The sequence below is a fragment of the Trachypithecus francoisi genome, unplaced genomic scaffold (assembly GCF_009764315.1).
Source record: "Trachypithecus francoisi isolate TF-2019V2 unplaced genomic scaffold, Tfra_2.0 Lachesis_group8, whole genome shotgun sequence".
In the NCBI taxonomy this organism is placed as follows: Eukaryota; Metazoa; Chordata; class Mammalia; order Primates; family Cercopithecidae; genus Trachypithecus; species Trachypithecus francoisi.
The window spans coordinates 111650745-112227460 of NW_022681473.1; the positions used below are offsets into that span (position 1 = coordinate 111650745).

Below are 576716 nucleotides of genomic sequence, written 5' to 3' on the forward strand. Positions count from 1 at the left end.
AAGACCCACTGGACTGGAAAAAGTGGTGAGATCACAGCATGATACTCTGAAAAGTTTCCAGAGTGTCATGCTTCCTTGATCTTTCTTTGTTGGGTCTTAAAATCAAAGGTATAACATCCCTTAGGACAAGTTATTGAGTTTCTGTCCTACCACGCCACTGAAATTGATGTCACTGAGGTCACTGTTGACTTCCTAATTGGTAAACGCAATGGATTCTTTCTAGTTTTTGTCTTCCTGGACTTTTTTTTTTTTTTTTTTAATCACTATTGTCCACTGCTTCCTTCTCAAAACTTTTCTGTTGGTTTTGCTCTTCTTACTTGCTTCCTACTTTTCTGATCTTTCTTTTATTTCCTTTGCCATTGTTATTTCCCAAAATATGATTCTGCTGCTCTTTTCCAACCATCATACTGTCTCACTGGTCACAAATATCTCCTTGATTTGACCTAGTTTCTGTATGTGTATGACTAAATTTCTCTAGTCCAGACCCCTCTGGTGAACTACAATTTCCTGAAAGACATCTTGACTCAGATGTTTCATAGGAGTCTCAAAACTGGCAGCACTAGCACGGAACCCTGTATGTCAGCTACCCCTGCACTGGGGCAAATCTGCTCCTTTTGATTCTGCTTGGTTGGCTTTTTTAAACCAGCAGCAGGTCAACATTTTTGCACTCACAAAATAATTTGGAAAAACTATATACCTCTTTCACATTTTTAAATTTTCTGTTATCTATTTCAAAAGGTGTAGTTAACATATTTTAAATATTAACAGTTAAAAATAAAACTATTATAGAATTTTAAAAAGTATCCAGAGAAATTTTTATTATTAATTTGATACTCAGAATCATTCATTTAAAAATACATTAATAAGCTCTTTTGTATTACCATATAAATTTTAAGGTGTATAACATGCTATTTTGATATACACTTAAATATTGAAGTGATTACTACAGTCAAATCATCTTATGTAGTTATCTTTCTTTCTTTTTTGGTTTATGGTAAGAGTACCTAAAACATGTTTTCCTGCCAAATTTCTAGTATACAATACAATATTACTAACTATAATCCTCCTGCCGTGCCTTAGATCTCTAACAAGCTCTTTGTTAAGGGTTAAAACGTTTATATATTTTTGGCTGGGCCTGGTGGCTCATGCCTGTAATCCTAGCACTTTGGGAGGCCAAGGCAGGCAGATCACCTGAGGTCAGGAGTTCGAGACCAGCCTGACCAACATAGAGAAACCCTGTCTCTACTAAAAATACAAAATTAGCCGGCCTGGTGGTGCATGCCTGTAATCCCAGCTACTTGGGAGGCTGAGGCAGAAGAATCGCTTGAACCAAGGAGGCAGAGGTTGTGTTGGGGCTGAGATCACGCCATTGCACTCCAGCCTGGGCAACAAGAGTGAAACTCCATCTCAAAAAAAAAAAGTTTATATATTTTTTTCCTTGAACTTATTATATCCATTTAACTTTCACCACTTTAGTGACTGGAAGTATTTTATTGATCACCCTTTATACTTTTTTTTTTTTTTTCTTGAGACGGAGTCTTGCTCTGTCGCCTAGGCTGGAGTGCAGTGGCTGGATCTCCACTCACTGCAAGCTTCGCCTCCTAGGTTTACACCATTCTCCTGCCTCAGCCTCCTGAGTAGCTGGGACTACAGGCACCCGCCACCTCGCCCGGCTAGATTTTTGTATTTTTTAGTAGAGACGGGGGTTTCACTGTGTTAGCCAGGATGGTCTCGATCTCCTGACCTCGTGATCCGCCCGTCTCGGCCTCCCAAAGTGCTGGGATTATAGGCTTGAGCCACCGCGCCCGGCCTACCCTTTATACTTCTTTGCAACAAGAATATAAATTAAGGTAGAAAAATGTTTATTTTGGTAGCATAAATACATGAGTCCAAAATGAGTTATTATGAGAATTACTATCAGTACACAATCAATTAAAACATAAATTGGGTTTTTATGATTTTGAGCATAAAAAGTAAATTTTACAGGAAATGTATCACTTAATAAGATAGATGGGACTTTTATTTTTTCCCCAATCAGTTTATGTATCTGTAGTTGATCTAACATATTATTAGAATAAAACAGGATTCAGCACTAATTTTATTCCATTTTATTTTATTTTTCTAATTTGTAAGTCAAAAACAACATTGTGACTTTTTTTTTTTTTTTTTTTTTTTTTTTTTTTTTTTTGAGATGAGATCTTACTCTGTTGCTCAGGCTGGAGCCCAGTGGCTCAGTCTTTACCTCCTGAGCTCAAGCGATCCTCCCACCTTAGCCTCCCAAGTAGCTGGAACTACAGGTGTAACCACCACACCTGGCTAATTTTTAAATTTTTTTAGAGAAGTGGGGTCTCACTATGTTGCCCGGGATGGTCTTGAGCTCCTGGGCTCAAGCAATTCTCCCACCTAGGTCTCCCAAAGCACTGGGATTTTAGTTGTGAGCCATTGCGCCCAACTTGATCTATCATTTTAAAAGTAGATTTACTGATTTATCAGGTGACAACTCCATTAGAGCTTCTTTGAGTTTAAAGAATTGGGAACCATCTTATATGCGAAAGTATTTGTTACCTAGTCATTATACTAATGCACTTTCTCAACGTTGATCCTAATATTTTAAATACCCCACCTTTTTTTGGCACATCAAAAAATTTTATCCCGAGGCAACATGCTATAGGAATATTTGGGCTAGGTGAGGAGCATGCTTTGCTTTTGTGAAGTGGGAGAAGGACGATTTGGAGGGGAAAGCTGGAGAGGAGCTACTCAGGCAGATCAGGTTTAGGAATGATAAACATGCAAATTCATTCCCTTAAGTTATCCATGCCTACAGCTTGGGGACAACCGTGCGTGCTGTCTGTTGCCCGTTTGGTATCAACTCCTCACTTCCTCTTTCGTAATAAAGCTTTAATTTAGTTCAGGTATTAAACCTTGTATTACCATACAGGGCACAAAAGACTTCCGCAACCCAGACCCAGAGGAGGTTCCTGACCCATCCAAGCCAATCAACACAGGGTTCCATGGCTGATTACTGATTCATGTTGCCCAAGTGAGCTAAGCAGACTAAAGTCAAGACAGATGGTACTGCTGTTTGTGGGGAGAGACTCCTTTCTCGGATGGATTGTGACCAAAAAACATGTGGCTTTCTAACTGCTGCTGTTAGCTGGGTTTGTCTACATTAGGATAACAGAAGACTGTAAAACAGAGAGGTGGAAAGAGTCCAAGACTGTGAATAAACCACTGGTCAGCCAGTCCTGGGGCCTGCCCTACCTCTGCTCTTTCTGTTATGTGAGATAATAAGTGTTTTTATTTAATGAAACAATGATCTGTGCCCACATGCATGCATGGATGAGCAAATGAACATGGAGTTTCAGAAGTTCTTATGTTCTCTGACTTGGGTTTTTGTAAAATTTCTTTTCTTCTTTTTTAAAATTTTACCCTAATCCTATGAGACACTGGAATTGTAATAGTTTTGTAGCTGATCTTCCTGTTTCTAATCTCTTCCTTGTTCCATTTATTCTACACACTGCTCCCTAGACTGATTTTTCTAAAACATCTGCTTAAAAATCCTCCAGTGAGTCTCACAATCTGTAGAATAAAATTTAAACTCCCTGGCTTTAGTATTCCAAGTTCTACAAACTCTGACCCTTACCTACATTTCTAGTCTTCTTCTGACATTTCCCATTTCATAAGTAGCAGTGTGGCACATTAAGTAAAGACATACACTTTTGAGTTACAAGGACTTCAGCTGAAAACCACACTTCTCTATATACCAGCTATATGATCTTAAGCAAGTTACTTGACCTCTTTGAGCCTTAGTTTTCTTACTTATCGTCTTTAGGTAATGCTACCTAACTTGAAGGGTCATTATGCAGATTATAAGTATGGGTTAAAAATGTGGAGCTTAGAAGTCATTTAAAAGATAGCGGTAGTTGTTATTGTTATATCTTAGATATCAGCCACTTCTAGGCCACTTGGATTTGTGTAAACATGCAAATCCATCACAACTGCCTGGAATGCACTGATTTCTACTCTTTTTTTCTCTTTCCTTTCCTGTCTGGAGAACTACTTTTAATTCAAAACTATCCAGATGTCACCTTGACTCTCTAGCCTTCATAGGGAATTCTTCCTGTGTTCTTCCACAGCACTTTGTATCCACAGAAGCATTTTAGATTGTAATTATTTATGTACCTGCTACTAGCATGGGAATTCCCGATTACCTGAATTTTATCTCATTCATTTTTGAAGTTCCATCAGATGGGATGGTGCCCGATACACAACAGATACCTGATAAAGATGAGTGAACGTTGAATGAATGAGAGGAAAGGGCATAGATTATGGAATGTGGACTTTAGGAAGTTTCTTGGATAAGCATTGTGTCTAACAACACCATCATCTGACATTTATATGCTTTGTTTCCATTTGTGAAGCACTTTACATATTTTATCTCATATAATTCTTAAACCATCCCTGCAGGTGGTTTTGTCATTATCCCTGCTGTACAGATGATTACGCTGAGGTTTGAAAAGGTAAGGGATCCACACTCAAGAAGTGTCACAGTTGGAACCCAAAGCCAAGATTTCTCGAAAGAACTCTGTGGACGATCTGGGCACTAAGTCAATGTTCTAGAGACAATGGAATTCAAAGTGAATTTTATGTGTGGATTATCAAGAAAATGCCTCCAATCTTCCTTATTATCACCATATGGAGTGGTGCAGTTGAAAGAACTCAAATTAAAGTTGAGATATCTGGGTTATAGACTTTTATCTGCTAACAGAAATTTTGGGTAATTGGGTGCCAGTTATTTAACTTTCCTGGGCCTTAAAGCACTTTTTAAGGTGATCTCTAAGGCACTTTCCAGCTTTAAAAATCTTTAACTAGAGGGCAGCTATGGTATGACGGACTTAGAGGAACTAAACATATTTTAATGATTTCTGTTAGCAGTAGCCTTCTGTTACTTTAGGCTGAGACTAATAGAAGGCAAAAAGTATGATTTTAAGGAAGGGAGGAAATGGCTGGAAAGGAAGGAGGCAACACATTCCAGCCCTGCAGACAATGCTGTTCATTGCCATTGGCCTAAATCTGCCTGCAGAGTTTTTTCCATTAATTCCTTTAGAAACAGAATAAATTGATTTGCTAACATTGATCAAAGAGGCTGCATCCTTTCCCTCCCACAGACCTCTTAACTTCCAGGTTCAAAGAGGAAATCAGAGAAAAATAGGTTTTGAAATTTGCTTTTCAGAGTGGCCTGTATTGCATTTTAATTTAATTTGTTAGAATTTCACCTTTTGCCTTTGGTGGACTGATTAGATGAAATAAAATTATATCTGGGGGATCTATGTTACAAAAATTGCTTAATCCTTCCATCAGAAGATGAGCTGTCAAGGCTGTTGACTGTCCTCCGGTAACTTCTCAGATTGCCTCCTCTAGTGACAGCTTCTGAGTTTGTGTGTCTCTGATATATAAATAGACCCAGAGCTTTCTTAATAGCAGAGCTAGACTGCCTGCTAGGCTCATTCTGAACTGTGCATATTGAGCAAAGTGGGGACTGGTCTGTTCATTCTCATCATTTTCAGCTGGTCATTGGCGTCATAAAATTGTCCAAACCATGAAACCTAGTGCAGAGCCTGGTACATAACAGGTCTCAACAAATGTTTGTTGACTAAGCTGACCTAGTACGGGCTCCTCCCTAATGCAGGAATCCCTTCTGCAGGACCTTTGAATGGCTATTCGGTTTCTGATCAAATATTGACAAGGTATGTCATGAGATAGCGTGCTTGTTCTTCCATGGTTCTAATAGTTTCCTCCCTGTCCCCACTAATCTCAGGTTTGGAATCAGAGAACAGCAGCAATTGGTAGAATTGCTCCTGTTGGCAAACTGTAAGCTCTAATGGACTCTTATTGTTTATAATCTTCAATCTCCCTTCTCCCTTCTGTCTATAACAATAGCTGGTCCCCTTGGGAAAACTGACTCCTCCTCCCAAGTCCTGTTTCTGTCTTTTGCAGGTCCCAGGAAGAGAGTTAAAATGGAGACCCCATACCATATACGTAAATATTTTAAAGTTATGTTTGGCAAATTGTTAATGAAATATGCTCTAGGCTTTTACTTTCAGAATCTATGGTTTTTATATGACCAAAAGTCAGCAAAAATAACAAATATTGTACAATTGAATTTAATTACTTGTACACATATCTAAGTGTAGTGTTGATGGACTGGCAATGTTTTGCTGCACAGTAAAATATGTATTTTATAAATTATTATCTATCCATTCTACAAAATATTTGTTTTGCTTTCATTCTAGCACAATAATGTTACTAAAATTAACATTTTCATATAATTTGTGTTCTATTGACAGTACTCTAAAACAGAGGTCAGCAAACTTTTTATTTTTCTTTTTTGTAATTTTCATTTTTATTTTGGATTCCAGAGGTATACGTGTAGGTTTTTTTTTCTTTTTTTTTTCAAGAGTCTTGCTCTATTGCCCTGGCTGGAGTATCGTGGTGCAATCTTAGCTCACTGTAACCTCCACCTCCCAGGTTCAAACAATTTTCCTGCCACAGCCTCCTGAGTAGCTGGAATTACAGGTGCCCGCCTCCACACCTGGCTAATTTTTGTATTTTTAGTAGAGATGGGGTTTCACCACATTGGCCAGGCTGGTCTTGAACTCCTGACCTCAAATGATCCGTCCAACTCGGCCTCCCAAAGTGCTGGGATTACAGGCGTGAGCCACCGTGCCCTGCCACATGTGTAGGTTTGTTACAAGGGTATATTTTATGGTGCTGAGGTTTGGGCTTCGATCACTCTCATTACCCTATACTGTGAACACAGTATCTAATGGGAAGTTTTTCAGCCCTTACCCCACTTCCTCTCTCCGCCCCCTCCCCCTTCTTTTGGAGTTACCAGTGTATATTGTTCCCATCTTTATGCCCAAGTGAACTCAAGATTTAGCTCCCACTTACAAGTGAGAACATGCACTATTCGGTTTTCTGTTCTTGCATTAGTTTGCTTAGAATAACAGTAGCCAGTCGTATCCATGTTGCTGCAAAAGACATAATTTCCTTCTTTTTCATGGCTGCATAATACTCCATAGTATATATGTACCACATTTTCTTTATTCAGTCCGCCCTTGATAGGCACCTGGGTTGATTCCATGTCTTTGCTATTGTGAATAGTGCTGTGATGAACATGTGAATGCATGTGTCTTTTTAGTAGAACAATTTATTTTCCTCTGGGTATATACCCAATAATACAATTGCTGGGTCAGATGGTAGTTCCATTTTTAGTTATTTGAGAAATCTCCAAGCTGCTTTCCACAGGGGCTGAACTAATTTGTGTTCCCACCAACAGTGTATAAATGTCTCTTTTTATCCATACCCTCATCAACATGTTAGTTTTTGACTTTTTTTTTTTTTTTTTTTTTTAAGACAGAGTCTCACTCTGTACCCAGGCTGGAGTGCAGTGCCACCGTCTTGGCTCACTGCAACCTCCGTCTCCCAGGTTCAAGCGATTCTCCTGCCTCAGCCTCCCTAGTAGCTGGGATTACACCATGCCCAGCTAATTTTTTTTTTGTATTTTTAGTAGAGATGGGGTTTTACCATGTTGGCCAGGCTGGTGTTGAGCTCCTGACCTCAAATGATCCGCCCGCCTTGGCCTCCCAAAGTGCTGGGATTACAGGCATGAACCACTGTGCCCAGCCTAATTTTTGACTTTTTAGTAATAGCCGTACTGACTGGTGTGAGATGGTATCTCATTGTGGTTTTGATTTGCATCTCTCTGATGATAGTGATATCGAACTTTTTTTCATATGTTTATTGGCCACCTGTATGTTTTCTTTTGAGAAGTGTCTGTTCATGTCCTTTGCCCAGTTTTAAATGGGGTTGAGCAAACTTTCTCCTAAAGGACAAGATAGAAAATATTTTGGCATTGCCTATGGTCTCTGCCCCAACTACCATATTCTGCTATTGTAGTGTGACAGCAGCTTTAGGCAATACATAAATGATAGACATGGCTGTATGCCAATAAAACTGTATTTAAAAAACAGGCAGCTAGCCTGTAGGCCATAGTTTGCATAATTTGTCAGTTTCCTGATCTAAAGGAATTAAAAATAAAATGTTGCAATAAAAGTGATAAAGCATATTTGTATATTCATAAAACAAAAATAAAACATAAAAATATAAAATTATCTTAATATGCTTTTCAAAAATGTTAATTTTTATTTTGAAATACTTAAAATTATCTTAAAATCAAAGGCCAAACATAAACTCTAATTTTAAATAAAAATTATTTAAACTGTTGGAACTTTAATTTTTTGGGGGAGGAATGTATAGGTATCTTATTAGCACTTTTTTTGTTTTACAAAAAATAAAAATATTTACAGTTCTCATGTTCAATGATCATCCAGTTGCCTATGTAAAAAATCACCATTGTATATTATGCATGCTGTATTTATATTTATATCTATACTCATGTATACATGAATATTTAAGAGTAATATGAATCTTTTAATATTGTAGAATGTTTCTCAACTGCCAGCTTGTGATTATAGAGCTAGTTTGTGAGGATTTATGGGACTGTAAAATGAAACATGAAGAGAAGAAAGTGAGCAATTAGCACTAATGCGATATATATATTTGGGGTTTTTTTGAGACAGGGTCTCACTCTATCACTCAGGCTGGAGTGCAGTGGTGCAATTTAGGTTCACTGCAGCTTTGACCTCCCAGGCTCAAGCAATCCTCTCACTTCAGCCTACCCAGTAGCTGGGACTACAGGTGCAGGCCACCAGGTCTGGCTAATTTTTGTATTTTTTGTAGAGATGGGTTTTTGCCATGTTGTCCAGGCTGCTCTTGAGCTCCTTGGCTCAAGCAATCTGCCCACCTTGGCCTCCCAAGGTGCTCGATTACAGGTGTGAGCCACTGTGCCTGGCAGAGAAAAATGTTTCATTAGGCCAGAATCTATAACATTTATGCTATCTGAGGGAAAGGACATGGCACATTAATAAAATTTAAAAAGATATAAAATTACCTAAGTGCTCCTGCCACTGAAATCCTCTGCTTACTCAAAAGTGGGATTAATCTCCAATGCTTAGGGCAGCATAACCCACAAAATGTGTAACCTGCATGGACCTTGGGGGACTGAACAAAGCGGGACGAATGCAGGAATAAAGACAAGAGACAAAAGAATATGTTTGGAAGAAGGGGTCGGGGGCACCTTGCCTCTAGCGGACAAGGGCCCTGAGCTTTACACGGCCCTCCCTCCGTATTTATTAGGCAAAAGAGATAGCGAGAACGGGGGTTGGAAGAAGAGGTCAGCTGCTCTGTCCAGAGTAGGCTTGCAAGACTGCATTCCTCGAACAGTAGGCTCTAGATGTTCCAGTAGATAATGTCAAGGAGCCAGGGAGTGATGACCCTCAGCAAACCTCCTGGGGCAGGCACAGAAGCGAGCTTGGCCACATTTTGTATTCTTGATAAACAGTTTGCTGTTTGATCATATAGCCTCCAGTGGAATGCTGAGTTGGTCACGATCCCTTTGGCCTTTTCGGCTCCCAACAAAAACATAGCATTTTGATATAGTCTGTCTTTTGTTATGAAGACACAGGCAAAATATGTGAGAAGTATATCCTTTGGCCTGACTGGTGTTGGTGAGGGTGTTGGCAGCCCTCATGTGGAGAGTTTGCTTGAGAAAGAAGATATAAGAGGAATTCTGAGCCAAAAGATGGAGAAAGACTGAGTCAAAATGTCATTATTTGAAGACTTGGATCTGCTGTGTCTGAAATCTAATCTATTTCTAGACTTTTTACTTATGGGAGCTACAAAATTCCTTATCTGCTTAAACCAGTTTCACTTGGATTTCTATCAGTTGCAACCAAAAATGTTCCAATTAATATATAATATTCTGGACACTGGAATCCACTAATGTAATGGATCCTTAATTATTGCCTCACTTTCTCTGCTTTTGAAGATTTATTGAAAATTAGACATATGTAACTGTCTACACGTATCCCCCCTTTACTCATGAACTTCTCAGATCTTGCCACAGCAATTTAGAAAGAACTGCTAGTAAACTTTACCATTCATTCTCCTAGAGGAGGTAAAATGCACATGTAATTGTCTTGGGGCTGAGATTTATGATATTTCCTTGCTATCATCTATATTAAATAACCTCTTAGCTTTAACCATTCAGGATTACACTTCTGGCTCTAATTCTTCATGCCTGTCTGTATCCATGCCCCATGTCATGTAACTTTATAGGGTCTTCCTACGGATTATGGATTTGGCTATGGTTTTGACCAATAGGATGTTAACAAATGTGACTCAAAGGCTTGTGCATTTCTCTTTATTGTTCTTGACTTCTACTATTACCATGAAAAAATTGTGACCTGGCTAGAGTGCCAGAAGGCAGCAGACCTGTAAAACAAAATTTATTCAGGGCTCAATCCAGCTAAGCCCTAGATCAGCCATTAGCCAGCCAACATCATGCTTTAGAGTGAGTCCAGACAAGATAAGTAGAGTGACCTAGTCAACCTGATGCATGAGTGAACCCAGCCCAGATCAGGTAAACCCACAGACTTATAAGCTACATAAATATTTATTATATGCTACTGAGGTTCTGAGATTGTTTGTTACACACCATTATTATGACAGTAAATAAATGATATACCAGCCTGGAAGTGTTACATCTAGCAGATCCTCCCAGCTGTGTAGAATCTCTGTTTTGCTCTTTTATTATTTATTTTTCCTATTTGTTTCGGGAACACTGTGTTGAGATGTTTTGCCCTTTTAGATGCTCAACACGGGAGACTTGAAATATCACCTCTCTGAACTTCAGTTGCATTGGTAAAATTATAAGTTATACTAAGATAAAAAGTTTCTTGAAGTGCAAGAAAAAAACAAGAAGCATTCAGATTGGAAAGGAAGAAATAGGACTATCTTTATTCACAGATGACATGATTATATATGTAGAAAATCTGATGGGATTTATTAAAAAGTTATTATAAGTAAGTGAATTAAGCAGGTTTACAGGAAAAAGGATTAATATGTAACAATTTTATTTCCATTTACTAGCAATCAACAATTGAAAACGGCAACAATAAAAATTACCATTTACAATTACATTTAAAAATGAGATAGAAAGGGATAAATCTGAACAAAAAAATGTGCAAAACCTGTACACTGAAAACTCCAAAACTTTGGTGAGAGAACCTAAAAGAATACCCAAATAAATGAGAGACATACTGTATTCAAGGATCAGAAGGCTTGGTACTGTTAATTCCCCCCAATCGATATATAGATTCAGTACAATCCCAATTAAAATCCCACCTGACTTTTTAATAGAAATGGACAAGATGGTTCCAAATTTCACTTAGAAATGCAAAGGACCTAGAAGAGCCAAAACAATTTTGAAAAAAGAGAAAGGAATTTGGAAGATTAACATTACTTGCTTTGAAGATTTATTATAGAATACAATAATGAAAACAGTGTAGTAATTGAATATCCGCATGCAAAAAACAAAAAACAAAAACAAAAACAAAAAACCCTTCAATCTATGCTTTGCAGAATATGCAAAAATTAACTCAAAATGGATGGTAGGCCTAAAAGTAAAACATAAAACTACAAAACTTCGACTGGATGCTGTAGCTCATGTCTGTAATCCCAGCAGTTTGGGAGGCTGAGGCGGGAGGATCGCTTGAGCCCAGGAGTTTGAGGCCAGCCTCGGCAACATAGCAAGAGCTGGTCTACAAAAAATAAAATATTAGCCAGGTGTGGTGGTACACACCTGCAGTTCCAGGTGCTCAGGAGGCTGATGTGGATCTCTTGAGCTGGGGGAAGTCAAGGCTGTAGTGAATCATGATTATTCCACTGCACTCCAGCCTGGGCAGCAGAGTGAGACCTGGTCTTAATTTTTTTTTTTTTTTTTTTTTGAGGCGGAGTCTCGCTCTGTCGCCCAGGCTGGAGTGCAGTGGCCGGATCTCAGCTCACTGCAAGCTCCGCCTCCCGGGTTTACGCCATTCTCCTGCCTCAGCCTCCGAGTAGCTGGGACTACAGGCGCCCGCCACCTCGCCCGGCTAGTTTTTGTATTTTTAGTAGAGACGGGGTTTCACTGTATTAGCCAGGAGGTCTCGATCTCCTGACCTCATGATCCGCCCGTCTCGGCCTCCCAAAGTGCTGGGATTACAGGCTTGAGCCACCGCGCCCGGCCAATTTTTTTTTTTTTTAATAAAAGCATATAAGAAAATATTTGTGACCTTGGATTAGGCAAAGACTTCTTACATTTGACTAAAAGCATGATCTATAAAAGAAAAAGATTGGTAAATTGAACTTCATCAAAATTAAAACACCAGGTCTTCTAAAGACACTGTTAAGAGAATGGAAAGACAAACCCTAGACTGGGAGAAAATATTTGCAAAGCATATCTCTGATAAAGGACTTAAGATTATATATATAATGTATAAAGGACCTAAGATATATATGTATATATATGTATGTGTGTGTGTATAAGGACTTAAGATAGATATATGTAGCTGCATCTATCTTAGTCTTCTAAGGCTGCCCTATAAAATATTCTTGATTGGGTGGCTTAAATAATATGAACTTATTTTCTCCCAATTCTAGAGGCTGGAAGTCTGAGGTCAGGGTACCAGTATGATTGGGTTCTGGTGAGGGCTCTCTTCCTGGTTTGTAGACAGCTGCCTTCTTATTTTGTGCTCATGTTGCCTTTCCTTGCTTTCAGTGCACAGAGAGAGATAAAAATCTCTCTATATTATTAATATATTCTTATATTATTGTTAATATATATTAATATTAATATTATAATAAAATAATATATAATATATATTATTCTTATATGGCTTCTAATTCTATCAGATTAGAACCCCACTCTTAGTTCTCATTGAACCTTAATTACCTCCTAAAAACTTCTTTTAAAAATACAATCAGATTAGAACACAAGTCTTCAACATACGCACTTTGGAAGGGCATAATTCAGTCCATAGCAACGAGATTTGAACAGACACTTCATCAAATAATACACCTGACAAATGAAACCAAAAAATGCCCCAGGCCAGACGCCATGGCACAGGGCTGTCATTCCAGCATTTTAGGAGGTCGAGGCAGGTCGATGACTTGAGCTCAGAAGTTCCAAACCAGCCTGGGCAACAGTGTGAGGCTGTCTCTACAAACAACACAAAAATTAGCTGAGTGTGATGGTACATGCCTGTAGACCCAGCTATTCAGGAGGCGGAGGTGGAAGGATCACTTGAGCTTGGGAGGTGGAGGTTGCAGTGAGCCAAGGTGGTAACACTGCACTCCAGCCTGAATGACAGAGCGAGACGCTGTCTCAAGAAAAAAAATGCCCCAAAGCATTGGTCATTAGGAAAATGCAAATCAAAACCACAATAAGAAATTACTACACATCTTTAAGAATAGCTAAAATTAAAAAAACTTATCATACCATGTACTGATAAAGACATGAAGAAACTAGGATTCTCACCATTTTGGAAAATAGTTTTGAAAAAAAATTTAGCAGTGTCTGAAGAAGTTAACAAACACCCATCATGCCTCAGGCAGGCATTCTTTTCCTAAGTATTTGCCTAAGAGAAACACAGTTTCTCTAAGATGGTTTATATGACTATTCATAGTAGTTTTATTTTAATAGCTCCAAACTGGAAATAGTCCCAAATGTCTATCAACAGATGAATAATAGGTAATAAAGTATGATATTTTATACAATGAAATACTACTTAGCAATAGAAATATTGAGCTATGAGTACACACAAAGCATGGATGAATCTCAAAACAATTATGCTAAATGAAAGAAGTCGACCGATGAACAAACAATTCTCAAAAGAAGGCATACAAGTGACCAACAAACATATGAACAAATGCTCCACACCAGTATTCATCAGAGATATGCAAATCGAAACCACAATGAGATACCATCTCACACCAGTCAGAATGGCTACTATCAAAAAGTCAGAAAACAACAGATGCTTGCAAGGCTATGGAGGAAAGGGAACCCTTATACACTGTTGGTGGGAATGCAAATTATTTCAGCCCTTCTGGAAAGCAGTTTGGAGATTTCTCACGGAACTTAAAACGGAACTACTATTTGATCCAGCAATCCGAATACTAGGTAAATATCCAAAAGAAAACAAATTATTCCACCAAAAAGACACATGCACTTGCGTGTTCATCACAGCACTATTTACAATAGCAAAGACATGGAATTAACCCAGGTACCCGTCAACTGTTGATTTGATAAAGAAAATGTGGTACTACAGACATACCATGGAATACTATGCAGCTACGAAAAAGAACAAAATCATGCCCTTTGCGTCAATACGGATGCAGCTGAAGGTCATTACCCTAAGCAAATTAACTCAAGAACAGAAAACCAAATATTGCATGTTTTCATTTATAAGTGGGAGCTAAACATTGGGTATTCTTGGCATAAAAATGGCAACAATAGAAACTGGGAACTACTAGAGTGGGGAGGGAGGAGGTAAAGGTTGAAGAGGAGATAAACGTTGAAAAACTAGCTATTGGGTACTATGCTCAATATCCACGTGATACGATCATTTGTACCCCCAATTTCAGCATTATGCAATATAACTAGGTAACAAACCTGCATGTGTACCCCTGATTCTAAAATAAGTTGTAAAGAAAGGAAGGTAAAGACATATTTTTTGTCAGACAAAAAAAAAAAAAAAAAAAACAGACCAAAATAACAGTGAAAACTATACTATGCTATTCTTTTTATACAAATTTCTAGAAAATGAAAATTAATCTATAGCAACATAAGCAGATCAGTGGATGCCTGAGGATGGTTTTGGAGGGAGAGTGGAGAAGGGTGAGGAGAAAGGATTATAAAAAGTCTCAAGAAAACTGTTGAGGATGATAGATACGTTCACTTTTTTAATTGTGCTCTGCCCTTGCTAGATGTGATGCCTGCCTTGTTTTGTTGCTCAGACTTTTCTATCACAGATCTGGCCTTCTCTGCTTCCTGCTGAGCTTTGTTTGGATTTTACTGCTTCTGAGAACTCCTTCCCAAAGGTCGGATGTGTCAAGGACATGATGGATAGAGCATTGCTCACCTGTCTGGAGACCAGCTCCCTATCTCTGATGTCAAAGTGAGCCACTACTCACTTGAGGATCTCCATAGCGATGGATGGCAGCCCATGCTTGTCACAGTCCTCTCTGTTGCTGATGAAGATATGGGAAGTAGTCTGGCGACTGGATGGAAGAGGATGCAACATCTGACACTGACAATCTATAAATGTTTATTTCCAGCGATGACTTTCATGCCATCTGGCCGTCAAAGATCATTGTTTTCTGTACCCAAGAGGTAAGAAAATGCCTACCACAATATCCCGGACTTTAAAGAAACAGCATTCACATTTACTATTTCTGCCAAATCCTAAGGCCAGGCTAAACTTGCCAATAAACTTAAGCACTTTGGCAGCCATGTTATTTTGCTGGACCTCATCTCTTGACCCATTTGTACCTGCCTTCATGCTGTCTTCTGTATGGATCCCCAGCTCCATTCACTCTCTGGATATTGCTAAGAACTTCCTTTTGTCTTGGATATTCTGCATGGACTTTAAAATAGGTTTACTCACTAGGGATATGCTATTTTTCCTGGACCTGTAGATCCACATTTTTCATAAGTTGGAAAAATTTACAGCCAATATCACTTTAAGTATTACTTCTCCATTTCCTCTACTCTCTCTTTCTGATACTCTGGGTGTATATTAGACCTTCCGAATCTATTCATGTCTGTTTCATATTTTCCATTCTTTTCTCAATATTGCATTCTTGATCATTTCTTCAGGGATGTCTGCCAAATCATTAATCCCGTCTTCCTCTGTGTCTAACCTGTTAGTTAACTCATATTTTTATATCAATAATTAAAATTTTTAGTTCTTATTGTTCCATTTTTTTCCCACAAGTTTATCTTTTCACTCCCCAATGTCATTTATGGATTAGATAATCCTGTGTTGGCATAGCTGTTCTATATTCTATATCTGACAGATCTCATATCTGTAATCCATAGGATTCTAAATTCATTGTCCTTTATTTTTGCCAATTCTCAGTAATAGTAGCTTTCATTTTATGTTTAGTGATATTGTGAGCTCATTGTTTGCCATAGTAGGTGAAAAATCTGAGCATTTAAATTAAGGATTGGAGAAGTTTTCCTGCAGAGATTTGCTCCTGCTTTTGACAGAAAACAGGAGGTGCCACCAATCTAGGACTATGTCAATGCATCAGTGACCTTGTCCCCACCCTTATATTCTCCCTGCACCCCTTTGAGGGTCTCAGTTCATGGTGGAATCCCAAATCTCTCTTTCTTACCTTGAGGCTGGCCCCAAACTTGGTATTCTGGCAGCACTACTGCAACCAACATTCATCCTCTGGTAGATCAGGACTGACCTCTCTTTTTCTCTTCATCTTTTTCTTTCTTTTTTTCTCTTGCAGCATATCTCTTTCTTCCTGTGAGACTGATGACGTCTCAAATAATGTATTCTACCAGGCTTTGCTGTCTGTAGCTGGATCACCTTGGAGCACACCCTCAGATTTTACCAGAGGAGGAAGAGGTTCACCTTGTCTCCCTTTCCGCTGCTTTTTTCATCTCTGACGCTACAGACACAATGCATTACCTATAGATATGCAGGCCTAGTGCCTGCTCAGGGCAGGCAAAATATCAGCAGCTCAGCCTTAGCATCTGGTGAGACTTGGCATTAAGATATATATTGCTGTGCCAAGCACAGTGGCTTGCATCTGCAATTCCAGTATTTTGGGAGGCTGAGGTAAAAGGATCACTTGAGCCCAGAAGTTTGATACCAACCTGGGCAACATAGTGAGATCCCATCTCTAAAAACAAAAATTAGCTGAGTGTGGTGACACGTGCCTGTAATCCCAGCTACTCAGAAAGCTGAAGTGGTAGGATTGCTTGAGCCTAGGAGGTTGAGGCTGCAGTGAGCCATTATCGCACCACTGCACTCCAGCTTTGTCAATAGAGCAAGACCCTGTTTCAAAAAAAATATATATATATATATTGCTAGACAGAAATGACTATCATGAGTATCTGGTTTTGTTTTGTTTTTGAGTTAGGGTCTTGCTGTGTTGCCCAGGCTGGAGTACAGTGGCATGATCATAGCTTACTACAGCCTCAAATCCTTAGACTTAAGCAATCCTTGTGCCTTAACTTTCTAATTAGCTGGGAATACAGGTGCACACCACCACATCTGGCTATTTTTTTGTATTTTTATAGAGATGTAGTCTCACTCTGTTGTCCAGGTTTGATCTCAAACTCCTGACCTCCAGCTATTCTTCCACCTTGGCTTCCCTAAATGTTTGGATTTACAAGCATGAGCCACCATGCCCAACTTGAGTATCTGATGTGATTGAGCTGAGTTTGGATGGGGTGTGCTATGGTTTGAATATTTGCCTCCTCTGAAGCTCATGTTGAAACTAAATCCCCACTGTAACAGTATTAAGAGGATGGGAAATCCAACTATGGTATTTGAGAGGTGGGACATTGGGAGGTAACTAGGATTAGATGAGATCATGAGAGTGGGGCATTAGTAGCTTTATAAGAAAAGAGAGACCTGGGCTAGCATGCTGATTGGGTTTGGCTCTGTGTCTAAATCTCATGTTGAATTGTAATCTCCAGTGTTGGAGGAGGGACCTAGTGGGAGGTTGTTGGATCATGGGGGTGGATTTTCTGCTTGCTGTTCTCTCGATAGTGAGTGAGTTCTCATGAGATCTGGTTGTTTAAAAGTGTGTAGCACTTCCCTCTTCACTCTCTCTCCTGCTGGCCATGTAACATGTGCTTGCTTCCCCTTCACCTTCTGCCATAATTGAAAGTTTCCTGAGGCCTCCCAGCCATGCTTGTTGTATAGCCTGCAGAACTGTGAGCCAATTAAACCTCTTTTCTTTATAAATTACCCGGTCTCTGATAGCTCTTTATAGCAATGTGAGAACAGACTAATACACATGCCTAGCTTGCCTGACCTATGATGACCTGTACTACCTCACGACTCTGCAGAGGGTCCCTGCCAGCAAGAAGGCTCTCACCAGATGTGGTCCCTAGACCTTGGACTTCCCAGCCTCCAGAAATGTAAGAAATACATTTCTTTTCTTTATAAATAATCCAATTTCAAGTATTCAGTTATAGCAACGAAAACGAACTAAGTCAGGTGAGGCCAGCATGGTGACTTATGCATGTAATCCCAGTATTTTGGGAGGCCAAGGTGGGAGGATTACTTGAGGCCAAGAGTTTAAGACTAGCCTGAGCAACACAGCAAAACCCTATCTCTTAAAAGATAAAAATAAATATAAATAAATAAATAAATAAATAAGACAGGGTCATACCTCTGAGACATAGTCCTTTGGACTCTTCAGTTGGTTTCAGGCTCCAGAATGGGACTCTTACCTTGGGCCTTACAGTTTTCCAGTCTGTCTTGTACCCTGCATAGAGCCCCATAATTACCTCAGGATTAGAGTGTTGGTCCCAAATCTTGCCTACCTGACAAAGATTCTTATCGTGGTTTGTTCCTGCCAACTCCCTCGCCTGGTAGATGGGATTCTAATCCCTATAAACCCTGGCTAGTCTCTGGAAATGAACAGATCTCTTGGAATCACAACACAGCTTACTTTTCCTTAACAGTCTCATCCAACCACCTGGAATTTCACAGTTCTAGCTTCACCCAATAGAAAGGACCTTCCTGATTTCAATATGTTTATGATTACATTAATTTTTTCCTCATCCATAGACACTGGATGACATGGGCCTAAGACATCTGAGGTGTCCTTAACAGCTCAGTCTCTCTCTCTCTCTCTCTTTCTCTCTCTTTTTTTTTTTTGGTGAGATAGAGTTTCGGTCTTGTTGCCCGGGCTGGAGTGCAATGGTGTGATCTCAGCTCACTGCAACCTCCGCCTCCTGGGTTCAAGCAATTCTCCTACCTCAGCCTCCAGAGTAGCTGGGATTACAGGTGCCTGCCACCGTGCCTAGCTATTTTTTTGTATTTTTAGTGGAGACAAGGTTTCACCATGTTGGCCAGGCTGGTCTCGAACTCCTGACCTCAGGCGATCCACCCGCCTCAGCCTTCCAAAGTGCTGGGATTACAGACACGAGCCACTGTGCCCAGCCTAGCTCAGTCTCTTTAACTAAGACATTTCGCCATTCTCATCCAGGCCCCATTCATTTCCCCAGCTTCTGCTACTGCTCCTTATCTCAACACCACCCCTCAAGATTCACCTCAAATGCCACCTCTTTCAGGAAGGCATCCCTGATCTTTCTCTTCTCAACTGGATGGATTTGTTCCTGCCTCATGATCCTAGCAGCCCATAGGATCCCTTGTTTCCATTATATTTCTTTCATATTTCTATAATCCTGTATTTTCTCAACCTTCTCATTAGACAGCAAATTCCTTGAGGGACTTAGCTTATTTCTTCTTGTAACTCTTTAGCCTTATGATCAAGAAATGCAATTGAATTAAAAAGAAGATAGTATTTTTACTTTCATTAACATGTGTGTAATCATTTCCCTCATACAGGACAGGGCTTAATAGTTCAATGAACACCGATACAATTATTTAGCCTCTCTAGAAATCAAGTTTCCCGTCTCTCTGTAGCAGAGGTATCAGACAATCTTGGGTAAGGAGAAAATAGAGGAGGAAATGGACCTTGGGACTGGGAGACACTGGGAATTCAAAGAGAGAAAGCGTTGCATTTCTGGTGTCAGAAAAAGCGTCTGTGCTGAGAGCAGACACCAACAGCATACTAACTGACAGTAATAAAGCAAGGGCCAGACACTCAGGCTTTGACACCTGTAACTAAAAGATGTTTTTGCAGCCTTGCCAAGGAATTGTGTTATCGTTGCCTTTATTATTAAGCAGCTGGTGCTCCAGAGAAGATCCAAGCCTTTACTTCCTTTATGCTCTTTTAGCAGGGATATTTATTATGGCTGTCTCCTCCCGTTTGTCTGCAAGAGTTATTATGCTATATGACTCTATGTCTCCAGAGTAAACTGCCCCTTCGAGGATAATAAAATATGCCAGAGCTTCAGCAAGAGAAATAGATTCTTAGCATAGATTCAGTAATTGGTGCTTCAATAAAACTATAAGTTCGTCTCCTGCCATAAGCCTGGCTATTTCTATGATCTTTGGACTTCATGAAAGTTGTTTTTTTTTTTTTTTTTTTTTCCTGTTAGAACTCTCTTTTCTCTTCTTCACAGGTGGATCACGAGGTCAGGAGATCGAGACCTTCCTGGCTAACACGGTGAAACCCCGTCTCTACTAAAAATACAAAAAATTATCCGGGTGTGGTGGCGGGCGCCTATAGTCCCAGTTACTCGGGAGGCTGAGGCAGGAGAATGGCATGAACCCGGGAGGCGGAGCTTGCAGTGAGTGGAGATCGTGCCACTGCACTCCAGCCTGGGCGACAGAGAGAGACTCAGTCTCAAAAAAAGAAGAAAAGGAGCACCTCAGAATCCTCTGGGCAGTCCCTTTTTCTCACTGAAGTGACTGGCTTTGCTCACTGGGGACCTAGCGATAGCCAAATGTCCTGTGTACAATAAGTGAAAGATCTACATACAGTCCTGTTACTTTTGTGGGTAACGCAGAAAAAAAAAAAAATACTGTGCAAACGGTACACAGCCCAGGAAAAGTAGGGCAACCACATCTGTGGCTTCGAAGCCATGGGAATGATCAAGAAACCCAATTAGACTATAAGCATGGTGAAATAGGCCAGACACTCATGAATCCTCCCCTGATGCTAGACTCCTATCTGCAGCCATTATACACTAGGTGGTCACTGGCCTGCCCACTGTCCTAGTCCCCCACCACTCTGACCAGAGCTAGTGAGAAGTCAGCTGCAAAAAATATGTGTGTCAGAGTCTCCTGAGAAGGCAGTTCACAAGTATGGGAGCCACATTAGATCTGTTATTGGAATGGTCATTAGGAAAACACAGTATCAGGAGGGATTGTGCAAGTCATTTCTATGAACCTGAATGCCTGTGTCCCCCAAAATTCATATATGGAAATCCTAACCCCAAGGTGATGGTAATTAGGAGGCAAGGCCTTTGGGAGGTAATTAGGTCATGAAGGTGGACCCCCCATGAACGGGATTAGTGCCTTTATCAAAGAGGCCCTGAAGAGCTGCCTTTTGTTTCTTCTACCATGAGAGGAAGTGAAAAGGTGCCATCTCTGAACCAGGAAGCAGACCCTCACTAGACAATGAATAGGCTGGTGCTTTGACCTTGGACATAGCTTCCAGAATTGTGAGAAATAAATTTCTGTTGTTTATAAGACACCCACTTTATGGTATTTTGTTACAACAGTAACTCTGACAGTTTGCTCTACTTCCAAAATGTTCTCTGAACTGACTAAGACAGTCATAAGCCCTGAAAGGAGGTGCATGATATTAACAAATCAGAAAAGGCCAAGGACAAAGCTCTAGTAGTGCTCCTTTAGAATTCAGCTCCAGGGAATTTAATGAGTGCTCTGGACTCATTAAAAAAAGAAAAAAATGTGTACAGATATGCTGGATGTGGTGACTCATACCTGTAATCCCAGCACTTTGGGAGAACAAGGCAGGCAGATCTCTTGAGATCAGGAGTTTTAGACCAACCTAGTCAACATGGTGAAACCCTGTCTCTACTAAAAATACAAAAATTAGCCTGGTGTGGTGGCATGTGCCTGTAATCCCAGCTACTGGGGAGGCTTAGGTGGGAGAACCGCCTGAATCCAGGAGGCGGAGGTTGCAGTGAGCCGAGATTGTGCCACTGCACTCCAACAGAGTGAGACTTTGTCCTACCTCCAAAAAATTAAAAAGAAATAAGCCAGTGTGGTGGCACGTGCCTATAGTCTCAGTCACTCAGGAGGCTGAGGTAGGAAGATCACTTGCATCTCTAAAGTCAAGGCTGCAGTGAACCATGATAGTGCTACTGCACTCTAGCCTGGGTGACAAAGCAAGACCCTGTCTCAAATAACAAATTATAAACTCAAAAACTATATGTATCATCTATCTCTCCAAAATAGACCCTGAATCGGGCTCATAGCACCTTCTTTACTGGGACCACCTTTGTGCAAGCCACCAGCTTCTCTCCTCTAAACAAAATCATTGGATTTCTAACTGGTTTCCCCAGGTTTACCCTTGCTCTACTTCCAAACTGTTCTCCACATGGTAGCCAGAGCCATCTTCTTAAAAAGTAATTTGAGCTAGGCGCGATGGCTCATGCCTGTAATCCCAGCACTCTGGGAGGCCGAGGTGGGGGGATCACGAGGTCAGGAGATCGAGACCATCCTGGCTAACACGGTGAAACCCCATCTCTACTAAAAATACAAAATAAATAGCCGGGCATGGCAGCGTGCACCTGTAGTCCCAGCTGCTGGGGAGGCTGAGGCAGGAGAATGGCGTGATCCCGGGAGGTGGAGCTTGCAGTGAGCTGAGATCACGCCACTGCACTCCAGCCTGGGCTAAAAAAAGCGAGACTCCATTTCAAAAAAAATAATTAAACAAATAATAAAATATAACCAGGCGTGGTGGCCCATGCCTGTGGTCCCAGCTACTTGGGAGGCTGAGACAGGAGGATGACTTTAGCCCAGTGAGATCATGCCACTGCACTCTAGTCTGGGTGACAGAGTAAGACTCTGTCTCAAAAATAAAAAAAAAGTAATTTGAGTTTGAGGTGATGGATATCTCAATTATCCTGATTTTATTATAACACATTGTATACAAGTATCAAAATATCACATGTACTCCCAAAATATATATAACTATGATTATCAGCTCAAAAATGAAAAACCATGAGCGGTTAAGTTGGGAGAATAGCTTGAGCCCAGGAGTTTGAGGTTGCAATGAGCTATGATTGTGCCACTGCACTCCGGTCTGGGCAACAGAACCAGATCTTGCCCCTTAAAAAAAATTAAAAATTAAACAAAGTTTAAAAATTAAATTGTTAAATTAAAATTTTAAAAAGTAATTTAAATCATATCATTCCCTGTTTAAATTTTTCAATTACTTCCCATTTCTCTGAGGGCAAAATCTGAACTCCTGACCACAGCCCACAAAAGCTTGTGAAGCTCTCCATTTCCCCAGCTCCCTTTCCCTTCTATCCGTCCCCTCCCTGTAGGGTAGGCTTGGTGGTCATCTTTTAATTTCTGAAACATGCCAAACTTGTTCAAATATATGGAACTTTACACTCACTCATTCTTTTTCCTGAGACAATTTCTCCCTAGGTCTTGACATGTTAGGCTTCTTCTTATCCTGGCCTTGGCTCCAATACCTTTGAAGAAGCTTCTCCACCATCCTGGCTAACGGAGACCCTCATTCTTAATCATTCTGTAATCCATTGCCATACTTAACTTTTTTCATGGCACTTAACTTTATCCGGAATTTTGTTTACATACTGAGTTTCTGACTCTTTTCCGAAGACTAAGTGAGAGAAAAGATTTTTAATTTTCTAGTCAGCTAGTATATTCCTACTATGGTTGGAATGTTTATCAGCTCAAAAACTCATGTTGAGACCTACTTCCCAATGTAGCAGTATTAAGAAATGGAGCCTTTAAGAATGGATTGGGTCATAATGGCTCTGCCCTCATGGATGGATTAATCTACTCATAGATTAATGGATTAATGGGTTATCATGAGAGTAGGTCTGTTGTAAAAGCCAGTTTGGTTCTCTCATGAGCTTGCTTACTGTGTGATGCCCTGTGCCACCTTAGGACTCTGCAGAAAGTCTCCACCAGCAAGAAGGCTCTCACCAGATGAAGTCCCTTGACCTTGGACTTTCCAGTCTCCAGAGTCATAAGAAATCAATTTCTTTACTTTATAAATTACAGTCTCTGACATTCAGTTATAGCAATAGAAAATGGACCAGGACAATCCCACACAGCAGATTTTTCATTAATGTTTGTTGAGTGAATGAAAGCTGTACACAAGGATTTTAAAAGTGTATTTTGACTTCTACAGTAAGACTGTCCAAACAGTAAATTAATCTATATTGGTGTGACTGGTACCTAGGAACTCTGGATTGATTCTCCTTTGCTAAATTATGTATTTAATCATCTCTCTTACTGCTTTGTTAGAGATTCTCCAACTTCTGCTTTTCTGGAAACTACAGTTGAACTCAAGAATTCAGTCCTTTACTTGCCCATGATTTCTTAGAGTTACTGACTGTTGGTCTGTGATTGCATTTGGTGTGTAATTTTAGCACTCTGGAATGAAATCGTCTGAGCATGGACATTTGGACTAATTTAGAGTGACTAGAGGCTCTCCCCAGGACTGTTCACTGAATTGGGGTTCCACTTCCTGATTCTAATTGCTTGCCTGCCATGTCTGTAATATCTCCTATTAGGGCCTCCAGGAGAGGCTTTATAGTCAGTCAGTAAACATTGTCTAAGATTGACTCTGTAATGACCTCCTGGGTTTCCTTCAGGCCCCTAAACTGCCTTAACATGTAGCCCCAGCCTAGTTCTGGAAGCAGAGTAAAGTAGTTAAGTATCCAGGATATGGACTCTGGTTCCCTGAGTTTGTATCTCAGCTCTGCCACATGCTGGTGATGTAATCTTGGTCCTCACCTTTCTAATCTTCAAGTGGTTCTGACTTTATAACCTACTCAGTTCCCAGATCCCTATTTGTTCTCATTTGCCCTTTCAGGGAGGGGACCCAGACACGGGACACCTGCTGACCTCCTTGTTGCCCACGGAACAGCCCACATTGTCTGTGTCATTGCACCCCATCTTTAGAGTGTCTTCTATTTTGGGGGCCTTTCTGCTCAGATCACTTCGTAATGCTTGTCACTATCTCCAGATATCATGTGCCATTTGCCAGGATGGGCTCTTTCTCATTATCTGCTACTGTGTCTGTCCCCAAGCATAGGCCCCACCCATAGCAGAAGACTTAACTTTTGGGTCTAAGATCCTTTGTCTGGAATGTCTTGCAGCTAAACTCCAATTCTGTAGTCTCTAACATTAGGTGGAGAATCTGATGTCACAGAATAAGCAATGGGACTTTGACAAAAGATAGGGCATTTCATCATCAGCCATCGCTACTAAAAGGCTTTACTGATTGCTTGTTGGCATGTGGTGCTATACTTAGTGCTGTATCAAGCCATCTAATCAAGACTCAGCACCCACCCATAAGATTTATACTACACAGCACTTTGAGAGGCCGAGACGGGCGGATCACGAGGTCAGGAGATCGAGACCATCCTGGCTAACACGGTGAAACCCCGTCTCTACTAAAAATACAAAAACTAGCCGGGCGAGGTGGCGGGCGCCTGTAGTCCCAGCTACTTGGGAGGCTGAGGCAGGAGAATGGCGTAAACCCGGGAGGCGGAGCTTGCAGTGAGCTGAGATCCGGCCACTGCACTCCAGTCTGGGCGACAGAGCGAGAGTCCGCCTCAAAAAAAAAAAAAAAAAAAAAAAAAAAAAAAAAGATTTATACTACAATCCAAGACACCATATTGGCTTCCTGATGCTACTTTTTCCTCACGTGATCCAACCTGATTTCTTTCTAGCCTCATCATTTCTTTCAGGCTAGGAGAAATTAGACCTGGAAAACTCATTTAAAAATAAAGCATCTTACCAGTTGCTGTTCTCAATAGCCACTGCCTATAAGAATGGAGTCTGACATGGTTGAGGTGTCTGATAGATTTTCTTTGTGAGACACTTCATGTTGCAAAACTTATTAGCTAATTGCCTGGCGTCCCATATGGTTTCATTCTGTTATTTTTTTTTTTCTTTGTATTATTCAAAAGAGAAAAGCAAAGTCCAAAGAAAGAGAAAGATCTAACCCTAAGATTTGCAGTGGATGAGAATCTGTGAGCCTGGGACATGACGCTTCTTAGAACCCAGTTAGAGCACTTGCTGTTTGGAGTAAAAGGAAGTGCTGGAGTCACCCTTTCAGGGTCAAAGACTCTGGCACAGCAGCCTGCACAAGTGCCCATGATGTCATGTCAATGGGTAGAGTCCTAGGGAATGGGAGTCCTGTGTGCACTAGAGATGCCAGGAAATGTCTGGAGGGAGGAACAGAGGGGGATGGAGTGCCACTTCGGGCTCTGTCCCAATTGCCTCTTTGGAGAAGTACACCTTGCAGGAGTCTTTCCATTTCATACAGTAAGGAAGGAACCTCATGGGATCCATCTAATTCAACATTCCTATTGGGTCAAACACGGTGGCTCATGCCTGTAATCCCAGCACTTAGGGAGGCCGAGGCAGGAGGATCACGATGTCAGGAGATGGAGACTATCCTGGCTAACATGGTGAAACCCTGTCTCTACTAAAAATACAAAAAATTAGCTGGTCATGGTGGCATGTGTATGTAATCCTAGCTACTCGGGAGGCAGAGGCAGGAGAATTGCTTGAATCCCGGGAGGCGGAGGTTGCAGTGAGCCCAGATCGTGCCACTGCACTCCAGCCTGGGCAACAGAGTGAGACTCTGTCTCCAAAAAAACAAAAAGCAAAAGACAAACAAAACACACACACACACACACACACAAATTAGCCTGGCGCACGACTGAAATCCCAGCTACTCAGAAGGCTGAGGCAGGAGAATTGCCTGAACCCTGGAGGTCGAGGTTGCAGTGAGCAGAGATGGTGCCACTGCACTCCAACCTGGGTGACAGAGCGAGACTCTGTCTCAAAAACAAAACAACAAAACAAAATACTCCTATTTTGTAGATGAGAAACAGTGAGACTCAAAGAAGAGAAGTAACTTTCCCATGGTCACACAGCTTGATTCCAGCGAACTCTGAACAAAAAAAGCGTGGACCTCCTGAGCTCTCGCTTGTGTTTATCTACCAGCTCAAGTTGCCACTCTCCCATACGCCACTGGTATCTTTTCGCCTCTGTTTCTTCAACAATGAGCCACAGCACCCAGTGGGGAAAGAGGATGACAGACGCCTTTTGGAAATCCTCGAGGGCACATCTACATCATATGTGGCCATGCTCCTGACAGAGCCTTCTTTCAGAGCCTGCTGTAGGCCCTGCAGGGTTGGGTGGTGCCCATAATCGGGGAAAATGCCCCTGATTGGATTAGTAGACATGGTTCATAGGACTGAATCCCATTTCCCTCACTTGAAAGCTGGCTTTTCGAAGCACAAATAAGCTGGTGATACAGGCCAGATGGGAGCTCCCGGGAGAAGGAGGAGGGGAAGAGAAGTCCCCTACTTGGCAAGAGGGATAGTGCAGGCATGGCCGCCCCTCCCCCAACCAATCTGGCTTCTGTTTGTGCTGGGCTGACAAGGGGCAGCTGGTGAAGCTGGCAGGGAGAGGGCCAGAGTGAAGTAGCCAAGTGTCCATGGGCAAAGGGCAGTCTTGGGGAAGGGAATGGCGTCCCAGGGCACCCCTCCCTCAGATGTGGGTGCTGACCTCAGAGCCTCCCTGATCCCTGGTAAGCTGGGATTCAGAGGACCTCATCAGAACATGCAGCCAGCAGCAATTTTGGACTTGGACTCTGGTATCAGACTCCGGTTTTAACTCCCGACTCTGCTCTTACTCGCTGTCTCACCTTGGGCAAATTACTTCACCACTCCGTGCTTCATTTCCTCACCCACAAAACAGAGGTGATGCTAGCACCTACTTCACAGCATGACTCACAATTAAATGAGTAACTAAAATGTAAAGCGCCTCTAATAATGTCTGAAATGTGTAATAACTAAAGAAGTATATGCTATTATTATAATTATTATTATGTCTTTTCTATTCTTTTAGGCACAGCAAAAACTGAACATTTAGCCTGAAGGTCTGTGAGAGGCAGAGAGAAAGATTCTAGCTCCTGAAAACTCTGCTCAGTGGCTGGAAATCCCAAGGAGTTATCTGGCCTTGCTATGGCCTTTTCTTTCTTTCTTCCTTTTTTTTTTTTTTTTAATTTTGTCCCTAGCGTTTGACCTTTCTGATGACTGGTTTGGTCGTGGAAATGTATCGGGGGCATTCTTTTTTTTTTTTTTTTTTTGAGACGGAGTCTTGCTCTGTCGCCCAGGCTGGAGTGCAGTGGCCGGATCTCAGCTCACTGCAAGCTCCGTCTCCCGGGTTCCCGCCATTCTCCTGCCTCAGCCTCCCGAGTAGCTGGGACTACAGGCGCCCGCCACCTCGCCCGGCTAGTTTTTTGTAGTTTTTAGTAGAGACGGGGTTTCACCGTGTTAGCCAGGATGGTCTCGATCTCCTGACCTCGTGATCCGCCCGTCTCGGCCTCCCCAAGTGCTGGGATTACAGGCTTGAGCCACCGCGCCCAGCCGCTATCGGGGGCATTCTTTAAGGAATGATATGTTTTCAGATTCATGAGGGCATCAGGATTCCAAAATCTGGAAAATGCCTCTTTTGCTAGAGCAGTGGAGGGGCAGAATTCAAGACCAGCACTGCCATTTTCTACCTGTGTTAACCCCGATGAATTTCCTTCACCTCTCTGAGCCTCAGCTTCCTTTTGTACAAATTGGGAGAAATGTTGGATCTATCTTAAAAGATTGTTTGCCAGCCAACAAGAATGTGGCTATATTGAAGTGCTATATTCAAATGTGAGACAGTAGAGACAGTAGAGATTCTTATGTGTCATAAAGGATTTCGATTCTCACGTTATATACTTACCATGTGGCTTTTGGCAAGTTACTTAACCGTTGTTGAGAATCAGCATCTTTTCTATAAAGTAGAGATAATTAAACGAACTTCACGGGGTGACTGTGAGGGTTACAGAAAATCTTATATTGATAGCACTCAGTACAATATCTGAAATGTAGTCGTTATTTTAAAATGTTGGCTTTTTATCCACCCCCTACCCACCCTAGCCCCTTAATCCATACATATCCACACACTCACATTGCAGATCTTTCTGAGAAAGAGAAACTCAGTGGAATCCCCTGATGAGAGAATGTGGACATTTGGGTGGTTTTGTCCTCTCCAATCTCAGCTCTGCAGGTGCCATTATTACAATAGAAGTTTCTTGTTGTATTTTGCCTGGAGAAATAACAAAGCTTTTGCTCTTCTCTCTTGCCTTTTCTTTCTTACTAGCTTGGTGTCTCTTCAAATCGCCTTAACAAAAATAGAGTGTTGTGTTCTGTGTCAGGAGTTGGGGTTTTGACCTCCTGGAGTGGGTAAAACCGGCTCTTTTCTTATCCTAGGGCTGCTACCAAAGGTCACCTGATGATTTGACTTAACTGCACTGGGAAGGGACTGGGAAGAATGAACTACAGCTAATGATAGTGACTTAGTGGGGAAGGAGCCACGTTTTCGCCCTGGATGTGGCTTTCTTGCTGGGGAGGAAGGGTAGTGTCATGTGGAGGGATCCAAAAGGATATTTTGGGTGAGAAAGAGAGGGAAAGAGGAAGCACTCATTCACTGCCCTCGTTCCACATGCTCGTGTTCCTACTAGTGGTAGGAAGAAAATTATGTCTTTATTTCTCTGTTGATACAAAATGTCCTCTCTGATCACCTAATGCCCTGTTTTCCTTTAGTGGGCTAATGGGAGCCCTGGAAGCTCCACAGGTTCTAGGCTGATAGACACAGAATCCAGTGAGCAGGACTTTGAGGGACACAAGCGAGAAACTAATTTGCTTGGTTCCATTTCTAACTGAATTGGGCATTAATTAACATCTGTTCTACAATTGCTCCAGAAAAAGAGAAACATTCCCCGCCCGCACCGTGTCCCATAAAGTGTGTTCTAGTACACAATATGCCCACATTCACCTAAGGCTGAAATGACTACAGGGAAGCTGGTAGTTTTACATTTTGTCATTGGATTAATTTGGTGTCTCACTTCATACATTTTCTAAACTTTCGGGTTTTTTTCCCTAAATTTTCAAAGTAAGGATATGGTTACCTCCCTCTTGAAGTGGCTGTAAAGAGTATAGCTAGATATATAGATATAGATATAGATATATTATTGTAAATTCCCTAGCACAGTGCCTGGTGTTTAGTAGCTGCTCAATTAAAGGAAGCTTTTAATTATATGAACAATTAGTATCCTTTTTTGTTCATTTCTGGGCTTGCCCAAAAGTATCTACTACTGAGATTGTGGAGCTTACTCAAAGTATCTAGTACTCATTTCCTCCTAGCTCTGGAGGAACACAGCAGTTGTTGGGATGACTATAATAGGCTTAGTACTGCATAGGAAGAAAAGAAAGAGAAAGTGACTTTGCATTCTGGGTTCTGTGAGCTCTTGGGTTCAGCACAACTCTCTGTATCACCAAGCTATGTATTGACAACAATGCTCTATGACTACGCTGCTACTACCACTGCTATCACACTTAAGAATACTGCTAGAGTTTTGGGTGTTAACTCTGTGCCAGGGGTTTATATACAATAATATTATTGTCTGGTGTTATTATGCTGGTTTTATGAATGAGACAACTGAGGCTTAAGAGGTTAAGCAACTTGTCCAGTATCCCAAAATTAATGAGAAATACAGATGAGATTAATACCTAGGAAAGTCTAGCTTAAAAATCCATGTTCTTAACCACCTTGCTATACAGCCCAAGTGGTCTGAAAATTTGCCCTGGGGGGACAGAAGGGAAAAGCAGGAACAGAAAACTGTATCTCTGCAGCTTGGCCAAGTCTGTCAAACAGGGGAGATTGACCAAAGCAACTGCTTTCCCTTTCTTCATGCCAAGCAAGGAACTCAGAGAAGAGCATACCCAAGATGACATGTTCCCCTTTGATCTAAGGACGCATTCGCCTGGTAAGTTTCTAGACCTAGAAACAGCACTCACCAAATGCCTAGGATGAGTTACGAACTAGTCTTCCCTGTGGAGGTCACAAAGACTGGGCAGTCACATGGGTTGCTGGTGTTTTCAGGGTGTAGCATAGTGCTCCCTAAATTTGTGTCTTAGATCATTAATTCCTCAAGATGTTCTACGAGGAAGGATTTCCTGATTCAATACTAGTAACTGAGACACTGTATATCCCTCTCTTGGAAATTCATGATGCCCATAAACATAGTAAAGGCTCTGAAAAGCCTTGCAATTAAAAAAAAAAAAACAAAATGAAAATGACTTATTTACTTTGCTTAACTCATTATTTCCCAAACACACTTGGCCGTAGAACCCTTTGTTGGAATGCCATCTATTAATATTGCAAGGAAATAGTGTTCCACGGAACAGATGTCAAGAAATGTTTGCATAGTGCAAAGGACACTGGATTAGGAGGTCAAAGACTAGCTCCATTTCAGCTTTATTGATGTGTGTACATCAGTTTTCCTCTTTGGGCTGTAAAATGAGAAAGTTGATCTGTGTAATCTCCAGGCCTCCTTCTAGCTCAATATATCTGTGACTATGGCTATATCCACAGGACATGATGAAAGATTCAAACATAGACAACACATTCCTAATTCTGGGAATTTTATTTTATTTTTTGAGACAGGGTCTCCCTCTGTCATCTCAGGCTGGGGTGCAGTGACATGATCATGGCTCACTGCAGCATCAACCTTCCAGGCTCAACAAGCCTCTTACCTCAGCCTCTTTAGCAGCGGGGAGCACAGGTGTACACCACCTCCCCTGGCTAATTTTTATATTTTTTGTGAGATGGCGTTGTGAACATAGAACTCTTGGACTCAAGCAATCCTCCTGCCTCGGCCTCCCAAAGTGCTGAGATTACAGGTGTGAGCCACCATGCCTGGCTAGAATATTAAATTAGATAAAAGAAATACATGTAGGTTAGAGCAGCGTATAGTACCTGGCAGCACATAATAAATGTTTAATAAATTTTTGCTAAATAAAAAAGGAAATGTGGAAAAGATAAAAGTACATTTAAATGAAATAAACTGGTTTAAAAGGATCTTAAGTAAAGGATTAATGAGATCATGAGTGATTGAGATGTAGTTGGAATGCTTCCAGGTAGAGATCAATTTTGAGCAGTTTAGAAAGAGAAGGAAAGGCCAGGTGCAATAGCTCACGCCTGTAATCTCAGCACTTCGGGAGGCTGAGGCAGGTGGATCACCTGAGGTCAGGAGTTGAAGATCAGCCTGGCCAACATGGTGAAACCCCGTCTCTACTGAAAATACAAAAATTAGCCGGACGTGGTGGTGTGTGCCTGTAATCCCAGCTACCCAGGAGGTTGAGGCAGGAGAATTGCTGGAACCCACGGGCAGAGGCTGCAGTGAGCCGAGATTGCGCCACTGCACTCCAACCTGGACAACAGAGCAAGGCTTAGTCTCAAAAAAAAGAAGGAAGGAAGGAAAGAAAGAAAGAAAAGTAATTTAACATTTTTATTTACCACTTACTATGTACCAGAAAATTTAAAGATGTTATGTTAATCTTTGCAACACTATGAAGCTTAAAAAAGTTTAAAACTTGCTCAGAATCACACTTCTGGTAACTGGAAATCAAGAGGTTGGAACTAATAGACCATTGATGTTTTAATTTTAAAGTCCCAGAATCTAGGAATGTGTTCTCTATGTGGTTTGTTTTTGTTTTTGTTTTTTGAGACAGAGTCTCACTCTGTTGCCCAGGCTGGAGTGCAGTGGCACAATCTCAGCTCGCTGCAATCTTTGCCTCCCAGGTTCAAGCGATTCTCGTGCCTCAGCCCCCAGAGTAGCTGGGCCACAGGTGCATGCCACTACGCTTGGCTAATTTTTGTATTTTTAGTTGAGACAGGGTTTCGCCATGTTGACCAGGCTGGTCTTGAACTCCCGGCCTCAAGTGATCTGCCTGCCTTGGCCCCCCTAAGTGCTGGGATTACAGGCATGAGTCACCATGCCTCACCGTGTTTTCCATGTGTTTTAATTTTTCATCATGTCCTGTAGATTCAGTCATCATCATAGATTTATGGAGCTAGGACGCCTGGAGATGATACAGGCCAACGTTTGCATTTTCAGCCCCAGAGTTCAAACTCTTACTCGGCAATCTGCTTCTCAAAGGCCACAATTTGACTACAGAACTCTTCTTGATTAATAGTATAACTGCAAGGGAGCTTGCATTATTCTCTGAGTTACCTCAGTGCACATAACTGTGGAATAGGTTATCACAACTTCCCAAAAGAGAGTGTACGAGTGCATGCAAAATATTGGAAATCACTTAGTCGGAAGGACCTGGAGAGAGGGTGCCCTGAGAAGCAGTTCCAGAGGAGTCCAGTGAATGCCTGAGAGAAGGACATTTGGGAGGGAGAAGACTCTGCCAGGGATAATAGCATCTTCTGGGAAAGGAAAATTAATGCTACAACCCCCTCGGCGGTCTTCCAGTGAGAAATATCTTTTGATTTATAAGCTGACACCACTAGGTAGTATTTTAGTGTAGGTGTAAGAAGCAAATGGGGGAAAATGTGTCTCTTTTGTGGGTAATATAAAAATATCTGTGTCAGAGAGTGGTTAGAATGACACGAAAGGTGGAGAGGAGGATGGAAAATAATAAGTGGAAAATGGGGGTTTTATAAAGCAGATCTTGTTAGCTGGGTCTCTGGGAGAAAGCAATGAAGAAAGATTTGTCATTTCACCCTTTCAGGTTTTTAGAGTGGTCGCCAACAAAATCAGCACTGTGGCACCTCTGGTGGTTTTCATTCTTCCTGGTCTTCCTAGAAGAAGAGAGGGCTTAGAAGTGGTTCTGCTGAGAGTGGGGTGTTAACTTGTAAATCAGCTGATTGCCTTTTCTTCATGGGCTCAGGCAACCTCCCAGAGACATGGATGCCCTTGGCATAAATTAGACTGACAACCCTACCTCCCAGGCCACCCAACACCCAGTCCCAGGTAAACGTGTTCTGTTCCAGGTTTGGGAACTTGGATGCCCTGGCAATGGGGTAACTCAGGTCTCTGCTTCCCTAGCTAGCTGTGTGACTGGACCCCTCTGAGGTAACTCAGGTCTCTGCTTCCCTAGCTAGCTGTGTGACTGGACCCCTCTGAGCTTCAGTTTTCTCCTCTGCAAAATGAGCGCTTTGAACCTCACGACTTCTTGGTGTCCTCCTGTTTTGCAGTGCCATGCTTTCAACACTATCCAGTCCACATGCTTCCCCATCGTGAAGATCCTCCGGGTCACCTGTGCACTCCTGCTAATCTCTGCCATTCGCCTTCTTACACCTTTTCCATATCTTCCCGTGGAACATGGTAATCTGGTTTCCAGATGGGCTACTGTCTCCTCCTAGCTGCAAGGCAGCAGCGCTTCTGGCGTTGGTTTCCATACTAAACTTAATGGTCTGATTTTAAGGGTTGGTTTTAAACAAACGGTCTGGTTGTATGTCCCCGAGTTACACTGCAGTGCTAAATGTTGGAGCGAGGCAATACCGGGAGAATCCAGGCAGCAGGCTTCACCCAGAGAGGGAGGGTGAGGGGAGGGGAGAGACGGAGAGAGAAGAGAGGGGGAATGAAAGGGGAGAGAGAGGGACTGAGACCGGAGAGCCGGAGACAGGAGCGGAAACCACAGAGGTAGAGTCGGGGCGGACATTGAAGAAACGTAGATGCACAGGGAGGGGCCAATATTAGTGTACAGAGAGAAAGACGGAACGCGGTGCGGTGACACCTAGCCTCGGAGGCAGTGGGAGCTCCGAGCCCACGGAGAGCGGGGGAGTTCCGCTTCCTCCCGCCCCAGCGGCCCCCGCCGCGCCTGGGAGCAGCCGGCCGTCCCGGCTCCGAGGGTGCAGTGCGCCCGGGCGCAGCGAGAGTGCGCGGAGCTGGGCTCCAGTGCGACCCCGCCGCTCGGGTTTGGGTGTCATCAGGCTCCGCGCTCCTCCTCCCCTCCTCCAGATGGGACTGGCTCTCCTCTTTGCACAGCCAAGCTCGCGGGGAGACGTGGTGAGCAGTAGCTAGCAGCTGGTGTGCCCTGGACGCTGCTGACCGCCGCGCGCCCGGACCGGGTGTCCACATGAGTGCCTCTCCCAGCAGATCCAGGTAAGAACTTCCTGACCTTCCTGAGCCCTAGGAGAAACACATATGGATGCCGAGTGATGGTGAGGGATCCGGGTGAAACTGGAGGCTGTGGAAATTCGGAGTAGGGGTGGGGGTGCTGTTACATCCGAATTTTCTTAGTGAAACATCAAAGTTACCCGAGGGCCAGGTAAAGCTATTAACATGGATTATGGTTGGGCTGAGGCGTCCCGCACCTGAGAGCTGGTGTCCCCAGGAAACCTCTGAGATAGATAGATTATCTCCTCCATGAATTCCTGGAGGTGGCTGAGCTGGCTTCCTTCTCCAGTCAGTACCGGAGATGTGCACAGAACAGGTAGTGGGGACAGGGCTGGTTGAGCGTGGAGATTGCCTCTCCTTCTCTCTATCTTGCTGGCAAAAGTTTGAACTGGAAGCACTGGCTTCCCTTGTTCTGGGCAGTGCTGCCGTCTCCCTACCTGGCTGCCTCATCAGTCTTATTATGCCTATTCTGCTTGCATGGTAGAAGTCCAAGATTTGGCAAAAAGCTAAAGTGTCCATCATGGAGGTACCTAGGGAGACAAGGAAAAGTCTCCACTTCTCATTTCCTCTGAGGGCGGAAGTGAGAGGCTCCATCCCAGGGAAAACAGTTACTCTTGTAGAGTAGATGAAGGAATGAGAAGGTGTGGTCATTAGAATGAAGTTTTTAGAGCCCAAACAACTTGTTTGCATCCATCAGCCAACCTCGTGCCTGGATAAACTTCATTCCTCAAAAAGCTCCTCAACAGGATATGCAGGCGCCAAAGTAACAAGAAGGAACAGTTGCTTGCGTGCCCCCAGGCTTTCGTTTCTGGTGGGCCTGGGGCACCTGTGAGGGGCAACTCCACCCAAGGCCCAGTATTGAAGAGGGGTAGGGTGGGAGGACTGTACATATCACGAATGCTTGTCAATCTCTAGATTTTTTTTTTCCTCCTAGGAAATAATACTTTTTAAAAAGGCTTGTAAAAAATAATAAAATGTTTCATGACAGCAGCAGATGTAAAACTCCCACTACTCTGGGCGAGGACAAAGAAATTTGTGCAGGGGGCTGAGCTTTCTCCTCTGCCAACGCCCACATGGGCACATCACCTTTTGGAGACACAAATAGTGTTTGTAGTGTTTTACAGACGAGGGGCCCTTCTCCTGGAAACTTTTTAGGAGGGGTGGATCTCAGCTGGGGCTCTCTCTTTGAGTTCAGGAAACTGAGTAGTAGAAATAGGTTGAAAATTACCCCAAGATCCCACTGTACTCCTAATCTGATATAGAAACTCACTGTGGAACAGACATGGTCAAAGAGAGGCACTCCTGCTTCGTAGTTGGAACACACCCCTAGCTCTCTCCCTTCTCTCTTGCATTTAATAGTATTTAGGAGGTTAGACAGGAAAGTGTAGACATGTAACTCTTATTCCCTCTATTCAACTATGCCTCCTGTCTTTGTTCCTTACTTGAAGATCATGTCTCTTGCTCGGACTGATTGTCCCTATTTATGTCACCTTCATTGCACCTTAGAGCCTTAGTTGCCTTTGATGGTGTACAGCGAGGTCTCCAGTGTTTGCCTGAAGGCCCCTTCCTTTGGCGCGTTTATGTGTAACTTGCTCAGGAGATCTCATCCTCACCTTGCAATTTGGATGAAGAGTTCTGCTGGGTGTCGCTGGTGTTCAAGAGATCCAGGGTCTTGAAAGGGCATGTGGCAGTTCTACTTTCTTCCATCCATGCTCAAAAGCTGTTTGGTTTTGGAGGTTTGGGGCTGTGCTTTGGTGACAGTGTTGGAAAGAAACCAGTATGAGCAACTGATCAAAATCTAGTCAATCTGTGGTGCCAATTTGACATTGTCACAAAAAGTGAGTGCCTGATTTGTATGCTTGATCAGCTGTGTTCAATGATCATAGGCCTGGAATGAAGTAACATCTACCTTTCTTCCTTTCTCTCCTTCCTTCCTTCCTTCCTTCCTTCCTTCCTTCCTTCCTTCCTTCCTTCTTCCTTCCTTTCTCTTTCTTTCTTTCTTTCTTTCTCTTTCTTTCTTTCTTTCCTTTCTTTCTTTCTTTCTTCTTTCTTTCTTTCTTTCTTTCTTTCTTTTTCTTTTCTTTCTTTCTTTCTTTCTTTCTTTCTCTTTCTTTCTTTCCTTTCTTTCTCTCCTTCCTTCCTTCTTCTCCTTCCTTCCTTCCTTCTCCTTCCTTCCTTCCTTCCTTCCTTCCTTTCTCTTTCTTTCTTTCTCTTCTTTCTTTCTTCTCTTTCTTTCTTTCTCTTTCTTTCTCTCCTTCCTTCTTCTCCTCCTCCTTCTTCTTCTTTCTTTTTTCTTTTCTTTCTTTCTTTCTTTCTTTCTTTCTTTCTTTCTTTCTTTCCTTTCTTTCTTTCTCTTTCTTTCTTTCCCTTTCTTTCTCTCCTTCCTTCCTTCTTCTCCTTCCTTCCTTCCTTCCTTCCTTCCTTTCTTTCTTCTTTCTTTCTTTCTTTCCTTTCTCTCTCTCTCTTTTCTTTCGATAGAGTTTCGCTCTTGTTGCGTAGGCTGGAGTGTGGAGGCGCGATCTCAGCTCACTGCAGCCTCCACCTTCCAGTTTCAAGTGATTCTCCTGCCTCAGCCTCCCGAGAAGCTGGGATTATAGGCGCCTGCCACCATGCTCAGCTGATTTTTTGTATTTTTAGTAGAGATGGGGTTTCACCATGTTGGCCAGGCTGGTCTCAAACTCCTGACCTCCTGATCCGCCCACCTTGGCCTCCCAAAGTGTTGGGATTTCAGGCATGAGCCACTGCACCTGGCTGAAAACACATCCTTCTTAGGAGATGGCATTTGTCCCTGCCATCTCCTTCCAGTCTTTGCTTTTCCACCATAGTAGTCATTTGATGTCCTTGCAGATTAGCTCATTGGTGGCCCCTCTCAATACACACATCTGTAATATGTATGCTTGTCACTGAAATCACCAGCCCCAGGTCTGCAGCTGCACTCCAGAGGTGTTTCCACTGCGCTGCTCCCACTGTCTGCTGCTTTTGCACAGGTGGCATGCAGTTTTCAGTGTTTGTGGCTTTGGGCTGCTGTTTACAACATTGCTAGGCATTATCACCGATTCTGCTTGCCCTGCAGAAGAGGTTACTTTCTCCTGGGGTATCTGCTGCACTTTATACTCTTGCTTTTCATGGATCTTTCAGCTTGATCAAGAGTTTTTCTTTCTTCTTCTCCTTTCCCCCTTTTGCACCTGTGGATTGGTGCATTGGGAAACACATTTCTTTTCCTGTCTAGGCATGATCATTCTTCAAATGGTAAGAAAAGCCTTCATTCCTTGATTTGATCAATATGTACAAACCAGAAACACCGCACTATCTTTTAGCTGTAAGAGTTCCATATACCCTTTATTTTGGTGTATACAGACTCTGACTTCTAAGTATACTTCTAAGGTATACTCCAGTGTCTGTTCTGCTTCATACCTGGTGGGTCTGCATTGCGCATCTGCATAATGAATGCCAATAACAGGCAGGAGGAGTGGAAACAGTGTTACTGCAGAGAAAGAGAGAGATAAAGTATCTTAGGAAATGGGATCGTAAGTAGGCACACAGTCTTATGAGGGCCACCTTAATTTATTAAAGTCTCATTTGGTAGGATGAGAACAGAATTTATTAGATGGTGGACCATGTGGCAGCAGACTCATATACAGAGCTATAAGATACTTAAGTACTTTTCTAGGATGGGTTGACATTGATGAATCTGTGACATAGTGGTCTGTTAACCATCTTTCTTCTTAGGCTTTCCTTAAACCAACAGCGATATTGTCTTCAGAAAGTTGCTGGTGATCTACAGCAGGGGAGAGGAGTATCTCCAGTTGTTCATGAGCACCACAGGTGAATAACCCATTCTAGGCATATTCTAGGCATATTGAATGAGCTAAAGTGTGTTGGTTTCATCAGCCGTTCTAACTGGCTTAAAACAATCTGAATCCTTTGGTTTGAAACTAGGTCAAATGGTGAGAGCTTTTTGAGATCCTAATGGGCATAAAGCAGGAAGTATCTTTCTCCTCTCAGCACCCTCATGGGCTTTTGGTACAACTCTGGAGCTTCTGGTAAAAGAGAAGTTTTTCCTTTCTGAGCCAAGCTTGCAACAGGGTTAATTTGGGGGTGGCCATGGGCTGCAGGGGTCGGAATTGGAGAGTGCAACTTGCATTTATTTTTTTAAAAAAGCTTCATAAAAATAAAAATTGATTTTTACAAAAACACAAGACCAGTGATGTACTATCTGCCTGCGCCCCCCACCCCATGAGTTGCTGAGCTCAATGGAGAGTAAACATATTAATCTAGATGAGGAAGTATAAAAAGGTCATCTTTGCAGCTCATCTGCCATCCAGTCTAACTGATCTCTGAAATCCCATCTTTCTAGATATGTTCCATGTCTGGGACTAGGGGAAGGGGTAGGGGATGGGGTAGAGGCGGGGATGGAAGGAAGCAATTCCTAGAAAAGTTTGTGAGATCCAGCAAACCTGGAGATACAGGCTGCCCCGGAAGGCAAGGGCAGCCCTGGTGAGGTACAGGAAGCATGGGAGGAGAACCAGTCCCTGGGAAGGAGAGAAAGAGAAATGACACATAGAAATGATGAGGGAGGGGAGGGTGGGGCGGCGGAGAGAGGAAGCAAGCCAAGGAGGAGGAGGGAGAGGAAACAGATGGAAGAAGAGGAAGATGCAGCGAGCGAACGCAAGAAAAGGCCAAAGAGGGGAAAAGAGCAGAAGATAAGTGAAAGCAGCACCTTGCTTTCGGGTTTTTTCTCTTCCCGTTTTCCTCTGGCAGAGGGAGAATGCAAGTGAGCCAGCAGAACAGCGTGGTTTTTGTGCTTTGGAGGCTTCTCATTGAAGCTGTCAAGCCTCAACCCCTCACGGCAGCTCGTTCTATTTTTATATTTTGCAGAATGGAAATTAAACAAATGACCCCGTGATGGCGTTTTCATGAAGATTTTATCCAGCACACCACCCACACAGCCAGTGCTGGGGTGGCTGAATATTTAGCATAATATTCTATTTAATCATATAAGAAGGTATCCTCAAGAGAGTGGCAGACATGAAGCCTGGGCTTTGATAACCGCTTGTAAAGAACTGCTTTGATGAGGGTGGGCAGAAGTCAGAAAGGAACCTTGTTCTCTGGCTTTTGAGGTTGTTAGCAAGAAGAATTCCAGTTAACTGAATTCTGGTGGAGTTTAGCATTTCCCGTCTCATACTCTTTTTTTTTTTTTTTTGGCACTGGGTTTGATTCCAGACTTTGTGAGCACTCGTGGTTCAGTTCTCCTTGGAGATCTCATTGGCGGCTAAAAATGGCTCACTTTGGCTGAACTTGCCCTGAGTGGAAGCCTTGCTTAGAATTTGGGCACTCACTCTATTTGTTGGTCTGGTTAGGGAAGCTAGTGTGTACTTTGCTGATGGGACAGTGCTTAGGAAGCCAGCATAATGATGCACATCTAGTGCTTGCTGAGAACACAAAGCAGATGATATTTTATTGGTTTAGACACGGGCTTACTTCCTTAAGTCCCAGAAGATTTAGTAGCAATCAAATGCATGCCCCTTTGCACATAACCATTCCTTTGAAGGAAAACAAAAACATAAACCAACAGCGCATGTTAAGGGGACCAATTAATCGGACACGGTTGGTTGGGTAGATGTAAAAATGTGAGACTGTTCCGAAGGCTTCTTACTGCCATGCACGTGTTTGTGTTTAACAGGGTATTTATGGGCTCTTTTTCCTTTTATATTGAAGGGTTATATAATTCCCCAGCGATTAACCTTTAAAATGCTGTTTTTACAAGTTCAGTACCTAGACTAGATAGCAGTGAAGAGTGATGTTGAGTCAGTCTGACTTCAAAGGGAGCGATGGGTGGAACCGTTGGACTCGGAAAGGAGCGCTTCTTCCTGCCAGCTAGCCTTGTAGTGGTTGATTTTTCCCTCTGAAATGAAACAGGTTTACTAGCCAGAGACTATTCCCTGCAGTGACTATAAAAAGGTATCTTCGTCTCTGACGCAGGGAGCGACTGAGAGCATCGGCATGAGCCATCTGAGTATGTGTTCAAAGACCTGAGGAAAGGCAGGATTGACAGTCCATTAAGGGGAATGCAGAAGCTTCTTTCCTTTTCCTCCTCTAATTAGGCATCCGTGTGCATTTTCTCTCGCCATTCTTTGTTCTTCCCTATCTGATTAAGACAGTTCATCTGGCACAGCTTTGAAGCCAAGGAATGTTTTTATGCACATTGAGGAAGAAGAGGAATAAGATAAACTGAGGTCAGAACTTCCTTTACTACTGGCATTTTCAGAGTATGGCTTCCCAGATATAAGGCTCCATCTCTCAGGTCTCTCTGCTCAGCCATGCTCCAGAGTTGAAATGTTTCTCACTGGCAGTCCCACAAGCTGAATGTGACTGTCCCCATTGCTGCTTTGGCATGTGTTTTTCCCCAGACTCTGTACTTGGGCCCTGAACCTCTTCAGGCTCCAGTCTTTCAAAAAACAAACCTGCAAAATAAGTTTCTCAACTTGTTTGGAAGTAGAGAATGTATACAAAGTCTTTCATTTTCCTAGTGAGGATGGCATGGTTAACTCTCTCATGAGTATGGCCAATAAACAAAAGCACCTTTGAACTCTTCATTATTCTTATTTTATTGCTACTAAAATGTCATTTGTATCATAACTTATTGCTTACAGCACTATTCTATTGTTTTATTTAATTGTCATAAAAATATTTTGCATAAGGAACTATTATTACTCACGTTATAGTTGCAGAAATTGAGGCCTAGAGACAGGATGCCCCAAATCACATTGACAGTAAGTGGCAAACCAGTGTTCTATTTTTAAACTATGATTTTCCACACCATGCTTTCCTTGTAGATTCTACCCTACATTTTCTTTCTTTCTTTCTTTTTTTTCCTTTTTTTTTTTTTTTTTAACAGAGTCTCACATTGTTGTCCAGGCTGGAGTGCAGTGGCGTGATCTCGGCTTACTGCAATTTCCGCCTCCTGGGTTCAAGAGATTCTCCTGCCTCAGTCTCCCCAGTAGCTGGGATTACAGGCATGTGCCACCACGCCCAGCTAATTTTTGCATTTTTAGTAGAAACGAGTTTCGCCATGTTGGCCAGGCTGGTCTCGAGCTCCTGACCTCAGGTGATCCACCCACCTTAGCCTCCCAAAGTGTTGGGATTACAGGCATGAGGCACCACACCTGGCCTAACCTATGTTTTCAATGCCGTCTTTTTCTTATAACTTTTCCTATCATCTGTCATTAGTTCTCCTCCTCTGCAGGTAGGGGTCTACAAGCATCTCATTGCAGTTGATATATAAGGGGATTCCCTAAAATATGGATACCCATGCAAATTGAATTAAAGGAATTCGGAACAGTAAAGTAGCCTGTATCAATTTTCTGGAGGCCTACTGACTTTCTTTTAGGTTTTGACATGTTACTCACTGCCAAGTTTTCTTGACATCTAAGTCAGAGAAAATGCTGAATAAAAGTTGGCATTATACCTGCTCCTTGTAACTGTGATCTCCCTCCTTTTTTATGTATATTATCTGTAAAGGTGACTCCTGCCCCATAGCCTGCTCCAGCTGAACCAGTGTTTAAATAAATTTCTGTAAGGCAAATAAATTATAGCAGAATTTGAGGCAGACCACCACTTCCAAAAGAAAGCAGAGGCAAGTCTCTTAGGATTTAAGCTTCTATAAATTGGCTTTTTGAAGTCTTTCTTCATCTTGGCTGGGGCCATTCCCTCCATTTGAACTCAGTTGGCAGCAATCAATAGAAAATGCTAATTTCTGGTCCTGGCTTGTCTTTTGCATGCACGAACTTCCTGCTATTTGTCTGAGAAAGTGCATACCCAGGTAAAAAGGCTGTGCTGATGGCTTTATTTAGCAGTTAGATCAACCCAAGCTGAATGTCAAAAAGCAGGAACAAGTTAGCAGGAACAGTAGGGCTATTTTCTTTGAGTGTTGGCCCAACTGTGATGAGGCTAGAGGACTTACACAATTAGGTTTAAAACATAATTTTATCTATTCCTTTTCTTTCTCCTAAAGTATAATTCTTAAGACACCGGCATGCCCCATGGACCTGGGTGCGTAATGCTAGTACTGGGTTTTGACTTTTCTATCTGAAACCTGATATCTCTTAGCAACAGCCAGATTTAATTTAGGTATCCAACCTTTGGGCTACCTTGTATAACTGCACTGAAATGATGGGACTGTGATCAAGTTTTGGCAATTGATCTTTAGAGAAGACGAAAGACAGTACAAACAAGCATGAAATAGGAGTAAGAAGAACACAGACAGTCGTACTTTCTATGGGTTTTATTCCTCTGTGGGCAGTGGAAAGAAGTGTGTTGATGGATTGGAATCTAGGTTTTTCAGAGCACTGGTGAAGTGCTCTTGTCTTCTGTTCTTTTCTACTGGGGTATCTTATCTCTACCAATTGTGGACAAGGTGTAATATGTTCTTACTCCAGTATTATTCTGTTCTTGTTTATTTCTGTCATTTTTTCCACATTATCATTTTAGATTACTACAACAAACATTTGTTAAACAAGAAACAATGGGCCAGGTGTGGTGGCTCATACCTGTAATCCCAGCATTTTGGGAGGCTAAGGTGGGAGGATCGCTTGAGACCAGGAGTTCAAGACCACCCTGGGCAACATAGTGAGACCATTTCTCTACAAAAATAAAGAACTTAGCCAGGCATGATGGCATGCACCTGTAGTCCTAGCCACATGGGAGGCTGAGGTGAGACGATCACTTGAGCCCAAGAGTTTGAGGTTGCAGCGACCCATGATTGTGCCACTGTGCTCCAGCCTGGGCAACACAGCAAGACCCTGTCTCAAAAACAAAAACAAAAATAGAAACAAGGTAGATCTTGAGGATACAGAGTTGAATAAGACATAATTCTTTCAACATATAGCTCACGGTCTAGGAAGGAGGATAAACATAAAGCAGAAGAGTCAGACACCTTATTAATGACCATGAAGATGTAAGAATGAGTGTCATAGGAACACCAAATCCAAAGCAGTGAGCAGAACAGCCCAGCTGAATCTGAGAAGGCTTTTTCAGAAGAGGTTATATTTTAGCTGGGTTCTAAAAGGTGAGTAGGCGTGATCCAGACGGAGAAGGGTGAAATTGTATTTCAGGCAGATGGGATAGCATGTGCAAAAACATGGGGTTGTGAGGTACTTGACGTGTTTGCGAAGAGTCATTTAGTCAGACTCTAAGGCATCTGTAAGAGAGGCAATGAGGCCGGCATGATGAGTTGGAGCCACTTGTGAAGGTCCAGTTATGCAGCTTGTAGTTAACTGAGGCAACATCATTTTTTTTTTTTTTTTTTTTTTTTTAGCAGGAAGGTAAGAAGAACAGATTAGTTTTTTAGGAATATAGCTCTAGAAGCAATGTGGAAGATGAACAGAAACAAGGACATTCCAAAGTTATGTCCAGATGCCATGAAGGGGGCTGCTGAGTGGTCCAGATGAGACCTGATGGAGTTTGGACTCTGGCAAGAAAGATTAGAAAGTATCATCCAGATCTGAGAGTTAGTTTAAAGAACAGTCATCAAAATTTGGTAACAGGTGGATGATGGAGGCTGTAGATAGAAAGAGGAGGAGCCAGAGCCAGCCGTGGTGGCTCACACCTGTAATCCCAGCACTTTGGGAGGCCTAGGCAGGCAGATCACGAGGTCAGGAGTTCGAGACCAGCCTGGAACATGATGAGACCCCATCTCTACTAAAAATACAAGAGTTAGTTAGCTGGGCGTGGTGGTGGATGCCTGTGGTCCCAGCTGCTCGTGAGACTGAGGTAGGAGAATCATTTGAACCCAGGAGGTGGAGGTTGCAGTGAGCCGAGATTGCACCATTGCACTCCTGCCTGGGCAACAGTGCACAACTACATCTTAAAAAAAAAAAAAAAGAAAAGAAAGAGGAGGGGCCCCAGACTGCATTAATATTCTAGCTTGATGTTATCTGAACTAGGTCAATGGCCATAACCGAAGATAAAATGTACTGAAAAGGCAGGATTGAAAGTTAAGGCTGGAACAGTGGTTCATAGCTGTAATCCCAGCACTTTGGAAGGCCAAGGTGGGCAGATTGCTTGAGGCTGGGAGTTCGAGACCAGCCTGGCCAACAAGGTGAAACCCCGTCTCTACAAAAAATACAAACATTAGCTGGACGTTGTGGTGCGTACCTGTAATCCCAGCTACTTGGGAAGCTGAGGCACAACAATTGCTTGAACCAAGGAGGCGGAAGTTGCAGTGAGCTGAGATCGCATCACTGCACTCCAGCCTGGGTGACACAGAGAGACTCTGTCTCAAAAAAAAAAAAAAAGAAAGAAAGACAGAAAAGTAAGGTAATAAAATCAACATTTGGGCAGGATGAGGATTGGAAAGAGGCCACTGGAGTGAAGATTTGGGGTTTCATTCATTATCTTGGTAAAAATAGTGTCAGTGAAACCCCAGGGGAAGAAGATGGGATAGGAGCAAGATAGAAACATTGTGCAGAGTTTAGAACTTGAAGGCAGCTGAGAGTTTGAGCTCCCTACCCTTTATATTTGAAAGAAACAAAAGGAGATGGAATGACAACTTACAGGGGAAGAAAGAAAAAAAATGAGCTTTCAAAAGAGGGAAGTCAGGCTGGGGGAAGTGACTCATACCTGTAATCCCAGCACTTTGGGAAGCCAAGGCTGGAGGGTCACTTGAGGCCAGGAGTTTAAGACTGACTTGGGCAACAAAGTGAGACCCCATATCTACAAAAATAGGAATGCAAAAAGTTAGCCAGGCATGGTGGCACGCACCTGCAGTCTCAGCTGCTTGGGAGGCTGAAGTGAGAGAATCACTTGAGCCCAGGAGGTTGAGGCTGCAGTGAGCTGTGATCACACCATTGCACTCCAGCCTGGGGGACAGAGCCAGATCCCATCTCTAAAAAGAAAAGAAAGAAATCACTTGAATATGTTTATCAATAAATAAGAAATATCTAGATAGGGAGAGACTGCAAATGTAGAAAGAAGAAGAGACAACTGAGAGAAACTTGAGAACTCGGAAGGTAACAGAATCTAGCAAAAAGTAAGAACAAATAAACAAAGGAAACTGAGGGATTAAATTTGTAGAGGGAAGAACAAAAGGGAACCAATATTCATGGTTTGCCAAACATTGGCGCTAGGTATTTTACATTTGTCGATTTATTTAATTTTCATTAAAACCCTATAAAGTGTGGCCGGGCACCGTGGCTCATGCCTGTCCTCCCAGCAATTTGGTTGGCCGAGGTGGGTGGATTGCTTGAGGCCAGGCGTTTGTGACCAGCCTGGGCAACATGGCGAAACCCCGTCTCTACTAAAAATACAAAAATTAGCCGGGTGTGCTGGTGTGTGCCTGTGTTCCCAGCTGCTCAGGAGACTGAGGTGGGATGATCCCTTGAGCCCGGGAGGCTGAGGTTGCAATGAGCCGAGTTCCCGCCATTGCACTCCAGCCTGGGCACTCCAGCCTGGGAAACAGTGAGACCCTGTCGCCAAAAAAGAAAAAAGAAAAAAAAACCCATAAAGGAAAATAAAGAATGCCCTTTTCTTGGAGAAAATGGGAAAACAGCAAAGATTAGTCATACTTTCAGAAGTGCAGATGTGAAGGACCCCTGAAGTCACTTCAAGAGAGAAGTTCTTGGCTGGGTGTGGTGGCTCACACCTGCGATTCTAGCACACTGGGAGGCTGAGGCAGGCAGATCACTTGATTTCAGGAGTTTGAGACCAGCCTGGCCAACATGGTGAAACCCCGTCTCTACTAAAAATACAAAAATTAGCTGTGGATGGTGATGCACGCCTATAGTCCCAGCTACTTGGGAGGCTGAGGCAGGAGAATCGCTTGAACCTGGGAGGTGGAGGTTGCAGTGAACTGAGATCATGCCACTGCACTCCAACCTGGGTGACAGAGCGAGAATCCAACTAAAAAAAAAAGAAGATATCTCTCTTTTTTTTTTCTTTTTTCTTTTTTCTTTTTGAGATGGAGTCTCACTCTGTCACTCAGGCTGGAGTGCAGTGGTGTGATCTTGGCTCCCTGTAGTCTCTGCTTCCCAGGCTCAAGCAATTATCCAACCTCAGCCTCCCGAGGATCTGGGACTACAGTCACATGCTACCACACCTGGCTAAGGTTTTGTATTTTTGGTAGAGACGGGGGTCTCATCATGTTGCCCAGGCTGGTCTCGAACTCCTGAGCTCAAGCAATTCGTTCATCTCAGCCTCTGAAAGTGCTGGGATTACAGGTATGAGCCACTGCACCCCGCCTTCAAGAGTTATCAAGAGATAACTTCTATTTCCTCTCTGAAGAGAAGGTGAAGTCATCTTCTGAGAGTGAAATAGGGAGTGAGGTGGGAGCTCAGAAAGCATGGAAGTGTTTTTGAAGGGTCAAAATTATTGACTGGGGACAAAGGAAAAGATTTCCATACAGTGTTCTGTTGGAGTTGGAAAGCATGCTCTATGTGCAGGATCGTCTCAATCTGCACCATAGCCCATGAGCAGCGAGTTGGGGTCCTCTTGGGTAGATGTTTTGGGAAGGTTGGCGGAATCACAAGATGCTGAGTATGCTGGTGGGACCCAGGGGAGCATAAAGCTAGACGGTGCCTGAAACTGGGAGAACGACGAGATTGAAGAAGAGATTTAAGGGAGGAATAGAATGAGAAATGTCAATGGATTGGAGATTGAGATCTTGACAGATCTCAGAGGCACTTTAAGATCCTAGGCTGACACTGGAGAAAACGTTGCTTCATTCAGCGGGATGCATGTCAGTGACCACCTACTTTAAGCTCATGCTGGTCTTCTTTGCATGAACAAAAGATGGAGCTGTTGAATTGTTGAGTGGGTGGCTGAGAGAGGCTGTGAAAGTCCAGGTTGGGTAATCCCCACCATCTTGGATTAGTTAGTGTGAGCCTCTCTGGAGTCAGATTGGTCTCACGGCCTATCTGCCAGGCCTTATGATTATGTAAAGGCAAAGAGCCCAGTTAATAGGTGTTTTGAAAAGCTTCTAAAACCTATAATTGTGAGCCTTTTCTACCTTGGACTTTTGAAGGTTTAAACCACAGATTTTTTTTAAAAAAAGGTTAAGTTATTGCATTTTATGTCACAATGCCTTACAATAAATTTATCCCTTCCAGAGAACAGTTCCTATCTCTCACTTTATGAAATTTTAGGCCCATGAAGTGAATTTTCTAGGCCATTCCCTATCCCTCCACTCCAGCCAATTAATATCATGGTTTGCATTTTCATCCAATCTTGCATAGTGTGTGGGCTTGATTCACCACACAGCCACATGCTTTTTAACAAGTATTGTCACCAGGCACCAGGTGTAGGATGAACCTGCTGAGGCAGACAAAGGATCTTTCTGTCATGCAGGGAACAGCACCAGCAGGTGAAAACCCTGCCGCTCTGGCTCTTTCTGGCTTGTTCTGTTAGGGTTCTCCACGATTTGTCTATCCTTACTCTCTGTCCTTACCCCAGACTTAGCCTCAAGCTTCCCCTCTATCTAGGTGTTGGATCATTGTAACATCTGCAGTCTAGTGGAACTACATGTCTCTGTTCTACATACGAATACCAAAAGAACACAGGTCTCTAGGTATCTGTGAACAACTGACATCATCCAAAAAGAGCTTTAAAAATCAGGGGGAAAAAAATCTCTGTTGTGTTTTATCTGCCTGTTTATTTGTTTGCTTTGATTACAGAGCACTGAAGCAAGGTTTTAAAATGTCCTTTGTCAACCCGTTATCCTGCCTTACAGGTGGTTCTGATTTCTTCCACTGTTATTACAGTAGGAGACTAAATGTAATTACCCAGCACTTCAATTTAGACGTCAAACACAATTACACAGAAAACAATCTGTTAGAGTGTCCTAATGATTCAGTTGTTACTTGGTTTTATGGTGAATTCTAGGTAAGAAATACTAAAAATTAGGATCTCAGTTGCCCTTTATGGCTTAACCTTTATATGTTCTTGGCCATTTAGGAACCTAGATTCATCTCATTTAAGCTTCTACAGATGAGGAAAAAGAGACCAAGAAAATGGAAATCAGTCATCCAGGTTCAGAAAACTGTCTGGGAATAGGTTTGGGACTAGCACCCCCATCTCCTGATACAGAATTTAGTGATCTGAAGCTCTCTGGGGAGGAGCACCACCCTCTAGTTGATGGAGAAGGGGATTCTGAGGAGGTGTGGAATGGTGCTGTCATTTAGGGGACAGCTTGTGGGACAACATGTAAAGTATTCTGGCTCTCCATTGGCCTTACAAGCAGATTATCTTGTAAAGTTTTTCATCAGTACCTACCAAATCTTTCTCCTCCTTCCCTCATTTTCTAGTGGGTGTGTGTTTAAGGTAAAATAATTCAAGCAGGTAAATTTTGTTTTACCACCACACATTTTAATATCATATGCATATGAATAGCAAATAAAAATTTGCTATTCATTAATCTCCTGATTATTTATAATATGTCACTCTCTGTTAACAGGCAGAAATTTGTGTTAATAATTGAGAGCTCTCTGGTTGGGAGCAGTGACTCATGCCTATAATCCCAGCACTTTGGAAGGCTGAGTTGGGTGGATCACTTGAAGCCAGGAGATCGAGACCAGCCTCACCAACATGGTGAAAACCGTCTCTACCAAAAATACAAAAATGAGCCAGGCGTGGTGGCACATGCCTATAATCCCAGCTCCTCAGGCGGCTGAGGCATGAGAATCGCTTGAGCCCAGGAGGCGGAGGTTGCGGTGAGCAGAGATCGCACCACTGCAATCCATCCTGGGCCACAGAGTGAGACTCTGTCTCAAATAAATAAGTAAATAAATAATAATAATAATAATTGAGAGCTTTTTTTTTTTTCTAAAATATCACTGGGCTCTTATACAACAGAGAGGCTAGAACTATGTCAAGCAGCAGTAAGGTTTACCTGGCCTTACAGCCAGAGGGCGCGAAGGTGTAGATGAGCTTTAGATAGCATGGGCACTGGTTTCTCTGATTGCCAGTCATCTGTAACCTGGCTTCTGATCTGCCAAGGTATGGCACAGACTCTCTGTGATCTGCGCAGGAGAGGAGACTGAATCAGTGCTATTACAACTCTGGCATTCCCTTTCAGAAAAGGTAGAAGTTCTCCCAAGTTGCTGCTCAGGGCCTTGTCGGTCAGTTTGGTAGGTTCGATGCTTATTGATGCAGAAACAGGGACCAAGCAAATGTCCTTAACTCTGGGATTTTTGTCACTTTGCAGAAAAGACCTACTGGAAGAGGTTAAAGCATTATTTGAAAGAAGGAACTCTCCAAGGCATATGTCTTACGTACTTAGGTGGGAGAAGGTTATTTGACTATGAACAAGAAATTGAGTGGGAACCAATTAAATTGCTGTAAGAAAATTAAGGGAGTCCTCTAAGAAAGTGTCAACCCTCTGCCTCCATAGAATGGGAGTTAATAAATTATTTTGTGAAACCCTTCACAAAATCAGATAGGCTTCCTTTGCTAGAGCTTGAGATCCCTGAATTGAGCTATACAGCATATGTGGTCATTTTGGAGAATTGTTTTCTATTTGCTAATTATTTTGCTCCCCAATTTTGCTTTCCCCAGGGAGAATCCCATCTGGACAAACTATCAGTTAACAGCCATGTAGTCATCCATGTTACTAGCTTTACTGAGTAGCTACTCAGACATGCTAGCCGTGTAGAGAAATGTGAGATGTGATAGGTGTTTCAATATATCCATGGTACCTATGGTTTGATTATTTTCCTGGTCTGTTCAAATGCTACTAACTGCTTCCAAAATGTTATAAACGATGTGCTTGTAGTGTGGATTGTTTCTCTGTTATCTATATTAGTGTTGCTGTCTATTCTTAAATCACTCATCAAATACTTTTGTGTTGTGTCTGTCTCATTCTCCCTTGCCCCAGTCAAACTGAGCCTAGTATTACAAGGTAGCCATTTTGCCATTGAGTCTTGAAGACAAAAAATGGTAATGCAAAATAAACATTACTACTCATAGCCTCCTTCCTCTCTCATAATAAACCACTGTCTCTGTTGAACTTTTAACTGCAACCACAGTCCAGAGTTTCAAGGAGCCATCTCTCAAACATGGGTATCATTAAGGTCCAGAGATTTCTAACCACAGACTTACTATCTTTGGAATAAAAGCCTGAGAGCAGCCTAACTCACGTCTAATGCAGGAAGGGCAAGTTAAAAACAGCCTTGGCATCCTTGAGATCACCGACCCTACAGGCATTATAGCCTTCGAGTTTTATTTTGATAACAACCTCCTGGTGTACTTGTCTGCTATTTGGTTAAATTATTGCAAAGCAATAGACAGCAATCCTCTGCTTTTTATTTCCAGCTCACTTCAGGGTAGGGCTAATGAGCTTTCACTCTGGGCTGAGTGCTTGGGTCATGCGATGACAGATGTGGGAGAAGCAATCCTAGGAATGAGCTATATTAAAACATAATCTAAGGCTCTGGTGCTGCATTGCCATGAGGCAGGGGCAGGGTGACATCTGTCTTCCCCAATGTCACAAAGAGCAAAGTAGTCACAGAGTTTCAACAAAGGATGTTCATTTGACCTTGGCATTGATCCAGGTCTGATCTATTAATATATCAGAAGTAACATGATCTTTAGCATCCTTATCATCATCGTCACTAACAATCTTTTACTTATTTAGTTTTTACTAACAATCTTTTATTGAAACTTTTACTATGTGCCAAACACTTGCTAAGGATAGTATCTTCATGATCTCACTTAACTTACAACACTAATAAATCAGTATTATTAATTTCCCAATTTTAAAGAGGAGGAAACTGAGATTTGGGAGACTATAAGACTTCCTTAAGGTTATGTTTACTGGTGTGCAGATCTGGGGTTCAAATCTAGGTCTGATTTCAGAGCCTGAGCTTTTAACACAACTATGTTATATTAAACAAATAAATCAGCCAGCATGGTGGCTCACACGTGTTAATCCCAGCTACTCAGGAGGCTGAGGCAGAAGGATCCCTTGAGGCCAGGAATTTGAGACCACCCTGGGCAACACAGAGACATCTCATTTCTATTAAAAAAAAAAAAAAAGAGAGAGAGAGAGACAAGCAAGCAAAGAAATCAGATACTATTTATCAGGCATCTCCTCTTTGTAAGATGCTATATTAGATTTATGGGGTTGGGGTACAAAAAAGCATAAGTTACTTTCCATCCCCAAATGGCTTTAAGTGTTATTGGCCAAGAAGTCATTTAAAAGATAACTAACAATATACTAGATGCCAAGTATGTGGAACATAGTAAATGTTATATGAATAAAGAGGAAGTTTGGAGAAGGTGAGAGTCACACTGGGCCTTGCACAGTGGGCAAGGTTTATATTGACGGAAAATAAATAAGAAACACATTTCACAACAGGGAGGTGACGTGAACAAATCCTAAGGATGAGGAAGTACAAGGCGTGTCATGTTGTTGAAGGTTGGAGAATGATGGGAACGGGGTAGATGAAGAGTCAGTTCCCCAGGAAAGAAGTTTTCATGTACTCACCTATTTGGCCCTCAGATATTTACTGAGTGCCTGCTGTCTAAAGTTGTTTCTGGGGGAAGAATGAGAGAGAAGGGTGAAAAGGTAGATTTTTTTTTTCCAGAGTTGTCTGGCTGGCCTGCCTCATGCAAGCATGGGAATTAGTATTTGGTCAGCAGTCTCTTCTCTTAACTTCACAGTTATACACACTTGCTGGAGTATGTTCTGGTTCTGACCTTTCTTCCCTGGCCAATATGTCAGAAGGAAAGAGACCAGATTTGGTATATCAATCTTACTGATTTATTTCTAAACTTGAAAAAAAAAAATCAAAGCAATATAGCAGTGTTACAAAAATGTTTAAAAGAAATGGGCAATTGCCCATAGTTCTACGATTCTTAATATAACTAAGGTTTCTAATCTTTTCTAGTTGAAATAATGCCTTTTTTACATGCTTCTAATCAGATGGTGTGTACAATTTTGCATCCTGCTTTATTTACAGAGTTGAAACTCATGAAAATGTGTTGAGTAAATGAACATTGATGCATAGTGTTTACAGGAACCAGGTGTACTGCCTCTTCCCCGTTGTTAATATAAATTGTTTTGAATGTTATCTATTTAAATGAAGATGGGGTCAATGAAGGTTTTCAGGGATCCTACTTTTAAGGTATGGCTTTTGAATTCTGATACAGACAGTAGGAACTATCTTAGCATGGATTCAAGAGACTTGAGAATTGAAATCCTGATGGGCAGGAGCAACATAAATATCACTCTAGTTCCGTCTGTCCCTAAGGAGAACAAGCTTAAGTGCAAAGACAATCTCTCATTTGTGAACATGGGCATGATTCCCTTTTTTGCTTTTAATTGCCCAAATCTTGCCCCTTTGTCCGGCATCTGGTCAAGGAACAGGGATGTTCTCAGATAAGGGATGTGGGGGAACTGGGACCAAGTCCTTGGAATTTGAAGTTTTCCTCCCACAGTGGTTGTTCCTGAGTTGCCGTTCTTGCCTGCTCTGTGATCCAAGTAGTTGCTGTGTTCAGAATTGCCATGAGCTTTTGGAAACCTCAGTAACTGCTAATTAAAGTAACAGGTGTGAAATTCGTTCTGTGGTTCAGTTCTGCCAATCTTAAGCCCATAAAAAGTACACAGAGTTCCATGTGTATTAATCAGCAGTATCCTTCTCTCTCCCATCCATTTTTGCCTGGTTGAGTAATTCCAAAAACTACTCTAAAAGAACACAAGTATTGACTTTGACAAACAAATTGCATCTCCCTTTCAACATCCCTCCGCTCAGCTCCTGAATTCTTCTGACAGTCTAAAAAATAGGTCCAATAAGACAATATTATTGCATTTCTTTTAGATTGATTTATCCTGGGAGCATCTCCTCTGTCTTGTCTGTACATCTCGCACTGAGATGATAGCTGTTATAAAAATCCAAAGATAAATGCTTAAAAACATCAGCAACCAAATTAATTCAGGGATTTATCTCACTCATGTGAACTTGATGATCATCCTCATGTTTGATGAGATGTTCTGGGTGGGTAAAGCATCAGAGCAAAGAGAGCAAGATGTGTGCTGGGTGCAGGAAAAAGGAAAGTCCCCTAGGAGAAACAGAGTTGAGCAGTCGCCAGAGTAAGGTATCTCAGTAGTAACACCACCAAGGAAGAGAAGGGGTCTGTGATGCACAGGAAGCCAGCACCAGGCCTGGTGAATATCAAAAGCAGCAGATGAGGAGACAAGGAGGCCGGCTGGAAGGGAAGGGGTGGCTCATTGTTCTTCTCTGTTTATCTGCTGCTTGCTTTTATTGAGCACCTAAGATGGCAAATCTCTGAACTAGACGTGCTCCCTGACCTCTTCCTGCAAGTGACATTCAGAAGAGCTGGAAGATAATACACACTTAGAAGATCCAGTGACTCTCCATTTGTTATTCTCCCAATGGAAGACCTTGAACTAGGAACTTGAGCAGAAAGGTTAGCCATCTAAAGAAAAGTCTTGCAAAATATCTCAAACTCAAATGAAATGGATTGCTCTCCACCACCATGCGCTTCCAGCTGAAAAGTGGTCATGTGTGTGCATGGCAGTGGCTCTGCCACCTTCTGTGTGACTCCTCTGTGTTTTAGACTGAGTATAGAAAGGTGCTCAGCACACTCTGTCCTTTTTTCCCTGTTCGCATAGATACGTTGCTGCGTCCACAGGCACAAAGCCAAGGACCCATGTGTTGTAGTGGTCAGAACACCAGACTTGGTAACGGTTATCAAAGCTACTGTTTGTTACTCATTTTCTCTGTGCCAGGGAGGTAGTCGAAGGTGCTATCTTTCCATTTACTTATGAAGATGCTGAGACTTGAAGACACTGATTAACTTGCCAAGATCATGGAATTAGTAAGAGGAAGACCTGTATTGGCACCCGGGTTCATCTGACTTCAAAGCCTGTGTTTTTTACTGCCTATGGCAATCTGTCTCCCAGAAACCAGAACGACTAGTTAAAATTCCCAGCTCTGCTACTCCCTAGCTGAATATTTCATCACTCTGGCCTTCAGTCTGTCAAATGGAAGGGTTGTGCTAAGTTTTCTAACATTCCGACTAGTTCTCAAGTTCTGTGCACTGTCTAATGCTTAGTTTTATTTTTATTTTATTTTATTTTTTATTTTTTTATTTTTTTTTTGAGGCGGAGTCTCGCTCTGTCGCCCGGACTGGAGTGCAGTGGCCAGATCTCAGCTCACTGCAAGCTCCGCCTCCCGGGTTTACGCCATTCTCCTGCCTCAGCCTCCCGAGTAGCTAGGACTACAGGCGCCCGCCACCTCGCCCGGCTAGTTTTTTGTATTTTTAGTAGAGACGGGGTTTCACCGTGTTAGCCAGGATGGTCTCGATCTCCTGACCACGTGGTCCGCCCGTCTCGGCCTCCCAAAGTGCTGGGATTACAGGCTTGAGCCACCGCGCCCGGCCTAATGCTTAGTTTTTTTTTTTTTTTTTTTTTTGAGACGGAGTCTGGCTGTCACCCGGGCTGGAGTGCAGTGGCCGGATCTCAGCTCACCGTAAGCTCCGCCTCCTGGGTTCCCGCCATTCTCTTGCCTCAGCCTCCGGAGTAGCTGGGACTACAGGCGCCCGCCACCTCGCCGGCTAGTTTTTTGTATTTTTTTAGTAGAGACGGGGTTTCACCGTGTTAGCCAGGATGGTTTCGATCTCCTGACCTCGTGATCCGCCCGTCTCGGCCTCCCAAAGTGCTGGGATTACAGGCTTGAGCCACCGCGCCCGGCCGTAATGCTTAGTTTTAAGCAGGGCTTTCGTGAGTATAATCTCAAGCAGTCTGGAATGTATGGGGAAATGGTAGGAGAAATTCTTTGATTACTATTCTTTGATTATTATCTATTGAGCACCTCTCCAAGGATATAGCAGAGACCAAAACTGTCATGGTTTGGCCTTTGAAAAACCAGTGAAGCGGGGAAAACAGACGCTGAATATATGATAAGGGTTGAGTGTTATGCAGAAAGATTACAACATATGTAGGTCCTTCTGAGGGTAATTCATGTGAATCTGGTTCAGCCAGTTCAGTGAACATCTGTGTGTATCCCAGACCAAACAAGCAACACTATTTATTTTATTTTCATTAATTTTAAAATTATTTTTCTGCTTAGACTCTTCTCATGCACAAGAGCAATAGGATTTAACATCGAAATGTAACAGGTACGACAGGCCACCTGTGTTCAGTCTTCTCTTGTTATTCTTTTCTTTTTTGAGGCTTCTTACGTACCCCAATTTTGATGGGAGTTAGCAGGGCATGTGGAATGGTGCAGTGTCAGTCTAAAGAGGAACAAGGGAAGATGGAGATAAGGAAGAAGTTAAAGTTAGAGCAGGAGCTAAAGTTAGAGGGATGGAATGAGGTAAAAATAATGAGTTATACCTTAGGAATGTCTCCCAAATTCTCACTTACTGCAGCAGGAAGAATAGGTTAGAAGGGAGAGAAGAAAAGAACCACAGATTCACAGTCTCTCTGATTTGAAAGGGACTCAATTAGACATGTGGTGCAACCTCATCTAATTATTTAAACTGCATCTGCAGCATCCCAGGAAGGCTTTCAGTTTGAATGCTTTCATTGAAGGGTAATGCCTACCCCACAAGGCAGGCCATTGGATTGTAGGGCAAGCTCAGGCTGTGAAGACAGACACTGCTTTTTGTTGAGATGTCTTAAAAAAAAAAAAAAAAAGGCCGGGCGCGGTGGCTCAAGCCTGTAATCCCAGCACTTTGGGAGGCCGAGACGGGCGGATCACGAGGTCAGGAGATCGAGACCATCCTGGCTAACACGGTGAAACCCCGTCTCTACTAAAAATACAAAAAACTAGCTGGGCGAAGTGGCGGGCGCCTGTAGTCCCAGCTACTCGGGAGGCTGAGGCAGGAGAATGGCTTAAACCCAGGAAGCGGAGCTTGCAGTGAGCTGAGATCCGGCCACTGCACTCCAGTCCGGGCGACAGAGCGAGACTCCGCCTCAAAAAAAAAAAAAAAAAAAAAAAAACTTCTATCATCTGGCTTTAATTCTGCCGTTCTGTGTTCTGTCACTTAATGTTTACAAAGTTCATCCATGTGTTAGCATTTATCATCACTTCATTCCTGTTTTTTGCTGAATAATATTTCATTGTATAGTTAATACCACATTTTATTTATCCAACCATCAGCTCATAGACATTTGGTTTGTTTTTACTTTTCAGCTGTTATGAGTAATGCTCCTATGAATATTAATGCACACATTTTTGTGTGGACATATGTTTTCATTTCTCTGGGATATACACCTGGAAGTGAAATTACTGGGTCATGTAGTAATTATATGTTAAACATTTTGAATGACAGCCAGACTATTTTCCAAAGGACTGCACTATTTTACATTCAGTGTAAGTATGCTGCATGTATATGCGGGTTCCAACTTCTCCATCTCCTCACCAGCACTTATTATCATCTGTCTTCTACATTGTAACCATCCTAGTGGCCGTGAAGTGCTATGTATAGTGGTTTTGATTTGTATTTCCCTGATGACTAATGATGTTCAGTATTTTTAAATGTACTTATTGACCATTTGTATCTATTCTTTTGAGAAATGTTTATTTAGGTCCTTTCCCCAGCTTTAAAAAAAGTTGTTATTTTGTTATTGAGTTATAGTTCTTTATATATTCTAGACACATGTCTCTTATCAAATATATGATTTGCAACACTTTTCTCCAATTCATCAGGTTATAATTTCATTTATTGATGGTATCCTTTGAAACACAAAACCTTCTAATTTTGATGATGTCCAGTCACTCAGCTTTTATTGCTTGTCCTTTTGGTGTCATAGCTAAGAAACCATTGCCTAATCCAAGGTTACAAAGATTTATGCCAACGCTTCTGAGAGTTTTATAGTTTTAGCTCTTACATTTAGGTCTTTGATCCTCATGGTCTATTTTTAAAAAGCAAGTTGTATTACATTTAAAACTCAGATACTCAATCCTCATTCAAGCTTCATCTGAAATCAAGATTAGTGGAAAAAGAGTTTAGCAGAATCCTTCCTTGCAAGTGACCCAAAAGGTTGCAGTTTTATAAGACGAAAATATGCTAGACATCTCCAGAGACTTTATGATGACTTTTATTAAGACTTTATTATTGCTTTTATTAAGGCTTGAGTTTTGAGGTGTTCAAACCTGTAAATAAGGGTGATAGATGGATGGATTCTTTGTAGTTGGCATAAGATGATAGAGAACAGGAGGCTGCTGCCCAGCCCCGTTTCAACACAGCCAGTAGCTCTGCTGTCTGCCTTCTGTCCTGTGTCCTTCCTCCTTTGCATCTCTTGGCCTGAAATCCTTTCAGGAGGTGATTTTTGGTCCCCTCTTGTCCACATGGTTGCTTACACATGCCAGTGCACCCCCAGAGCCTCATGTCTGCCTGTCCACCCCATCTCCCTCCTGATTCTGAGACTGGAGACAGTTTGGTTTTTTTATGTATCAGGATAATGACCATCTCTATTTTTTCCCACATGAGCTCCCACTCCCTTCTTCTCTACCTGCCTTCCTTGGAGCTAATTCATACATACCTCAGCGTGCTTCTTATTTTCCATGTTTTTTTCTCGTCCTATAGGTAGAACTCATAAGGTTTCCATGGAAACCCCTGATCAGAGGTAGGGGACTCTTGAATAGAGGTGAGAGACACAAGCTTTGCTCATTTCTGAGGGGCTTTGGGACTGTCTCCCTCACTCCTCCCCCAATTCCCTCTCCCCGTCTTCCTGGGGCAGCTCTTGGGCCTGTCTCTATAAGATGCTTCAGGAGCCCCCAGAACTTTATCTGAGAACTGAACAGATGGTGGTGACGATGGCCCTGAGAGTCAGGGCTCTAGGAGGAGGCTGCTGCTGGGTAGGTTGTTTGGCATCTGCAGAAAACCTGAAATCTGGTGTGTTCCCAGGAAAAGGGCAGTGCTTAATGGCAATCCCATTCTTCCTGTTGTGTCTTGAGACAAGTCCTGGTTAGGAGAGCTGGGTCCCAAATCACCATCATTGTCTTCCTCTTATTAGACAGAGATGGAAAGGCTTTCTGGAGGCAAAGGCATGGCTGTGATAATCACTGGAAGGCCTTCCCATCTCTGTCTGGTTGAGATTCTTGTACGTCAGGTCTTTACATGATGGCAGGTCTTAGGCATGCATATAAGCAAATTAACATGCTGGAACTGGAAGGGATTCAGAGTCTGGAGGTTCTAATATATGGTTGAAGGTTCCTGAGGGACTGCGGAGTTACAGCAAAGGCTCTAAGAAGTCATGTGTGCACTGAGTGCTGCCTGGGGACCAAATACATCAACATGGTCAACATCTCTTGGAACTATGCTATTTTTTTAAATGATAAAATTAACCCCATACTTGAAAAAACTGCAAACTACTGGTTTATTGTAGACCTATTACCTTATAAATGAAATGAACAGGAGCTCAGACAGAAAGAGTGAGGTGGCAACTAGCCTGAAGTCGCCCAGCTAGGACCGGAGACTTGGAGTGGGGTAAATGTTAGTGGCAGCTCCCACTGCTCTGTTCACCCACATTGTGGAAAGTGCTATACTGGGCAAAGGAGGCCTCCTCTGACCAATGAGTGCCTACTCCTGCAGCTCAGAGCCTGAGAAAGAAACTACACATTAAAAGTGAAACTGAGGTGGTTTCGTCTTCCCAGAATAAATGAATGATATCAGTAGAAAAGCGAGGGGATTTTTCTGGGGATTGGGGGGAAGGGAGGACAAGGAAGCAGCAGTTCTGAGGATACTGATTTCATTCATTATCTTTTTGAAAAATAAATTAATATTTTGAATTAGGTTCCTAATCACAGAGTGTGAATCATAACAGAAGGACTGACTGGCCTCCCTTTCAAGACCAGAGCTGGGAAGAGCTTTGAACCTGAGCCTAATTGTGGCTTCAGATCTGGTGCATCTCTCTCCACTTCTGAACCTAGGCCAGTCAAATCCAGAACTTGTTTTTTTTTTTTTTTAAGGGGATTTCAGAGGAGTTGAGAACACTAAGGTCCATAATTAAGCATCATTGATTTTTAAATTATTTTGGCTCTGAGGTTTAAACTGGCATTGAACTCCCAGGTTCAGCTTAGAACTCTCTTATACTGTGAAAACTGCCTCAATGTTTCCATTCTGAAGACCTTGCAGTTGCTTGATTTGCATATAGGAGTGTGATATTTAAGGGTGTGGGAAAGTGGATGAATGTGGGTGACTACGTTATGCATTTATGAAAAGGCATCCAGGAATATAGGTGATCATGTGGCTTGTCCAGACTTGGCAGGATGCAGATGGCACACTTGGGGGCAGTTTAGGAAAGGGACTCTCTTTAAAGGTGTGAGTAAAGTTAAGGGATATCAGCAAAGGATAAATGGAGCAAAGGATAAATGATGCAAGAGCGGTCACCTGACCTGAGCTGCAGCCTTGGGTGCAGAGATGCAGTCAATCCACAGGGAAGAAGCAAGGAAGAAGCTGAGGGACAAGCCCCTGTCCCAATTCTCCTCCTGCCCTCCTGTATCCACCCAGTGCCTCCCTTGGCAGGACCCAACCAGAAGCCAGAAGGCAAGAGAACTGGTTACACTTCTGAGAAGGGTCAGCCTCCTGGGTCACAGAGCAAGATGGGACTGTGGGGCTGTAGAGCAAGATGGGGGGATCTACTCTACACAGGGAGAGTGGATCCAGAGTGGAATGTGTAATGGTAGGTCAGGTAAGATCTTACTGTGAGAACACTCAGGCATTAACTGGGGCTTACTTGGACTTGAACTTAAAGAGTGTTTCCTACTTCAGAGTTTTGCTCTGTCTCTCTCATTTCACCTATTCTGCTTATTTCTCACTGTGGTAGGGAAGAACCTTGTTTCCAATGTGTGGTATCTTGATTAAATGGAAAGTACATGGGCTATGGAGCTAAATTATATTCGCTTGAAATTTTAGCTCTGCCACTTACTGAATGTGAGCCTTGGGCTAGTTACTAACCTTGCAAGTTCCAGTTTCCTCATCTGTAAAATGTTGGTAATGTTAAACTCCTTGCAAGGTTGATAAAAGAATTAAAGACTGTATATCTTTATCTGTGTCAGTATCTCTATCTCCCAGGATAGTGGTTCGTTCATGTTAAGTGTTCAACAAATACTGGCTATTTTTCTCATATCCACCACCTGGGCTATCGGTCACGCCTACCCATTTTCTCTTATACTTTGCTTCATGAATTCCTTCTTCTTTCCTCCGTCATTAATCTTTCACTCTCTAGTGTGTCTTTCGTTTTTATTTCTTAAATACACATCTCCCTGCTGTTAACAAAGAAACCTCTCTCCCAACTTTAATTATTCTCTTAGCTTCTACATTTTGGCTATTGTTCCCTTCATGAATATATATTTCTGTCTATCTATTTGTCCATTAATGCATGCATCCATCCATCTTTATTTTTACTTATTTATTTCTTTTGAGATGGAGTCTTGCTCTGTTGCCCAGGCCAGAGTGCAGTGAGATGATCTTGGCTCACTGCAACCTCCACCTCACGGGTTCAAGCAATTCTCCTGCCTCAGCCTCCTGAATAGTTGGGATTACAGGCATGCACCACCATGCCCATTGTGTTTTTAGTAGAGGCGAGGTTTCACCATGTTGGCCAGGCTGGTCTTGAACTCCTGACCTCAAGTGATCCACCTGCCTTGGCCTCCCAAAATGCGGAGATTACAGGCATGAGCCACTGCACCTGGCCCATCCATCCATCTTTAAAAATCAGCATACACGTATTGCCCTAAGTTTCTTACCACCTTATGACTTCTCAACCCCCTGCAGACTTGTTTGTTTTCTACCATTGTGCCAAAAATGATCTCAGCAGTTTAATTAATTTCCCAATGCCAAATCCAATGGCCTATTTCTAGACCTCATCCTGCTTCACAGCATTTGACATTCCCAATCATGTCTTTCTTCTTGAAATACACTTCCTCCTTGGTCTCTGTGCTGCTATATTTTCTTGGTTCTCAGTGTTCCTGACCAGGTAACCCCCTTCCCCTAAACCTTCCAGTTACTTACGTTTTCTTTCTTGCACACAAGTGTAGATGTTGCTAGTAATTGGTTATTTATTTGACTGTTTCTTCCTGTTGTTCCTCCTGTAACATTCAGGAGAGCAGGGGTTTTATCTGTCCTGTTTAGTGTTTTATTCTCACTACTGAACCCAGTGTCCCAGTGCTTGATATAAAATAAGTGTTAGCAAATACTACTTGAATGGAGAATAGATTTAAAATTTTTTCCTCCGGGGTAGCTTTCTTAGCCTGCTTCTCAACTATATCCCCCTTCTCCCGACATAGACATTTCTGACCCCTTTCTTTGGACTCTATGAGTCAGAAAACTTTTCTTAAAGGACCTGATAATCAGTATTTTTACCTTGCAGGCCATGTGGTCTCAATCACAACTACTCAACTCAGCCATTGTAAAGCGAAAGAAACTATAAATAATATATCAATTAATAGGTATGGCTGGATTTCAATAAAACTTTGTTTACAAAACACACATCCCATGGGTCATAATTTGCAGAACCCCACTCTAGCTTATGTTTCCAGTTCAGTGAAAACTGTCACATGATTGACTTAATGGCCCCTCAAATTCAATTCATCTGACCTGGAATTATCTTCTCTTTCTTCATTCTCCAAAAGCCTCTCCACTTGCTTGTGATACTCAACTCAGTTTATATTATGCCAATTCTTCTGGTACTGTGGGAGAGAAGCCTAAGATCGCTTCATCTTTACATTTTCCTTCCCCCAATCTAATCAATGACCTCATTCTGACCATTTTATCTCTGCAGCTATCCTCACTCAGTCCTTGCTGAGCTCAAACTCTCCTTAACCTTGATCACTGCCTTCCCTCCTAATCAATCATCCTCATTGCTCTTGAACAGATCTGACCGTGCCATTCTCCTCACTCCTCTCCAACCTGTCACTAGTTTCCTGGTGCCTACTGAATGCTGTTTAAATTCTTTAACATTGTTTCCAGCCTTTTCACTTCTTTCTTGGCTTCTCTTCCTTCATACCTTTGTTCTCTCTTTCCTTTCATCCTGGGATACCTTTCCTGTCCACTGCCCATGAACCTATTTATGCTCCAGGTCTCAAGTCAACTGCTACTCACTTGGAGACCCTCCCCAGCCCCACAAGCCTGGGAGAGTCACCTATCCCACTGCACTCCCTTTCTACCTTGTAGTGTGGTTGGGGTTGGTTCTTTACACCTCTCTTCTCACCCTTAGTATTGCAAAACTTCTTGAGGGCAGGGACCATGGCATATCCATCCTCATAGATTGTTGTTTGTGGAACTGAATTACAACTTTAACCCAAGAACCCTTTGCTGTGGTCATGGGATGAGTCCCCTTGGTTGCTGGAGATCGGAGGTCCTTCCCTGTGTCACTGTGTGTCTGTGTGTGTGTGCAATGATGCTTCTTCCTTCCTTCCATGTGCTTCTATTGTTCTCTTCTTAGTCCTCACAATTATGCTTTGTGAAGTGGCCAAAGGAGGGATGGGAAAATACATTCTCACTTCTTTGTCCACTTCTGTCAGGCAGATACCCTAGAATATCAGAACATCATATGTATAGGCTTGGAAGTTTGACAGATTTGAGTTGGAATTCTAGTATTTTACCTAGATGTGGGCCTTGAGCAGGTTATTAAACCTCTTTCTACATCTAAGTTTTTCCATCTGTCAAGTGAGAGTCTAATATCAACTTTATAGGGCTGTTATGAAGACTAAATTAGGTTTTACATACATATTTTTCTCTTCCATATCTGCCTTTCCTCGGCCACATTTTCTCCACTATTTCTAAAGATTTAGGGACTGACTTGTAGGGGTGGCTTCCAGCATTCTGAACAGGAGGCCCCTTGAGAGAATCCAGGGGGACCTCCTCAAGGGGTGTCCTTCTCTTTTTGCTTTCAAGGCACTCAATCTCTTCCATCCCCAGATTGTTAGAATTTCACTTTGAATGTTACTCCCAATATACTTTTTTTTTTTTTTTTTTGAGATGGAGTCTCACTCTGTCACCCAGGCCGAAGTGCAATGGCATGATCTCGGCTCACTGCAACCTCTGCTTCCCAGATTCAAGCGATTCTCCTGCCTTACCCTCCCAAGTAGCTGGGATTATGGGCACCCGCCACCACACTCAGCCAATTTTTTTTTTTTTTTTTTTTGTATTTTTACTAGAGACCGTGTTTCACCGTGTTGGCCAGGCTGGTCTCAAACTCCTGACCTCAGGTGATCTACCCACCCACCTCAGCCTTGCAAAGTGCTGAGATTATAGGCATGAGCCACCATGCCCAGCCTCACACTATACTTCTGCCTTAAAAAACAGAAAGCTGCCCAGTCCCCACTGGCCATAGTGCTTGGGCAGTAGCAGCAGCTAGACAGAGCATGCTCAGCAGATGAACCCCTTTCCTTGGCTGTGAAATATTTAGCAAATCCTTCACTCCTGCTGGGCTTGTCCGTAAGTGGAGGAAGGTGACATCAGCCCCTGTCTTCAGTTTGTGTGAGGGAAACAGGAAGGAATGCCTAGTCCATTTCATGAGCATGGAACCAGTTCACTGTGTGTTTGCTGGGTGCCTGTTGGACCATGATTGTAGCTGTTTAAGTGCTTAGAGGGTCTTTTGGCAGAGAAGGTTTGTAGTTTGGATTCTTTTCAGAAAGGAGGTGGGATGTGAAAGGTAGAAGCAGCTAGAAGCAGTCTCTGAGCCTCCCAAGTCAGGGAGTGCAAAGCTGTTGAATACCAAGATGCTGGCATTTTAAGAAGTATCGTCTGGCTTCATGACTAATGGCTCTGGATGTGAAGTATCCCCAGGAAGATTTTTCAGTAAAGGACTAATTTGGCACAGTCTTCTCCTGGAGTCACGGCTCGCAGTGGATGCCACGCACTCCAGAAAGGCAGCGTGTTTGCTGACACACAGGCCTACACACATGTACGTGAGGCCCAGTGTTTATCATCACAGCCAGACTGTATTTAGAAGGAATGGAGGGAAAAAAAACTCCCCAAAGTCACTGAGGCAGCATTCTTTGGCTGGCAAATCAAAGATGGTCATTGCAGGGAGTGTGGGCTCTTGTGCCGGGTGAGTAGGTTTGGAGGGCTTCTCAAAGGACCAAACACCCACTGCCAGCCTCTGCTCTGTGCTTGTGGTTCCACAAAGCAAGGGATGCCAACGAGTTCTTTGCTTCTTGGATTCCGGCTCCAGCATTTCCAGAGATCTCAGGGTTTTGTTTCCTGGCCCTCAGTGTGCACAGAAACGAGCATCAGCCCTCCCCTGCCCGCCCGCCTCCACCCGCCCAGCCCCACAAGTAGCCTGTTTGGCCTAGGAATGTGCTACGTTTTTTCTTTCAAATAACCAGACCCACAAATACAGATTATATATGATTATTAAAAAATAGCTATGGTTGGCCAGGCATGGTGGCTCACACCTCTCATCCCAGCACTTTGGGAGGCTGAGGCGGGTGGATCATCTGAGGTCAGGAGTTCAAGACCAGCCTGGCCAACATGGTGAAACCCCATCTCTACTAAAAATACAAAAAATGTAGCCAGGTGTGGTGGTGGGTGCCTGGAATCCCAGCTACTCGGGAGGCTGAGGCAGGAGAATCACTTGCACCTGGGAGGCAGAGGTCGCGATGAGCCAAGATTGTACCATTGCACTCCAGCCTAGGCGACAAAAGTGAGACTCCTCTTCCTCAAACAAAAACAAAAACAAACAAATAAACAAAAAAAAAATAGCTATGGTCAGTATGGAAAGGGGGAAAAATAGTAACTTTATAGTGGAGAAAACTGGCAAACACTACCTCAGTGTTATGGTTTAAACGTTGGTATCCTCTAATATTAACCCCAAAATTCATATTGAAACTTAATCCCTTGTGTGGTAGAGGTGGGGCCTTTCGAAGGTGATTAGGTCATAAGAAGGAGCCCTCATGAATGGGGGCTTTAATTCCCTTACAAGAAGAGGTCAGAGGGGCTGGGTATGGTGGCTCACACCTGTAATCCCAGCACTTTGGGAGGCTGAGGCAGGCAGATCACTTGAGTCCAGGAGTTTGAGACCAGCCTGGGCAACATGGCAAGATCCCGTCTCTACAAAAAGTACAAAAATTAGCCTGGTGTGGTGGTACATACCTGTAGTCCCAGCTACTCAAGAGGCTGAGGTGGGAGGATCACTTGAGCCTGGGAGGTTGAAGCTGCAGTGAGCTGAGATTGCACCACTGCCCTACTCCAGCCTGGGTAACAGAGCAAGAGTGAGACCCTGTCTCAAAACAAAAACAAAAACAAACAAAGAAGACGTCAGAGGGAGCTTTTTTTGCCCCTTCTGCTGTGTGAGGACAGTGAGAAGTCATCAGTCTGCAACCTGGAAAAGGGCCCTGCTAGAACCCAGCCATGCTGGCACCCTGATCTTGGACTTCCCAGCCTCCAGAACTGTGAGAAATAGATTTCTATTGTTTAAAAGCTACCCACGTTCATGTATTTTGTTATAGCATCTCGAATAGACTAAGACACTGAGTTCGGTGATCAAGGTCAACATCAATGATGAGTCACATTGATATTATAATAGTACATGCTCCTGAGACAATGCGCTGAGAATGGCACATTACCTCGGTGATCTTCCTCCCCAAAACCCACTGCCACAGTCTAATCATGAGAAAAACATCAGTAAAAAAAATCCCTGCCGGACGCCATGGCTCACGCCTATAATCCCAGCACTTTGGGAGGCCAAGGCAGGCGGATCACGAGGTCAGGGGATCGAGACCATCCTGGCTAACATGGTGAAACCCCATCTCTACTAAAAAGGCAAAAAATTAGCTGGGCATGGTGGTGGGCACCCGTAGTCCCAGCTACTTGGGAGGCTGAGGTAGGAGAATGATGAGATCCTGGGAGGTGGAACTTGCAGTAAGCCGAGATCGCGCCACTGCACTCCAGCCTAGGTGACAGAGCCAGACTCCATTTCAAAAAAAAAAAAAAGTCCCAACTGTAAAATACCTGACCAGTACTCTCCAAAACTGTCCAAGTCATCAAAAATAAGGAAAGTCTAAGAAACTGTCAGCCAAGAGGAGCCTAAGGAGACAAGATGAGAAAATGTAATGCAGTGTCCTGGATGGAATCCTGGAATAGAAATAGGAAATCAGGTAAAAATGAAGGAAACCTGGATGAAGAATGGAGTTTAATTAATAATTATGTATTAATATTGATTATTGGTATAATGATTTTGACAAATGCACCATACTAACATGAGATGTTAATAATAGAAGAAACTGGGTGTGGAGTCTATAAGAGCTCTGTGTATTATCTTCACAACTTTTTTCTGCGGGGAGGGGCAGACAGAATCTTACTCTGTTTTCCAGGCTGGAGTGCAGTGGTATGATCTGGGCTCACTGCAACCTCTGCCTCCTGGGTTCAAGTGATTCTCGTGCCTCCACCTTCTGAGTAGCTGGGATTACTGGGATTACAGGCATATGCCACTGTGCCTGGCTAGTTTTTTTGCATTTTTAGTAGAGACAGGGTTCCACCATGTTGGCCAGGCTGGTCTCGAACTCCTGGCTCAAGCGATCCGCCCGCCGCGGCCTCCCAAAGTGCTGGGATTACAGGTTTGAGTCACTGCACCTGGCCACAACTTTTTTGTAAATTTTAAACTCTTCTAAAATTAAAAAAACAAAAAAAGATTTAACAAATAGCTAATATTCACATCAATTCATTTAAAAAAAGAGGCTCTCTGACTTGGAAAGAACCTTAAAAGTCACCTGGTCAAATGGTGTTTGATATTTATTTCTTCATACGAAAACACTACCCAAACACAATATTCAATGGAAGTCCACTTAAATAAAATGTAGACATTAAATAAATGTAGACTTCCTCTGGCTGCAGTGGGGAAGGAGCCCCTGCGTCCACCCATCTGGTTCCTTCCTCACCTCCTGCCTGTCTCTGGGCATTGCTGAGCAATGTCTGGCACTCTGTAGGCACCACCCTGCTCCTCGAATCCCTCCTCTCCTTGTAACCTCCCAATCTTCCTTGAGCATCTATCTCTAGAAATGGATATCCTTCCAAAAACAAAACAAAACAAAAGAGTTTTTATCTTTTTAGTGAATTTTCACTAGTGTTATGATTCTTAGCATGTTTTTACATGGGTCAAATCTGTGTAATTTCTATTTATAGAATTTTATAATGGTTTTGAGTCCATATAGAATATATACCAAATACAATCTTTCCAGGTAATTTTTCTAGTTTTTGAAGATGTCCTTTTTACTCTCCCTCACTCCCATTGCTTATTTCCTTTGCAGTATTGATCATTTCTGTCCTTTCAACTGGTTGATAGTGGCAGACTGGTGTGCCACTCTTCTTTGACCCCATCTAGGTCAAACTCATGTCTGTTTTCCACGACCTCATCTAGGAGCTCCCTTAGCTTCCTTTTCTTCCCATCCCACTTGATTCCATGGCACTTTACTCCACCACTCTCTTCCCAGTACCCTTAACTCTCATGCTCACCGCCCTTTGACTGAATGCATCTTGCAACCCAGCCTTAGATCCATGCAGCTGCCCACCTTTCCTTCTCCTAGGGCACTGAGTGTTACTGGAGGGAAGGACACAAGCACATGGCCTGTGCCACTCTAAATCTGCAGTTTCTAAACTTGGCTCTTCTTGCTGGACATCACATTTCTCTCTCTCCCCAGCTCTGTTCTTTGTTCACATTGGCTATTTCAGATCTCCACTTTCCTCAAGCCCATAATCCCGCCACTTGCCCCACTTCATCTCAGCTGACAGATTCTTAGTACTATTTTAAAAACAAAATTGAAATCATGAGATGAGAGCTCTTGCGACTTCTTTACCCCGTACCCAGGAGCCTACCTGCAGCCTTACTCTTTCTCTCACCGTTCGTGTTGTGGGTCTCGTCCCCTCCTGCTTTCTCAGACCTTGTATAATCTATTGTCCCTTAAATATCTAACTTTCTGTCACCTCACTGAAATCTCTCCGCCGAGATCACTAAAGTCCTTCTTGGCATCTTGATTTTACTTTTTTTTTCTGAGAGAGAGAAAGTCTCGTTCTGTCACCCAGGCTGGTGTGCAGTGGCATGATCTCTGCTCACTGCCACCTCCACCTCCTGGGTTCAAGCAATTCTCCTGCCTTAGCCTCCCAAGTAACTGGGATTACAGGCACCTGCCACCACGCACGGCTAATTTTTATATTTTAGTAGAGATGAGGTTTCACCATGTCGGTCAGGTTGGTCATGAACTCCTGACCTCAAGTGATCTGCCCATCTTGGCCTCCCAAAATGCTGGGATTACAGGTGTGAGCCACCGCGCCCAGCCAATTTTACTTAATTCTTTCACCAAATATGTGACTAAGCACTTACAATGTACCAGACATGGTACTGTGCCGTGTGGATCCATCTGTGAAAGAGGCAGGTGGAATCACTGCTCCTTCCAAGCCACTGTGTGTGCATGGGGCCAGGGATAAAAAAATAGAAGAGCAAGTACATTTACGAACTATCAGGAGGTTAGTGACAAATTCTGAGGGCAGAGGGTGGAGGTTATTACTTTAGCTCAGCTGAATAGTGAAGTCCTCTCTGAGGAGGTGGCATCTGAGCTGAGATCTGAATAGAGTGAGGGACTGGACCATGCATGGATTCTGGGGGAAGAGCATGCCATCAGTGGGAACAGCAAAGACAATGACCCGGAGTTAGGAAGGAGTGTGGTGTGCTTGAAGAACAACCAGAAGCCCATGTGATTGAGTCAGAGTGAGTAAGTTAGAAAGGGTAGAAGAGGAGATTGAAAGCAGGGACAAGTCTCCAGATCATATGTCTTTGCCCTCTGAAATGCATTCTAGTTTTAGTTTCTAGGTTTTTCTCCTATTCCTCCCACCACTCCTGCTCAGCCTTTTTTCAGACTCTGCTCTTCTACTTGTCCTTTAAGTATTGGTGTTTGGCAAGATTCTGTCCTAAGCCATCCTCTCTTTTCTTTGGATATCTTATCCCTGGACAGAGCACAGGGAAGTCACTCAACAAAGGTTAGTTGATTCTGATTATTGTCAGTTTCATATCAATTCTGGCAACTCTCCTCAGACCAAACTTCAGTCTACCTATAAAGCTATGGAATTATGACTGTATAATCATATTATACAGTATGTCTGACCAAGCAAAGAGGAAAATGGGATTCTCTCCTCCCTTAATTTTAGGTTTTATCATTCTATAAAGTCTGTGTCTTAGTCATCACTACAGCCCTAATGCCTAGTGCAGTGCTTGGGTGACTGTTGAATGAATTCACGAATCCAATAAAAGAAAGGCAGGATTTATTCCTTGGCAACTGGTTCATACTATTGACTAATACTTAATATTACTCCTACCATACTTTTATACTCCTAAAGATAAATTTTCAGAACTTCACAGGCTGCCTGTGAGTCTTTGTTACATTTCATCGTGTTATATTTGGCTCATCGTTCATGAATTTCAAGATTTTTAGGTGTTTTACTGCAACCACTGTGATTGCTTTCCTTCTGAGTTTCACTTCGCCTTTGGTTTTGACAAGAATGCCTTTTGTATCTTCAATTCAGTCATTGATAAGATTGTTGAACAGGATGAGGCCCAGACACTCAGAGAGCTCTCCAGATAATAATGATAATTTCTAGACCCTGCTCTGTGACTAATAAATGAGCTTTTAGAATAATGAAATCATTTAATTTGGATGCTAGAAGGGACACTGAAGATCATTAGTCAGGCCTGGGTATTTTACAGATGAGGAAATCAAGACTCCTGTACACTAAGTAATTTCCCCAATAACACGCAGTTAATAGGGAAAGCTCTGGGAGGGAGAGCCAAATACCAGTTACTTTAGCTTTCCCTATGCAATTTATCTTCATCCTCTCCTTTTTCTCTCTAATGTCTATTATGTGTTTCCACATAACAAATTACCCAGAACATAGCAAGTTAAAACATTAATAACCATGGTTTATTCCACACAGAATCTGATTCGGGAGAAGCCTGACTCTCTCTGGAGGTTGTGCTTAGATGGCAACTATGGCTGCAGTCATCTGAAGCCTTGGCTGGGGCTGGAGGATCCAGTTCCAAGATGGCACACTCACAGGGTGGCAAATGGATGCTGATAATGACAGGTCTCAGTTTCTCACCACATGCATGTTTCCTTGGGCTGTTTGAGGACCCTAAGAACACGTTAGCTGCCTTCTCCCAGAATGAATGATCTGAGAGATTGAGAAAGCCACAGTGTTTTTTTCGTTTGTTTGTTTGTTTTGTTTTTTGTTTTTACAAGCTCACCACAGAAGTCACATTCTGTTGTCTTTGTAATACCTATTGGTTACACAGGTCCACCCTTTTCAACGTGGAAGGGGACTACACAGGCTTGAACACCAGAAGGTGGGGATCATTGGAGCTGTCTCATGGTCTGCATACCACATTTGGCTGGCACCTCAACTGAGGCTCTTTTTGTCTTTCACTAGAGTAAACCTATAACCTCTGAATGATCTTCCCATCTCTATTCAATTTCATTCTCTTTCCACTGCAAATCCCGTACCACTGACTGATGAATCTTGGTAAAATACAACTCTGAAAAGGTCATCCTTATTCTACTCTTTTGCACTCTGATTTTTTAAAAAATAGTTTAAACATTTCTTGTTGCTAAGATGATCATATAACTTATTATCCAAACCAGAGCAATTTTGAGAATGAAATGAGATGCTATTAGCAATTACGCATGAACCAGACATATAAATTAAACTGTCTTGAGAAAACCAGGACATATGGTCATTCTTTTGCCTGCTATTAAGAATAAGAACATTATTGTGTCCATTTTTTTAAATATTGGCAACAGCTTTCTAGTTTATAATTTTCTGTCTTGCTATCAGCATTGAGATTCCTTCTGCTCTATCCAATGATACCACTTTGTGTCTCTCAGACATAGCCAGGCTTTAACATATTCTTGCTTTTGTGTATACTATTCCCTCCAAATGGAATGGCCTCTCCACTTCCATATTTGCGGACTCCAACCTTCTCTTCAAGGCTGCAATTGCAGCCTCCTCCCAACACATTGTGACGTTTCATCTTGAAACCTTCATAGTACTTTTTACCTTTTCTTTTCTGTCCTTCCCTTCTTTCTCCCATCTCTCTTCTCTTTTCCTTTTCATTTTACTTAGATAATTCTTGAGCATCTTCTATGTGCTAAGCTCCATTCTAAGTATGTTCATGAACTTAGCGTAAACTTTTTCTGGTAGTTATTTATGTACCTGTCTTGTTCCCTGTCTTAAATCATTGTGTGCTGCTATAACCGAATACCACAGAAGCAGGTAATTTACAAACAAGAGAAGTTTATTTCTCACAGTTCTAGAGGCTGGGGAGTTCAAGATCAAGGTGCCAGCAGGTTCAGTGTTTGGTAAGGGCTTGGTCTCTGCTTCCAAGATGGCAACTTGAACATTGCCTTCTCTGGAGGGGAGGAACCCTGTTCCTCACTTGACAGAAGAGTGGAGAAGACAAAAAGGAGAACAAAAGAGGGCCAAACTCACCATTTTATACCAATCCCACCCATGGTGGGGAGCCCTCATGGCCTAATCACCTCTTAAGGTTCCTACCTCCTAATACTGTTATGATTAAATTTCAAAATGAATGTTGGAGGGGACAAACATTTGAAACATAGTATCCACTCTACAAGTTTATAATCCCCTAAGTATTAGACTGCATCATACTCGTTTAGCAAGGATCTCAATAAATGTTGCATGAACCACTGAATGTTTTGGATTCTTAATAAATTCTAGCTTAATGAAATAAAACAGATTCTGGGAAAGAACATTTCTGCAAAGATATTATTGTATTGATTTTCATACTAAGGAAAGGCTTTTTTATTAAAAGTGGCTTTCTTTCTCAGCTAAACACAAATAAAATTAAATAAGATTACGTAGTAAAATTGGGGGAATGTATAAAGGGAAACATGAACTCTCCTTTCTTTGAGGTTCATGTTTCCCTTTATACATTCCCCAAGTTTCCAAAACATCCCCTTCGTATAGAGCCAAATGATGCCTGTCCTCATTCTCAACAACAACAACAACAACAACAAAAGTGAATGTTTGCATGGTTTCCTTTCCCTATTTACCTTCCTTACCACAAAGAACATATCAGAGCGTCCCCAGGTGAGGTGTAGGTTTTACTTATCCAAGCAGTCACATATGCTTGAGTAGTGGTTTTCAGTCTTAGCTGTACATTACAACCAGTTAAATCATGTTTAGAGATTCTAACGTCCAGGCTGCACCTCAGACCAAAGAGATTAGAATCTTTGTGGGTGAGACCCAGGCATCAGTATTTTTTAAAGCTCTTTAAGTGAGTCCAATGAATAGCCAAGGATGAAAACCCCTGCGCTCAACTAAGGAGCCCTGGCTAGATAATGAAGAGACCTAAGTTACTCAGTGACCTTAGATAAGCTTCTTTTTCTCTTCTGTGAAATAGGATCTCCCTTTTAAAATATATTCTGTCTTGCAGAACTGTGGGGAAACTCAAAGGAGTTATCAGAGATAAAAGGCAACTAGGATAAAGACTAGAATACTGTAATCTATTTATTAGTAGCTTCTATTTATTGGCCATTCTTTGAAAACCTGAGGCTGGGGTTGATGAACGGACCCAGCTGTGGTACAGAGGAAAGTTTCTTCACCCTCCTTGCTGCTCCTCTGCTTCCCTGACCCACCAGACTCCTTCATGGAAAAGTCCTCTTGCTGCTTCTCCATATGCATTTTTTTCTTTTCCTTTTTTTCTGCCCAGGCTGGAGTGCAATGGCGCGATCTGGCTCACTGCAACTTCCGCCTCCTGGGTTCACGCAATTCTCCCGCCTCAGCCTCCCGAGTAGCTGGGATTACAGGCACGTGCCACCACACCCAGCTAATTTTTGTATTGTTAGTAGAGACGGGATTTCGCCATGTTGGCCAGGCTAATCTTGAACTCCCGACCTCAGGGGATCCGCCCGCCTCAGCCTCCCAAAGTGCTGGGATTACAGGCTTGAGCCACCACACACAGCCCCCATATGCACTGCTATTTCCTGATGAGTTAGAAGTGCTGTGCCATGTGTCCCACTGCTCTGCTGCCTCTCCCACCCCAAGTGTGATGAATCCAGAGAGAACTGCCTATCCTTGACCTCAGGGATTTTACTTTGTGGTTTGCAAGAGTATTTTGGTGCCTAGAGACAAGGACTTTGCTACAGGCTGGGGTGTCCTGTTGAAGTATTTTGTGCATTTTGCTCTAATTTGGGCAGAGAGGGAAAAACAGAAACTTTGCTAATTATCTGGCATTATGGGGATAATGATAGCTAATATTTATTGAATATATTGTGTGAGGCAAGATCTTTACTTGCAGCATCTTTAATATTCACACCAATCCAACAAGCTGAGTACTATTTTTTGAACTCAACTTTATTGGGGTATAATTTACATATAATAAAATGCAGATTGATGAGTTTTGACAGATGCATACATTTTATAACACCAAAATCAAAATACAGAATGTTTCCATTACCCTAAAAATTTTTCCTGCTTCTCTTCATTCAATTAAAAAACAAAACAGGCCAGGTGTGGTGGCTCACGCCTGTAATCCTAGCACTTTGGGTGGCCGAGGCAGGAGGATCACCTGAGGTCAGGGGTTTGAGACCAGCCTGGCCAACATGGAGAAAGTAAAAATACAAAAAAAAGTTAGCTGGATGTGGTGGTGGGTACCTGTAATCCCAGCTACTAGGGAGGCTGAGGCAAGAGAATCGCTTGAACCTGGGAGGTTGCGGTGAGCCGAGATCACACCATTGCACTCCAGCCTGGGTGACAGAGCGAGACTGTCTCAAAAAACAAAACAAAACAAAACAAAACAAAACAAAAACAAATGAAAAATATTTGACCCAGGCAGCCATTGATTTGCTGTCACTAGGTTAATTCTGCTTATTCTAGATTTAAAAAAAAATTTTTTGAGACAGGCTCTCACCCAGGCTGGAGTGCAGAGGTGCAGTCGTGGCTTACTGCCACCTCGACCCCTCAGGCTTAAGCAATCCTCCTGCCTCAGCCTCCCAAGTAGCTGGGACCCCAGAGCGTGCCACCACATCTGGCTAATTTTTTTATTTTTTGTTTTTTGTAGAGACAGAGTCTTGCTATGTTAACCAGGCTGGTCTCGAACTCCTGGGCTCAGGTGATACTCCCACCTCTGCCTCCCAAAGTGCTGGGATTACAGGTGTGAGCCACCATGCCCGGCCAACCTAGAATTCCGTGTATATGTACATAGAATAAGTCCTTTCCCATCTGGCCTCTTACCCTCAGCATATATCATGGTTTTGAGATTCATCTACATTGCTGCAAATAACAGTAGCTTGTTCCTTTTTATTAATGAGGAATATTCCATTGTTTGGATATACCATAATTTATCTATTAACCTGTAGATAGACTTTTGGAGTTTTTTAAATTCTTGGCTATTAAAAATTAAACTGCTATGAACATTTAGGTACAAATCTTTGCATAGACATGAGTTTATTCCTCTAGAGAAAATACTCAGGAGTGAAATTGCTCAGTCATATAGTAAATGTTATATTTAAAAAACTGAGTTTTCCAAAGTGCTTTATCTTAGTCAATTTTCTCTTAGCATGACAGAATACCACAGACTGCATAATTTATGAAGAAAAGTATAAAAACTGTATTTCTTATAGTTCTGGGGGCTGGAAAGTTAAGTTCAAGAAGGTACTCGTGAGGGCCTTCTTGCTGTGTCATAACATAGCAGAGAGCATCACATGGCAAGAGAGCAAGAGCTTGCCAGCTAAGGTCTCTCTTCTTATAAAGCTGCCATTTGCATCATAAGAGCTTACCCTAATAACCTTATCTAATCCTAAATACCTCCCAAAGAGCCCACCTTCAAATAGATGAACATAGTAATTTCGGGATTAAGTTTTGAACGCATGAAATCTAGGGGACACATTCAAACTATAGCATACTTGTACCAATTTATACTCCCATTGGTAGTGTATGAGAAATCCAGTTGTTCCACTCCTTGTCACCACTTAGTATTGTCAATTTTTTTTTAATTTTAGCCATTTTAATAGCTGTGTAGTGGTATCCTATTGTGGTTTTATTTACATTTTATTACATTTCCCTGTTGACTAATGTCATTAGGTTTCATGTATTTATTGGTCATTTATATATTTTCTTTTTTTATCTGAATATCTTGTTAAAAAACAACTTTAGTGAGGTATGCTTGACATACAAAAAGCTATGCATATTTAATGTATACAACTCAGTGAGTTTAGGAATAAGTATACATCTGTGAAATCATCACAACCTGTACCATAAATCTGTCCATTGTCTCCAAAAATTTCCTCCCACCTTCTTTTATTATTATTATTATTATTATTTGTATGTGATAAGGAAACAACATAATATCTACCTTCTTAGCAAATTTTTGGGTATACAAAACAGTATTGTTAATTATAGGCACTATGCTGCCAGTAAATGTCTAAGACTTATTTATCTTTTATACTGAAACTTTGTACACCTTGACTTATACTCCTCATTTCCCTCTCTCGCAGTCCCTGGCAAACAACATTCTATTCTCTGTTACTATGACTTTGACTTTTTTAGATTCTACTTATAAGTGAGATCATGCATTATTTGTCTTTCTGTGCCTGGCTTATTTCACTTAACGTAATGTCCTGCAGGTTCATCCATGTTGTCCCAAGTGATAGTATTGACTTCTTTTTAAAGGCTGAAGAATATTCCATTGTATTTAAGTATGCCACAGTTTCCTTATCCATTCACCCACTGAGAGACGTTCAGGTTGCTTGCATGTCTGGGCTATTGTGAATAGTGCTGCAATGAACATGGGAGTGCAGGCATCTCTTTGAGATCCTGATTTCAATTTCTTTGGATAAATACCCAGAAGTGAGATTGCTGGATCATACAGTAGTTTTATTTTTTATTTTTTTCAGAACCTCCATAATGTTTTCTATAGTGGCTACACAAATTTACATTCTCACCAACAGTGTGCAAGAGTTCCCTTTTCTCCACATCCTTAACATACTAACACTTATCTTTTGTATTTATTTATTTGTTTATTTGATGTAGTTTTGCTCTGTTGCCCAGGCTAGAATGTGGTGGCATGATCTTGGCTCACTGCAACCTCCGTCTCCTGGGTTTAAGCAATTGTCCTGCCTCAGTCTCTTGAGTAGCTGGAATTAAATGTGCACCACCCCCATCCCTCCACGCCTGGCTGATTTTTGCATTTTTAGTAGAGACGGGGTTTTGCCATGTTGGCCAGGCTGGTCTCAAACTTCTGACCTCAAGTGATCTGCCCACCCCTGCCTCCCAAAGTGCTGGGATTACAGGTGTGACTCACTGCACCCGGCCCTTGTATTTGTTTTTGTTTTATAATAGCATCCTAACTTGTGTGAGGTAATATCTCATTGTTGTTTTGATTTGAACCTGGTAACCATTTGTGTCTTCTTTAGAGAAATGTCTATTAATGTCTTTGGTTCATTTTGTAATTGGGTTATTTGGATTTTTGCTATTGAGTTGTAGGAGTTACTTGCATATTTTCTATATTAACCTATTATAGGATATATGGTATCTGAGTCCATTTTGGGTACTATAACAGAATACCATAGACCGTATATCTTATGAAAAATAGAAATTAGGCCAGGCATGGTGGCTCACGCCTGTAATCCTAGCACTTTGGGAGGCTGACGCAGGCAGATCACCTGAGGTCAGGAGTTCGAGACCAACCTGACCAATATGATGGAACCCCGTCTCTACTAAAAATACAAAAATTAGGCGTGGTGGCATGTGCCTATAATCCCAGTTACTCAGGAGGCTGAGACAGGAAAAACGCTTGAATCTGGGAGGCAGAGGTTGCAGTGAGCCGAGATCGTGCCATTGCACCCCAGCCTGGGCAACGAGAGTGAAACTCTGTCTCAAAAAAGAAAAAGAAAAAAAAAAAAAAAAGAAATGTATTTCACATAATCCTGAAGGCTGGAAGTCCAACATTAAGATGTGGGCAGATTTGATGTATGGTGAAGGCCTGCTTCCTGGTTCATAGATGGCCATCTTCTTGCTGTGTCCTCATCTGCAGAAGTGGTGAGGGAGCTCTCTGGGATCTCTTTCATAAGGACCCTACTCCATTCATGAGGGCTCCACCCTCATGACCTAACCTCCCAAAGGACTCACCTCCTAATTCCATTGTATTGGGGGTTAGGATTTCAACCTATGAATTATGGGGAAACGTAATATTCAGTCTATAGTATATGGTTTGCATACATTTTCTGTCATTCCATATATTACTCCTTTTATTGATTGATTTCTTTGCTGAGCAGGGAGCTGGGTGCTGTTACTACCCTCATTTTATCAATGAAAAAATAAAAATATAGAGGGATGAAATAACTTCTCCAAGTTTATCGAACTAATAACGGAAGAAGCTAGTACCTGAACTCAGAAGGTCTGAAAACACAGGATGCTCTCTCTCTCTTTAACAATATGCCAGTCATTATTGAAAGCCATTTATCTATTTTAACTCATTGAGGCCCCTAAACAACCATATGAAGTAGGTTCTCTTATTTCCGTTTTCTAGATGAGGAGATGAAAGCACAATGAGGTTAGGTAACTTGCCCACTGTCATGCAGATATGATGAAATTGCTTCAACAGTAACGTGAAGGAAGATGGATTCAGCTGTAACCCCAAATGGCACAGGATTCTCCTACTTTTCCCTTCCCTCCGTCCCAAGAAGTTAAAGTACGAACAGCAGAGGGTATTTGGCCATTCTGCTAGAAGCATCCGGGTGACTCCTGGCATATGTGGCGCTCCCAGGTGCCACAGCCTGTTGTGTCCACTATGGACCTCACCCCCACAGTCACTTAGTAAGCAGGCGTGGGCTGTTGGCCCTGCGCAGAGCACATGCTCTTAACCTCTGGGCCCTAGTGCCTCCCACGGGCATTTGCTCATCCTGATGGCTTCCCTCACACACAGTGGCCCCAGTGACTAATGGAAACAGCAAGTGTTGCTGTAAGAGCTCCTCCACCTGGAGACTGGAAGAACCAAGGACAGGCAGGCTGCCAGGCTAATTTGATGAAGATGGCTTTGGGGAAAGCCAGGTTTAATGTTTAGTGTGCTGGCAGGGGTGGGGGAAGGAAGACTGAATTGAGAGCCTGGACAGCATAGTGAGACCCTGTCTCTACAAAAAAATAAGTAAATAAATAAAAACAAAAGCAAAGAAATTAGCCAGGGGTGGTGGCATGTGCTTGCAGTCCGAGCTACTCAGAAAGTTGAGGTGAAGGATAGCTTGAGCTTGGGAGGTGGAGGCTGCATTGAGCCATGATCTCATCACTCACTCCAGCCTGGGTGACAGAGCAAGACCCTGTCTTTAAAAAAAAAGAAAAAAGAAAAGAAAAGAATGAATGGAGGAGTCAGTGTGTCCACTGAACATTACACTGGGGTGAGCAGGAGCCAGCCAGAAGGCTTGTGAAGCTACCCGCTCTGCAACCACCTTCATCACTAACTTCCCCAAAAGGCCATTTTTAATTTTTTTTTTGAGACAGAGTCTTGCTCTGTTGTCACCCAGGCTGGAGTACAAGGGCACGATCTTGGCTCACTGTAACCTCTGCTTCCCTGGTTCAAGTGATTTTCTTGCCTCAGTCTCCCAACTACCTGGGCTTACAGGTGTGTGCCACCACATCCAGCTAGTTTTTGTATTTTTAGTAGAGACAGGGTTTCACCGTGTTGGCCAGGCTGGTCTTGAACTCCTGACCTCAGGTGACCTGCCTGTCTCGGCCTCCCAAAGTGCTGGGATTACAGGTGTGAGCCACCATGCCCGGCCAAGGACCATGTTCTTACAGTCTGCTTTCTGGTTTATGTTTGATTAGGGGTATCCAAATAGCCAGATAGATAATAATAACAAAGGTCATCATCATCATTGTTATTTTTATTAGCCAACCTGTATTGAGTACTAGGTGTGTGTCAGAGTCTATGCTAAAAACTCCAAGGAGTTGTTTCATTTAATTGTTACACGTGCAAGGCAGGCATTCTTATTATCTCCACTTAGTAAATGGGGAAAATGGGATTCGACTGGTGAGCTGAATTTCCCAGCATCCAGAGTGAGGACTCAAGGCCAGGTCTACCTGGTTCTGCACCTGGAACCATTTCAGCCTTTCTGCTCTCTTTCCTCCTCATTGCCTCACAAGTCACCTCACAATTGTAACCCCTGTAGCTTTCCAGATTTAGAATCCCAGAATTCCAACATTCTAGCTCTGTGAGGAATTAAAGGTGATTTTGATACTCTCGCTCTCTCTCTTTTATTATTATTATTATTTATTTTACTTTACACTGTTGGTGGGAGTGTAAATTAGTTCACCCATTGTGGAAGACAGTGTGGCAATTCCTCAAGGATCTAGAACTAGAAATACCATTTGGCCCAGCAATCCCATTACTGGGTATATACCCAAAGGATTATAAATCTTATTTTTTTTTTAAACCATCTTACTGTAAAATAAAACATAGAGGAAAGAGTACACATGACACAGAACTCTGCTAGCTGCTTCAGAAGCCCACTGTGGACCCTGATCCAAACACAGACTCTTTTCTCCCCAAAAGCAATCACTCCTCTGGCTCTTAAATAAATCATTTCCTGGGCCGGGTGCGGAGGCTGACCCCTGTAATCCCAGCACTTTGGGAGGCCGAGGCAGGTGGATCACCTGAGGTCAGGAGTTTAAGACCAGCCTGACCAACATGGTGAAACCCTGTCTCTACTAAAATTACAAAAAAATTAGCCAGGCGTGGTGGTGCATGCCTGTAGTCCCACCTACTCAGGAGGCTGAGGCAGGAGAATTGTCTGAACCCAGGAGATGGAGGTTGCAGTGAGCTGAGATCATGCCATTGCACTCTAGCCTGGGCAAAAAGAGCTAAACTCAGTCTCAAAAAAAAAAAAATAATAATAATAATAATTTCCTTGCTTGTGGTTAGTTTTTTTCGCTCATTTTGTTTTTGTTTGTTTGTTTGTTTTGTTTTAAGACAGAGTCTCACTCTGTTGCGCAGGCTGGAGTGCAGTGGCAGCAATCTCGGCTCACTACAATCTCTGCCTCCTGGGTTCAAGCAATTCTCCTGAGCCAACCACCCGAGTAGCTGGGATTACAGGCATGCACAACCTGTAATTTTTGTATTTTTAGTAGAGAAGAGGTTTCACTACGTTGGTCAGGCTGGTCTCGAACTCCTGACCTCAGGTGATCTGCCCTCCTTGGCCTCCCAAAGTGCTGGGATTACAGACGTGAGCCACCGCGCCTGGCTGGCTTGTCATTAGTTTTATCACCCAACTGTGACTTTCCTGGCATTCTAGCCTAGTCTTTCCCTTTTAGAAAAAGAAAAAACTGATGCATCTGGTAAGTTTCTTTAACTCTACAAGTTCACCTTACGTGTCTTTCTTTTTGTTACCTTATTTTTTTGAAAGAACCTAGGACATTTGACTTACAGAGTTTCTCACTGTTTGGAGCTGGCTGATTTCATCCTCAGAGTGCAGTTCAACATGTTCTCTGTCCCTTTTATTCTCTGCAAATTGGTTGCTGAATCCAGAAATTTTATCTGCCTAGGTCTGATCTTTTTGGCAGGATTACGCACGATGTTATATTCTCTCATTGAGAAGCACGTAATGCCTGATTGTCTCTCTTTTTGTGGTGTGAGCAGTGATTGCTGTTCCATGTATAGATTCATCAGTTCATTGGATGTTGCAAAACAGTAATCTTCTATCATTTCTTTTTTATTAATTTGTGGGAATACTTTTCAAAGAGGTATCTCGCTTCAACAAGTATCTGATTCCTCACTATTGTGGTCGATATGGGAAAGCAAGAACAAATGCTCGATTCATTTCCTTTATTTGACTATTTTCAATAGAATAAATTAGTTTCTGAACAATTGAAAAGACCATTCAAGGTAACCGATCAATTGTTGTTTTTGAAATCTAATCTCACATTTTAAAATTTAGATAAATGATAGCCAGAGAGGTTAAGCAACTGACTTAAGATCACACAGCACTTTGGTGGCAGAGCTGCCTCCCCACTTCATTCTAATCTTCTCCTTTGGAGCAGAACCCCAGACCTGGAACCCTAGTCTCAAAAATTATTCATGAGAAAATCTGAAATGGGTGATAAAAATTCAAAGCATTCCCCAACTTCCTCTGCTGTCTCATGGCCTTCACTGTGCAGCCCTGCAGGCAAGCTGATACTCATTGTTAAGAGACAAATGCAGCCTGCAGCTTTTGCACTGCTCCTGAGAGGGGCTCAGCTGCCAACCTTGGAAATTTTGCCCGTTGTCAGGGGGTCGTGGGAATATGCCCAGGTTGCTGTAGGGAAGTTTCAGCACTGGCTGCCACAAAACACTCTCTTGCCAAATTCTGTCTTGCTGATTTTCAGCAGAAAAATGGGAAGTCAAAAAAGAAAGCTGCAACCTGTCAGCTAGAAGGGAAATAGCCAAGAAACCGTCTTGCCACCATATTAACTATGTTAGCGAGAGAGAGAGAGAGAGAGAGAGAGAGAGAGAGAGAGAGAGAGAGAGAGATTTGGTAGAAGTTGGGGGAAAAGATGGTAGGGAAAATCATCAAACAGTTAAAAAGAAGGGAGAGTATGTTGTAATCGTGTGTGTGTGTGTGTGTGTGTGTGTGTGTGAGAGAGAGAGAGAGAGAGAGAGAGAGAGTGCTTACAGCCTTAAGACTGTCTAGCAGTCCATCTGTTCACACCTACTTATGTAGCTGGTGACCTCAGACCCAACCACTTGTCCTGCTCTGACCCTTCTCTGCTCTTCTTCCTGCTGCCACCATCCTCCCCCCTCGGGGGCTCCCAGGGTAGGGGGAGAGTGACAGCAGTGGAGAGGGGCCAGCGGGAGATAAGGACTTGCTATTTTATGTAGAGATGCAAATCCCTGCTAACTTGTGGGCTAGAGAGCCAGTCAAGGACGGGCACAAGGCTGCTGAGGATAACTTGGGTCTGTGTTTGAGATGCACTGTTGTGGTTACCCTGGCTAGAAAGGAGACTTGTTTGGACTGGACTCTTGCAAGCAAGATGAAACTTGACAGTGGGAGATATGGCCTGTACCAAGTCAGAAAATTAGGAACTTTGGGCCAGCAGGTCCCCAAAACCTGATCACTCTCACTCTCTTTATGGGCAGAAGATCCTAGAGGACTTTAGCCTTGTACAAGGAGAGAGGGTATAGCAGGCAAGAAGCTATAGTGAAGTGTTTTAAAATTTCAGGTTGTAAAATGAATTTAGCGAGTTATGAGCAGAATATTATGAAAAAGGAAATAGAATAGACCGTACATCAGACCAGGTTGCTTTACATGGAGAAGGTGAGTGTTGCTTCTTAAATTCTTTTTCAGTATTTTGTGTGCACACTTGTTTGCACGTGTGTATATATATACTGGGTTACATCATGCTTCTTATTGTGGGCCACAGTCAAAAACGGAACATTATTGCTTTTTTTTTTTTTTTTTTGAGACAGAGTCTTACTCTGTTGCCCAGGCTGGAGTGCAGTGATGCGATCTCAGCTCACTGCAACCTCTGCCTCCCGGGTTCAAATGATTTCTGGCTAATTTTTGAATTTTGAGTAGAGACAGGGTTTCACCATGTTGGCCAGGCTGGTCTCGAACTCTTGACCTCAAGTGATCCATCCACCTCAGCCTCCCAAAGTTCTGGGATTATAGGCGTGAGCTACTGTGCCCAGCCCGTTTTTGCTTTTTGTTTGTTTGTTTGTTTGTTTTTTGTTTCTGAGACGGAGTCTCGCTCTGTTACCCAGGCTGGAGTGCAGTGGCATGATTTCGGCTCACTGCAGACTTTGTCTCCCGGGTTCAAGTGATTCTCCTGCCTCAGCCTCCCGAATAGCTGGAACTACAGGCACGCGCCACTACACCCAGCTAATGTTTGTATTTTTAGTAGAGATGGGGTTCCACCATATTGGCCAGGCTGGTCTCAAACTCCTGACGTTGTGATCCACCTGCCTTGGCCTCCCAAAGTGCTGGGATTACAGGTGTGAGCCACTGCAGCTGGCCATTGTTGGTTTTTAAAGAAATTGTTAGGGGTGAAGAGTTGGATTCACTCTGGGCTCTGGCACTACATAGCTCTGTGATCTATGGAGTGTTGTTTAACTTCTTTGAGCTTCATTTTCCTCATTTATGAAGTAAATGAATGACACCAAAGCCTTCCAGCCCTCACATTTTATAATTTTTAGGATAAATGAGAATTCAACTCTCTTTTAAGGGCTCTCAAGGGAGGAGATGACATTTTCTCCAAGTAAGGACTAACTAGTACCAATATACAATAATTCTCATCCAAAACACCTCTTTGTCTTCAGGCTCAGTTCATTCATTCGTTCATGCACCAAATATACATCAATGTGCCAGACACTGTTTCAGATGCTGGGAAGTCAACAGTGGAATAAAACATACAGATCCCTGCACCTGTGGTATTTACCCTAAAACTCCCCGTGGCAGTTTAGGTTTCTTTTTCATTTACCACGTATGTAAAATGAAACAAAAATGAAAGCCTTCTGTAGACTTGAGAGAATGGTTATTGTTTTTTCAATAACTGCTTTGTATCCTCAGTTTGTCTTTCCATAAAATGGGAATGTAATCATGGAATGCTAGCAATACAAAATTTGAAGGCTTCTGCAGGTCTATAATGCTCAGAAGGGTGAGCTGACCTGAAAATCCCAAATAAATGGAAAGCTGAACATTCCAGACTGGAAATTATTATTTCCCTTGAATTTTTTTTTTGTTTGTTTGTTTTTATCGGGGAACACTCGAAACCACAGACCATTCACTGAAAGGCAATTCACATTAAAAGGTTCCGTTTTGGCTTCTTGACATATCCATCTGCTCTCAGGAAATGGATGAGAAACTTCCTCAGGGAACTTTGGGAAGGGTCTGGCATGTTTCTGGCTTGCAGACCCGGGACTCTCTTGTTTGGAGGAGGAGACGGATCAGTTGAAACCTGCAGGCTCTTGGCTTCCAGGATGCTTAAATTGAAAGCCTTAAGAAAGCTGTGGGGACTTGGACATCTGGAATTATCCTGGCCACCAGAGGGCATTAGGAACCTGTTGGTCACACCACCAGGTAATCTGCCATTTCTGTCTGGGTTATAGCTTGGCAGTTTTACACAGGGTTAGTTTCATGACCTTTTCAGAGCATGAGGGGCCGAATCAGACTCCCAGAATGCCAAAGAAAATCAAATTGACAGGCTTAAGCTTATCTCTCTCCTCTCCCAAAATTAAATGTGCAGGTGAGCTCATTGATTTAACAGGTATCCTTTGAGTGCTGCTTACGTACTGCCTCTAAACTAAGTTCTGCGAATACGTTCAAAAAAGCAAAGCCTCGGCTCCCCAGGGGCACACAGTCTAGGCTTTTCCCATAGACAATAGGCAAATGGCTCATTGCCCACTAAGGGAACTCCACAGGGTCCTGAATCTAAAGCAATGAGGTTTTTTCTTAGGGTGAGGTAAAGGCTCTGGGGGTTAGGATCATCATCTTGACACTTTCAAATGAGAGAATGTAGATATCTGTGAATGGGATTAGGAAAGTGGCCTTTTGAAGCCTTTGGTATTGTAGCTAAACTTTAGAACACCAGTGTGGGAATGACTGTATAGACTAATGGTAAATCCTAAGCCAGGAGTCACTGTCCCACCGCGTAAACTTGACGGAATAATCAGCTTTTGTGGACTTAACGTTTTCTCAGCCACTCTCAGAAAAGGTCAGGACTCTATGACTGTTACACAATAGAAAACAAAGTGAAATGGAAAGGAATTCTCATATGGCATTACACTGGTGGAGAAACCCAATTGGGATTTTTCTTTTTTTTTTTTTTTTGAGGCGGAGTCTCGCTCTGTCGCCCGGACTGGAGTGCAGTGGCCGGATCTCAGCTCCCTGCAAGCTCCGCCTCCCGGGTTTACGCCATTCTCCTGCCTCAGCCTCCCGAGTAGCTGGGACTACAGGCGCCCGCCACCTCGCCCGGCTCGTTTTTGTATTTTTAGTAGAGATGGGGTTTCACCGGGTTAGGTAGGATGGTCTCGATCTCCTGACCTCGTGATCCTCCCGTCTCGGCCTCCCAAAGTGCTGGGATGACAGGCGTGCGCCACCGCGCCCGGCCCCAGTTGGGATTTTTCTGCCTCCTTTTTTGTTTGTACAGCTACTTGTTTGTTTGCATGGCTGGTAACTCCCCTCACCCCGCACTGTTCTGACTTTGTGTAGACACAGGATCTAGGTTATGTTAAAACTAGTATTGGAACCTGGAAGTGACTAATTGCCCAACCAAAGGATCAGAATTCTATTTCATTTTTCACAGTAACTTGGATGAGTTGATGTGTAAATGGATGGCATGTTACAGCTCACTGTTTTCTAAGAAAACAGCAGAATTGAGTGAAGATAAATTCTGAGACTCCCTCCCTTTCCTCCGCCACAGCCCTTGAGCCAGAGGGTGTTGTCCATAGGACAGACTGAAGGAGTTTGACAAGACTACCAATGCGCTAAGGCACTCATGGGTAGTGAGCATTTAGACATAAGTAGAATTCACTAGGATGTACCGGGACTCTGGTAGGACAATTTGAATTATCTCTAAATTACGCTAAGCATGAATTCATGCAGGATAACTCTGCCTCCTAACACTGATGCTGACCCAGCCTGTCAACATTTACATTTTTGTGTTTTTCTAAGCTAGACCTCTGAAGACAAAAGCCCACTGCAGCTGAAAGCAGAATGTTGCTTCTATCCTCCAGATAAAGTACAGTATCTATTGTCTCAGAAGACTAGATGCAATAGGACAAGAATTGAGCTGGTGTATTACACTTGCCCTCTTTTTTATGTTATTATTATTTACCCAGAGACAATGCTGATTAATCTTTACCAACGACAATAGGAAAAGAAATATGATTACATAGTTTGGTTTTTTAGGTAGTAAAAAGACTTTGACCTGAAATTAAGAAGACTTAGGTTCTCAATGCAGTTCTTTGTTTTATCACATAACTGCTGTGCCAGTGCTTTTGATAATTATGGTAATTTGGAAGGAGCACACCTGGCTGGAAATCCTTCCTTTGCCTCTTACTATGGGACTCATGCAAATTGCATAATTTCTCTGGTCCTCTTTTCTCACCTATAAAGTAGCATCCCACCTATCCTACTTCCCTTATTGAGTGTTATATGTGTAGCAGTGTTTTAATCTCAAAGGGCTGTGTACATACAGAAGTTGGCGTTTATGTTGGTAACTGTGCCTCAGTCATCTGATCTGATCTCTGAAATGCCCCATTCTTGCTCCCCTGACACTGCTAAGAACTTGCATATCTCAGCTGGGACACTTCTGGTATCTGTCTTGCCTGCCCTTCGCTGTCTTGACACCCAAACAGAAGTTTCTGAGAGTGAGACTGCGATTGTCAATTATTTGTCTTTGGTTTTTAAAATGTGCCCACCATCCAGTCTCCTGGGTGCTCGTTACCACAGCAGAGCCTAATTACCTGCAGACAGATGACACATGCTTGAAACTCTGGGACTTTTGCCTGCAGTCAGCATGGATTCCTGCAAACAAGGACCTGTGAAAAATAAAGAAGGGCTTTTTTTCTGCTTTCAAAGTCTGTGACTTAGGTGCCTAAAAATATAGTTCAAACAAACTGACAACAAAACCCACAAGCAGCCCAAAGCAGGAGGCTTTAGAACATTTACAGTGTTCTTTCTCTAAAGGCGTAGTGAGCGCTCACTTCACGCTTTCCTTTAGTGGTGAACAGTAGTTCTGTAACTTACCCTCACTGAGGTCCAATGAGTCCAAATTGTGGTGGAGCTGGACTTATTGAGTCACAAGATCAGACTTTAGAATTGTGTTCTCCGTCTCTGCCTTGTGCCTTTCCCTCTCTGACCCCCTGTGCCAGACAGGCCGATTCTAATCAGCACAGGGAGACCTGCAGGTGGCTGAGACTGTGAGTGTTACCGTTATGAGGTCAGGGACCAGCCATTCAGGACTCATGGAACAGAAGATTTGGGGACGAGAAAAAAGGACTATATAGAAGCAAAAAAAAAAAAAAACGGATGCCAAAAAAAAAAAATTGTGTGTTGGGGAATCTTACTGAACAGAGGAGAGAGAAAGAAACGGAGGAGGAAAGGGGAGTGAACGTGTTATGATGGGGTGGAAGGGAGGGAGATAGGATCTGGGGAGAAGCAGATTTCTTGCCCCAAAGTCTCAGAGAGAGGGCAAAACCAAACATTTTCTAGCAAAATCAGTTGCACCCAGATGTCCTTAGATGCTCCATTGGTGACTCCGGTACTGCCAGGGAGTCCCACCTGCAGAATCATGGTTCTCTGCCTACACAAGACCCTGGAACCAGTCCCCTTCTGTTTGTCCCTGCTCCACCCACCAGTAGCAGCTGCAGACCACATCCCCTAAGAGCAGTGAAGCCATCTCTTCTTGAGAGCTGGAAGAGCACATGCTTACTGAAGGTTTGAGGAAGGACAAAGAAGATCTAGAAAGAAGATGCTGGCAAAGAGAACTTCCAGATCACTTTAAGTAGGGAGAGGCTGTGCTAGAGCGAAGAGAGCAGAGAGTATGTCATTAGAAGACATGAGATCAGGCCCGCACTCTGCCACTTAATTACCAAGTGACTTCTAGGCAAGCTTTATTTTATTTATTTATTTTTACCTGTAAGACACATCTCCATCTTCATGCCTATCTAATGGTTTGAGAAAATGGAAGAAACCCCCAAAGTGCCTTGTGTACCTCCCATAGCACACCTCACTGCCTCACATTTAAATATTTGAATAACTTATCTTCTTTAGTAGGTTATGTGTTCATTGAGGGCAGGACGCTCATAGATTTACCACCTAGCATGGTGCCTGGCATATAGCAGGTATAATAAATATCTGCAACAGATATCTAATAATTAAATAAATGAGGAAGATGATGGCCTTGGGAATCCTGGTAGGTAGAGCTCTGGAAATCATAATGTCATCTCTGGAACAAATCTGCTATTATTTAGGGTTGATGTAGCAATTGTGGTCTTGGTACTATTGGCTTAAGTTAACATTCCCCCAGAGATTTAGAAATACCCGGTGACCCCTTGCACATCCCTGATTTTTTCATTTTCAATTAAGGAATTAATTTAATCTTGCCATTTTATTATTATTGTTTTTTGAGGCAGGGTCTTGCTCTGTCACACAGGCTGCAGTGCAGAGGTGCCATCACGGCTCACTGCAGCCTTGACTTCCAGGGCTTCAGCGATTCTCCCACCTCAGCCTCCCTAATAGCTGGGACTACAGGTGTGCACCACCATGCTCGGGTAATTTTTGTATTTTTTTGTAGAGATGGGGTTTTGCCATATTGTCAGACTGATCTTGAACTCCTGGGCTCAAGCAATCTGCCTGCCTCAGCCTCCAATTTTGATATTTTTAGGTTAAAAATATTTTTTACTGTTTTGAAAACAATTATTATGAACAAATGAAATCTATAATGATACTACCTAATACAACATAGAAAATTATGTTATATATAAATACATGTGTTGTATATATATGTAATACAAATACATACACAGAGATACATAATGTGGTAAGTGTATGTGTATTTTTATTCTACTTCCAGCAAATATATGCAAAAGTTATCATAAACTAGTTAATATAGAGTGGATATATGTTTATATTTTTAATTAGTTGCATTTCTTTTTTAGTGGAAATATAATGATTTCCTTAGTCATTTTGTTATTTGGTGTTTTGGTTGTTGTCAACTTTTCACTTAAATAAACATTTTCTCTTGCAGAATAAATAATAATTATTGCTGTTAAAGAAAAACTAAAGCCATTTGTTGGGTGCCTATCATGTGCAAGGCACTGTACTTGCCACTTTACCTGTGGTGTATCAGTTAATGTTCACAACGCATGATGTGCGTGTTATTTTTCCTCTTTTATGCAGAAAGAGACTGAGCCCAAAGAAGTCAGTAGTTCAGCTAAATCACACAAGCCAGTGAATATAGCGCCAGGATTCATACTCAGGTCTGCCTAACTCCGATGCCCCCACTCCCCCAAACTGCAACACTCTTAGGAGCAGGATTGTAAGGTCAAAAGATATTACTAGCTTTGTGGTTCTAACTACATTTTCCCACATTGCTTTCCAAAACTGTTGTGCTGATATAGAAAGCCCAACCCTGAGAACATACTGTTTTCCCCATAATTTTGTCTGATTTCATTTTTTAAGCTAAGAAACCCCAAAGACCTATATGCACTCTCTTTATTTTTTATTTAGTTTTTATTTTTGAGATGGAGTTTTGCTCTTGTTGCCCAGGCTGTAGTGCAATGGCACGATCTCGGCTCACTGTAACCTCTATCTCCCGGGTTCAAGAGATTCTCCTGTCTCAGCCTCCTGAGTAGCTAGGATAACAGGCACATGCCACCACGCCCAGCTAATTTTTGTATTTTTAGTACAGATGGGTTTTCATCATATTGCTGAGGCTGGTCTTGAACTCCTGACCTCAGGTGATCTACCCATCTCGGCCTCCCAAAGTGCTGGGATTACAGGCGTGCACCATCGCCCCCAGCCTGCACTCTCTCTATTACCTTGTAAGTGATGGACTTAGAGCCAAATTCATCTTGAGCTTGAGTATTACCTCCCTGGAATGAAGCCTCGATTGTATCACAGTCTGCCCTGAGCTCACCTGGTCCTGGACTCCTGCCCTTATTCAAACGTAGATTTCCTGCTCTCCAAACCAACGATGAAATTTCCACTCCTGCCTTCCCTCTTATCCTTCTTCATCCCTCTGAGAAATGGAGCAAAGCATATTCTGTCCATGGGAGAGACTGGGGCCCTCTGCTTTCTTTGGCCTCTTGGTGTGTCCTTCACTGCATTAATAGCAGTGCTGGGGTAACATGTATCAGATACAGAACTAATCAATAAACATCAGGAAGTGTAATTACGGGGTAAGGAGGCATTGGGAAACGTCCCTACAAATTCAAGGACCATTTGCCCATAATACATTCTTTTAAATGGAGGCATGAATTTAATGTTCCACATGGGAAGGAACCAGAGGAAGTACATGGGGTTTCTTTCTATTTGTTCCTTCTCTGACGAGCTGCAGGATACGTGAGGTACCTTCAGATCCTTCAACCCATAGGTCTTCGCCTGAGGAGTAGGCAGATCCTGCAGAGATAAACCTTCAGAGGTCATGCAGGACCCCAGTCCCACCCCCACCCCAGCTTCCAAGAAGAGGGGCTGCACAGAGCAAGCTCCCGATGAGAAGCAGTTCTCTGACCTTCACTGACTTAAACGCTTTTCAATTGCGTCTTCTGTAACCCTTGCGCAAGAATGACCTTGGGTGGCTTAGTAGTCAGATAGGACTGTGTCTGCAGAAAAAGTGGTTGTTCTGAGAAGATGCAGCTCAAGTCATCATTTATTCAAGGTTGTCTAATGAAAACAAGTGGTTATTATTTGTACAGTGGATGATCTCAGAAGGGCTTAGAAGAAACTGTTAGTGGTCTTAGAAATCCATCATCATCATCACCATTTTGTTTTTTTTTTTTTTGAGACAGAGTCTCGCTTTGTTGCCCAGGCTGCAGTGCAATGGCGCGATCTTGGCTCACTGCAACCTCTGCCTCCCAGGTTCAAACGATTCTCCTGCTTCTGCTTCCTGAGTAGCTGGGACTACAGGCGCATACAACCATGCCTGGCTAATTTTTGTATTTTTAGTAGAGATGGGGTTTTGCCATGTTAGCCAGGCTGGTCTTGAACTTCTGACCTCAGGTGACCCACCCACCTTGGCCTCCCAAAGTGTTGGGATTACAGGCGTGAGCGACCGTGTCCAGTCCATCATCATCATCATTGTAATAATAATTATTATTCTTACTGGTATTTATTGAGCACTTATTGTGTACTGGGCACAGTGTTATGTACTCTGCACCACATCTGGTTTAATTATTCCAACAACCTTCTGTGATAGTACCAGTATTATTATGTTTTTATAGATGAATGCTTAGCTCCCTCTCTTATTGATATGCTTTGTTCAAATGTAATTTTCCTTATGGGGCTTACTCTGACTACCCTATGTCATCCCTATCCCCCTTGTCTTTGCATAACTCTCGCCACCTTCCAACCTGTTTTTTAATTTACTTAACCGTTATGTCCATTGCTTAGCTCCTACCCCCAACCCATGAGAATGTTTGCTCCTCAAGGAGAAAGATTTTGGTGTGTTTTGTTCAGAACAGTGTCTGATTCATATAACTACTCAGTAAACTTATTCTAAGGCTAAATGAATGGATGAGTAAACCAAGGTTGAGATAGTGAGCAAGTCTCTTGAAGTCCCTCAATAACTGGATAGTGGAGCAGGGACGGAACTTTGCCTCACTCTAGAGTCTTGGGGTTTCACCACCCCACAACACTGACTCTCTTTCAGAAGATATTCTCGCCGACACATGCATGCCCTTTGAAAGGTAGTTCATATTTGCTGAAATGCATTCAGAATGGCCTATGCGCGTCTTGGAGAAGCAGGTTGGTATGAAAGTCCCCTAAGGCTGCCAGGCTGCCTTTTCTTTTTTTTTTCTTTTTTTTGAGACAGAGTCTGGCTCTGTTGCCAGGCTGGAGTGCAATGGCGTGATCTCGGCTCACTGCAACCTCCGCCGACCAGGTTCGAGCGATTCTCTTGCCTCAGCTTCCCGAGTAGCTGGGACTACAGGCATGCACCATGACATCCAGTTAATTTTTGTATTTTCAGCAGAGATGGGGTTTCGCCATGTTTGCCAGGATGGTCTCGATTTCTTGACCTCATGATCCGCCCGCCTCGGCCTCCCAAAGTGCTGGGATTACAGGTGCGAGCCACCGCGCCCAGCCAAGGCTGCCTTTTCTTTGGGCCCCATTTATCTGAAATTCCAAAGCCTTGTCTTGGTCTCATGATGACATTGCTATCTTTTCAGTCAATGCATAGCAGAGCCAGGGGGTGTTTGGTCTTGGGATGGAGCGCTGTATTCTTGGTGAACTTCAGGACGCCTTAGATCTTGGTCAGGTGAAGATCATTTTTATCATTAAGGTCTTTGATCTGGGTAGGATGCAATTCTCTGACCATTTACTCTTCTGCCAGGTTAAATAATGTTGTTAGGTTCTCAGACACTTTTTTCCAAGCGACTCATTTCTTCTTTCCGCAATTCTTTGTGTGTTAAAAAGATTTAATAGCTGCTCTCCTGTTAGTCTACTGGTTAATGAACTAACTTTGCCATTATGCCTCATAGGCAAAACGGTGACTTTGCAGCTTGCTATTAGTGTTTTCTATTAAAATATAGTCACTGTTACTTTTTGGACTGATATGCATCTTGGGAGTTCTAGGTATCATGCACATACACACAATCTTTGTTCAAAAACCACATATCTGCCATTGCAGTAGCTCAGCCAACAGTTAAATTGGTATCTTATTACTGAGGTTTCTTTCATTTTTTCTATTGCATCAGGCTCTTGTAAGTTTTAGAAATAAATAAAAATGGTTTTAGCTTGGGTTGAAAGAGGATTTTCCCCGAGGGCTGATTTCACTATAATGTATAGCTTAATACAAAACCTAGCATGCGGAATACAGTTAGTCTTCAAAGTGGATTAGGGTTGGTGTGCTTTGGGCATTTCCAAGGCATTAGTTACAGCACATTGAATTAGCTATACCAGTTGCTTCTCTTGTAATGAAAGGTGTAGAAAGATCCCCTGCTTGAATAAAAGACCAAAATGCCATCTTTTAACTTCTATTGAGTGTGATGGAGATGATAATTGAATGGCAAAACCACTCCTGTTGTAAAGGAGCAATGAAGCATTCTCTAGTTCCTTTAGAAAAAGCAAGTACAGAAATCTGAGATGCTGACCAGCCCAAGAGTTCTGTTCATACTAGTGATAATAATGATGTGATAGGGATAATGATCATAATCGTACCAATTGTTACCATTTTCTACTCCCTGCTACTCCACAGGCCTTAAAATAAATAAACCTCTATTTTAAGCTATTAACTTGACCTCAGTCTTTATTCATCTTTTTCTCTGTGTATGAGTAGGGAGCTACTGAAATGGTAACTGGATTTCATAAATGCAGCCTGTGTGGCACTGTTTAGAAAAGGTGGATTTTTATAGTGTCCTATGGTGGCTGTGTGATATGTCCCTGCAGCCAGGCATAACTTGTTGCCTGAATGGCTATCATTACATGAGTGATGAAAGTGTGATGACTATACACGCGATTGCAGACATAAAAATGAAGTAACCATCAACTTTTTTTTTTTTTTTTTAGTGTGTGCTATGTGCTAGCAACTGAGCTAAGTGCTTTATGTGTATTATCTGTTTATCTTCCACAATAAGCCCTTGAGATGGGCACTATTATTATCAATCTGATATTCATTGGTTAACTGAGGCACTGAGAGATGAATGAACTTGGTACTAAGTGGTGAATCCAGGATTTGAATTCAGATTTTCTATATCCAGAACACTTATGGAAGACAAGGTAACTATCAGTGAAGTGCAAGGGCTACATTAATCTCAAACAGGTCATGTGATGGATATTAAGAATGCGTAGCCAGGGTACAGTGGCTTAAGCCTGTAATCCCAGCACTTCCGGAGGCCGAGATGGGTGGATCACGAGGTCAGGAGTTCGAGACCATCCTGGCCAACATGGTGAAACCCCGTCTCTACTGCAAATACAAAAATTAGCTTGGCGTGGTGGCGTGTGCCTGTAATCCCAGCTACTCAGGGGACTGAGGCAGGAGAATCACTTTAATCTGGGAGGCAGAGGTTGCGGTGAGCTGAGATGGCGCCATTGCACTCTAGCCTGGGTCACAGAGCGAGACTCCGTTTCAAAGAAAAAAGAAAAAAAGAATGTGTAATGGTATTTTGTACAGGCACATGCAATCATTATGTAGTACAGATGCATTCATGACTTATCAAATCAGGTACTAACTTAGGATGGAGATGTTGACATTAAAGTCTGAAATCACTCCACGCTGAAGGAGAACAAGCAAATCATGTGAGAACATAAACTCTGGCATCAGAATTGATCTTTACAAATTATATGAATGTAGTAAATGATCACACCCCCAAAATATGCACATCTATCATGTATCAATAAAACAAACAGGCTGGGCGCAGTGACCCACGCCTGTAATCCCAGCACTTTGGGAGGCCGAGGTGGGCGGGTCACTTGAGGTCAGGAGTTCGGGACCAGCCTGGCCAACATGGGGAAACCCTGTCTGTACGAAAAATATAAAAATTAGTCAGGTGTGGTAGTGTGCGCCTGTAATTCCAGCTACTCAGGAGGCTGAGTCATAAGATCACTTGAACCTGGGAGGTGGAGGTTGCAGTGAGCAACCTGTAGCTGTGGCTACAGGCACATGCTTCTATGCCTGGCTAATTTTTAAAATGGTTTTTTGTAGAGATTAGCTCTCACTATGTTACCCAGGCTGGTCTCAAACGCCTGTCCTCAAGTAGCCCTCTCACCTTGGCCTCTCAAAGAGCTGGGATTATAGGAATGAACCACTGTGCCCTAACTATTTCATATATAAAATGTGGAAGCTGGCTTTCTGTCTCTAACGTACTTTTCCACTTTGAAACTCAAATGGAATAAACAGATATTTTGGGGAAATAAAATGATGGCTTAATGTCAGCCTTCAAATCAGGACTGGCAGACATCCTTCAAACAGAAAACCGTGGAAGAGGATGGTTATTTTTCTGGAGGGCTGGGCAGCACCAGAACACAAGTCTGTCAGGGTGTCCCAAGGGGAGTTGGAAGATTTGCCTATCTGAAGATCTCTGAAAGAGAGTAGGATGAAATCCCCTCTCTCAGGGATGGTTAAGCTGGGGGACCTTACCAGTAGGAGAAAGAGGATTGAATAAACTCCGATTCAGGGTATTTTCTTAAGAGTTGATAGATAAGCTGTTTTTTCCAAATACATTCTTGTTCCTTCCTTGAATTGCTCCTCAACAATTCATAGTCCAAACACCCTTACCTAAAAAAAACCTGAACTTTGGTTAATCAGGAGTGAATGTTCTGGGCAAAAGGCATTAGTGTCCCAGGTTACTTCTCCCGAGACCTCCTCTGTGGTGTTGGCTTAGTGTGATATGATAATCTAAGGAACATTGTGACCACAGTCAGAGCTGCCCCTAGGAAAATGGCAGAGCTGAAGCAGATGATATTCTTCAGTTTCCTTCTCTCCAGAAGGGCATTGTGGCAGAAGAGCAATTTCTAGGGACTTCCAGGCTGGGAAATAATTGCACTTGGTGCCTCTTCATACCTCCCGGCCTTGTTCCTTGTCCTCCCCTGTCCCTCCACCATCATTTTTTCATTCATAGACATTTACCGAGCATAAATGTAAGTGCTCAGTCTGGAGCAGTGAGCTCGGTAACAGACACCAGTAATGAATGGGACATAAATCCTCTGCGGATGGCAGCCACAGTCTGAGGGTGGGTGGAAAATGCACATCGCTAATTGTGATACAAGGTGGGAAATGATGTGTTGGAAAGAGGTACGGGTAAACTGCTTTGAGGTTTTTTTACGCTAGTGAAGATTGATTAATAAATGAATATTGAGGACACTTTCAAAGGAGAACAGAAAGAAAATACATCATAAAAGGACAACTTGAAGAGCAAGAGTAGACAAGGACTTGCTATATATAGAACCTGGGAACTGTGGAATGCTCTAGAATCTTAGACTTGCAAGTGACCATAGAGGTTATCTGGTCTCAAACTCATAGTGATACTGTCCCCAATAGGTTCACTCTGGGCTTTACCACTCCCACAGAAGGGAACTCATCATTTATTTTTGGATTAACAGCATCTGCTGGGCATGGTTCATGCCTGTACGGCCAGCACTTTGGGAGGCCAAGGCTGAAGGATTGCTTGGGACCAGGAGTTCAAGACCAGCCTGGGCAACATAGCCAGACCCTGTCTCTACAAAAAATAATAAAAATTAGCCGGGTGTGGTGGCACATGTCTCTAGTCCAAGCTGCTTGGTCGGTTGAGGCAGGAGGATTGCTTGAGGCCAGGAGTTTGAGGCTGCAGTAAACTATGATTGTGCTACTCCACTCCAGCCTGGGTGATAGAGACCCGGTCTCTTAAAACAACAACAACAACAAAACAAAACAAAACAAAAAAACTGTCTGTTGCAAGAAGGGAGTAGGGGAATTTCTAAGTGTGTGTGTGTGTGTGTGTGTGTGTGTGTGTGTAAATGAGAGACAGAAAGAGAAAGAGAGAGAGGGAGCAAGAAAAAGGAAGCAAAGCAGTAGACTAGATTTTCAGTACCCTAGTAGGTCTCTGCCTGAAGGACATATGGGGCCAATGAGTGCTGACTGGCTGTTCTTTGAGTTAAGCTGGGGAGATTTTATTATGGTGGGAATGGAACCCAGTGTCCTTGTTCCAAGGTCCAAGGTCCTGCATAGGTAGCAAACTTGCATGGAATGATCATGTGAACAAGCCTTCAGAAAGGAAGACTTTGCTCTGGCTAGTAAGATTTAAACCATTGCCTGACTACATTCTGGAAACAAGTTAGATCTACCCGTGGAAGCTAAATTAGAATCTTAAGATCACAGAAAGGCTACTTTTAAAGGTCTTTTATTGTTTACTAAGCCACTATTTCAACAGAGGATGGCAAACCTCATTTTAAGCAAATGAACATAGTGGAGGCTTGGACTCCGCAGTTTTCTCCTCTGTGGTCCAAAGTGCCTGCTTGGAGCCTTGAGTCTGCAGTCCTTGGTAATAGGAGCCAGGAAGCACCAGGACTTACCGAACCCTGATGATTCATCTCGGATCTATAGGTAGACTTCTTAATAGGTAAGAGATATTAGAGACATTTGGGTAAAAATTATAAATTAGAGATATACCTACATTATTAAAGGCAAATGAGAAACTGATTATGTGGCCTGAACATGCCATGAAGAGAATGTATTGCTAATATAATAATTTATTGCAAGGGAGTTCTGCTAAATATTTGGGATAGTGTGTTTTTTTCTCTTTAATATTTAGAATTCAATACAAACTCCCAAGGAAACTTAGGGAACAAATAGAAACTGACTGAATTAAATAAGAAAACAAAGGGTATTGGTTTGCCAAATTGCAACTCCAAATTAATTAATTTGCCAAATGGCAAATCAGCTACATGTCTTCACAAATGATGACAGGGAGAACCTGTTTGAATATGTATTTTACAGAAAGTCAAAAGAGAGCAACAGTGAAGTGGAGAAAACACTGGTTTGGGATTCAGAATACCTGGGTTTAAATCTTGACCTCTGCAGTGCTTCATCTCTCTGAACCTGAGTTTCCTCATCACTGCAATGGGAAGGAATGACACTCACCTCAAAGGATTATTATGAGACTTAAATGACAAAATATAGTGCCTTGCTCATGAAATCTTAGGTGAATCTGAAAATTTTTAGGACACTGAAACATTTCTAATCTATACCTGACTAAGCAGATTTTTCATGTGATTCAAGTCCTAGGTATCACATACTTGCTTTAAGGTGAAAGGGCAAGACCATGTAAGTTAATTGTTTACAGACACATTTTTAGTAAGTAGTGATGTTCTTGCCAAGTTGTATATCAATCAAGTAAAATGTATTAGGGGAATTTCCCACATACAGGTATCCTGTTTATGTAAAGCAAAAAGGCCTTCCCAAGTGCCAGTAACCATTCTATACCTTTTATGCAAATCTACACGTCCGTGTGTTGGGATTAGTTCTAGTGAGGTATTTGTGTTTGATTAACTTCTTGCTCTGTGTGGGCTTATGAGGGAATTAGATGCACACAGAATGTTTGCCAACAAATTCAGACTGACTGTTAGGACTCCTCTGTGCAGTTTGTTTTTTAATTATTCTCAGAGGTCAAAATAATATTAGAAGTCATGAAGGTAGCGCTTGACTGAAAGATGTTTGATTTACATAAAACAGTTTCAGGTTCAGCTTCGTGATCTTGGTCTAAGATTTATCTTGCCTATGCCTCAGTTTCTCATCTATGAACCTGAGTCAGATAGAGTAGAAAAAGGATGTGCATGGAATGAAATAGCTAATGCTTCTTCCAGGTCTATAATTCTGTCACCTAAGGAAGGTGATATTTTTACTGCTTATAAAAATGTCCAACTGTCAGACAGAATTAATATGTCTTCCAGAGGTATCTGCTTACATCCAGGGAGTGGTTGATGGCATAGAAAACGAAGTTGTTTCTTTTCCTGGGAAAGGTGATATGTTTCATGTCTATTTGGACACCCAAAGTTATGCAACAGATGACTTCCTCATCTGAGTGTGCCTTATTCAAGTTTATCATTGAATTAAAATTTCATACTTGTAAAGAAACAATGTATTTTAATAAATATTTTCTGTAAAACAAATGATTTGAATTATATGAAGGCTCATGCCAGATTCAGATTTTTTTAAATCTGTATTTTCATACATCAGGATTGCCTGAAGCAAAGTAGACCTTTCCAGTCGATAGACCCTGAAAGCTACAAAAAGACTTTGTAGATTACCTAGCGTAACTCATCCCTAAATCTCAATTTCAGAGTGTTTAAAATGCCATGTAGTCACTGGATTGAGGCAAAAATGTGAGTACAGTGGTCCTGAGTCTCCATTTCTAGGAGAGGGATGGGGGTGGATACAACAGGGGTGCTTGCCACTAGGGGCAGCTCTGGGGCGGAGTGCAGCAGGGTAGAGGAAACGGACTATTCCTGAAAAGTGAGAACATCCCACAGTGTGAATTTCATTGAGGCAAGAGTTTGTGCCAAGTGCAGAATTGCATAGGGGTGAATAGTTTACAGTTACTCCCTCAAGATGCATTGTTTGCAGAAAGATAAACCTGTCAGGGTACAGTAGGAATAGGTGTCCAGAGCTGGGTTACAGGGGCCACCAATGAAAATCTTCCATGGAGCCTAGTCTTCTTCAGCTCCTTCCTGTGTCATAACAAAGCAATTCCAATTTTTTGCTTGACATAATATTTATTTATTTATTTTTATTATACTTTAAGTTCTAGGGTACATGTGCATGACTTTTATATCATGTATAACTCCCCAATGCAATCCCTCCCTCCTCCCCCCTCCCCATGATAGGCCCCAGTGTGTGATGTTCCCCTTCCCGAGTCCAAGTGATCTCATTGTTCAGTTCCCACCTATGAGTGAGAACATGCGGTGTTTGGTTTTCTCTTCTTGTGATAGTTTGCTAAGAATGATGGTTTCCAGCTGCATCCATGTCCCTACAAAGGATGCAAACTCATCCTTTTTTATGGCTGCATAGTATTCCATGGTGTATATGTGCCACATTTTCTTAATCCAGTCTGTCACAGATGGACATTTGGGTTGATTCCAAGTCTTTGCTATTGTGAATAGTGCCGCAATAAACATACGTGTGCATGTGTCTTTGTAGTAGAGTAATTTATAATCCTTTGGGTATATACCCAGTAGTGGGATGGCTGGGTCATATGGTACATCTAGTTCTAGATCCTTGAGGAATCGCCATACTGTTTTCCATAATGGTTGAACTAGTTTACAATCCCACCAACAGTGTAAAAGTGTTCCTATTTCTCCACATCCTCTCCAACACCTGTTGTTTCCTGACTTCTTAATGATTGCCATTCTAACTGGTGTGAGATGGTATCTCATTGTAGTTTTGATTTGCATTTCTCTGATGGCGAGTGATGATGAGCATTTTTTCATGTGTCTGTTGGCTGTATGGATGTCTTCTTTTGAGAAATGTCTGTTCATATCCTTTCCCCACTTTTTGATGGGGTTGTTTGTTTTTTTCTTGTATATTTGTTTGAGTTCTTTGTAGATTCTGGATATTAGCCCTTTGTCAGATGAGTAGGTTGCAAAAATTTTTTCCCATTCTGTAGGTTGCCTGTTCACTCTGATGGTAGTTTCTTTAGCTGTGCAAAAGCTCTTTAGTTTAATTAGATCCCATGTGTCAATTTTTGCTTTTGCTGCCGTTGCTTTTGGTGTTTTAGACATGAAGTCCTTGCCCATGCCTATGTCCTGAATGGTACTACCTAGATTTTCTTCTAGGGTTTTTATGGTATTAGGTCTAACATTTAAGTCTCTAATCCATCTTGAATTAATCTTCGTATAAGGGGTAAGGAAAGGATCCAGTTTCAGCTTTCTACTTATGGCTAGCCAATTTTCCCAGCACCATTTATTAAATAGGGAGTCCTTTCCCCATTTCTTGTTTCTCTCAGGTTTGGCTTGACATAATATTTAAAGGCTAATATCTCCCTGGTGTTTGGCAAACATCCTGTCCCATCAGAACAAACCAGGCAACTGTTTTCTAGGTTTTTAAAACTTTTTCATTACATTCATTATGCTTCAAACTGTTATTTTTGTAATTCCAATAACACACCATGCTTCCTACACTTGACCTCAGCCAAAAGGCCGAGAAGCGATCAAACCATGCTTTCTTTTATGCCTCAATGCCTCTGCACATGTGGGTCTTCTGCTGGAAATATGGCCCCCTTGTTCTACATGGAAAACGCCTCTGCTCACCTTCAAACCTTGACTAAGTACTGTCTTTTCTGTGAAATTCTCTCTGGATCAGGATTCTTCTCCCTGTTTTCACACTGCATTCGGTACACATTTCTCTTGAAGTGAATTTACCAAATTGTAGTTCTTGGATTGGTTTTCTTCTCCTTCCTCCCTTCCCCCAGATTTGAAGCAACTGAGGCCAGAGTCATCTTTGATAGGCATTCAAAAATATTTGTAGGAAGCAGTAATCATTTTTCATAAACTTTCAGAAACTTCACACTACTCACTATTATGGTATGCTTAGAGTCTGGGAAGATTCAATACTTTTTGATTGATTTGCTAGATTACCAGGTACACCACGAAGCTCCAATTTTCTTAGCAGATATAGGCAGAACTCCATTGTAAATGGCATAATCATGCAGTCACATTTTGTTCCTCTAAAACATAACATCTACCAACAATAAAACACACACACACACAAATTAAAAGAAAAAAAACCTTATCCCCAACCCAAATGTTCCCTCTCCTCCCCTTTCTTCTCCCCTCCACTCCTCTCCTCTCTCCTCTACTCTTTCTCTCTCCTTTTGCTCCCACTCCAACCACAAGTAACTTTTCACAGTCTAACTCTAGGCATTAGAAGGGTGTTTAACACATAGTAAATGCTCAAAAACTATTTGAGAATAGATGTCCCTCATTCCTTTTGCTGACTAATTTCTAGAAAGGGCAGTCTAATCTTGCAGCTTCCATTCATTCATTCCCTATCTACTCTTTAACCCATAGCAATCTCATTTCTTCTCTGACCACTCTACTGAAATTGTTGTCTCAAAGGTCATCAATGACCTAATTACAAAATTTAATGGAATTATCTCTGTCTTTCTTCTGCCTGACTTCATTATAGGATATAGTAACATTTATCTCTTTGAAATGTAGTATAATTTTAAAAGGATGAGTTTAAAGCAAAGAGACCCTAGTTTAAATTTGTGTTCATCTTCTACTCGCTGTGTGAACTTGGGCAAGTCACCTTGTAAAATCTCCCATCACCTTCAAATAGGACTTTTGATATTTGTTTCTCAGAGTTGTTGCAAGGGTCAGCTGGGATTTTGTGGGTGAAGCACTCAGCACAGCGCCTGGCTTAGTGTAGCCATGCAATACATGCCTCCTTTCTCCCCTCAGCTTCCCCGTGATTGCTGTTTCTTGGTTTTCTTCCAGAGGTTTCTCCTTTTCCTTGCCTATCTCCTCTCATTCCACATTTTACCCCTGCCCTATTTCAGATTTTCTCCATCTTTTACCTGAACTATTTGCCATTCATATATATGGTCAATATTCCCAAAATATTGGCTGATTGAATGATAATCTCTTAATTTTTTATGGTTCCTATCTGCTTTTTTCTCCAGTTCAAACGTCAAATTTCATGCTGTCACCAGAGTTGATGCTTCTCAAATACAGGTTAGTAATGTAGCCCCCTCAACACCAAAAAAAAAAAGAAAAAAAAAAAGAAAACCACCAAACCCAAACCAATCTGAATAGTATCCCTTGCCTAAATAATAAAATCTATAATTAAACACTAGGCTAGGTGTGGTGGCTCACACCTGTAATCCCAGCACTTTGGAAGGCTGAGATAGGAGGATCCCTTTGGACCAGAAGTTCAAGACAAGTCTGGGCAACATAGCAAGACCCTGTCTCTAATTTAAAAACAAAACAAAACCAAACCCTTCTACACCGCAATCTGACCCCTTGTTTGCCCAGCCTCATTGCCTAATCTTGTATGTCCTACCCTATGCTCTGACTTATCTTTTCCTATTTTCAAAACCTCTCTGTGAGTTTTCACTCCTCAATGCTTTCATTCAAACTGCTAATGCCCTATTCTTTTTTATTGAAATTCCTACTTGAAGTATTAACTTAAATACCAATTCTTCCATAGGACCTGCTTAGACTGCCTCTTTTCCTCTAGTTAAAATTTATCAATCTTTCCACTCACACCTCTTGTGCACTTGTATTTTGCACTTAATTAATTCTGCTTTGAGAGATCATGTGTTCCAATGCACCATGTGTATCTTATTTATCTAGCTATATCCCAAGGGCTTCCTGGACAGGGAGCCTTACACAGTGCTGTAGCTTAACAACCACTTGTAGAATTAAACTGCATTGAAAATCAACAAAAATAGTCCTGTTTCTTATGAAGGGTATGATAAGGGAAACTTACACATAACAAAGGCTAACATTTATTGAGCACTTACTGTGTGCCAAACTCTGTTCTAAGTGCCCTACATAGCACGAACGCTTACAATCACTTCAGCAAGGAGATGCCATTTATTAACTTGATTTTACAGATGAGGAAACTGAGTTACAGCGAAGTTAAATAACTTAGCCACAATAAAACTGCTAGTAAGTGATGGAAACGGGTACAAAACTCAGGTGGCTTGACTTTGGGTCTGCACACTCAGTCACTTGTTGGTAGTTAGTAGAGGCTCATGGTATTTTGCAATGCTTCTGAGGAAAGCAAGAGCAGAATTTCCAGCACATGCCACCTGCTTTCCTTGGGATGGACAGCCAAGGACAGATGGGGCAACCTCAGAGAGTCTTTTTCAGCCCTGGTTTGCACGTAAGTTCTTGCAAGATTTAGAGGACAAGAGATAATGTCCTTCTGTGCTTTGGTATTCTTGGTGTCAAGTACAAGGGCAGCCAAATGTTGTGCAAAACATTCTTCTTTGACGCCGAAGCCTTTTGATGAGCAATTACACCAACGAGGCTTATCTGGTGACAGTCCTTCTCCCGAGGTGACGTCATTGCTCACCCTGGCCCCTGTGAAGGCTGTTGGAAGCAAACAGCTGATCCTGTGCACGCCCCAAGGTTGAGAGCACTGCACAGGGCTCTGTTCTCCAAAACGGAGTCTCCGTCAAAGTCCTGAAGCATTTTCTCCCTTTTTCCTTGGAAGGAGAAGCTGGATGTGGTAGCTGGTCAACTGTGGTTTGATTTAGGTTGTATTTAACCAACATCAGCCTCCTCCTCCACACTCCTTCTCTAACTACACCAATTCAGTGCAGCGTCCCCTGACCCTTCTTAAAGTAGCGAGCCCCTCCCTGGGGAAATGAAGGGAGGACTCGTGAAAGAAACAGAAGGAGATACCATGGGGAAGAGTTTAAGTTATTCCCTCCAATTCTTTCTCCTGTCTTCATCCCCGAGCCCTCACTTCCTTGCTTCAGTACCGTCCAGGTAATTGATCCCTGTATTTCTAGTTCATCAGTGCAAGATAGTAAAGCTGTTTGTAGGTCTCAGGGAGGGTTTAGCATCCGGTGATCAAAATGCCATTGAGCCAGTAACAGGTCAGCTCAAACAGACTTTATTTTAGGTGTAAGTGAATTGCTTCTACTTTAAAAAGAAACCATCTGGGTCTTAGAGACCCACAGTAGTAGGGTGGGCTGGGCCTTTAAGAGATCATCTCTTTCCTGCCACCACCTCTAACTAGGCTCCAGTTACCTTTAAAAGATCTACAGAGAAGGCCATTCTCTACCCAGCCTTAGTCATTCATGCCAGTCCTTAAACATCCTTACCCTCAGTAAATGTTTATCGTCTATCCCAAATCCTCCATGCTGCACTCTACAGAAATGCATTTCCTCTTGCTCAGCAGCAAAATGAGAGCTGCAGAGTGAAATCTGACCATCCTTCGTTTTGTGTTTGAAGACAGTTAACATTGCTCTCACCATTGTCCACGTTTCTGTCCGTATTTCCAGGTTTCCTGCCAGCCGCAAATTCCACTTCTTCTATGCCCACTGCCTGCTTCTTTCCCTCATAATGGGCCAACCGTTGGGACTGGCCATTCTGAATGTTGTGTCAGGGAGAGACTCTGTGTCCCAGTGTTGAGAGTGGGGACTGTCTTTCTTGCAACAACAGTGTTGTGGGGAGACGTTCCTGTGTCCTTGGGAGTTCCTTGCCTTGGCATCCTGGAGCAAGTGCAATAATGTGTCTGGGGTGCCTGTGCCTTCCAGTTCACATTTACTTGGATGTGCACCCAGGAGAAATCTAGCCTGGAAGCTACTATGTTTCACTTAAATTTTCTCCTGGAAATTGAATAATAATAATAGTTTATGAGTCTCCAGAAGTAATAGACAGGTGTTGGGTGTCTTGTATCTGTAGGAAAAGGGAGCCTTTGCAGCTGAGAATAAATAACAGTTGCTTGGTAATACGACCTCCTTTCATTTAAAGTCAGAGGCCTGGCTGCAGGTGGGAGAGGGGAGGCTGGGTTGTTCTGGCTACCACCTGTCTGGGGAAGCGGGGAATGGGGGCAAAGGTGAGGTCAGTTTCACAGAGAACTGTGGGGTTGCTGAGAGCCAAATATTGGAGAGAAGAAATATGGGAGTAGGGAGACTTGGGGAGCAAATGCAATCGCTGAGATTCTGATGCAGGGCATGGAAACTCTTTGGTTCTGACGTTGGCACCAGCTACTTTGAGAAATTGTTTCTCTACACTTTTGGAGGCCTCTAAACTGGCTTCAGAAGGCGTGAGTTCCAGTTCTGGCCTTGTCATTGATTAGCCAGCGTCATTTATCTGTGTCCTTGGATAAACTACTGAATCTCTCTGTCCCACTTTCATCCATTGTAAAGGCCGCTGGGAAGACACAGTGTGGTGTATGAAAGCTCTTTCCAAAAGTGTAGAGGTCACCAAACACATAAAAAGCACAGGATACTGGAGAGAATTAAAGGAAGGAGAAACTTGATTCTTTCCTCAAGGAGCTTATAGTCTTAACGGTAATGATGGCTCACAGCTGTAGGGCATTTCGTATTTCAAAGCAGTGCCTCATTTATTATCTTACTTGCCAGAGCCATGGGCAACAGAAACAGCTGGAAAGGGCTGGGGGGGTGTGTTTTGAACAGGGTTTTAATGGTCAAAAAGGTTATGGCTTGAAAAAAAAAGGGACTGCAGGTGCAAGTGAGTAAGGACAGTGTTCAGGCTAAGAGTTCTGTGTATCTGCTTCCCAAGCGAGACATTTTAGATTCCTGTTTGGAGGTTTTCTCTCAGGCCAGGTGAAATGTAAATGATCACTCTTAGCCACTGCTGTGCCCAAGGCTTAAATTAAATCTCATAGGATTTCAGGTTCAGAATCTACTGTGGGTGGGAAAAGTGGCTGAAGTGTGTGGGAAGAGAGAGCTGGTGGCTTTTCTTCCTTGTAAGAGGTATACACTTAAATTCAGAGTGCCCAGAACAAACTTAAAGCTTCCCCCCTTGTTGTTTCTCCCTCTTCCCAAGTTGCCCATAGAATCTTCTTGCCCCTGTCTTGTGCACCATCCTTTTGTTTTTTTGGCCTCGAAGCGAATGGTAGTGTCCTGGCTTCCTTTCTTCCCATAAGCTCCTGAGACCCTCATCTTCTATGTCAAGAGCCCACCCAATACGCAGGGTCCTTGAACTGGGAAGTTATCAGATCCCCTGCAAAACACTCGTCCTTGGAGGAAGTACAAGGGAGTGAACAAACTCTGTGGAACTTGGCTTAGCTCCGGATCCGGAAGTTTGGAATTACAGCGCAGCCTCCTCAGCATGCCTGGAGCCGGAAGAGATGACCTGCTCCTTGCCAGGTCTGACACCTGATGGGAAGGGGTTTCTGCTTTCTGTGCTATGTCCGGGAGTTAAAATAGAGTGATACCAAATCACTCCTGAGAGGGCCAGTGGCTGGATTTCAGAAACGGGGCCGACATTCCAGGGAGTCATTTATGGGTGGGCCTGGCCCTGGCTTTTCAGCCGCAGCATCTCTCTCCCTGAGGAAGACATATTTCCCTCAGTTTCCCAGCCTCTCAAAGGTTGTGTAATGTCAGGATGCCTTGAGCTTTTCCATACTTGACAAGTGTCATTGCAGAGCTTGGCAGACCCATAGCCAGCTGTCAGCCCTTGATGTCTTGCTGAACTGCAGGGATGTATTTACTTGCAGTGAATTCTTGTGGTCTTTAGGGGTGTGAATTTTCCTCAGCTTTAGGACCCTTGTGAAGTGTGACTTTTGTCCTGGCACGGAAGCTGGGTATTGGCTGCCAGATGGAAACTGGACTCTGAGAGCAGCAGAAAAGAGGGATGGATCAGATTGTGGACTTCACGGTATATTCTTGGGTGATTCTCATGATCTCTTTGAAAGTTACTGACCAGGCTGGGTATGGTGGCTCATGCCTGTAATCTTAGCACTTTGGGAGGCCAAGGCGGGCAGATCACTTGAGGCCAGGAGTTTGAGACCAGCCTGTGCAAATAGCAAGACCTCATATCTACAAAAATAAATGAAACTTAGCTGGGTGTGGTGGTGTGCACCTGTACTCCCAGCTGCTTAGGAGGCTCAGGTGGGAGGACAGCTTGAGCCCAGGAATTCGAGGTTGCAGTGAGCCATGACTGCACTACGGCACTCCAGCCTGGGCAACAGAGTGAGACTTTGTCTCTTCAAAACAAAACAAAACAAAACAGTTACTGACCCAAGAGACAAATGCATTGGGCTAGGGATGAAGGAGGAGAATGGGTGCTACAGCCTTGCTCTAGGAGCTGGGCTGGGTTAGACTCAGTGCCCACAGAGAGCACCTAAATAGGACGGATCAGTTCTAGGGTTGATGATCTCTTAGGGCCTGGGTCTAGAGAGTGAGTGTGGTTCAGCACATCTTGGGATGCTACCAGGACTGACCCAGACTTCCTAGGTTCCATGACATGGGGACATACTCGACTCTGTGACCCAGTCCACGGCAGACTGGAGCAGAACTGAATCAGCCCTCAGGAATGTAAGGGGGGGCGGGTACACTCAACTCCCTGGGGCTCTGTTGGAGGCATTGCTTTGCGGGTGCTCACCCACTCCTCATTTCATTCTTTGCTCAGGAGGCAGCTATAGTACTGGCAGCTGGCTCATGCACAGGGTTCAGCCCCCATTTTCCTTACTGGTCCTGTGTCCTTTGTCTCTCAGACCCTATTGTCTGCCTTTCCTTGGTGTGTCATGTCTGGTGTCCTCAGCTCACGCCGCCACGGGAGAACCGTCCTCTCTTCTCAGCTTGTCATTTTGGAAGCAGCCTCCAGCAACCTTGCTTTCCCCCTCTGACTATACTCCGGCCTGCAGTGCCACTACTCACACCCCCAAATAATTCAAAGCGCCTTTCTTAGGAGACAAGAGCTAGTTGAAAAGTCTCCTCATTTTCCTTCAACCCTGTATCATGGGTGGCCTGAGAGAGTGAGGACTGACTTCATTGATTCCCCTTTCTCTGCACCCCCCACCCCCAAGGAAATAGCCGAGTTTGACTAATGGGAGCTGCCTGGCCAATCGTTGCCCTGAGAAAGTTTGGTTTGTGATCCTATTTCACCAGGCTGATTGGAGCAGCCTTTACTTGGAGGTACAGTCCCTCCCCGGGGGAATCCGTGTACAGTTACTCTAGCGGTCGCTGCCAGTGCTAGTCCATTCAGTATAGTCCCCCAACCCCCGCTCCTCTTCCTCCTTTTTTGTTTTTATCCAGTGTCTCGCTTCCTCTCTCTCTCTCCCCCTCTGTCCCTCCTACCACTGCCTCTTCCTCCTGCTCTCTACCTCCCTGCAGCGCCAAGCCGGCTCCCCAACCTGGTCTGCTGAACGCAAACCGCTGAGAGTTTGCTGTACCGCCCCCTGGGGCCCAGGGCTGCCGAGTCCCGCTAAGGCAAAGACGCAGCAAGCGAGGGAGCGCAGCGGAAGAAAAACAAGCGGGCGCGCGAGGGGAGCCCCAGGAGGGCGACCGGGTGGCTGGCAGGCAGCTCCTGCCCCGCCCGGGTGGCCTCGCCGGCGGCTGACGGCCCGGAAGCCTCGCGCTCCGAAAAGTTAGACTCTGGGAGGCGGCGCGCCACGCCGCGTCTCCTCGCGTCCCTTCCTCTCTGTGCTCCGGCAAAGGAACTTGGTCCTCCGGCCCCTGGAGAGGGGAGTGTGCCGCGGGCCGAGGGTGGGGAGCAGCCAACGGGAGACGCGAACGAGTCCGCTGGCGGAGGGCGCAGGGCGAGCGCAGAGGCGACGGCCCCCATGCCGGCGGCCAACATGATGGAGAACCGGCCGCTGCCCGCCCTGCAGGTGCCCGAGCCGCAGGGCGCGCCTGAGGGCAGCCCGGTCTGGTCCAGTTCGTCGACCCCCACGCTTCGCCGCCGGCGCTTCAAGATGCGCCGCATGAAGAACGTACAGGAGCAGAGCCTGGAGGCCGGGCTGGCCCGGGACCTACCCGGCGTCTTGGCCCCCGGCAAAGAGTTCCTGCAGCTGCCGTCCATCGAGATCACGCCCTCCAGCGACGAAGACACCCCGTGGTCCAACTGCTCCACACCCAGCGCGTCCCCCCGCCGAAAACGCTTCCTCCTCCGCAAGTGGCTGAGGGTGAGGGAGCGGAAGGAGTGCAGTGAAAGCAGGTACGTCCCCGTTCCGCCCGTCTCCTTCCCTTCCCTCCCGTCCTCTCCAGAGCCGTCCAGGGCCTCGGGGCATCCTGGGGGAAACGTCCTGGGGGAGAGTAGGAGCCCGTCACCAGAGGCGCTTCTGGCGGGCGCTGCGCCTGGTCCCAGGGATGGTGGCTTTCAGGTTCCACACGTGCCACCCGCTCCCCGGCCCAGGGCGAGGGGCTTCATGTTGCACAACACGTTTACGTGGGGCTTCACGCTGCATTCCATCTCCCTTGCTCCCCACAGCGAAATAAATAATAATAATAACAGCAGCTAATAGTTATCGAGCGCTTACCATGTGCGGGCCACTATGTTGAGCACGTCATGTACTTCCAGATTCCATCCCTATGCAATCTCTCTGAGGTAGGTATTACTATGGCTCCCTTTCTACAGATGGAGATAGCAAAAGGCCAGAGAAGAAGTTAAGTGGTTTATATTTCTAAGCTCCGTTTCCATCTTATTTTGTGTTTGGCCACACTGGCTTGCCTTAACTGGCTCACTTGTGTGGAAGTGAGATATTGACATTGAGTGAGTCACATTTCCTACCCTATCAGAGTCTTTAGACATGGATACCTACAAGACTGTAGTTTGTACCAGCTACTTTTTTGCCTAGGTCAATGTGGCATCTGGGTAATGGGAGAAGTTTGAGCTTCCTTCACGTAGAGAATTGGTGCAGGGCGCCATAGAGCAGCTCTACACAGCTCTGGTCAGGACTGCTGCTCTAGGGAGTTGTGTCTGAGGCAAGCCCCTTGCCTGGTGGAGGGCAGGGAGTCCTCACTTGTTCATTGGTACCACGAATCCTACATATTTACTTTGAGAGTCTAGGGCCCTGTCTCTTAATGGATTTGTGTTCTTGTGCGGAGCAACTGGATCACTTTCCCTGGAATTCCTCCTCCAAATCTGTTCGATTACATTGATTTCAATTCAGTAAATACTTACTGAATATTTCTATGAGCTCAGTCTAGTAACAGCTAATAGTGGTGATGTTGAGGAGGGTGTGGGGGAAGGATAGGTAGAGTAAGGGATTGTAGATGGTGAGAAGGAAAATGAGAGGACACTTGTATAAGAAATGAACACCTGAGCACAGTGGCTCACGCCTGTAATCCCATCACTGTGGGAGGCCGAGACATGTGGATCACTTGAGGTCAGGAGTTCGAGACCACCCTGGCCACCATGGTGAAACCCCGTCTCTATTAAAAGTACAAAAATTTGCTGGGCATAGTGGCAGGCTCCTGTAATCCCAACTACCTGGGAGGCTGAGGCAAGAGAATCACTTGAACCTGGGTGCAGGGGCTGCAGTGAGCTGAGATCACGCCACTGCACTCCAGCCTAGACCACAGAGTGAAACTCTATCTCAAAAAAAAAAAAAAAAAAAAAAAAGAAGACCTGTGGGAGCCATTGAAAAACATACTGTGCTATGTACTAGAAAAGAGAGAGTTCTGGAGAAGTAGAGGCAGACTTCTTGAAGGAAGAGGCTGACACCATGACAAATACAGATGGGTAGTAGAAAACAGCAGGAAAAGAATGAGGTTGGGTGCATAAGACTGCCTGGGGAGGACAATATGAAGAGTGGCAGGAGAAACAGGATGAGCCATGTGTCTTTGCTGGGTGGGGACTGAGGAGTAGGATTGGTTATGCAGAAGATGGGCGTTTTGGGCCTTCCAGAGTTTCTCTTTTCTGTTTACAATAACTGAGCATGGTTCCCTCTGCAGGTGCAGATATAGAGCTTTGTTCCATGGATTTTTGTGGACCCTGGGGATAGAAGTTCCTTCTGTTTGGTACTTCATCCTGCTACCCTTTTCACAGAGCAGAGGGAAATGGGGCAAACTTGGTGGGAGCTAACCTTGAACTAAAGTAGTTTGTCAGGCCGGGGGCGGTGGCTTGTGCTTGTAATCCCAGCACTTTGGGAGGTGAGGCGGGAGGGTCACCTGAGGTGAGGAGTTTGAGACCAGCTTGGCCAACATGGTGAAACCTGTCTCTACTAAAAATACAAAAAACTAGCCAGGTGTGGTAGCGGGTGCCTGCAGTCCCAGCTACTCGGGAGGCCAAGGCAGGAGAATTGCTTGAATCCGGGAGGTGGAGGTTGCAGTGAGCCAAGATCATGCCATTGCACTCCAGCCTGGGCAAGAAGAGCAAAACTTCGTCTTAAATAAATAAATAAAGTAGTTTGTCATGACTTATCGGCTTTTCCCTCAAATGTAAAAGAAACTAAAAGAGACCTTCTTTTGATCTTGACATTCTGTCATATATACTGAGGACAAAATATGGTAAAAAGAGCCGTGTGTAATGGCATGGCCTGTATTCCCAGCTACTTGGGTTGTGGTGTGAGGATCACATGAGCCCAAGAGTTCAAGGCTTTAATAGGCTATAATGGTACCTGTGCATAACTGCTGCACTTCAGCCTGGAAAACATGGTGAGACCCCCACCCCCAGCTCTTAAAATGTTATATATATATGTGTGTGTGTGTGTGTGTGTGTGTGTATGAAGAAAAAAAGTCTTGCATTGCTGGCTGGGATGGGGATGACTGTAGATTTGGTTAGATTTAGGAAGGTATTCGTGGTTTCAAGAGTTGTCTATGTGTGTAGTAGAACCTTTATTTTTGTTGGATTTGGGGACATATCCTTAAAATTTGGCAGGATTTTCACCTAGATGTAGTTCAGGCAGTTATTTTAAGTGGTGACTTTTTGGATTAGAAGAACCTATGTATCGGCCGGGCGCAGTGGCTCACATTTGTAATTCTAGCACTTTGGGAGGCTGAGGCGGGCCTCAAGAGTTCGCGACCAACTTGGGCAACACAGTGAAACACTGTCGCTACTAAAAATACAAAAATTAGCTGGGTGTGGTGGTGGATGCCTGTAGTCCCAGCTATTCGGGAGGCTGAGGCAGAAGAATTGCTTGAACTTGGGAGCCGGAGGTTGCAGTGAGCGGAGATCTCGCGAGTGCACTCCAGCCTGGGCGACAGAGCAAGACTCCGTTTCCAAAATAACAAAAAACCAAAACAAAACAAATAAGGACATATGTATCTGAAAAGGCAGACTCTGGATTCAAATTCAAATTTACGTGACTCACATCTCCTCTTAGCTACTGTGGTACTGCCTTCTGTTGGAATCGATTTGGATTATGTGTAAAACAAAGCCCCATCATTTTTAGGCCTTGAAGATGAAAGACTTCTTTCCAGGAAAAGAAGCAATCAAGTGAATAAGTGCTTGTAGATACCACCAAGTGGCCTGAGAAGGAACTGGTGGTAGAGTGTGGTAGCTCATGCCTGTAGTCCCAGCACTTTGGGAGGCTGAGGAGGCAGATCATTTGAGTCCAGGAATTTGAGACCAGCCTAGCCAACATGGCAAAACCCTGTTGCTACTAAAAATACAAAAATTAGCTGGACATGGTAGTGCGTGCCTGTAGTCCCAGCTACTCAGGAGGCTGAGGCATGAGAATTGCTTGAACTCAGTGGGCAAAGGCAAAGGTTTCAGTGAGCTGAGATCACGCCTCTGCACTCCAGCTTGGGTGACAGAGCAAGATTCCGTTTCCAAAAAAAAAAAAAAAAGAAATTGGCATTTAGAGGCAATGGAGTGCAGGGAACATTGGACTTAATGTCAGAAGACAGCTATACATTTAAGTTCTATCATCGATTAGCTATGGAGATTAGCTTGAGCATTTCACTTTACCTCTATGAGTTTCACCTTCTTCATTTGCAGAAGAGGATATATGAGAATTAATGGGAAATCTGAAGAGTAGTGCATGTGAAAATGTGTTGCCATCTTCCTCTTGCTGTTCAAGGGTGAAGGCTTATTTCATTACTCTGTGAGTCTCTCACATGGAATGGATGTTTGCTTAAAAGTATGAGGTTACATACTCACGTGTCCTGGAGCAGCACCTGAGCCTGCTCACACGATTCAGGATTTGGAAATGATGGTTGGAAAATGGCTCTGCTCTGGCCTGGATTAGGGAGGATTAGCATACCAGGCCCAGCATGACGTCTCCACATTCCCCACCCCAAATCTACCTCTCCAAAACAGAGAAAAACACCTCTCAGGCTTGCTATGAAATTCAGTCTGATGTGGTAGAAGTTAAGTGGCCGAGAGGACCACAGCTTGTGGATTTCTTTTAGTGTTTGTTTTTTCATTATTTGTTTAGTTTTCTTTTATTTCCTCTTCTTTTTTTGTTGTTGTTTTTTTTTTACTTGTCACTGACTTGAAGCTCAAGTTTGTGGATTTTCCCTGCACAAAGTTGAAAATGTGAAGAGGATTAGGAGACCCCTTTCTTCTCCTTAGACCCTAGGAAGGAAGAAGTGGAAAAAATGGTAAAGATAGCATGGCTTACTAACTTTCCAATATTCACTGGAATACTCCAAGACCAATCGTGGTCATCTTTGTATCTTTACAGCACTGTACCTGACCTCTTACAGTGATCTATAGATCTATAGATGTTTGTTGATGAATTAATAATGAGTAAATAAATGATTCCTTTTTCTCTGTTGTTTAAAGTGAAATTCTTTTTATTCATGAGTGTGGGAAAATTTCTGAAAGGAGATGAGTACAGAGCTGAGTTTTAAAAAACAGCTTTATTGGCCGGGCGCGGTGGCTCAAGCCTGTAATCCCAGCACTTTGGGAGGCCGAGACGGGCGGATCACGAGGTCAGGAGATCGAGACCATCCTGGCTAACACGGTGAAACCCCGTCTCTACTAAAAACTACAAAAAACTAGCCGGGCGACGTGGTGGCGCCTGTAGTCCCAGCTACTCGGGAGGCTGAGACAGGAGAATGGCGTGAACCCGGGAGGCGGAGCTTGCAGTGAGCTGAGATCCGGCCACAGCGCTCCAGCCTGGGTGACAGAGCGAGACTCCGTCTCAAAAAAAAAAAAAAAAAAAAAAAAAAAAAGCTTTATTGGGATATAATTTATATAATATACAATTCACCTATTTAAAGCATAATTCAATGGTTTTTAGTATATTCACAGCTATGTACAACCATCACTACAGTCGGTTTCAAAAAACTTTTGTCGCCCCACAAAGAAACTCATACTTTTTTTTTTTTTGAAACGGAGTCTCACTCTGTCACCCAGGCTGGAGTGCAGTGGCTCAATCTTGGCTCACTGCAGCCTCTGCCTCCTGGGTTCAAGTGATTCTCCTGCCTCAGCCTCCTGAGTAGCTGGGATTACAGAAGCGTGCCACCAAGCCCGGCTAATTTTTGTATTTTTAGTAGAGATGGGGTTTCACCATGTTGGCCGGGCTGGTCTTGAACTCCTGACTTCCTGATCTGCCCACCTTGGCCTCCCAGAGTGCTGGGATTACAGGAATGAGCCACTGTGCCTGGCTGAAACTCATACTTTTTAGCTAGCACCTTCACCCTCTGCATCCCATTTCCCCAGCCCTAGACAACCACTGACCTATAGAGAGCTGAGTTTTGAAGGGGTAACAAATGCCTGTAGGTGAAAGCAGTTTGGATGTATTGGCTTGAAGATGGAGATGGATGACCAAATGTGATCTTGTTGAGGAATGTGGAAAAATGACGGTGGTAAGGCAGACAGACCGAAGGTGATTTATGCCAAAGAGTTTGAATTTCAATGAATCACTTAGTCATCAAACAGGTATTGAGATCCTACATGCAGAGTGCTTCCTAGGCAAAGTGGAGTCAATTCAATGGGGAGCTACTGTAGTTTCTGGAGCTTGGGAGAGACACTCTCAAAGTGGTACTCGAGGCAACTACTTTCTGCTGTTCTGTGTAGTGGGAAGGAAGCGTGGGGAGGTGAAGGCCTGGAGTCTTGCTTTTTTCTTTCAGTGGTCTAACTGCAAAGTATCATCTTAACTACCATTGAACATAAGATGGCAGTTTTTTTGCTGGCTATGTTGCCCTCTGAGCTCAGGGAATAGTGTAGTCTGCAGTTGACGGGAGAGGCTCTTCACATTAATACTCACATGTCTTTCTAACTCCCTTGCCCAAAACTGGTTGTGGTGATTGTTCAGAACCCAAACGGAGGATTGGAACCCCTCTCTGAATCGCTAGGTTCAGAAAAGTCAGAAATTGGATGAAGCCACATCTCCCAGGATGTCCTCTTGTCATCATTCTCTGGAGGGGGAAGGGAAAACGGACAACAGGTAAGTGAATTGGGTGGTGGCCAACTGCAGGCTCTTTCTAGAGGATGCAGAAGCACCTCTCTGTGTCTCTGCCCAGGATACCTTCACTGTTACTACCTTTTATTCTCCTGGCTGTTATGTCTCTTTTTCTGCGTAACATGCCTACCCCCGTCATGATTGCTCACAGTCTAGCAGACCAGCAGCTAGAGAGTAGAGGGCCTCAGGGTTTCCACTTAGCTCCATGTCTGACCACTGGTAGTGCTGCTCACTGATTGTACCCAGCCTGCTAGGCTAGGTCATCTCTCTGGTGCCAGCCTAACTGGCGTGTGGTTTGCCTGTAATGAATATATAGCATTGGTATATTTATCTTGATTCTTCATCTCCTTCCTCTGACCTTTGGAGGGAGACTTGTTTCAGGTTTCAGCTCTGTTTGCAGGGGAGCAGGGTGATTTTGTGCATCCGAATGCTCTCCCCTTCAGCCCGTCACTATTGGTGTAGCTTCTGCACCCTGTGTGTGCCCTGCTACCTATGAGAAGCACAGGAAGTGTGGGAGAGAGAAAACTCACGTCCTTCTTAACACAAAGGGAAGACTAAATGCAAGGAGACCTATGATTGGTCAGTGGATTAAGTAAGTGCTCGGTGCGGGATAGGGTTAACTGGCAAAAACTTCGACCAGATTCATAATTCCTTGAGGGCAGGGACTGGTCTTACTCTGCACCAAGTTTTCTGCCAAGCAGCCTTAAGTACATTATCACATTTAATCCTCACAACAATGTCTCGGTCCCCCCAGGCAGGTTTTACAGCTGAGGAACCCGAAGTTCAGAGATTAACACTCTCCTGGTCCAACAGAAGCAAGGCTGGGATTTGAAGTGTGTCCTGATTCCGAAGCCTGAGCTCATTACAGCTCCTATCCCCCCAGGGCCTGGAAGCAGTCAGCCCTCCCCCACGTGAGAACGTGCAGATGTGGAGGGGGAGGTTCTGAAGGAAGGTAGGAATGTGGGCAGTTGATGAGATGTGTGTGAGGGTTGTGGGAAGCAGACAGGTGTGAGGATCATGCTGCCAATGGTCTAGGTGGACTCCTCCGTGAGAAGCAGCTAGCCCTTGGCTGTAGATGTGGTTTCTAGATTAAAACAATTTGTGGAAACTGCGACGGTGGAGATGGAGCCCTGTGGGCTGATTTCATACTGACCAGCTTCCTCTGTGGGAGTTGGTATTTTGAAAATTTCCTTGGTGGTTATGCACTCAGAGGGTGCCAATTACACATCAGGCAAGGGGCTGGGATGAAGATGAGGCAGATGCACAGGTGATCGTTCTGTCCTAGTTGGTGCGTTTCTCCCAGGTATTATATATCCTCCAGTTGCTATGCTGGTCACTGGTAATTGCTTCTAGGGTAACGCAGAAGTTAAGGAGTCTGAATGGCTAAGCTGCCAGTGGGGAATTTTTTTCCTGAGCCCAGTGGACAAACTGCTGGCCCTGAAGCAGGTGTTTAGACCTGGAGCCAAGGCTGGCCCGGAGAGCCTGGAGGTGGTTGCTGGGTTGCTATGTGTATAAGAGCTTGATGAAACCTGAGGGTTTTTCCGGAGGCATTTGACCCCTTGGGATTCTTTCCTCCATAGCACATATGGGTGTGTGACTTGCCAAGGGGCTGTTGTGCCTGGTGTGAGGAGGGACACAGCTTCTCATTGTCCTGGCGGGTGGGAATCTGTGAGCTCTTCTCCTGTGACTCTGGAGCCTGGAAGGAAGTGTCCTCTCAGAGGAAACTTGTTTTGGTTCTCTCAGGGACTCAGAACAGAAAATCGAATGTGGGTTTTCCAGTGAGAGAAGGGAAGCAGGATGGTGGTGCCTCAGCTGGTGAGGAGATGTCGGGCAGTAGCCAGCCACTCCCTGCCACCATAGGCAGCAACCTCCTAAACACACTCCTGTTTTCAAATATCCTCTTCTGTTTTCAGACCACATGTCTGGATTTTCCATTCAGATATTGTCATATAGCTCGAAATCCTCACTAGGAAAATGTGGCTGTGCCTTTGGTCCCTTTGTGGAAGGGAAGGATAAAGAAAACCATGGGTTTTTCCTTTGAGGCCCTGACACATTGGGTAGTCAGAGGGTGTGAAGCTCTTCTGTGTCCTCTGTACGTCCTCGAGCTGGGATGAGCCTCTGGTTGTCCAATTCTGATCTGTAGATGACCAGGCACGTCACGGAGGCAGCGCGGGGTCAGAGCTGAAACTCAGGCCTCTGACCTGAAATCTCGACCAATTTCTAACAGACCTATTACATCTCTGCAGCAGCCTCATTCTTTCTAAGGTCTCTCCCTCTCAGCACATCACTGTGGTCAAGCCTGTTCCCCCACCCAGCCTGGTGCCTCTTCCCTCCACAATCTGACCACAGAGATTTTCAGTCTTGCTGCTTCTGGTAGGCGAGTTTATCCAGGAAATGATGGAGCTGAGGGAGATGACTAGAAAAACAATAAGCAACCTATGTGGTTTTTGCCCTCCTTTTTGCAGCCATAGAAAAATAATTTTCTTGTGGGGGAGATGGGCACCCAGTTTGGGGATGGTAACCCTTGCAATATTTGCCCTAGCAATTAGGAAAATACAGAAAGGTAATGGATGGTTAGTTTAGTGACACATTTTTGAGACCCTCCAAGAGTCTTCAAGCTTGTTGTCTTAAAAGGAATCATTTAAAAAAATGTTGTGCTTATGCGCTGAAGTGAGCACAAGAAATCATTTTCTATGCCATAAAAGTCAACGTGGCCGGGTGCGATGGCTCACGCCTATAATCCTAGCACTTTGGGAGGCTGAGGCAGGCAGATAACCTGAGGTCAGGAGTTGAAGACCAGCCTGGCCAACATGGCGAAACCCAGTCTCTAGTAAAATACAAAAATTAGACAGGCATGATGGTGGGTGCCTGTTATCCCAGCTACTTGGGAGGCTGAGATGGGAGAATTGTTTAAACTGGGATACACTGGTTGCAGTGAGCCAAGATAGTGCCACTGCACTCCAGCCTGGGTGGCTGAGCGAGACTCTGTCTCAAAAGAAAAAAAGAAAAAAGTCAGCATATTGTATTTAATAAAATAGCTAGTTAATTGTAAAGTTTTGGATAGTAGGAAAGAGGAAAATATAATTTTATCATGTTAACCCAATTATTAGAGGGTATATTGATCTGTTTGTGTTGCTATAAAGTAATACCTGAGACTGGGTAACTTATAAAGAAAAGAGGTTTATTTGGCTCATGGTTCTGCTGGCTGCATAAGAAGCACGGTGCCAGTATCTGCTTTTGACCTTAGGAATCTTCCATTAATTGGAAAGCAAATGGGGGATGATATGGTTTGGCTGTGCCCCCATGAAATTCGATCTCATCTTGAATTCCCACGTGTTGTGGGAGGGACCTGGTGGGAGGTAATTGAATCATGGGGGCAAGTTTTTCCTGTGCTGTTCTCAGGATAATGAGTAAGTCTCATGAAATCTGATAGTTTTATAAATGGGAGTTTCCTTGCACAAGCCCTCTTCCTTTGTCTGCCACCATGTGAGATGTGCCTTTCACCTTCCACCATGATTGTGAGACCTCCCCAGCCACGTGGAACTGTAAGTCCGATAAACCTCTTTCTTTTGTAAATTTCCCAGTCTCAGGTATGTCTTTATCAGCAGTGTGAAAATGGACTAATACAGGGGAGCAGGGTTGTCACATGGTGAGAAGTAGCAAGAAAGAGAGGTAGGGGAGCCAGGCTCCTTTTCACAACCAGATCTTGCAGGAACTAAGAATGGGAACTCACTCATTCTTGAAAGAATGGCACCAGGCTTTTCATGCAAGATCCTCCCCAACAACCCAAACACCTCCCACTAGGTTCTCCTCCTACACTGGGGACAAAATCTCAGCATACGGGCCAGGTGTGGTGGTTCATACCTGTAATCCCAGCACTTTGGGAGGCTGAGGCAAGAGGACTGCCGCTTGAGCTGAGGAGTTGGAGGCCAGCCTGGACAACATAGTGACCCCTATCTCTGCAACAAATTTAAAAAATTAGCCAGGGGCAAGCATGGTGACTTGCACCTGTAATCCCAGCACTTTGGGAGGCCAACACAGGAAGATTACTTGAGCCCAGGAGTTTGAGACCAGCCTGGGCAATGTAGTGAGACCCCCATCTCTATTATAAAATAAAAAAAAAGAGAACAAAATTAGCCAGGCATGGTGGCACGTACCTGTAGTCCCAGCTACTTGAGAGGCTGAAGTGGGAAGATCACTTGAGCCTGGGACGTTGAGGCTTCAGTGAGCCATGACCATGCCACTGCACTCCAGCCTGGGCAACAGAGTGAGACCCTATCTGAAAAGAGAGAGAGAGAGAAAAAAAAAGTCAACATGCTATTTGGAGGGGAGGAATATCCCAACTGTATCAGGGGCATATTTGGTGTACTATCTCCTAGTGTTTTTTCTCATTCAGATTTTCCTTTTATTTGAGAGACTTTTTTCGTCTGTATGTTGCACTTCTAGAAGGTAAGGGAGAGTGTTGGTCCATGCGTTGAGGACAGGGAATTTGAAAGGAAAGACCAAACTGTTTTTTCTTTCTCACACAGTCAACACAGAACATTTCTGTGACCAGATATGTGGGGTTTTCTCCCCACACACCAAGCAGTTCTCCAGTGGACACAAACTGGATGTCTTCTAATTCAATTTAATTCTGACACCTTCTACCTGGAGATGGCGTCAGATTCCACAGGTCCAGGGCTCAGTCCCATAAGATTGCCCCCACTTCAGATGCCAATCACAAGTTAGAGCTACCTTTACTTTTTCTTTTTTCTTTTTTCTCTATCTCCATGTTGCATCTGAGACCTATACTTCTGACCAACCAACTATAAACCAGAGTTCCTGACTCCCTTTTAGGGTTCAGTTAATTTTCTAGAGCTGTTACCGGAAAGGGCCCCGATCCAGACCCAAAGAGAGCATTCTTGGATCTCACACAAGAAAGAATGAAGGGCGAGTACACAATGCAAAGTGAAAGCAAGTTTATTAAGAAAGTAAAGGAGGGCTGGGCGCGGTGGCTCATGCCTGTAATCCCAGCTCTTTGGGAGGCCAAGGTGGGTGGATCACTTGAGGTCCAGAGTTCGAGACCAGTCTGGCCAACATGGCAAAACCCTGTCTCTCCTAAAAATACAAAAATTATCCAGGTGTGGTGGCAGGCACCTGTAGTCCCAGCTACTCAGGAGACTGAGGTGGGAGAATTGCTTGAACCTGGGAGGTGGGAGGTGGAGGTTACAATGAGCCAAGATGGCGCCACTGCACTCCAGCTGGGTGACAAAGCGAGACTCCGTCTCAAAAAAGAAAAAAAGAAAGTAAAGGGATAAAAGAATGGCTACTCTTTTTTTTTTTTTGGTTATTTCTTGAGTATATTTTAAACAAAGGGCGGGTTATTAATACCTCCCCTTCTTGACCATATAGGGTGATTTCCTGACATTGCCGTGGCGTTTATAAACTGTCATGGCACTGGTGGGAGTGTAGCAGTGAGAATGACTAGAGGTCATTCTCATTGCCATCTTGGTTTTGGTGGGTTTTAGTGGGCTTGTTTACAGCAGGCTGTTTTATCAGCAAGGTCTTTATGACCTGTATCTTGTGCCAGCCTCCTATCTCATCCTGTGACTAAGAATGCCTTAACTTATTGGGAATATAGTCCAGCAGGTCTTAGCCTTGTTTTACCAAGCCCCTATTCAAGACGGAGTTGCTCCGGTTTAAATGCCTCTGACAGAGCTGCTCACAGAATTCAGAGATACACTTATGTTTATAGACTCATAATAAAAGATATTAAGGATACAGATCAGTAATGAGATCCAGAGGTACATAGGTGTAGATGAAAAAAGCCAAACTCTGTAAAATATTTAAAGAGGTTTATTCTGAGCCAAATACAAGTGAATGTGGCCCAAGGCACAGTCCAAGGCACCAAGAGGTTCTGAGAACATGTGTACAAGGTGGTTGGGTTACAGCTTGGTTTGACACATTTTAGGGAGATGTAAGACAACAGTCAATACATGTGAGGTATACATTGGTTTGGTCCAGAAAGGTTGAACGATTCAAAGCTGGGGGCTGGTGTTACAGGTCATAGGTGGATTCAAAGATTTTCTTTTTTCTTTTTTTTTTTTTTGAGACGGAGCTTTGCTCTGTCGCCCAGGCTGGAGTGCAGTGGTGTGATCTCGACTCACTGCAACCTCTAGGGTTCAAAAGGTTGATCCCCTCCCAAGTTCAAGCATTCTTCTGCCTCAGCCTCCTGAGTAGCTGGGACTATAGGCGTGCGCTACCATGCCCAGCTAATTTTTGTATTTTTAGTAGAGATGGGGTTTCACCATATTGATCAGGCTGGTTTTGAACTCCTGACCTTGTGATCCACCCGCCTCGGCCTCCCAAAGTGCTGGGATTACAGGTGTGAGCTGCCGCACCCGGCCCAGATTCAAAGATTTTCTCATTGGCAAGTCAGAAAAGATTTAAGTTATTATCTAAAATCCAGAATCAGTAGAAAAGAGTGTCTGGGTTAAGATAAGGGGTTGTGGAGACCAAAGTTCTTATTATAGAGATGAAGTATCCTACATGGCTGCCCTTAGAGACAATGGATGACCAGTATTTTGTATTCAGACCCTTAAAAGGTGCTAGACTTTCAGTTAATCTCTTCAGGTTTAGGAAGGTCTGGAAGGGGAAAAATCTAGTTATGTTAATAGAGATTCTTTACAGATCCAGATTTCTCCCCACAAAAGATGGCTTTGCAGGGCCATTTCAAAATATAACAAAGAAACATATTTTGAAGTAAAATATTTCAACTTCGTTCTTTATCTATCATGATACTATGCTAGAGTCAGGTTGGAATTTGTTGTCTTATTGCAGCATAGTCTGTTTCCTCACTCTTAAGGTTTCTGTTTTGGCCAGGCATGGTGGCTCACATTTATAATCCCAGCACTTTGGGTGGCTGAGGTGGGAGGATCACTTGAGCCTGGGAGGTCAAGGCTGCAGTGAGCTGTGACTGCACCACTGCACTCTAGCTTAGGTCTCAAAAAAAAAAAATTGCTGTTTTCATGTTAAAGCTGATCAGTTGTGCCTGAGCTCCACAGGGAGGAGAGTATAATGAGGCAGGTTTGAGCCCCCACATCTTTCCATGGCCTGAATTAGTTTTTGTTTGTTTGTTTGTTTATTTGGGTCCCCTTGGGTCTCCTACAGAAGTGTCCATTCAGTCAGCTGGGGCTTTTAGAATTTCAGTTTTGGTTTACGTTGGGCAAGGTATTGCATGGGGTTAGATGGGGCGTGAATCTCCCATGCTCACCCTGGACACACCACCCTCCCAGCACCTGCACGAGTTCAGCAACCCAGAAGCTCAGCAAAACTCCGTGTCCAAGAGTTTTTATAGAGCTTGATCTTCAGCCACACCTCCCTCTCTCTTTTCCTGGAAGTTTGTGGGTGGAGCTGAGATATCCAACCTTCTAATCCTCTAGTTACTTGGTCTTTCTTGGTCCTTCCTCCCCATCTTCAGGCTCCCCAGGGGCTGTATCCTAAGTCATTTCCTTAGCATAAACTCAGGTATTATCCATGGAGCTCATGACGAATAACGAGACACTTCTGTCACTCAGGAAAGTCCCAGCGTTTTAGGAGTTCTGGGACAATAACCAGGAAAAGACCAAATATATTTCATATCACACTACAGGAAGTCTGCGAAATAAGGAGGAAGGTAAATTTCTGAAGCACTATTTCTAGAGAAGGATCAGAATGAGATGCATCTCCAAGTGGGAAGAGTGTTGTCAGGTATTTCTGCCATTTAACCTCGTCATGTTCTTTTGCCCCCAGGAGTGTTAGTGAGTGCCAGGCTGACCCCTCAGAGCAATCTTCCTTAGTCTAGAGAGCATTCATGTTCTGGCTGAGTCATTACACTTTGGAGCTCTTTCTGACCTTTTTGTTGATTTTCAGGGTTGGATGGAATGGCAACCGTAAAGGTTACTCTGTACAGGGTGGAGCTTCTCCCGGAACAGTTTGCCCTTGACTTAGGTGACAGCATATGTTTTCTCCACCAGTGTCTATGATGAACCACATCTTCCTCACCTGAAAATATCACTTAAAAAAAGACCCTGGGGCCTGGTGCTATGGCTTACCCTTGTAATCCCAAAGCTTTGGGAGGCCGAGGCGGAAGGATCACTTGAGGTCAGGAGTTTGAGACCAACCTGACCAACATGGTGAAACGCCCTCTCTACCACAAAATACAAAAATTAGACAGGCATGGTGGCACGTGCCTGTAGTCTCAGCTACTCGGGAGGTTGAGGTGGGAGAATTGCTTGAACCTGGGAGGCAGAGGTTGCAGTGAGCTGAGATGGTGCCAGTGCACTTCAGCCTGGGCAACAGAGTGACATCTCAAAAAAAATAAACAAAATAAAATATAAAGCAAACAAACAAACAAAAACCAGGAAAGAGGATTGGTTGCACTGTCTTTCTTGGTTATATCTTTTTATATTTTCAAGACATACTATTGGGAAAGTCCTACCTAAGATCTAACTAAAATCCCCCACTGTACAATCCAAACTCATTTTTCTCTTGTTTTGTGAAGATGGAAAAATACCTAGTGGATCTTTGTTTTTGCCTCCCAAGACTCACTGCTGCTCAACTTGGCCTGTTGCTTCCAGATTCTGAGGAAGGTCCGGGCTTTGTACTAGCAATTACTTGGACCTCACTGGTTCTCTGGTGGGGTCTGTGGGTCTCTGCAGACTTCTGTTTTTATTAGTTTTTTAGATGGAGTCTCCCTTTTTCGCCCAGGCTGCAGTGCGGTGGCATGATCTTGGCTCACTGCAACCTCCACCTCCCAGGTTCAAGTGGTTCTCCCGCCTCAGCCTCCCGAGTAGCTGGGATTACAGGTGTGTGCCACCATGCCCGGCTAATTTTTTATTTTTAGTAGAGATGGGGGTTTCACTGTGTTGGCCAGGCTAATCTCGAACTCCTGACCTCGAGTGATCCACCCGCCTTGCCCTCCCAAACTGCAGGGATTAGAGGCGTGAGCTGCCACGCCCAGCCCTCTGCAGACTTCGTGGAGGAGTTTTCAGCTATTGTCAGCCATGTATGTTTGAAGGCAGGGCTGAGTTAGAGGTGAACAGAGAGGATAGTGGCCTGCCCATTCAGAAAGTTCTCAGAACACTGAAAATTTCTCTCTCTCTGAAGTGCCTTCTTCATGCTTTGGATTGCTTCTTAAAATGCCTTTTGCTTTGTTGTCAGAGAGATGCGACTGAAAATGTGGATAACTCAGGAGAGGTAATTCTCAGAATTCATCAGACACTTACTGTGCACTTACTGGGAACCTGGCACTGTGCTGTGTGCTCGGGATACAAAAATGGATACAAGCTGGGCATGGTGGTATGTGCTTGTAGTCCCAGCTACTCGGGAGGCTGAGGTGGGAGAATTGCTTGAACCTGGGAGCCCGTCTTTATGCAGTGAGCTGAGATGGTGCCAGCTTGGGAGGCTCAGGTGGGAGGATAATTTGAACCCAGGAGTTTGAGACCAGCCTGGGTGACAGAGTAAGACCCTGTCTCAAAAAAAAAAAAAAAAAAAAAGAAAGATAGAAAAGCAAAGATGGTTACAGATGTCCCTTCCATTGGGGAGCTCCCAATTGAGTGTGTGGGAGATCGCTATGTAAAAATTAATTTCAGTGGCATATGGCATTCAGACTAAAGCATGAAAAAAATCGGTCTGAGGACAGGATCTGCTGTGTGGGAGAGGAGAAGAGGGGTTTAGGGCCTTGGTTTTACCAAATCTTCACCTGTTTCACTCACACCCAGCTGCCACCTGTCAGCACCTGTTTCTCTCAGACAGACAGGTCTCCCAGAGAATCCAGTCATCCTGGTAGATAGGATTTGTGAAATTATTTCCACCTTGAGAAGAACTGAGAAGTCTAGGGCCATGAAGCTGGTCAGTGACAGAAATGGATCTAGAATACAGGTCTCTGGCAACCAGACCAGGTGTTCAGTTTACTGTGTTTCTCAGGGAGCCCATCTTTATCCAGGAAGGAGCCGTATCTTCAGGCAGTGAGTCATGATGCTCGGACTGGGCCCCTCAATCTGTGGGGACAGGGTGATAGTTTTTCCTAGGACGACTGCCCCAGCACGAGTCCTAGAGACAGGCTGAGGCGGCATGGGTTGGAGGCTCTGGTTCTGCTAATTTTCTCGCTGTGTGGTCCTGGGCAGGTTACTCACTCTCTCTGGGCCGCAGTGAGATTATAAAATGGAGAGTATTCATTTCTGTTTCATCTTGTTAGACAAAATTAAGCGCATGTGTCTGAAGAGTTATGCTATTGCATTTATTTGTTTACAAAATCAAAGACCTTTGTGTCCATCTCTGAGGCCTCAGAGTCTGCTTCTCTGGTTAGTGGAAGCTGGAACAGTGGTTTATTCCTTCTTTGGTTATTTATGAGATGTTGCTTTTCTGATCTGTTGATGGGTGCTGAAAAACTGCCTGTAAACCTAGTTTGTTTTTTTTTAACCTCCCACAATAGTTATCTTAACCTAGTGTTTATAGTTTAAGGGCTGCTGTCATCTGTGTGTCCCTTCAGTGTTGGCCTGCTTAAGATTCTGACTCCAGGTGTCTTCTTTTACATATATATTTAAAAAGAGAGAGAGAGAGAGAGACAGGGTCTTGCTCTGTTGCCCAGGCTGGTATCAAACTGCTGGACTCCAGCAATCCTCCTGCCTTGGCCTTCCAAAGTGTTGGGCTTCCGGGTGTGATCCACAGAGCCTGGCCCCAGGTTTCTTCTTATTTCTCCTCTTTTTCCTCCTTTTACCCTCTCTCTCTCTCTCTCACCCTCCCCTTTCTACCTTTTTTTTTTTTTTTTTTTTTTTTGAGGCAGTCTTGCTTTGTTGCCCAGGCTGGAGTGCAGTGGCCCAATCTCGGCTGACTGCAACCTTCGCTTCCTGGGTTCAAGCGATTCTTATGTGTGTGCCACCACGCCCAGCTAGTTTTTGTATTTTTGGTGGAGATGGGGTTTCGCCGTGTTGGCCAGGCTGGTCTCATACTCTTGGTCTCAAGTGATCCGTCCGCCTTGGCCTCTCAAGTGCTGGGATTACAGGCATCAACCACCATGCCCAGCCTCCCCTTTCTTTTTTTTTTTTTTTTTTTGAGACGGAGTCTTGCTCTGTCTCCCAGGCTGGAGCGCAGTGGCCGGATCTCAGCTCACTGCAAGCTCCGCCTCCCGGGTTCACGCCATTCTCCTGCCTCAGCCTCCAGAGTAGCTGGGACTACAGGCGCCCGCCACCTCGCCCGGCTAGTTTTTTTGTATTTTTTAGTAGAGACGGTGTTTCACCGTGTTAGCCAGGATGGTCTCGATCTCCTGACCTCATGATCCGCCCGTCTCGGCCTCCCAAAGTGCTGGGATGACAGGCTTGAGCCACCACGCCCGGCCCCCAGCCTCCCCTTTCTACTTCTAAATCCATATTCTGTCCTTGGGCGATTTCATCCATTCCCCTGGCTGTTGTTACTCCTGTCTGAGACTGCGTATTTTTCCTGAGCCTTAGGCTCATACCTCCGACTGACTGATGGGCATTTCCACTGGGATGTTCTTCAAAACTCAGCTTGTCTTTTTGTAATTGAATTCATTATTTTTCCCTTCAAACCAGTTCCCTCCATTCTATTACTTACATTGGGGCTTGGTACTTTTTGTTTTCACAAGGCTTCTCTCCCTCCAAAGCAAAGGTTCCTCAAGCCTGCCTTCTCAGCTCCATCACCATAGCCAGCTCTCACGTGTATTACACAAGCATCCTGACTCCATCACAGCCCCTCTCCTGTGCTTCTTCACTATGCAGCCAGAAGGGTCTTCATAACCTCACTTCTGTTCCCCTCCTGCTTCATCCACCTGCTGCTCCTGTGTGCCCTGCCTCCAGCCAGTCTGACCTTTTAGTTCCTTGAATGGGATGCTCTCTTCTTTTCAGGTTTCATCTATGTTGTTCCATCAGACAGAATTCCTTTCTTATAACACTGACCTACTTTGCCACCACAAGGCCTTTTCCTTTGTTTAGTTAGCCTTTCTTCTAGGGAATGAAGACTGAGGTCTTCATTACGTCTGTGTTTCTGAAGCATCCTGCACTGGAGTGTGATTACATGCTCACATTGTATCCTTTATTAGAGCCTACACAGTGAAGGCAGAGTTTATTTTATTCAGTGTTTATTTTATTCAGTGCCTGCTAAGCTCTTTGCATGGAACATGGTAGGAGCTCAGTAAACATGTGTTTAGGGAATGAATGAATAATCAAATGATGAAAGCCTCTAAGGAAATTTGATTTTCATGGAATTCTACAATAAGTCATTTTGCAAAACAAGAAGTCCTCTTGAAGCTGAATAATTACCCCTTCATATGCCGTTTATGTAAATCTGTACTATTAGGTATTGGCTTGTCTGTCTTAAACTTGTCTATCTTAAACAGTTGGTTTCTGTTCTGGTTTTAACTGTGTTCTGTGTCTTTAGTAAGTGCCCAGAGAGTAGACACTGCTTTTTTTTTTTTGAGATGGGGTCTCACTCTATCACCCAGACTAGAGATTGCTGGTGAGATCTTGACTCACTGCATCCTTGACATCCTGATCTCCTGAAAAGCTGGGTCTACAAATGCATGCCACCATGCCTGGCTTTGTGTGTGTGTATGTGTTTTTTTTTTTGTTTTTTTTTTTGAGACAGGGTCTAACTCTGTCACCCAGATTGGAACACAGTGGCACAATCATGGCTCACTGAAGCCTCAACTTCCCCAGCTCAAGTGATCCTCCTGCCTCAGCCTCCTGAGTAGCTGGAGTTTACAGGCATGTGCCACTATGCTCGGCTAATTTTTTTCTACTTTTTGTAGAGACAGGATCCTGTTATGTTGCCCAGGCTGGTCTTGAGCTCCTAGACTCAAGGGATCCTCCTGCCTCAGCCTCCCAATGCGTTGAGATTATAGGCGTGAGCCACCACTCCTGACCCAGAGACTGCCGTTCTGAAGGTAGTCTCTATTCAGGGGAGCCAAACTTGGCAGAGTTAGGGGGAGAGTGATCAGTCTTTCCCAAAATGAGGCTCCAGAGAGCACAAGCACATTGGGAACAGTATTTTGTCTGATGGTGGACCCAGGGCCCTGGTATAGTCTGCAAACAGCAGTTAGGGTTTTTTTTCCCTACCAAAGACCCATAACAGTTTTGAAGAGCATTTATTTTTGGAGCTGTGGTTGCCATGGTCACGCAATACTTTTTCTCATCTTGTGATTCCAGGTCAGGGCAACAGTTGTTCCTCCTGCAAGGGAAGAGGATTTTGGAATATATGCATCCTTCCACCTTTTTTCCCCAACTGACTAATCCAATAAACATTTATTGAACATGTACTACATGCCAGATTCTGTTCCTAACACCAGAAACAATAGTGAACAAAATAATGTCTGCCCTACAGGGGCTTATCTAGTGGGGTAGAGAGACTGTCAGCAAATTATCAGTGCAATATGGGTCCCTATTTGCTTAAAAGCAAATTGTTTGGCCACGTCACTGAAAGGGAATTAGTTTGTTTTCTAAAATTTGGAAATCAAGAGTTGTAAAAGAAGTGTCTTCCATACTGCTTTGAAGAGCGATATGGGAGCGGGGAGGAGCTGATGGCTGAATGTGGGAAGCTGACTCTCTTCCCATTGATAGTGGGACTTCATTGGATTTGGTGTGGGCACTTGGGAATGCAGATGCATTTGTTGCTCTGACATCATCTCAGATCTTGGGAGGTGACAGGATTAAGTTGGGTCTCTCTGCAGCTGTCAGATGTCAAAGCTGTTGCTCTCCTGGTGTTTGTGGGAGTCTCTTGGCAGTAACAGAAGCCAAGAGCCAAAGAGCTGCCAGAAATGGCCCTTTATTATTCAGTGTAATGACAGCCTGGAAAACAGTCTGAGAATGCCATTTATTAAGCTACCATAGAGTGCGGAACCTTGAACTGGGCTCCAAGAAGCAAAGTAGAGAGGAAAGAGGGGATACTGATACCTGCTGTTGGGAGCCTCCCATCAGGGTGGCAGAGAATGGCACTCACAAGGACACAAATGAAAATGATGCAGACAATAGCAATTCATCACAATCGCTTAATTTGAGTAGCACTTTACCTTTTCAAAGCAATTTACCAGGCCATGGGCTCTCCCACGGAGGGGACAGGGTATAATTATTCTTTGTGATTGCTTAGCACTTACCACAGTGCCTGGCACACACCAGGATGTCCAGTGAGAAGCTTATGGCATGACAATCTATTACCTCATTTGTTGCTGCATCCTATGGGGCAGATATAATGAGTATATCCACCTGGCATTTAAGGAAATGGGGACTCTGAAATATGCCCACATCCATACAGCTAAGTGATGCTAGAAACCAGACTCAAAAAGAGGTTGTGTCATGTCACTTTTAATTTAGGCTCCTTTCTTTGTTGTACCATACATGTGTGTATCTGACATTATACTGAGGATTATGGATACATGCTGACAGTGTGGGTAATTAAAATCCACAGGAAATAAAACATAAAGACCAAACATTTTAACTAGCAGTTTCGGCATGCCTCCACTGTTTGAAAGCGGCAGCTTCTGTGTAAAGCTTTGACTGAATTTTACCTCCCCTGCTCCCCTTCCCATTTGGAGGAACACATTACCCAGTCAGGCTGCCAGAGAGAGGAGAGTCCAAATCCCGCCAGCCAGCACTTGTTGCTTGGCTGCTATGTGCTGGCCACTGAGTTGTGGCTGGCTTCTTCTCTTGAAGGATTTAGTCTAGTTTATTTATTGTTCATTCATTTGTTTGACAGCAGATTATATATATATAGGGTGTTGTTCTCTCGCCCAGGCTGGAGTGCAGTGGCATGATCGTAGCTCACTGCAGCCTCTAACTCCTGGGCTCAAGTGATCCTTTTGCCTCAACCTCCGGAGTAGTTGGGACCACAGGCACGTGCCACCATGCCCAGTTAATTTTTTAGATTTTTATAGAGACAGGATCTCACTATGTTTTCCAGGCTAGTCTTGAACTCCCAGTCTCAAGCAATTCTCTTTCTTTGGCCTCCTAAAATGTTGGGATTACAAGTGGGAGCCACTGCACCCAGTCCGACAGCAGATTTTTTGACCAGCCATTAGACAGTCAGTGCAAATAATTGTGAACAAATATAACATTTTAAAATGTGACAGTCAAGTCCAACAGAGCTTAAAGGAAAAACATGTAATAAAAATGTGACAAGTGCATCAAAGGAGAAGACAGCAGTAACTGTTACATTTGGTAATCCTGGCAATTAGCCAGATCTTGTGAAGGACATTTTTTTCTGGTAGAAGACCTTCCTTAGCCGGGCACGGTGGCTCACGCCTGTAATCCCAGCACTTTAGGAGGCTGAGGCAGGAGACCAGCCTGGCCAACATGGTGAAACCCTGTCTCTACTAAAAATACAAAAATAAGCCGGGCGTGGTGATGGGCGCCTGTAATTTCAGCTACTTGGGAGGCTGAGGCAGCACAATTGCTTGAACCTGGGAGGTGGAGGTTGCAGTGAGCCGAGATGGTACCATTGCACTCCTAACTGGGCGACAGAGTGAGACTCTGTCTCAAAAAGAAAAGAAGACCTTCCTTAATGAGTGGAGTTGGATAGACATTTTGCTTTGGAAAACAGAAGCAATTTACTCTCAGTATGGGGTCTACTTCATTCATTCCACAGAATAGGCAAAGATGCCCGGGGCTTTTGCTGACCAGGGAATTCTGGCCATGGCCTTTTGCTTCTCTTCTCCCTTTTTGCCAGATGTAGAACCACCAGACTTCCCTTTCGTTTCTCCAGGAAAGAATGGGTAGGGAAGTGAAAGTTCAGTCTTGTGTTTCACAGGCACCATTGAAGTTAAGAATTCAATATTTAGATATTTTTGAGTTACTATCAGTGCATTTTTCTGACCTTGTTCCTCATAGCCATGGAGAATCTAGAGTTCTAGAGCATTTTACCTTAATTGATGACTAGTTTAAGGCCTTTTTGCATGGCTAGTTTGGAAATGACTCATATTCATTTGAACAGTATCCTTAGAACGTTAGGAAGAAACAATTGGCAGTAGGCCAATAACTCCAAACCTCTAATCCAGCTTAAACGGACAAATACAGGAGAATATAGACATGCAGAAACATAAATGTTTTCTAATAAATATATGTATATATCTAATACACATAAATATATATTAAATATAAGTATATATGTATATACAAGTATATATTTCTTTTTATTTTAAGATAGTCTCACTCTGTCATCCAGGGTGGAGTGCAGTGGGGCAATCCTGGCTCACTGCAACCTCTGCCTCCCAGGTTCAAGCAATTCTCATGCCTCAGACTCCCAAGTAGCAGAAATACAGGCGCGCGCCACCACACCCAGCTAATTTTTGTATTTTTAGTGGAGACGGGGTTTTGCCGTGTTGAGCAGGCTGGTGTTAAACTCCTGACCTCAAGTAATCCTCCTGCCTCAGCCTCCCAAAGTGCTGGGATTACAGACATGAGCTACCATGCCCGGCAATATATAGGTATATATTTTTTAAACCTAGATATTCCCTAGGGCAGGCTGAGTACTTTTTGGTCCTGGAATACTGACTCAAATTTCAGAAATAAATTTTAATTTGCCTGTTGCATATGATACTTGTTTTAATGTCAGCAATTGGGCTCAAACCTATCCACCTCAGGGACATTTCTGGATCTTGCCTGTTTTATCATAGGGGAAGACAAAGTAAACCCAAAGGGGGCTGAGCAATGGAGCATCTGAAGTCCTAGGTCGCTACTGATCGTGAATTCGAGGGTGATCAAGGACAGCTAAGAAACAGAAACGTGTTTCTAGTTCTTCCAAGGCTCTGTATCTTTGTAAAATCCCATTGATAATGGCCCATGCCAACGCTGTTCCTCACCTATCCCCACCTCTAGCAAGGCCAGGGTAGATCCTTTCCCAGCAGCTGAGTGCGACTTTTATCCTGGTAATAATTTCAATCCTGCTTCCATGGAGTAAAATTCCAGCCTGGGACAAGCGTTCTTTCCACAGGCAGGCAGCTTTGCATCATCAGCTTCCTCTTACATACATTGGTGACCATGATAATACCTACCTTGAAGACTGGTTTGCAGATGAAATGCGATAAGGCACCTCTCCAATTTCCTGACATCCTGTAGGTACTCACTTCCTGGTTATTTCCTTTGTCCCTCTCCCTTTTAAATTTAAGAGAAGGAGGTGTTTTCACATGGGTGTCATTTGAGGCCAAGCGTATCTGATCTGAAGGATGGGCCCCGGCTCACGGTTGTTTTTTCCTCATTGCCAGGCACCTTTGCTGAGTCATTTGGGGTCGGCAGACCTGGAAAAGACAGCGGTGTAGAGAGTGGTTAGTGCCATGTGTGGTCGGCCAACGCAGGCTCTATCGTCTGTTAGTATTTCCTGGTGCACTTTTGGAACCTGATCTGCCCTTCTCATGGGTAAGGGCGGGGGATGAGCACCTAGCCATGGGGATGTTCTGCATATCTTGCCTCGTGCTGAATTTCCTGTAAAATGGCTTCATGAAACTTTGATGTCAGCTTAAGCGGTCCTGCCACCAAGCTCTGTGGAGGGCCCTAAGTGAAGAGAGGGCAGCAGTACCTTCCAAATTTGAAATGAGTGACATTGGGTTATAATTAGGGGAGAATATGCTCTTGGTGCTACTGAGAAGATACAGAGTGAGAACTTTTCTTAGAAAAGTGTGAGGTTGTAAAGAAGAACCAAGATAAGATTTAAAGATTGCCTCTGAGTGATAGGAGACATATGTGGGAATAGGACTGGTTTTATGTGTCCCCTGAAATGCTTATTCCATCTTTAGTGACGCTGTATTTGTGGGACTAGGTACATGTAATTTGTATGTTTAAAGAAATGCTTTAACTTGTTATATCTGAAGGATGTTTTATGAGCACTTAGTCTTTTACTAGTTTTGTGATGTTTTATCCCATCAACATCAACGACAAGTATTGTTTGAGTATGTACTTCATGTAAGATGTCTATGAGCCCTATTTAATATTTAGGAAAGTAGGAAATTAAACATTTAAGTCTATTTTTCGCCCAACATACAGAGATGAGAGGGAAAAATATTTGATTAAACTATAATCTTTGTTTCTATTATGACTAGGTAGAGATTCCTTAGGATGAACTAAAATCAAAACAGATTTCACTAGAATGTTATTTTTATTTTTCATTTTATAGAGATAGGGGTCTTACTATGTTGCCCTAGCTGGTCTCAAACTCCTGGGCTCAAGCGATCTGCCCTCCTTGGCCTCCCAAAGTGCTAGGATTACAGGCATGAGCCACCGTGCCTGACCAGATTTTACTAGAATCTGCTTGTGAATTCCCTTCAAAATTAAAATTACAATGGACCCCCTTCTGATGATATGCATTCTACTCAACTGATCGTTCATCCTCTACTTGCTATGCAAACTGCTGTGCTCACCACCCAATACAAGGTAGTTTGTAAAGTCACGGACTCTGGAGTGATCTGCATGGATTCTGTCTAGGCTCTGCCACTTACTGTCTGCCCTTAACATATTTTTTAGCTTTTTTGAGGCTACATTCTTCAGCTTCATTGTCTTAATAACACTTTGTACTTATGAAATTATCATCTTTTATTTTTCTCTGTTGATGATCTGTCTCTAATTTTTGCATCCCTTCTGCTAAACCACAAGAATTTGAGGTCCTTGAGAGCAGGGACCTTGCCCAATCTGTTTATTACTGTGTTCCCAGTGGTTAGAAAACAATGTGGTATATAGAAAACACTCAACCGGGTCGGGTGGGGTGGCTCGCTCCTGTAATCCCAGCACTTTGGGAGGCCAAGGTTGGTGGATCATTTGAGGTCAGGAGTTCGAGACCAGCCTGACCAACATGGTGAAATCCTGTCTCTACTAAAAATACAAAAAATTAGCCAGGTATGGTGGCACACACCTGTAATCCAAGCTACTCAGAAGGCTGAGGCATGAGAATCGCTTAAACCCGGGAGGTGGAGGGAGGTTGCAGTGAGCCAAGATTGCGCTACTGCACTGCAGCCTGGGCAACAGAGAGAGACTGTCTCAAAATCAAAACAAAACAAAGAAGATCAACACACTCAAAAATGGCACATCCATTTTATAGAATGAGCAACTGTTAACAGTTATCCTTCTTGTGAGCAGTAGCACCAGAGGGTTAAGAAAAAAGTTTCTTTACCCACCTGGAGTTTGACATTCTTGTTCTCTAAGGGCAGCATTGCTGTTGTGGAAAGAGCCCCGAGAGGGTCAGCAAACTCGAGTTTTATTCTTTGCAGTGCTACTAAATACCTCTGTGACTTTACACTTGTCATTTACCTTCTTTGGGCTGTTGGTTTCCTGTTTGAAAAAGAAAAAATTAGGGCCAAGTGTGGTGGCTCATGCCTGTAATCCCAGCACTTTGGGAGGCTGAGGCAGACAAATCACTTGAGCCCATGAATTTGGGACCAGCCTGCGCAATGTAGTGAGACCTTGTCTCTACAAAAAATACAGAAAATAACCAGATGTGGCCAGGCGCAATGGCTCACGCTTATAATCCCAGCACTTTGCGAGGCCGAGTCAGGCAGATCACTTGAGGTCAGCAATTTGAGATCAGACTGGTCAAAATGATGACACATGGTCTCTACTAAATATATAAAAATTAGCCAGGTGTGATGGCATGTGCCTGTAGTCCCAGCTACTGGGGAGGCTGAGGCAGGAGAATCACTTGAACCTGGGAGGCAGAGGTTGCTGTGAGCTGAGATGGCGCCACTGTACTCCAGCCTGGGCGACAGAGGGAGACTCTGTCTCCAAAAATAAAAATAAAAAGGGCCGGGCGCGGTGACTCACAACTGTAATCCCAGCACTTTGGGAGGTGGGCGGATCACGAGGTCAGGAGATCGAGACCATCCCGCCCCCGTCTCTACTAAAAAAAAGTACAAAAAATTAGCCGGGCGTGGTGGCGGGCGCCTATAGTTCCAGCTACTCAGGAGGCTGAGGCAGGAGAATGGTGTGAACCGGGAGGCGGAGTTCACAGTGAGCCGAGATCACGCCACTGCACTCCAGCCTAGGTGACAGAGCGAGACTCTATCTCAAAAAAAAAATAAAAAAATAAAAAAATTAAGAAAAGAACTAGGTGTGGTGGCACATGCCTGTGGTCCCAGGTACTTGGGAGGCTGAGATGGGATGATTGCTTAAGCCCAGGAGGTCAAGGCTGCAGTGAGCTGTGATGGCACCACTGCACTCCAACCTGGGCAACAGAGAGAGACCCTGTCTCAAAAAAAAAAGAAGAAAAGAAAAAGAATTAGAATAGTTTATCCCTTGAATCCCTTCCTGCTGTGAAGTATCAGCTCGTGATTTTATTAATAAAATTAGAGACTTATAAAATGATAACCTGGAAAGACAGTTAAAGGAAGCACTTATCAAATGAGTATACAGGAAGTGAACCAGGAAGCCACATTTCTGTGTCTCTGTTAGTTGCCTCTAAACCAGTTTGTTCTTAGACTGCTATTCTCCTTTCCCCACTGTCCAGCCAACTCAGCCAACCCTCATGGTTTAGTTCACATGTTTTAGGATAGCCAGCAACTCCCTTATTTCTCAATCTGTGTGTCTTCCACTTAGTCTTCAAACAGGCTTAATGGAAGATTTCTTAGCTTGGCGTCATGGCACTTTTAAGGCTAGACACGGCCTATGTGATTGTCTAGCACACTCTGTTCATTTTACAGATAAGCAAACTGAGGTTCAGAACGGTGGGGCAACTTGCTCTGTGTTCTATGGAGTCCATGACAGAGTCAGTGCTGGACCCAGACTTATGAGCCTGGCCCTGGTGCTATTGCTCCACTGTGCTCTGTGCTCTATTTTCCACATATTTTATTTTATGTATTTGTTTTTTGAGATGGGGTCTCACTCTATTGCCCGGGCTGGAGTGTAGTGGCATGATCACGCTTACTGCAGCCACAACCTGCTGGGCTCAAGTGATCTTCCTATCTCAGCTTCTGAGTAACTGGGACTACAGGCACGCACCACCACACCTGGCTAATTTCCCTACTTTTTGTAGAGACAGGGTCTTGCTTTGTTATCCAAGGTGGTCTTGAACTCCTGGGCTCAAGGGATCCACCTGCCTCGGCCTCCCAAAATGTTGGGATTACAGGTGTGAGCCACCGTGTGTGGCTGCCACATATTTTAAATATCTAGATGAGTGCCACTTTATGCAGGACTCCACGAGAAGTGCATATGTATGTTGCACAGAATCTAGTTGGAGTTCCGAGAGAGAGAGAGAGAGAGAGAGAGAGAGAGAAGAGGAGAGGGGAGGGGAGGGGATTAGGGGAATTGGCTTACATGATTATGGAGGCTGAGAAGTCCCACAACATGCCGGCAACCCTGGGATGCTGGTAGCATGGCTCAGTCCAAGTCTGCAGGCTTCAGAATCAGAGAAGCTGATGTTGTAACTCTCAGTTTGAGGCCAAAGGCCTAGAACTCAGAGAGCCACTGAGCGACAGAAAGAGGAAGAATATGATCCAACTCTGGCAGTTCCATTCACATATTCACCTTTTCTCAGTTTTTGTTTTCCTGGCCCCCAGCAGAATGGACGGTGCCCACTCACAATGAGGGCGGATCTTCCCCACCCAGTCCACTCAGACTCACATGCTGATCTCTTCTGGCAACACCTTCACAGATACACCTAAAAATGATGCTTTACCGGGTTCCTAGGTATTCCTTAATCCAGTCAAACTGACACCTAAAATTAACCATCACAATTACCTTCTCACTAAAATCAGTCTGAGAAGAAAATGGACATAAAGAATTTGAAGCAAATTCCTTTTTGGATTTATAGGATGAACAGTATCCTAGATAAGGAAACAGTGAAAGGTTGTTTTTGTTTTTGTTTTTTTCCTGCTCTTTGTACTCCCCAATGTGAGTAATGAGCAAAAAAATCCAGGAGAATGGGAGCATGTTGAGTGATAAGAACAAGTATCTCTCAACATGTAGAGTGTGCATACAGGTGGGTTATTTTCAAATTTCAAGTCTGTAGATGGGTAGTTCCAGGTATGGCTTAGTGATTGAAGTGGAGGTTCTTCTGGGGGCTAGTCCTTTGTGCTCCTGTAATTTCCCCCCAACTCGGAGTCTGATCTCCTCAGTGAGAACAATCACTTTAATGCTTAATGCACACCATAATGCACAGCAGAGTTAACAGAGTCTTCAGACCATCACAGATGCAATGGCCTTCCTGGCTATGAGTTTGGAAAAGCATTTCTAGGAGCTCGTTGTGGGAGAGGCTATGTGGATGACAGAGAACATGCACTGCCTTGTAGATGGGTTAAGATTATGGTGACCAGCCCTTGGAGTTAGGGCAGATTGGGGTATTTGATTACAAAAAAGATGAGACAGTTCTTTTTTTTTTTTTTTTTTTTAATTTGCTGATCATGGGAAAACATGAACACTTGTATCTTTTTTTTTTTTTTTTGAGAAGGAGTTTTGCTTTTGTCACACAGGCTGGAGTGCAATGGCATGATCTCGGCTCACTGCAACCTCCATCTCCTGGGTTCAAGCAATTCTCCTGCCTCAGGCTCCAGAGTGGCTGGAATTACAGGCGTGAGCTACCACACCTGGCTAATTTTGTATTTTCAGTAGAGGTCGGGTTTCGCCATGTTGGCCAGGCAGGTCTCCAACTCCTGACTTCGGATGATCTACCCACCTCGGCCTCCCAAATTGTTGAGATTACAGGCATGCACCACTATGGTCGGCCATATTCGTGATTTAAAGGAATTGAAGATAAAAGAATTGAGTTCAAAAAAAGAGAGAGAAGAATATTATCTTCTTCAAATACTGACTTTTAAGTGAGATAGCGTGCAAAAAATCCATAGAGTAGGTACTCAATACCTGTTAGTTGACCCTTCCCCTATGATATGACCTGGTTATTCACAACTATCTTTACACTTTAAGTCCTATTCCTAAAGCCACACTGAGGTTCTGGAGGGCAGGGCAAGGTCTTAGGCAAATTTGTTCTGCTACCTTCTCACTGGACACGTGGCCCACCCAAAGCTTGCCTCTCATCTGTTTTCTGTGTACAGATTGCCATTCAAAAAGTGTTTTCTGAATGAATGAATTATTTACTTTATGGACCAGCAAAATCCTTTTTATGTTCTTGTGCATTTTTATGCCCTTGTCCTCACCCTTGTCCCTTCAAGTTCAGTGGGTCTCAGAACTGAACTTGAAGAGAGTTAATTGGGTATAGGCCAGGAGTGCGATTGGTCATGTGTGTGTGTTTCATTACAGTTCTCAAACTAAAAATAAATGATTTGTGGATTAGTCAACTTCTGTTTTCTTTTGCTCCATATCCTGAATTATCCAGTACCTGTTGCCTCCATGCTAATGAAAAGTGACCATGTGTGGTATGACAAGCTTATCAGAAGGTTGTCAAAGTGCTTGGCAGAGAAGACATGGAGTTTAATCCTGAGTAGAAAATGGCATTGTGGAAACAGATGAATTATAGTAGATGAATATAGTGGAAAATATAGTAGATGAATTAAAGTACATGGATTATCTTCTTTGTGGACCATCAAAATCCTTTTTATGTTCTTGTCCAAGTTCAGTGGGTCCTGGGACTGAACTTGAAGAGGGTTAATTGGATATAGGCCAGGAGCGTGATTGGGCAGATTTGTGGCAATTACACCTAGACGCTGTGACTCCAGCCCCAGTCAATGCGGGGATTTCTCTCCAGGCCCCCCAGGGCACTCTGTGAGTGTTAATGACCAGAGTTCTTGGTTAGGACTGTTTTTATGGCTTCCAATTGGAAAAAACAAGATAATAGTTTTACCGTAAGCCAGTTTTTCCCGGGGCTAAGGGCAAATGAAGTTGGATGGCGGTTGGGTGGTGGGGAGTTGGGGGGTGGACAGGAGTGGGGCAGGGAAGGGGAGGCAGGACGCTGAAAGGATTCTTTCTAGAAAACAGCACGGCTTGCAGGCTGCTTGTCCTTGAGCTCCATGGTCACTGGAGCAGTTGGTCTGTGATAGGGTTTCTGCGTGAATCCCCTGCCCCCCACGTCTCCTTAGTCCCTTTAGGATGCGAGAATCCGTCTGCCTTCCCAGGTACATCAGCTTCTCCTTTCCTTGGGTGCCTCTTTCCTGGGCCCTCCAGGAAGAACACAAGGCTCTCCGTGTCTTTCCCACCTTGTGACCTTTCGGAATTCACATACTTTTGGCTTTTTAAGAGGTTTGGCTTGTATTAACTAGACGGAAACAGGTGGTAGCAAAATGAATAGCCAGTTCGGAAGCCATAGTCATGGAAAAAATCTTAAAAACATATTGAGTCTTAATTGAGTTTGGTCTTCAATCAGATGTGAATGGACCAGTGCTCCTGTTGCCTGGGCTACTTCTAAAATGTTCTTGTCAGAGTTCAGTTGTCGTTTCTGGGGAATCAGCTGCCCTGACTGACTCCAGGCTGGCTCCTAAATCAAGCTATGTTGACTTCAGCTGGCAGAACAGCCAAGCTGGCACTGCTACCAGGACTGCTTCCTAAGAGTCCCCCAGGGCACCAGCATTTCTATCTGCAGCTGGCCCAGCCCTTGTGATTCCTGTCCTTGTGCCGGAAAAAGGTGGTGCTGGCCTCTCTGGTTCCCAAAGACTCCCCCTTGGGCTGCAGGCCAAACCGTCACTGGCCTACTAGAAGTCTCTCCAGCCCTGGCTCTAGCTCTGGGAAGTCCTGGCCTGTCCCTTGGCACACTGCTCTGTCTTTTTTGGATTGCCTATGGTTTCTTCCCCAGCTGGTTGTTGAGACAGCTCTACTTTTTTTTTTTTTTTTTTGAGACAGAGTTCCGCTCTTGTTGCCTAGACTGGAGTGCAATGGCGTGATCTGTGCTCACTGCAACCTCTGCCTCCTGGGTTCAAGTGATTCTTCTGCCTTAGCCTCCCTAGTAGCTGGGATTACAGGTGCCCACCACCACACTCAGCTAATTTTTGTAGTTTTAGTAGATATGGGGGTTTTACCATGTCGGCCAGACTGGTCTCGAACTCCTGGCCTCATGTGATCCACTCGCCTCAGCCTCCCGAAGTGCTGGGATCACAGGCGTGAGCCACTGCACCCGGCCAACATAGCACTACTTTCAAGTGCAGGCTGTTTTTTTTTTTTTCTTTCTGGTACGGTCATTTGTTTATTTCTATGGTTTCACCTGTGGCTTTGTGACCTCAGTGGCAGGTGCCATCCCCTGGCAAACTGCCTCAAACTGGTCAGAGCAGATTCTCGTTGCTTCTTGTTTCAAGGTTTTCACTTGCCTTGGACTTCCCAGATGTTCTTGCTTTCTGGCTGAGGGCTGCCACCTGCAGAGCAGTGAGGGCTGATACTTGTGGCAGAGTGAACATTCAAGCTCAGTGCAGCCCCCGAGTCTCAGCCCAAGTTCAGAGTCCCTTCGGTCTCATCAGCGAGGTTATTCCTGCCACCCACCCCTTCTGCAAGTGAATGCTATGCTTCAGCACCAGAGTGTGCTCAAGGTGAAAGAATAAAGAATTCAGGGACAAAAAAACTTAGATTGAAATCCCTGTTTCTTAGCTTACGAGCACAGTTTGCTCATAGATAGGCCATGCATCCCTGTGAAGTCTTATTTTCTTCATCTTTATTATTTACATTTATTTAGTTAGTTTAAGATGGAGTCTCACTTTGTCACCCAGGCTCGAGTGCAATGGCACAATTGTGGCTCACCGCAACCTCTGCCTCCTAGGTTCAAATGATTCTCATGCCTTAGCCTCCTGAGTAGCTGGAACTACAGGCGTGAGCCACCACCATGCCTGGCTAATTTTTTGTATTTTCAGTAGAGTCAGGCTTTCATCATGTTGGCCAGGCTGGTCTCCAGCTCCTGGCCTCAAGTGATCCACCTGCCTCGGTTTCCCAAATTGCTGGGATTACAGGCATGAACCACTGTGCCCAGCCTATTCATCTTTAAAATGAGGATCAGAGTGTATACATTTCTTATCTACCTGATGAGAGTGAAAAGTTGGAAGCATATACATGGGAGTACTTTGTAGATGGGGAAGAAGAGTTTAATGGGAAGGTTTATTCCTAGTATTAAATACAACATATTAGTATGCAGTATCTTGAATGAATTGAAAAAAGCAGCCAGAGTTTGCACTAAAGGAGGTGTTCTCTGATGTAGCCAACAGGTTCTCTCCACCGCATGGGCAGAGCTACCAGTCTCACTGGTAATAACTGTGCTGACTTGGATGTGTCATTAGCCCTATGGCTCAAAGGAGACAGAGCTCTGGGTCAGCAGGGAAAAAAGTCAATGAGTTAATCTTTGAATGTCCCAAAGGGAAGGGACAGGCCTCTGTGTGACACAGTGCCCAATAGGCCAGGGTGGAAGATATAGATCATGTAGAAGGGCAATGAAGAGAAAGCGGAGAGCACAACATGCACGAAGTTGCAGGAATGAATGGGCATGGGAGATCTGGGGAGCCTGAGCCCCACAAAGGAAAACAGCATAAAGGCCTCAGGAAAAGCTTTCTGTTGGGGAAGTCAGTTTCATGTAGTAAGGCCTTGTGTGGCAGGCAGAAAACTTTGGACTGTATTCTATGACATTATAGGAAGATTTCAAGGGACTTTAACTTGGGAAGAGACTTGACTAGAGCCGTTTTAGAAGAAAACAGGGCTGGGCACAGTAGCCCATGCCTGTAATCCCAGCACTTTGGGAGACCAAGGCAGGAGGGTCGCTTGAGCCGAGGAGCTCAAGACTAGCCTGGGCAACATAGGGAGATCCCATTTCTACAAAAAAAAAAAAAAAAAAAAAAAAATGTAGCTTGGTGTGGTGGTGCAAACCTGTGGTCCCAGCTACTCGGCAGGCTGGGGTGGAAGGATTGCTTGAGCCTGGGAGTTGAAGACTGCAGTGAGTCATGTTCATGCCACTGCACCCCAGCCTGGGAGACAGAGCTAGCAAGACTTGGCCTCCAAAATAGTAATAATAATAATAATAATGTTAACATCTAGGCACATTAGTGTGCGGGGACCAGCTGGCATTCACTTGTAAACGCCGATTGTGCATAGCATTTCCCAATGCCAATTTCACTGATAGCAGAGATCCATCATGGTGGGAGTATACATGGCAGAAATTGGCAAATAATATAAATCAGCCCTCCAATCTAGTTGTTAAACATTTATCAGCACAGATAAAGGACCGTTTCAGTAGAGTGGGATATCAGTAGTTTTCAAACCTGAGATCCTTGTTAAAACTCCTTCAGGTTCCAACCCAGGCCCCCTGAATCAGAATCCAGGATCAATGAGGGAATGGGAACTTTTTTTTTTTTTGAGACGGAGTCTCGCTCTGTCGCCCAGGCTGCAGTGCAGTGGCCGGATCTCAGCTCACTGCAAGCTCCGCCTCCCGGGTTCACGCCATTCTCCTGCCTCAGCCTCCAGAGTAGCTGGGACTACAGGCGCCCGCCACCGCGCCCGGCTAGTTTTTTGTATCTTTTTAGTAGAGACGGGGTTTCACCGTGTTAGCCAGGATGAGTCTCGATCTCCTGACCTCGTGATCCGCCCGTCTCGGCCTCCCAAAGTGCTGGGATTACAGGCTTGAGCCACCGCTCCCGGCTACATGTGGCTTTTTGTTGGAGCCATGGATATGGATGAGATTGCTGGAGGACAGTATGTCATGTGAGAAGAGAAAGAGACTCTGGACAGAACTCTAGGGGCAACTTTTCAGAGGTTGGTAGGGGAAGAGAAGTCAAGTAGAGATCAAACAAAGAGCGGTATGTATGTTGAAAGCCCAAGTCGATGACTCCTCAGAGGGAGGAGTTCCTTTAGGTGTTTTCACATTTCCAGAAGCCTAATAGAACCACACGTACATTTTTCTGTAACAAGACAACCTAAAACATTCCTTTGTTTGGCTTGAACTCTGTCAATCCAGTGTGGTAAGACATGTCCTTGGAGGCTGACCTGAAGCTCTAAATGGTAGTTGTGTGTCTTTCATTAGAAACACACTTGGGGCCTGGCGCAATGGCTCACTCCTGTAATCCCAGCACTTTGGGAGGTAGAGGCAGGCAGATCACCTGAGGTCAGGAGTTCGAGACCAGCCTGAGCAACGTGGCGAAACCCCATCTCCACCAAAAAATACAAAATTAGCCAGGCCTGGTGGCACATACCTGTAATCCCAGCTACTCAGGAGGCTGAGGCAGGAGAATCACTGGAACCTGGGAAGTGGAGGTTGCAGTGAGCTGAGATCACACCGCTGTACCCCAGCCTGGGTAACAAGAGTGAAACTCCATCTCGAAAAAAACAAAAACAAAAACAAAAAGAAACACACTTGGGAATATTGTTTGAGGGTTCTTGGTGGAGAGGAAGTTGGGACATTGTAGGGAACATAAGTGAAGTCCCTCTGTGTGAGGAAATGGATGGAGAAGGTACTCAAACTCCTCATTAAACTGAAGCAGTTTAGTTAAAGGGATCAAGATCATACTGATTGTTCAAAATAAAGTTTTGGGCCGGGCGTGCTGGCTCACGCCTGTGATCCCAGCACCTTGTGGGGCGTATGTGGGTGGATCACTTGAGGTCAGGAGTTCAAGACCAGTCTGGCCAACATGGTGAAACCCCATCTCTACTAAAAATACAAAAATTAGCCGGGAGTGGTGGTGGACGCCTGTTATCTCACTCAGCTACTCGGGAGGCTGAGGCAGGAGAATCGCTTGAACCTGGGAGATGGAGGTTACAGTAAGCCAGGATTGTAGCACTATACTCCAGCCTGGGTGACAGAGTGAGACTCTGTGGAAACGAAAGGAGAGGAGAGGGGAGGGGAGGGAGGAGAGGAGAGGAGAGGAGGAAAGAGAAAGAGAGAGAGAGAGAGAAAGAAAGAAAGAAAGAAAGATTGATTTGGGCATAAAATGGATTCTGGCTTGCCTTGGGCTTAAGAACTTTCTGCAGCTTTTCAGTACTGACTTCATTCTCCAACATGAATACTCCACATTGGGGAGCAAGAGATTTTTCCACAGGCAGGAAGGGGACCCTGGGAGTAGGGGTGGGAGAAAGTGAGGGGAGGGCACGTGTGTGGAGAGTGGAGGGAGGCTGGCCTTGAGACTCCACTGCCCAGGGTGTTGACCAGTTCTCACAAACTGCAAGTTCTGGCAAGCAACTTGGTTGACAACATTACCTTCTGAGTAAAGGTTTAGTAAGTGACCTGGTTAATTTGTATTTATTCTCTTAAGAGAGCTGAAGATTTCACTGTGAAGTTAAGTAGTGATTGAGGACAAGGAAGCTAGTAGGATGTGGGAAACTAGAAAAAAGTGGTGCGCTCCTTTACCTAAGAGCAAGTGAAGAGAGTTGAAGCTGACACAGTTTCTCCTTGTCCCTTTTCTCAGAACCCATTTGAGGAATATAATGTGGTAAGTATAAGTATTTTAATTATGTGTGGTGATAGGTCTAGAATTTTATTGTAGGTGAGGGATCATTTACCCTTTGTGAAAAACATCTTATAACAAGGTATTAGAAAGAATATTTATTTATTTTTCCTAGCCAGAGCTTGATGATCTGTATTCATGAGAGCTAAGGATTGGCATGAAAATTTAAAGCTTATAGATAGGCTGGGTGTGGTGGCTCTCGCCTATAATCCCAGCACTTTGGGAGGCCGAGGTGGGAGGATTGCTTGCACCCAAGAGTTTAAGACCAGCTTGGGCAACATAGGGAGACCCTGTCTCAATTTTTAAAAAAATTAATACTCATAGATAATTCAGAAAGAAAGAAACAAAAACGTTGTAGCCTTGGTTTTCAACATCTTTTTTTTTTTACTGACTTTCACTGGTTATGCCTAAATGGAGAGCCTTATTCTTTCCTGCCGACCTTCTCATGGAGTGCTGTCAGGCTTGAAATACTGCTTCCTCATGTCGGATAACTGAGAGTTGGACCACAACTTTGACATGGGGGCAGGAAAGAGAAGTCCTGGCATTAGGAAGATCCTGGCGGGTTTTGTTACAGTGGGGAAGGTCCACGTATGTCTAATTCAAGTCGGCATCTCCAGATGCCTGGAACCAATGCCTAAAACATAGTTGGTGGAAACTTGGATGGATGAATGCCATATCACGAGTGGTGGGCTCCCTGAAGTCACAGGCCATGCCGTGCACATCCAGCAAGGCCTAGCAGGGTCTGTTCCTCCCTCCCTCCCTTCTTTTTGATGGAGTCTCGCTCTATGGCCAGGCTGGAGTGAAGTGGCGCGATCTGAGCTCACTGCAACCTCTGCCTTCCAGGTTCAGGGGATTCTGCTGCCTCAACCTCCCGAGTAGCTGGGATTACAGGAACGCACCACCACGCTCAGCTAATTTTTGTATTTTTAGTAGAGACAGGGTTTCACCACGTTGGCCAGCATGGTCTTAATCTCTTGACCTCGTGATCCACCTGCCTCAGCCTCCCAAAGTGCTGGGATTACAGGCGTGAGTCACTGTGCCCAGCCTCAGGGTACTTTCAGCATAGATGTTCAGAAAGTATTGATGCACAAGGAAGGAAAGTGCAGTCTGTGCCGATTTGAGAGTACTCAGCAAGGTGTCTTTGTGGGCAGACCAGCGAGTACTCAGTGGAAGTGGAGACTTTTACAAATACATCAAGGGAGGATAGGGCTAGATATTTGCACATTCATCAGATATGTATTATACACCTAATATGTGCTAGGCACTGTGGGTGGATAGAAATGACACAATGGGACCTTTGCTCTCAAATAATTTATAGTATGGTAGAAGGTTTAGGGGAATGAATCATTAATCACTGCATCCCAAGGAGTATGATAATTGTTATGATAAAGGATAGTGCAGGCCAGGTGCGGTAGCTCATGCCTGTAATCCCAGCACTTCAGGAGGCCAAAAAAAAAAAAAAAAAAAGGTAGTGCAGGGTGATATAGGACCCTAATGTGGTGGTAGCCATCAAGGAAGATTTACTACTTTTGAAGAATAATAGTAGCTATAATATGGTGTGTCTACTCATCTTTCCAAATATTTGTGGGTATTTATTTAATTCTCCTAAAACCCCAATGTAGATGCTGTTGTCACCCCTATTTTAGAGAGGTTGGACATCAGCAGCATAGGTGGAAGCGTCAAGATTTGAACACAGGCAGTCCAAAGCTAGAGCCCTCAACCTCAACCCCTAAACTACATTGCTTACATGATGGGAATTACTGGGACAAAGAAGGGTTAGAGAAAAGGCTCTGCCAGGCCAGTAGAAGGGCAGATTAAAAGGCCAAGAGAGGCAAGTAGAAGGGCTGGAGTGGGGAGTGGAGGTGAGGTGAGGGAGCTGGGTAGAGAGGCAACAGTCAGGTTATGAGGCTGTTATTGCTCAGATGAGGAGTTGGAACTAATTCCGAAATCATGGGAAGGCTAAAGGATTTTAAACCAGGAAGAGACATGATTAAATCTGTGTTTCCGTAAGACCGTTGTTTCAGTGTCAGGATAGATTGGAGTGGGGCCAGAGTGGCAATGGGGAGGGCCATGAAGAGCCTATTAAAGTAATCTGGGTGAGGAGTGATGAGAGATGAGAGCTTGGTTTCAGACAGTGGCCGTTGGAGTGATGAATGGAAGGTCGATGGATTTGAGAGTCATTAAGGAAGTGAGGTCTGTAGGACTTGGTGTCAAACTGATGTGGGGGTGCATTTCTAGTTCATATGAATCTTGTGGAGTATAAGGAGAGGAAGAAAAAATTGTGAATTTAGTGGTGGGAATGCTCAGTTCGAGATTCCTGTTGGACATTTAAGAGAGCTCTGTACCTCTGCAAATATATGACTTGTATTATTTTTAATTTCCTTCCTTCCTTCCTTCCTTCCTTCCTTCCTTCCTTCCTTCCTTCCTTCCTTCCTTCCTTCCTTCCTTCCTTCCTTCCTTCCTGCCTTCCTTCCTGCCTTCCTTCCTGCTTTCCTTCCTGCCTTCCTTCCTTCCTTCCCTCCTTCCTTCTTTCTTTCTCTCTCTCTCTCTTCCTTCTTCCACCTGATGGCACAAGAAAAAAATAGGCATTATTAACCGTTGTTGGCGATGTATTTATTTACTTGCCAAGCCTTCTGCTAACTGCTGCATTTTCGTTGTTGTTGTTAAATGACTTTACATTGAAAAGTTACAACTCTGATGTAAAGATGTATGGCATAGGAGGGCAAAAAGGGAATGAGAGAAAATAATCAAGTAGGGGGAAATAGAATCATCTCTCTAATGACACAGATAAGGGCACCCTAGATGAGTTTACTATGGTTCACACTGACTTTACCGGGTTCCACAAAGACCAGTCTACCGACCAGAGGTTCTCCATGATCAAGTCATATTCAGGACTCCTGCCCACATGCAAGAGTGAAATCAATTCCTCAAGGGCTTGCACACCCACACCACAGAAGACACTTAAAATATTCTCTCCAGTTTATCTGCAACTCATCACACAAAACCATACAAAAGCTAACCATGTCTTATTTAGAAGACAGTTACTATTTACAAAACTGCCAAGAGCAGCTCACATTTGTTTTTTCTTTTATTTATTTTAAAAATAGGGTTTCACCGTGATGTCCAGGTTGGCCTCGAACTCCAAGGCTCAAGTGATAACCCCACCTTGGCCTCCCAAAATAATAGGCATGAGCAACCATGTCCAGCCAACTCACATTTTTCTTTCTTTTTCTTTTTTATTTTCTTTTTCTTTTTGAGGCGGAGTCTCGCTTTGTCGCCCGGACTGGAGTGCAGTGGCCGGATCTCAGCTCACTGCAAGCTCCGCCTCCCGGGTTTACGCCATTCTCCTGCCTCAGCCTCCAAGTAGCTGGGACTACAGGCGCCTGCCACCTCGCCCGGCTAGTTTTTTTTTTTTTTGTATTTTTAGTAGAGACGGGGTTTCACCGTATTAGCCAGGATGGTCTCGATCTCCTGACCTCGTGATCCGCCCGTCTCGGCCTCCCAAAGTGCTGGGATTACAGGCTTGAGCCACCGCGCCCGGCCTTCTTTTTGTTTTTTTGAGATGGAGTCTTACTCTGTCACCCAGACTGGAGTGCAGTGGCACAATGTTAGCTCACTGCAACCTCCATCTCCCGGATTCAAGCAATTCTCCGGCCTCAGCCTCCCGAGTAAGAGAACACAAGAGCTTGGAACACAAAAAGTAAACTAGGAAGGACTACCATGTTAAGTGCTGGGTATTAATTAACTTGCTTAATCCTCACAACAGGTCTGTAAAATTACTTACATTTTGACAGATAAAAGGATGGGAATGTAGAGAGAGGTTAAGAAATTTGCTGAGTTGCTAAGAAAAGAAGTGGCCAAGCTAGAACTCAAATCCTGGGTTTGATCCATTCCAATGCTGTCCGATAAAGCTTTCTGCAATGATGAAAATGCTCTCTATCTGTACTGTCCATGATGAAGCCACCAGCCACATGGGAATGCTGAATACTTGAAATACTGGTGTGACTAAGGAACTGCATTTTTAATTAATTTAAATTTATGTAGCCACATGTGACTAGTGACCATGTATTGGACAGTTCAGTTCTGTGCTCTGCTGTCTTTGGGAGTTATCAGCATATCCATAATAATTGAAGTCTTAGTGTGATAAGATCTCACAAAGAGATGAATTGCAGTAGATTTTAACCTCGTATGGGCCCAGGCATATTTGAGAATCTGCTGAAGGCTGTAAATTTCTGTCAGGAGCATATAGTATTATTGCACATTATATTGATAACAATTTCAGAGGTCCACAAAACTTAGGTTTCCCTGATATAAAACAGGAAGAAGCAGGAACCCCATGGAATGTAAACTCCTTAGGAGCAGAGACCTTGTCTGTTTTGTTTACTGCTCTATACCCAGTATCTAGATTCTAGAACAATGCTTAGTGCCATGCTTGGTAATTTTAAATGAGTGTCTGAATGAGTCCTGGGAAACATTTTAGGACCAAGTAGAAGAAGAGCCCAAGAAAATTCCCCAGAAAAAGAAGTGAAAGTATGACAAAATGCAAGAAGCAGGAGAGAGTGATGCCAGAGAAGGCAAGAAGTGTGCGTTTCAAGAATGAGAATAATCATCAATGTCAGCCCTGCCTGGCTGGTCAAAGATTAAGATTTAACTATCGTCATTGGTCTTGGTGTAACAGAGGTCCCTGCTGATAAAGCCAAGGAGAAGTAGGCATGGGGTGCATATTGCAATAGATTGATTCATAAAGCAGTGGTGAAGAAGTGGGGGCTTTGAGTATAACATCCAGTGAACCTCAAATCCTGGTTGGCCCCCAGAATCATTTTTAAGCTTTTGGAAAAAAAAAGCATTCCTGGACAGGTTCAGACTCTGACTTCATACATTTGGAGAGGGGCCAAGGAATCTGTATAGTAAAGCTCCTGAATTTGTTATAATATTGTTTTAATGGAAGGTCGGCAATTACCAGGTAGTATGTATATTCTTGCAATAAAATGGCCATCAAGAGAGGACAACTAAGGCTGGGTGTGGTGGCTTACGCCTATAATCCCAGCACATTGGGAGGCCAAGGCAGGCAGATCATTTGAGGCCAGGAGTTCGAGAAAAGCCTGGTCAACATGGCGAAACCCTGTCTCTACTAAAAATACAAAAATTAGCCCAGCGTGGTGGCGCGGGCCTGTAATCCCAACTACTCAGGAGGCTAAGGTGGGAACTTGAACTTGGGAGGCAGAGGTTGCAATGAGCCAAGATTGTGCCACTGCACTCCAGCCTGGGCAACAGAGCAAGACTGTCTCAAAAAAAATAAATAAATAAAAGAGAAAAAGAAAAAACTGGAGGGAGAGCCTTTTCTTTTGTTAAACACAGACATGGGCATGTTCAGAGGTGAACTGTTTTATTTGTTTAGTAACATGGTTTCACCCTGTTGCCTGGGCTGGAGAGCAGTGGTGTAGTAATAGTTCACTGTACCCTTGATCTCTTCAGCTCAAGCGATCCTCCCACCTTGGCCTCCCCAGTGAAGCAGCACTGTTGTCTGGGGTAATACCTGAGGTTTGTCATCTCATGCCAAGAAAATTAAGGACACAGACACACATGAAGAGTGAGTTTAGGAGTGAAGGTTTAATAGGCAAAAGAAAGAGAAAGGAGACCAATTCACCCTTGCGAAAGAGAGGGGCGCCCAAATAGGAATTAGGCCTGGCCTGGCAGAGTGTACCAGATTTTTATAGACAGGCGTGAGGAGGTGGTGTCTGATTTATACAGGGCTCACAGATTGGTTGGACCAGGTGTGATGTTTACATAGCCCAGGGGGAAGGCTGGCCACTCCACCCTAATCTTACTATGCAAATGGACTTGCCACTGGGCTGGCACCATGTTGTCTGCTCCTTACCATACATGTGGCTGGCAAAGAGAAGGGAAGATGGAGCCACCATTTTGAACATGCCTAGTCCCAGGTAGCCTTTTCCTGTTGGCACAGCTGCTGGCATTCACCCATGGAAGCTTCCAGCTTGCTTGTTTATGTCTGCAGCTCGATTTTACAGGCTGCTGTTTGTTAGAAAAGAAAATGATCTTGGGGATGCTTTTCATGAACAGAAAAATCTTACGGAGGACTTCCTTACCCTCACTATCTGCCTAAATCATTTCTTTTTTTCTTTTTTGAGACGAAGTCTCACTCTTGTGCCCCAGGCTGGAGTGCAATGGTGGGATCTCGGCTCACTGCAACCTCTGCCTCCCGGGTTCAAGCAATTCTCCTGCCTCAGCCTCCCGAGTAGCTGGAATTACAGGCACCGGCCACTACGCCTGGCTAATTTTTGTATTTGTAGTAGAGACAGGGTTTCACCATGTTGGCCATGCTGGTCTCGAACTCCTGACCTCAGGTGATCCGCCTGCCTCAGCCTCCCAAAGTGCTGGGATTATAGGCGTGAACCACCACGCCTGGACAATTTCTTCTTAACTCCTATAGCTAGGACTACAGGCACACACCACCACACCCTGCTAATTTTTGTTTTGATTTATCTTCTGTAGAGATGAAGTCTCACTGTATTGTCCAGGCTGGTCTCAAAACTCCCGGGCTCAAGCGATCCTCCTGCCTCAGCCTCCCAAAATGCTGGGATTCCAGATGTGAGCCACCTCACCCAGTCCCAATAACCATTAAATAGAGAAGTATTCATGAGTTGTAATGAGCTAGGAAGACATTTAGCTGGATTTTGAATCCCTGAATCTTTGACCAGGGATTCTACCCACTGCTGCAGGTTCCCATGGGAGCCATTAAGCATTAACCTTGTAACTTGGTAGACACATTCTCAATATTCACCTTGAGTATGTTATTTCTAAGTGGTGTTTGAGGATATTGAGGGACGTTGTGTAAGGAGTTGGCAGTACCCCAGTCACATTTGTTTACTTATTTTCTATTATTAGACTTTCCCATGCCTGCTTGCCAATGGCACGCAGAAACTCTTCTCTTTTATTCTCTCCATCTTTGCTACCTGCCTTCTCTTCCCCCATACACCTTTCCTACTTAAGCTGAAACAGTAAATGCCAGAGTCATTTTACATGTAGAAATAATTTAGCATGAAAACCCAGCTCTCTCTTCTGTCTTGGTGTTGAGGCCCTACTTTTCAGGCTAAGGGCCTCTTCTGTTTTCTCCCATGCACTGGCTATTTCGAAATATTCTGACACACTAACTGAATACTCAGTGGAATAGATATCTGCCATTTATGATACACTCACCAAGGGCCTGATACTGCCCTAAACATGTTCTTTTTTTTTTTTTTTTTTTTTTTTTGAGACGGAGTCTCGCTCTGTTGCCCAGGCTGGAGTGCAATGGCCGGATCTCAGCTCACTGCAAGCTCCGCCTCCCGGGTTCACGCCATTCTCCTGCCTCAGCCTCCTGGGTAGCTGGGACTACAGGCGCCCGCCACCTCGCCCGGCTAGTTTTTTGTATTTTTTAGTAGAGACGGGGTTTCACTGTGTTAGCCAGGATGGTCTCGATCTCCTGACCTTGTGATCCACCCGTCTCGGCCTCCCAAAGTGCTGGGATTACAGGCTTGAGCCACCGCGCCCGGCCCCTAAACATGTTCTACAGATGATTTCTACCATTTCTAATCCCCACTGCAATGTTTTCTTTTTTTAAACTTTTATTTATTTATTTTTAAGTAACGGCAATCTTGAATCCAACAGAACTGCAGTCGTTTAAGGCATGCATTATTACCCACATCTGACTCTTAGAAAAGTGAAATAATTTTCTCAATCTCCCCCTCTGCTAAGTGGCAGAGTCAGGACTAGAATGTGCATCTCTCTGACGCCATATCCTGAACTCAGATACTGTGACTGGATTATTCACAACTTAATCCTCTGTGCAGTTCTATAAATAGAGGACTAAGTTGTGAGTAATCACAATAAGTCTCCATTTTTCGGGAAATAGGCTAAGGGAGGATAAGTGACTTGGCCAAGGTTAGAAGGCTACTAAGAAACAAAGCCTGTGTCCCAAGGACCTCAGTCCAGAAAAACAAAAAAGGAACAAAGCCAGAGGGCAAACCCAGGTTTGTCTGCCTTGGTACTGTGTCTACTGTATCACGGCTTAAAATAATGTATTTCCCCATTTTTATTAACAAAGACATCTGTAACTGCCACTCAGAGCCTTTTGCAGCTTCTAATGAGCATGAGATAATTGATACTAACAGGAAAGATTGCCTCAGTTGCAGCCAGAAGTAAAGAAATGCAGTACATTAGTCTATGCAGCCTTGGTGTGGGTAAATGTGGTTTCCATCAGGCTCTGGAAATACTGCATTACAGCCTACACGCCCCCAGGACTGCTTGGGATCACCTGAATCTCTCAGAACCCCTTCTGGGCACAGGAGGCTGTGACTCTTGTAGTATTGCCTGGAAGAGAAAGAGCTGTTTCTCCCTAGGAAGCACCTACTCAGTAGAGGTTGCCATATTCCGTCTTTCTAGCAGTAAAGCTGTGCCTTTCAGAGGGCAGAAGGACAGCTTCCTAGTGCTTTGTGGGTTTAGTCTGTACTTTCTGCACGTGTCCTCGGTACAGGGAGGGAGGAAGGGAGATCACTGGAATCATGAGAATTTGCCCAGCCCGCATTGCAGAGCTTCCTGGTCACAGCCTAGTGAATTTCTGCCTTGTGGAGTGTGCTTTGGCTCAGATTCCTCTGGATTTTTCCCAGTGCTTCCCAGTGCTGCTAGTATTAATGTGGCCTTCCAGGATAAGCTCCTGCACTAGCATGCTGATCTTAAACAATACCAGATTTCTGCTTCAGCTGGTTTCCTTCAGGAATATCCCAGAATTTTACCAAGAGCTTCCCACCTTGTTTAGGAACATGGTCTAGTGTTCCAAAATTTAATTTATACAATGAATTTTATCTGAGGCTTGAATGTACAGCAGGAGGATTTAAGTCATCCTAGTTCCATATCTAGCTGTCTTGAGCGAATGGCAAACAGTTGCTTATACAAATTCCCTTCCTTGCAGTGTTAAGCCATCTTTCAGTCATCCGGTGCCCAGGCAAAGACATTCCAAATCCTAGTTTAGAGTTTCTTTTTCAGGGTTTCCAACAGACCGTTTCGTCTGTTAGTGCCCTCTGCTGGACTTTCTCCAAGTTCTTTTCAACCTCCTGAATCCCAGAGTGGACCCAGACTGGATGCCTTGTCCCACTAAGGCTTTGACCCATCTGGAGTGGAGGGGGATGTGCTTTCTGACCTTGTAGCATTCTGCACTCCTTTATCAACACCCTGGCATGGAGGTTGCTTTTTTCATGGTCTCAGAAGACTGGTAGGTTTATTTAGGGAACAGCGTGAGTTGCTTGGAGTCCAGGTGGCCTGTATCATTGGAAAAGGCTCATATAAGAGAAGAATTGAAAGGGTGTGTGTGAGAGGGTGAGGCAGTGTCTGAATCTCTGGAAATTCTGCTCAACAATATTATTTCATGGGATTGAGTGGAGGAGTGGTTGGCGTCAATTCATCAATTCATCCATTTAACTTCTTTTTTTTTTTGAGACGGAGTCTTACTCTGTCATCTAGGCTGGAGGGCAGTGGCACGGTTTTGGCTCACTGCAACCTCCATCTCTCAGGTTCAAGTAATTCTCCTGCCTCAGCTTCCCAAGTAGCTGGGATTATAGGCGTGCACCGTCACACCTGGCTAATTTTTGTATTTTCAGTAGAGACAGGGTTTCAACATGTTGGCCAGGCTGGTCTCAAACTCCTTACCTCAGGTGATCCACCTGCCTCGGCCTCCCAAAGTGCTGGGATTACAGGCGTGAGCCACCGCACCCGGCCCATTTAACTTCTTTAAGACTGTTGAAAAACAAGCTGCCATAATGGGACAAGAGAGGACCAGGCCTCTGCCGAGGGTACTGAAGGAGGAAAGATCCAGTATGTACCCTATGCCTGTTGCCACCATGGATTTATCTAGAGTCCCTCCAGCTCAATATTCACTTCTCTGATGTGTTCCCTGCAGCTTTCCAACAGAGGTGTCCGCCAGCTACACCTTGTTCATTTTTCTGCTGTTGTTGCGTCACAGTCCACAGTGAATATTTGTATGTCTTAAGACGGGGAGCTCTTTTCTGGAGAGACCTTGTCCTGATCATCTTTACAGCACTGTCTCCTAGCACAGTGCTGGGTACATGAGAGTGGTAAATGGAATTGAACCGGAATGGCTTTTCTTCTCATTTCTGCATGTCTTGAGTCTATCCAGTGTCAGCACAAAAACCTTGTTGTTGTTAAGACAGAATTGTCTTACTGGTCCCAGAAGGAGATGACATTTCTGCATTCTGTGTTCCCATAGCACTTAATACATACTATTGAGAGTTATCATTTTTCTGCTTTTAAATCTAGTTATTTATGTTGAATCTTACTTTCCAGATTCTAAGCACTTTGAGAGCAGGATCTTTGTTTGATTCATGTCTTTCTTTTCCTATAACCCACAAAATGATCCCTTGCATAGGATAATAGCACCTAGCATTTATATAGCAGTTAAAACGTGACAGATGCTCTTTTCCATACTTCACATTTCTTTTTCTTTCCTCCTTCTTTCTTTCTGTCTTTCTCTTTCTCTTTCTTCCCCTCTTCTTTGACTCCCCTCTCCTCCTCTCTCCCCTCCCCTCCCCTCCTTCTCCCCTCCCCTCTCCCTCTGCTCTCCCTTCTTTCCCCTCCCCTTTCCTCCCCTCCCCTCCCCTCCCCTGGCACAGTGCTGGGTACATGACAGTGGTAAATGGTAAATGGAAATGGAAATTGAAATTGTAAGTGGTAAATGGAATTGTCACTGGACTAGCTGTCTTGAGTGAATGGCAAACAGTTGCTTATACAAATTCCCTTCTTTGCAGAGTTAAGGCATCTTTCAGTCATCAATGCCAAGGCAAAGTCATTCCAAATCCTAGTTTAGAGTTTCTTTTTCACGGTTTCCAAAAGACGGTTTCCAAAAGACGGTTTCATCTGTTAGTGGCCTCCCCTTCCCCTCCCTCCCGTCTCCCTTCCTTTCCCTCTCCCTCCCCTCCCTTCCCTTCCTTCCCTTCCTTCTCCCTTCCTTTCCTTTCCCTTTCTCTTTCCTTCCCTTTCCTTTTCCCTTTCCCTTTCCCTTTCCGCTTCTCTTTCCTTCCCTTTCCCTTCCCTTCTCTTCTTCTTTTTTTTTTTCTGAGACGGAGTCTCACTGTATCGCCCAGGCTGGAGTACAGTGGCACGATCTTGGCTCACTGCAGCCTCCGCCTCCCTGGTTCAAGTGATTCTCCTGCCTCAGTCTCCCAGTAGCTGGGATTACAGGCGCTCACCACCAAGCCTGGCTAATTTTTTTTTTTTTTTTTAGTAGAGGTGAGGTTTCACCATGTTGGCCAGGCTGATCTCGAACTCCTGACCTCAGGTGATCCACCTGCCTCAGCCTCCCAAAGTTCTGGGATTACAGGCGTGAGCCACCATACCCGGCCTCTTCTCTTTTTCTTTCTTTTTCTTTCCTTCCTCCCACCACAGTCTTCCAAGTAGCTGGGACTACAGGAGTACACCATCATGCCTGGCTATTTTTTTTTTTTTGTAGAGATGGGGTCTCACCATGTTGCCCAGGCTGATTAGGAACTCCTGGCCTCTTCTCTTTCTCTCTCTCTCTCTCTTTTTTTTTTTTTTGAGACAGAGTCTCGCTCTGTCTCCCAGGCTGGAGTGCAGTGGCGCGATTTCAGCTCACTGCAAGCTCCGCCTCCCGGGTTCACGCCATTCTCCTGCCTCAGCTTCCCGAGTAGCTGGGACTACAGGTGCCCACCACTGGGCCCAGCTAATTTTTTGTATTTTTTAGTAGAGACGGGGTTTCACCCTGTTAGCCAGAATGGTCTCGATCTCCTGACCTCGTGATCCGCCCGCCTTGGCCTCCCAAAGTGCTGGGATTACAGGCATGAGCCAACCCGCCTGGTTCCGTGTTGTAGACTCTTAACCACTGTCTTGATGATGATGCTTATACACATAGCGTGATATGAATACTTGTTGGATGCACGTAGTTTGATATTTATTTGAAACCAATGCACAGTTTGAAGGTGACCCATTGTTGCTTGCTTCTCTGCCATCTGAACTGTTTCCTAAGCTATGGGAAGGAAGGCCAGAGTGGGGCGCCAGAAAGGAGGCGGTCCCTGCTTCTGGTTCCTGAGGCTCCTGGTTGGTTTTCCTTGTTGTAGTTCTGGTTTGGAAGTCAACAGTGCCATCTAGTGGCTTAACTTGCAAATATCAGCTTAGAATTATTTTTCTGAAATCCTGGTACATGGCCTTGAGTCTGGGAGCACCCTTTATTAGTTTAAAATTTTGATTGCCAGGGGGAGGATGGGGGGACTAGGAAGAACCAGCTCATCCTGACTCAGCGGGGTCAAATGTGACCTCTGCTTTGAAGAGGCTGCAATGCTGATTGTGGTTGGCTTGGTTGAGCCCCGTTGACTGTTGTAAGTGGTGTGTTCTCCTGCAGTGTAGACCCTGCCTCTGGAGTTGTGTGGGCTTTGGAATTTGAGTTACAGTCATCTGTGTGCTGCCTACTGTGGAGTGACACTTGTCCCAGGTTGTATATAAGAGGATGCTTGATGCATATAACAGGCCAGTTCCAAGTAAGACATCTCATGAGTTAACAGCATTGTAGAGAATTTGGTTATGAGGAGTTCGTAATAGGCAAGTCCATCCGAGCTGGCAAAGTGAAAATGATGAGCAGCCGCTCCATAGTGAACAAGCCGTAAAAACGTGCTGCATGGAAAGGAAAGAGCAAAGGATTCCCTACACAGTGAGTTCTGCCGAGCAGCTGGAGGCTTTGTGTACAGCGCTGTTCTGGTTTCTGGTGTGTGTGGTAATGTGTATGGTTTCTTGTGTCTGTGTTTGAAAGTTGGATGTAAATTGCTTTTCAGGTCATTTACTTCTTGCTGGAAGAATGGAACATAAGAGCATGTGGTAACTGTAACCACAGAACTCGTGCTTTGGCTGAGAGTGTACAGACACTGGAGCAAGCACTTGCTCTGCAAGATTGTCCAGTTTGCGTTCTGCTGGGCATCTAGGCTAAGGAATGTACTCTGTAGAGACCAGTGCACCTTAGTGCTGCAAATGATCCACCAGAACAAGGAGAAAATGTTGGTTATGTGGTAGCCTTATTTATAGTGACATTTATGGTAATAGGGATTTATTATTAGTAGAACCTATGTAAAGCAGAGGTTGGCCAACTTTCTGGTAATAAGGATTTATTATTAGTAGAACCTATGTAAAACAGGGGTTGGCCCACTTTCTCTGTACAGGGCCAGATGGTGAGCACTGTGGGCTTTGTGGGCCTATAGTGCCCTCAACTCTGCCTTAGTTACTCAATTCTGCCTTCACTACTCAGCTCTGACATGGTAGCAGGAAAATAGCCAAAGATAATATGTAAATGTAGGCGTGGCTGTGTTCCCATAAAACTTCATTTCTGGACACTAAATTTAAATTTCACATCATTTTCACCTGTCATGAAATATTCTTTTTTGGATTTTTTTTTCTTCCAACCACTAAAAAGTCCAAAAAGCGTGCCTTAGCTCACGGAGCTGAGCAAAAACATGTGGCTCTAGATTGAGCCTAGAGTTTCTAGTTTGTGGACTCCTGATCAGATGGCTGGAGTATTTAATAATAATTAATAAAAATGATTTGTTCATCAGCTATGTGGGCAGTTAGTGTCATGAAGTGTCTGATAAGCTTTTCTCTCCCTGGAGTAAAAGGAAAGGCCATTCTTTCCCATATTACTATAAGATATGACCTCCCAAAAGAACTCTGCCTGAACTAAAGCTGTGTAATTATCTCACCTACAGTGCTTTAAGGTGTGGAGTTCCACCCTTTATTCCTTCTTCTATTTCTTATCCTCCTCAGCCTCCCCCGGAGGCAGAGTAGCAGACTAAGTGACCCCAGACCCCATCCAGCCTTTTGCCTTACTGGAGAAGCAGAGTAGGTGACTCCTGGCCCCATCCAGTCTTCTGTCTTACTGGAATCTCCCTCCTCCCACACCTCTCATACCCTTCCCCCAACACTCCACCCAGTCCACATCAGTGGTTTGAGAGTCTCTGGTGGGCTGAGGAGAATGGGATTATAATCCCATCAGAGAGAGGAAGAGGAGTGGGTAGAGAGAATGCTGGAGGCATTTGCTGGTTGTGGTATATATAGCCAGGGAAGAGCGTGGTAGCAGGGCGAGATGGGCCTCTTCTGTTTTGGCTGGCAAAAGACAGTCTGCAGGTGTGATGGCCGGGGTTTTACCAGCCTTGTGTCATTTCTCATATGGTCTAACTGTGCATTCTCTATGCTAGACTTACTTGGGGGAACTTGTATCTTTAAAATTTTGTAAGCCCATGTCTTTGTCTAGTTGAAGTCTAAGTGACCTCCCCCAGGGTTGAGAAAGAAGCTGAAGTTAACGGTTGATATCCTGTGTCTTTCCTCAGCAGCCAACAGAGCAGTCAGCAGAGCAGCCACGATGATGATTCTAGCAGGTTCCTGAGTCCTCGAGCGCGGGAAGAAAGGTAAGGTCCAACTTGGAGGGCGAGATGGGGGCAAAGAATAGAGGGGGTGGGGTGGAATGTTTGAGGAAGATTGTGCCTCTGCTCTGTGCAAAAAAAAATGTGGAAAACTGAAGAGGAATGGGAGAGCCTCAGACCTCTGTGCTTGACTGATTAGAAAGATGAAACTTTCACCCCAGAAAGGAAAAGGGGCAACACAAAGGGGCTGGTCTGGAGGCTTTTTGTGTTCAGCAAAAGAAGTCAACATGTGGCAAACCAAATAGGTTGAAAAGACTTCATACTGAGCCAGGCATGGTGGCTTACACCTAATCCCATTACTTTGGGAGGTGGAGGCGGGTGGATCACCTGAGGTCAGGAGTTTGAAACCAGCCTGGTCAACATGGTGAAGCCTCATCTCTACTGAAACTACAAAAATTAGCCAGACACGGTGGCATGTGCCTGTAATCCCAGCTAGTGCGAGGCTGAGGCAGGAGAATCGCTTGAACCCGGGAGGCGGAGGTTGCAGTGAGCCAAGATCATGCACTCCAGACTGGGCGACAAAGGGAGACTCCGTCTAAAAAAAACTTTACAGTGGAGTTAGGACTTGAGTCATGCCCTATAGGTCGGGTACAATGTGGATCAGGAGGTGAAGGGCATTTTGTGCCTGAGGAAGTTGCATAGCCCAGGATGTCAGGTGTTGGATGGCGTCAGATGGCAGCAGGGTTAATGAAAAATGAGGCGGGATGTCTGGGATGCAATGAGAATATAGAGGCTCTTCAATGCTTGGTTGAGGATGGGAGATACAGCTAGCTAAGCACTCAGTGTGAGGACCAGCCAGCGCCTGTTTCGTGCAGTGCCTGTGAATGGTAGACAGTGGTGGATTTGCCGTAGCAAGTTAAACTTCTTTGCCTACAGAAAGCTGATGGTATTGATGTTAACTAAAAGGAAGTCTTGGCTGGTCTACCACGGAGGCTCTGCTTTTCATCTAGCTCTGTTTATCATTTTTATCAACGAGCTGGGTGAAAAAGCAGAAGGTGCTTTTACCACATTTGTCAACTTATGGTGGACCCTCTGCTGAGAGGGGGTAGAGGACACTAAGTATGATAGAATCAAGATTTATTATTATTTTGAGTAGAACAATAGATGGAAACCAAGGAGATGTTTTCTTTTTAATGGAAATGTGATTTTTTTTTTTTTCCTTAGAGTCTCGCTGTGTCTCATAGGCTGGAGTACAGTGGTGCAGTCTCAGCTCACTGCAACCTCCACCTCCTGGGTTCAAGTGATTCTCCCACCTCAGCCTCCAGAGTAATTGGGGTTATAGGCATGTGCCACCACACCCCTCTAATTTATAATTTTAGTAGAGACGGGGCTTCGCTGTGTTAATCAGGCTGGTCTTGAACTCCTGGCCTCAAGTGATTGACCTGCTCCGGCCTCCCAAAGTGCTGAGATTACAAGTGTAAGCCACCATGCCCGGCTCACTATGAAGTCTTGAAATGTCTATGAAATATGATTTTATCTTGTATATTTATAGTAGAAAAGATTTATTTCACAAGTGTAGAATTGCCACAGGGAGCCTAATTTGATAGGATTTCATGTGAAAAAGAAAGAATATTTTTATTTGCCAGCCAAATATGAGCCAATAATATGACACAACTACCAAATGATCTTTAAAAGTTTTTAATTCATTCATGGGAGCAGGGTGCATGGATTAAAAAAAAAAAAAAGACGTCACTGTAATCTGTACTAGTATGATCATATTTCATGTATTATTCCAGTTCTTTGGAAGTGGATACTGATGCATTAGAGTCCAGAAAAGAATATAATATGAGTTGGTTATGACCCTGCACGGCGGCTCACACCTGTAATCCCAGCATTTTGGGAGGCTGAGGCAGGCAGGTCACTTGAGGCCAGGAGTCTGAGACCAGCCAGGCCAACAAGGGGAAGCCCTGTCTCTACTAAAATACAAAAATTAGCCGAGCATGATGGCGCACGCCTGTAGTCCCAGCTACTCCGGAGGCTGAGGCAGGAGAATCACTTGAACCCGGGAGGTGGAGGTTGCAGTGAGCCAAGACTGTGCCACTGCACTCCAGCCTGGGCGGAAAACAAACAAACAAAAAAGAAAAAAAGAAAAAAGAAAAAAAACCAGTTGGTTGAAGGAAAGAGATTTAGCTTGGAAAAGAGATTTTTGGATATCTGAAAGCTGAAGAGATAGAATCGGAGGGTTAGAAGTCAGTGAGAAGGATTGCAGCTCAGGATAAGAAAGTGCTCTTCCGTGATAGAGCTGTACTCACTTGGATTTTCTATCTGAGAACTGAGAACTAAGTGACTAACGGGTGGGGCATGTGTACAGTGTGGATATGCTGAACAAAGGGATGACTCACATTCCAGGCGGGACAGCGAGCGATTTCATCGCACTTCTCAGGATGACACGGAATTTGAAACGGATGAACTGTTTATTTCCATTTAATATTTTCTTTTCTTTTTCTTTTTTGAGATAGGGTCTCTGTCACCCAGGCTGAAGTGCAGTGGCGTGATCTCAGCTCACTCCAACCTCTGCCTCTAGGGCTCGAGTGATTTTTCCCACCTTAGCGTCCTGAGTATCGGGACTATAAGCACCTGCCACCGTACCTGGCTAATTTTTGTATATTTTTGTAGAGACGAGGTCTTGCCACATTTCCCCAGCTGCTCTCAACTACTGAGGTCAAGTGACCCGCCTACTTCAGCCCGCAAAGTGTTGGTATCACAGGCGTTAGCCACCACCCTGCTTAATATCTTCTGACCACATTTGACTGTGGATAACAAACCGCAGGTAAGGGGGGACTGCTGTAATCTCTCCCCTTCATAGGAGTGTTCAAGCAAAAGCTGGGTGCTGTGTCAAAAGGGATTTCGTTCTGGTTGAGAGAGTGGAACCTCTCTAGTCCTTATTTCTTTAGATTATAAGGTCTTGTGAGTTCTGCCCTAGTTCTCAGTTTTGTGCCCCCTATTAATCAAAACAGTTCAGCTCATCAATTTAGACCCATGTATATGGAGACATGGCACTCCCAAGGAGCAAAGACTAATCATTCTTGTCAAGATGCTTAATCAGGTACGGTCTGATCTGATGGCAGTTCTCTCAGTCCCTAGAGTACCCTCCACTCTCTGTGCAAAGCTTTCTAGATTGCAGCAATCATAATCTCAAAATTAGAAGAGGCCACAGAGGTCCCCCAGCACAGCCACCTTCCCTGTGCTGTGCACCAAACATCTCCAGAAGTATACTGTCCATTTCTGAGCGTGACGTCTTTGGCTGTTCTTCTACCAGTTCTATGATTGACAGTTCCTTAGCTCACGTTATATTATCTCTGCTGCTTGGGGCATTCCTGGAAGAGATGAGTAGTGCTGAGATGCTTGTCCCAAGGACGTAACTGCTTGCTAACTAGAGAGAACTCTGCCTTTTGTTTGGTATTTGGGACTTTACATTGATATAAATTCTCTTCTAACTTCTCTCTAACCGCTCACTCCTCCCACCACGGGACATGTTACAAAGGTTCTCCCATCTAAATCTCTGCCCAGAAAAACTCTCTGGATTTCTTCCCTGGTCGGTTGTTCCCATCTGGGCCCACTCGCAGCCCCCTAAGCTCTTTATGGTGGATGGAGATGTTGTTTTGCATCAGCTCACTTTGGAGAGTATGAGGAACAGAGAGCATGTGGTCAGAAGTATGCTTCCTCTGACGGTCCCTGTGACCGGCCCACCCCACCCACCCCCAAAACCTCGGAAATTGGCTCTCGTACGTGTTCACTCACCATAGCCCTTCTGAAGAAAGTCTTTGTTCTCTTCTTGGCTGCTGGGTTCCTTCTCCTGGAGAGAACAAGTTTCCGGAGCTCAAATTAGTCTCCCAGGCTCAGCTCAGAACTCACTTACACTCTGCACCTGATTCTTCTACCCACTTACGAGTCTCCAGGTGTTTAGGACTTTGATCTGTGATGTTGTGGCCTGGGGTGAGATTGGAACCCTGGGGAGATGGGGGCAGTAGTGGGCATCTGGCCTGTGCTGCTGGTTCTGGCCCCTCTGAGGGACAGTGCACCAAGCCGTGAATGGCGGCATTTCCTGCACTGGTGAGGCCTCCCTGCGGTCATCTTCTTTGCTCTTCGTAATGCCCCTGCGTGGCAGGTGGAGCTGCTGGTATTGTCACTGACCGAAAACGGTCAAGGATGAGGTGGATATTATGGGGTTTTTTTTCTGTGGCTGCTTCTAATTTTCCAAACCACATCATCAATGGTACCATGAAAGACTGTTTCATAGAGCAGGCAAAAAAATGAACATTGATTCTTCTACTTTAAAGATTCAAATTATAATCTTTCAGTATCAGATGCACTTTCAACGGGTTTAATAAAACATTGGGGTTTTTTTCTTGTTTTTGTGTAAGGTTCGGAATGGTTATCCTATTTAGAGACTACATAGCTACCCTGCTATACACAGCAGTGGGTGGAATGCTTTCATATGGTGTTCAAACCTGAGGATTGCTGAGAAAGGTTTTTTCCTTATTCACATTGACGCTCTGTCCTGAAGGAAAGCCTTTGGAACCATGACAGGAGTAGAGGGTGGGTCAAAGGACTGTGATATACATTTGTTGGGTGGATGTGGCATGAGTGAGAAGGGTTGATTTTTATGAGAATGTGTTTATTAGGAAATGGAGATTGTCTCAGAGATAAGAATAATTCTTCCAGGTTTCCAGTAGAAAGCAAAGTAGGTAACTTCCCCAAAGTGTGTGTGTAATAGAATATAGGACATTAATTCATTCTTTTTTTTTTTCCTTTTGAGACAGAGTCTTGCTCTGTTACCCAGGCTAGAATAGTGGCACAATCTTGGCTCACTGCAACCTCCACCTCCCAGGTTCAAGGGATTCTTCTGCCTCAGCCTCCTGAGTAGCTGGGACTATAGGTGTATGCCATCATGCCTGGCTAATTTTTGTATTTTTTGGTAGAGACAGGGTTTCACCATGTTGGCCAGGCTGGTCTAGAACTCCTGACCTCAAGCAATCCACCTGCCTCTGTCTCCCAAAGTGCTGGGATTACAGGCATGAGCCGCTGCACCCAGCCTAACTGTGCATTTGTAAAGGCAATTTACTTAGTGTTACTCAACCCTCAACCTTAGTTACCTCCTTTGTAAAAATTTGATATCCATTGGATTTTCTTGTAAAGAATACACGAGAAAACAGTCGTAAAGAGCCATTAAGTAGGTGCTTGACAAATGGTAGCTGTTTGTGTTCTGATTCTGGCTATCACAACATTTTACTCTGTTTCCTACCAGATCTTACATTCTTCTGTTCTTGACAAAGCTGGGCACCATGGCTCACCCCTGTAATCCCAGCACTTGGGGAGGCCGAGGTGGGTAGATTGCCTGAGCTCAGAAGTTCGAGATCAGCCTGTGCAACATGGCAAAACCCCATCTCTACCAAAAATACAAAAAATTAGCTGGGCATGGTGGCATGTGCCTGTGGTCCCAGCTACTTGGGAGGCTGAGAAACAAGATCCCTTGAGCCTGGGAGGCGAAGGTTGTAATGAGCCTAGATTGTGCCACTGCAGTTCAGCCTGGGTGACAGAGTGAGACCCTGTCTCAAAAAATACAAATAAAAATAAAAATAAAGAAAAAGCAAAGACAGAATGAAGGTGTAGAATATTGAGCATCTGCAAATGTCACACATATATACTCCGGATAAATAGACTAAGTTGTGCTATTTCCCTCTCAAGAAACTGATTCTCTTATGGTGTGGTATACCTGCAAATAAACAAGTATAATAGAATGTAATAGTTAACTTAAGGAATTATGCATAAGGTAATACAACTGAAGAATTTTACAAGCTGGGTGTGGTGGCTCATGCCTGTAATCCTAGCAATCTGGGAGGCTGAGGGGGTGGATCCCTTTGAGGCCTGGAGTTTGAGACCAGTCACCAACATGGCAAAACCCCATCTCTATTAAAAATACAAAGATTAGCCAGGTGTGGTGGTGTGCACCTGTAGTCCCGGCGACTCAGGAAGCTAAGGCTGGAGAATCACTTGAGTCCGGGAGGCAGAAAGTGCAATGAGCTGAGATCGCACCACTGCACTTCACCCTGGACGACAGAGTGAGACTCTGTCTCAAAAGAAAATGAAGAAGTTCACTAAGTGCTTACTATGTGCTTAAACCTGTGCAGTAAACTTTGCATACATTTTAAAATATAATCCTCTCAACAGCCCTATCAAGTACATGCCATTATCTGCATATTATTGTTTAGGAAAACCAAGGCTTGGGGAATTAAACTTGCCCCAGAGAAACACAGCTACTGTTTGGGGTGAGGGTAGGGGTAGGAGGGTTTCCAGAAAACTCCACAGAGGGGGCTGTGCTTCAGCTGAGAACTGCAAGAGGAGTAGGAGTCTGTCACATGGACAGCATTTGCAAGCGAGGGAACAAGATGTACATAAGCATGGAGGCGGGAGAAAGCAAGGCATGTTCAGGAACCACAAATACTTCAGTGTTGCTGCAGCGTCATATCCTAGGAGAGGGGTAGCTAGTGAGTGGCCAGGAAAGGCCTTTGGACAGGTAAGCAAGTGCCTGGTCATGCCACATCCTGCTGTAATAAGGAGTGAGTGTTCTTTATGGATGATTGGAAACCACTACGTTATGTTTTTTTGTTTGTTTGATTTTGTTTTTTTAGAGATGGAGTCTTGCTCTGTCGCCCAGGCTGGAGTACAGTGATGCAATCTTGGCTCACTGCAACCTCCTCCTCCTGGATTCAAGTGAGTGTCCTGTCTCAGCCTCCTGAGTAGTTGGGATTAGCTGGGTGTCCGCCATCATGCCCAGCTAATTTTTGTATTTTTAGTAGAGACAGGGTTTCACCATGTTGGCCAGGCTGGTCTTGAACTCCTGACCTCAGGTGATCTGCCTGCTTTGGCCTCCCAAAGTGCTGGGATTACAGGTGTGAGCCACCACACCCAGCTGCCACTGAGTTATGTTGAGAAACGGAGTACCTGTGTGTCTTAGTTCAGGCAGCTATAACAGAAGACCATAGACTGGGTGTCTTGTACATCACAGAAAATTATTTCTTTCCATTTTGGAGCCCGGGAAGCCCAAGACCAAGATGTGGGCATTCAGCGGGTGCTGAGGTCCTGTTGTCTTCATAGACAGCTGTCCTCTTGCTGTGTCTTACATGGTAAAAAGGAGAGCTCTGGTCTAGTGAGCCCCCTTATAGGGACACTAATTACATTCATGAGAGCTCCATTTTCATGATTTACAACCCCGCCTCTTAACACCATTGCACTGGAGGTTAGGATTTCAACATATCCAGTTGGGGGTGGGGCACCAACACTGAGTCTATAGCACCAGGTCGCTCCCAAATGTTCCTGTGAAAAAAATCACACCTGAGAGGTGTTCAGAGTTGAGTCCTAGCCCCTCCAGGGCTGTGGAGGATGGATACCTCCCCCAGGGGCTCTCCAGGCTGGGCATTTGGGCATGGTGAATGCCAACCTGGATAACCTGTGGCCCAGCCTTAACTGTCTGCCTGGCCCTGCTGTCTGCTAGGCAGGGATTCCAAGATGAAGACATGGTCCCTGCTCTTGAGTAATTCTTCAGCCCCATGACTTAACGTGGCCATCAGGCATCAAGAACAAGGCCATGTGGGTGATGACACGTTGGAATGGAACTGTGAACCTGGGGAGCCGATCTTCTCCCCTCGCCACCCCACGGCCCCAACTGAAACCTTTGGCCCTTCTTCTCCCCCCCTTGCCACCCCCTCGCCACCTCACAGCCCTGACGGAAAGCTTTGGCCCTCCTCCTCCCCGCTCGCCACCCCATGGCCCTGACTGAAAGCTTTGGCTCTCCTCCTCCGCTGTCACACTCAGTGAGGGGTAGCCCTACCCCAGAAGTGTATCTCACGAGAGCATCAGGGACGCAGTGAAAGAGTGATGCTCAAGGGAGACAGGAAGAGAGAGCAACATAAAGAAGTGGCTCCATGCCCGCGGTGCACCTGGTCAGCAGAGGAAGGAGTGTGGGACCCGATGGAAATTTGGAGCTCAGGGAAAATGGTGGGGGGGGCTTTATCTCTCTTGTGTAGCCCCTCAAGATTGACCCCTTAGATGGCCCAGGAACAGCAGGTGCTAGAGGAATGGTATCCATGTGGGCATGGAAATGAGGCAGATTCTGGGGCCACTGGACCAAGGGGAGGGAAGGGCTCATCAGCACCCACCCAGGGAGCCTGTCCATTTATGTTCCCAGATAAAGGGTCCTAGAAGAGTTAAAAAAAAAAAAAAAAAAGGCGAAGAAAAAAAAAATCATGCCTGGCCTGTGGTTAATGTGTACGTGCCTACTAGTAGTATTATCATTAAAATACTGGGTCGAGGAGGAAGGATTTGAGGAGGAGAGGTGGCAGTGAGTTTAATTTAGACATGTAGCATGAACTACCCGTGGAGTGTGCCAGTGGAGAGATACACTAGGCCATTGGCTACACCGTTTGAAGCTCAGGGGACGAGACTGAGCGTGCTAGTTTGGCAGCCACTACTGTGGAAGAGCACAGCAATGAGAATGTAGTTGAGGCAAGAGTCTTAGGATAAGCAAAGTTTAAGCAGAAGACAAAGGAAGGAAGAATTTTAAAAGATTGTCCATTGAAGCCAAGTTGACTAGGAGATAGTAATGGAGAAGCGAGAAAGAGTAGTTAAAAGGGTGGAAATAGGTAAGCAAAGGACTAAAAGGAATCCTCTGCAGTGGCAATTGGTGGAGATCATTGGTTACTACAGAGCAGTTTCAGAAGAGTGTGTCTGAGGGGAGGGAGAAGAGACTGACCGTAGTCATTTCATTCTAGAAGTCTGCCTGGGAAGAAGAGAAATAGGGAGGATACCTAGAGGGGAACACAGGGATGACTGGGGAAAATTATTGTTTTAATATGGAGAGACAGAAGCGCTTTTTTGTAATTTCTGAAGTAGAAATTGATAGCTCAAGGCCGAGAATTTCAGAGGATAAATTCATTTGTTCATTCATTCAACAAACTGATCAATTATGCACTATCGGCCAAATGTGATGGCTGGTGCCTGTAATTCCAGTGCTTTGGGAGGCTAAGGTGGGAGGATCACTTGAGGCTAGGAGTTTCAGACTAGCCTGGGTAACCTGGCAAAACCTTATCTCTACAAAAAATAGCTACTGCACTCCAGTCTGGGCGTAGAGCAAGACCCCGTCTCAAAAAAGAAAAGAAAGAGCACTGTGTACTGGGGTTTCCAGTCTTGTTGAAGGAAGAATATTAAACACGTTTGAGAATATGCAAACTTGGAATTTGGATGCGTGTCTTAAAGGAAGGGGACATAGTACCAGGCAAAGTGTACCGAAGAAGCTGGACCCGGCCAGAGGGGTTGGGGCCAAGGTGTAAGGCTTGGGCAAAGACTAGAAGGATGAATTGGAAACAGTGATGTGAGACAGATGAGATGGTATGGATGAGATGAGGCAGGAGCTTTGATGGCCAGGATGACCAGGATATAGTAATAGAGAAGCAAGAAAGAATAGTCAAAAGAGTCTTGGTCTTTATTTTAAAGCCCAGGAAGCCACTGAAGATCTTTGAGACAGGATCAGATTTGCTTATGAAAAAATTGCTTACAAAAACACAGAGGCTGTTTCATGGATACTGGGAGATCAGCTGAGGTCCTTAGGAGACTGTTACTATATCCAAGCTAACGATGTTGTGTGTTGGAATGTGGATGGTGATAGTGAAAAAAAGAAGTAGACAAATTCAAGATATATTTAGGAGATAAAATGTCCAGGGCTTGATGATGAATTGGGTACATATGGATGTGAGAGAAGGGAGGTATTCAGAGTTGAGTCCTAGGATTCCAGCTTGCTCAGCTAGGGGGTGCCATCTGTTGAAAGATAAGGAAGCAGAGTTTTAAAGGAGGCAAGAGAAGGTTGGTCCAGATCACAGGTGAGAAGATTACCCTTGAACAGGAGAGACTAATTGAGGTGGATGCAGTGAGTTCCTAGCTGCTGTGGTAGGAAGGCGAGGAGATTCGTGGCAGCAGGATGTTTTCTCTGTGTGATGGAAAATGATGTCTCCTAACTGAGATCAGTGAAGGTGGAATGAGAATAGTGTGATGTTTGGATATAATTAATTTTGGAACTTTTTTTGTGTCAGCTTTTCTCCAAGTACCTTAAAAGACATTTGTGGCTGGGTGCAGTGGCTCACGCCTGTAATCCCAGCACTTCGGGGGGCTGAGGCGGGTGGATCACCTGAGGTCAGGAGTTGGAGAACAGCTTGGTCAAAATGGTGAAACTCAGTCTCTACTAAAAATACAAAAATTAGCAGATGTGGTGGTGCACGCCTGTAGTCCCAGCTGCTTGGGACGCTGACACACAAGAATCATTTGAACTCAGGAGTCAGAGGCTGCAGTGAGCCAAGATTGTGCCACTGTACTCCAGCCTGGGCAACAGAGCAAGACTCTCTCTCTCTCTCAAAAAAAAAAAAAAAGGACTTTCGTGTCTTACGTGTCATGTTAGGGCTCACCTCATTTCTTCCAGTTGAGGGAGGGAGGTGAGTCTTATCACACCTATTTTATAGGTGCAGGAGTAGGCTGTGGCTAATTCTATTGCAGCACTTACCACATCCTTGTGTGCTATGTGATTTGTCTGTCTCCCTCTTAGCTGATGAGATCCTGGGGACAGAAACTGTATATATCCGTTGTCTCTTGCATCCAGCACAGAGTAGGTGCTCAGAAATTGTTTGGGATTTGGAATTCAGGAACAAATGAATGGAGAAACCAAGGTATTGGCATTTGAGGTCAAGGGGCAAGTTTTAGGAGTCAACGCCATGCTAGAGTAAGATCGTCACTGCCAACTCAGGTCTAGCCACTGGGATAGATAGCTTCCTAGTAGAAGTAGAAGTCTTTTCAATTTTGCTTATTCTGTCCCAGAAATATATCCCCAGTAGCATATTTCCAGAATAGTCTAGCTCCGTCTACCTGCCTGGCCAATGAATTCCCCATAGACTCATGGTCACTCCCGTGATCCTTTACCATGGGGAGAAAGCCAAGTTGCAAACCCTCTGGGAGCAGTGCCCGCTGCTCCTCCCCTTCCCCCAGCACCAGCAGCTGACATCACATACAGGTACAGCTTCATCCTCCTTGTCTGAGGACAAAGGAGGGGAGGAAACTCACCAAGTGCCCAGAGCTCTGCCAGATGTTGAAAGATGGAGGAGGGCTTCATTTGGAGCTGTGGCTTGGGCAAAAGGCAGAGGGGATCTCGGTAACACAGGACTCCAGGCTTGCCCACCCTGGGCCCTCCACCTGCCTGTTTTATACTGAACCACAGGGAAGGGAGCACTTATGTGCAGGAGTCCACAGTTGACAGCTGGGGTAGCTGCAGGGGCAGCAAGTCCACGCAGCTCCAGAGTGAGCCCCCAGCTCTTGAGGTCTCAGCTGCCATGTGGCCAGCCCTCCCCTGAGCCCAGCATGGTGCAGAATCTACAGCCAGAGACCGTCTCATGCGGCACAGCTGGAAAGCAGGCTTGTCACTACTACGTCTCCTCCCTGAGGAAGAAGCTGGCCTTTCTGCGAGCCAAGTAGGTGGTGGGGACCCTGGAGATGAGGTTTGGGATTGCCCGGGTTGGCTCCCGTGTTTGGAGATGTTGTAGGTCCCTGCCCAAGAGGGAGACTCAGTGATCCATTGCAAGAGGCTGAAGGGAAAGGCCAAGGGGTGTGGGTGGCTGCGATGTTGACTGGGAGACTGAGTCTGTGCCTCACTGTGTGCCTCCCAGCAGGGTGCGTTGGCCTCCAGGTCCTTCTTCATAACTGGCCAGGGACCATTACTTTTCTCCTTTATGATAAGTTGCTCCAGTCCGTAAAGAAATTGGAAATCCTGAGAAAGGTGCGGTGGGGAACAGTGTAGTCGACCTGTGTAGGGTCCCCTGGGCAGGGGCACTGGCGTCTCTGGGGTGTGGATCATTCCCTTCCACTTATAGGGACCTAAGCGGCAGGTGTTTGGGGCCATTGCTCAGTGTGTTCATTTCTATATCACCTCTTCGGGCACTTTGGTCTGACTCCAGAACTATTTGAGCACACATCAGATGTGGGGCATTTTTTCCTAAAACAGCTCCTGTACCTGGTAGATGGGCTGCAGTGGCACCTGGCTGAATCTGCCCTGCCCTCTTGGCCTCTGCACCTAGAAGAAGGAGGAGATTTCCTGGAGGAGGAAGAGTTTCCAGCCCCTAAGATTAGAATTAAATTTGAAGGCTGGCAGGCATTCAAGACAGAGTGTCATGTAAACTTACGGGCAGGTTTGTGTATTTTTGCTTTTGTTTTGGCGTGAAGAGAAATATCACTGAGAAAGATGGAATGAATGAAGTGAGGAGGGAAAAGGAAGGAGAAAGGCAGAAAGAGAGGCCAAAGGGATTTCAGAGGTAGGGAGAGGCTAGAGGCAGTAGGTGGCTTAACCTCAATCTTCTCTCTCTCTCCCTCTCTCTCTCTCTCTCTCTCCCTCCCTCCCTCCCTCCCTCCCTCCCTCTCTCTCTCTCACACACACACACACACACACACACACACACACACAGGCATAGATGCCTGTGATTGTTTAGCTGTCTATTGACAAGGGTTTCTTGTGGCTGAAGTTTGGAGGCTGGTGAGCAAAGACTGTGTCCCTCTCTGATTAGATGACTTCTCTGGTACTGATATTCAGTGCTGTGCCTTGCACACAGTAGGTTCTCAACAGATAATGGTAGAATAAGGAAGTCTCTGATCCTGTGATGTGGTGCAAGGACAAGATTCAGTAATGGCTGCGGGGAACTCAGGTTTTGGAGACCAAAAGACCTTAGTTTAAATTCCAGCTCTACCACATCCTGGCTGTGGTGCTTTTGCAAAATCATTTCATCTCTCTGAATGTTTCCTTTCTGAAAAATGAAGAAAATTGTACTTGCTTTACGGAGCTTGTGGGGATCGAACAGAGATAAACTAAGAAAGGCACTTAGCACTGTATCTGGACGTAGCACACAGTAAGTGGCAGCTTATGTCACTGCCAGCAAACAGTAGGCCTGGGCTTAGCCTGCAAGGGGTGTGGAAGGTGAGTTCTCAGCTCTTAGAGAACCAGGAGGTTTGCAAACTTATTAAGGGAAGCCACGCATGAGTCCATGAGGGTAATGTTTGACTTCCCAGTTGCCAGGGGAAGCCAGTTATATAAGCTCTGGTCTTCACTGTCCTGGTGAGAGACAGCTGCCTTGAGAGTGGCGTGAAGAGCCCAGAGTGGCAGTTGTGTGGACGGGCTTCCAAACCCACCCGCAGGCAGCCTGCTCGGACTCCATGTGGAACGTGGGCCCAGAAGGTGTTCCGTTAGTTCCAGCTGATTAGGAAGAGGGCCCCATCTCAGAAGAGGCTCACTTTGATTAAATGCTGCAGTGGAAGTGTCCCTTTGGAAACAGCTTCAGTAGAGGCCCCAGATGTTCGTATTGTTCAGATCCCAGGAACAATGTTGTTAATAGTGATGCTGTTGGTGGAGAGGAAGTTTTGAGTTCTTCCTCCCTGTGAGTGATTCATCACTCAAACTGCCCTCAGCTCAGATTCCTCACCTGGGAGCTGTCACATCTCAGAGAGGCTGCCTCTTACCTCTTTGTCCCAGCAGGGTTTCTCTCCCTGACTTGCATCCAAATAAATGGCTTATTTTCCATGTTAGCATTAATCACATTATAATTGTATTTATCTGTTGACTTGATCGTTGTCTGTCTCGCCAACTAGTCCCTAAATTGCATGAGAGCAGGGATCATCTTTGTTTTATTGTGTCCCCAACACTTAGCACAGTGCCTGGCACATGATAATACTTAAATACTAAATGAGTAAATGAACCAATAAATAACCATGTAAGACTTTTTGTTACTTGTAACATTCTAGGACCATGGGATTTTGTGACTGTAGCCCAAATGGAGGGCAAAGACTGGCCCTTACACACCTATTAACCTTTGTAAACTTTTCATGCTCATGGAAGTGTTTTGATCTGTGACCACCTCTCACATGTTCCCCTTTCTCTGATCCACGTGCACATATGCTTCGGGGGTCACATGGTCTTGTGGAAGACAGCACAGAAGGCCATAAGGCCTTTTTTTTTTTTTTTTTAGGTCTGAGCTAAGTTCTGACTTTTGAGGGCAGGGCAAAGAAGCAAATGAGCGCTCCTGTCTTGCTCCTACCTCTCCAAGTTCCCAGCTTAGAGCTCCTCTTTAGCAGTCCTGGCTGCTTCTGTGACTGTCAGCAGAACTGTCCGCAGGTGTAACCATCACCTGCTCTGTTTCTCCTACTCCAGCATTTCTTCTTTGTGCCTGAGAAAGGGGAGTTGTTAATTATAGCTCAGCAAACTCCTCTTATCTTTGCTGATGCCATAGTTGGGATTTAGATTTGGACAACTGGCAGGATGGAAGGTAATTTTTATTCCCCAGCTTCCCTACTTCCTGCTGGGAGAAATTCCATCCTCCTACCAGTCTCAGCGAAGAAGGAATGTGAGTGGGTGGCAACTCAGGGGCTCAAGGCAGAGCGTCCAATCTCAGGCTTGTCCTGCTCTCTGCTGCATTCTTTGCCTCCCTCGTACTCCAGGGTTGAGATGAAGTCAGGGGATAAACTGCTGGGTTCTCTTTTCAGTCACTCACTGATAAATCATGTAAGCTCGGGAGAGCTCTTTACTACTCCTCGCTTGCTTTTCTAGGTATTGAGGAAGTCATTGTACCAGAAGTTGATGCTCCGGCTTGGATGCAAACACCTATCATTAAAATTTGTTTGAGCACATACCATATATATATATATACACACACACACACAGACACACATATACACACACATAAATTCTGTGTGCATTTCTGTACTAAATATTTTATGTATACTGTAACATAATGAAACAAATTTTAACAAGGTAGAATAAACATAAATATAAATACAAGTCCTAATATGCTTTTTAAAAAATTTAAAAAATTCTATGAATACATAGTAGGTGTATATGTTTATAGGTTACATGAAACACTTTAATATAGGGATGTAATAGTCACAGCATGGAAGATAGGGTGTCCATCTCCTCAAGCATGTATACTTTGTGTTACAAACAATTCAATTATACTCTTTTAGTTATTTTAAAATGTACAATGATTATGGACTATAATCGCCCTGTTGTGCTACCAAATACTAGGTCATATTCTTTCTATTTTTTTGTACCCATTAATCACCCCACTTCCCCCTACTTTTCCACTGCCCTTCCCAGCCTCTGATAACTATTCTACTCTCTATCTCCATGAGTTCAATTGTTTTGCTTTGCTTTTTAGTTCCCACAACTAAGTGAGACCACGCGAAGTTTGTCTTTCTGTGCCTGACTTATTTCACTTAACATTAATGATCTCCAGTTCTATCCATGTTGTTGCAAATGACCGGATCTCATTCTTTTTTTATGGCTGAATAGTACTTCATTGTGTATATGTATCTCATTTCATTTATCCAATCATCTGTTGATGGACATCTGGGTTACTTTGAAATCTTGGCTATAGCAGACTGGGCACAGTGACTCATGCCTGTAATCCCAGCACTTTGGGAGGCTGAAGCAGGCGGATCACTTGAGTTCAGGAGTTTGAGACCAGCCTGACCAACATGGCAAAATTCTGTCTCTACTAAAAATACAAAAAGTTAGCCTATAGTCCCAGCTACTTGGGAGGCTGAGGCTGGAGAATTGCTTGAACTTGGGAGGCAGAGGTGGCAGTGAGCCTAGATTGTGCCACTGCACTCCAGACTGGGCAACAGAGTTGAGACTTCGTCTCAAACAAAACAAGACAAAACATAAAAAAAAAAAAATCTCGGCTATTGTAAACAGTGCTGCAAATAAACATAGGAGTGCGGGTATCTCTTTGATATACTGATTTCCTTTATTTTGGGTATATACCCAGCAGTGGGATTGCTGGTCTCTGTTTTTAGTTTTTTGAGGAATTGCCAAACTGTTCTCCATAGTGGTTGTACTAATTTACATTTCCACCAACAGTATACAAGGGTTCTCTTTTCTCCACATCCTCTCCTGCATTTGTTGCTTCCTGTCTTTGTGTATAAGCCATTTTAACTAGCGTGAGTAGTTTTTTTTTGTTTTGTTTAGTTTTTTGGTTTTTTTTTTTGAGATAGAGTCTCATTCTGTCACCTAGACTGGAGTGCAATGATGCGATCTCAGCTCACTGCAACCTCTGCCTCCTGGGTTCAAGCGATTCTCCTGCCTCAGCCTCCTGAGTTGCTGGGATTACAGGAGCCCACCACTATGCCCAGCTAATTTTTTGTATTTTTAATAGAGTTGGGGTTTCACCATGTTGTCCAGGCTGGTCTTGAACTCCAGACCTTGTGAGTCACCGCCTCAGCCTCCTGAGCCACCACACCTAGCCATCATTGTAGTTTTGATTTGCATTTCCCTGACCATCAATGATGTTGAGCACCTTTTCATGTGTCTGTTTGCCAAATGTTGTCTCCCGTTCTGTGGGCTGTGTCTTCACTTTGTTGTTTCTGTCGCTGTGCAGAAGATTTTTAACTTGATGTGACCCCATTTATTCATATTTGCATTGGTTGCCTGTGCTTGTGTGGTATTATGCAAGACATTTTTGTCCAGACCAATGTCCTGGAGTTTCCCCACAGTTTTCTTGTAGTAGTTTCACAGTTTGAGGTCTTAGGTCTAAGTTTTTAATCCAGTCGGATTTGATTTTTATATATGGTAAGAAATAGGGGTCAAGTTTCATTCTTCTGCATATGGATATCCAGTTTTTCTACCACCATTTATTGAAGAGGCTGTTCATGCTCCAATGTATGTTCTTGACACCTTTGTCGAAAACGAGTTCACTGTAGATATGTAGATTTATTTCTAGATTCTCTATTCTGTTACAGGTCTATGTGTCTGTTTTTTTGCTAGTATCATTCTGTTTTGGTTACCGTAGCTCTGTAGTATAATCTGAAGTCAGGAAATGTGATTTCTCCAGTTTTGTTCTTTTCGCTCAGGATCGCTGTGGCTATTCTGGGTCATTTGTAGTTCCCCATAAATGTTAGGATTGTTTTATCTATTTCTGTGAAGACTGTTATCAGTATTTTGATAGGGATTGCATTATATCTGTAGATTGCTTTGGTAGTATGGATTTAACAATATTGATTCTTCTAATCTATGAACATGGAATATCTTTCCATTTTTTTGTGTCCCCTTTTATTTCTTTTTTTTTTTTTTTTTTGAGACGGAGTCTCGCAGTCGCCCAGGCTGGAGTGCAGTGGCCGGATCTCAGCTCACTGCAAGCTCCGCCTCCCGGGTTTACGCCATTCTCCTGCCTCAGCCTCCCGAGTAGCTGGGACTACAGGTGTCCACCAACTCGCCCGGCTAGTTTTTTCTATTTTTTTAGTAGAGACGGGGTTTCGCCGTGTTAGCCAGGATGGTCTCGATCTCCTGACCTCGCGATCCACCCGTCTCGGCCTCCCAAAGTGCTGGGATTACAGGCTTGAGCCACCGCGCCCGGCCCCCTTTTATTTCTTTTATCAGTGTTTTATAGTTTTCATCATAGAGATCTTTCACTTCTTTGATTATTTCCTATGTATTTAATTTTATTTGTGACTATTGTAAATGGGATTACTTTTCAGGTTTCTTTATCAGATTATTCACTGTTGGTATATAGAAATGCTATTTAGGCCAGGCGCGGTGGCTCACACCTGTAATACCAGCACTTTGGGAGACTGAAATGGGTGGATCACCTGAGGTCAGGAGTTAGAGACCAGCCTGACCAATATGGTGAAACCCCATTTCTACTAAAAATACAAAAATTAGCTAGGTGTGATGGCTGGCGCCTGTAGTCCCAGCTACTCAGGAGGCTGAGACAGGAGAACTTCTTGAACCCGGTAGGCAGAGGTTGCAGTGAGCTGAGATGGCGCCACTGCACTCCAGCCTGGGCGACAGAGCGAGACTCCCTCTGAAGGGAAAATAAAAGAAGTGCTATTTAATTGTGTGTGTGTGTGTGTGTGTGTGTGTGTGTGTGTGTGTGTCAAGCTGTTCTTTATTTCAGGGAGAAGCCAGGGGAGGGGGCTCAGTCTTTCTTGGCAGCAGCTTTCCTCATAGCGGCTAATACCTTGCTCAGCTCCTCCCGCTTCCTCTTGGCGCAGATGTGCGTCCCCACCCTTTTCTTGATAAACTTGAGGGCCCGTTTGTCCTTGGAGACCTTCATGGTGCGCCGCTCGTACGGGGCAAAGCTACACACCTCCCGAATCATGTCCCCCACGAACTTGGTGTGTTTCGTCAGACGCCCGCGGTGGCGGCTGTGCCTGGGCTTGCTCACGTTCTTGGTCACCTTGTGGCCCTTGTTGAGGCCCACGGCCACAGGGTAGCATAGAGCCACGGCTGCTGCTCTCCAGTGGCGGCCCTGGCGGAAGCTTTTTTTTTTTTTGAGACGAACTCTCACTCTGTTACACAGGTTGGAGTACAGTGGTACGATCCTGGCTCACTGCAACCTCTGCCTCCTGGGTTCAAGTGATTCTCATGCCTCAACCTCCCGAGTAGCTGGGATTACAGGCATGTGCCACCACCTCTGGCTAATTTTTTTGTTTTTAGTAGAGATGACATTTCGCCATGTTGCCCAGACTGGTCTTGAACTCGTGACCTCAAGTGATCTGCCTGCCTTGGCCTACCAAAGTGCTGGGATTACAGGCGTGAGCCACCATGCCCAGACTTTATTTTATTTTATTTTATTTTATTTTATTTTAATTGAGACAGAATCTTACTCTGTTGCCCAAGCTGGAGTGCAGTGGCACAATCTCAGCTCACTGCACCCTCTGCCTCCTGAATTCAATTCTTATGCCTCAGCCTCCTAAGCAGCTGGGATTACAGACATGTACCACCATGCTCAGCTAATTTTTGTATTTTTAGTAGAGATGGGGTTTCACCATGTTGGCCAGGCTGTCCTTGAAATTCTGGCCTCATGTGATCCACCTGCCTCAGCCTCCCAAAGTGCTGGGATTACAGATGTGAGCCACTGTGCCCACCCAGAAATGCTACTGATTTCTGTGTGTATGTTGATTTTGTATCCTGCAACTTTTACTGAATTTATCAGTTCTAATAGTTTTTTTTTTTTTTTTTTGAGTCTTTAGGTTATTCCAAATATAAGATCATATAATCTGCAAACAAGGATAATTTGATTTCTTCCTTTCCAGTTCGGATGTCCTTTATTTCTATCACTTGTTGTAGCTAGGACTTCCAGTTCTGTGTTGAATAACAGTGGTGAAAGTGAGCATCCTTGTCATGTTCCAGATCTTAGAGGAAAGGCTTTCTCTAAGTCAGCTCTCATTCAGTATGATACTAGCTTTGGGTCTGTTTGTATATGGCTTTTTTATGTTGAGGAATGTTCCCTCTATATGCAGTTCTTTGAGGGTTTCTATCATGAAGCATTGTTAAATTTTATTAGATACTTTTTCAGAATCAATTAAAAGGATCATATGGGTTTTGTCCTCCATTCTATTGATATGATGTATCGCTTTGATTTGCGTATGTTGATTGAACCATCCTTACGTATGTGGGATAAATCCCACTTGGTCATGATGAATGATCTTTTTAATATATTGTTGAATTCAGTTTGCAGGTATTTTGTTGAGCATTTTTGCATCTGTATTTACCGGGGCTATTGGCCAATGGTTTTCTTTTTTTGATATGTCTTTGTCTGGTTTTGAAATCGTTAATACTGGCCTTGTAGAATGAATTTGGAAGTATTCCCTCCTCCTCTATTTTTTGGAATACTTTGAGTAGGATTGGTATTAGTTCTAGAATTCAGCAGTGAAACCATCAGGTCCCAGCCTTCTCTTTTTACCGGGAGACTTTTTATTATGTCTTTTTTTTTTTTTTTTTTTTTGAGACGGAGTCTCGCACTGTTGCCCAGGCTGGACTGACTGCAGTGGCCGGATATCAGCTCACTGCAAGCTCCGCCTCCCAGGTTCACGCCGTTCTCCTGCCTCAGCCTCCCAAGTAGGTGGAACTACAGGTGCCCGCCACCTCGGCTGGCTAATTTTTTGTATTTTTTTTTTAGTAGAGATGGGGTTTCACCGGGTTAGCCAGGATGGTCTTGATCTCCTGACCTCGTGATCCGCCCGTCTCAGCCTCCCAAAGGGCTGGGATTATGTCTTTGATCTCATTACTTGTTATTGGTCTGTTCGGGTTTTGGATTTCTTCATGATCCAAGCTTATGTTTATGTGCCTAGGAATTTTTCTGTTTCCTCTAGATTTTCCAATTTGTTGGCATACCGTTGCTCATAGTAGCCACTAATGATCACTTGAATATTGGTGGTATGATCCTTTACATTCCAACAATGTCAGTTGTAATGTCTCCTTTTTCTTCTCTGATTTTATTTATTTAGGTCTCTCTTTTTTTCTAAGTTACTCTGGCTAAAAGTTTGTCAATTTTGTTTTACTTTTCAAAAAGCCAACTTTTTGCTTCATTGATCTTTTGTATTGTTTTCTTTGTTTTAATTTCATTTATTTCTGCTCCCATCTTTATTATTTCTTCTAATTTTGGGTTTGGTTTGCTCTTGCTTTTCTAGCTCTTTAAGATGCATTGTTAGGTTATTTATTTGAATTTTTTTCCATGTAGACACTTTTTTAGCTATCAGCTTCCTTCTTAGTACTGCTTTCACTGTATCTTGAAGATTTTGATATATTGTGTTTCCTTTATCATTTGTTTCAAGAAATTTTTCAGTTTCCTCCCTAATTTCTTCATTGGCTCACTGATCATTCAGGAGCCTATTAATTTCCATGTGTTTGTGTATTTTCCAAAAATCTTGTTATTGATTTCTAGTTTTATTCCATTGTGGTCAGAGAAAATGTTTGATATTATTTCAGATTTTTAATGTTTTAAGACTTGTTTTGTGACCTAACATATAATCTGTCTTTGAGAATGATCCATGTGCTGAGGAGAAGAATGTGTATTCTGCAGCTGTTAGATGAGATGTTCTATAAATATCTATTAGGTCTATTTGGTCTAAAGTGCATATTAAGTCCAATGTTTCTTTGTTGATTTTCTGTCTGGAAGATCTGTCTGATGCTGAAAGTGGGGTATCAAAGTCTCCAGCTATTATTATATTGAAGTCTGTCACTCTCATTAGCTGTAATAATGTTTGCTTTATATATCTGGGTACTCTAGTGTTGGGTGCATATATATTTACAATTTGTTATATCCTCTTGCCGAATTGACCCCTTTATCATTATATACTGACCTTCTTTGTGTCTTCTTGCAGTGTTTGTCTTGAAATCTATTTTGTGGCCGGGCGCGGTGGCTCAAGCCTGTAATCCCAGCACTTTGGGAGGCCGAGACGGGCGGATCATGAGGTCAGGAGATCGAGACCATCCTGGCTAACACGGTGAAACCCCGTCTCTACTAAAAAATACAAAAAACTAGCCGGGCGAGGTGGCGGGCGCCTGTAGTCCCAGCTACTCAGGAGGCTGAGGCAGGAGAATGGCGCGAACCCAGGAGGCGGAGCTTGCAGTGAGCTGAGATCCGGCCACTGCACTCCAGCCCGGGCGACAGAGCAAGACTCCGTCTCAAAAAAAAAAAAAGAAAAGAAAGAAATCTATTTTGTCTGGTATAAGTATAGCTACTGCTCTTCTTTGGTTTCCATTGGCATGGACTATCTTTTTTCATCATTTTATTGTCAATCTACGTGTATCTTTAGGTAAAATGTGTTTCTTGTAGGCAACAGATCATTCTATCTTATTTTTCATCCATTCAGCCACTCTGCGTTTTTTGATTGGAGAGTTTAGTTCATTTACATTCAATGTTATTATTGATACATAAAGAGTTAACTCTTGCCATTTTGTTGTTTTCTGGTTGTTTTGCAGTCTTCTCTTTCTTCTTTCTTTCCTTCCTATCTTCCTTTTAGTGAAGATGATTGTCTCTGGCGTGATTTAATTTCTTGTTTTTTATTTTTTGTGCATCGATTGTGTGTTTTTTTGATTTGAGGTCACTATGAGGCTTGCAAATACTATCTTATGAGCCATTATTTTAAACTGATGACAGCTTAACACTGCATAAACAAACAAACAAACAAAAACAAATAAAAACTCTACACTTTAATTTTGCTTTTTAGCTTTTTGTTGTTCTTTATGTCTTATTGTACTTTCTGCGTCTTGAAAAGTTGCCATAGATATTATTTTTGATTGGTTCATCATTTAGTCTTTCCATGGAAGATAAGAGTACATTATACAACACAATTGTATAAGTGTTATTCTGTTTTTCTGTGTACTGTTACGTGTGAGTTTTGTACCTTTAGATGATTTCTTTTTGCTCTTTAACTTCCTTTTCTTTCAGATTAAAGAACTCCCTTTAGCATTTCTTATAGGACAGGTCTGGAGTTGATGAAATCCCTCAGCTTTTGTTTGTCTGGGAAGGTCTTTATTTCTCTTTTATGCTTAAAGGTTATTTTCACCAGACGTACTATTCTAGGGTAAAAGATTTTTTTCCTTCAGCCCTTTAAATATGCCATGTCACTTTTTCCTAGCTTGTTTTCACTGAGGTTTGCACTGAGAAATTTGCTGCCAGATGTATTGGAGTTCAATTGAATGTTATTTGTTTCTTTTCTCTTGCTGCTTTTAGGATCGTTTTTTTAAATCCTTGACCTTTGGGAATTTGATTACTAAATGCCTAAGGTAGTCTTCTTTAGGTTAACTCTGCTTGGTGCTCTATAACCTTCTTGTACTTGAATATTGATATTTTTTCTCTAGGTTTGAGAAGTTCTGATATCATCCCTTTGAGTAAACTTTCTACCCCATCTCTTTCTTTAAGGCTAGTAACTCTTAGATTTACCCTTTTGAGGCTATTTTCTAGATCTCGTAGGCATGCTTCATTGTTTTTTATTCTTTTATCTCCTCTAACTGTATTTTCGTATTTCATATAGTTTGTCTTCTAGCTCACCAATTCTTTCTTCTGCTTGACCAGTTCTGCTATTAAGAGGTTCTGATGCATTCTTCAGCATGCTAATTGCATTTTCCATCTCTAGAATTTCTGCTTGATTCATTTTAATAAGTTCAATCTCTTTGTTAAATTTATCTGATAGAATTCTGAATTCCTTCTCTGTGTTATCTTAAATTTATGAATTTCCTCAAAACAGCTATTTTGAATTCTCTGTCTGAAAAGTCACATATCTCTATTTCTCCAAGACTGGTCCTTGGTGCCTTATTTAGTTCATTCGATGAGATCATGTTTTCCTAGATGTGGTGTTGATGCTTGTAGATATTCTTCGTTGTCTGTGCATTGAAGAGTTAGGCATTTAGGGTAGTCTTCACAGTCTTGGCTTGTTTGTGCTTATTCTTTTTGTGAAGGCTTTTCAGTTGTTGGAAGGCATTTGGCCCCAAAACTCAATAATGTTGTGGTTCTTGCCTACTCATGGAAGTGCCACTTTGGTGGTCTTGGATAACATCGAGAAGAATTCTCTGTATTGCCATGCAGAGACTCTTGTTCTCTTCCCTTACTTTCTTCCAAACAAATGCAGTTTCTTGCTGTGGTTAGCCTCCTGGAACTGACAGTAGGGAAAGAGAAGCACCCCCTGGCCACCACCATGGGGACTGCACTGGTTCAGACCTGGGGCCAGCACATTACTGAGTCTCACTCAAAGCCTGCTGTAACCATGACCTGGCTACCCTGTACGTTCACTCAAGATCCTAGGGCTTTACAATCAGCAGGTGACAAAGCCAGCCAGGTTTATGTGCCTCCATTCAGGGCAACAAGTTTCCCTAGGCCCCAGGTGAATCCAGAGATGCTGTCTGAGAGCCAGGATTGAAATAGGAAACCTTAGAAATTTACCTGGTGTTCTATTCTCCTGCAGCTAAGCTGGCGGCTGGGTGCGGTGGCTCATACCTGTAATCCCAGCACTTTGAGAGGCTGAGGGGGCGGATCATGAGGTCAGGAGTTTGAGACCAGCCTGGCCAACACAGTGAAAACCCATATCTACTAAAAATACAAAAATTAGCCGGGTGTGGTGGTGGGTGCCTGTAATCTCAGCTACTCAGGAGGCTGAAGCAGGAGAATCACGAACCCAGGAGGCGGAGGTTGCGGTGAGCTGAGATCTTGCCACAGCACTCCCCAGTCTGGGTGATAGAGCTAGACTCTGTCAAAAAAAAAAGAAAGAAAGAAAGAAAGAACAAACGAACGAAAGAAAGAAAGAAAAAAGTTAAGCTAAACCATAAGAAAAAGTCCCTCCCACTCTTCCCTCCCCCTTCCCAGCCAGAGGAGCCTCTCCCTGTGGCCACCACCACCCACCACCGGCCCACAGGGGTTTTTTCCAGGCCACTGCCAATGTTCACTTAAAGTCCAAAGACTTCATTCAGCTTGTGATGAATGCTGCCAGGCCTGGGACTCACCCTTCAGGGCAGTGGGCTCCCCTCTGGTCCAGAGCAGGTCCAGAAATGATGACCAAGAGCCCTGAACTGGACCTGGGGACGCCGAGAGCCTGCTTGGTGCTCTACCTCTCAGTGGCCAAGCTTGTACTCAAGGTGCAAGGCAGAGTGCCCTTTACTTTTCCCCCTGCTTTTCTCAAACTGAAGGAGCCTTTTACCATAGCCACCACAGCTGGGTTCAATGCAAAGCCTCCCAATTGCTGCATTCTCCCTCTCCCAAGTGTACAGATTCTTCTTCATGCTGCACATCCACTGCTGGAAAATAAGGGAGGGGAGGCACTGGAGATTCAAGACTGTCTTTCCTGCCCTCTTCAACGTCTCTTTCAGTTATATGAAATTAAAACCAGGTACTGTAAGTGCTTACCTGACTTTGTTTCTTACAATGGCCCTTTTTGTGTGTAGGTAGTTTAAAATTTGTTGTTCCTGTAGGGGCAATGAATTACACCGGTGTAGGCTTCTATTCAGCCATCTTGCTATGCCCTAATATTTTCTTCCTCCATATCCGTGGGTAAGTGTTCGTGTCTCCTTGATTATCAGTGTCCCACTGGTTAGACATGGTCCTGAAGCAGTGGTCTTCAGCCTTTTAATGTGATTCAGAATCACAAGAAAAGCTTATTTAATATGCAGATTCCTAGGCCCTACTCTTAGATTCTGAGTCCTGTGGACTGGGAAAGGCCTAGGAATTTGCACAGTTAACATATATCCCTAGTGATTCTGATGCAGGTGGTCTTGGACCATGCTTTGAGAAATATGCTCTTTCTCCAAAAGCATTGCTGATAAAGAAAATATAAATAAAAACACAAAATAAAGAGAAACGTGCCCCGAGCCCTGATGCCTCCTGTGATCCCACCCTGGCTAATATCTGGCACACAATTTAATAGGGCTGGGACATGGAGGGGTCTTTTGATACCTAGCTTGGTGATATGGTTTAATTGTGACCCCAAAATATATGTGTTGGAAACTCAGTCCCCATTGTAACAGTATTAAAAGGCATGGCTGATTAGGATTAGATTAGGTCATCAGGGTAGAGCCCCCATGATGGAGCTGGTGGCTTTAAAAGAAGAGGGAGAGAGACATGACCTTGCCCTCTCGCCACATGATACCCTCTGCATGTTATAACACAGGAAAAAGTCCCTCACCAGATGTGGTTCCTTCATCTTGAGAACTTCCCAACCTCCAGAACTATAAGAAATAAATTTCTTTTCTTTATAAATTAACCAGTCTGTGGTATTCTGTTATTGCAACAGAAAAAAGGGCTAAAATACCTGGGGACACAACTTCTGTGTCCCTTACCTGTCTTCTGCATAGTCCAAGAATCACCATTTGGTAGCAAGGAGAAAGGTAGGTGGAAGGGTATGTAATTAAGTTACTCATTCCATCTTATCTGCTACCAACTTTACAGGTTATTCAGTGCCTCTTTTCTTATGCTCGGGCATGTGAGCAATTAAACGCTGGCTCCATTTCTTTTTCTTTGCCATTTCTCCTTAATCTAAAGGTATAGCTTTTTCACTGAGAGGTGGAGAAACCCATTCTGACCCTGATTCAAATGGTGGTGGGGTGGGGAGATGGGCTGTGGGAGTGCAGGTTGTTTGAGTGCACCCCCCACTTCCCCACACAAAAGCTCCCTTGTGTCTTTTATGTGAGCATGATGGGCGAATTAGTCAGTTGAATTTGGAATTGGAATTTTGAAACTCTTTGTTTGGTTGACTTTTGAAACTCCACTACAAACTTGCTGTGGGATCCACACGGGGAGCAATTTCTCCCACTCATCTTTTTTTCCCTTTAGAAGTGAAACAGATCTGTTATCTGTGTTTCCTTTTTCTGGGCATCTTAAATGATGGATTGGTTCAACTGGCTGAGAGTTATCCTTGTAAATAAGGGTATTTTGGCTGGACGCAGTGGCTCACACCTGTAATCCCAGCACTTTGGGAGGCCGAGGCAGGCAGATCACTTGAGGTTCCAGACCATCCTGGCCAACATGATGAAACCCCGTCTCTACTAAAAATAGAAAAAATAGCCGGGCATGGTGGTACATGCCTGTAGTCCCAGCTGCTTGGGAGGCTGAGGCAGGAGAATCGCTTGAACCCAGGAGGCAGAGGCTGCAGTAAGCCAGGATCATACCACTGCAGTCCAGCCTTAGGTGACAGAGCAAGACTCCATCTCAAAATAACTAACTAAATAAATAAATACCAACAGTTGTGACCCTTAAGCAGAGACTCAAGAAGTCCGATGCTCTATACTCTCCTAATCCATACATTCCTTCTTCAGTACCTGTATCAAATGGTGATATGCTTGTATGTGATTCACTTCCACAATGGGAAATTTGCTAAAATTAATTGGAGTCTTTTTAAGTGAAGACATTGATAACTATAGGAAGCTTTCACCAATCTACAAATGTGACCAGTAAATCCAAGAAAATGCAGAGTGTCTGTGTACTTTGTGGAGGAGCAATATTTGTGTTCTAAGGTAATAATAATGGTATTATTATTAAAATAATAATAGATACCTTGATACCTTTTTTATTTTTGGAGACAGAGTCTCTTGTGTCACCCAGGCTGGAGTGCAGTGGCGTGATCTCGGCTTACTGCAACCTCTGTCTCCCGGGGTTCAAGTGATTCTCCCACTTCATCCTCCCGAGTAGCTGGGACTACAGGCACACGCCCCCACTCCTGGCTAATTTTTGTATTTTTTGTAGAGACAAGGTTTCATCATCTTGGCCAAGCTGATCTCAAACTCCTGGCCTCAAGTGATCTACCCACCTTGGTCTCCCAAAGTGCTGGGATTATAGTCGTGAGCCACCGTGCCTGGCAATGGATGCCATTTTGAGAGCATATTATATGCTTAACACTGTGCTTTTCCTATGCTATCTTATTATAGAAACTCTGAAAGGGAAATTACTATTATACTCATCTTCTAGATGAGGCTTAGATTGTCCACTGTGAGAGCTTGTTAGTAGCATAGGTAGGATTCAATTCCAGAGCTCAAGTTCTTTTTTGTTTGTTTGTTTATTTTTATTTATTTTATTTTTTGAGACAGAGTCTACTCTGTTGTTTACTCTTGAGATCCCATGGCTGACCGGAGGCTGTGGCTTTCTGCCTCTTCCCATCATCGTGAGAAAGTATTATAAAGAATATTGCTAACCTGAGAAGAGATCAAAATTCAAAATGTGAAGGATGGCCCATGAGAAGTCAGGGATTGTTTGTACTGTCATTGCGAACCCTTGTGTGATAAGCTCTGAAGTCCTCTGCAGCCTGGGGACAGGACGTTTGTGAACATTGGTACAGGCGTAGGAGTGAGCTTCTAGGGCAGGGCATGGTAGCCTTATGCAGTCATGATCCTTTCCATTTTTGAAGCACTTATACAACTTTGTCATCTGAAAGCACAGTGCAAGGGACCAGCTGCTGACTGGAGGTGGTGCGATTGTGCCTGGAGATGGTAGGTAAGGGAAGGAGCTGTATAACCAGACCAGAGCTAGCTTTGCATTGGCACCAAGTGCAGGTGGCTTGGAGGGCTGAGGGAACTCATGTAGTCCCCATTGTTCTTAAACCCCCACCCATACCCCTAAGATAGTAATTATAAAGACAAGATTATTTTAGTTAACATTGATTGACTGTGCCTATTATGTGTCAGTTACTGCATTTTCATTTAAATTTCACCTTTTTTTTTTGAGATGGAGTTTCGCTCTGTCACCCAGGCTGGAGTGCAATGGCACAATCTCGGCTCACTGCAACCTCTGCCTCCCGTGTGCAAGCCATGCTCCTGCCTCAGCCTCCCAAGTAGCTGGGAGGACAGGCACGTGCCACCACCACACCTGGTTAATTTTGTACTTTTAGTAGAGACAGGGTTTCACCATGTTGGTCAGGCTGGTCTCAAACTCCTGACCTCAGGTGATCTGCCCTCCTTGGCCTCCCAAAGTGCTGGGATTATAGGTGTGAGCCACCGCGCCCAGCCAAATTTTACCATTTTTTAGTTACTGCGTTTTCACTTAAATGTTACCATTTTTCTATGAAATAGTATTATTATGACCTCCATTTTATAGATAAGAAAACTGAAGCTTAGAGAAGTTTTATAAATTACATAATATCAAGCAGCTATTAAATAATGTGCTAGAGTTCGAACTGGGAAATTTGACTCCAGATTTCAGTCACTGTGCTACACTGTCCTGTCCAGTTGTAGAGGCTGAGGCCGAGGTAATGTCACTCATGTTTCTGTTGCTTGTTGCGGGGGTGGTCTCAGGAATTGCTAGCAGCTAAGGGAGGTGGATTTCCCTTGGCCTATCATGTTTTTCCCTGAGAAATTCAGGCATAGAACAGCACTGGAACCCGCCAAGGCCTTCAGTCTTGGACAAGGTATGAGCTTCCCTAAGCAAGCCACCATGGGAGGCTGACAGCTTCCACTTTGTCCAGCCTGCAAGGATTTGTATTCTGAGAGTCCTTACTCTCTTTTCTTGATGTCTCCCTCATAGCTGAGTGTGCGGTACTAGAGATGACTGACCCCAAAGGCTTAGCTATTTCCTTTTCTCCTCCTGTGTTCCTCCCTCCTTATCTTGACTGCTTCAGAAACTTCCGCCTCAAGCGCTCATACAACAACCTGACTTCTACAAAGAGCAGTGCAGCTTGGCAAGACCAATTCAGACTTGACCTTTGCAGCAGTGACTCCCGTTGTGCTAATTTGTCTTATGCCAGGCAGCTTCTCTCCATTCACAGCTCCTCTCTGTTTCACCTCTCTCCTCCCACTTCCAACCAGATCAGTTTCTCTGATTTTCTTTTTTGAGACAAGATATCACTCTGTTGCCCAGGCTGGAGTGCCATGGTGCAATCCTGGCTCACTGCAACCTTCGCCTACCGTGTTTAAGCGATTCTCGTGCTTTAGCCTCTGGAGTAGCTGGGATCACAGGCATGCACCACCACGCCCAGCTAATTTTTGTATTTTTAGTAGAGGTGGGGTTTCACCATGTTGGCCAGGCTGGTCTCAAACTCCTGACCTCAAGTGATCCTCCAGCCTTGGCCTCCCAAAGTGCTGGAATTACAGGCTTGAGCCACTGTGCCCAACTAGTTCTCTAATTTTCTTTATGACTTTTCTTTTATTTCCATGTCGACTCTTATTGTTTGTGATGACGTTTTTCTACCACTCTCCAAAAGCCCCTCTTAATGTCGGATACCTCGTTCGGCAAGTATCTTCTGTTATATTTCCTTATTCCTCTTTTTCTGTCTTTTCCTTATTTTAGTGACTGTCTCACCTCTCTGTTTCAATGTCTTTAAAAATATATAAATTTTTGGCCAGGCGCGGTGGCTCACGCCTGTAATCCCTGCACTTTGGGAGGCCGAGGTGGGCGGATCATAAGGTCAGGAGATTGAGACCATCCTGGCTAACACCGTGGGAAACCCCATCTCTTCTAAACAGTACAAAAAATTAGCAGGGCATGGTGGCAGGCGCCTGTAGTCCCAGCCACTCGGGAAGCTGAGGCAGGAGAACGGCGTGAACCCGGGAGGTAGAGCTTGCAGTGAGCCGAGATGGCACCACTGCACTCCAGCCTGGGCAACAGAGCGAGACTCTGTCTCAAAAAATAAAAAATAAAAACAAACAAACAAATAAATAAATAAATAATTTTTTTTTGTAGAGATGGGAGGCTCTCGCTCTGTTGTCCAGGGTGGTCCTGAACTCCTGGCCTCAAGTGATTCTTCCCCCTTAACCTCCCCAAGTGCTGGGATTACAGACATGAGCCATCATGCCCAGCTTGTTTTGATGTCTTTGTTCACCTAAAACAGCAGGTGGGTTTGACTGCTGTCCACTCTACCTCTACCGTCATCAATTCTGTGGAGGATATAAAATTTCCTGCTCTGGGGTAAGAGGTCACATGGATTAGGGGAAGACAGGTGGTAAACCACTGAATGAAAAACAAACACCTAACTTTTAGGTTATATTTACTATGTGCCAGACACAACTCTAATCCCTTTACATATGTTATCTCAGTTAATCTTTGTAACAGCCTATGACTTGAATAATATTATTATCCCTGTCTGATAGATGAGGAAGTGGGGGCATACAGGGCTAAGTAACTTGCTCAAGATTCACAGATGGTGGGTGAGTGGTCGAGTCAGAATTCAAGCTGAAACTCTTCCTCATGCTCAGCTGCCTCTAGGAGTTGATGGTTAACAAAAGAAAAGGCACTGAAGCAGATACACATCCTCATGGAACACAGACACACTGCCCTCTTTCTCTTTCACTCTCCCTCTCTTTCTTCCTTCCTCTTTCTTTCTCTCCCTCTCTTCTGTCTAGATAACCTGTCATCTACGTATACAGGGAGCATCTACATCTAGTCACCTCTCAAGGTCTTCCTTATTTCAAGTCCCTTGTAGTTCTGTAAATCTCTTTCTGTTTCATCACCATCTTTTCAGTTTACAATCAGCACCCAGACTCTCGAAAGAAGGGATTTCACCTCTTTGGCAAAAGCATCTGATCTGTATTTATAGGCTTAGGACAGGCAGAGAGATCAAGCCGCACACTCCTTAAGCAAGGCAAACATGGCCGCAGCACTGCCTGTCACTCAGAACTACATGTCCCAGAGTGCAGCGGGGGAGGTTGATGTGACCAGGGTTTGAAACAGCCTCACTCAGTTTCCTTGCAGCTCCACCTCCCAAGAGGCAGCTGCCATGGAGGCTCTTCCTAAAGAAGCAGGTGCAATGTCCAACCTTGGAGTTGTCTTTAGGGAACTTGGTGCATGTACGTCCCGCAACCCCTTCACCCACACCCCTGCCAGAACTCATTCCAGCCTCTTTTCAAAAGCATCTGTTTTTTTTGTTTTTTTTGTTTTTTTCCTGTCTCTCTTTGATTTGGTGTATAAGTACAGTGATTAAGGAGTTAGGAAGTAATACCCAAGGTAAAGCAATTAGTAGAGATAATTGCCCTAGAGAGAGAATGATATTATAAAGAGGCATTTCTTTCTGTATTTCATTAAATATTAGGCAAAATGAAATGAGCCTAAGTTGCAGAAGAGGGAGCTTCTGGTCTGTAGTTCAAAAAGCAAAAAACAAATGCATACAGTAGAGAAACTAGTTATCTTAGGAATAATTATTTAGATCAAGTCCTTTCTGGTTAGTAGCAGCAGAGGTAGGGATTCAGTTGGTTTTATTTAGACAGCCTGCATTAGAACCCCTCCCCCTCTCCCCGACCCTGTTTTCTCTTTCATTCTCTTTTCTTTCTGGAGTTTTCTTTGACTCTGGGACTTCTCCCCACTCTCATTAAAGCCTAGGACCCTCGCCTGCCTCCTGCCCAGCCCCAACTTCTAGGTTGTCTGCTCTGCAGTTAACAGCACTCTTCCTCCTACTTTAAGTTCAGACGTATGAATCGCTGTGTAATATACATGTGGTGCTTCTGAAGCCTTCTGCACATGTTCACCATCCAGGGCTGTATCACAGTTCTTTAAAAACTAAGTCAGTAAATGCTTTTGGTCATTCAGGTGACTGGGTGGACCCCCATTAACATGGATCCGATTTCTGTGTGATTTTGATATAATAGAACATCCGTCTCCATGGATACTAGCCTTCTGCTCTCCATGTGTTTGTACATTTGACTATCAGCCCAGGAACAAAGAGGATGGCAGCCCTCAGCAAGAGCCAGAAGAAATGTTACAGGCCTCTGGGCAGAGAAGATGACATGTAGATTGGCATGGCCCGCACACTTTTGGTTTGTGGTGGGGGTATGATTGATTACCTCTACTGCAGTGCTAGCAAAGCCTCATGGCTTTTCAAGTTTATTATATTCAAGACCATGGTCTAGGGCTTATAGAAACCAGGCAGTAGGCTAAAGGAATCCATCTGTTGGCCTAAATTCCACTACCGTCATCCTCAACCTTTTTTAAATTAGTGTAGAATGGAATATGAATGGGAGAAGTGTTGAATTCTGTTTATTGTGGCTGGAAAAAAAAACATGTTCCTCTAACAGGAGGTGTACCTGTATCAGGATATACATCCTTCCCCCTAACCTCAATTTAAATCAGAGTAGTTAAATTAAAATAAGGTGAACATGAGTAAATTCATTTAGATAAATACTTTTTATTTAAAAGCAATTTTCACTGTTCATAGGACATAGGAGATTTGTTTAAATGTATATACCAACCTCTGAATAGTCCCAAGATTTTTTCTTAATGTTTAATAATGCATTTTTTATAATTTACCATCTTCAATTTAAAAAAAGGCCACAAAGGGAAGTGTCAAATTGAGGTTTTATATTCTCTACCAAACTATAGTAACAGGGAGCAGGACTCGGGTGCAGATTGAGGAAGAAAATGTTAAGAGGTAGGAAATTTGGTATTATGATGTTTAGTGGAAAGGGATTTGGACTTAGTGAATATGGGGTTGAGTCTCAGTTCTGCTCTCCTGACTGTGTGACGTTGGACAAGTCACTTAGAGTCTCTGAATCTCAGTTTAGTTATCTTTAAAATGGGGGAAACAGTCTTGACCTGACAGGGTTCTCAGTATCCAAGGAGGTAATGGATTTGGAAATGATCTTCTATTTTCTGCTGCTATAACAGAACACCACAGGCTGAGGAATTGATAAAGAAGTGAAGTTTATTTAGCTTCTGGTTTTGGAGGCTGGGGAGTCCAAAAGCGTAACACCAGCATCTGGGGAAGGCCTACATGCTGAGTTACCCCATGGCAGAAGGGCAAGAGAGTGCCTTAGACAGGAAGAAAGTCAGTTGATCTCATCCTTTTATTGGGAGCCCACTCTTATGATAACTAACTTACTTTCAGGATAACTGAGTCAAACCATCCATGAGGGCCACTCTCATGACCTAATTACCTCTTAAAGTTTCTACCTCTTAATACTATACTGTTACAGTGGCCATTAAATTTCAACATGAGTTTTGGAAGACACATTCAAACAATAACAGAAATGCATTGTAAATTATGGAGCACTATATAAACGGGAATTGTCACAACTATTGTTCCTGTAGTTAAGCCAGACCTGTGGGCACAACACTGTGTGTTGTCAGTGTTATCAATTTTTTTTTTTTTTTTGAGACGGAGTCTTGCTCTGTTGCCCATGCTGGAGTGCAGTGGCTGGATCTCAGCTCACTGCAAGCTCCGCACTCCCATGTTTACGTCATTCTCCTGCCTCAGCCTCCCGTGTAGCTGGGACTGCAGGCGCCCACCACCTCGCCCGGCTAGTTTTTTATAATTTTTAGTAGAGGCGAGGTTTCACCGTGTTAGCCAGGATGGTCTCGATCTCCTGACCTCGTGATAGCCGCCCGTCTCGGCCTCCCAAAGTGCTGGGATTACAGGCTTGAGCCACCGCGCCCGTCTAGTGTTATCAATTTTTTGGAAAACTCTTTTCTAGTCTATATTGATCTACCTGATTGAGTTGTTTGGTTATAAAGTCAGACTTGAACAGAAGCAAGGTAATAAATGATCACACAATCATAATCATTGCCTTCTTTTTTTTTTTTTTTTTGACACAGTTTTGCTGTTTTTGCCCAGGCTGGAGTGCAATGGCATGGTCTTGACTCACCGCAAGCCTCTGCCTACTTGGTTCAAGTGATTCTCCTGCCTCAGCCTCCCAAGTAGCTGGGACTACAGGTGTGCACCACCTTGACTGGCTAATTTGTATTTTTAGTAGAGACGGGTTTTTATTATGTTGGCCAGGCTGGTCTCGAACTCCAGACCTCAGGTGATCTGCCTACCTCAGCCTCCCAAAGTGCTGGGATTACAGGTGTGAGCCACTGTGCCTAGCTGTGCCTTCTTTTTTAAATTATATTTTACTCTATCTAACACTTGCTTTGTTGTTGTTGTTTTTTTTCTGTGGTCTGGGGGCTGGATTGGGAGTAGGTGTGGGGGAGTAAATAAGGAGTAGGTGTGGGGGAGTAAATAAGGAGTAGGTGTGGGGGAGTAAATAAGGAGTAGGTGTGGGGGAGTAAATAAGGAGGGGTCATTTTTCTCTGAGGATCTCACCATTTCTGAGGGTAAAGTCTACATGGAAATGAGCACTGGGAGACTGACATCCTTGTTTTGACCCTTTAGCCTTTTATCTGGGCCTTAGTTTCCTCATCTGCAAAATGGGAACTGAAGCTGTAAGGTCCCATTCACTTGTAACCTTTTGTAGATGTGAGATAACAAGCATGAAGGAACCAATGTCCTTAACAGGAGAAAGGTTAGCATGTTTCAGGGGCTGCTACAGGGGAGCTGATGGGGGAAAATGATAGGAGGGAGGTACTTGGAGATGCCTCAGGAAGGACATGGGTGTTTTTCCATAGATTATTCTTTCTGATTGGGAGAAATATCTTTAAATATTTGGATGGGTTTATTTTCATGTTTTTGTCAGGAAGATCAGTGGCTCACCAGAGCATACACCCCGTTTCCTCACCAGTTTCTAGGAGCCTTGCTCTGTCGTATGGATGCCAGCTCTGGCACTGCAAACACACACAGTGAATATATGTCCTGTGTTTTAAGAAGAATCCTTGCAGTGTCTTGGGAATGTGAGCAGCCTGCTCCTCTCTTCCCAATAGAGGCTGAGATACTCTGATCCCCTTCTCCAGGGCTCCCCTCATGGATGAAGCTTATCCCAGGTTGACCGAGTAAAGTGGGCCAGAGAGGAAGCTGTAGTCACTGCAAGCGAGCGGCCTGTCCCTGCTGGGCAGGAAACCTAGAGTGATGAATGGGGCTGGATGAAGTCATCCTGCTCCTCCAATCAGACTGCTCGGAGAGAGCCAGGGGCCTCTGCAGATCCAGCCAGGCTGCCGGCTGCTCTCATGTACCTTTAGACAGAGGCTGTGAGTCTCTGGGAGTGGAGTGGGGGTGTGTGAACCGCCCGCTCCTGGCTCCTGTGTAGGCCTCAGTCAGTCTGAATGTTATTGCAAGGTGAGTGGCTTCACCGGGCGAATTTCTCTCCTTTTGCATTCTCCACCTTGCCGTGCCAGGCTCCGGCTTTGTGGCTCCGGCACTTCCTTGCACAGCACCTTTCTGCTTCCAGCCGAGTGCCTGCACCTTCTTGAGGTTCTCACACCCGCCTGCCCCCCACCAGCCGCTGACCTTCTCCCTTCCTGCTCCCCCCAGCTCTTGCTCATTACCTGCCAGCTGGCCTCTTCCCACATGCCCCCCTCATCCTGACCTGTGGGTACCAGTTGGCGGGGTGATGGGAGGGCAGGCCTCCATCTTTGTGCCCTCTCCCTTTCAACAGGGGGAGCCTGGGAAGACCCACACTTCGCTCCTGGGAAGAAGTACCAGGCCAGGGGAGGTGCCCCCTGACTCAGCCTCCTGGGTGTCTGTGGAACACAGACAGGAGACAGGGCCCCCCTACTTGGTGTGGACCTCCAGACTCTGACCTCTTACCCGGAAACTGAGGAAGTCCCAGGGGGGCCAGAGAGTAGAAATAGGTGTCTTATTTTCCCCAGCCTTCCAGAGGGGTGGTTTGTTCTCCCTGGGTGGACGTTTGTGACTCTGCCTTTTCTCTCTGGATGGTGCCGCTGCTCCTTAGGCCAAGCAGAGATCATGGAGCCGGCTGACATGGCGACAGCAAAGGTAGGATGGAAATGCTGCCGGCCGCACTGTGCGTAAGTGGCTTCGCTTGGCGAGTTCTGCCTTTGGTTCACTTTTCTCTCTCCTCCTCTCCCTCAGCCCGCCACTCGTGAGCATCCAGGGGCTGTGTCAGAGTGGAGGGAAATGTTGTGAGCACCAAGACCTCAGGAGAGGCGAGAAGGTGCCAGGTCCTACAAAGCACACGCCCCACCGTGGTGTGCTTGGAAGTCAGAGTGGGTGGATGAGGGGTGCAGGGTGGAGGGTGGAGGTATCTGTAGCTTTCATCTGCGCTCACTTATATGTCCCTCTTTTTCTTTAGTCTTGCCCTATTTTTTGTTTCTCTTTATCCTGTCTTTTTTTCAGTTATGCCTCTCTTTTACTTTCTCTCTCTCTGTCTTCTTCCTCTACTTCTTCTCTGCGCTGCATTCCATTTGTGCAACCTCCACACTTTCTTTTTACCTTCTGTCTGCTTCTCTTTTCCTTCTCCCTGTTGTATAAGGAATGGGTGGGGTTGGTGCGGGCTGGACCGTCTTAAAAGCAGAGACTGCCTCTCATCCTGCAGCAGACGTTGGCCTTGGGATTGGAGAGGAGTTTGTATGTGAGTGGCAGATGCTGCTGCTGTCCCCGCCCACTGCTCGCCGGATGCCCCAATGGCAGTGTGGGCCTGGGCACCTCCAGGGAATGGGGCCTGGGTGCTGTGCTGCTCGAACTCTGTGGGCACGCTAGAGGGCGTTCCTGAGATAGCCTTCAAATCTCTCCTGGCTCCTGCTTGCAATTTGAAATTTGCTTTTCTGTGTATTTTTCCAAACAAGGAGTTAGAGCGATTGGGAGTGGATGGGGGCATCTAAGGAGGCTCAGTCTGTGCAGCCCCAACCCCAGCTCCAGTGTGCAGGGAGAGATGTGTAATCCTTCCTGAATATCTCAGCCTTTCATTTGGGAGCCTTGCTTTTTGGCCAGATGGCAGGGTCTCCTTTCTCTCAGAGATGGAAGACTGGACAAGGTTCAGACTTCTGGAGCAGGTTGAGTACCCTGTGTTGTATATGGAGGAGAGAATGAGAGAGGACGCCCAAGCGGCAAGTCTGTTGCCAGCATGAACTGGCAGGAATGTGTTACAGTGGTTAGGACGTGTCTCTGGGAATCATAGAACTTGGTTTTCTGCTCCTCCCAGCCCTGCAGGCTGTGTGATCAGATCCAAGTCACTTAACTTCTCTGGACTTCTATCTCCTGGTCTGCACAAAGGTGAAAATGACACACATCTGTTGTTTTAATCAGTTTAGGTCTGTCAGATTCTCAGTTTTCTTAGAAAGGAGTCAGAGAGAGCAAACTAAACGAGAACAGGTCTCCCTGGACCCATTCCCTCCTCTGTCTCCCCTTCCTCTCTCTTTTTCTTTCTTCCACAAACATCTGAATAGCCCCTTTGAATATGGAGTGTTGAAAGTGCTTGTACTACCTTGACAGTGGGCGGTGGCGGCCGTGGAAGCAGGCATCTGCAACTGTGTTTGGATCCAAAACAATGTGCTGCAAGCAGTTTGCTAGATGGTGGGAATGCTGCTGTCTGTCTTCACCAGGGCCTTGCAAACCCTCTAGTGAACTAGCTCTTGAAGTTGTAGGTGGTTTGTTATCAACCAGCTGGCTCTCAGGAGATAGTGGTGGCGAGTGCTCTGGAAAAGGGTGTGGTCTGGGGATGATGGGGATTTATTCTGTGGTTAGTTTGGAAAGGTCTGTTTCGTTTGTATTTGCATATGGAGGCAGAAACAGCCTGATTTTACTTAGGCCCTTGCTTTCCCTTAGTCCAGATTGCACATGATCTAAGCAAGTATAGCATCAGATGTTAGAGTTGGATCATTCTGTTTTATTTTTGCAAAAAATAAAACATTAGCCCGGTGTGGTGGCATGCACCTGTAGTCCCAGCTACTGAGGAGGCTGAGGCTTTTACTTGCAGAACCTTGACCAACAGAGAATCTGATTGGCTAACAGAAACTGATGTCATTTCACAGCAGCATTGTGAATCTTTTTTTTTAAACTTCTCTAATCCAGACCCTTTGGAAGTTTACCTCAGGCATTTTCAATCTGTGCCTGTGAACCCCTCAGGGCTCTGGCTGGATTTTAGGAGAGGGTCCACGAGCCCTCCTTGTTGGTAGGCAGAATTTTGTATCTCGGTACATTTTTCTGGGGAGAGTATTCTTGACTTTCATCAGCGCCCCAGAAGGCTTATTACTCAAAAAAGTTTAAGAACTTTTAACTGATCAAGATGCTCCCATAAAGAGCCTATTTCTGTAGCCTAGGTACGAAGCCCAGGTACAAGAGGAACTTACATATTACGGCCAATGTCCTGGAATCTCTGATCATGCATAAAAGCAGTTTGTAAGTAATTTACATACAATTTGAATATCACTTTTTAAATGTCTAAATACATGAAAAATGCATCTCCCTCATCTCAGACTTCCCCTTTTATTTCTGAGATACTATTCCCAGAATCTCTCCTAACCGCAATGTACTGGCTTAAATTACCCTGGAATGAAATAGCTTTTGGTGGAGGTGTGGTCAGTCTTGATGACAACATTCCTTATTAGACTGTTCAGTTCCTGGAGTAGAGCTTTTAGAGGTGTGACTTCACTTTCTGGAGGCTGGATTTTGAGGTTCTATTACTCCACTGTATTGTCATAGTACTACTCGTTGTTTTTTTTTTCTTTTTAAGGTTGCACTGCAGACTAGTGCCATCTGATAACCTGACTTGACTGTGTTAAGATATGTAGATGATGTAGATGATGAATTGTTACTGAGAGTTTTTCTTTCTTTCTTTCTTTTTCTTTCTTTTCTTTTCTTTCTTTTTATCTTTCTTTCTTTCTCTCTCTCTCTCTTTCTTTCTTTCCCTCCCTCCCTCCCTCCCTCCCTTACTCCCTCCTTTCCTTCCTTCCCTCCCTCCCTCCTTCTTTCCTCTCTCTCTCTCCTTTCTTCCTTTCTTCCTTTCTTTCCTTTCTTTCCTTCTTGACAGGGTCTCCGTTGCCCAGGCTGGAGTGCAGTGGTGCGATCATAGCTCATTGCAACGTCAACTTCTTTGGCTCAAGTGATCCTCCTGCCTCCGCCTCCTGAGTAGCTGGGACTACAGGTGCATGCCACCACACCTGGCTAATTTTTTATTTTTTGTAGAAATGGAGTCTCACTATGTTGCCCAGGCTGGTCTCGAACTCCTGGGCTCAAGCAATTCTCCCACCTTGGCCTCCCAAAGTGCTGGGATTGCAGGCTTGAGCCACTGTGCTTGGCAAGAGTTTCTGTCTTAACTTTGAGAAAAGAGGTTAGGGAGCATTAATGAACCCATTCGTTCACCAGATGTTTATTAAATGCTGACTGTACGCCAGTGGAGAGAGTTCAGTGTCTAGAGTTTAGAGACGGGTAGCTCACAGTCACTGTGAAGAGATGGTCATGGGTCTTTGCGGGAGACAGACGAGTAAACAAAGTATGGCAACACAAGGTAATAGGTTCAAAATCAGAGAAGCCAGAATAATTACTTGACTGGACAGTTCATGAAGGGCTTTGTAAAGAAAGTGACATTTTATCTGAGACCTGAAGCGTGGGTGGGAATTTATCAGGTGGACAAGAGAGGAAAGATGTGGCTGTGATTTGGAGTTGGACACGTCTAGGTTCAAATGCTGACCCTGTTGCTTTCTGGCTCTGTGAACTCAAGTGAGTTATCTTGGCCTTCCCTGGTCTCAGTTTCCTCATTTGTCCAGAGGTCACTATCAATACACTGGGATTGTCATGAGGATTAAATGCAATGCCTTAGGATTAATGCCTGGCACACTGCAGATAGTCACTGAATGGTGGTCATGGGTGCAGAGATCTGTTAGAGAACAGTAGACCCGGGATGGACATGGCAGGGTCCAGGGCATGACAAGTAGCTTGGCAGGACTGGTGCTTCGGATGCATGTGGAAGACAAGAGGCAGATGTCAAAACCAGAAACAGAAACAGGGAGCTGAAACGCTGTGAAAGCTCGTGCAGTGCCGAGATTGCATAGACACTGCGAACAGCTGAAGGACTTCAAGGTACCATCAGGTTTGCTTTTGAGAAGGTACTCTACTCTGGCTCCGAGGTAGACAAGTAAGATAATTGCCTCGTTTTGCTCCATCTCTGAGAAGTTTTTTTTATACATCTATCTCTCCCCACTAGACTGTGAGCTCCTTGACGACTGGGATTGTGTGTTTTGTTTCTTAATTCACAGAAACCCTAGCACTTAGCATTTTACTTGGCAAATGATAGATGCTCAATAAATATCTGGTGAATGAACAAATAGGAGAGGGTAACTGCAACTACAAACCTAAAGGTAAGAATTGAAAGGCGGATGAATGCTGACAGCAAGAAGCACACTCTAGTCATATTTCAGGTGCTAGAATTGACATGATGTAGTTCCTAATTAAATGCGAGATGGAAGAGGAGGAGTCTAGGGTGAATTGTTGGTTTCTGACTGGGTGACTTGGAGCTGGTGATGTGATTTGAGATCGATACAGGAGGTCAGAGTTGGGAGGAGACTGTGAGACAGTGAGGAGTTTCCTTTATTCATGATGGCTCTGAACTGCCTGTGAGATATCTAGGTGAAGTTGTTCAGGAACAGTGAGAAACTTGTGTCTGAGGTTAGGGAGTGGTACTGGTTGAGCATCTCAGATCTGAAAATCTGAAATGAGAAATGCTCCCAAACCTGAGACGTACTGAGTGCCAACATGCCGTTCAAAGAAAATACTCATCAGAGCATTTCAGACTTCAGATTTGACTATGTATCCTGCAAATATTCCAAAATCCAAAAAAAATCAGATGCCCCATCACAACAGTTGAGAGGCAGAGGCTCTCCTTATAGGGTGAGGTCTTAGAACGGAGAGCCTTCTTCACAGGGGAGTCTGAACTTCTGGATTTTGTGGAGAGACTGAAAAACATTGGCAGACCAGCAAAGAATTACCAGTTATTTATTTTACCTATGAAAGCTAGCAACTAAGCTAAAATATAGAACTACCACCACTATGTATATGTATATTTAAAGAATATTGAAACCCAAAATTTAGAAGGTCACGCTGTCAATATATTCAAACTTTTTTCTTTCTCTCTTTATTTCTTTCTCTTTCTTTTTCTTTCTCTTTCTTTTTCTTTCTCTTTCCTTCTCCCCTTCCCTCCTCCCTCCCTCCCTCCTTCCCTCTCTCTCTCTCTCTCTCTCTCTCCTCTCTCTCTCTCTTTCCTTCCTTCCTCCTTTCTTTCTCTTCAGACAGTCTTGCTCTGTCTCCCAGGCTGGAGTGCAGTGGCACGATCTCAGCTCATTGCAACCTCCGCCTCCTGGGCTCCAGCAATTCTCCTACCTCAGCCTCCCATGTAGCTGGGACCACAGGTATGCAACACCACGCCCAGCTAATTTTTGTATTTTTAGTAGAGGTGAGGGTTTCACCATGTTGCCCAGTCTAGTCTCAAACTCCTGAGCTCAAGTGATCTGCCCACCTTGGCCTCCCGAAGTGCCAGGATTACAGGTGTGAGCCCCTGCACCCAGCCAACATATTTAACCTTTTGGTGTTTACCACATTGTCCTAATTTTTCTCAATTCATTACCACTCCATGTAAAAACCCCATCATGGTACACACCAGCACACAAATGCCACTGGATCATCAAAGGTAGTTAGTGGCTCAGTGCATGGAAGAGCGTTTACTGAATAGTGCTGGTCACAAAATGGATAGAAGCTGAACCCTTTGGTCTACTCATGATATGCCAGTCTCATGTCTGTTGTGATGTTGAGAGAAGGTAGTGGGTATCTGTGCCTGAAACAACTTAAAGCTTCCCCTGCCCTAACCTTAGAGCACTGTTGAGAAAATGTCCCGATGACGAAATGAAACTGTTTAAAATTGAACTCATTAGATGCTCCATCCAAGTAAACCTGTATTTATTGGCAGTGATAGTAGCAATATGTTCCGAAGGCACTATTTCTGGACACCTCTCATGCAAATAGGAAGCTCTTGTCTCCATAAAGGATGATGACAAATATTGGATCCTTTTTTTGGCTCTTTTGTGTTAATACCAGACTAGTCAAGAAATATCACGAACAGACAATGTAAGTCAGCTGAGACTATTCACCGTTACTTGTCTGTTGATTTAAAAAAGTTGGTATAATGATTACAAACCTATGTTCGTTTTGGAAAACAGAGATAATATGTCCTTCTGATTAGATATGTGTCTCTTAGAGACTTACTGCCTTATTTTAAGTTAGTGTTATTTAATATAGTTTAATGCCCATCTTTTGTCTTCCTTGTTGGATTATTGACTTGTAGAGATCAAGGAGAACTCTGGATCTAACTTTGAAATATCATTGTGATTTGCTTGGGTCATGAACATATTAGACACTCCATAAGTATGGTTCTGTTTTTGAGACAGAGTCTCGCTCTGTTACCCAGGCTGGAGAGCAATGGCACGGTCTTAGCTTACTGGAACCTCCACCTTCTGGGCTCAAGCAATTCTCCAGCAACAGCCTCTTGAGTAGCTGGGATTACAGGTGCCCACCACCACGTCTGGCTAATTTTTGTGTTTTTAGTAGAGACCGTGTTTCACCATGTTGGCCAAGCTGGTTTCAAACTCCTGACCTCAAATGATTCACCTGTCTCAGCCTCCCAAAGTGCTGGGATTACAGGCATGAGTCACTGCCCCCAGCCATAAGTACAGTTCTTGTTGAAAAAATAAACATCTGATTGACCTAATGGAAAGAACACAAAACAATGCAAACATATTCCCAACAAAATAGGACAAATTGGAAAATTTGTTGACATAAAGGAGAAAAAGTAGATTAGGAGCAGGAAATGGAGCCTGTGGTTCCTGTAGTATATAGTGAAGGTTCTGCAGACACGGGCTGGGAATAATCATAGCAGTGGTAAAAATGTATTGAGCACTTACTTGTTCTTAGTGTCATCCGCTCCTCATAGCAACATGATGGGTGCTTGTCATCCTCACCTTTTTAATGGATGAAGGAGCTGAGGCTTAGAGAAATGGAGTAAGTTGCTCAAGGTCACATAGCTGTTAAGTATAGATTTGAACTCAAGGCTAATTCTAGAATCCCGGTGCTAAACCACGGTACACACCACTGGGGGTGGTGTCAGTCCCAGCTCAGTGAAGAATGCGGTTTTTCTGCACTTGTCCTATCATCGAGCAATTTCTCTGCAGCAATAAATAGATTCTTATTGTGTCCTTGGCCAGGCGACTTTCACTTTTAAAATGAGTTAACGCTCAATTCATCTGTATTTTAAAAAATGGTAATGCTGATATGTAATTTAGTGGAAGAAGCAGAAATCCCCATTTGGTGGGAAGACAACAGGAAGCAGCTGGCTGTGGGTGTATGGGTGCCCCCTCCCAGAGAGAACCTGAGTTTATAAGCACCCTCCTGGGTCCCTAACACCAGCAGTCACCCTGAATTTCTCCTGAGGATAAACCAGGAGGAGCCACGAGGGTAATTAGAAATCTGCCTCCTTTCTTCCCTCTGGCAGGAGAGGTGTTTTCCTTTGTTACGTGTGTAATTAGGATGATGAGTGACTTCAGGCGGCAGCCCCTCTCCTGGTTGTGGGGTTTCTCTGAGGTGTGTGCATCTTTCTGACAGCAGGGCTCTTACCTCCTTGGGGCCACCCTTCTGTGCACCAGCAGAAGGGGTCTTGTGATCCAGGACATGGGGATGAGCAAGCGTGCAGAGAAACCAACACTAGTCAGGCAGTCATGCATTCAGGAAGCGGGAGGATGATTTTGGAGGTGAAGGGGAAAGTGGGATAGAGGGGGAAATCCTCTTTGGGGATTTCCATTACTGGACAGAGCTCTTGTCTCCACATCTGGAGGAGACAAGATATCCCTGGAGAAGGGATATCGATGGCTGCTTAAACGGGGGAAGAGAGAAAGCTTAGTTGGGTGTTGCACTGAGTTCAGTGAGGGAGGTGATCCCAATGTATGCCCTGGCTAAGGGGTTTCCTTACCCTGAGTTGCATGAGGGGGCTTGTGATTCTCACGTATGGTGTTCATACCTTTTCCTTTTTCCTCTTTTTACCAATTACAACCTTATAGAGCGGCTAGCAATGGCAATACTAGTAGGAAGATAACTAGACCTCATTGAGCCTGCGTGTCTCGTGTTAAGTGTGGTTTAGCACTTCACTGGGCTGCTGTGAGAATCACTGTGCATAAGGTTTGTGAGACCCCTTTAGATTCTGGAGTAATCAGAGGATCACAGCCAAACACGGAAGCCCTGACTGCCACAGTCTTGCTTCCTCCTCTTCCTAGGGGCACAAACAAAGCTGAGTGGAGTTTGGCTTTGATATTGCCTATCCTGTTTATTGCCTGAAGGAATATTCTAGATTAGGAGATTGTGAAGGAGGGGCAAAGAAGCCTGGCGGGAGGTGATTCTGTTCATTTTATTTTTTAACTCCAGTACCTTCAGTAAATCCAGGAGGTCATAGAGGCAGAAGGAAGCATTCTTTTTTTTTTTTTTTTTTTTTTTTGAGACGGAGTCTTACTCTGTTACCCAGGTTGGAGTGCAGTGGCGCAATCTGGGTTTACTACAAGCTCCGCCTCCCGGATTCACACCATTCTCCTGCCTCAGCCTCCCAAGTAGCTGGAACTACAGGCACACACCACCACGCCTGGCTAATTTTTGTTGTATTTTTTTTAGTAGAGACAGGGTTTCACCATGTTAGCCAGGATGGTCTCCATCTCCTGACCTCGTGATCCGCCTGCCTTGGCCTCCCAAAGTGCTGGGATTACACGCATGAGCCACCACGCCTGGCCAGAAGGAAGCATTCTTGAAGCAAACAGCCCCACTTTGCTCTACCCCCAAGCCTGCCACCCTTTGCCAGCCCTCTGGCCGGGTGCCTGCCCTGCACGGTGCTGTTTCACCCAGACAGTGGGCCTGGAGGGCAGGGGTGTGCATAAGGGTACCAAGGATAGGAAGGGAGGGGCTGGCTTTGGAGGCTCCAAGCTGGGAGCTGACACAGATGAACAAGCTAGAAGGCAAGGCCAATGCCTGCAGCCCACACTGTCACCCCAGAGCCAGTGACTAATAGTGGCAGAGGGTGGGGAGAGGAGAGTGCCAAGGGAGGGAGAGGACAGGGAAGTGGTGGGGAGCACCTGATCGGGGTGCAGCCCTGGCCATCTGCTGGTCAGCTCACACAGGCTCTCTATTGAGTGCAGTTTGGAAGCGGATTTTGGCTGGAGGACTAGAAAGAGCCTTGTTGTGGAAATGGAGTGTTTAGGAGGCTGCTCCTCCCCGCTGCTCCTCTCTCACTTGCTTCCTGACCTCCAAAATGCTCCTTAAATATATAACACTCTCAAGGCCTGATGACTCCCCTGCCTGAGCTTGGAGCTTTGATTCCCCAACGTGTGACTGCAGCACTGCTCTGCCCCAGATTTCCCAGCAACTAGAGGCATGCAGCTATGCCCTGGTACTGCAGCACTGCTCCGCTCCTGCTCCTGGAGCAAAGGAGGGGGGGCCTAGGGAGAGCAGCACAGAATGCAAGAATTTGACCTGGAAGGAGATCCTGTCATTTTTTGACCTCAGGGATCCTGTCATTTATTTTCTGCTCCAGATAGGGAGCCAGAGGCTTGGAAGCTTACCCAAGGTCATGGGATTCTAGTGGTGGAAAGAGCTCCACATGAAGAGGTGGGAGGCAGGAGAGCTGAATTCTCCCTTGGCTTCTGCCACTCAATGGCAGAAGCCTGAGATAGGACCTGATGTTTATTGTGGCATTTGAGTTCACAGCTTCCAGGTTTCCCTTGGCTGGGTGGCCCTGGGTGTCTGTAGGCAAGGTCAACAACAGCATGCTCTGGTGACCTCTTACTGTTCTAGTCCCCATTTATGGATGAGGCAAGAAACACCAATTGTGTTTTTGTTGGATTAGGAAAGGAACAGTACCAGGGTAGGCGAGACTTTAAGACTCATAGAAGACCAACAGACATCCTGGCTAACATGGTGAAACCCCGTCTCTACTAAAAAATACAAAAAAACTAGCCGGGCGAGGTAGCGGGCGCCTGTAGTCCCAGCTACTCGGGAGGCTGAGGCAGGAGAATGGCGTGAACCCGGGAGGCGGAGCTTGCAGTGAGCTGAGATCCGGCCACTGCACTCCAGCCTGGGCGACAGAGCGAGACTCCGTCTCAAAAAAAAAAAAAAAAAGAAAGTCAAAGCAGTTGAAATCAAAAGGAAAAAGCTGAACTGTTTCCAGCCTCCATTCTAAACCCAGTAAAGTTCAGAAGAAACCGTGGTTACAAGAGGCTTGGAGTAATACAAATCAAACCAACTTCATGTTCATTAAATTACTGAACTCAGAAAGGCCAATTTTTGTGAACATATATTTGTGAAAATTCAGGTAACACAAATTATTGTCTAGACCCCTGTGCCCCACCCCCTCTTTATCAAGCCTGTTTATAAAAACCCAAAAAGGATTGGTGTTCAGTTGTTTTCTAATTGCTCTGTTTATTTTAAAATTGTTTGCATTGAATAATTAGCTAATACAAAATAATATATAGGGGGAGCGCGATGGCTCACGCCTGTAATCCCAGCACTTTGGGAGACCAAGGCAGGTGGATTGCTTGAGCCCAGGAGTTCAAGAACAACCTGGGCAACACAGCGAAACACCATCTCTACAAAAAATAAAAATAAAAATAAAAATAAGTTAGTTGGGCATGGTGGTGCTTGTCTGCAATCCCAGCTATTCAGGAAGCTGAGGTGGGAGAATCAGTGGAGCCCAGGAGGTGGAGGCTGCAATGAGCCATAATCATGCTACTGCACTCCAGCCTGGGCAACAGAGTGAGACCCTGTCTAAAAAAAAAAAGAAAAAAGAAAAAAAGCAAACAAATAATATTTATAAAATATATAAAATATGTATAAAGTATAAAGAAGAAATGACAATTGCAGGAGTACCTCTCACCTGTTCTGCTCCATTGCATGTGACTGCTTTATACATTTTCAGTGCTGTGTACTGTTCCACCTTAAGAAAATAACACAAGGCATGTATCCTTTCTGTTGATAGACATTTGTTTTCAGGGTTTTTGTTTTGCTTTTGTTGTTACATGGAGTGCTATTTAAAGTTTTTCGTGCATGCTTCCGAATGTGAGTTGCTTCCATTATTGGAGTAGAACTGTTAGGTGTTAGAGGATGCAATCATCCAACTTTATTACATAATACCACATAATTTTCTTAGGGAGTTGAAGCAGTATACACTCCTACTAGCTCCTTTCCAACACTTGATATTATTTGATTTTTAATTTTTGTCAACGGGATGAGTATGTGATGACATCTCACCAGAGTTCCAATTTATATTTTCCTGAGTACTAATGAATTGAGCTCCTTTTTATATGTTTATTGCTTTCTCTTCTGAAAATGCTAACTCAAATCATTTGTCTGTTTTCAGAATTATCTTTCTTTTTCTCATTGGTTTGTAGGAATTTTTAATAAATTCTGTGAACAGTTCCTTTCTCAAGCAATATATGTTGCAAATATTTTCTCTTAGAGCAGCCTTGTCTTTTCTGTCTATGATCTCTTTGGATGATCGAAGTTTTTACTGTGGCTGAATCTGTCATTTTCTTCCTTTATGGGAATTGTTTCTGGGTCAGTTGTTCAGGAAACTCTCCGGGTGCAATCGGTGTAAGAGTCAGTTTGTGATTATGATTTATCAGAGGAGATTATTCTTCCTCCTTTGTTCAACATCAGGGTTTAGGGCAGGCAATTTTCCTTTTAGTTCCTGGGCAGCATTTGTGCATTTCTTTCAAGTTCATCCTTACAGTGAGAGTGTAGTCCACTGGGACCCACTTTATAAGGCAGTCGCCTCTGGATTCTCTCACCACTTGTGGGCTTTGGGAGTTATCTCTAGTGTGCTCTGGGAGGCCCTGAAAACTGAAGCCCAGTTTCACTATTTTCTGCCATCACTACATTTTTGACCTTTAAATATTTCTTATTTTTTTGATAGCTCATCAAGCACTTTTAATTTCTTTTTTTTTTTCCATTTTATCTGTGTATATGCCATATTGCCAGACATGAAAGTCTTTGCAATCTAGTTTCCTCTAAGCAATTCTTATCCTTCCTGAAATGCAAATGTCGGGGAGCAGCCAGATTGCAGGGAGTCAGGCAGAAGCAGGAGAATCTGTGTATTCATTCTTAGAGGTTATGTTATTGCTTGCGATTTACTAACCAGGAACTTTTCAAACCATGGAGACTGCTCTCCGTGAGAAGATAAAGAGGGAAGTTAGATGAGGAACATTTTTCCCATCTCACTTGGTCTTAGTCTTTACCTCAGAAAGCACTTCCATGTCTCTTCAAAGCTATGTTTGGATCACCTTTTGAGATTTTCTTTCTCTTTTCTTCTTCTTTTTTTTGATGGTCTTGTTCTGTTGCCCAGGCTGGAGTGCAGTGGTGTGATCTCGACTCACTGCAACCTCCGCCTCCCAGGTTCCAGTGATTCTCCTGCCTCGGCCTCCCAAGTCTCTGGGATTACAGGCGTGCACCACCACGTGTGGCTAATTTTTGTATTTTTAGTAGAGACGGGCTTTCACCATGTTGGCAACGCTGGTCTCGAATTCCTGACCTCAGGTGATCCACCCATCTCAGCCTCCCAAAGTGCTGGAATTACAGGTGTGAGCCACCATGGCCAGCCGAGTTTTCTTTATGGGCCAGAAAAATGGAACCTGTCTCCAGGGCCCTGTGAGAAGCGCTGTTTCAGAAACAAGAGAGAGCCAAGGGGAATTCGAGGCAGATGATGAGCACTCAACCCAGTGAGCTCTCCTGTTCTTCCTTCCCTTTTGGGTTCCTCACATCACACACAGACACTCAAGCCAGCCAACTCATCAGTAACAGAAGAGAGTTAGTCTTGGTTTAGTCTCTTTTTTACTTATTGCCTGGATTCTTTTTCTCTTGGGAGCATGTGAGGTTTTATAAACCAGCTTGTCTGATAGAGAAGGAAATTTTTAATAAACATACATATTGATTAAGACAATAGGTTTTTGAGCTAGGGATGCCTGCATTCAAATTCCAGACTTGCAGCTTGCTAGCTGTTTGACATTAGGCAAATTAAGGCACTACAGTTAGGCTGGCCGGGGTGGCTTATACCTGCAATTCCAGTGCTTTGGGAGGCCGAGGTTGGCGGATCACCTGAGGTCAGGAGTTCGAGACCAGCCTGGTCAACATGGTGAAACCCCATCTCTACTAAAAATACAAAAATTAGCTGGGCACTGTGGTGCGTGCCTGTAATCTCAGCTACTCAGGAGACTGAGGCAGGAGAATTGCTTGAACCCGGCCGGCAGAGATTGCAATGAGCTGAGATTGCACCACTGCACTCCAGCCTGGGCGACAGAGTGAGACTCCGTCTCAAAAAAATAAATAAATAAAAAAGACACTACAGTTAGTCTTCAGTGGCATTACCTGAAAAATCGTGAGGTACTGCCTTATACGGATGTGAGGATTTAGTAAGAGAATATATGAAAAATGCTTAGCTTGATGCCTGACATAACTAACCCTCAATATACTCTTCTTAGTAGTTGAGAAGGAGTTGACTTTTTGGATTTTTGTTTTTGTAGTTAAAAAAAAAAAAAAAAGCTAGAGCAAAAGCCAACAATTTTTACAGTTAGAATAATGTGTTTTTAATATAGCACTTGGACATCTTTGATCCTTATGTGTTGCTTGTGATCAGAGCAGTTGATGGGCCAGGATGAGAATATAGTATTCACGTGTACCTGGAGTACTCTCAGTGACATTTGCCTCGGGGCTGGATCACATGACCTGGTATTTCCATTGAGTGAATTATCTAGGTCATAAAGGACAACTCTTTGTACTTCTGGAATCTGTTGCATCCCTTCAGTATCTGTGCTGAAAGTATGGCCTGGGTACAAGCTCCAGGAGCTTTAAAAACATAACTTTGGATGTGTTCAGAAGTCCTGGCAGCATTTGAGGGTTGTCTGGCGTGGGGCTATGGATAGATCAATTCTGCAGCCAAGGGCTGCTTCGGGAACACCTTTCTGAAAACTCAGTATACCTTATTTTTTTCTTTTTTTCATTTTTTACTAGTGGAATCAGGTCACAGAAGCTTAGTATACCTTAAAGAGTGTTTCTTCTGGACCACATGGACATTGGAGAGATAACATGGTGTTTTTAGTTCGGTTTGAGTAAGGTCACTTAAATGCTTGCTTCTAGTACCCCTACAATACCCAAGCCCTCCTCCTCAGTGGGGATATAGAGCTAGCCGAACGACACACAGCCCTTGTCTCCATGGTGCTTATCCTCTGAAAAGAACAAAGCAGATTTGTTGCCCAGGCTGGATTGCAGTGGTGGGATCTGGGCTCACTGCAACCTCTATCTCTCTGGTTCAAGCGATTGGCTTGCCTCAGCCTTCCGAGTAACTGAGATTACAAGCATGTGCCACCACGCCCAGCTAAATTTTGTATTTTTAGTAGAGACGAGGTTTCGTCATGTTGGCCAGGCTGGTCTCAAACTCCTGACCTCAAGGGATCCGCCGCCTTGGGCTCCCAAAGTGCTGGGATTACAGGCATGAGCCACCATGCTTGGCCAAAGGAGAAATGATCACTTTTTCTCACTTTAGAGGGTCAAGTATAGATGATGTCCATACAGCAAGAGGATGTCTGCAGATTGCTTTACGGGCAAATTTTAGGGTAAAGGCTTGTTATGGTTTGATTGTTTTGGAGCAAGTTTCCGGGTAAAGCTTTATTATCATGGTTCAGTTGAAGGTGGCTATTTCATAATTAATCTCTTTGTTCGTTGTCACCCATCCGCATTACTGACCCAGATAGTAATGCAGGGAAAGAGAGAAAGGAATCATACAGCCAGGGAAGCTGTTGGTACTGGAACTCCCAGGCCCCAGCCTGGAGGATCTGATTTAGGAGGAGCCTCTTCCCCCTCTCAGTGAACTGTTATGTTTCAGCTAGAGTTGAAAATCCCGGTCCTGCCTTACTGGGGTGCTGTGGCTGGTCTGCATCTTCTTGGAGCCCAGGATTGGTGATCATGTGGCTTAAATCCTAAACCAGGCCTTTGTGGTCGGTCACCTTAAAAGGATCCCTGGCCCCAGGTGACGATGTGCTGCCCTGCCACCAGAAGTTGCTGCCTCACCGTGCCTCCAGAAGTCAGGCAATTTCCCCAGCAGGAGGAGAGAACTGTGCATTCTGTGTGCAGCACACTGCCTGGGAGCACGTGGCCCTGCTTGCCCCGCCTTGCTGGGGAGAGGGTGAGGATTCTATTTAAGGTGGTCTTGTGTGCCTAGATGCCCCCAGGTACTTACCTCGGGGCCTCTGAGTCTGCTTGGATTCCAGAGGTGTGCAGAGGAACTAGGGTCCACGTTCCCCTCCCGCGCAGGGGTGGGGCGTTTTAACCCCTGGGTGGATGCTGATAGAAGTGCTCATCTTCAGATATTTCTGCCCCTTCCTCTTCCTTCCTGGCACCACATTCCTCACACACCCTCTCCCTGATATTCTGTCCCATCCTGGGACTAAACGTGTGCTGTGTCTTTAAATGGGCGGAAGTGGCTGGCAGTGCTTTGCCTGGGTACTGCATTGATTAGGAGATTATATGGAGCTGCGGGAGCTGCCGCCTGGGGGAAGAGAGGTGCAGGTTCTGCTAGGTTTGTGCTCTCCTCTCAGGCTCTCCTTGGCTTCCTTCCCCAAAGCAGCTCAGAGCCGGTATGAGGTGAGGGTGGGGGGCAGCCGGCCAGCCTGGCTGTTGACGGCAACTCCAGGGTTTGTTTCGCACAGCCTTGCCAGCGTTACCCATCCTCATCAGAAACTGGCAGCGACAGCCACAGCTCGGGCAGGCGGCTCCAGCCCCAGGCTGGATTTGCAGAATCTGTCCTTCGTCTCCAAGCCCAGCTTTCAGCTGGGAGACGGGGAAGAAGGGGCAGTGGCAGCAGTTCTTCTGGCTCTTTCTCCCTTTCTCTCTTTCTCTTTCTGTGTTCAAGTCACATTACATGGGATTCTGTTCTTTTGGGACTTCGTCATCTTTTCCAATATGTCCTGGGACCTCCGGAGCTGTAACGGGGATGCTAAGGACACGGTCAGTGGATTATCGTGACTGTACTAATGAAAGGATTCAAGCTCTCCTGGTAAGTAGAGGAGGGACAGGGAGCCTTCCTCTTCTGCCTTTCTTCAGCCCTGTGCTCCCCCCAGCACCCTCAAGAGGTCTCCTTCATTGATGCCATCTCACCAGGCATCGAGGGGTTAAGATGTGGGGACTAGGCACTTTAAAAGTTGGGGTACTCTCCCTGGCTCCTCCAGCGTCTATACTGCTTCTGTATTTTCCTTACCTTATTCAAGGGCAGGGGTTTTGTGGAAGTTGGGGGGCAGTGGAGAGAACCAAACTGCAGCTAAAAGGTTCTCCAACTTCGAGTACGTGAGGAGTGGTGTGCACAGAGGGAACTTGATAATAAAGAAACATCCCTTCCCTTTGGCGAGGCGTTGTGCGTCTGCATCAGGCTGGGGGTGCAGTTGTACTCTTCCTTAGCCCTGACCAGCACGTGATTTTGCAGGGGCGCGGGGGCCCTTTCTCACGTCAGCTCCTTAGGGCAGGCAGTCCCTAGGGGCATCCCTCTGAGGGGCCAGGCTCCGTCTTCTAGGATGCCTGGTGTCCAGAGGCAAGTGGGCCACTGCCTACCCCAACGCAAACACTCACCTTGGGCCTTGGCAGGTGCCTCTTCCTGGGCTTAATATTGGGACATTAAAGACATCTCTTGCTTGGGGTGTGGGAGTAGCTGTATTCTAGCTACAGAAGTAGTCAGAATATTTTTACCTTCCGTTTAAAAAATAAAACATTTACCTCTCCCTCTTTTTTGACCCAATAAGGAGATTGCATGAACAGGTGAAATGGCTTTTTATCTGGTAGAGAAACTGCAGATTTTGCTTGGAAAACTTTGCCATGCCAGGGATCCGGTACCCCTGCAGGGTGGCGTGTGAGGCTGCCTGAGGCCTCCTTCAGAGGAGAAAGGCTTCTTGGACTGGGGAGGGAGCTCTCTCCCTGAAGAGGGTGGAGGGTGGGAGGAGGAGGATGAGCTTGGGAGAGCTCCCTGCAGGGATGAGTCCTGCCTTCATTGCGGCTGGCTGTCCACACATGGGGTGGGGAGGTGGCAGCTCACATCACTGAATGAAAGGTTGATTTTCAGAGTCAGGTATGGGTGTTGAGTGATTTAAGGCATGGGGTCCTAACCTGGCTCTGGGCCACATTTGGCTTTCCAGGCACCCCTACCCTAGATTAAACCCTGACAGAATGTCTAGTCCAGCCTTCCTCCTTTAGGGAAGAGGGTCCGTTAGTGGGTCTTGAAAAGGCACTTTGCAGAAGGCAAAAGGAGGTGCTTGGTTTCTGCAAGTGTAACTCTCAAGAACTGCGAGGCCCCAAGAGGTGAGGAACACCAGTTATCCCCCAGCTGGGAGTTTCTTTTCCTCAAGTTTTGCTGTCCCTCTCTCTTATGTTTAGTCCTTGCTTTCTGGGGGTCTGGTACCCCATTCTTTCTGGGTGGGAGGCTATGAGCAGAGTTTAGTGTCACTGGGAGTTCCAGGTCCAGACCAGCAGCTAAAGCTGTTCTTTATTCCTCAGTAGAGCCGTGCTTGGTCTGTAGCTTGGATGCGGCCTCCCAGAAAAGGCCAGGTGCTGCAGGGACACTGGGCTCTTCATCAGAAATCCCTCGCATCCTTCCGCGCCCCTGCTGTCAGCACACCCAGCTTGGGGCTGAGGGGTAGCTTGGCTGTCATTCAGGATGAGACATCACTTTAACAGAAGGCTCTCAGCTCAGCCTGGGTTGGTCCTCAGGGATGTGCAGAGATGTTTGCCTTTAAAAATCTGCCTTGAGCATCTCTTGATGCATTTCAACAAGGAGAGCAGTGTTAATCTGGGAACTGTAATTGGGATAATTTTATCTTCTTCAGCCAAATAAAATTTTACAAGGATGGGACAATTTTGTCATTTATCTCTGCATTGATACCATTAGATCCTGTGACCCATTGTCTCATTAAGTACAGGTCATTTTGGTCTGGGGGCCAAACCTTGTAGCTGTGGATGAAATGTGGCTCCCTTTGGCCAACTGGTACTCCCTACTCTCTGGTACTCAGGTACTGATACTCAGGATACTAATGCTGGTACTCTGGTACTGGTACTCAGGGTACTCCCTACTCTTCCAACTAAACTTGGTAGAAGCAAGATGACCAAATCTATTGACTACCTTGATAGCACTGTCTGCATATGGAAATTATAGTGTTTGAATTATTTCTAGAAACAACTCTGGAATGCCTACTATGGGTTAGTGATATAAAAAAAAGATGATAAATACTGATAAGAATGATGGCAACCAACATTTGCTGAAACTGTGTGTCAAGCACCACAGTAAACTCTTTACATGTATTAACTCACATGGAGCTCACAGTGTTATGAAAAGAATCCCCATTTTATGGGTGGGGAAACAGACACAGTGTTTAAGTGGCCTGCGTGAAGGCGTGCAGATAGGAACCAGGCTTTGGGCTTGCAGCAGGGCAAGTTTCCCCAGTGATTCACCTGTCCCTGGTTACTCTTCTTCTCTGGTATAATTTCCACTCCATGTAATGCCATGCTAGACACCAGCTTTTTTTCATGTTCTGTTGTCTCTTGTATTCATTAGGTCAGTTAGTTAGACTTTTAAAAGTGTGTATAAATATGTTTTATCATTTGATTCTTACTATAACCCAATAAAGCAGCTGGTGTCTCCATTTTAGAGTTAGGGAAACTGAGGCACAGAGTGGTAAAGTGAGATTTCATTAAATGAATGCAACTAGTTTGTGGGGAAGCCAGGATACACTCTTATGGCTGGACTGATTTCAGAGTGGGGACTAACTACCATAGTAACAGCAAGGTGTGTCTGTCAGGCCTTCTTTCCCAGGGAGCAGGCTCAGGGTCTGTCCATTCATTTACTCATCTATCTCTTCATTCTACAAATGTTGATCCAGTATTATTTTTGCAGCCCTGTTGAACACGCATTGTGAAGTTAATAAAATGTAAAGGACAATGCTTTGGACTTGTAGGGGCTGGTAGCCTCACAGATGGAAGGAGGCTCCTTCACACCTCTGACACATGTGTACATGCAAGTCACTAAGTGCTAAGGGACAGATAAGTGTGGTGAACAGCAGACACTCTAGAAGTTCATTTCGGCTGGCATGGCAGAGAAGTCTTATTGGCGTAATTGAAATGTGAGGGAGGTTCAGAGGCTGGACAATTAGGTAAGTAAAGGCTGTACTTCACACAGCTGTGCCTCATGGAGTTATGAGAGTGTCACTGAGGATGCTTTTGGATGAAGATGACCTTGACATATGTGTATGATTGACAAGTGACTGGACTTTGAGATAGAAGTGCAAACCCTCTCTCTCAATAGGGTAGTAGCTTTAGGCTGTCTCGAAAGAGGATTCTATGATTTCTTCTACTGGTAACTTGGTGAGCAAGGAAGGTAAGGGCAGTGGTGGAGGAGGCTGAGAGAGGAGGTGGCATTGACAAACAGATGGGGCTGTGGCCAAAGCTTCTGTGGGGCATGTAGTGATTTGAAAGCCAAGAAATTGGTTTCTTAAAGAATAACTCACCCATCTTCCACAGCTTCTACATGGTTAATTCTTTTTCTTTTGGTGACACAAAGATAGTCCTAATTCCTGTAGAGCCTCAGAACCTCAAACACTAAGAAGGTCTCCACTTTTGTGGGGCCGCTCCCCCTCCAGATGGTTCTGGCCCCCACAGGACTAGGCAGACTGTAGTGACACCTGTCTGAATTCTCTGTCCTCATGTTCCTGGTCATCACCTCTGCTGGGCTTGGTAATGCAGTCTCCAAGAGCCTGGGATCTGTGACAGACCTTCAGGAAAGTCAGTGTGCTGGAAGAATTTGATTCTGGGGAAAAAAAAAAGATTGAGAGAAAGTATAGTTCTTGACAGAGAGCAGGTGAAGCATTTCTGTGGCGAGGGCTTAGTCCTCAGATGCGGAGAGTTTCGAACTTCTCCGTGTTTGAGTGGGTGGGTGAGCAGTCTTGCTGCTTTCACACTGTTTAGGAGGATGAGCGCTGTGTGACAGAAGCTACTCACATTCTTCACAGCTGGGAGAGTCTTTTTTTTTTTTTTTTTTTTTTTACTTCTCCATATTTCATGACCATTAATGGTCAACAATATTTTATTTGATAGTAATGTCAGTTGCCTACTGTACCCATTCTCTTCAATCTGTTGGCAAGTGGGGCTCTGTTCATTCTTTAGCTATTGCCTGGACCAAATTATCTATTTCTCTAGATTTCTTTTGTCTTTTCCTTTTTTTTGAGACCGAGTTTCACTCTTGTCACCTAGGCTGGAGTGAAGTGGTAAGATCTCGGCTCACTGCAACCTCCCAGGTTCAAGTGATTCTCCTGCCTCAGCATCTCAAGTAGCTGGGATTACAGGTGTGTGCCACCACACCCAGCTAATTTTTGTATTTTTAGTGGAGATGGGGTTTCACCATGTTGGCCAGGCTGGTCTCGAACTCCTGACCTCAGGTGATCCACCTGCCTTGGCCTCCCAAAGTGCTAGGATTACAGGCATGAGCCACTGTGCCCAGCCTCAAGATTCTTTCTGTAAGAGGTCTGCTCCGGAGGAGGGAGCCCTAGACATGGCCACTGCACACCTCCTATAGAGTCAGGCTTCCCAGCTATGGAAATGTTTACCAGAAGGTGAGTTGCGGTGAAGGTTGGGGTCACTTCATGGCTTGAGATTCTGGAGAGATGACTCCTGAATCAGAACTTGTAATCACCTTTTGGCCTGCTGTGTGGCCCTGGTAGGTGACTTCTGTTTGCCTTGGGTGGCGGTGGTTTTGAAAGTGGGATTAAATGACAGTATTGGGTGGATTAGTCGGTCTCTCAGCTTCCTTTTTAGTAATGGTTTAGAAAAAGGCCACAGTCCTGATAGACCAGGTTGCTTGTGATGTGGACTGTTTGTGCTCTTCTGTAGTCAGCAGGGGACACTGAAAATAAACATTCATTTGAAACTATTAAATATTCATTTACAAATATCGCACAGCAGGCACACCCTCCTGCGAACAGTGTGAGATTTACTTTATTATTCTGTGGGACGGGAATTGGAGTTTTCCCATGGTTCGGTAAGTCCAGGACACTGAGCACTGGTCATCTAGGCATTTAAATCCCTTGAGTGAGAAGGACAGCTCAGGGCGAGGACTGAAACTTCTGACTCTGACAGATTTCTTAAAAGGATACGAGTTTCTCACCTCTCATCCATGGTTCTACTTTGGTGAACTGTACCTGGCTTGAAATTAGCAGCAATAAATGTTACTTCCTTTGTTGTGTTATTGTCTTCATCCTTACTACTTTAAGAAGAAAGAAAGAATGTAACTTTGTAGCTGGCAGAGATTGTTGCAGATCAGATTATGAGTACCTGAGGTTCATTTATGCTGCTGGCTCAAAGCCCTTACCTCCTGGCCTTCCTGAGGCTTGTTGTCATCAAGTTTATTATTACTGGAAAAGATGGTTTAGAGTTTCTAATTAGAGAACTTGAAGACACTTCTTGTCTCTTGCTGAATTCTTCGGAAGGCTGGACATTTGTCCCCTAAATGAGCTATTAAGGTGAAAAGATGTGATGGACTACATATTGCTAGATGTTTTTGTTAATTTTTTTTTTTTTTTTGAGATGGAGTTTTGCTCTTGTTGCCTAGGCTGAAGTGCAATGGTGCAGTTTCGGTTCACCACAACCTCTGCCTCCCGGGTTCAAGCGATTCTCCTGTCTCAGCCTCCCAAGTAGCTGGGATTACAGGCATGCACCACCACGCCTGGATGATTTTGTATTTTTTTAGTAGAGACGGGGTTTTCCCATGTTGGTCAGGCTGGTCTTGAACTCCCGACCTCAGGTGATCTACCCACCTTGGCCTTTCAAAGTGCTAGGAATACAGGGGTGAGCCACCATGCATGGCGTGTTTATTAATTCTTTTTTTTTTTTTTTTTGAGGCAGAGTCTCGCTCTGTCGCCCGGACTGGAGTGCAGTGGCCAGATCTCAGCTCACTGCAAGCTCCGCCTCCCGGGTTTACACCATTCTCCTGCCTCAGCCTCCCGAGTAGCTGGGACTACAGGCGCCCGCCACTTCGCCCGGCTAGTTTTTGTATTTTTAGTAGAGACGGAGTTTCACCGTGTTAGCCAGGATGGTCTCGATCTCCTGACCTCGTGATCTGCCCGTCTCGGCCTCCCATAGTGCTGGGATTACAGGCTTGAGCCACCGTGCCCGGCCTGTTTATTAATTCTTAATGCTATTCTTTGGTTTGTGTTTGCAGAAAGATGTTGAACTAAACTGGGTTATGCCATGATAATACCATTCCCTCCCCTCTTCACCCCAACCAGCTTAACTCATGCTAAATTTAGTTCTTGATCACTCCAAGTCCCCTCAGGCTCTGGAAAACTCTCCAGGGAGGCTATCCTGCATGTAGCAGGCAGCTCAGTGATCCAGGCTGTAGAATGTCATGGCCCTTCTACCACAGTGGTCAGGGTGCGGTGGGAAGGAGAGCGTGGCTCTTAATGCTCCTCCCTGAAAGTGAATACACTGTCCCTGCACTTGCCACACATTGACCAGAACTAGTCACGTGGCCCTGCCTGACTGCAGGAAAGCTGGAAAATGTGGCTTCTGAGTGCAGGAAGAGGGGAGAACTGGAAATATGAGTGAGCACTTATCGTACATACCACTGCTGCACAGCTGCTTTTATTGCTAGTGTGGGCTTGGGCTCATGCGCCTTCCAAAGACACAGCAGCACTTCCTTACTGCCTGTAGAATGAAGGCCTTCATCTGAGATGTCATGGAAGACCTCATGTGACCTTACATAGTAGATTGACACACCATAGCCCACAGGCCAAATTTGTCTCGATGCCAGATTTTGTACAGTTCTTCCTAACTAGGAATGTTTCTTTACGTTTTTAAATGGTTGAAGAAATTAAGAGAAGGATAATATGACATGCAAAAATTATATGAAATTCCATAAGTTTTATTGGAACACAGGCATACCAATTTGTTTATATGTTACCAATGATCGCGTTCATGCTACAACAGCAGAATTGAGTAGTTGAGACACGTCTATGACTGGCTCATCTAAAACGTTTATTATCCAGCCTTTTACTCAAAGCTTGCTGCACCCTAGTTTAAGCAAGTAGAGATTCTTCTCAAGTGCAATAAAATATGTTTTTACTGGATAAGTCTTAGCTAGCAGTCCTGTTCTAGGTATTGTAATGGTAATGTGATGATAAGGATACTACTAATAATATGTCTAACATTTAATTCACTCTGTATTTTCTTTAGTTAGTTAATTTATTTATTTTTATTTTATTTTATGTTTTTGAGACAGAGTCTGGCTCTGTCGCCCAGGCTAGAGTACAGTGAGGCAATCTCAGCTCACTGTAACCTCTGCCTTCTGGGTTCAAAAGATTCTCCCATCTCAGCCTCCCAAGTATCTGGAATTACAGGTGTCTGCTACCATGCCAGGTTAATTTTTGTATTTTTAGTAGAGACAAGGTTTTGCCATGTTGGCCAGGCTGGTCTCGAACTCCTGACCTCAAGTAATCCGTCCGCTTTGGCCTCCTGGAGTGCTGGGATTACAGGCGTGAGCCACTGCGCCCAGCCTCACCCTGTATTTAAAATCTTATAAGCTCATAGCATTTTTTAAAAATCTAGGTACAGATTATAAAGATTTTACAAGTGAATAAACTAAAGCACAGAGGAGCCAAGTACTCTACACAAAGTCACACAACTCAAAAGTGTTTGAGCTGGCAGTCGGACTTTAGAGTCCATGCTCTTAACTACCACAATTACAAAGCAACTGGAAAGACAGGTCTTTGTCTATGAGAAGACATGAAACTAATACTCATGAAAAGTTTGAGGAATAGTAATTTATGAAGACAGCATTTAATGGTTTGAATTACAGATGACCCTTGACCCTTGACCCTTAACCTTGGTGGTGAGGGGCACCGACCCCCACGCAGTCAAATCTGTGTGTAGCTTTTGACTTCCCAACAACTTAACTACTAATTGCCTGCTGACGACTGGAAGTCTTACTGATAACTCAGTCGATTAACACATTTTTGGTATTATGCATTATATACTGTATTCTTGCAATAAAGTAAGTAAAGAAAATGTTAAGAAAATCGTAACAATGTATTTACTATTGATTAAGTGGAAGCGGATTGCCATAGAGGTCTTCATCCTTATTGTGTTCACATTGAGGAGGCTGAGAAGGGGAAAGAGGAGGGGTTGGTCTTGCTATCTCAGACGTGGCAGAGGTGAAAGAAGATTTGCATGTATTTGGACTTGCACAGTTCAAACCCATGTTGTTCAGGAGTCACTTGTACAATTACCAAAGACGTGCAAGAACAGAGACGGAGAGGTAGTAATGGGCAAAAGGAATTGAGAAGGGCTGAATGGAGATGGGATGTGGGTTGATCCCTGGAGAATGGAGTCCACTGAGATTTCAAGAGAGATGAGCAGGTCGGGCGCGATGGCTCACGCTTGTAATCCCAACACTTTGGGAGGCCGAGGTGGGTGGATCACGTGAAGTCAGGAGTTTGAGACCAGCTTGGCCAACATGGTGAAACCCTGTCTCTACTAAAAATAAAAAAAAATTAGCTGGGCATGGTGGCAGGTGCCTGTAATCCCAGCTACTCGGGAGGCTGAGGCAGGAGAATCGCTTGAACCCAGAGGCAGAGGTTGCAGTGAGCCAAGATCGTGCCATTGCACTCCAGCTTAGGCAACAAGAGCGAAACTCCATCTCAAAGAAAAAAAAAAAAAAAACAAGCGGGTCTTAGGTGAGACTGGGCCACAGAAATTAGACTGAGGACCTTGGGAAGGGAGGAGCTGAGCAGCCTGGTCAGGACAGGGATATGTGGCCATGCAAGGGTAGAAGTTTAAGTGGCAAAATAGGCTCACCTACAGACAGCCTCAAAAGTGAGGCAGAGGCCTGGGCTTGCTAGACTCAGTGGGAAAAGCCCTCAGGCTCAGGACGACCAAAGAGCATGGAGACGCACTTTCCAGTTCAGTGGGTAGGATGCTTGGGGCTGAGAACTGGAGTACACACGCTCTCACTGTGGGAAGAGCTTTAGAAATTGCAATCATGATGCTTCTGTGAGCTTTCCATTTTTAAAAATCTCATACCACCTTAATACAACCCTACAGGAAAGGCCCCCCCCCCCCCCAATTTTATATGTTAAGAAACAGAGTCTCAAACAGGTCCTAAAGAACTGGCCCAAGACCATATAATAAATGGCAGAACTGGGATAAAACTGAAGAGGTGATGCTCTAAAAGCCTGTGCTCTCGACCTCCACACTCCTTGATGAGTGAAATGTTGAGCTGGTAGGAATCAGTAGCTTTATATTTCACAATTCAGACAAGGTTTGCTGAGGGGGTGAAGTCATCCTTTTTGGGTGGTGGTGTGCTCTTTATCCGTAGGTGATGCAGTAGAAAATAGTTTCCCCAGTCTCCCTTCCCTCATAGTGAGCCATGGTTGGTGTCACAGCTGATCTGGTGGCTGTCACTTCAGGGCTGGGTTAGGAGTTATTACAAAAATAATTGTGAAATATATCATGCATACACGAAAATGTATATAATGTATCCATACAGTGTAAAGAGGAGCATTGTCTATTCACCATTCAGTTAAGCATTAGAACATTGCCTATACATGTGAGGCCCTTTTTTCCCTCTTTTAAAAATCTATGGCAATATACACAGGCTGGGAGGACAAGCCCCAGAGAATGGAAATCTTGGGAAATGAGCACTGAGTAGGTTTCTGAGTCTGGGTTTGAAAGTCTCCCACTTGGAGCAGGCAGGCTGTGCTTCTCAGCAGGCGCCTCGTTGTTGCAGTGTGGGGATAAATGGCTGCCCAGAACACAGAATACCCTCCCTTCAGCTATGCAGTGGGCCCTTGGGGACAGATGCACGTGGTTCTGCTGCTCACTACTGGTATGACTATGGACAAGTTACTTACTGTCCCCAAGCCTTGATTCTCTCATCGATAAAATGTGGTTGGCCGGGTGAAGTGGCTCACACCTGTAATCTCAGCACTTTGGGAGGCTGAGGCGGGCGGATCACTTAGGGCCAGGAATTTGAGACCAGCCTGGCCAACGTGGTGAAACTCCATCTCTACCAAAAATATGAAAATTAGCCGGGCGTGGTGGCGCATGCCGGTAATCCGAGCTACGTGGGAGGCTGAGGCACAAGAATAGTTTCCACCCCAGAGGCAGAGGTTGCAGTGAGCCAAGATCTAATCACTGGACTCCAGCCTGAACGACAGAGCAAGACCTTATCTCAAAAAATACGTAAATAAATGACAAATAAAACAAAATGATGGGGTTAATAACATCTACCCCAGAGGGGTGTTGTGAAGACTGTCAGGATTCAACGAAATAATTCGTGTTGATGCTCTTGGGATGGGGCCTGGCATGTTACAAAAGTTAGCTGCCCCTGCATTTTGTTTTGTTTTGTTTTATATTTGGCACTGTCCATGGAAAACATGGCTACAGTCCTTGCCTTTCCTACACTTAAAATTTACTATTGTTTTTCATGCCTTAGGTGGGTCCAGAGAGTTCTGATCATTATTATTTTTCTAGTAGTGTCTTTCTTAGGACACAAGGTCACTCTCAGTCAGTTTGACCCTTCCTTTCAAGTGAACAGCCTCCCCAATCATGTGTTTTGGTCTCATTGCTGGAGCTCTTCCATCTCCTGTCCCACAAGGGTATGGTCACTTGACCACTGCACTGGAGGCTGGAACTTGTTCTACATTTACTGGAAGTGTGACTTTGGGCAAGGCACCAATGACCTCATCTCTAAGATGACGGGCAGGATTAGAGCAGTAGCTTGGTCTCTCGGACCTTCGGGGGCTTCATGCTAAGGATCTTTAGTGTACAAGACCTTTGATATTCTTCCTGAGTTTCCACTGGATTCTTTCTGCCCCGTCTTGAATTAATTATTTGTTTACTAAACTGACATTTCTTGAGTACCTACTGGGCTAGATGGCAAGCATGAAAGGATGAGTCCGAACTGGTTGTTGCTCTAGCAGAGTACTTGCTGTCATGGGGGTAGCCAAAGCCGGACCTGCCTTTCAGGTAGGGTCTTATAGGAAAATTCCACTGGAAAACTCAGATATCTCTTCTACTGTAGTGCAAATAGATTTATCTTTCAGTTCTAATCTTTTCTTGGGCCCTTTCTCCTGAGACTGGGAGACTCTTGGTTTCATAATTGCTTCCCTGAAGTGACCTCAACATTTTTTTCTTATTGAATGGTCATAGTTTTCATCCAGGGACCTTATGACAATGACATGCAAAGCTCCTTTGTTTTCTAGAGGCTTAACTTGACAAACCTCAGGATGTAAATTTTGGGAACTGACCATTGAGCTTTTGATGGTGATCTGCTGTGCTGGTTGCATATTATTTTCCTCAGACTTCTTCTCAGTCTAAAATGTACCTTTTTATGCGTTTATCTTGCATCTGTTAACTCTGGCATGTTCAGATGGTTTCTGTTAACCCCCTGATTTCATTAGCCAAGAGTGTCTACTTCACGTTCTTGCTTTCCTTGATATAAACAAGTAAAATACATTTGTGCTCTTGTGGGGCCTATGACTAATTGCTATTAGTCCAACCACTACCATTTAGCTATTGAGCTTTCTTTGTGTAAACCAGTATGTTCATAGCAGCAATGATAGTTCTCCTTTTTACAAAAATCTGTACTTGGTGCAGTAAGTACTTAGTGCTGTTAAATGCTGAGAGGATTTTGTGTGCAGTTATAGAATTGGTTTTTCTCGCTTGTTGCCGTCTTAACTGCTTTCTGTGGCTAAATTCTCCTAAGTGTGCTTCCAGGCATAAGTTAGGACAACTTTTGTGCTGATCACTAGTGCTATAATATAATTCATTGTTGTCGTCACTAGTCACAAGGTACTCTTAGCCACATCATTGCCAGGAAAAGGAATATGAACTATGAATGTGCACCTCTCTCCCTCTTTCTACTCTTCTTGGTACCAGCTAAGCTTCATGCATTTGCTGTGTGAAAAACAAATTTATAACCATCTCCCATCCAACCTCCTCTTCACATCCTCCTCTCGCAGTCATTTATACTGGCAGCGTTTGCAGCATTTTTTCGTTGTTCTTCCTCACTTCCCATGTGGTTCTGTCTTTGCAGTATCTCCCTGACTTGTCGTCCTCTGTTTCCCATGACTCTTGCCACCATCCTAATTTATCACCTTCTAGTGTATTGCTTGGCATGGTGCAACAGCCACCTGACTGATTTCCCCTTTTTTAAAACAGCTTCATTTTGATATAATTCATATACTATACAATTCACTCATTTAAGATGTACAATTCAGTGGCCTTTAATTTGCAGCTATTACCAGAGTCAGCTTTACATCTCAACACCTCAAAAAGAATCCCCATACCCTTTAGCTAGCAGCCCCTTACTCACCCTCACCCCTCAGCCCAGCCCTAGGCACCCACTTTCTGTTGCTGTGGACTTCCCTGGCTCTATCGCCAGGCTGGAGTGCAGTGCCTCAATCTCGGCTCACTGCAACCTCTGCCTCTGGGATTCAAGTGATCCTCCCACCTCAACCTCACAAGTAGCTGGGACTACGGGCACGCATCACCACGCCTGGCTAATGTTTTTTTTTGTGTATTTTTTGTAGAGATGGGGTTTCACCATGTTCGTCAGGCTGGTCTCAAACTCCTGACCTCAGGTGATCCACCCACCTCAGCCTCCTAAAGTGCTGGGATTACAAGCATGAGCCACTGCGCCCAGTTCTGGACTTTAATACGAATGGAATTATATGACTTTTGCATCTGGTTTCTTTCACTTAGCACAATATTTTTAAGTTTCATCCAAGCTGCAGCATTTGTCAGTACTTCATTACTTTCTGTGGCTATATAATCTCTTAATTTTTAAGTTCAGAGCCAGGCTTGGTGGCTTACACCTGTAATCCCAGCTACTCGGCAGGTTAAGGCAGGAGGATCACTTGATCCCAGGATTCAATGAGGTTACAATGAACTATAATCATGCTACTACACTCTAGCCAGGGTGACAGAGTGAGACCCTGTGTCTTAAAAAAAAAAAAACTCCAAACAAATGGGTCCAAATTTCATTCAGCTGTCATACAAGTAACATTACCAACCCTTCTTCAACACTTGAATTTGGGCTAAATGTGGTGGCTCACGCCTGTAATCTCAGCACTTTGGGAGGCCAAGGATAGAGGATTGCTTGAACCCATGAGTTCAAAACCAGCCTGAGCAACATAGTGAGACCCCATGTCCAAAATATATATATATATAAAATTAGCCAGATGTGGTAGTATGCACCTGTGGTCCTAGTTACTTGGGAGGCTGAGGCAGAAAGGTCACTTGAGCCAAGAGGCTGAGGTTTCAGTGAGCTATAATTGCACCACTGCACTCCAGCCTGGGTGACACAGAGAGACGCTATCTCAAACAAAAAAAAAAAACAAAACCCAAACTCTGAATTTGACTCCCAGTACTTACAAAATACGGTTGACACTCTGAATGGCATGCAGGGCTTTCTGTTGGCTGTCTCCATCCTGACTGTCCAGCCTCATCACTCAGTCTGGTCTTTTATAAATCTCTTATTGCAGCTACCGACACCCTCATCCATTCCAGGGTGTGTCACATACCATTTCTATCACTGCGGTATTTAGTTCTACTGCTCCTTTGCTTATGCTTAGTGTCTCTGCCTATGCAAATCCCAGTTATCCTTCAGAATTTAGTTTCAGTACCTCCTCCTTGAAGAAATCTTCCCAGATTTAATTGATCTGCAAGTAGGAATTAGTTGTTTTCTATTCTCTGAGCACTATGGATTCCTGTAATTTCAATGTCTTGGGTTAGATGTCATTCTATCTTCCGTAATATATTAAATCTTCTCTAAGAGTAAAGAACTATCCTAATTTTTTTTTCCTCCTTCTCCTCCCTCCTCCTCCTCCTCCTCTTCCTCTTCTTCTTCTTCTTCTTCTTCTTTCTTCTTTCTTCTTCTTCCTCCTCTTCCTCTTCTCTTCTTCTTCTTCTGATTTTTATGAGGTTTCTGTCACATGGGCTGGAGTGCAGTGGCATGATCACAGCTCACTGTACCCTTGACTTCCTGGGCTCAAGTGGTCCTCCCACCTCAGCCTCCCAAGTGGCTGAGACTATAGGTGCACACCCCATATTCAGCTTTTTTTTTTTTTTTTTTTTTTTTTTGGATTTTTATACAGATGGGATTTCACCATGTTGCCCAAACTGGTCTCAAACTCCTGGGCTCAAGTGATTCACTCACCTTGGGCTCCCAAAGTGTTGGGATTACAGGCGTGAGCCACAGCACCCAGCCAAGTTATCCTAATTTTTCTTTCACTTCCTCAGTGTACTTTCTACAAGACTTTACACGTAGTTGGTGCTCAAAAAGTGTTTGCTGGATAATTGATGACACTTTGCATTTGTATAGTATTTTTGCTTTTTAGAGTTCTTTCATATATGTCTTCTCTTTGGAAAATTAGAATTAACTAATAATTTGAAGAGAAAGTTATCATTAATTATAATTTGTTTGAATGTTGTTTTTGTAACACAAATTATCCATGGGCAATGTATAAAAATTAGAAAATTTAAAGAGCCAAAAGAAAAAGAAATTGGTCATAATACCACCCTATGTTAGGATTTTGGTTGATATCCTTCAAGCTATTTTTTTTTTTTTTTTTTTTTTTTTGAGACGGAGTCTCGCTGTGTCTCCCAGGCTGGAGTGCAGTGGCACGATCTCGGCTCACTGCAAGCTCCGCCTCCCGGGTTCCCGCCATTCTCCCGCCTCAGCCTCCGAGTAGCTGGGACTACAGGCGCCCGCCACCGCGCCCGGCTAGTTTTTTGTATTTTTAGTAGAGACGGGGTTTCACCGTGTTAGCCAGGAGGGTCTCGATCTCCTGACCTCGTGATCCGCCCGCCTCAGCCTCCCAAAGTGCTGGGATTACAGGCTTGAGCCACCGCACCCGCTCAAGCTATTTTTTTTATGTATATTATAGATAGATACACACATACATTTAAGTCCTTCTATATATTCTGATAGTTAATATCTGATCTCTCTATAACAATAAATATTGATTTTCATAGTTAATTTTAAGGATAGCATCACAAACATGCATCCCTATCTGTCCAATCTACTTGTATTTGACATTGAGCTTATTTGTAGTTTTTTAAATTTAAAAATAAATGTCACGACTAACATTTTTCTTTTCTTTTCTTTTTCTTTTTTTTTGAGACGGAGTTTTGCTCTTGTTGCCCAGGCTAGAGTGCAATGGTGTGATCTTGGCTCATCGCAACCTCCGCCTCCCGGGGTCAAGGAGTTCTCCTGCCTCAGCCTCCAAGTAGCTGATATTACAGGCATGTGTCACCACGCCCTGCTAGTTTTTTGTATTTTCAGTAGAGACGGGGTATCTTCATGTTGGTCAGGCTGGTCTCGAACTCCTGACTTCAGGTGATCCACCTGCCTCGACGTCCCAAAGTGCTGGGATTATAGGGACTAGCATTCTTTAGATAGAAACCTAGAAGCCAGATTTCTGGGTCCCTCGTCCAAACTGCCCTTCAGAGAGGCTGTTCCAGCATACACACCAAGCAACAAGTCATGAGTACTTGCTTCCACACCGTGTCCTTCCCTGCCTCAGTATTTCCATTCTTTTTAGCCTTTGCCAATCTGATATTTCAAAAGTGGTATCTCAGAGTTACCTCGGTTTGCATTTCTTTGATCACTGGCAACATGTTATTAATTTTCTTATGATCTATTTATATTTCTTCTCTGAATTGCTTTTTTTTTTCTTTTTTTGTCCTTTGCTCACTTTCTTGTTGACGTGTTTGTCTTTTTTATTGCTTGGAACTCTTTAACGAAGTCATTAACCTTTGGTCATACATGTTGCAAGTACTTTCCCAGAGTTTCTTTTGTCTATTAACTTTAGGCTGATTTTTAGCCTGTATGAGTTTGTTGGTTTGTTTGAATATAATCATATCAATCACTCTTTTCCTGTATGGTTTCTACATTTGGAATTATTCACACAGGAAGTTCCTCCTGAAGTTTAAGAGTATGTGGATTCTTATCTTATGCCTTTTTTTTTTTTGAGTCCTTCTGTGATTTAAAAAATTAGTACATTAATACATCTTGATGTAATATCTACTTTTATAACACCTCGATGACTAAATACATCTCAATCATGGCATTAGAGGGGACTTTGAAAGTCATGTCCCGCCGGGCGCGGTGCCTCAAGCCTGTAATCCCAGCACTTTGGGAGGCCGAGACGGGCAGATCATGAGGTCAGGAGATCGAGACCATCCTGGCTAACACGGTGAAACCCCGTCTCTACTAAAAACTACAAAAAACTAGCCGGGCGAGGTAGCGGCGCCTGTAGTCCCAGCTACCCGGGAGGCTGAGGCAGGAGAATGGCGTGAACCGGGGAGGCGGAGCTTGCAGTGAGCTGAGATCCGGCCACAGCACTCCAGCCCGGGTGACAGAGCGAGACTCCGTCTCAAAAAAAAAAAAAAAGAAAGTCATGTCCCTTTTCCTAGCATCAGGTGCCAGGTCGATGAGTACCCCTTCCAGATGTGACTGTTGACCACTCCCCATCATTCCCCCATATTTTTCATTAGCTTTTCTAAAATCAGCTACTTTATTTTATGCCAGCTATATATTTCCTAGTACCTGTCCTTCATAGGTTGGTTTGAGGATTAAATCAGTTTGTAAATGAGATATAGAGCAATCTGTAGTGGCACACCAACATTCCACATATGTCTTGTTGTGTGTGAATGCATGGATGGTGGCATGAACAGTGATGCCAGATCCCTGAGGATAACATAAGAGAGCAGCTCTTTCACTGAAGCAGGACCTTGGCCAGGCAGCCGAGAGCACTCGCCAATTACAGGTCCCATAGGGAACATGGAAGGAAGGAAATATCATGGGATGCCTTTGAGAAGCTAATAGTCTGACGGTTAGGAGAGACCTCATAGGCACTCACAGACCACGATAGTGTACATCAGCAGGCATGAACTGTACTGGAGAATTCCACAGGATGCTGGAGAGCTTGTGCTCTGGGAGAACTTATCAGGGAAGTCTCCCTGGGGAAGAAGCACTGGGAGCAGAGCTTTGAAGAAAAGCTGGGACCATATAGGGTGGGTTTATGGAGTGAGGTCATTCTATGCGGAGAGAATTATGTCAGCAAGTAGGGTTTTGTGTGTGTGTGTGTGTGTGTGTGTGTGTGTGTTTTGATGGAATTTTGCTCTTGTTGCCCAGAGTGGAGTACAATGGCACGATCTCGGCTCACTTGCAACCTCCGCCTCCTGGGTTCAAGCGATTCTCCTGCTTCAGTCTCCCGAGTAGCTGGGATTACAGGCGGGTGCCACCATGCCTGGCTAATTTTTTGTATTTCTGGTAAAGATGGCGTTTCACCATGTTGCCCAGGCTAGTCTCAAACTCCTGACCTCAGGTGATCCACTGGTCTCAGCCTCCCAAAGTGCTGGGTTTACAGGCGTGAGCCCCCGCGCCCAGCCTAGCAACTAGTTTTTTTTTTTTTTTTTTTAATTAAAACTGTGAAGTGAATTTGTTTCTTCCCTGTCTACCTTCTTTGCCCTTGATCTCACTGTTTTCATTCTCAACTCACCTTTTTACCTCCTGATTTTACTGCCATTAAGAAACTGTCCAAGCCTGTAATCCCAGCACTTTGGGAGGCCGAGACAGGCGGATCACGAGGTCAGGAGATCGAGACCATCCTGGCTAACATGGTGAAACCCCGTCTCTACTAAAAAAATACAAAAAACTAGCCAGGCGAGGTGGCGGGCGCCTGTAGTCCCAGCTACTCGGGAGGCTGAGGCAAGAGAATGGCGTAAACCCGGGAGGCGGAGCTTGCAGTGAGCTGAGATCCGGCCACTGCATTCCAGCCTGGGCGACAGAGCGAGACTCCGTCTCAAAAAAAAAAAAAAAAAAGTGTCATTTTGCAGAGCTTGAGCTTCTGGGTGGGAAGACACCAGGGAACAGGAAATAAACACATCTCAGAGAGGCTTCTGAGAGAATTCCAACCATGGCCTCTCTGCCAACCTTCACTGCCAACCAAGGTAGAAGTGAAATGCTTGCTTTCTAAGATTTACCTGGAGCATGGTAGGCACTCCCCTATTTAACTGAATCACTGAAAGAATAAAAATATGCATGGACTTTCTGAGATGTGTAGTTGTTCAGGAAGCCGGTGAAGAACAGACTTGAAACCTCTGTGGCCAGGGAAGCTGGATAGGGGATGGACATTTACTATGAAGGACATTGGTGTGGACACCTTGGGGGTGGCCATTCAACCCTCACTAAGTTGGCCAAAGGAGGAGACCCTGCTTCTGGGTAGCTCCCAGTGTCACATAACAGCAAGAAAAAGAAACCTTTGAAGTGGAGCGAGAGACCTATGCACTCTGGATATGGATGCTGAGGAAACTGGAATAGAGAAGTCAGTGCAGTTGACTGGTGTTAGCCAGAAACTTTTCTTGGAAGTCAAGTAACTGGGTAAAATACTTGCATTCCTAAGGTAGAAGGGCAAGAAACAGGCTTCTGCCTCCATATCTTGGATCCCATTTCCCAGAAGGATTCACCATTTCCTCCATTGGTGCCATCCTTTATCTCAGGGGTCAGCAAACTTCAGCCCTCTGCCTGTTTTTGTAATTTGTTCTAGGACATAGTCACAGGCTTTCATTTACTTGTTGTCTGTGGCTGCTTTTGCGCTGTCACAACAGAGTTCAGTAGTTAGCATACACTGTGTGGTCTGCAAAGCTTAAAGTATTTACTGTCCGACGCTTTGCAGAAAAAATTTGCCGGCCGACCTTGCTTTATATTGTTAGCAATTGAATAATTCTGAGTTGTTTTTCCACAATACTCATGGTTTGCACCAGCCCATACAGTTTCCTTAATGAGGGCCCCCTTTGCTCATGGTATTATTTGCAAGATGATATACTAGAATCGGGGTTGTGGTCTGCGAATTAGGCCTCTTGAGGAGAGATTGAACATCTAAGCTGCCTTCAAGACACACGTGGAGTGGCTAGGCCCTAATAGACATTATTTGTTTCTGATATGTATTTACTGCTCAATGTGTATGCCAATATTGTAGAGAAATCAAGGATAAGAAGTTAGGAAAGGTACCCGAGGTCAGGTACCAGGATTTGAAGCCAGTGTGCAGGATAAAAGCCCTTGCCCTAAACACCCCACTGCTTCCAACCAAACCCCCGACCACCTTTCCTTCCTAACTCTTTCTACTCTCTACTCTTTGTGATTTCTGGGCCGATCGCTGGTCAGCCTTTGCTCTTTTGGTTCATATACGTTTCTCTTGGAGCATTCATTCCTTGGCCAGGTTTCTTTTTGACCCCACCCCTCCTCCTGTAGGTGGCTTTCCAGCCTTGCTCCAATCCCCATTTCTTGCTAAGTCTCCCTGGGAGGAAAACTTGAGATGCACAGGAGGTCCTTGGTTCCCTCCACATCAGTCATTCCTGCCCTGTCACTGAGCATTGCCTGGAGCGGCAGTTGTCATCCAGGTGCCCTGCCTTCTTCAGAAGCCAGCAGGTACACAGAGAGCCAGCTGGAAAGAGTATTGTCACCAGGGCCCCCGGGCCCCAAAGTGCCAAAAAGGCAGCCTCTGGGCAGGCTGAGCTGGCATTTCTGACCTTTGTGGAGAGAGGGCGTCCTTAAAGGGACAGCGAGCTCTTTTCTTTCCTGGTGGCTGACTGCCAGTTCAGATGCCAGGGGTTTGAAGAGGCCATTGTTCTGGCGATGGGAGATAGGGGCCAGACCGCCTAGTCTCTTTTTCTTTTTCTGTTACCAACTGCCTGTCTCCCTCTGATGTGCAGTGTGTCAAGTGTGGAAGGACAGTGAGCTCTCTTTGGTCACATACCCTCCCCTCCTCTGAAGGCAGCCTTGTCACCGAGGCTAAGGGACAGAATTGCCTCACAGCCACCAGCTCCCCTCCTCCAGGGCAACTGCCCCAGTGGGAGAAAGAATGGTCTTTGCAGACTTCAGTGAGGTGCCCCCATCAGTTTCTGTGCCCCAAGTGGGTAGGGTGAGGTGGGAGGACTGCAGGTGCCCCTTCTCCACTGCCTTCCTTTCCTGCCCCACCTGCCCTAGAATTGCCTTAGGTGCTTGTTAAAACTACAGATTCTGGGTTCCCATTCCAGAATTTCTGGGCCCCAGGAATCCGATTATCAATAAGCACAGCACAGTTTGAGAACCACTGACTTAGTGATTCCCAAACCTGGCTAGTCATCAGAATCATGTGGGGGCCCAGTGCATCAGAATATCTGCCTGCGGCCCATGAATTTGAGCAGGGGAGCTTCTCGTTAGTGGTCAAGAGCAGGTATCCTGGAGCCAGGCCCCTGAGTTCGAATCCTGACCCCGCCAGCTACTATCTGTGTGCTCTTGGGTAAGTTTCTCAGCCAATCTGTGCCTCTTTTCTCACCTCTAAAATAGGCTTAAGATCGTGCTCATTAAATAGAATTGTTATGAGAATTAAAGGAGTTAATATTTATAAAGTTCTTAGAACTGCCTCATTGATAAGAGTGTTATATAAGTTTTCATGAAATCTTTCTCTTTTTTTTTTTTTGGTAAACTAGCTGATCATCTAGGTTGGAGATCACAGTTTGAATAATGTCTTAGCAGCAAGGTTGCCTGGCTAAGCTGGCTTTTCTATGTGCTTTACTAAATGACCTGAGCTGAGCCCAGGCTAGTCCTCAGTTCAGTCTGCGTGACTTGTTCTGCAAAGGCAGCCCTGCCGTTTGTCCTCCCTGTCTTGTGGCTTACAGAGTGAGGAGAAAAATCCCTTTCTGGTTTCCACCACCAGGCAATGTGGACAGCATTGGCGAGGCTGTCCCAGGAGGGCCCAGAAGCCACATCTATAAGGCTCACTGACCTCTTTGGAGGGAATTGAAGGAAAACAAGCGGCAGGCCAGGAATAGCTAGACATAAGTACAAGGTATTATAATTACCACCCACGCCCAACTCGGTCCCCTGAGTTAAATTTAACCCTCTGCACTGTCTTCTGACCTCAGGGAAGGAGGATGGACAGAAGTGTCTGTGGGGGGTCGGGGTGGGTGTAACCAGGAGTATGTGGGAGACATTACCCTCGGGAGCTCTGTCAAGCCACAGTGAGCACCACGGTTCAGCATGCGTCCAAGTTTTTATTATAACTTCTTGGTTTTGCCCAACCACTACTTTTCTGAAAATGATGCTGTTGGACTACATGTCTAGTATCCAGCTCAAGGTCAGTTTTTCTTCTTGTACTCTTTAATTTCTCTTTGTGCTCACTACTTAGGAGTCTTATTTGTCCAGCTGTGTATGAATATGGCGTGAGGTATGTGGAGGTTGGGAGAGATGGCCAACCTGGGAGGACTGAGCTGCCCGGCTTCAATCTGCCCCCATTCCCCAGTGAGGTCTGGGAGTAATCAAGGCTGGAAAAGGGCCATTGGTCGAGTAGATAATTCTAATGCCACACAGCAGACAATGGTATTTGATAGATCCTGATATCAGGGGTTTTGGTGAGTCAAATGTTAGATGATTTAGAAGAAAACCATCCAGTCCTCCAGGGCGCGTCTGTGGATATTTTCCATCTTGACTACAAATGTCAGCATACAGGGACCCGGCAGTGGGCAGAGCTTTCCTAGCATCCACTCCCTCCCACTTGTGCATATTTCACAAGACTTCCAGGAGGCTGCACAGGGCCATTTCTGTTCTTGGTGGGGGTTTGGATACCTTTGGTCGCTCTGAACCCAGAATGACCAGTAGGAGCAGGGCCTCAGTGGATTGAGAGACGTAATTTGTCAGCCTGTCTTGAGAGAAGGATTTGGTTACCTAGTTAAGAATATCAACCCACTCTTTTGGAGGTGAATGGAAGAGACCCCATGGTTTCTTTTCCTTTCCTACTTTTATTACCTCCTCTTTGGAGGAAGCTACAGAGGCATTACCTGCTTTGAGTGGAAATTGGGCGGAGCAAGATTGAAAGGCCTTTCCACTTAGGAGATCTGTGAGTCGGTGGATATATTTCTGGCCCCCAACTCTCAATCTGGAAAAGAATGATCTATAAAGTAGAAGCACTGACATCATCTGTAGTGGAATTAGTACATTCCTTCACTCGCTTCAGTTGACAAGGCCCACATGTGTTAATCATTCTTACAGTCATGTTGTAATTTTGGTCCATGCTGAGCTTTATGGCTTTCACCTGCTGGAATCTAGACTTTCACACTCACACATTTGTAGAGGACAGGTCCTTGCCAAGGGTCAGGGGCTTATTCTGCTGTACTGCCTACCTCAGGCAGGCTCCAGCATCTGGGGTGGGTGCATGGCTGCACAATCGATAGTGTGTGGACTGTGGGATGGGAATCAGATTTTGGTTAGGGCCATGTTATCAACGATGTGAGAAGAGATTGCAGTGGGGAGTGAGGCACTGCCAGGATATCATAGCTTGTGCCCATGGGTGAGTCAGTGTCTGCAACTTGTCATTTGGCTTCTTTTATCCTTAGATCTCTTCTCTCTTGACTTGTTCCCTTCTAGTCCCCACTAGGTTTAAATTGGAAGAGTCAGGCTATGCCACATTTTTCATATATATATAAAATATGTATATTAAATATTTTATATATATTAATATATAAAATATGTATATTAAATATTTTATATATATTTAATATATAAAATATGTATATTAAATATTTTATATTATATATTTATTATATATATATATAATTTATTTATTATATTTATATATATATTTAATATATAAAATATTTAATGTATATTAAATATATACAAAATATTTAATATATATATTTAATATATAAATATTTAATGTATGTATAAATAATATATAGTTATATATATTTTAAATATTTATATAATACACACATACACACACACACACACCCCCCCCCCCCAGACAGGACCTGGCAACCTCTCAAAGCAGTGTGGGCACAACTACAGAAAGACAGGCACCAGACAGCACTTCCTGGAGTCCGTACCTCTGTGCCATCCTAAGGAAACAGAAATAGGGGAAGTTCTCTGAGTAACTGCATATAAGCACTCCTGATTGCCCTCTGGAGAGTCCAGGCTGAATTAAAGAGGCGCTAGATTCAATGCTTGAAAATGAATTGAATGCTTAAAATGAATATATATATATATATATATATATATGAGTCACTTTGTCACCCAGGTGGGAGTGCAGTAGTGCAATCTTGGCTTACTGCAGCTGTGAACTCCTGGGCTCAGGTGATCCTCCCGACTCTGCCTTTGGAGTAGCTGGAACCTCAGACATGTGTCACCACATCTGGCTAATTTTTAAATTTTTAAATAGAATCTGGGTCTTGTCATGTTGCCCAGGATGGTCTCAAACTGCTGAGTTCAAGAGATCCTCCTGCAACGACCTTCCAGAGCGCTGGGATTACAGGCAGGAGCCACTGTGCCCAGCCAGCCAAAACTCTTTAATGAGGATTGGTTTAGCATTTAAAGAGAGAGAGCGAGCAAGTCTCCCATCTGCCCGGCACAGCCCCCTGTCCCCTCATGGCAGTGTAGCTGTTCTCTGAAGAGGCAGGAAGATGCTGGGGTAGGGAGAGGAGAGGTAGTTAGTTGGAGGTGATGAAATGGTCAGAAGAGAGAAAGTAGAAACAGGGCAGGGTTCGGCAGTGCCCAACCGGATTGCTGGTCCCATTGGCTGTGGTCAGCATGGCTGCCTTCTCCTGCTTCACTTCCTGTGGTCACAGAACCCAACTTTTCTGCATCTTCTTAACACTTGCAGAGCTGTGAGATGAAGAATGATTGTGGGGGCTGGGCGTGGTGGCTCATGCCTGTAATCCCAGCACTTTGGGAGGCTTAGGTAGGCGGATCACGAGGTCAGGAGATAGAGACCATCCTGGCTAACATAGTGAAACCAAGTCTCTGCTAAAAATACAAAAAATTAGCCTGGTGTGGTGTTGGGCGACTGTAGTCCCAGCTGCTCGCGAGGCTGAGGCAGGAAAATGGTGTGAACCCAGGAGGCAGAGCTTGCAGTGAGCTAAGATCGTGCCATTGCACTCCAGCCTAGGCGACAGAGGACAGAGTGAGACTCCGTCTCAAAAAAAAAAAAAAAAAAATGACCGTGGACCTTTAGGGCAGGAAATGACCTACAGGGTCATCTAAGTCATCTTAGACCAACTCCTCCTTATAACAGATGGGGAAACTGAGGCCCAGAGAAAGGGTGAGCTACATCCATGGTCACACAGCAGTGTCATGCCATCTGAGTGCTCATATCCCATGAATGCAGATGCTGTCTTAAAGACTGCGTTTTGGACGGCAGCATGTCAGTAACTCCTCCCTTAGCCAGAAACCTCCTCTTTAAGAGTCAAGTGTATATTGCATCCCTAACCAGGAAGAGGCCTGTCTGGAAACAAATGCATGAGCAGCCCAGGTGCTGCCCTGGGAGAGAGTGACTGAGCAGACTGACTGTCATGGCTGGACATGTATGGGAAAAATGGGCACCAAGTAAAGATGTCCGTAGATGTGAATAATCTGCATTGTAGGTACACCCAGACAGGACCTGGCAACCTCTCAAAGCAGTGTGGGCACAACTGTAGAAAGCCAGGCACCAGACAGCACTTCCTGGAGTCCATACCTCTGTGCCGTCCTGTGGAAAGAGAAATAGGGGAAGTTCTCTGAGTAACTGGATGCGAGCGCTCCTGATTACCCTCTGGAGAGTCCAGGCTGAATTAAAGAGGTGCTGGATTCGATGCTTGAAAATGAATTCTGTGCTTTACTTTCCTCCTGGGTCTTGTGTCCTGGCTGCTCCCATTGATCAACCTCTTGAGACACGTGGGCATGAGGATGGGGGCCGGGATGTAACAGCAGCCCAGGGCCCTTGCTTGACTCCTTTGGTTTCTTGTGACTCATCATGATCTCCTTCCCCCCAGACTCACACATGCAGACTCACAGTCAGACACACCCACACACACTGACACATACTCTCTCATGCACACTCACTCTGCCATTGTCTTTCTCACTAGCTCCCAGTGCAGCACAGGGACCTAACAATAGTGTTTTCATGCCGTGAGCCCTGTTAACTGGCAAAGCCGGCTCCTTGTCTCTGGTTTAAAGGAAGAGTGGGCTTGGGGTGGAGGAAGGTGGAGGGGATGGTCATGTGGCTCAAGCCTAGGGCCAGTGGCAGGAGAGACTCAAGATCTGTTTTTAAGGACAACATGTCAGCATCTTAACTGGGGCATCCAGGAAGCAGACATCCCTCTTTAAGACCTTAATCCAGGATTAAGAAAAGGTCAGTTACCTCTGCAAAGAGGTGATTTGGAGCGGGGCTTAGTGTCTCCTAATATCCTAGAGTGGATAGAGGAGTGTAAGCCAGAGTGTGGTCACTGGCCTGTGCCAGGGGCCAGGACTCTCTAGAAATTCCAGGGTGGTACCGAATTCCCTGAGCCTCAGTTTGGCCTTCCTCTTAAACTTTAGCAATGCGTCTTGTCTCCTGTTCACACACAGTCTTCGGTGGTAACTAGTACCATGTCTCCGGTTGGAAAGGGACTCTGCAAAAGACTTGGAGACAGATTTGCCTGCAGGAGTTTTACTGGGAAGTGCTGTTGGGAGCAAAGCTATAAGCAAGTGAGGGAATCAGGATTGGGCCAAGGGAGTTCAACTCTCATGCACCTGAAAGAGACTTTATCCAATTCCATAAAAAATTCGAGAGCTGAGATTGCCCTGCAGGGTTATCCCAAATTGAGGCAAAGGGCAGGTTTTTGTATCCTCTCCTGGACTAGTCATTGGATGGCACCGTCTGTCCTCAGGGAGGGACATTTCTTTGGGTGAGACTGCTTCCTTTAATCCAGGGCAGAGCTCAAAGAGGGACTTAGCTGTGGCCCGTCAGCAGCTATTACTCCAGGCAGCTGGGGAGACGAGTACTTCATTTTGGAAAGGAGTATCAAGCCCAGGCGAAACCTCTACACTATATGGGATGGGGACTCCAGGATGTTGTACTTTGTCTTACATCTGTTCATTCTCACAGTCACCCTTTTATAGAGCAGGTATCACCTCCCCTTGACAGAGGAGACTTCTACTGAGGCAGAGCCATGTGTGGAAGGTCAGAGGGTAGCTAGGGGCAGACCATGTCCAAAACTTGGTGGCTTGCGGTGGTGGAAAGAACATAGGACTTCGGTGTATATGTGATTATTTAGTCCCTTTCCATGGTAAACCTGGGATTGTGGGCAGATTAAATTACTCTAATTTGCATAATTAGGGCAAATTAGATCCATGCCCATGTTTTAAAGGTTCCCATTCCTATTTGTAGCCACCTCTTGGCAGTTTCTTCATTCATGGCCTTCCTTTTTGGGTAGTTATGTTTGCCCACAAAAGAGGACAACTTGCCTTAGGATATTCCCCAGTGGGTGAGACTCTGAGTCCTGCCCTTGAGCAGTTCCACCCATCATCCTTCTCAATTTTTCACTTTCATTTCCCTATGCCTCTCTGCAGCCCCTGGCTCCATATATATGCTCCTACTCCACTGACTTCCATCGAATCATGACTACAGATTATTTAATTTATCCTCGTTTTCCCCAGTCCATTTTTTTCCTCCCCAGGAATCAACTCCATTTCCTTGCCCAATCCTTTCCACATATGAGGCTTAATGCCCTGATCACACATGCGGCCCTGTGCGTTCTCCTCTGGAGAAGAACACTTTTAGAGCCTGCCATCCTATGCAGATTCTTGCTTGTGGCCATTCAACACTCTAATTCTGAAAATCTAGAAAAAGAAGGGATTTTTCTTCCCTTTTTATTGTATCCCAGAATATCACCATATTTACCTACACAGAGCTGTCTTCTCTTTCTTTTTATTTTATTTTTTATTTTTTTGAGATGGAATCTCGCTGTGTCACCCTAGCTGGAGTGCAGTGGCACAATCTTGGCTCACTGCAGCCTCCGATTCTCCTGACTCAGCCTCCTGAGCAGCTGGGATTACAGGGGTGCATTACCATGCCTGGCTAATGTTTGTATTTTTAGTAGAGACAGGGTTTCACCATGCTGGCCAGGCTGTTCTCGAACTCCTGACCTCACAGAGTGCTGGGAGTACAGGCATGGGCCACTGTGCCCAGCCTGTCTTCTCTTTCAAAGACAGCAATTTTCAAAACCAAAAAGATGATAGTAAATGTAATCGGGTTGAATTAAAACCCAATGATCAAAGGAAAGGTAACATGGGAGGATCTGACCATTCTAAATTTGTCTGTTTCTCTAGTCCCTGATGAATGACATCTCGGTATACTGAATAAAGTTGCAGATGTGCTCATAATCTCTTTGACTCAATTTTCTCTTCTGTGAAATTGGAATAATAAGATTAAAGGAGATATGACCCAGTGTGCCCTTCATAAGGTACCTACCCAACAAGGGCTGGCAATACCTTCTCAATGAATGTTAGCTCTTTTTATGTGGGAAATTATTAAACGAGAGGAAGGATATCTTGGATTAAAGAAAATTTTAATATCTAGAAAATATAGATCACTAGTCTATGTTTTCTAAAGTTATTTTGATACTAAATTACTAGAGAATTAGGTTAAAATAGTATAGACCAATGATTCCTAAACATTGCCACATATTTCAATCACTTGGAGATCCTTCAAAAGCTCTGATACCTGGCTCCCACCCCCAGACATTCTTGTTTAGTTGGTTATGTAAAAACTGTCAGATGATTCTGAAGTGCAGCAAAGTTTAGGAACCACTAGTATAGATCATTTGGTGAATTTGTAGTTGATGCTGGCTGAAAATGTAGATTTGGTTATAGTGAACATTTAGAAAAGAAAAAGGTAATGCCCAGGAGCCAATTATTGTATTTGGATAAGATTAAAAGAAGATTGGAAAAGAGAATTGGTGTGCGTGGTGAAGTGGGGATTAACTAATGTGGAGAAGGAGCCCTCACCCTAGTAAGCTCTGTTCCCAGCGAGCTAAGGGCGAAGTGTTTTTATCCTGCTGGGCTGCATTTTGTCCCAGGGAAGGCTTTCATACCCACGTATCCATGTGTACATGATAAAGTTTGACTTAGAGGGTGGGTACCTGATTGAGTGGCAGTTTTGGTTGCTAAAGGGTGAATGTTATGTTGGAGCCATCTGAATCCTCAACTTCCTCACCCTTCAACCTCCTGGCCATTTCTTGCGTTAGGTTTTAATTATGTAGACATCACTGCTCCTCATGTGAGAGATGCAGTATTAATGAGAGGTCTTGGGTTACAGCTGGGTCAGAGGCAATCAGTATACCCATTTGGACACCCCCGACCCAGCTTCCATGGATTAGAGTCTGAGTTGGGGAACTCAGAGAGGACAGAGTGGACATCTGTGGAACATCAGTTCTCTTGCCTTAATGGCTCATAATGCACAGACTATATCCTAAGCATTAATTCAGGAAAGAGTTATTTAATAGGGCCTCTGGAGTACCTGACAGCCAGTGTATACCACCTCATTTATAATTCAAGAACTGAGTTAAAAAGCACTTTGGGAGGCCGAGACGGGCGGATCACGAGGTCAGGAGATCGAGACCATCCTGGCTAACACGGTGAAACCCCGTCTCTACTAAAAAAAAATACAAAAAACTAGCCGGGCGAGGTGGCAGGCGCCTGTAGTCCCAGCTACTCGGGAGGCTGAGGCAGGAGAATGGCATAAACCCGGGAGGCAGAGCTTGCAGTGAGCTGAGATCCGGCCACTGCACTCCAGCCTGGGCGACAGAGTGAGACTCCGTCTCAAAAAAAAAAAAAAAAGAACTGAGTTAAAAGATCTTTAATGACCCCTCCCCTTAAAAAAACTTTGGTCAGATGTTGACCTCTTTGGCTAACAATCTAGCTTTTTTCCTCTTCCAAACTTCCTGAAAGATTATCTATATACCGTCTGTTTTCTTGACCCTCTTTCAGTCTCAGGGCAGTCAGTTGTTTGGGACAGCACTGCAGAGTCTTGGAGACAAATTGTCTTGGAGACAAATCCTGGTTTCTCTGTTTACTCTGTATGTGATCTGGGAAAATTCTTCAGTCACTGAGATGCCTCAGTTTCCTCTTCCATAAAGTAGAGTCAATGGATAAAAGGAAGGAATATATATTAAAAGTATAAAATCCCTGCCTGACTCATAGTATACTTTAAATGCTTTTAGCCATTTTATTGGAGGAATAACTTGAGGAAGGGATGATGTCCTACTCCTCTGAGTTTCTTTTTCCTCATCCTTATAGTAGTATATCAGTGAGGGTCCCATAAGACAGAAACCACACCAATAATTTGAACAGGGAAAATGTAATATTAAGAATCATTGGCTGGGTGCAGTGGCTCATGCATGTAATTCCAGCACTTTGGGCGGCCAAGGTGGGAGGATCGCTTGAGCCCAGGAGTTTGAGACCAGCCTGGGCAACATAGGGAGACCCCATCTTTACAAAAAAAAAAAAAAAAAAAGTGCCGGACATGGTGGTATATACCTGTAGCCCCAGCTATTCTGGAGGCTGAGGTGGGAGGATTGCTTGAGCCCAGAAGGTTGAGCTGCAGTGAGCTGAGATAGTGCCACTGCACTCCAGCCAGGGCAACAGAGGGAGACCCTGTCTCAAGAAAGAATGACAAAAGAATCATTAACAAGTAAAAACATGGAAAACTCTCTGAATAATGGAGGTATAACAGATGCCTCTTGTTATAACAGATGTAGGGAGCAGCTCCTAGGATTGAGCCAAACACTCACTGAAGGAACAAACTTCTAAGAAGGCTCCTGGCACATCCTCCAAGCCCAAGGCTAAAATTCAGAACTTAATGGAGAGGGTGTGGCCATGGCCCTATGTATGGCACAGAAGGCTCTAGAGGATCTGGGGACTGGGGCACGTAAGCTGGAAACTGCCCATTAGGGTATCAGTGAAACTCATTGGGAGGCTGGTGACTTCCGCAGAAAAGCACCAGAACAAAAGAGGGCAGCCCCTTCTAGTGTCTCTTAGCGCCCTCTACTGACAAGATATAACATTGTGCCAGTTGGCAAAGAAGAAACGTTGACAGGGCACAGCTCCAGCATCACAAGGCAGGGAAAAGAAGGGTGGATTTGCAGCTGAGGGGCAATACATGGATACGTAGCCTGAGTAGGACCAATGGAACTTATCTTGTAGTGTTGTGTTGAGGGTTAAATGCAGTATTATAACAAGCACCTTTGGCCTAGATGTTTGTTTATGGAAGTAGCATGGTTTGGCAAAAAGATGGATTTTATTTTATTTTATTTTATTATAATTTTTTTGAGACAGTCTTGCTCTGTCATCCAGGCTGGGGTGCAATGGCGCAATCTTGGCTCACTGCAACCTCTGCCTCCTGGGTTCAAGCAATTCTCCTGCCTCAGCCTCCCAAGCAGCTGGGATTACAGGTGCCTGCCCCCACACCCAGCTAATTTTTTGTATCTGTAGTAGAGATGGGGTTTCACCATGTTGGCCAGGCTGGTCTTGAATTCCTGACCTCAGGTGATCCACCTGCCTCAGCCTTCCAAAGTGCTGGGATTACAGATGTGAGCCACTGCGCCCAGTGGAAAAGATGGATTTTTAGAAATAACTGTGAGATCATGGGTAAGTACAGGCTTCTGATACTCAGTTTTCTCATCAGTTTGACAAAATACATTTTTTTAAAAATGGAGTTTTGCACTTTTTACTCAGGCTGGAGCACAATGGAACAATCTCGGCTCACTGCAATCTCCGTCTCCTGGGTTCAAGTGATTCTCCTGCCTCAGCCCCCTAAGTAGCTGGGATTACAGGCACCCACCACCATGGCTGGTTAATTTTTGTATTTTTCTTAGAGACAGGGTTTCATCATGTTGCCCAGCCTGGTCTTGAACTCCTGACCTCAGGTGATCCACCTGCCTCGCCTCCCGAAGTGCTGGGATTACAGGCATGAGCCACTGCGCCTGGCCTGAAATAAGTTTTATAAAACGATAAAAGGCATAAAAGCACTTACCCCTGTGCCTGCAATGGTGAATTCTCAGTAACTTGTCGATCCCTGTTTCTCTTCTTTGTATCCCACACACTTCAGAAATCTCCTAAATGACTGTGCTTCAGAAAAGCCCTTGTGATTTGGATGATAGTTTTAAAACAATGAGGTTCACCTTTGCCTTTCATTCTTCATGATTCAACAAATTCAGATTTACTGTTTAGAGTGCTATTCTGTGAGAAGTTTTTAAATTTAATTTTATTAGTATGCAGGTAGGATTCAGAGATGTAAGATCTTAGCCTTTATTGCCAACATTTCCGATGCATGTCAACAAAAATTATCAAACACAGGAAGTGAATAAAATACTGTGTAGACACTGACCCTCTTTATATAAAATGTGATTGATCAGATCTGGGTTGAATGGATTGGTTCAGTTGGATTTGCAGGTGTATCTTAACTTCTCTTTTTTAGCCCTGATTCCTCTAGGGTAGTCTCTGGAAAGTGCTTTTGACACTGCACAGGACTCTCAGAAACCTCTTTTCCTTTAAGAAATAGAATATAGTGTCAGTTTTCTGTATCTGTGAGGGAAAGGTTTAATTCAGAGAAAGGCACCCAGTTTTACCTCGATTTCCTAAAATCATTTACAGAAAAGCAGCTTGGGAATTTAGGCACCAAATAGCTGTGAAAGTGTGGAGACTGAGGCTGGAGGCATAAGTTCCATCTGTGGAAGTCCCATTAGCTTTGTTAGAATTGCAGCGTGTACCTGCTCTTGGATCAGCTGGTCACCCCAGAGTTTGTGCTGTCCTTTCGAGAAGGACAAGGGCAGAAAGTATGAGTGCCTCTGTGCGAAATTATGAACATGGTTAGGAAAAAAAGGCCCATGCCTTCCTAATGGCATGTCAGTAGCCCCTTCTTTTCACACTCAATGTAATGGTTCAGAGTAGGACTTGGGTGAGGCACATTGACAAAATACATTTTTTTTGTCACACAGATACAGGCTCTGCTTAATAACCGTGTACTGTAGGCAAGTTATTAAACTTTCTACCTCTTAGTTTTGTTGTCTGAGAAATGGGAATAATAAGTATTATCCACTTCATATACTGTTGATATAATTCAATGAAATAATTCTTGTCGGAGGTTTAGCAAATTGCACTGCACATAGATAGTGCTCTTTTGCTATCATCAGGATAGTTTTGGTTTTATTATAGCTTAAGTGAAGAGCTTCTCAGCATGAAAGTCTTGTATTCTGTAACAGTAGACACAGTCCAGATTCCCTGATTTGCTTATTTTGTTACTTTTCTATTATTTAGTGATGTCCATTTTGGGAGGAGCAGGCAGATAACATTTTGGTGACTGAAGAAATAGCACGCACATACTTCATGCATCTTAAGGAACTGAGATCTTTCTTGTATCCAAACTCAAGGCTTCTGAATATCTGTCTCACCACTTTTCACTGTGTTTTTCAACAGTAGCTATTGCTTTTGACCAGTATTGATTATAGTAGCTTCAGTTTACTGGACAGATACATACTATGTGCCAGATGCAGCGAGAAGCAGGTTGCATGTATTTACGTCATTTAATCCTCACGCTTTCTGTTAAGATTGTTATTTTTGTGCCTAAAGATTGAAAGAACGGAAACTTAGTGAAGCTAACTTTTCAAAGGGCACAGAAGAAGTAATTAATAGGACTAACATTTGAAGTCATATTTGTCTGGTCCCTGACATACGGTTTTAACCCATTGCATTTAATACAAACCATGAAAATAATAACAACGTAAGCCTACATATAGCTGTACATTTTGTAATAGAAGAAGGAAAGTCCCCCCAAAATCAGCACAGCTTGTTCAAAGTTACATAGTAAGTGAGTGGGGAAGCTAGGACTAGGACTCTGGCCACTTGATTCCACCAACCCCTGTGTTTACGCCTTAATGGAGGAAAGAACATTCGGGGCAGCATTTTTTTTTTTTTTTAGTGCAGAATCTTGCTCTGTCACCCAGGCTGGAGTGCAGTGGTGTGATCTTGGCTCACTGCAGCCTCTGCCTCCTGGGTTCAAGAGATCCTCCTGCCTCAGCCTCCCGAGTAGCTGGGATTACAGGCGCATACCACCATGCCTGGCTAATTTTTGTATTTTTAGTAGACATGGGGTTTCACCACGTTGGGCAGGCTGGTCTAAAACTCCTGAGTTCAAGTGATCCACCTGCCTCAGCCTCCCAAACTGCTGAGATTACAGGCATGAGCCACCATGCTCAACCCAAAGATATTTACTGAATATGTGTGTACCCAGTATTCCTACATGCTGGTGGGACGTGAAAGAAAAAATAGCCTACAATCTTCTCAGGATGTAAAACCAACAGAGGACAACACAACTTGCAATTAACTTCTAAATGTATACTATAAGGGCAGAGGCAGCAGACGTACCCAACTATTCTTGGGTGCTTTCACATGTTTTTCTTGACTTCATCATCTGTTCAACAGTACAAAGGAGGAAAGATGTAGTATTAGCATTTTCAGATGAAGAAACTGAGTCTGAGATGAGAGTAGGTGGGTGACCAGCAGGCAGTGCAACTCAGCTTTGGTTCCAGATCTGGCTCTAGTCCAAGATCTTTCTGTGGATTAACAGAGAAGAGCCAGATAGGCATTTCAGAAGAGGTTGGACTTGAGCCAGACAAGGAAGGATGGCTGAAACTGGGGCATTGCCAGTATACCTTTCTTTGGAGCTGGGATTCCTCTCAGTAATGGAGGTAGGGCCAGACAACCCAGACCTATCTGCTTCCCAGATACTGTGAGGTTGCTGTTCTATCAACGGGCTGCAGACAGAAGCAATCCTAGAAAGGCTTTTCATGATGAGCCTGCAGGGGCTGGCCCTCCCAGAATGAGACATTTTGCCGACAGATGCCCAAGAAATATTAGCTCTCAGCATGAGTTTGAGCAGGATGCAGGTGACATCAATGGATTATAATTACTATTCACCTTCAGCATGTTTTCCTGCGCAGCTGCGGTGGACAGACAAAACTGTCTTTTTGGAAGATTCAAAGCATGAGAATGCATCAGCCAAACATTTGCTGTTCAGGGTGGTCCTGGAATAGCAACGTGGGGGTCGCCTGGGGGTTTGTTAGAAAGGCTGACTTTTGGGTGGTCCCCTAGACCTGCTCTTTCAGAATCTGTGGGTGAAGAAGATTCTTAGGGGATTAAAGTTTCCGAAACACTGAACTAACCATCTTCATTGTTGGTGCTACATCCCTCAAGAGATGACAGTGGTTCTCAAATAGTTGGGGTGTGAGACAATTAGTTAATTGCCATGGGTCTAGAGGCAGGTGATCTGGATTCCCAGCTTTGCCTCTTTCTTACATGGGACCTTCACTTTTCCAGGACTCAGCTTCCAGATCCACTAAACAGGTCAGTATTTAGGTGATTGTGGTGGGAATGAAATGATTGAATGTGGGCAAAATGCTTTGTAAACCATGAATGACTTTCAAAATATTATTAATATCGTTGCTGAATAGAATACCTCGCACTGCCAGAACATTCCTCTGGGGGCTGTCTGAGTACTAATACTGCATTTCAGTGAATGGACAGAGGAAAAAAAAAAAAAAACACTTTTAAGAAAGGTGCAACTTAGAATTAGAAGACTCAGGCGACTCTGCTTTGTCACCAATGTAAGTGCTTTCCCTGAGTGTTACTCTTGCTATCTGTGACAGCCCGACCTGCCCGAGAGGCGAGCATCCTGGAAGTCTGGGAGCCGCTACACAGAAGAGGCCCTCGGCCATCTTTTCTTGTGGATTGTGGTCTCAGTGCTGGTCTCCTCTCTTCCTCCTCTCCCAGGGCTCAGGCCGTGAGAGCAGCCCTCATCCTTTGAAGGATGCACGACTCTCTTTAGAGTCAGGCACCTGTGTTTTTATTTAGTGTCACCTCCTTGATATAAGTCGACCTAGTGGGCAGCACCTGGGAAATAATTTGTGGCAGTGAAGGGAGCAGAGTCTCCTGGGAACATGGTCTTGTATTTTGTGGGATTGAGGGTGAAAAGGAAGTAAACCTCCCCACAGCCCCAGCGGCTCTGTCCTCCACGCTGGCATGAATAATTGAGCGCCGGCAAGCTGACTGCACCAAAGAGTTGCATTATGTAAACTGGCAGGCGACGCGTGTGCGTGTGTGCGCGTGTGCGTGTCTGCGCGCAAGAGGGGTGCGTGTCTGAGTGTGTCTGTGCGCCTGTGCGCGTGCGTGCCTGAGCTCAGAACAGCTGTCTGTGAGGGAGTCGGAGGAGAGAGAGAAAGGGAGCCAGGGAGAGAGAGAGGGACTTCTGTAAGGCGGCACGACCACACCAAATAACAGCCGCAGAGGGAGGTGGGGGAGAGGGAAATAAAGGGGAGTCATGCTTAAAATTCCACAGCGGTGTGAAACAGCAGAGCAAAGAGGCGCCCCCAGCTTCTGAGAGCCCTGGCCCGAGTCCCCTCCCCCGTTAGAAACAGGGCTTTGGGATGGTCATGGAGGTGAGTGCCCTCCAGCCTCCTCAGGGCCCCCGCTCCCCGCCCCCACCCCCCCACTGCCCAATGCATGAATGAATGAGTTCCTCTCTGCACTGCACTCTGCTACTGTTCCTACCTAATGGCTTCCAGGTTAGTGCTAACTCGTGCTGACGCTTGTGTGCGTGTGTGTGTGTGTGTGTGAGTCTATATTTGTTTCCTCGTCGGATTTTTTGGAAGGGATGGCTCTGTCCTGGGGTCCGGATGGGGCCCTGGGGGCTTTGGTGAAGACCTGTCTTTCTGGTTGTGTGCTTTTCCCGTCTGACGCAGGCTGCTCAGAGCTGCCAAGAACACAAACCTTTCAAGGCAGAGTAAATCCGGAGTCCATGTTGTTTGCTTCTGTTTTCTGTTCTGGGGATCCGAAAGCAGCCAGTGTGACATCATGCTGCAGAGATGCCACCTTCTTTTCCCTCCCTAGCCTTTTCTCTTCTCCTCTATAGTAGCACTGCTTGAGCTGAGCTCTGGATCACGGAGGGGTGGCCCTGGGGTGGGCTGGAGGGAAAGGCTGGGTTGAGGGTGATGATGGTCTCCTTGTCCAGCAAGACTTATTCAGGGCCCTCTAACTTGGAGAAAGGAGGGCAGAGGAATGAATTAGTGGCATGATACGTCATGGAGAACTGGCCGAGAGTTTCTGGGGGAGGTGTGGACAGGCCATGTGCTCCTGTTCCCCACCTGCTGGCTTCCCTCCGCAGTGCCTCAGGCGGGGGTAGGAGCTGGCCAGAGCTGTGGTCAGGAAGATATGGACGGACACTGCTTATCCCACAGGGAGAGGGCCATGGGACAGATGGATCTGGCTAGCAGAAGGAGAGGATGAGAGGGGAAGTTGATAGCGCTCATCTCAGAGAAATAAAGGGATTTGTTTATTCTTTGGCTTAGCCAGCATTTGGCACAGAGATTTGCTATGTATTTTGAGAAAATAGCTACCCAGTGGCTGGGCCTTACTCCCCCACACCTCCTCGCATTGTTAGTTATTTGCTTGATTTAGGAAGTGGAGGGCTGGGGGAGGACTTGGAGCTTGTTCTCTCCCTGGGGCCTCAGCCAAGAGCTCAGGCAGGGCTAGAGAAAGCCATCTTTGCCTCTTCTCTGACACTTGCTTGCACACTCTGCTCTGGGGAGACCCCCTCGCTCCTCTACCTCCTGCCTTTCCTCCCTCTGCAGCTGACCTTGACTAGTGGTCATATTTCTAGCCTTTGCCTTGGATAGCGCTCGGCAGGTTAGAGAAGTTTGGGACCAAGATGAAAAAAGCTGGCTTTGGAAGAAGGGTAAGGGAAAGGGATGTTTTTGGGAGCTACTTGTAGCAGGAGATTGATAATGTCAAGGCCATGATTAAAAAGTAGTGCCCCCCGAGAATTGGGGGTGGGTGGGGAGTGGAGAATCAGCTAGTCCAGTTACCTCTGTAGACATTTAAGCAACTGCAACACAATCACTTGTGGAAAGAATGAAGGAATAAAAGCTGTCATCACCTAGAAGAAAAACTCCTGGTTGGGTGTGCTGGCTCATGCCTGTAATCCCAGCACTTAGGGAGCTGAGGTGGGAGGATCACTTGAGCCTGGGAGTTCAAGACCAGCCTGGGCAACATAGCAAGACCCTGCCTCTGTTTAATAATAATTTTTTAAAAAGCCTAAAACTAAACACCTCCCATACCCGCTCCCCGCTTCTCTCTTTTCTGGCCCTACAAATTTCCTCTGCTGACAAGAACAAGCCTGCAGCTCTTTCCCCCAATGGTTGGGATGCAGGCAGCCTCCCCTTGACCTTCTCAAGGTCTTTTCTGTTTAGACCAGAGGCCAGCAGACTGTTTTGGTATAGACCCAGATAGTCAATACTGGGGGCCTCGTGGACCGGGTTGTCTCAGCTACTCATTTCTGCTTTGCACAGTGGAAGCAGTCGTGGACAATTTATGAACAAACGAGCATGGCTGTGTTCCCAATAAAACTTTATTTATGGACTCTGAAATGTGGATTTCCTGTCATTTTCACATGTCACAAAATATTCTCCAGATGTTTTTCAGCCACTTAAAAATGCAAACACCATTCCTATGTCCAGATAAGAGACTCCTAAGGTCTGTGGTTTTGCATCTGGCCTAGAGATACTTATAAAAACACTCAGAATTATAGTGTAACCTGAGTTGGGGTAAAATTGTTCATCCTTCTGCCGAAACTTGGATTTGTCTCGTTGGCGGAAGTGCTGGGGGGTGTTTGCTTTTTGGAGGGCTATGCAACCCACTTAGCCTACAGGATAAAGTTGAAGCACTATACCCAGACACTCATAAAGGAACAGTGAGTAATTTCTTGATTCTTTTGATTCAGAAAATGACTGAAAATATATGTTTGCGTTATGACTTCCAAAGCAGGTGAAGTGATGATTCTGCTCTATTCTGAGCTACTCAGACCACTTTTCTCTGCAGTATTACAACTATGTCTGGGCTTCATAGTTAAGAAAGTTGAGATCACCCAGACTCCATTCAGAGGAGAAGGAATCCAATCGCTGGCTAAGGGAGCCATGTTAATGTGAGAGTCCAGTAGGTCCAGGGAAGGTATGAGAACCTCCTCCATGTGGAGGAGAAATTAGATTTGTTCTATGGCTCACAAGGGAGTAGGATAGGACCTCTGGTAGGAAGCCACAGGAAACAGTTTGAGCTTAAAATAAAAACTATCAGAATTGTCCCAAGGTGCAATGAGTTATACATCAATTAGCGACTGTCCCTTGAGAGCTAAAGATTGGGTGGGGATGTTGTAGGAGAAGTGATTTTTAACTTCAGAGAATAGGTTTGAGGAAGTAGAATTGTTTCACCCGAAGAAAGGAGGATAGGAACAGAGGAGGGGTTATAACTGATGAACTGACCTGCAGTCTGGGATAGCTGGAATATAAGAAAATGGTATTAAGTGCAATATAACAAAGGGTTTTTTCTTTTTCTTTTTCTTTCTTTCTTTTCTTTTCTTTCTTTTTCTTTTTTTTTTTTTTTTGAGGCAAGGCCTCACTCTGTCACCCACACTGGAGTGCAGTGGCATGATGTCGGCTCACTGCAACCTCTGTCTCCAGGGCTCGAGCAATCCTCCCACCTCAGCCTCCCGAGTAGCTGGGATTACAGGCATGAGCCACCATACCCGGCTAATTTTAAGAACATTTTAAAATTTTCTTAAAAGTATAGTAGAGACCAGCTCTTTCTATATTGCCCAGGCTGGGCGTTTTCTTTTTAAAATCCTAAATAACTTCCTGATGATAGCAGGAGACAGTGAGGAGGGTGGCAAGGGAAAAGCCCTGGCATTTCGTCCCCTGAATGTATTTTAAATTAGACTAAATCCTCTCTTGGTTGACGGGCATCTGCTGGAAGCCAGCAGTGGGACTGACCTCTTACAGTTTTCTCTCTTCTAAAATTTCTGACTTTAACATGTGGTCATTCTTTGGTATCCTTCGGTTTGAGTTATAGCAGAAAAATAAATCAGAACCAAGTTTGAATCCCAGTGGTCAGGCAGAGATTAGCCATCCTGGTAGGCCAGTGAGGTCAGGGGATGAGTGATATGAGGGGCAGCGCATGGGGCATGTCACAACTTCTCCCCGGCCTGCACAGCCTCGGTCTGACTGCCTCTGGAGGAACACTGGCCTGACAATACCATAGCAGTCTCTGGCGCTGAGGTGATGTGGCCCCGGCCAGAGGAAAGGCTGGTGATGCTGAGTTAACTGTGGGCCCAGACTGCCTGGATTTTGTTTCTGGATGCTTTGCCGAATTTAGATCTGAGTCCTTCTGTCTCAGAGATGCGACTGCTCTCAGTACTTCACAGTGTATTCTTTATATGTTCTTTGTCATCCTCCTCCATGTCCTTGTGTGGGTTAGGCAGCATCCACTCTCATCCTTGCATAATAAAAGCGGAAACTCGGAGAGGCGTGGCTTGTCCCCAGATCAGACATGAGGAAGGCCTGAGTCAGGAAGGCCACGTAACTCCTGGGGGCTATTCCTCAGTTTCCTGGCCTGTGTCCCTTGATGAGTGGTGATGAGAGATACTGCATGGTGTTAGTTCATTACATGTCTGTCTCTCCCATGATGATTGTGGATTTCTTAGAGTCAGAGACAATATCCCCAATGCCAAGACTTTTACCTGGCATGGGCATAGAACGTGGTCCTCACCAACTGTTTGATGGGTGGATGGATGGATCCTGCAGGTTTTAGTAGCAACATTTCTCTTGCTGAGGATGGGGGAGGGGCCCTTGATGAGCAAACACAGGAGAAGCTGGAAGTTCTATTCAGTTGAACTCCTTACCTTGTTCCAGTGGTCTTGGCCTCCCAGTGGACTGGAAATCTCTTTTGAGGAAGGGGCTTCCTGGGAGAGTTTAGCGCCTTTCTGCTTTCACAAGGTTCCATTCCCTTGAACGTTGAGGCTTCTGAAATACTTTGGGTGGGGTTGTACTTAAAGAGTTGACTGAGATTGTTAGAGGCAAGTTTATTATATACTTCTATTTTATTAATGTAATTTCATATTTTATTTTATTTTGAGAAAGGGTCTCACTCTGTTGACTAGGCTGAAGTGTAGTGGTGTGACCATAGCTCACTGCAGCCTTGAATTCCTGGGCTCAGGTGATCTTCCCGCCCCAAACTCTGAATAGCTGGGACTACAGGCATCTGCCACCACGCCTGGCTAATTTTTCTTTTCTTTTTTTTTTTCTTTTTTTTGTAGAGATGAGGTCTTGTTATGTTGCCCATGCTGGCTTCAAAGTCCTGGCCTCAAGCAATCCTCCCACCTCAGCCTCCCAAAGTGCTGGGATTACAGGCATGAGCCACTGCAACTGGCCGTAATTAAGTTCTTACTGTGTGCCCAATATCACATTTAATATCGTGTGGACACAAACAACCGTAACACTGTTGCTGTCCTATTGGGCCCTCAGGATGAATATGTAATACAAAGTTAGAGGTGCTCCAAAGATTCTTGCTTAATGACATTGAATCAGCAAGGTTAGGTTAATTTCTAAAGACTATTAAAATCAGAGATTTGGACAGATAGTGATCACTGAGAGTCTTAGAGGAATGAGGACTGTGGCACGTAAGAGTGCCATTAGAGCTGCCGCGACACGTAAGCAGCTGGCCAGTGGGAGCTCTGTCAGTAGAAATCTGAAGCAGAGGCCTGGTGGCCATTGTCAGGGCCATTGCAGAGGGAGTCCTGCATCCAGTGGGAGGATGGATTACATGACCACTATGGGCTCCTTCCAAACTATGGACTATTATAGATCAGCTCAGCCAGTACTCAGCCTGCGAACCCAGCAGGACTGTCCCCTAAATGTTAGGCATTTGTTCTGTTGTGAACAATCTCAGGAAAAGGAAATTGTACAACAGCAGTAAGTTCTTATGTTTGATTTCAGTATCTTCTGCTTCATCTTAAGTCTTTATTGTCCCAGCCCTGTGGATGTAGGAACTAGCTGAATATGTGCCTAGCGACAATCTGTACTCTCATCCCGTGTCTTTGCCACGTGGAAAGGACTGAATTTAGGAACAGGATTCAGTTTCTTAACTGGGAATTCACATTCCACTGCTAATCCTGTTTCACTCCATGAGCAATTATAGGAAGCTCTTTACTTTTGGGATGCATGGTCTAATGAGGTTTATTATTTAAAGGATTCTCACTCCAGGAAAATAGGTTGTGATCATGCAACAGACAAAAAACACAGGTGCATAGAAAGAAAAAGTGATTTTCTCAAGGGCACCAGTCAGCTCAGGATTTTAAAATCGGGTACCCTGATGTCTAGACAGTGACAAGGCTAGCAGAGAGTCTGGAAGTGATGTCATATTTTAGTTTTCATGGACCCAAGAACCAGAAAAAGGACTAAAAGGCTGGCCTTTAAAAAAAGAAAAAAAAAGCAGATTTAGGGCCAGCTTTAGAAAGACTTATCTATCAGAGTGGCTGAACGATGGAATGAACGGCTTTAAGAAGATCCCATTTTAAAAATTCAAGGACTATATATCTGCAACCCAGTGTGTGCCAGTCATTTTGCTGGAGGTACTGGGGAAGCACACACAGACGTGGCCCCAGCCCCCATGGAGTGCTCAGCCTGGTGGTAAGCAATGAAACAGCAACAACAAAACAAGACAATTTCCGCTCCTGCAAGGGCAGTGAAGGGAAACAGGGCCACGTGGTAATGATTGCCTGGGGTTAGGAAGGCCACTTTATGTGGAGTGGTCCTTCAAGAAAGTCTACTCTGAAGAGGTGACATTTGAGCTTTGATCTGAAGGCTGAAAAGGAACCAGCATTCAAAAGTTTAGAGTAAGAGTTCCAGGCGGTGGGACTAACAAGTACCAATATCCTAGGGGAACTGGGTTTGTTCAAGAAAGAGAAAGGTCTAGGGAGGCTGGAATCAGATGAGGGAGGAAATGGTGCACGACGAGTTGAGGAAATAATTGGAATCTATAAGAAGTTGGATAGTTGGTCATTAAGTCCTTCTCTTAGGGGATATGAACCTTCTCCCCAGCTGCTTCGGAGGCGAAAGCAGAATGGATTTACTGCAGACGATGAGCCCTTTGGGTAAAGTGATTTATGTCTGATTTCTGACACTGGTTCTGTAGCATTATCAGTGTTTTCAAAGATGGTTATAATTTGTTCCTCTTTGAAATATCCGTAGAGATAACGGGAACTCTTGATTTTTCCTCCTTGGCTGTGGCAGGGCCCAGACAAACTTACTTTGTTTTTGTAGGAAGGGGAAAGTGGGTCAGGCTGTTTTGTCATTTCAGGCATGGAGTCCTGGTTCTATTGCAGGGCCTTGTCTCCATGGAAATGAAAAATAGTGTTTGTCATGCCTGTTCCGGGATTGAATTCCAAACTCTGGACTGAACAGAAGCTGTAGGAAGGCCAGGCAGCAGGGGGGCGTGGGATGATGGAGACTCCAGCCATGGTGACGAAGGATCTCTTCTCCTTGGCCTGAGCAGGGAAGGCAAACAACCTTTGCCCAGGTCCAGCTCTTCCTATCACCTCTCTGGACTGAGAACGCCAGTAGAAGGGTAACTGAAGTTCTACTTTTCTCTACTTTGCCAAAAACTTTCCATGGACTTTGCCCTTATGTTAATTAGTCAATTAATAAATTCATCAACCACCAAAGTCACTGCTCAGACTTTCCCTTGTACCAAGTAATTCCTTCCAGGGTTGAAGAGATCCCTAATGAGACTATGTCTAGGTATTAGTCAGCTGGCTGCAAATGTTTTAGATGGGCTCTCCCACCTTTAAATTTCGTTGTAAAATTTTTTTTTAAGTTTTGGGGTTTTTTTTTTTAACTTAAATATTTATACAAGACAAGGAAGGAGGAATCAGTAAGTGGGGCTTGTTGCCCATAAGAAGTGCCCTGAATTATCTACTCAGTATTTACAGAGATAGGGCACGTGAGGGACAGAGTGCTGAAGGAGGTAGGGGGATGGGTCGTGTGGATGCTGAGTGAATGTTTGGATGGCCCACGGTGGCTGGTTCATGAGCCTGGAGAATTATCAGCCTTCCATTTGTAAGGTGTCTCTACCGGTGGTCTGGACCTGGCAACAGTCCATTTCCACCTTTGGTCCAAATGTTGGACACACCCTGTCCCTGAACACCGTGTATGCTTCACCCAAGAGCCCGATTTGGAAAGGCCTCCAGGAATTTCCACAAGTTACCCAAACGGAGGAGAGGGGACAAGAGGTTCATTTCCGTCCAAATGTTGCCTTTGCAGCAGGTAGGGAAGGCCCATTCTGTGTCAAATCTGCAGATGGCATTTGTAGGAACTGTGACGGGGAAGAAAGGCGTTAGCTTGGGAGCCCTTTCCCTTTCTGTCCCTTGCTGAAATGCAACCGGCTGCTAAATCTAGGCCAAAGTGTGGCACACCTGGACCAGGCTGAGACTCTGCTTTAGTGTAAGTTTGGGAGGAGAACTTCTACGCTGTAGGGAAAAAAAGCGTCTCTTCTCAAAGCTGTTCTGGTCCCTTCTTTCAACCAGGTAATCACAGCTTGATGTTCTCCCCTAGAAAGGGAACTGGACCCAGTGGCATTTATCACCAGGTTTAGATGCCAGAGATAGGCACACAGAGAGCAGGTTCCATGCACGGTCACAGGGAGCTCCTCTTAGAACAGTGCAGGTCTTATCCTTTTGAACCCCAGCCCCATCCAGCATCCTGAAAAGCATGTAGGTGGGGAAGGGGAGGCACTGAGATTGGCACTGTTAGGTGCCTGAGTCTGAGCTGTGAAGGGGAAGAACCATCCTGCTGTCTGTTAACTCCTTGGTGGACAGTTGTGTCATCTCCCTGGACCTTTTGTATTCATAGCAGTAAGAGGGTTGGACCTGAAAGGCCCTTTCATCTCTTTCTCTGAACCAGTCAAATCTTCTGGGAACTTGGGACTGTGGGTTTATTTTCATGAGGAAAAGGAACTGAGACCAGGAACTTCAGGGGTTTATGACAAGGAGTGAAGCAAGCCTTACCTGGTCATTACCAGTGACCTGGTAGTTTGCTGTCTAAGGAGGAGGATCCAAGGGGAATTGGGAGCCCTGCTGGCATTTGTGATTTGGGCTATTCACTCCCCTCTACAAGGTTCTGGTTGGGTCTGCCCTTGCCACCTGCCGTGACATGGGCACAGAATGTAGACTCTAGCAAGTGACTAGCAATAACACAGAAAGAATAACCATCTTCATGGAGTCCTCGTAGACTCTGAATTTGGAACTGGTTTAGCGGGGCAGACCTACAAATGGAGGCATTTGCAGGCAGCATGTACATTTCATGCAAATGTTATACAGATACACCCGTGGCTCTTCTCTCTCAGCCACTTGAGCATGTGCTTTGGGAAAATTCAAAGGGGAGCTGGCTAATTCATATGGATATTTGTGGTGGCATTATGAAGAACTGAGAAGGATTATTAATGAAACTTGGGAATCAGCATGGGGATAGGACACGTGTAACTAGGTAACAGGGTAGTCTTCTCTTAGGAATTAGGGACTAGTCATCAGCTTTTACCCCATGCTACAAATGGCAGGGACAGAGGAGATGCTTGTGATATGGCTGTGGTCCTTGGTGCCAATGGTAATCATTAGGCTCCTGCACCAAAAGGTGATGTCCCATCAGGTTCTGCCCACACCTCATCATCTCCGCGTCAGATTCTTCCACATTAGCAATTCCTATGACAAGCGCAAATGATTTTACTATTCCAGCAGGTCCACCTACCTGGTGGACACTGCACAGCTGTTATACCCAGAGTTGTAAACAGGTCTCTGTGACCTGGGCAGATATGTCAGTCACTCCTTGATACTTAAGAGATAGTTTCTTGGGAGTGTAGTGGTTCTCAACCTTCAGAGTGCTTCAGAATGAACTGTGATACTTATTTTGAAATGCAGAGTCCTAAGGCCATCCACTGGAAAATGTCATTTACTGGGGGAGTGGGGCGTGGTGTCAGGTTAAGGTTGGGATTCTGCATGTTAAGGAAGCATCCTTTGTGTTCCTGGTTCCTACTATGGGAAGTGGTGCTTGGGAGCATCAAAGCCTCTGAGGAGAGGGGACGAGGATATTTACTCCACATTTTACAGAGAGGAAAAAGAGTCTTTTTGTTGGTTGGTTGGTTGGTTTTTTTGAGATGGAGTCTTGCTCTGTCCCCCAGGCTACAGTGCAGTAGCACAGTCTCGGCTCCCTGAAACCTCCACCTCCTGGGTTCAAGTGATTCTCTTGCCTCAGCCTCCCAAGTAGCTGGGATTATAGGCGTGCACCACCGTGCTCAGCTAATTTTTGTGTTTTCAGTAGAGATGGGGTTTCACCCTGTTGGTCAGGCTGGTCTCAAACTCCTGATCTCAAGTGATCCGCCCACCTCGGCCTCCCAAAGTTCTGGGATTACAGGTGTGAGCCATGGTGCCCAGCCAAGAGCCTTCTTAATGATAGCAGCAGCTCAAAAATATTTATGGAGTGTACCAAGCACTGTGCTAAATAGTTTACTTAGGTTATTTCATTTAACACAATAGTCCTATGAGATAGGTGTTTGTATCTCTCATTACCAGTGCTCCTGGCACTGAGATGATTACAGCCATACATTTGATCATCCAGGTCACTGCAGGGCTGCGCTTAGAAGAAACAATGAAGTCAGCACTTCATTGCAGTGTTCAGGTGTGAGAAGGGGGGCTGAGAGTCTGATTGGGAATGCTCCAGGGCTGGGGCAGCCAGGGCATGCACTGCAGAGGGAAGTAGGAACGAGCAGCTGCAGTCTAAACAGGTGGAGGCACCCGGGGCCAGAGAGACAGGTATATATTTTGCAATATCTGGGGCAGAAATGAGTTTCTCTGAAGGCAAACAAGTTAACTCAAGTGAGGCACACCGGAACGCCAACTAACTATTCTGCTCTACTCAGGATTCTGCAAAATGCACGGTTAGCTGATCAGGGAGCTGGCTTGCTGACAAGGTCTGACTTGTGCCTGCAGGACCACACCGGGGATAAGGACGAGGAAGAAAGCCAAGCAAAGTGGTATAGCGGCCACTGTCCGAGATGGGCGCAGGGGGGGGCAGGGATGCTGCAGAGAGTCACTGAAGAAAGGGGGGGGCAGGGATGCTGCAGAGAGTCACTGAAGAAGGGGGGGGCAGGGATGCTGCAGAGAGTCACTGAAGAAAGCCTGAAGAGTCCTCCTCTTCTTTCTCTACTTCTGTTTTCTCAAGGACATCAGCTGGACCTAACTATAGGAGGTAGGATCAAACCGTAGGTAGCATGAGATACTGTGGTTAGACTTCAGGGAATACTGTTTGCCAGTAAGGTAACCAGGGGAGGACAGCAATAGCCTGTGTTAGAGGTTTTAAAAATAGGGGAAATGGGGGAATAAATGAATGACCTCTGGGGCCCCTGCCGTGGCTTAAAGGTGGCTGGTGGGGGTCTTAGAGGACCTATTATGAGTGAGAGCTGATGATTACAGGAATCTGTCAAACATCAGCTGAAGCATGTTTTACTTGGTGACACATGGTTTCTGTCAGTGTTCCATATATCCCATTCTATTTTATGCCTTTTCACCCTTGTTCGTGCTGCCTGCCACCCCCCCCCCCCACATTCTCTTCTCTCCTACCATGCCCTCCTTGAACCCCATACCTTTCACCTGGCTAACTCCAACACGTTTTCTGAATCTAGCACAAGTGCCACATCCTCAAGGCAGCATTTCTCTTTTTCCTTTATTCTCTTCTATCATCCCACTTACTGATTATATGAACACGAGAAGAATAGGCCTCTAGCTCTTCCTGACTAGTAATGTCCCAGGCACACAGATGCTTTCTTATTCACAAAAATGAACTTGAATGCCTCGTATTATGCCAGGAAATACTTGTGGAACTGAAGAGCCAGATCCAAAGTCATATCACCTTGTCCAGGCACTTAACCGCCCTAGACTCAGGTTTCTTACATGTGAAGTTGAGAGTTGAATATACTAAACCTAAACTCTGGGAGCGAGTCTTAGTCCCATGGCCCATCTAACACCAGTCTTCATTCCATCCCTACAACAAATGTAAGGTCTTTTTTATTTTTAGTTCTTAAATCCCAAGATTTTGAAATATATTGCCATCCTGTTACGAATAATGGTGGAAGGGTCAGATGAATGACACATTATAAAGTTTGTTTGAAACTTTATGTGATGTATGTTATATGTTAGAAGATACTCAGGAATTGGTTTTATTTGCTCAGCAGGACATCCAAATCTATGGGATAATGGGTTACCTTGTAGGAGTTTCGGGACTCTAGCAAGTTTAGTGCTGACTTTGCTGACTTAGAACTAGAACTGCAAATATTTCTTCTTTTATAGAGAAGGATCAGAATGGAGGTAGAGCACTGGGTGGGGACACGTAAGGGGTATATGTGGGCTTAGTCTGGAAGTGTAGATGTCCATCAGGTGATTGGAGGGACAGAGGAAAGAGAGAGAGAGAGAGAGAGAGAGATTGCTAAGACATGGAGACATGGAAGAGTGAGTGTGCATGGTAAAAGGATCTGCAGGCAGACCCCCATGGCTGAGGCAGAGGTGCAGACAGACCCCAATGGCTGAGGCAGAGGCACAGATAGACCCTGATGGCTGAGGCAGAGGTGCAGACAGACCCCGATGGCTGACACAGAGGTGCAGATAGACCCGGATGGCTAAGGCAGAGGTGCAGATAGACCCCGATGGCTGAGGCAGAGGTGCAGACAGACCCCAATGGCTGAGGCAGAGGCACAGATAGACCCCGATGGCTGAGGCAGAGGTGCAGACAGACCCCGATGGCTGACACAGAGGTGCAGATAGACCCCGATGGCTGAGGCAGAGGTGCAGACAGACCCCGATGGCTGACGCAGAGGTGCAGATAGACCCCGATGGCTGAGGCAGAGGTGCAGATAGACCCCAGTGGCTGAGGCAGAGGTGCAGATGGATCCCGATGGCTGAGGCAGAGGTGCAGATAGACCCCGATAACGGAGGGTGAGGTACAGATAGACCCCGATGGCTGAGGCAGAGGCACAGATAGACCCTGATGGCTGAGGGTGAGGCACAGATAGACCCCGATGGCTGACACAGAGGTGCAGATAGACCCCGATGGCTGAGGCAGAGGCACAGCTAGACCCCGATGGCTGTGGGTGAGGCACAGATGGACCCTGATGGCTGACACAGAGGTGCAGATAGACCCCGATGGCTGAGGGTGAGGCGCAGATAGACCCCGATGGCTGAGGCAGAGGTGCAGATAGACCCTGATGGCTGAGGCAGAGGCACAGCTAGACCCCGATGGCTGTGGGTGAGGCACAGATAGACCCTGATGGCTGAGGCAGAGGCACAGCTAGACCCCGATGGCTGTGGGTGAGGCACAGATAGACCCTGATGGCTGAGGCAGAGGTGTGTTGGAAAGGTAGCCAGTGTTGGGGTTCAGAGGTAGGCTGAGTGAGATAATTGAGGAACATAAAGTCTAGAGTTCGGGTTTTATTCCACAGAGGGTGGGAAATTGTAGGGGTCTTTAATCATCAAAAAGGATGAAAAAAATGCCAAATCCTCTTTTTAGAAAGTTCACTTTGACAGGAAAAGAGAGAATGGATTGAAGCCTGGAGGCAGGAAGTTGATTCCTTCTTTCTGTTTGTACTCACCCAGCTACCCACTGTCTTTCCATCTGTCTATCTTTCTATCCACCCGGCAAACAAACACGACTGAATGCCTGCTTCTGAGAATGAGCTTGACAATCAGATAGGCCTGTGTTTGAAATCTTGCCCTGACTCCCATCCATCTGTGTGACTTTGGGTGCATTACTTAATCTGTCAAGAATCCAGATTTATCACCTGAAAAATGGGACTAACAATACTATTTGTTGCAACTTCATGGGTTGGTTGGGGGATTAAATGAAATAATATTTAATAAGTACTCGGTGCTACACCAGGAGCTCATGAACACTCAATAATGTGTAGCTATTTTGATGAATATTAGCAGGTTGAAGGTACAGATTTGGGAGCCATCTTGATATTCGGGATTGGTAAAGCCAAGGGGGTGAAGACTGTCACTAGGGTGGGATTCAGCTCAGTGGAACACATGCCACTGACACAGCCCTGCTGGGCCGTGTGAGGCATGCAGAGGGCTGTGCCTCCAGGAGTTTGTAGGTCCTTCATACCAGGCTATGTGCGTTCAATGCTTTAGTCAGCTCCATGGAAGAGGTTTGGAAAAGCTTTTTGGAGCAAGTGGGATTTGAGATGGGTGTTGAAGAATGAATAGGAAAATAAAATAAAATAAAAACAAAACAAACAACAACAACAGCAACAACAGCAAACAGAATGAGCAGGACTCCAGCAGCAAGATGAGGAGGGCAAGGGCTCTTTAGGCTCAAGTAGTGAGTCGTATGAGAGTTTGGAGGCAGGAGAAAGAGCATGTATATTAAGGGAATTGGGGGAAAGTGTGTAAGTGTGGAATATGCAAGCCCTTTAAGAGCATATAAGGAGAGAAAAAGCATAGAGGTGTCATTGACTTTTAGCAGAGAACTTTAGATTCCATTTTGAGGATTTTGGACTTTAATGTGGGAGCTAGTAGAGCGTAGTAAGATGTTGGGCTTGTAGTTAGAAAGATTAATGACACAGCTGTGAGTGAGTAGGAAGAAGAAAAGGAGGCAGAGAAGACCACTTAACCAGCTCTTTATTGGAAGAGGGTGAGCAGAATTCCTTGAACCTGAACTGGGGCCCTGGGGAAGGAAGGGAAGGATGAGGTAGAAAGCTTTGTAGAAATAGAATTAGTGGAATTCAGTGACTCATTTTTTATGGAGTGAGATGGAAGAGAGGGCTCTGCGGCCTGAGAAACCTGGTAATGAAATTGCCATCAAGAATGGGCGGTCATGGGAGGAGATCTGGAAGGAAAGATGTCCAGCTCTATATTCAGTGTGAGGCACTCACGAGACATCATCTGGAGGAAGCATCCACCTGGCAGCTGGTTGTTGGGTTAGGCTAGCGACTGTGGCCAGGGCCGGAAGCAGGTAGGAGTCTCTGCCTGGTTGGAGTTAGAGAAACCTGGAGATGGCCAGGGAGGTGACAGACTCACCTTTAGGGAAGGATTAATTTCAGGCTGGGTAGCAAGAGTTGAGACAGGCAGAGGAGTAGAAGAGAGGTGCATGTCATCAGGGAGAAGTTTCCAAGAACAGCACAGATGATCAACAGCCTTAAGAGCAGAGAGACGGTGTAAGTTGTTTTTTGGCTGACGTGTTGAAGGCAGCATTTTAGGTATGTAGATCTTTGCATGGTATGTGGAGGGTGGGCTGAAGTGGGGCTGCTGGGCGGTGAGGAGTTCTCATGCTTTGATCATTTCACGTGAGATTCATGTGGTTTTGGATAGTTGGAGTCAGTTTCCTCCAGGTTAGAATGTGTTGCCTACCTCTTGCTCGAAGCCAGTTAGCAGGGATTCTGGGTTTGGGGAAGGATGAAGGCATCTCCTTTCCATTCCAGGGTCTGGAATTTGTGAAGATGTCCCTCATCTAAGGAAAATATGCAACGGCTGTGGGGCCATTGTGTCTGATAGGCATGTGTTTGATTGTCATCCCTTTTCTAGTTCTTTTGAGACGGAATCTCACTATGTTGCCCAGGCTGGTCTCAAACTCATGGTCTCAAATGATCCTCCTGCCTCAGCCTTCCAAGTACCTGGGATTACAGCTCATACCACCACTCCCAATTTCTCTAGTTCTTTTTTGAGCAAACTACTATAGTTGGGGCTAGAGGGTAGAGGTCTCCATTGTTTTAGTAACATAATCCTGGAAGACAGCTTAAACCTTGGAATATGTGGTTGTGGGCTGGAGTTGGCCCTAGAGCAAGGAGGCTTACCCCAGAAAGACGTGTGTTGGCACCTGCTCTTCACACTTCCCAAGGGATTGTGCACTCAGGCATCTGCCTGCCACCAGCCCCATGGCCTGGCATTTCCAACCAAAGAAAAGGAATGTACCTTCCTTTCTCCAGGGTTTATGGTAGCAAAAAAGTTTAGAGAGTAAGAATAAGGAATGGGTGGGGCAAAAATGGGAAGACCCTCTTTTGAAAGAGGCATCTTGGGCCTCCCCCAATAACAATTATTGTTAGTATTAGGAATGAGATTTTACATGCAAATTCTGTTTTAGGATGCAGTGGAACATTGGGCCTTGCTTTTCTCCATACATATTTGGGGCACATTTATCTTCCTTTTCTCTGGTCTCTTTTTTTTTTTTTTTCTTTATCAGTTTCCTTCCAAAAGTTACCCCACTACCTGCCCTCAGCTTCCCTCCTGCCCACACTTGCTGGGTTAGGCTCTTGGGATTTGTTCCCTTTCTCTCCGCTAAGGATGCCCAGGTGGAAGGTTTTGCTGAAAGGGGCATGGTTTTCATTGCAAATGGGGCCAATGGAACATCTGAGGTCACAGCTGCATCTTCATGCAAATGATAGTGTCCCCAGCCCTGCACCCCACTCCCCGAGGGAAGGCTGGGATGCAGCCTGCAGCGGGGTCCAGGGTGTTCCTGAAGCCTGACCCGGCAGAGAGATTGCTGAGTGGGTGGGCAGGACACCCCTCCGGCCCCATGCTTCTTTGGCTTTCCAATCTCACATTTCCTTTCCTTCCCATTTCTGCTGGCACTTTCTCCTTAGCCTCTCCCTTTCTCCATCTCTTTCCTTTCTCCACTCTCGCAAGCAAACATTTAACTGCATTCAGTTTCTCTCTCCCCTCTGTCTCTCATCTCTTCTTCTAGTCCATTTAAAACAGAATTGAAATATCAAATAGTCAATATTTTATTTGCAATTTATAAGCCTTGGTGTAAGTGGATTTGGTCCTGTGGGAAGTGCAAGGTACTTATTGGGAATAAATGTTGGGACATGGGGATATGGAATGTGAGAACTTCGGCTGTGCGCATCTTTACCCCGGGCAGAGGAAGCAGGAGCCCACGTGGCTTCCTTACAAGGAAATAATATGGTGCGGGTGAGTTACACATCAGAAGAGCCGCACTTTGTTTCCAAAGCCCTCTGTGATCAGCGGGCATTTAGCGTCCCTCTGCCAGGCATTGGTCTTCATTTTTTAACGTAGGGATTATGGTACTTGCCATTACTCCCTTGGTGGAATGTTTTAAGCAATAATGTGTACGTGAAGGCTGTGAAAAGCAGGATTGTAATTGTTATTGTCATGATCAAAAATGTCTGAACAAAATATAGAAGCTTTGCATTTGCAGCATGTATAAAATGAGCCGATTGTATTGGAAGGTCTCCAGTGAGCCTTTCAAGTATTAAATTCTATATGCCCCAGACAATTTTGGGCGTATCATAGGGGCTCAAACAATAATGGGTTGGACGGACAGATGGATGGATGCATGTCTAAATGTCAGTTGCCCATTGGCGTCCTGCGTCTGTGTCATGGCGCTGACACTGCCCGTGGCACATGGGCACTGCTGCCCTCCCGTGGCCAGCGGCAGTATTACGGTGCGGCAAGCCGCAGCCTGGGCCCCTCTCCCGGTTTCTCCCCAGCCCCTCACCTGGCTCCCTGAGCTGGCTCCTTTGGACTTGTCCTTGGCCTCGATCACTGACTGCCTGCCTTTCCTCCTCCTTCTCTTTCCACCCCGCTCCCTCTCTCCATCTGCCGCTGCAGCACTGCCAGTAACTCCAACCGCAGCACTCCGGCCTGCTCGCCCATCCTCCGGAAGCGGTCTCGCTCGCCAACCCCGCAGAACCAGGACGGAGACACCATGGTGGAGAAGGGCTCAGATCACTCCTCGGACAAGTCCCCGTCCACACCGGAGCAGGGCGTGCAGCGCAGCTGCTCCTCCCAGTCCGGCCGGAGCGGCGGCAAAAATTCCAAGGTGAGCGGGACCCCATTGGAGGTGGTACCTCCTTGTCAGGGGCTGCGGGGAGCGATATTGGGGTGGTGAGCTGGAGGACATCTGCCAGGGTCCTCACGTGATTAACAGCCGTAATGGCCCAGAGATAGTCGTTATCCAGTGAGGTGAGGCGGGACAGGCAGGAGAGACCCTAGGTCAATATCTTCCCCGCTAAGCATTCTTGGCGGGCTGGGCGAGGTAGGGAGGCTCATACTTTTTTTAGATTTGGAGGGGAGATGCTCTGGGAATCATTAGGGGGTCATCTGCTTATTCCTGCTACCGTTTTCAAATTTGGTCCCTGGAGCGGGGGTAGAAGGGAACATTATTTGGGACAGCTATACTGCTAGCGAGAGTCCTCAGGGAACCTTGCAGAATGCTATTTTTAACCTCCTCCCTGGCCGTCATTCCTGCCTTACCTTTGCACTAATCCACTTGCTACTCACCTGGCAGAGAGGAGGGTGGCAGGGCCCTTCCATCCTCCCAAGGATGTCAGCACTACCGCCTGAGTACCGGGGCCCTTGGCCCATGGATAGGCCTAAAATAGGCCCGGGGGGTGGGGGGCCCTGGGCTAGTTATGGTTCTCCAGAGATGTCCTCCCCCACCCTCGGTCCTTCGGGGAACAGAAGATGTCTTTGTCCAGGGGCTCCTTCAGGAAGCTTTTCTTCACCCTGGGACCCCCAGGGCCTGGGAAGGGGTAATTGGGGACCCCTGGGAGGCATGGGAGCTGGCTTCCCACTTGAATTTGTTTTTTGATTTCTTGTTCTTCCTCTTCTTCCCCACCATTTCCCAAATACCTTCTTTGCATGCATGGTCTTAGTCTCACAAGCGCCTCTCAAAAGTAAGCCATCTTTTGTCTCTGTCCTTTTATCTCCCCTCTAGTGTCGATCTGTCTGTAGTGCTCAGCACCCCCTCCCTCTGGCCCTGCCGATTCTGGCCCTTATATCCTGCTTGGTCCCCTTCCCAGAAGGGCCGGCCCCACTGTCCCCCGGCAGGCTGGCTTGGAAGTCATTGAAGGCCCATTTTCACTGCACCTGATGTCGGAGTACAGACCCTCCCCCACTCCCCACCCTGCACCCATGTCTGCCTGCTCCCTGGACACTGCCTCTGGCTGGGAGTTTATTCCCTCCTTACATGGTGCGGTTGAGAAACAGAGTCCTGCTTGGCATTAGTTTCATTCCTTTGGGGCAGGAGACCCCATCTGGTCATACTGCAGGCCCTCCCCTTTGGTGGTGGATTCTGGATTGCCCAGCAGTGGTGAGTGAGGATGGCAGGAGGGCTGCACTGACTGAGGGGCAGGGGTTCAGGTCAATGAGTTCCTTGGTGCAGCAGCCACGCCCTCAGGAGCTCTGCCTGCATGCTCTGTTCCTATCCACTTGAGAGCTGCTCAGCCTGGGCACCCCTTAGCGTTTCTACCCACTGCCCAGACTGGGGCCCATGGTGTGCTTAGGATCCTGAATCATGATCAGAGGGGGGAGCTCTTCTCCCAGAGGGTGGGGTGCCAATGCCTGGAGGTTGGCAAACATTGGCAGACCCTGGAGAGATGTGGTCAGTGCCAGAGTCTTTCCCGGGAGCCCAGGAATTCTGAGGCCATAGGAGAACATGCAGTGAGTGGAGGGTGAGCGATAGGTGTTGGGGAACAGCAAGGCCCATGGGGCCAGGGGGCGGGATGCAGCCTGAAGAAGGGGAAGCCGAGGATGACTTAATAATCGTCCCGGCCGGGTGCGGTGGCTCAAGCCTGTAATCCCAGCACTTTGGGAGGCCGAGACAGGCGGATCACGAGGTCAGGAGATCGAGACCATCCTGGCTAACACAGTGAAACCCCGTCTCTACTAAAAAATACAAAAAACTAGCCGGGCGAGGTGGCGGGCGCCTGTAGTCCCAGCTACTCCGGAGGCTGAGGCAGGAGAATGGCGTAAACCCGGGAGGCGGAGCTTGCAGTGAGCTGAGATCCGGCCACTGCACTCCAGCCCGGGCTACAGTGAGACTCCGTCTCAAAAAAAAAAAAAAAAATAATCGTCCCAAGTCTCTCAGAGCTTTGGGGAGGAGGAGGGTGAACAGCTGTTCCCTTTCCTGAGGGAAGGACAAGGGGCAACGCGGCTAGTCTTGTAGTCTGTGACCTTCAGACTAAATGCACATCTTGGCTCTGAGGATTTTAAATGGCCGTCGCTGGCCGTGGACAGGGGAGGAGGAGCTTCACCTGGAGTGAGGAAGCCAGCAGGAGATTTCTGTGGGCTCCAGCAGCTTGGCAGGTGCAGGCATGTCTGATATCTGGGGATGGGGTTTTGAAATGCCCTGTGGCAGCCCCTCTTGAGTGCCTCCCACCTCTGGCTTGATGTGGGACTAGTGGGTGCTGGAGGCTCAGTTGGCAAGAGGAAGGATATGGCCTGACATGGGCATCAGGCTCCCCGCTCCCTGCTCCTGCACACTTTTCCATCCAGACTCTGTACACCCCAAGCGTGACTCTTGAGTGATTGGGGATGTTCTGTAAGCTCCGAGGCAGGATGAATCATTTGAATGGGGTAGCCAGGACAGGCGTCAGGGACCAGGTAGAATTCTGAGTGGGATTTTGGAGAGGCTAAAAGGAGTCATAATGAAGGGACTGAGAGCCGAGCAGGAAACAGGAGCCAATCTGGGCCTTTTCGTAGGAACTGAGGAGGGAGGGGCTGGGGTGAGCGCAGGTCTCCTTTCTCCTGGGCGATTGGGTGGATGCCACGCCCATCCCTGGCAGACACATTCTGAGTTTTCTGACATTGGTTCCCCACTTCCCCACCTCATTCTCCCACTGATCATTGCCATTGACACCTGCCCTGCCATCCTTTCAATGGAGTCAACATAGGACGGGCTTGTGTGAGGAGGGACACCGTAGTATCCCAGGTGGAGCTGGGAGCGGCTGTATTGGCCTGGGACGTGCATGTGCAGGACACACAGACTTCAGAAGAGGAACACAAGAACCAGTAGGGGAATTAGGTTCTTTGAAGGCCAGGGCCTGGAGCAGATGGTGCAGCGAAAAGAGGAGGGTCTGGTAGCGGGATGGGGACATGCCCCTCCCCAGTGGAACATCTTCTGGGGTTAATCACATGTATTCCCAGCAAGTCATTTCATAGCTATTTTTACTGATACTGTTGTAGCTAGTCCACCTCACTTCCTGTCTCCTGGCTACCCCAGAGGACACCATGCCTTATATTTTTTGGGCAAGCTGGCCAGTGCCTCTGCTTCTGCCTAGGTCCCATGCACGGGATCTCTCTTTTCTTCTCTGGGCCTCAGTTTCCTCATTTGCTACTATGTAGGCATGGCACCAGGTGATCGCTAAGGCCCGACCCCTCTGGATCCATCACTGCAGCCCGGGCGAGCCCTCCTAGGTGTAGCCCCGCCCCAGCACTTCCCTCCCGATGAGTTTGTGCTGCCGCCCAGCTTCCGCCCTGTAGTGACAGTCTGTGGCCACCAGAGGGAGCGAGAGGCCGTTCTACCGCTCTCCCACCTGCCCTGAGGGCGCGCGCAGCAGGTGCGGCAGAGCACGGCTCCTCCTGCCCAGCTGCACGCCTCCTGCCCTCCCGCCGCCGTGCGGGCATCGTCCTCGCGCCGTGGCACTGACCCTCCTTTGACTTTCCTTTTTTTTTCAAATCTAATTTTTGTGGTTTTCTTTCCAGTATGACAGACTTAACCTGATCAAAGTAAGAATTGTTTTTTATTTCTAATTCCTACTAAATGTAGAGCTCCCCTAGTCCCCGCCCGCCCCCCGCCACACCCCGCACCTTAATCTTCCAGACTCCCAGAGCCTTTGCAGTGCGAGATGTTTCTGGAAACCACCTCCCAGTAACCTGGGTCTGTTTCCAGGGGCCTTGCATTCCGATAAGTGCTTGCTTTTCAGACCTTCTAGGGAAAATGATAGAAATGAGCGTGTCCCCAACAGCTGTGTCTTTGTCCTGACTCCCTTCCTCCTCTTTGGCCGAATCCATTTATTATAAGCTGTCAGAGAAGCCTCCATCGCTGCTCCCTGGTTCTGTGCCTGCCTTCCCTCGGACCTGGTCCTCCAGGTAGGGGCTCTACAGCAAACTAAAGCCAGACGAGGAGGGGCGCCCCTCCTCACCCTCAGAGGCCTGCAGCTCCTCTGACTTCCCTGCACCTGTGGGTCTGGGTCCTTCCTGTCTGGCAGCGCCTTTGGGATTCATTTATGGGAATGCAGAACCACAGGCATTGAATGTGCCTCCAACAGGCTGGGCAGAGTTTAGGGACCCCTGCCCACAGTGGACAGGCTCGGGGGCTGCTTTGGACGTGGCTGGAGGGGGCACCCATTGTTCCTGTGGCCCCTCAGTGGCAGCACGTAAGAAGCCGCTTGGAGATTGCTGGTTCAGGGCAGAGCCTCAGCACAGTCCTGCTCCTTGGTATCTTTCCCGTTTCTTTTCAGTTCTTTAAACATGTTCTTATCTACCCTTTACAAAAGAGCAAACGTTAGATGCAAGGGCATCACAGAGCAGTTAGAGACAGGACTGGCTTCCCTGCCTGAGGCTGTGTGTGACCCTCATACTTTGTTCCACACAGATTTGGAAGGCGCAAGCGCCAGTGTGCCAGTCCATGCCAAGGGGCCATCTACTTCTGTCTAGCTGGGGCAGGAGGGAGCCCGTGCAGGAGGAGTCACAGGCATCTGGGGTCCCCCTGTCAGCCCATGTTCCTGTTGCCCCCTTTCCTGCTAGTGTCTTATACGAAGGTCACGGCATTGATACGAGGAGCTGGGAACTTGGGAGATGGTTTCTCCGTTGTGAAGCAGATCTCATGACCTGGGTTGCAGTTGAGGAGACTGTGGGGCCGCTGGGGCCGGCACAAGGAGACTGTGGGGCCGCTGGGGCCGGCCGCTCCCAGAGCGCATCTTCCCACTGCTGGGAGGTGTCTTTTGTAATGAACATCCGCACAGCTTCCTGCCTGTGGGCTCCGAATCAGGGCTTCTGTGTGAGGACTCAGGAAGTGAGCCATCCCTGGGCGCAGACCCCAGACGCCACCTGCTTGCCCCATCTACCTCCTCCAGAAGTGGGTAGCCTTGGCTGCAATGCCTAGAGGCGAGTGTTCAGGTTGTGGACTCCCATGTGGCCGCACCTTTCTCAGGAAAAAATGGTTTTTAATATTTGGATTTGGGCCCTTTACCTGCTGAGACCTCTGAATTGGAGGTGGGGATGAAGCTATGATGGGAGAGTGTGGCCTTTGGATGGACCGTGGTGACAGGCTTTGTTGGGAAGTGACCCTGGAAGGCACCTTGCAGAGGGGGACTTGCCATTGGCCTCTGGTCACATCCTGGCCATCGAGGGCATGTGTGAGGGCAAAGCTGCTGGGAAGCAGCCCCACCCACGTGAGGCCCCTCAGCCCCCTCCAGCTCCTCTGCGGACTGGTTTCACTGTGCGGGGTGAAGGTGGACCATCTTTACAGAGTTCTGGTGGAATGGGGGAGATAGATCACATGACCAGCGGTCATCACCGTGGGCACACACCCACCCTTGGGCACGCAGTCCCTTCCTCCCCTCTAGACACAGCAGACATTCGAGGACCATGGCTACTCTTGTCTGCCCTTCTGGGTCGGGACGCTTTAACACCACGTGGAGGGGATCCAGACCTCTGCGTAGAGCTAAGGTATTCCACCCAGTGATCCCTAAAACTGAAAATAATCTGAGCTCCACCAAGAGATGGAGCTTAGGCCTGTGTGTGTGCATGCACGTGTGTGTGCGTGTGTATGTGTGTGTGAACGTATGTCTGTGTATATGTGTGTTTCTGTATGTGTGTGTCTCTGTGTGTATGTGCGTGCCTGTGTGTATATGTGTGTGGTGTGTGCGCAAGGGCACATGTATATGTGCATGTCTGCATGTATGTGTGGTATGTGTGTGTGTGTTTGTGTATATGTGTGTACATGTATTTGTGCGTGTGTGTGGTGTGTATGTGTGCATGCGTGTCTGTGTGAATGTGTACGTGCGTGTGTGTGTGTGCATGTGTGCCTGTGTGTGTAGTGTGTATGTGTGTATGTGTGCATGTGTGTGTGAATATGTGTGGTGTGTACATGTGCATGTGTGTGTTGTGTATATGTGTGTACATGTATTTGTGCGTGTGTGTGGTGTGTATGTGTGCATGCGTGTCTGTGTGAATGTGTACGTGCGTGTGTGTGTGTGTGCATGTGTGCCTGTGTGTGTAGTGTGTATGTGTGTATGTGTGCATGTGTGTGTGAATATGTGTGGTGTGTACATGTGCATGTGTGTGTTTGTGTATATGTACGTGTGTGTATTTGTGCGTGTGTGTGTATGCGTATGAGTATGTATGTGTATATGTGCACATGAGCTTGCCTATCTGCGTGTCCATCTATCTTTCAAGTGGGATGTACATGAAGGACTACTGGCCATAGGGCTTGAAGACAGACAAGGCACGATCTTAGCTAGCCCTCCTGTTCCCCTGAGACACATTCAGGTCCCCTTTTTCCTGGGTCTGGGAATGGAGAACACCTAAGTTCTGGAGCTGGGGTGGGATCTGTTTTGCTTGTTCGGAATTACGGCACCACTGGGTTGGAATGGACCCTTCAACCTCCTGCCCCATGCAGAACCCCCAAGCACTCCCCGACCATCACAGTTTAGGTACAGCCCATTTTTTGGCACAGGAGGGATTTGCTCACCCGCCTGCTGAGAGTGCAGTTGGAGGGAGTTTTAGGCAGTCCCCTTTCTACCTCGAAAGTGTCCCACCCTGCCTTTTACAGGGAGCTGTCTGAGCAGAAGGCTGGGTTGGCCGTCATCACATTTTGCTTCTGGTCAGGGCCCATTTGGGGGCTGGGTCTTGAATGCCCACGTGCGCCCCGCACCCCATCAGAACCTTGCGATGGGGCTCCAGCTCCCTTCTGGTTGAGCTCTAGCTGGTGCTGCCGCTGCCTGCCACCCCGCCCGCGGTGGGCTTCCATCATGGACTGCTCCCGGGCCTCCTTTCTGAAACTGCCTTGAGAAAGGAGGACCCTTCCTGAGCAACCACATGGGAAGCATTCAGCTGCATTTGGACCCCTCTTCCCTGCCCACCCTCTGCTGTCTGTGTACCCTTCTCCCGGCCCTTCCCCCCATCTCTTCCCTGACTAATTCTACCTTCTCTTTCATTTTCTCTTTTCAGAAAAGCCAGAGTTGGTATAATGTAAGTATTCCTGTTTCCCTTCTTGTTGGGTACCTGAGGGGGTTGGAGGTTGGGGGGAAGGGGCGTGGGGTACGATTGGGGGAGGGGGTTGGAGGTTTGGGGGGGAAGGGGCGTGGGGTGCGATTGGGGGAGGGGGTGGAGGTTGGGGGAAAGGGGTGTGGGGTGCGATTAGGGGAGGGGGTTGGAGGTTGGGGGAAAGGGGGTGGGGTGCGATTGGGGGAGGGGGTTGGAGGTTGTGGGGGGGAGGAGTGTGAGGTGCGACTGGGCTTTCCTGTGGGCTTCTTTCCTTAGCAGCCCCTTTACTCCTAAACCAGCTGCAGCGGTTATTCTCTGCAGCAGGACAAGGCAGCCTTGAAGAGGGAGGGTTGCATTCAGGGGACCGAGGAGGCGTGGCCAGCCGAGGCTCTTAGATAAGGGTCTATCAAGCCTGAAGGAGGAGACCCGTCAGGGAGGGAGTGGCCATTCCAGAGCCGGACAGAATTCTGGTGCTGGGGCAGCCTGGGGGCCTGAACTTCATTTTCTTCCCTTAACATTTCGGGGCAAATCCAGCCAGAGAACTTTCCCCCATTGATAGAAGAGTCAACCCACGTGATGGGCGTTGACCCCGTCCCAAGGACCCCTTCAACAGCTGCAAAGCATGCCCTTCCTACAAGACCTCCTGGTGCTTGGGGCCGTGGTGAAGGCGTGGCGTGGGGCCACTGTCCAGGTCATCCTGGGGGTGCCCTGTGCAGCTGCTGCATACCTAGAAACTGTTGTGGAGTAAGCAGGCCTGGCGGAGGCCACAGCCTCTCAGTCACACAAACTGGGTGGTGGGATTTGGACGTATTCCCCTGCAGAGCAGCTGTCTGAGCTCTCGGCTGGCCCCCGCCGTGTGTTCTGCCCTTTGGGGACTTCACAGTGGAGGGGCTGACCTCAGATGACCCTCTGAGCCTGCCCTCCTCACACCTAACTCTGATGAATCCTGGGAAAGCCATCTTTGCCCGCTCCCTGGACACACCAGGTTCTGCTCCAGCAGGAGACGTGGGCATGGAGTAGCTGTGGCTGTGAGGGACAGAGTAGAGGAGGGCACTCTGGCCAGGGGATGGGCTGGAGGGGAGAGGCATGGGTTTAATGTAGGGACAGTGTTGCAGATCAATTGTGTGGGCTGGTGTGTGTTTTCCTACTTGGCGCTGGGCGTTTCTTCAAAGTCAGGCATGTGCTCACGAGCCCTGCGGCTGCCAACATCCTGCTGCCCAGTGACCAGCTCTTCCTGGGTGCTGTTGATCTGCAAGCCTTGGCCACCACCTGCCCAGCACCACAAACAAGGCAGAAATTTGGTGGGCTGTGCTGAGTTGTGGAGAGGAGTTATGGGCTGAGGTATCTTGGGGTGGGAGAGAAGCCAGACTCTACTTCTATCTCTGAGCCAGCCCATTACCTTTTAGGAGGTTTCCTGGCCTGTGGCCTCAATAGAGGGGAGGGGGTTGAGTGCTGAGCTTCCTGGGAGCGACCCGTAGCCCAGCTGTCATGGGGACCCCAGCATCCTTCACTCAACTCCCCCTGGCACCTTTTTGAGCAGCATCGCACAAATTCAGGCTCCCGTAGGGGAAAAGGACCCACGTGGCTGCAGGCCTGTTAGACAGGTCAGACATCCCCATTTGGACAGGCCAGCCCCTATCCTTGTTGCTAATCTCTTTCTTCTTCTCATCTGTCATTGCTCTTTTTATTGCTGATTAGCTCAGCCTTTTGTTTCGTCTCAGCCTATGCTTCCTTGGCTTCTTCTCAGCCCTTTGCTCTCTGACTCCACCCCTTTCCTTTCTTTTAATCTCCCACCATTTGCTTGTTTCTCTGATTTCCACTCTCCCAGGTAGGTTTCCCTCTCTGTCTGATTCCAACAGGCTTTACTTTCTCCCCTTCTCTCCGCCATCCTTTCCCCCTGATTCCTTCTCCCTTAGCCTCCGCCTGAGTACTCTGCATAGCAATGGGGTAGAAGCAGATGCTGTTTCCGGGCTGGAGGATGGGGTGGGCCAGAAGTCAGGGGTTCAGATGACACATACGAGAGCCAGCGGAGGAGCTGGGCATGACGGAGGCTTGCTTTTCTGATGGTGCCACCTGCGCCAGGGGTGTGCAGAAGCGGTTGGACCTCAGCGACTCTTTGAATCATCCCTTGGGATGTTCTCTTTTCCCGGCCTTGTCCTTCCTCTTCCTTTATTAATTCTCACTTGTCTCCTTTCACCCTCCACCCTCTCATCCCAAGTGCATTACAAAAACATCCCTGACTCTCCACTTAGCTCAGATCATGCATTCTCAGAGGCCAAGCACCCAAGGGGCTCTTTGCTGAGGAGTGTGTGGGGCCGTCCTCTCCTGGAGTCGTGCGGCCCCCCTGGGAGTCCGCCCTCAGGTAACAGGGCACCCCTGCTCCTTCAGTGTGCAGTGCTCATGTCCGTGCTCTCGTGTGCAGATGCCTCCTCAGGAGCTGCAGCTGAACAAGCTCCTCTCCCCAGCACCCTCCACAGCTGCCATCTGCGCCTCTTCAGGAGGCCCTTGCCCTGCTCCTGCTGCCTCTCCCCTTCTCAGCTTTGGTGGCTGGCCCTCTGTCACCTCCCTCTGGATCCTAGGGTCAGCGCTCCAGCCATTCTGATATCTGAGGCTCATTCATCACACTGGAAGTCCTTCAGATAGGTAAAGGCATTGTAATGCCCAGCCCTGGGGATGCTTAGGAAACCCCTGGCTGGAGTCAGAGCAGTGAGGGCCAGTGCCCTGCAGAATCGCTGATGGTGGCAAGAGCATTCAGGCCCACTGGAGCAGCCTGGGTCTGGTAGGAAAGGAAGCCCAGCCACCACCCAGCCCATGCCCCAGCCTCCCCCTTCACCTGCTGCCTCTCTGCAGAAGACAAAAGCATTTCCTTTTACATGGCTAGCCAGAGAGACGCCATCGCCATGATGACAAACATGCTTGGTTCAAAGAGTGAGTCATGCAGAGGCAAGTGGCTGGACCCCAGGGACACGGGGAGAGGCCGTGGCAGGAGAGTGTCAGGACCAGAGTGGGGTTTGAAGGCTGTGCCATCTACAGGTACCCTGAGTCCTCCCAGGCCTGATTATATGTACTTCTCCTTATCCCCAGTGCTCCAGTCTACCATCCCAGTCTTAATCAGGGCCCTCCAATCAAGGGAGCTGTCCCAGCAGACATGAGATGGAGGGAAAAGCAGAAATAGGATTTTGCCTTCAGCAGGGAGCCAAGGGCAGAGTTGAGGGGCCACCTGGCTAGGGCCGTTGGGGCAGGAGGGGTGAAATTTACTCCCCCTCAGCCCCCAAGGGGTCATAAGGTCACAGGGGCTTCTTTCCTTGGCCTCCTGGTGCATTCCTGCGGGCAGTCTTCTCTATGGCAGCCCAGGAAGGAGCATTTCTGAGATCAGAGCATAGGAGCCCAAACCCTGGCAGCTGCCTGAGACTTAGCACCCTGCTTGCCTGAAGCACCTGCAGTTAGGGCTGCAGCTTTGTGGAGGAGAGGGAGGGATGGTGCCAAGCCTGGGGAGTGGCTGGCGTAAGTGAGAGAGCAAAAGAACAGAGGTTTACAGGAATGGAATTCAGGGTGTTGGGGGTGGGCAGTGGAGAGGGTAGGAGACCTGTCTGGCACCTGGCCTTGCCCCAGGACTGACGATGCTCCTCCACCTCTGTCTGTCTCCCCTCTGTATTTACTCCCAACTTGAAGGGTCTTCCTGGCTCCCATCCTGCGTTTTTCAGATGAGCCCCCAGCCCAGCCCCACCCCTTCTCTACCCTTCTGCATAGCCCCCATGCCTGCCTCAGTCTCCCTTTCCCTCCTTTGCTCAGTTACCTCCTCGTCTCCAGTCCCACATCTGGCTTCTGCCTATCTGGATTTGGCTGCAAGGTCAGAGTTTCCTGTGTGGATCTTAACTGGTTTCTTCCTAGGTGAGATCAATGCTCCACCGAAATCCATCTGTTTTCTCCTGGGCTCCTCCACCCCCTCCTTCTCGCCCTGGGAAGAGGGTACCACTTGGTCCCAGCTCCTGATGTTTACCGTAGAGTTAATGTTTAGCCCAGGGTCAATTCCTTCTCTGCTGACTCTCACCCAGCCCTGCCCAGCCCTTGGTGTGGGTGTCGGGGAGACAAAGGCTTCTGCGTACGGGGCTCATCTCCCAGGGCTTTATCTCACAGGGCACATCCTGTCTCTATCTCACCCCTTACAGCCCAGGCAGCCACTTGGCCTGTAGCAATTCTCAGATGTTTTCGGGTAGTTACTGTAAGGATCCAGAGTCTCTTGGAGCTACCTACAGCTTACATACTGGGGTCTGGTGTCATCCCAAGGGAGGCTTTCTGGTCACCTTGGAAAATGGACTTGCTACGTTTGCCTGCCACACTGCTCAGGATAGGGCTGACATGCAGGGCGAAGAGAAGCTCACACGTGTGCTGGAGAGAGTGTTGGCAGCGACCAGGCACTGACACGCCAAACCTATGGAACCAGGGATCTTTGTGTGTACATGTAAGATGCAGTGTCAACAGGCATCCTTTGAGAGGTAGATAAGGAATGCATTCACTTGGTAAATACTTTCTTAGCACCTGATACAGTATCCCTTATCCAAAATTTTTGGGATCAGATGTGTTTTGGATTTCTGATTTTTTTTTTTTGATTTTGGAATATTTACATATATATATACACACACATATACACGCACACATATATATTTCACATGAGATATCTTGGGACCCAAGTCTAAACACCAGACTTATTTCCCATATCACTTATACATATAGCCTGAGGATAATTGTATATAATATTTTAAATAATTTTATGCACGAAGAAAAGTGCTGACTATGTTTTAACCGGGATGTGTCACCTGAGCAGCCTGTCACGTGAGGTCAGGTGTGGCGTCTTCTGCTTGCGGCATCATGTTGAGGCTCAAAAGGTTTCACATTTTTGGATTAGAGATGCTCAACCTGTATTTGCAACACTTCACGGCAAGTGCAGGAGAAGATATGAACCTGTTTGAGGCATAGATCCTTCCTGGAGAAGGCATCCTTCTGTTAGAGTGAGACATGCTACACCACGAATGGAGAGCCGCGTCTGCATCCATGGGGTATCCATCTAGAGAGGATTGTAGAAGTTTGTTAGGGGAGGGTTTGCGGGAGGAGTCAGACTCTTCTACTTTCTCCAACACTGTTTACCTGGGAGAATCCAGGTTCCTCTGAATTAGCATCTTTGGAATCTACTTTTTTTTTATTTTGAGAGTCTCTCTCTGCTGCCCAGACTGGAGTGCAGTGATGCGATCTCGGCTCGCTGCAACCTCCACCTCCGAGGTTCGAGCGGTTATCCTGCCTCAGCCTCCTGAGTAGCTGGGATTACAGTCACTTGCCACCATGTATGGCTAATTTATATTATATATATATATATATTTGTAGTGGAGATGGAGTTTCACCATGTTGGCCACGCTGGTCTCACACTCCTGACCTCAAGTGATTGGCCCACGTCGGTCTCCCAAAGTGCTGGGATTACAGGCATGAGCCACCGTGCCCAGCCTGGAATCTACACTTTTAAATGTGTTCACTGGGCCATTTTTAAGTAAAGTTTGGGGGCTGCTATATTAAATTACCGAGACTCCTAAGACAAAAGCACCATTCCTCATCCTGTGCAGGCCAAGACCCTTCTGGCAAGGTGGTCGAGCTGGGAAGGGTGAGGGGGCGGCTCCATTTGTTTTAAGGGTCTGACTTTTCCTGGGAATCCACATCTTCCCAGCCCCACTGCTGTCTCATCCCTGTCCCTAGCTTCTTGGTCTGGGACCTTTCTTGCCCCGTTGGCCTGGCTTTCATTTCCCTGGATTTTGCTGCTTTGAGGACCAAAATCTGTGCTTTTAGTATTGCTACTTTGCCCTTAAGATCTGACAATGTTTTTGGGCTTGATCCCCCTCTTGCTAATGCTGGAGGTTGTACAGGGTCCATGGGAAGGAAGAAGGTGCCTCAGACAGATCCTGAAGCTGTTGATCTCAGCTTCTCCGCCACCAGCATGTCTGAAACTGGGTCAGCAAAATCCCCAGGCTGCTACTGCTGCTATGGGGAAGTTGGTGGATGGATGGGTTGGTGAGGTGTAAGAGTGTCTCCAGGAAGTCCCTGGCGACTTGAGTCTCACATTTCAGATTTCATACTAACAGCAGTGCCCCGCTGCCTCCCCTCCCTACTCCACGCCTCCATGTGGAGCCCTGGCCAGCAACTTTCCATTGCAGGAAACATCTGCTGGGGAGGCCAGGCTCAGCTGGGGGTTACTGGAGGACGTTGGCCAGGACCATCACCCAGATCCTGTAACTTGAAGCATGTATAGGGCCCTGCTCTGCCCGCCCACCCGTTCTGCCCCCCTCCTTCCCTCCCTCTCTGCCACGGGTGACTCTAACAAAGAAGCTGTTTGCTGGTCAGGCGAGCAGAGCAGGGGCTGAGGAAGGGAGTGTGTGTTGGGCTGGAGGTGAGAGCAGGCCCTGTTGCTGCAGCCAGTGGTGGCTGCTCTGCCTGGGTGAGGGCTGTGAGTCATAGCCCAGTGCCCGCCCAGGGTAGAGGTTGATTAAACGTGCCACTCTATGGGACAGACCAGGACTGGGGAGCTGGGCATTCGGTTCCTTTACTGGAGTTTCAGACCAACTATGAGTCACTCTGCTGCGTGTGAGTGATTGGTGGGGCTAGACCCTGGACCCGGCTGTGGATCATCGCTGTCCTGCAGAGTCTGCTTGTCTACCCGGGGCCTGCCTCACAGACCTCCAGCTGGCCCTGGGTACCTGCTGTGCCGTCTGCATCCTCTGGACCCTTGGGGTGACTGACTGCACTGACCAGGGGGAGGTGCATGACCACACCACCTCTGGGCTACTCTCCGCCCGTGGACCAGCCAAGAAGGACAAAGCAGAGCCTGCCATGGGAGACTGGCCAGCCAGCTTGCCCTGAGAACCGCACTGACCACCTCCTCTCACTTGTGAAGCTTCACGCTGGACACGTAGTTCTAGGAGCCGAAAGGACACTTGTCAGAGTCACACAGGCCCTCTGCCGAGAAACCAGAGGCCGCCCATCCGCAGTCAAGCCAGGGGAGACCAACTCTTTTCATCGTGTGGGGACAGTCAGGAGTCAGTGCTGAGGGAGCCAGGCGTCATTGGGAGGGGCAGCCGTGCTGGGCAATGGAATCGCTGACGGAGTCGGGGGTCCTCTGGAGTCTCCTGCTGGAGCAGGAGAGCCAGCTGCTGCAGTGGTACCTGAAGCAGCTTGGCCATGCACCTGCTGCCACTGAACACCATTGCTGGCACGGATCTGAGGAAATCCCAGCCGTGAGTGTGTGACCCAGTTTCTCTGGGTCTCTGTGGTAGTTCTGCACCCTTGTCATGCCACTTGGCTCTCCTACCCGAAGGCCCCAGATTTGACAATCTTGGAACCAAAATTATTTGACCATTTTAAATTGAACTAGGTGAGCCAGGTCCCACCTTTGGGGTTGCAGGAGGGAGAGGGCTGGGGTCTCTGGCTTCAAGAGGCCGCATGGTGGCAGGCCCAGCATGCCCACCTGATGTGCCTGCCATCCACACAACAGTCCTGTGGAATAGACATGTGTTGGTTGGATGAAGGAGTCTCCAGACTGGCTGACTTAGCAGGCCAGGGCTAGATTCACCCGCCCCTCTCCCTGCTGCTGCTACAGCTTTGTTTTAGGGAAAGTAGCGGCCCCCTAAATTTGCCTGTGGGTTGGAGACTGTGGTCAAATGCCCTGTACCTCCACTTCTGTGGATACCTGAGCTGTCACTGGATATGCGAGAATCAAGGGGGAGAAGGCACTAGGACAGAAAATTAGAAATGGGAAGACTTGGGGCTTCAAGGGGTTGGAGGTCTGACATCCACTTTCACCTGAAGTGTGTTTGGGGTCTCCTGGTCGGCTGCTCCTCAGGCTGACACTGGAACTTTGTAAATATGAAGACCCAGTAGAGGGCTTGGAAGGCTAGTGGGGGCCCCAAAGCAGGTGAACATCTCATTCTCAAGGGAGTGCGCTCTTTTGGGGAAGCCCTTCTGCTTCCTCTTGGCAGGAGGACCAGGAGCAGGTACCCTTCAGAGGCAGCACAGAGCGGGGGCTCAGACAGCACTGAGTCAGACTGCCTCGCTCGTATGCCACTCCCAAGTTGCTTAACTTCACTGTTTCTCAATTTCCTCAAGTGCAAAATGGGAGAATAAAAATAATCTGGGGTCTGATGCAATGACCCACGCACAGGGCTTATGGCTGTGCTTGGCATGTGATAATAACTCCGTGTGAGCCGCACAGCAGCATGAGAAGGTCACTTAGGCATAATGAGAACTCACTGGCGATCAGGTGGTCAAGCTGGGGTTTTCAGTGTGTGGACTCTGTTCTAAGAGGCAAGGGGGCCATCTAGATTCCATATCTCAGTACCAGTTTGAAACTAATCTATGGGCCAGAGGAATGTTGTTTTCTAAGGTTTAGTTTTGTTTTGTAGCCATAGGCTACACCCTAGGCTGAGGGTCAGCAGCACTGTCTCTGGGTAGGTGGTCAGTGCATCATAGATGGAGTGCGGGTGTCTCCCTGTAGCCGTGCGTGGCTCGTCCCAGGTTGTGCACTTGCTTTCGTCTGTCATCCCTGGTGCTCCTCCTCTATGGGCACATATTTTCTTTTTAGTTCTTTTTTATTCTTTATTTTTTTAAGTGTAAGATTGTAAGCCCTCAGGTCGGGTGTGGTGGCTCACTCCTGTAATCCCAGCACTTTGGGAGGCTGAGGTGGGTGGATCACTTGAGGTCAGGAGTTTGAGACCAGCCTGGCCAATATGTTGAAACCCTGTCTCTAGTAAAAATATAAAAATTAGCCAGATGAGGTGGCACATACCTGTAGTCCCAGCTACTTAGGAGACTGAGGCAGGAGAATTGCTTGAACCCGGGAGGCAGAGGTTGCAGTGAGCCAAGATCACACCACTGCACTCCAGCCTGGGTGGCAGAGCAAGACTCTGTCTAAACAAACCAATAAACAAACAAGATTGTAAACCCTCAAAGGGCAGGATTTCTGTGTATTCAGCTGGCTCATGGGATTTCCAAGGAGGATTTGCTAAGGCAGTTTCTGGGTATGAGCCTCTCCGAGGCAGCCGTGTTGCTGGGAGGGAGGTGAGCACAGAACCGGGGGTCATGAGATCTGACACTGACCAGCTGAGGAGCTGGGGCAGGGGGCTTCTCTCTGGCCCTGGTCTCTTCCTCGATGCTGTAAGGATTGGATTAGATAATGTAAGGATGGAGAGGGGAATTGGATGCCTCTCCTGTGCCAGTTGTGTTTTTCAGTTCTCTACCTGTGTGCTTATTGCAGTACTGGTTTTATGTTTTATGTGATTTCTTAGAAAATCATGTCTTTTCCACACAGCCAAGTGCTCACTCTGGTAGTCATGACAACACCTTCTTCTGAGAGGGGCTCTGGGCAACATCATGGGGCACTGGGCAGCCTTCTTGGGTCCTGGCTTCACTGTCAAGGTGGTGTTGGCAGAAGGCAGAACAGCAGTAGCTGGCATGGTGGATCCCAGGAAGCACCCTGGAGGTGTCCCTCCTTCCTTTCTCTTATCGGGGTATAAGGAGAGCCCCCCTTGCTGTATCTGACATTTTCTCATTGGTGGAGGCCCTGGCTGCAAAGCGTTTCCCAGCACCAGATTCTCCCCACTGTGTTTCTCCACACCGAGCCCCGTTCCTCAGCCTGGCCTCCTAGGGTCTGTAGGAGGGCAGAGCCTCATCTTTGCTTTTTAAACACACAAGCAAGTGCTCCTCCTCTTGCCCTTCCTTGCTAACCCCACAGAACCGGGTGCGTCTGCTAACCTTGGCCATTGTTACGCAGGTATTAAGCCCCACCTACAAGCAGAGAAATGAAGACTTCAGAAAGCTCTTTAAGCAGCTTCCAGACACGGAGCGCCTCATTGTTGGTGAGTTGGGTGACCTGGGAGGGGATGGGGAGGAAGTCTGGGGAGCCCCCGGCATAGCACTCAGGGTGCTTCTGTCTAGAGCCCTCAAGCCAACCCAAGTAAGCAAGGGAACAGGGAGAGAGGCTGTCCAGAGCCCTGGACCCAGCTGTCAGGGCTCCAGGCTGAGTACCAGGCTTGTGGCAGCCTCGAGAGCCCAACCTGGAGTGAGTCACTGGCACTTTTATCTCTGCAGGTGGCCCGGTGGCAGAAGGGGTTAGCATAGTTGTGGATGGGGGAGGGAAGTTAGTTGAGTTTTGTTGGTCTTTCCCACCTCTAGCTTCCTTGGCCCACTTTGCCGTCACATTTATTTGTCTGCCTCTAGGCAGTTGCACGTCACGCCACCTTTACGCTCCTCGTCATGAGATGGTAGGGACTTCCTTGGCTGCTAGTTCAAGTGCCTGGCACCCCTTGTCCATGGTGGGCGCTGGGCTCCCCCAGTGCTCGTGGGAGGGATGACATGCCTACTCTGCAGTGGTTTGCTGAAAATGCTTCCTGCCTCTGAGCTCCCCTATCTCCGCTCCTACCACAGATTACTCATGTGCACTCCAAAGAGACATTCTCCTTCAGGGCCGACTCTACCTCTCTGAAAATTGGATCTGCTTCTACAGCAACATCTTCCGCTGGGAAACTCTGGTAAAGACCTGGGCATGCTCCCCTGAGCTGTCTCCTTGGCTGTGGCTGAGCAAGCTGCCCTCCCTTTCTTCCTTTTGCTGACTTCATGCTCTTCCCAAGCCTTTGCGTAATTAACAAAAGCATGCCTGAGTCTTGAAAGATACTCAATTCTAAGTCCCAATAATAAGGTCTCCTCTGCCATGTTTCCCCTTCCTCTCTCCCCTTTGGGTGTGGAAGAGAGGACTGGGAGCATTTGCTTTTGTCAAATGCAGGCAAATATTTGGCATGAGTGACTGCAGGAGGAGGCATAGTCAAGTAGAAAGGGCTTTGGCCTTGGGACTCTGAAGAACCGGCTTGCACAATTTCTGGGTTCTGCAACTAATTAGCAGCGTGATTTTAGGCTAGTCCTTTCTTTGCCTCTGTACACTAAGGAAGAGAAAGATTAACTAGATGTTTTTTCGTTTGTTTTTTTTAGACAGAGTTTCACTCTTGTTGCCCAGGCTGGAGTGCAATGGCAGGATCTTGGCTCCCCGCAACCTCCATCCCCCAGCCCCTGAGTTCAAGCAATTCTCTTGCCTCAGCCTCCTGAGTAGCTGGGATTACAAGCATGCGCCACTACACCCAGCTAATTTTGTATTTTTTAAGTAGAGACGGGGTTTCTCCATGTTGGCCAGGCTGGTCTTGAACTCCTGACCTCAGGTGATCCACCTGCCTCAGCCTCCCAAAGTGCTGGGTGTACAGATATGAGCCACCACGCCTGACCTAACTAGGTGATTTTTATGGTCCCACCCTGCACCAGTATTCTGTGTTTCTGTAAGTGGCAAATAATGGCAGGACCTCTGCACATTTAGCAGACTATGTAGAAATTAGAAAGCTCCTTGCCCAAGAATCAAGATACTCATGGCTGTAGACAAGGCTCAGTCCCCACTTTGCGGTTTGCCCACTGTGAAATAAAGGGGTAAACCAGATGATCACCAATGTGGCCTTTTTCAGGGTTATAAATATGTGATCTGATTGTCCCTGTCTACACTAGCGCCCCCTGAACACCATTTACCTGACTTACTAATGCCCCCCTTTGCTTGTTACCCATTCTCTGTCCTCTTGGATGCCAGCTGACAGTCCGTTTGAAAGACATCTGTTCCATGACTAAAGAAAAAACAGCTCGCCTCATACCCAATGCCATCCAAGTTTGCACTGATTCAGAAAAGGTAAGTGGAGTCTTACTCTGGCCTTTCTAATCCTCCCTTACACCCCCTACTCTTGTATTTCTGCCCTTTCTTGAATTGCATGAATATGCAAGGCCAATAGGATAGGGATGAGAGGCGCTAAGGGTGGTGCAGATTCCAGGAACCACCTCCTGGATGGACAGGCTGGGCGAGGCTGAGGAGGGGGAGGATGGAGTGGCCAGACATTGGACCTGGAGCCAGAATACCTGAATTTGAGTCCCTCGACTGTTAACGTGTTGTGTAGTATGTTTGAGCCTAAGTTTTTCACCTGCAAAATGGAGCCAGCAATACCTATTTAACACAGTCTTGAAATGATATCACATATCTGAAAACACTAAATTGTAAAGCAGTATGCAAATGTTAAGTAGTCGTCATTATGTATGAGCTTAGCTGATTGTCTCTCGAGAGGATGGGGTGTCAGATAGAAAATGGATTGTCCTTATCAGTATGGGGAGGAAATGTCAGCTAAAATTCAGGACAGAGCAAACTTTTCACTAGAGCCTGAAGATGAAGAGGTCCAAGGCTAGGGGTAGACTGGGTTTCTGCTGAAGGCCGAGTTTACAGTTTGGACTCAGGCAGTTTGGTGGCAAGAGTCAGGAGACTGTGGGGTCAGATAGTGTTTGGTTTGACCTATATTTGTTTTTTTTGTTTGTTTTTTTGTTTGTTTGTTTTTGTTTTTTTTATTATAGTTTAAGTTCTAGGGTACATGTGCATAACGTGCAGGTTTGTTACATATGTATACTTGTGCCATGTTGGTGTGCTGCACCCATCAACTCGTCAGCACCCATCAATTCATCATTTATATCAGGTATAACTCCCGATGCAATCCCTCCCCCCTACCCCCTCCCCATGATAGGCCCCGGTGTGTGATGTTCCCCTTCCCGAGTCCAAGTGATCTCATTGTTCAGTTCCCACCTATGAGTGAGAACATGCGGTGTTTGGTTTTCTCTTCTTGTGATAGTTTGCTAAGAATGATGGTTTCCAGCTGCATCCATGTCCCTACAAAGGACACAAACTCATCCTTTTTTATGGCTGCATAGTATTCCATGGTGTATATGTGCCACATTTTCTTAATCCAGTCTGTCACTGATGGACATTTGGGTTGATTCCAAGTCTTTGCTATTGTGAATAGTGCCGCAATAAACATACGTGTGCATGTGTCTTTATAGCAGCATGATTTATAATCCTTTGGTATATACCCAGTAGTGGGATGGCTGGGTCATATGGTACATCTAGTTCTAGATCCTTGAGGAATTGCCATACTGTTTTCCATAATGGTTGAACTAGTTTACAATCCCACCAAGTGTAAAAGTGTTCCTATTTCTCCACATCCTCTCCAACACCTGTTGTTTCCTGACTTCTTAATGATTGCCATTCTAACTGGTGTGAGATGGTATCTCATTGTGGTTTTGATTTGCATTTCTCTGATGGCGAGTGATGATGAGCATTTTTTTTTTTTTTTTTTTGAGGCGGAGTCTCGCTCTGTCGCCCGGACTGAAGTGCAGTGGCCGGATCTCAGCTCACTGCAAGCTCCGCCTCCCGGGTTTACGCCATTCTCCTGCCTCAGCCTCCCGAGTAGCTGTGACTACAGGTGCCCGCCACCTCGCCTGGCTAGTTTTTGTATTTTTAGTAGAGACGGGGTTTCACCGTGTTAGCCAGGATGGTCTCGATCTCCTGACCTCGTGATCCGCCCGTCACGGCCTCCCAAAGTGCTGGGATTACAGGCTTGAGCCACCGCGCCCGGCCGATGAGCATTTTTTCATGTGTCTGTTGGCTGTATGAATGTCTTCTTTTGAGAAATGTCTGTTCCTATCCTTTGCCCACTTTTTGATGGGGTTGTTTGGTTTTTTCTTGTATATTTGCTTGAATTCTTTGTCGATTCTGGATATTAGCCCTTTGTCAGATGAGTAGATTGCAAAAATTTTCTCCCATTCTGTAGGTTGCCTGTTCACTCTGATGGTAGTTTCTTTTGCTGTGCAGAAGCTCCTTAGTTTAATTAGATCCCATTTATCAATTTTTGCTTTTGCTGCTGTTGCTTTTGGTGTTTTAGACATGAAGTCCTTGCCCATGCCCATGTCCTGAATGGTATTACCTAGATTTTCTTCTGGGGTTTTTATGGTATTAGGTCTAACATTTAAGTCTCTAATCCATCTTGAATTAATCTTCGTATAAGGAGTAAGGAAAGGATCCAGTTTCAGCTTTCTACTTATGGCTAGCCAATTTTCCCAGCACCATTTATTAAATAGGGAATCCTTTCCCCATTTCTTGTTTCTCTCAGGTTTGTCAAAGATCAGATGGCTGTAGATGTGTGGTATTATTTCTGAGGACTCTGTTCTGTTCCACTGGTCTATATCTCTGTTTTGGTACCAGTACCATGCTGTTTCGGTTACTGTAGCCTTGTAGTATAGTTTGAAGTCAGGTAGCGTGACGCCTCCAGCTTTGTCCTTTTGACTTAGGATTGTCTTGGCAATGCGGGCTCTTTTTTGGTTCCATATGAACTTTAAAGCAGTTTTTTCCAATTCTGTGAAGAAACTCATTGGTAGCTTGATGGGGATGGCATTGAATCTATAAATAACCTCGGGCAGTATGACCATTTTCACAATATTGATTCTTCCTATCCATGAGCATGGTATGTTCTTCCATTTGTTTGTGTCTTCTTTTATTTCACTGAGCAGTGGTTTGTAGTTCTCCTTGAAGAGGTCCTTGACATCCCTTGTAAGTTGGATTCCTAGGTATTTTATTCTCTTTGAAGCAATTGTGAATGGAAGTTCATTCATGATTTGGCTCTCTGTTTGTCTGTTACTGGTGTATAAGAATGCTTGTGATTTTTGCACATTAATTTTGTATCCTGAGACTTTGCTGAAGTTGCTTATCAGCTTAAGGAGATTTTGGCTGAGACAATGGGGTTTTCTAAATATACAATCATGTCATCTGCAAACAGGACAATTTGACTTCTTCTTTTCCTAACTGAATACCCTTGATTTCTTTCTCTTGCCTGATTGCCCTAGTCAGAACTTCCAACACTATGTTGAATAGGAGTGGTGAGAGAGGGCATCCCTGTCTTGTGCCAGTTTTCAAAGGGAATTTTTCAGTTTTTGCCCATTCAGTATGATATTAGCTGTGGGTTTGTCATAAATAGCTCTTATTATTTTGAGGTACGTTCCATCAATACCGAATTTATTGAGCGTTTTTAGCATGAAGGGCTGTTGAATTTTGTCAAAAGCCTTTTCTGCATCTATTGAGATAATCATGTGGTTCTTGTCTTTGGTTCTGTTTATATGCTGGATTACGTTTATTGGTTTGCGAATGTTGAACCAGCCTTGCATCCCAGGGATGAAGCCCACTTGATCATGGTGGATAAGCTTTTTGATGTGCTGCTGAATCCGGTTTGCCAGTATTTTATTGAGGATTTTTGCATCGATGTTCATCAGGGATATTGGTCTAAAATTCTCTTTTTTTGTTGTGTCTCTGCCAGGCTTTGGTATCAGGATGATGTTGGCCTCATAAAATGAGTTAGGGAGGATTCCCTCTTTTTCTATTGATTGAAATAGTTTCAGAAGGAATGGTACCAGCTCCTCCTTGTACCTCTGGTAGAATTCAGCTGTGAATCCATCTGGTCCGGACTTTTTTTGGTTGGTAGGCTATTAATTATTGCCTCAATTTCAGAGCCTGCTATTGGTCTATTCAGGGATTCAACTTCTTCCTGGTTTAGTCTTGGAAGAGTGTAAGTGTCCACGAAATTATCCATTTCTTCTAGATTTTCTAGTTGATTTGCGTAGAGGTGATTATAGTATTCTCTGATGGTAGTTTGTATTTCTGTGGGGTCCATGGTGATATCCCCTTTATCATTTTTTATTGCGTCTATTTGATTCCTCTCTCTTTTCTTCTTTATTAGTCTTGCTAGCGGTCTGTCAATTTTGTTGATCTTTTCAAAAAACGAACTCCTGGATTCATTGATTTTTTGGAGGGTTTTTTGTGTCTCTATCTCCTTCAGTTCTGCTCTGATCTTAGTTATTTCTTGCCTTCTGCTAGCTTTTGAATGTGTTTGCTCTTGCCTCTCTAGTTCTTTTAATTGTGATGTTAGAGTGTCAATTTTAGATCTTTCCAGCTTTCTCTTGTGGGCATTTAGCGCTATAAATTTCCCTCTACACACTGCTTTAAATGTGTCCCAGAGATTCTGGTATGTCGTATCTTTGTTCTCATTGGTGTCAAAGAACATCTTTATTTCTGCCTTCATTTTGTTATGTACCCAGTAGTCATTCAGGAGCAGGTTGTTCAGTTTCCATGTAGTTGAGCGGTTTTGATTGAGTTTCTTAGTCCTGAGTTCTAGTTTGATTGCACTGTGGTCTGAGAGACAGTTTGTTATAATTTCTGTTCTTTTACATTTGCTGAGGAGTGCTTTACTTCCAATTATGTGGTCAATTTTGGAATAAGTGCGATGTGGTGCTGAGAAGAATGTATATTCTGTTGATTTGGGGTGGAGAGTTCTGTAGATGTCTATTAGGTCCGCTTGGTGCAGAGATGAGTTCAATTCCTGGATATCCTTGTTAACTTTCTGTCTCGTTGATCTGTCTAATGTTGACAGTGGAGTGTTGGAGTCTCCCATTATTATTGTATGGGAGTCTAAGTCTCTTTGTAAGTCTCTAAGGACTTGCTTTATTTGTTTGTTTTTTTAAGTAGAATTATTAAAAAACAATCGAAGGCCTGAGTGTTGAGAAGCAAATGGGGCCTCTGGGGGTCCTGTCCTGCAGCAGGCCTGACTTTCAGATGACAGTGCTTATAAGGCAGATCAGGGCCTTCCTGGGCTATGCTAGTTCTTTCCATTTCAGACGCTAGGTTTGGATCCTGGGGCAGCTGCTCAACTCTACCCAACTCTACCATGGCTACCTGGGCTTGGAGAATATGTGAATATTAGCTACTTTTACAGTCAAATAGGGATCTTGTAGAAGAAACAGGTAGACAGACCTATCAAAGTCTCTCACTCTGACCCAGCAAGCAGGTGAAGTGACTGTTGGTCCTAGTTCCATTGTATGTTGGGCTGCAGGCCAGTTCCAAATAGCCCAGCTCCTTTTTTTTTTTTTTGAGATGGGGCCTCACTGTGTCGCCTAGGCTGGTCTCAAACTCCTAGGCTCAAAGATCCTCTAGCCTCAGCCTCCTGAGTAGCTGGGACTACAGTGCATGCCACCATGCCTTTTTTCTCTCTTTTTTTTTGAGACGGAGTCTGGCTCTGTCGCCCAGGCTGGAGTGCAGTGGCGTGATCTCGGCTCACTGCAAGCTCCGCCTCCCGGGTTTACGCCATTCTCCTGCCTCAGCCTCCCGAGTAGCTGGGACTACAGGCACCCGCCACCTCACCCGGCTAGTTTTTTGTATTTTTTAGTAGAGAGGGGTTTCACCATGTTAGCCAGGATGGTTTTTCTTTTTTTTTTTAATGAGACAGGCACTCACTATGTTACCTAGGCTGGTCTCAAGCAACCGTCCTGCCTCAGCCTCCCAAGTAGCTGGGACTACAGGCACAAGCTACTGCACCCAGCTCCAACTCTTTTCTTTATGCAGATACAAAAGGCAAACCTTGGTGCCACACTTAGTCCTTCATAGCAGTCCTGGCTCATCCTCCTAGCCTTTCCCTAGTATTTGCATCAGTGGCTAACTAAGCTGATGGCAGACCTCATCCTGGGGTAATACTCATTCAGGGAAGTAGCAACAAAGGCGGGTGGGGAAAGAGCTCAGGTCAGATTTACATAACGTGATGTGTAGCATAACAGGTGCCCATGACATCTCAGCTACTTCTAAAGTTGATCAGAAAAAGGTATGGAGGCATTAAGACCTGAAGCACTGAGTTAGTCCATAACCCTGGGCTTCAGAACAAGGTTTAGTTTTATTTTCTGGCAGAATCTTTTTAAATATAAAATAGATAAAACACATCTCAAACCTGCAATCTGCCAGCATGCCTTGTTTCTATAAGATGCATGCTAGACCACGAAACTACGTAGCAAAAGGTCTTTAAGAGGATTTGGTTGGTAGAAATAGAACAAGCAGATCTCAGGGAAGCCTAGGCTAGTCCCAAAGCCGAGCTACATCCCTGAACGCTAGAGGAGTCCTTGTCTTTTCAGGTCCTCATATGTCTTTTTATTCCCAACATTCCCACTTGAGTCTTCATATTCTTCCTCAGTGTCAGGCTGCCATCATTCTGACGCCATCTGCAGTTTCAGTTTGGCCCACAGGGAGGCAGCCTCTTCAATCTGTGTCACCTTAGCAAAGTGAGCAGTGTTCGGGATGCCCAAACACCTTCATGCCATGAGCCTGCCGCCATTCAGCGAAGGGCTGCTGGAAGGCTTTGGGTCCTCGGCAGGTGTCGTTTCCACAGTTCTCACAGTTGTCGTTGATACTTAGGCCGTGAAGCTTATACGGCCAGTAGGGAATGGGTTTGCCATCCCAGCCAAGTGGCTGGATTTTGGGTTTGTAAACGATCTCGTTCTCTTCATCTTCACTCTCACTCTCGCTGATTTGCTCTTCTTCCTCTTCTTCTCGCTCTTCTCCTGTCCTTTCTTGCTTGCATTGTACATTTTCATGGGTGAGATGTCGCTGTTCCCCGAGAATCTCTACATATTCATAGATCTTCATAGATCTGGGCTTCTAGAAAAGCAACGTCTTTGTTCCTTTCAGTGTCTCACTTGGTGCCCTTTGACTTGGGATTTTTGGCAAACAAAGAGTTTTCAAGTGACTCCAGGGACTTTCCTTGGGTGCTGAATAGTCTCTGGACTCACTCTTCTGGGGTCCTGCCACATTTCAGTCCTAAATCTAAGAGAGCAGATTTCAATCTGTCCACACCCAGAGAGGGCAACTCCTCCCAGGAGGAGAGTGCAGAGAGGTCAAGATGGGCTCCAGCGTGCGTCAGGGCACTGCTTGTCTCTTTCGGCCATCCAGGAAAGATCCCATTCTCCCATTTCTTCTCAAATTCAGCCTGAATCTTCCCAGAAAGTTCATTCTGATCTTGGAGAGGCTTCACTCTGTGTGATGGTGAGGGTACTCAAGCAGCATCTCTGGGTATCTCTTAACGCTCTGCATTCTTCCTGTCTTTAGGAATGTCAAATAATTGGTCTAAGATGGATAGGTGTGTGATATAATCCAGCTTCTCAGATGCCTTCAGGTTAATGTACTTGAGGTAACAGTCATGGAGATCGAGGTAATGACCATATCCCTCTTCATCTGTGAACTCCACCCAGTTTTGTGCCTCTTCACTTGGATTCTCTCAAGCCTTCAGGAGCTCCTCAGATTCCACTGACATTGGCACATAGATCTCATTCGGGTGCTTCTGGTGGAATTCCTTTATTTGCTTGAGTCTGTTATAGAAATCAGCAAACTCACAGGGTCCTGAAATGTCATTGAGCTCCTCCTTTCGTAATCCATCCTTATCATACAAATCCCTCAGGTTCCCACTGACCTCCATATACCTATCGTGCATGGCCCGAGTGCAGTGATCAGAATTGGTCTGGTCCCAGAGCATGAACTTCTTAGTGAGCATCTCTTTGGCTATGATGTCCATGAGCCATTCCTTCTTCTCATGATAGCACCACTGCTGCTCCAGTATTGTCTCAATCTTCCCTTCACCACGGCCTCTCGTTGTTTTTTGAGGCGCAGTCTCGCTCTGTCACCCAGGCTGGAGTGCAGTAGCACTATCTTGGCTCACTACAACCTCCGCCTTCTGGGTTCAAGCGATTCTTGTGCCTCAGCCTCCTGAATAGCTGGGATTACAGGCGCCCACCACCACACCTGATTAATTTTTGTATTTTTAGTAGAGGCTGAGTTTCACCATGTTGGCCAGGCTGATCTCGAACTCCTGACCTCAGGTGATCCATCCACCTCAGCCTCCCAAAGTGCTGGGATTACAGGCGTGAGCCACAGCGCCCTGCCCGGTTCAACCTATGTTTTGGACACTAACCAGCTTCTTGATTATAAAAGTTGCCTAACCTCCACCAGCCTGTTACCCTTTATTAGTTGTTAGCTTTGTTTATTATCTAAGCCTTTTTGTGTGGTTTAAATGAAATCGCTTTTGTGGACCACCTTGTGGTTGGTCAGTAAAATCTTCATTACTTTCTTTCTGTCTGTTTAATGGGTAAACGCCACAAGAGCAGGATCTTTCTGTGTTGTTTCTTGTCCCTCACACATGTAGATTAGTGCGTAACACATACTAATATTCAAATATTTGTTGAATGAATGAAATAGGTCAGCGGATCAGTAGGTTGTGGGTTTGTCTTGTCCTTCCATTTAGGCTAGTTCATAGCTCACCCCTTACCCGGTTCCAGTAGGTAGGTGAGGGACATTTCTTATGGAGATGAGAATTTCAAAACAGGGAGAAAAGCACTGAGGAAAGTGTGGGTAAGAATGGAAGGACTTTGTCACACTGGGAACTTAATAGTACCAGGTACCCAGGCCTCTGGTGTGCTGACCCCATCTCTGAAGCGGATGTGCGTGATCACAGGTAACTGAGAGTCATTAGTGTTTGAGGATGAAGTCAGTATCTTTTCTTAAAGGAAGGAGGACCATGTCTCTCTTAATGACATTGTAATTCAACAGATATTGATTGTTATTTTCTTTTCCAATCTAGCACTTCTTCACTTCGTTTGGGGCCCGGGATAGGACGTATATGATGATGTTCCGGCTCTGGCAAAATGCTCTCCTTGAAAAGGTAAGTACTGCCGAGTTTGCTTTTACTGTGAGACTGGCTATCTCTACAGAAGCCGGTGTCTCCTCAGGGTTCTGGGAATCCCCCACTGATAGTATTCTCCCACTGATAGTATTGACCTGAGTCCTGAAAGTCGCATGTAATCTTCCATGAATGGCCGGCCTCAACACCTCCAGGAAGGCACTTCAGTTCCACTGCTTTGAAATGTCCCAGGATTTTCTCTAATCAGTTATGGTCATGCATGCAGCCATGAAGAAAGAAGTCCTTAAATTCACAGACCCCCAGGAATAGGAGGCACAGCAGGATGAGGGCCACCAGGGAAGCCCCAGGGTCGGTCAGGAGATAGAACGGGAAAGGGGAAGAAGTGGGCCAGAGCCTTTAGTGTAGTTTTGCAGGAAGGAGCCAGGGAGGCAGGGCAAGCAGGCCAAGCAGGCCAAGCAGGTCTAGGATTGGCTAGTTTGAATTATTTCAGCAGGCTGCAGGTGCCTCAAGTTGCCTGGAAGCTCGGACGCTATAATAGATAATGGGGAGGGTGGGAATATGAGCCTTGGATGGGCTGGCTGCGTATGAAAGGCCCACTCCTGGATGAGTTATTTCCTCTCTCTAGGAGTTAGCTAACCCTGATGGGTCCCTCCCCAGTCAGCAAAGCCCCAGCTGCCACAACATAAAGTACAAAAAATGTAGTTAACACAGCCACCACGAATTGACTAGTTGAGTGTTTAAATGAAACTATGAAGAGACACTGTGGAAGGCACCCCTTCATGCAGTGAGCTGTGATTGCGCCACTGCATTCCAGCCTGGATCACAGAGCAAGACCTGTTTCAATTAAAAAAAAAAAAAAGGTCCCACTCAGATGTAGATGCAGTTGAATGTTGAGAAACTGTCTCTAAGCCAGAGAAAGATGTAGGAGAAAATGCACACACACACAGGCACACATATAATGTTTCCCCCAGGATTAATTTTTATGTGTGTGTATATATATGTGTGTGTGTGTGTGGTGTGTGTGTGTGTGTGTGTGTATAAATATATGATTGACGTGTGTAGTTAAATATATACATATATTGGCCTTGATTCTGGCCCAAGCAAAAGGCCATGTAAGAAAATTGTGTGGATTTATTATTTAGAGTTTCTTCTGTTCTGAGAGTCTGTACCCCTAGTATCACTCCTGATAACTTATTTGAGCTGCGGTCCTCTGCCTTCACTCACCATCAGTACTAGTAAAATGACCATGTGTTTTAGTCTCCACTGGCAGGTTTGAGTTTTCAGCTCACAGCTGCTGTCGTTTTTAAATAAGACACGGGGTCATTCCTATACTTCGCAAATGCCCTCACAAATAATTGTAGGACTTGGGCCTGCTGAAGAGGGTCTGCTAATTGTCCTGATCGTGGTTGGCCAAGGCAAGCCGGGTGGCATTGGTCAGGGAAGGCTGCAGAGAGCAGGCAAAGAGTGGAGCAGGGCAGGACATGGTTTGGCAGAGAGGCAGATGTGTCCCAGGCAGGGTGAATGTTGCGCATAAAGGCCAGAGATAGGAGGGGGAGGTCCAGGAGAGAAGGAGGTGATACCTCCCTCAGGCACTATGAGGGCCAGCGTAGAGAGCTGCCACCCCCAACCCCGCTGGCCTAGAGGCAGGGCCCCAATTCTGCCATTCCAAGTACTTCTTAGTCAGAAAGCTGGAATCCTAGCTCAATATACTCTGCCACCTGCCTGCTTCTTAAACCATACCTGAAACCGTGGGCTTGGGAGCTCTCAAATTCTTTAGGAAGTCTATTGGTGCAAACATTTTTGAAATGGGATTTCTTTTTAAGATAATGATTGCTTCTGTTTTTCTTCCTACGCTTGCCCTCTCTTCCACACACTTATCCCTGCCACCTTCTCCCCTTCCTCCCAGTCTGAGACTCATTCATGGTCTCTGCCTCTGATCTTAGTTCTTTGACATCCCGTTGCCTCTCTTTGGAGACTCTGAACCCAATGAGAACAAACTTTTCTTAGGGCAGTGTTTTCTGGGAGGACACATAGGCACCCAGTGAAATAAGAAAACACTGGAACTAATGCTTAGAACTGCAGGCAAACAGATTCTACCTCAGGTTGGGTGTCACGAGGTTAGGTGAGATGACCTGTAAGGTTCCTAAAACTGTGGGAACATAGGACTCTACCCAAAGGAACTGTCCAGCTATGGAATGGGCCACCTTTGAGGTTGAACCTCCTTCTTGGAAGTGGTCCAGTAGGGTCTGTAAGGCCACAGTTAATATAAGAGGAGATGTCTGTGCAGTGTGGTGGGACACTGGGTCAGTGGACCTCTGGGCATTCATTCAGAGTGCTAATCAGAAGCTCTGGGATGGCCTTGGCCCCAGAGTCACATGGATTTATGCCGCTCAGTGCTGGACCTTTTCCATAAGAGCAAAAGGTGAGACAGTTACCATCCTCTGGGAGCCAGTTGGTCACGTTCTACAAAGCTCTGTTGAGGGATCGGGCACCGAAAGGCCGGTTCCTGGTTTTGTTGAAGTCCGCCTTCCTGGGCAGCAGACTGGTGTCCTGCTGAGACCCCCAAGGCGGACGGGGGTGGTTGCTGGCCTCTCGTTCAGCTAAGGAGAGAGGAGTTTCTCCTCCTCTCCAGGGGAACCAGCCAGGCTCAGTGCCTCTGTGCACAGTGGGGGACCTGAGGAGGAAGGCTCAGTCGCTCCTTTTCTCCCCTGAAGCCTCTGTGTCCCAAGGAGCTGTGGCACTTTGTTCACCAGTGCTATGGGAACGAGCTGGGCCTGACCAGCGATGACGAGGACTACGTGCCCCCCGATGACGACTTCAACACAATGGGGTGAGTGAGGCCAAGGGCGGCTGCCCAGAGCAGCCATGCAAATGCCTGCGGGAAGAACCTGCCAGGCAGAGGGAACGGCACGCATGCCCGTGCAGCCATGGAATGAACCATGGAATGAACAAGGGAAAGTGGTCCCAGGTCAGGGAGCTTGAGGGGGCAGAGCCCAAGGGCCTGGCCAACTTTATGGTTGGCTTTTACTAAAAGTGGGATGGGAAAGTTTGGCTTAGGTAAATGCTAAGGTCTGATTTAACATTTCAGCAGGATCACTCTGGCCTCTGCACTGAGAATACATTGAAGGGGAACCAGAGCAGAGGCAGGGAAAACCATTAAGAGGCCGTTGAGTAATTTAGGTAGTTAGATGAGGGATGGTGGTGGTTTGGAGGAGAAATGGCAATAAGTGTTTAGTTCCTGAATAGATTTTGAAGGATATGTTGATGGAACAGAAAAGAACCAAAGGTGGCTTTTAGACTTTTTTGGTTTTACTGCCTAGAAGGATGGCATTGTTGCAGACAGAGATGGACAGTACTGTAGGCAGAGCAGGTTTCAGGGGGAAGATCAGGAGGGCAGTTTCAGGCAAGTTGAGATTGAGATGCCTGTTAGCCAAATGGAGATGTCAAGTGGGCATTTAGGTATGGAGTGTGAAGGTCACGGGGAAGCCTGGGCTGAGGCCATAAATGCAGCAATTATTGGTCGATAGTCATGAGATTAGCTGAAATTTCAAGTGACTCGGTGAACATAAAAAGAAGTTCAAGGACTGCCTGGGAGCACTCAACGAGGAGAAGAAGCAGCTGAAGAGAGCTTGAAAGCACATGTGGGCCCTAGGAAGGTTTCCTATCCTGGGAGCCAAGGGAAGGAAGTGAAGCAGAAGGCATTGTCACTGTGTCACATGCTGTCGATAGGTTAAGGAAGATGGGAAGATGTGCCCGTAGACTGGCACAAAGCATGCTTGAGAGTGGAAGGGTAGCTAGCTGCAGGCTTGGTGGTGGTGCCAGAGGCATACACAGGGAGAAAGCAAGAAAAGAGCATTGAATGTCTGTTGTGCTTAGGTCTGGGCTCAGTCGAAATAATAGTCTTGTCGCTTAACCTCTACGAATACCTATCTGGTTATCTCTAAAATGCACATAATGATTTCCAGAGAGTTGCCAAGCATCTGGATTTGATAAGTACAGGTCAGATGAGGATGATGATGATAGGGTGATGATTGCTCTCTTGGAGGAGGCAAAGGCAGCATCCCTGAAGTGTTCCTAGACGGGCACCTACCTTCATCTCAAGGAGGTTTTCTTTCTAGGTGTGTAATGCAGGGAAGTTTTCTAGTTGTCATCCAGAATTTGGGCAGTGCCACTGAAGGAGCGCTCGCGTCCAGAGTCCTGTCTTAGTCACTGTTTGGGAAATGAAATGCATGCTCAGAACCCAGAGATTTGATTCAGAGGCTTAAGATGGAATGGGCACTCACGGGAAAAAATAGCTTAAGACAAATAATCCTTTCATTGAGGTAGGGATAACTCTAAGGAGGCTGCCTAGAAAAGGTGAGTTCGCAGCCAGAAATTTTACATGGGGGGCAGGGAGGGGTGGGGTGGGATGTGAAGGAGATTTCAGGAGAGCAATGGGGTAAGCGGGGGAGTTTTGGTTAGAGGAAGATCATATACAAAGTGAAGAAGCAGGAAATCTCATAGATTTGGATGAATTGAAAGGTCTGAGATTCTTAGAATACTTGGCCGTCTTGAACCACTGAGGTTAACGTGGGCTCACTGGTGTCTTCTCTCAGATACTGTGAAGAAATCCCTGTGGAAGAGAATGAAGTGAATGACAGCTCATCCAAGAGCAGCATAGAGACCAAGCCAGACGCCAGTCCACAGCTGCCCAAGAAATCCATCACCAACAGCACACTGACATCCACAGGGAGCAGTGAGGCACCCGTCTCGGTATGGGCAGTCAGCCTTTGGCTTCTACCCCCAGTCCTGTGGCCAGCATTTCCTAGCATAGTTCACTGGGAACCCAATCTGGGAAGCAGGTAGAGAGGAGATTGGTTACATTGTGTTCCGTTTCTTCAAGGAGGCATTCTGGAGCAGATAGGCTCTCTGCATTCTAGTGGCGTAGCCCGGGGTCCAGAGCTGGGGCTAGGTGCCTGGGGTGCAAGATTGGGTTTGACTTCTGAGCAGATGAAAACCATTTCAAGTCCGCTGTGTGGGCTTTGCTTTTGCTGGACTGCTGCTGATCAGCCCTTCTGGTAGAGAACAATCCCAGGTGTTTTTTCACTGCCTTGATCTGACGTCAAAGTCATGCATGAATATAGAACTGTAGAACAATTCATTGTTTATCCACTCATTTGGTTGATATTTATTGAATATACGTATTGTGGCTTGTTTCTCCACTGTGGTAGACTTTGTGGAAGCCATAACAATGTGTAAGAGGACCTCTGTCCTCTGGGACTCTGTTATAGAGGAGGTAGAACCTTGTTGAGGAAAGAGGGTCAGGGCGTGTGCTGGCAGGCAGGAGAACAGGTAGGGTTCTTCAGGAAAGGACTCCCTCCAAAGGGAACCTTGTGTTTCAGTAGGCTGTGAGTCAGACCACCTGCCCTTAGAATGAAAACGTTATTCATTGGATGCCTGGTCTTTATTTTCCATCTCTGAGGTTATCTTTAAAACGTAAAGTGTTGTATTGATTCCCTTCCAGGGCTAAGGAGAGAATGAATTTTAAAAAATGCTTATGAAGCCTTTCGAGCTTCTTAGGATAAACAGGTACTACCTGGAGGCAGGCTGACCCTGTTGCAGGATGGTGCAGGTGCGGCTCCAGGAAAGGGCCTGGCCCTGTAGGGACCAGCTTGTTGTGCTGTTGGAATGGCGAGCGTGAGAAGTGCAGTCAGTAGTCCTTGTACGGTGTCTGCCCATCCTCTGTGGCAGCTCTGGGGAAGGGCTTTGGAGCCTGACTCTGACTTCGCTCCTGAGCAGCTGAGCTGGGAGTGTGAGAGCTGCCAAGGCTGGATCCCTAATCTCCTTTCGGAGAGTAGATCCAGACCAGGTTTCCCTGGTGGGTGACTCCTCTGTCGTGGCTGCAGTTTGATGGGCTGCCCCTGGAGGAGGAGGTGCTGGAGGGAGACGGGTCCCTGGAGAAGGAGCTCGCCATTGACACCATCATGGGGGAGAAGATTGAGATGATCGCTCCTGTGAACTCCCCTTCACTGGACTTCAATGACAATGAGGACATCCCCACTGAGCTCAGTGACTCTTCCGACACACACGATGAAGGTGGGCGTTTGAAAACGGGTCTGGAGTGGCCCTTTCTGTGTTTTGAAGGCTGAAAGGAGATCTCTATGTGGGGACTGGAGTTACTCTCTAGGCTCCTGGTGAAAAGATGGGAGCAGGGCTTCTTTAACAAAAGGCACCTGTGTTATTAGTCTACATCCCTGTTTTCAGTTATTTGCTGTAGGAGCCTCTCATAGATAATGCTTTGTTTTGTCATTTAGTCTTGTCACTAAATTTACCCCCTGTTGACATTGGCTTGCCTTGTGGCCGCTACCCTCAAAGACATGCAAGGCTAGGCAATGTGTATAAGCCACAAGGAAGGCGCCAGTCAGCTGCTCCCTGGAAATAATTAGATTTTAACAGAAATAGCCTGAAGATAGTTGCAAAACTTGTTAATGCAAGTTTTGCAGCATGGGGTATTTAGGCCCAGCTAGAAGAAAAGGTGTTGCTGAGTCAAACAGGGTTTGGAGACTCCCTTGTTTCTCTAATTTTTGTAAGCAGGTAGCTTCTAACTTCATGCCTGCATAGGATTAACTTCTAGGACCTCCCTTGGGCACATGCTGCTTCTTACCTTCCGTGGAGAGAAGCCAAATTCTCAGCATTCAAGAAATCAATTGATGGATGTCCTCCACTGAATGAGTGGTCTGTTATGACTAGTGAGCGTATGAACACAGTGCTCCCTTGTGAATCTGTGGACACCTCTCCTAGGGGCCACCTGCAGTGGTTTTCTAACCTTTGGTTGATTTACCCACCCCCATGTAGAGTCCAGGGTCAGCACAAATGACTGCATGGGTTGGGTACTGCCTAGTTCTGGGGTGCCATTCACATAAACGAAGGTGTGAATACCCCCTGTGCTGCGCTTGTGCAGTACCCATCTGTGCAGTCATAGGACTTGACCCTACAGGGCACTTCAGAGTTCTCTGGTTTCCTCAGGGTCCTGGGGGTGCCAGAAAGGTCAGCCTCCTCCTGAGATCACATACCCACCCACGCAGGTGCAGTAATTAGGGACTGAGGGGTGCCAAGGGCTCGGGTGGAGCACTGAGGCTTTAGCAGCTCACCTGTATCCTCAGATGCATTCTCCTGTAGCAGCTGGAAAATTCAGATTACAGGTGAAATTCCCTGGCTGGTGATCTTCTGTATATGGACCCCTGATGTGCCGGGAGGGCTCTGCATCCCTGAGACTGAAGGCAGCTCCACTTTTGGAGCCCTCCCACACCTTGCTCTGTGCGCCTCTCATTCTGGTTTGAATTCTTATTTTGCTATATGATGAAGCTGTAATCCTAAGTTTAAAAGGGGGAGTAGGTATTGACTTCATGGTAGAAATAGGCTGCCTTACAGAAGTGTAGTTAGGAGTCATAGCCTATGGGGCCAGCCCCAGCCTTAGCAGCAGTTCTGTACACTGATACTTCCAGATTAGTCTACGTTCCCTCAAACACACCTATGCCATGGGTTACAACTACAATTTGTTGTTGATTGGAGTTGACTTACAGACTCTCAAAACCCCATTCTCTGGGTTTAGGCAACTTCGAGAAGTAGTCACTTATTTGAATTTTAGTCTAAGATCAACTGAATTAGGGAGGTTTGAAAGTGTAAAAGCAAATCGTACATTCCCAAACACTTTGTAGAGAAGAAATGGGCAGAGTGTCAACTAAAGGAAATGGTGTGCATCCCAGCAAAGGAAAGAGACTGAAAGCAAAGTCATAAACCGTGCCCATGAGCTCAGCTATCCTAGTCCGTGGTCTCTCCATACCCTTGGTGGCTGTGCCCATGTTAGCCAGAGACATAAGTTGGAGGATGTCCCTGTGGCCCCCTGCCCCTCCGCTGTCACTGTCTACTTTCTGATCCTCTCTTCTGTGCAGGGGAGGTCCAGGCCTTCTATGAGGACCTGAGTGGCCGGCAGTACGTGAATGAAGTATTCAACTTCAGCGTGGACAAGCTCTATGACCTTCTCTTCACCAACTCACCCTTTCAACGGGACTTCATGGAGCAGCGACGCTTCTCTGGTCCGTTCTGCTGGGACTGTACCCCCATTCCTCCCTCTTCATCCTCGCTTCTTCCTTCTCTACGTTTGCTACCTTCCCTTCCTTGTTCCTCTTCCCACACACCCTCCTTCCCTCGGCCACCTGAGGGCCCAGACACCCTCTCTCCAGCCTTCTGTGGTGTGGGAGCTCCCTCAGACCCTGTTGCCCTCCCTTTTCACCAGCACTGCAGCTTCACCCTTGCCCACTGCACACCAGGCCCTCGATGCCAGCCCCTAAGACCTGCCCTGTCCCTGCCCTCACAGGGCTCACCGTCTAGCAAAGCACAGCGGCTCTCCCTCGCTGGCAGCACCCACTCCATGCCATGCTTGTGACCTTATCTCATTCAGACCTCATAGCTACCCTGTGTGTGGACACCGATGAGACTGCTGGAACTCAAACTGTTAGTGCTTGCCTGACCTCATGCAGCTAAGAAGGAGCTAGGCCGGGCCTCACATCTGGGATCTGGAGGTTCATGCTTTGACCCTCTGTGCTTCTGCCTCCTCCCCTTCCCCCAAACTCTTCCCACAGCAGGGACCTGTAAGCATCCAGCTGTTACAAAGCATTTGGCCTCAGCGATCCTGTGTGCCAAGAGGAGAGGGCATGCTGAGGGCACGGGGATGTTATGGCTTAGAGGAGAGGACTTGTTCCCAAGGGACCCTAGGCCTTCGCCACAGTAACACCAGTGTTGCCAGCACCCCCGTAGGTGGCCCCAAGACCTCCTGTCCCAGCCCCAGGAACAATCAGCATTCTGGAGCTTTGTGTAGAATTTTGACAATGCTACAATGAGCCTCTTTCTGCTTCGACTACTCCTCCTCTTCCCACCCTCCGCCTGGCCCTCGGGCTCCCATTGGCTTCCTTTTGGGGGCCAGGCAGTAGTAAGCACAGTCCAGAGGGTCACTTGGAGGAGAAACTCAGATTGGGGAGGGGGGTTCTGCCCTCCCTTCCTCATTCCAGGGCTCTCCTCTACCCTTAGATATCATCTTCCATCCATGGAAAAAGGAGGAGAATGGAGACCAGAGCCGAGTGATTCTTTACACCATCACCCTTACCAACCCTCTGGCTCCCAAAACTGCCACTGTCAGGGAGACACAGGTGAGCAGAGCCGGCAGATGCACAGAAGAGCAGGCTGGAAATTCCTGTGTTCTGTCTTGAAGGATTCAGGGCAGATGTCAGGAAGGAGTTTCAGGGTGCAAGTGTCATTTTGCCCCAAAGCAGTGGTGGCATCTTTCTTGTTTAGATGCTGCTGATTCCAGTGATTCCGGTTCAGAAGTCGTGGGGTGGGGTGGGGTGGGCTGGGGGAGGCAGGAGAAGGTGCTTTTCCAAGCTTCTTGCTCCTCTTCAGTCTTGTCCAATGGACCTTTTCTGCCCACAGACAATGTACAAGGCGAGCCAGGAGAGTGAATGTTACGTGATAGATGCCGAAGTCCTCACCCACGACGTGCCCTACCATGACTACTTCTACACAATCAACCGCTACACACTCACCCGCGTGGCTCGCAACAAGAGCCGACTCAGGTGCGCTGTGTGCAGGGCGCCGGGCAGTCAGATGGGGGTCCTTACCTTAGAGAACGTTCATTTGCTCCTGACGGGGAAGGCGGAGGTGGGGTGTGCTTGGCTGCTCACTCTCTTTATTCTGCTTTCTCTCCGAAGCCTTCAGAGGCTCACCCACCACCCTATTTTGAAAGAGTTAATTATTCTCTCCACTCTGTACATCTTGTTAGTAAAGCTTGTATAGCTACTGCTATTTATTGGTTGTGTATGGCTCATACAGTATAGTGTAGGCACTTTACCTACCTTCGCCGGAGTCTTTAGGACGACTCGAAGAGGTGGATTTATCTTCATTTTTCAGATAAAACTGAGTTTCATATAAGTTAAGGAACTTTGCCAAGAGTCATGTCTTTAGTAAGCACTGAAATCCGGATCTTAGAGTTGTAAACCTGTGCTCTGTCCACCATGCTGCGTGGATTGCCATTAGTGTTAGACAGTGAGCTCCACGAGGACAAGGATTCCATTTCACTCACACTTCATTCCCAGCACCCAGCTGGGCCTGCACATATCAGAGTCCAGAGAACACTGATTGAGTGAATAATTAGTTCTGGGCACTGTGATGTGCCTCCAAAGGAAGGAAGAAATTTCGACCCTGACATTTTAAGAAACTTGTGGTGTAATTGAAAAGGCAAGACACACACCCATTTGAAAATCACCAGACCGTTTACCTGTACCTTAGACCGAGTTTTTTTGGTTGTAAGGAGCCAAAAATTCACTGATGTAGTTCAAATAAAAGTTTAGTAAAAGGTTGCATGGGGATCTCTTGGGCTTCAACAAGTGCGCATCAAGAAGGACTTTTGTGCTCCATGCCTATATTCTCACGCTTTGGGAGGCTTAGGCAGGAGGGTTGTTTGAGCCCAGGAGTTCAAGACCAGCCTGGGCAATGTAGTGAGACCCTGTGTCTGCAAAAAATTGAAAGTTATCCAGGAGTGGTGGCATGTACTGTAGTCCCAGCTACTCGGGAGGCTGAGGTAGGAGGATCGTCTAAGCCCAGGAGTTTGAGGCTGCAATGAGCTATGATTGCACAGCTGCACTCCAGCCTGGGAGACAGAGTAAGACCCTATCTCTTAAAAAAGAGGGCCTGCATCTTTTTCATTCTCTCGGTTACTTTTTGGGGGTTGGGTGTTCTGTGCTTCCTCCTGAACATGTACTCCTCCTTCAGCCGTCCTTCTTTTCCTCCTTCCTTCTTTTATTTTCTTGCCTTCTCTCTCCCTCCTATTCTTATCCTTTACTCCACAGTGCCTAGGTTTCTTAATTCTGGGTTCCTCAGAAGATCTTTCAATTGCATCTTTTCTCTGCAGCCTTGCAGAGGTAGCTGGTTGACCTTGAACAGACCATTATAGGAGGGTGCCCATCCACGATGCAGTCAACGGTTGCTGAGTTGGGGAGTGAGGTGTCTCCAAGTACAGGCATTGTCCCATTGGGACATGGGTGGAGGTGGCATCCCAGAGGAGGGGGATGAGGGTTTCCTGGCAGCCTTAGTCACAGGGTGGGATGGGGTGGGATGGGTTAGCTGGGAGAATCTATTGACAGATACAGATGAACCTAAGGGGGAGTCAAAGAGCAGGGCTGCTGCATAGGAGAGAAAAGAGCTGATACTGCAGGGGGTATGGGCAGAAGTGCGACCAGCGACTGGGAGCGAGAATGCTTGGAAAAGAGCAAGAGCTGGCAAAGTCTGGGGTGCAGTGGAGAGGCAGGAGCCAGGGCCAGCAGTAGGTGATACTCTTTTTTTCTTTTTTTTTTTTTCGGAGACAGGATCTCACTCTCCTCCCCAGGTTGGAGTGCAGTGGTGTGATCATGGCTCACTGCAGCCTCAGCCTCAACTTCCCATTGGCTGGGACTACAGACATGCCCCTGGCTAATTATTTTTATTTTTATTTTTGTAGAGATGGGGTCTCACTATATTGCCCAGGGTGACTGATGCTTTTAAAGGTTAAAGTCATAAAACCCCAGAACTTGACTTAGACTTAAAAGTCTCTAGAGAAGGAGAGAAGGACCCTGATGAAAGGATGGGCCATCTTACTTTCTTTCAGTGTCAGTTTCTCAAAAGACTTGAACCTCAGGCAGAGCCTCCCCTTGCCTGGCAGGCAGGCTGCTGGGCCCTATGTGAGACCCCTGAGAGGGGGCAGTGTGCCATCATAAGAGAACTCTGGAGTCAGAACCCTAGTTGTTAGCTTTTGCTCTGCTTAAATATCCTATGCCTCAGTTTTCTCATCTATAAAATGGGGATAAATCCACCAGCTCCACTGAGCTCAGAGGGTGGTCCTGGAGATCAGATGATGTGATGGATGTGGAAAGACCTTTTAACTTACAAAGTTTAGTACAACTGTGAAGCGGCTTTGGCCTTAATCCCGAATTTCCCTTTTCCCAGCAGAGGCAAGTCCACCCAGGAAATGACTGATCTTGTCTGGCTTGTTCCTCAGGGTCTCCACAGAGCTGCGCTATCGAAAACAGCCCTGGGGGTTAGTGAAAACCTTTATCGAGAAGAACTTCTGGAGTGGGCTGGAGGACTATTTCCGCCATTTAGGTGAGCACTGCAATCCTTGCTGCTAGCTGGGCTGCAGAGACGATAAACTGCACTTCTGCTGCCCACCATTCAGGGGAATGGTATTGAGAATAGAGGCAGAGACTGAAAGGTGAAGTCGTTTCCTGAGGTACCCACGCCTGCTCCAGATGTGGACACCAAATTTGGCATGTGTGTGGACACGTGCATTTTTCAAGACTGTCTAGGATGTTTAGGAGATCTTTGAGGGATCTATAACACCCTTCACCCCAAAAGGAACCACAGACCTAGTGACTCTGTGACAGGGAGTATTTGTAAAATGCCTTTGAATGCATCTATTTAAGAAGTGTATGCCCCAAATTGTATACATGAGGGTGCAGATATTGGGAACATATGGTTCCTTGCAATGCTGAACAACCCCGGAGGAAGGGTTTGACTGGGGTTGGGTCCCAGAAGTACCTCCTGAGGCTCATTGACATCTCTGAGGGTCATCAACCCACCCACCCAACTTCCCAGAATACAGAATAGGAAAATGGTTCTGCAGAGAGTTGCATCTGGAGGGCTGAAGGTAGCCTCTCCTGTGGCCCTTTTTTCTCTGATAGAGAGCGAGCTGGCCAAAACGGAGAGCACTTATTTGGCTGAGATGCACAGACAATCTCCCAAAGAGAAGGCCAGCAAGACTACGACGGTGCGGAGGAGGAAGCGTCCCCATGCCCACCTGCGAGTCCCTCACCTGGAAGAGGTGATGAGCCCAGTCACCACCCCCACAGATGAGGATGTGGGCCACAGGATCAAACATGTGGCAGGTGTGTGCCAGGTGGGGACAGCTGGGGTGAATTGAGCTTTGGGCTGGAGCTGCATGCCCACACCAAGGCACACACATGCACACTCATTTTGCACCTTGGATATAATTTGTATGTAATTTGAACATAAGTCACTAAATCTGAGGCTCCCAATGCTCTGTTTCTCTTTGCTCTTTAAGTTCCTCAGCCCCAACTGAACCCATATGTGTGCTCTAATTTACAAAAGCTGCCTTAGTGTTTATTCTTTCGTGTTGCCCTAGTTCCATGGCTACCTGCATAGGCTCAAGTATGAAGCTTCCAAGTTCTTGGGAAATACACTAAGGAGATCCCACAGCTCAGACCACAGAGATTATCTCATTACACAAAGACCAGGGAGTTCAAGACAGTCCCCCTTCACTTCACCACCATGGGCCAATCCAGGCTTGCCCTCTCAGACCATGGACTCCCTTAATATTTCTTCCTCTTCCCACCCAGCCATTCACATCCTTGTCTTTGCTGAATGCTGGAAACCTGGGACTCTAAGGGGCCTTAGAGACCAACTAATTGAGCTGGATAGGGACAGGGGAGGCAGAAGAAGAGGGGAGAGTCGGGGGAGAGTGCCAGTCTTCTGCATGCCCCCTAGCTTCACCCCTAGCACTTCCATGTTACATGTTTTGCCTTTAAGATTTCTGACTGACCTTGCATTTGAGTAAACTGACTCTCAGAGCGCTTACATGACTTGTCCACCATCATGTAGCTTCCTAGGAATAGATCCAGAGCCAAAAGCTAGCTGTCTTTAGTCCTAGTCCAGTGCCATGTCCCCTCCCGTAGCTGAAGATCACTTTGTCCTGGGCCTGTATATCCTGGCTACATGGGCCTGTTTGCTCATTTGTTCAATGATTACCTGACCCAACCTATGACCTTGCCCTTGAGGATTTTACCTTCTCCTCTTGGAGAGCTGGCAGTGTCTAGCACATCGTTGCTGTCGCAGTGTCGTGGACATTTTTCCATCAGTCTTTGAAGTTTGCTGTTTGACCAGTGTCCTCGCCAGCAGTTGTTGGGCTTGTGGGTCACCATGGTGATGGTCTCTTTAATTCTCCCCACAGGTTCCACGCAGACGCGGCATATCCCCGAGGACACCCCCAATGGTTTCCACCTGCAGAGCGTGTCCAAGCTGTTGCTGGTTATCAGCTGTGTGTAAGGGGCTCTAGGTTCTCCTCTCCTGCCCTCACCACCTTCCCTTTCCAGCCTGGTGCCCCAGCCCTCGTCTCTTGAAGCATCTGAGCACCCTTACTGTTTTCCCTGGCTTTGTCTGTGTCCTTTAGTCTTCTCTGTCTGGATTGGTTGCTCTGCCTGTTGCTTACCTCTTTGCTTCTTTTTCTCTGCTTTGTTCAGCATTTACTGTATGCTAGGCCTTCAGAAGAAAATGCTTCATGCAGCATCCATACCCTTCAGGGATTCAGTTTCAAGTGGGTGAGAGAGACAGAAGGTTTGAAATTCCTGCACAGATGGTTAAATGCGAACAGGGAAATGCTAGAGGGCATTTTAGGAGTCCATTCGTTCATTAGATGTTCTGAGTGTCTGCTCTGTGCCAGGCACTGGAACTGTGCACTCACAGAGCCCACACGTTGGCAGGGTAGCCAGACAAAATCAATGCCTACGATACAGGAAAAGTGGATGCTTATTTTAATGTAGACTATTTATAATAATTGCTATGATATTATAAAACAGTAGGCTCAGTAACTTGCATAGAAAGATGCCGTGCTGGCCGGGCACAGTGGCTCACACCTGTAATCCCAGCACTTTGGGAGGCTAAGGCGGGCGGATCATGAGGTCAGGAGATCGAGACTATCCTGGATAACACGGTGAAACCCCATCTCTACTAAAAATACAAAAAATTAGCCGGGCGTGGTGGCAGGCGCCTGTAGTCCCAGCTACTTGGGAGGCTGAGGCAGGAGAATGGCATGAACCCAGGAAGTAGAGCTTGCAGTGAGCCGAGATCGCGCCACTGCACTCCAGTCTGGGCAACAGAGCAAGACTCTGTCTCAAAAAAATAAAAAAATAAAAATAAATAAATAAAGAAGAAAGATGCTGTGCTAGGGAAAAGTAAAGTCAAAAGAAATGAAGACATACGATGGGAGAACAGTTAGCTGTCTGAGGAATGAGTCCATGCCATCAGCTGCCCAGGGCTTTATTCAACCATTTTGGGCAGGAAGCACTAGGACATCTAAGGACAGCTCTTCCACTTGGCCCCGCCCACTGCACAGTCCCATGCCTTCCTTGGATGTGTGTATGCTTCAAGAGTGTGGGGCATAGGTGGATGGGAGCATTGCAGCTGGCCAGATGTAGGCTCTACCTGCTGCGCACTGTGCACCAGATTGTCTCTAGTTCAGTCTTGCTTCTGTGACCCTGGCCTCACTGAAGCATTCTCTGAGAGGCAGAGGCAGAGTACAGCCTCACCCTCAGGAAGCTCTGATGGAAGCCCAGGAGTGACATGGTCAGATTTGTACCAAAGAGAAAATCACTCTGACAGCAATATGTCAGATGGATTCAAGTAGTAAAGACTGGAGGTAGGGAGGTCAGTCAGAGTGAGCTGTGAGATCTAGGTGAGAGCAGCTGTCAGGTTGGATGAAGGCCTGGAGCTGGGAGGCAAAGACTCACCACCCATCGGGTTGTGTAGGGAAGGAAGATGAACTACTGACTCGAGGGACCATACATGGTCGTGTCATTCACAGACATCTGGAATTTAGCAAAGCATTTCCAAAGAAAACATTAACAGTTCCAAGTATGTCTGAGGTGCCATAGGTTATCCAGGAAGAGGTGACAGATTTGTGCTGATGTGGTCCTGGAGCTCGGATGACAAGTATAAGCTGCAGTCACTGCTTAATTATCCATAGCATTAAAGCCATGGTGTGAATGAAAGCATCCATAGAGAGTATAGAGTGTGACAAAGAAGACAAGGTCTAGGATGGCCCTGGGGATCACTTACAGGAGGGGAAGCCATGAGGAAGGTAAGGTGGACTCTTTCAGTGACTTGAATATGTCACATAAAAGTAGATGCAAAATTCTTCTGATGACAGCATAAGAAATGAAGATATTATTACAAAATTAAAAACAAAAGTAACTGTAGGCCGGGCATGGTGGCTCACGCCTGTAATCCCTGCACTTTGGGAGGCTGAGGCGGGTGGATCATGAGGTCAGGAGATCGAGACCATCCTGGCTAACACGGTGAAACCCCATCTCTACTAAAAATACAAAAAATTAGCCGGGTGTGGTGGCAGGTGCCTGTAGTCCCAGCTACTTGGGAGGCTGAGGCAGGAGAATCACTTGAACCCGGGAGGCAGAGCTTGCAGTGAACCGAGATCATGCCACTGCACTCCAGCCTGGGCTGAAGAGCAAGATTCCATCTCAATAAATAAATAAATAAATGTAAAACTAGTAAAAGTCACACTTAGCAACATCGATTTAATGTGATTCATGCCATTGTTCTGTTACATTAAATCTCTTGTATTGGATTTCGGTTTGTAGAGCACTGTAACCTCAGGTTGGTTCTGTGTTTAAGCTTTTTCTGCATTTTGACTTTAAGTAGAGAAGGCCTGCACTCCTAAGCAAATTGTATAGCATGTTATCAACTAACTTTTTGGTTTTGTAAGTTTAGAATGATCAGACTCTAATTCAGTGCTACAGGATCCAGGCCGAGTATCTGCTGACAGCCTGCGTGTGGGACGGGCTGACACAGCACAGCTTGCTCTGTGTCTGGCAGGCTCTTGCCCCCACGTGCCTGCTACAGCATGACTCAGCCACCTCCTTTCCCTGTGTCGACCACTGTGCAGCCTTCACTCAGACAGCACACAGGGGTATCCCTTGACCTTCACTTAGCACAGACAGGATTGCAAACATAAACCCAAATGCAGGCACCAAGATCATGAGCAGGCTGTGCTGAAGAGGCGGGTGTTCAGATGACCCAGTGTGTGCTGATAAAATTAAAGACCGTGGCATTGAAATTCAACACAAAAGTTTTAAAGGCCTTGCGGACAACTCAGAGAGGCCTGAGAAGACAGCAGCCCCAGAAACTTGTGGCTGCCAGTTTAAAGAAGTCCACCTTCCACAGTACCAGAAGCACGGATGAGAAACACAGTACCTCTTGCACAGGCATATGCTTTGAAAACCCTAAGGCATCGCATAGGCTTTCTTTCTTTGCTGTTTTTTATCCATCTCTCTTTTATCTCTTTTTCTTTCTTTCTTTTTTTTTTTTTTTTTTTTGAGACAGGTTCTCACTCTGTTGCCCAGGTTGGAATGCAGTAGCATGATTTCAACTCACTGTAACCTCCACCTCCCGGGCTCAAGCAATCCTCCTGCCTCAGCTTCCCTAGTAGCTGGGACCACAGGTGCATGTCACCACACCCGACTAATTTTAAAAAATTTTTTTTGTAGAGATGGGGTTTTGCTGTGTTGCCCAGGCTGGTTTCGAACTTCCCAGCTCAAGCAGTCCACCCACCTTGGGCTCCCAAAGTGCTGGGATTACAGGCGTGAGCCACCATGCCCGGCCTATCTTCTCGTTTTTTGTCATCTTCTCTCTTCTTATGTGTGTCCACATCTCCCCCATTAGTGATAAGAACTACCCTTTGTGTAGGGCCTACAGTGTACCAGGATAGTTTATTATATATTCCCTTTCATCTGCAGAACAATCCCAGTAGGATAGGTGTTACTGTCCCTAGGTCGGAGAAGCTAGGAAATTTGATCAAAAGTTAAGAGAGTTTTAAGTGGTGAGCCAGGGTTTGCATCCAGTTTTGTGTGTCTCTGGATCCTCTCTACCCACGATGATGTCTTCATCTCTCCATCCTATGAGCTTGTAATACAGTGATGTTTAGGCAGCCAGTGAGGCTGAGAGAAGGAGGGAATTCCTGCAGTCTCTCTGTGACTCCTCATTCCCCACAGCCCCTCCAGCCCCTGGATGATCCTTGCCTCCCCTGTCTCTCACCAGTTCTGACCCAGACTCTGGGAAACCTCAGCCTGTCTCCATGATCCCTGCCAGCTCGTATCAGGTTGAGGCAGGGAAGTCTGCAGCTTGCGGGAAGTTCTGCTAATGTCTGAGGAGCTATCACTGGCAGAGCTAGGGACGCAGTGGAATTCAGTCCCACCCTTCAATTACGTCCTAAGGTCGGGTTGGTAGGGGGAATCTTTTCTCAATTTAGCACCCGTGAAATACTAAGAGTCTGTCTGTTGCTTTCTCGTGCCCTGTCCTTGCTGGGTCTTCTCATCCATTGTGTCTTTGCTTCTAGTATTTTTTTTCTCATATACTCTCACTCGCTCCCAGCTTGATTTTCAGTGCAGTTTTCCCCTTCCCCACACTTGCCTGTTTCTAACCTCTGCCTCCTCCCCATTTTTCTTCCTTGCTCCCGTTAGGATCTGTTTCAGGTACTGGCTCTATGATTACTCCTTTACCCCTCATCTCTCTTCCTTCCCACCATACCTCTCTTCCCCCAGGTGCCCAGGTTCTGGGTGCCTGTGTATCTCTCCTTTCTAGTGCCTTCATCCCACGCCCCTCTCCATGGCTCTCCCCTGTATCCTGGCCCGTCCAGATTAGGTTGCTTCTTCCTCTCTCCCCCGTGCTGCATCCCTCCCGCTCACTCACTCACTCACTGCAATGCTTTGGATGGCCCACTGGTCAGGGACAGCAGCCTGTGGGATGGGGGATGCCCTAGGCTCAGATGACATCTCACTGCTGTTGGTTTTTTTCCCCATGTCTCCTTCCTAGTCTGGTGCTGCTGGTCATCCTTAACATGATGCTCTTCTACAAACTCTGGATGTTGGAATACACCACGCAGACCCTCACTGCTTGGCAGGGTCTAAGGCTCCAAGAAAGGTAATCCTGGCCTCGTCCCCTCACCTCCACCTTCATCCCACCCAGTGCCATGACACCTGTCTCCCAGTCTCCTTGGAACTGCCTCACTGCCCTTGCCCAAGGGATAGCCCTCTGGGAAGACCCCACAGGGAAACTCAGAATCTCTCCCTATAGTTTCAGCCCACTTCTGATCTGGGGCACAGGGGAACCAGGGGCAGTGGGCAGAGGACAAAGCACTCTGATGTGACTCTCTGTCCTTTAGGGGTCTGGGAGCACAGGACAGTTCGCTGAGCATAACTCCAGCTGCTGGGGTACCCCTTCTTCTACCCCACAGGTTACCCCAGTCTCAGACAGAATGGGCCCAGCTCTTAGAGTCTCAACAAAAGTACCACGATACTGAGCTCCAAAAATGGAGGGAGATCATCAAATCCTCAGTGATGCTCCTTGACCAGGTGAGATACCCACCTTCGCTGCTTGCCCCAGTCTTTGGGAGCAGGGACTCCTTCCCTTATGCTGTGAGAAAGATCCTCGTCTCTATCACCACCCTCCAGACTTCTCCCTCCAATTCATTCTTCCTCCAAGCCATGCATTGTTCTAAATGGAAAGCCTTCCTTGAGTGGGCTGCTAGAAATGCAGGTGTATTCTAAAAAATAATAACAATAAAATGACCCACTGAATGTGCACCAGGAAAGCTGTAGGTTAGTTGGAAGGAGAACTCTTTTTATTTCTATTTTTGGTAACCATAACCATCTGACAGACATTTAAACAGAGAACCCCCTCAACCCTTTTACAGAGATTTGTCTTCCCAGAGGGCATGTCTTTGAGTTTTTTCAAATGTTCACCGCCCCCTCCTTTGACAGTCGGTGGCACTGCACTGATAGTCTGGGAAGATGGCTGTACTATGTCTTCTTGTCGTAGCATCATCTTTGTCGTACAGTTTGCCTGTATTCCCCCCCGCAAAACGAGATCAACTATTTAGGCAAATCATCCTGAGGCAAAATCAAAAATTAGCCTAGTTTCCTTGGGGGAGGGAGCTTCCTGCTTGCCCAGAATAGTTTAGTATCTTATAAAATATGCCTCCATGTGGTTGCCTAGAGAGCAAGAACCTGCCTTTGCTGTGCAAGAGAATTAGAAAGTGATAGACTCAGGATTTACCCTGCTACGTGACAACTTCTCTCCCTAAAGAGTTGCCTTTCTGACGTTTTGTGACCAGCCAGAGATGGCATCCCAGCCTTGCCACTAACTAATTTTGTGACCGTGAGCAAGGGACCTTGAGCTTCCATTTCTTCATTTATAAAATAGGAATTGTAATTGTAGCTTCATGGAACTGTCATCAGGATTTGATGGCATATGGGTGGTGCTCATTAAAATTAAACGTTATTTCCTTGCATTGTTTGGTCTTAGCTCTAAATAAGGAGAAAGAGGCTGGGCGTGGTGGCTCATGCCTATAATCCCAGCACTTTGGGAGGCTGAAGAGGGCAGGTCACTTGAGGTCAGGAGTTTGAGACCAGCCTGGCCAACATGGCAAAACCTTGTCTCTACTCAAAATATAAAAATTAGCAGAGCATGGTGGTGCACGCCTGTAATCCCAGCTGCTTGGGAGGCTAAGGCAGGAGAATTGCTTGAACCTGGGAGGCGGAGGTTTCAGTGAGCTGAGATGTCGCCTGGGCTGCACTCCAGCCTGGGCGACAGAGTGAGACTTCATCTCAAAAAAAAAAAAGGAGGGGGTGGGGAAGAATCCTAATGCAGCTCTCAGGACCCAGTTGAATGTGTTTAACTTTGTCACCATACTTAAGGAGGGCATTTTTTTTTTTTTAACCAAAAGAAGACAAAAAGCATAGTGAGGAGTTTAGAAGCCCTACCATTTCAAGAATCATTGATGGAACTGAGGACAAACCCAGGAGAAGGGAACACGGGGGTGAGGAGAACAGGGTGGTCTTCAGACACCCAGGCCAACAGGTGTCAAGGGTTAGATTTACTGGAAAACTCCAGAGCACTGAACTACTGAACTAGGGCTAGAAGTTTAAGAAAGTCATTTTTCTTCATCATCAAATGCAGACAACTTGTGGCTAATGCTGTCCAGCAATGGAACAGGCTACTGTAGAGAACTGAGATTCCAACATTGAAAGTGTTCAAGGGGTAACTAGATGATGATGGATAAAGAACTTATAGATTAAACTGGGACAGTTGGACTAGATGACCCAGGGGTCTCTTCCAACTCTAGAATTCTATTTCAGAATGGGGCTCATTAACTTGGGGGTTGGGGCTGTCAGACTTACAGCCTAGTAGATTCTACCCTACAAGTATTAAGAGAGTTGTTTTGTTTCAATCTCTTTAAAAGTAACTTTTAAATAACAGAATGGCCTCGTCCTCTGTCTTAAGCAGAAGATATAAATGAACCAGCTAGAAGAAAGTGGTAGACTAAGCAGGGAGACCAGACTTTCCCCAAATCTGTAACCATTTACCCCAGAAATGTTGTCTTATGTTGTAACAGAGCAGTTTACCCAGAGACAGTATGTAAATATGTGAGTATTTAAATATGTGGTGTGATGGGCCATTTTAGAATTCTCCTGCCGGGCTCCATTCTAGTCTCCCATTTAGACTGCAGTCTATGACCTAAAAATGTTAATTTGCTGATATGGGTACCAACTAGGAACCTACCTAGTTCTCTGCGTGGTGCCCTGGATGCACAAGAGAAGGATTAGACACAGTTCTAGTCCTAGCAAACATGAAACCAAGCAACGAAAGATGACTGAAGTCCAGAGCCTGAGTGTGCTGTGTGAGAGACCATGAAGGAGAAGGATGATTGAGAGCTGGAGAAAGTTTGGATTTGTTCTGAGCCTTAGCAGATGGGTGAGATTGGCATAGGCAAGAGCACAAAGATTCCCAGGTGGGAGGAACAGTGTGGCTAAATGTACAAAGACAGGCATGTGGTATACTAAGGATCATCAGGGAAACCAGATTAAATGAGTAGATCAAGTCAGTGACAGCCTGAGAGGCTCTTTGTAACAATTGAACACTTCAAGAGAGTTCTTGATTCAGCACTGAGACCCAGTAAGCCCTACCCAAGGGCTTGCCATGCTAGATTGTCTGCTTTCTTTCTTCCTTCCTCTCTTTTTTTCTTTTATTTCTCTCTCCCTCTCCCTTTCCCTCTCTCTCTCTCTTTTTTTAAGAGGCAGGGTCTTGCTCTGCTGCCCAGGCTGAAGTGCAGTGGTGCAGTCATAGTTCTCTGCAGTTGCGAACTCCCCGGTTCAAGCCATTCTCCCACCCCAGCCTCCTGAGTAGTTAGGACTACAGGTGCATATCACAGGAGCTGGCTAATGTTTAAATTTTTTATAGAGATGGGGTCTCTCTGTGTTACCCAGGCTGGTCTGAAACTCCCGGCCTCAAGCGATCCTCCCACCTCTGCCTCCCAAAGTGCTGGGATGACAGGTGTGAGTCACCGCGCCCAGCCTGACTGTCCCCTTTCTGTTTGAAACAGCGTGCCCAGAGAACCAGCCTTGCTTTAGGTGCCCAACTCTTTTCAGCCCCGTGGCGTGGTTGGAGGCCTGCCCTAGGCGGGTGTGGGGAGAGGGCTGCTTGGTGGAGAATCCCACTGAAAGCGCAGACCCAGGCCTGGGGTGGGGTTTTCTGTCTTGCAGATGAAGGACTCACTCATCAACCTTCAGAACGGCATCAGGTCCCGCGACTACACGTCGGAAAGTGAAGAAAAGAGGAATCGCTATCATTGACAAGGCAGGAACAGGGTGGCTGCAAGAGGCCTGTGCAATACGTGTACATAGACCATATAAATATATATATAAATATATATATATACAGAATATAAATATATATTATATACAGATTTTAAAAAAGAGATCATGCCTATGTACCAGGGAGAAGGAGCGGGCCCTCCCGCTCCCTGTGCTGGCCGGAGCAGCGTTTTCCTGGGGTGGAGCAGCTGAGGAGGGCAGGAACCGCCTCTCAGCACCGACCGCCCCTGATCTCCCTCCTCCCACCCTCTGTTCCCCACCCCTTCCCTTGCTGGCCATTCTTGGCTCTTAGAAGGGAAATGTTGAGCCAAAGTGACGCCTGTGAAGACCCTAGGGTCTCAAAAAGAGGTCTGAAGACGGCATTGCTTAAGGTGCTTCGTTCCCTGATCCCCTTTTGATTTGTTTCCAAAATAAAAGAGAAGCTTTTCTTCCCTACCCCAGACTTCCCCAGGCCTTCTCTTGGGAACACAGACACATCAAGGGAGCCCAGGCTAAACTACTAGGGTTGGCCACCCACGTGATCCGGACCGTACTGAGCATCAGATGGAGAGGATGCTTAGAAAGCTAGGAAGGCTGCATTGTGGGGTGGCAGGCTCCCAAGACTCGTGTTCTGAAGGATACTCTCCTCCGTCACCCCTGCACCTTCCTCCGACCTGTGTAGGGTGTGGACCCAGTAATGGCTGGGAATGTCTTACTTTCCCACCCACTTTCTCTCTGGTCTTCTCCCAGGCTGGATCTGGGCGAAGTGTCACTTTTTAGTGCCTAAAGTCCTATTGTTTTCTGTGCCCTAAGAGCACATTGTTTATTAGCCAGGGTGGAGCATTTTCGACCTTATTAAACCTCTTTTAGTGCTTCTAAGCAAGTCAGGTCTGTGGCTCTGAGGCCTTCCCTTAGAGCTGTCAGTGTGATTTCCAGGGTAAGTCAGGGTGTGCTGGGCCCTCCAGGATTTGAGAGAGGAAGAGAAGGCCCTCGCCACGTCCGGGGTGCAGGGTTTACCCACAGAACACTGTGAGTGGTGAGCACCAAGATGGGTTGCCAGCGTCATTTGCTCTTGGAATGAACCAGCATTAGCCAATGGAGACAACTGTCTGAGATAGCTTGCACATGGAAAAAGCATCTAAGCCATTGGAGGGAAGGAACTGGCAAAGGTGCATGTGTTTGGGCAGGAAAAGGCCAAGTGAAATCTATGCCCCAAGGGAGTCATTCCAAATCCTGAGTTTCTCAGACTTGGGAATGGGGGTTCTGGCAGGGGATGGAGTACAAATCCTGCTCTGGTCTCTGGCCCCACAGAGGTGTAAGATCATTAAGGAGTAGAAGGCACTGGCTTCAAAGAGTGAGACATTCAGGGCCTTTTCAGCGTTGGCCCACTAGCACCATGCATTTATCTGAATTCATGGGGCCCTCTGGGCACATTCATCATCCCTCATACACTAACTACTATTTCTTCATATAATGATCAAAAGAGTCCCACCAGCTCCAGGCAGAGCTTGTGGAGATTCATGAAAGAGTCACAGCCAATTTGGCATGCAGAGCTCTTCAGTCTTGCTTGTTCTTCTCCTGGGCTTCTTGATGCAGGGGCAGAAGGAACCCCAGATGTCCCAGATGTCCCAGAACATCAGCCCAAAAGACAGAAGATTTTATCACTCATCTACCCCACAAAGTTGTATCTTTCTCTTAGAATGGCCTTTAATTCCCTGTGGCAATTACAGTTTTTGACTTTTCCATGTGAAGATAAGGCCTTGGTATTTCCCTAAGGGCAGGATCAGAAAACAGGAAGGTCCATGCCCAGGTCATCCTCCAAGGGAGGAGGGTGAGGAGGCTCCAAGTCATCAGCTACAGCAGGTATTCCTCCTCTAGAAGAGGAGATGGGAGGAAATGCAGTTTCATGTAATCCCTGTGAAGAGTGCCTACACGCACAGCCCAGTGTGTCCTTGTTCACTTCTTGTCTAGGACTTTGGGTAAGGGACAATGGTAGGGATCAAGGCTCATGGGCTCTGAGCCAAAGAAGGAGGCATGGTGCAGACTGCTGGAAATCTCCCCCTTGGCACAGTCAGAAGCCAAAACTATTCCCAGAAAGTTTTGAATGCAAAAATTGGAGATTCCTGAATTTATTCCACACATAATTATTTACTTAAGTTATTTAATTATGAAAGGTGCCATGGTGGAACCTGTGGGATGACTTTAAAAGGGTTCTTTGTTTGGAGTCAAGTGACAGAGCAGACCTGGCCACAGGGAGTTGTTCTGCTTCTGCTTTACCTCTCAGGACCATTCCCAGGAGGAGAAGGTGGCAGGGAGGGCAGTACTGAGTATATCAGAAGAACCCTCCTCTTGGTTTTTTAGTGATTTGAACCCAGTAGACAATGTGTGCACATAGGGAATGACCTTTAAGGATTGTGGGTCTCTTGTAGGCTCTCTCTGTACCAATAATTTTTTGACTATCATACCAGGAGAAAACCAACAACTCTCTTCATTCCCAAACAAAATCTCTTCCCCCTTGGTTAATAGCTTGTGAAAGAGATCTTAACTCACCCTTGCAGATAAGTCTGGGAGTGAAACAAATAAATAGCATTGTATTCCTGGCCATTAGCCTGGCTAGTTGCTGTCTACAAGGGAGCATCAAAAAATCACTACTTATGTAACTTCTTCCAGCCAGTGCTTTTTGTGTTTGTTTTTGTTTACTAGGGACACGCAGGAGTCTTTCTGTAATGACTCATATGGTACAATGTTTGAGAGTTTGCACTCAATTTTAAAGAATTTGCCGTTTCTAATGAGGTGAAGAACTACTATAGGATCTAAGGTTCCATTACAGCTTACTGTGAAAGAATTGACAAGACTGGCCTCAGACAAGCTAATCATGGGTGCAACTCTCTCCCTTCCCCATCCACCTCTTTGGGAACAAGAGGATTACATCTCAGGCCAGCAAGATCAGCTGCCTGAAGCTCTGTGTAAGAGCATTGCACTGATGGTTTGGAGACCTGGGCCTGGGTCCTGACTTTTCCACTGACTAAGCTCTGTGGCCTTGGGCAAGTCATTCCCGTCTCTGAGCTTCAGTATCCTCCTGTCACAGGAGGGAGTGGGGCTAGATCATCTTTAAGGTAGGTTCTAGCTTTGACATCATCTTGGGGGTTAGGCCAGAGGCTGAGAAGACTGGGTGGAATTTCTCAGTTACTCTGCCAGGAGGGAACAAGCCCAGAGGCTGAAACTTCCCAGTATTTGGAGGCGTGGTAGGGCAGTGTCTGCATTCCCAGGAGACCCAGGGTGGTTAAAATATATTCTTTAGGTGGCTAGGAGGGCTGGGGAGGCCCAGTAGGAGAGAGAGAGAGAGAGAGAGAGAGAGAGAGAGAGAGAGATCGAGCTTGATGTATTGCTCAGTATTCACCTAGAAGAGTTTCTTCCTTCTTTGGCCTAGTTTGTGGAGGGATCTTCCTTTGGACTTTCTCTAAGTTGGGAGAAGAACATTGTTTTCAATGGAGCTCATCTTCTATCTCTAGGCTCTGTGAAGCCTTTCATCTGTCTGTCCTTCCTCCTTACTGGTAGAAGAAACAGTGGAGAGAAACCACTTCTGGTCCTAGCACTTCTCTTTGGTCTAGATAGGGTTTGGATTTAGTATGAAGCTTTGGCTAAAACCCTTGGGTTTGCCTTAGAGCACTGACGCTAAGAACCTAAACTGACATGGGGAGGACCAAGAGAGCTCAAGAGGAGTGCTTTGTGAGAAGTGGATTCTCTCCGTGTCCATGCCCCCCACCCAAACTTGAACTATACCTATTACATTTCCAGGCAGCATCCCTAGGATGAGGTCCTGGAGAAGGGACTAGGGGAAGTATCTTTCTGGATGCTTGTGGTCCCAGAAGGGTACTTTCTGTGCCATACCATGCCGCTTCTTTAAGCTCTGCAGGGCAGCCAAAGCCAGCCCTTTTCTCCTACTGCCCCCAGGAGAAATAGCACTCTTCTCCCTCCCCCAGACAGCAGGGCTCTGGTCTCCCTACACCTCATACCCTGCCTGCCTCCTCCAGGAGGAAACCCCGGGGCCCCTTCCTGATTCTCCCCACCCTCACCACTTGTCTCTAGGCTATGGGACAATCATCCCATTCACCACTTCACATCCTTGACTTTCATTCCCCCAACCTCCAGCAGGTTGGCCCCAATCCCCTTCACCTCTGTGTTTTCTTCCAGAAGATGCATTTTGGGTCTGAGGAGCACTTTCTTGGAAGGCCATCTTTTAAGACCCCTGCTTGCTGTCATAGTGCAGAGCAGGAATTTGCACACTGTTTAGAGAGCTCCCTTCCCACTGCTCTGCCCAGCCTTGTTACCTCACTTCTGCTCTGGCCATGGTTGTGAAGGGCCCAGCCAGCTCCCTGTTTTGATGTTCTGTGCAACAGCTCTGGGGTCTTGTGACTGGAGATCCTCAGCAGGCCCTGGAGCCCGGACTGGAGTCTTGGCAGCTGATGAGCAGCACCTTGCCGGCCAGGAGGAGCTGATGCTGGACGATCTCCCCAACATTCGAAGGCTTAAAGAACGTTGTCATTCTTCAGCCCTCCTTGCTTCTCTCAATACAATAAGACATTGCAGGAGCAAAAGGGTGGCCTCTGCTCCAGGCAAGGCAGCTGTCTGGGGCATTGGCCTGGGGCTTGGGTGCCACGTGCTGAGATTGCATAGTCAAAGCAGCCATTTTTGCCAACAATAGCTTGTGGCTCCCCACATTTTCCTACCCTGCACTCAAGGGCCAGACCACTCTCTGCATGGACCAGACCATCTTCCCAAACCCATGGTGCTTTTTCCCCAACTCAACCTAGACTCCAAGGTGGGGAGGGATGGGTCAGAGGCCATAGCGGCCCCTGGATAATCCTGACATGAGGTGGAGTGGGGTGAGGCAGAGGGAGCAGCCCCAACACCTGCACTGGGCCATCTATGGGAAAGAACACGGGTCAAGTGCAGTCGAGTTGTCTGGCCGTCTGTATTTGGATCTGTAACTGTACTTTGCCTGGCGCTGTGCGCAAGGTCGGAACACTTACTGCTAGTACCTAGAAACACACAAGGCTGCCCAGCCAAATCTTAATGTAAAGTAGCTAGAGCCATGGACGTACAGTATGAATTAAAAAGAAAAAAGTATTGAACTACAATAATAAATGGTGTGTGTATTTATTGCTTGATTTATGAGGGCTCGTCAACTCAGATGTTTCTGGTCTTCCCAAGTAGACTCACAGCAAGTCGTGAAGGCATGTGTGTGTAGGTACGCTTGTACACACACACATACACATACACGCAGCCATCCACCTTCTCACAGGCGGGAGGGAGGCCGCCTGATCAACTGGAATGGGTAAGTTTTGGAGTCAGATCTGAGTACAACGTGCAGCATCACTGTTTACCAACTGTGTGGCCTTATGCCCCATCTGTCATTCCAAGCCTCAGTGTTTCAGAGATAATACATTTAAAACAACACATCGTTCTTAGTATGGCAGCTGGTATTATACTAAAGTATTTTGTTTTGAGACGGTCTCACTGTCACCTAGGCTGGAGTGTAGTGGTGCAATCATGGCCCACTGCAGCCTTGATCTCCTGAGCTCAAGTGTTCCTCCCACCTCAGTGTCCTGAGTAGTTCGGGCTACAGGCACACACCACCATGCCAGGCTATTTTTTTTTTTTTAGAGATGATGGGGTCTCACTATGTTGCTCAGGCTTGTCTTAGACTCCTGGCCTCAAGTGATCCTCCCGCCTCAGCTTACCAAAGTGTTGGGATGATTAATCTTTTTTTTTTCTTTTTGAGATGGAGTTGCACTCTTGTTGCCCAGACTGGAGTGCAATGGCGTGATCTCAGCTCACTGCAACCTCCACCTTCTGGGTTCAAGCAATTCTCCTGCCTTAGCATCCCGAGTAGCTGGGACTACAGGCACCTGCCACTACGCCTGGCTAATTTTTGTATTTTTAGTAGAGATGGGGTTTCAACATGTTGGCCAGGCTGGTCTTGAACTCCCGACTGCAGGTGATCCGCCTGCCTCAGCCTCCCAAAGTGCTGGGATTACAGGTGTGAGCCACCACGCCCGGCCGATTTTTAATCTTATGATGAGTAGTACTGTTGCTGTAGGAGATTGTGGTGAACTGTGAATCCTGATGATGGTTTCTTGTTGGACTTTCACCTCTTCGGGCCTTAACACTTCCAGGAAGATGAATGTTGAGACACTGCCTCGCCTTCCTCTTTTATGTTCCCTAAACTGGTGGAGCTGAGAGCCAGACTGGCTCCTCCCTTCATTAGGTCAGCCTTGCAGGGAGCTCCTTGCTACCTGGTTAGGAAACCTGTTTGATGTCAGGCAAGAACATAAGTGACTCTTGTGTTCCTTTGTATTGGGGTAGAGGAGGAAAGGCAAGCAGACAGGCTAGATCACACATTTAGTGTGTGTTTAATGTGAGGCTACTACATGGTTTTCATTCTCATGCATATCCACAGATCGGGTACGGGAATTTGAAGCAGGCAGGGGTGCTGGGGGAAGGCATAGTCTATGGGGCAGATACACTTAGTAAGTAGAACAAAACCAAAGAGAGTGGTTTTTAGGGATACTTTATTGACATGAACAAGGAGTTTACTGAAAAATAGCACATACAGGCATTATGTGTTGAGGGCTTAGGTGGTCAGGAACATTTCTAGAGTTTGGAAAAAGATTGGCTGTGGAAAATCAAGAAAAAGCAATATGAAGATGATAACATGGAAAATACTTCTATCTGTTGCAAGACTAAGAGTTTGTGGATTGTGTTGGATGGCGGTTCACAAGCCTGCAAGCACTCGGCCTTCAGCGGCCTCCCTCTCCATCACACACTGCTGAGCAGAGGCAGCTCTTGCCAAGCAGTGACACAGGGAGGAAGCACAGAGCATTGCTGGCTCCGAGGGTTAGCTGGCCTGGGCTGGAGACCCGAGTTTGATGTATAAATCAGACTTGCTTGGAAGTGCTTATCTCCTGAGTCCTGCTGCGAACTCAACTAAGGGGGAGGAAGTGGGCTGAATTAATCATGAGCTGTCCACCAGCTGAGATTTTAGAGATTAAGTAGGGTTTGGATGATGCTGTTTTTCAGACCGATGACTGCACAGCACACTGAAGGTCTAGGCTAGCGCTTGACAGAGTGGGTGCAAAAAGATGTTACTAGAATGAGTGGATGATCAGACTGGCAAGCACACCAAGCACTATTCAGATACATTGGCAGTGACTAGGTGAATTCACTGAATTTGGGATTTTTCATTTACAAAATGAGGTGAGAGGAAGGCTTCTTTTGTTTTTTTGTTCTTGTTTTTTCATTTTCATGTTAAACTGGGAAAGGACAAACTAAGATATATTCTGAAGTGTGTCTAGCTCTTGCTTCTCTTTCTTCCTGCAAAGATGAAATGACACAACCTTTTCCCTCAGATTTATGTGAGGACTCACAGATTCTGAGAAGGGTAGAATTTCTTGTTTTGATCCAATAATTTTGGGGGGAGAGGAGGGAGCTGCTGTCTCTTAACCATGCACTGCTCTTCACACTTGCCAGCATATTCCTGCTTTGAAAAGTGACTTTCCTAGTAATATTTCTAGGTGGACATCTAAGGAGAAACCTGCAACTGAGAAGGAAGTCTGAGTGTGTATTCTCTCTTTGGGAATAGAGAAACTAAAGGGGCATGCCATTAAACAAGTGGTGAGACTAAAGGCTGGGGTAGGGACAAGCAAGGAGTGTTTGAGGTTGGGGCTCTGATTCAAGACTGAGGTGACAGTGAAGGTCAACAGGGCAAGGTGCTCTTGGGGCCAACTGGATTGAGCAATCACATTCATGGCTGTGAAGCAGTAAGAATGGGAAAATCAGACTGAGCCAAGCTTGGCCTTTAGTGAATTGTGTTACCGAGGATCAGACATGGGAAATATCCAGCACCAAGACAACAGATGGGGTTTCCAAAGTGATAATAATAGCCCTTGAGAACTCTTCTAAGCCCTTTAATAAGCAACATCAGGCCAGATAAAGCTTCCAGAGAAACACACATCTAGTCTGGGTCTTTTATAAGATTATGGGAAGAGACAGGGAGGTGGGTGGAGATTGGAAGTAGGCTGGTGATCACAGTACCTTGTTGATTTACAGTCATGATCAAATCTCCCAGGAAGGAGTTTAGTTGCAATTCAGGAGAAATAATGATGTACAAACCAACTAGAAAGAGAACCAAAGTAGGACCGACTCTCAAAGCACATTGCTAGCATCCACCAAAAGCAAAGTGGTAGAGAAGCAGTGAGTGGGATTAGGGGTGAGAGAAGATGGAGAACATTAGGACAGGCAAGACAGGCAATGGTTAGATGGAAGCTAAAAAATAAGAAAAGGAAGCAGCTATGCTCTAAGTGGAAAGAGAACTGAAAGAGGAGTCAGAAGACCTGGATTCTTGCTGTCTACCTACCAGCTAGGTTTCCTTATAATTTAGTAAAGCTACTTAACCTCAGAGAGCCTCAGTTTCTTCTTTTGCAATGTGAGTATTCATAATATTGACCTCACAGGACCAGTTATAGAGAAGAAATAAAATAGTTAAGTGAAAATACTTTGTAAACCATATAGTTCTAATGAAAGTGTCAAGAATGAGAAGAATGTAGAAGTTAGAAAGAGTGTGGAAGGTAACCTGTCAAGGATAAATAAGTGATAGGTACCATTCAGCTTCATTAAAAGCCATGCAAGCAGCATCTGAGTTGGGTTTTTTAAAAAAGAAGAGAAAAAGGCAATCATGCATACTGCCTGGTTCAACTTAGATATAAGAGCTATTGGACCACTGAGGTAAACGGAGTGGTAGTAAGCATCTTGCTACTATGGCAAGCTGTGGTATCCACGAGCTATGGACTGGAAAACTTTCACACTAAGGCCAATTTTCCTAACTATAAAGTTAAAAAGATCTATATTCTCTCCCTTATTTCAGAGGGATTGTGTGGAAAATTACCAATAAGAAGAGTCTTGAATTTATTGCAAATATTTTCTTCAACAAAATCAGACTCTTTAATGTGTTAACGGTCTAGTTTGGGACCGGGCACGGTTGCTCATGCCTGTAATCCCAGTGCTTTGAGAGGCTGAGGCTGGCGGATTGCTTGAGCCCAGGAGTTCAAGATTAGCCTGGGCAACATAGCAAGACCCCAGTCTCTACAAAAAAATACAAAAATTAACCAGGCATAGTGGTGCATGCCTGTAGTCCCAGTTACCTGGGGGCTGAGGTGGGAGGATTGCTTAAACCTGGGGCAGTTGAGGCTGCAGTGATCTGAGATCGTGCCACTGCACTCTAGCCTGGAAGACAGAGTGAGACTCTGTCTCAAAAAAAAAAAAAAAAAGGTCTGGTTTTAAGTACTTTCCTAGGGATGGAAGAATGAAAAAAAAAAAAATGAGCTTTTAAAGTAAAGCTCTAAACCAATGGAATATGGTCTTTCCCTATAAAGGGAGGTCCCAGATCTGAGGGACCTCTCTCTCACTGAATCCCAGTCACCTTCATCTTCTTACATTCTGTAAAGCATCTTTGCTGTCTCTTGTCCCTAGGTGCTGAAGGATGTCACACTCGGACCTGTCACTCAATTAAAATGAAACATGAGATATCGACTAAAATTTTTTCCAGTTTCTCTACTCCCTCAAAATCTAGGGGAAAAAATCTTAACATTATGCATTCATAAGTGAAGTATTTGGAAGCCACCTACCCATCCCTCCCCTCTCACACCACTTATTTGCTTGTGCTTCATCTCAGACTAAACATTTTTCTTAGTTTAAACATCATTCTCAGATGCACTCTCTTTCTGGAGGGTATTTCACATTCACAAATCTTTACATAAAGGAAGTTCTTTAAGTCTACCTCATGTTCTTCTCTCTGCTTTTTTGGCCACTTTCTAGTAATCTGACTCTATCAGAGTTGACCTCAGCCCAGTGTGTGCTTGTGAAAGAAGCACTGCCATAGAGAAGTCCAGTGTCAGTCTGTCCAGAAACAAAGTTATCCACTGGGCACAGTGCCTCACGCCTGTAATCCCAGTACTTTGGGAGGCTGAGGTGGGTGGGTCATTTGAGGTCAGGAGTTCGAGACTAGCCTGGCCAACATAGTGAAACCCCGTCGGTACTAAAAATACAAAATTTAGCCAGGTGTGGTGGTGCATGCCTGTAATTGCAGCTATTGGAGAGGCCGAGGCATGAAAATCGCTTGAACCCGAGACGCAGAGGTTGCAGTGAGCCGAGATCACACCACTGCACTCTAGCCTAGGTGACAGAGGCTCCATCTCAAACAAAAAAACAAAAAACAAAACAAACAAAAAAAATCCATCCCAGGAAGTGTAAACTGGGCAGCACCTAAGGCTTATTTCTGCTCCATTTTACCCTCTTAAGCCTCTTACTCAGTTAGCCCTGTATGAGTCTTAGTTGCCTCCTGTTTGTAAAATGAGGAATAATACTGGTGGCACAGAAATTTTGAGAGGAAGAACTCAGGAATTTCAGTCCTAATGCCCAGGTAGTGTGCTCACAGGGAGGGCACACATACATTCTCGCAATAGGATCAAGAAAGTGTTCAGAAACATGTTGCATGACTTTTTAAGAGCCACTTAAATTACCATTGGTCCTTCCTAAGTCTCCTGGCCTTGTCTTCTTGAAGGGAACCTTAGCGACCCATCAGGATCTAGCTCAGGAGTACTAAGCTCCAGAGAGCACGTTAGTCCATGCTTCAGGATCTTTCTGTCACTGGAGAACCTAGACAGGCATGCTTCACTCTGATGCTGTAGCAAAGTGGGCCATGAACTTGACAAAACTGACTTCAAGGAATCCAAGTTCATGACACACTTTTGCTGTAACCCGAACTAATCACTCCCGCTTCCTTCTATTAAGACATCCATTCTCTTGCAGTAATGGAGAATGAACCAGTTCCAGCCAGTTAAGGGCAGAGGGAGGTGCTAACTCCAGCACTTTTACAAAGTCATTTGGAGCACAGGGGAGAAATCCAGTTGGCTTTGGAGTGTCTTGCTGGAAAACTAGGACAGGGTGAGGTTGAGTCTATGTAGAAATGTTGGCTTCTCGGTTCTGGCAGAGTCTTATGGTACGCAGAGGTCTGATGGAGTTAGGAAGTCAGAGATGAAAGCTCAGAGGCAGGTGGATGTATGGATGAATGAATAGAAGGATGGATGCATGAAGGGATGCAATGGGGCCCTTGGGGCGCCCTCCTGATGCCATTGACATTGCTGAACATGGGATGTCCAGTCCCTCAGGTGTTCAGGCCACCTACCAAAGATAAAATAACTCACTGAGAATTTCCCACCCAGTTCAGCCCAGCCCAGCCCCAAAATTCTTTGACCAAAGAAGGGAGTTGGAGAATCCTATGCCTCTGTTACCATGGGCAAGTTCAGGTTGCCTCAACCCTCAGGCCAAAGCAGTTCCCTTCTGAAGCGCTGACAGCATACAGAGCTTTGTGGCTTAAAGAATTACCCTGAGGGCGGGGACCCCAGGCAGGGTGGACAGTGACCTGAGGGACCAAATTTAAAGTCACTTCAGTTGTGGGCAACAAAGTCACTTGTACAACCTGCCATCCACATCTGCCTTCCCCTCCCATGTTCCTGTAGGTCACCTCATGTCACACTGCTCCTGTTCTATTCCTCCACTGGTACTGCAGAGTTCTCCTTGTTCTCAGATGGGATGGCAAGGTAGTCAGACCTATAGAGGACACAGGAAAAGGGAATCAGAGCTTCAGTGCCTGGGGTGGGAACACAAGAGGGGGAAGGAGCAGGGCACAGGAGCAAGAATCTATAGAACAACTCTGCATTTCCTTCTGCTGTGTTTCCCAAGAGAAAAACAACCTTTTCTGCAGATTAAAATAATCATTTCCCCCATATATGTATATGAACACCCACCAGGAGTGTATAGCTTCTCATTTATCCATGTTGTCTTCAGCATTTAGTTAGATTAATATGTTGGCCAAGGCTCATGCCTCTAATCCCAGCACTTTGGGAGGCCAAGGCAGGAAAATTGCTTGAGCCCAAGGGTTCAAGCCTGGGCAACATAGCGAAACCCTGTCTCTACAAAAAATACAAACAACTAGCCTGGCATGGTGGTATGTGCCTGTAGTCCCAGCTACTTGGGAAGCTAAGGTGGGAGGATCACCTGAGCCTGGGAGGTTGAGGCCATGATTACACCACTGCACTCCGGCCTGGCGACAGTGAGACCATGTCTCAAAAATAAAATAAAATAAAATGCTGGTCAAAATGACAGCTGTGAAATTATATTTTATAGTTGTTTCACATGTTTATAGGCTATTTGGGTTTCTACTTCTGAAATTTGACTGTTCATTTGCTTTCCGGTTCTTCTGAGATCTTTGTCTTTTTCACATTGACTTTTCTTTGATGGTTTCACGTTTTGACAATTTCTCCCAGTCTCTTGTTTGTCTATGAATTTTGCTTCTGGAGTCTTCTAATGAACAGCTGATTCTTTACATATAATGTAATCAAAATTATTTTTCCTCTTGGATTTGTGCCTTTTGTATTTTATTTGGGAAATTTTCTCTATTGCAAGGTGATAAAGATATTCTCTTATATTCCCTTAATGAAATTTTCAAGTTTGACTTTTACTTTGTGTTTAAATCCCCTCACAATTTATTTTGGTTTAGTATGAGAGACGGGGAATCTAATTTTGTTTTGTGTTTTTGTTTTGTTTGTTTCTATATAGATTAGGAATTTTCCCTGGACCACTTACTGGGCAGTTCATTCTTCCTTCAATGATTATAACGTCATCTCTCTCACGTATCAGGTTTTCCTACATGCATTAACCTGATTGGGGGCTTTTTGTTTTGTTTGTCCATTTCGTATGCCTGTGCAGTATCACAGACTCTGTATTCTGATAGCTCTGTAAGAGACCTTCATCTGGCTGGGCGCGGTGGCTCACACCTGTAATCCCAGCACTTTGGGAGGCTGAGGCAGGCGCATCACGAGGTCAGGAAATCGAGACTATCCTGGCTAACATGGTGAAATCCCATCTCTGCTAAAAAAATACAAAAAATTAGCCGGGCATGGTGGTGGGCACCTGTAGTCCCAGCTACTCAGGAGGCTGAGGCAGGAGAATGGCGTGAACCAAGGAGGCGGAGCTTGCAGTGAGCCAAGATCGCACCACTGCACTCCGCCTGGGCAACAGAGCAAGACTCCATCTCAAAAAAATTAAAAAATAATAAAATAAAATAAACCTTTATCTCTGATAAGACAAATCCTACCAATCTCTTGCAAATTTACTGCTCTTTCTTCGAAATGGTTTAGACCAAGGGTGGGCAAACTATGGCCTAAGAGCTAAGGATGGTTGTTTGCAAATAAATAGAAGAACAATACGTGACAGGGACCTATGGAGCCTGCAAAGCCTAAAACACATATTATCTGGCTATCCCTTGGTTTAGACTATTTTTGGCCACTTAGCCTTCCCTGTGACTTTTAAGATCAGTTTATTAAGTTCTTTGAGAAATCTAATGGGCATTTTGATTGGAATTTCATTGAATTTGAAGATTAATTTGGGAGAAAATTGTTTACACTTGTGAGATTTTATTCTCCATCTAGTTACATTTAAAGCCTTTCAGTAAAGATTTGTAACTTTTTCTTTAAGTGTCTCATATATTTTTGTCAAATTTATCCCAGGAACTGGAGAGTACTTGTTGCTATTGTAACTTTAAAAGCATTTTAATATTTTAAATATTTAAATATGTTACTAAATTTGTTGCTGGAATACAGGTGATTTTTATATTTTGATTTCTATCAACAATTTTGTGGAATATTCTTCCTAGTCCTAATAGTATTTTTGTAGATTCTCTTAGGTATCCTATGTAAATAGTAGGTATAAATAATGATCATTTAGTTTCTTCCTTTCCAAGTCCTTTTCTTCCTTGTATTTAGTTGGTCTTCACCTAGGATTTCTGATACAATATTGATAGAAACAGGGAGAGGTAGTCTCCTTGATATGTTCCTGATATTACAGGCATTTGAGGTTTCAACACATAGATGATATTTGCTATAGACTCTCTTAGGAGCTGCCATTTATCACTTTAAAGATGCTTGGTGTTTAGGTGTAGATGTATTTTATTTATTCTGCTCATGGTATATTATGCATCTTGAATCTGAAGAGTCATCCTTCCTTCAGCCGCTCTGTCTCTGAACACTGTCTCTCCTCCATTCTCTGTTCTATTCTTTTTTTTTTTTTTTTTTTTTTTTGAGATAGAGTCTCACTCTGTCTCCAGGAGCGCAGTGGCATGATCTTGGCTCACTGCAACCTCCACCTCCTGGGTTCAAGGGATTCTCCTGCCTCAGCTTCCTGAGTAACTGGGATTACAGGCACGCACCACCACGCCCAGCTAATTTTTGTACTTTTAGTAGAGACAGGGTTTCACCACGTTGGCTAGGATGGTCTTGATCTCCTGACCTCATGATCTGCCTGCCTCGGCCTCCTAAAATGCTGGGATTACAGGTGTGAGCCACTGTGCCCAGCGTCTCTGTTCTATTCTAATACACCTTCCCATTTTGTTTCCTTTAGATTTCTTTGTCATGGTTCCTTTTTTTTCCATCTCTGTTCTTCAGTCTGTAGAACTTTCTCACATTGATCTTCTGGTTATCAGTATCTAATCTTCTGTAGAACCAATCCATTGAGTTTTAAATTTTATTGGCTATATTGTTCACTTCCAGATTATTTTGTTTGTTTCTATTCAAATCTGCCTGCTCTTGTATCTGAGAAATTTACTCTATTCTTATGCTTTTGGCTTTTTCTTTTATTGCTCTAACTATTTAAACAAGCTTATTTTTATTATTTGTTTATTTCTGAGACAGCCTGTCACCCAGGCTGGATGGCAGTGCTGCAATCACGGCTCCCTGCAACCTCAAACTCCTGAGTTCAAGTGATCCTCCCACCTCAGCCTCCTGAGCAGCTGACACCACTGGTACGCGCCACCATACCTAGCTGATTTTTAAAAAATTTTTGTAGAGATGGGACCTCTCCATGTTGGCCAGGCTGGTCTTGAACTCCTGGACTCAATCAATCCTCCCTCCTCTGCCTCCCAAAGTGCTGGGATTACAGGCGTGAGCTACTGTAGCGGGCAAGCTTATTTTTTATATTTTGTTGGGTCCTTCTTGTGTCTAAAGCTCCCGGGATTCAATCCTGCCATTTTTCACTCTTGCTCATGCTAGATGACTTTTCGCCTTGTCTTTTAGTTTTGGACTGGACTATGAAATCAGATCCAGCAGTGCTCTCTCTGGGGAGTCCTACTAGGCCTCGGCTGAGAGTGAGTTCCTTCAGAATGGGTTTCATTTGCTTCTATAAGACATTCATAGTTATCACTGGCTGGGGACTAATTTTTACTGCATTTCTCAGCTTAGAGGTTCCTGGGTCATGTGGATAGTATACATTGAAATCTCAGACATTGTGAGAGCAGGTTTATGGTTACTAATTGTCCAGAATCTTTATTTTTCTACTTGGAGTTAGGCCAAGATGGCTAAGTTTCCTTGGTTTCTCCCTGGGCTGGTGGGCTGATTATTTTCTGGACTACCCTTTATGTGAGTTGTAACCTTCTAAGGATTCTGGCTCTGCGGAGGGCCTCAGTTCCAGCTCTGTTTCTTGTGCAGGCCCAATTGTAGGTTCTTCCTATCCAAGCACTAAAATGCAAGCACTGAAGTCACCAGGAATCGCTGCCTCCCTGAGCAGCATGCTTCTTCTCTCCTTATATTCAGTCAGTTGTAATGTTTTACTTCCCTAAGGTCAGAGATATCACGCAAAATGATGCTTTTTTTTCCGAGACTGAATCTTGTTCTGTCGCCAAGGCTGGAGGGCAGTGGCACAATCTCGGCTCACTGCAAACTCTGCCTCCCAGGTTCATGCCATTCTCCCGCCTCAGCCTCCCGAGTAACTGGGACTACAGGCGCCCGCCACCACACCCAGCTAACTTTTTTGTATTTTTAGTAGAGACGGGGTTTCACCGTGTTAGCCAGGATGGTCTCGATCTCCTGACCTCATGATCTGCCCACCTCGGCCTCCCAAAGTGCTGGGATTACAGGCAAGAGCCACTGCGCCCAGCCAAAATGATGCTTTCTTTATCGAACATTTCTAACTGGTAATAGCCTAGACTTTTTAGGGTTTGCCTCAGCAATGTTGCTAGAAATCTGTGGGCTTTTTCTATCTTTTCCTTCCCCAGATAACCAGCCAGCTGATCTCTTAAGACTCTTTGCTCTTACAGACCCTATCATTTCTCAAATATGCTCACCCTCAAGTGACTAGAGTCTCAGAGCAAACGGCTAAGGTACAGGCTGGACATTAGAGGATTAGAGTCCCCACTCTGGACATCTAAGCACTACCAGGCTTTAGGGGAAAGAACATGTTGCCTGGAGCTCCTTTGCTAGCAAAGGGCAGTGCCCAGATGACCTGAGGAGCTCCATGGTATAAAGCAAACAGTTAAATGTGATAGAAAGAGCATGAACATTAGGACTAGAGAGACCTGGGTTCAAATCTCAGCCTCTCCTCTCACTATCTGTGTGCCTTGGTAAGCTACTATGAGACTGCTTGGCATTTATAGAATGGTTATAATAACGTTACTTTTTTGCTGTGTTTTTGGATTTTTATTGTTGTTATTTTTTGAAATGGAGTCTTGCTCTGTCGCCTAGGCTAGAGTGCAGTGGCACCATCTTGGCTTACTACAACCTCTGCCTCCCAGGTTCAAGTGATTCTCCTGCCTCAGCCTTCTGAATAGCTGGGATTATGGGAATGTGCCACCATGCCCGGCTAATTTTTTATACTTTTAGTAGAGACAGGATTTCACCATGTTGGTCAGGCTGGTCTTGAACTCCTGACTTCAGGTGATCCTCCTGCCTCAGCCTCCCAAAATGCTGAGATTACAGGCATGACAGCCACTATGCCCAGCTATAATAATATTACTTTAATGGGTTGTGGTAGCAGCTGATGGTCTTTGCCTTAGTGGTTAAGTGTGCTGGCCAAGAATCAGCAGGCCTGAATTCAAACATCGCTTTGTTTCTTAAGTGATGTTTGAATTAAGCAAATGTTTAATATTTCTTAAGTGATATTTCAACACAATGTTGGAAGTTCTGGCTAGGGCACTCAGGCAAGAGAAAGAAATAAAGGGTATTCAATTAGGAAAAGATGAAGTCAAATTGTCCCTGTTTGCAGATGACATGATTGCATATTTAGAAAACCCCATCATCTCAGCCCAAAATCTCCCTAAGCTGATAAGCAACTTCAGCAAAGTCTCAGGATACAAAATCAATGTGCAAAATCACATGCATTCTTATACACCAATAACAGACAAACAGAGAGCCAAATCATGAATGAACTTCCATTCACAATTGCTTCAAAGAGAATAAAATACCTAGGAATCCAACTTACAAAGGATGTGAAGGACCTCCTCAAGAACTACAAACCACTGCTCAGTGAAATAAAAGAGGACACAAACAAATGGAAGAACATTCCATGCTCATGGATAGGAAGAATCAATATCGTGAAAATGGCCATACTGCCCAAGGTAATTTATACATTCAATGCCATCCCCATTAAGCTATCAATGACTTTCTTCACAGAATAGGAAAAAACTACTTTAAAGTTCATATGGAACCAAAAAAGAGCCTGCATTGCCAAGACAATCCTAAGTCAAAAGAACAAAGCTGGAGGCGTCACGCTACATGACTTCAAACTATACTACAAGGCTACAGTAACCAAAACAGCATGGTACTGGTACCAAAACAGAGATATAGACCAATGGAACAGAACAGAGCCCTCAGAAATAATACCACACATCTACAACCATCTGATCTTTGACAAACCTGACAAAAACAAGAAATGGGGAAAGGATTCCCTATTTAATAAATGGTGCTGGGAAAACTGGCTAGCCATAAGTAGAAAGCTGAAACTGGATCCTTTCCTTACTCCTTATATGAAAATTAATTCAAGATGGATTAGAGACTTAAATGTTAGACCTAAAACCATAAAAACCCTAGAAGAAAACCTAGGCAATACCATTCAGGACATAGGCACGGGCAATATTTGAATTAAGAGTTTGCCTTGGCCGGGTGCGGTGGCTCAAGCCTGTAATCCCAGCACTTTGGGAGGCCGAGACGGGCGGATCACGAGGTCACGAGATCGAGACCATCCTGGCTAACACGGTGAAACCCTGTCTCTACTAAAAAATACAAAAAAAAAAAAAAAAAAAAAAACTAGCCGGGCGAGGTGGCGGGCGCCTGTAGTCCCAGCTACTCGGGAGGCTGAGGCAGGAGAATGGCGGGAACCCGGGAGGCAGAGCTTGCAGTGAGCTGAGATCTGGCCACTGCACTCCAGCCTGGGCAACAGAGCGAGACTCCGTCTCAAAAAAAAAAAAAAAAAAAAAAAAAAAGAGTTTGCCTTACATTTCACAGATGAGAAAAATGAATTTGGGAGAGTTTGCTCCCAAATTCAGTGTTCTCATCTGTAAAATGGGTATAATAATGGTGCCTATCTCTTAAGTAGTGATCAGGAAGAGGGTGGAGGATGAATGTAAACTGCTTAGCACCTCACCTGTGAGAGCAAGCATTCTGAGGCTGCTAGCTTTCATTATTACTTTGGCATCTCTGAACTTACGCGTTTTCTTGGGCTGCCTCTTCGGCTTTTGAGACCTTTCTGTAGCAATATATCATCTCAATGAGCAGCCACAAAGTGAGGAAGACCAGAAGGATGTACATCATGATTTCTGAGACCACAGAGGTGAAGTCCTCTCCAGCTGAAAGAAAGAGAATGAGGCTCAGAATATGCAAGACCAGCAAACCTAGGGCCGTCATTGGAGCCATATTTTTAAATACAGCTTAAATAAAGACTGAGTAAAGAAACTCAAGAAGATGTCAAAGGAATTCCAAATCCTGACTCTCCCACCCATTGGCTTTCTTACTGACTGTCGTCTTTTGCTCAGGAGCCAGGGAAGAGGGAGTGGGATGCCTGGAAGAAGCAGCAGAGCAGTGGAAGGAATCTTGGCCTCAAAGTGAGCTATCTAGAGCTGGCTCTCCATTTTGCTATTTACAAGTATGTAAACAACATTTTCCCTTCCTTGAGACTCAGTTTCTTAGTTTGTAGGATGAGGATAATAACACCAGTCAGGGGTTTGTGAATATTACATTATCTAATGTATTTCAGAACATCTTGTGAGATTAAAAGTCTACACAGATGTAAGGAACATGCCTTATTTCAACTGCCTCTGTCTTTTGAGCTGCTGATGGTGGAAAGTGGTATTCCTGGGGAGAGAGCACTGGAAAACTCATTCAGGGCCAACACAGACAGCCTCCATGTGATATGCACATGTTCTCTACAAGTCTGGGTTAGAAACAAGACCTTCCAGGTCATCCCAAAACCAAACATCAATATTGGAGGATTTAGTGCATCAACCACATTGTCCCCAGGGCTGTACATTTGAAACAATTAGGATCCTGCCATTTCCCTGCTGAAAACTCTTCAATGCTCCACACTGCCCTTACGATGAAGTCCCAACTCTGTTCACATGACATGCAAGGGCCTTCACAATCCAGGCTTTCTTACCTCATTTTCATTTGGTTGGCCAGAAAAACTGCTACACACTGTGGTACATTAGAATCTGTGAACTTTTCTTCTTCTTCCCTCTTCCTGGATTGTGTCTCTCACCTATGGCTAGTTCTGTGCTAATATCCTCTCCTGCTTTGCAGTCTCCCAGTAGTTCTAGATTCCTATGAGGTCCCGTCCTTTGTGAAACCATCCCCAACCTCTCATGTAGAGCTATTCACAACCTTCTCCATGTACTTTTCTTTTCTTTTCTTTTCTTTCTTTCTTTTTATTTTAGATGGAGCTTCTCTCCTGTCACCCAGGTTGGAGTGCAATGGCATGATCTCGGCTCACTGAAATCTCCCCCTCCCATGTTCAAGCAATTCTCCTGCCTCAGTCTCCCAAGTAGCTGACATTACAGGCGCCCACCACCACGCCCAGCTGATTTTTTATACTTTTAGTAGAGATGGAGTTTCACCATGTTGGCCAGGCTGGTCTTGAACTCCTGACCTCAGGTGATCCCCCCGTGTTGGCCTCCCAAAGTGCTGGGATTATAGGCGTGAGCCACTGCGCCCGGCCTCCATGCACTTTTCTCATCCATCTGTTATAAGAGTTGTATTGTGTTGATCTTTCTTTTCTGTGGACTGTGTGCTTGTTGAGAACATATTTATTTCTGGATTATCTGCCTGCTGTGTAAATCTTAGAATATTTAAAGTGCTCAATAAGTACTTATTGAATGAGTGAAAATAAATATTATCTTATTTGTTTCATGATCAACAAAAAGGACCATTAAAACATACTACATGGCAGATATCCTGATATATCTACTCCTTGCCAGTGGGAGGAATGTTGCAGCTGCCTCTCTCCTTGCCAGCTCTCAACAGCAAGTCAGATTTATGATCTGCAGTTGTCCATTGGATCTTAACCCCAAATCCTTGGTTGTTAAGAGTACAGCACAGCCTGCCATAACTTTCAGCCCAGAAAGCAGTCCAAAGGCTCCAGGATCATCCAGGTTTCCAGCTGGAGCTAGAGGTCATAGATGCAGTGTGAGGCACATGAGAATGCCGTACAGCTCAAACATCTCACTGGCTTGCTACCACCTGGTGCATTATTTATGATTTGTTTGGCTTAAAGCATGCTTTCTCTTTCAAAATGCAGTATCCCACAAATGGCAATACAGGAAGCTGTCCTCAGTATTTTTAGTTACCTCTAGGTGAAGGGGCCTCAGGTTTCTGCCTTAGGGCCAGGAGGTGACAGCCTATGCCAGAATAAACCCAACTTGAACAAAGAGAACCAGGGAGACCTTCTAGGAGCACAGGAATGGAGGACATGTGGGGTTGGTGGGCAGGTGTCATGGTGGGGGGGGTGCGTAGCTCTGAGCAAGATGAGGGCAGGGAGTATCTGATATCACAGAGGCAAAAAAGGAAAGAAAAAAGAAAAAGTGGCGGGGGTGGGGGTGGGGGTGGGGGTGGCGGGACAAGAAGCAGTGGAAAGAAAGCCTGCAGGATAGGCAAACAATCTGGATTTTCGTCCTGCTTCCAGTGCTAATTTGCTTCATGTCCCTGAGCAAGTCCTTTGCTCTTGCAGAGAACTCTTCTCCCAGTCACAAAATGAAGGGCACCAGAGCTGCACCCTCCAATCACCTGGGGGAGTCATTCAACTTGCATATGACCTCACTCACCCCTGCCGATCTCACACCTGCAAGGGTGCTGCAGAGGTGTCTACATTTGGAGGAAGCCAATGTGGGCGATTCTGATGTCTGCCCTTTATCCAGAGGCTCTGGATTAAGTAAATGATATCCACGCTTCCTTCACACCCGACCATCCACGAGGCTCTGTGGCTCTGATAATAAACTTGTGTTTCCTTCTGTTTTTACCCGAGGCTTGCTCTGGTGCCTGGCAGATGAACTAGCTCAGCCTTGCCACACTTCCCACCAGCTATGCACGAGGGTCTCTGGAGGCAAAAGCCTGAGAGAGTGGAGGTGGAGACAGTTGGACACTGTGCTAGGGTCTGGCAGGCACCAACCGAAAGCTCCAGATGGTGACCAGGAGAGGGCGCCAGGGCCCCACCCCGAGGGGAAAGGCGTGTAACAAACAGGGGCTAAAGGAACTTCAGAACAGGGGAGTATCTTAGAGAGCCCTGGCCCACCCCCTTCATTTCACACCAGAGGAGCGGGGCTCAGAGCAGGGAGGTAATTCATCGGGTCTGAATTTAGGAGCCCTGAGAGTCCTTCTGCACTTTCAGAATTGACCTACCTTCCATTTTAGTCATATCGTCTGACCCGTATGTTCATTCACTCTGAGCACTGAAACCTTGCTTCGTTATTTTTATCACAACGACATGATAAAAAATGAATAAACCTGTGGCCTGGAGGTTAGGATTCCTGGATCGTTTTTTCTAGGAAGAGCCCTGTCTTTAACTGGATCTTTTCTTTCATGCCCCACGCTTTGGCCGGCTTACCAGCAGTGATAATGCTGGAGATAGACTGAGAAAGGCTGGAACTCCCCCCTCAGGATGTAGGACTCCGGTTGCAACAGAAACACCTGAGTTAGGCTGCTAAAAGGCCTTCCCACGCACGAACACGGAACTAGCTGTAGATGTCCAAAGATTTTAAACAAGGCTGGAGAGCTATCACCCTGTCCCCTTCTCCCAGCAGAGAATGAACTATGTAATAAGAGATGCTACAGATGGGGACGGGGTTGCACGTGTGATGACTGTGAAGAAAGACAAAAGAAGAAAAGATTGTCAAACTTTGGTTTAGAGAGAGGTTCTCAAAGTGTGGTCCCGGCAAGCAGCACTGCCTGCCAGGCAGCGTGTCACGCAATGCAAACTCTCAGGCTCCACTGACAAAAGCGGAAAGGCTGGCTTCCAAAAAGCCCTGCAGGAGATTTTGAGGTTTGCTAATGTTTGAGAACCCCTGGCTTAGAGGCATGTATTGCTTACAAGCAGAAGGAGAGATGACTTCGAGGTAACCTCATGAGATTTCTCTGCGCCCACTGAGTCAGGGATTCAACCTAGGCCAGAGAAGAAGGCCTAGCTGAGTCAGTAGCTTTAGGCCTCATGGAGGCTAGCCTCTTTCTCTGAGGAACCAGGAAGAGCTCATTCTACCATCTCCAAGCCTTTCTGCTTTGAGGAAAGGCACAGAAAGACAGGCTGCTTGGGCGGTTTACAGGAAGCTGGCCACCAGAGGAAGATGGGTCAATGGTGACATTTTTAGATGTCACCATTCCAAATACACAGGCTTTTGCACTCTTTAAGGGCCTCACTCATGTGGAAAACTGCTGTCCTACCCTTCCCTGTCCACAGAGAGCAGGACGCCCCAGAGACCCTGTGCCTCAGCCTCACCCTCCTCGGTGACTCTTAGGGGGATCAGCCGCGTCGTCTTCACAAAGGGCCGATGCGCCTCAAACTCAAACTCCCGGGACACGTTGCAAGTGTAGAGGCCAGAGTCATTCAGAGTGACGTTGAGCACAGTGATGGACACGTCCTGCAGGTCCTTGCTGCCATTCCACTGCAGGCGCCCCTGAAAGGGGCTCTCCACCTCCTGGTGGCCATTCCGATACTCATAGATCTGCAAATAGAGGAGCAGATGAGGGTAGGGCCAGGAGAGGAGATGGCAGGAGAAAGCTGAGTTACGGACAGGGCAGAGAAAAGGAGCAGAATTGTGCATGGACAGGGAAGAGAGGGAACAATGTCACCAGCAGACCCAGAATGTGGGGGTGGGATGAAGAGGCAAAGAGGAGGGTAGGGAAGGGAGCAAAGATGGGGAAGAACAGGCAGAGGCAGCAAGCATCAGTGCATGTGGACATGGTGAGGACAGAGGCAGCCAGGGGTGTGCAGGAAGAAGCTTGGCAGAAAAGAAAGTGGTGGAAAGAGGGAGAACAAAGGCAGGTGGAAGAAGGGTATGGAAGCCCAGGAGGCGGACATTGAGAGAAAGACAGGATTGGAAAGAGACAGAAGGAGAGAACAAGAGAGTAAGATGTGTCCCAGGGCCACCAGCTAGAGAACAAGGTAGAGACAGCAAGACAGGCAGATTCATTAGTAATAAAGACATGTGAAAGCCTTGGCTTTAAAACTGGACTCTCTGTGCTAGTACTCATCAGGGGCTGTGGGACAGGCTGGGCCAGGCCACAGGAAGGGGGCCCAGGATGCTGAAGCATAGCAGATGAGCAGAGAGCCATCACCAGAGAGGCACACATCTTTTGCTTTGGACTGAATTTTAACTGAAATCTCATCTTTTAAATTTCTTTCCTCAACACTTCCACCCTCTGACATAACACACCTTTTTTTCCCCCTCTCTCTCTATAGCTGTGCTGGCTATTCTAGTCTCCACTAGCCACAGGTAGCTACTTAAATTCAATTTCTTAGAAATTAAATAAAATGTAAAAGTCAGTTCCTCAGTGGCACTGGCCACATTTCAATTATTCATAGCCACATGTGGCTGGTGGCCACTGTATTGCACAGCACAGAGAGAGAAGGTTGCCACCATCACAAACATTTCTATGAGACAGCCTTGCTCTGGATTTCCATGGCTTTTTTTGCTGTCGTTGTTTTATTTTTCATTTTCTTCTTCTCCTTCTGATCCACCTCACTTTGGGCAGACCTGGAAGCACTGCGGGCAGCTATCGGTGGTACATGACCAGCCTGAAGTCCCTGGGGGCCTTTGCATCTGGCCAAGACATCCAGCCTCCTACAGCTGGGGGCTAGCCTCAGTTGCAGCTTCATTGACGTGTCACTGTCAAACCTGAGCCAGGCTCTGGGAAGTCTCCGCTGGTCCCAGTCTTGGCACCTGACTGTAGCAAATTTACATCAGAATGGCACATAGAAGCTAGAGTCAGAAATGAGTTCGGCTTTAGGATAGTGAGAAAGAAGAGCAAGCTAAACCCAGTTTCACCCTTCTGTTGTCTCCGTTACAAATCTTTGTGAAGGAGAAACTTGCTCCCAGGAAGGCAAAGCAGTGCCATAAAAAGGGCCTTGTATCTGCTGTTAGACCACCTGGCTCAAGTCTAAGCTGTCTTAGTTATTAACTTAACTGCTTTGAACCTCAGTTTCCTCATTTCTGTGTCTATCTTTTCTCTAGCAAACACTTAACATAGTGCTTACTATATTCCAGAAACTGTTTTTAATGCATTAAAAATTATAGCTCATGAGTCCCGGTAACAGCCCTATAATTTGGCTACGCTTTATATCCCCACTTTAAAAATGACGAAACCGAGGCACAGAAAGGTTGACCAACATGTCCAAAGACACAGAAGTAATAAGTGTGAAGTCAAGAATCAAACCCAGGTGACCTGGTTCCAGAGTCAGCGAAGGAGTAAATAATGGTCATCTCCAAGGTGGTATTCAAAATATACGACAACCGACCAGGCGTGGTGGCTCAGCCTGGAATCCCAGCACTTTGGGAGGCCGAGGTGGGTGGATCACCTGAGGCCAGGAGTGACCAGCCTGGCTAACATGGCAAAACTCTTTCTGTACTAAAAATACAAAAATTAGCTGGGCATGGTGGTGCATGCCTGTATGGGAGGCTGAGGTGGGAGAATCGCTTGAACCTGGGAGGTGGAGATTGCAGTGAGCGAGATCCTGCCACTGCACTCCAGCTGGGTGACAAAGGGAGACTCCTTTGAGAGAAAGAGAGAGAGAGAGAGAATATATACATACATACATACATATATACGTGTGTGTGTGTGTGTGTGTGTGTGTGTGTGTGTATGTATGACAACCACTTTGCCACTAGCACCAACCAACCAGAACTGACATTGGCTATGGTGCAGGAGCAGAATCTGGAAGACTCCCTGCTCTGCCAGGAGCAAATCTCTCAGTTTCCAAATCATGGATAAGTCTGGGGGTTCAGCCACTTAGGAGACTTGGCACAGCAAGTATCCATGAGAGAACTGTCTAAAATAATTTATTCGCTGATGTGGCTGTACTGGGTGTCCCGGGTGAATATCAGCCTTGGATTACTCTTGGTCATCCCTGTCATTCCTATTTCACTAGGACTGTAGGAGTTAAAGGAGCTAACCTTTGTTATTTCACATAATGATGCTTTGTGTTATTCCCATTTATTTGTTAACGTAATGCATATAATAGGATGGCACAGAAGATTAGATGAAAACATCTGCAAATTGCCTGTTAGGGTGCCTATCACATAGTAGGCTTTATGGCTTATCTCTTTCCTCTGCTTCCTCCAGCCTATAATCAAGGGTGCTTGCAGCTGGCCCAGTGCCCTTTCTTTCAAAGAAGCTGGGGCTTCACTAAGGCTGTCAGTTATCTGCTGAGGAGCTGTCAGTGTTTGAAAGAGAAAGAGCCAGTGTTTGCTAGCTCGGCATCCCCCAGACTGTCAGGAGCCAGGCTGGGAACCGCAGAGGCCAGCAGAAGAAAGGCCAGAGTCAGCAGTCTAACATACAAGGAAATCTTTACCGCCCTCGGGCCTGTAGAACCATTCCACCACCGTGGTGGCCTCCACCTCCTCTCTCTTCATGCAGGAGATGCAGCGCAGCTTCATGGGGTTGCCCTGCACGGCCTCCGTCTCCGAGGGCACTTCCACACACACGGGGAAGCAGACACTGGCTGCAGAGAGGACGGGTGACAGGGAAGGAACAGCAGGTGGGTGGGAGGGGCACAGGAGAGAGGCGTTGGAGAAGAAGGAGGGAGGGAGGAGAGACAGAGAAAGAAGAGTCATGAGGCGAACTTGAAAAAAGTCACGTGCACGTGTCTACACCCTCACCTGCGCTCCCTGAGTGTACAGGCTCAGAACAGGTACACATTGGAGGTCTAGACCTCCAATCTAGACATTGACTGAAATCCTTCCCCTGGAGGCAGTAGAGATGCAGCACAGGACATTATACTTGAGCCCTGCCCTCTAAGTCTTATAGCCCAAGTGGGAGACAGGGCATGGGCCTACCCAGCGACCATCCATCCTCCTTTATTCCCCTACCATTCATGAAAATCCACTCTCTGCCAGGTCTGATGCTAGACTAGAGATGCAAAGATGAATAAAACACTAACTATGCCCTACATGCATTTATAACCTAATAGGGAACACAGTTCCTAACTAGGGATTAAACCTGACCACAGCAAGTAACACACTCATGATATGTTCTGCTCACAGAAGACAGGCAGTGAGTTACTCCCAGTTGGCCTGGGGAGAAAGGAAGAGAAGGATGGTGAAACATGAGGCTAGAAAGGTAGACAGGACCCAAGCTGTGAAGACCGCTGTGTGTCCCTTCCAGTGTGAGGTATCAAATGTTTTAAAGCCATGGAGAGATGTAATTATATCTGTGTTGCATGAAAACTGTAGGTAATTCTGACACATGGTAGAGGTTGGAGCAGCAGTGAAGAAAATGGCAAGCAGACCGCTAGGCTGGAGCAATGGTCTATGTAGAGGAGTATAGTGAGGCAAGTTAAAATCTGGAGGGGGGTCAGATTGTGGGACACCTTGCATGCCACACAGAGGTCTAGACTTAGTGTTTCTGCCCTCTGGAAACTTGAAGTCTGCTTTTTAAAATGAGGCAAATATATCAGCTTGATAATTCAGAATAACTTGAGTGGGACAAGGCTGCCAGCAAAACATGTGCAAATGTGGGCTGCATTAACAGATGTACAGTGTGCAGGAGGAAGGAGGCGTAGCTTCTTGGCACTGCTTTTGGAACAAATCTGGACTCTTACGATCAGTTCAGGATGTCATATTTTAAAAAAGGAAGTGGTTCAAAGAGTGCATGCCCAGGGGTGAAGGGATGGTGAATGGTCTGGAGATAAAGTCTGGTGAGGAACAAATGGGAGGACTTGAGTTGCTTAGCTTGGACACAGAACATATCTGTCTTCAAATATTTGAAGGCTGGCAGGTGGAAGAGAAATATGATTCTGCCCAACCCTAAAAGTTATAAGAAAAAAGTAAGTTTAATGCAATAAAAAAAGAATTTGCTGGTTTTAGAGCTGTTCACAAATGCAAATAACTAAATGGTAAGAGAGTGTACACAGCATTGTTTGGGATATTTGAAAGTAAGATGAGGCCAGGTTCTGTGTCTCACACCTGTAATCCCAGCACTTTAGGAGGCTAAGGTGGGAGGACTGCTTGATGTCAGGGGTCCGAGACCAGCCTGGGCAACATAGTGAGATCCCTGAGTCTACAAAAATAAAATAAAATAAAAATGAGGCAAACATGAAAGCACATAACTGTAGTCGCAGCCACTCAGGAGGTAAGAAGGTTGCTTGAGCCCAGGACTGTGAGCCTGCAATGAGCTATGATGGCACCACTGCACTCCAGACTGGCTGACAGAGTAAGACCCTATCTCTTAAAAAAAAAAAAAAAAAAAAAAGTTGGCCACCACGGATTCTTACATTAGAATTAGAATTAGACTTTGAAGATCCCTTCTGATGCTATTTTTTCATGAATTAATAATAAAAACAGAACCCCCAGAAAAAAAAGAAATATTACACACTGACATTTAAAAACTAGTCCACTGTTAATGGTCAGCCTGTTCATCTCCTGGCAGAGCGTTCTTTCCTAAAAGCAGGGGAAGGTTTTATTTAGAGCTTAACATGACACTGACATAAATGAATTTTGAGTCCAAAAACTGTGTTTGATTGACTTAGAAAGCAGTGTATTTCATTTTAAAATATAGAGTTTAAAAACAAGTGGCACCATAATTAACTTAAAGTTTTAAAAATCAAGGTAAAATAAATTTAATTGGGTTTTCAACTCTCCAGCAAGCTGGGCGAGTCTTATCTGACAGTCTTCAAGAGGGCCTAGTGCTTCTGCAGATGGTGAGCCACTTTAATGGAGAGGAGGCCCACATCTAGGGAGAACTGATCAGAAACATCTTCAGCATGTGATGAGTCTGAAGTATTGATTACAGATCTGATTAAACAAAAAGGAAATGTGGTTTGTGCACAAGTTTGTGAGTGGGCAGAGGGGTAGAGGGTATGTAGCAGGAACTCCGTGTAGCATGGAACCTTGAGGTGCATTCATATTTAATGAGAGCTGGCAAAGATAAATTCATTCATTTCATGTTGACAAACTCAGAAGTGGAGTAAGAAGTCGCAAGGAATGCACAGTTACAATTATAGAGGCAGGGTGAAGATAGAGCCACGCCCAGAGGTGAAGGGATGGTGAAGAGTCTGGAGATAAAGTCTGGTGAGGAACAAATGGGAGGACTTGAGTTGCTTAGCTTGGACACAGAACATATCTGTCTTCAAATATTTGAAGGCTGGCAGGTGGGTTTGACAACTGAAGAGCTGGGTTTGATGTACTATTTAATCTCACTGAGACTCAGTTTATTCATCAACATAATGCTGAAAATGACATATCTCTAGTAGGTTTATCATGAGAGTTCTATGGCTTAATTTACATGAACATGCTTTGTACAAATGTCATTATTCATGTTATTCTATCCTTTGTTTATTTCACAAATATACTGAGTATCTTCTGGGTGCCAGGCATTATTCTAGGCACGACGAATACACCAGAAAACAAAATAGAAGAATCCCTGTTTTATGGAGCCTACATTCCAGTGGAGGTAGAGGGAAAACAGCAACATTAAATGGTAAAAAGTTCTGTGAGAAAAACAAAACAGTACAGGAGAGAGCGTGTTCACAGGATCATTGGAGGATGGCCTTTCTGAGAAGGTATCATTGAGCAGGCACTGAAGAAAAGAAATGAGGGTATAAGCTATACACATATCTGTGTGAAGGCATGTCAAACACAGGAAATTGCTACTCAAGGGCTTAAGGGGCCCAAAGGAGTGTGTTTGTCATGCTCAACAGACAGCAAACAGCCCAATGTGGAAATTACGGCAAACAAAGTGAGAATAGAAGGGGATGAAGTAGTGGAAGGGATGGGCAGGGCCAGATTGCAGCAGGTCTTATTGGTCATGTGACAACCTTGGCATTTGCTTAGAGTAACATAGGAGCAGCAGAAGGTTCTGAGAGGAAGAATGATGGGATCTGATTTGTGCGAGATCATATGACCTGATGCTGCATTGGGAATAAACGGATGAAGTGAAAGACACAAGGGTGGAATCAAAACAGTTAAGAGGCCTGGTACAGGGATCGGATTGGAAGACGATTTTGTTTGGGTGAAGATGACAGTAGAGCTGATGGAGTTTGAAAGAAATGAAAGAAAATGATTTGCTGGATTAACATCTTTGATTAGGTGAGAGGTGATGTGCTCTAGGGAACAAGTAGATGGGATGGCAGAGATAGAAGCACAGTTAGTTCATTTATAGTTAATGGAGGGAAGGCAGTCAGGATGGCAATTGGGGTATGGCAGCAACTGGGGTAGCCCCTCTCCTTTCTGGGTTGCCCCTAAGGTAACAATAATCCAAGGTATCATCATAGAGCAAGTCCCACTGCTTCCCTTCTAGTCAAAATCCAGTTTCAGGGCATGAGAACTCTGCTAATGTGATCCTGGAGAGTACATTGAAAAACGGCCACAAAGTCTCCCCACCTCTGTTTGCTTGCCTTTTGCAGTATGACTTGCTGCTCCTTGCTTCAAGAGGTAACCTCTGTTTCTCCATCCCTTGAGTCTTCAGCACACCACTGCCTTTCTCTTTCTCTTTTCTTTTCTCTCTTTCTCTCTCTTTCTTTCTTTGTCTCTTCTTTCTTTCTTTTCTTTTCCTTCCTTCCTTTCTTTCTTTCTTTCTTTTCTTTCTCTTTCTTTCTTTTTCTTTCCCCTTCCTTCCTTCCTTCCTTCCTTCCTTCCTTCCTTCCTTCCCTCCCTCCCTCCCTCCCTCCCTCCTTCCTTCCTTTCTTCCTTCCTCCCTTCCTTCTTTGCTTCTTTCTTTTGATGGAGTTTTGCTCTTGTTGCCCAGGCTGGTGTGCAATGGCACGATCTCGGCTTACCGCAAACTCCGTCTCCTGGGTTCAAACAATTCACCTGCCTCAGCCTCCTGAGTACCTGGGATTACAGGCGCCCGCCATCACGCCTGGCTAATTTTTGTATTTTTAGTAAAGATGGGGTTTCACTATGTTTACCAGGCTAGTCTCAAACTTCTGACCTCAGGTGATCCACCCACCTTGGCCTCCCAAAGTGCTGGGATTACAGATGTGAGCCACCGTGCCCGGCCCACCACTTTCTTTCTGTGAAGCCCTTTAGGTATTTAAAGAAGGCTGTAAATATGGCAGGAGCTCAACCTACATTACTGACTAAAAGTAACAAACTCTTGGAATAATGTTGACCAAATCATTTGACCTTTGTTCTTCTCTTCAATTTCCATAATAATAATGAAGAAATGTATGAGAAGGAAAACCATGATGTATTAATAATGATCATATTTCACTAAGGAGTAGCATCCATCTATCATAGGTGGATAATAAAGTATTATGAACCAACCTCTCTGAGGCCCTCAAATCTTTCTCTTCTTCGGACATTGCCAAATTTTTCCTCCTAAGATTGCTCTAAAATGCTTTCCTTTGCACTGAGATAATGAAAAATTTGATTAGAATATAAACAATTTCCAAAAAGGGGTAATAAATGAAGTTATTTTTAGATTCTGACACCCTGACGTGACTTGGTCTGCCAATCTAGCTGGTCACTTAGGGCCTTGAATAGGATGCATGAAGGACCACTAGGGGAAGAGAGGAAAACACTCCCTAATGCACAGGACAACTAGAACGGCAGGCCTGGAGAGGAAGGGCAGAGAAGGTACTAGGTGCTAGTAGGTGAGGCCCTAGGACAGGTGATGGTGTAGGGGAGGGATGGGATGGTAGCTCAGAAGAGAAATGGGAGGACAGGTGCCCTCCTGGCAATTGTGCATAGTAGCACATGTGTCCATGAGAGGTGCTGGAAGGAGCACTGGAAGACTGAAATCAGAAAACAAGGGTTCTCTAGCAAGTCCTTTCCCTTTCCTGAGCTAATTTTCTCACCTCTAAACTGGAAAGAATACTCTTTCCCCTGACTACCTCAGGGAGAGATATGAGGACCAAAACAAGCAATGTATTGAAAATTACTTTGTAAACTGTGATGCACAGGCAAGTATAGGGTTTTATTTATTTATTTTTTCAAAGGCTGAGCATGGTGACTCATGCCTATAATCCTAGAACTATGGGAGGCTGAAGCAGGAGGATTACTTGAGCCCAGGAGTTAGAGACCAGCCTGGGCAATATGGCAACACATTATCTGTATTAATTTTTTTTAAAAATCTCTTTAAAAAGTAAAAATTATTACATGCTTTAATAAATGAAATAAGGAAACTTTTTTCCATGCATGCAGAAAGTAAATGGAAAGACTCTTTCTCTTCATATTGTACATCATATTAAAAAATCAACTTTGGAAGGGGGAATGCATCTAACCCAGCATTGTCCAATATTGGAATTACATGCAAATCAAATAAAATTGTGTCTGTGAAGGGAGGCTGTTTTTCTTTCTTTTTTTCCTTTTTTTTTTTTTTTTTGAGATGGAGTCTCGCCCTGTTGCCCAGGCTGGAGTGCAGTGGCACTATCTTGGCTCACTGCAACCTCTGCTTCCCAGGTTCAAGCAATCCTCCTGCCTCAGCCCCCTAGTAGCTAGGATTACAGGCATGCACCACCATGCCCGACTGATTTTTGTATTTTTAGTAGAGATGGGGTTTTGCCATGTTGGCCAGGCTGGTCTTGAACTCCTGCCCTCAGGTGATCCACCCACCGCGGCCTCCCAAAGTGTTGAGATTACAGGTATGAGCCACAGCGCCTGGCAAAGGGAGGCTGTTTTTCTTACATGTAACAACCAGGTATCCTGAACCACTGCTCTTTCCCTTCCACAGCCTTTCAGTTTGGTGAGACAACACTCAGGTTGCAAAGAAACTGAGAATGGGCAAAGGTGGGCATACTGTGTACACTTCTTCCAAAGTTTTTTGGGGGTTGGGGAGGGGATGGGCACTGTCAATTCTAGCAATATTCTTCAAAGATTTCTCTACCATTCATCTGTGGAGCTGAAAAGGATATTAGATATCACCTATGCCAACTTCCAAACATTACACAGAAGGAACCAGATAGCACTCTAAAGTTGTTACATCATAAGCTAGTGGCAAAGCTGAGACTCCAATGCAGGTTGCGCAAGTTCTAGTTAAAAGATTCTTGGATGATAGCATGTTGCCTCCCTCCACTGCAATTCAGAAAGGGATCTCAAAATCTTAGATTAGAGTTTAGGAAGAAAGTCTCTGCCGAGTCTCGCCCCAACCCTTATCTACAACTTCAGCTCTACCTACACTCTTTTGTATGGCCAGACTATCATCTTCTATGCCTCCTGTCCCCAGCCTTAGTCTCCCCTGAGAAAATTTCAGCCTTAATCTTCAAGGCAGGTGAGATCATTGGCAACCTATTATGGCTGCTCCGTCTCCAGGTCTGGTACTCTATTGGGGATGGCTGGTGATGAGTCTGCCCTTGGGGCTGACATTACCTCCCTCCTTGACCTTCCTAGTAGTCTGTCTCATCAGGCATTTTGACAGGAAGCTTGGCTCTGCCTCTGGTCACATGCAAAATCCATATAATGCTGGCAGCTAGAGTTAGTCCTGGAGGCTTGGAAAAGTAATACTAAAGCAAAGAGGCAGTTCCTATCAGCATGTCTGCCACCATATAGGCAGGATGAGTTTGATGCCAACCATGTTCAGGCGTGAACATAAGCTCACGTGCCTCGTTTCAGGGAGGCAGGTGGGTACAATTGTGTCCAATTACCCTGGGTATTGATTTTAGCACGGAGAAAGGTAGCTAAGATCATGTAAAGCAATCTATCTGCTGGAGAGAACCTATATTTTATCTGAGGATCTAATCATAGACACCAAGGCAGAGATGCCCAGAACTACCATACCCCACCCCCCACCATACACACATACTACATACACACACTACTACACTCTCACCCATGCATTCCGATGTCTATACTAACATGCTCAGACACATGCGAATGCACACATCCAGACACTGAAATATATTTACATACAGTAAAACATTGTCTCAATCACACAATTAGACGTTATCATATAGACTCAACTCCCTTTACACACATTCAGGCACTCCAAGACCATTTCTGACATTCTCCTCAGTCTTTACTGTTTCAAGTGTAAGATTCCCTTATTTGGAGGGGGAAGGTCACCTCAGTCTCTCACAGCTGACAAGCAATAATCTATCCACCTTTGAAGGCAAAAACTCAGCTCTCCTCCCCAAACACCAAAGCATCTTAGTTCCACAGGTTCATGCAAACAAACAAACAAACAAAAAAAGAAAGATGCGTTTCACAGTTGCCTATTTATTTACTATATAGCAGTAAATGGCTGAAGCCTGTTTTCTTCCCATTCCTTGTTAAAATTAAGAAGATGATGAGCAACTAAAGTATTTTCACTCTCAAAATTCATGCATCCAGCTTTCATGTTTGTTTATTTTTTAATATACAGAAACGAATTTGAAGACCCAGTAAGCTTTCCAAGTATGGACTCCTTGATGAGATATAAAATGTAACCACACAGGAGGTTTTTGTTCGTGAACGTGACTGCATTTCCTTTCAGCAAAGAGAAAGGGAAAAAATACTTTGGAATGATCAGGAAACTGGAGGAAGGGCGGAAGAACCACCAAAGGAGGTTGGAGAATACCGGGAAAGGGCGGTGGGGAGGCGCCTTTCCAATCTCAAAATCCCAGCTCTCATGGAACCCCTGCGATCTCCATGTCTGGCAGATATGGACAGAGGGAAGCCAGCCAGAGCTCTTTTCTGTCACCAACGACATCAATGTGTTATTATTGTTAGCATTATTACTGTTACCTGCATGCGGCATGGCGAGGTGCTGGTACTTACCCCAGTAGATAAGCAAGAGAGAAGCCAGGGGAAACAATCTGTTGAAGGCAGGCATCTTCTGGGGCTGGCGGCTTCCGAGGCTACACAGAGAGATTCCCTCGGTCAAGGACTGCGCCTTCTCAGATTCTTTCGAGGAAACCCTTTGGGACGAACTGCCCCCAGGGGGCGACTTTCTGACCGAAGGAAGGGCCGAGCACCGGTGCCTGGGGAGGCCCTGGGGGCTTTTGGAGCCTGGCGGGGGCTTTGGACTCAAAGCGATCCCGCTGAACCTCCCCACTTCGAGGGAGATGATCAGCCGCTCCGCGCCCGCTCTCGCCGGCGCTCAGCACCACGGACAGTCGCCTCCCCGCCCACCCCGGAACTCCAGCTTCCACTCGCGCCCCTGCCTTGCTCGTTTGCGTCCAGGGCAAGCTCAGCTCGGAAGGGAGTCGCACTGCTGGCCTAGCAGCCAGGCTGTCGAAGGGTCCAGGTTGATTCACCTCTCGCCTCCCCAGGATCTGCTGCACTCGAACTGGGATCCTCCGAGCCCCGCGGCTCCTGCTTGGTCCACCCTGACTGCTTCTTCAGCTGGGCGTGTCCCCACTCCTGAAGCCGCCGGGGCCGCCCGTCTGGGCTACAGAATGCGTTCCACGTCGGTCCCGTCCACGCCCGCCCACGGCTCCCCGGGGAGGTGCAGCGGGGCCGGGAAGGAAGTGGCAGCTCCCGTTCGGCAGGCGATGTCAGAGGTTGGGGGGTGGGTATAGAGGGGGAGCCCCTTCCCGGGAGCTCGCCCCCGGATGGTGCGGGGTCCCGACCCCGGGTGGCGGGTGATCAGCAACCTTTCTCTAGGCCCCCAGGCCGTGTGTGCTGTCAGCCCTGACATGCGCAGGCGGCTCTCCGCCCCCACCACCGCCCCGGACCCTCCCCCTAGTGCACACTCCCCACCCCCTAATGGGCGTGCCCCTCCCAGTGCCCAGCGCCGCGCCGAGCGGGGGCGGAGCCGGGAGCGGCGCAGACACTTCTAGCCCGGAGATCTCGGCTCGCGCGCTGGCTCTTCTCTCCAGGTCTCCCTCTTGCGCCGCCGCACCTTCCCCGAGCTCAGGCGCACGGCTGCCCTCGGCTCACGCCCTCCAGGCAAACCCACTCAGCTCCCGCAAGGACTTGCCGGGTGTAGCTCCGGGAAGGGGAGGGCCAGAGCTCTTTCAGGCAATGATGTCATCTGCAAGGCGCGCTGTACGCGGTTCCTAGCTTCGCCTCCCAGACCCCATCCCTTCCAGTTCTCGCTGTCTATCCTTTGTCTAGCCTTGATTAATTGGCCCCGGACACAGCAAACTCAGCAAGATAATCCCTGTTTAGGGCAAATGGGGTAGGGATGAGGCGCACCTGTTTCTGTGTTCACCTCATCACTCAGTGAGGTGATCCAAATGTCAGCGCAAGGGGAGGGGGACCCAAGAGGACGCCTCTTCCCTTCCCCAGGTTCTTTGCAGTTCTCCCTTTTCCTCTAATTACTCCTTTTAAATAAAGCAGATAGATTGAGTTTGGCGTCTTCCAACTGTTAGCCACTCCCTAGTCCTAGCAGCTGTTCGAGTGCCCCCGCCCCATCTCTGGAAGGGAAACCTGAAACTTTGCATTCAACTATAAACTCAAATTGACATAACAGATTAGGAATGCCTGGAACTGAAGTAAAAGAGTAATCCAAGATCCCTCCTTCAGCCTCCTTTTTCTCCTCTTCTGCTCTTTCCAAAAGGGGAAGCTTAACGCTGATATTCCAAAATGGAACAGCAGAGCAACAGCTGACGGTGAGTGGACCAGAAGCAAGAAATGCTCCGTCCTGACATCTCACAGAGCAACAGAATGTCCCCAATCGGATCTTCCTGGGCAGGGAGCCACCAGGCCATAAACTCTGTGCTGTTTGGAGGACTAGGCCTTGAAGCATACACACTGTGTTAAACTTGGATGGGAAGTTAAAGTTGACCTAATTCAACCTCTTTTCCAATTTGTGACTTCCCCCAGGAACATTTCGGATGAATGGACTTGATCTTATTTATTTTATTTATTTATTTTTTTGAGACGGAGTTTTGCTCTTCTTGCCCAGGCTGCAGTGCAATGGTGCGATCTTGGTTCACAGCAACCTCTGTCCCCCGGTTCAAGTGATTCTCCTGTCTCAGCCTCCCGAGTAGCTGGGATTACAGGCATACACCACCACGCCCGGCTAATTTTGTATTTTTAGTAGAGATAGGGTTTCTCCATGTTGGTTAGGCTGGTCTTAAACTCACAACCTCAGGTGATCCACCCTCTTTGGCCTCCCAAAGTGCTGGAATTACAGGCATGAGCCACCGCGCCTGGCCTTGATCTTTTTAGTGATGAGACCTTTCTACCTCACAAGCTCACTTCTTCTAATGCTTAAGGAAGTTCTTCATATTCATTTGAATTCCGTACACTCCTCCTCCCCCTCCAAACTCCGTTAAGTGGCCCTAATGCTGTTTTCTCTTTAAAAGAGCTATGCTTCCTCACATCCACCCTAAGATATTTTTGTTCGGGGCTACTCTTCCTTAGTTTCTTCCAACGTATTTTCTAGAATTTTCCAATCCTTTACCACCCTGGCTACTTTTTCAGGAGGATTTTCAGTTTCTCAGCATGATTCTCCAAGTCACGTCCAGAACAGGAACTGATGGTCCCTGTGTGGTCTGACCAGCAGAAATCCAGTGGAATTATGGCTACATTTGCTTTGAAGGATAAAACTATTCAAATACATTTACAGCCACATCTTAGTCATAATCAGCTTAAATTCAGTTAAAATCCCTGAGTATTTTTCACTTGACTTGTTGCAGAGTCATTATGTCTTGTACAGGCAATTTTGGAAATTTTATTATGAAACTTTGCACTTACTGTTGTTAAATGTATTAGTTTCAACCAGTTATCACATTGTGTTAATACTGTTATTGAATTCAGATTCAATCGCCCAATATATCTCTCTTCTTTAGCCTTGTTTCATCTCTAGGCTTGACAATCACATGATCCAAACATGGATTTAAAAACAAAGAAGTAATAGAAAAAAAGAAGAGATAGTCCTTTGGCCTGCTTCTAAAGACCTCATTCTACCTTGACAATGAGCTAATAATTAACATTCTTTTTGTTTGTTTGTTTGTTTGTTTTTTGAGACAGAGTTTCACTCTTGTTGCCCAGGCTGGAGTGCAATAGTGTGATCTTGGCTTACTGCAACCTCCACCTCCCAGGTTCAAACAGTTCTTCTGCCTCAGTCTCCCAAGTAGCTGGGATCACAGGTGCCCACCTGTAATTTTTGAATTTTTAGTAGAGAAGGGTTTTCTTTTTTTTTTTTTTTGAGACGGAGTCTCGCTCTGTCGCCCAGGCTGGAGTGCAGTGGCCAGATCTCAGCTCACTGCTAGCTCCGCCTCCTGGGTTCACGCCATTCTCCTGCCTCAGCCTCCCGAGTAGCTGGGACTACAGGCGCCCGCCATCTCGCCCGGCTAATTTTTTTGTATTTTTTTAGTAGAGACGGGGTTTCACCATGTTAGCCAGGCTGGTCTCAAACTCCTGACCTCAGGTGATCTGCCTGCCTTGGCCTCCCAACGTGCTGGGATTACAGGCATGAGCCACTGCACCTGGCCTAATTAGAATTCTTTAGTACAGTTGCTCAATCATAAAACCCAAACATAGCTCCCTATTTTTTATATGTACAGCATGACACATTCTGAAAATCTACAATAAAAGGAATCTGTGAGAGGAATTAGACATCTAGTCATCCACAGGAAAGAAATAGGATCAATGGCTTATACTAACACAAGAACAGATTTTCAGCAATACATTTCAAACCTTTCCAAAATAGGACTAATTACCTTTCGTTACGTCCAAGCAGTTGTTATCCAAACAACTGCTGGGATGTTTAAGAAGGAAAATCTTTATAGGTTAGAAATTTGGAATAGATTATGTTAAAGTTCCAATCATCTTTGGGGTTCTATGATTTTACTGAAAGCCTCACCAAGACTGAGATACATAGACAGACTGAGATATTTTCAGTCTGGTAATTTTATCAACTACCACAGCAGGAACTGGCTCAGCCCTAGAAAATTTTTCTTATGTCTGTTCATGTGAATTGCTAATATTCATAATGTTGTTTTCTAATTGTTTATCGACCCCATTGTAACTGGGTACTGTGAGGATTTTACCTCTACTTTCCATATACCACTTCTGCCCTCTCCTGTATTGAAAATAGGAGCATTTAGTCTTTTCTTTCTCCTGCTGTTTCCCTTGATTTTTGGCTGTCACTCTCAGTCACTTTTGCAAGCACCTTAGGTAGGTTCCCTGAAGTACTCTTGGCCTTGTTCTGAGAGTTTTAAAATCATTTAAATTAAGCTATCTCTTCCTCTTTCCTGCCATTTTGGCTTCAATCCTTTCTCACTGATGTTTGCTTGGCCTCCCAATTTAATAATCATTCTCCCTTCACAGTTAATGGGTGAAACCATATGCTCTATTCTCCAAAGAGTAGACCGAACAATCTTTGTATTCTAAAAGATGTGAATTTCTCTTGCTTAAAGCCCTTCCACGGCATCTCACTACACTGCAATAAAATGTAGACTTGTCACCATGGCCTAAAGTCGGCCTTGTGCTCTGGCTATCTCTCCACACTCATTTCTGCCACTCTCTGTCTTGTCCACAAATGTTCCAACTACACTTAATTTTAAAGAAATGTACCTCATAGTTATCAAACTTTTCCCCACTATTAATATTTCCCATCATTATTATTATAGCCTTAGCATTTGATGTCCCCTCTTCCTGGAACACCCTTCATTCTGCGGCTGGTTTCTTGTCATTTTGGTCTTGCCTCAAATGACTTCACCCTAGAGTGACATTTCCTGGTCACTCTAAGATTGTTTCCTGCCACCTTCCTCACCTGAAGCTACTCGCTATCTCATTGCCCTCTTTCTTGTTCTTCATATCTTCTCTCATTATCCAAAACTATCTTATTTTTAACGTATGTACTTGCTTATTTTCTGTTCTTCCCATCAGGCTGGTTCTCCTTGTTGATAGCAGCCTTGTTTGTTCTGTCCACTGCTGTCATCCTGCACCTGGATTAGTGCCAGGGAGATATTAGGTCCTCTTCACAGAGGACACAAGTGAATGAATAAATGAATAAAGAAGGGAGTGAGAATAGTGTGGAAACAGTGAAGAGCTGAGGCCAGAATCAATAGAGGAACAGAAAACCAAGAGTCAGAGAAATAGGAAGAGACCCAGCAAGGGGCAATGCCATGGAAGGCCAGGGAAAAGAAGGTCTTTAGACTTGAGGACACTTCTCCTTAGAGGGGACTTCAGCTAATTATGCTCAGAGATTGAGGAAGAGGAGGGAGTACAAAGCCTAGGTATTCAGGGATCTTGAGGTGGAGGGAATGGCGTGACTCTGCTGAAGGAAGAGTTGAATGGGAGCTATGCAGGGAAATGTTAGTTTTCTTGAGGAATGAAACACATTCACTGAGACTACTGGAGAGGAATTAGAGACAGGAGCAGTGGAAGTGACACTGTAAGTAAAGATAAAGTGGGACCTTAAGACGCACACGTTGATCTTGGTAAAGTAGGAAGCCACATTATCCATTGAGTGTAGGTGGTAGGGAGGTACAGGGGAACCCGGGACAAGGGAGATGGTCTGAATAACTGTGAGCACCTTCTTAAAGCATAGAAAAATGTCAAGAAAAGCTTGTCAAGATCAACATATACCTGAACTAAGAGTCAAGATGCAAAAATTAGAGCGCAACCTGGGCAAGTCAAGTAACCTGCTTTTGCTATTCGAAGTGGATTTTGAAAAATAGTGCACACCCCATGGGACAAGGAAAGGGAAGAAATATGTTCATTTTTAACTGTGGCCAACGAGCACATATGGGACTGAGAGATATCAGGCTCTTCCAAATTATTCCCTCATCCTGCCAGCCAGCTGTGCGGTGTTGTCACCAGCCAAGGGAAGTTTGGGATTAGAATAGGAAGCAGTGACATTATGATTAGATTGTGCAATTCCTTCCTGGATTTGCACATGGCACAGAACCTGGCAGGTAAGACGGGGCCAAAAAATATTTGTTGAAATAAACTAAATATCACCTGACTGATTATGGAAGCCAACACTTTCCTGACATCCAGAAGAGCCCTGCCCACCTCCGTAACACCCTGTGCACAAAAGAAATGCCATCTGCTCTTGACCAATCTCTAGAAAGTCCATGGTTATGCCTCAGCCAGAACACTATTAATATTTAGTTTTGATCACCCACACATGTAAATGGAAATAAAGAAAATATTATCAGTGATAAAGTACTTTAAGCTCCCCAGAAGCAAAGTTATAATATATTTCAAGTATTGTTATTAGCATGGCATAATTTTTTAATGCATTTCTGGCATGCATATGGCTGCAGCTCTTAGGATAGGCAGAAAGGAAAGATGTGTATTGTTTAATTTTTCACACTGCTATAAAGAACTGCCTGAGACTGGATGATTTATTTATTTATTTATTTATTTTGAGACGGAGTCTTGCGCTGTCACCCAGGCTGGAGTGCTGTGGCCGGATCACAGCTCACTGCAAGCTCCGCCTCCCGGGTTCACGCCATTCTCCTGCCTCAGCCTCCCGAGTAGCTGGGACTACAGGCGCCGCCACCTCGCCCGGCTAGTTTTTTGTAGTTTTTAGTAGAGACGGGGTTTCACCGTGTTAGCCAGGATGGTCTCGATCTCCTGACCTCACGATCCGCCCGTCTCGGCCTCCCAAAGTGCTGGATTACAGGCTTGAGCCACCGCGCCCGGCCGAGACTGGATGATTTATAAAGAAAAGAAGTCTAATTGACTCACAGTTCTGCATGGCAGGGGAGGCCTCAGGAAACTTACATTTATGGCGGAAGGCAAAAAGGAAGCAAGGCGCATCTTACATTGTGGCAGGAAGTGGAGTGGGGAGCCACCACACACACTTTTAAACCATCAGATTGTGTGAGAACTCACTCACTCTCACAAGAAAACTGCCCCCATGATACAATCACCTCCCACTAGGTCCCTCCCTTGACACATGGGGATTACAATTTGAGATGAGATTTGGGTGGGGACACCAAATCAAACCATATCAAGATGTCTTGTGGAAATAAGTACAATCATTATCTTTGGTGCTGATCAAAGTCCTGTTGTTATTCTGAAGTTTGGGGCAAGAGCAACATTCAGCCCTGATTTGCTCAATGTTTATAAGCAATATTATTGAAGAAGAAAAAGAACCACTAAATGAGGCTCAGGTGGTATACAGGAGGCCTATGTCCCATGCTTGGTGCTGCTCTGAGATAGTGTAGTATTGACCTTTTCACCTAATCTCTCTGAACCAATTCTCTCTCTAATTGTCTGCCTCCTAGAGTTGCTGGAAGCACAAAGGAGATAATGAGAGTGTGTCTTGGATTTTGTCAAGTCCTATAAACCAAGAAGTGTTCAGTTCCTATTTAGATAAGTTTTAAAAATCCTTACAGAGATAGGCTCAGCTCTTCACTTCAGCATCATGGGAAATAATCAGCTTTCATAATCTATCATTAATCCAGTATCATTTTCATCATTATCATTATATTTAAGGGCATGCGTTGGCCCCAGAACAATGATATGCATATATCATTGACAAATGGATAACTTTATTTAATCCTTCTAACCATTTTAAAAAGTAGGCATTATTAGAATTCTCCTTTTTTTTTTTTTTTTGAGATAATAAATACAAGAGAAGTTAAATGACTTAGTCACTCAAGTGCATGGGCAGAACCATAATTGAAACCTGATTTTTTGTCTCTAAAAGCCTTAAGATCTTAGTATCTTTCTATAAGATCTTCATCATCGAAAGACACTTCCATGTGCACATCAGCCAGGAAGTTAACGACTTGTTGTATGTTGCGTGGTTCTCAAATGAGTATGCTGTGTGTGTATTTATGTGTGAGAAAAAGTAGGAATAATTCCTTTACTCATAAAACTTCTAGTATGATGGGAAAGTATAAAATCTAAGAAAATAGACATAGGAAAATCTAATATATTTTGTGTTCTTCCTTTCTTTCTCTTTAGTGGCTTAAGATTTAGAGCACTCACATGCATTAACATGAATGAAAACCTCCTAGTTGTTTTTCTTTTTTCTGTAAGCAACTGTTTAGCCTCATTTAATATAAAAGTTTTATTTTTAAGACACACTGTGTATTAGTCTGTTTTCATGGTGCTGATAAAGACATACTTAAGGCTGGGCAATTTACAAAAGAAAGAGGTTTATTGGACTTACAGTTCCACATGGCTGGCGAGGTCTTACAATCATGGCAGAAGGCAAGGAGGAGCAAGTCATGTCTTATGTGTATGGCAGCAGCTAGAGAGCTTGTGCAGGGAAACTCCAATTTTAACGTCATCAGATCTCGTGAGGCCCATTCACTATCACAAGAATAGCACAGGAAAGACCCACCCCCATAATTCAATCACCTCCCACTGGGTTCCTCCCACAACACATGGGAATTGTGAGAGTTACAATTAAATAAGAGATTTGGGTGGGGACACAGCCAACCACATCATTCTGCCCCTGGCCCCTCCCAAATCTCATGTCCTCCCATTTCAAAACCAATCATGCCTTCCCAACAGTCCCCCAAACTCTTAACTCATTTCAGCTTTAGCTCAAAAGTCCACAGTCCAAAGTCTCATTTGAGACAAGTCAAATCCCTTCTGCTTATGAGCCTGTAAAATCAAAAGCAAGTTAGTTACTTCCTACATACAATGGGGGGACGGGCATTGGGTAAATACAGGCATTCCCAATCGGAGAAACTGGCCAAAACAAAAGGCTACAGGCCCTATGCAAGTCAGAAATCCAGCAGGGCAGTCAAATCTTAAAGTTTCAAAATGATCTCCTTTGACTCCATGTCGTACATCCCAGTCATGCTGATGCAAGATGTGGGTACCCATGGTTCTGGGCAGCTCTGCCCCTGTGGCTTTGCAGGGTACAGCTTCCCTCCCAGCTGCTTTCATGGGCTGGCATTGTGTCTGTGGCTTCTCCAGGTGCACAGTGCAAGCTGTCAGTGGATCTACCATTCTGGGGTCTGGAGGATGGTGGCCCTCTCCTCACAGCTCCACTAGGCAGTGCCCTAGTAGGGACTCTGTATGGGAGCTCTGACCCCACATTTCCCTTCTGCACTGCTCTAGCAGAAGGTCTTCATGAGAGCCCCACCACTGTAACAAACTTCTTCCTGGACATCCAGGCATTTCCATATTTCCTCTGAAATCTAGGTGGAAGTTCCCAAACCCCAATTCTTGACTTCTGTGTACTCGCAGGCTCAACACAATGTGGAAGCTACCAAGGCTTTGGGCTTGCACCCCGTGAAGCCACAGCCTGAGCTCTACCTAGGCCCCTTTCAGCCACAGGTGGAGCAGCTGGAACACAGGACACCAAGTTCCTAGGTTGCACACAGCACAGGACCCTGGGCCCAGCCCATGAAACCCTTTTTCCTCCTAGGCCTCAGGCCCTGTGATGGGAGGGGCTGCCGTGGAGACCTCTGACGTGCCCTGGAGACATTTTTCCATTGTCTTGGGGAATAATATTCTGTTCCTCATTACTTATGCAAATTTCTGCAGCCCGCTTGGATTTCTCCTCAGAAAATGGAATTTTATTTTCGATCATATTGTCAAGCTGCAAATTTTTCAAACTTGAATGCTCTGCTTTCCTTATAAAACTGAATTCCTTTAACAGCATCCAAGTCAAATGTTGAATGCTTTGCTGATTAGAAATTTCTTCCACCAGATATCCTAAATCAACTCTCTCAGGTTCAAAGTTCCACAAATCTCTAAGGCAGAGGCAAAATGCCTCCAGTCTCTTTGCAAAAATGTAACAAGAGTTACCTTTGCTCCAGTTCCCAACAAGTTCCTCATCTCCATCTGAGACCACCTCAGCCTGGATTTGGTTGTCCATAGCATTATCAGCACTTTGGTCAAAGCCATTCAACAAGTCTCTAGGGAGTTTCAAACTTTGCCACATTTTCCTGTCTTCTTCTGAGCCCTCCAAACTGTTCCAACCTCTGCCTGTTACCCAGTTCCAAAGTTGCTTCCACATTTTGAAGTATTTTTTTCAGCAACACCCCACTCTACTGATACCAATTTACTGTATTCATTTTCACGCTGCTGATAAAGACATACCCGACTGGGCTATTTGCAAAGGAAAGAGGTTTATTAGACTTATGGTTCCACATGGCTGGGGAGGCCTGACAATCATGTTGGAAGGCAAGGAGGAGTAAGTCATGTCTTACATGGATGGCAGCAAGGAAAGAGAGAACTTGTGCAGGCAAACTCCCATTTTTAAAGCCATCAGGTCTTGTGAGACTCATTCATATCATGAGAACAGTGCAGGAACATTCTGGGGTCTGAGGGATGCCCCCAAAATTCAATCACCTCCCACTGGGTTCCTCTCATGATATATGGGAACTGTGGGAGTTACAATTCAAGATGAGATTTGGGTGAGGACACAGCCAAACCATATCACACAATGCATTATTTTATTTAATTTTCATGTTATACTTGTGAGATGTGAAAGACTATTAATCTATTTTAAAGGTGGCAAAACTGATATCTAGAGAGAGATTAAATGACTTGTGTACTATTACACTCCGTTCATTCACTCAGAAAACTTACAGAGAGCCTACTCTATGCCAGGTACTGTCTTAGTCTCTGGCTTTACTTTTCTTTAACAATAACTGTGAAATAGTGTGGTAAGAGCTATTGTATACAGGTGTCCTGGAAGATGAAGTCAAAACTTTGGGGACTGGGGAGAGGACAGTTGTAAAAACTTCAAAAGAGGTAATATTTGATAATTACCTGGAAAGGATAAGTAGAATTTCTCAAAGAGAAGGAATGGTAGATTGGGAGTTATTAGATGTTTTGAGAGACTCAGCTTCTTGGTGCAGTTGGTACTCTCATGATTCTCAATTTGGGGCATTTTTCACTGAGTGACACTGCCATTTTCAAGTAAGATTGTGATTTGAAGTAGCTGAATAGAGCAATGGAAAAGAGTGATACCTTTGGGCCAGACAAGTTTATCCTGGACATGCTGCTTGTTACTTGGGGACGTTATTTAATCCGTCTGAGCCTCAGTTTCTTCAGACATAAAATGAGAATATTAATACTGCCTATTATTTTATGGCTATTTATGAGGATTAAATACATTAAACGTATGTCACCTGGCACAATGCCTGGCCCTTAGCATAAACTTAATAAATATTAGTTTATTTCCCTTCTGTATAAATAAAGAGTTGGCACCACTGCTGCCTTTATTTATTTATTTTTTTAGGAAATTAAATTCAAGAGAAGTTAAATGACTTGGTCATTCAGCTTATATGTGGCAGACCCACCCATTCTTCATTTTCTAATCTTTGATTTCTCTCAATCACCACTCTCTGAACCCAGATTTCCCAGCAGCCATATGGCCAGGAAGGCCTTGTACACCAACCCCAGGACTGAAAAGAGGAAAGAGAAGGGCCTCTATAACTAGGCTATCTGAAACAGAAATGTAATCTATGAGTTATTACATTTCAGTAAGTACTTGCAAGACAACATGACTATACCTAATGTTGGGTAAGACATAGTGCCGGACTTTGTATTTCAGAATGATTAATGAGGCACACTGAAAAAAACCTGACCGAGCTGAATTATTTCATCCTGCAATCAGACCTATTCTTCCCTGCTCCCACTCCCTGAAGGTGACATCTCCCATACCTCCCACAGCACACACTCCTATTCTTGTCAAACAGCTTGTAACTGGATGCTTTGGGGTCTGTCCCTATAGAGCAAAAAATTGCATTCAGAATCCCAACGTGAAGATTTGAGAACACACTCCCCCTTGCTACTGTGGTAAAGATGGCCCCACTTTTTCTATGTTCTCCACATTTTAAGGAGTGGCAACAGGAACTCACTCACCTCCTAAGTGAATGAGAAACCTGCATAGGAGAATGGGGATGAGGAACATAAATACATTTTTTCTCTGGGTAAGAAGGTTTTGAATTTCCCGGGGAAATTAGAAAAACTTTTTATCTGCAGGGCCTGCAGAACGTAGCAAATACCTGGAAAATGGTATAAAGACATTGATAATCTACAGTGAGGATAACACACCATTTGTGACAAGGTGGCATATTCACAAATAGTAATGACACAGAGCAGATCAAGGTAAGATATATGGGATCAGAGGACAAGTTATAGCCCTAAGCAGTAAAAGATACATGAAGAAGGTGTATTTTAAATAGGTCCTGGCTGGGCACAGTGACCAAGGTGGGCAGATTGCTTGAACTCAGGAATTTGAGACCAGCCTGGGGAACATGGCAAAACACTATATGGACAAAAAATACAAAAGTTAGCCAGGCATAGTGGCACATGCTTGTGGTCCCAGCTACTTGGGAGGCTGGGGTGTGAGGGATGTTTGAGCCCAGAATTTCAAGGCTGCAGTGAACTGAGATCAGGCCACTGCACTCCAGCCTGGGTGACAGAACGAAACCCTGTCTAAAATAAAAAGTGAAAAAGTAAAATAAAACACGTCCTGAAGCAAGGATAGGATTTCTACAGGATGTAAAAGCATGACATTCTTGGCAGGGGAAAAAGAAAACACCAACAAAAGCATAAAGGCAGAAAAGTTGCAGGTCTGAGCTGGGGAAAGTAGATGATATACTTTATCTGAACATTGGAAACATTTAGAGAAATAATAGTGGTTAATGCTGGAAAGATAAGTAAGTAGTCGTAATGCTTATTAAGGAGTCTGGACTTAGTTTGATAGAGAACTGGGAGCTATGAGTCATGTGATATGCAATGAGTTAGGAAAAATTAATCAGGCAGAATAGGAAACATGGAATGAAGAAAAATAGGAGAAATATTTGCAGTAGCCATAGTAACAGGGAGGGAGAACCTGGTGTAAGGCAGTGTGAGATGGAGACATCTGATCCTAAAGAAAATGTGAAGGTAAAATACATTGGATTTGGCAAATGACAAGATATGAGGGAAAAGAGGAAAGATCACCAGTCATGGTCGATTAGGAAAACTTTTTGTACTACTGATACCACATTATATATAAAAAGTTATGCCATTTTGTATATGGAAGTTATAGAGAAGATAACAGGATTGGTGATTTGGGGCAAAAAGTGACAGATCTTGTTTGGCATATTTTGGGTTTCAGATACTGAATGAAAATTTAAGTCAGGTCCTCAGAAAAAATAAGTGCTGGCAATTCAGATTTGAGAGTCATCCATACACAGTGATAATCAAAGTAATGGAAATTGATGATATTTAAAAGAGAATATAAAGAGATAGAAAGTCTGAGAACCAGGCGCAGTGGCTCATACCTGTAATCCCAGCACTTTGGGAGGCTGAGGCAAGTGGATCACTGGAACCCAGGAGGTTGAGACCAGCCTGGACAACATAGCAAGACCCCATCACTACAAAAAGTACAAAAAATTAGCTGGGTGTGGTGGCACTCACCTATAGTCCCAGCTACTAGGAGGCTAAGGTTGGGGATTGCTTGAGCCTGGGAGGCTGAGGTTGTGGTGAGCCATGATCACACACACCATTGCACTTCAGCCTGAGTGACAGAGGGAGACCCTGTGTTAATACTTGAATTTAGGAGGGAGAGGAAGCAGTAGAGCCAGTAACAGAGACAGAAAAAAAAAAAAAATGATCAAAGTGGCAGGATGATATTGTTTCACAGTGTCCCCACCCAGATCTCATCTTGAATTCCCAGATGTTGTGGGAGGGATCCAGTGAGAGGTAACTGAATCATGGGAGTGGGTCTTTCCCCTGCTGTTCTCGTGATAGTGAATAAATCTTACAAGATCTGATGGTTTTATAAGGGGGAGTTTCCATGCACAAACTCTCTCTTTGCCTGCTGCCATCCTTATAAGATGTGACTTGCTCCTTCTTGCATTCTGCCATGATTGTGAGGCCTCCCCAGCCACATGGAACTGTAAGTCCATTAAACTTCTTTTTTTTTTTTTTTAAGTTTCCCAGTCTTGGGTATGTCTTTATCAGCAATGTGAGAACAGACTAAATCACAGGAGGAGATCAAAACAGTGCTGCATTAGGGAGTAAAGAGAGAGAATGTTCCATGTCAGCAGTGAGTTCTGCAGCAGAGAATTGATTGGGGGAATAATTGGCGGGGAGACTTAGTAACTCGGAAATTACTGATGACCTTAGGAGGACTTTAGTTGGAGGGACTGAGGGACAATTACGTATTGGAAGATGTTAAGTAAGAAGTGTTGGTGCAAACCTAGTGGATGTGATTGGTTTAACTATAATTTCAAAGCATCTGATAGTGGGAATGGAAGAGAGTTTGGAAAATGATGAGACTTTAGAATAAGTAAGGGTTTCCTTAGAGAAGGTTATATAGACAAAAGCTGAGACATGAACTCAGAAGGAAAGATGGAAGATGTGACAGAAGCAAGGTAACTGATGGAGGAGCACAGTTCCAAGGAGGAAGAAGGAACTTGAATCAGGAGCAATGCCTGAGGGATTAACCTCAGATTTAAGGGAGGAGGAGGAAAAAGAGGAAAGATACACAGAGATGTTGAAGTGGAAATAAAATAGTTTGAAGTTATCAAATGTGAGAGAATATGGCTCAGTAAAACAGGAAATAAAGTCATCTGCTTTGAGAGGGAGCTGAACAGAATCAGGGCCTCATGCAGAATAAGAGAGATAGAAAAGTCTCTGGGAAGTGAGATGATGGATTGATTAAAGGTAAAGGAAAGCAGTGAGTATCAGTAAACCCAACAAAGAACAGATTCGGGGTGGATCCAGTTAAAACAGTTTCACAATTTTCTCCAGTAACAGTTTGCAACCACTCTTGAAGGCTGCAGACTTGGCAAGATAGAACAGGAGAAATACAAAGTATGGAGCTGATATGGTTTGGCTGTGTCCCCACCCAAAGTCTTATCTTGAATTGTAATCCTCACAATCCCCACATGTTAAGGGTGGAGGTAATTGAGTCGTGGGGGTGGTAATTGAGACCAGGTGGAGGTAATTGAGATCAGGTGGAGGTAATTGAGACCAGGGGGCGGTAATTGAGACCAGGTGGAGGTAATTGAGTCGTGGGGGTGGTTTCCCCGTGCTGTTGTCATGATAGTGAGTTCTCAGGAGATCAGATGGTTTTGTAAGAGTTTGGTAGTTCCTTCTGCATTCATTCTCCTTCCTGCCACCTTGTGAAGAAGGTGCGTGCTTCCCCATCACCTTCCACCATGATTGTAAGTTTCCTGAGTCCTCCTCAGCCATGCTGAACGGTGAGTCAATTAAACCTCTTTCCTTTATTAAATTATGCAGTCTCAGGCAGTTCTTTATAGCAGTATGATAAACGACAAATACAGGAGCCATCCTAGGGTGGTAGTGAATATGTTTGTGAAGTGGTTAATAATATGCCAAGTCTGACAGATGTGATAGAAAAGGAGAATAAAGGATCATAGTGTGACTGGTGGTGAAAATAAAAATAGAAACGCCTTTAGGACTGGCAAGCAATTGAGTGAGGAGGAAGGACAGTTGATGATGGTCACAGAGGATATTTGGGGGATTGGCATCTTTAATTTTGAGCCATGGTGAAGGATAAGCAAGTCTGTGTTTTAGGTTGCTAAGGGACTGAGGTGCGTTGCAGGTGGAGGACACTGGAGTTAAGGACACCAGGAATTCACAATTGTTAACATTTATACATCTCTCTACAAATTTGAGTTATTTTTCAATAAGGAGATAATACTGCTATTGTTTCTTTCTTTTTTTTTTTAAAGCAATAAAAGCAACACAGATACATTCTGGCATATTACAAGGAACAGAACAGAGGGAGAAATTTCAGGTTCAAATCCAGGTTAGTAAGTCAGCAATTCTTTACTGAACTCACATATGTTTTGCTGGACTGGGTTGAAAGTTGATGGATATTTGGCAGTTCTCTGGAATAAGAAGAAAAGGAAAAGAACATGTGAGGCGAGATTATGGGAAGCATTATTGGCATGGATGACTGGCATTCCACATGGTGATGGTGGGAAAAGGGAGGACAGTCATTTTTCCCATCACTGAGTAAGAGATTATGGGGAAGCTGGTAGAGAACTCTGAGGATGGTGCAGAAAGAGTGACAAAGTGACTTGTATGAACTCCACAAAAGAAAAGCTGGCTGAGTCCTGTGGACACAACTGTGGTCTGAATATGGGCATGGGGGCAAGGATAATGAATTCCTTCCTTCCTGGAGCAAAGAAGGAGGTAGAGCATATGGCCTCCTTTGAGGGGATTACAAGCAGTTCAGTATTGTCGAGAGCAGGGGAGGGAGCAAGAAAAGGTGCAGTGAATAGAAGTGAAGGACATACAAGTCAAAATCAGGGAAAAGTTTGGTCATAAAAGGACAAAGCTGACTTCAGATAACATCATGGTTCCTCTGCAACTGGCATTTATGATGTGTAAATATAGGCCAAATAATAAGTAACTGCATTGTCAGCGATCCCAAAGGGCCTTGAAGACCTTGAGAGAGGAACCAAATCTCAGAGGAAGAAGGTGCCTCTTGTTTTTATGCAGAAGAGAAGAGACGCCCTTGGCCCTGTTTTTGTGTGTAACTGAAGTGGAAGCTAGGGGTAAGGAAGTGGCTGCTTTTTAAAATCTCATCCCTAATAAGCCAATGATTTGGTCTTTATCTTCTGGACCAAAAGGAATAAGGGATAAAAGGATTTCATAATTTTTCTGAAACAGACCAAGTACAGGGTGATTTTTAGTTTTTAAAGTAAATTGACAAGAACCTTAGATTCCTTTAAATTCTACTTTCCAAAATCAAGAAGTGTCTTTAAAACACAAAAGCAAACCCTAACCCACATAAAGATGATAGGCTGGCTTAAAAAAAAGGTGGGTGGGCGGGGCTAAATAATCTAATTCATACTCTGGCATTAAAAATTGGATTACAGTGCCAGGTTCATTGCAAATGCCATATACATGTTTGCTATTAACATTTTATTTTATTAATTGATTAATTGATTCCCCAGTGTATTTCTCAAAAACATTTTATTTATAACTGATATTTACTAACCTCTAAATTGTGGAGCATTACATATATTATCTCATTTAATCCTCACAACAACTCTAAGAGGTATATGTTATTGTTATGCCTATTTCACTTAGGAAGAAACTGAAGTGCAGGGTGGCCAGGTAAAGTTGGCGAAGTCACATGGCTAACAAGTGGAGAATCTGAGACTGAAGCTCGTTTGTCTGATTCCAGTGGCAGCATGCTTACCACACTATCTTAGACCAACTTTCTTGTGCCAAGAAATTTTATAGTCCAGAGGAAATAAACACCAGTTGAGGTAAAATGACAATAAGAGAAACTTGGGTTTATACTGAGGAAGAGCTTTTTGAGTGTCTGAAAGACACTAGAAATCGAAGATAGATACGTCTTGCTGGAGTAGTTGTTAGCAGGAATAAGGCAGAATGACAGCTAGAAATCTGTCCCAACTTCATCTCCTCTGTGAATCTGTCCCCTGGCCAGGGCAATTTCCAGTGAGCTTTCTCCTGTTTGAATGCAGCCCCAAAAGCATATCCCAGCTCCCACTGTAAATCCTGAGTTGAAACTGGCATCGGGAGGCACCTGCCAGCACCCTCCTGCGAATGCCAGCGAGTCTTTCCTTGGCATCCCAAGTACATCATCCACCGGCTTCTGCTCCATCATTCCTCAGCAATGTAGAATATATAATTTTATTATTTAATAAATAAATGTAATATATTTATTTCGTTTCAAGATGTGGAGCTGAGAAGCCCCAGTTTCCACTTTCTGACTCCTAGACTCAGCTGCTTTGAACCCCTCAGTAGAACAGCAGCAGCCTATCAACAGCTTTCCTAGAAGTTCCTGACGTAGCAACTTGAAATGCATTGTAATCAAGTGAGGTAAGATGAGCATTTCCTGCAGCTGCTGAGTTTGAGAGCTTTATTTAGATTCGCTCAAAAAGTCACTCACTGCTCTCAATTTGCATGAATGTCTGTTCCCAACTAGACAAGGCTGTGGCTGGAGGACTACCCGTGAGTCAGGGAATTGAAGCTGCCTTTGCTAGCTGAATTCCTAATTGCCGTGAGAAGGCAACGGCATCAAATCCTCCAGCTTGCCAATTCATTAGGAGATGAATGAATTGACAACTCCTCACCTTACATAGGCACCAACCGGCTGTTGGTTTTTAGCCAGCTCTGGGTGTGTACCCGCCCTTCTCACCCCAGCCGTGGTGTCATTTTGACTTTGATCTGGGAATTGCTGTTCTTGTCAGCCTATTGGCTCCCTCTGTCGAGGGAGACGGCTCTTTTGAGTGTCCTGGAAATGTTGGTACAAAGGTGGACAAACATCTACACTCGGAAGGCAGAGAATAGTACCCCCCAGTTTCTATTTGCATATAGGCCAGAGCTAGAAAAACAGGAGAATACATTGTAAAGAGTTTTAGTTCAGATATAATACGAAAGCACTTGATTGTAAGGTTATTTTTTTAAAAAATTCAGCTAAACAAGTGTTGGACAAACATAGAACAATATCCTAGAATGGTTATTTTATTATTTTATTTTGAGACAGTCTCTCGCTGTTGCCCAGGCTGGAGTGCAGTGGCACGATCTCGACTCACTCCAAGCTCTGCCTCCCGGGTTCACGCCATTCTCTTGCCTCAGCTTCCCGAGTAGCTGGGACTACGGGCGCCCGACACCGCGCCCGGCTAATTTTTTGTATTTTTAGTAGAGACGGGGTTTCACCGTGTTAGCCAGGATGGTCTGGATCTCCTGACCTCGTGATCCGTCCCACTCGGCCTCCCAAAGTGCTGGGATTACAGGCGTGAGCCACCGCGCCCAGCCTAGAGTGGTTTTTAAAGAGCTTTATTATCCCGCTTTTTAAAACTTTAAAACATTTTCCAAATTTCTACAAAGAGAACATATCTCAACAAAATCAGGAAAAATGCAAATGAGAAAAGAGGAATACTCAGTTCAGTCCAGTGCCGGCTGGTCAGGCCTTTTGCTGCAGCCTGTAAAGGTGCTCTATAAAGATACTGCACGCCTGGGTCTGGAGTCTCCAGGGAGCAGGTGGATCAGAGACAGCGTCAGTGACAAGAGCAAGGCAGATGGTGGAAAGGCCACACGGGGGCATCTCACACACTTCTGTTCATTCCACAAACAGGTTTTCCTGGGAGAAAGTCTACTTCTGGGAAGAATTGTCTATTGGAAATAAAGATGTTTCCCCGCTGCAGAATAGACTTAAAGAAACAAGTGGAGGCAGATGAGAGGGTCCTCCAAAGTTTGGGTCTAGCCGAAACTTTTCTTCTTAATAGAGACAGGTTCTCACTATGTTGCCTAGGCTAGTCTCAAACTCCTGGGCTCAAGTGATCCTCCTGCCTTGGCCTCACGAAGTGCTGGGATTACAAGTGTGAGCCCACAGCTGTCCTGGCCTAAACTTAATAGTAAATCTACAGCTGTATTCCAGAAAACCTATCAGAATAACCTAAAGTGTTAGAGCATGTGGAAAAAGGCAATGTCAAAAAAAAAAAAAAAAATGAAATAAAATAAACAGTAACTCTAAGTGAAGTAAAAATAACATTAATGATAATATACGATGAATTCTAATTCTATACTGGGCAGAGAGTATTATTTTATTTAACCTTTACACTAACCTTTTTGAAGTAAATGCCATTGTTACTATGTCCATGTTACCGATGAGGAAACTGAGGATTAATGAGCTTGAGTCACTTGCTCAAGGCCCCATAATTGCTAAGGATCAAAGCCCTGTCTGCTCTGAGTGGGACTCCAAAGTCAGTGCTTTCATCCACAATATTACTCTGTTCTTCTGAGAGTAAGAGAGGCTTGGGCCAGGCATGGTGGCTCATGCCTGTAATTCCAGCACTTTGGTAGGCTGAGATGGGAGGATCACTTGAGCCCAGGAGTTCAAAACCAACCTGGAAAACATAGTGAGAACCCCCATCTCTAAGAAAGTAAAATAAAAAATAAAATTTCGGCCAGGCGCAGTGGCTCATGCCTGTAATCCCAGCACTTTGGGAGGTGGAGGCAGGTGGATCACTTGAGGTCGGGAGTTCCAGACAGTCTGGCCAACATGGTGAAACCCTATCTCTACTAAAAATACAAAAATTAACTGGGTGTGGTGGCAGGTGCCTGTACTCCCAGCTACTCAGGAGGCTGAAGCATGAGAATCGCTTGAACCCAGGAGGTGGGGTCGCAGTGAGCCAAGATCACACCACTGCACTCCAGCCTGGGTGAGAGAGCGAGAGTCATCTCAGAAAAAAAAAAAAAAAAAAAAGACAAATAAGAAACAAAATAAGTGAAACGGGCTTTATTCTCTCATCCAGTGGTTGAATTCTTTCTAAAACCAAGGTGGTCCATGCACCATCTGGCTACTTTAAGAGAGTTAGTAGAAAGCGATGATAGGCCAAGAGTGGTGGCTTGTGCCTGTAGTCCCAGCACTTTGGGAAGCACAGATGGGAGGATCATTTGAGCCAAGGAGTTTGAGACCAGCTTAGGCAACATAATGAGATACCATCTCAATTTCTAATTAAAAAAGAGGAAGCAACACTGAATATTTTTATAGGTAAAAGTTTTAATTTGATCTGTGTGTGGTCCAGTTAACTTGGATTCATCATGCTTTTTCTCCTGGACAGTCAACACAATTATTCAGTACCTCATCTGTAACCTGCACTGTGTCATTGCTGTGGTTAGTGCTAAAGAAATGTAAAGTATGTGCTTTGTTCTCAAGGATCTTATAAAGTTCCTGGGCAAACAAAACTAACAACCTGAACTACATTGCATCATACTCCTGTTAAAATGTTTCAATGGCTCTCTATTATAATTAGCATACTCTGTTCAATAGGTTTCTTTCATTCCCCATCCCATCCCCTTAGCGTTTTTTTTTTCTTTTTTTTTTTTGAGAGACGGAATCTTGCTCTGTGGCCTGGGCTGGAGTGCAGTGGTGCGATCTCAGCTCACTGCAACCTCCACCTCATGGGTTCAAGCGATTCTCCTGCCTCAGCTTCCCAATTAGCTGGGACTACAGGCATGTGCCACCGTGCCCAGCTAATTTTTGTATTTTTGGTAGAGACGGGGTTTCACTATATGTTGGTCAGGCTGGTCTCAAACTCCTGACTTCAGGTGATCCGCCTGCCTTGGCCTCCCAAAGTGCTGGGATTATAGGCATGAGCCACTGTGCCTGGCCCCCTTAGCATTGATCTCTACGTTTGAAGGCAGTTTTCTGTGTACACCTGTAACTTTCTGCTCTTGGGCTTGTTTTTCTGGCCATGAATATGCTAGTCCTGCACAGGGCCAGCTGTAAGTAACAGAGTTAATGCCCGACAGTGAAGGGATTTGGCTAATAATGAGCTCATGTCCATCCACAGTGTCACAAATGACAGCATTTTTTAAATGGGTCAATAGTATTTCATTGTGTATATATACCACATTTTCTTTATCCATTTGCTGTTGGATACTTAGGTTGATTCCATATCTTGGCTTTTGTAAATAGCACTGAAATAAACATGGATGTATAGAGAGGTCTTCAATATACTGTTTTCCTTTCCTTTGAATATGTACCCATCAGTGGGATTGCTGGATCACATGATAGTTGTATATTTAATTTTCTGAGGAACCACACTGGGGCGAAGTTGGTTAATAGCAGGGTATTATATATTACAAAATAGCTGGGGGGGGGGCTTCTGAATGCCCTTATCACAAAGAAATAATACATGCATAAGGTGATGGATATGCTAGATACCTTGATTTGATCATTTTACGACACAGACATGCACTGACACATCAAATTGTACTCCAAAAATACGTACAACTACAATTGTAAAAGGAATGAAATTATACATTGAAAAACAAAAGAACCCAGCTTCCTGGCCTCCGGGGTGCATGTTCTACATATACTACCTTTTGGAGTTTCTTGGGGGATTGAAACGCAGGTGTGGCCTGTTCAACGACACACCTTTTATTGGCTTCATTTTCTTTTCTCTCTGTCCTACTGCCATACCTTCTAAATAAACTGTGGCTGCTCAAACTTGTCTCAGGACTTGCTTCTGGGAGGGTCCAACCTATGTCAAAGGCTCTGTGTGGTCTGGTTCATGCCTAGCTCCCAACCTCAACTCACGCCGTGACATTTTGCTCATTGTGTTCCAGCCACGCTGGCTTTTATAGTGGTTCAAACCTGTTCTCTCCCTATGAAATGTTATTTTTTCTTCTTTACATGATTGGCTCTTTCTCATCCTTCACATCTGTGCTTAAATGTTACTCCAAGGAGAATGTCTTTCACAATCCCAGTCAAACATAATCGTCCACATTGCAACCTGGTCTTTGCATTCACAGCATTTACCACTACTTATTACTGTACAAGTATCTGTATGTTACTGATATGTGATCTGTTTCCTGCTTGAAAATAGTAAAGAAAGCTCCTTGAGGGCAGAAACATATCTGTTTTCTTTACTATTTTATATGCAGAGTTTAGTACAGGGTCTGAAAAAATAGTTTGCATTCACTACATATTTCTTGAATGAACATAAAATGACAGAATATAAAACAATTTGAGAACAACTAAGTAGGCTCAGAGTGGTATTGGGTAGAGTGAAACTGGAAAAAAGGAGAGAAGTTAGGGAGGATATTGTATGGAACTGCCCTCAGCCTTTAGAAGCAAGTAGGATTTATAGAAGAAATGCGGCATTGGCTGAGCACCTCTTATGTGCCTGGCGTGCTAAGCATTCTAATAACGGGCATTATGTAATGTAATCTTTACAAGTTTGCAACCTGGCAAAAAGTATTTCGATTTGTAAAATGGAGGCATTGAAGATATGAGAGATGACGTAATTCACCCGTAGCCACAAAGCTAGTCATGATTAGTGCCATTCTTTAAACCCGGGTCTTCCTGTTACCAAAGTATATTTTCTTTTCAGTACTATCTCAAAATGTGTGTGTTGATTATACAAATCACCAGGTGATGAGATGTTGATGAAGTAGAGCAAACCATTACTACTCCTGAGAAAAAAGAAAGCATTTGCCCCAGCAACCATAATCAGTTACATAATTTCTGTTACATCACGCATGATGAATTGAAAGGGCTTTGGGAACAGCAAGTGGGTTAAAAGCGCAGAGACTATGTTTCCACATCTATGAACACGGTAATTGTGACATTTGCCTTGCTTACTTCATTGGATTGCTTGACACTCAAATGTGAAAACATATTTGAAAGTGCTTTGTAAATTTCTAAATTCCATATAAAGGCGATTGTTACAACTATCCTGCCTCTCTAAATATCATTTAAAATCACCCAGCTTGCATATATTATTAGAAAATAGCAATGAGGCCGGACGCCGTAGCTCACGCCTGCAATCCCAGGACTTTGAGAATCCAAGGTGGGTGGGTCACTTGAGGCCAGGAGTTCAAGACCAGCTTGGCCAACATTGTGAAACCCTGTCTCTACTAAAAATACAAAAATTAGCTGGGTGTGGTGGTGCATGCCTGTAATCCCAGCTACTCAGGAGGCTGAGTGAGCCACATGAATTGCTTGAACCTGGCAGAGGCAGAGGTTGCAGTGAGCTGTAATCACGCCACTACACTCCAGCCTGGGCAACAGAGTGAGACTCTGTCTCTAAATAAATAAATTAAATAAATAAATAAATAAATGGAAATAGCAATGAAGAAGTTTCATGCTTTGAGTAAAATTATAGAATGAGGGGTGGAAGGCACAATAGCAAACACTTTAGTTCATCCTCCTGATTCTATAATTCTATAAAGATGTACCAAACTACCCAGAAAGGAAGCTTCAGAACAACACTTTAATGAATTATGTGAAGAAAATGTCTTAATACTAAATGCTTTTTACAGTAAAAAGAACCATGAAATTTTATAGACACCAAAGTTAGACTGATAACGTTTGGTGAATATATCCCCTGAGAATAAATTCTTTGGGAATTAGCTGAGTTGTCACTTTCCATTTTCCTTGTTTTTTGATTAATAAACATTTAAAATATGGAGTAGAGAAACACCTAACTTAGTAGTCTGTCAAAGTAAAAAGGGAGCAAAGTGATCATTCTTTTCTTCTGAGTTCCCAGCTTTTAACACCTCCCAGTACCAGACCCACAGACGATAGCTGACCACAAGGCAATTGTTATCGTGTTTGTTTTTCATCTCTCAGAAGGTCCTATGGCTCTCCACGTATTTCTACATTCTTCTCTGGGTTTGTACTTAATGTCGCTTGCTTCCAACTGCACAGTCCTTGAGGGTTGCTTTAGATGATACTATGTCAACTTGGTCAAGTGGGGCACTATGTTTCCCAGAATTCCCTACCTAGTGTGGTTCCAGTTTAGAGTTGACCAAAAGAACAATGTGCGTGAGATTTGGGATGTCAGAGCGACGCAACAGCCATTCTTCTCAGAAGTTCATCACAGTCAGGCATGTTAGACAGACAGAGAGATGGGTACCTTGTGGGTCTTGGGTGGTTCTGGCCCTCCTCTGCATTCAGCTTGTCCTCCAGACTGCGGGCTCTGATGACCAACAGCCGGCTGCCCTGGGGTGTGCACCCACAGAGGCAGTAGTTAACATAAGGCCAAAATTCCCACAGACCTCTCCAAAAGTTTCCCTATTGTGTCCCCACTTTAGCTGCTGGACATGATTGTTTCTCAGATTTTCCTCCATGCCCCTACTTGTTTACCTGTGCCAGCACTTTGGTCAGACTTGTTTAATGTCTCTTTTTTTCTGATTGTGCAACTCCTCCTTCCAGACTTTCACTTCTTTAGTGCCTTCTACTTGGGTATCTCATTCCTATAATAAAGCTTAATGTCTAACAAAGGTCTAATTTAAAAAAGGTTTTTAGTCTCTGTCTTTTAGGGTAAACTGCAGTGGAACAATTGTAGCTCACTGCAGCCTTCAACTCCAGGGCTCAAGCAATTCTCCTGCTGAGACTACAGGTCCTGGGTAATTTTTTAAATTAATTTTTTTTGCAGAGATGAGATCTTGCTATGTTGCCCAGGGTAGCCTTGAACTCCTGGGCTCAAGAGATCCTCCTGCCTCAGCCTCCCAAGTAGCTGGGACAACAGGTGCATGCCACCACACCTGGATAATATTTAATTTCTCTTTTAGAGACAAGGTCTCTAAAAAATGTTGTCCAGGTTGGTCTGGTCTTGAACTGCTGGCCTCAAGTGATCCTTTTACCTCAGCCTCTTGAGTCACTGGTCTAGTTTCTCTAATAGGGCTTTTATATCCATTACACTCATGGTTGTTTTCCTTCTCGGACTGAATTCTGACTGACAGTTTATTGGTGTTGAATGTGATTCTAGAGAAGCAGAACCTGAAGGATGAGAATCTGAATCTCTTCTCTGGTCTGGCTGAATTGAAAGCCATCAATGACTGTTGTCATGGGTAGACAAGATACCAGAAGTCAAGGACATATCACAGCATAACACTTACTTAGTTACCGTCTGTGGTTACCTGCAGTGAAGGGTTTATAGAAGGCAAGGCTCTGGATGGTCAAAAACATTTTGCCATAGAACATTTAAATGTAAATAAAGGCCTGTGGTGATGATTGGCTTCTTCCAATTTCTCTGGAGGATTTAGAGAAGGAAAATAGTGAGGTCAGGGCTTAAATTCCCAGCTCAAGGTAGAAGTAAAGGACCAGAGAGTCTTTGTGACTTCTGTAAAATAACCTTTATCTACTATAGCCTCAGGTTAAGGTTTCTGAAAATCAGTCCCAAAGTTTAGTCCTTTGAGTGGCTGAATTACAACATAAATTGAATTCACAGCCTCACAGATTCTCTCATGATAAAATTAGGGCATTGGTGTGGAAGACCATCAATTGAGGATGCTGAAAATTAGGTTAGGGGCATGTGGAAAGATTTTGATGAAGCTGAGAATCTTAAGCCCCCAAATTCTGCTAAGCATCCTTTGCTTGTAGAAATATTCTTTTCCAGGTCCAGCATGGTGGCTCATGCCTGTAATCCCAGCACTTTGGGAGGTCAAGGTGGGTGAATAACTTGAGGCCAGGAGTTCAAGACCAGCCTGGCCAACATGGTGAAATGTTGTTTCTACTAAACATATAAAAATTGGCTGGGCGTGATGGCACATGCCTGTTGTCCCAGCTATTCAGGAAGCTCAGTCACGAGAATCATTTGAACCTGGGAGGCAGAGGTTGCAGTGAGTTGAACTTGCACCACTGCACTCCAGCCTGGGTGACAGAGCCTTGGTATGTCTCAAAAAAAAAAAAAAAATGAAAAAGAAATATTACTTTCTCCTCTATCTGAGAATTTTAATTTTCCTTGCCTGAAGAACCTTTAATGACCCCTCCAGCGGCAACTGTCTTGTATGGGAGCACTGGGAGGTGAAGAAAATCTAGAAGATCTCATTGCTTCTAGATCTCTACGTGGACTCAAGTTCTGGAAGGCCTCAGGAGTCAGGTACAACTGTGACCCATGAAAAGTTACTATACACACCAAAAGGATCACAAGATTTTGAAAAAATTTTTTTAAACAGTCTTGTAATTGATTTTTTAAATTGTAATTTTTAGTTTAAAAATATTTAATGGACAAAGTTTGAACGTATTTAAGGTGTGCAATGTGATGAATGTATACATTGTATAATGATGATCACAATTAAATGTTAACATATCTATCATTACCCATATTGTACATTAGAGTACCAGAACTTGTTCATCTTATTTATTCATTTCTTTTTTGAGATGGAGTTTCGCTCTTGTTGCCCAGGCTAGGGTACAGTGGCATGATCTCGGTTCACAGCAACCTCTGCCTCCTGGGTTCAAGCGATTCTCCTGCCACAGCCTTCCAAGTAGCTGGGATTACAGGCATGCACCACCATGCCCGGCTAATTTTGTATTTTAGTAGAGATGGGGTTGCTTCATGTTGGCCAGGCTGGTCTCGAACTCTTGACCTCAGGTGATCCACCCACCTCAGCCTCTCAAAGTGCTGGGGTTACAGGCGTGAACCACTGTGCCAGGCCAACATATTCATCTTATAATTGAAAGTTTATACCCTTCTTTGATCAACATGTCCTCATTTCTCCCAGTCCCCAGCCCCTGGCAAATACTGTTCTATTCTCTTTTACTACAAGCTCAAAATATTTTGATAATTTTTATTGAAAAAAAATCTGAGAAATATGTATGAGAACTGTCAGATCAAGGTAAATTTATTAATATGGATTCACTGGCCACGGATTCTGCATTCAGTGTGTTAGCTTGAATGACTGGGAGTGGCTCTAACAGTTTGTTTTGATGGTTGGATCTATGCAGAACACAGATGGATCTTGAAAAATGGTAATGTATCATTGTGAACTTAGGTAGTGACATCAATTGCAGCTGCTGTTTCAGATGTGGTTTCTTTACTGGAGCACATCAATATATCACCTAGGACCTGGTATGTAGCTATTGATGTGACAGATGCTTTCTTCCCCCTCTGTACTTGTTATTCAAAACCACCAGCAGTATATTATCATTTTGACAAACCAATGCTCTATTCAGCACTCGGCACATTATTTCATAAATTGTTAACACACTTTATTTTATGAAGAACAAAAAGAGGAGGAAAGAAAGGAGAGCTCTGAGCCACAGTCACAGGAAAGAAAGCAGGGGAAAAGAAACACTGAGTGAGACACTGTATTAGAAACATAGAGATCTGCAAAGGTGATATTTAAAAACATCTATTGATGTGATTTTCTTTTTCACTCTTCCTTGTTTGTGATATCCCTCCTATACATCCAGAGCCTTGGTAAATTTAAATCTTTACACTAAGGATTTGTAGAGAAACTCTAGATACCATTTATGAAAGGTTTCTACCTTTCAAGGGAAGGAGTCTGTAGAGAACAAGGGATGGGGGAAAAGAAGAGTAGGGAAGAAGAGAAAGAGAAAAGAAGGAAGGAAGGTTCAAAGGCAGGAAGACAGGAAAGAAGGAGGGAGGGAGGGAAGAAGGAAGGAAGAGAAGAAGGAAGGAAGGGAGGGAGGGAGGGAAGAAGGAAGGAAGAGAAGAAGGAAGGAAGGGAGGGGAAGGAGGGAAGGGAGGGAGGGAAGCAGGGAAGAAGGAAGGAAGAAGAAAGGGAGGAAGGAAGGAAGGGAGGCAGGGAAGGAGGGAGGGAGGGAGGAAAAGAGGGAGGGAAGGGAGGGAAGGAAGGGAGGAAGAAAGGGAGGGAGGGAGGAAGGAAGGAAGGAAAGAAGGGAGGAAGAAAAGGAGGGAGGAAGGAAGGGAAGAGGGAAGGAAGGAACGGAGGGAAGGAGGGAAGGGAGGAGGGAAGGAGGGGAAGGAGGGAGGGGAAGGAGGGAAGGAAGGGAGGGAGGAAGGAAGGAAAGGAGAAAGGAAGGGAGAGAGGGAGGGAGGAAGGAAGGAAGGGAGGGAGGGAAAGTGGGAAGGAGGGAGGGAAAAGGAAAAAGAGTAGGGCATTATGGTCTGATGTACGTATGCTGGCACTCTTGTTCTTATCCTTATACCTCACTGGAGCGGGAACACGGTATTAGGCATGGTGGAAACACCAAGACAAGCACAGATAAATTTCTGTGAGGTGGGATCCTCATATAATAAGATTATAAGAAGAATGTTCAGAAGTAAGTGGAAAGGCTGAGGCTACAAGTCGAATGTGGTACTTGTTACAGAAACTAGGAATTTGGAACTAGGTGACAACATGGCTCATTTAAAAAGACAACAGCCAAATTCTTCTCTTGTTCCTACTATTAATATGATTTGTGTCCTTGAGCAGGTGACTGCTACTTTCCTGGGAGTCATTATTACTTTGTTAGATTATTTCTTAGCCCTTCCAGTTCTAACATGCATTCATTCACCACATATCTCTTGAGCATTACTGTATACCAGGCACTGTGCTTGACACCAGGGATACTATAATGTATAAGAAAGAATCTCTGGTCTCAAGGAGATACAGTCTAACGAAGGTGACATACCTTCTTTAAAAACCTGCAGTGTGATAACAGAGATACATAACAGTTACAAGGGTGGTAATAAGTTAGAGGAGACACCTGTGATCTATGCCTAGTCTGAGATATACATAAATCTGAGTTGCTTTGTCTCTTTTGAACTCCAAGATACCTGCAATTTAGGAATATTTGGAAGACAAAGCATTCAGAATTGGATTCTAAATATTTTTAGAGTTTTTGGAGAAAGAGAAATTGTCTCTTTAAAAGAAAAGACCAGACCCTGATCTGTAGGCTTTATCAACTTCTGTGGCATACATTCTCTCATCAGGGCTAATTTCAAGCTCTAATGTGATGCCCCTGAACATAAAATTGGGGAGAAATCACACATGGGTCTTGTGAACCAACACCGGCCTGCTCCAGAGCACTCTAGTGCTTCCACCAGTGCTCCTGAGCGTAACCCGGGCTTCCTAGCCACCTCTCAAGGAGGGGCCAATGAAGATGAGACTTGAGGGAGCGAAGGATATTTTCTTGAGTGTGCTGGGACACTGATCTGGTGGGGAAACATTTCACACATCAAGACACAGAAAATTTGGAGTAGAAGGGAGGCAGCACTTTTAGAGTTCCAGACCCTCCTCGTGCTTGTCTGGGAGTGGCTGGTCTGTTTCAGTCCCTGCTTGCAGTGGCCACATTATAAAGAGAGACACTGCTTCCCCTGAATGGGTTTCCATGGCAACCTCACCCAGCAGGCAAAGAACAGTACTCTAAGCTTCAGCCGGAAGGTTGGGAGATAAAAATATATTTTGATTAATCCAGGACCCATGCATGACTGAGACTCAGGAATTACCTGAAAACATAACACCAGTCAGGGTGAAATTTGCATACTTTTCTCTGGTAAAATAAAACCCTCAGACAAATGAACTGATGCCTTGCCTTTATCATTATGGTTCTTTCTATGAGGCTGGATTTTGCTGGTATCTTTTCTTCTTCGAATTTCTCATTCTGGGTACATCATATTACAAAAGAGGCTGTGGTCTCTGAGCTGACTTGGTCCAGTAGGAAAACAGGGAACACAGTTCATATTTCGGAGTTGATTGTCACAGCCTTGAGACCTGAAGTGTAGCCCCCATCCATGACTCAGTGAAATATCTGTATTTCTTAATTTTCTTTCCTTAAAACCACACCCCCCCCCCCCCCCCCCCGACTACCTTGCAAGTGGACAGTGAGGCTCAAATGAGGTCATAGATATGGAACATTTTTGAGGAAAAAAAAAAAAGAAAAGCTTCTATACAAATGTAGGTTGTAATGATGATGATTATTAATATGCCTTCGGCTTAGCTGAGGGAGGAACTGAAGGAACAAGCCAAGCTCCTGCTCCTGGAGGCAGCCACAACTCTCTGTTAGCCGGGGGTAGATGCATTCTCAGACGAGCAATGTCCATGAGGCTGTACATCTATCCCTGCCACACCAGCGGTGTCGACTCGCTGTGTTTTCATTCCAGAAGTGTTCCCTTCTTCTATCCCTGCACCCTCCTCACAGAGATCTTCTCTTCCTCCCACTCCAACTCCCCCAAACCCAGATTGGCTTCAGCCTGTCTGCTTCTATTTCCTTCATGCTTGAATGTCAGTGAACACACAGCCTCCTTCTACTTAAACTCTGTAGCCCACTTCTTTGCTCAAGGCGTGTTATTTTTCTCCTGTAAGTTCCAAGGCTTTGGCCTACTCAGTTCTGTGATCTTTAGCTGTTGTTTCGAGTCTGGGCTTTTGTTCCACGCCCACATCCATCTTCACTACAAGGAAAAGGTTCATTAAAGCACACTAAGAGGTCTTTAAAATTCGAGGGAGGTAGGTCATTTTTAAAATTTATTTTTATTTTTATATTGTGCTCCATTTTAAAAAAAATTTTATTTTGAAACAATTATAGGCTCACAAGAAGTTGCAAAAATAATGCAAATAGTTGTATGCACTCTTCACCCACCTTTCATTGGTGACATCTTATCTAGCTGTAGTATGACATTAAAACCAGAAAGTTGACATTGATACATTGGTGTTAACTAGACTACAGGTCATATTCAGCTTTCACCATTTTTAAAAACTGCATTCATTTATATGCTTGTGTGTGTATAATTCTATGCAGTTTTCCCATATATAGGTTCATACAACCACCCTGATGATTAAGATCCAGAATTGTTACATCACCTCAAAAGAATGCCCATGCTACATCTTTGTGAGAATGCCTCCCCTCATCCCACTCCACCCCCTCCCCAATCCCTAGCAACTGTTAATCTATTTTCTGTTTCTATATTTTTGTCATCTCTAGGATGCTCTATTAATGGTATCATGCAGTACATAACCTTTTGAGATTGACTTTTTTTTTTTTTTGGTAAGCATAATGCCCGTGAGGTCCCTCCAGGTGTGACACGTATCAATAGGTCATTACTTTTTTGTTGATGAGCTGTGTTCTATTTTATGGGTACATCAGAGTTTCATCAACCATTCACTAGAAGAAGACTCCTGTTGTTACCATCATTCTTTTTTATAAACAAAGTTGCTACAAGCAATCGTATATGGGTTTCTCTGTGAACACATTTTCATTTATGTGGGATAAATGTCCAAGAGTAAAATGCTGGTAACTGCATGTTTAGTTTCATAGGAAATGACCAAACCACTTTCCAGAATGGCTGTAACATTTTATCTTTTCACCAGCAACCTATGAGTGGTCTAGTTACTCTACATCCTTGCCAGCTTTTGGTGTTGTCACTATTTTTCATTTTAGCTGTTCTAAAAGGTATGTAGTGCTATCCCATGCTGTTTTAATTTGCTAATAGCTAATTATGCTGAACATCTTTTTATGTGCTTATTTGCCATCTACATCTTTCTTTCAGGGAAATGCCTGTTCATATCTTCTGCACATTTCATAATTGTTCTGTTTTCCTTAGTAGTTTTGTTTTGCTTTGTTTTTGAGACAGGGTCTCACTCTATTGCCCAGTCTGAAGTGCAGTGGTGCAATCACAGCTCACTGCTGTAACTGCCCAGGCTTCAGTGATCTTCCCACCTCAGCCTCCCAAGTAGCTGGGACTACAGGCACACCACCATACTCAGTTAAAAAAAAATTTTTTTTTTAAGTTTGTAGAGATGGGGATTCTCCATGTTGCCCAGGCTCCTCTTGAATTCCTGGGCTCAAGAAATCCTCCTGCCTTGGCCTCCCAAAGTGCTGAGATTGTAGGCAGGAGCCATTGTGCCCAGCTTGAGAGTTCTTTATGTAGTTTAGATACAAGGTGTTGTAAGATACATGGCTTACACATATTTCCTCACAGTCTGTAGCTTGTCTTTTCAATATTCTAAGAAGGTCTTTCACAGGCCAACAATTTTTTATTCTGATGCACTTTAATTATCAATTTTATTTTACATATTGTGCTTTTGTTGTCATATTTAGTAAACCTTAGCTTCTAAAAATTTTATAGTTTCACATTTTTACATTTAAACTTATGATACAGTTTGAATTAATTCTTATATATTATGTGAGGCTTATGTCAAGGTTTATTATTTTTGTCTATCAATGTCCGATTGCTCCATCACCATTTGTTGAAAAGATGATCCTTCCTCCATTGAGCTGGTTTTGCAATCTGTCAAAAGTCATTTGGACATATTTGTGTTGGTCTTCTTCTGGGCTCTCTATTCTGTTGTATTAATCTATGTGTCTATTCCTCCGCCAATACCATACTATCTTGATTACTGTAGCTACATTATAAGTCTTAGCCTCAGGTAGAGTGATTCCTTCTGTTTCATTTCTCTTTTTAAAAATGGTTTAAGCTACTTTGGTTTTTTTGCCTTTCTGTATAATGAGCTTGTTGACATCCTCATCTTTCAATTTTCTGATTTTTTATATTTTATTTTATTTTTTTCAAAAAATAGAGACAGTGTCTCACTAGGTTGGCCAGGCTGGTCTTGAACTCCTGGCCTCAAGTGATCCTCCCACTTCGGCCTCTCAAAGTGTTGGGATTACAGGCATGAGCCACCGCATCCACCAATTTTCAAATATTGTATGCCTCTCCATTTATGTAGATTTTCTTTCACTTCTTTCACCAGCATTTTGTATTTTTGAGCATACAGACCTATATATGTTTTGTTAGAGTTAAGTATTTCATTTTGAGGGACTAATTGTAAATGATATTAGGTTTGTAATTTTTGTTTTTCACATGTTTGTTGCTGGAATATAAAATACATTTTGATTTTTATGGGTTGATCTTGTGTCTTGTGAACTTGCTGAACCTACCCATTAGTTCTATAAATTTTTTGTTGATTTCTTGAGATTTCCTATGTAAATAACCTAATCATCTGCAAATTTAAAGCTGTTTCTTCTTTTCCAATAGATATGCCTTTTACTTCCTTTTCTTCTTGCTCTGATTAGGACTTCCACTACTCCACTGAGTAGAATAGTGAGAGTGGACATCCTTGCTTGGTTTCTAATCTTAGAAGGAGAGATTCAGTCTTTGATTGTTAAGTATGATGTTAGTTATAGATTTTTACAGCTGCTCTCTATTAGGTGGAGGAAGTTCCCTCCCATTCCTAATTTGCTGAGAGTTTTATCATGAATGGATGTTGAATTTTGTCAACTGCCTTTTCTCTATCAATGAATTAATTTTCAAGTATCAAAACAGCCTTACTGGTTTATTCTAGTCCTTGCCCCATTCGGTTATGATCTATAATTCTTTTTATATTTGCTGAATTTGATAGGGTAGCATTATCTTGTTTTCATATTTTTGCATCGAAGTTCATAAAAAATATTAGTCTCTAGTTTTACTTTTTAGGTTTTTTCTTTACTGTATACAGGTTGGGATATTTCGGTAATACTGGTTTCATAAAATGAGTTGAGAAGTGTTTTTTCCTCTTCTAGTTTCTGGAAGAGATTGTGTAAAACTGATGCCAATTCTTTTTAGACTTTTTGGTAGAATTCTCCAGTGAATTGGCCCAAAGAGTTCTGTTTTAGAAGCTTTCAAATTATGGATTCAATTTCTCTAATAGTCATAGGACTATTCGGATTACTTATTTTATACTGGGTGAAGCCTTTAACATTTATAAAATCCAAAATCTGGATTTCCCCAGAAAGCAAGACTTGAGGCAAAACTTTATGGGTTATTAGTTGGTTAGGTGTGCAAACCCAGAGAGTGGGAGTAAGGGGAAAGGAAGTAAGGTGTGGGAGGAGGGAGAACCAGCATGAGGGTGTGTTACTAAGCTGGCAAGAAGCAGGACTAGCTGCTGGATTTCACAGGATCTCTCATGCTAAAAATGCCTGTTTCTCAGGCAAGTTTCTCTGAGTGAGGAAGAGAGAAGAATTTATCCACTGGTGTCCATTGGTCAGAGTGAGTCACACAGGGTTAATTTCTCTGACGCTTCTGAACAGCTCAGGTGTAAGTGCCAGCTGTCCAGTGGGTCTCACCTCAGGGTCAGCAAACGATCTCCTGAACAATAGATGCCAACTCAGTTATGAGGGAGGCACTGTCAAACTGTGCCTGCTCAAATTTGGTCCGTTGAGTAGAGTTGGTTGTTACAATGAGTAGGACAGGAATGTGCATTCCAAGCCCTCTAAGACAGTGAAGCTAAGAGGATATCAATTAGGTGGTGCAGAAGAGGTGTGCCGGGCTGTTGAAAAGCAAGAGAAAAAGGCTTAAAAATAAGTTGATAATTGGGTATATTTCAGTAAATCTCAAAATAGTTCCCTGATTATTCAGTATTTAGTTTTCACTTGAAATTTAAGTGGAGTTTCGCCTGACATTCTCACAAAATCTTCCTTCCCTTGTGCAATTTACCTTCATCTTTTGTACCTAGGGATGGTGTTTTTCAATTTCCCATTTCTTTCAGAGAGGACTCCTTCCCCTCTGAGGTCCCCCATGTTTCCCTCTATAAAGGAGTTCTGCTGGGCATCACACAGGAGAGTATAGATGCTTCTAGACTCTAACAGCCCCTTTAGAGTCTTAGGTGGCTCAAGACAAGTGTCTCTACTCTGAATGGTCATTCTGTCCTATATATGGAAAGTCAACTTGGACCATTTCCTGAGAGTAAATATTCCTTTTTCCATGGTCCTTAGCATAAAAGGCCACCATAGGAGTCACTGGGTTGTTTCCAAGCAAGACAAGCCTCAACAATCCCAAACCGATGAGAGTTTATTAAAATTTTAAATTAAATTTTATTTGTTATCAAAGTAATACATGTACATAATTTTAAAATAAAATAGCACCACAGGGTTTACACGATAACAGCGCTCCCTGCTTTATCACTCTCTGCTCCCAAGGCCCATCCCCTCCAGGCAACCACTTTAATCTCTGTTAGCTGTTTCTTTTGATGTTTTCCTCCATATTTCAAAACAATATGACTGTGCTGCTATGTATTTTGTTTGTTTTCATTTTAGACATATTTATCGATTTCCCATTATAGGAGATGGAGGTTTAGCACATTCACACTTTAATTTTGCCTTCCCCATCCTACCAGTTTGGTTCCAGGGGCGGTGTTCCAGACATTTCCTAACTGCCTGAGTAACATGCAGAAGAGTTATTGGCTGCCTGGTCAAACCAGCGCATAGCAAATGAATATCAGTTTTTGTTTGTTTGTTTACATCAGTAAATAGCGTAAGGTCGTAGATGAGTGCTCAAATTCTGAAGCCAGACTTTCTGTGTTCAGTTCTGCTTTGGCCATGTTTAGTTGCACAATCTTGGGCAAATTAGTTAATGACTCTATGCCTTTTCTGGGGATAATAAAAGTAATGACCTCACACTATTTTGTGATGGTTAAATACGTAAATATAGGTAAAGTACTTAGAGCAGTGCTATAAAAAGCCATATATGTGTTTGCTATTATTATAATTATATTATTATTCATATATAAGACCCTCTTGCTGAGCCAAGAGAATATAATTATATTTCCTTTTTTGTACCTTTTTTAATCTTATAAGATTAATAATTAAACAAATAATTAAAATTTATTTACTTCTTCATGACTCTATCACAAAATCTTCCCACTTTTCAAAAGAACTACAAATTCCCCTTCCGATACTGTTTCCATATAGTCAGATAATCAGGTATTATTCCAGTTTTATCCTTTTTTTTCCTTCTGGGTACACTGTTGCTGGAATCTTTTGTGATCCTTTTTCAATTTGTGCTGGCTGCTCTCTGAGCCTATAATACAGCCACTGTCCCAAGGCTTCACTTTGCAAATCTACCATGTTGAAAATCGTATTCACCAACATGTCTTCTTTCTTGGTTTAATCCAGCAATTCTCAGCTTCTGCACTATTGGCATTTTGGGTCAGATAATTCTTTGTTATGGAACGTTGTCCTATGCACTGTAGTATTTAGCAGCATCCCACTAGATGCCATTAGCAGCCCCTCCCACCTTGTGACAGTCAGAAGTCTGCAGATGTTACCAAATGTCCCTGCTGGGCAAAATTGCCCCCAGTTGGGAATTTCTGGTTTAATCCTTCGTTTTATTAAATCACATCTGAAAATAGCTTCCCAAGAAAGGCTGCATAGAATGTAAATTTTTTGAGACTTTGCATGTCTGAAATCTGCTGTATTCCTACCTTATGTCTGATTGTTAATTCTTCTGATTCTACAACTGTGGGTTGAAATAATGCTGGCCTCCTGTTGTCCCAGTTTTTCAAGCTATTGCTCCACTGTATTCTGGCTTTCAGTGTTGTTGTTAAGTTTGATGTCACTCAGATTCATGTTTCTATTTTGGCAATAGTTTATATTTTGGCAATATAATACACTATCTGTAACTTAGGGATTTTAAACAGCAACCTTGTTGTTATTTTTCATGATTCTGTGGGTTGGTTGGGACTCAGCTGTCTCACCTAGGGCCTCTCTTGTGGTCTTCCTCTCAGTTGGAGGGCAGATGAGGCTGGAATCTCCAACATGACTTCACCTACACATCTGATGTCTTAGTCCAGATGGCTGGAAAACTGCTTAGCCAGGAAACTGGGGTGGCTGAACCTTTCTTTTTCTCCATGTAGTCTGAGGGTCTCTCTCCTTGTGACCTCTTCGATACGGTCGGTCTCTCCATGTAGTTTCTCAGCAGGTCACCTGAACTTCTTACGTGGCAACTCAGGGCTTCAGAAAGCACAAAGGCAGAGCAGCTAGTATTCCTCAGACTTAGGACAAAGCCTGGCATAGAATCTCTTCTGTCTCATTCCATTACTTAGAGTGAGTCACAGGGCCGAACCAGATTTCATGTGGGAGGGGACTGTATGAGAGTGTGAGTGTTGGGAAGTGTGGTTCACTAGGGCTCATCTTTGAAGACCAGCTACCAAAGCTACTGCATTGTTTTTTCTCAAATACTTTTTCTTGTTTTCCGAAGGTTTCTTTTTTTATAGCCTTCTGTTCTTAGTTCATGGATGCAGTATTTTTTCTTTATGGAGTATATTAATTATAAATTTAATATCTTTTGTGTCTCCTTTCCTTTGACTGTCATTTCTTCTGTTTTGATTTTCTGCCATTAGATGGAAGCTTATCCTGAGTACTACATTCCAAGTGAGACTCTAAAAAGTTGATTGGAGTCTCAGGAATAATTGGTGTGGCTTGTCAAATCATTGCCTTCCTGGTACGGTAAGGGGGCACAGAACCAGTTGTTTTATTGTGGGTGTTATAAATGTCATTTTGGGGTGTGTTTTTCTTTAGAATTTTTCCATTTCTCCAGAGAAAGGCCATCCCACCTTTTGCCTGAGGGGGATTTGTTTGGCAGTCAGTATTCTTGAGACCACAGAGTTGAAGAAGGCTGGGTACACAAAGTTGATTATCTAGACTTCCATGGAATCCCCCTTCTTTCGACACAGTGCCTCTTCCCTGTTCTCTACTCTACTGGATCCTGTCTGAAGACTCTTCACTTGGTTTTTCCAGATAATTACCTAGCTCCTAATACCACTGAGAAGGGGAGTCACCTGGCTTCTCCTACTGGAAGAGAACCTGAGGGACTAACTGCCTATTATAAAGACTTTCAACCTAATCCTCCCGTTTCCATCTACCCCTCTTCCCATCTTTGTATCTGGTGCTTCCAATTTCTAAGGCTTTTCAAGCATTCTTGAACACAGATCAGCTTGACTTTCATTGGCATTTCCTTCTGCAAACACTTAGGCTGTAGCTATTCCAACTCTCTGAAGTCAGTTGTTTATTCCTCTACTTACATTCCAGTTTTCAAAAATGTGTTGCTATCTCTCTCGTCTGATGTTTTCTTCTGTTTTATTTGTCCTTATGGGCTTATAACGTTCACTCTCATTTTAGGGGGAACTCAGAACTCAGGAGGGAGTGTAGATAAACTTACGTTTAATTCACCATATATGATTCAAAACCTGTTTTGCTTTTCTAAAGCCCAGGAAATTATAAATTTCCTAGTTTCAAGATCATACTTCATCAATGGAAAATTCTATCTAACTTCAATCTAACCTGTTGTAAAGCATGACACAGTAGTTCTCAACTCTGGCTGTATATAATAATCATTTTCTAGCTCTGAAAAATGCTGATGCTTGGACCTATCCCAGATAAAATTAATCAGACTCTCTGAGGTGAACATGTGCAGCAAATAATAAGTATAGTTGATGTGTAGGCAGGAAGGAGAATCAACAGTGTGATGGTGGTGATGGGAGTGTCTTAGTCCATTTGCATTGCTAGAACAGAATACGGGACACTGGGTAATTTACAAAGAACAGACATTCATTTCTCATAGTTCCGAAGGCTGGGAAGTCTGGAAAGGGCTGATCTCTGTTTCCAAGATGGTACCTTGATGCTGCATTCTTTACAGAGGAAGAATGTTGTGTCCTCATATGATGAAGGGAGAAGGGCAAGCAAGCTGAAGGCTGTGTAAAGCCTCTTTTATAAGGATCTTAATCTATTCATGAGGGGAGGGTCCTTTACAACCTAACCACCTCTTAAAGGCCCCATCTCTTAATACTATCACATTGGCAACACCTGAATTTTGAACCAGACACATTCAAACCATAGCAGGGGGGTGATGGTGATGCTGGGGTGGTAGTGTCTGCACTCTGACTGACCCCAAAGTCTGGTAACTCTTGAAACAACCCCTGCCAAACACACAACACACACACACACACACACACACACTCTCACGCCACTTTCTCATTGGCTTCCTATGCAATGTTCCATGTCTAGCTTTGGAAAACAAAGTATTTGGTGATGTTGCTACCTGTCCTGATTTTTACTTTTTTGTTACACTTGTATCAGAACTATTAGAGAACTCAAAAACACGACAGGGAGCAGATCCCCAGAACCCTCAGTTACTTATGGGATAAGAAATCTCCAGCTAGACATGGAACATTGCATAGGAAGCCAATGAGAAAGTGGTGTGAGTTTGTGTGTGTGTGTGTGTGTGTGTGTGTGTGTGTGTGTGTGTGATGTGTTTGGCGGGGGGTGGTTTTCAAGAGTTACCAGACTTTGGAGTCAGTCAGAATGCAGACACTACCACCCCAGCATCACCATCACCCCCCCACTATGGTTTGAATGTGTCCGGTTCAAAATTCAGGTGTCGCCAATGTGATAGTATTAAGAGATGGGGCCTTTAAGAGGTGGTTAGGCCATAAAGGACCCTCCCCTCATGAATAGATTAAGGTCCTTACAAGAACCTCTTCTGTTCTAGTTATGTTAGTCTGTACTAAAAGGCAAGTTGTGGAGGGAAAGGAAAAATTTAAACTAGATGATCTCCCAGGCTTTCTAGACTTCAGAACTTTGATCCTCAATCTTTGCATAGGTGTTTTAAATTAGGTAATGTATGTAAAGATTCTCTGAAAAGTGTAATGTGCTAGAAGCTTTTTTCTTTTAACATCTAGTGTGTAACTTTATGTGGACTCACAACAAAGTCACAAATTTACAGCCAAGTTAGCAAGTCAGGTAAAGTCTTTATCAACTCAGTCTAGGAAAGTAAGTAATTAAACAGTGATTTAACTCTACCCTGGGACCTGATAATGGGAGGTCTATAATCATGGTATGATTAATTTTTAAGCTTTCTATATTCTTTGGCTGCTCAGTGTCAGTACCACATCAGTTGTTTTATAGGTTGATTTCTCAATACATTCTCAGTAGTCTGGACATGATATCTGGATATAAGGCACGAGTGTCATTAGTTTCTTTACAACTGTAGGTGTATTAGATATAATATCTAGAAAATTAATAGTCTTGCAGTGTTTATGATATGCATGTGCTTCCCTTGCATGAAAAACTAGTTGCTTCACAATCACCAATTATATAAGCTTGTTTTCTGAATGCATTTTCAACAAGTATCCATTCGATCATTAAAAAAATATTCAGCACTCATTCTACACCTGGAACTGTTCTAGGTGATGGGAATAAAGCAGTAAACAAGACAAATAAAAATCTCTTCTCTTTCTGAGCTTACATTCCTATGACAGCCAGGTGTGTGGTCTGTATGTGTTTCTATCAATGTTTTGTCAGAGTATCTCATTTTCCTATCTACTGCAGGATCCTTGACGTAACTGGCAGGCTACCGGGATATCAGTTGGAATAAAGACTCAAGACTTTCTTAGGAAAAAACAGAAAAAAATGTCCTAAAAAAAGAGAAAAACTCGCCTTTACTTCTTAAGTTACATCTACCAAATACACTTTCTAAAAGAAATGGTAACATGCAAAAGTCAAATTCAACTTTTGAAAAATATTACCCAGTCTTTGGGATTGCCCTTATTATTGCTCATTGCTCTGTTAGGTTGCCAAAATCAGTGAGAGTAACTGCATTGTAAATATATTATCCTCTGTCTCTGACTTTCTGGAATCCACTCAGATACTAATCATTAAAGACCTACAGTGGGCAACAGAACAGTCTGAATAGGCTATCTGCTGGTTGTGTGACATTTTCCTTCTGGGAGCCATCTGTAAATGAAGGAATATAGATCCTTTTTCTTTTCATTCTTGCTATTTTTTGTTTTTTGTGTTTTGTTTGTTTGTTTGTTTGCTTGTTTTGTTTTTTTGAGACAGAGTCTCACTCTGTTGCCCAGGCTGGAGTGCAGTGGGGCGATCTTGGCTCACTGCAACCTCCACCTTGCAAGTTCAAGCAATTCTCATGCCTCAGTCTCCTGAGTAGCTAGGATTACAGGTGTGCACCACCACATCTGGATAATTTTTGTATTTTTGGTAGAGATGGGGTTTCACCATGTTGGTCAGGCTGGTCTTGAACTCCCAGCCTCTGGTGATCTGCCTGCCTTGGCCTCCCAAAGTGCTGGGATTACAGGTGTGAGTTACCGTGCCTGGCCAGATCCTTTTTCTGAAACTATTTTTCTAGTCTCTTTTCAAGATGTGCAAAGGAGAACTAGGTTCTGGTTTTTGACTATTTTTTAGTAGGAGAACCAAGGAAGAAGGATCTTGGCTTTCTAATGTAGGTAGGTAGCAGGGAGCTTCTGTTCTTTCCTCATCCTTTACTCCAAACTCAAGAATCTGGGAGCAGAGCTTCTTGAAGGTAGACAAGCAGGTTGGTATGAATGTGTGCTGATTCCTGATGTTTACTGTCCCCTTACAAATGAACATTTTTTTTCTCATGATGAAACATCAGTGCAAATAAGCATTAACTATTTCATAACCCACAAATGGATTCTATTGGTTTGCCACTTCCTGAGTAGCAACTGGGGAATGCATCACATGGAACCAATTTTCTTGACCCTTCTTTCACAAAGAGAAATTAGTAATCATTCCAGGTTATTATTTACAAATCCTAGTTGACTGCTTTTAGACGTAAAGAAATTGCTCTGTTTTCTATTACTTAGATGATATGTTGTCAATCTTGAAATTTCACTTAAAACTTACATCATCCTCCAAAACTGGGAACTGATATGGGAGGCAGCTCCTGTGCTCATATTGCATAAGGGTTTTTGTAGAGGCCAGAATTAAAATACTTCTAGGTAACTAATGCATTTGATATAATTGGAATTGTGGTAGAGTGATTTACAGCAATAGTATTAGCACACTATTTCTATATCATACTAAATTGTCCACAGCTCTCCCACCTACTCTGCCTCCCTCCTCCATATCTCTTTTAGATTTCTCTGTAACTCTGAGAGACAGATATTATTATCCCTGCTTTTACAGATGAAGGAACTGAAGCTTACAAAGTACAAATGACTATCCCATTGATAGCAGTTGCTTGAAGTTGGGCTTGAAACATATGTCTGTTTCTTTTTTGGGGTGTGCTACAAAAAAAAAGATAACATCCGTCTTTTTTTTTTTTAAGGCTGGAGTTTAGTGAGATCATAGCTTGCTGCAGCCTTGAACTCCTGGGCTCAAGTGATCTTCCTACCTTAGCCTCCCAAGTATCTTTTATTATAGGCACACACTACCACGCCCCAGTCTGAACATTTTTTTTTTTTTTTTTTGAGATGGAGTCTCGCTCTGTCACCCAGAATGTAGTACAGTGGCACGATCTCGTGATCTCAGCTCACTGCAACCTCAGCCTCCTGGGTACAAGTGATTCTTCTGCCTCAGCCTCCCAAATAGCTGGGGTTACAGGCACCTGCCACCATACCTGGCTTTTTTTTGTATTTTTAGTAGAGATGGGGTTTCACCATGTTGGCCAGGCTGGTCTCAAACTCCTGACCTTAAGTGATCCGCCTGCCTAAGCCTCCTAAAGTGCTGGGATTACAGGCATGAGCCACTACACCCGGCCTTAACTCTGTTTAAGTGTGGAGTTCAGCAGCATTAACTATATTCACACCGTTGCACAATAAATCCACAGAACGTTTTCATCTTGCAAAACTGGAGCTATATACACAGTAAACAACAACTCCCCATTTCCGTCTTCTCCCAGCCCCCTAGTAACCATTATTCTACTTTCTGCTTTTATGAATTTGACTACTTTACATAAGTGGAATGATCTAGTATTTATCTGTTTGGGACTGACTGATTTCACTTAACATAATGTCTCCAAGGTTCATCCCTGTTGTAGCATGTGAGGGGATATTCTCACTTTTTAAGGATGAATAATATTCCACTGCATGTATATACCACATTTTGTTTATCCACTTATCATTCAACAGACATTTGGGTTGTTTTCAATGTTTAATTATTGTGAATAATGTTGTTATGAACATGGGTGTACAAATATTTATTTGGGATGTTTCTTTCAATTCCTTTGGATATATATACAAAAGTGGAACATACGATAGGTCTATGTTTAATTTTTGAGGAACTGCTATGCTGTTTTCCATAGTGGTGACATCATTTTACATTCCCATCAGCAGGGCATGAGCGTTCCAGTTTCTTCACATCCTTGCTAGCACTTGTTATTTTTTGCTCTTGGGTAATAGCCATCCCAATGGATGTGAGGCATTTGAAACCCGTGTCTTTTGACAGCAAGGTCAGTGTGGATCATACCACGACACAGAAACTACACTGCAGTGCACCAACCACAGCTGCCTGCAGAAAACACAGGAGAAGCTGTCCCAGAAATATGCAGTCCTGAATCTAATGGGCCCTGCTGCCCTGATCAGGATGGCTTATACAGGAACAGAGAGCACCTCTAGTGCAGTGCTGTAGTGGATGGAATTGTGTCCCCTCAAAATTGTGTGTTGAAACCCTAACCCCCAACATGAGGGTATTTGGAGATGGGGCATGTGGGTGATAATTAGGTGAGGTCATGAGGGTACAGCCTCGTGGGAGAAGTAGTGCCCTCATAAGAAGGGATACCAGAGAGCTTCCAATATGTCTCCCTGCTTGCAAGGAAAGAAGAGGTCACGTTAACACACAGCAAGAAGGTAACCATCTGCAACCCAGGGAGAAAGCCCTCACCAGAAACCCACCATGCTGCCACCCTGATCTTGGACTTCTAGCTTCCAGAACAGTGAGAAAATACATTTCGTTTTTCTAAGGCACTCAAATTTTATATATATATATATATAATTTATTTATTTATTTATTTTTTGAGACAGAGTCTCCCTCTATCACCTGGGCTGGAATGCAATGGTGTGATCTCGGCTCACTACAACCTCTGCCTCCTGGGTTCAAGCGATTCTTCTGCCTCAGCCTCCTGAGTAGTTGGGACTACACGCCACCATGCCCAGCTAATTTTTGTGTTTTTAGTAGAGCCACGGTTTCACGATATTTGCCTGGCTTGTCTCGAACTCTTGACCTTGTGATCCGCCCTCCTCAGCATCCCAAAGTGCTGGGATTACAGGCATGAGCCACCGTGCCTGGCCCTATGGTATGTTTGTTTGTTTGTTTGTTTTAATGGCAGAGCAAGACAAACGCCTTGATCATTGCTTTCTTCTTAAACCTTATTCAGTGTTTACTTCTACCAGCGATGGTGAATGAAGTCTGCTGTTTAGTCACAAAGCTGCTACGTTTCAAAGTCTTACTGAACAACAGAGTGATCAGGATAAAAGGCTACCATCAATAATATATCATCTTAGATGAAAACACACTGGACTAAGCAAAGAAGTCCCAATGTGTACAGATACAAGTCTGTGGAATGGGGTTTGGAAGTAAAGGTTTTTGAGACGTTTTAGAGGTAAATGGGAATGGTTAACATGTAGTCCTGTCCAGGAATACAAAGCCGAATCATTTCATACATCTCTACCCAATGAATCTCTGATCTTTATTTCCCATCTTTTTCTAGAACAGATTCCATAATTTCTTCCAAGATGTCAAGATTTTCAGTTTGGCTTCACCATATTATTAAAATCTTTGAATTTAGCCTTGGTCCATATACTTGGCAAAGAATAATTTCTGTATTTCTCATGCATGGAGGGAGAAAAGGGCGTAGAGAAGCTGGCTGCACTCTGACCTTCACTGGAAGCTTTGCCCGCTCAGACAAGCAAAGGAGGGAGAAAACATCTTGTTTCACTGGCTCATATTGATTTCTTGGTCATGTCTGATACCTGCCTGTGGATAGACTTAATGGCTGCAGATAAATGAGGCTCAGCTAGCAGAAGGGAGGCTGCAAAAAATCACCTGAGAATGCTTTGCTTGTGTGGATATAATACAAAAAAAAAAAAAAAAAAATGCAGCTTTTTGAGTTGCAACTTACCATGACCCAGCCAGGTAAGGCACCAGAGAGAACTTAAATTATGGCCACAGGACTTCTGATTTGTGGATACAAGGCTCAGGATCATGTGTAGTGAGGGGCAGAAACAAGATTCTGCAGCTGCTGTTGCATGGAGTGAACTGGAAATTAAGAGGATACTCCACAGAGCTGCTTTGCCATTTTTTTTTGGTAAGCTCAATTTGTACCCCTATGGGGCACCCTTTAATATTGGGATACTGGGCTTGGTACAGAAGCAGGAACTGTTTAGATTATATCCTGACCATTATTCTTTATTCTCTCCCTAATGCCAGGCCTTAATGCTAGGCCTTTATCACATAGTAAATATTTGTGCTGCTCTATCATCGTTCAGTGTGCACTACTTTGCATTTAGTTTTCTATAGTCTGTCTGCCAATGAGATTGCAAGTCCTTTGCATGCAGGGACCAGGTGTCATGCTCTCTGCATACCCAGGGCTCTCCTTGTAGTGTCACATACTTGAGCAACACTAGGTACAAACTGCTTAAGACAGCAGGAAAGGACAAATGGGGTAGACAAGGATCCTCCCCGGAATGGGGAAGGCACAGAGGGGAAAGCCTTAGCTGAAGTTGCAGGGAGGAAGTACTGCCTGATATGCAAAACATGGCATATGATTAACAGACAGTGCATATGATGGGGAGCTAGTCAGTAAAGCACTTGTCATCAGGGAGCTCCAACAAGAATGATGGGTGGGTGTTCCTTAGATAGGGAGAGGAGAATACAATGACAGAGACAGTAGGAGTAAGCCATATCTGAGAACTCAAGAAGACAAAAGGCAGAACCAGGGCACCTTCTCATCAGGTAGCAAGAGCCTTGACTCTGCTTTAGTGACAAGAACAGAGTTGCAGTTCTTGAAGACTGAAGGACGGATTGACAATAAGAAGGCAGGGTCCTCAATTCAGAAAGCCTCACACTAGAGAGTAGTTGTTCAGTGTGTGTGAGCTCTGGAATTAAACCGCCTTGGTCTGTGTCCCATTACCAGCTCTGTTATGCTTGAACATTTGCTAAGCTTCCAGGTGCTTCAGTTTCTCCACTTGACATATGGGGGATGATAATGATATACACCTCATTAGGCCTCACTAGGCCATGGAAATTCAATGGCGTAATCCATGTGAACCAAACAGGACAGTAGCAGGTATATAGAAGCAGTAAATGAATGTTGGGTGTTATTCTTGGTTTTTACTACAATTATGGCTACTTTTATAAGTTTGAACTATAGAAAGTGCTGATATTTGACTGTTTTTGACCTCTAAAACTGGATAAGTTCTTCCAGTAAACCTAATAGTAGTGAGGTATTACCCAGAGAGATCATCAGGTTTAAGGGTAATCGTATTTTTTTTTTTTTTTGAGGTGGAGTCTCACTCTATCACCCAGGCTGGAGTGCAGTGGCATGATCTCGGCTCACCGCAACCTCCACCTTCCAGGTTCAAGCGATTCTCCCACCTCAGCCTCCCAAGTAACTGGGATTACAGGCGCCCACCACTATTCCCAGCTAATTTTTTGTATTTTTAGTAGAGGTGGGGTTTCACCATGTTGGCCAGCCCGGTCTCAAAACTCCTGACCTCAGGTGATCCATCCGCCTCAGCCTCCCAATGATCATTTTTTTTCCCAATTATTCTATGATGCCACTTCAGTTCATCATTTCACCAGTACAAAGCACTTATGATTAGATCCAGTGGGCAGAGGAGGAGAGTGAAGCTCAGAGAGTTTACCAGGTCTGGTTCCTGCTCAGCTGAGAGCTTCTCCCTAGATCAGACCTTAGCCACAAGACAGAACCAACACTGAAGAGGCTATGTTGACTAATCCACCAAAATATGCTCAATTATGAACAGAAAGAGGGGGAAATATGTATTATGGGGCAGATGGTGTTCATGATAAATTCCTGTTTGAGTACAGACAAATTTTCTTTTTCTTTATTTTATGAGTATTTCTTTTATTTTAATTATTATTTTTTTTTTGAGACGGAGTCTCACTCTGTCGCCGGGGCTGGAGTGCAGTGGCCGGATCTCAGCTCACTGCAAGCTCTGCCTCCCGGGTTCACGCCATTCTCCTGCCTCAGCCTCCCGAGTAGCTGGGACTACAGGCGCCCGCCATCTCGCCCGGCTAGTTTTTTGTATTTTTTTAGTAGAGACGGGGTTTCACAGTGTTAGCCAGGATGGTCTCAATCTCCTGACCTCGTGATCCGCCCGTCTCGGCCTCCCACAGTGCTGGGATTACAGGCTTGAGCCACCGCGCCCGGCCTTAATTTTTATTTATTTATTTAAGTTCCAGGGTACATGTGCAGGCTGTGCAGGTTTGTTACGTAGCTAAGTGTGTGCCATGGTGGTTTGCTGCACCTATCAACCCATCACCTAGGTATTAAGCCCAGCATGCATCAGCTCTTTTCCCTAATGCTCTCCCTAACCCCACCCTTCCCCAACAGGCCCCAGTAACTGCTTTTCTTCCCTTTGTCCATGTGTTCTCATTGTTCAGCTCCCACTTATAAGTGAGATCATGCGGTGTTCGGTTTTCTGTTCCTGCATTAGTTTGCTGAGGATAATGCCTTCTAGCTTCATCCATGTCCCTGAAAAGGACATGATCTCATTCCATTTTATGGCTGCATAATATTCCATGGCGTATACGTACCACGTTTTCTTCAGCCTATTATTGATGGGCATTTGGGTTGATTCCATGTCTTTGCTATTGTGAATAGTGCTGCCATGAACATATGTGTGCATGTATCTTTATAATAAAATGATTTATATTCCTTTGGGTATATACCCAGTAATGGGACTGCTGGGTCAAATGGTATTTCTGGTTTTTTGAGGAATTGCTACACTGTCTTCCAAAATGGTTGAACTAATTTACATTCCCACCAACAGTGTAAAAGTGTTCCTATTTCTCTGCAACCTTGCCGGCATCTACTGTTTCTTGACTTTTTAATAATAGCTATTCTAACTGGCATGAGATGGTATCTCATTGTGGTTTTGATTTTCATTTCTCTAATGATCAGTGAGGTTGGGCTGTTTTTCATGTGTTTGTTGGCTGTATGTCTTTCTTTGAGAAGTGTCTGTTCATATTTTTTGCCCACTTTTTAATGGCATTGCTTGTTTTGTTCTTGTAAATGTGCTTAAGTTCCTTGTAGATTCTGGCTATTAGACCTTTGTCAGATGGATAGATTGCAAAATTTTCTTCCATTCTGTAGATTGTCTGTTCACTCTGATGATAGTTTCATTTGCTGTGCTGAAGCTCTTTAGCTTAATTAGATCCCATTTGTCAATTTTGGCTTTTGTTGCAATTGCTTTTGGCAATTTCATCATAAAGTCTTTGCCCATGCCTATGTTCTGGATGGTATTGCCTAGATTTTCTTCTAGAGTTTTTATAGTTTTGGGTTTTACATTTAAGTCTTTAATCCACCTCCAGTTAATTTTTGTATAAGGTGTAAGGAAGGGATCCAGTTTCAATTTTCTGCATATGGCTAGCCAGTTATCCCAGCACCATTTATTAAATAGAGAATCCTTTTCCCCATTGCTTGTTTTTGTTGGGTTTGTTGAAGATCACAGAGGTACAGTTTTATTTCTGAGTTCTCTGTTCTGTTCCACTGGCCTATGTGCCTGTTTTTGTACCAGTACCATGCTGTTTTGGTTACTGTGGCCTTGTAGTATAGTTTGAAGTTGGTTAGCATGATGCCTCCAGCTTTGTTCTTTTTGCTTAGAATTGTCTTAATTATGCAAGCTCTTTTTTATTCCATATGAATTTTAAAATAGTTTTTTCTAATTCTGTGAAGAATGTCAATAATAGTTTAATGGGAATAGCATTGAATCTATAAATTGCTTTGGGCAGTATGGCCATTTTCACGTTATTGATTCTTCCTATCTATGAGCATGGAATGTTTTCCATCTGCCTGTGTCCTCCCTGATTTCCTTGTGCAGTGGTTTGTAGTTCTCCTTGAAAAGGTCCTTTGCTTCCCTTTTTAGCTGTATTCCTATGTATTTTATTCTCAGTGGCAATTGTGAATGGGAGTTCATTCATGATTTGGGTTTCTGCTTGTCTATTGTTGGTGTATTGAAATACTTGTGATTTCTGCACATTGATTTTGTGTCCTGAAACTTTACTAAAGTTGCTTATCAGCGTAAGAAGCTTTTGAGCTGAAATGATGGGGTTTTCTAGACATAGGATCATGTCATCTGAAAACAAAGACAATTTGACTTCCTCTCTTCCTGTTTGAATGCCTTTATTTCTTTCTCTTGCCCGATTGCCCTACCCAGAACTTCCAAAACTATGTTGAATAAGAGTGGTGAGAGAGGGCATCCTTGTCTTGTGACAGTTTTCAAGGGGAATGAAGGAGGCTAATTTTCTAATAATAATAATAAGATTATATTGAAGGTTTGCTTTGTTCCAGATATTTCCATGAGTGCTTTACATGTACCAAGTCACAATCTCAGAAAACGCTATGAAAGAGTTCATATTATTATCCCCATTTTATAGATGAAGAGACTAAGGCACATGCCCTACAAAGACCTAAGCTGGGAAACGCATTACCTTGAGTGTTTTAGTTGCCACCTGAGCACAGGGATCTCAGACTGACATTGCAGCTTCTCTGCATTCTGCCTCCAGGAAATGTTTTACTTCATAACAGGCCAATGGACCACTTGACTGAGGTGTTCTGCTGAGAAGGGGTGGGGAGCAAGGAGTCTGGGGCTCACGGGCCGTAATGGATGGAGGAAGAAAAATTAGAGAACCGGGATTGGGGGCAGAGTCCTTGCGGGCCTCGTGAGGTTGTGGCTAGGTCTGAGTTTATCTGCTATAAGAGCTGGTCCTGAACTGTGGGGTTTGAGGCCTGGGCAGTGGTGGAGGCAGAAGGACTCACAAATCAACCGGGCTGTTGAAAGCCCCAAGGAGCAACAGTAAGGGCCAGAGGCCAGAGGTCTGAGGTCTGGGTTCTAGCCCTGGCTTTGCCGTTAACTAGCTGTATGATTCTGGGCAAATCAGTTCATCTTTCTAGGCCCAATTACTTTTTTTTCCCTTCTTTTTTTTTTTTTTTTTGTTTTGAGATGGAGTCTTGCATTGTTGCCCAGGCTAGTGTGCAATGGTGTGATCTCGGCTCACTGCAACCTCTGCTTCCAGGGTTCAAACAATTCTCTTACCTCAGCCTCCCAAGTAGCTGGGATTACAAGTGCCCACCACCACACCCAGCTAATTTTTGTGTGTTTTAGTAGAGATGGGGTTTCACCATGTTGGCCAGGCTGGTCTCTAACTCCTGACCTCAGGTGAACCACCTGCCTTGGCCTCCCAAAGTGCTGGGATTGCAGGCACTTATTATTATTATTTTAATAAAATGCAAGTTTCTTTTTGTTATTGTAGTGATTGTTGTTTTTAATCTCCAAAATGTTTTTGAACCCCATCATTCTGTGGTTCTATGGCTTTACTGCCATGCCAAGCAAGTCTCAGAATGTTGGCACGCTGACCATTACTGCTTCCCTCCCTGCCCTCCATTTTTTTATAAAGGCTGACCAAAGATAACCATGCTGGTCCTGTGCTGGGCTAGGACACTCTCTCCTCATAATATTCCAAAGAGATAGATATTATTTTGATTTTATGGATAAGGACTCATCCAAGTACACACACCAGCAATCCACACTGGGAATTCTAATTGAGGCTTACCTCTAAAATCTAGGTTGTTCATGAATATGTGACATGACTTCTCTACTTTATGTTGGTTTCTACTGGCCAGTGGCAAATACTGCTCTTTCTTGGGGCTGGTGGGGTGGTGGGAATGGTGTTTGAAGTGGAAAGAAGGCACTAGGTTTAGACCCATGCGCCACGGAGGCCCTTGGAAGGGGTCAAATTGCATTGGCCTTATGGCTCCACTCTTTTCCAACTACTGCTCCAAGTGGGGCAACAAATGCAGATTTTCCTGCTAAGAACTTGCGGAGAATCCCAACAGGTTGTACTTCTTTTGACGCATAGAGTTTTATGTGCTGGCAGCTGCCATAACACAAACACAGTCCCTTACTAACTCTGCTCTCCTAGGTCGCTTTTCCTGCCACGTGGCCTCCCTGCCCACGTCCCCTGGGAGGTGGCCGTAAAGCTGAGATGGGGGCGGCTGCAGTTGCTGCCTCTGGCTGACGTTCAGCTGGAGCAGGCAGGGTTGTTCAAGCTTGGAAGAATCACCGCTACGATTATTTGGGTTTGTGGTGGGGAAGCGGAGGGCTTTCCTTTTACATTCCAGCCATCCACCCCCTGAAATCTTTCAATCATTCATTCATGTATTCATTCAAAAACTATTTAACATGATCCTTTTCTGTGTCAGGCACTGTTCTAGGCACTAGAGATCCAGTGGCGAACAAAAGAGGCATGTTCCCTGCTCCCAGAAAATTAACGTTTTAATTGAAGGGTTGGGGGGGATTTGAAGTTAAGCAATCAGACAAATAAATGCATGATATAATGTGAGGTAGTGCTGAGTGTCTCAAAGAAAATAATGATATGGAGCCAAAGAGTGACAGAAATGGTATTTTAAGCTGGGTGTCAGGAGAGGTCTCCCTGAGGAAATGACAGACACTTAGATGTAGTCAAGGAGGAAGCTGTGGAAATCTCTGGGGGAGCGTGGCCCCAAAGAGGGAGGAGAAAGTGCTAAGTTCTGAGATAAGAAAGTGCATGGCCCTTCGGATGAGCAGTAGGAAGCCAGGGTACCTGGAGGACAAAGAGCAAAGCAGATGTAACATGGAGTTGCAGGGACAACATAGACCATGTCAGGGCTTAGGAATTTTTTTTTTTTTTTTTTTTGAGAGAAAATCTCACTGTCACCCAGGCTAAGTGCAGTGGCATGATTATGGCTCACTGAAGCCTTTTCTCCCGGACTCAAGCAAACCTCCCACCTCAGTCTCCCAAATAGCTTAGACCACAGCTGCACACCACCACTCCTGGCTAATTTTGTCCTTTTTGTACAGACTAGATCTTGTTATGTTTCCTGGGCTGGTCTTGAACTCCTGGATTCAAGGGATCCTCCTGCCTCAGCCTCCTAAGGTGTTGGGATTACAGACATGAGCCACCATGCCTGGCTGGAATTTATTTTAAATATGACGTGAAGCTGTTGGAACATTTTGAAAAGGGAAATGGCACAATGAGATTTATGTTTAAAATGATCTCCATGGCCATGGAGAGTGTAAGGAGCTTAGGAAAGGAGCAGGGACATCCATCAGGAGGCCATTACAAAAGTCCAAGCCAAAAGTGAGGGTGGCTCAGGCTCATGATGGGTCCAGGTGGACAGAAGTAGCAGGATTCGGGATTTTTACAAAGATAGAACCAATAACATTTGCTGATAGATTGGATGCAGGATGTGTGAGAAAGACAGTAGTTAAGGATGACCCACAGGTTTCTGGTTCTAAGGGTTGAAAACTGTAATAGGCTGAATAATGGCTACACAAAGAGATTCTGTCCTAACCTCTGGAACTTGTAACATTTGAAAAAAGAGTGAATTTTATCTTATATGGTAACAAATCTCATTAAATATTTTGGGGTTATTCCAGATTATCCAGATGGGATCAGGATGCCATTTAGTGTCTCTATATGAGAGAGGCAAAAGGGGGCTGGGTACGGTGGCTCACACCTCTAATCCCAGCACTTTGGGAGGCCAAGGTGGGAGGATCATGAGGTCAGGAGATCGAGACCATCCTGGCTAAGACAGTGAAACCCTGTCTCTACTGAAAATACAAAAAATAAGCAGGGTGTGGTGGCAGGTGCCTGTAGTCTCAGCTACTCGGGAGGCTGAGGCAGGAGAATGGCGTGAACCCGGGAGGCGGAGCTTGCAGTGAACCGAGATTGCACCACTGCAATCCAGCCTGGGCGACAGAGCGAGACTCCGTCTCAAAATAATAAAAATAAATAAATAAATAAATAGGAGATGACACACACCTGAAGCAGGATGCCATGTAAAGGGGAAGGCAGGATTTGGAGCGACGCAGCCACAGCCGGGGAATGCCACACCAGCAGCCACTGGAAGCTGGAAAAGGCAAGGATCAGCTTCTCCCTTTGAGTTCCTTGAACAGGTGTGTCCAAACTTTTGGCTTGCCTGGGCCACACTGGAAGAATTGTCTTGGGCCACACATGAAATACACTAACATTAATGATAGCTGATGTGCTAAAAAAAAAAATCACAGAAAAGTTTCATTATGTTTTAAGAAAGTTTACAAATTTGTGTTGGGCCGCGTTCAAAGACGTTTTGGGCTGCATGTGGCCCAAGGGCCGCAGTTCGGACAAGCTTGCCCTAGAATGAGGGCAGCTATGCCAACACTGGATTCCAACCCAGTGAAATGGGTTTTGGACTTCTGGTTCCTAGAACTAAGAGATAACACATTTCTGTTTTAAGCCATCAAATTTGTCAGAACTGCCATAGTAAAAGAATATAATGCAGGAAAAGATTCAGCAAAGATACCTGCAGCAAGGCAAAGGCCATCGGTATATTAGGCCACTCATAAATGAAATGGGACACTGAGAAGTGGGCAAGAACTGCAAAAGGCATGGGAAAAACCAGGAACTTCAGTTGGAGGAGAGGGAGGGGCTGGTAGAAAAAGCAGAAAGAGGGGGAGGAGTTGGAATAAGCTGTTGTCTCTGGGCTGTGGCGCCTTGCCCAGATAAGCATCTTACCTTAGTCCTGAGACAGGCCTACAATTCAATCCAAATTGGATTTTTTGTGTATTAATTGAGCTTCGCTGAAACTGTGCTTTTCTTCTTTCAAGTCTAGATTCAAGTCTGGAAATGATTCCTTGGCTTAAACTAGATGGTTTTCCAGTGCTGCTTTCTTTCTACTCAAAGTTGACTTTCATTGACTGGCAATAACCAATTATTTGTGTGATTTGTTTGCATTTGGATTTAGCCTGATTTAACAGGGCAAGCAGACTAGTCTCCCTGTCTCAATCCCCGCCTGCCGACCCACCAACACTATCCTTTCTTGGAGTTCCTGTAACCTGGAGTTTAAGGTCTTTTTATGTATTTGAGGGTACAATTTTAATAAGAAGTATTTTTTTTTTGCTTTTTTTTTTTTAATATTTATTTATTTATTTACTTACTTTGAGACAGGGTCTTGCCATGTTACCCAAGCTGGTCTCAAACTCCTGGGCTCAAGCAATTCTCCTGCCTCGGTCTCCCAAAGTGCTGGGATTACAGGTGTGGGCCACTGTGCCTGGCCGGTAATTTCTTTAAAGTACTGCTTTTCAGTTACTTTTTTCATATCCACTTATCCTATTCGCACAACAGTAGGTTCTCTGATTTTTAAAATAACTGTTGTGTTGAATTTCTTAAGCTCACTGCAGTCAAGGGAGTTGGGTTCATTCTGGGTGAGTCTGGGTTCAAAATCAGTGCTTCCTCCATTCCCTGGAGCCATCTACACAGGCAGAGAGCCTACTCTATCTTGGTCAGGACACGCTCCTAATATTTGCTGCCAAAATCCCTTCCCTTTGAATTTGCTTTTCTTAGACATCTGTTCCTTTCTCTGCTCCCCTTGAGCTGTTGGCCTGTGGTGTGTGTTGAATGTATCTTTTCATGTCCTCCACATGCCCGCCTCTCCCACCCCAATTGACCAAGATCAAGCCAATCCCTTCTAAGTGACTGACTTTTCAGTGTATTTTAGAGGAAGGCTGGGGTGGTGGGTGGGGCACTGGGCTAGGAGTCGGGACTTTTTCACACAGTGGCCTGAATTCAGATGCTGGCTCTGCCACTTATTTCTGAGTGGCCTCAAACAATTTTTGTAACCTTTCTGGTTAAAATCAGCTGTGTTTCAATTGACCTTAGCTCTGGCCTTTGCTAACATTAAATGAGTGTTGTCACCACCCTGAGCTTTAATTCCTTCACATAGAAAATAAAGAGATCGGATAGACCAGATAATTGCCACATCTTCCAAATCCAGGATTCTATAGTTCTAGTAGGAAGCAAGGAAACAAAACATTTCAGTTTCTTGTTTGGTATAAATGAATCATCTTGTTCTTTGAAGTCCTTGTTAATCAACTTTCCCATATGCCAGAATTCATCACTCCCATTAGGACTTGTGAAAATGGGAAAACATCTGAATAATGGCTATTGCTGGGGCTTTGGAACCAGACTGACCTATCTTCTTCCTTGGCCGCATGCATATTCTGGACACCTGGACAAGGTACTTAGCACCCTAAGTGTCAGTTTCCCAGTTTGTAAACTGGAGTTAGTAACTGAACATCCCTCACAGAGTTACTGGAATGACTAAGTGAGATAATTTATGTATAGACAAAATGCCTTGCCTCTAAAAAAATTCAGTGATGTTAAACTATTGCTTTCTTTTTATTTTCTTGTTTGTTGAAATAATTTATATGTGGTGAAGTGTCCACATTTTATGCACCTCAATAGATCTTCCATCTACATATACCTATGTAACAACCCCTAGAACAAGATACAAAACATTTCTACCACAACAGAAGGCTCACTTTTACTCCCTTTCAGTCAATATCCAACTCCCACCAAAGTAACCAATTTTCTGACCTTTATCACCATAGATTTGTTTTTCCTGTTCTCATTCACATCTCTCTCTCTCTCTCTCTAATCTTTCTTTATTTTTGAGACAGAGTCTCACTCAGTCACCCAGGCTGGAGTACAGTGGTACGATCTTGGCTCACTGCAATCACCACCTCCCGGGTTCAAATGATTCTCATGCCTCGGCCTCCTGAGTAGCTGAGACCATAGGCACGTGCCACCACACACGGCTCATTTTTGTATTTTTAGTAGAGATGGAGTTTTGCCATGTTGGCCAGGCTGGTCTTGAACTCCTGATGTCAAGTGATCAGCCCACCTCCGCCTCCTAAAGTGCTAGCATTACAGGCATGAGCCACCACACCTGGCCACTTCACATGAATATAATCATACATTTTGTGATCTTTAGAGTCTGGCTTCTCTCAATCAACACTATATTTTTAGTAAGATTCATTCATTTTGCTGCAAGTAGCAATAACATTTTGGTCTTCATTGCTGTATAACATTCCACTTACTGTATACTACAATTTATTTATATACTATTCTATTTATGGACATTTGAGTTGCTTCCATTTTTTTGCTGTTAAAAAATAATTTTCTATGCACTACTTATGCATGTCTTTGGTGTATGTAAGCACTCATTTCCATTTATATATACCCAGAAGTGAAATTGCGAGGGCATAGAGTATTTGTGAGGTTAACTTTAGTGGATTCTACCACGCAGTTCTTGGCAGTACAAGCAGTGCAAGTGCTTGTAACAGTTTACATTCCTCCCAGCAGTGTGTAAGGTTTCCAGTTGCTCAGCTGCTTCCCCATCACTGGGTTTTCTGAGTTCTTTTCATTTTAGTCATTCTAATGGCAATAGAGTAGTCTCTCACTGAGCTTTCAATTTGCATGTTCCTGATGACTAATAATGTTGATCACCTTTTCTTGTGCTTTTTGTCCATTTTGATATCCTCACTTGTGAAGTGTCTATTCAGGTCCCTCGCACCTCAAAAATGTTAGCTATTATTTTGTATCATACTAATTGTGCTTTTAAGTTATCTGTATAGCTATCTACTCTCCCGGTAGACTATAAGCTCTTTGATATGCAAGGTCTATGTGTCACTCATTTATGAATTCTTACTGCCTAACAAAGACTCATGTCATACATTTGTTGAATACATGATCAAATGTCTAGGACTCAGCAGATCATGGCAAAATGTCGCCATCTGGTGTCTGCAGCGAATGAGTTGTGGAGGATGCAAAGCCAGCTGGCTGGATAATTCATTAGACTTTCCACATGAGCTTTCTCTTATGTACGATTTAAAACATATGTATATATTGCAAATTGCCTCTGCATACTTGATTTTAAAAATATTTTCTATATGTACTTTCATTTTTAAAAACTCAATTTAAAGTGCAAAATTGTGGAACAGGAAAAGTTCCACAATGACTAAATTCTTTGCTAAACAATTTACTAAATTCTTTAATAATTGTTCACATTTTCAAGAGTTGGGTGCTGTATTCATAGATAAAACAGTTAATCAGTACTTACTATATTCTAGTCCTGAAGTTTATTCAAGAGACATGAGGTGCTCATAGGCTAGTAAGGAAGAAACAAAAAAAATCAGCCTGGAGTATTATAATAAATGCCTTAAAATAGGTATCTGTTCATTCATTCACTCACTCATCGTTCAACATATATTATTGAGCATTTATTCTGTACCAGACATTGTCACAGGTACTATAAACCCAAATGTGTGTGTCCTGAAGTGTGACTGCTCTAAGAAAACCTATAGTAAAAATATATATATAATTTTTCAAGGATTTAGAACTTAGGTATGTTTTCCTTTGAGTATAAACTGCTGTAGACAGTGGGCCACGTGAGACCCCAGGTTCTGTTAGGGTTACACATAGAACAAGATGGCCCTAGTTGAAAATACTTTTCCATAAAGTGTTACTGAGATGGGGAGGAGGTGGCGAACTTCACTGCTCTTCGCAACTCTTTCTTCCTTCTACTCACTGCTCCTCAATGCACCACCGAGACAAATGGTAACAATGGATGGATCAGGTTTATTTGTTTGCTTTTTGAGACAGGGTCTTGCTCTGTCACCCAGGCTGGACTGCAGTGGCATGATCACAACTCACTGTGGCCTCAACCCCAGGCTCAAGCAATCCTCCTACCTCAGCCTCCTCAGTAGCTAGGACTATAGACATGTGCCACCAGGCCCAACTGATTAAAACAAAATTATTTTGTAGATAGGGGGTGTCACCATGTTGCCTAGACTGGTCTGGAACTCCTGAGCTCTAGCGCTCCTCCCACCTCAGCCTCTCAAAGTGCTTGGATTATAGATGTGAGCCACTGCACCTGGCTTGAGTGTGAGCCACCGCACCTGGCTTGAGTGTGAGCCACCGCGCCTGGCTTGAGTGTGAGCCACCGTGCCTGGCTTGAGTGTGAGCCACTGCACCTGGCTGGATCGGGTTTAGAAACTTTGTAGTGCCCATGGGTAAAGTTTCTGTCCAGGTTACAGGCTAGAGCTCACATAGGTGTGACCTCCCAGTCACTGACACATTGTTAGAGAACATAGGCTGGGGTGGTGATACCCTTCTGACAAAGGCCAGTAGTGGGTGTCTTAGGCTGGCAATATTTTAAGCCCTGGGAAATATGATACCACACCTTTCCTCTTATACTTTTTTTTTTTTGAGACAGGGTCTTTATCACCCATGCTGGGGTGCAGTGACACTATCATGGCTCATTGCAGCGTCAACCTCCCAGGCTCAAGCAATCCTACCATCTCAGCTTCCTTACTAGCTGGAGCCACAGGTGTGTGCCACCACATCCAGCTAATTTAAAAAATTATTTCTTAGAAACAGGGGTCCCGCTATGTTGTCCTGGCTGGTCTGGAACTCCTGGGCTCAAACGATCCTTCTGCCTTGGCCTCCCAAAATGCTGGGATTCCTTGGATGAGCCACTGCACCTGGCCTCCTCTGATGCTTCTTGTGAGCAGATGTATTCTGCATTTCTTCACAGCAGTTCACAAAAAGTGTCTATGACCTCATCACCCAACTCTACTAAACCCGTCTCTACTAAAAATACTAATTTTTGTATTTTTAGTAGAGACGGGGTTTCACCATGTTGGCCAGGATGGTCTCCATCTGACCTCATGATCCACCTGCCTTGGCCTCCCAAAGTGCTGGGATTACAGGCGTGAGCCACCACTCCTGGCCAATCACCCAACTTTTACACATTCTCCTACACTTCTTCTGATGTTACAATGCAACAAACATTTATTTATTTCCTAATATAAACCAAAAATTCTGCTAGATGTTGGCAAACAAAAATGAAAGACAGTGTTTACCTTCCAAGAGAAAAGGTAACAGATGATTAACATATGTAAAGGGCTGTGACAGAAGTATATGAAGGAAATATGAGAGCTTGCTTCTTGGATGAAGTCTTAAGAATAAAAAGGAATTATCCAGCAAGAGTGGGTAAGAGTGGCGGATGGACAGTAGGAGCTGCATGAGCAAAGGGTGTGCATGCAGAGCTGTTTGCATTTCATCTTCAACATGCTGGGGAGCCATTTTAACCCGAGAAGTAACAGATACAAATACATATTTTAAAAATGTATTGGCAACCATATGAAGGATGAATTATGGCATGGTACCATTGGAAACAAGAAATCGGTTAGCATGCCGTGGCAATAATTCACATGGTGAAGACTCAGTCAATGCAGTGAAAGTGAGGGACGAGAGATGAGACGGGGCACAGATGTGGTTCATTAAGGATAGTTTAGAACTAGTATCACTGATAGATATGAAGAGCAAGGGAAAAAGAAAAATCTGGGACAAATCACAGGTTTCTGATTTAGGTCAATGGTGGCCAGTCACTTTCAGGAAGAAGAATAGATTCTGGAATACCAGCTTTAGTAAGGACACTAATCCGTTCCTCCTGCCCACTCCAATTTATATTCACTTCCAGAAAGGATGAATGGGATTTTGGTGTACTAAGAAGACAGGTTGGCCAGGCATGGTGGCTCATGCCTGTAATTCCAGCACTTTGGGAGGCTGAGGCAGGCAGATCGCTTGAGCCCGTGAGTTTGAGATCAGCCTGGGCAACATGGTGAAACCCTGTCTCTACAAATAATACAAAAAATTAGCTAAGTGTGGTGGCACATGCCTGTAGTCCCAGCTATTCAGGAGGCTAAGGTGGGAGGATTGCTTGAACCCAGGAGGTGGAGGTTGCAGTGAGCCATGATTATACCCCTGCACTCCAGCCCAGATGACAGAATAAGACTCCACCTCAAATAAAACAACAACAAAAGGTCAATAAGTTGAGCATGGTGCTGCATTTTTCAGCACCTCAGGCATTCTGATCACTTTTACTTACTTGTTTACATTGCTCATGTCAGAGTGCCTTAAGGTGTATACATTGCCTCACAGCTTAGTTGCCTATGAGGGGTTTGGGTCCTAAAAAACCCAAACTGGTTAGCAGTAAAAAGCTTTAAAAAATTTGTAATTCCAGACATTTCCCCATTTCCACCGTTTTGCAGAATTAAGAGTCCCTGTGGACTGAGCGAGCTTTCGGCACTGGGAGTCGACCTCTAGTGGTAATTCTTTAAACTGCAAGTCCTGACCTTGGTGATTTGGCTTAATTTGCCAGAACCAGGACAGCTGAGTTCAGGTTTTGGTTACAATGAAAAAAAAAATTGGCTTCTAAGAGATCTATTAATATCTCAGTTTTACTTATGAGAGGCCTTAGAGATAGGAAGTAACTCACATGCCTAGCTAGTAAATAATGAAGGTAGGATTCAAATCCTGGTCCGTAGGTTTATTAATCCAGAACCTGTGCTCTTAACCACTACTCTGTTCTGCCTCTGTTGTTACTTAAATCATCTTTTTAGGCAAAGTTGACCAATGCTTTGCTTGCTTGCTTGCTTGCTTGATTTCTTTCTTTCTTTCTCTCTGTCTCTCTGTCTCTCTCTGTCACTCTCTCTCTCCCCCTTCCTCCCTCCCTCCCTCCCTCCCTCCCTCTCTCTCTCTTTCTTTCTCTTTCTCTTTTTTTTCTTCAGGTTCTCACTCTGTCACTGAGGCTGAAGTGCCGCTGTGACCTGATCTCGGCTCACTGCAACCTCCTCCCAGGTTCAAGCAATCCTTGCATCTCAGCCTCCTCAGTAGCTTGGACTAGAGGCATGTGCTGGCTAATTTTTGTATTTTTGGTAGAGACGGGGTTTTGCCATCTTGGCCAGGCTGGTCTTGAACTCCTGAGCTCAAGGGATCCAGGCCTGCCTCAGCCTCCCAAAGTGCTGGGATTACAGACGTGGGACACTGCGCCTGGCCTTGACCATCCCTTTTATATGCTCTCTAATATATCTACTGTAGCACATCTCATACATTAGAGACCAGTTTTTCCCACCACTTCATGAATTCCCTGGAAGCAGAGCTCTTAGTAAGTACACAATGAATGTTTAATGAATGAGCAGATATTATAATTCTACTCTGCAGATTCTTTTTATTTTATTTTAATTTAATTTTTATTATACTTTAAGTTCTGGGATACATGTGCGGAATGTGCAGGTTTGTTACATAGGCATACACTTGCCATAATGGTTTGCTGCACCCATCAACCTGTCATCTACATTAGGTACTTCTCCTAATGCTCTCCCTCTGCTTGCCCCCAACCCTCTGACAGGCCCCAGTGTGTGATGTTCCCCTCCCTGTGCCCATGTGATCTCATCGTTCAACTCCCACTTATGAGTGAGAATATGCGGTGTTTGGTTTTCTGTTCCTGTGTTAGTTTGCTGAGAATGATGGTTACAAGCTTCATCCATGTCCCTGCAAAGGACATGAACTCATCCCTTTTAAGGGCTGCGTAGTATTCCATAGTGTATATGTGCTGCACTTTCTTTATCCAATCTATCATTAATGGGCATTTGGGTTGGTTCCAACTCCTTGCTATTGTGAACAGTGCTGCAATAAACATACATGTGCATGTCTCTTTATAGCAGAATGATTTATAATTCTTTGGATATACACCCAGTAATGGGATGGCTGGGTCAAATGGTATTTCTGGTTCTAGATCCTTGAGGAATCGCCGCACTGTCTTCCACAATGGTTAAACTAATTTACACTCCCACCAACAGTGTAAAAGTGTTCCTATTTCTCCACATCCTCTCCAGCATCTGTTATTTTCTCAGTTTTTAATGATCGCCATTCCAACTGGAGTGAGATTGTATCTCATTGTGGTTTTGATTTGCATTTCTCTAATGACCAGTGATGATGAGCATTTTTTCATGTGTCTGTTGGCTGCATAAATGTCTTCTTTTGAGAAGTGTCTGTTCATATCCATCGCCCGCTTTTTGATGGGGTTGTTTTTTTCTTGTAAATGTGCTTATGTTCCCTGTAGATTCTGGATTATAGCCCTTTGTCAGATGGATAGATTGCAAAATTTTTCTCCCATTCTGTAGGTTGTCTGTTCACTCTAATGATAGTTTCTTTTGCTGTGCAGAAGCTCTTTAGTTTAATTAAATCCCATTCATCAATTTTGGCTTTTGTTGCCATTGCTTTTGGTGTTTTAGTCATGAAGTCTTTGCCCATGCCTATGTCCTGAGGTATTGCCTAGGTTTTCTTCTAGAGTTTTTATGGTGTTAGGTCTTATGTTTAAGTCTTTAATCCATCTTGAGTTAATTTTTGTATAAGGTATAAGGAAGGGGTCCAGTTTCAGTTTTCTCTGCAGACTCTTATAGCTAGCTATCTACATAACATCTCCACTAGAATGTCAAATAGACATCTCAAACATCCCACGTCCAAACTACACTCCTGATGATGCTAAAGAAATGTATTCCACCTGCTATCTTTCCATCTTAATCAATGGCATCTGTCTTTTTCCATTTACTCAGTCCAAAATCAAACAATTCTCTTTAACTCATCTTCCCCCCCGGCAAATCTCACATTTACTAGCACATCTTGTTAATTCTACTTTAATTATATGATTTCAACTCTACCTTTTCTCATCATTTCCACTGCTCCGCTCCTCATCCAGACTGTGCATGTGTTTCACTTAGATTACTGTATTAGCCTGTCAAGTGGTGTCTTAGTGGTCTCGTCTTGAACTGCCAAGAATCTATTCTCAGCTATCAGCATATTTATAGTTGTTGTGAGATGATATATGAGTTCTTTGAACAATACCCTCTAGTGGTTCCCCATCTTATTCAGAATCAAAGACACAATCATTCCAGGCCCATGTATCTGGCTCCTCATTGCCCCTCTAAGAGCGTCTCCTATTACTCTCCCCTCTCTCCCTGGGTTCTAGGCTCACCAAGCACACTTCTGTCTCAGGGACTTGACACTAGCTATTCACTCTCTGGAATGCTCTTCCATGAATATTTGTGTAAATTGCTCCTCCAACTCTTTCACATCTTTGTTTAAATGTCACCTTCTCAGTGAAACCTTCCTGGATTATCCCTTCACCCATCCGTGGAACTTCCCTTCCACTTTCCTTGATTAATTTTTCTTCTTGGCAGTTTTTTGTTTCTTTTAATATGTGATATAATGTAAATAATGCTTTATTTTGTTGACTGTCTTTTCTCACCATACTATAAGCTCCATGAGTGTGGGGATATTTGTCTCTTTAGTTTACTGCTACTTCCCTAATGCCTCCAAGAGTAGGTATTTATTACATACTTTCTGGATGCATGAAAGAAAGATGAAGAAACTCATCCCACAGTACAGGAACTGTATGTTCTGAATGATTGTATTAGGTGTGCTCTATACATTTTCCCCTGTCTTAAGTCTATGATTCCCTGACTCTGGGGCCCTCTAGTTGATATGCCCCCTATTAAACTACAGGCACATTTTTATCAAGAAAATTCATCACAATAAGTCTTTATAGAGAGCAATAATTATTGGTAACTTTTTGTTGGTCAGTTTAGCAACAAAGCTTCCTACGCTTAGCAATTACGTGCAGTCACTTTCCCGGATCATGTAACAGTCTTCCAATATGAGAATAATGGATGGAGCAGTATTTTTATTTAGATTGAACTTTTGCTGTATTCTTTATGGTAGTTCTGATCACAGAAAACAATTACTCCTCCACCATGTCCTCTCAAAAAAATCAAAAAGTTGACTCGTTGAAACTCCCAAACCACTCTTCAAAAACAAGAAACAAAAAACAAAAAGATATCAGGAAATAAACATGAATATCTAAGGGGACGTGAGGGTGTTGTCAGTTCACTTTATTAATCAGCTTAACACAATCCAGCCTAACAAAACAAATTAGAGCTTAAGTCAAAGCCACAAGGGGTTAAAGCAGTTGTAGGAGGTTTGAGAAGGGCCATTGAGCCAGAGGTGGAGTCTAGTCCATCTCAAGCTTGCTGCACAGTTAAAGCCGACCATTCTACCTTCCCTAATAACGCTTACTTGAACCCTCAAATCCTCCCAGAAGTCCTCCCTAGTTATTATTAACCATCCCCTTCTCTCAATTCCTAAGTCCAACTCTTCTCTTACTGAGCCCATTTCTTTATTCCATATCCCTCATTTTCAGATGGTGAACACAGCATTTACCACAGGAGAAAAGAGAAACCATCAGTCACAGATTGCCTTAATTTTCCTTTCCTTCCCCTTCTATGAGCTGATCACATTTTGTGTTCCTAACCCTAACCTGAACATCTTTTTCTTTTGTCTCAGAAGGAAATATTTTTCGATGCTAATCCCTTCACCTGTACTTTTGATTGTATGCTCTTAAATTTCCTTCCTCGATTATCTCCTCTGCCTTTTTAAATGTCTCAGTCTCCTCTTGTTCCTTCTCCTCAGCTTATATAATTTTACAATATGTGTAAATACACCTCCTCGCACTATGTCCGGAAAACAGCAGGTGCTCAGTAAATGGTAGTTTGACTTCACTGCATCTCCCCAAACTGCCACACTCCTTTTCCTTCCCAAGCTTTCTTCCTCCTCCTCCTCCTCCTCCTCCTCCTCCTCCTCCTCCTCCTCCTCCTCCTCCTCCTCCTCTTCTTCTTCCTCCTCCTCTCCTCTCCTCCTCCTCCTTCTTCTTCTTCTTCTTCTTCTTCTTCCTTTTTCTTCCTTTTTCTTCCTTTTTCTTCCTTTTTCTTCTTCTTCTTCTTCTTCCTTTTTCTTTTTTTTTGACAGAGTCTTGCTCTGTCGCCCAGGCTGGAGCGCAATGGTGTGATCTTGGCTCACTGCACCGTCCGTCTCCTGAGTTCAAGTGATTCTCCTGCCTCAGCCTCTCTGGGATTATGGGCATACACCACCATGCCCAGCTAATTTTTGTACTTTTAGTAGAGACAGGGTTTCACCATATTGACCAGGCTGGTCTCAAACTCCTGGCCTCAGGCGATCCGCCCACCTTGGCCTCCCAAAGTGTTGGGATATCAGGTGTGAGCCACCACGCCTGGTCCTTCCCAAGATTCTTACAAAAGCATTCTCTATTCCCAATTTCTCTACTTTTACTTGCTCATCTAAGTTTTGTCTCACATTATATAATTGATTGAATTATTTAATCAAATACTCTCTTTTGGGTTTTTATTTAATTTGACTGTTTTATGGCATTTGACAACACTAACCAGTTCCTCCTTTCCATTTTGTTAAAAAAATTCTTGACTTTTTTCAACATTTCCCTCTGATTCCCCCTTACTGTCTGCTGTTCTTCAGTGTTCTTTGGTGGGTACTGCTCTTCTTCCATCAGTGGTTCCTTAAATGTTGGTGAAGCCCAGGTTTCTGTCCCTAGCAATTTTCTTTTCAATCTCTACTCACCTTCCTTCTTTAAAATGTTCCCTTCCACACCCATTCTCTGAACTGTCGCCTATATTGCAGATTGCTCCCAAATCTATATCTTCTTTCCAGATTTTTTCTAACAACAGAGCTACGTCTACTTACTGGACATTCTAGCATTGCATTACATTCTATATAACCAAAACTGAGCTCAATATCTTTCTCTTAGGCATTTTTCCTGTTCCTATGTTTCTGAGTTGAATAATAATGTCACTTGTCTCCCAGATTCCCACAGTCCTCTGTGCATGTTGTGTTTTATTCATCTTTGCATCCTCCACCTCATCCCCTAGCTTCTGGTTCATTCAAGCCCATTATAGTTTCCAGTACACAGAAGATACTCAAAAGCTATTTGTTGAATGAGTGCACAAATAAAACCCTTTCAGAAGAATAAATCTATAAGCAATCAAGGGTGCTCTTGATTTTTCCATAAAGTTACATAGGACATTGTAAATCACCCAGTTGATCATTGCTAAGAAAGTGCTTGATCCTATTCTCTATTACCAGCTTGCAGGAGAAAGGAGAAACAAACATGTTTTATGCCTTGCATAGACAGGATGACTAGTCTTAGAAGACTTTTATAAAAATGAGCATCTTCCGAGTCAACATGAATGTAAAGTGCTGAAAAAATGAACTGTGATTCCTGCTTGGGGACTGGCAGAGTGAATTTTTGACTCCCATTCTTGACCCCTCCTAATACACAAACCCTTTGCCATATAATTCATCAGTCCCTCCCATTAAAGGCATTGGTGAAAATTCTCATGCTTTGACTTTGGGCTCTGCCATGTTGTTTTTACTAACAGATGTTAGCGGACTGGAGGCATGAGGCTTGACATGCACTTGGTGGTTGGGTTTGGTACCTTTTGATCACCATGAGAGTAACATACATGGCTCACCTCACTAAGCTCAGGAGGAGAACGGGAGATGTGTAGAGCACAGCTACCCCAGCTGACCCACAGACCACCGGGGAGAAGCAAAGCCACCCCAGAGTAACCCAGCCAAGATCAGTTTCTGAAACTCTAGCGAATCTGCAAACTGTATACACCCAATAAATGCTTGTCATTGTAAACCACCACCAAAATTTTGTGTTATTGTGTAGCAGTATTTGAATAATACAAATAACAACAGGCTTTTTTTTTTTTTTTTTTTGACGGAGTTTCTTGTTGCCCAGGCTGGTGTGCAGTGGCGTGATCTCAGCTCACTGCAACCTTCACCTCCGGGGTTCAAGCGATTCTCCTGCCTCAGCCTCCTGAGTAGCTGGGATTACAGGCATGTGCCGCCATGCCCAGCTAATTTTTTGTATTTTTAGTAGAGATAGGGTTTCATCATGTTGGCCAGGCTGGTCTCGAACTCCTGACCTCAGGTGATCCACCCGCCTCGGCCTCCCAAAGTGCAGGGATTACAGGCATCGGGCCCAAAAGGCTTCTTTTACTCCCTTTCTTCTTCCGACTCTTGGCATTCTGCATCCCTTCTCCTCAGTTCTCTTCTGAGCAATCTGCTATTGTGAAAATAATTGGCTTTAGGGTCAGAAAGTTGTGACTTTGAACTCATTCTGTGAATGACTAGGAGGCTTGAATATGTTACTTTTCTCCTTGGAGCCTTGGTTTCTTAATCTGTGAAGTAAGAAAAAGATACCTGTGATGACTCAATAAGCTACAGTAAGCAACCAGGTTACAATAATCAGGCTACACTCCAGAACTGAGTGTAACTGACCAGAAGGGATCACAAACTGAGCAAAAGCAGCGGTTCCTTGTTCGTTCTGCACTCTCCTCATACAAAATTCCATTCCTTTCCCCCAAATTTGTTCTTCTTAGGCTCAGGCAGTTTTACCATAGTGTGTTCTCTCTGCCTCCAGCACTGTTGTAAAGATGATATTTCTTATTCCTTTAATGGCTGTCGGCTACATCCATTCTCCAGGGACAATTCATTTTAAGGAGTGCTTTGTATGTTTGGCCTTCTTCTTTGAGGTATGTCTCCTGTGTGTGTGTGTACATGTGTGTGTGTGCCTACACAGTCATGCATCACTTAACAGTGGGATATGTTATGAGAAGTGTGTCATTAGATGATTTCGTCATTGTGTGATCATAGAGTGTATGTACACAAACGCAGATAATATAGCCTACTTCACACCTAGGCTCTATGGTATAGCCTATTGCTCCTAGGCTACCAACCTATATAGCATTTTACTGTACTGAATACAGCAGATGATTGTAACACAATGGTAAGTATTTGTCTATCTAAGCATGTCTAAACATAGAAAAGGTACAGTAAAAATACAATGGGAAAGATAAAAAATGATCCACCTGTAGGGCACTCACCATGAATGGAGCTTGCAGGACTGGAAGTTGCTCCAGGTGATTCAGTGAGTGAGGGTGAGTGAATGTGAAGGTCTAGAACATTATTGTACATGACTGTAGACTTTATCAACATGGTATACTTAGGCTACACGAAACTTTTACAAATATTTTTTGTTCGATAATAAATTAACCTAAGCATAGTGTAACTTTTTTGCTTTATAAACTTTTAGCTTTTTAAATTTTTGGACTCTTTTGTGCTAACACTTAGCTTAAAACACACTCTGTACAGCTGTACCAGAATATTTTCTTTTTATCCTTATTCTTTAAGCTTTTTTCTATTTAAAAAATTTTTTAAAATTATTTTAAGTTTTTTGTTTTAAACCAAGACACAAACACACATTAGCCTCGGCCTACTCAGGGTCAGGACCATCAGTATCACCGTCTTCCACCTCTACATTTTGTCCCACTGGAAGATCTTTCAGGGGCAACAGCACCCATGGAACTGTCATCTCCTATAATAACAATGCCTTCTTCTGGAATCCTTCCTGAAGGATTTTCCTGAGGCTGTCTTGTAGTTAGCTTTTTTATTTTTTAAATAAGTAAGAGTATACTCTAAAATAAGAAAGAAAATATAAGTACATAAACCAATAACAATCATTGCTTATCAAGTATTATATACTGTACATAATTATGTGTGCTAGAATTTTCCATGACTGGCAGCACAGTAGGTTTCCAGCAGCAGCATCATGAACATGAGTAATGCATTGCTATGACATCAGTAGGCTGTAGGAATTTTTCAGCTCCATTATAATCCTACAGGACCACTGTTGTATATGTGGTTTGTCACTGATGAAAACATTGTTGTGTGCCACATGAGTGTATGTGTGTGTGCATATAAAATGTTAACTTGATCTTTAAATTATTCAATCTATTTACATTTAATGTTATTATTTATATATATTTGAATTTTAGTTACCGTTTTACTATTTGTTATCTACTTGACTCACTTGTTTTATATTCCATTTTCTCTTAGCTTCATTTGCATTAATTTTTTAGTACATTATTTCCCCTCAATTAACTTGTTATACATTTGCCTACAATTGTTTTGCTGGTTACTCTAGAAATCACAACATATATTTTTTGTTATTACTGTCTGAAAAACAAAATAGCCCTTTTCCACTTTTTCAATAACGCTAGAACCTTCAAACATTTAAACTCCATCCACTCTCTTCATCTTATGTGTTATTGCCGACATATATTTTCATAAAACATATTGACTTTATACAATCAATATTGATTTATATTTATCAACATATTTACCATTTCCATAGCTTATCACTTAGTGTATGTCTATATTTCATAATCAATTTTGCCAGAAGTTTTTGTAGTCTTTTCAAAGAACCAGCTTAAACATATTATATATATTTTATCATTACTTTCTGCAATTATCTCCTTTCTGTATTCTTTTAATTTATTGTATAAATATTTATCCTTTTTTTTATCTGATCTATCAATAACTAGGAGAGGTGCATTTAAGTTGCTCACGAAAGTAATGAATTTATCATTTTTTCCTGTAATTCTACTGATTTTTATTACAAAACCAGAAGCACAAAGAAATTTAGACATGTTATATATTCCTGGTAGATTAAACTTTTAATTATGTAGAGGCCTTCTCATAATGCTTTTGGCTTAAAACATTTTTTATTCAATATTAAAATAACTCCTTTAGCTTTCTTTGAACAGCATTTTCCTGGTATATCCTCACTTTTTAAAAATTTTCACTATTCTGGCTAGGCCCGGTGGTTCATGCCTGTAATCCCAGCACTTTGGGAGGCCGAGGTGAGTGGATCACGAGGTCAGGAGTTCAAGACCAGCCTGACCAATATGGTGAAACCCCGTCTCTACTAAAAAAATAAAAAACAAATAAAAATAAATAAATAAATAAGCCAAGCACGGTGGCAGGCGCCTGTAATCCCAGCTACTCAGGAGGCTGAGGCAGGAGAATCGCCTGAACCCAGGAGGCGGAGGTTGCAGTGAGCCAAGATCATGCCACTGCACTCCAGCCTGGGTGACAGAGCGAGATTCCATCTCAAAAAAAAAAAAAAAAATCACTATTTTTGTATATCCGTTGTATATATCTTGTTATAATTTACTTTTTATTTACCTACTCTAACAACCTCTATCTTAAATGATAGTTACTATTTATTCTATTTTATTCATATATTTGTGCTGCCATCTTTATAGTTCTACTTTTTCATCTTTTTATGCTTTTTGTTTGCATTTCTTTAGACAATCTTGGTCCCACTTTTGAAAACATTCTTAATTCCTATTATCCCTCCACTATTTAGAAAATTACTCTCTCCATTCTGATGACGAGTATCTTTGATACTGCAGTGTACACTTAATTTAACAATGTTGAGGTTAACCAGTATCTTACAGCTTTTGTCCTGAACAGTTTATGAATGTTAAAACACTGAAATTCGGATCACCTGATCCCAACTTACATACTATTTCTATTCTCTATTTCAGTAATGTATTAAAACTGTCGTCGTATTTTAGTGGAGGGCCTTTCAGAATATCACACTGGGGGAACTGTAGGAGGCAGGGATCTTCTCCCTTTATTTGCTGACCCAGTCTTCGGCTTTTTGCTGGTTTCTTGACTCAGGGTTTCCTCCTCATTGTTTGGATGGATTATTCCACTGCCCCACAACTCTTGTCGTGGAACTGCTTCTCTGTAGACCTGTTGCCGAGGTTCAGCAAACGAACCCAAGCACCAAGCAATTGCTGTAGGCCTCTTCCTGAAATCTTCTCGTTAACAGTCCTTGGACTTGTCTAGGAGAGATGTACAACTGATGAAGAAACCACAAACAGAAGAGCAGAGAAGTCTTACGGGAAACCCTGAGAATCTGTAGTTTTGATTCTATTCCTGTGACATGGCCTTTTTTGCAGCACGGTTATATTCTGCAGAGAACATTACTAAGATTTATTCTCTATTTAAATGGAGATTTGACTATGTTCCTTCATGGCATTGTAGATGGTTAAATCTTCCTGCTTCAGCTACCTGCTACTGCAGCTTCGGAAGTCTTGACATAACCCTACAATGCTCTCAACCTCCTCTGAAGAGTCCCTATCTTTATGGATTACCAAGTAAATTAGTTTATGCTGATTCCTATTTTAGAATTTGAATTGCATTCCTCCTTCTACCTGAAACCTCGGTGTACACGTGCATGCGTGCACTCACACACACTAAAGAGAATAGAAATTGCACATTAAGAGGTATCTCTACTTTTGCTGGTCTGACAATCACTTTGTTCCTTTTTGTTATTAAAGATAACCAAGGTGGTGTCTAGAGCAAGCTGGGTTCCTCCTTGCTTGATCCTCAGGACTTCCCCAAGGATGAATCAAGTTATTCCACTTCCAAGGAGATGTGCTTACATTTGAAACATTGTATCAGTTACTTTGCCACAGTAAAGGTTAGTGATCACATGGGTTGGGTATCCCGTTTGTGGCTCTTTGTTTTTCCCTCTCCCATAAACTAGATTAGTGGGTCAGTCAGCCAACATCACTAGAAATGTAAGGAGATGGAAATAATTGTAGGTATATTTCTCTCATCTATTGTGGCTGGACTATTTAGGTCAGCCGAGGGAAGATGCTAGAGGTAAAACAAACTATTTTAAAAATACTGGTGTGGGGCCAGGCACGGTGGCTCATGCCTGTAATCCTAGCACTTCGGGAGGCCGAGGCGGGCGGATCACAAGGTCAGATTGAGACCATCCTGGCTAACATGGTGAAACCCTGTCTCTACCAAAATTACAAGAAATCAACTGGGCATGGTGCTGGGTGCCTGTAGTCCCAGCTTACTTGGGAGGCTGAGGCAGGAGAATGGCATGAACCCAGGAGACGGAGCTTGTAATGAGCCGAGATCGCGCCACTGCACTCCAGCCTGGGCGACAGAGCGAGACTCTGTCTCACAACAAACAATCAAACACCGGTGTGGAAGGGTACCAAATTATTAACCTGCCCATCAGTTACTGTTTCTCAGTTCAGCTTTCATTCTAGAAACTACCATGGAACTGTTAACTCTCATTTGGATTACTGTCCTTCCAGCCAGTCTGGTGAATCAAAAAAAATTTTAAGTGATTCATTTATTAAATATTATCCCATTTTTCGCATGTGGCAGGGTGGTCCAGAGGCTGCTGCCTTGACTGAAGGGGACTCGAACACCTTCTCTGCCATCTCTGGGCTTTTGTTCCTCTTCTACTCTACTGCTCAGTGGAAATAATGTATCTTCTATTAGATCCATTACTTCAGTTGTGCTTTGAAGAGGGCAACAGGTTTCTTGGTGGGTTTTGATTTTAGTACCTTGGTGTTAATCTGATTTATGAAATTCTCCATGGAGTTCATCTGAGGTTACCAGATTCTGCTGTGGAATATGAGGCCCAAGTCTCAGATAATAAAAATGTATTTTGACTTTATCTCTTGGGAATTTATTTCTCTTGGGACTGTGGTGAAGAGGTTAAATATTTCTTGGTTATTCCTAAATTATCTGGTCAAGTATCCTTATATTATCATTTTTAAAGTCATACTTCATTAGCACATTTCCAACAACCTGGCAATTCCATTAACTAAGTAGCTTATTAACTTCCTCCAAATAATACCTTAAAAATCCCACCGTTTTCTCCCTCAGAAACTTACTTAGTATAGTATTCAAGGATGCTAGAATTCTACTGCTCACAAGATACTAGAGAGGACCCCTCTGAATACACACCCTGTGCTCCAACCTCCCTGCTCATGCTCAGCTGCACTGCTTCTTTCCTGCTGCTGCAAACTGTGGTTCTGATTATTCCGATTTGGGAGACATCATGTCCCTCCAAGAACCTCAAAAAACTCAGTAATTTACAGAACGGACCAGAGATTTAGTGTCAGCCTATGAAACTCTGCAGGGAGCTCAGCAATATGGCTATTTGACATTCCAACAAACTGGATCAGGCTCTCAAGCTTTCCCTCATGTAGAACTCTTGACAGATTTTCATTTATTGGAATGATGCAGATAAAAAAAATTAAAAAGTCAATTTGTTCTGTCACTGCCAGAATTTTATCAGTCTTTATAAATGGTTAAGTATGAGCTAGGAGAAATTATCTTTTGTGGCTGTGACATTTCACCCAGGACAAGCTGTGCTTAGGCTTAGATATATAGTTTAGAAATGCCTGCATATTAGGACAGTATCTTCTGCAAACTCCAGGCTTGGTTCTTAACTCAGAGTGCATATATTTTACCGGAGTCTGCTAATCATCCCAAGCCTTCCTTTCCTCATAGAAAAATACTCTGTACTCCCAGATTTGAGTATGAATCACCCTCAGAAGTATCAGGACACTGTAGCCCTGGAAAAAGGAACAGGTAAGATGGGAAGTCCCAGAAACCAGGGAACTTGGCTGCAAGTGTTACCTTTATTTATTTCATATATATATTTCCAGAAGGACAACGGCTGACTGGTATTAAAACCAAACCAGTCCATCAGAATCATTGACCAAAATGAGAATTTCCCTGTTGGGCCATTAGGGTTGGAGTCTTATTAATCCTCCCCTATTCCTCTGGCCCATAATGCATTATGAGACAGAGGAGAAGAAACCAGGCACAGAAGACTCTCCCTCTCATGCTTTAACCCCATACCCTGTGCTCCACTTAAGGAGGACGTCTCCCCAGTTCTTGCCACTCCCACAATCAGAGCAGGTGAGGGTCACAATTATTTAGCCTCATCTCCAAGGAACCTTTAACTGCAACAGAGATCCTTGGGCCATTATGAGATGCTACTTTTTAGTTCTTAGTTATAGGAACATAAAATCACATTAAGAAAAAGCAAACAACACAAATACATGAAAGCCATTTACTCCTGGTGAATTCCTCGGGGTCCCAGGTTCAACACTTTCCATGATGTCAGAGTACTCAGTCAGGGATGATGGGAACAGGGTGTCAGGAGAATAGTCTTGATGGTCTTGCCAGCAACAGCTTTTTCTGACTTTCCACAATTTGGTCTTAGCCGTTTTCCAGTTGTCTTCATGTAAATAAAGCGGCCTATGGCAATCATGATTCTGTAATTGTTACAGTGCCTTTGTAACTTGACACTGTTCCCAAATCCCCTTACTCACACCGCCCCTGTGATGCGGCTGTGAAGGGGTTGGTGGGCTTGTGCATATGAGGCAATGTGAATGATTTCATTATGACCGAATACGCTTTACTCAGTAAGTACTCAAACGCTACCACCTCACTTGCAGTAGAAGTGCTAGGGACGAAACTAAGAGACTGGCTGAATAATGGGAAGGTTAAATGCATGAGTATTTTAATAGAAAAAAATATTAAAAACAAAACCAGAACTCGTATGGAAAGAGGCTTCTGACTAGGCCCTCCTTTCTAGCAGTTTGGCACCTGGTAACAAAATTTGACATTGGGGGAGGGAGCAGCTTGACAAGGTCCACGTGAAGCAGCCTTGAGATTTTTCGCCCACTTCCATTTCTCCTCAGCATCAAAGGAAAGTGCATGGTAAGAAGTGAATCAGACAGCGAGGGATCTATACAGTTATCCTGTGAATGTGTGGCAAAGCCATCAGGACGCAAATCTCCTGTCTTGAGTTCAGAGCTGTGTGCTTTAAGATTTGACCCCACTAAAGACAGAATCCTTCAGGCTGGTCCCTTCCCAAACCTAAGGGGCTGTCCTTGGCCACTTTCAACCTGAAGCTGCTGAGCAGTCTTTAGGATATGTAACAGCCTATTTTTTGGACGATACAGTAACCACAACCTCTTAAGTCTCTTAATTCTCCTACTTTATACCCATGAGGTAGAGGCAGGCGCACTCCAGTGAAGGAGAAGCCTCAATTCAGGTTGTACTTTGGATGAAACATCCCCTCAAGGTGTAGAAGAAGATAGAGAGGTTCTGCCCAGGCTTGTATTTAGTTGCAGGAAGAGGTGATGTCAGATCTGGGCAGGTCAGGGAGACTCCCTCAAAAAGGTCTTCCCAGGCAGACAAGAGGGCTTTCCCTATTCCTCACCTCCCTTAGGTGAGGGCTGAAAGCAGATCTCCTCACATGGGGACCTAGCTAGGAGGTCTTTTCTGAGTGAGTCCTCTGATGTCTAATTAAGTGATAGCCTCTGCTGAAGCTTTTCCCACAGGTAGGGCATGTGAATGGTTTCTCCCCAGTGTGTGTTCTCTGATGCCTGACAAGGTGGTCCCTGCGACTGAAGCTTTTCCCACATTCGTTGCATCGGCAGGGCCTCACTGAGGCATGTCCTCTCAAGTGCTTGGCGAACGCTGCGCTGTGGGTGAAGCAGCGCCCGCACTCGCTGCAGAGGTAGAGCTCTTCGGCAGCGTGCGTCTTCCGGTGCGCCAGGTACCGCCTGTGTTCACTGAAGTCCTCGCCACACTCTCCACACAAGTAGGGTTTGCCTCCCAGGTGGATTCTTTGGTGTGTTGTTAACACAGATTTCTGGCTGAAGCTTTTGCCACAAATAGTACAAAAGAAGGGTTTTTCTCCTGTATGTGTCCTCTGATGCCTGACAAGGTCTGAAGTCCAGCGGAAGTGCTTTCCACAATCATCACATCTATAGGGCTTCTCCACAGATGGAGTTCTCTCGGCCTGGGTCAAAGGGGAGGTCTCTTCCAAATTCTTCCGGTTTAGGGGGTATTTATAAGGCGTGTTCATCTTATGAACCTTTTGGTGCCTGGCAAGATGTGAGCTTCGTGTGTAACTTTTTCCACACTCCATACATTTATAGGGTTTCTCTCCCGTGTGAGTCCTCAGGTGTCTAACAAGATGGGAGTTACAAGTGAAGCTCTTTCCACACACAGAACAGTCATGATGCCTCCCTAACAGGGGCTGGATGGGCGTAGTTTCCCGAAGGTTCACAAAACTATTCACTTGAGAAATATTTGTACCAAATCGTCTTTCATTAAGTCCACCTGGATTGTCCTCAAAGACTATTTCCCAATCTGGAGTCTGGTGAATTTCTGGTTCTCCCAAAATAGGCCTGTGTATATCCTCCAAACTCAGATCTTCCGGCTCCGGACACTCTTCCTCATCTTTACTCCTATCTCCTGTAGAAAGAGTGAGAGGAAAAAAGGGGTCATTGTAGTGGCAACAATGCCTTCTACCCAATGGGGACATTTTTAAAAAGGGGTTTCAGACAGCAAGACTCAATGGAATGCCTGGCCTGTGCCAAGCACTTTCTCATATTGTTATGCTATCAGCAAACCTTGGTATGCAGAAATATAATCTTCATTTTGTAAATGCAGAGACTGAGAATTGAGGGTTTAAGGGAATTGTACAGTAAATGGTATATCTGCAATTCCAGAAGTTAGCATTTTTCTTTCACCCTTTTGTATTACATTGCTATCAGACAAATGATGGGAGGAGAAAAGAGGAGGGAAATGACAGAAGAAATGGCTGTCAGAAGGAGAAAGCAGTACTGGCTGACATGTTAGAAGAACTGATGAGAGCGGGGCCCTACAGAGAGAGAGAAGCACTGCCTAGAGGAACTGCCGGCTCAGGGTGGGTAAGACCCTTTTTGTCAATCCTCACCTGTGTAGGTAAAACTCAGGATTTCTGGCTCTTGAGTCTCTTGAGGCTCTTGGATATCTGGGACCCAAGGCTCTTCCTCTCTAACCTGGGAGATCTCATCAGGTCTGGGGATTGGAAATGCTGCTCAAGAGAGGGAAAATAGGATATCACGATTGGCTCAACAATTCCCTGTGTTAAGAGTGGACCTTTTCTATTTGGTGGGTTGTGGAGCAAATACATAGCTAGCTCAGGTCATGAAATCTTTCATCTCTTTAGTTTGTGTACTTTTAACCAAGGACTGCATATCTCTTGTCTTTCTTGTGGTTTTCACCTGCAACTCAATAATTACACCGTTGTACACCTTATCCTCTTTTTCCATACTCAAGAAAGATTATCTCCAACTCTTGTTTTAACACTCATGTGCTTACTTCAAATATTTCTGCACTAAAGCTGTAATATTACAAGTCTGTTTCCCTATTAGAGGTTTCCATTTCCAAACATTTATCTTTTACTTGAAAGGACACCATATTTTGCACCTAATCCCTCCATTTTATTGGTGGGGAGGGCATAAGAGAAGTTCACTGCATACAATCTAAGGTCTAAGATCCCCCAAAATTTCCAGCAGGAAAAAGATCTCTGGGCTTAGAATACTCTAGAATACTTGAAATTCCTTACACAGAGAGACTACAATTCCACAATCTTCTTCCAAGACATATTCTCCATAGAACTCTTTCTGTGTTGGGTCCAGATCACTCCACTGGTCCTGGGAAAAGCATACGGCCACATCCTTGAACGTTACCAGTCCCTGAAACCACATAAGGATTTCATCAAAATGTGACGCTACAGGTAGCCTCGCATTTTGTACCTGTTGAAAGTCACCCAATAGGAAGACTCCATCTAGGAGATGAAAGGAGCTCAAGTGGCAGGCGACTTAAACTCATTCTCAGGGGAGCTATGTGTCCCCTAGCGTCCTGCACTGGCCCTGCCCCCTCCAACTCCATCACTTTCCCTGAGGACCACCTTATGTTCTTCTTCTTTAAGGTACTGTTTAAAATTTAGGAAAGGTCTTAAAAATCATCATCCCTACTTGACACTTTAATGCTACACACATTTCTGCAAAATTTATCTTTTCTAGTAAACTTTCCCGAACGACTCTAATCACTTTCAATAGTTTCTACACTCTATAGCCAAAACAAGACTTTTTTCCTCAGTTAGATTACAATCTAAAATCATACATGAATTCTATTTCTTTTTCTCCAGCCACACGGCTTAGCTGCAGGGCTTTGACCATGATGAATACTTCCTAAATGTCTCAGCAGTACAGTCTGTCATACTTACAAATGACTATCAGATTTATTCCTTAAAAAAACTAAAAAACCCTCATTTGACAACTTCGAAGTTATACTGGAGTGTTACAAAATAATCTCATTTTGTCAGCTTTTCTAGTCAATGGCAAATAAACAGGCGTTGGCACCTATGGATCCAATAGAGGGTACGATAATTTATCTCATTATCTCCTCCCCTTTTTCCTCCCCTTCCAGTCATCTGTAGAACTGTGAGCTTAAAACTGGCAAGAGTGTAAATGTGCATCCTGCTTCACCTGTTTAGTATGGCTAATGCCCAGTGGTTCTTCAAACAAACTCCCTGTGGTACAGAGGTAATTAGGGCACACCTGTGATAGAGCAGAAAGAAGAGCAACCATCTCTGAGTCTCCAGAGTTCCTCTCTGCAGGAAGGTCTGGCTCCTGGGGCACTGGGACCTCTATGAAGAAAAGAAGGCAAAGGTCAGTAATATGCAGCGTGCCCCAATAATGGACAAAAATCTTGGCATCCCCCACCATCTTTGGTAAGAAGGTGGCCCTATCCTTCCTATTATGGGAACCAAGAAACAGGCCTAAGGGTAGCTCCCATATCCCACACCCATTACCTATAAGACCATCAGAATGCCAAGAGAACAAGCAACAACCTGCTATTTAAGCTTGGCCCTGTTTTTAGGGGACTCTAGCTGGTGGTTCTGTCTCCTCTTGACATGCTGAATTCTGTGATTTCTTTCCATGCAGTCTACCCAGCTTCCTTGGTACAGGAGAAACGTCCCCCTCCTTGCCTGCCTTCTGCCACAATTTCCCCTTTCTGCTGAGGCTTCCCACCGCTCTCCTGCAGGGACTGGAGCTCCTCTTCCTGGTGTGGACGCTGCTCTGCCGGTGCCCCCCGATCTGGGCTCTGTGTGGTTTCCTCAGGAGACTGCTGGGGGGTCGAGCTTTGCACAGGATCCTGTAGCTCACCAGGTGACTCAGGCTCCGCTCCTAAATGCACCGTCTCCTCTGACAGGACTTCCTGGCCGTGAACATGGACAGTCACCTGGGAATAATTCCAACTTCCAGTCACCATGGAGTCAGGAGGAAGTTCTTGGTTGTCATGGGAGCTTATTTTAGGAGAAGATGTCTAGAGAAAACACTCCCAGAGGGACCCAGACAAGGAGGGGAAACTCCAGTTCCAACGGAGCAGGCAAGGAGGAGCTGAAGGTTATCCTCCCCAGGACGAGGCAGGGGATGTGCAGGCCTGCCATGCTCTCTCACCACCCCCAGCCTTGGCCCCCGTCACCCAGGGCTCCTTCCCATTTCCACCTGTCCCACCTGTAGCTCTCCTTGCTGCCTGCTTCCCTAGCTGACCAGCCAGGAAGGGGGATCTGTGACTGGGGATCTATGAGAACCTTTGAGGAAGACACAAAATTCTCCTCTCCGGGAACCCAAGGCTCAACATTCAAAGAAGGGAAAACCAAAGCCATGACCCTTTGGTGGCTGAGACCCCTCAGATGGTCCCTACACAGGTGTTCCAAAATCCAGAAAGTCACATTCATACACACACATCCCCCTAATCCATGGGGCTCATGGATCTATGAGCAACCCAAGGGCAGAGCCCACTCATAATTTATGGGGATCCTGCAAGCCCTCCCCCAAATCCAGGCTTCCAGCAAATAGTCCCCCTCCACATCACACAGATCAGGACTCCCCCTCCTCACCCACCGCCTTGGTCTCCTGGGTTGTTTCTGCAAACCCTCCACCAGCGTCACCGCCTCCTCGCCACTTTCTGGCCGTTGGCCCCGCACCCAGCTCTGCAGTTCTCCGGGCAGGACAGTAAGAAATTGTTCCAGCACAAGCAGCTCTAGGATCTGCTCCTTTGTCCGCCTCTCCGGTCTCAGCCACTGGTGACAAAGTTCTCGGAGTCTGATGAGAGCTTCTCTAGGGCTTGCGGCTTCCTGATAGCGGAAGCGTCGGAAGTTCTGGTGGGAAGTCTCCAGCACTGGGTCATCCCTTTGTAAGACAGACTCTGGCCCACAGGTGAAATCATCTTCCAGTTTCACCATCAGAATTCCCTCTTCCTCCCAAAGATCCTGGTCCTCTGGCTCCACGGCTGTAGCCATTTCTTGGTTTTGGGGTGGTCTCACACCATCTAGAGCTCACACTGTCATTAGACCCCAGCCTTAGCCTGGACACAGCGAGGATTTTCTCCCAAGGGCCCTGGATAGAGAAGTAAAGACAGACAAGAGTATAAGCATGAAACTATACACAAAGACAACAGTCTGAGTTCAACCATAATCCTCTATACAAACTTCTTCAAATGGTTAAATCCTGTTTTCCCCAACCTCCATAACCATAAATCAACACATCCAGTTGGGAGAGGACAGTCCACAACTAAAGGTGTGGTCCTCTATCCCCCTTCCTAGGCAAGGTTCATACTCCACAAGAAAATACTGCATTTCTACTTCATGAATACTGCCAATTCCATCTCTTAAGACTCCAAATTGGTTCCCTCCTCTTCCTTCCTACAGACCGCTTTAGTTTCACCCTTCATCATCTGCTGCCTGGACTACTGCTCTAACTTCCTGAGATCCCTGCAGTACTCAACTATGAGCAAAGTGCAACAGAATTACCTGTGGAGGTTTTGCAAAACACAGTATTACACATTTTTCAGACACTCTGATTCAGTCAATCCAGGTAACTGTATGTTTAGAGATGCTACATGCAGTTCGAAAGTGTATCCATGGTTGAGAGACACCAACCATGAGGGAGGTGTGTAAGGTTATGAGCGAAAGTTCTGGAGTCAAGCTACCTGTGTCTGAATCCTGGCTCTATCGCTTACTAGGTATTTCCAGAGTGAGACCATAGGCAAGTTCTCATTCTCCTTATGCTGGTTTCTCTGTCTATAGAAGGGAGATAATAATGGTTTTCATCTAATAAATTTACTATAAGGATTAACTGTATTACTATCTTTGCTTAGAAGAGCGATGGCACCAGCGGTTATCTTCCTAAATTATAGTTCCAACTGTATTACTCAATATTTTAAAACAAAACCTTTTTAATGTTAGTAAAATCAGTTCCAAAATCCTGGGAATGACACGAAGCACTTTACAATTAGCCCCTAAGCTATTTTTCAAGCTTCAGATCCTACGTTTTCCCTGTATTGCCTGGTTATCTGGTTATAAAAAATGTATTGCTGATCTTCCTACAACAGGGTGCCTTTTCAGCCCTCCATGTCTTTTTGAAGGTTGTTCCTTCTGCACAGACTACCCTCCACCCTTCCCCTTTCCACGCCACATGGTGTGTTCTTTCTTTTTAACAGGTCTTGTCTTCTTTATTCCCACGATTTACAGCTTAGGTCCCTCTCACTTCTCATCTGGATGACTGTAACTGCCTCCAAATGTGAGCTACCTGCCTCCAGATTTGTCACCTTCACATTCCCACTATGACCAGTACAAGCGCTACTGGCAAATGTGCTCATGTCCCTTTCCTATCTAAGATCCTTCCATCACTCCCCGCTGTCTTGTTAAGTGAAATACAAACTTCAAAGCATTCTACATTAGGTTGATGTTCATCTTGTTATTCTCTTCGCCCTCCTCTCCAATCCTTTCAGACATCACACATACACATACGTACATGCAAAGCACATGAGTCCCATGTTCTTTAGCTTTTGAACACGCTGTTTCTTCTGATTCTTTATCCTTGCTTAGGTTAAACTTTAAATTTTTCAAGACATAAGCTCAGGCTTCATGTCTTCTGAGATGTTTTCTTTGATCCCATTTCCCCTACTCTTAGACATGGTTAGAAATCACCTAAGTCCTCCCGTAGTGACCTGGGCACCTCTCTATCCCAGTATCGGTCATATTACATAGCCATCGCTTATCTTTCCTGTGAAACTCTTTGAAGTCAGGAAGTATTTTCCATCAATCTCCAATACCTATAATAAAGTGTACAATAAATGCCTGTAAAATGAATAAAACTCTACTCCAAAGCTCTTCCTATTGTAACAGGAAGAACCATTGTTTCCTCCATTATGCTTTTACTATCTTTTTATTATTCACCATATCCTGTTAATTCCACCTTCTAAAAAATGTCTTTTGAATCCATCTCTTCTAAAAAATGTCTTTTGAATCCATCTCTTCATCTCTACTGCTATTCCCCCGGTTGAGCCATTATGACCCACTAGAAGGTATTAATAGGAACTTTAAAAAAAATTACAATATCCTCTGCTCCTCAACAGCACTGGCTCATAACAGGCACTGATACATTGGAGACATGACTCCGTTCAACCTCTATGACTGGTTGTCTTCATCCTGTCCCCCTCCAGACCAGTGTCCACAAGCAGTTTAAGGGCTCCGTCATTTCTCAATCTTTTTTGTGTTGTACTACAATTGCCTCACATCCACATTCAAGGTTATTGATCCACTCTTAACAGCTGTCTCATCTGTTGTTACCCATCAAATGAGTTTATAGTCAATGACCATATTATCTTCATTCTTTCTCAAAACCCTTTTAATTCATGCTCTTATGACATTTTTTTTTCATTATCCTCAATCACTTGCAACATACTTTCATAGTCTATTTTGGATAGCTCCCTAATTCCTTGATTTTCATGTGCGATTTTTCCTCTGCTGTCTCTACCTCATGGTGATTTACTTCTTTTCTCAAGTGGCTTGTAATTTTTTATTTTATGCCCATCTTTTTGCTTTGGGAGTCCCGAGAGCCCTGGATTTAAATGTGAGGCCCTTGAATGTAATTTCATTTGTTTTTTCCTAAGTGCTAATGGTTTCAATGATCTTGGACAATTTGCTTTTTTAAGACTCTCCCTCTGTTGCCCAGGCTGGAGGGCAGTAGTGCAATCACAGCTCACTACAGCCTGGAACTCCTGGCCTCAAGTGATTTTCCAACCTTGGCCTCCCAAAGCACTGTTACCACAGGCTGAGCCACGGTGCCTGGCCAAATCAGTTTTTATGTTAATTTCTCAGTGTTCCTGAATAACGTTTTTGTGTATTACTTAGACCGATGCCTTCAAGTAATGTTTGGCCTACCCAAGGCTCTGGAGAACCTACTTCCTTGTACTTTTCCTGGGTCAGTGGGAAGATGTTCAAACGTCCAGGTTTGCAGGCTGCTCAGTTCTGTAACTTTCACACAGCGTCAGCTCCCCAAGTCCTGTCTCCCTGTTGGAGTACCAGTATTAAAAGCTCAAACCCTAGAAACCTTATTTTGGTTTGGAATCTCACTGGGCCTTAGTGAAGTCAGCTTATACTTACTCTTCTAGTGGTTATTTCTTTTTCCTTCTGGAACCTATATGCTTTCCTTTAGCTTTTGTGAGACAGAGAGATAGGGAGAGACAGCAGGGGCAGACAGGAACAGGATTTAATAATGGGCAGGAGGCCCATCCACATTAGCTTCACCTGCAATACTCCAAGTAGGTAAGTGGTGAACTTCCTAACGTACAAAATCTGCCAATGGCTTCCCGTGACCTTAGGTTAAATTTTAAACTTCTTAAAATAGGATACACAAAGCCCTTCAAAACCTGGTCCCTGCTACCTCTCTTTCCTTCCATAACTGCCACTCCCATTGAAAGCCACTGCTCGAATTACTGTTCTTTCTTTTCTATACCCTCCCTGGGCTTTCCTGATGCTGTGCACCCTGTCTGAAGTACCCTTCTCCACTCTCTTCATGTGGTTAACTCGACCCATCTTTCAGATCTCAGTTTTTCCAAGATGCCTTCCCTGGTCCTCCCAGATGATGCTTCCAAAGGAACTTGTATCTCCCCCATCACAGCATGCACGTGTTTATTTTTTGTGTCATCAAAATTGTTCATCTGTTGAACTCACTGGACTGTAAAGCTCTGAGGGCAGGGACATGCTGTGCCCAGCTCGATGACTGGCATGCACCAGGCATTCACTTCATATCTGATGAATGCAGAGAACGCTTAGTAAGGTTTTAAAAGTCTGTTTCCAGAAAGATAGATACCATGTCATATTAACCCATATTCATCCATAAGTCTAGCAAACTGTGTGCTGGATAAAGGCATACACAGGGAAAAAAACATTTATTGTTTGGATTGTGAGTAAAACAGAATTCTCTTAGTGGTTCCCAAGGTGATGGAACCACAACTCATCACAAGAAATCTTCAGGTTGCACTAGGAATAATCCAAATGCAAGTCACACAACACTGGGCATTTGAAAAAAAAAATCATTTTCCATTGAGGATTCAAATCAATTTTAATAAGCACAAAATCAGACATGAAATAAATGGAACTACAATACTGATTATTTATCCAGATAAAGCTTTCCAACCCTCACCCCAACTCCTACCCCTGGAAGACGGAATTAATATCTAGGGTCTTTTGGCTTAATAATAAAGGACTTCTAGTATCTTAAAAATTTGAGAACCGACGTCCAGTGAAGTAGACTTGGAATCCTCATTGTTTTCATGCAGCACTAGGTACAAGAGATTCCACAGTATGGATCCTACAACGTATGCATTGACAGAAGAGTTCCTGCTCTCTCAGAGGGCTTTGCTCTCCAAAGAAAAAAGAACATATAACAGTGCCACACCAAACTGGCCATTTAAAAACGCCCTTCAGAAATCACAAGCTAAGATTTCTGTTGCTTGTTTTGCATTTACTTTGGCAGCCTAGGAAGACGAAGGAAAACAGATCAGCAATCGAAGGAATGAAGGAAGGAGTCTTGGTGGGGTAAGAGACGGGAAATGAAGGAGATACAGCAGTGCTGTGCATAGCACCAAACTGGGTATCCAAAGATGTACATCCCAGCCCCAGATCCCCAAGAAACTGGAGCGTCCCTGAGGGTTTCGTGAAGTAACATACACAAGACCAGTCTCCTAACTCAGTGATTATCTGAGATGTGAGAGCTTTATGAACCAAAATGTGTTGTGCAAATGTCAAGTATTAATATTAGAGGCAGAAAACAGATGTTGCGTTTTTATTCTATAATGAATGGGATGTGCTATGCCACAAGTATACCTTGCAATTTGTTGCCTTTGCTATTCTAATACCTTTCTTCAATTTCTGTCCTTGGAAGAGTTCCAGAGTAAGATAAAAACTATAAAGAGAATAGAGAGATTATGAAACCAGGCCAGGATTCAGTAAGAGACTTGGTTCCAGAAGACACTGAAACAATATCTGCAAAGACACAACCTAGTGTCTTGAGTATTCCTAGGATGCACGAGACTGGAGAGGAGCCTTGAAGGTAAGACTTTCACACACTCCTCAGGCCAGCTGTCTCTGCCCCTTATCTGAAGGTATCACGTGGCAGTGAAGACCCAAGGTCAATTCTCTTACAAGAACAGAAAACCACAGGCAATGAAAGAATATCTAGTTCTCTACCTTAAAACGCTACTAGCTAGGATGATCTTTCTGGACCCTAAATGACAAAGTCTGTAGTCATATACTGTCAACTTAAAGGAGAGACAGTGATCTTCCTATTTACTGGAAAACAATCCTCAGAAGAAAACAGTGATTAGAACTGAAATTATTATATTTAGCAGATATTTATATCCCTTCCAGTCCCCATTCTTATTTTATACCTTAATGCAGGCCTATAATTTGGGAATTTTAATATGGCTACTTGCTGGGGCTAACCAGGGCCTGTCAATAGCTCCTCTCAGTGTTCTAGAATAGAAATTGACTAATAAAAACTGTTAACCGCTCTTTTCCAATGCTGTTGCTGTTCTTTAAAACAAAAGATTAGCCCAGTACAATCCTTCTAATGGAGATATTCTTTTATTCTTAATTGTCCTATGTACAAGCGCTTATCTAAGCTTTCCACGTAACGGTTAGGGACCTTGGAGCACTGGGTTTGAATCCCTGACCTCGCTCATTAGCCTTGTAACACAATTTCCCTAAGCCTCAGTCTTATCCCCAAAAATGCGACTAATACTACCTATCTCATGTGGTTGTTTTAAGGAGTAAATGAAATAACCTATAGAAATCCTTCAGCATAGAGTCTGGCATAGGGTAGGTGCTCAATATATTTTATTCATTTTCCTTCAAGCTATTCGAAATCCTTTTGGGAAGAAGGCAAGATTTAAATGATAAACAAGCAAACAGTTCTTTACTTCATCATAATTACAAAAAAATAGATGGCATAAGGAAAATCTTTATCTATTGTTATATCAAAGAAGCCATGCTAAACCAAAAAACAATCCTTGCTTTGGAGGCACTTTATGAAGTAGGATTAAATGAAAATGTTGGAATACAGATGAGAAGGAACTTTAAACACACATTCTCCCACCGAAGACCGTATCAGCAACGCTTCTAATTACCAATATATCAAAACCCTCTCCACTCCCTGTAACTGGCAGGACACAATCTGAGGCAAACTCAGTGTACCAAGAAGACCTATGAAAACTTAACCTAGATGGCACAATGAATGAAAGGGAGTGAATTCCCTGGCTTTTGGCCTTCTAACACATGACCAGTATGCTTCAGACCATGTTTAAAACTGTTTTTGTAAAATATTTTTGCCACCTACGTTTTTTTTTTCCCCCTTTCATAAAAGTGATATTTGAGTAGTGAGGGGAGAAATGGTTCAAAACTTGTTACAATAGGTACCAAAGAAAGAGAATAAGGTATAGAGAAAGGGAAGACAGGAAGAAAGAAAAAGAGGTTAAGTATGTAGTAGGTGGTACAGGGAAGTCAGTGGATGCTAAGACACAAGCATCTTCTGCCTGGAAATGCTGCAGATTTTGTGGTTAGCCTCCAGATATTAGGTGGGAATAAACATGTCATTGAGAGTAAATGTAAACCCAAAAATGAAAAAGAAAAATTGTAACAATTCACTTTATTCTTAAAGTTTTTGATGGTTATATACGGCAGGCCTAGGAGGTAATGTTAGACAGTAGATAGCTGCCTTCAGGGGAGGGTGACCTGTGTTCTGTCCCCTGCTCTATGTTGTAAAGAGGTGTCATTTTGGACAAGTCACAGCAGCTCATGTTGAATCTTGGGTTGATTCTTTATCTAAAGGTAGAGAACTGAAGCAGCTTTTTGATGTTGATGAGTTTTGAGAGGAACAAGGATATACACCATCTCTGTTGAATATTTGGGCCATAATGTATCAGCCTAGGATGCTGAGAGAGATTTACTCAAGGGTTGAGGAGAGCGAGGGGCCAAACAAAGATTTTTAAGTTTTGAGATAGGGTTTTATTCTGTTGCTACGACTGGAGTGCAGTGGCAAGATCACAACTCACTGCAATCTCTGCCTCCCAGGTTCAGGCCATCCTCCCACCCCAGCCTCCTGAGTATCTGGGACTACAGCACATGCCACCACACCCAGCTAATTTTTAAATTTTTTGTAGAGACAGGGTCCTGCCATGTTGCCCAGGCTGGTCTCAAATACCTGGGCTCAAGTGATCTGCCGGCTTTGGCCTCCCAAAGTGTTAGGATTACAGGTGTGAGCCACTGCACTCAGCCTCAAAGACTTTTAGGAGGTCAGATTTATACACCTGTCCATCATGGTCATGTTGATTAACCTCCATCATGAAGCTAGGCTTTTTAACCTTCAGGAAAACTACCCCAAAGCAGTTACTGGCCTAAATAAAGCAAGTCACGCTATATGCCTCAGTTTAAAACAGAACATCACAAATTAACCTGAAGCAGGAAAAGGAGGGGATATCAAACCTGACACCAATCCTGATGAGAGCAACTGCTCTCATTTGACAGCCAGAGTTAAACTAGATGTATGCAATTCCTACAATGAACATAATCAATGCCAATCAGATAGTCAGAGTAACCATCATTTAATGGGAAATAACATATATAACAGAGCTGACCTGAGGTGTTGCTACAGATAATTCATAATGGCAGTAAATTCAAAAGTCATTTACTATGTTTCTAGCTTTGTCATTAACACACCCTGTGTAGATATCCCGTTCTACATCTAGATGACTTCCTTCTGGCTTTGCTCAAGGCTCCCTTAACATTTGAGGAGATAAGGGATGGGATCCCTGCCTGTTGAACCAGAGGAAGCTGAGGAGCACCAGGTTTCCACTGAAGACTAAATCATGATCCAAAGAAGGAATCCCAGAAGTCATTCTTGCCGTGGGCATGGCTTAACGTCTGTCTCCCCCCTGAGAGCCCTGCCTCGAGAGCAAGGGTCTCCTTACTCATTTTTCTATTCCCAGTGCCTACCACTTTGTCAAGCCCTTGGTAGAAAAGGTGTTTAATAAATGCATGTTGAGTTTTATTAAGCTTTCTATTTTTCCTCCCCCAACTTGTACATATTACAGAAGCACTGAAAATTCAGAAATCAGCAGGTGTCAGGGCTCCGGGGGAATAAACCATTCACAGGGATAGCTATAGGAATCTGGCATTAGCATTTATTCCAATCTCTTGGGGGTAATCAGGTGGCATAATCATGTCCTGCTGTACTGTGTAGCATAAGGTCAGTGGAGAAAAACATCAAGAAGGGAGGAGGACAAGGGATGGAGTTCAATACAGAAATATCTACTGAGCGTCAATTGAGTGTCCCACACAATTCAAGGTACTGGGCAGAGAAAGATTAAAAAAAGCAGCTCTGACCTTGAGGAACTTAACAGGTAGTTAAGAAATAGCAGGATTTTAGCAATGCTAGGAATTCACAGCAAAAGCCCAGAATACCGGTGTAATATATACGATCAAAATGTGAGGCCCCTATCAAGAGAATTAAGAAAATCAAGGGGAAGAACTCATCAATACTTCACCTCAAAGTTGGCATATAGCATTTTTTTAGGTATGCTTTCTTAATTTTGCGAACAAAATATTCAGACCTAAGTGATTATCCACCAAAGATCGGATTACTAGTTTCCAACACAGAAGTACTCAAAGGTATTCTGAACCCCAACCTACTGCAAGATGTATCACATTTGGTCAAAAGGTAGTTGTTCTCAAAGTGAAGAACCCAGATCTGCAGCATCAGTACCTGAGCCTTGTTAGAAGTACAAATTCTCAAGCCCCAGCACAGACCTATTACCAGAAACTATAGGGGTGGGTCCCAGCAATATGTGTTTAACAAGCCCTTCAGGTGCTTATAGTAAGTTTGAGAACCACCACCTAGCAAATGAAGTGAATCTGGCGTGTTTAACAAGCCCTTCAGGTGCTTATGGTAAGTTTGAGAACCACCACCTAGCAAATGAAGTGAATCTGGCGTGTTTAACAAGCCCTTCAGGTGCTTACAGTAAGTCTGAGAACCACCACCTAGCAAATGAAGTGAATCTGGCGTTCATGCAGAAAGCCATTGCTGGCCAAATTAAAGGGTTTGCTGGTGAGAGAACAGGAAAAGCAAGGGATCTAGAACTGTTTCACTTTTTAAATCTGTGCCAAATTTACTGGGGAAAAAAATGTAAACCTTTAACTTACCTCATCTGTACAATTTGCAATGGCTGAGTCCCTCACATTGTAGTAAACCTTGTTGTACCCTTGGAATGATTGTCTACTGCAATATAGTATATACACAGAGTACAAAAAGGGTATAGCTGGAGGAGAAAGGGTGAAAGATGATGAATCCCAGGTGTCTGGTCCCAGGAGGAATAATTCCTGTCCTCTCTCCAACCCTGCCCACCCTCTTATGCTAGATAGTAACAGCAAAAAGTTATCCAAGACTGCTCCGCATTCACACGCTTCCCACCAACAAACCTCCCACGGCTATCCCACAACCTTTCTGAAGTAGCTTCCTGGATCAAGCCCCACCGGGCAGCTTGGAAGAGAAGCTGGGAGGGATGAGGGGCTCCACTAGCATTCCTTGTGACTTCTGAGTGTAGCTGCCCTGGGTGTCACCTGCAGAGCGTGGACAGAGAAAAAGCAACAGTTCTAAGCCCAGTCTCTAAGTGAGAGCCTGGGATGTGGCACTGCTCCCCAGTACCAAGGTTGTCTAAGAAAGGCTGGGTCTAAGAGTCTCCCTCCGCGGAGGTCAGTACAGACCCCAAGGCAGACAGGATTATCAAAGGGCCTAGATGAGAACATTCATTGTTCAGAAAAACAAAAATTAGACTGACATCTTTTTGAAGGCACGCAGCCTATCCATGGCACACAAACTAACAAACTTTTAGTCAAGACACTCAAGAAGTAGGTATACCCCTGCTAAAAGTAACGCTGGTGCCGAGAAGAGGTGCCAAAACTGGCTGTTAGGAGTGGCAGGTGAGGAAAGTTGCAAGAGGAGACAGCAGTTACTGGCTTGAGGGGAAGCTCAGGGTCTGTCACAGTGGCAGCTGAAAAGCCACCGGCCAAATGGACGCCAAGGACTACTATCATCACAGGTGATAAGATCATGGCTGAGTGTACCTGAGTGTGTGCTGGGGACTGAGAGGGGCTTAGTGGTGTAAGGAGATGCGGCTCGCCGGGGCAAGGAGCGCACGGAGACGATCTTAAGCAATATGAGGAGGGGTGAGAAAAGGCTGCGGAAAATAAAGGGGCCTAGATCACTCCTCCCTCGGTTCCGGGGGGACAGTTTGCGCGGTAGCGTTAGGAGGTACGAGGTACGGACTAACTACATTTCTGCAGGCCCCAGGAGGGGGCGGAGGGCGGTGGCTGGAAAGGAAAGGAAGCCAGGAGCGCCATCCGTGTCCCCGGAGACACTGGCTCCGGCCACCAGAAAACACAGAGACCACAACGTCTCAGCCCCCTCAGTACACCGCCGCCACCCCTTCCCCAGGACACAGCGATTTCCCCAGGCTCTGGGGGGCGGGGTCTCCGGTCCCTCCCCCTCCTCCCCGCCCTGCCCGGCTCTGCCCGATCTGGTCCGGCCCGGTCCAGCCCGGCCGGGCCCAGCCCACTCAGGACTCACGGCTCCGACAGCTCCAGCGGCTCCTCCCCTGCCCCGGCTTCTCTCCCACCCACTCCCGACCGAAATAGCGCCGCCGGATCCGAGCCGCGCGGGGCCTAGCGGGTCGGAACACGTGGGGCCTTTGCGTCCGGAACCGGAAGCGATCGCTCTCCCCGCCTTCTTGCCGCGCTGGAGCCTTTCTAGGCTGTGGGAGGTTTGGTCCTCTCTATGCGCCCTCCGCGGGCTGCGGCTCTGTGCTCCCCAAGGACCCAGTGCGAAGAAGCCTCGGGCCCCACAGCTTCCGTCCGCGGCCTCCGACTCCACTCTGCAGCGAATAAATTAACATCTTGGGCCTTTCATTTACACGCATACCTTCTGCAAGGGTTTTCTTTTTTCTTTTCTGTTTTTGATCTTTTGTGTGTTTGTTTTCATTTGGATACGTCTACGTGTTTTTCTTGATATTTTTTTTCTTTGCATTGTCCGCTGCAGCATGGTAGAAAAGGGCAGCGTTAGGTTTGAATACTGGCTCTTGCATTCACCATCAGCAGCAGGGCCTCGGCCGAATCACTCCATCTTTGAACCCTATTGTGCATCATAGAAAATGGGCATAATAATACCGTTTACTCTGAGGACTAAATGATACATTGCCCATGAACTGAATGGAACATTAGAAGCTCAGAAAGAGAATAGTTATGGTATCACTGTTCTTTCTTTTCCTTTGAGTGTTGCTTAGTATTTCTTTACTTTCAGGCTGTCTTCACTGATCTCACTTGTTCGTGTTTGTCTTTTGGGGACCTTTCTGCCCATACGTGACATTTTCCTTTGCTCTTGTCACTCTTACCCTGTAAGTCACCACTCTCCACGTGCCATGTGCCACCTCGTTTTCATGGGACACGTTGCTGGGATCTGTTTACTGGGTTTGAACTAAAGGATTAGTTACTTTTGGTGAAGTGGAAGTGTATTAGCGAAACAGAGCTAATAGGTGTGAACCCAGAAGGCAGGACAACTCCAAGCGGGGAGGGGGGCTTCCAGATCATAGGTAGATACAGACAAATAGTTGCATTCTTTTGAGTTTCTGATTAGCCCTTCCAAAGGAGGCTATCAGATATGCATTTATCTCAGTGAGCAGAGGGGTGACTTTGAATAGAAGGGGAAGCGGGTTTGCCCTAGGCAGTTCCCAGCTTGAATTTTCCCTTTAGTTTAGTGATTTTGGGGGCCCAAGATATTTTCCTTTCACACAGGGTATGTATAAACATATAAAAGGAGATTTATTATAAGGAATTGGCTCACATGATTATGGTCGTTGAGAGGTCCCGACATCTGCTAACTGTAAGCTGGAGAACCAAGGAAGTTGGTGGTATAATTCAGTCTGAAGCTGAAGGCCTGAGAACCGGAAAGAGATTGAGGTGCTGGTGTCTGAAGGCCAGAGAGCAGGAGGAGATGATGTCCCAGCTCAAGAAGAGAGAGGTGAATTTACTCTTCCTCTGCCTTTTTATTCTGTTTGGGCCCTCAATGGATTGGATGGTGCCTACGCATATTGGTGAGAGTGATTTTCTTAGTCTACTGATTCAAATGCTAATCCCTCTTTTTTTTTTTAGACAGTCTTGTGCAACCTCCGCCTCCTGGGTTCAAGCAGTTCTCCTGCCTCAGCCTTCCCAATAGCTGAGATTACAAGGCATGCGCCATCACGCCCAGCTATTTTTTTTTTTTTTTTTGGTATTTTTAGTAGAGATGGGGTTTCACCATATTGGCCAGAAACGCCCTCACAGACACACCTACTAATAATGTTTTACCTGTTATCTGGGCATCCCTTAGCTAGTCAAGTTGACACATAAAATTACCCAATACAAAGAGAAATATACATTTCATGAAAGCCTACTGGGTACCAAATGTTTTTCTCTGTAAATCTCATTGAATATTTTAAAATATTAGTATTAAGTGCATAAATAACACATAAACATGTTCTTCTAAACATTTGATGCATTCCAGTGTTAAAGAAAAAATTATTCAGTGATACTTGTTAAAGCATGGTAAGGGAGACCTTATTCAGGACCAGAAAAGGTAAACCACTGCAATGAAGTCTTGCTGTAGGGACGAGAGATTGGGCTCAACTCTAAATACAGAATAGGCAAGTGGGAATTTATAGTCAAGGAAATTTTTTTGGAGTTTGGGACATCAATGGATTGAAAATTACTAAGGGGAACTGTCAGGCATAAGGGGGATTCTGGCTAAGTCAACCTAATAGGATTTTTGCTGAAGACAAGTCAGGGTGATCAGATATCACCTGTGGGATGATGGAGGATGAGGACCATGACCAGGTATTAAAGATGGTCAGGTATCAAGGATGGGGGAGTTCCTGCTAAAGGACTTAGAGTTCTTTGCTAACATTAGATTTTACAAGGAAGTACACCAATAGCCCTAGGAGGAGTTTCAGAAGCCTGACAAGTTTGGCGAAGAAAAGAGATTTTGTGAATGGATAACCCTAATTTTTTTTGAGATGGAGTCTCGCTCTGCCACCAGGCTGGAGTGCAGTGGCACCATCTCGGCTCTCTGCAACCTCTGCCTCCCGGGTTCAAGCGATTCTGAGTAGCTGGGACTATGGGCATGCACCACCAAGCCCAGCTAATTTTTGTATTTTTAGTAGAGACAGGTTTCACAATGTTGGCTGTGATGGTCTCAATCTCTTGACCTCATGATCCGCCGGCCTCAGCCTTTCAAAGTGCTGGGATTACAGGCATGAGCCACCGCGCCCGGCTACTAATGACATTTTTACCAACCCTGGCTTCCTCATCTCTTTCCAGAAGTTAGCTATTCTTATGACCCGAGTGTGTTTATCTTCCAGATCTTTTTCTTTATTTTCATGTGCTGTGTACATATGTATCCACAGAAAGTAAATAGTATTACTTTCTGTGTACATATGTGTATGCCTGTGTGTTCATGTTGAATTCTTCAATTTGTTTTCTCTTAGCAGTGGGCCTTGGAGATCTGTTGATAGCAGTAAATAAAAATCTCCCTTATTCCTTCTACTTTCTGCATAACATTCCATAGTGTAAATAGCAATTTGCCTATTGAAAACATATGTTTTTATAATTGTTGGGGTTACAAACAATGCTATAATGATCACCCTCTTTGTGCATACATGCACAAAGACGGATACTGAGAAAGAGTATTGCTGGGTTACAGGTTGTACACGTTTAAGGAATACTGCCAAGTTTTCCTCCCAAATGAATGCACTTGTTTATACTCTTAACAGCAGTGTATGAGATTTTCCCCCCCATATCCATGCCCTTACATCATGTTGCCAAATTGTAAATCTCAGACAGTTTAATGGACAAACACAACATCTAATTGTTTTACTTTGCCTTTCCATCATTAATGGTGAGACTGAACTTTCTTCCATACATTTGTTGGTAATTTGTAGTTTTCCTATGAGTTTTATTTTTCTATTGGACTTTTTTTTTTTTTAATTGGTTGTTAGATGTTCTTTATGTATTCTAGATCCTAATCATTTTACATATATGTTGCAAGAGATATATTAATTTTATGTGTCAACTTGACTAAATTCATGAAAATGTACTGTGTACAAGATGTTTTTCTCTATAAATCTCATTGAATATTTTTAAATATTAATATTAAATTAATGTTTTCCTTACCTTTATAGATTATTGTTTAACTTTGTAGTATTAAAGTTTCAAATCTGATACACTCTTTCCTCCAGTGGCTTCAAATTAGGTGTTTTATTTAAGAATATCTTTTCTGCACCAAAGTCATAAAGGCTTCTCTGTATTTTCTTCTACTACTTTTTGCTTCTCCTTTTTATGATTAGACTTGGAATTTATTTTTGTGAATGATACAAACTGGGGATTCTAATCAATTTCTACTTTGAAAACATGGAGTATGAGATATTTACATAATAGAGGATATATTTACATACAAAAGATATAATCCATATGTGATGCAATCTGAATTCTGTCAGTGCAGTTATCTGGTCTTTCATTTGTCAATGATTTTTTGAGTTACTGCTCTTACAAGATGCTGTGGTAGGTATATGGAACAGAATGGAGAATAAGAAAGATGTAATATCTGTTCTCGTTGATCTAACTTTCACGGGTTGTGTGTATGTATGATATGAAGGAGTTGGGGAAGAAGAAAACAGTTTAAATAACTTACTGTATTCACTAACTGTGGTTATTTAATTATGATTAATTAAATTAATTATAATTGTTGTAAGTTCTCCAAAGGAGAAATACAGAGTGCTATGAGAACATGTAACTGGAGGTCCTAATCCTGGCGGTGGTGCTGGTAGAGAGGTAGTTAGGGAAAGCTTTCTTGAATAGTGACATTTGAATTGAGTCTGTGGAATGCCTGGGCAAGCTGAGGCTGGGGGTGAGGTTGGGAAATGGGGTATAAACCAAAAAGTGTCTGAGACATATATCAATTGATTTAGAGGTTTATTTTGCCAAGGTTGAGGACACACCATGGAAAGTAGGCACAAGTTACAGTGGGATCTGTGGCCTGTGCTTTTTCCAAAGAGGGTTTTGAGGACTTCAATATTTAAAGGAGAAAGAGCAGGCAGGAAAGGAAGGAGGAAAGAAAAAAAGGGGAGGGTAGGCAGCTAGCAAGAAGTCCCATTCTTGTGAAACTCTGATCAGTGCTCAGCAATCCACATTTTACATCTGAAAAACAAGTAGTGGGGACAAAGTCAGTTATGCATAGATCTGCATTTTCTATAAGGTATAGTAAATGTGAAGTAAAGTAAACGTGTCTAGAAACAAAAGGAATTTCAGAAACAAACATATTTAGAAACAAAAAGTATGTGTTTAGAAACAAAACAAAAGGAAGGCAGTTTTTGTGTGATTCAGTTCCCAAGCATAGCTTTTCCCTTTGGCACAGTGAGTTTGGGGTCCCAAGATTTTGTTTTCCTTTCACTGAGGCGAGTAAAAAAGAATACTTGAAGTAATGGGAAATCGTGTATACCAGAGCTCTGAAATGGGAAGGAGCTTGGTGTACTGGAGAAACTGAGAGGAGACTGGTGTGGCTGTGGTCTGGGAGCGATAGAGGAATTTGTGAGACCTGATACTGTGGACAGAGATCAGACCTAATAGACTAATGGTCTTATAGGTTGAATTAACTGCTAAAATTAATGAGAAGCTGATAGGGTATGGTGGCTCACACCTGTAATCCCAGCACTTTGGGAGGTTGAGGCTGGTGGAACACCTGAACTTAGGAGTTCGAGACCAGCCTAGGAAACATGGTGAAACCTTGTCTCTACAAAAAAATACACACACACACACACACACATGCATACACTTAGCTAGGCGTGGTGGCATGCATCTGTGGTCCCAGCTACTCCGAAGGCTGAGGTGGGAGATCACTTGAACCCAGGAGGTGGAGGTTGCAGTGAGCCAAGATCACGCCACTGCACTCCAGCCTGGGCAGCAGAGTGAGACGCTGTCTCCAAAAAAATAAATAAATAAATAAAATAAATAAAATTAACGGAAAGCCATTGGAGTTTTTTTATTAATTGAGCAACATGATTAGATATACACCTTTGTAAGGTCTTTCTGGTCACTGAGGAGAATGGAGGGGGTCATGAGTGGATGAGGAGAGGTAACTTAGGAAGCTATTACTGTAGATCAGGTACTTGGACTCAAGCAATAATAGTAGATATGGAGGGCATTGGGTTATTTCTTTAAAACTATTTAATGCAGAGCAAAGAACTAATTGTTAGAAAGATGGTTATTGTTAGAAAAATTGTTAGAGGCCAGGCGCGGTGGCTCAAGCCTGTAATCCCAGCACTTTGGGAGGCCGAGACGGGCAGATCACGAGGTCAGGAGATCAAGACCATCCTGGCTAACACGATGAAACCCCGTCTCTACTACAAAATACAAAAAACTAGCCGGGCGAGGTGGCGGGCGCCTGTAGTCCGAGCTACTTGGGAGGCTGAGGCAGGAGAATGGTATAAACCTGGGAGGCGGAGCTTGCAGTAAGCTGAGATCCGGCCACTGCGCTCCAGCCTGGGCAACAGAGCAAGACTCCATCTCAAAAAAAAAAAAAAGAAAGAAAAAAAGAAAAATTATTAGAAAATAGGATAGAGAGAGGTTATTTTCCAAAAGTTGAAGAAATGGCAGGGGTAATTAGTGATAGTGAAGTGAGCTCAGCTGAAAGTTTGCATAGGAGTTCCACTCTCCTAGTTGTTCAATCCAAGTCTGACTGAACACCAGGTATAGAAAGTGAATGGTTCTGGAAGAGCTATGTGTACATGGCATTTTTGTAATTAGAGTCATTTAGACTTGCAAGAAGAATCTGTGATTCAAAGTGACCTGGTGGTGAGCCACTTGGTCAGGCACTAGATTAGATACCTTGGTAAGTATGTAATTATCTGCATTCAATGTGTCTGTATTATGCTTTATATTTTCTCATATTTGATTTTTACACTCTGATCCCCAAGTTAGTTGGTCATTTGTGAATACCATGGAGTGATAAGGTCCTGATAAAAACAGAGGTGGCTTTAGAGATATACCTTAAGGAAAACAGCAGGAAATCTAGTCTGAGACACGTTTAGAAAAATAGTCTGTAGCTGGATAAGCTTGGAAAAGACCATATACTCTATCCTCTTCTTGGAAATTTATAATGCATACGAAGATCCCTAGAAATGAAAAACAAAGCTGAGTTTATTACTTGACATGTAAGGGAGAGCTATATCATTCAATGTGATGGGAGTGAGTCTTTCTGAGTTAAAAGAGGAAAGATGAAATCTAGGATAAGAACTGGAAGTTTTGCTCCAATAAGGCAGAATCTTGAAGACTGTCATTGGTTAAGTAGAGGATTGTAAAGTATTATTTTGGAATGGCAATTGCTCTGGTTTTCAATAATTACGGGACAGGTCTTTTTTTTTTCTTCCAACTTTTATTTTGGGTCGAGCGAGTACATGTGCAGGTTTGTTATAGGGGTAAATTGCTTGTCACTGAGGTTTGATGCACAAATGATCCCATCACCCAGGTAGTGAGCACAGTATCCAATAGGTAGTTTTTGATTCTCACTCTTCTCCCTCCCTCTACCCTCAAGTCGGCCCCAGTGTCTGTTGTCTCCTTGATGTCCATGTGTACTCAATGTTTAGCTCCTACTTATAAGTGAGAACATGTGGTATCTTGTTTTCTGTTCCTGTGTTAACTTGCTTACAATAATGGCCTCCAGCTCTATCTATTTTGCTGCAGAAGACAGGATGTCATTCTTTTTTGTGGCCACATAGTATTCCATGGTATATATGTACCACATTTTCTTTATCCAGTCCATCATTGAGGGGTATTTAGGTTGATTCCATGTCTTTGCTATTGTGGAATAGTGCTGCAGTGAACGTATGTGTACATGTGTCTTTATGGTTGAATGATTTATATTCCTTTGCATTTATACCCAGTAATGGGATTGCTGGGTCAAATAGCAATTCTGTTTTACATTCAAGAAATCTCCAAATTGCTTTCCACAGTAGCTGAACTAATTTACATTCCCACCGGCAGTGTGTAAGCATTCCCCTTTCTCTGCAACCTTGCCAACATCTGTTATTTCTCTTTTACTTTTTAATAATAGGCATTCTGACTGGTATGAGATGATATCCCACTGTAGTTTTGATTTGTATTTCTTTAATGATTAGTGATGTTGGGCATTTTTTCCCTTGAATTTGTTGGTCACGTGTATGTCTTCTTTTGAGAAGTGTCTGTTCATGTCATTTGCCCATTTTTTAATGGAATTGTTTGTTTTTTGCTTGTTGAATTGTTTAAGTTCCTTATAGATTCTGGTTATTAGACTTTTATCACGTGCACAATTTGCAAATATTTTCTCCCATTTTGTAGATTGCCTGTTTACTCTGTTGATAATTTCTTTTGCTGTGCAGAAGCTCCTTAGTTTAATTAGGTCCCACTTGTCAATTTGTATTTTTGCTGCAGTTGCCTTTGGAGTCTTCATCATGAAATCTTTGCCAGGACCTATGTCCAGTATGGTATTTCCTATGTTTTCTTCTAGGGTTTTTATAGTTTTAGGTTTTATATTTAAGTCTTTACTCCGTCTTGAGTTGATTTTTATACATAGTGAAAGGAAGGGATCCAGTTTTAAACTTCCGCATATGGCTAGCCAATTGTCCCAGCATCATTTATTGAATAGGGAGTCCTTTCCCTATTGCTTGTTTTTGTCAACTTTGTTGAAGATCAGATGGTTGTAGGTGTGTGGCTTTATTTCTGGATTTTCTAACCTGTTCCATTGGTCTCTGTGTCTGTTTCTGTATGGGCATAAGTCTTAATGAATTCCAAGATGGGATGAATAAAGCTATGTTGGGTTCAAGGTCATATAGGAGGTACTTTTATACACATATGTTTGAGATTTGGAAATTTTTTCCTCTAACTTAGTGTTATGGATTCTTAGAAGTTCAATAATGAAGGAACCTACTTAACCTTTTCTAACCCTGCATTCCCCCCACCCAGTTTGAATTCTGAGTCCTGTTTATGAATATCCTGTGGCATCATGAAAGCACTGCTTTACTTAAGTGTGTGCATTTTCAAAAACAAATTATCTCTAAAGTTAATTGTTAAAGATTTGTTTCAGGTCTATCCAGGTGCTCAACTTTGTCATTAAAGTTATTGATACTAGAAAAATAATATCCAGGGATCTGGGTAGGTTGTTTGTGATATTGTTTGAATGGATCTTTGTGTAATTCTTTACTCTGCTGGAGAAAAGTAGAATAGGAAAGACATTTTGGCTTTAGAGACTTGAGAAACAGTAGGGTACAATGTGAGGTCTCAAGTTCTGTCTTGTCTCTGTGGCCAGGGCTCCTTTTCTTTAAAACAGCTTTCTACCTTCTCTGGACACTGGAGGCCACCCACAATCTCCTTCATGAGGGAAAGGCAGATCTTAGGCATGGCTCCCTGGAAGTCTTCTTGTAATTCATATTATTCTTGATGTTCAGGAGGTTTTACCGTTGGATAGACTTCTGTAACTCTAGCATTTCCAACTCCTAGAACTAATACCCCTGCAGACTACTATAATACCCACACACACACGCACACACACATGTTTTTTCCCGGTAGAATCAGTACCAGGAACATAGCTTGGTATATGATATCGATATATCGGTAAGACATAAACATGCATGAATAAATGTTGTCTATTTTAAGTTTTATGAATTAAAGCCTCGTGGTATTCTCACACCTGTTCTTCCCTCCTTCCCCCTTTTCTTGGATCTGCCAAAATGTGTTTATCCTACCCTTTGTCTACCATTAGACATGAAACCCTTAAGGTCATAGGCTAGGCCCAGAAAAACTAATATTTATGAGATTTGAAGGCAAATTTTTAAAAACTTTTTAAAAGCAATAGTATAGCCCAGATGTTCCAATACCTCTAGATTTAGGTTACCTTGAGTAGTTGCCCAAGCCCCTGCAAATGTGAAGGGCTTCCTAAAATCTCTGCATATTCTGTGGCCATCTCTGTGATATTCTCTGTGGGCTGTTTCTAATCCAAACAATATAATTCCAGACATGAAACGTTATTCCTCCTTGACTCACACACAACACACACATACATGAATGCATGTGACATGCATGTTCTGTTCATACATGCATTTGGTAATATAGGAGACTTTACTGAAGGTTTGAGGGCAAGACTGATCAACATTGTAGAAATGTGACTTCAAACCGAGCATTAGGCATCTCCATTCTTAAACTGCTTTTTAGGTGCCGACTCTGGGGAATTTCCACTGACTTCTTCCCACAGACTCCTCTGCTTTGCTCCATTTTGGGGTTCCTTTTTTCTTCCTTTCTCTGTCATTTCTTTTTTGGAAAATATTAAATGTTACCTTTTTTTTTTTTTTTTTCTCATTCAGGGCACTCTAAACCATTCTTTGTTGATAGAGCTCATGCTAATATTGATGTCCTTAGGTTCTCTCCCTTCCTTTACTTCCAAATGATCTATTTCTCCTGCACAGCTCCAAGATGGAGAAAATCAAGTACAACAGTTGAGATAATAATATTTTTGCCTCATTACATTTTGTTTTGAATTTTCAATTCAAAATTAAAAGGAATGTGCAGTGTTGATGAAAGGAGTCAAACTCTGTAAAATATTGGAAGAGATTTATTCTGAGCCCAACACAAGTGAACATGGCCTCATGGCACAGCCTTCAGGAGATCCTGAGAACATGTGCCCAAAGTGGTTGGGCCACAGCTTGGATTTATACACTTTAGAGAGACATGAGACATCAGTCAGATACATTTAAGATATACATTGTTTCTATCCAGAAAAGCAGGACAACTTGAAGTAGGGGGTGGGGGCCTTCCAGGTTATAGGTAGATTTAAACATTTTCTGATTGGCAATTGGTTGAAAGAGTTATTATCAATAGAAAGGAATGTCTGGGTTATGATAAGGGGTTGTGGAGACCAGTTTTATGCAAATGCAGCTTCCAGGTAGTAAGCTTCAGAGAGAATAGATTGTACATTTGTAAATGTTTCTTATCAGACTTAAGGTCTGTGTTGATGTTAAATGCTGGTCAGCTTTTCCTGAATTCCAAAAGGGAGGAGGGCATAATGAGGCGTGTCTGACCCCTTCTTCCTGTCATGATCTGAACCAGTCTTTCAGGTTAACTTTGGAGTGCCCTGGCCAAGAGGAGGAATCCATTCAGATGACTGAGGGACCCTTAGAATTTTATTTTTTGTGGCCGGGCACGGTGGCTCAAGCCTGTAATCCCAGCACTTTGGGAGGCCGAGACGGGCGGATCACGAGGTCAGGAGATCGAGACCATCCTGGCTAACACGGTGAAACCCCGTCTCTACTAAAAAATACAAAAAACTAGCCAGGCGAGGTGGCGGGCGCCTGTAGTCCCAGCTACTCAGGAGGCTGAGGCAGGAGAATGGCGTAAACCTGGGAGGCGGAGCTTTCAGTGAGCTGAGATCCGGCCACTGCACTCCAGCCTGGGCGACAGAGCGAGACTCTGTCTCAAAAAAAAAAAAAAAAAAGCATATTAAAGAGAAGTGACCCTGGGATCACAAGGACAGTTGCCAGGACACCCAGGAGTTCCAAAATGCTGGTGTCTATGCAGGCTGCTTTCAAAATGGGCCCAACATCACAGTAGAAATGATTGATAACATTATTGCCACAGAATGGCAACTGGTTGAGCAGCATCATCTGACAAAAGACGGTGGTGAAGCCCACCACCCAGGAGCTCAGGGCCAGCTGCAGGCAGAGTTTGCTGGTCATGATGGTGGGGTAGTGAAGGGGCTTGCAGATGGCCAGGTAGCAGTCAAAAGACATGATAGCGAGGATGAAGAACTCGGTGGTTCCCAGGAAGAAGTGGAAGAAGGCCTGCAGCAGGCAGCAGGAAATGCAGATTACTGTTCTTGCCACTACAAAGGTTTCTAGCAGTTTGGGGATGACTGTGGTGGTGTACCAGATCTCTAGGAAAGACAAATTACAAAGGAAGAAGTACATTGGAATTTGTAGCCTGGGCACAGCCCACACAATGGCAATAATAAGCCCATTGCCTGTAAGGGTTAATATGTAGATGAGAAGTATTGCTATAAAGAGAGGTGTTTGTAGGCCTTGGATAACAGGAAAGCCTAGGAGGATGAATTCTGTGATTACTGTCCCATTTCTCATGTCCCTTGATACCCTAGAAAGACAAGCGAGAAAGCTCCTGAGAATCTTAGAGCACAGTTGATTATAGTTGGGACAAAAAATAAGGAGGATTCTGACTATGTCAGGTCCTCCCTTGTCCACATATAAATACGCACTGGCCAACCCTTCTTTACTGATGACTTGGCTGGTTCTTTTGTCAGCAAAACCAGCTTCTAATGGACTTTGAATGTATTAAATACACTTGATGAATGCAAAGTATTTTTTCACCCTTATACAACTATGAGAATAATCATGTTAAATGTGGTTGCTTGTTGTCAGTTATTCATATGACATGTGGATCTAAGCAGTTCCATTTACAGCACTGTTTTTTATGTCGTTACAACATGATGTGATTGTAGCTTTTTAAACTATGAAACCCCTGAGAGATTGTACCTTCTAGTTGAAATAAAGTATTTATAATAGATTGTGGCTTCAGATGCTGCTTACTGCTTCTTAAACCTTTAAGGAACATTCTTAATAACCTTTATAGAATTCTGAGGACAGGCTTTGTTTTCTTTCAAGTTTTGAACTGCTTCATTACCTGTAAAAGGTCTGGGTATAGCTGTAGCATTTCATTTGCTTTCTGAGAGAAATGGACAGTTTCCTTGGCCACTGAAGATGTTTCTCACGTAATTAAACAACAGTTTATACATCTTGATCCTATTCTTTTTTTTACAGTGTGTTTCTTTGGAGTAAAAATGGCTATGATAGCCTCATCAAAAACAGTCTTCAATCCCTTCTGGGTTAAAGCTGAACATTCCACATAGCAGCATGCTCCTATCTCTTTTGCTAGTTTCTGTCCTTGTTCCACACATATAGGTTTTCTTTCATATCATTCAGTCTTGCTAAAGTTTTGGGGTCATCTCGGAGATCAATCTGAGTTCCTATTAATAAAAAGGGTACATTTGGTGTGTATTCCTTAAGTTCCGGTACCCACTCCTCTTTCACATTTTGAAATGAGGCTGGATTTACCACCGAGAAGCATATAAGGAAGACATCGGTCATTGGGTGAGATAAAGGCCTCAGACGGTCATAGTCTTCCTGTCCGGCCGTGTCATAGAGTCCTAGGAGGTACTGCTTGCCCCCCACGGTGACACTGACTGCGTAGTGGTTGAAGATGGTGGGCACATACTCCTCCGGGAAGGCGTTGTTGGCATAGCTCATGAGTAGGCATGTCTTGCCTACCGCCCCGTTGCTGACCACCACGCACTTGAGCATCAGCGCGCCGGGCCCGTGAGCCATGCTGCGGCCGGCTGGCTTCCGGGCATGGTCCCCCTGGAGCCCTCACCCCGGCCCGGGCTCAGCCCCAGCCCGCCTGGGGGGGTCTGCCGCCGTCACCGCCGCTCCGTGCCGCAGGGCCCAGAAGCTCTTTAGTTTAATTAGATCCCATTTGTCAATTTTGGCTTTTGTTGCAATTGCTTTTAATGTTTTAGTCATGAGGTCTTTGCCCATGTCTATGTCCTGAATGGTATTTTCTAGGTTTTCTTCTAGGGTTTTTATGGTTTTGGGTTTTACGTTTAGGTCTTTAATCTATCTTGAGTTAATTTTTGTATAAGGTGTGAGGAAGGGGTCCACTTTCTATGTGGCACATGGGAGTGGGAATGTGACCATTAAGAGAATACGCCATTCAGTTTTTCTCAGGACACCTCCCACAGTTTATACTTTCAATTTCATAAATCTAAGGATTTTAAAAAATCTTTGGAGTATTTAATTATATTAATATTTTAAAAATAACTGGGTTCTTAAGATGCAGACATTTTCAAGGATTTGCATTTATCTTTATGGAGGAGGAATCTCAATTTAAGAATATATTCCTTTAAAAATTAAAAAAATGTTTTTAACTTCAGTCTCTGTGCTAGGAAGAATGTATTCTTTATAAATCTATTACTAAAGTGAACTCATGACAGTTTTTTCTCTTTAATCGTAAAATAAAATGTTTTAAATCATATCTCCTATTTCAGGAAACACCTGAACTTAACTCTCCTTCTAATATATATTTTATTGTTTATGAAAATTGTGTTTGTTAATTTTTCCAATATTAAAATTAGCATATGCTTCCCAAGTTTTAAAAGCTCCAAAAGGTGGGAAAAAGAGATGTAATTACAATCCCACTCTTCAAACATGGTTAATTAAACATTTTCTTTCTTTTTTTTTTTTTTTTTTTTTTGAGTCGGAGTCTCGCTCTGTCACCCAGGCTGGAGTGCAGTGGCTAGATCTCGGCTCACTGCAAGCTCCGCCTCCCGGGTTTACGCCATTCTCTTGCCTCAGCCTCCCAAGTAGCTGGGACTACAGGCGCCAACCACCTCGCCTGGCTAGTTTTTTGTATTTTTTAGTAGAGACGGGGTTTCACCGTGTTAGCCAGGATGGTCTCGATCTCCTGACCTCGTGATCCGCCCATCTCGGCCTCCCAAAGTGCTGGGATTACAGGCTTGAGCCACCGCGCCCGGCCTTAAACATTTTCTATAGTGCGTTTTCTTCCAACTTTAAAATGACTTTTCAAAATAGGTGATTTGACTTTACGATTTTAAGAAGATCTTAAAGGTATTACTGCTCATGTTTAAAATGTATACAATGTTTCAACGTTAAAGGTCTTTTTTAGCATTAGATCACTACCAATTAATTCAATGTCATAACCATAAGAAAACAAACTATTTCTTAGATTTAGTGGAACAAATTTCCTCCTCGAGTGAAATAAATTTCCGGGTTGAAACCATAGTATAGCCCTCAAGAAAATGAATTCTGTCAACAACCCAAAGGTGTAGGAAAGAGATTATCTGCTAGGGCTCCCAGGAGGGAATGCAACCTGCTGACATTTTATCCTGGTAAGACCTGTGTTGGGTTTCTGACCTACAGAACTACGAGATAATAAATTTGTGTTGTTTTAAGCTGCCAAATTAGTGGGAATTTGTTATGGCAGCAATAGTAACCTAATATGGTAACTTTTGATACCGTGTCTTAATGAGGGTCTGATTATAAGCACAGAGCAGAAAATTACAGGACTGCTTCATTCTTGGTGACTTTGGTCTACCTTCTTTTTGTCTTTAAACATTTAACCACTTTAAACATTTGTCCACTTCATTATCTTATGATGGACTATGCTTTCTTATAATACTCTGAATTCATTCCTAAGAGCACTTTCTTTACCTGCTCTTCACTGAGAGATTCCATGCCAATTCTTAAAGTCTCTATCTTTGTCCTCTCAGCTAGAAAGTCTAATTGTCTTTTTCCCATTCCTACACTCTTTTTAGAGTGCTTACTCCCACAGCACCTACTCAGTGGCATTGTGGACACAGGGTGATTTGACACCTTGCTGACTCATTCTTCTTACAAATAAGTGAATCAGAAGTGATAATCTTACTCTAGTTGGACCAATCATATCCTCCTCCCAGAAATTTGGATTTTGAACTCAGATTATTTTAAATATGCATCCACTTAAATTTAATGCATATCAATGCATTCAAATACATTCAATATCTATACCCTTATATATTGAATATATATATATAATTGAGTATATACATATATTTGTGAATGACAAAAGCACCTATCTTCCATGTGCACAGAAAAGTGGAAAAAAACACTGCAGAGAGAGAAAAACAAATCAGGTATAGTTTCTTATGGCTGCTCTAACAAATTACTGCAAACTTGGTGGCTTAAAACAACAGTAATATATTATTTCACAGTTCTGAGGGCAAGACGTCCAAAAACAGTTTCACTGGGCTGCAACCCAGGTGTTGGCAGAGCCACACAGGAGGTTGTGGGAGAAAATAAAGCTTCATTGCCTTTTCTAGCTTTCAGAGGTTTATTTCTTGATTCATGGCCCTTTCCTCTGTCTCCAAAGCCAGCAGAGCAGCATCATCAAATCTCTCTCTACTTCCGTCATCACATGGCCTTCATTTTTGTAGTAAAATCTCCTTTTGCCTAGCTCTTATGATGACATTTGGGATTACACATAGGGCCTACCTGGGTAATCCAGGATAATCCCCCATCTCAATAACTTTAACTTAATCACATCTACAAAAATTTCTTTGCCACATAAAATAACATTCACGGTTTCCAGAGGTCAGAATCTGGATATCTTTAGGGGCCATTATTCAGCCTACCACAAAGTATATGGAGAAAAAGAATACAGAGAAATACAACTCCAGAGAGACCTAAAGATAAATCAGAGACTTAAAGAGAGGAGAATACCTACCCTGGCTCCTTACAAATTTCTAGTTCCTTCTTTTTGTCACTTAGCAGGTCTTGATGTTTCTTATCTTCTGGGGTTCCATATGGCACTTTTGATTATTATGATAAGCACATAGTTTACTTAAGCAAGCTTGATTCATTTTCTGATATTTTTTTCCTCAACCAAATGAATGCTAAGATACTCTTCTGTATATGATGGCCACATTGGCCAGTTGCTGTAGATGATAAGTCTAGACTCATGGTCAGTTATGGCTTCTGAATAAATAGTTTTCCTTTCAAACCAATTGCCTTTCAGTCCATTCTAATTGTATCCTACTCCTGGCCTGCCTTGATCTGCAGTTCTGTGTAACTGTTGGCTTCTGGCTTTAGAAAAAGAAGGCAGCTTCCAGGCTAGTTTGGTTTCCCCTCTTAAGTTTTCCATCCACACTTTATAACATAGTGAGGTGCTAAAGGAGTCTGAAGTTCCCATATTCTAAATTTCTGCCACTCACCAATGGTGTAGTTTGGGGCAAGATGCTTAACCTTTGTAAACCTCAGTTTTCTCATCTGTAAAATGGAGATAATGATACTAGCTTTCTAAGGTTATTAAGAAGAATACATGAAATCCATGCATGAATATTTAAGTATACTGTACAAACCCTGGATTATGTTATTGTTATTATTATTATATAATATTTAACTCTCAAGGTTGAAGCCTTGCAACAACTGAAAAGATCCAGTAGAAGTGTTTGTTTTTAATTGTATGTTCCATTTCTTAGACCATCTTGGCTAAGCCTACAACAACAAAAAGAAAAAGCACAACGTCCCCATTTCACAGATGAGAAAACAAATAGACAGGCTAAGTGCCACTTGATTAAAAAAAAAAAGTGATAAAGTCAGGCTCAAAATTTAGTTTTTTTAATTTTAGTTTTGTATTTTTCATTAATCCATGATATTGTGAATGTGCAGTGGTTCAATAATAGAGTTCAGGGAATGTTATTTTCTCTGTAGTGGAATTGTCTCTTCTAAACTGTGACTATAATACTTTGCCTCTGGTGCAGCACTGAGCCTATTCATACCTTCCCATATGCCTTTGATTTTCTGGTGTCTAAATCTGTCTTTCTCTACACTGAAGTAGAGATGAAAATAACCATTCTGAGCAAAAAAGCTTGGTTAAAGTTTTAAGTTCTCCTGTGCCATGAGGACATAATTTAGCTGACTGCTTCTTTCAAGACTTCCTTTACCTTTTCATTTCTTTGACTATAAATGAAGGGATTCAGAAGAGGGGTCAGCACTGTGGTAAGGACAGCTGTCACCTTGTCAAAATCGAGTGAGTGACTCTGGCTGGGCCTCACATACATGAAGATGTTGCTCCCATATGCAATGGAAACGACGGTGATGTGGGAAGCGCAGGTGGAAAAGGCCTTCCGATGTCCTTTGGCTGAGGGGATGTGCGGGATGGTAGAAATGGCGTAGATGTAGGACACAGTGGTGAGCACCAGTGAGGTCAGGAGGATGAGGGAAAATAAGAGGAAGTTTATCATCTCCATGAAATGAGTGTCTATACAGGACACGTGTAGCAGAGGGGCGATGTCACAGAAGGAGTGACAGAGGGGCGATGTCACAGAAGGAGTGACAGAGGGGCGATGTCACAGAAGGAGTGACAGAGGGGCGATGTCACAGAAGGAGTGACAGAGGGGTGATGTCACAGAAGAAGTGACTAATTTCCTTGTAACAGAAAGGCAATCTGGACACCACAATGGTTGGGCACAGCACAGACAGGAAGGCTCCAACCCAGCAGCCCAGAACTAGTAGAGACAGGCCCTCCTGTTCATAATGATGGTGTAGTGCAGGGGTCACAGATGGTCACGTAGTGGTCAGAGGACATCACTGCCATGAGGATAAACTCCACTGTCCCCAAGAAAAGAAGAAATACGTTTGGGTGATGCACCCAGCAAAAGATATGGTCTCCTTGTCCTGCAGGAGACAGGCTAATAGCTCTGGGGTAACTGAGGTGGTGAAAAAATGTCCCAAAATGACAAATTACTGAGGAAGAAGTACATTGGGGTTTGGAGGCAAAGATTCGCTCATATCAGGGAAATGATGGCAACATTTCCTGTTAGAGTAAGCATGTAAGTAAAGAAGAGGACCACAAAAAGGGAAATTTGAAGCTTTTGAAAAACAGGAAAGGCCGTCAGGGTAAACTCAGTCACTGTGGTCTGATTTGGGATGTCCATTGCAGGCAATGCTTAGTGGGCCACACATCTCTGAAAAAAAAAAAAAAAAAAAACACAGAGATGACACTCAGCTTAAGGAAGTTTTCGACTCCCAATATCTGTGATAAGAGTGAAGTAGAAAAAACTTCGTGTGAGGAGTCAAGAGTGATTCGTTCACAGTCTGCTTCTGACTTTACTAAATGTGGTCCCTTTGGTAAATGACATTACTTCTTCTGACTTCAGTATTCTCATATTTAAAAGTTTGGATTGAATGAAATCATCCTCAAGGTCCCTATAATTCTAGTCTTTATGATTTTAGTCTCTTTTACACAATGCTCCTTCCTGTCTCTTTTTTGCTCTTCCTGACCTATTTTCCCAGCTAAATTCTGTTCCTAAAAAGAGAGGCATACTTAACTGAGAATCCAGTCAATTATTTGAAAAATTGAGAAAAAGAAGATTAATAAAACTTGAGTTAGGCAGGGTGCGGTGGCTCACGCCTGTAATCCCAGCACTTTGGGAGGCCGATGTAGGTGGATCAAGAGGTCAAGATATTGAGACCATCCTGGCCAACATGGTAAAACCCTGTTTCTACTAGAAATACAAAAATTAGCTGGGCATAGTGACATGTGCCTGTAGTCCTAGCTACTCAAGAGGCTAAGGCAGGAGAATTGCTTAAACCCGGGAAGCGGAGGTTGCAGTGCTGAGATCATGCCACTGCACTTCAGCCTGGTGACAGAGCGAGACTCCATCTCAAAACAAACAAATGAAAAACAAACAAAAAAAAACCTTGAGTTACTTTTCTCAAAGTTATTTCAACTTTGAAGGTATCTTCTAAATCAAAGAACACAAACTGCTAAAACTGGCCAAGACAACTTAAGGGGAGTCTATATTTATCTCTACCCATTTTTGTTGTTATTACCAAGTTTTGAATATCAGTGTAATATACAATTGGACACAAATTATTCTGATCAATCAGTCTTTCCCTAAAGCTACTTAGTTTTCCTTTGTTTTTACTTTATAATATAAATGTTTTGATGTCTACACTGTTATGGAACAAGTAGGTCCGTGATACATAATTCATAATTTGTGCAACCTATTTTAAATATTTTTGAAAAAAAATCTTACGGGAAAATGATTATTTGTTGTTGTTTGCCATGTTACATTTAAGCAGCATCCAAAAGAATAACAAACGTTTCCCGTTCCCTTCTCCAACTGATTCTTACAGGTTTTCCCAAAGTCTTTTATACTGAACATTTTTTCCAGCCATTTGAAGAGTAGATTATTAATAATACTGCAAAAAAGTGGACGCCAAAACATGTATTTGATCTATCAAAAAGACGTATATGAAACACTCAGCTTAATCTCTGAATACTGCCCAGCTTCACCGAAGATCTAGTTCATGTCTGTGTAATTCAGTTGAAGCACTGTCCTCTGGTGTATTATTTTGTGGCTAGTCCTCTAGTTTCAAGTTAAAACAACCTTTTATATCTCTGAATTTGTTAACGTGGTGCACACAGAATTTCCTCTTTAAGGGAGGCCATTTCCTCAGACTCTCTACCTGGGAAAAGTGACCTGCCAGTAGCTGTTATTATTATTAGTTTTTCATTTATTCATTCTTTTAATTAACACATAGTTTTCTTTAGCATATGCCATACATCATGCGAATTTCCAGGTGCTGGAGCCATACCAGAGGGAAACAAAAAATATAAAGCAAAAACAAAGCAAAAATGTTACCAGCAAAAACTTCCCCTAGGAAGCTTACAATATAGTTAAGGGAGACAGAAAATGAGACAAATAAGTAAAATAAATGCTATGATCTTGATTGTGATAAGTCTCAGAGCTAAGACACTTTTTCTAAACATATTTCCATTTGCAAATCTGGCTGTGAATTTTTCTGGTTCTTGTAGTTGCTTCTTTATTTTTATTCGCTACTCATTTTTCTCATGAATCAAGGTAACCTTATTATGTTAATAATTATCTTCATCTTTTCTGTTGCATATAAGAAAATTCTGGTTTCTTATAATTTTTTAACATTTCTAGGTTGTTGGTAAGTACACTTTACAAATGCATAGTGGTTTTTGTCCATCTAAGAGTAATTTTCAAATGTAAGTGGAATGGAATAACTTGACTTGCTGTTGAGCTTAGTAGCAAAGCTCTTTTTACTCCCTTAACATCCTTGGTCCCGGTTTCTAAATCCATGAGTATTTGTCCTCTTCACGTTCCTTCCCAGTCTAAATATTTCTTTTGTTTTTCATGAGGTCAGGCACCATATCTATTTAATACCTCATTCTTTGAGCGCAGAGGTGCTCATTGATTTACTAAATAAATAAATCAGAATTGGGGAAGCTTCTCCCTTAAGCGTGGGTTGCAGCTGCCCCAAAGGTAAGCCATGGTCAACTCTATAGCCTGCATTTTCATATATCCAATACAGACTTCTGTCATAACCTGTGCTTTCTTGGTGTGTTTTTCTTTGTCTAGTTATCATTATCTGTGTAGTTTTAGAAAACTGATTCCTGTAATATCAATACTGGGCTTGAGAAGGAACCCAAACACCACAATGCCTAATCAAGATCTTTCATAGTTCAGAGGTGGGAGACAAACAAAAAGGGAAAAATCTATGATAAAAGGAGAAGCTTACAATAGTAAGGTGAATTGTTCCACTTCTTCTAGTAATTTTTCAAATTGTTACAAAGTGGGCTATTTAATTATATTTTAAGTTATTAAAGAACTCCAAAGAGTAATATCTATTGAAATAGGCTCTTGGCACCAGTAGAAACTCTTTTTACCACAAATACTCTAATGTTCTCTCCTCGCTCTACTGCTCTTTTGCCCAGACAGTAAACTTTCAAACTATTGACTACGGTACAAAGAGCATAACTGTATCTGGTTAGATAAGTAATAATGTTATTGAGGTATAATACAAAAATAGAATAGAGCACATTATGTAGACAAGGAGAAATGCTTTAGAATTGCCCTGCATTACCCCCTCCTCCCTTCATTACTGATAACACTGAAGACTGACAGATATCTTAAGGCAGAATAATGAAGATTTTCATAACTATCATCCTGTTGTTCAATGCCTATCATCCCATTGTTCCTTTCATTTGTCTAATTTCTTTACAACATCCTTAATGTCTTACATTTTTTTTTCTTGCGAGATAGTCTTTTAGGACCCTTATAGGAGCTTGAGTCCCCTCTGGTATTTTAAAAATTGAACAACTCAGGCTTTTCAAAATTATTATACAATTTTTAGACAATTAAAATCTGTGATTGTTGAAAACAAACGGAGTTGTTATTTGCCATGATTGTCATAAAAAATTTATCACTATAAAAAAATGGTATTGCGAGCTTTCTATTTTGCTGTACTTTGGGTCAAATGTACATCTCTGAGAAGAAATGAATATGTAGCATTACTCTCCTTTGTGGAGTCTCTTAACTTCTGAAAAGAACCTGGTCTTTTTAAAGTAATCTCAGGGCCCTGAGGGCCTCATCATATCCAGGAAGGAAGGCTCTGGGCTCTCTGGACTGTAACGACCTGTGTGTAACAATTTAGGCTTTCATTTTCAATTTTGTCATTTTAGACAATTGCATAAAATCGCACATTTAAAGATTCAAGAATTAGTCAGGAAAATGTGGTATAATAGGAAAAAGTATAGCAGGTTTTAGAATCAATGATGTGCTATATTTTTTGTTTAATCACTTGTAGCTTTATGATCTTTTAATAGGACTCTTAAGCATCCTGAGTTTTATCTTCCTTATCTCTAAAATGGCAAAAGTAGTAATGCCAGATTCAAGGTCCTAAGACAGTGCCTACCACTACCTATCTAGTAGGTGCTCACTAAATGTTTGTTAAGAACATAGGGTTGGGAAAGGGTGAACAGAAACGCAATAAGATGTGATGCAGGTTGGGGATTAGAGATAACTCAAGTTCTTTACTATCAGTAAAATGTAAAAAAGTTAGTTACTGAAGTATATTAAAAGATTTAATTACATACTTATATTAAAATATAACATTTGACACCCTCCCTCATAAAATATTTGACAGAATGGTAATTACTTTTTAATTTATAAAATTACCTATAAACAAATTTAAGTGACACTCAGACTGTTTAACATATAAATACAGATAATTACATGGCAAAGTTTACTTACATTACACTGCTTGTAGAACAATTGGTAATTACTTCATTCAAATATGTAAGAAATTTGAACTTCGAGTATTTTTTTCCTACTCCATATCATTCATTATTCTTTAACTGCTTTCATTGCTCCAATTTTGAATTCTCTATAAACCTACCTCTGTTTTAGCTGAGACTCTTCCCTACAACACACTTAATTCCCTTTGCAGAACCATACTGAATGGTTATTCAATTTTAGCTGGAATACTCCATCCATCTTCCCTTGATTGAGAAGCTATCTTTTTGTCATCTTTAATTACTTTTCCCAGTTATTTTTCTTAGTCACATTGAAGAAGTCTAAGTCTTGATTTATACTAACTCCAAGTGTTACACCATTATTTAATCATTTCATTCTACATATCTAGTGTATCTCAAACTTTGAATATTCCTCTGAGTTTCAAGGACTACATTTTTGCCAAAAGGATTTCGATTTGGTAGTGAATCAAGACATTAGACACGATTGAATTAAGCATAGGTCCTTGACTTCTATTTTAGATCACTGGTAAAATGACTGAAAGCTTCTCAACTCTCAATTTTCTTTTTCAGCGGTAGGAATCTAATTTCCTGTCTATTCAGTCAATTTCTATTTCTTCAGTGGATCCATCCAGAAAATTAAAGTTTTTCAAACCCACAGAAAGTCAGGTTAGAAGAAAACTTAAAGGGCATCTGAGGCAACTTTGTCCTAAAAAGTTCTACAATATCTTCAACAAGTTATTGTCCAGTGACATTAAACTTGCTATTCTTAAATCATCTCATTTTACTTGAATATTCTTGATTGTTAGAAAATATTATATTTGTTTTGAGGTACGTTCCATCAATACCGAATTTATTGAGCGTTTTTAGCATGAAGGGCTGTTGAATTTTGTCAAAAGCCTTTTCTGCATCTGTTGAGATAATCATGTGGTTCTTGTCTTTGGTTCTGTTTATATGCTGGATTACGTTTATTGATTTGCGAATGTTGAACCAGCCTTGCATCCCAGGGATGAAGCCCACTTGATCATGGTGGTTAAGCTTTTTGATGTGCTGCTGAATCCGGTTTGCCAGTATTTTATTGAGGATTTTTGCATCGATGTTCATCAGGGATATTGGTCTAAAATTCTCTTTTTTTGTTGTGTCTCTGCCAGGCTTTGGTATCAGGATGATGTTGGCCTCATAAAATGAGTTAGGGAGGATTCCCTCTTTTTCTATTGATTGGAATAGTTTCAGAAGGAATGGTACCAGCTCCTCCTTGTACCTCTGGTAGAATTCAGCTGTGAATCCATCTGGTCCTGGACTTTTTTGGTTGGTAGGCTATTAATTATTGCCTCAATTTCAGAGCCTGCTGTTGGTCTATTCAGGGATTCAGTTTCTTCCCGGTTTAGTCTTGGAAGAGTGTAAGTGTCCAGAAAATTATCCATTTCTTCTAGATTTTCTAGTTTATTTGCATAGAGGTGTTTATAGTATTCTCTGATGGTAGTTTGTATTTCTGTGGGGTCCGTGGTGATATCCCCTTTATCATTTTTTATTGCGTCTATTTGATTCTTCTCTCTTTTCTTCTTTATTAGTCTTGCTAGCGGTCTGTCAATTTTGTTGATTTTTTCAAAAAACTCCTGGATTCATTGATTTTTTGGAGGGTTTTTTGTGTCTCTATCTCCTTCAGTTCTGCTCTGATCTTAGTTATTTCTTGCCTTCTGCTAGCTTTTGAATGTGTTTGCTCTTGCTTCTCCAGTTCTTTTAATTGTGATGTTAGAGTGTCAATTTTAGATCTTTCCAGCTTTCTCTTGTGGGCATTTAGTGCTGTAAATTTCCCTCTACACACTGCTTTAAATGTGTCCCAGAGATTCTGGTATGTTGTATCTTTGTTCTCATTGGTGTCAAAGAACATCTTTATTTCTGTCTTCATTTCGTTATGTACCCAGTAGTCATTCAGGAGCAGGTTGTTCAGTTTCCATGTAGTTGAGCGGTTTTGATTGAGTTTCTTAGTCCTGAGTTCTAGTTTGATTGCACTGTGGTCTGAGAGACAGTTTGTTATAATTTCTGTTCTTTTACATTTGCTGAGGAGTGCTTTACTTCCAATTATGTGGTCAATTTTGGAATAAGTGCGATGTGGTGCTGAGAAGAATGTATATTCTGTTGATTTGGGGTGGAGAGTTCTATAGATGTCTATTAGGTCCACTTGGTGCAGAGATGAGTTCAATTCCTGGATATCCTTGTTAACTTTCTGTCTCGTTGATCTGTCTAATGTTGACAGTGGAGTGTTGAAGTCTCCCATTATTATTGTATGGGAGTCTAAGTCTCTTTGTAAGTCTCTAAGGACTTGCTTTATGAATTTGGGTGCTCCTGTATTGGGTGCATATATATTTAGGATAGTTAGCTCTTCCTGTTGAATTGATCCCTTTACCATTATGTAATGACCTTCTTTGTCTCTTTTGATCTTTGATGGTTTAAAGTCTATTTTATCAGAGACTAGGATTGCAACCCCTGCTTTTTTTTGTTCTCCATTTGCTTGGTAGATCTTCCTCCATCCCTTTATTTTGAGCCTATGTATGTCTCTGCATGTGAGATGGTTCTCCTGAATACAGCAGACTGATGGGTCTTGACTCTTTATCCAGTTTGCCAGTCTGTGTCTTTTAATTGGAGCATTTAGTCCATTAACATTTAAGGTTAATATTGTTATGTGTGAACTTGATCCTGCCATTATGATATTAACTGGTTATTTTGCTCGTTAGTTGATGCAGTTTCTTCCTAGCCTCGATGGTCTTTACATTTTGGCATGTTTTTGCAATGGCTGGTACCGGTTGTTCCTTTCCATGTTTAGGGCTTCCTTCAGGGTCTCTTGTAAGGCAGGCCTGGTGGTGACAAAATCTCTAAGCATTTGCTTATCTGTAAAGGATTTTATTTCTCCTTCACTGATGAAACTTAGTTTGGCTGGATATGAAATTCCGGGTTAAAAATTCCTTTCTTTAAGAACGTTGAATTTTGGCCCCCACTCTCTTCTGGCTTGTAGAGTTTCTGCCGAGAGATCTGCTGTTAGTCTGATGGGCTTCCCTTTGTGGGTAACCTGACCTTTCTCTCTGGCTGCTCTTAAGATTTTTTCCTTCATTTCAACTTTGGTGAATCTGGCAATTATGTGTCTTGGAGTTGCTCTTCTCAAGGAGTATCTTTGTGGCGTTCTCTGTATTTCCTGAATTTGAATGTTGGCCTGCCCTACTAGGTTGGGGAAGTTCTCCTGGATGATATCCTGAAGAGTGTTTTCCAAGTTGGTTCCATTTTCCCCCTCACTTTCAGGCACCCCAATCAGACGTAGATTTGGTCTTTTTACATAATCCCATACTTCTTGCAGGCTTTGTTCATTTCTTTTTCTTCTTTTTTCTTTTGGTTTCTCTTCTCGCTTCATTTCATTCATTTGATCCTCAATCGCTGATACTCTTTCTTCCAGTTGATCGAGTCGGTTACTGAAGCTTGTGGACTTGTCACGTATTTCTCGTGTCATGGTTTTCATCTCTGTCATTTCATTTATGACCTTCTCTGCATTAATTATTCTAGCTATCAATTCTTCCACTCTTTTTTCAAGATTTTTAGTTTCTTTGCGCTGGATACGTAATTCCTCCTTTAGCTCTGAGAAGTTTGGGACTGAAGCCTTCTTCTCTCATTTCATCAAAGTCATTCTCTGACCAGCTTTGATCCGTTGCTGGCGATGAGCTGCACTCCTTTGCAGGGGTAGATGCGCTCTTATTTCTTGAATTTCCAGCTTTTCTGCCCTGCTTCTTCCCCATCTTCGTGGTTTTATCTGCCTCTGGTCTTTGATGATGGTGACGTACTGATGGGGTTTTGGTATAGGTGTTCTTCCTGTTTGATAGTTTTCCTTCTAATAGTCAGGACCCTCAGCTCTAGGTCTGTTGGAGATGGCTTGAGGTCCACTCCAGACCCTGTTTGCCTGGGTATCAGCAGCAGAGGTTGCAGAAGATAGAATATTGCTGAACAGCGAGTGTACCTGTCTGATTCTTACTTTGGAAGCTTCCTTTCAGGGGTGTACTCCACCCTGTGAGGTGTGGGGTGTCAGACTGCCCCTAGTGGGGGATGTCTCCCAGTTAGGCTACTCAGGGGTCAGGGACCCACTTGAGCAGGCAGTCTGTCCGTTCTCAGATCTCAACCTCCGTGTTGAGAGATCCACTGCTCTCTTCAAAGCTGTCAGACAGAGTCGTTCACGTCTGCACAGGCCTCTGCTGCTTCCCCTTTTGTTGTTTAGCTGTGCCCTGTCCCCAGAGGTGGAGTCTACAGAGACAGGCAGGTTTCCTTGAGCTGCTGTGAGCTCCACCCAGTTCGAGCTTCCCAGCGGCTTTGTTTACCTACTTAAGCCTCAGCAATGGCGGGCGCCCCTCCCCCAGCCTCGCTGCTGCTGTTTCGGTTAGATGTCAGACTGCTGTGCTAGCAATGAGGGAGGCTCTGTGGCCATGGGACCCTCCCGGCCAGGTGTGGGTATAATCTCCTGGTGTGCCCATTTGCTTAAAGCGCAGTATTGGGGTGGGAATTACCCGATTTTCCAGGTGTTGTGTGTCTCAGTTCCCCTGGCTAGGAAAAGGGATTCCCTTCCCCCTTGCGCTTCCCAGGTGAGGCAATGCCTCGCCCTGCTTCAGCTCTTGCTGGTCGGGCTGCAGCAGCTGACCAGCACCAATTGTCCGGCACTCCCCAGTGAGATGATCCCAGTACCTCAGTTGAAAATGCAGAAATCACCGGTCTTCTGTGTCGCTCGCGCTGGGAGTTGGAGACTGGAGCTGTTCCTATTCGGCCATCTTGCTCCGCCCCCCACGTTAAAATACTTAGCTATAAATCTAACAGAACACTATGTTCGTGTAAAAGTAATTGTGGCTTTTTGCCATTAAAAGTAATGGTAAAAACCACAATTACTTTTGCACCAACTGTAACAAAATCCATGAGGAAAATTATAAAACTGTGACAAAAAATCAAATAACTCAGTAAATGGATATATATTACATGTTCATGGATAGGAAGACTCAATATTGTCAAGATGTCAATTTTGCCTAACTTTATATATATATATATATATTTCAACATATTCCGATAAAAATCTCAGGAAATTATTTTGTGGACCTTGACAAGTGGATTCTCAAGTTTATAGGGAGATGCAAAAGACTCAGAATAGCCAACATAATATTTCAGAAGAACAAAGTCAGAGGACTGACATTACCTGACTTCAGGACTTACTATGAATCTGTAGTGATCAAGACAATGTGGTACTAGTGAAAAAGAAAAGACAAATACATCAATGGAATAGAGCAGAGAGCCCAGAAATAGACTCAGGAGCAAAGGAAATTCAATGAAGGCTTTTCAACAATGGTGCCAGAACAACTGGACATCATCATGCAAACAGAAAAATCTGAACACACACCTTATACCTTCCACAAAAATTAAATAAAAATGAATCGTGGAAATAGATAAAACTAGAAGATAAGACAGAAGAAAATCTAGATGAATTTGGGCATGATGATGACTTTTTTGATAGAACACTGAAGGCACAATAAGAATGAATAAGCTGGACTTTATTAAAATTAAAAACTAGTGTGCTACAAAAGACATTGTCAAGAATGAAAATGCAAACCACAGGCCGGGAGAGAGCATTTGCAAGACATATCTGGTAAAGGACTATTATCCAAAATACACAAATAACATTTAAAGACTCAACAAAAAAATGAAAAAGCTGATTACAAACAGGGCAAAAGAATGGGACAGATACCTCATGGATGCCAAGAAACCATATGAAAAGATGCTTTTCATATTTATATCACTAGAGAATTGCAAATTAAAACAACGAGACATATTCACACCTATTAAAATGGTCAAAATTCAAAATACTGACAACATCAAATGCTGGCAAGGATGTCGTGTGGCAGGAACTCTCATGTATTGCTGGTAGAATGCAAAATGGTATAGCCACTTTGGAAGACAGTTTGGAAGTTTTTTACAAAACTAAACACATTCTTCTCATATAAGCCAGCAATCATCTTCCTTGGGATTTACCCCAAAAAGTTGAAAGCTTATGTTCATACAAAAACCTGCACACAGGAGTTTATAACAGCTTTATTCATAACTACCCAAACTTGGAAACAACTAAGATGTCCTTCAGTAGGTGAAATAGATAAGCAAACTGTGGTACATTCTTACAATGGAATATTATTTAGCACCACAAAGTATGAACCACAAAAAGGCATGAAGGAACCAAGTTCTGCTTATATAGATAGATTCAGGAATTCTAAAATAATTAGAAGATTTATTTCATCAATTTATTAAAATAAATAAAACATGATCTCTACAGTGTTTTTTTTTTTTTTTTTTTTTGAGGCGGAGTCTCGCTCTGTCGCCCGGACTGGAGTGCAGTGGCCAGATCTCAGCTCACTGCAAGCTCCGCCTCCCGGGTTTACGCCATTCTCCTGCCTCAGCCTCCCTAGTAGCTGGGACTACAGGCGCCTGCCACCTCGCCCGGCTATTTTTTTTTGTATTTTTAGTAGAGACGGGGTTTCACCGTGTTAGCCAGGATGGTCTCAATCTCCTGACCTCGTGATCCGCCCGTCTCGGCCTCCTAAAGTGCTGGGATTACAGGCTTGAGCCACCACGCCCGGCCTACAGTGTTATAGTTACCAACTTTCGCACATTTGAAAAGCTGGTCTATATACTTTTTGTAGATGCATAAATTTGTAATGAAAATGTCAACGTGAGTGTGAATCATCAGCAATGCATTCTTAAAAGTGTTTTATGATAGGAAACGAGAGGAAATGAAATTAGAGAAGCTTTTAGAGGAACATCAGTTATATCTATAAATTTAATTGAAAAACTTCTTCAGGAAATAATGTTTAAATTTTATAAAGTTGGGTGATGTGTACATAGGTGTTTGATCATCGTTTTGTATTTCTTAGGTATGTTTGAAATATTTCACAATACAATAAAACTATCATGTATTATTATAAGTGTTTGTGATGTATAGACTTAACAATACAGAAAGTATTATTTACATTATAATATTTATTATATTAACAACAAATGTTGCAGAAGAAACCATTTGTTCAGCAGGCCAGGATTTTTTAAAAAACCATCTTCCAGATCTTTTTACAAACCCCAACTATAATTCCAAATAGAGACAACATGGTTGGAGACACAGCACACACCCACAAAGCTTTTTCCATAAAGATGAGCATATACTGCAAGAAATAGATTGCCAAATCACAGAGCCCAGGTTACGCGACGTGTTTGAACTTGTTTGTTTAGGATGTCTTCCTTTGAGTTCACAGTGTGTGCACGGACAATGCTACGAGGCATTGCAGTGTGTTCTGGTAATGAAATACCTTCGATAGACTTCTCAGATTCCTTACATTCTGTGTCAGATGTATGGATGTTCAGGCAGGTAGAGCTACTGGTAGACAACTTGCACTCTAGGAGAGAGAGGATTCCTAGGGAAAAGAGATTCCAGGGAGTGGGATGAAGGGACAATGGAGAGTCAGAAGCAATTCCCTCCAATTTGGCTTAAGACCCTGACCCAAAGCCCAGTGGATCCCTTTTAACTACCCAAAGCCATCTGGGAGGTGAATGCTTTCGTGGAAGAAACTGGAAGTGTATGTACAATAGCTTAAATTCTGCTCAGCTTAAGAAAATTGAGGATTCTTTTTGAAAGAGAACATGCTTCTTTTTGGGTTAGGAAGTGTAATTACAAATGAATTTTTAAAGACTTCTTAGGAAAGGAGAGACTTCGGTTTTGGTAGACGGCCATCTAGCATCAGATATTCTCTCTGCCCTCAAACTGCCTTGACACTACACTGTACTCCCAGGGTCACTGTTCCTCTCCACAGTGGCTGAGCATTGTGTCTCAGACACCCACCTTGGTCATAACTTTGATGGTTATCTCTACCCTAAAGTGGGGGAGGGTGTGAAAGGCAAAATAAAAGGTGGAGATGAGGAGCTACCCTCTGAGGCCAGGCACAGCAGACATCTCGCATAAGCCTGACCTCCCACTCTTCTTGGAAGAACTGTCATCAGAGAATGAATCCAGGTGAGCTGCAGCCTTTTAAAATGCAAGGTTTGGCACTTTTCCCTCTATTCTCCTATCCCATCTTTTTACCCTTCCTTCTGTCGGGGATGGATTGGTTCTTAACACCCTTCAAGGGCCCTGGAGACACTCACCACAGACAGACAAGAAGAAAACGTTTAAGTAAGCAGTATTCATGATCCAGGTGATCCTATAACTAGAGAAGTGCATGGATTGGCCTTGCTTCAGCTTATTGTGATATAGCGTGAGTGCCCAGAGCAGAAGGATACCTGATGTCAAAAGGACAAAAGGACAAAAGGAAAAAAAAAGTCCTTTCTGAGGAACTTTGGCTCCTTGATGCAAGTCTTCATTCCATATACACTTGACTTCCCAACCTCCACCCGGTCCAACTGCACCTTGCCCAAAGACTGATCCTGCTCCTGCTTTTATGGTAGATCTAACTCAGAAGCTACAGATATATATACACACACACACACACACACACATATAAACATATAAACATATATGAAAACATAAATATATAAACATATATATGGTTTTATACATATATGGTTTTTATATATAAACATATATATGGTTTTTTATATATAAACATGTATATATATATATGTTTTCAGAGACTGCAGCCTGAACCCACCCATCAAAGTACACCTATAAGCCTATGTTAGGGGAGCCAGGAAGTTACCTGAGGAGAAACTGAGGATGGCAGTGAAGAGTTGTATAGATTTATTTTGAGGAATCAGATAGGTGAATTTCATACCCAGGATTAAGTTAAGGAGGAAGGAAAGGCCAAGGATCGACATCATCATAATCCTGACCACTTTCAGGTCATCTGTTGGAAAGCAAAAGCTGTTTTGAGAGTACAGATATTTCTTCTAGACTCATTTCTACTTGGGGTCCAGAAATCTCTAGGTGAAAATTGGAATAGGGTGAAAGATTTGATTAAACAATAAGAAAGAAGTTGCAAAATAACAAAGAAGCAGGGAAACCTTAAGCTGAATAAGAGAACCAGAAACAATTGTTCTCTATCCTGACGTCTCTCTATGTGTCTTTCTCTTCTATCATTTTCTTCAAATTCATTTCTTGTTAAATACCCCAATTCATCCTATCATCTAGTGGCAATACAGACTATTTAATGCCAGTTACCTTTCTTTCTTACCCACATGTCTAGTTGTGTGGATCACCCTGCTGCTACTGCTGAAACTTCTCAAATGCCCAGCAGTTAAGGCTGTGAACATATAAACTTTTCTCCAGAACACCTAAATGGTGAGATTTTGGAATCTGCCTTGACTGCATTGACTATGGAAGGAAGAACACTGCAACTTGAGAAGCTGCACCAGAAAATAATAGGTACATTAGTGAGATTAATGCAAGTTAAGGAAAGCAAAGTTAAGGACACACCCTTCCTTTCCACCCATCTCTTTCTAGAGTAGAGTTCTGACCTTCTGGCCAAACAGCAGGGCAACATATCATCCATGGACTGTGGTTTATCTTGATTCCTTCATCTTCTGAAATCAATTCAACCCATTCATCTAAGGTGATTCCCATCACCATTAAGACTACGGCCCAGGAGGACAAAAGTATGTTCATACCCTGGATACTTCTATTTGAAACATGCACCATTACGAGTGAAAATTTTTAGCTGGAACCACCACCACTATTTCGTAGATCTCTTCCTTGAGTTGATTAGTTACAGGAAGGATGATATCTGAACTTTCAGTGGTTGCTGAGGCATTGGCAGCAGTAGACGTTGAAGTAGTCTATAAAACAGAGAAGATATATAACTCCCACCCTTCCCCGCTTCTGTATCTATCAGGGACAGCCTGCTGTCAGGACTGCCAACTGCCATGGAATCATCTATGGGTTTGACCCTTGACCCTGGGGCCTACCTGAGTGAAAGAACCAAGGGGCCCAGAAGTCCTGAGAGAGCTATCAGATATAGAGATCTGACATCACATGGAGAAAGAGCTGTCAGATACAGCAATCATTAGAGGCCTTGAATGAAGTTAGACGTGAATGACTAAAGAGGTCCAATTTAGGAGTTAGAATTACATGTTCCAAGGTTAGTTACTATTTGGCAGGGATCAGTGAAGAGGAAAAGGATTTCAAGATCATTGAAATAGATAGTTAACTAGCTAGTATCACAACAGGGAATGACCATTCAAAATTTAGGATGTTTGAAGAAATGTGTGTTCCTATTGTGAGGTCCCAGTGACATTTAGTTAGGCAGTCATCCAGGAAATGAACCATCGTCCTGAAACCAAACTACTGGCCTGATACACTGAGCTGTTATAGCCCAGTATCATTTATAAGGCGTGGGCAATCATTTCTTGTCACGATTGCCTCTGTAACTTGGAATATTAAACATTTTTGAAGGAACTGAATTGTGCCAACAACCACAAGAAGCTTGGAGAATGATCCCCAGCCCCAGATGAGATTGCAGCCCTTCGTGATATGTTGATTAAAACCTGGTGAGAGCTAAACAGAGGGCCCAGCTGACCTGGACGAGACAATAAATTTGCATGTTTTATGATAGTTAAGTTTGTGGTAATTTATACACCTATTGAAATATAAGACAATGTGTTTCTCCTAATTTCTTCCACATGTGTCTCTGTGTGTGCATATGTGAGACAGAGAGAGAGACTAGGAAATCACTTTATCAGTTTATAAAGGAAGCTTTGTAACAAGCAAAGTCCATGATAACGCCAGAATTATCTACCTGGTTGATGCAGTTTCCACATAGAGAATGAATTCTCATTTCTCAATTAAGCGCTAAATGCTGCGTGCTCTTTATGTCCCCAGAAGGAGAGAAACCAAGGGTGAGAAGAAATGTCCAACGGCAGCTTCGTGACAGCGTTCATTCTCACGGGCCTTCCCCATACCCCAGCGCTGGACGCCCCACTCTTTGGAGCCTTCCTAGTCATTTATGTGTTCACTGTGCTGGGGAACCTCCTCATCCTGCTGGTGATCAGGGTGGATTCTCACCTCCACACCCCCATGTACTACTTCCTCACCAACCTGTCCTTCATTGACATGTGGCTCTCCACTGTCACGGTGCCCAAAATGCTGATGACCTTGGCGTCCCCAAGTGGCAGGGCTATCTCCTTCCACAGCTGTGTGGCTCAGCTCTATTTCTTTCACTTCCTGGGGAGCACCGAGTGTTTCCTCTACACGGTCATGTCCTATGATCGCTACCTGGCCATCAGTTACCCGCTTAGGTACACCAGCATGATGAGTGGGCGCTCCTGTGCTCTCCTGGCCATCGGCACTTGGCTCAGTGGCTCACTGCATTCTGCTGTCCAGATCATATTGACTTTCCATTTGCCCTACTGTGGACCCAACCGGATCCAGCACTATTTGTGTGATGCACCACCCATCCTGAAACTGGCCTGTGCAGACACCACGGCCATTGAGATTGTCATTTTTGTGACTGTTGGAATAGTGGCCTCGGGCTGCTTTCTTCTGATAGTGGTGTCCTACGTGTCCATTGTCTATTCCATCCTGCGGATCCACACCTCAGAGGGGAGGTGCAGAGCCTTTCAGACCTGTGTCTCCCACTGTATCGTGGTCCTTTGCTTCTTTGGCCCTGGTCTTTTCATTTACCTGAGACCAGACTCCAGGAAAGCTGTGGATGGGGTTGTGGCCGTTTTCTACGCTGTGCTGACGCCCCTTCTCAACCCTGTTGTGTACACCCTGAGAAACAAGGAGGTGAAGAAAGCTCTGTTGAAGCTGAAATACAAAGTAGCACATTCTCAGAGCAAATAAACACTAGGGAATAAATACCCTCATTTTTTCAAAATTAACACTAAAATTCATTATTACCATGAATTTTATTGCATGAATAATTCTGAGTGTTAAACATTATTCAAAACTACTGGCTCAGGAATATTTGCTTCACAGAGATTTCTAAGGAATTGTAAAGTCACAATTACATGTATTTTAGTTATGATGAATGTGCATATATTCTGAATATGGACTTGTTTCCTGCAATAGGCTAATTTTCCCCTTTTACAAAAATAAATATTCCAATTTAATCTCGGATACCAGGTTGAGTTGGTAATACGTCCTAGTTGGTAATATGTTTATACATTTTGGTTTATTTCTTATGCACACAAACCAAGGAATTTGAAATCATAGGGATATTGTTCAATGAGAGCAACAGATATCAGAGGTCATTTACTTATGGCTGCAGCTGTGTAAATGCCTTCGTAACTTTTTTTGCACTTGTGCCTTTGTGTGTGTATGTGTGTGCACATGTGTGCTTGCTTGTGAAAGTGGGTTTCAAAGTGTTAATTCTCCTTCCCAGCACATCTTGTCCCTAGTTATCGCTCTTGCATTAAAAAAGTCTTAATCTTCTTCCCATTAGCCTTTTATCATTTAAGCAGGACTGCTAGGACCAGCTCTGGCACTAACATGTGCCTTTCAGTAACTAGGGGCCATTGCCACCTTGCAAGAGCCCTTCAAATTTTTTTAGGAGGAAGTTAATAATACCTCGAGTTGCACTCATACATTCTGACTTTGAATTCCCTGTTCTACCTAACCAGATACCTATAGTTAGCACAAAACAGGGACGCTGAGTCCTTTTCCTGCAGACAGTCGTGGCTGATCATGCTGTCCAGACAGCTCCTTTCACAATGCTCTTAGTGTCTTGGAAATTCAGTCGCACCAAACTCCAGTTGCACCTGCTCCAGGGCAGGGATGTCCCACATTACAGGGTAGGGCAAATTGTGCTTGCTCTTTAGAAAGTAGAAAAATAGGTACGGCATGGTGGCTCACGCCTGTAATCCCAGAACTTTGGGAGGTCGAGGCAGGCGGATCACGAGGTCAGGAGTTCGAGACCAGCCTGACCAATATGGTGAAATTCTGTCTCTACTAAATATACACAAATTAGCCAGATGTAGTGGCGTGTGCCTGTAATCCCAACTACTCAGGAGGCTGAGGCAGGAGAATCCCCTTATACATATTCCATGTATAGGTGAGATCATACAGTATTTGTCTTTCTATATCTGGCTTATTTCACTAAGCTTAATGTCCTCCAGGTTCATCCATGTTGACTCAAATGACAGAATTTCCTTTTCTGTATGGCATAATAATGTATGTATATGAGTACCACATTTTCTTTATCTATTAATCTGTTTATGGCCACTTAGTTTATTTCCATATCTTGGCTATTGTTAATAATTCCAAAATGAATATGAAAGTACAGATATCGCTTCAATATAATGATTTGTTTTCTTTTGGATATATACCCAGAAGTGGAATTCCTGTATAATATGGCAATTCCATTTTTAATTTTTTGAGAAACATCCACACTGCTTTCTGTAATGGCTGTGCCAATTTTTCATGTCTACAAGCAATATACAAAGATGCTCTTTTTTTCCTACATCTTTGCCAACATGTATTATCTTCTGACTTTTTAATAAGAGCCGTCCTGATAGGTGTGAGGTGATATTTCATTATAATTTTGGTTTGTACTTCTGTGATGATTAATGATGTCGAGCATCTTTTCATATACCTTTTGGCCATTTGTATGTTTTCTTTGGAAAAAAGTCTATCTAGCTCCTTTGCCCATTTTGTATTTAGGTTATTTGTTTTTGTTTTATTTATTTGTTTTCCTTTTTCTACTGAGTTTGTGAGTTCTTTATATATTTTGGATATTAACCTTTTATCAAACACATAGTTTGTCCATACTTTTTCCCACTTTGTAGACTGCCTTTTCATTTTCTTGATTATTTCCTTTGCTGTGAAGAAACTTTTTAGTTTGATACAGTCCCACTTAATCATGCTAAATGTAATTATTCTAGATTAAATAAGTGGTAAAATAGTAAACAGTGTTAAGCTTGTGAATGCTAGACATTTTATAAGGATTATATCAGTTTAATCACTACAAGAACTAGAAGCTAACACTGTTATCCAAATTCACACAATTAGTGAGGAATATAGTCAAAGTTTAATTCCAGACTATCTGGCACCAAGACCCAAGGTGTTAACCTCTATGCTACACTGTTATCACAAATTCAGGAACTTTCTGTTTTGGGGGGAGGGAGAGGGCAAGATTAATAAATATCAAGAATCGTAGACATAACAAAGCACTTATTTTTCTATAGCTACATATATTTTATATATCAAGGTGGATTTTAAAATTACCTTTTTCCCATGTAATATAAAAGACATCTTTTCCACTTTTCTAGCTCCACCTGACTTCAATTCTAAATATCTCATCAGACTGCATCATCCCGTCTGCTTTCATATGTGCTCCACATTAAGCTTCAGACTCCTCAAAGAAAAATCCTGTATTAGTGCTATAGTAATTAATTTATATGAATCTCTGTCTGGTTTCTCTAGAATGTTTCTCTGATTTCTGACCCCTTTCATCTCCATAAATGTTTACTTACTTTCTCAGGGACCCACCTTCTGATCCTCACTCATTACATTAGATATTGCTCCAAAACAGATGACTTCCTTTTTTTCCACCAAGTTCCGACTTTCATGATTTGAATTCATAATAGTTTTCGTTTGCTAGATATTTCCATTTGGGTATAATGCTATTGCTTCACACTCCACATGTCTAAAACAAAACCTTTTATTTTCTCCTCTGCAGCTGCATTATTTGTCTCTTATATGCCATGATAAACCTAATAAAAGATACCCTGAAACTTGGAGGCCCTGCCTATAATCTTCCCTCAGACATTTCTTCTTCAGGCAATGGAAAAAGGGGTAAGAGAAAGGATAAAGAAGAGGACAAGGGTGGTGGGAGGCCATGAAACATTAGTAAAAGTTCTAGAAACCAAGAGCTAATTTTAATACTTCAATAATGAATCTTTTACATTATTAAATAATGATTAGGGCAATGTCATTTTATAAATATTTATTATTATTATGCTCTCAGATCCATTAGTACTATTTTCTAAAGAGAAAAAGAAACAAAGGAATCAAAATTGATGTTTGCATTTCATATAGGGTATGAAAAAACTCAGCAAATATTTCACCACATTATACCATGTTTTGATGTATTCTCTTGGGTTTTTCCTCAAAGTAGCAGCTCTGAATTGAGAGATTATCCACAGAGGTTCATTATTAGTGGTGTCATTTCTCTGTTAACTTGTATTTCTAAAATATTGTATGGATGTGGAAATGATGTATCTGATTGATTCCCTGGAGCTACATTTTTCTGAGTTAATTAGTAGTTGAAAAGAGTTTTAAATTATAAAAGGTAAATAGCTAATACCTAAGAAGAATCTGGTTCAAATTCTAAATGAATAGGGTAATTTTTATCACGATCCCAAAGCTGATACTTGTTTATCAGTTCAGTCCTTTTTTCTCAATTAATCAACACAATCATTCCTTCAACCATTTCAATTAGATGACTACTAAGTTTCTGGCACAAAAGATACAGAACTTCAAGACATGATTTATGTTCCAGAACTCTAGAGTCCAGTGCAAAGCACATAAGTGAACAGATGGACTTTAAAGTGTTATAATGTGTATGTGAGGCACTATAGTAAACCACGTGTCATCTAACACAGATTAAGTAATGGAGTGAACCACTATCTGAAGGTTCAGAGAATTACACATACAAATAACAAAGGCCCTCCCTAATTAAATAATTTCTTATAATTAATATGTACACTATAAATAATATAAACTTTATTAAAGTTCATTTGTTTTGAGGTATACCCCAGGTTCACAGAGCTTTCATTTTCCATGTCAAATCTTCCTGTATTTGAATCTTTGAATTCTAACGAGAGGAAAATTGATCAGAAGATGCTAAAACCAAAGCTTTGCACATTTTCTTTTATTCATTCATAATCTCAATGTTCATCCAATGCGTACATTTTGGCCAGGACCTCCATGTCTCTGCAGGTAGAGAGGAGGGAGTTTTACATTTACTGCATTAAGATGTTTACAGTGTAACTAAATTTTTCTCACACAGTGGGAAACATTGTTTAAAATCTAAAAATAAAAAAAGATCTCTCTTCCTTAAAGGGTAAAATAGGGGGACATTTTCAAGACAATTGTTATCATACCCTAATTCAAAGTTATCATTGGCAAAATATTTTAATGGACTTTATTTTCAGATTTAGGGCATCCATACTATCAAAGTAACCAGGGACCATTCCTACTAAATCAAAAAGGACATTCGTGAAACCCTAAAGGTTCAATATCACCTTATCCATCTAATTCATCCACGGTCAGTGGAAGCAGTGGTAAGCCATAATGGAATTTTGAACACTTGATTGAGATTTGTGCAGCCACAAGTCAGGAGTGGTCAGATATATTGATGACAGCACTTAGAATCATTAGATACAAATAGAAAAGAGAGACTCTGCTGAAGTGAAATACTAATAGATAAGACATATGAGACTTTCTATTACTCCTCTGAAGGCAGCCCCCTGGCTAGTTATATGTTCACATGTTTGATTATGTGGTCTTAGAGTATTTCAAAGGATTAATGAAGTGTGTTGAACCATTTACAGGTACATGAAGCTCTAAAAATCAACATGCGAGAACAATGCTGTAATCATTTGACAGAGGCCATCCTAAGTTCTGTTAGCACTTAGAATGCAATACATAGGGATTGCTGATACACTTTTCTTGTGTTCAGAAATGTTCATGGTAGACTCCAAGAATTTGTTGCCATTACAAGTCAATTTCTATCCAGCTGGCATGATTTTAAACTTAACTAAGACTTGTTGACAAATGGGAGAAATCTTGAGACCATGAAGGAGTTTTTCCCTTCTGTTACAGTGTTTTCTATCTTTAGCATTTCCTTTTGATTCTTAGAGTTTCCAACTCTCTGCTCACATTACCCATCTGTTCTTTTATGACTTTTATTTTTTCTATTAGACTTTTTGATGTATTTTACACTCCCTCTCTGATAATACTAACATCTATGTCATATGTGGAACTGTTACTGATGATTGTTTTATCTCTTTAGATTGGGCTGTTTTTCTTTTTTTAAGAATTTTATTTATATAAATTTATGGACTACAAGCGTAATTTTGTTACGTGGATAGATTGCATAGTGGTGAAATTAGGGCTTCTAGGGTATCTACCACCTGAAAAATGTATATTGTAGCCATTAAATAACTTATTGTCACTCACCTCCCTCATCTCTCCACCCTTTTGAGTCTCAGTTATCTATTATTCCACCCTCTACATTCTTTAGTACACAATATTTAGCTCCCACTTATAATTAAGAACATGTAGTATTTGTCTTTCTGTGACTAATTTGTTTTACTTAAGGTAATGGCCTTGGCTGGGAGCGGCAGCTCACGCCTGTAATCCCAGGACTTTGGGAGGCCGAGACGGGCGGATCACGAGGTCAGGAGATCAAGACCAACCTGGCTAACATGGTGAAACCCCATCTCTACTAAAAATACAAAATATTAGCCGGGCCTGGTGGCGGTTGCCTGTATTCCCAGCTACTCGGGAGGCTGAGGCAGGAGAATGGCGTCAACCTGGGAGGCGGAGCTTGCAGTGAGCCGAGATTGTGCCTCTGCACTCCAGCCTGGGTGACAGAGCAGCGAGACGCTGTTTCAAAAAATAAATAAATAAATAAAGATAATGGTCTTGAGCTCTATCCATATTGCTGCAAAAGGCATGATTTTATCCTTTTTGTGGCTAAATAGTATTTCATGGTGTATATATACACATTTTCTTTATTCAATCATTCATTGATGGAAACAGATTGATTACATATCTTACCTCTTGTGAATAGTGCTGTGAAAAACATACAGGGGCAGGTATGTTTTGGATATAATGAATTCTTTTCCTTTGGGTAGATACCCAGTAGTGGAACTGCTAGATCAAATGGTAGTTCTATTTTTAGTTCTTTGAGAAATCGCCACACTGTTTTCCATAGAGGTTGTACTAATTTACATTCCCACCAACAGTGTGTAAGTGTTCCGTTTTCTCTATAGCCTTGCTAACATCTGTTATTTTTTTATCTTTTTAATAATGGTGATTCTGACTGATTTTGTGGCTTTAATTTGCATTTCTGTGATGATTATTGATGTTGGCCATTTTTTCATGTGCCTGTTAACCACTTATATGTTTTCTTTTGAAAAATGTCTGTTCATTACCAACTTTTTAATGAGGTTATTTGCTTTTTGTAATTGTTGAGTAATTTGAGTTCTTTGTAAATTCTGGATATCCATCCCTATTGGATGCATAGTTCGCAAATATTTTCTTGCATTCTGTTCTTTCTGTTAATTATTTCTTTTGCTGTGCAGAAGCTTTTTAGTATAAGTCTTATTTGTCAATTTTAGTTTTTGTTGCCCATGCTTTTGAGGTCTTAGTCATGAATTTTTTGCCTAGACCAATGTCCAGAAGAGTTTTCCCGAGGTTTTCTAGCATTTTTATTGTTTCAGTAGACTGTGCTTTTCTTTCTTACCTTTTAGCATATCTTGTAATTTTTTGTTGAAATCTAGACATGTTGTGTCAGGCAATAGGAACTGAGATAAATAGACAATTAGAAGGAAGATTTATGGTAATCTAATCTGGCTAGAAGTTGGACTGTGTTTCATGTTTATAGGGACCAAAGGCTTCAAATTCCTGTAGTGTCTTGTTTTGTCTTGCCCATTAACTTTATGTATCCTTAAGTATTAGTCCTCAAAGAGAGTCTGTGACTAGTAACTCTTTCAGCTCTTCAGCTCCTTTATTTACTGTTATTTACTGGAGCCCTGATGCTGTGATTGTAAGATCTGAGAGAGGAGTATTGTCCTGTAATATTCTGATTCAATGCTTGTGTTTTTAGTGGGCCTGTCTTTAGAACTGTGACCTTCACAAGTGTTTTCATAAGTACCTCCCATCCCAATTCCCTGTTTCTCCCATTCTCTTCTCCAGCTACTTCCAATATTCCCAATCTAATTCCTCTAAAACTGACCCGCTTAACATGTTTTCCCCTTTAAGTAAGATGGGAGGGCTATAAGAGTCAAACTCAAGTAGGAGAAATGCCCTTCCCCCATTTGGGATAAGAATCTGACAAAGCCTTTGCCCAGGGAACAGACATCTGTTGTAGAGGAAGCTCTGACTATGTGTCACAATGATTATCTATCCCCTAACTCTACCAGAGCCAAGAGGGAATTATTTATTTATTTATTTATTTATTTATTTTTAGCTTTTCACGATAGGAAACTGGAGGAATTAGTGGTGTTCATGAAGGTAAAGTCCATAAATGTGTAGGACCCCACCTCAAATAAATTGACCCCTTTTAGCTTTTTTATGAGTAGACATTTAAAAAATGTCCTTTATATTTCTGATAATACTTCTTACTTGAAAGTTCACTTTATTTGCTGCTAATAAAGTCATATTAGTTTTTTTCCTAGTATTTTCTTGGAATAAATTTTCTACCCTTTAACTTTCCGTGTGTGTGTGTGTGTATTTTTATTTAGTGTCGTTTCTTTTAAACCAGATATGATTAGATGTCGCTTCTTATATAAGCTGCCTGTTTTATTTATTTATCTTTTATTTGTAGTGCGTTATTGTACCTATAATAGTCTAACATTTTGTGGTTTTCTATTCTTAAATTAAATTCCTTTTTCTTTATTCATGTTTCTCAATCCTTTTGTATTTTTCTTTTTTTCTTTTTTTTTTTTTTTGAGACGGAGTCTCGCTCTGTCGCCCAAGCTGGAGTGCAGTGGCCGGATCTCTGCTCACTGCAAGCTCCGCCTCCTGGGTTCGCGCCATCCTCCTGCCTCAGCCTCCCGAGTAGCTGGGACTACAGGCGCCCGCCACCTCGCCCGGCTAGTTTTTTGTACTTTTTAGTAGAGACGGGGTTTCACTGTGTTAGCCAGGATGGTCTCGATCTCCTGACCTTGTGATCCGCCCGCCTCGGCCTCCCAAAGTGCTGGGATTACAGGCTTGAGCCACCGCGCCCGGCCTGTATTTTTCAAAATATTTAATATACTAATCAAGTATTTTCATTACTTTATTTCATTTCTCATTACTTTTAACTATTTTTATTTTTTATTATACTTTTATGGTAAAGTCAATATCATTTCAATGCATTATAATCTATTTGCATTAGTACTTTACCATATCTTGAATAATCCAAAAATTTTACTTTTAGTTCCATGTAATGGCTCTATACATGTTTTTAGAAATATTTTTGTCCTTTATTTAATTTCTAACAATGTTATAAACCAGACAAGATGTTACTGTTGGGGCTTTCAACAGTCAAGGGTCTTCTCGTATGTTTATGTATGTGTTCACCTTTTCCTGTGGTATTTATGGACTGATTTATTTTGCACTTCTATCCTTTTATCTAGGATTATTTTATTCAACTTTAGAATATCTTTTAGTAATTTGTATACTGTGTGACTACGTTTTATACAGTTTATTTTATTCAACTTTAGAATATCTTTTAGTAATTTGTATACTGTGTGACTACGTTTTATACAGTTTATTTTATTCAACTTTAGAATATCTTTTAGTAATTTGTATACTGTGTGACTATGTTTTATACAGATTATTTTATTCAACTTTAGAATATCTTTTAGTAATTTGTATACTGTGTGACCACGTTTTACACAGTTTTAAAGGGAGGTTAGGTCTGTACCAGCTACTTTGTCATGGCTCTTCAGAAATAAGTTTCTCTTTTTTGTTTTTAATTTGTAGTTTGACTTTTTGCCTGCTTTCAAAAACTTTATTGGGAAAGAATTTGTTTTTAAAATGCAAAACGTTATTGAGGTATAATTTGTAACCATTTTAGGTGCACAGTCTGGTATGTTTTAACAAATGGAAGTACCTGTGTATCTACCACCACAATCAAGGTAAAAACCTTTCCATTACTACATATAATCCACCGTGTCCCTTCTCATCAGTCCTCTATTACCTGAAGCCCCAGATAACTACTGATCTGCTTTCTCTCACTATGGATTAGATTTGTCCTTTTTAGAGTTTCCTATGAATGGGATCTTACAGTATACATTGTCTTGTGTCTGACTTGTTTTGTTTATCCTAATTTTTAAAATTTATTTATGCATTTGTGTGTATCAGTAATGGAAATATGTCATAATCTATTACCTATTGCTTCCAGTTTGGGGATATTATTAATAAAACTGCTACATAGATTCACTTGCAAATATTTGTTAGGCATATGATTTAAACTCTCTTGGGTAAACATTAAAAAATAGATTTGTAAAGTTGAATGATAAGTTGAATGACAAATGTGTATTTAATATTAAAAAAAATCGAGTTTTCTCCAAGCTGGCTGTACCATTTTATATATCTACCAGAAATGCATAAAAGTTCTTATCGATCCACATTCTCAATAATATTGATTTTAGGTTTTTAAATTTTGGTCGTTTGATTATATGTGTGTAGTCTTATTATGTGTGAATTTATATTTCAGTAATGGTTAATAATGTTGAGCAATTTTTCACCTTCCTGGTGGTGATTCAAATATCCTTCTTGGAGAAGCATGTGTTCAGATCTTCTGCCCATTTCTCATTGGGTTGTTTTTAATTATTAAATTGTGGTATATCTTTACAATTTTTTTATTCAGTTTTTATTGGATATATGCATTACAAATATTTATATCTAGTGTGTTTTTTGCCTACTCATTTGCTTATTAATATCACTGGAAGAGCACAAATTTCTAATTTTGCTAAAGTCCAACTTTTGCCTTATTTCTATGGTTCATGTTTTCTGTCCTCCTTGAGAAATCTGTATTGACCCCAAGTTTATGAAAGCTTCTCTCCTACTTTTTTGTCCTAGACATATAATAATTTTCGCTTTCACATCTAGGTCAATAATCTCATTTAAGTTAATTTTTGTATATAAAGTGAAGTAATTGATTCAAAGTTTGGTTCTTACTCAGGGATAGACAGACTTTTGGGCATAATTTGTTGAAAGTATCACACTTTTTTCTTCAAAATGCCTTGGCACTTTGGCTAAAAGTCAACAGACTGCTATGCGTAGGTCTCTTTCTGGACTCCATATTCTGTTCCAGTCGTCCACATATTATCTCCATCTTTAAACACACAGGTTTTATGCTTCTGTGCCTACTATGTGCACCATGTGCCTTCAGTGTGCACCTTTATTTCCCAAATCCTCAAGCAGACCTTTTATTATTTAAATTAATCCTTTTGACACTTGATTTTCTTTTAATTTCCTTCTAGTATCCTCTCAATGCTATTAAGATCTAACTTATTAAAGGAGTTCAATAGCATCAGGGAACTGAAAGAGCAACAGTGGTGGCCCTTTCATCCTTTGCCATCTTTCATGACCATGCCATCAAGAAGCAGCTGCTTTTATAAGTACTGTCTCTGGAATTCTTTGAATTTACAGCCTCTAGAAAGGTCTTTGAGTGTTATTGTGAGAAATAATACTGTAAGGAAAGGTCCAATAACAGATTTGTATGAAACTCCTGAAGGTTTCCTTTCCTGGACTTACTCGAGAAATGTAGCAGGGGTGGTGGTTACTTTTCCCTGATCTGACCTCTCTTCATGCTACTATCGAATAAGAGACGTTTCCTTCTCTATGTTAGGAAACAGATGTTTAACAGCCAGCACAAAACAAGGAATACAGTGACCAGTCCTCTTGCTTACTTAACTGTGTAGGTTTCTGCGTCTCCCAAGCTACACCTTCAACCAAATAATTTTACCTGAAACTTCCACAGGCGCTCAAAACAAACATTTCCAAAGTCAGACACTTTCATTCTACCCTAAGAACATATCCTTGTTACTTTCTCTGTTTTGATAAGTTATATCACAATGGCCAAATCACACGAACTTCTCCATCAGCTTTGCTTCCTTACACAGTGGGCTCCTATTTGCCTTCCCTTTCCCTGCTCCCAATTCTCTCTGCTGTTGACTGAAGTTGGACTTTGGTGTTTTTCTTTCTTGATATACAGTCAAAAAAGCTCTTTAGTTGCTGCCCTAAAATTCACCTTCCTTCCATCTGTCTTCCATGTTACCACCGGTTATGTCTCTAAATAAAAATACTATCATATTATAGTATTTCAATAACTCTCCAGAACTTGCAAGATAAAAATCCTTCTTTCTAGTATTGTATACAAATTTTGTCAAGATTTGTTTGATTTTTATAACTCATAAACTTATGAAGACTATACATCTTGTATATTGGGACTACAAACTTCTTAAAAGGAGGTCTTTGCCTGTTTATTTTGTTTTGTACTCATTGTACATAGGACACGATAGCCACTCAGATTATATTTATTTATTGAATGGATAAATAGGTAGATTGAGCCAGATTAAAATTAATTAACATACACTGGTGTTAAAACTGTATAGTATTTAACAAATACATACACATACAAGTGAGTAAAACTAGAAAAATCTGAATAAGATTTGTGGATTATAATAGTGTCAACATCCTAGTTGTGATATTACACTATAATTTTGCTAACTGCTATCATTGGGGGAAACTGAGCAAGGTATAACAAGGACTCTCCCTGTGTTATTTCTTACAACTTCATGCGATTCTAAAATTATTTCAATAATGTTTTCAATTAAATAAAGATATTGACATTCATCATATATATCTTTGTCAATAATTTACTTTCAAAATGGCTGTGTGTGATACATATTGCTATAGTATTTTGAATCCTTTAGCATCTTTCCAAGTCAAAACTAATAATGGATCTCTCCTTGGGCACCCATTGCACTTACAACATTGTAACCTGGATAATACGACATATTTTCCCCCTTGCCAGACAATGACTTTGGTGAATGCACAGACCTTGTCTGTTGTTTTTGTGTATCTACTGTTTAGCATGTAACTTAACACCCAATAAATATCCCATAACATTTTAGGTAAATGTAAGTTAGATATAACAGTGTGATGTTACAGAGAAGTGTAAGAATCCAAGTGACTCCAATGACTAAGTAATTTTGGTTTATTTCTACCTCAGTGTTTTCCTTTGAGAAATGAGCTGAATTATATAATTGGTCCATACCAATCTGATTTCTTGGTGTGAAAACCAAGAATATACCTCTTATATTGATCATTGTGTCATGATTTATATAGGTTATGCTCACCAAGTCAGTATGTTTTTCTTCTCAATATCACTGCACAGTTTACTTAGAGTAAGATACAGAAAGTTAGCACTGAGGGAACGTTCTCGCTACAGCATCTTTGAAATGCAGCTGTTGCAAACCTGAGGAGTTTGAGAAATGCTTTTCAGCTCTAGCAGCTGCCTTCTAGTTTTGTTTTTCTCTTCATGGTATGCTAGGCAGAGTTGGCATGACCAGGATACCGGTGGTATTTAAATTAAGCATTTATTTTGAGAAAAATTATTTACACTTTAAATATATGTATTTATTTGGATGACAGATTATAAGGTTCATGGTCCAAGACTTACCTACCCAGAGAGTATCCAGAGTCCATTTTATACACTTTAAGTCAAATGGATGTGACTTACAGACATAGTCTAATTACATGGGAAATATTATCTAATACTTTGTTCTAAATTGAGGGATACTCTCAAATTTTTTGACTGCATATCTTTGTCTCTAAGATTATTTGATCATTTTTGTGTATTTATTATTTATCCTCTGGTAACTTATAAAAATAATTTTTAAATTGTTAAAAATGGAAACTTGGCATTAAGGATAAGAGATTGGCAGCTCCACAAATATGGAAGGAAAGTCTAGACAGTTGTTATCAGCGACCAATACAATGTGTGTAGTGTATACAGTTCATAAATGGACAAATATTTACTCAGAAATCTTTCAGGTCTAAGTAAGAAAAAAATATTAAAGAGTTACGTGGTTTTTATTGGTTCACGAATGTGAATAAAGCCATTCTTCTTGAGAACCAAACATTTTTGTCTAGTATTTTCTAAAGTTAAAAGTTTGTAATATGGATATTAAATTATGTAGTTATTTATGAATGTTACAATGAATTTTTCAATATAGAAAATTTAAAACACAAAAAGAAAGATTTTTATAATGCTTTGACTTAAATTACACAAAATAAACTGTAAGAACATTATACTGAATAGCAATTCTGGAAAATATTTATATAAGAAAAATAAAGTACTTTTCTGATTACTTAATGGAACGTGAAAAGAATAGACTATTATCCTTTCTCTTAGATTATCACCATGAAATGGCTGCTTTAACTAGGATTCTAACAAACACTCTGCAGAAAAAAATGAAAGATTAATTAACTGTCCGATTAAAAATTAAGACTGAATAATTGAAATGCTCCATTCAAATGTAACGCTCATATCGAAGGTTTAATTTATTTACAAATAAAAAAAGAAAAGTTAGTTATATCTGACTTTTCTTGACTATTTACCCTGAGAGAATACTGACCCATTTTTCAGCTTCAACAGAGCTTTCTTTACCTCCTTGTTTCTCAGGGTGTACACAGCAGGGTTGAAAAGAGGAGTCAGCGTGGTGTAGAATATGGCCACAATCCCATCCACAGCGTCCCTGGAGCCTGGCCTCAGGTAAATGAGAAGACTAGGGCCAAAGAAGCAAAGGACCACGGTACAGTGGGAGACACAGGTCTGAAAGGCTCTGCACCTCCCCTCTGAGGTGCGGATCCGCAGGATGGAACAGACAATGGACACATAGGACACCACTATCAGGAGAAAGCAGCCCGAGGCCACTACCCCAATGTTCACAAAGATGACCATCTCGTTGACTGAAGTGTCTGCACAGGCCAGTTTCAGGATGGGTGGTGCATCACAGGAGTAGTGCTGGATCCGGTTGGGTCCACAGTAGGGCAAATGGAAAGTCAATATGGTCTGGACAGCGGAGTGCAGGGAGCCACTGAGCCAAGTGCCGATGGCCAGGAGAGCACAGGAGCGCCCACTCATCATGCTGGTGTACCTAAGTGGGTAACTGATGGCCAGGTGGCGATCATAGGACATGACCGTGTAGAGGAAACACTCGGTGCTCCCCAGGAAGTGAAAGAAATAGAGCTGAGCCACGCAACTGTGGAAGGAGATAGCCCTGCCACTTGGGGATGCCAAGGTCATCAGCATTTTGGGCACCGTGACAGTGGAGAGCCACATGTCAATGAAGGACAGGTTGGTGAGGAAGTAGTACATGGGGGTGTGGAGGTGAGAATCCACCCTGATCACCAGCAGGATGAGGAGGTTCCCTAGCACAGTGAACACATAAATGACTAGGAAGGCTCCAAAGAGTGGGGCGTCCAGCGCTGGGGCATGGGGAAGGCCCGTGAGAATGAACGCTGACACGAAGCTGCCGTTGGACATTTCTTCTCATATATGAGGCTCTGTTCTTACAGAAAGGAAAGGAGGCAGCATTTACTGTGAGCATGTTTTATATGAAATATGACAACTATATTTTTCTGATTGAGAACCCTGGGGTTAAATTATTTTTTATGTTTTATAAATTCCTTTTGCTTCAGTATGGGTCTTTGAAGAGGAATAGCACTTTCTTATTCCAGTACCAGAATAAGCCATATACAGAAGAGGAGGAGATTTACATAAAATCAGACAAATGTTGAAAAGAAGAACAAATTTTGTATCCTATTTCGTGTAGAATTGAAAAAGATATACTCAAATTAGCAACACTTAGGTGCTGGCAAGCTCTTTCCGGGGATAAGCCTTTATTCAAGCATCTCTCTCTCTCTTTTTCTCTCAAACAAACACATATATAGATATACATGCGCACACACATTCTCTCTCTGTCAACACATACACACACACACACACACACAAACACTTTCACACATACAGATTCAGTCTCTTTGATCATTAAAGAATTTCTATTGCAAATACAAATTTCTAAAGCAATCTTCATTCTAGATGAAAGAATGGGAGAAAACTGCCTTCTCAGAGCTCTCTGGCCAGCTGCATAACTAAGGCAGGATTCCAGCAGTGGTTTAGCATTATGTGGAGCCAGTCTTCTGTTCCTTTGTCTTACCCTAGATCAGGAGTCCTCAAACCCCAGGTCAGGGACTGGTACCGGTCGGTGGCCTTTTAGGAACCAGTCGCACAGCATGAGGAGAACTGCCAGCAAGCGAGCATCACCACCTGAGCCCAACTTTCTGTTACATCAGCAGGGGCATTACATTCTCATAGGAGTGGGAACCCTATTGTGAACGGCACATGTGAGGAATCTAGGTTGTGTGGTCCTTATGAGAATCTAACATCCTCCCCCTCACCACCCCAGACCCCACCCCAGTCCATGCAAAAATTGTCTTCCTCTGAACCAGAAACTGGTCCCTCCTGCCACAATCGTTGGATACCGCTGCCCTAGATCATACCTTCCTGGTCATATACAAGTTTGACCCCAAACTAACACAATAATGAACAGTACCACCATTTTCTTTAACTTCCCTTATTCTATGTCTCTTTCTATTTATACGTTTTTATTATTATTTACTTCCCCAGAATTTCAGGCAATTAAGCCTTCTCTTTCTAAAGTATGATCAAATAATCTCACAATACATTTTGAGATAGCCAAGAAGAATTGAACCTGCTTGAGTAGTAAGAAAGATTAAACTTTCTCTGATGTTTGAGTTTCAGAACTGAATTAAAATAATAATATAGTTATTATAAAAATACAAATGACCTTCTAAAAACAAAAAAAAATTATTTTATTTCCATTATTTCTAGGATTTCTATTATTTCAAAGCTCAGACTCAAAGTTTTACTTTTTTTCTTTAACATATGGACACAATGTCCCAGACATTATATTTTCAAGAGAAAATAAATTAAAATTTATGAAGAAATGTAGGGAAACGTGGTTGGAGACCTGGACCTCTAGATAGAAGAGAAAAGAAGCATTTCTTCATTAATTTCTAAAATGCTTCTGTCATACATTAGCAATACATTTTTATTTTGGGGGATCTGACGGAAGCAGACTTTTCCATCATGGAATTCAGCTGAAACTGAGTTGGAAACTCAGAGTTGCAATGCTAAGGTTTATAGAAAAAGCACTTCATTGATTTATGGTTTCACAAAATTTTTAGTCTTCTACAGAACCACAAAAAGTTGGCTCTGTAAGTCATGACTAACATAATCTAGCTTCATTAGCCAAAGTTGATGAAAAATGAAGAGAAACAAAACTAAGACCATAAATACATCGCAATTACTTCCCCCAAAAAGTATCTAATAATGAAAAATGCTGAAGTGTTGCCAATTTTTGCTACTTACCAATTTTGCAACTAGGTTTTGGATCATGAAGCAAAATTCAAGATTTAAAGAAAATGTCAGTTCTTGATGAGTAGTATAATTTTTCTTTTCTTGCAAAGATGAAACCACAGAAGAAACTCTTTTAAAATAGAACTTAATATGAGTTTGATATCTTAGGAGACACACGCTTGGCTTTAGAGTCCTTATAAATGAAGATAATATTTTGATATAATGATTAAACACTTAGAATTTTTTCCAAATGCGTCTGTTAAAGTTGATTCTGCATTTGATGGCCATCATTCAATAAGCCTTTTTATTTAGCCGAAAATCAACTTTCAAAATTAATAACTATGACACTCTGGATTTGAAAACTCCTTGTGCAGGAAATAATTTTTTTCCTATTTCTTCTTTAAATTTAAAAATAGAAAATATGGGTTTTAGTTATAAAGAAGATAATTATCTGAAGAGGTACATAGTCTCTCTGATAAATCTTTAACTTTCTGGTGAGTCACAAAAAGAAGCTCCAGATTTTCTGTGCTCCAGGGATGATCAGAGTATTACACCCTGTAGATAAATATCTTCCTAATTAAACTTCCTCCCTCTGGGGCTTGGCAGACTATTACTGCGCAAGTTCCTGGCTGAGAATGGATGCTAGTTCAGAGACTTTCTGTTCTTCTCAGAGACTTTGCCTTTATACTTTCATATCGTCTAAACTTTAAAATGTATTTAAATTTTCTGTGAAACTTTCTTTTATTTTTTAGCTTGAATTAATATAATTAAAGAGAATGAAGGTATGCTTTTCTTCCATAATTAATATATTTCTTAGCTATTAGGAAAAAGGTTTTTTGAAAACAACAAGAAAAACTGGTTTAACGTAGATGCCCAAAACACTGTTAGCTTTGGAGGGCAATTGCAGTTTCACGAGCTTTTTGTGCTAATAGAAATGCTCTCATCTGCATATGGAAAATATAGTCCTATATGGAATGGAATTTGAAGAACTGAAGTCCCCTGAATTAATATTTTTTCCAATTAAATTACTAAATTACCAATTTTTCTGACATTGGCTATCTATTTAGTATAAGGCATATTTAATCAATGTAAAATCACAATACTATTTTAGTGATTACTATAATTTAGCTCCAGTTATATTTCAAAATCTCTTTATCAAATATATGCTATCAATTTTTGTTAATTGAAACTTCTATCCAATTTTCTGTACTTACCTTTGTGAATACTATTAACTTGTGTTTTCAGTTTAACTTATCAGTTTTCTTGGTATATAGTATATAGTTATATGATCTCTATAAAATGACACTTTTGTCTTTCTTTCCAAAAGTAAACATTTGTTATCTTTCTTTTCTGTCTTGCTGCATTGGTAGAAAACACTATTGTTGCCCACCTAGCTATGGTTTAGGAATTACTTAGGTCTGTTGTGAGTGCTAAACAACTTGTCTGTGCCTTTTTCCAGGAAGAGGAGGTCAATAGTAACATTTACTGAGTTTTAACTTCTTCAAGAAAAAGAAGGGAATTATCCATCATTTTTGGCTGTTTCACTAAAACCCAGTGGGATTCTACACAATAAACAAGCCAGAACTTCTAAACATCATTAAGAAATCTGCACTGATAGTTCTTTGCATATGGAAAAAGGCACAGCTGAATCCACCCACATAGTGTGGTGACTTGTTGATACTGTAACAAAGACTAGAGAAGGGTAGAAGTCCAGGCACTCCTGTTTACCAACCGTATTCATCACTGGGCCTCCTCTGCTGCTGAGTCATTTCTCTGTTTTTTTCACAATTACTTTTGCTATTCAAAGTCTTTTGCATGTCCATATAAATTTTACACAAAAAATGTTTGTTTACACACACAAAAGCCTGCTGTGTTTTTGATTGGAATTGCATTCCATCTATCAATAAATTTGGGAGAATTGATATCTTAATAATTCCATATTATGTTTGATCACAAATACTGTTGATCACATTTGTTTCTCTGAACAATGTTTTGTAGTTTCTGTGTTCATATCCAGTACATTTTGTCAGATTTATCACTAGTAATATTTTATTTTGATGCTACTTTAAATAGTACTTTTAAAATTTCAACTTCCAACTATTTGTTGTTAATATATAGAGTTGATTAATTATTGCATATCAATCTACAGCTCAGCTAAACTCACTTATTAGTTCTTATAGCCTTTTTAGATATTCCATCAGATTTTCTACATAGATGACCATGTTGTGTGCAAACACAGACAGTTTACTTCTCATTTACAATCTAGATTCCTTTTACTTCTTTTTCTTAGCTAATTTTTCTGTCTAGAAACTGTAGTTCAATGTTGAATAGAAGTGGTGGCAGTAGACATGCTAGGTTCTTGATCTTAGGGAAAATATCTAGTTTTTTACTGCTAAGCATGATGTCCGCTGTGGGTTTTATTGTTGTGTTCATTTTGTTTTTCTGTTTAATAAATGAGATTGGTTCCTTCTATCCTCTAGTTAGCTGAGATTTTTTTTTTTTTTTACCAGAAATGACTTTTGCAATTTGTAGAGTGCCTTTTCTGCATCTATTGAAACAATCATATAGTTTTTCTTTTTTAGTTTGTTAATATAGCAAATTATATTGCTTGAGTACTTAATGTTAAACTATACTTACATTCCTGGATCAACCTGGTTGATCATGATGCAAATCACCTTTTTCATATGTATTAAATTCAATTTGGTATAATTTTGTTAAGAATTTTAATATATTTGTTTATAAAGAATATAAATTGATAGCTCTTCAACTCCAAGACACATACTTGTAAGATTCACCACAGTTGAAATGAAGGAAAAAATGTTAAGGGCAGCCAGAGAGAAAGGTTGGGTTACACACAAAGGGAAGCCCATCAGACTAACAGCAGATGTCTCAGCAAAAACTTTACAAGCCAGAAGAGAGTGGGGGCCAATATTCAATATTCTTAAAGAAAATAATTTTAAACCCAGAATTTCATATCCAGCCAAACTAAGTTTCATAAGTGAAGGAGAAATAACATCCTTTACAAATAAGCAAATGCTTAGAGATTTTGTCACCACCAGGCCTGCCCTACAAGAGATCCTGAAGGAAGCACTAAACATGGAAAGGAACAACAGGTACCAGCCATTGCAAAAACATGTCAAAATGTAAAGTCCATCAATGCTAGGAAGAAACTGCATCAACTAGCAAGCAAAATAACCAGCTAATATCATAATGACAGGATCAAGTTCACACGTAACGATGTTAACCTTAAATGTAAATGGACTAAATGGTTCAATTAAAAGACACAGATTGGCAAATTGAATAAAGAGTCAAGTTTATCCAAATCAGTTTGCTGTATTCAGGAGACCCATCTCACATGCAGAGACACACATAGGCTCAAAATAAAAGGATGGAGGGAGATCTACCAAGCAATGGAACACAAAAAAAAGCAGGAGCTGCAATCCTAGTCTCTGATAAAACAGACTTTAAACCATCAAAGATCAAAAGAGACAAAGAAGGTCATTACATAATGGTAAAGGGATTAATTCATCAGGAAGAGCTAACTATCCTAAATATATATGCACCCAATATAGGAGCACCCAGATTCATAAAGCAAGTCCTTAGAGACTTACAAAGAGACTTAGACTCCCATACAATAATAATGGGAGACTTTAACACCCCACTGTCAACATTAGACAGATCAACGAGACAGAAAGTTATCAAGGATATCCAGGAATTGAACTCAACTCTGCACCAAGCGAACCTAATAGACATCTACAGAACTCTCCACCCCAAATCAACAGAATATACATTCTTCTCAGCACCACATCACACTTATTCCAAAATTGACCACATAGATGGAAGTAAAGCACTCCTCAGCAAATGTAAAAGAACAGAAATTATAACAAACTGTCTCTCAGACCTCAGTACAATTAAACTAGAATTCAGAACTAAGAAACTGAATCAAAACTGCTCAACTACCATGGAAACTGAACAACCTGCTCCTGAATGACTACTGGGTACATAACGAAATGGAGGCAGAAATAAAGATGCTCTTTGAAACCAATGAAAACAAAGATACAACATACCAGAATCTCTGGGACACATTTAAAGCAGTGTGTAGAGGGAAATTTATAGCACTAAATGCCCACAAGAGAAAGCTGGAAAGATCTAAAATTGACACCCTAACATCACAATTAAAAGAACTAGAGAAGCAAGAGCAAACACATTCAAAAGCTAGCAGAAGGCGAGAAATAACTAAGATCAGAGCAGAACTGAAGGAGATAGAGACACAAAAAACCCTCCAAAAAATCAATGAATCCAGGAGTTTTTTGAAAAAATCAACAAAATTGACAGACCGCTAGCAAGACTAATAAAGAAGAAAAGAGAGAAGAATCAAATAGATGCAATAAAAAATGATAAAGGGGATATCACCACGGACTCCACAGAAATACAACTACCATCAGAGAATACTATAAACACCTCTACGCAAATAAACTAGAAAACCTAGAAGAAATGGATATTTTCCTGGACGCTTACACTCTCCCAAAACTAAACCAGGAAGAAACTGAATCCCTGAATAGAGCAATAGCAGGCTGTGAAATTGAGGCAATAATTAATAGCCTACCAACAAAAAAAGTCCAGGACCTGACGGATTCACAGTCGAATTCTACCAGAGGTACAAGGAGGAGTTGGTACCATTCCTTCTGAAACTATTCCAATCAATAGAAAAAGAGGGAATCCTCCCTAACTCATTTTACGAGGCCAACATCATCCTGATACCAAAACCTGACAGAGCTACAACAAAAAAGGGAATTTTAGACCAATATCCCTGATGAACATCAGTGCAAAAATCCTCAATAACACACTGGCAAACCGAGTCCAGCAGCACATCAAAAAGTTTATCCACCATGATCAAGTGGGCTCTATCTCTGGGATGCAAGGCTGGTTCAACATACACAAATCAATAAACGTAATCCAGCATATAAACAGAACCAAAGACAAAAACCACATGATTATCTCAACAGATGCAGAAAAGGCCTTTGACAAAATTCAACAGCCCCTCATGTTAAAAACTCTCAATAAATTCAGTATTGATGGAACATATCTCAAAATAGTAAGAGCTATTTTTGACAAACCCACAGCCAATATCATACTGAATGGGCAAAAACTGGAAGCATTCCCTTTGATAACTGGCACAAGACAGGAATGCCCTCTCTCACCACTCTTATTCAACATAGTGTTGGAAGTTCTGGCTAGGGCAATCAGGCAAGAGAAAGAAATCAAGGGTATTCAGTTAGGAAAAGAAGTCAAATTGTCCCTGTTTGCAGATGACATGATTGTATATTTAGAAAACCCCATTGTCTCAGCCCAAAATCTCCTTAAGCTGATAAGCAACTTCAGCAAAGTCTCAGGATACAAAATCAGTGTGCAAAAATCACAAGCATTCTTATACACCAGTAACAGACAAACAGAGAGCCAAATCATGAATGAGCTCCCATTCACAATAGCTTCAAAGAGAATAAAATACCTAAGAATCCAACTTACAAGGGATGTAAAGGACCTCTTCAAGGAGAACTACAAACCACTGCTCAGTGAAATAAAAGAGGACACAAACAAATGGAAGAACATACCATGCTCATGGATAGGAAGAATCAATATCGTGAAAATGGCCATACTGCCCAAGGTAATTTATAGATTCAATGCCATCCCCATTAAGCTACCAATGACTTTCTTCACAGAATTGGAAAAAACTGCTTTAAAGTTCATATGGAACCAAAAAAGACACTGCATTGCCAAGACAATCCTAAGCCAAAAGAACAAAGCTGGAGGCATCACGCTACCTGACTTCAAACTATACTACAAGGCTACAGTAACCAAAACAGCATGGTACTGGAACCAAAACAGAGATAGAGACCAATGGAACAGAACAGAGCCCTCAGAAATAGTACCACACATCTACAGCCATCTGATCTTTGACAAACCTGACAAAAACAAGAAATGGGGAAAGGATTCCCTATTTAATAAATGGTGATGGGAAAATTGGCTAGCCATAAGTAGAAAGCTGAAACTGGATCCTTTCCTTACTCCTTATATGAAAATTAATTCAAGATGGATTAGAGACTTAAATGTTAGACCTAAAACCGTAAAAACCCCAGAAGAAAACCTAGGTAGTACCATTCAGGACATAGGCATGGGCAAGGACTTCATGTCTAAAATACCAAAAGCAATGGCAACAAAAGCCAAAATTGACAAATGGGATCTAATTAAACTAAAGAGCTTCTGCACAGCAAAAGAAACTACCATCAGAGTGAACAGGCAACCTACAGAATGGGAGAACATTTTTGCAATCTACTCATCTGACAAAGGGCTAATATCTAGAACCTATAAAGAACTCAATCAAATATACAAGAAAAAAACAAACAACCCCATCAAAAAGTGGGCAAAAGATATGAATAGACACTTCTCAAAAGAAGACATTCACACAGCCAACAGACACATGAAAAAATACTCATCATCACTCACCATCAGAGAAATGCAAATCAAAACCACAATGAGATACCATCTCACACCAGTTAGAATGGCAATCATTAAAAAATCAGGAAACAACAGGTGCTGGAGAAGATGTGGAGAAATAGGAACACTTTTACACTGTTGGTGGAACTGTAAACTAGTTCAACCATTGTGGAAAACAGTGTGGCAATTCCTCAAGGATCTAGAACTAGAAATACCATTTGACCTAGCCATCCCATTACTGGTGATATACCCAAAGGATTATAAGTCATGGTGCTCTAAAGACACATGCACACATATGTTTATCGTGGCACTATTCACAATAGCAAAGACTTGGAATCAACCCAAATGTCCATCTGTGACAGACTGGATTAAGAAAATGTGGCACATATACACCATGGAATATTATGCAGCCATAAAAAAGGATGAGTTTGTGTCCTTTGTAGGGACATGGATGCAGCTGGAAACCATCATTCTCAGAAAACTATATCGCAAGAACAAGAAAACCAAATACCACATGTTCTCACTCATAGGTGGGGATTGAACAATGAGATCACTTAGATACAGGAAGGGGAACATCACACACCAGGTCCTATTGTGGGGAGGGGGTAGGGGGGAGGGATAGTATTAGGAGATATACCTAATGTAAATGATGAGTTAATGGGTGCAGCACACCACCATGGCACATGTATATATGTGTAACAAACCTGCACGTTGTGCACATGTACCCTAGAAATTAAAGTATAATAAAAAAATGAGTTTTAGGGTTTTTTTGTTTTAATAAACTCTTTAATATACCTGATATTTACTGGATTACAGGTGGAATTTTAATTTCTGCTTATGTCATAAAACTAAACTTTTGTTTTATCATTTTCTTTTTCATTTTTTATATTTTAAAGACAAGGTCTTGCTCTGTTGTTCAGCCTGGAGTGCAGTAGCATGATCATAACTCACTGTAACCTTGAACTCCTGGCCTGAAGTGATCCTCCCACCTTACCTTCCCAAAGTGCTGGGATTAAAGGCATGAGCCACTATGCTCAACTTCATTATTCAATATTTAATGCATTACCAATATTAAATTATCTGTAGGTTGCTAGAATAAACTGAATAGTCATTGGGATGGGGCATTTAGTATTTCTTATATTTCATTTGCTTGAAATTTATTCAGAGATCACATGTATTTTAATTAAGGATTTAGTGGCATGTTTTTGGAATTAATTTTAGTTTCAGATTTGTTACTCTTATAAAATGAATTGGATAAACATTCTATGCTCTAGAAAGAAAAACACAGGAGGATCAGCTGTTTCTTGAAATAGACTACAAGGTCATTTGATTCTAATATAATTTTTATACCTAATTCTTAGAAAATGGTTTTTAATTGTTTCATGAACCTTAATCTATTTAGATTTTAATTTTTTTCTTGGGTTGTTCTTGTGGTTAATACCTTTCTAATTAAAAAGTCCATTTTATATAGATCAGTGGCTTTCATACTTTAGTTATATTAAATTACCTTGGGTCTGTGAAGAGTGAGATACTACAAATTTAAAATACAGGTTTGTCTGTGTCATCCTCCACCGCTTGTCACCCTTCAGCCACAGTATAGCAAGTTTCTTCTTATTTTCTTCCTTTTTTATAATCATAAGCAAAAACAGTTGCTGAATATAAAACCATGTAAGTGTTCTGAAAGCCAATAGTATTCAAAACCTCACAGTATTTATGCATGAAATAGAAAGTTTTTACCTTCAGAATCACCTAGATCAGATACTGCAGATGTTTTTAGCTTCTATTAATCTCAGTACTTCCCAGATCATGCTGTTTTCTCCTAGTCTTACCAAGACTCCAATGTCAACTGTTTGCATCTGCATAAAGCCTTAATTTTATTTAATTTTACCATGGCTCTTATCCTGGTTATTCTCAATCATCACCATGAGTGAATGAGGGAAATCCTCCCCTAACTCCATCCCTAGGTTCTGTACCTTCCATAATTGCATACTCAAACTGCTCTGTGCTGTTTCCACAATGATTCTCCCATGCTCTAATGATGCATTTCCCAGCTCTTCCTATTGTCTTTTGTAAAAACCCTTGGACAAAGGCAATGCTATATGTAAACCAAATTATGTTTTATTTTATTTCCCTGAAAACAAATAGAGTATTTTTGACTCCTTAATAGTTGCTTTGGGATCACACTACTGGGTTCTGGCCAAAGCATATGGATATAAGGTGAAGTGATGCAAATCACTCTGGAGGATGGCTCACAAAATCAACCCGAGTGACCTTCCTGTCCTCTCTCCCCCTGACATGGGGACTCTGAAAGCTACTGAGGGAGTATCCCATTCCATCTAAAACTTTTCATGACTGAGAAATAAATCTTTGCTGTGTTTATCCACTGCAGCTTTGGGTTTACTTGTTATCACGGCATAGTCTATTCTATACTGACTAATATAACTCTCCCTGTATTTTGTTGTAAATAAAGATTCATACAACCTTACCTTTTTAGAATGTTACTTCCACTTTCTGTCTTAACTGAAAAAAAAAGGTTTTTTCTTTAAACAGAATTTGTATATTTTTCATCTTAAAATTCTATATGTTCAAAAAACTAGGTATGTTATTACATACTGGTTGTCAAGTTAATTGTTGATAATGCCTCTGACTTTTCAAATAACCCAGAAATGCAGATGTTTTTGTAAGTTTACCATTTTAAAAATATTGAAATTAATAGAAAAAGTAAATCTATCTTCCAAAACCCACCTGTAGAGAGCCAAGTTCAAGCTTCTTTAGTTCATTACTTTTAGTCTTCCAAACCTTCTCTCCTGATGAATTCCAAGCAGCTCTTATCCTAGTCACTTTAAATCATCTATTCTTACAATCATGCATGAATATTAGCTGAAATATTTGGTAGAAAGGGTACATTTTTCCTGCAACCCAAGCCTACTACAACCTTCAGTGAGCTTAAAGTCTTTGGCAATAAGCCATGTATCACCTGAGTCTCAAAGCTCTCATGCATATGGTTCACCTTCATTTGATTTCAGGTTCACCACCCAGGACCATCTCTTGGATCCTGCCTTCACCCTTACCTGCCCAGTTCTTAACATTCAAACATGAATATCTCACTCTGAATATAATGTTTACTTTTAGGTCTGTCATTTCATTCTCTCACTAGACTTTCTCTTCCACTTCATTAGAATTGCATCCATTTTTTCACCGTTTTCTGCTGGCTTTGCCTTCTTCTCTATTCAGCTTTGAATATGTAACACCCTTGGTTCTACTTTCTATGTATTAAGCATAGGTTTATGGGTGCCCAGTCCCATCACTTCCATGTCCTCAGCCTAATGTTTTTCTAGAGCATGCTCCATGCTGGCTATTCACACACTTAGCACAAAGGAAACTCTGACCTAAGACAACATGTTCAAAGTCCATAAAAGACCAGCCTCCTGTCTTTTTATCTGTTCTTGTGCATCATCACTCCTTTCATACACAGTCAAACTTCAGCCATTTCATAACACTAAAATGCTGAAAGAACTATTTTATGATTCATGTTTCTATATCTTTGCATAAGCATCCTTCACTTTCTCTTCTAACTTCTCATTGAGAGATAATGGTGGGACAATCATATGATTTTTGGAGACAAGAGTCTGTGACTGTTCTGATCTCATCATTCTCAGAGTCTCAGTTGTATTATTTATAATAATTCATAGACTTCTGGTTGTTATAACAATTAAATGAGATAATTTGCACAAAGTGTCTTACTATCAGGTCTGTGATAGGCTCTCAGAAAAAGACAACTTTGTATCATTCCATTCTTACCAGCATAGTTCTGTTATCCTCTATTCTGGGACATTCTCCCTAATCCAGCCTAACTGCACTGGTTTCTTCTTGTTTCCTATCACTGTGTCTAGAACGTAATTATTATTAAGCCTAAAATAGTGATTTGGAATTTGTTCGTGTAACCCTACCCAGCCTACATTCACGTAAACACCATACTGTGAACTCCTGTGGACAGAAATCTGCATTATTAGTTCTGTGTTTCAGGCATCTAGGTTGCCAAGTACATTTTTTAATTAAGTGAAATGCATTATGTCTGTACATAACCATTCAATTCTGTTTTGTTTTTTCATTTTACATCTTTTAGGTCCAATAATCTCAGCATCAGTGTTATACTTAATACACTGAATTACTTAATGAGCCAAATTACACAACACATACATTCAAACAATTCATTCCTTTAACAGACTAAATAAGGTCTTAGATCTTATGTGCAACTGTGGGAGCAAAGAAAACCCTGTCTAGACACATTCACCCAATTCTAGGGTTGTATTTCCAGGTCTAGAACTCATTCGTTCCCACATACACATTTAGGTCTGTGTCATCATTATCATCTGAGGCTGTGTTGAGTAGCTCTTCCCTATTCCTTGACCCTAGCTCAGATACCCTGAGTGATGGTGGGGCTACCTGCTAAAAGAACTAGCTACATGTCAGACTATCTAATTTGATTTGGGAGCAGAGAAGAAGAGAATCATCTGATGGTTTGCAAGAAGAGAAATAACATGGAGACCAGGAATCGTGGCATAGGAAATGAGCTATGGATCTCTAGCGTATAGGACAAAGAGATGAGTGGTTAGAATACAATAAGGGCAAACATAAAGGACTTAAAGGGAGGAGTTGTAAGCAACCCATTCTCGCGGTCTCACTTTCTGACTCATTCTTTCCAATCTTACCTAAATATAAGGAAAAATTATGAAATGAAATGTAGGCAGAAAGAATGGAAAGTTGAGCGCTAAATCAATTTTTATCAAGCCATAGAAAAGGAATATTTCCACAGTGAGACAGGATAGTATAACACGGTGGCTTTGAGTAAGAGGAAAGGAGAAATGGATGGATGTACTGATAAAAATCTTACAGAAATGATATCAAATATTTCAGGGCATAAAAACATTATGGAACAATTTCATTCTATCTGTTGTAACTTCCTATATGATGCTCTTTGTTCAGATCCTGCTTCCCCATTTAATGAACTGATTTAAATTATATCCAAAGTAGATTATGTGTTAAAGTGGGAAAAGTTCCTTTAGTCCCCTGGCAGGGCGCGCGATGAGGGTGTGTCTCGCTTCTTCTGTGCCCCGCCGCTCAAACCTCTTGGGGGAGCATGCAGACCTGCAGGTGGAGGGGCTCCGACCTCATGGCAGCGTCTAAGGGTGAATGTTTACAGCTGAAGCCCCAGTGGGCGTGTGTTACACTGTACTCTTTCAGTTTAGCCGTCCGTTGGCAGCTGGTGTTGGTCAGTTCAATTAGACCTCTGCCTTATCGCAAGGGCAGAGGACTTTCTGCATCCCGGGGTTCTTGCCTTGGTGTACCGGAAGAATCAGATCACATGTGGGCTTGGAGAATGAGTGCCAAGTTTTATTGAATGTTGGAAGTAGCTCTCGGTAGATGGATGGGAAGCCAGACGGGGAGCGGGAAGGTGATTTTCCCATGGAGTCAGCTCAGCGGCGTGACTCTCCTCTGACTGCTCCAGCTAAACTCCGCTTCGTTCCACCGGTCGATGGACTGCTGGTGCCGGCCGGTGGGTGTGCTCTTCAACCGAAGTGTTCCTCTTGATGTCTAGCTGCGTCTGTCTTCTGCTGATGTGTTTCTCACGATGTCCAGCTGCTGTATCTGTGCCCACTAGGGTCTCAGGGTTTTTATAGGCACAGGATGGGGATATGGTGGGCCGGGGTGGTCTTGGGAAATGCACCGTTTGGACCTGAAGGCAGGAGTGTCTGTTCTTACCTAGTTCTGTGTGCACAGGTCCAGGAGTGGAGCCCTCGCCAGGGGCCCGCCGTTTTCCTCCCAGCCCTTCCTTGCCTCCCTCCCATATCAGTACTATGCAGAAAAATTGAATTCTGAAACTTACAGTGAAAAGGTCATTAAATGTTATCCAGTTCACGTTTTCTCCCAGTGGAGAACCCACTCTGTTTGGTCCCTGATGCCTATTTAGCTACCTTCTGTAGAGCAGAAATCTTAGATGGCCAGCCTAGTTTGTGCACAGTTACCATATTCACACACGCTACTTCATGTTATGGAATAAAATGGAGCCCTAACCAAATGTATTTAATTATGCAAAAATAAAGTTCAGTTACTTTTTTGAGGGTCTTGCTCTGTCTCTCGGGCTAGACTGCAGAGTACAATCCTAGCTCACTGCAGCCTCAACCTTCTGGGCTCAATCGATCCTCCCACCTCAGCCTTTGAGTAGCTGAAACTACAGACATGTGACACCATGTCCAGCTAAGTTTTATATTTTCTGTAGAGACAAGGTTTTACCATGTTGCCCAGGCTGGTCTCAAACTCCTGGGCTCAAGTGATCCTCCTGCCTTGGCCTCCCAACGGGCTTGGATTACAGGTGTGAGCCACCACACCTGGCCTAGTTCCATTTTTAAAACCGTTTACTTGTTGACATATCTGTTTGCTGAAGGTTTTGGAATGCTCTTGTCAGAATAAAGTTTAACAAAAGACTATAATTATTTTTAATAATTTTATTTTTGTAGGTTTTCACATTTTAGAATATTCTTGTTTCAAGAGGATTTCTGATTACAAGTAGAATATCCTTTTGTGACTATGAGTGCGTGCGTGTGTGTGTGTGTGTGTGTGTGTGTGACTGTTCCCATGGTGGAAACGTAGGAAAGTAATAGTAATAGTGTTCTTTCATAGCGGCCTGAGATGAGGAAGTGGGAAAGGCTAGAAATATCTTTCCTGCTTACAGTATGTTAAAAAGCACTTATGTGTGAATCAGCAAAATACCAGAGTTCTAACAGTGGTTCCACTAATAATAGCCTGTGTGGTCCTGAATAAATTATTTTGTCTCTATGGCTTTAGTTCTAACATTTATAAAATGAAGAGGTTTAATTAGATCATTTTAGACGATTCTTTCACACCTACAAATTGTGTACCATTATAGGAATTTTCATTTAGAGGGAGATGCTTATGACTTTGGGGGGAAAAAGCGTCCAGAAGTCTTCTAATTTCTGATTTTGGTAGGGCAATGATTTCCATTTCCAGGAGTACTCTTGATTTTGAAATTCTGCCCTTGAAACGGGACTCCGAATGAAGGTGAAATACCTAACATTGGCCGGCAGATGGCACTATTGGGGCACCGACAACCAGACTCCACTAACAAGTGGCTTGCAATTAAGACCCTGGAGTTGAATCAATACGATAAAGAATGGTTGAAATGATTATTAGAACGGTGTTAGGGAGGTCTGTGATGCTTATGATTTCTGGTGGCACCACCCTGTGCTATAGTCTTTCTAGAGAGCCAGTTAAATAACCAGTCAATTGCTACAATTTTTACAAATTGGTGTCAGTAGATGCAGGGCTCTTTGTGTGTAAGCAGCCATTGGGTTGACAAGGTATTTCAGGTAAGAATAGAGAAAGTCTTGATGGAAATACAGCTGGCAAAGGTCACAGGACCCTGCCTATGTTTACGGACTGCACAAGAACCGCTTGGTGCTAAAGTATGTGGCCAACACATCGGCTTCAGCCCATACCCCCATCATTCCTCTTTTGAGCTAGCAGAGAAGGGAATTTCACGGTTTTTTTTTTTTTTCCATCCATAGAAAGGGGCTTGAATTCCTTTGGCAGGAAGTCCCCAAAATTAATTTTAGCCCAGGAAATTGTGCATTAATAACATGATATGTGTTTTACTTTCAACAAAAGAAAACAGAACAAAGGGAATTTCCCAACTACAGGATATTCTGACTATTCTGTGACATACGGTTTGATAAAACTTACACTAAATCTCATGGAAAGGTTTGTGATAGAGAAGGAAAGAGAGAAGTGCTTGTCCTTTTGTCTTATGCAGTCCCACAGGAATAAACTGACTTATTTCTACCTTTTCCACACTGTTTCCTTTTTTTTTTCTTTCTTGTTCTTTCCTTTTCTTTCTGTCTTTCTTTTTTTTTTTTTTTTTTTTTTGAGATGGAGTCTCGCTTTTGTCACCCAGGCTGGAGTGCAGTGGTGCGATCTCTGCTAACTGCAACCTCTGCCTCCGAGGTTCAAGCAATTCTCCTACCTCAGCCTCCCGAGCAGCCAGGATTACAGGTGTACGCCACCATGCCCGGCTAACTTTTTTTGTATTTTTAGGAGAGACAGGGTTTCACCATGTTGGCCAGGCTAATCTTGATCTCCAGACCTCATGATTCACCCTCCTTGGCCTCCCAAAATGCTGGGATTACAGGCGTGAGCCACGGCTCCCGGCCTCCTTTTTTTTCTTCTATTTTCCCATAACTCATACATATTTTTGTTTCATTTTGCTTTTCCTAAAAGATCTCTGACATATATCTTTTCCTTTCGCCTCCTAATCAAAAACACTAAGTAAACTTGAAACTGATAGAGGTAAGAAACAACTTACTTTCTCCTCCATTTTAGTTCCTGGTTGCAAGTAAAGCATCCTATTATATTCCTCGTTTTGCATTTGTTAAAATTCTTCCTGCCCTTTTCACTGTCTATTTTCAAAGTTTTAAGTTTCTTTCTGCGAAAACTTGCTAATCTCCAGATCTTAGTCTTAAAAATTTTTGCCTTTTTTATTAACAATTGCTACCAATTAGAAATCTCAGAAAAATGAAAGAGAAAAGATTTCCCCTTCCCATAAAACCATAGCAAGAAATAGCATTTAGAATTGTCAGATCCTTTTTGATAAAATGGTATAGAAAAACATTCACAAAACTATGGGCCTTGAGAAAATGTATGGTGTTGCACTTCTTTATAATTTTTATAAAATCATCCCCTTAAACTTTCTTTAATAATGCAAACTTTTGGGTCACTCGCCTTGACTGTTAAAATTGTTTCATGTCCTCTAAAATGTAATGCTTCATCTCTAAGACATGTTTTGCTATCTGGTTTGTTTCAGTTAGTAATGGGTTACCTTAGTTTCAGTTTTTACACATAAATTTCTATTTTTCTGAAAGTATAAATACTCCAAAGAATTCTTTTAGGCAGAATTATTTTCCTCTTCTTGGAACTGCCTTTTTGCAAAGATTATAACACTAGCCCCAGCTACTCAGGAGATTGAACAGTAGAATTGCTTGAACCGGGAGCCAGAGATTGCAGTGAGCCAAGATCGCACCACTAGACTCCAGCCTGGTGACAGAGTGAGACTCCATCTCAAAAAAAAAAAAAAAAAGAAAAGAAAATGAAAAAGAGAAAATTATGGCAGTGGAATACGTCTGATCTAATCAATCTGATGCAGGGCAAGAGAGCCCCAAAATTGAAAGCTTATTCCCAAACTTATGACTATCAGAAAAAATTTTAACAAGTAATGTAAAACGGTTTTCCTTTCACAGTGATGTAAAAATAATATGGGAAAAGACAAGAATATAACTATGTTCCTTTGTCTTTATAAAGCAGGGAAATAACCAAGATTATACACCTATGAATGAACTATGCATATGGAATAAGTGTCTTAGTTGAGATGATAGTTTAAAATGATTGTTCATTATTGTAAACTCTTAAGGAAAAATATTTCTATTAATGGGTTAAGAATAATTTGACTTTTTCATAAAATGAATTTTTATAGTCATTCAAATTGAGTCAGCTATCTGTTACTTACTGATGTGGGAAAAAACTTTAGGGAGTAGGAAAATTAGAGTATAGTGCTCCTTCTTTGTCCCTGGCTCCCACCGGCTGCGTGGAGGATGGCACTGCCTCAGGCCCAGCTCCACCTCATCCCTGCGCCCTCCCAGCAGTTGCTGCCGGTGAGAGCGGCGATGGGACCAGGGTCCAGAGTAATGGAGGCTCCGTGCCTGGGAGCGGGTTCTGCCGGCTGCGGCAGGATAGGCGTGGCCCAGTCGGTCGCCTTGGGGACACAGGATATAGGGGACCCACCACCGCCACTGCTGCTCCTGCAGCGGCTCCTGCCGCCACCACCCACGCCTCCGTGCCGCAGCCAGCGTGATGACAGCTGCTGCTCCGGACCACGCGCCGGCTGCCATCACTACAAGGGATTCACCGTTGTGTAACTACTGTCTGCCACAAGAATCTCTATGATTATCTTTAAAGTGAAACTTATTCTTAAATGCTTTTGTTAAACTAAAATGCTTTTGTTCCTAATACATTGGGACATCAGGACATTTCCTGGGTTTGTTATTTTCTGGGTCTATTATTTCCTGGGTCTGTTTGGTAAACATTGTTAACCTGTTCCCTTCACTAGAAACATCCTGTGACTTACAATGCTTAGTCTCTTGGGAACGCATCCCAGTAGCTTCCTCATTTTAATCAGCCCCTATTCAAGAGGGAGTCTCTCTGGTTCCAACACCTCTGACAGTTTTGAAAAGAAAAAAATAATCCTCTTGAATGAATCTTCTGATAATTCTCACCTAATGTGATTGGAATCTACTGAGCCTACTAGATGGAGCTGGATGAAAGAGCGGGGAGCTCTATGAGCTCTCAAAATAATTCCAAAAATAAAAATTAGAGAACAAAAGGAAAGCTGTCCAAAGGGTGATATAAAATAGGAATTGGAGGATGGAGAAACAATAGCACACCTACCTCTAGAATTTCACAAAACCAGGATATCATACCAAGAGAAAGTGCTGACAATTATCACTTTTTACTTTTCTTTATTAAAAAAAATCTTTGTGTGTTACCTCTGGGTGATTTTCAGAACTAAATCTTCTGGTTTAGTAATTTATTTTTGTTAGTCTGATATTCAGTTATCATGTTAAAATTTTTACTATAATAAATTAATTTTATAAGATTTCTATGGGCATCTTGTCATAACGTTTGCTTGCCTTGTTTCAGTATTTTCTATTTTTGTTTCAAAATAATATTTTTCCTTTTATGGCCTCTTTAATACTTATATTTTAAATTCTTTTAGATGCTGTAGTCCATCTTCTTTCTTTTTCTCTTTCTTTCTCTCCTTCTTTCTTTACTTCTTTTTCTCTCTCCTTTTCTTTTCTTTGTCTTTCTCTTTCTCTCTCTCTCTCTTTCTTTCTTTCTTTCTTTCTTTCTTTTTCCTTCTTTCCTTCTTTCCTTGAGACAGGATCTCACTCTGTTGCCCAGGCTGCACAGTGGCACAGCTCACTGCAGCTTCAACCTCCCTGGGATCAGGTCATTCTCTAACCTCAGTCTCCCCAGTAGCTGGGACTACAGGCATCTCCACCACACAACTAATTTTTGTATTTTTTTGTAGAGGTGGGGTTTTGCCATGTTGCACAGTCTGGTCTCAAACTTCTGGCTCAGCCAATCCACCTGCCTTGACCTCCCAGAGTATTTCTATCTCTTAAACTGCAAATTGCTCTGATTTTTGAATTTGTTGTGTGTGTTTTAAGAGTGTTGGTTTCCATACATTTTTTGATAACAACTCTTGTACAGTTCTTCTTTGCGAGTCCCTCCTGGATTATTCTCCAGCACAACCCCTGGCCCTGGTAAGGTGTGGCACTGGCCTAACAGCCTGCTTGGCTAGTGGATTTCTGGCTCCAGTCTTGCTGGAGCAGCTTTGGTCTTCAGTCTCAGATGGGTGGTGTCGGTGCCCTGATTCAGGATCTTCTGGGTTTGGTTCACAGTTTGAGAGTGGCATAAACAACACTCAGTGTGCCTATTTCCTATTGTCTCATTCAACAGCAATAATCCACATGGGGGACTTCTGCTGTGGGGAGAGGGTTCCCCACACACCAAGCGACCAATCAATTCTGCTGCAGACACTAGTTGAGTGTCCTTCAGTTCAGTTCTGACACTATCAGCCTAGAGTAGCATCAGATCCCACAGGTTGAGGGCTCAGTCCCCAAGAAAGATTGCCCTCCCAACCCCCCACTACTTACGCTCCAGTCACAAGTCAGGGCCTCTGGAAATTCTGGTGTAGAGTTGGGGTTCCTGCAACCCCCTTTTTGGGCTCCATTGTTTTGCTAGTGACTCATAGAACTCAGGAGAACACTTTTTATACTTACCAGTTTATTTTAAAGGATTCTACAAAGGATACAGATGAAGAGATGTGTCGGGTGAGATATCAGGGAAAGGGTGAGGAGCTTCCCTGCCCTTCCCAGGTACAACACCCTCCAGGAAACTCCATGTGCTCAGCTATCCAGAAGCTCTCTGAACCCTGTTTTCTGGGGCCTTTTATAGAGGCTTCATTGGATAGGCAAGATCAAAGTATGGGCAACCATAAAGAAATATGATTGGAAAACAAGGGTACGATCTAACACTAATAGACTGAGTGGGGAAACCTAGCAAGGCCTGCCTGTTAAGATTCTTTTTGGGCCGGGCGCGGTGGCTCAAGCCTGTAATCCCAGCACTTTGGGAGGCCGAGACGGGCGGATCACGAGGTCAGGAGATTGAGACCATCCTGGCTAACACGGTGAAACCCCGTCTCTACTAAAAATACAAAAACTAGCCGGGCGAGGTGGCGGGCGCCTGTAGTCCCAGCTACTCGGGAGGCTGAGGCAGGAGAATGACGTAAACCCGGGAGGCGGAGCTTGCAGTGAGCTGAGATCTGGCCACTGCACTCCAGTCCGGGCGACAGAGCGAGACTCCGCCTCAAAAAAAAAAAAAAAAAAAAAAAGATTCTTTTTGGCCAGGCCGGGCGCGGTGGCTCAAGCCTGTAATCTCAGCACTTTGGGAGGCCGAGACGGGCGGATCACGAGGTCGGAGATCGAGACCATCCTGGCTAACACGGTGAAACCCTGTCTCTACTAAAAATACAAAAAACTAGCCGGGCGAGGTGGCGGGCGCCTGTAGTCCCAGCTACTCAGGAGGCTGAGGCAGGAGAATGGCGGGAACCCGGGAGGCAGAGCTTGCAGTGAGCTGAGATCCGGCCACTGCACTCCAGCCTGGGCAACAGAGCAAGACTCCGTCTCAAAAAAAAAAAAAAAAAATTTATGTAAACAACATTCTTTGAATTTTCCTCTTATTAATAGAAAAAAAAGCTGAATCAAAGATAACCTAAGACAATTCTCACCATATGAACACAAAGAGATGCAGTATCATTATGATAATTGAGGTGAATTTTTCTTTTCTCTGTATAGCTTAACTTTATTCCAAAAAAAAAAATCCTGCCTTATCCAGAAAATCTTCTTAATTTTTTGTTCATGTACAGAAATTGAAAAATGTTTAATTTTGAGTAAGCTTTCTTTGAAAACACGTTTAGAATTCAGTGTTCTGACATAGGGGAAATTATTATTTCTAGTGGATATTTTTGCAGTATAGGCTGCCTTCCAAGGCTTCTTCCATAGAAATCAGAAAAGGACCAAAAATTGTTTACTTTGCAGGCAAATCCAATGATAAATAGCAATTGAATATCTGCTACATATCTGCTATGCACATAAGCTATATTTACTTTAAAAGCATGGGTACTAGCAAATTTTCACACTAGGATGTAGGGTTTAGGAATGACGTTAAAGACACAGTACTATTTAATGCAAAGTTTTTTTGAAAGCTGCTAAGAAAAGAATATTCAAAATTCCTTTAGAAGTTCATCATCTTCTCATTTATTTTCATGAATAAAATTTGTTCTTTAAATGTTTTATTTGAAGCTTGTTTCACACTTTCGTTTCTCAGGCTAGCGATCAAGGAGTTCAAGGAGAGGGTCACACAAATTTGGTCTCTGAATCACAGAATCGCAAAGAGCTCTTGGTCTGAGCTTCTGTCCATGGTCACAAAGAGTTGCAGACTGGTGAGCACTGCGGGTTGAGAAAGCGCCATGCACACTGTCTGCAGAGATAATTTTTGGTATGTCAATTTCATCGCAGATATAAGATATGGAAATAATGGAAGACAGAGGGAGAGAAAAAGAGAGAGGAGAGAGAGAGAGAGAGAGAGAGAGAGAGAGAGAGACGCATAGGAACACCTGCCCTCTGGGCTTAGTATATGCTTGCATAGGTCACAGTTTGACTTCAGGAATGTGATGGGAATAACAGCCATAACTTCTTTGGCACAGAACTAGGGTAGCTGCCTAATAAAGCATCAGGCAATAGACGTGTAGCTAGCAGCCTCTCCAGGGCGCTGTGGTGAGCAGTATATACAGTTTGTGCATAATGGTGCACAAATCTTGTAGTGGATAACCAATAGCAATAAAAGGGTGACACTGTGTCAGTGAATGCAAGAAGATCTCGGGGCAGTATAGGCAAGGAAAGGAGAAAACTTGGATAGCACGGCCCTGAACATGGATGGCCCATTTCTGCGTTGAAGGTAAAGCGATTGTTGAAGAAAAACTCATGCCAATCACAACAATATTTTTTGAGGAAAAAAAATACATGCATGATGTGTGAAATCCAAGGAACAAACAAGGGTTCTGAATATAACATTTCCCAAAAGGGTACAAAATTTACATGATATAATCAGGACAATGAAATACAATTTCCAGCCCTCAGCCATTCACAGTAACAAACTCAGACATCACTGTGTGGTTTTTCATTTTAAAGAAGAATTGACACAGGATATCAATGAAAGGAATATTTTGCTTATGATAAAAATCTTTCTAAACAAATAGCCTTTACATACAACAAGTAGGAAAACCATAAAAAACTGTTGTTAATTTGTAACTTGGATTGGCAGGCATTCTTTTTTTAATAGTATCTGTGTCTAAACTGAGCTTTCTAATTTCAGATAATCCTCATTAGCACCCTCCCCATAGGAAACTCTTTGAATAGAGTCATTGTTTTTTCCATATGTTTTCACCTTACAAATCTTCATAAAACCAGCAAATCACGCTCTTTCCTATTCTCCCACCCTTAGCTTCTGTCTCCCTCTATGCACCATGCTGACCTCTGTGCTGATCTGATTTTATTAAAACTAGACTCTTTCATGAGATGAAGAAAAATGTGTAAGGAGAAGACGTAAATTTTTCCTACCTCTAAACTCACCTCATCATATGGGAGCATCAACAGATTAGAATGGCTATCATCAAAAAAATGAAATGTAACCAGTGTTAGCAAGGATGTGGAGAAAAGGGAACCCTTGCATACTGCACTACTGGTGGGAATGTAAATTCATGCAGCCATTATGGGAAAAATAGAGTTATCATATGATCCAGCAATTCTACCTCTGGGCATGTGTCCAACAGAACTGAAATCAGTATGTTGAAGAGATATCTCACGTGCATTGCAGCATCATTCACAATAGCCGAGATATAGAAACAAACTAAATATCCATCAATGGATGAGTAGATAAAGAAAATGTGGTATATGTACACAATGGAATATTATTCAACCTCAAAAAGGGGGGAAATCCTGTCCTTTGCAACAGCATGGATGAACCTGGGGGACATTATGCAAAGTAAAATAAGTCAAGCACAAAAAGACAAATAATCCTAGATCTCACTTATAAATGGAATCTTAAAAAGCCAAACTCGTGAAGTAGAGCTTAGAATAGTGGTTACTGGGGCTGGAGTGATGGGGCTGGGGATGGGGAGGGTGGATGGAGAAAGGAAAGGCGTTGGTTAAAGGATACAATGTTTCAATTAGATAAGAGGAATACATTTTCATGATGGAGTGATATGGTGACTATCACATTGTACCCCATAAGTATGTAGGATTACTATTTGTCAATTAAAAATAAAATAAATAAATTTGAAAGGATTATGGAGAAGATGAGAACACTGTTTCAGTGAGAACACACAATGACTAGCAAGTGTCTTTATTAGGATCTACAGAAAAAGAAAAGTCACTCGCAAAACATCTCATCAGATTTTTATAGATACCCTAGTTTCTACTTACTTTTGCTTTAAAGGAAACAAATGTCTCCAAGTATTTGAGAGTTTAAATAAATTTGGTCTTCTTTTGGAAATTTTTTTTCCCTCTGTAGTCATAGTTTCTATTATGGAAAGATTAATTAAGTAGTTCTTATTATAAACTTTGCTGATAAGAAGACTCTTAATTTTGGAATGAAACATGGTTATGATGTCTTTGTAAAAATCAGTTTTAACTGGAGACCATGATTGCTGCTGTCAGAGCTATTTAGTTGGCCTGTGTCATAGTATACTAGTTATGTTCATTTTATATAATTCTTTCTCGTCCTTCCAAGGCTAATTTCAAGTTGCTTTGTATCTCTGACAGCACATCGATTAATTTTCTTTTCTTTTCTTTTTTTTTTCTTTTTTTTGAGACGGAGTCTCGTTCTGTCGCCCAGGCTGGAGTGCAGTGGCCAGATCTCAGCTCACTGCAAGCTCCGCCTCCCGGGTTTACGCCATTCTCCTGCCTCCGCCTCCCGAGTAGCTGGGACTACAGGTGCCCGCCACTTCGCTAGGCTAGTTTTTTGTATTTTTTTAGTAGAGACGGGGTTTCACCGTGTTAGCCAGGGTGGTCTCGATCTCCTGACCTCGTGATCCGCCCGTCTCGGCCTCCCAAAGTGCTGGGATTACAGGCTTGAGCCACCGCGCCCGGCCGATTAATTTTCTTTAGCATCATAGTTAATCAATAAATGTTTGTTAATTGACATTGGCTTATAAATGTATCTATTAGTAATATTTCATTACTTTATTGGCTGCTTATTATTGTACTTGGCATTGTACTAGGTGCTTAAGGCATTGTACTAGATGCTTAAGATTTACAATTTCATTAAGAATCTCATAACCTAGCTAAGAAGGAGAGGGAATTAAATAAAATAATTAAAAATTACTGCTTCAGCTCTATGAGTCAGCATTGTGATATACTTAATAGATATTACATCATCCTGCCAATAGCCACATGAGGGCAGGTGGGAGGTGTATTATTCAGAACCAAAAGGGAGGAAATCGAGGCTCAGGGAGTTCACGTAATAGGCCGAATGCCACACAGTGAGTAAGAAGAGTTTCTGGGAATTCAACTCGGGTCTGCATTCCCCACAGTCTCTAAAGTATGCTGCTGAAGGAAGTCCGTCAGTAACCTACAAACTAGAGAGAAATGAAGGAGAAATCAACTTCTCCAGAGTTGGGATTGTGGAAGAGACACCGTTTGAGAGCAGTCTAGATCGAAGAGGTTAGTAGAGGTTTATCAAACATTCTTGGTCCCACAGCAGAGTGTGTTTGAGAAGCCACAACTCAGTTTCACACACGGACATGTGAACAGAAAGGCCTGCAGGATCCGGCGATAAAGATTCTTACCCGATACGCTATGACGTTTGTACTTCATCCTCCGGGCTGTGAAGAGTCGCCAGTGAGCAATGTAATCAGACGGTGTTTTGAAATGTGTTATAATATGAATCAGTGTGGACAGGCAGCTGGACAGGGGCCAGTGTAGAGGCTAAGATTCCTTTTAAGAGGACATCAGGGTGTGATCAAGGTGTGAAACAAAGTGGGACCAATTGATAGGGAGAGTGAATGATAATACGAAAAAGATTTTAAAATAGAGTTATGAAACTGAATGGATGATCAGCGGAGTGGGAGTGTGAAAAGGTAGAGGTGTGCTCTTAGTTTCTGACTTGGGCATCTCAGCATGACGTAAAGTCACTACTCTAAAGATGGAAGAGAGAAGGAAAATGTTAATTTATCACAGGCAGTATCACATCTTGAGCCTCATTAAGAGGCTCTGACAACTGATAGATCACCTTCTTTGTAGTGTGTTCAGCATGAAGCTTAGCTTGGTATGCACTTTAGAGAGTATTTGTGATGCTTCATTATACATATTAGGCTGAGGTTAGGAAGAAATTGAAACATGGTTATTGAATTCTGGTTCATAAATCCATTCCCTTGCCTATAAGCAACTTGGATTGTAGGAAACGCCGTAGCGACCTGGGAATAGAATGATGTGATAACGGATGCCGAGGGGGCCCAATCAGTCACCTTTCTGCCCACTTCCTTGTCTCTGTGTACCAAACATTGATAAATAGAAATGAGGATCCAATTGGAGCAAAATGTTAGTAGCATTAATGATAAAACTGGATTAAGAATGCAAGGGAAAATCATATCTCTCTTCTTCTAAAGCCTTGGAACCAGCAGCATCTCAGATTGCCTTCTCCACTGCTGGGGGGAAGCACGACTCTGACTTCAGCCAGCTTGTTGCCAGGCAACCCAGGGAGAGCTGCAGGAATCAGCCAGCAGGATGCCCTGCTTGGCTCTCTTCAGAACACAGTGTACATTGATGTAATATCAAGGACACACTTCACTCTCAGCCAAAAATGCATTCTCTAATCTATTTCTCATCACAAATTGTCTAGTCATGGCATTCAATACAGCCCCAAAGAAAAAACTGTAAAACGAACATTCACAAGTGTTAAAATATGCCAAATAATATAATGCCAACAAAATTAAACTGCACACAAATATCAATTCTGAATATGAATTTTTCTTATTAAATTTTCGGAAAGAAATTAAAATACAAATATGAAATATCCTTTTGTTGTATATTAAAGTCCAAAGAATTACAAGTCCAACATTTCTCCCTCCACAATTTTATATTCATGTTACTCTAAGGCTGAGTGCCTTATTTGAGGCCAGAGGTCCTTCTTCTGTGGCTAACCTCTGGGCTTTCTCTTGATGAAATAGGGTGAGGTTCCTTTTAGTATTTCCAAATTTGAATGCTCCAATTAGGAGGCTGTTTGTTAGTTTCTGCTTTTCCAGGTGGAAATATATGAATTTCACAATACCAACCCAGTACCTAAAATAGTAAAAACCAATAAAAAAAAATCCTAGTAACATTTCAAGCTTCAAGCAAAATAACATTCCCAGGACCCAGGATATGGTATAATTTCCACCAACTGCTACTGCAAAAATTATATGAGAGAACTAGTGGTCTGGAAGTTAGGAGTGTAAAGAGAGACAATGTGAGAGAAAGGAGAAAAATCCTGATGTCATCCTGTCAGGGTGCAGTCTGTGCAGGTTGCCTGGAATCCATGAACAGTGAGTCTGGATTTAGAATTCAACTGCCGGTAATATCTTATTGAGAGATTCATATGCTATTAGCCTGCCGTATCCTGGGAAATAATTTGCCGATAGATACTTCTTTCTCTCTTTGGTAAAGAAATGTCAGGTATTCCTGTATTCATGAAATATTTACAAATTTACAGTGGTGATATCATAGTCTCCAAGTTTTACTTAAGGCTCCCTTCTTCCTTTAATGTAAGTTCCTTAAAGGTAGGGCCCATGTTAGTTTTATTCACCTCTGTACCTGAAGATCCTAACTATTGTACAGAGTATGTCAACAAATAAGTGCTGAATAATAACACACAATTCAGTATATGCTTAACCTATTAATTTCCATTCCTTTTGAGCCTTGTGTCTCTGACACACCGATTATAAATGAAGTAGAGTTATTCTAACTCATCTTATGATCAGGGGACCCTACATTTATAACTCTGCAAGCCATGTTTATGGTTTTGCATTCTCTCCAGACAAAATCTTCTTCATTTCACAGAGGTGATTTGCTCTACGCTCGGTTGTATCACAGGCTCCTCAATGCCCATCCCTTACAAATGTCCAAAAACCGTTTAGGGGTCTGCCATTTAACTTATTGCCCACGTAAGTGGGTTTTAGACAAAGTTATTTCATCTCATGTGCTGAAGGTGATAATTTACAGAAAACCATAAAGGTTTATTAAGATTTTAATGGACAAAGAAATCACGTTTTAAAAGTGTTCTGGGCCGGGCACGGTGGCTCACGCCTGTAATCCCAGCACTTTGGGAGACCGAGGTGGGCGGATCACAAGGTCAGGAGATCCAGACCATCCTGGCCAACATGGTGAAACCCTGTCTCTACTAAAAATACAAAATGTTAGCCAGGCATGGTGGTGGGCGCCTGTAGTCACAGCTACTTGGGAGGCTGAGGCAGGAGAATGGCGTGAACCCGGGAGGCAGAGCTTGCAGTGAGCTGAGATTGTGCCACTGCACTCCAGCCTGGGCGATAGAGTGAGACTCCATCAAAAAAAAAAAAAAAAAGTGTTCTATCCCAGTGCACTTGACTTAGGCCTTTTGACTAGTATAGAGTGCAAGACAATTATATTTTGTAGAAACTGTGAAACTTTTAAACAGCTTTGGATGACGTAAAAGTATAGATAGAAATAAAGTCCTGATTGAGATGGACGATGGAATTCTTGATGTGATTTCCCAAGAACTCTGGGAAACAGGTTCATTTTCTAATTCTGCAGCACCTAACTCAGAAATGTTTTCATAGCAAATACTGTAGACCGCAGAGACTGAAAGCAGTGGTTTAGGACTTTGTCACGATCTGAGTTTACTGTGCACACTATTCTATAATTGTATTGTGTACTCGTATAATGCTGAGATTAATGACGTATAACTGCTCCTGGCTGAGGTAGTTGGCAACACATACATACAGGAATGGTCAAGCCTTATATTCTAATGTACACTCTGAAGGGAGTGAATGGCGTTTCCAGAGGCTCTAATGTAAACTTATTCATTCCTTTATTCTCATGAACAGCCCTGTGTTCAATGGCGAGATTTTGGTCCAGGGAACTTGCATTTCCTGTCTTGAAAAATGTTGGTGATCTGTCTGTAATATATTCTGATCATGTCTCTTCTTAAAACAAATAAATCCTGTTATTTGTTTGACTGCCATTATTGCCTAGTATTTAATATTTAATATTGACAACTGGCAGATGCCAAGCAAGTGAAAGAGGAATTTTTTTATTTGTTGGCTGATTTACAAAGGCTTCCTAACACCCCTCCCTCCCAGGCCTCCCATATGCCATTTCTTCCTCTGTCTATATTTCCATTTTTCCAACGACGTAAGTGATTTTACAGTTATGAGACAGCCATATGGAATCACAGAATTAGTATTTCAGAGTTGGAAGGTAACTTAAAAGTCATCTAGTTTAGTGGAAGGATCTCCCTTTAATATTTTTTTACATCTCCTCTCTTAAAAGGGGATGTTTCTTCTCCGATGAGAGATAATGTCCTAGTGTAATCATCTTTTCCCATGATTCCAGCTGACAGAGCAAAAAGATTGGTATCGCATGCTTTATTTAGTTAGTTACAGTGGCATTTTGATACCAATAGAGGGAGCGATAAAGATCTTCTTTATAGTAGAAAACCCATTACCTAATGTGGTAAGAATAATTAATTTGGAAAGTTATTATTTGGCAATTATAACAAGAATCATCTATGGATGCTAAAACTAGCAGGTAAAATTGAGAAGTAATAGGATACGTACATAATTGCAAAGTTTCTATCCCTCCAAAAAATCACTATTAATTAGGAAGGTAAAATAATAATTTTATGGTTGAGTAGTCTGACAGACACTACCTTAACCAAATGATCAAAATTAACCTCACTACTAATGGAACAAATTCACAGCAAGTACTTCCTGATATAATATACCAGAAAGAACACAGTATCATTTCGGAGTTGGTTCTGTCAAAAACACATTACATATATAACAAACCTGCATGTTGTGTACATGTACCCTAGAACAGGAAGTATAATAATAATAATAATAATAATAATAATAATAAAATAAAGGAAGAACTGGCCAAAAAAAAAAAAAAAAAAGCACATTACCCGAATCTAATCAGGAGAAAACATTAGACAAACTTAAACTAATATATGTTCTACAAAGTACGCATCCTAAAATATTCAAAAACAATAATGTCCTGGAATACAAAGGACTCAGGAACTATTCCAGATTTTAAAAAAAGATAAATAACATTATGCAATATATAATCCTAGACATTTTGTGCTATAAAGAACATTATCAGAACAATTGGGAAAAGCTAAGGAATACCTGTAGATTGGATGATAGTATTGTATCCATATTCATTTCCTGGTTTTGATAACTATATTATAGTTATATCAGGGGACACCCTTTGTTTTAGGAAATACACTTTAAGTAAGATACAGGGAAAAGGACCACATGATTGCAACTCGTTCAGAATAAAATGTACACACACACACACACACACACACACACACACAATATTAGGGGGGCAGAGAGAGAATGAGAAAGAGAAGAAATAAATACAATATGCTGATGACATTGGGAATCTGAGTAACAAATATATATGGACTTTATGTTACTTTTTCAACTTTTCCGTAAGTCTGAAATTGTTTAAATCTTTAAAAGTCAATTTGATGAAACTTCTAGGAATGCTTCTTTCAGAACAGAAGAACTAGAAATTATTTCTTTTGTGTTAAATTTTTAAAAAAAAAACTTTCAATGTTTTGTATTAGAAGAAATAAACATTCTGATTCAATAAAGTTACCTTCTTACAATAAAATATTTATTTTTATTTAGTATATTTATTGCTGTTATGACTTGTGCAAAGATTAATTAAACTTATGTTGCATCAAGGTTATCCATAAATTTCTCACTTGGCATTATAAGTTTGTGAAGTAAAATGAGAACTGAACTGAAAATCAGAAGCCCCGGATTCTACTTGTGGTTCTTCGATTAACTAAAGAAATTTCTGAATCCAGGTGCTTAGCCTGTAAACTAGACCCTTGGATGAAAAGTGAAGTAACTGGAGAGAAGAGCTGGAATGACATTTTAATGTACATTAGAGGAAACTGTCAGGGAAAAATTCAAAGAGATTTTCTAAACCATTGTAACTTTACAAGTGATTATTATTTTTTAGTATTGCCATCTGTTTCTTTGTAGTGACAAGTGGTGACATGCTTAAAACAGAAGTGTGCGTGTGTGTGTGCACATGTGCGTGTTAAAAGACAGAAGAGTGGAGGTTGTGAAGCATATGGCTGTTTCAGCACTTGCCTGCCAAAAAGAGAAGGCCAGGAAAGAAAACACGGACACTGAAGATAGGAGTGACTATTATGTGTCTTGGTTAACAGAACATTTAAAATTACAACAATCTTGCTGTAATGGATAGTTATTACCTGTTTCAATGTTTATATTAGAGAGAGAAAGGGAAATAAAGCCATTATTTACATTTTATCTTTTAATATGTGACATGTTTAATATTACAATCCAATTATTACTTATCTGGAAGGAACTTCAGTGTTACAAAGACTTCTTGAAATTGAATTAGTGTCTATTTTATTTCTAGATAGAGTAACTGACTACCTGATTGCTTGTGAGGTACACTTATGGTTAACTCATCTTGGAGACTGTTACATAGCACATCACAAGTCACCGGCCACCAGTGTGCCTTCACTGGAGCTCATTTAATATCTTTTAATAGCTCACTGCATGCTCAGTGTGATGGCTTATAGTTTTCACTTGGAGAGCTGATGTTCAATCACCTGCGTTGATAGGAATTGAAGGTAAGAGAAGGAAGGTAATAATCATTCCATCATGAAGTACTATTTGACCTCTAAATAAGCTTGCTTTCTATCTCCCTTATTCTCTTTCTTTTTTTCTTTCTTTCTTCCCTCCGCCCTGCATCCCCCTCCTTCCTTCCTTCCTTCCTTTCCTCCTTCCTTTCTTCCCTCCTTCCTTTCTTTCTTCTTTCTTTCTTTTTTCTTTCTTTCTTCTTTCTTCTTTCTTTCCTCCCTCCACCCTGCATCCCCCTCCTTCTTCCTTCCTTCCTTTCTTCCTCCTTTCTTCCTTCCTTTCTTCCCTCCTTCCTTTCTTTCTTCTTTCTTTCTTTTTTCTTTCGTTCTTTCTTTTCTTTCTTTCCTCCCTCCACCCTGCATCCCCCTCCTTCCTTCCTTCCTTTCTTCCCTCCTTTCTTCCTTCCTTTCTTCCCTCCTTTCTTCCCTCCTCTCATCCTTTCTCCCTTCCTTCTTTCTTTCTTTTTTTCTTTCTTCTTCTTTCTTCTTTCTTTCTTTCTTTCTTTCCTCCCTCCACCCTGCATCCCCCTCCTTCCTTCCTTCCTTTCTTCCCTCCTTTCTTCCTTCCTTCCTTCCTTCCTTCTTCCCTCCTTTCTTCCCTCCTCTCATCCTTTCTCCCTTCCTTCTTTCTTTCTTCTTTCTTTCTTCTTCTTCTTCTTTCTTTTTTCTTCTTTCTTTCCTTCTTTCTTTCTTTCCTTCCTCTTTCTCTCTCTCTGTCTCTCTCTCTCCCCCCTCCCCCTTCATTCCTTCCTCCCTCCCTCCTTCCATCTTTCTTTTTGTCTGCTTCTTTACAAAAAGGACTTAATATAGCTTAAAAGAAAAGGCAGACAACTTGGAAGCAAAATATAAAAAGAAACAGAAAACAAAATCAGGAAAAGAGAAACAAGAATACATTCATTATAAAATGTGACATTATTTCCATAAGCAAAATTTACCTACTTTTTCCCAGCATTATGGAACACAGAGATTAGAAGAAGAAAAATAAACTATATAGGCTGTATTATGAGAAAAAAAGAAATGTGCTTTTTCTCAGATGTACAAATTTATTATTGTTACCTGGATTTCAATGAAAATTCTGACATGGGCTTTCTATGACAGACATAGAAATACATCTACATTCCTTTTTAAATTAATTAAATTAAAATAATTTTTTTTTTAGGAAAAAATGTACACATAGCTCTCCAGGAATTTAATAATACAAGGAAAATATATAGATTCCAAAGGAATCTGTATGCTAGAAAAATCTTGAAGTCACACAAGACTGAATACTAGAAGGATTACCACTTAAGTTACTTTGAGTTTTAATATTGATTGGCAGAAAATTAAAGATTATAATCTGCAGTAAAGTAGGATTTTCTGATTTCTTTTCTTTCATTCTCCCCTTCTGTTATATATATTTATATACATAAATATATTTATATTTATATACATAAAGATATATATATTTATATACATAAAGATATATATATTTATATACATAAAGATATATATATTTATATACATAATATATATATCTTTATATACATAAATATATTTATATTTATATACATAAATATATTTATATTTATATATATGTACTTTTAACTGTGACTATGATAGGAGAAAGCAAATGTATTCTCTTAACTCTTTCAAAGGTTTAAAGAACAAAGAAATGTTTGGGGTGAAGGTGTGTGTCCATGGTGTTAACAGAATCCTTACCACAAAAGAATTGAGCCCATGTGGCTTGCAGTGAGCTACTGTTGCACCACTGTGATCCAGACTGGGTTACAGAGCAAGACTCTGACAAAAAAGAAAAAGAAAGAAGAAAGAAAGAAGAAAGAAAGAAAGAAAGAAAGAAGAAAGAAAGAAAAGGAGGGAGGGAGGGAGGGAGGGAGGGAGGGAGGGAGGGAGGGAGGGAGGGAGGGAGGGAGGAAGGAAGGAAGGAAGAAAGCAAGCCAGCCAGCCAAGGAAGGAAGGAAGGAAAGAAGGAAGGAGGGAAGGAAAAGAAAGAAAGAAAACAAAAGAAGAAAGAAAGAAAGAAAGAGAAAAAGAGAGAGAGAAAGAAAGAAAGATGTGCAATGTCTGCTAAATTACTCTACTAATTATATTTAATCCTAAGCTGGGCTTAGTGGCTCATGCCTGTAATTCCAGTACTTTGAAAGGCCAAGGTGGGCAGATCACTTGAAGCCAGGAGTTTGAGACGGTGAAACCCCGGCCCTACTAAAAATACAAAAATTAGCCGGGTGTGGTCCCCGCCACTCGGGAAGATGAGGCAGGAGAATCGCTTGAGCCCGGGAGGCGGAGGTTGCAGTGAGCTGAGATCACGCAACTGCACTCCAGCCTGGAGTGCGGCAGTTACACATTATTTCTTTAAGCCCTCCAAAAGTGAAAATAATAATAATAGTAATTCTAAAGTATAGGGAAATATACCAACAGGCATATTTTAAAATAGCGAGGTTAAGTAGTAGATTGATTCAGAGTACATTTCATTTCAACACGCCTTGGCGGCAGTAGATGGGAAATATCCTTAGGGAATGGAGAATCAAACTTTAAAATGTAATCAAAATCTTAAATCCGGCAAAGCTTTAAATTGTCTCATTTATTTCCCAGAGCAAAGTTTTTCTTGGGAAATACATTCCTCAGGGCTGATTTTACATCCTTATTCCTAAGGCTATAGATTAGTGGATTCAACATTGGGATTACCAGATTATTCAATATCTGAATTATGGCACTAAGCAAGGCACTGGGATTGGGTTGTAGATAGTTAATGATGACTGGCCCATAAGCGCAAAGGATTGCAGTGAGGTGGGCGCTGCAGGTGGAGAAGGCTCGTTGCCTGTCCCCTGCTGAGCAGATTTTTGATATGGAAATCCCAATGCAAGTATAGGAAACAAGGATGAGAAAAAAGCAAATGAGCTGGGCGCGGTGGCTCAAGCCTGTAATCCCAGCACTCTAGGAGGCCGAGACGGGCGGATCACGAGGTCAGGAGATCGAGACCATCCTGGCTAACACGGTGAAACCCCGTCTCTACTAAAAATACAAAAAACTAGCCGGGCGAGGTGGCGGGCGCCTGTAGTCCCAGCTACTCCGGAGGCTGAGGCAGGAGAATGGTGTAAACTCGGGAGGCAGAGCTTGCAGTGAGCTGAGATCCGGCCACTGCACTCCAGCCTGGGAGACAGAGCCAGAATCCGTCTCAAAAAAAAAAAAAAAAAAAGAGCAAATGAGAGCCAAAAGACCAACATTTGTAAAACCTACCCTCTGGGCTAAGGATGTGTCCTTACAGGCTAGCGGTAACACTGTGGGAATATCACAGAAGTAATAGCCCACCTTGTCAGAACCACAGTAAGGTAACTGGAAGGTGAGGGAGGTTAGGATCATGGCATGGACACAGCCACTCATCCAGGTCCCTGTGGCCAACATAAAGCACACCCTGTGGTTCATAATAACCATGTATCTCAAAGGAAAACATATGGCAACAAAGCGGTCACAGGCCATCACTGTGTAGAGGAAGCACTCGGTACAGCCTAGGAAATGGTAGAAGAAAAGCTGGGACACGCAGCCCGCATATGAGATAGCATGGCTGTCCCCCGAAAGGCAGAGCAGTATCTTGGGAACAGTTGTCGAAGAGAAACCCAGGTCAAAGATGGAGAGGTTTCCCAAGAAAAAATACATAGGAGTGTGAAGCCGAGTGGAGGAGATGATAGCTGTAAGGATAAGCACATTTCCCAAGAGGGTGCATAAATAAAATGAGGAGAACAGGAATAAAAGGGCTATCTCTAGGCCCTCTGTCTCAGGGATTCCCAGAAGGATGAGTTCGGTCACCATTGTGTGATTTCTCATTCCTAGGGAGGAATCAACTCTTGGGTGTCTGTGAAAAGAAATAGGTGGTTAAATTTAATATGCATGTAAATTACCTGGGTTTAGATCAATGAAATGGAAAAGAAGCAAGAGATCTAGATAGTTACAGAAAAATGGTTCCTGGTAGAATCATCTTGATCTGCCTGCTTTGCTCTGTACTGGATATCATTCTGCAGTGGTTTCTTTTCTTGTTTGTAACTTTTTATTTTTACAGATTTAAGAGGTACAAGTGCATTTTTGTTACATGGATATATTTTGTTACATGGATATATTTTGTTACATGGATATATTTTGTTACATGGATATATTGCCAAGTACTGAAGTCTGGGTTTATAGCACACCCATCAGCTAAATGGTGTACATCGCACCCAATAGGTAATTTTTCTTCCCTCACTACCCCCTTCCACCCAAATCAACTTTCAGAGTTATTCCACTCTGTACGTCCACATGTGCCCACTGTTTAGCTCCCACTTATAAGTGAGAAGACTGCAGTGCAGTTTCTAATTGCAGATGCCTCTCATTTAATAATTTCACCAAGAAGCCTCGCATGACTAGTCTCGTAGCTGCCATTCTTCATATTTACCATTAAATAGCATAAATTATACATGCTCTAAAAGGACAAATGTAAATACTTAATGTCTTTATAACAAACAAAGTCTTATCCAAATTTCATCCAAGACAATTTGCTTCCAGTAACTCTCCAAAAGTTATTTATAATTCCGTAAGACGTATACAAAATGTAGAGTATCTTTCCCTCATTGTCTCCCTGGCCATGAGGGTCAACAGTGAGAAATTATAAGAAGGATCTCAGATAGCTCTTACTGAACAGAAAATTACAATCACAAGTTCCTTATCCTCTGCAGTCACCTGAATTCAGTGCACATGAGTAACCGATAGACTTCATTTCTGTCTCCAAAGTCTGTAATTGTCTAACCAGACCCAAGTTAAGCCACATCCCAATTTTGTGGCAGCAGAAGGTACAGGGGTAGCAGTAGTAAAGACTCCTTTCCTTTCCCAGTTTCATACTTTAAAAAAATCGAATATGTTTTTCTACTTGTTTTAATTTTTTTCGGCAGTGAGATCTATAGATTATAGATCAACTCATATATTCTATTACCTGGGATGATTCCCTTTCTCTCTCTCTCTCTTTTTTCCTGGAGATTGTGAAGGGAGAAAGAGAGTGAAAGCCAAGATAAAAAGTGAAGGACAAAATGTGTGCACTTACATGGGAAACAGGGAACATAATTGTCTGCTGCTTGTGAGTGTTGTCTTCCTTTCCTTCCCCAGCAGAAGGAAGAAGTTTGTGCCTAAATCCCAATCAGCCTAGAGTCTACAAGTAGGTGATTTGAATTCTTTTTCTTTTCAACCACTTTCAAATAGAATGCCACAAATCTAAATATGCATCAGCTGCCTTACAGTAATTTCCTGTCTAACTCTAGGAACTGCAATCATTCCTCAATACAAGACATTTTAAATAACCTTGGTCTTCCCTGGGGTATTAATCCCTCAACTCAGGGAACCTTTTGAGAAAGGGAGCAATTAACTGCTTGGTATAATTACACCTTAGAAATGAATGAGAGAAGAGAAGAGAGAGAGGGAGAGAGAAAGAGAGAGCGAGTGAGCCTGATTATTATCATTTCCTTTGTAAAATATACTTCTGTGGAAGAGTATTTCTAAACATTCCTTTGACACATATATCACACATATTTGTTGTGTGTTTTTATATTTACTGCGTTTCATGTGTGCATACTTTTTTAATAAATAAATTATACCTTATTTTCCTACCTAGTATTGACAGAATTGACTAATGTGAGCAACAGTAACTGGGGTAGCTTAGAGAACTAAAGAAACTAATGGAAAACTAGGCCCAGGAAGGGTGGGAAGTAGGGCAGCTGGAGGGACCTTAGCTGTTAGAATTCATGGAGCAGCCTCAGGACATCGCCATCAGCTGGTTCTACCTCAGCTACCTTTGCTCCTGTGTGCCTCACCCCAAGACTGGAATCTGACTTCCTTGGCTGAGTCACATGCCGATCTCTGTGAGCAGGGTACAGGCTAAACGGTGGGATGGAGATGGGCAGTTCTCCAGCAGGGAGTGAAAGGGGCTGTTGCCAGAAGAAATGCAGCTGGAAATCATCATTCTCAGCAAACTATCACAAGAACAGAAAACTAAACACCGCATGTTCTCACTTATAGGTGGGAATTGAACAATGAGATCACTTGGACACAGGAAGGGGAACATCACACATCGGGGCCTATTTTGGGGAGGGGGGAGGGGGGAGGAATAGCCTTAGGAAATATACCTAATGTAAATGACAAGTTAATGGGTACAGCACACCAACATGGCACATGTATACATGTGTAACAAACCTGCACATTGTGCACATGTACAATAGAACTTAAAACATAACTAAAAAAAAAAAAAGAAAACATCCTAAAAAAAAGAAAGACGGAAGAAATATGCTGGGAGTTCAAAAATAATGCTAAGCTAGCACTTGAAGTATCTGTCCTTATACTTCCAACATCTATTAAAGCTTCCGAGTTAAATACCTTCAATACTCAATACATACTAGGGGTTGAGGTGGAATACAAACTTCCTCATTGAATACGTTCTTTCATTTGTTTATTTACATATACATTTATCTTAACAAATGTTGAGTGCCAATCATCTGTCAGCATTGATTATTTGCCAGGAGAAAGGTTGGGGGTAGGTGAGGTGGGTTAGACATTGTCTCTCTGCTCAAAAAACATGTAAGCTATCTGGCAGAAAAATATATTTTACAGTTTTATTGAAACCTCAAAACTCTGGTGAAGTCCTCTATAGATGAGGAAAGTAAGGGTCAAAGAAGTTAAATCACTTTCTTAATCTGGAGGGAGTTTAGACTTGGTGTCTTCTCTAGGACTTTTGTTCACAAAGTTTCAGTGTTTAAGGAATGTTTAGGTAGTTACACTATTCCAAATACATCTGGAATTTTTATATGAAAAGAAAATTGTTCTGCTGCACATCTAGCAAATGATGAGAGTAGAATATTCAGTAATTCTGCCATTCTATTTATCTTTGATTATCTTTAATGTTTTGAAACATAACTAACTTGAAAAAAAAAAAAAAGAGGAAATAAACGTTTTTTTTTTTTTTTTTTTTTTTTTTTTGAGACAGAGTCTCGCTCTGTCGCCCGGGCTGGAGTGCAGTGGCCGGATCTCAGCTCACTGCAAGCTCTGCCTCCCCCGGGTTGATGCCATTCTCCTGCCTCAGCCTCCCGAGTAGCTGGGACTACAGGCGCCCGCCACTTCGCCCGGCTAGGTTTTTGTATTTTTTAGTAGAGACGGGGTTTCACCATGTTAGCCGGGATGGTCTGGATCTCCTGACCTCGTGATCCGCCCGTCTCGGCCTCCCAAAGTGCTGGGATTACAGGCTTGAGCCACCGCGCCCGGCCGAAATAAACGTTTAAGTAGCAAGTAATATCTCATGAAATTTACCCAGTCTGGTAAAAAATGTATTCAGGGAAGTCAAATGCCACAGACTGTTTTAGATCTCCAAATAGAATGTTTTAGAATAAAAGTGGCACTTGCTAAATTAATGGGATGGTCACAGTAAAAACACTCATGTTCTACGTTCCCAAAGGTCAAATGTTCTCAGTGACAATACCTGTTACAGAAGAAATAGAGACTTCAATACAGTAACTAAAATGTTTTCTGGTCGGTTGCGGTGGCTCACACCTGTAATCCAAGCACTTTGGGAGGCCAAGGAGGATGGATTAGCTGAGGTCAGGAGTCCAAGACCAGCCTGGCCAACATGGTGAAACCCTATCTCTACTAAAAATACAAAAATTAGCTGGGAGTAATGGCGCATGCCTGTAATCCCAGCTACGTGGGAAGCTGGGGCGGGAGAATGGCTTGCACCCAGGAGGTGGAGGTTGCAGTGAGCAAAGATGGCGCCATTGCACTCCAGTCTGGGCAACAAAAAAGAAACTCTGTCTAAAAAAAAAAAAAAGTTTTCTTATTACTACTTGCAGTTCAATTATCATAAGCAACAAAAGTATCATTGCAAGTTGTATTTTGTCTGCATTTTAAATCCAAGTTTCAAGGTTTGATCAATTTTCGTGTTAAACGTAGATTCTATATGTGTCTTGAACACGTTAAATATTTATATTTAATAAAATTTAACTTTATTTTAACTGATAAATAAAACTGGTATATCCTTACAGTGTACAACATGATGGTTTGAAATATGTATACATTGTGGAATGGCTGAATCAAGCTAATTAACATGCATTACCTCACATACTTTTTTTTGTGCTAAGAACACTTAAAATCTATTCTCTTAGCAACTTTTAAGTGTACATTATTAACTATAATCACCATGTTATGCATTAGATATCTTGAACTTATTCCTTTGGTTTAACTGAAATGTATCTTTCACCAACATCCACCCCATCCCACCTGGTAACGGTAACTATTGTATCATTCAACTCTTCTGTTTTTGCGAATTTCACTTTTTTAGTCTCCACATAAAAGTGAGATCATGTGGTATTTGTCTTTCTGTACCTGGCTTATTTCACTTAACATAATATCCGTCAGTTTCATCTACACTATCACAAACGAATCGGCCGGGCGCAGTGGCTCACGCCTGTAATCCCAGCTACTCAGGAGGCTAGGGCAGGAGAATCGCTTGAACCTGGGAGGAGGAGGTTGCAGTGAGCCAAGATTGTGCCACTGTACTCCAGCCTGGGTGACAGAACGAGACTCCGTCTCAAAAAAAAAAAAAAAAAAAAAAGGTTGAAACATATTCCATTCATATTCCATTGCGTAGATACACCACAATTTCTGTACTTACTCATCCACTCACGGGCACTTAGAGATTGAAAGGTTGGCTATTGGGAATAGTGCTGCAATGAACACGAGCAAGCAGATATCCCTTCAATATACTGATTGCAAAGAAATGTAAATTTTTAAATTTTTGTTTCATTTAATTTTACACAGCAAAACCATGTACTCAGGATTTCAATTTTCTTCAACAGATGAAGGTTACATTAGGAAAGTTATCATGTAAAAAAATTATCCAGCAGGAAATTTAATTTATTAAAAGCGAATAATCATTCACAAAGCCTTGCAATGCATAGAGCACTGTGCTCTACAGTAAAAGTCATATAGAAAACTAAATGATGGCATGGTGTTCTTGACCTAGGCTCTCAATATTGGACAGAGAAAGAGTACAGAGAACTAGTGGGGGATACCATCATTCTTCCTTTCTCTCCTGGCTTCAGCTTTCCCCCTGTGACAGGTGGAATAAATCAGGTAGCTCTTGGGCCGCAGGTCCTGCTGTCTCCAATTCAGCCTAGAAAGAGGAGTCTCCACTTAGGCTTGGTTTAAGTTACATTTTCCACTCAATTTCCCAGAGAACTTCGTGATTTGGAATATTGAGATCTTGCTGATCTTTTCATTCTCCATTTGCTGGTGATTGCGATTTTTGTTCTTTGTGAGTGACAGCCTACAAGTTAAGTAGAAGTTTGAGACCCCAAACTCATGAAGAGGCATTCTAGTAAGAAATAGGATCAATACTGTAGAAGAAAAGTAATAAAACTGCTAGCAAACACTTGAGATAAATAATAACAAATTTGTAGGGTTGCTGACCTGCTTGGTTTGTGATTTTTCTCTAAAACAGCATAGCAGGGTGGGTGCATGAATGGAACAGGCAGGTGAGCTCACTGAAGACTGCGCAGGAAGACATGATGGAGGGAAGGATTTTAGTAATTTACAACTAATTACAATAATGTTTAAGAAATCTGAAGCAGATAAGAAGTTAAGCAAAGGCAAAGGCAAGAAAAGGCTATAAGAGGAGAAAAGTTTATGTGAACAAATTAGAGATTTTATTGAGGTTATTTTGGCCTTTATTAGGTCAAAAACTTATTAGAGCTACGATGATACACAAAAACAGCCATGTTCTGGTGAACAGGAACTAGCTGTGGTCTCTGTCCTCAATGAGCTTACAGTCTAGTAGAAGAAGAGAGGCATTGATCAAATAATCCTACATACAGAAATGATAATTACTTAAGGTGGTAAGGACTAGGAAGAAGTGCTATGGATTGAAAAGCTATTGTGGCAGAGTATTTGTATCCTACTCATGTTCCCTTTCAGATCAGTAAATTAAATATGTAGTCACATCATGATTTATATGGCTAGCTGATGTTCCTTGAAGGCAGAAGAGGACTTCCCTGAGAAAATGTTATCCCAGCTGAGATTTGAAAGCCAAAACCTTTTTAGGCAGGGGTAAGAGCATGTGCAAAGCCTTCACTGGAAGGATGTACAGTATATTTGAAGAACTTGAGGAAAGAGAGGGAAAAAATTGAGATAAAGCTTGAGAGGCAGAAAAGCACATGATGACTAAAGGCTCTGCTCCTTAAAGATTGCAATCTCTACATTAGGAGGCTTAAGAAAATGTAAGACAGTTTTAAGCAGCATTGCTTTTCGGTACATTGTGGAAGAGAGAATGTGAAAGATAATTCTAGCTACAGTCAGGAGAGCAGTTGTGGGGAGCAAGAACACATTCAGGGAGACAAATAAGGAAGATCACTGGGCTCTAGAATTTTGAGATATTTGGTCAGGAAAAAAAGAGGGAAGATAGTCACTAGGGCAGAGAAATGCTACGGAGAATGTGTGTAGATTAAGGCCCTGCTTTAGCCTCATGTGACAATGGCAGAACAAAGCTTCATTTTCTGCTTACGTTTCTATACCTGAATGTGGACTATGAACCATACTTTAACTCTAATTATCAGGTAAGGTCCCACACAGGTATCTTCTGGGAATACCCAGAGGATTAGAACCAACAGAGGATAGTAACAAGATAGGAAGGAGCATAATCGCACCCCACTCTGTGGGATTAGAATATTTTATTACAAATGAGTTTTCTCTCAGATGAGCTTTCACGCATCTGAGAGATTGAATGGCAAAAAATAGTTAGGGTAAGTTTTTTGGGGGGGTGTGGAAGGCCAAATGTTCATTCTAAAGTTTCAACAAATTTGCTGTATTGTGCATAGCTGCATGAAGAGCTGAGACAGATGCCCATTTACATCCACAAACTAGTTGTGTGGCTTGAAGAAAATTACCTGACATCCCTAAATCTCATTTCATCTTCTGTGAAATGATCTCACAAAACTCGTATGTAGATTACATTAGATAATACATAAAAAGCAATTCCACAGTGCCTGGTAAGGAGTAAGGACTCAATTAATGGTAACTTATGATTATTACTCTAGGCAGATCTTCTGAAAAGCTACCTTTGACTACATTTCTCAAACTCTCTCCCCACACCAAGTGGAGGTATAAAATATAAAGAAACAGTGATTTGGGAGGGTTCAACTAAAGTAGATGTAGTTATAGGAAAAAGGAAATAACTAATAAACCACAGAATGTGTGAAAACTGCATAAGCAACCTTTAAAAAAAAATGTAGGCCAGGTGTGGTGGCTCATGCCTGTAAGCCCAGTACTTTGAAAGGCCAGTACGGGAGGATCCCTTTAGCCCAGGAGTTTGACACCAGCCTGAGGGCAACATAATGAGATCTCATTTCTAAAAGAAATTTCAAAAATTGGCTGGGTGTTGTGTGCACACCTGTAGTCCCAGCTACTCTGGAGGCTGAGGTGGGAGGATCTCTTGAGCGCGGAAGTCCAGGCTATAGTGAACCATGATTGCACCACTGCACTCCAGCCTGGGTAACAGAGCAAGATTCTGTCTCAGAAAAAGAAAATTGTGGTAAAATACACAAGGCATAAAGTTTAACGTCTTAACCATTTTGAAATATATGGTACAGTAATGTTAAGTAATTTCCATTGTTGCTCAACTGTTTACATTGTTACCCAACTAATCTCCTGGACTTCTTCATCTTGCAGAACTGAAACTCTATAACCATTAAACAACTTCTCCATTTCCTTCCAACATCAGTGGCTCCTGGGAACCAACATTCTAGTTTCTTTTTCCATGAATGTAACTATTCTGGATACCTCATATTACTGGATTTATATAGTCTTTTTGTGACTGGCTTATTTCACTTAGCATAATGTCATAATGTCAACATTGAGGTTCATCCATGCTGTGGCATGTGTCAGAACTTCCTTTCTTTCTAAGTCTCAATAATATTTTGTTGTGTGTATATACCACATTTAGTGTATCCAGTCATTGAGTGAATACTGGGTTGCTTTCAGCCCTTGCCTATTGTGATTAACGCTGCTAGGAATGTGGGTATTCAAATGTGTCTTCAAGACCCAGCTTTTATTTCTTTTGTATATATACCAAGAGCTGGAATTGCTGGATTATATGGTAATTCTATTTTTACTGTTTTAAGAAAATACAATACTGTTTTCCATACCAGCTGCACCATTTTACATTCTCATCATTAGTGTACAAGGGTTCCAATTTCTGACATAATAGCCAAAGCTTATTACTATGGTAATTTAAAAAATAGTAGCCATCCTTATTGAAGTGATATGTCATTGTGGTTTTATTTTGCATTTCCTTAGTGCTTGGTGGTATTGAATATCTTTCCATATGCTTATTTGCCGTTTGTGTATCTTCTTTGGATAAATGTCTATTTAAGTCCCTTATCCATTTTTCCAATCAGGTGGTTTGGTTTTGCTGCTGTTGTTGTTAATGAGGTAAGATTTTAAAAAGTGATTGTGTGTGTCTGTGTGTGTTTATGTATGTGTGCACTTGTGTTTTAAATAAAATCTCATGTTGTGTGCTTTTAGATCCAGGAAAGATTTAAATGGTTAGTGTTTGTTTTCAGTGCCAGTCATTGCAACACTAATTTAGAAAAAGCCAAAAAGTTGGTCATTCAGATTTTGTTTTTTATATATCATCAATTTTACCTAAACATGAATGTATATTTAAATTCAGACATAGTATTATTCCGTATCTTAATTATTTCACACATATTCCTCTGTATCAATAAATATACAATTGCATCATAATTTGAATAGGTAAAGAGGTATCCATTCATTCATTCAACAAACCTACACTGGAAGCTTACTATGTCACTGGGCTGTGTCTTGTGGATACAGTGATGAGCAAGCACACATAATCCTACTTTTATGAAACTTTCCATTGTCTAGAAAACAAATCTATTATAGAAGTATCAGTGTGTTGAGCATCTGTCCCTAAACACTAGTCAGGCTTTACCAGATATCATGACATGTAGATTATTCTACAAATATCCTGCATTAGTAGAACAGCAAACTAACACTAGGGTTATTTGAATCCAGCATATCGTCTCTGATAGGCATCCCCAATGTGTGGGAATAAGATGCTGTGGCATCTTGGATTTTTGCCAATCAAGTTAGGAGGAGCCTTAGAATCCTCCTACTGCTCTAAAACCATTTAACTATGCTTGAAGGAGCTTCACTTTATCATTTTATCCTTTTAGCTTCATGCTATTTGTAAGGTAAGCATTTTTATTAGAGATTTTTACTTGTTTTTGTTTACTGGTTTCAAATAGGAAGGGAACTTTGGAGACTACAAATGGAATAGAAGAACTACAAATAACTAAGATGTCATGGAAACTAGGAGCTGGCATGTCTGTGGGATCCCCAGTTAATAGTACCCTTTCTTTCACTTTAGATTTTGAGAAAATTGAGAAACAGTTATCAACTTCAGTCTTGTTGGAAGTTAAGTTACAAAATGTAACTTGCTGGGAGAATCAAATGAGCATGCTAATTAAGCCCCATAATTAGACCATCTTCTCTTCAACAACACTGGATGGAAAGACTTTCCCCTTGCGTTCACACTAAAGAGTATTTTGATATATTGGCAGTGTGGTGCAGTAGGAAAACGATGACACAGCAGGACTTAAGAGGACTTGGGTCTAGGGCTGGCTTTAGCATAACTAGATGTAGTACACAAGGAAGACACTTATTGCTGTATCTCAGTACCACCATCTACAGGTGGGAACAATTGGTAATAGAATAGAGTAAGTGGAGATAATAATAAAGTCAAATCAGTCGTCCTTCAGTATCCTCAGGAGATTGGTTTTAGGACTCCCATAAATACTGCAATCCAAATATGCTTATGTCCCTCATTTAAAATGGTGTAGTATTTGCATATAACCTATGCACATCCTCCTGTATACCTTAAATCATCTCTAGATTACTTGTAATACTTAGTACAATGCCTACTACCATTTCATGCACATGAATTCAATGTAGTACTCACATGAGGCAAATTCAAGTTTTGTTTTTTGTAAAATTTATTTTCTGAATATTTTTGAATCACAGTGGTTGAATCCACAAAGGCAGAACCCATGAATATTGAGGGCTGACTGTATATAGACGTAACCTCTGTCAGTACTTATTTTACCAGTTATTTATCGAACAACTTATTTGTATCATGAGAGAAGTAATTAGGATGAGTAAATTGCCAAGCAGGTCACTTAGGGCAGCTATGTGGTACAGGAATCTATAGCAGGGAGGTGATTTGGAGTTAACTGGACCTGAGTTTGAGGTCTGATTTGATGCTTAATGTGTAACATTGGGTTCATTATTTGAAGACTTTAATCCTCAAAACTCTTTTTTACATTACGTAAAATCTACTTTATAGGGGTGAAGATTTAATAAGATGATGTATATGAAATGCTCATCACAATGCCCAGAAGACAGATCATGCTCTATGAATGTTAGCTAACCTTCTTCTTCGCAAGATGGAAGAACTGAAATGCTTATAGGCAGAAAAGAGGAACAATTACATTTTAATTAGGGCAAAAAAATAAGGTAAAATTGAATGTTGATTTATACAGAGAGGAACTATTGAAGGGTACTTCTTGGACTGCTGCAGATTCTCTCTGTCCTCAACCAGGAAAAGTTGGCTACCCATTATAGGGTCAAGAAATCTGTCTCCAAGTGCTTGCTATGCCCTTTGGATTCCTTATCCAGAATTAAGAGACAAAGAATAATGTTAATTATAACATTTATTCCCAATAATATCTCATAATTTATTCATAGACAGTAAGTAAAACATTTCGGAATACTCTTTTCAGGGACCTTTTCACTTCCTTGTTCCTTAAGGAATAGATTAACGAGTTCAGCATGGGTGAGACAATATTATTTAATATTTGCACCATGGCACCAAGCAAGGGGTTGGGTGTGGACTTCAGATAGATGATGATTACAGGTCCATAGGCACAGAGGATTGCAATGAGGTGAGCACTGCAGGTGGAGAAGGCTTTCTGCCTGCCCTCTGCTGAATGGATTCTCAAGACGGCAATCCCAGTGCGAGTGTAGCAGATACAGACACTGATCAAAAGTGTTAAAGCCAGAAAGCCAACATTTATGGAACCCACCCTCTGGGCCAGGGCACTGTCAGTACAAGCCAGGGGTAAAACAGCAGGAATGTCACAGAAGAAGTAGTCCACCTGATTGGGGCCACCGTAGGACAACTGAAAGGCAAAGGAGGTCAGAATGGTGGCGTGAAGACAACCCACCAACCCGGCTACCACGACCAAGCTGACACAGACTCCAGGCTTCATGATGAGCATATACCTCAGTGGGTGACATATGGCAACAAAGCGATCACAGGACATTACAGAATAGAGGCAGCCTTCGGCAGAACCCAATAAGTGATAGAAGAAGAGCTGTGAAGCACATCCCTTGTAAGAAATGACTGGGCTCTGGCCAGAGACATACAATAGCATCTTGGGACATGTTACAGATGGGAACAATATGTCAAAAATAGACAGGAGTCCCAAGAAGAAATACATAGGCGTGTGAAGGGTAGAGGAAGAAACAATTGCTACAAGGATGAGTAAGTTTCCAAGTAGGGTGAAGAGGTAGATGAATGAGAAGACAGCACAGAGTACAGCCTCCAGTCCCTCTGTCTGAGGTATTCCCCATAGAATGAACTCATTCAGCAATGTGTGATTCCTCATGTTCATGGAAGGGTAGTCTCGGTTTTCACAAAATATGTGAAAATATGAATGTGGAGGCAGACTGGGATAAATACAATACCAACACATTCATTGGCACCAATTTTTGTTTAAACATGAAGTTGATGTTGAAATTAAGAATTAGAGATTCTTCCGCAGACATTTAGGGATTGGTAAAGCATGCATATGCCTTCATATCTTGAGATATATTTGTTCGTGATTATAGACAGCAAACAAAATGAAACATTAATATGGTGAAATGTTGGATGGGCTAAGAGAACAGAGAACATAATTAATGTCCGCAACTAATGATACAATAATGAATGCCCTAAAAAGACCAACTTGTAAGTCTCCTCCTGATTCCTCTTCAGAATATTTCTACAGTTACTCGAAGATGTGATCAGATGCCCTAATTATTCACCAAAAGTCAGTTTTGTCATTGACATATCTAATAAGAATGATGGACTGAGATACAATGCAATGAGCATTAAGATTTGGATTGTGTTAATATCATTCTAATTATAGGTAAACTTTTTAGCTTTGGCACGTTCTTATTTGGAAATATTCATTTGTCTAAAAAGACACTAACAGTGACTAATTTTGTTGTTACTCTGGGGTTTTAAATTGCTTAGAGATTAGCAGCTGAGATGTATTATCATATCCTAGTTTTAGGTTTGAGTGAAGTCACATCATATATAAAGATGCAGATATGAAATATTTCATCTTTGCTAACAATTGGAATTTTTGAATCCTTAGAATAATGAAACTAAAATATTTCAATTCTGAAGCTTTTTGTGTGTTTTTGTCTTTTAAAATTTTTTTATTTTTTTGTTGTGTAAGAGCACTTAACATAAGAAGTACTCTCTTACCAGATTTTCAGTATAGAATACAATACAATATTATTATTAACAATATAGGGACAATATTGTACAACAGATCTCTAGACTCATCTTGCATTACTAAAACTTTAGAGCCATTGATTAGTAACTCTCCATTTACCTCTCTTTCCTGCCCATGACAACCATCATTTTGCTCACTGCTTCTGTGAATTTGACTGTTTTATTTTAAGGGAAAGAGGTAACTGTATATGCTGAGAACATGTAACTGCTGCTGGGTTATGACAGTGCTTGAATATAAAGGCTCTTGTGAATCATCCAAGAAGGATGTTTTCGTTTTCAGTTTTTACTTTTTTGATATATTTATTTTTGATATTCCCAAATATGAAAACTAATAATTGCCCTTATCTCTACTTACAATTCCTGGTCAATTTCTCTGATCCTCTTTATAAGTAATAGTTATTGATTGATAATTTAGCCTCTAAAAATATGGAAGTAGTAAGATAGATGAATATAATCCACATATACACAGGAAATACTGAGGGAATTTAGTTCAGGTTCTGTTAGACTATCAGATCCCTGAAAGTAGGGGCTATAATTTGTCATTGAAGCTGCAGCACGTACCACAGTACTTCTGAATAGCTGGAATTTAAATATTTGTTAGAGGAACGAATGAATTTATGGATATTATCTGACTGCGAGTTCTATGAAGAGACCATGTTTGTTCTTGCTCATCATCGTATCACTAGGATTTAAGAAATAGCAGCACCCAACAAGTGTGTTTATTTCGATCAAATTTTTAAATTCTCTAGAATTATTCCTTTGGTCCTTTGACTATTTTAAGTCTTTTTTCTTAACCCCAGCCAACAATGGTTGTAGTCAGCCTACTTTAGTCTTCAGATACCATGCCTAGTAAAAGGAATTTAGATATTCATTGAAATGTAGAGTACCTAATTGCTGAGCTAGGAGAGATAGGATGAGCTTTGAGTATCTTCAAAACTGCTGTAATAATTACCTCTTGCTGGAGGAGAGTTAAGGAAGGCAAATGGACCTTTCTGAAGAGAAGGAAAAGAACAAAATTATGATTAGTGGAAAGTTCTATCACAGCAACAACTAAAGAATGTGAAAAGGAATTATTGTAAAAATATCTTAAATAGGACAAAATTATTCACACAATCTTAGGTACCAGATTTAGATCATATGTCTTAGATCATGTGATAATCAAATCTGGAAAAGTGTTATCACAAGATATTAATGAAATTGATGTACTCTATTATTGTCTGAAGGCATCAAGTCTATAGCGATTCTGTTTATTGTATTGAGTTCTTTGAATTTTGGGGTCCTTTGGGGTTTCTTGTTGGGGGAAAGCTACTATTCTTCATTCTCCCCAGTATCCCACCTCCCCACCCCAGGTTCCTTTCGTCTGCTTCCTCTGGGGGATCATCTGGACCTGAAATGAGTTTGTATGTTTGCCTTAGTTGTTGAAGAACAAGTGCATGGCCACTGGGTGGCCTCCAAGATCCGGATTAGTCATCTCTTCACATAGGTATCTTGGGAGGTTTCTGAACAATTTCAGTTAGGCTCAATGAACAGAGGGCAAATAGAGTTAACTGCTGTGTAGTTATTTTAACATATTCCTAGAAAAAGCAGTTTAATAACTCAGTACAAAAAAGTGGAGTGTACTATGTGACTTTTAAACTAAGAACATGTAGGGGATAAATGGCAAAAGTAGTTAGATGTTGGAAATCAAGATCAAGTGAATGGGAAAATATTGCCAGAATGTGGGATGTTCTTATATTGTGCTTGGTATATAGTGAGTATCCACTAATGTTTGTTTTTGACGAACTGAGATAATACTTACCTCACACAATTGTGTAAGGATTACATATGATGATATTCCTGACATAACCTTGAAAAAGATAGAGAATTCTATTGTTCTCTGCTTGGATGAGAGGAGCCAATAAGGCAACGTGGATAAGGAAAGACAAGATTTTAAGCCCGGCAGATTTTGTTTAACATCTACGCTCTTACTTACTAATTCTGTGACTCTACCATGACTTCAATTTGCTTATCTTTAAAATAAGAATAGTATTACATTCTATGACAAATGATGACATGAACTCAGAGTAGTTAAATTGCTTTCTCATGATTATACAACTATTAAGTACTAGAGGTAGGAATTAAGCCCCAGACTGAATCTGAAGCTCACAGACTCAATTCTGTGGCAGAGCCAAGTTGATCCTGATAAATTAGAACCTGGTTTCTTGTTTTCTCTACAATTTTCCGTACCTCTGGATGAGCAACGTATGTTCTTTACAAGCCCTCATAGATTTTTAGACCCTTGAGCTGCATCCTGCCTATCCCCTTTGGCATTTATCTGTGCTTTGGGTTTGTCAGGAGCATATTTGCTTGTAATCAATGAAAATTGCTCCTCTTAAGCAATGGTCACCATCATCCAAGAAATTTCTGACAAACAACTAAGTGATTTGTGATGACCGGCATTATTCCTGTCTGTAATTAATGTAATTTGACATACTATGTAAAATAATTAGCACTGGTTTCAAGTAGGAACTCAATATATAGTACTATACATATTTGTAAATCCACCCTACCTATCCATTCATTTATAAGTTTCTGCTGAGCCCAGGTTGTATGTGATATCTTCAAACACGAAATTTCCAAGTTATCAGTGATCTTATGAAAATTATACTTATTATTATAATTGTTATCACCAATATGTAATAAATGCTTATAAGATTTGTGCACATGTCTGAGCATTTGTTATTTGACCTTTTGAAATCTATTCTCCAATATCGATAGTAGATTGCAATTACAAGGCCTAAGCGTATATTCAACCACCGGAATTTATATGTATTTATTAATTAATTAAATAACTTCATGCATTTTAAAAACTTATTTTCTTAAAGGTTTACAATTTTAAGAGCACATAAAGGTCTCAGGTTTGGTAAGAACAGCAGGAAGTTTGAGATGAATTGCTATGGAAACATCAGAGGAGAGACAACAAGCAGAACCGTACACTTAAAACTCTCCACGATGATAAAGATAGAGAACATTGAGGAAAGAGAATAACAGAAATGAGACAATGAGCAAAACAGTTTATTGAAAGCCTGTTCCGAACCAGAACAGAGTGTCATAGAGTGCTAAGAACTCTATGACAGCCTTTTTATTTCAGGAAGGGAAATGGCTCTCAGAAGAAGTAAAGAAAAATAAGTAGCAAATTATGATAAACATAACCAACACACAGCAGCATAATTCAGGACACACGTGTTACAGTGGTGGGTGCTAAAGTAAATTGGATATTGTTCTCATAATATACAGATTTCTATTTCTGTTATAAGCAAATGTGCTTTTCATATTCCGAAGAAGACAGTTTCCTTAAAAGCCTACTTTTTAATTAATCATAATCAAATGTATTAGGGTAGGATAAGGACCCAAAGATCTGTAATAAACCATGGAGAAATTCATTACTTTATCCTGTACAATTCTGGGATGATACGGTGGCTTGCTCTATGAGAGTGTCAGGGACTCAGGATCTTTCTATCTTGTTGCTTCTCCAGTTTTAGGGGAAATACTCTAGGCTTTATGGTCTAGTCTTTATGGTCCTAGCTGGCTCAGGATATACCTGCATTCACACCAGTGAGCAGGAAGAGGGTAAAGTGAATGGGAGGCCATCCTCTTTTCTGTGAAAGGGCATGACATGGTGTTGCAATTATTTCTTGTACCCTATTGGCCAGAGCTTAGTTACAAGGCCACACCAGCTTTAAGGGAGGCTGGGGAAGGTTTTTATTCTGAATGGTCATAGACATTGTGAAACTTGGGGTTCCTATTAGTATAAAAAAGAAGGTAGGAATCAATCTTGAGGAATGCCTGGCAACACTAAAGGCACAAGGACAGACTTTTAAGTGAAGATACCTCATCTATATTGGTTTAATTGTGTATATTGTGCTCGGTTATGGGAATTTTCATAGTTGTCTTTTCAACAACCAGCATCTTCTGTGTGTTTCCTGATTCAGTGCCCTCTAACCATGCTGCATGCCTGGTCTGTGGCAGACTTTTAGTGCTAAGCTGTAAGCCCAGCAGGATCAGATGATGAGCGCTGCCCACGTTTCCAGCTCCTCCCTTTTGTTGCTCAGATGTTTCAGCCAATGGAAAGAAGGCACAGTCACAAGGAACAAGACCAGACATGATTTCTCTCCAGAGAAAAGGATAATTTCCTCTCATAATTAGTTCAGTACATGTAAAAACCATGGTTGTAGGGCCCAGTACTGATAAAATAGAATTGGTGCTTATGTTATGCTTTACTATATATGCATATATTACATGCATGTAACTGTATATACATGTGTGGTGTACATACATACACATATATACATCTATGCATGCACATGCATGTATATAAATGCGGGTGTATGTATATATATATATATAACTTTTATGGCCACTAAGATTCATTAGATCTCAAAAAACAATCAGTGGAGGTATGTCATGATCCCCATGTTTCAGATGAGAGAACAAATAACTTGGGGAGAGTAACATATCCACAAAAAATACACCACAGAGACCAAAATCAAGCTGTGTTTACCATATGTATCATGTATTCTTTACCCTATAGATTCTCTACAGCAATATGACACTTTAAGTCCCAGATTTAATAGGTTGTTTTGAAATAGAGAAGCCATGGGGACCTTGATAACTTCTAATGTCCTTTAGCCAGGTAAATGAGCATAGACATTCTCAGTTACTTACATTGTTAACCCAAACATTTGGTTTCAGGGTCCCATAAGTGACCCATGACAGGAAGACTTGGGATTCCCTGGCTAGAGCTTCTCTTATTAGAGCAGATGTGTGTGCCTTGCACTATCTCCTTATCTTTCCCCGTGCTGTAGGGAAGGTGCAACTTGGGGAAAAATGACTCACATTAGAGATAAGGTGTCAATGATATAATGTCCATAAAGCTTTGATTAACAGGGCCCAGGGCACAGTTAAGCCCTTGGCAATTAAGCTTTTACAGAAATATGCAGTTTTTCATGTCATTGTTGATGTTGTTCCTGTTGCAGCATTTTCCCTTTCTCTCTTTGCCGGTTCTCTGATTGTTTCTTAGCAAAGAGCAAATAAAAAAAGCAAACGTTCCAAAGTCGAAGACTTTTCCTTTGATACAAACAAGCGAAAGTTCGATTATTTGTTTAATAATTTTCCGTTGATCCCTTAGTCTTGTAGTCCCTACTTTATAAACGGTCCCTAGAAAGGGGCGGTTCTTTCCGGAAATTATGACCGCAGCTGTTTTCACTCCGCTGTGACTCAGAGCACACCGGACTGCAGGAAAAGAAGGTAGGGGACCAAGCTGTCGGTGCAGGGCCTGGATCCATCCCCTGCGCTGGAAGACTGAGAGCTGCGCATTCTAGCTCCCTTTCCCCAGTGCCCAAATTTGTAGGGGCTCCTTGAACTGCACGCCCCATGGGTGGAGGATTTCATCCTGATGTATGAACCCCAGGAAGGTTTCCTGCAAGTTTGGTAGTTTAGGGGAATCTTTTGGAGGCTGAAGGAGGGATTTAGGCATCTCCTAATCTCAAGGCCCTTCTTCCTACGTTCCTTCTCTTTTACTTTACTTTTTTACCCCCTTTCTTTCTTTAATATAGACAATTGATGTTTTCTGAATTTCAAGACAGTGTAAACTGAGGAATGAGGCTGTAAGCCGCTATCTACTCCAATCAACTGCAGCCTCTAAGCCCTTCTATATAGAAACGTAAGAGACTGACGCAGTCCCTTCTGTAAATACGTGGACATTGGAAATCTAGGACTGAAATGGAAAGGTTAAATCAATCTCTGATTTTATCCAAGCCCCACTTCGTACCCCAAATCTCCTTCTTGTCTGGTTCCGGGTTCTCCACTTCAACCCCTGCCACAGGTCGCAGGGGTGTGTGTGGCCGGTGGTGCCACCCTGCTCCCCCACCTCCCTTCTAGCTGCTGAGCAACCCCTGCTGGGGCTGCATTCCCGAAGCAGCTACCTGGCTAGGCCAGAAGACTTGTATTCTCCCAGCTGCCTCAGATTCAATGAGGCTTTCAGCTTGGTGGCCAGTCTCTACCTAAGTCTTGCAAGTTGCCTTTCTGAAGTGCCATCCTGAAAGACAGAACTAATTCTGACCCAAACTAGTTTTGTTTGTACTGGAAAGAGTGGGGGCAAGGGTGCAGAATAGCAAGTTTTCCTCAACGGAGGATTTTTTTCTGAGCTTAGAATGGGGAAGTGAAGGCTATTTCCTTGTAAGGGACACCCTCTGCGTCTCTCTCTTTTACTCAAGCCACCCTTGGTGAGTATTGCCCAGCCTGAGAGCTTGTCTTTCAGCTGTTTTACTCCTGTGTGAGTCTCCTGCTTTAGGCTGTCTGCTTAATGAGTTACTAGAAATTCTTCCCTCCCCCAGCCCAGCCGGTTCTACCAGAGAACTTGCCCAGGTCAGAAGTCTGCGTAGAAGCCCTTTTCTGAGCATCCTCTCCTCTCCTCACGCCTGCCACTGTCCTCTGCATTGCTGTCAAATTGTGAGTCATTTTGCCACACTCAATTTTTATCCAATTTCTCAAAATAACAGATATGGAATGAAAAGCCTGATTTACTGGTGCTGTTTAGTTGGGGTGCAAATGTAGGCTATGTCCATATATAATATTTATATATATTAGAATATCTTGGATGGATACAAACAAATATACTTGCATCTTTTAATTTTGAGTCCCAAAGAAAAGCCACAAGGTAAATGGCCTGTGGCAGGAGTCCATCTTGTATCACACAGCTTCTCACATGCAGCACGTCCCTGAATGCCATGATCCAAAGTGAATGGCGGCAGAGGTTTATTGATTAACAGTTACAACAATAATAGGGACAATAGTGATGTCTGTCATCATTGAATAAATGCCTCCTATGGGCCATGTGCTATTGTAGGGACTTCACATGTATTAATTCATATATGATGTGTGGATATTATGCTACTCATTTTAGAAAGAAAATACTGAGACTCAGAGGGGTTAGTGACACCTATCCCATATGCCTAAGGAGTGGTGAATTAAACACACTTTTGAGAAAGTGGAATTGGTATTTGAAACAGCCTCAGGGTGTTTCAGAGATTTCCTGTTTAGTACATACCAGTGAATCTTATACCTTCCCCACCTAGAACTGCCATTTAAAAGGAGCCTTTTAATTGAAATCTTTGTCTCCTTTTTTTAAAGGTTCCAACTTCCTAACTCCAACATTAACCCTTTGACTGTATTCTTATGCCAGAGAAAAGCACATTAAGTACTGGTGTTTGAACAGATAACTTCCAACATGTCTCCCTGTTTGTGATATGTCTTTTCTGCAGAAATCTTGTATCACCATGGTGCACTTCTATGGCCTACTCACCCTCCAACGGGAGCCAGGTAAGCCTACTTTGTGACTCTTACTTGCCATTGAATCTTCGGCACTTAGCACAAGGCTTGATCTACAAGGAAGCATCCTACTGAAGCTTGATGAACTTGAATTCTGGTCTATCTCCAGTGCCACTGAAGAGTATCTCTGTGAGCGTGTCCATTTACGAGTTTGTGGCTGATGTGTCTGCAACTTTGAACTATGAGAACAAGGAGAAAGTTCCTCTGGAGGCTGTCTTTCTGTTCCCCATGGATGAAGACTCTGCTGTTTACAGCTTTGAGGCCTTGGTGGATGGGAAGAAAATTGTAGCAGAATTACAAGACAAGATGAAGGTAGTAGAGATTACCTCCTCCCTTCTTATTACATTACCTCCTCCCTTCTTATTTCCTTAACGCATACTCTTTATGATCTCTACTAAATGTACTTTCGCAAAACATGCTGATGTTGAAAGCTCTTTCTTCCACTCTTTTCTGACTGCCATTTTTCTAAAATCATTTGGGGGAAAAAAATCAATCAGAGGCATTCAAAGTATAGCTGTGACTAGACAAGACCCATCACAGTCACTCTGCACTACTCATCTCTTTTTCAGCCATGTCACCTTGGATGTTCCCTTTCTTTCCCATCCCTTGCCCTGTTCTTCTCAGGCCCGCACCAACTACGAGAAAGCCATCTCCCAGGGCCACCAGGCCTTCTTATTGGAGGAGGACAGCAGCTCCAGGGATGTCTTCTCCTGCAATGTGGGTAACCTCCAACCTGGGTCGAAGGCGGCAGTCACCCTGAAGTATGTGCAGGAGCTGCCTCTGGAAACAGATGGGGCTCTGCGCTTTGTCCTCCCAGCTGTCCTGAATCCTAGATACCAGTTCTCTGGTGAGTATCTCTCCCCTTTGAATACTAGTGGTGGGTGACATAAATGGGGAAATTTTCTTAAGGTTGAGAGTGTCGTAAAAAGTGTTGGCAAGGAAAACAGAACTAGGTCACTTTTTATAGGGTCGTCAAAGGACAGTTGCCTTAATGTGAAGACTCCTATAATCCCTGTGGAGGACCTGCCCTACACACTCAGCATGGTCGCCACCATAGATTCCAAGCATGGCATTGAGAAGGTCCAATCCAACTGCCCCTTGAGTCCCACTGAGTACCTAGGAGAGGACAAGACTTCTGCTCAGGTAGTTAATGAGAGAATACTGCTGTTGTCAGTTCCTCTGTTGCTTAAGTCTTGACTTGGTCCCCACCCAGTTCTTCCCAAATGGTAACCCAGAGGGGGTCCCACATGCTCCTTCCATATCCTCATTTAATCTCCAGAGCCTTCTCTCCAGCCTCACCTCTGTTCCTGGTCATGCTCTCTCATGGAGGAGGACTATAGCCCTGACCTCAGCCCCAAGAAGCAAGCAGTGATGATTCTAGTGTGGCTCCTTTACCTGTCCCCAACTCAGGTTTCCCTGGCTGCTGGACACAAGTTTGATCGGGACGTGGAACTCCTGATTTACTACAGTGAGGTGCATACCCCCAGCGTGGTTTTGGAGATGGGGATGCCTAAAATGAAGCCAGGTATTTTCTTTCTTCCTTTGTAGTAATCCTCTAAGGGGCACCTCCCTGTCTTGGAATTACTATCAAATTACCCTCTTTTCTTTCCTTCCCTCCAGTGGTGGTTAATACGTGTGAAAACTGAAATAGTTTACACTATGTCATGCCAAAACGGTTAGGTTTAATGACTGTCATGTGATATGTCTTGTAGGCAAATTTAAGTAGATCGGTAGATAATTGGGCAAAAGCCAGGAACAGATAATTTACAAGAGAAAACATGGCCAGTTTATAAACATGTGGCAATGATCAGTATTGACAGAAATCCAAATAATCATGTGACATTTTCACCTTTCAAATTATCAATGATTAAATCTGATGCCTCATGCTTTAAAAGGTGTGGTGAATTAACCTTTTGAGGATAAATTTGGCCATATGTGTTAAATAAATGTTAACTTTCATAATTTCACTTTTAGAAATCTTGCCTAAGGAAATAAATCTAGATGTAAGTAAAAATATGCACTGAGATGTCCCCCACCATTTTAATAATATCAAGTATTAGTACGCAATCAAAATGTCTCTTAGTGGCTAAATTTACTATGCTAGGTGTACTTCATGAGTTATTATGCAGCTCCTAAAATAATGTACACTGACAGATTGAAGTAATTGGAAAAATGACCTCCAAAGAATGTTAAGTAAAAGAAAAGTAAGTTATAGACAGATTACCACTATAAAATAATCTGTGCTTTAGGAAAAACATTTTAAAACACAGGAAGAATGCAAGCAGTAATTGTGATTAGATTGACTAAGTTTAGTTCTTAATTTCTTTTTTAATTTCTTTTTTATCTAATAAATACTTTTTATTGATTGATTCATCACAGCTACATGCAGTCTCAGCTGAAGTTTTTATTCTCTTTTTTTTTTTTTTTTTGAGACGGAGTCTTGCTCTGCCACCCAGGCTGGAGTGCAGTGGCCAGATCTCAGCTCACTGCAAGCTCTGCCTCCCGGGTTTACGCCATTCTCCTGCCTCAGCCTCCGGAGTAGCTGGGACTACAGGCGCCCGCCTCGTCGCCCGGCTAGTTTTTTGTATTTTTAAGTAGAGACAGGGTTTCACTGTATTAGCCAGGATGGTCTTGATCTCCTGACCTCGTGATCCGCCCGTCTCGGCCTCCCAAAGTGCTGGGATTACAGGCTTGAGCCACTGCGCCCGGCCTATTCTCTTTTTTTTTGAGATAAAATATATAACAAAATTGACCATTTTAACTATTTTTAAGTGTACAATTCTGTGGTCTTCAGGACATTCACTTTGTACAACCATCACCACCCTTCATCTCCAAAACTTTTTGTTTTGCCCCAGCTTTTTAATTCCTAAGACTAAGTTTAGCTTCTTAATAACTTCAGTTTCTTGTTTTCTTTTAATGTTTCTTGCTTTTGAAATTTTCCTTTATGTATGCACACTCTTTCTTGGAATTTAAATTGGTATAACCCATGTCAGTTTGCTGTGTTCTTGGGGGCTTCCTGGACTGCCATGCTCCTGAGTTTCAATGACGCAGGGCTGGAGTGCTATTGCGACTTCTGAAGCATTTACACGTGGTGGAATGGACATGTCCTTGGTGACGATCATATTCAAAGTGGGACGACTTGAGTTAGGCTCTTGCTTTTACAATTATAACTGTTATCAAGAAAATACCCTGTAGTTGTTTTTCCACAGAGTACCCTACTCTCTCATTGTTAATGTTTGCTTCCAAAGTAGCTTCATACTTGAGCTCACAAATTGAACTTTTTAGTTTTCCCTCACTTGTTCAGCCACTCTTCCTCAGGGCCAGCTCTCCATGCTAAGGTCATTCAACGGGCTCCCAGTTTCCACCAGATTTGCTGTAACCAGCTCCTCTTCCATGAAGCTCCATGCCCTGTCTTTGTACATTAGTGTTCTGCTTTTTCCTTTCCTTATGGTGACTGTTTCCTTGGGTGTCCATGACATATTCCCATCACAGTGACCTACTTGTCAGTTAAGATTATTTTAAAGGACTGTCTTCACCAGAGAAAGTTCCATAAAGTTGGATCTCAAAAGGTAAGCATTGAGATCTCAGTCCCTGTTTTTCTAAGAAGTTCCCTTGGTCCCTATGCAGATTTTCTCACCTAGTTCCCATGACCAGTTCTGAAGGCCAAGGGGGGACATCAGGGACAGTCTTTACAGTCTTGTGAATCCCTTCCAGCAGGACTGCTCAAGTTTTGCTTCCCAGGTCATATATTTAGTCAAGATGACTTGCTGTTCTCATCCACACAAGGAAGCAAATGACAACTTTAAGCGGCAGCTTGGCTCACTAAAACCATTTAGAGTTCTGCCAAATGAAACCTACAGCTATATGACAAAAACACAGTATGTTATTTTTTTACAAACTTAGAACAGATGTACTTACGATATTAAGAACATAATGTCTTTCTAAAATTAAATTTATAATTTAATTTTAAAAGTGTGTAAAAATACAATTTAGAAATAATTTAATAATATTGTTATTACGGGTTTAATCTGAGTTGAGCCCTAAACTGAGTTCCTTAAGTATATTATATTACTTAACTCTTAAAATCAAGCTTGTTCAACTCAGAGTCTGGGGGCCGCACGGGGCCCAGGACAGCTTTGAATACAGCCTGACACAGATCTGTAAACTTTCTTAAAACATTATGAAATTATTTTGTGATTTTTTTTTTAAGCTCATCAGCTATTGTTAGTGTTAGTGTATTTTATGTGTGGCCCAAGACAATTCTTCTTCTTCTTATATGGCCCAGGGAAGCCAAAAGATTGGATACCCCTGCTTAAAATAATCTTGACGTAGGTGTTACTACCTTGGTTTTTCAGAGGAAGACATGAGGCTAGAGGAAAACATGAGGCTAGCAAGCAGAGGAGCTAAAGTTTGAAATGCCTCATTTGAAAACAAAGAAGCTGAGACTCATGGAGGTGAAAATAATTTGAGCCAGGCTAAAATTATAGTAGATAATTCACATATAACGCTTACAATTCATCTGGCATTGTTGTAAACAGGTTAAATATGTTACCCCATATCATACTCATGCCACCCTTTCTGACTCCTCAGTGTAGCACCATCTCCATTTAAACCAGCTGTCTCTGAGAATGGAAAGGAACCTTGCTCACCAAAAAAGCTCCTCCTCTGTCATATATCCAGACATCTGGATTGTATAAATGTTATTTTTGAACCAATGTCCTATCATATATTTGATGGGCAACACCCATCTTATTCAGAAGCCAGTTTGGTGATTGACATATCCTATGGGAAAGAAATCTAAACTGAGCCACATTCTATTGTCATACCAAATCCCGGGACTACTGAGAATATAAACCTATGATCCTGGAACCACTTTGTAAAAACGGGATAATGGAATTTAATTATATAGCCTCTTATATTTTCTGCAAAGTTGGAGTTAACCCAGCCATTCTCATTGCATCACTATCTCAATACTAGCATTTCAGTTCCTGTATCAGCCCTCATTTGCTTCTAAAAATAGTCATAGCTATGGCTTTGACAACATGGCCAGATAGACTGGGCTCCTGTGGTCACCCCCACACCATTGTTTGGATGATGCTAATAGAATCCAACACATATCTCAGTGTTTCCCTTTCTTCTGGGGACTATCAGCGAGTTATTCATAGCCAAAGCAGACAGACTTACCTTGGTAGGTATAATACTTATACTCTCAACTCTTGTAAATTGTCAACCTAAAAATTGTCCATATGAGTATCACTTTTTTCAAAGCTATAAAGACTTAAGGCCCATGTGATACATTTCCCATTTATTTGATTTGAAGAAAAGGTTTGATTCTGTAGATAAACTTGTCTGATTCTTTTGGCAAATGCTGGAACATTTTAACCTAATGTGTTTCATTCATTTGCCTAGCTGCCAGGAAACTAGTAATCAGTGATAATGTTTTAACTATTGCTTGTGTCTACTAATTTCTATCCTCTTTCTTCTTTTTCGTATCTGTTCTGCTTTTGTCTGTCTTATATATTTATAACTCACCTCGACCCCGTTGCAAGCAGTTATGGTACACGAATTATCACAGTGTTTTAGATTTCAGTTTTCTTAGCTCTTAATTGAATTCACTACCATTGATTCTTAGGTACTAGGATTCTTGAGTTCCTTTTTGTCTTACAGTGGCTTTATCCTTTCTGAACAGGTCGTTTGATGCGAGATCCATCAGCAATGGTGAGTTTCTATCCAAATATCCCGGAAGATCAACCATCAAATACCTGTGGAGAGTTTGTCTTCCTCATGGACCGCTCGGGAAGTATGCAGAGCCCCATGAGTAGCCGGGATACATCTCAGCTGCGCATCCAGGCAGCCAAGGTAAAGTTTCTTTCCTCTTCTGGGTCACATGCTCAAGTGAGGATGAATCTGAGGGGTTAAATTAGGGTCTATCTGGAGCCTGAGACAGCAGCATGACGACCCCGAGGTTAGCTTTGGAATGTAAGAAGGCACAAGGTGGGTGATGGCCTACATCCTCCAGAGTCGATTGGCAGGGCCTGTGTGTTTTGACGAGCCTCTCTCACTCTGTATCCTCATGCTCTCTTACCTTCAGGAAACACTGATTTTGCTGCTGAAGAGTTTACCTATGGGCTGTTATTTCAACATCTACGGATTTGGCTCTTCCTATGAGGCATACTTTCCGTAAGTTTCGGGAAAGACAATAGGGAGTACAAAATGAGACTTTAAAGAAAGCGACTACATTGTTAAAGGGGTTACTGCGGAGTTGACTTTGGCATTGGGGGTTTCGGATAAGACTGTCTTTTCATGGGGATTTCTCAATTCAGGGACTCTATACTGGGCAAAGTTAAGTAGCCCTCATGTAACTGGGTGTGTTTGTTTTTCTCAGGAAGAGTGTGAAGTACACTCAGCAAACAATGGAGGAGGCTCTGGGGAGAGTTAAGCTTATACAGGCCAACCTAGGGGGCACTGAAATCTTGGCACCACTCCAGAACATTTACAGGGGACCCTCCATCCCAGGCCACCCCCTACAGGTAAGAAGTGGAACAGAGCTCACAGAAGAGACTGCAAGTGTGAAATCCCTAAGAATCTATGCCCCTGAGCTTCATGCAGTATGTTCAAATATGGTTTGTAATTCACAGTCTTCTATCATATAGTAAATAGAAAAAAAAAGACGATGCATTTTTCTTCTTCCTTAACTCCATGCGATGGACACTGGAAGGCCTTTTATGGAGTGCCACAATAACTTAGATGCAGCTAGGAGGGGAGATGCTAAAAATTCCCTGGGTTCTGAACAGATCATGTGCGAATGTGGTGCTAGTGACTGAAACATTAGAGATTTTATGCCTCTTTGAAGAGGCACCAGAGCCTCTGCAATGAAATAGGTGGATTTTTCAAGGGCAAATTCTGGTTTCTTAAAATGAACTTGACAAAGATCTGATGAACATTTTCTTTCTTTGTACAGCTTTTTGTCTTTACAGATGGAGAAGTTACAGACACATTTAGTGTGATTAAAGAAGTTAGGATCAACAGACAGAAACACAGGTATGAAGAAAATGTGATTTCTGGGTAATTGGAGCTAAGTAGTGGCATACAGACTCTAGTGCTACATGATGCCACTGTTGACATTCCTTAAAGAGGACCAAATGATTTCAGAATTTAGTTTTAGCAGGTGAAAATTTATTTCTCCCTATAAAAAGTAAAGACAGTTTTCCAAATAGCATCAACAACACAGCAAAACCATTGTTTCTTATTCTTTCTAAACTACAATGGACACGAGAATTGAATAGTAAGATGTTAATTTTTTTTTACTATAAACATTTTTAGAGAAGTAAAACATGCAGAAAACTACAAAAATTATAAGTATACAACTGGATAAATTATCACAGTGAATGCACTGTGTCATCGCCACATAGGTAAAACCTGGAATGGTAGTAGGCCTCTCCATCTGTACCCTTTTCCATCACGTCTTACTCCCTGTCACTACACACTAAAACTTTCCTGACTTACAACATCATGGGTTATTTGTGCTTGTTTTTGAGTGAAAATAAATAAGTTATACAATATGTTTTTGTTTCTGTGTATATTGTTTCTTTTCTTTCAGCAATATGTTGAGAAATTCATATATATTTTGAGTATAGCCATAGTTAACTTTCACTGATGTATAGTATTCCATAAAATGACTATACCATAATTTATCTATTGATTTTAATGCTGTAGGACTTTGATTTGGCTGTTAGAAATGATGCTGCTGTGAACAGTTTTGTATTCTTGTACATTATTGGTTTGCACACACGTGTATATGCATACATACATATTTATATACGTAGATTTTTCTCTGAGTAGACAGAGTTGTGGAGTTTCTAGGGAATGCCAAACATTTTTCCAAATGATTGTACTAATTTAATTCTTTATTGTAGGAGTGTTCCAATCGCCTCATTTCCTATCCAAAACATGATATTGTCTTTAAATTTTAGTTTTGTGTGTGTGTCGTGGTGTCTTATTATGGTTTTAATTTACATTTTCCTGCCGATGAATGAAGTTTAGCACTACTTCATATTTGTTCACCAGTTGTATGTCCTCTTTTGTGATGTGTTTTCAAGTCTTTTTCCTGTTACTTATTTATTCCTATTAGGTTGATTTTCTTATTAATCTATAGTTCATTCTGTAGTCTGGATACAAGCTCTTTGTTGATTGTATGTTCTAGAAATACTCTATAGTTTGCTCTTAGCTTCAGAATGTATTCAAGTAATAGTTGTTAATTTTAATATAGTTCGATACTTTTTAGTCTTTTCCCTTATGGTTAGTGTTTTCTGTGTCCTGTTAAAAAGTCTTTCCCTATCCAAGGTTTTGTATTTTTGTAATGTGGATATCAAATTGACCCTATTCCATTTATGGACATGTTTGTCCTTTCCTCACTAATGCCCAGTGTCATCTCTGTCAGCAATAAGCATCTATGCACATGTACATTGTTTCTGGATCCTCTGTTCCATTACATTGGTCTATTCATCTAGATGTATGCTAGAACTACACCATATGAATGAGTACAAGTTCATGATAAATCTTGATTTCCAATAGTGATAAGCCCTCAGTTTTGTTCATTTCATAACCAAGACTGTCTTGGTTACACTTGACTGTTAGTATTTGTATTTTAGCATTAGCTTGTCAGTTTTTACCAAAAAAGGAAACTTATTGGTATATTGGCCAGAATTGCATTGACTAGATCTATTTAAGCAATACTGACTATTTACTATATTGAGCATTCCAATCTATTTACATAGTATATCCTTTCATTTACTTTGGTCTCTGATTTCTCGAAGTGTTTGTTTCCAACATTTTATTAAGAAACCTTAAACATATAGAGGTGTTGCAAAAATAGAACAATGGAGAACAATGGCATGGGCTGGCTGCAGTGATTCATGCCTGTAATCCCAGCCCTTTAGGAGGCCGAGGCGGGCAGACCACGAGGTCAGGAGTTTGAGACCAGTCTGGCCAACATGGTGAAACCCTATCTCTACTGAAAATACAAAAATTAGCCAGGGCATGGTAGTGTGTGCCTGTAATCCCAGCTATTCAGGAGGCTGAAGCGGGAGAATTGCTTGAACCCAGGAGATGGAGGTTGCAGTGAGCTGAGATCCCACCACTGTACTCCAGCCTGGGTGACACAGCGAGAATCCATCTTGAAAAAAAAAAAAAAATACAATGGGCACCATATACCCTTCACCCGGGTCTACCAGTTGTCAACCTTTTACCACATTTGTTTCAGCTATGTTTTTTGTCTATACATACATACCTATGATAAAATTTAACTTATAAATTATGTACAGGAAGAGATTAGCAATAACTAATAATAAAATGAACAGTTAAGTAAAATAAAGGTCACTTGAGCGTAAGTACTGCGATACCACATGTATCTGTCTGATACCTGAGACTGCTACTAAGTGACTAACGGTCATATAGACAGCATGGAGACGCTGGACATAGAGGATTCATGTCCAGGGTGGGATTGAGCAGCATGGCACAAGATGTCATCATGCGACTCAGAATGGAATGCAATTTAAAATGTATGAATTGTCTGTTTTTGGAATTTTTTATTTAATATGGTTGGACTGCAGTGGACTACAGGTAACTGAAACTATAGAATATAAAACTGCAGATAAGGGAAGCCTTCTGTACACACAAAATCTCTCTGTAATATTTTATAATTCTCTGTGTAGAGGGCTTCATGCATTTTTTTATTAAATTGTTTCCCTAGGTGTTTGATGCTATTTTAAATAGTATTTTTAAATAATTTTATTTACTGGTTGTTTATTTCTATTTAGAAATGAATTTCTATAGCTTGTTTTACTTGACTTGTATTTAATGATGTTAATTAATTTAGATGTTAATTAAATTATATTTTAATTTAAGAGTCTGCAAATATATTTGCACGCTCTTTTAGATATTCTATGAAGAATCACATTTGCAAAAAATATCAGTTTATTTTTCTTATTTTTAAAAATTTTCTCTTTTTCTTCTTTTTTTAAAATTTTTTCTTCTCTTCTGGATTAGCCTGGAGAGAACCTCTAGTAGAAATCTGAATCAAAATGATCATATCCTTATTTCATTTTGGGCTTCAAAGGGAATATTTCAACTTTGCACAATTAAGTATGGTGTTTGCTGTAAGGGTTTTTTTTTTTTTTGTAGTTATCCTTTCTACGATTAAGGAAATTCCCTTTTGAACAAATTCTGTTTTGAGGGTTCTTTTCTCTCTTTTCTTTCTTTTGTTTTGAATAATGAATGATTGTTGAATTTCATCAAATGTATTTTATGCATCTGTTTAGATGAATGTATGATTTTATCCTTTCTTCTTTTGAAGTCTGAATTCTAATGATAATTCTTAAATGTTAGACCAACTTTGAATTTCTGGAATAAACCCAAAGTAGTTGTGATATATTAATCTCGTTCATATATTTTTTGATTCCTTTGGATAATACATTTTTTAGGATTTTGAATCTATTTTCATGGGAAATATTGACATATATTGTCTTATCTTGTCAGGTTTTGATATCAATTTTATGCTAGTATCATAAAATGAGCTGTGAAGGTTGCCTTTTTTCCTTGCTCCAAAAGATTTTCTTTCATAACTATTTATTATAATTTGCCAGCAAAGCTCTCTTGGCCTGGATATTTTTTTGAGAAAGTACTTGTTTTGAACTATTCATATTTTATGTGTTCTTTTTTATAAAAGTTTGTATATTTTACTGAACTTATTTGCATTAAATTGTCTATTATATTGCCTAATAATATTATTAAATTTTGTAGAATATGTAGTGATATTACCTTTTCTTTTCTAATGTTGGTTATTTGTGCCTTTTCTATTAATATTTCTTTCCTTGCACTGAATATTTATCAGTTTTAATAATAATTTCAAAACACCAGCACCTTTGTGTTTGTTGGTACTTTCTATCATATAAGTGTTTTCTATTTCATTAATATCTACTCCTGTCTATCTTTATTATTTTCTCTCTTTTACATTCCTTGGGTTTATTGGCCATCCTTTTTTAACATCTTGAGAAAGATGCTTGATAGTTGATTTTTAGACTTTCTTTTCTAATTGTGTATTCAGAGCCATAGATCTAAGCACATCTGTAGCTGAATTTTAAATGTGGATATGCCATTTGCCATTGTCATCCACTTAAGAATATTTTCCAATTATCATTATGATTTTTAAGCTTGTATAATTCATAAGTACAGTGCCTAATTTCCCAATATTTGAGGATTTTGTATTTTTGTTAGTTGTCAAATAAAAAATTATAGAAATTAGATGATCCTCTAGATGACATCTTCCCTCTGAGAGGATCCATTCTTTTCATTCTTTGCTTCTGAATGGTCACTGGATAGACTGGGAACAGATAATCTTAATCCAGTGAGGGTCTGATGAACTTCAGTCACAGTGATGGCTGGTCTATTTCGGATTCACCTCTACCTCTGGGATGTAGTCCTTTAGGGTTGTATCCTCAATTCTTAGGTGTTTACAAGAATACCTTTGCTATGAAAAGTGCAAATTGCTATTTTGTTCCTCCCGCCTGCGTGTAACTGCTTGGGTTTTAAGTCATCTGTCTTTGTACTTGGCACTTGCTTCAAAGGGTCAAGGAACATCAGATGCTGGGCTCATTTCTCTCGGCTTCTCTCCTCTCCCAGGTCTTGGCCCATAGATTTTTATCTTGGTAGACCTTTGATGTTCTCAAACAAATTGTTGTAAATATTGTATACAGCTTTCCTCGTTCTCTGCTGGCCTGAAACAATTTACAGTGGCATTGCTGTGAGCAGAACTTTCCTAGGGTGTTATATTTTAAGTCAGAAGTCATTGATTTAAGTTACAGGTCTTCTGCTTGCCTGCAGAAGATAAATCAACGAATCTCTCTATGCCTTAGTTTCCTCACATGAAAATTAGGATGCTAATAGTACTCACTTTACAGATTTATTGTTATGGTTAAAAGAGAATGTTAGGGAAAGTATTAGGAACTGGGCTAGACAAAAAGTAAGTGCTATATAAACCTTTGCTATTATTGTAATATTTTGATTTTTATTATCATCCACATGTAGCACTGTCGTGAGTTCTAGTTAGTCATCAACTTTTTGTGGTTTGATTGTTTAGAGATAGGGTCTGTCACTTTGTTGCCTAGGCTGCTCTTGAACTCTTGGCGCTGGCCTCCCAAATTGTGAGCCACCACACCCAGCCAAAATTGTTGAGTTTTGATTTTATACAAAAGACCTTAAAAAAATAACAGCACTTTACAACATAGGCTACAATTCAAAGATCATGTTAGAAATGTAAAGGTTGTGAATATGAAGATGCTGTCAGGTCATAGTATTTAGGAAGTCTCCTTACAGGTAGGTCCAGTTAGAAGTCTGTTCCTGAGTCTTACAAGTATAGAGCATTGATCCTAATGCTGATGCCACTAGACTTGGAGATGATGACTCACACTAATCTAAGAGAGATTGATATATAAACCAAAATTGCAGGGTATTAATTTGCAATGAAAACTCTATCTGACATGCCTTCCAAAAGCACCTGTGCTAGTACTACCAATATATTCTTTGTTTATATATAATTCTATTTGGGAAATCACATTATGTTTAAGAAGTTACTTGGTACACATGGACTAAGGCAGGGCAAGAACTCTCCAGTTAGAAGAGCAGGAGGCACACTTCCTTTCCCTAAGAATGATCTTGCTAGGGGAGATACGGCACCAGCACATCATTAGGTAGGAACTGGTGTTAGTTTCTATCTTTCTGTTAGTTTGCCAGAAGGATCTTGCAGTAAGGTAGATCAGTGCTCCAGTGACGTTGCTATCATTTAGTAGTTGCATGATCTTGGAAAGATTTCTTAAACTTTCTGGGCCTCAGTTTCTTATCCGCAAAGTGAAGCAGAAGCCTGCTTTTTAGGGGTTTTGTGATGATTAAATTGAATCATTGATTTAAGGCATTTTTATACCTCCTAAAATATAGAATATACTCAGTAAATGGTAGCTATTACACTTTTGGTCAAGAAAGTAGACTATTTCCTTATGTATTTTTGGCCATTATGTATTAATTTTCTATTTTTACTCTTTAATGCTTGCGTCTAACCTCTGTCCTTTTACAATTGCAGGTGTTTCTCATTCGGTATCGGAGAAGGTGCCTCCACCAGCCTAATAAAAGGTATTGCCCGGGCATCAGGCGGCACCTCAGAATTTATCACAGGCAAAGACAGGATGCAGTCCAAGGTGAGGGACAGACTGGCTGTGTCTGTCCGGAGGTGGCAATCCAGACCAAAGTGGAATGGGGTGGGGGACACTGTGCAAGGGCAGGGGTAGCAACTTTCCTCCAGGATACCTGTTCCTATATCCCCAAGGCCTTAGGCTGTATACTTAGTCAGGCTACTTTTGGCCTCATGTAATAGAAGCCCGCTGTAGTATCTGGAAATATGACATCTGGTCCCAACAGCTGCAAGCTCAGAGACAAGATGCTGAAAGGGATCGGGGCCTTTGCATTTAAGACCAGACACAGACAAACTAAGAGCTTTGACTGTCATTCGTGACTGAGATTCTAGGTCTGCGCTTTAGAACCTCTTTTTGTACTACCTGCATCCTGCATGCAAACTATACGAAGAAAAGGAGAAGGAATAATCGTGATATGTCTAATGGATTGGAAGAGGTAGTAAATTGCTATTCCATTTCATCTTTCTGCACAAGGAGAAGACCCCTCTGGTGGTATTTCTAAGCTCCCCTTTCCCAGTTGGTGCCACCTGTTATCTAATCCCCTTCTCCAAGAGTCTCATTACTCAAACATTTCCTTTATTTACATTTATGTTACTAAATATTTCAGCTTTGGCTTATTCATATGTAAAGCTTCTTCATATATAAAGCCCATCTCCTGGAATAGTATTGAGGAGTAGGCATGACATGTATTATATTTTATCACATCTGATACATAATTATTCAGTTCATTGTAGCTGCCATTGTCTGTATCATTTGTGTTTATTGTGTTCTCTTCCCTCCATTAGGCTCTCAGGACTCTGAAACGCTCTCTGCAGCCTGTGGTAGAGGATGTCTCTCTGAGCTGGCATTTGCCTTCTGGTCTGTCTGCTAAAATGCTTTCCCCAGAACAGACCGTCATCTTTAGGGGTCAGAGATTAATCATCTATGCCCAACTGACCGGGAGGATGCCAGTGAGTTCCCATTCTTGTTTGTTCCTCTAGTCACAGAGCTACCACACTGACCATTTCACTAAAGCTGGTCGGTGGATTTCAATCTCAGCCAGAGATGGCACTTGCCAAGTAGCGCTAGCCTACTTCCTTCCCATCGTTTCAAGTCTCTGGTTTCCTAGGCTACGTGATTCTTCATCAGATATTTTAATTCATTGTTTTGGGTACCTGCCCCTGTTCTGATCCTTCCATGGATGATCTCTTTCTTCCATCATTTCTACTCCTCTCTAATTTGCAGGCAGCAGAGACAACAGGAAAAGTATGCCTCAAATACACACTCCAGGGCAAGACTTTTGAGGATAAAGTGACATTTCCTGTACAACCCAAGCCTGATGTCAAGTGAGAATTCAGTTTTGCCTCCCTCCCTCCCTTCCTTCCTTTCTTCCTTCCTTCCTTCCTTCCTTCTTTCCTTCCTTCCTTCCTTCTTTCCTTCCTTCCTTCTTTCCTTCCTTCCTTCCTTCCTTTCTTCCTTTCTTCCTTCCTTTCTTCTTTTCCTCCCTCTCTCCTTCCCTCCCTCCTTCCTTCCTTCTTTCCTCTGCCATCTTTGGGGATTCGATTTCTTCTCTTAATTCTGGGCTTCATTGTAATTGTTTCCCTACAATCATTTTTTATTTCTAAACCACCCAAGTCTTATCTCTCCCCTTATCTGACTTTATCTTAACTCTTCTATTCCTAAGTTTTAGGAGCCCTGAGAAACTGGTATATGGGTGTCTTTCCCTACATTTCAGTACTTTTTAATTTTTTTCCTTTCAGCTTCACCATTCACCGCCTTGCTGCCAAGTCCTTGCTCCAGACCAAGGACATGGGCCTCAGGGATACTCCAGCAAGTGATAAAAAAGATGCATTGAACCTTAGCCTTGAGTCTGGTATCATAAGCTCCTTCACAGCTTTCATTGCTATCAATAAGGAGCTCAACAAGCCAGTTCAGGGGCCTCTGGCTCATAGGGACATCCCAAGGCCAATGCTGTTGCGTGCTTCTGCCCCATTGAAGATAAGATGCCAATCAGGTAATGAGTTTTATTGCATTCAAACTCATATAGAATAAAAGGTTCTGACTATCTGAGCACACTATTTAAAGGAAAAGGCTGTGAAATGTTCTTTAGTTGTTTTGTTTTCCTTCTACCTCCACATCTAGGATTTCTGGTTAGTGTTAAACTTTTCTGTCCCAGGGAACTAGAATGCATCACATTGGCAAGGAGATTTAAAATAATCCAAGAGAAAACAAAAACACAAACATTAAAATGTAGAAAGTGCAGGTAAACACTGAGTAACCAAACTGCCTAATCTGTGTGTCTTCTTTTGAGAAATGTCTATTCAAGTCTTTTGTCCACTTTTAAATAAGGTTGTTTGCTTTCTTGGTTTTGAGTTATATATATAGATATCTTTTTTATTGAGATATAATTCAAATATCATACAATTCACTCATTTAAAGTATACAATACAATGGGTTTTAGTATGTTCACAGAGTTGTGCAACCGTTGATTGCCACAATCAATTTTAGAGCATTTTCATCACTAAGAAATAAACTTCATAACTATTAACAGACATTTCCCATTTCTCTCCCTGACCCCACCTATCTTCTCCTCCACTCCCCTCCCTACCAGTCCCAGTAATCACTTACCTACTTTCTATCTCTATATATTTGCCTATCCAGTCTTTATATATTTGTTCTGGACTTATTTTCCTTCTTTGTTTTTGAGACAGGGTCTTGCTTTGTTGCCCAGGCTGGAGTGCAGTGGCACAATCATGGCTTACTGGCTTACTGTAGCCATGGCTTACTGTACCCTCAACCTCCCAGGCTCAAGCAATCCTCCCACCTCAGCCTCCTGAGTGGCTGGGATTACCATGCCACCATGCCCAGCTAATTTTTTGTATTTTTCGTAGAGATGGGGTTTTGCCATTTTACCCAGGCTGTGGCTGGCTTATTTCACTTAACATAATGTTCTCCAAGTTCATCTATGTTGTCGCAAATAAGAGAATTTTGTTCTTTGTTATGGCTGAATAATGTGACATTATGTATATATAGTACATTTTCATCATTCATTCATCCACTGGTGGATACCTCGGTTGATTCCATGACTTGACTGTTGTGAATAGTGCTGATATCGCTTTGGTATTACTGATTTCCTTTCTTTTGGCTATATATCCAGCAGTGGGATTGCTGGATCATATAGTAGCTCCATTTTTAACGTTTTAAGGAGCCACAGTTTTCCACAATGGCTATACTAATTTACATTCTCACCAATGGTGTGCAAGCATTCCCTTTTCCCCATGTCCTCACCAGTACTTGTTATTTTTTGTCTTTTTGGTGGTAGTCATTCTGACAGGTATGAGGTGGTAGCTCATTGTGGTTTTGATTTGCAATTTCCTGATGACTGGTAATGCTGAACATTTTTTCATATACCTATTGGCCATTTGTGTGTCTTCTTTTGAGAAATGGTCTGTTCAAATCTTTTGTCCATTTTTAAATAGGGTTATTTGCTTTCTTGGTTTTGAGTTAAATTCCTTGTGTATTTTGCATATATTAAATGCTTATCAGATGTTTGGTTTGCAAATATTTTCTCCCATTCTATAGGTTGTCTCTTCACCCTGTTGATTGTTTTCTTTGCTATACACAAGAGGTAACCTCATTTATCTATTTTTGCTTTTGTCACCCATGCTTTTGAGCTCATATCCAAAAATAATTGTCCAGACCAATGTCATAGATATTTTCTTTTATGGTTTCTTCTAGTTGTTTCATAGTTTCACCTCTTACATTTAAGCCTTTAGTTCATTTGAGTTGGTTTTTCTATGTGATGAGAGATAAGGGTCTAATGTTATTCTTTCATATGTGCATATCCAGTTTTCTCAATGCCATTTATTGAAGAGACTGTCTTTCACCTATTGTATTCTTAGCACTTTTGTCAAAAATTAGTTGGCTGTACATGTGTGGATTTATTTCTGGGCTCTCAATTTCTGTTCCATTGGTCTGTGTCTGTTTTTATGCAAGTACTAGGCTGTTTTGATTACTATAGCTTTGTAGTATATTTTAAAGTCAGATAGTGTGATGCGTCCAGCATTTTGTTTGTGTGTGTGTGTGTTTTCTCAAGGTTACTTTGACTATTTTTTTATAATTCCATACAAATTTACAATTTTTTAATTCTGTGAAGAATGTCTTTGATATTTTCATAGGGATTGCATTGAATCTGTAAATTGCTTTGGGTATAATGGCAATTTTAGCAACATTTATTCTGTCAATCCATGAATGTGAGATATCTTTACATTTATTTGTGTCTTCTTCAATTTCCTTCATCAATATCTTACAATTTTCAGTATAGAGATGTTTTACCTCCTCAGTTAATTTATTCCTAAATGTTTTAATTATTTTGTAGCCATTGCAAATGAGATTGTTTTCTTGATTTCTGTTTCAGAGAGCTTGCTATTTGTGTATAGAAACACTAATGACTTTTGTATGTTGACTTTATATCCTTCAACTTTGCTGAGTTTGTTTATTATATTTAACAGTTTTTTTTTTTAATAGAGTCTTCACAGTTTTCTATGTATAAGATCATGTCATCTGCAAACAGGGGTAGTTTAACTTCCTCTTTTCCAATCTAGATTCTTTTTATTTATTTCTCTTGCCTCATTGCACTGGCTAGCACTTCCAGTACTATATTGAATAGAAGTGGTGAAAGTGGGCATCCTTGTCTTGTCTCTGATTTTAGAGGAAATGCTTTTAACTTTTCCCTCTTCAGTATATTAGCTGTGAGTTTGCCATAATTGTCTTTATTATGTTGAGGTACATTTCATCTGTACCTAATTTGCTGAGAGTTTTTATCATGAAGGGGTGTTGAATTTGTTTAATACTTTTTCTGCATCTATTGAAATGATCATATGTTTTTGTCCTTTTTTCTGTTAGTGCGATCCATGTTTATCAATTTATGTTTATTGAACCAACTTTTCATCTCTTGGATGAATCCCATTTGATAATGATGCATGATCATTTTAATGTACTGCTGAATGTGGTTTGCTAGTATTTTGTTGAGAATTGTGCGTCTGTGTTAATCAAGGATATTGGCCTGTAATTTTACTTTTGTTGTTTTATCTGGTTTTGGTATCAGGGTAATGCTAGGAAGCTTGTTTTTAGGGTAACACTAGAGAGCTTGATGGAAGCAAGCTGACATATAGGAAAAAAAGTAGAGAAGTCAAGAACTTACTAGTCCAGATGAGGTCAAAGATCAGGTAAAACAGAAATCTCTAAGTTAGAAAACTAGAAAAATCAGATATTGTATTTTAAAACTAGGAATTAAAAAAAAAATTTTTTTTTGAGTCAGGATCTCACTCTGCTGCCCAGGTTGGAGTTCAGTGGTGTGATTGTAGTTCACTGCAGCCGCGATCTCTTGGGCTAAAGTGATTCTCCCACATCAGCCTCTCGTGTAGGTAGGACTCTAGACATGCACCACCATGCCTGGCTAATTTTTAATTTTTATATTGTTTAGAGATGAGGTCTCTCACTACATTGCCTAGGCTGGTCTCAAACTTTTGGCCTTGCGTGATCCTTCTGCCTGGGACTGTAGGCATATGTCACCATGCCCAGATAATTCTTAAAACTTTTTACAAAGATGGGACCTTGCTACCTTGTCCAGGCTGGTATCAAGCTTGTAGGCACAAGTGATCCTCCCACCTCAGCCTCCCAAAGGGTCAGGATTACAAGCGTGAACCACTGTACCCAGCTTCAATTTTTCAGTTTATTTTCTATGAGTGGGACAATTCTAATAACAAGATCTTCATGGCTTGGGAGGAAGTGGCAGTAGTAGAATGAAGTGGAAGTCATTGGATTTGATGAAGTCAAAGAAACTTTGCATTAGGGTATCGGATAGGCTATCTACATGGATGATGAAATCTCTCAAGATGATGGTAGGCCTTTCAATGGAGTGGAAGTCTGTGGTCTAGTTTTCAGATACTTTAGTGAATGATTGGAAGTAACAAAGGGATTGGAAGTAGACAATAGTGACGACATGTGGAAGGTAAGACACATTTAATGATCTGGATGCAGCATGAGGGACTGAAGAGGTTGCCAACCCTGCCTCCCTACTTGAAGTGTGGTACATTGAGCAACAACCATTTGAGAGTGATGGAGGGAGAATAGTCTTTTGGGAGGACAAATTCAGTTTTAAGTTGAGACTTAGCTGGCAGAAGCCTCCTGTAGTAAAACTAAAGATGCAGGAAAAATTGTTTAGCATGTGTCAGGAGTTCCAGAGGACACAGTAGAAGGAGGGCGAGGGTTTGTACAGGAGGTGGGCATATGAGAGAAAAATAGCACAGTAAGGGTGGTGACTGAAGCCCATGTGGATGGGAGGGTATCTCGAATTGTCAGGGTCCTTCGTCCACTGCAGAGAGCAGGGAGTGCCACCATCTTAATGTTTGTATGGATTTTTTCAGGTTTTCGAAAGGCTTTACCCTCCGACCGTCCTCCTTCTGCATCTCAGCCCAGAAGGGGAGTTATGTGTTGTGAGGCCATCTCATTCCAGATGGACAATTACAGTCTCTGTGGGTTGATAAATCACAAGGACCGGCACAGTCCAGGTGAGTACCTTAATAGGAACATTTTCTCAACAGTGTTTTTCTGTCACACATATAGGACTAGGCAAGCTAAAAGCTTGTAGTTACAGCTATGACAAGCCATGGATGTCTCTCGAAAAGTTGCCCTGTCTGTTGGAAAAGACTCATTCCTCCACCCACAGAACCAACTTGGAAACTTACCATGCAGGTGAGGCAGGCCTTGGTTCACCCCTCCAATCTATCGGGACTGACAAACTAACCTTCAATGTTCTGCTGCCTCTGGCTTTCTTTACCCAGGGGGTCATCTGTTTGAAAAGCACCGGGCAGATGGTCAGATTTGTTCCACCCCTGTGCTTCCCAGGGTCAGCCCAGGTAGCTTCATTAGTGTATCATATAGGACCCTGAAACCTGCTATCTCAGTGGAGTCTAGGGTGACCCCCAGTTGAACAAACTCCCTTGACGATCTCAGCTCACACAGCTTGCCTGCGGGCTGCCCCCGCCCCCCGGCAGAGCCCTGCTGCCACCCCGTGAGCTCCTGTTCCACTGGTCATCCTTTCACAAGTAGGGTTTGAAGACCGATCTTCTGGATGTTGTCTGCTGACTTTCTTTCTGTTGCATTCTTGCTATGGCCTGTCTCTGAATTCAGCAGCCCTAGATTCAAGTATGCTGAGGGGCCAATAGCTCCGTAATTTCTCATCCTCCCCTTTTCTTTCTCCTCAAAGGCTTTGGAGAGAATCATCTTGTGCAGCTGATTTACCACCAAAATGCAAATGGTTCCTGGGATCTGAATGAAGATCTAGCCAAGGTCCTAGGTGTGCGTTTGGAAGAAATAACAGCTGCACACCCTGCTGAGGTAAGATTCCATGGAAAAAGGCGTATGGATGTTTTTGAGAGAGAGAGGTCATCATTGAGAATTGAGGTGATTCAGGACCTATCTGAGGAAGGAAAATATAGGGGGCCATAGAGTAAATTAATTTGTAATAAATAGAGGCTGAAGATTTTTCTGGTCATGTTAGAGCGGAAAGAGCAAGGGATTAGTGGGGAAGCTAGTAGGAATTGATGGTTTTTTGTTCATGGATGACAAAGGGAAAGCAACATCCTCCTCCACTTTAATCGTATTCCCAGCCAATCATCTTGGTTATATAACTAATATTTAGTGAGCAATGACTCTGTGCCAAGCACTGTACTAAGCAATTAATATTTGTGAGCTTATTTATTTCACACATTAATTTAATAAAGTAGATCCCATTTGTGTTGCTGTTTGTAGATGAAGACACTGAAGTATAGGGAGGTCTAAAAAGGTGTCTGAGTTTACCTAGCCCATCAGTGGCAGAGCCAGATTCAGTTCTAAGACTGTCTTGAGAACTCCCAATAATAACCTCGTTATTGCTCCTCTTCATACTGATGAAAGTGGTCCAGACATTGGCAGAGTTAACTGAAGTCAGGACACGTGAAGTGTTGTTAGTAGGAGCCACCTGGTTGTCTCAGATGTATTTAAGTATGCTGATGAGGATAAATTGCATTCCAGAATTTCAAGGTAACTTGCAAAATCTTCTAACACTCATTGAGAAGTTGTTAGGCATGAGACAGGTGCAAAAAGCCTGAAGGACAAATACCATTCTAAACTTTCAAAATGTGGAAAGAGATCAAATAAATTTAAGATATTCTGCAATTCCACTGTCCAATGCAGTGTCCACTAGTCGCATGTGGCTATTGTGCCTTTGAAACGTGGCTAATACAAATGAGGAACTAAATCTTTAATTGAATAGAGGGGTGCTATGGTGGGAAATCCATACTAATTGCAAAGACTTTATATAAAAAGGAATAAAACATTTTATCAATAATTATTTGTATATTGATTGCATGTTAAAATGATGACTTTTTAATAGATTGGGTTAAATAAAATATATCAGTAAAGTAATTATGCCTCTTTATTTTTACTTTTTAAAATTTGGCTACTAGAAAATTTAAAATTACATATGTGTCTAGCATTATATTTTTATTGGAAAATGCTGTTCTAGAAAAAGTAATTAAGATGATAATTCATACACACTTGGAAGAGTATACAGGGATTATTTAGATGCACTGGGAACAAAAAAAATCAGACTGACATTTCCTTCTTTGGAATGGTATCCAGGCCAATGGAATCAAGTGAACCAACAGACCTGGTATGTCTGAATTTCAGTAAGGAATTTGATTTTTTTTTTTTTTTAATGAGGAGAACATGGACCAAGTACAAAGTAGTTGAAAACCCATTGCACTGAATGATGAATTGATTTCAAACTTGAAACCGATTTTTAGACCCACCAGGCTCTGAATTCTCTGGAGATCCACAGTTTCAATGAAGATTTAGATGAAGATAAAGACCAAGGCTTTCCTATTTGTAGATGACAAAACTAGGAGATAAACTATCAGTCAAAAGAATCAGGATCCCAAAAAACCTCTGAATAATGAGTTGCAATTTTTCATTAAAAAAAAAAAAAGAAAAACAACATAGTAGGAATAAAAGCTAAGTACTGTTTTGAGTTGCAAATTCCCAACTCTACAGGTAGAGAAGAGAGCATTTGCACATGAATATCAGAGGTTTTAGATGACTACAACTATATGAGTCAGAATATTTAACTAAGTAATGGAGGACAGCAGGATTACCTGAAATGCTACCGTATTCTTGGTCTGTGATTGTAGAATTCTATAAGTACATTTACCTCCAGATAGACCGTTTAAGGAGATATGTTTTTGAAATCATTATGCTGTTTGTTTTTAGACTAGGAGAACAAGCGTGGGGATGTTTACTGCTTTGACTTAAGCAGTCCTCTTAAGGAAGAAATGGAGGAATTGAGAATTCTAATGTGAAATATGACCACTCAGAGAGGACATGATAACCATTTCCAAGTTTGTTTATTTATTTATTTGTTTATTTATTTTCGAGATGGAGTCTCGCTCTGTTGCTCAGGCTGGAGTGCAGTGGCACGATCTCAGCTCACTGCAAGCTCCACCTCCCGGGTTCTCGCCATTCTCCTGCCTCAGCCTCCCAAGTAGCTGGGACTACAGGTGCCTGCCACCAAGCCCGGCTAATTTTTTGTTTTTGTGTTTTAGTAGAGGCAGGGTTTCACCATGTTAGCCAGGATGATCTCCATCTCCTGACCTAGTGATCCGCCCGCTTCGGCCTCCCAGAGTGCTGCGATTACAGTTGTGAGCCACTGCACCCGGCCCCATTTCCAAGTTTTAAAGGTCATGATATAAAATAGGAATTTCCCTTGGTCTCCTGACTCTAAAAACTGAAGCTGGGAGCAGTGGGTGTAAACTCATGGGAGACAATTTTCTACTGTATGGCTGAGATTTTCTATTGAGAAATAAGAGCAATACAACTAGAATCAGACTATTTGGCCTTTAGTCTCACTTCTGTCATTTGCTAGATGGCTAAGTTTGGGCAAATCATTTTGTTAATACTTCTGTATGAAATCAGTTTTCTTTCTTAAAAATGTTTATTGATATTTTTTCATGACTTTTTGGGGGGGTATAAGGGTTACAATTAAAAAGACTTATGAAGGTACTTTATAAACTATAAAGTAATTTTGCCTATGTTTCTCTTACTAGAGCTGGGTAAGCCTTGTCTTAAGGGTTTCCAGAACTGTCCTGGTGGTTACACTGGATTTAAAACTTAGGATTTTCTATTTCGAGACTCAGTGGATTGCTGCCCTGAGGTTTAAAGCCTGGCATTATGCCTTGCAAGTAGTATCTGGAGGTAAAGAGAGACCAGGTAACTCCATCTAGTAGCATTTAGAAGGATGCTAAGTGAGGAGGGAGTGAATCTTTTTGCGTCCTTTTGAGGGACTTCCTGCGCCAACTGGAGCTCTCTGTCTACTGTGCAGCTTGTGGATTCCTCAGGCTGGGCCACCATCCTGGCCGTGATCTGGCTGCATGGCAATGGTAAGGACTTGAAGTGTGAATGGGAGCTTCTGGAAAGGAAGGCCATGGCCTGGATGCGTGTCCATGCAGGTAGGAGCACAATCCTAAGGCCTGTCTCCTTCCCCTTCCCTGGCCTGGCAGAAGGTTACCACAAGAGAGTCCCATTGTCACCTGTCTCCACCATCCTGCTTTACTAATCTTCCTGCTAGTTCTTTTCTTGGGAGGACAAGGGTGAAATCTTAAATTGGGGACAAGGTAGGCGGGTGAGTAGGGAGGGAGAGGGACACGAATGGGGAGTGTGAACTGTGAGAAGGATAAGTGGCATTGATTCTCCTTACTGTCTCAGTACCAAGCTGAGTAGAAGACTAGACTTGGAGCGTTTTCTCCCGGCTGTTTGTTATCTCACTGCAGCTGAGTGTATCTGGGGCCAGAGAAGATTCAAGGAGAATCTGGGCAGTAAGAGGAGAAAAAGCAGGGATATTGAGGACAGAGAAAAGCACAACTCAGCGTAGATGATCTGGGAGGTTTGGAGGAGCCTCTTATTGCGATCCTTCATCCCTGATTCTTGTTTTTCCTCACCACAGGCTCTACCATGCCTTTGGTTGTGAAAGCTGCTATTACTTTCCTGAAGTCATCTGTGGATCCTGCTATCTTTGCCTTTTGAAGATACCATCCAGGAAAAGAAGTGCCTTTAATTTGCTACTGTCATTTCCTCTATCATCACTTCTTCTGTGATAATGTGTTCTTGTGTTTTATAACTCTTTATTTTTTGCCATAAAAGTAAAGGATGCTTACTCCACTTTGCTTCTCTGCTCCAGGTTCACTTTGGATATGATCTTTCTTTTCCCAACATATCCCCTCAGAAAAGTGACAGTGGTCCCAGAACCTATTCCCTTTCTTGAAGGAGTTCAAACCATGCATAGGCTTGTAATGTTCCTCCCAGGGTTTCCAGGGAAACAACATGAAAAACAGGTGACATGAACTACAGACTAAAGATTGCAGCCTTGATGTTAGGGAATGCCTGAATTAGAGAATTTTCTGCATTATCTTTGTCTGTTCACTTTCTATCTTATATGCTTGTCAGGACCATACTGGTAAGCTTTGAAGTTTTCTATGTGTAGGAGGAGTTAGAGGGAAGTTGAAAGCCAACATCTGGATCAATGTAATATCAAGATCACAAAGAGAGAGATTCCAGGGGTCCACTGTGAGAGGTGGCACTGTTGGGGACCTTCCTGATTCATTCTGCCTGGGCTTTGCTAGACTGCACAACCTACATGCCTTTTCTTCCACTGCCTGAAAGACTTGGGTTGAACTATAATTGTTGGAGAGAAATGTTCCTCCTTAATCATGAAACACCTTAGGAAGAAGTCTATAATGCAATCCTTAGTCCTACCCTGAACCTATGAGTCCTCTAAGTCAGGCCCTGATCTAGTGCAGTAAAGGGAAGGGTGGGCTTAATGGGAGCTTTGCCTGGGACCTGAACCTGGAGCACTTATCACATTAGGAAGAAAGGAACTCCCCATGATCGCTCCTGACCCTTATGTCTCATATACCCTATCCTAGTGGAAATGATCCTATTTGATATGCTGTCCCTTAAAATAACTCATATCAATGCTGTCCCTTAAAATAACTTGTATCAATATTAAAATGACTATTTCTACCCTTTGATGAGTAAATTCTGTGGTTCTTAAAGTGGTCTCGTCTCCCTACCCCACAAATCTTTTGCTACTGCCATTTTGGGAAGCTAAGCTAGGATAGTAAATTGACCAGAACACAGTCGTGGAAATTTCACCTGAAGTTAGTGAAATACAACTTTAAAGAGTCGGGAAAAAAAGCTTAGTAAGAGGTCTACTCTTCCACAGATTCATTTATTGAACTTACATTAGTTTTATTATCCCTTGTTTTCTGTCCCAGCTTTTCTGATGCCTCCACTGTTCCCATGGTATCCTGTCCCTCTATTCTTCTGTTGTAGGCTGACTTCTCTTACATGAAGCAAGTAAAGGATACTAATGAGAAAACCACTGTAGAATCCTGACCATACCCTTAAATAGTTACGTGATGATGGGCAAATGATTTCACCCTCAGGCACTTAATATCCTCATCTGTAAAACTAAGGGATTAAACTAGAACTTTATTAACACTTTTGAATTCGACTCAGAATTCCTAGAGGAACATCAGTGCCTTTTCACTCAGAAAATGGGTAGACTAGGCCTGAGTTTCTTTAAGTTGTTGAGTTACCTGGTATTAGGAAGACTTGTGTGACTAGCACAGTGGAATCTAATCTCTCAGTCTTTCTTCAAGTTTGTTTATGCTGAATGTGATCTGTGGAACAGGGTTGTAGCACCACCTAGAAGCTTGTTAGAAATGCAGAATTTTAGTCAATACCAGGAACTACTTTATTTAACAAGGCTCCCAGATAGCATGCGTGCACATTGAAGTTTGAGAAGTAAAGGCTTAGTATTTTCATGAAATAGGCTTGTATCCAAGTCTGCGATCTAGATAGACCCTACCTATGTAATCTCAGAAAATAGTTTCCTAAGGACCATGAAACTTGTATAGTTAACCTCTGTGCACACAGTGCTGCAACTTTACATTTATTATGCAGAGCAGTTATTGTTTATCTCCTTTTTTCTCACCCTTCAGCTTCCAGACTGGGGCTTGAGGACTTAGTGCAGGGCCTTCTAAAACAAAAAACAAAATGAACCAAAAGAAACACACAAAAAAATTATCAACCTGTCTTTTGTCCTCTTTAAAATAAGACAGCTACAGTTCTAAAGTGGCATGGTTTTATTTTTCCACTTGGGCTCCTGCACAATGAAATGTTGTGCCAACTGTAAATTCCTCGAATCTAAACAAGTGTCAGTCTTCATAATCAGCAAATGGCATTTTGGCACATTTGTTGAAACCGCATTTCAAGCCTGATGCTTTATGTTTTGGGAAAGTATGAAGAACCATCTGGAATTTCAGAAACTGGTGGTCCAGGCAAGGAGCCCAGGAGAGAAGCTGTTCTCATCTCCCATTGGTTGCCTTTATCTAGTTCTTGTTTCCCCACAGCAACAGACTTGGCACAGGAAAAGTGGCAGATACCATTCCCTCAAGATTCTTCCACTCAAACAGCCCAGGAGCTCCCCTGGAGGGTTCTCTGGTCTACACAGACTTATTAATGAAATTCATCCCCTGTCTTCCCCAACTCGAACGCAGTCCCACTCAGGGTCACTAAGCGTCTTCTCTTCCTCTGCCAACTCACATCAGTTGCTTCCTTAAAAACAGTCCATCTGCTTTCCGGAGTATCGATTGACCAGGAGAAAACCAAGAAAACAAAACAAAACAAAACCCATGCAATGAACTACGTATTTTATCAGTTTTTGCCTCATATATTTTGATATTCTCCTAAGTGCATCCACATTTAAAATTATTATACATCCTTGGAAAGTTGACTCTTTTATCATTATTTAATGCTCAACTTTATCCCTGATTGTTGTTGTTGTTGTTCTGAAGTTGGCTTTGTCTGAAATTTACATAACTACTGCAGATTTCTGCTGTTTGGTTGTGGCAGGGTATATCTTTCTCCATCCCTTCACTTTTAGCCTATATGAGTCTTTTTATTTAAAGTGGATTTTTGGAAACAAGATATGGTTGGGTCTTATTTATTTGTTTTTGTTTGTTTTTAATCCACTTTGGCAATCACTACTTTTAAATTATCTACCCATATCATTTATATTTAGAGTAATTATTGATAAAATTAGGTTAATATCTACCATGTTTGTCCACTGTTTACTATTTATTGCATTTTTTTCTTTGACTTTTATTTTTGTCTTTTCTCACTTTAACCAGGCATTTTATGTGATTTCATTTTATCTCCACTCAATATATCCATCGTATTTCTTAAGAATACTTTTAGTTGTGGCTCTGGAGTTTGCAATACACATTTATCACTAATTTAAGCCCACCTTCAAGTTACACTATATCACTTTACATGTAGTGCAGTTACCTTATAACAGAGCATTCCTAAGTCCTTCTTCCCATCCACTATGACATCACTGCCATTAATGTCACTTATGTCTACATTTTAACTACCCAATTGTTACTATTATAACTTTAAACAGTTATCTTTCAGATCGATTAATAAGAAAATGAAAATATGCATTTCACTTTTATTTATTTCTTCGCTGACATTTCCTTTCTTTACATAGATCTGAGTTTCTTACCTCTATCCTTTTTCTTTTTTCTGAAGAATTTGTCTTAATACTTCTTGTAGAACAGATCTGTGGACAATGGATTCCCTTAGTTTTTCTTTTTGTCTGGGAAAGTTCTTATTTCTTCTTCACTTTTGAAGCTTAATTGTGCTGAACATATAGCTCCGTGTGTGTGTGTGTATCAATTTTTTTTTTTTTTTTTTGAGACAGAGTCTTGCTCTGTCACCCAGGCTGGAGTGCAATGGCACGATCTTGGCTCACTGCAACTTCCACCTCCTAGGTTCAAGTGATTTTCCTGCCTCAGCCTCCCGAGTAACTGGGACTACAGGCACACACCACCACATCTGGCTAATTTTTTGTATCTTTAGTAGAGACAGGGTTTCACCATGTTAGCAAGAATGATCTCGATCTCCTGACCTTGTGATCCACCTGCCTTGACCTCCTAAAGTGCTATGATTACAGGCGTGAGCCACCGCATCCAGCTGTCTTGTCTTTTAACACTTTAAGTATTTTACTTCAATCTCTTTTAGCATGAATAGTTTTTGGCAAGAAATATGCTGTTATTCTTTTTCCTCTATAGGTAAAGTGTTCTCCCCCTTCAGCTCCGCAGACTTCTTTCAGCCTTTTCTCTTTATCTTTTGTTTTCTGCAGTTTGAATATTATAGTAGTAAATGTAGGGTCTTTTGTATTTATCCTTTTGGTGTTATTTAAACATCCTGAATCTGTAATTTTGTGCTTTTCATTAATTTTGGAAAAGTTTTGGCTATTACTTCAACTGTTTTTCTGCTTAGTTTTTTCTTGTATTTCAATTACACATGTTACACCTTTTGAAATTATCCTGTAAGTTTTGAATGTTCTGCTCTGTTTTTCCTAGGTGTTGTTTTTTATTTTTTGTTTGTTTTCATCTTTACATTTAATTTTTGGAGGTTTCAATTGGTCTATCTTCCATTCCAAAGATTCTTTATATAGCCATGTGAATGTGTCTATTTTTAATTTGGTTTTGTATCTATCTTTACATTTAAATTTAGGAAGTTTCTATTTGTCTGTCTTCCATTCCAAAGATTCTCTTCCAGGTTTGTAAATGTCAACAGTGACTCTGAAGTCACCTCTCTCTCAGGATTTCAGGATGACTGTGTGCCTGTGTTCTCAGTTTCTAAAGGGTACAAAGAAATGAGTTTTGTATTATTCCATTCTTGCATTGCTATAAAAAGAAAACCTGAGACTGGGTGATTTATAAATAAAAGGTGTAATTGGTTCACAGTTCTGCAGGCTATACCAAAAGCATAGCAGCTTCTGGAGAGGCCTCAGGAAAATTAGAATCACGGTGGAAGGCAAAGCAGAAGGTGTCTTCACATGGCCGAAGTAGGAAGAAGAGAAAGAGGAGGGAGGTGCTACACACTTTTAAACAACCAGATCTCATGAGAACTCTATCACAAGAACAGCACCAAATGGGGAAATCCACCCCCATCATCCAGTCACCTCCCACCAGGCCTATCTCCCACACTGGGGATTACAGTTCCACCTGAGATTTGGGCGGGGACACAAATCCAAACCATATCATGTTCGTCCAGCTTTTTCTTGTGGTAATGAAGAGAGTGGTGATTTCCAAACTCTTTGCACGTTATAGTTGAAACTGGCCTCCATGTAGTCTGATCTACCAAATCTCCACACTTTACTGACCCTTCCTTTACAGAATTGTACTTTTTGGAACTTACAAGGTAGAAAACATTTTTTTTTCTATTGTCTATCTAAAGCTAAAAGTTTGTGTTTTTTTTTTTTTTTTTTTTTTTTTTGAGACGGAGTCTTGCTCTGTTGCCCAGGCTGGAGTGCAATGGCCGGATCTCAGCTCACTGCAAGCTCCGCCTCCCAGGTTCACGCCATTCTCCTGCCTCAGCCTCCCGAGCAGCTGGGATTACAGGCGTCCGCCACCATGCCCGGCTATTTTTTTTTTTTTGCATTTTTTTAGTAGAGACGGGGTTTCACGGTGTTAGCCAGGATGGTCTCGATCTCCTGACCTCGTGATCCGCCCATCTCGGCCTCCCAAAGTGCTGGGATTACAGGCTTGAGCCACCGCGCCCGGCCGTTTGTGTTTGTTTTGCACATAAACCAGGTTTTATTACTAAGTGATATAACAAACAGGCATCTTTAATGGTGAGATGTGAAAATGAGGTGAGGTGTGGGGAAGAACTCAGTAATGCAGTGAGAGTCTGTAAATAGACAGAGTCTCAGGGAGGGATGAGGGTATAATGTTAGGCAATTCTTCTTAAATAATAGTAAGCATAGTCATAAAGCTGAAAGTGGAATTGTATAGGAATACAGTCAGGCTTCATGAGATTATATATATATATATATATTTAAAACCTTTGTCAGATATCAAGCTCTGTATGGAGTTTGGAATCCATGCTTTTTTAAGCCTTTATTTTACCTTTTAAAAAAAGCTTAATGAAGTGTAGTTTATGTACTGTAAAATCCATTCATTCACTTTAGTCATTTTTTGAAGTATTGTTAATATTCAGTAGATTTTTAGGGTAAAAACACTTAAGTTTACAAGCATGTTTTCTGCTTTACTGAGGTATGATAGACAAATAAAAATGATCAGTCTGTGTCTTTTGATTGGAGAATTTATTTCATTTACATTTAAAATAACTATTGATAAGTGGAGACTTATCACTGCCATTTTAATTATTTATGTTTGTTTTGCAGTGAGCTTGTTCTTCTCTTGCTTTCTTCCTTTATTTGATTTTTTTTTTTTGGTTTGATTATTTTCCCTTTATCTTTTGAGACTTTTCTTTGTGGTTATCTTAAGACTTTCATAAAAATATCTTGTAGTTAAAACCATCTGTTTTAAGTTAATAGCAATTACAACTGCATACAAAGACTCTATGATTGAAAGTATTATTATTTTTTACTTTTAAAAATAAAAATATGAATAGCTACTTGTTTTGAATATTAAGAACAAAGATTATAATACTTTATTAATAAATTAGCTGAATTATCTGGTTTTGGGAGAATCTGTAATCACTATTACATAAAACTATTAAAATGAATGTTACAGATATAATTAATACACAGCTATATATTTTCCATTTTGTACCAAATCTTTACTCTAAACAATAATCATCTTATCATAATGTTCAGGTGTAAATAAATATATGAATGACACTACCACCCTGGTCCAAGATACATAGAGTTGCACACATTCAAAACAACCCTATCGGTTATAATAGACTAAAAATTAGCACATCTACTGTTGTGATTTCTTAATGTCCATGGCTAAATAGACACACATTAAACACAGAAGATATTGTAAAATGAAGCTGTAGTTCAGGCGGATCAGATTTATCTGAGGAATATATCGAAATATTCTCTTATAACTATATCTATTAGAATGCATGATCAAAGGACATGGTGTGACGTTTAAAGGCATAGATTCTGAATTTTGGTTCAATAATTTCTGAAGCTCCAATAACTGATAGTTGGTTCCAAATGGCCTTAATATTGATTGAGACACCAAATACTTTCAGGCTTACGTTTCCATTGAGAGATGTAAACTAGTGATTCATTTTAGACATTGAACTGCTCTATCTGATTCCAAGGACTGGTCCAGTATTCTAACCTGTTATGGTTACCTGACTTATATCCCAACAGGTTATAGGCTTTGAAAGTGGGAGTGGGATCAGATAGAAGCATGAAATTTGTTTAGGAATTAGTGATGATTGAGGATTCCAAATCATTCAAGAGACTTTCCAAGGATTCAAGTCCCTGATACTGCTTTCATTCCCATCTCTCCCCAGTAAAAATGCAGAAAATTTTCAGTTCTGTATTCCTCCACTAGATAGATCACACCTCTTCCATAGAAACCATCAAATTTTTAGGATGCCAAGAACTTTTCCACCAGGAAAAAAAAAAAGATAGGAAGGGAGGAAGAACAAAAGGAAGAAAAGGAAATAGCAGCTTCAGATATGTGTCACCCAATAAATAGCCATCATTATACTCCTTTCCATTTGGGGCTTCCAGCCTACTTCTTCTCCATTGGGTTGTCGCAGATAAAGGAAGAAACATGATTGACAATTCACCGCAGACCCTTATCCTGCCAAGAAACAACAAAGCACCTGTCATTGGATCAAGAACTCCTAGACTTAAGCTTGCTATTTATAAACAGAAAATTTTGCTGAAGGATTAGTTGAGGAATCAGTTGTTGCTAGACTATGTCTTGACTTACTTGAATACCTGGAGTAGGAAAAAAAAGGAATTAAATTAAGCAGACTTAAACAAAGATGATGGAAATATAATGCAAATTTCCCCACAAGTCATACCATGGCAAGAGACCTCTTCTGAGAAATATGTAGTAAACTTTCTAGTGGGACTTTTTCCCTAGGAAACAGAACATGAGCTAATAAGTTTCTCTCACTCTCTCTGTTTGTTTCTCTGACGCTTTATCTTATTCTTATTGTTATTGTTGAGACAGACTCTCGCTCTGTCACCAGGCTGGAGTGCAGTGGTATGATCTCGGCTCACTGCAACCTCTACCCACCTAGTTTAAGCAATTTTGCCACCTCAGCCTCTGAGTAGCTGGCATTACAGGCACGTGCCACCATGCCCGGCTAATTTTTGCATTTTTAGCAGAGGTGGGGTTTCACCATGTTGGCCAGGCTAGTCTTGAACTCCTGACCTCAAGTGACCCACCTGCCTCATCCTCCCAAAGTGCTGGGATTACAAGCATGAGCCACCATGCCCAGCCTATCTCATTATATTTTGATGCCATAATCTTGTCAGGGAATCCACGATAAAAACAGTAATAACCATAAGGTTATACAGAAGGCTTAACCAAATATCCAAATGAATCTATTAATAATTTGTCTGTCATCCAGAGACAGCTGCTTTCTGTGTAGAGTCACTTTGGGAAGCAGTGATGATGTAGTGGAAAGACAGCTAAACCTGGGAATGCCTGGGCTCTTCTACTGTCTAACTTTAGAAAAGCCAGAATTGCTCTGAGGTTTAATGTCCTTATTTGTAAACTGGAGTTAAGAAAATCCACCTTACACAGCTCTTAAGAATTCATTAAAACTACATAAAAGTGTATTGGAAAACTAGAACAACTGCAAATGTTAGGTGCTATTAATTATTAATGAGTATTTGAAAATCAAAATTAGTAATAAACTTATTTGTCTTTATAACACAAAGGGAGAAGCCATAATATTCTGGATTTGAGATACAACTCTATCATCAACCCACTCTGTTACCTTGGTTATGTTAATTAAAGTCTTTGAGATTAAGTTTTCTACTATAAAAAATAGATAGAAATAAATTTTTGGTAAATATTGAGAGATATTAAATACAGAGCCCTCATCACAATTCCAGTATACAACAAATCCACAGAAAATGTTAGCTATTATTTAAAATGTGATGTACTTACTAAGACATCCCAACAAACCACGTTCATCCTCTGAGCCTCTATCTGAGCAGTGTCTGTACACCCTCCACAACCTGCTTTTCCCCTCTTTTAAAAATGCTTCAGCAACAGCTTTGGTATTACAATGGTAATAGTTTTGTAACCTTTGTAACTACTTTTGTAACTGCTATGGGCATATTCATAATTGCTTTTGCTTTAGGGGTTAGTTGAATTATCATCATTAATTTAAAGTTCCACTTGTATTGTGTTAGGTCAGAATCATTGAAAATTTTTATGGTGGAAATAAAATCAAATAATTTCATACAAAGAAAAAACTTTAAGGTTTTTGAATTCATGTTATTCATTCAAATTGAGAATATCCTTAATGGTATACCTGAAAGATGGTTCTCTTTACCTCTTCTTGAATACTTCCAGGGATGAGATCATTACATCAAAATGTTGCTTATTTCATTGATGTAAAATTTCTAATAATTAAACAATTCTTTTTTACATTGAAAATAAATCTATCTTTCTACTACATCTGCCCATGGTTCTTGAGTCTGTGTAAAACAACTTCTATCAAGTCTACCCACCAGCTTTGCAAGCATTTGAAGACCACATTAAATCTCTTTCTCTTCTTTTGGTGCAAGACTCAAATCTCTGCAATTCAGCATAGCTTAGTGCTTAAAAGAATTGGCTTTGAAATTACAGTCTCAGCTCATTTACTTTCTAATTGTGTAATCTCTAGATTATTTAATCTGTTGTTCAGTTTCTTTGTCAAATAATACCATCTACTTCCTAAAGTTTCATTTGGAGATTAAATGTAACAATGAATTAAACAAATTAGCATGACAGTTTATGGTAAGTACTTACAGTGGATTGTTAATTAAATAATAATAGTTTAGTTGATTGTTTTTTGGTTTATAGCTCCTCTATTTATACTGGTCATCTTCCCAGCAATGTGTCCAGTATGTGAGACTTTTTCTGTAGGAGTAATGACCTGAAGATACATCATGATAGTAGATGCATAATAAATAACTACTGATTAGGCTTCTGTCTTGAATAGTGATGTTTATTAGAGCTAGCTATATAGTCACATGCATATATAGATAATTTG

At 43.2% G+C, this 576716-nt stretch overlaps 12 protein-coding genes and 2 pseudogenes across 35 annotated transcripts; 3 read left to right on the top strand and 11 right to left on the bottom strand.

The window, feature by feature from the left end:
• Positions 1–34296: 34296 nt before the first annotated feature.
• Positions 34297–319178, top strand: GRAMD1B (GRAM domain containing 1B). Of its 15 annotated transcripts, XM_033203810.1 has the most exons (22): positions 34703–34791; positions 108698–109520; positions 159343–159420; positions 263718–263928; positions 271065–271085; positions 280906–280990; positions 281559–281662; positions 282754–282849; positions 291473–291553; positions 294247–294362; positions 296128–296284; positions 297418–297607; positions 299464–299607; positions 300599–300717; positions 300998–301140; positions 303597–303700; positions 304279–304482; positions 305565–305655; positions 309865–309876; positions 310217–310324; positions 310566–310755; positions 313945–319178. In XM_033203810.1, exons 2-22 carry the CDS (start codon positions 109147–109149, stop codon positions 314032–314034), a joined length of 2718 nt encoding a protein of 905 aa, XP_033059701.1. In that variant the 5' UTR covers positions 34703–34791; positions 108698–109146; the 3' UTR covers positions 314035–319178. The 15 variants fall into 15 exon arrangements, with proteins under 15 accessions (XP_033059707.1, XP_033059709.1, XP_033059711.1 ...); XM_033203816.1 differs by lacking the exon at positions 108698–109520 and having other exon boundaries at positions 34297–34791; XM_033203818.1 differs by lacking the exon at positions 108698–109520 and having other exon boundaries at positions 34297–34791; positions 310638–310755.
• LOC117080515 (60S ribosomal protein L36-like) lies at positions 177377–191436 on the bottom strand. The gene is made up of 2 exons (XM_033205620.1): positions 191399–191436; positions 177377–177765 (listed from the first exon to the last, which is right to left on the bottom strand). Exons 1-2 carry the CDS (start codon positions 191434–191436, stop codon positions 177423–177425), a joined length of 381 nt encoding a protein of 126 aa, XP_033061511.1. The 3' UTR covers positions 177377–177422.
• On the bottom strand, positions 288954–291188 carry LOC117080517 (annotated as a pseudogene).
• Positions 319179–320587: 1409 nt separating the features above from the next.
• On the bottom strand, positions 320588–349161 carry SCN3B (sodium voltage-gated channel beta subunit 3). The gene is made up of 7 exons (XM_033205751.1): positions 348787–349161; positions 348308–348387; positions 339953–340116; positions 336895–337120; positions 332626–332764; positions 325619–325704; positions 320588–325275 (listed from the first exon to the last, which is right to left on the bottom strand). Exons 2-6 carry the CDS (start codon positions 348360–348362, stop codon positions 325641–325643), a joined length of 648 nt encoding a protein of 215 aa, XP_033061642.1. The 5' UTR covers positions 348363–348387; positions 348787–349161; the 3' UTR covers positions 320588–325275; positions 325619–325640.
• Positions 349162–421191: 72030 nt separating this feature from the next.
• ZNF202 (zinc finger protein 202) lies at positions 421192–438532 on the bottom strand. Of its 5 annotated transcripts, XM_033204729.1 has the most exons (9): positions 438398–438523; positions 437272–437391; positions 436975–437090; positions 427330–427828; positions 426458–426668; positions 425984–426072; positions 424987–425116; positions 424333–424452; positions 421192–423848 (listed from the first exon to the last, which is right to left on the bottom strand). In XM_033204729.1, exons 4-9 carry the CDS (start codon positions 427729–427731, stop codon positions 422854–422856), a joined length of 1947 nt encoding a protein of 648 aa, XP_033060620.1. In that variant the 5' UTR covers positions 427732–427828; positions 436975–437090; positions 437272–437391; positions 438398–438523; the 3' UTR covers positions 421192–422853. The 5 variants fall into 5 exon arrangements, with proteins under 5 accessions (XP_033060620.1, XP_033060621.1, XP_033060623.1 ...); XM_033204730.1 differs by lacking the exon at positions 436975–437090 and having other exon boundaries at positions 438398–438532; XM_033204732.1 differs by having other exon boundaries at positions 427334–427828; positions 436975–437391; positions 438398–438521.
• A 5777-nt stretch (positions 438533–444309) lies between these two features.
• On the bottom strand, positions 444310–450032 carry LOC117080863 (olfactory receptor 6X1; the record flags this gene model as incomplete). Its single annotated transcript, XM_033206229.1, has 2 exons — positions 449362–450032; positions 444310–444343 (listed from the first exon to the last, which is right to left on the bottom strand). Coding segments are annotated over exons 1-2 (684 nt in total), but the record flags the coding sequence as incomplete, so codon positions are not given.
• A 303-nt stretch (positions 450033–450335) lies between these two features.
• On the bottom strand, positions 450336–451277 carry LOC117080864 (rho-related GTP-binding protein RhoQ-like). Its single transcript, XM_033206230.1, is given in 2 exon segments — positions 450336–450854; positions 450857–451277. Coding segments are annotated over 2 exon segments (615 nt in total). The 5' UTR covers positions 451272–451277; the 3' UTR covers positions 450336–450654.
• Positions 451278–455070: 3793 nt separating this feature from the next.
• On the bottom strand, positions 455071–456566 carry LOC117080865 (annotated as a pseudogene).
• Positions 456567–467363: 10797 nt separating this feature from the next.
• Positions 467364–470495, bottom strand: TMEM225 (transmembrane protein 225). 2 transcript variants are annotated; one of them, XM_033205051.1, is made up of 4 exons: positions 470221–470495; positions 469314–469460; positions 468763–468897; positions 467364–468035 (listed from the first exon to the last, which is right to left on the bottom strand). In XM_033205051.1, the coding sequence occupies exons 1-4, from the start codon at positions 470249–470251 to the stop codon at positions 467809–467811; spliced, it is 540 nt and encodes a 179-aa protein (XP_033060942.1). In that variant the 5' UTR covers positions 470252–470495; the 3' UTR covers positions 467364–467808. The 2 variants fall into 2 exon arrangements, with proteins under 2 accessions (XP_033060942.1, XP_033060941.1); XM_033205050.1 differs by having other exon boundaries at positions 467375–468035; positions 470071–470495.
• Positions 470496–471397: 902 nt separating this feature from the next.
• Positions 471398–472393, top strand: LOC117080969 (olfactory receptor 10G8). Its single transcript, XM_033206476.1, has one exon. It carries the CDS (start codon positions 471458–471460, stop codon positions 472391–472393), a length of 936 nt encoding a protein of 311 aa, XP_033062367.1. The 5' UTR covers positions 471398–471457.
• Positions 472394–485891: 13498 nt separating this feature from the next.
• On the bottom strand, positions 485892–486827 carry LOC117081068 (olfactory receptor 10G7). Its single transcript, XM_033206661.1, has one exon. It carries the CDS (start codon positions 486825–486827, stop codon positions 485892–485894), a length of 936 nt encoding a protein of 311 aa, XP_033062552.1.
• Positions 486828–520904: 34077 nt separating this feature from the next.
• Positions 520905–522300, bottom strand: LOC117081378 (putative olfactory receptor 10D4). The gene is made up of 3 exons (XM_033207196.1): positions 522275–522300; positions 521546–522177; positions 520905–521245 (listed from the first exon to the last, which is right to left on the bottom strand). Exons 1-3 carry the CDS (start codon positions 522298–522300, stop codon positions 520905–520907), a joined length of 999 nt encoding a protein of 332 aa, XP_033063087.1.
• Positions 522301–533137: 10837 nt separating this feature from the next.
• Positions 533138–534070, bottom strand: LOC117081379 (olfactory receptor 148-like). Its single transcript, XM_033207197.1, has one exon. The coding sequence runs from the start codon at positions 534068–534070 to the stop codon at positions 533138–533140; it is 933 nt and encodes a 310-aa protein (XP_033063088.1).
• Positions 534071–540131: 6061 nt separating this feature from the next.
• VWA5A (von Willebrand factor A domain containing 5A) lies at positions 540132–567677 on the top strand. Of its 5 annotated transcripts, none has more exons than XM_033204406.1 (19): positions 540132–540252; positions 541341–541455; positions 542268–542325; positions 542444–542646; positions 542959–543181; positions 543302–543477; positions 543745–543859; positions 548024–548193; positions 548426–548514; positions 548720–548864; positions 549296–549375; positions 555467–555581; positions 556361–556525; positions 556800–556900; positions 557315–557568; positions 561983–562126; positions 562825–562955; positions 565975–566101; positions 566596–567677. In XM_033204406.1, the coding sequence occupies exons 3-19, from the start codon at positions 542283–542285 to the stop codon at positions 566673–566675; spliced, it is 2361 nt and encodes a 786-aa protein (XP_033060297.1). In that variant the 5' UTR covers positions 540132–540252; positions 541341–541455; positions 542268–542282; the 3' UTR covers positions 566676–567677. The 5 variants fall into 5 exon arrangements, with proteins under 5 accessions (XP_033060297.1, XP_033060300.1, XP_033060298.1 ...); XM_033204409.1 differs by lacking the exon at positions 561983–562126 and adding an exon at positions 562182–562310; XM_033204408.1 differs by lacking the exon at positions 541341–541455 and adding an exon at positions 541187–541229 and having other exon boundaries at positions 540237–540252.
• The last annotated feature ends 9039 nt before the right edge of the window (positions 567678–576716 follow it).

Coding starts and splice junctions, on each gene's coding strand:
- GRAMD1B (XM_033203810.1), top strand. CDS start 109,147: ATGCCGGCGGCCAACATGATGGAGAACCGGCCGCTGCCCGCCCTGCAG. Junction 263,929..271,064: donor GCGGCGGCAAAAATTCCAAG/GTGAGCGGGACC, acceptor TTCTCTTTTCAG/AAAAGCCAGAGTTGGTATAA. Junction 299,608..300,598: donor GGAGCAGCGACGCTTCTCTG/GTCCGTTCTGCT, acceptor CTCTACCCTTAG/ATATCATCTTCCATCCATGG.
- LOC117080515 (XM_033205620.1), bottom strand. CDS start 191,436: ATGCCAATCTACATGTCATCTTCTCTGCCCAGAGGCCT. Junction 177,766..191,398: donor TCTTCTCTGCCCAGAGGCCT/GTAACATTTCTT, acceptor AAAAAAAAAAAG/CTTCCGCCAGGGCCGCCACT.
- SCN3B (XM_033205751.1), bottom strand. CDS start 348,362: ATGCCTGCCTTCAACAGATTGTTTCCCCTGGCTTCTCTCTTGCTTATC. Junction 340,117..348,307: donor TCTCTTGCTTATCTACTGGG/GTAAGTACCAGC, acceptor TCCTCTCTGCAG/CCAGTGTCTGCTTCCCCGTG. Junction 337,121..339,952: donor AGGGCGGTAAAGATTTCCTT/GTATGTTAGACT, acceptor CTCTATTTGCAG/ATCTATGAGTATCGGAATGG.
- ZNF202 (XM_033204730.1), bottom strand. CDS start 427,731: ATGGCTACAGCCGTGGAGCCAGAGGACCAGGATCTTTGGGAGGAAGAG. Junction 426,073..426,457: donor CCAGTCCCTGCAGGAGAGCG/GTGGGAAGCCTC, acceptor TTTTCTTCATAG/AGGTCCCAGTGCCCCAGGAG. Junction 425,117..425,983: donor TTCTTTCTGCTCTATCACAG/GTGTGCCCTAAT, acceptor ATGTGGTTTCAG/GGACTGGTAACGTTCAAGGA.
- TMEM225 (XM_033205050.1), bottom strand. CDS start 470,251: ATGGTGCATGTTTCAAATAGAAGTATCCAGGGTATGAACATACTTTTG. Junction 469,461..470,070: donor CCCTGCTGTTTGGCCAGAAG/GTCAGAACTCTA, acceptor GCTTTCCAACAG/ATGACCTGAAAGTGGTCAGG. Junction 468,036..468,762: donor TTTCTTCTTGTCTGTCTGTG/GTGAGTGTCTCC, acceptor TCTTTTCCCTAG/GAATCCTCTCTCTCCTAGAG.
- LOC117080969 (XM_033206476.1), top strand. CDS start 471,458: ATGTCCAACGGCAGCTTCGTGACAGCGTTCATTCTCACGGGCCTTCCC.
- LOC117081068 (XM_033206661.1), bottom strand. CDS start 486,827: ATGTCCAACGGCAGCTTCGTGTCAGCGTTCATTCTCACGGGCCTTCCC.
- LOC117081378 (XM_033207196.1), bottom strand. CDS start 522,300: ATGATTCTACCAGGAACCATTTTTCT. Junction 522,178..522,274: donor CTACCAGGAACCATTTTTCT/GTAACTATCTAG, acceptor TTCTTTTCACAG/ACACCCAAGAGTTGATTCCT. Junction 521,246..521,545: donor GGTAGGTTTTACAAATGTTG/GTCTTTTGGCTC, acceptor CTGGGATTACAG/GCTTGAGCCACCGCGCCCAG.
- LOC117081379 (XM_033207197.1), bottom strand. CDS start 534,070: ATGAGGAATCACACATTGCTGAATGAGTTCATTCTATGGGGAATACCT.
- VWA5A (XM_033204406.1), top strand. CDS start 542,283: ATGGTGCACTTCTATGGCCTACTCACCCTCCAACGGGAGCCAG. Junction 556,901..557,314: donor CAACCCAAGCCTGATGTCAA/GTGAGAATTCAG, acceptor TTTTCCTTTCAG/CTTCACCATTCACCGCCTTG. Junction 557,569..561,982: donor GAAGATAAGATGCCAATCAG/GTAATGAGTTTT, acceptor GGATTTTTTCAG/GTTTTCGAAAGGCTTTACCC.